This window comes from Rhinatrema bivittatum, chromosome 9 (assembly GCF_901001135.1).
Source record: "Rhinatrema bivittatum chromosome 9, aRhiBiv1.1, whole genome shotgun sequence".
NCBI lineage: Eukaryota > Metazoa > Chordata > Amphibia > Gymnophiona > Rhinatrematidae > Rhinatrema > Rhinatrema bivittatum.
In genome coordinates, this window is record NC_042623.1 from 119,564,743 (window position 1) to 120,037,705 (window position 472,963).

Genomic DNA, 472,963 nt, shown 5'->3' on the forward strand with positions numbered 1-472,963 from the left:
GAATGGATAATCTGAAATGAAAATGATCATTTTAGGTTTATTTCATTCCAAACAAAATGAATGAATGGGGCTCCAAAAATACGGGTACTTTTCATGTCCATTCGTTTTCAAATTCAGTAAAGTCTAGGGGGCAAGCAAAACCACAGCTATTTTTTCCTACTCAAGCCAGAAAGAGTGGAGCTTCATTAAGAAGGGACAAAGAAGTAGCAGACCCAATCAAGGTGAAGTACTTTTTCAACCAACTAATCCCAGTTGGCAGCTATATGGATTAACAATGATTTCCTAATATTTTTATCCTGAAACTGAAAGGAAAAACTAGACCTTGTTTGCAGTTGCCATTTGAATCATCTCTCTCTTGGTTTTTCAGAGAGAAAGGAGTTCATTTCTATAGCTCTGTGTGTTTTAGCATGGAAGAAAAAGTAAAAAAAAAAAAAAAGATAGAGGAAAGTAGGCTACTAGGCTTAGGTTGTTGCTGCCTTTAATCAGTGTAATAGAAGTCACTGATCTTTCTCTTTCAGTTAAGGTTACAGTATCAACAGGAGTTAGGTGGCTGTAGAGAGACTCAGTGTTTCACTGTCTCCAAAAGATAGGACAGATGTGTGTTTTATCACTCTTACTGGAACTAGGTATACAGCACTATAGGTTTTCCTCTCTCAGTATTTGTGTATGTGTATGTTTGTATGTTAGTAGAAGCACACAGTACAGCAGTCTTTGTTTCACAAGAAAAGTGACTGTCTGCTATATGTGTGTGTGCATGTCTGACAAAATTGGGTGTATTGTAACACAAGAGACCCCAGCCATTGCCATTAGTCATCTGTATAAAATTGCATCATGCCTTTGCCAATGTCTGTGGCATCAAAAGGAAGATTTGGCAAGAATGGTGGAGAATGTGGTCTAAAAGTCTGTTCCTGTACAGGGAATCAGTGCCAGATTAAGCAGCATAAATACTAGTGAACATACTAGAAGACCTCCAACCCAGATTAAGAAAGCTTATTTTAGCAGGGGTAAAGAAGTTGCAGAGTAAGGTTCAGGTAAAAAGCTGGAAGAGCACTTGCCTGCTCTCATCCCCTCCTCCATCATGGTGCATCAAAGGTAGAAGAAGGCAGAGTCACTTGAGTGGGATCATCAGTTGGGGGTGGTCAGTGCCACTAGGAGTGGAGGAATCAAAAACAGTACAGTGCTACCATTCTTCTCTGTTTCCTCCTGAGGACTGTCAGCTGAATGTCTTTAAAGAAAGCATTAATTCAGATGAACATTTTCTGGGAACACCAGAGTCAGAAGATACTGAACATTTAGTAGCTGAGGACTATTCGGGGAGTCTATGTATTGGCATGAAATCCAACAAACAGCTGCAGGAGGCAACAAGTGATACTGTTGGGGCAAAGAATACCCCTGGTCTTTTTCCCCCTGGTCTTCCCTCAACCACAGCCCCAGCATCAGCTGCCAATTGTAAACCCCACCTTCCCCCATTTATAAAAGGATCAGATTTTAGGGACTGCTGAGCATTGTCCAACCTGTTGCAGCATCTGGTACCACAGATTCTGTGATGGAGACAGGTTTAGCCAGTATATCCTTAAATGGGCTCACTCTTAAAATAAAACAGTCCTTACACCAAGTCTTGTGTTCCAAATAAAAAAGTGAAGTTTATTAAATAAAAAAATTAAGGAAGTTCAGCATATACAATAATAAAAACATTCTGTAGTACACAAGATAGAAAAATAGTAATCATCAATAGGAAGGAAAGTGTGGGATCAATGTAATGGTGATCAAATAACAGAGTCAAATCTTCAGCATGTGTATAGCATTTACTGTAGCAACTAGCTCCTATAGTTCAACTGGTTGACTACAGAAAACCTTCAAGTCCCCCAATATGGTCCTGTGTTTCACCCAAAGGCTGCATAGGGAGGGACAAGATACAAAAAATACAATAAATACAATCTGAAGCAAAAATATGCAGAGTGATGTAGAGGGAATATGTGTCCCATCTGAGGATGTGCGAAAGACATAATGGAAAGTGATGAAGGACATGCCCTGCAATTCCCGCAGGGATAATGTCCAGGCGAGATGGAGGGAGTGATAGAAACTGGTTGTAATTCAGAACGGACCAACCGGTCTCGTAGATTCTTGCCTTGGTGAAAGCTGGAATTTGTTGCCAGAGGATGTGGTTAGTGCAGTCAGTGTAGCTGGGTTCAAAAAAGGTTTGGATAAGTTCTTGGAAGAGAAGTCCATTATCTGCTATTAATCAAGTTTACTTAGGGAATAGCCACTGCTATTAATTGCATCAGTTCACCAACTTGAACGTGTTCAAGGGAAACCTTGTCTGGTGGGTTTTTGTACGGAGGTTTCTAGTAAGGGTAACCGATTTGCAGTTATCCTTTTCTTCTCCTCCGTCTATTATTCTTTTATTATTTTTGAAGATATTTCTAAAGATGTTCACTTTTTTATTTTTTGTTTTTCTTATTTATTCTTAAAATTCCCTTCTCCCCTGCTGCTTTTCCGACCCACTACAATTTTTATTTCATACTTATCAAGGTCGCTGCCTTTGTTGATGTTCATGGGTACGGAGCTGCTTGTCCGACATTGGCCATGTTTCGGCACTGTGTGCCTGCTTCAGGGACTGCGGGAGAATTGACTGTGTCCTATATCGGGTTCACAGTATCCATATTACCTTCAACATATAACAGTGTTTACTTATGCATTATACTATAAAAACATAATTTCAAATTATTTTCAATTTTAAGTCTATTCCCACCTTTTCAATGAACAATAACTTACTCTTCAATATGTTGTGTGTCAAACTTGCGACGCCTTCCGTGCTTGTCTGGGCGTCATGTCTATTCTGTCTCTTTTTATACCTGCCTTGGGTACACACCTCCCAATCTCTGTCAGATTGAGGCTACCTCACGTGTGTGCAATCAGAAATAATTGTCCTTTCTGTGTTCTCCCTCTAAAGGCTATTATTTGCTTTTCGGGCGACCCAATGTATCTGTTATTATAAGCAACTAAGCCCTTATGTTATGTATTATTCTATTTCTGTGACCAACTGTACTGTCTCATTGTTGCTATTTTAATTTTTGTTTTCCGGGTCTAGCAGACCTGATGGAAGCCTATGTCTTATTTGCATTATACATATCGGGCGGACCTGGTAGAGGACTAGTCCCTACCACGTCCGCTGAATGTTCCTGCTTCTTGTTCGACGTCACTGATTGACACTGGGGGCGTTTCCGGGCGGGGACTAAGAACCGCGCCCGTCTGTGAATTTTCTGTCTAAACGAATCTTTCAATTAGGTTTGCCCTAGATAGGGCTAATAATCTCTTCTACTTCAATATTGTATTTCCATTCTTATTTTGTGTTGTACCTGCATTCAATTAGGTTCTTTTACTTATATGGTCATAATCATTAAAAACTGTCCTTCTTAGCGCTTTTTATATATCTGGCGGACCTGGTGGAGAACATGTCCCCACTGCGTCCACTTATGTCAAAACTGAATACCTCAAGTTGACACTGGGGGTGTTTCCGGGCGGTGGTAAAGGACCACGCCCGTCTATTACCTGAATAACTACTACTGAAGCTTTCAATTGGGTTTATCCATATCGATCTAATATTTTTTGAACTTGTGTTGTACCAGTGTTTGAAAATCTGTATTGGGATCGTTGTCATTGAAATCTTGTGGGTTTTTTTTGTTTTTGCAGTCCTCATGAAATCTTGCGATCTTGAATCTCTGTCTGTTTTATGTGGGATAATTCCTTTAGTGAATGAATTCTTCTTTATACTACTTTATTTTATTCATTATTCATTAATTATGAGCTTCGCCAATACCAGCCCATGTTGCCCGCAGTTTGAGTCCGGGGCCGGCTGGTCTTAGGCAGGCTTCTGTCAGACGACTCCCAGTAGATGAGGTGGCAATCAGCCAGGGACCAGCAGAGGTAATAGGAAGGCTGAAGCAGATCCGGACAAGGCAGAGATCCAGAGACCTGAGCGCCAAAAGGAACCAGAGACGAAGACAGGTGGCGCCCAAGTAATAGTAGGCCAGAGCCTGAAAGGCCAAGTCCAGGGAGATACCAGAAGACGTAGTAGCGAGCAGGCTGGCGTCAAACGAGCGAGAGTCCAAGCCAGAAGTCAGTCCAAGTGTGGTCAAAGCGTAGCGAGGGTCAAAGCTAGAAGTCAGTCCAACAAGGCAAGGAAGGGACCAGGTACGGATCAGTTACAGGAACCAGGAACGTAGACAGGATCAGGAGCCAGAAACGAGCAAACGACATGCATGGAGACCGGTTGCCAAGGCAAGGAACAAGGGGTTGGGCCCTGCCTTATATACCAGGGCCCAGTTTCATCATCATCCGGGACTGCAGCTTGGATTCCCACATGGGCCCTTTAAAACCCGGCAAGGTGCGAACGCGCCTAGAGGGTGGCATGGCACTGGATGGCGGCGGCATCTCCCTGCAGCACACGTGGGGAGACCTGCTGGAAGACAGAGGGGTCCGCGATGGAGCAGGGGACAGCAGAAGAGGCTCGGGAGCGTAGGGGGCTGCCCACAGCTGTGAGGGAGGACGAACCAGGACTGGAAGCTGGCGCCGAGGGTAAGTGGGCTCAGTCGCAGGCTTGCCGCGGACGGGACACACAACACTTTCTAGTCTGCCCTGGGGGATAGAGGAAAAACAGCAGCTGTAGCAGCAAAATATGTGGTATCTTGTCACCAGGCCAGAAATGAAATCTGACCAGGGATAATATGGACCAGCACCAAAACCTAAGAATTATCCCTGATGCTGTATTTTCTATTAACTTATATATCTTTACTTGACTTATTAAAATTGTCCCACCCTTTTATTTTAATCATTCTGTATAGTATTTTGGCAACACTTATAAAATTATCATGCCAATAAAATTATCTGAGGCCACTGCAGACACTCTCCTTCCTCCTCTGTCTCCCCACTATCTGCAAACTAAACTTCTTTCCCCATTCACTGCACTTTTTTTTTTTTTTACCAAGAAGGTTTATTGAAAAATCACAATCAAGACAAAATGTGAAGAAACAGCAGTGGTTCCAGTTTAGACATTTGTCTTTTTTCAAAGATCATTTTGACACAGCATCCTCTCAATATTTTTATCTATGCAAGGTGTTGCAAGATGAATACAGCTGTTTTATGAACAGAGGTGCTTTATCCGCTGCTTTGGCCAAAGCTGCTTCTCGTTTCATAACCAAATACTTACCGCAACCTCAAGCAAAACTTCAAGAACCATAATGCACTGACATGCAATTTTATAAACCAAAAATTCCCTTCAGTATATGGGTTGTTTTGTTTTCTGGACATTCTGGTAGCCTATGTAAGATTTGTTTGGGAGCATCTGTTTTCGCCTTGCTGTAAGTACGGCTAGTTTACGGACGGCTTTACTGTAGCCTTTGTAAAGCCCGCCAAGCCGACTCGTGCTTTGCCTCCAGGCTCGGTAGGTGGCACCTAGCACTCTGACGCGCTCCTCTCCCACCTTTCCGGGTTCGTTCTTGCTCGGTGTCAGGGACGTGCGTCCGGCAGGCTCAGCGGCGTGACGTCACTCCCAGAATGCAGCAGATTGCTGCCAGTCAGGGGAAGATGGCGGAAGGAGGAGCGGCGGATTTGGAGACTCAGCGAGTAGATGTAGCGGTGCTCTTGAAAACTACGCTCCGTAAAGGGGACACTTGGTAAGCGGATGCCGAGGAAAGAATGAGAGGAGCGGAGAGTGACGGGAGGGAGTGGATAGCTGGTGGAGAGGGATGGGAACCGAAACCGGTGGGGAAGAATGACGTTTGGTGGGTGATGGGAGCCGGGAAGCTGACTGTACTGAGCGAGAGAGCTCATGAACCGGCGGCGTCCGTAGCAGAATCACTTCTATTCCTCCTTTACTCAGGGTCCCTGTTCATGCCCGGAGGGAAACCCGTGGGCTATGGATGTCGAAGCTGCGTGCCAACCCCTGCAGCTTTCGGGCATACTTATTTTTATTTCATCGGTTAGGGAAGGTTCGAATTAGACAAGGCTTGCGCTCTCAGAAGGCGGAAGTGAGTTTGAAGGGGATATATTTGACTTTAGTAACTTTCGTTGTGTTGCTTGGGGGTGTCATTATTACTTCTGCTGAACCTGTTGCTTGTGTTTAGTGAGGGGACAGGAAAGAAAATTAAAGAGAAAACTAACCACTTATGTTCATAAAATATAGCATTTTCACTGTGGATATTAAGTGTTCGTCATATGTCATTATTTTTGGGTATGTCATTTTATGACGTATAAAAATCACTTGCTAAATTCCTTATCAATCAGATGTTTAAAGAGAGAAAGTTAAACTTTGAAGTACAAACTAAATAATACAACATGAAAACAATAGAATCTATTTAAGAATTATTTTGGTTTATATTCCTTGTAGCAATTTAGTTGATTTGATACTTTGTTTTTTAATTTGAATTGTATATTTATAAGAAAGCAACATTAGTAGCAACACATTACTGTGAATCCATATTTGAGTCTTTGTACTATATGTATGTCATACATTTATTTTTTTGTAGTAAACTCATTTGCTAGTATGCAAGATAATGTACTCTTCAGAATAGAGTGCTTGTATCAACTGACACTCCAAAATCCTTGATGAATAATTTGCTAAAGTAAATATGTGGTGGGTGCACTTCCAGTATGGCTTCTGGCCCTGTTTGTTTTTAGACTTTAAAGATTTACACATTTTATATAGCTAGCATTATTTGTTTTAATGTTGCATATATATATTTTTATGTTGTAAATATTGTAGAAAGACTGCATAGTTAGTATGTGTGGATATTAAATTGCATTTATGTTGATCCTTTGATCCATACACAAATAAAAGTCATACTATTACAGAAAAGAGCAAGAAACCACATGTTGCTTAATGTCATAGTAACTTTTTCACTGAGAGAAGAGATTTGGACTTGGTGGGTGAAACAATTGTCCTGGTCTCCAAGAATATCTTGATGGGGTGTCACCTATTTGGGTTGCAAAGTTTCAGTCCAAAAATTAACTCCTCTCTATGCTTAACAGGGTGTAGTATTCCGTTCTAGGCTCTGGAATATGAAATTCAAATTGTAGGTTTCATTGTCAGTATTCATAACTTTTTTACTTGAATACTTTGGGACTTTTTATATCTTAAATAATGATCAACAGGTAAGTTTAAAGTTAGCGTTTTTAGGTTCCCATTTGATTTTGCCGCTGAGATCCCTTCAAAAGTTTTTGTCTCGATTGCATTTGTGTGGCAGAAAATATAAGGAGTACTTTAAGAGTATTCTATATTGACAGATGATTTAACTGCCTTGGAATATAGGAGGATATTATTATGCATAATTGAAAGTTAATGTTAACAGAATCGCTTTCTTCCTTATCGTGCTATACCTGTCCAAACTAGTGGGTTATCCCTGTCTACTATTAGATGGAGTCAGCACATCCTCACTTGGTGTACTGTATACGCTGGTGCTGCACCCGCAATAAGTCAGTATTTGTGTCTCCAGCAGATGGTGGACCCATGCTGGATGATGCTGTAGGATTTCTTGGCTCCCAGGACAATGTTTTCACCCACCAAGTCCAAATCTCTTCTCTCAGTGAAAAAGTTACTATGACATTTGTATGTGTATGGATCAAAAGAACTTCCAGAAAACTGGTGGAGTTTGCTCCCAAGGTAACAGCTTGCATGCCGTTTTTCTTGGTGGAACAGGATCTCGGCTCCTAGAACAACAATTTTTGTGATTGTTCCCTTAGTGGAGCAGGCCTGGATCATAGTTCCCAGTGTTCCTTTTGGGCCTGCTTAAGCAGGGCCTGCATCATGGCTCCCAGGAATCCCTTCAAGGCCTGGTTGAGCAAAGGATTGCATCATTACTCCCACGTTCCCTTCAGAGCCTGGTTGAACAGCATCTGGTACGTGATTCCCAGGTTCCCGTTAGGGCCTGTTTGCGCAGCATTCGGTAAGCGACTCCCAGGTTCTCTTTAGGGCCTGGTTGGGTAGAGGTCTGGCAGGTGGCTCAGGACCCAGTGGATGGCTCTCAGCCCTGCAGCCTAGCCAGGTTGAGACTGGAGAAACCTTTGGCAGGTCCCCTTCTATCTCAGGCTTGTGGGTGTGGTACCCCCTCCTTCAAGCCCTGATCTGTCTCCCCTCTCCCCCAGCTTCGGTTTAATTTCCTTCTCGACTGACTGGGCTAGGCAGCAGCAGTAAATTTGCTTTTATCAAAATGAAAAAATAGAATAACCAGCTGCAGTCCTTTAGCAGCTACTGCGGCAGAGAGTTTACAGAGCCACAAGCAGGGAAGAGCCCTCTCCTTTCTGGAGACTCTCCAAGCAAGTGTAAGTATTCATTGTTGTGGCCTGATGTGTAGCTTTTGGGGAACTCAGGTTACCCTTCTAAAGTCAAAACCACTGTCTTTTTTTTTTTTTTCCCTCCCAGTGGTATGCATGGACAGGAGCCATTAGAATTGTGGAGACAACCAGGCTTAAGGGGGCATCTCCGCAGCCTGATGGAAGCATTTTTTTGATGCCAGGCTCTGCGACTATTCAGAGAGAGCCAAAACTTTCCATTTTTTTGTCTCACACAAGGGAAAAGCTACAAGGCAGAGGGAAGTAAACAGCCTTGTTACCTTGGAAGTTTGCAGTGGCAGTGCCAGACACCAGTTTGCGGTATACTGGGCAGCCATATATTCACCACTCAGATTGATTCTGGTTAGAGGCCCTTGGGGCCGAGCCGTCGACTGAGCAAATAATCCTTTTTTTTTAAAATATATTTACATGTGCTCAGGCAATATGAACCCAGCAAGGTCATGCGTTCAGCACATTTTCAGAGAGCATCATGAAGGCCTGCAGTTTAAACCATGTACGGAGGGCCTGTTTTACTCTCGTGTTAAGAGTGTGCTTGTGGGAAAATTACCGGGCCCCAAGTGAAAAGTACCATTTGCTCCTTCCTCAGACTCCTTGAGTCCCAGTCCTTCAAACATTTTGAGCGGGCAAAAAAAAAGAGCTGGTTCCTGTGTATTGGAGTCCAGGAGCCTTAGCTAGACTTTTCTTCCCTTTCCCTAGGGACCTTCTTCCATGCAGAAGTGTTGTACACCTTTGCCCTAGGCTGGCCAGTGAACCTCTTGGCTCCTAGGCAGCCTCCTCCACTGTATTCCCTTGTAGTTAGCAGAAGAGCTGATCATGGTGGAGGGTAGTACCTTTAAAACTGGGAATAAGAAGAATTTGCCTCTGAAAGGGGCTCTTCTATCCTTTGATTATTCCGGAAAGAGGAGCTTGTTCTTGCTTCTACTTTGGGTTGATACTATAATATTGGCCATGGACCATAAGACGGGGCAGTAGGTCAAAGTTTGAGGCTCGTCTTAGTAAGTATTTTCTTTTAGGGTTACTGGGGTTTTTTTTTTTTTTTTTTTTTTTAATGTTTATTATTTTAATCTTTACAACAAGTTACAAACTTACAGGAAATGAAAATGCAATATATATACAGTAAATAAGCAAAAGATTAACACACTTTATACTTAAGCTAAATCAACCATATTGCATTCCCCTTTAAAGAAACTTATAGAAGAGGGGCAGAAAATGTAAGGAATAATATTAAAGGAAAGAAAAATGCAAGTATCTGGCTTAACGCAGAATAAAGACATTCATTTATAATATGATCCTATCTCTAAGGCTTTACACCGGAGGTAACAATTACCCTCCTAGCATTTAGGAAAGATTTTAACTGCTCGGGGTAGTAAAAAATAAAGCATTCCTTTGGAGATTTTACGACACATTTGCAAGGATATTTTAACACATAGGAAAACCCTAATGCAAGCACCTGTGATCTCATTGCAAGAAATTCTCGTCTCCTGTCTTGAGTGACAGGAGCGAAATCTGGAAACGCATGTATCTGCGATCCCCGAAATTGGAGATCTATATTTCTGAAATATCTTTTCATAATTTCGGTAAGGTCTCTTTCAGTTATAAAGGAAACCATTAGTGTGGCACATTCATAGTATTCAGCGACTGAATCCTCCAGAAACTTGGTCAAGTTCCCTTTATTCACGTTTAATTGTAACATATCTCTGAAATTTCAAAACTTCAATAAAACTTTTCAAAATTTCAAAACTTCAATAAAATACTTCTTAAGCGTGATGTAAGGAAGCTCACCAACAATTTTGGGGAAATTTAAAAATCTCAAATTTAGAGTGATTCTCTAAATGCTCCAACCTTCTTGATATCACATTGTCTTTTATAATTTTAACGTTGCATTCTCGGGATTTCAACATATCAGCCTCTACTGTTTCCAGCCTTGGCTTAATTTCCTGCAACTAAGTGTCGAATACTTCCAACTTTTGCTCCACACCTTCTAAATTATCCTGAAACTCCCCAATCGATTTCACTAATGCTACCATTAGGTCCCAGATAGCTTCCAAAGTTATTTTTTCTGGCTTACAAGGCATCTGAAAGGTGGGGTCTTGAAAATGACTCACCCGCTTTCACCACCGGGGATATTCCAGCCAGTAGAACTTATCCACCTGAAGCAGCCGTTGCTCCTTTGAGCTCCTTGGTCTCCCTCTCCTGGGTCAGAGTAGACGCGAGAGGCGCAGAATTCAAAAATTCGGCTCCCGAAAATTCCAGGCATTCTGAGGGTTGCACCGGGGTTTCGGCGTCTTCTGCCCTCTGACCTCCTCCTGCTAGTGTCACACTTATCACATCATGGGTCTGCGACCCAGCTGCCTGAGAGCAGCCGGGAAGTGAAGCAATTTCGGGCTTGCGAGGATCCGGGGAACTCAGTTTAACTTCTCCTGGTGAGGCCAGCGCTTCCTCCCTGTCCCCACAACAGAGCGCTCTCCTCCCATCTTGAATGTCTTTCGCTGAGTGGCCATAAGCTCCGAATCCGAAGGAAAAACTTGGAGTTGACCTTTCCTTTTTGCAGGCATTTCTCACGAAAAGTTTTGCAAGTATCAGAGCTCAGCATATTCGTGCCTGGCTATACCACCATCTTGCCCCCTAGGGTTACTATTTTGACAAGGTCTGGGAGGGCCGAGTCCCAGTAATTCACAGACTCCCAGAGGATAATGTCCATCAGCCTCAGGGCTGTTTTGAAGCCACGGTGGCCTTGAGGATGTCAGAAGAGTCAGCCTGGGGAGGTGATACTGTGTCCAGATATTGAACAGCCAATTCATAGTGTGATAAAGACAACGATTGTCGACACAGGGGCTTCTTCAGATACTCCTCTGGCTCATGGAGGATTAGGTGCCCCTGCTCTCCCCCCAAACCCAAAACAATTCTGGTAAGTAGCCAGTTACAATTGCTCTACTGTGAGTGATTTCTTGTCCCATCAGTCCACTGATTTTGATCCCATAGTATGGGAAAGGTGGTCCTTTGTTACCTTGATTGTTTCCTTTGCATGTCAACCTTTAAGGGTGAGTGGTAAAGGTTGCTCTGGGGAAACTTCAGAATTTGATAGCTGTATTCTAGTACTGTTCATAATTTAGGTGGGTGCTTCTATTTGAGATTCAGAAAGAAAAAGGCTGGTGGTCTCTGGTGCTCCCTCAATCAGGGGCTCAGGTTCTCAGAGTCTTGGACTGACTGGTAAGATGTGCAGGAAGTTTGGTGCCCTCCCAGTCTCTGGATTTGCTGGGGGAGAGTGGCCTTGACTTGAAACCAGGATTGGCAGAGGCTTTCTGATTCAGATGAGTCTGTAAATGGTTAGCTCAGGTGTGAGATTTATCCCACGGAGGTTCCCTAGGGTGCAGGAGTATCACCAGCTCCTGGTTTTTTGATGGCCTCACTAGATCAGATTTCCTGGAATCAGGGCTCACCTGTGGCTTCACATGTCTCTGTTGTTCTGCTAACCTCTACAGTCAAAGCTTTGCAGGGTATGTCGTCTTCATCCATTTAGTTAGGGCCAGCCTGACTTGAATGGCAGGTACCACAGCACATATTGTTGTGGACACATCAGATGTAAGTTTGAGTGCTGGGGGGTGCATTTTGTGACCTTGCATAGCTCATGGGATCAGGTCCAAAGAAAAAGAGGCATGTTGTCTATAAAGAGACTGGAAACCAAGGCTATTGGGCCGGCCTTGTTGCAGTTTCTGCCCTTAATGATTGCTTATGTGAACAGGCATGGGGTCGCTCGGAGACCAGTGATAGACCAGAAAGCAGACAGGTGGTTCTTGTGCAGAGCAGAACTTACTATGAATTTTAGCAGTTCATGTTGCAAGGGTAGCACATTTTAAATTGATTTCCTTAACAGGAATAAGTTGGGCCTCTCAGAGTATGTGAGCTCAGATTGGAAGCTTTCCTAAACAGAATAGATTTTGGAGATTCCCCACAATTGAACCTAATGGCGATTCACAAGTTTCCAAGGCCAACAGCTGCCAAAAAGAGTTCAGCAATTGCTCACAGTCTGGTACATCAGGAATTGGCTTTGTTTTTTGTCTTATCAGCCTAACCCTTAAGGAGTGTGTTAGCTCAGAATGGAATATTCTTCTGCAGTTTTTATTTCTAATGAAGTCTCATGAAACTTCTTTCAAATCTCTGCAATTTTACTCTGGCAGGTGGAGATCCTGTTGATGCTGACTTTTCTGCAAAAGGTTTTATGACAATGATTGAGCTCTTAATTCCCTGGGGTTCCCAATTGCAGCTATTTCATGGTACAGATTCAGAAAGTTCCATGTTAAGCATATTTGCCCTCTCCTTGTGGCTCTGTTGTCCCAATGGAATCTGGATCTGGTTCTTACAACTCTTCTCTCCTTTTGAAATGCTTAGTCATGCATTCTTGAAGGATATTTATTAAAGGTGGCATATGCCCAGAATTATGGGCATTAATTGGCAGTGATCCCTCCTAGTCTTTCTACAAAGTTGGTCACTTTTAACTAAAGTCCAAGGTCGATTTTGCCTTCAGTGTCCCATAAAGGAAAATGTGATAGTAAGGGTAGTCTCTCACCTTATTAAAGGTTCTTTAAACCTTTAAAAGATTGCTAATCCTTTTCAGCTAACTAATAGGTCTTTATTCAGTGGACCTCATGGGGAGAAGCAGCTTCAGAATCCTCTCTGTCCATGTAAATCGAGCAGATTATCACCTCAGCCTTTGTTGAAGTGTCAGTAGGTTCTGAAAGTGCTTTATGCTCATTCTATGACGGCTCAGGCTTCTTCTTGAGCAGAGTCTACAGCACCTGCTCTGGAGAACATGTTGTAATGCAGCCACTTGGTCTTTACATTCTCTCATAGATGCTACGGATGAGACTTCAAGCAAAGGGGCAGGCATTCTCAGGACAGAACTGTCTTCTTCCCATCCTTGTTGAAATGGGCTTGGGTATGTCCTGTTAGTCTGAACTGGTATAGCAGGATAAGGAAGGTGAAATGTAGTTTTACCTGTTAATTTCCTTTCTTTGAGTCCTGCTACACCATTCTAGGACCTTCCAGGAAGACAGGGCCTGCATTGTTATCCTTGGTGGCAGACCTTGGGTTTAGCAGAAAATTTTGATTTCATCTTCAAGATATGCCCAGTGCTGCTGCTTTTATATTTATCTCTCTGAAGCACTGCTTAGTATGTACAGTGCTGGTACAGAGATATGTGGAATACATTCCCTGCTGAGCAGAATTTGCTTTTTAAGCAGGACAAATAGACAAGAGTTTCCTCTGTCCCTCCTGTATAAGAAGTCTCTATTTATTGTTCCTAAAGTTAATTGTGTTTCAGGGGCAGTTGGTATTTTCTATTGCTATGACATAATATTGGCTATTTGCTGGTGTTGCACCAGCTTATATACCAAATGATGTCACTGAAAAAGGGTGTGTCTTCTGTCTCCATCTGCTAGTAGGTGGAGATGGTCCACTAGTCTGGACTGATATAGCAGGAAGTTAACAGGTAAGACTAAATTTAACATTTTTTTATATTAAGTTTACAAAATACAATTCAAGAAACTATTACTCAAAATTGAAATAAAGACTGCAAGGAGAATTTAGAGAATTGTTAAGCATACGGAAAATCATTGAGTGCCCTGATAATTCACTGCACACTTGCAAGGAAATTAAAAAAAAAACAAATTGCGCCTTAAATGGTAAAACTCTAAGTTTAACTCATAAATAGCTATTCCATCTCTTCTCTGTAATTTGTGCAACCTCAGGAATCTCTCACGTTTGCATATTAAGAGAAGAACTGTGTATACGACAAATGCATTTTCAAAACTCAATCTGTATCTGGCTAAAACAAATTGAATTGACTGCTCTCAACCTTCTTAGATGAAGGTAAATAATACACTTTCCTAGCGTGCAGCCAGATGTACTTGGGACCAATGGTTACATGCTCCCCTGCTAACGGATGGAGACAGGTTTCAAAGCTGACGTCACCTTAGATATACCCCTGCAGTGACCTCAGCCCTTCAGTATTTATCAATCTCCTAGCAGATGTGGATGTGCTCTCCCTTTGGGATTGCAGTACTCATTAGAAGAGGATATTTTTACCTTTAAATTGGAGAAATATTGCGCCCCGCTCTCCTGCAGTGATATCTAAAGGTCCCTCCCCCAGTCGAGAATTCCTGAGGCGATTTCCGAGATCCCTTAGAGGTGTGCTTTGGTCTGGTAGCCGGTTCCCAGTATGGACCTTGTTGCCGAAGCAGCTAAAAGGCAGCAGGTGAGGAAGCCGAGCGAGGCAGTGACAGCCAAAGCCCTCTTCTCCCCACAGCCAGAGACTGTCTCTGTACTCAGCTGGTAAGCACTGAGCTCAGGTAAGTAAAGAGAGAAGAGGATTCCTCCCGCTTCAGAAAGTCTTTCCTCTGTTCTCCTTGCTCGGCGCACCATACCAATGACATTCCCAATCTGTCCTGCCCCTATCTGGACCGAACTCCAGCCGGAAAAGCCTCGGTCTCCCAGCCCTATCAGCAGATCTCGAGACATGCCTCGTCTCACCAAGGGTATCCCTGACAGGGACCCAGACACCACAGATGAAGGGGATGCAGATTCGTTAGAGGATGAGGAAATCCCTCCAGGCTTGGAGTCATATCAGACCATGAATTGCCGGCCCTGGTTTCCCAGACCCTGAAGACTCTGGGAGTTCCTGGCATGGACCCTATGACGGAACCAAAGAAGAATCCCATCCTGGTGTCTCTACGGAAGGCCTCTTGCTATTTTCCGATGTTGGAAGCCATCCAGTTGATTGATCTGGAATGGGACGCCCCGGAAATCAGTTTTAAAGGTTGTTGAGCATTGGAAGCACTGTACCCACTGGATCCAGCGGCCAGAGAACACCTGTGTTTCCCCAAAGTGGACGCCCTGGTCTGCACCGTTTCGAAGTGAACAACTATCCCAGTGGAGGGAAGAGTGGCCTTAAAGAATGCACATGATAGATGGTTGGAGTCCATCCTTAAACAAGCTTTTGACGCAACAGCAAAGACACTACAGATTGCTTCCTGTTGTGCCCTTGTGGCTTGCTTGTGCCGCCTCCTCTCAAGAGAGGCAAATAACTTAGGGGCGCATTCCAAAGAGGCTATAGAGCGCACTGCTGCCTTTTTAGCGGTTGCGGGCTCTGACCTTTTCCGTACCTCAGCCAGAGGAGTGGCCTTAGTCGTGGCGGCCAGAAGATAGCTATGGCTGCCAAATTGGTCAGCGGACGCGACCTCTAAGGCAAACCTCAAAAGATGCCCTTTAAAGGATCCCTCCTATTCGGGAGCGAATTGGAAAAACTGGCCAGTAAGTGATTGAATCTTCAGTGCCTTGGCTACTGGAAGATAAATGAAAGAGGTTGCAGCGTTTGCCATCTGTCAACCTTCTTAGATGAGGGTAGATAATACACTTTAGCTGTAAGGGTGAGGGGCCTCAGATGGCATCTGCAACACTTCTAGAAGATATTGTTAATGCATGCCTTTTGGGGTTACTATGGACATTTTGGAAAGTTAAAAATAAATAAATAAAACTGTAAGTTCTTCTTTTATAAGACATTTTCCATCATTTCCATTTTATTATACAAGTATAAATTGTACTTAAGAAAAATTGTAAATTCTGAGATTCTTTCACCTTCTCTAAACTAACCAACTTAATATCCTCATGAGGTTTCAAATCTTGTTCCAGGAGCTTTAGACTGTGTTGGGAAGACACATAATGGCCCACCATTTATCATCCAGCTCAACTTCAAGTGGATAGCTCATTTATTCTGAAAAAGTTAGGAGGCAAGTATTCGGCAGGCAGAAAACATAACTTATTTAACAGCCTCCAAGTCCTTACTTTCCTTCTTTAATGTCGCCACCACAATAACACTGGTAGTTGTAGTAGGAAGGACTCCTTGTGGTACCAAGCTCATCCATACTTCTCCTTGGACTGCAGTTCCTTCTCCAGTCATTGTTCTCACAAGTATGGTGTGTCCCCTTCAGTGGCTATATATATGCTTTAAAGCGCCCAGTGACCTTTCTGCTCCCATGGTAGTCTTATCTATCATGACCCAGGACCTAACAGTGTTTCATCTGGGGAAGAGTTGACTTATCCAGGTCCAACAGTGCTCCCATAGAAACATAGAAATGACGGCAGAAAAAGACCAATCGGCCCATCCAGTCTGCCCAGCAAGCTCTCACACTTATTTTCCCATCCTTATCTGTTTCATCAACCACCAAGTTCAGGGCCCTTGTTGGTAACTGTTTGATTCAAATTTCCTGTCCTCCCCTGTCATTGATGCAGAGAGTAATGTTGGAGTTGCATCAAAGGTGAGCATAAGGCTTAATGGTTAAGTTCCTCCCAAGGACTTCACCGGGAGGAACTCTTCCATTTCTCAGTGTGCTTATTACAAAGTTGTCCATAGGCCTTTGGATAGCTAGAACACTTGGGGCAGGGAGAGAACGCCTGGGTCTTGCCATAGATAAGGAAGAAATGATTGAAGGAAAAAGTTTTACAGGAGTATGAGATCTGAAGCGCATGTCTAATTGCAGGCAGCTATTTGGAAATCCTTCAGAATTCTCTTCTGTACAATTAAGACCAGTTTGACCTCCAATATTGCAATATTAGAGCAATGATATTGGGATGATAAGCAGAAAGAAGCTTGCTTTTATTAGAAGTGATGGTATTGTATTTGTTTCATAAGCTTTTTCTTGAATGAATGTTGCAACAACAAGATTTCCAATATACTGTGGTATGTTAGTGAATAAGCGCCAATAGCGAAATAAGTATTCATCTTCTGAAGTAATCCTGGAAAGAATGGTGGTGTCAGAGTATTAGTTGTGATATAAACAGATGTTATGGCTGTGTGGGGTTCAAGATTGTATAGTTGCCCAAACTTTCTTTCAGAAGACTTACGTTTTTTTTTTGTTTTTTTGTTTTTTTTTACTCAGTATTCAGTAGTCTGCTCTGTGGCAGTTACAACCCTGAACAAAGCGGCAAGGGGGCAGCAGTTACAACCCTGTTCCAAAAAACCTTCTTGATTGATTATTTCTTCCTTAATGGACTGAGTAAATCTTTAAAGCAGCAGTCTTGTTCACTATATATATATTTTTTTCATGTAGTACAAATTCTACATTTCTTTAATGTCGCTGGTTAGCACTTCATGTTCTATTTTGGGAAGACAAGTACCACAAAGTAGTTTCATTTTCTAAATTTGCTTACTTCCTAGGTTTAGAATTTAATTTTTTTTCAGTCCGTACTGCTATTGCATAATATACATGCATCATGTCAGCTAGATGAGAAATGTTAGGGTGAACAGTTGCTGTAAATTTTGTAAAACTTCAATCTAAGAGCTTTCCAGAGGAGATTTTGAGTAGAACACTAGAATTAGTGTGGTGTATGTTTTGGCATAAATCCTTTTTAGATGTAGTTTAAACCTTTAGGACCCTATTAAGGCAGGAATTTACTCTAGGTATAAGCTATTGTGCACGTCCCATTCTGTATAGGGCCCTTTGTTATCAATTAAGTATGAAAACAAATAATAAAAGTAATCTGAGCCTGCATTACCTCAGATAAATGTTGCTATACCAGTAATGTTATTGATTCCTGATTTACAGTAAACCATAGCTACAGAATGCTTTCTTCATGGACTTTGCTTTAGTTCATTTAATTCCCCTTTCTACTGTATCTCAAATTGAGGCTGATGCTGTTAAACCTCCAAACAGTTTAGAAGCCATAATTTCAATTATGAAAACATTTTACTGTTGAACGTTACTTTATTTTTCTTAATTTAGTACCTAAAGTCTTTAAGAAACAGAGCACTTTCTTAGGAGTCTTTTTGGAAATCTTTTTACATTTTTGTATTTATTGAAATAGGCAGGGAAAAGTAGTCATTCTCAGTTTTGAATTGCATTTATTTTATATTTGTATAGGGTAGTGATGATGATAAAGCATCCTTTAAAGGTGATCTAATTGTACGCACACAAGATTCCATTTACATCTCTGAAATAGGACCTATTAAGAGGCTATGATGAGTGTGCAGAAACATGTGTTTGATTTCTGGTTCAGGTCTTCCACTCCTTGGGTTAGCTAGAAATGCTGTGGAAACAAGATTCACAGCCCCTGGTGGGGAGGAAAGTCATAGTTATTGCACAATGGTGACCGTTATTGACCAGATTCAGGGCCCATAATTGAGGGTTTCAGAAGGAGCCTTGATACATGGATTAAAAGTAATTTGGGAGGGGATTAAAATGTGCTAAAAAAATAAAAATCCCAAATAGCTATGAATGAAGGCTAATGGCTGTAGATCCCAGCTCTGGTTCCGATTGAGCTGGAAATTGAAAGGAGCAGGAAGAAACTGATAGATCCAAAAATAAACAAGTCTAGAACTGCATGGCTTCTTCAAAAATCCATGATCTGCATGCATATGTCTTACAGTTGCAACTAGATGGATGTGTGAAGAGGAGATTTTGGAAAGGGGGATGGGGGTGTGCATGCATGAGGCATGATAGGATGTTTCACACTCTCTTGCACCCTCCCCACTTCCACATGCTTCCACTTGCTCTTCTCCTCCCCCCCGCCCCTTCATGATATCGCCAGCAGAATTTAAGTGGAAGTCTGCCATTTGTTGTTGCTGCGGGAGGAAAGAGGCATTTTTCATCTATTTCCCAGATATTATCCTGCATGCATGCCCTGCCTGATGCCTTTTCAGACCTGGACCTTGCTAGTGCCTCTGCTCCCTTCATGATGTCATCTGCAGTAGACTTTAAACAGAGATCTACTGCTGGGGGTGGGTCATCCCTTTGGGGTGCTCCTTTGGAAATGATCTGGGGGAACAAGGATTGCTACTCGAGATATGATAGGATATGCATTCTCTTTGTAGAGTGAGGGGTTATGTCTGCTGGGTTTTGGTAGTTTAGTATATTGTACTTTGACATTTAGATGGTTGTGTGTGGAATGGGGGTTTTGTGGGTTTATTTAGAATGACTATTTTTTAGTTTTGTACTATAGGATTAGCCTGTCCTCCAGTGAAATTGGGGTATAGTTATACTGTACATGAAGAATTATTCTGTATTTATTGTAACTTTTTCTGTGATTTTAATTGCTTTGGGTTCATATTTATAAAGTAAAGTGTTATAACATATACTGTAATGTTGCTGACCGCACTGCAGACAGTGCAATTGGAGGAAGTTTTTAGAGTAGACCATGATGGTGGCTGCTGTGGGCTGTACAACTTGGGAAGCTGCGCTTCTTCAGGTTTTTGATTGGTGGGGTCTGGGATCTACACCAGCACTTTTCTCCTACCCTGTGGGCTTTGGCGGGTCTTCAGCTGACAGAGTCTGAAATCTCCACCAGCACTTTTTGGTGCTTACTTTGGATCTTCTGTGAATCTTCAGCTGGCAGAGCCTGGGATTACCCACTGGCTAACTTTTTTTTTTTCTCTCTGTCTCTTCAGGGCTCATCTTCTCTTTTCTTCAGCCGGTGGGGCTCCAGCAGCTCTGATACTTCAGCATTTCTGCTCAGCTTTGTCTGCTGCTACTGTCCATCTGTAATGTCCATGTCACAGATATACGGGGGGGGGGGATTGAGACCCATTCTGGATTTGAAAAAACTGAACAAACATCTTTGAGAGAAATTCAAAATGAATTTCCTCAGCACAATACTCCTTTACATACAGGAGGAGGCATGGATGTGTGCTCTTGCCCTGAAGGATGCATATTTATTTTAAATTATTTAAGAATCATCCTTTCCAGATTTAAAAAAAATCACTCCAGAGCGATTTACAGAAATAACATATAATACAATAAACATATAACACTAAAATTGAAAAATAGAACAATACATAAAACAAAATTAAAACATACGCTAATATACCGATACATCCCTCTTACTGGTGCTGCCTTTGATTCCAGGTGGATTTCTCCCATTACCAATACAGGTTACATGTCCTCGGCCTGTCGGTGGTTCTGAGAATCTTCACCAAATGCTTCATGGTAGTAGTAGCACACCTGTGATGTCAGGGAGTTTGAGTTCCCGTATCTGGATGGTTGGCTTGTCATAGCCAACTCCTGTGAAGTGGTGTTAATCTCACTGCAATTTCAAGAAGTCGAATCTAGTACCCGCCCGGTGAAGAAAGTTTATTGGTGCATGGATAGATACATTACAAGAAAGAGAGCCTTTCTACCATCGGAATAAGTGAGCATTATGAGATCGATCATTCTCAAACTACTGTCCTTGCAACACTTGATGACCAGAGGAGTGCTGGCTGTTTTAGATCATATGGTGGAAGCCATTCATGTAGTTCATCTTACCCTTCTCCACATCTGCCATCTACAGTGAGGTCTGTGCTCTCAGTGGGACCAATTGACTCAGCCCTTGACAATTGTGGTGCAACTTTCCAAAGAAATGAAACAGGAATTATGCTAGTGGTTGAAACCTTGCAAACTTCAGCAGGGAGCTCCACTTTGTACTCTCCCTCATCAAATGACCTTGGTGATAGATGCATCCTCAAAGGAATGGAGTGTGCGCACAAGATCTTTTCGAACCCAAGGCGCTTGGTCTCTCAAAGAAACTCGTATTCAAATCAGTCTACTAGAACTGAAAGCGATCAGATGTGCTCTGATGATTTTCACACATCTTCTCAGAGAGAAAAGCATCCTAATCCAAACCAACAACCAAATCACCATGTTCTGTGTCAATAAACAGGGCAGCACAGGGACAGGGTCTCTGCTGGGAGGCACTGATGATCTGGCAGGAATCAAGCTATCTTACAAGCCACTTATTGTCCTGGAATTTCCAACATGAGTGTATCATCTCAGCAGAGTTTTCCATACCTATGAGTGGTTACAAAGACCACTCATAGCTAACTCGCTGTTTGATTTATGGGATCTGCCAATGGTCGACCTATTCGCAATTGGAGCAGAACAGAAAGCTAGAGAACTTTTGCTCAATTCTTCTCAGCAGGCTCAGGCTAACCCAAGATACCTTCCTGCTAAACAGAACACAGGTCTCATGTATACTTTTCCATTGATAGTGTTGATCACCAGAACAGTACAAAAAATGTTGCAGGATTGAATCAACTAGTCCTCTGTGCTCCAGTGTGGCCCAGGCAGATATGGTTTGCATATCTTGTACAGCTTTCTAGCAGTCCTCCCATCCATCTAGATGCAGACCCTGCCTTGCTAACTCAGGACAAAGATACCTTATTCCATCCAAAACGTCTGTCTCTCAACCTGATGGCTTGGATGTTGAATGCACAGTAATCGCAAATCTCTCTACCTAGAGAGATACAAGACCTAATAATCTCAGACAGGAAATAAACTAGAAAGATCTATGACTTTAAGTTGAAAAGATATTCCAAATAATATTGACAAAATGCCTTGGACCCATTTTCTTGCGAGCCCAAGCATTCGCTAAAATACTTGTTCCTTTCTGAATCAGGACTTGGTACATCTCAGCACCGTAGTAACTTATGTAACAGTGGACCATAGACCATCTCAACTCATCTGTTGGTGTTGAAATTTATGAAAGATTTGTGTTGTGTGAAACCTCCAGTACCACGGGACCTGAGTGTTGTCATTTTGCAGTTGATGAAGCTGCCTTTTGAACTATTAGAATTGGCTTCTCTTACACTATTTTTCATGACAAGAATTTATCTTGTAGCAGTAACATCAGCACTGGTTCAGTATCCACCATACATGCAATTTTCCACAAAAGAGTAGTACTTCATACTCAGCCGAACTTTCTCCCAAAAGTCATCTCAGCTTTCCATATTAATCAATCCATAGTATTGTCTTTTTCTTCTTTTCAAGACCACTTACGCATGAAGAAGAGAAAGATCTTCATACTACAAAGAGAGGATTCTGCTGCATTTCCAAGCTTCACAGCGCTTCATTTCTTACAATTCTTGGCATAGCAATCAAGCATACTTTATCTACTTGGATAGCAGACAGCATTCAGCACTGCTACACGGTTGCAGACTTGTAAATCACAGGCAATATCAAAGCTCATCAACTTAAAGCTATGGCATATTCCATCATTCACCTCAGAGTTGCCTCTTGAAGACAACTGCAAAGTGGTAACGTGGTCATCAGTACACACTTTTAGACCCTACTGTCTAGAAACTCTCTCAAAAACTGACAGTAAATTCAAACTTTATGTATAATATGTTGAAGGTGTAAATTGCACCACTGGTTACATGAACAGATATACACAATTAGTGATGATGTCTTTTAATCCAAGAGTTCATAAATCATTGTGCAAAACATTACACAACATAAAAGGTCATGAGACCTGGAACATTTATATGAAACACTGCATTTAAGTGAAAAGGAATTGCCACTCTTTTATGGTGACCTTTAGCTAATTATTATGTTCCATGACACATACTCATCCTATTTATTCAAAATTATCAATTACATTTCATGCATCCATCACCCTTTCTATGTAGAAATACTTGCCAATGTTGCTCTTGAGCTACCACCCCCCCCCGATCCTCATACTGTGAACTCTTGTTTTGCAGCACTTTTTCCACTGAAAGAGGTTTGCTTCTTGTGCCTGATTTATACCTCGGGGTTCTGATTTTAGGTGTTTATTTTCAGCTAATTAAGGTTCTTTGGGAGTATAAAAAAATTGGTATTTAATGATGATTTTACAGCACATATACTATTGTTGGCTACCTTTTATGGTTGAATCAAATTTTTTATATTTGTGCAGCTGAAGACACTAGTATAGAAAAGACATAAAAACAAAGCAGATAATCTAGAATAGGCAAGCAGGGGTGAGAGTATTAGGGTAAGTAGTGTTTTTCTAGTATTTTATATCAACACCTTTATTTTTCCATCAATAAGCAGGGCTAAATTAGACATGATCTGGGGATAACATCATCCAATGGCACTGAATGGATTTATCTCTCCAAACTAGGAGAGCTTTGAGCTCTACTGAGCATGTGTAGGAGTTCTTGCATGACCGTTGCCTCGAGAGCCTCCTCAATCTGGTTTTTTTTGTCCCTGCACAGCCCATATGTATACTTAGTCTCTCCATATTTTTTTTCCAGATTCCTTTAAAATTTTTCTTTTCTTCAGTTTTCTTCATTGTAGTTGCCTTGCTGCCCTGAAGCACGCGGTAAAAAAATAAAAGAGAAAATCCCTTCTCGACATGGCTGAAGAATGACATTTGTGGTATGATGAAGTCCCTCATGGTATGATAGCTCTGCTTGCTCCGGATAAGTTGGTAGACCTGTCCATGTTGTCTTCACTCCATGGTGCGAAATCACAAGTCTCTCAGAAGCGGTAGTGGATCTGATCTCCCACAATGCAGCATTGTTTGCCTCCCAGGAAATAAGTTGAGCAGGCGCTCCTCATTGTCTCCTCTGTAGGTCTCAACCAAAGCCAAGGGTTCAAGCATCATAATTGCCCTGCATCAAGCCAAAACTCAGGTTGAAAAAATATATCAGCATCACATGGTGTGCTGATGGATTCGATTGATGCAAGGCACATTGCTGAATGAAAAGAGCGCCTTGAAGGATGCGCTCAACACATGGCTTCTCGAGGGATGTGCTTGACGCACAGTGTACCGATGCATGCAGCACTTGAAGCACCAAGGTACTTGAGACACTGAGGTACTCTGAATAGGGCTCCTAGACATTCTTGGCAGAGTATTCTTCTGAAGCATCATATTTCAAGCCCGTATCTCTATGCACCGTTCCTGTCTGGGTTATTCTCCTAGTGACTTTAGTGAAAATCTGAAGGTTTATTCATGCAATCTGATGCAATCTTACATTCATCACCACCTCAGTTCGGTATATGAAACTTTTTAACTCTTTTTTTCATGCATCAGCTTCCACTGGAGCTCAGCTTATAATGGTGTTCAGGGCATATACATCAAAGATCATTTCCTTGAGCAGTCACTGGGTGTGCCTGGTCACTGTGATTAAGTTAGGGAATGGAATGTAGCAGTCCAGTCCTATTGTGGGTCCTCAAGCACCGTCTAACCTTACCAATCCCCACTTGTAGGAGTCAATTCCAGATTTTTCAGCAGTACCACCTACTCCCTCTTCCAATCAGGCCTGTTTTGTTTTTTTTTTTATCCCTCTAGCTCTGTTGCAAAGCAAGACAGGATCCTAATATTCTTTTAAATGTGGTATCGGATTGCAAAGGACTTCTGGGTCCCCCAAGTTGTGGAGTCTGGATTGGGTGCCATTCCTACCGTGCTGCCTGAATTTTGAACCATATCTGTAACTTTACAGTCTCACCTGAAAGCACAATCATGTTTTCATCAATCAATGATAAAACCAGTCTCTGTGTCCCTGCTTAGACAAGGTTTCAACTCCCCTTATTCCTAATCCCCAAGAACTCATGAGGATTGGGGCCCATTTCTGGAGCTGAAGTCCTTGAATGAACATCTGCTTCATTAGGAATTGTAAATGTATTCCCTCCATTTGCTTTTCCCTTACATACAATATTGAGAATGCATATGTGCTCTTGGGCGGAAGGATTTAGATACTTATTTACCCGTCCTTCCTTCACATTGCTGCTACCTTTGCTTCAAGATGGATTCTTACCACTACCAGCATAGGGTACTCCCATTTGCTTCATCGGAGTCTTTACCTATTGCCGTACAGTGGTAGCTACACACCTTTGTCATCAGGGGGATGCATGTTCTTCCCTGTATCTGAAAGATTGGCTAATAACAGCAAATAGGCAAAGTAGCCCATTTCTCTGAAATTTGGATTTTCTGATCAGTTTCTGAACGTCTGAAATCTCAAAGCAAGACAGCCGAAGCAATTCTTGTTATATGAGGACACATGGCAGTGACCATGTGGTCCCACTGACTCACCTTTATCTCCGTTATCTACACAAGGATCTATGCTCTCAGTGGGGTCAGCTTGCCCAATGATTATCCTTCACAGTCCAGGGTTCCATGGTGAGAGTTTTTTCTAGTGATAAAAACCCCTCGGAATTCAGAATGGGATGCTGCCTCATGCTCTTGCTTATCAGTTCTTGTTGGCGATGGACAGCACCTTGATAGTAGGGAGACGCTCACATGGAATCATTTCAATCCCAGCGCGCCGGGTGTCACAAATGGAGCTACTGTGAGATCAGGTCTCCTAAATTCAAGGTGATCACATACACTCAAAGTTCATGCATCTTCTTCGAGAGAAGAGCATTTTAATTCAAAATTCATATCAGGCTGCTCTGTTTTATGTCAAGAAACAGAAGTGCAGAATCATAGACTCTCTACAAGGAAGCATTCAAGACTGAGAAGTGTGCAATCAGACATTCACCTCTCCTACAGACTTCCTATCTTCCAGGAATATCCAATATGCTGGTTGATCACTTCAAAAGAGTGTTCTGACCACAGAAGTAGTCTTTTTGACAATCAACCGACAAACTATTCATTTCAGAGGTTTGGATGCCATTTGACCTGTTGGTATCGAGAGAATTGGAAACTAGATTGCTTTATTCTTTCTACACAATGATTTCAGACTGATTTAAGGTGTTTTTCTTTTCCATTGACAGGATAAGCCTCAACTTTTTTCCACCATTTCTGCTGATTGTCCGGTCACTGCTACTATGGCTGCATGACCATACTTCCTTCTTATGACCTGAACAACTATAGTGGCATATCTCATTCATATTTCCAGCTCTTTCCTTATATACCTGGGAACATGCCCTATTTTGTTAACTCTAAATAAAAGCGCTCTGTCATGCAATTATTATTTTCTATTCCTTAGTACGAGAGTTGGATGTTAAACAGTATGTACTCATCTCTCCTTGCCTAGAGTGATTGATAACATTTTGATCCCATCTGGAAAGCAACCCACCAGAGAAGGTTATCCCTTTCCGTGGTTCGAATATTCTAAATGAGACCAACAGGAAACCTTCAGCTCATTTTCTTGTGCACCCAAGTACTTGCTAAATTATTTGGGCCTTCCATATTGCCGATGAAATTATACTTGCCACGTTCCAATACACACAAAATTCCTCTCTACTCATCCACTGATATCTGTCTGGCTTTGTGGTCGGCTTGTGCCGCTTTTACCCTCTGCACAACTATCTCCCCTGCCAGGTAACTTGAATGTTGTCTATTTGTTCAACCCATGTTGCTCCTTTCATTTTACTGTGAAGGGTTTTTTTCAGTTTTGCCAGGGGAAGTGGCACTCTTCACAGTTGGTCTCACCTCAAAGAATCTACAATTTTCAAGCTAATGTCCACATAGGCCATGCAGGCCATTCTTTCTGTGATCGGATGGTCCTTCCTGCTCAACCAAAACTTTTCAGCCACAGGTTATCTCGACTTTCCATTTCAATCAATTAATAGTGGTGTTTGTCCTTTCTTCTGAGACCTTGTGTTCGAGAGAGAGGAAGAATCCTGCATATCTTAGATTATAGTAATGTCTTCATCTAGTGTAAGAAAAGACCTCCCTCGCGTCACCAGGCTTATCTATTGATCACATGCAACACTTACTGACTTGGCATCAGAGTTGTCCACCAGCCTAGCAGACTGTTTCAGCTCTGCTCCCTCTTAGCCGGACTGCAAATTACAGCTTTAGTCAAATATTAGCTGTAGTGGCTCATCTTAGCATGGTAGATCGATTATATTCGTAAAGCTGCACCTTGATTGTCAGTTTGCACCTTTATATGTTCCATTACTGTCTGGACAGCTTCCTAAGAACTGGCAGCACCTGCAGACAAGCAGTTTTGCGTGACTTTTTCTTGTGGCAGTATACTCTCTGGGGTAGATTTTATAAAAGTACGCCGGATTTTAATAGATATGCGCGTATCTTTTAAAATCTGGGGTCGGTGTGCGCAAGGCTGCGCAAACTCGGCAGCCTGTGTGTGCCGAGCCGCGCAGCCTACCTCCGTTCCCTCTGAGGCCGCTCCGAAATCGGAGTGGTCTCGGAGGGAACTTTCCTTCCACCCCCCCCCCACCCCCCCACCTTTATCGCGAAAGTTACGCCTGCCCAAGGCAGGCGTAACTTGCGTGCGCCAGGCCAGCTGCCGGCGCGCCATGGTCCGGTGTGGGGGCTGGTCCGGAGGCCGCGGCCACACCCCAGATGACGTGCCAGCTGCGGCCACGCCCCCAGGAAAACCCCCGGGTCTTTGCGTGCGCAGGCAGCCTATGCAACATAGGCTCGACGCGCGTAGTGGGAGCTTGGGACAGGTTTTCGGGGGGTACACGCATATACCCCTTTGAAAATCTGCTCCTCTATGCAGGAGTTCAGATTGCTTCCTATGTAAACGCTCTGCTGCAACCCTCAGCTTGGGATTCCCCACAGATCATGTCTAATTCAGCCCTGCTTATTGACAGAAAAAAGCAAGTTTGTTTATCGTAAACTGTGTTTTCCATAGGATGAATGAGACATGAGATGCCCGCCTCCCTGGAGAGTTGACTACCTAGAGATATAGATAAAACATATTTTAATATTAGCTTTATAATATAGACTGAGAAGATTCTTGAGCTAAGTGTCATGCAGGAACTCCTGCACATGCTCAGAAGAGCTCAAAGCTAACTTAGCTTGGAAGGCAAGACTGTTCGGTGCCACTGGATAACGTCACTAACAGATCATGTCTCATTCATCCTGCTATCTACAGTAAGCACACTTGCTTTTATTTATTTTTGCATCTGGGTATTTTATTGAGATTTACTAGTTAAAACCTAAAATCAGGAGCCTTGTTTAAAGCTCCCTTACTCTCCTTCTTATCATCGTTTGTCTTAGGAGAACCCAGGTAGTAGTACCTTGCTCGGTACATAGAATACTGGATCCTGCAGTGGTATGGTTGCATTGTTAACATTTTATTTTTTTTATCTAAGGACTAACAAACAGGTTCTCAGTAATACCTTTTTATTGGACTAATAAGTGATTAGCTTTTGAGAACTCTGCTCCTTCCTTCAAGTTTGTGCCAAATCAAAAGCTAGTTATAAAGATATCACTGACAACTTGACTTTGGCGGTTACAACACTAAAAAGAAGGCGAGGCTGTAACCTACATGAAGTGGCAGTTACAACTCTAAAATCCTTTGGCAGACTGGATGGGTCATTTGGTCTTTATGGGCCATCGTTTACTATGTATGTTATATTCCAGTGGCTGCTGCAGGAAATGTATGCTGATAGATTTAGATAATGCTTTTCTTAGCTATTGGTCAAAAATGGTCAAGTGCTTTCTGTCTAGAAGTGATTTATTAAAATGAGGTCTATTGGTTCTGAGAAAATGTCATCCCAAGGCACCTTACAGCATAAAAGTGTTAGATATGATCTCCTTGTAATGTTTTCATGTGATGAAATCTTCACCTCTTCTGCTGCCCTACTGACGTGGCTGAAAACATGACTACATTCAGTTCACTTCCCCACTTAGCGTAAAAGAGGTTCCTGTATATTTGCATAGCCATCATACATCTTTTTCCCAGTATTAGAAATTTTTTTTAATGGAGTACAGAATATTAGAAAAGGCTTGTTATATTTGCCAGATAAAGATGTATTTAAGAAATCATGACTTGATTATTTGCTTGCAGAGTATATGTCTTGGCCAGAAGAAATATTAGTTCCTTAGAATATGTTACAGGGGAACCATTACTGTCCCTGCAACAAGATTTTGGAAAACCTTGTTTTGTTTTGTTTGTATGCCTTTCAGTTCAAAATCACAAAGACTGATGTATTAACCCACAATATTTTCTGCAGATTAGCAGCCTGTTTTTTCATAAGTATGCTACATATGCAAATGATACTCCTGTGGAAATTAGCACATAATTTATGGTTTTTGCACAGAATTTGGGAGAAAGACCCTGTGGGCCACGAGTGGAGCCTGTTCCGCTTGCAGCGAAGATTAGTGGGCTGTGAGTGGAGCCCATCCCACTCTCGGCGAAGATTAGTAGGTCTGAAGAAGACCAGCGGGCCAAAAGTGGAGCTTGCGCAAAGGTCAGCAGGCTGCGAGCGGCACTCATCCCTCTTGCAGTGCAGATCAGCAAGCCCGGCAGCTGCAGGCGGAGCCCATCTCACCCGCAACCAAAGAAGGCCCAGAGTGAAAGGCAAGAAAGCTTGTGAGCCTGTGTGAGACAGAGAAGTGTGCATATGTGTGTGAGGAGAGATTGTGAGGGTGTTTATAGGTGAGTGAAAGATGGGGAGTCTGTGTGTTGAGTGAGGGTGCTTGTTTGTGTGTGAGAGAGAGAGCCTGTGTGAGGGGGGTGTATTTTTTTAACTTTATTTTTATTATTATGCATACAAATTATACAAGAATATCTTGTAGTGTAACATGAGGAACACTACGGAAAAGATTTAAACAAAATACAGAGAATAATAAAAAGAAAAAAAAAACAAGCATCCTCAATTTATAATTAGAAAAAGGGGAGAGACAAAGAAACTTAAGTGGATATAATTAGTTGAAATTGAAAAAAAAAAGCAAAAACATTAGAGTGATTAGTGCCAGTATCACAATTATAAATTGGACTGTGAGAATAGCTATTAAGGATGCGAACCAAAACTGACCACAGCTGGGAAGGTTCGTAAAAAATGTAATTAACATCAAGATGTCTTACAGAACATTTACATGGGTATCTCAGAAAAAATTGACCTCCTGTAGATAATGCTTCAGAACACATAAAGATAATTTTTTTCTATGAAGCTGAGTGACTGGTTAAATCAGGAAATATCCATAACTTCTGCCCATAAAATTAAAGGGATGGTTGCAAAGAAAAACCCCTGAGAACATTGTTGTGGCCAGATAAAGCAAAAGATACTAGTAATGTTCCTCCATGCGAAATTTCAGTGGAATTAGATTTTTCAAGAATGTCTGTTAAAGCCAGAAGATTGTCCTGTGGTAAATTCCCTTCAGATGTTTGTTCACTTTGAGACAAATAGAATGCCATAGTAAACACAGGCATCGCTGCACTAGGAATTTTCAAAATTTGAGAAATATAATTTTTAAATAAATCTACAGAAGAAATAAGCTTAATGACAGGAAAATGTAATACCCTCAAATTAAGGGCATGCAGAGAATTTTCAAGATTCTCAATCTTCTTAGAATGTATTTGATCTGAAAGAACCAAGTTTTGCAGAACTTTTTCCAAAGAGTAAACATGAGTATCCAGTGAAGCCAATTTAGTCTCATGAGAAGAAACCAAATTCGAATTGAGAACTCGTTTATTAGTGTCCAAAGTAGCTTTAGTGAGAGCTGAAATAGAAGTTTCCAAAGTCACTAAGGCTTGCCAAGAGCTTCTAGTGTAATCACAGGGGATTTGGAGAGACCAGACTTACCAGGTGGGACATTGACTTCATCGCTTCCACTCACAGAAACGCCCTCCTCCAGCCCAACTAAAGGAGTCTATATCAAGGCATAAGACAGAGAATCAGCAGCTCCAATAACCCTGACATAGGGAGAAATCTCTTCAGCAATATGTGAAACTCCTCTGATGAGAGAAGAAACAAAACTTACAGCCTTCTCCGTAGCCATACACAATGCACTCAAAGCTCCCCCATTAAATTCTGGGGAGACAGGAAATGTATCTGACGGCAGCAATGCTCCGTAAAAAGGAGGAGAAGGTGTTGCCAGTGCATCCGGGCTGAGGGAGATCTCATCGGCCAGTGGGGGCGACTTTCGCTCACAATCAGCCCCCGCAACGGTCATTGCAACTGGGACTCTAACTGACATCGCAGCAAAGAACCCTTCTATCCTGAGTTGGTGCAAGTCAAGTGAGGGAGAACTGGTATTGTTCTCCCTCAATTTGACTTTCCGCTTAGTATGAGGCATTAGGAAAAAGGTAATTCAGAGAGCAGCAAAATAGAGAGAGAGAGGCTTTGAGCGTGTTGCTCACTCGGCAGCTATCCAAGGGGGGTGTATTTTTTGTAAGAGAGAGGGGAGTCTGTGTGAGGGGGTGTGCACGTGCAAGAGAAAGAGGGAATCTGAGAGGAGGTATGTGTTTGCGAAAGGGACCAAGCCTGTGTGAGGTGCTGTATGAGAGAGGGGTTAAACACTGGAAGTGGAGGGCTGAGGAGTAGAAATAGAGTGGAAAGGGTTACTCCTTGAGGAGGAGGGAAGAGAAAATGGAGAGCGGAGGAGTTTGGGCTTGAGAGGGCAGAGTGAAAGAGGTCTGGCTAGGGGAGTAGGGAGAGAGATGGAAGGGACATTCTTATAGTGTACTTCTAGGATAATTCTGCTCAAAATATTCAAAACTCTGCATCTTCGAGTTATAACTTCTGTATTATATTTTAGAATATTATAAGACTGGGATGTATATTGTATTATATTGACCAATATAAAGTATATAGAATTTTGCAGAATTTTACATTTTTGTGCATAGAATTTCCCCAGGAGTAAAAAAAACTTGGAGCTCATTTGAATCTGTATTAAATTTTCACAAGAAATATTTTTCATATTACCACAGGCAGGAACTTCACACATTCCTGGCTGTGGAATGCACGATGGTAGACCAGAATCCTTGTAGTTGCCATGATAAAGTGGCCTCCCAGTCCACCTGAAATACTTTCCCTTCTGTTTCCAAAAATTCGTGGTGATCCATATGGACTCCCCTTTGATTCTACCCCTACTTTGCAGACCATAAATGTGGAAAAAAGTGTCCTTTATTAAGTCCTGTTCCTTGCTTACAAGAATGAGTGAAAACTTCAATTCGGGATTCAGCCAATCCCCCTGTGCCTCCCCCCCCCCCCCCCCCCCAAAAAAAAAAAGCTTATCCTATAAATGGAGTGATGATCTTGGGGCTGGAACAATCCCACTCGCTCTTACCCAGCCTACATCATCTTGGAAGATGATGCCAGGTAGCCCCTTGAGTTCATGGGGGCAGCTGGTGCCATCTTGAAAAATGGCATCTATGGGAAAAGCTTAGGGGGAGAACAGGAGGGTGGGGCCCCAAATTGGAGCTGTGGATCTTTTTTTGGGGAGGTGTGGGGGTGTGTGTGCTTAATAAAGGACACTTTTTCTTGTATTTATGGCTCGCAGGGGGCTTGGGAGTTGGAGGGTGGCATGGTATCTACATTGACACAAGGAATTTTTGGATGTATGGGTCTGGAGGCCTCAAGTTTGTGTGGTCCCTTCAACACCACACATTGCTGTGCACATACTACCATGCCCCTGCACCAGTTGCAAAGATAACTACACATCTTTCGCACATTAATGACCTACTTTGCATGATTTTGCTCTGAAGCAACCCATTAACTTGGGATGTAAATAAACCTTTGTGGATAGCAAACTATGCGCAAAAGTTGACTTTCGCAAAACTCACATCTGCAAAGTTTGTATTCGCAAAAAGGGACTTTTCATGAAAATTAGTGTAAAACACCAAAATTTTAGTGTGTTTGTGTTTCTAGACATTTTCCTCCATTTTTCATACAAAACCTCATTTTGTGAAAAAACTTCACAGCTTAGTATTTTCAGCCTCAAAGTGACTTGCCATACTGGCAATACAAACATTCAAATAACTTTATATATTACACATTCGGGTAGATTTTCAAAGGGTTACGCGCGTAACCCTCAAACCTACCCCTGTGCGCGCCCCAGGGCGTGTGTATGTCCCGGGGCTTTAAATGGGCGGTCTGGGGGCGTGGCGGCAGTCCTGGGGCGGTCCAGAGTCCTTCGGCACAGCGGCCTGTGCCAGGGGATGGTGCGCCAGCAGCCGGCCGGCGCGCGCAAGTTACACCTGCCTCACAGTCCAGTCTACAATGTGTTGTAGAATCTCCCTAGAAAGGAGGGAGGATGTGGGAATATTGTGCCTTTAGTTGGAAAATTGTATAATCATATTTGGTTAGCCTTATTTTTCTAATTTTTGGTTGCATTTAAATATTTAAACTGTATCTTGGTCTTTGTCAGTAATTTTCTTTGTTTTACTCCCTCAGGTATTTGGTTGATAGTCGTTGGTTCAAACAGTGGAAAAAGTATGTTGGCTTTGACAGCTGGGACAAATACCAGATGGGAGACCAAAATGTGTACCCTGGTCCCATTGATAACACCGGACTTCTTAAAGGTAATTCATTATTGCAGTAATTGTTGTGATATAATGTGTCAACTTTATCATTTCTGTTTAGCCCACATTTTTAATTTGCCACGCATTTTTGTACATTTTAACACCTGTTATTGAAAATTTATTAAACAAATGTGTATACTTTGCATTTGCTCGGCCTTTTAGCTACGATTAAGAATAGTGTGTAGTATAGATAAGCAGGAATCTGTCATCTCCCAAGCAAATTTTAAGAGAGGAATGAATTGCCTTGTGAAGAATGTACTTAAAAATATTTGACATCCCAGACTGCTGTCTGTTGACACTTGAGGACTCCCTGTACTGAGGATATTAATTTGATGATCTCGTTACTGGAGAGATAGCTCTAGCAGAGCCCTGATGGATTCTAGTTATAGTACCAGGCTTATGTTGGATTTGAGATAGTTTATGATGAACCCTATTAATGCCAACAATTGCATCTGTTTCACGGGATAGCTCAGACTGACAAATTACACAGATGGTAGATACCACCAGTCTAGGTTGTGGGGCTCATACTCAAGGTCTTCACATCCAGGGCTCTTGTTCTGTTTAAGAAAGACAATATCAGATTAACTTTCTTGACTTGAGGGCAGTGATAAACTCTGGGTGGCCAAAAACACTTTCTGATATCAATAATCAGGACCTGTCCGTGAGTGCACCGGTTCTGCTGGGGACTGCTCCCAGCCTCCTATCACAGAACCAGGGCACCCTGTGCCACCCGAACCTCCGGGCACTGACCCTCACGGCGTGGATGTTGAGCGCATGATCCTCCAGCCCTTGCAGCTCTCAGATGGGGTGTTCAGGCTCTTGATTGAATCCCGGAAACCTTCCACTCACAGATCCTACAGCTCAAAATGGAAGCGTTTCTCCACCGGGTGCGGGTGCCATGGACTGGACCCTTTCTCTTGCCTGCTCCCCCGCCTGCTGGATTATCTGTGGCACCTGTCCGAGTCTGGCCTACAGACCAGCTCAGTCCGAGTACACCTCTGTGCCCTCAGTGCCTACCATCAGGGTGTTGCTGGGGCGCCCATCTCTGTCCAGCCATTGGTCGGGCGTTTTATGCGGGGCCTAGTCCAGTTAAAGCCCCCACTTCACCTGCAGCCCACCTAGTCTCCGGGGCCATCGGAGGTGCAGGACAGACTTGTGGACTTCCCCTGCACAGGAGAGAACCTGTTTGGGGACAAGGTGAAAGAGGTCATGGCACAACTGAAGGATCAGCATGATACCCTTCTGCAACTCTCCACCAGACCCTCTGAGGCCCCTGTCACCAGGAAGTCTTCCATGCCATGCTCTCGCAAACCCTTCTACCGGCCAAAGAAGTACTTCCCTCCAGCTGCCTGCACCTGTCCATCCCAGCCCAGTCCCAGAGGCTTCGGACGGCAGCTTTTGACTGGCAGCGAGGGGGCACAAGCCAAATGCTGGTTCCCTTGGCTGCCGATCCCCCAGTCGATTTCAGGCTCCTTCACTTCACCAGCCGCTGGGAAATGATCACTTCGGACTGGTGGGTCCTCTCCATTGTCTGCCAGGGCTACCACTTGAACCTCTCCTCAGCAGGCTCCCAGAGACCGTTCCCCCATGTCCATTGTGGGATTCGGCCAACCATCAGGTCAATCTCCAATCATAACTTTCCGCCCTTCTAGTGGTGGGCGTGGTAGAGCCGGCTCCCCGCGAGCAGTGAGGGCATGGCTTCTACTCGAAGTACTTCCTCATTCCAAAAAGGAAAGGTGGCTTGCGCCCCATTTTCGACCTCAGGGTGTTGAACCACTTTCTCTTAAGAGAAACATTCAAGATGGTTTCTCTGGGCACTCTGATTCCACTCCTCTGAGGAGGAGACTGGCTCTGTTCTTTCGACTTGAAGGTGGCTTATGCCCACATAGCAATTGTCCCCTGTCACAGGAAGTACCTCCGCTTCCAGGTGGGGATGGCACATTTTCAGTACAAAGTGCTGCCCTTTGGGCTGGCATCAGCCCCACGCGCCTTCATGAAATGCTTGGTGGTGGTGGCTGCCTACTTCAGGCATTGCTCGGTCCACGTCTTTTATACCTGGACGACTGGCTGATCCGGAGCGACTCACACTCTGGAGCCACAAACTCTTTAGCCTTGATGGTCAACACCTTACAGACTCTAGGATTTGTTATCAACTTTCCTAGCTTGTAGCAGATGGACTCAGGACCAGTGGGTATAGTGTACTCCTGATAGCAGTTGGAGACGGATCAGATTTCAATCTGATGTCAGTCCTAGTACATATACCCCTGCAGGAAGTGCAGCTCTTCAGTATTTTCCATCTCCATAGCAGTTCGGGACTCTATGCAAGCTAGCACAGCGTTAGAGTAATTTACCAAAGAAATCCAAAACAAGAAGAAATTTTACCTCTACAGGCGAGTCCCGCTCTCCTGCGATGACACCCCTTGGGTCCCTCCCCCAGTTAAGAATTCCTGAGGTGATTTCTGCGATCCCTCGGATGTTGGCCTCTGTCCAGCAGCCAACCCTGGCGTGGACTTAGCCCCTGGCAACGGGTGAGGCTGAAAGGCAGCGGGTGCAACTTCGAGCGCGGCGGTGAAGGTATTTTCCCTCTCCCCCCGCAGCCGGAGACTGCCCGGAACAAGACCGGGAAGCGCTGAGACAAGGTAAGGTAATCTATTTAAAAGTCTCCGGTCTCCGAAGCTCGAAGAGTCGCACAGGTCGCCAGCCGGTACCAGTGCCACCGGGTTGATCAGTCCTAGCAGGTCTAGATCCCAATCAGATTCGAGGGTTCTCCCACTTGGAGACCCTCCGAGGTGGTCGCCATATTGTCCGCGTGGTCGCCGTCACCATCTTGACCTGTTCGCCGCTCTGTCCGCCACCCCGACCTGTGCGCACAGAGGCGAGCTGTGCGCACAGATGTCTTGTGCGCACAAGCGACGCCCATAGCCACACACTTTCTGTGCCGGGCACATAACTTCAGTCTGTGCGCACAGCAGCGCGCACATCTCTCTGAGCGTGTACCAAGCCTACGCTCACAACTTCGACACGCCGGAGTGCATAACTAAGCCACCCGGGCCCTGCATTTTACACGCACAAGCCATGGCATCACCAGAGAAGAAGCTCAAATCTCAGGGCCTTTGCCCAGCATGCCACATCAGAGCTGCGCAGCATGAGGAGGCCACGGCCCTGTGTATACAGTGCGAGGAGGCCCTGGGGGATCCAGCCCATGGTCCTCCCCAGCCGGTACTGGGTTCCAGCTTCTCGAACAGTACGCCGGACCTATCATCCCCCAGCGGGAGCCTCCCTCAAATGGGGCTCCCCAGGTACACAGTGCCTCTTAAGTTAGACCCAGCATCTATCTCCTGGGTGGAATTCTTCAAAGGTCCACATGCAGCCGGGGCCTCCGATAATACAGCCACAGGCTCCGCCAGAGGACCTCAAAATCCCAGGACCCTCTATGCCCAGAGAAGTGCCGCCTCCACCCAGAAACTCCACCTTCGGGGACACAGACAACTCAGATGAGGATTCAGAACCCCTGGAGGAAGGGGAACTTCCCCAGGGACCGAACCCCACCAAACCATGAGACGCTTCTTCACCAAGGACGAGCTTCTCTGCAGATAGCGGCCTGCTGTGCCGTGGTGACACGCACCTGCTTATCACAGACCAGGAACAACACTCCCGGGGAAGCCCTGGAACCAGCAGTGTCATTCCTCACGGATGCTGCTTCGGATCTGGTGCACACCACAGCTAGAGGCGTGTCATCCGCCGTGGCGGCCAGAAGACAACTCTGGCTCCGAAGCTGGACGGCCGATGCATCGTCCAAAACGAGACTCACAAGGATGCTCTTCAAGGGAACCGTCCTGTTTGGAAGCAAACTAGAGAAGCTAGTCAACAAATGGGGTGAATCCCCACTACCGCGACTACCGGAGGACAGGAATAAGAGCCACCAAAACAGATTGGTGGACCACCTCAGCCGGTCCTTCCAACCACACGCGTGGTCCTTGAACCCAGCAGTAGCAGCCAGCCTATTCCCTTCCTGGGGCACACCAGACATGGATTTGTTCGCCTCTCCCCACAATCACAAGGTGAGCATGTTCTGCTCCCTGATCCCGGGGAAGGACCATCCGGCCTGCGACGTGTTTTCCCTTCACTGGGGACAAGGTCTCATGTACGCATACTCCTCAATCCCGCTTCTCTCTGAGGACTCTGACGAAGCTGCAAGAAGATGGGATGACCATGATCCTGGTGGGCACCCTCCTGGCCAAGGCAGGTGTGGTTCCCTCTTCTCCAGGACCTGTCTGTGAGCATGATCCTGGTGGGCACCCTCCTGGCCAAGGCAGGTGTGGTTCCCTCTTCTCCAGGACCCATCTGTGAGATTGGGAGCTGTCCACTGGGGACAGCTCCCAATCTCCTATCGCAGAACCAGGGCACCCTGTGCCACCCGAACCTCTGGGCACTGGCCCTCGTGGCGTGGATGTTGAGCGCATGATCCTCCAGCCCTTGCAGCTCTCCGATGGGGGTGTCCAGGGTCTTGATTGAACCCCAGAAACCTTCCACTCGCAGATCCTACAGCTCAAAGTGGACGGACTGGACCCTTTTTCCTGCTCACTCCCCCTGCCTGCTGATTTATCTGTGGCACCTGTCCGAGTCCGGCCTACAGACCAGCTCAGTCAGAGTACACCTCGCTGCCTACCACCAGGGTGTCACTGAGGCGCCCATCTTAGTCCAGCCACTGGTCAGGCGTTTTATGCAGGGCCTAGTCCAGCTAAAGCCCCCACTTCCCATGCTGGTGACTCCATGGGATCTCAACAGCGCTTTTGGCCAGTCCGTCCTCCACAACCTATTCCAGTCCTGAACCCAACTGTTCTTATCGTGCTCTCGGTGGGACCAGGCTGCCCCTCCTTCCCACAACGCTGCAGTTGTGTTGTGCCCATTGGCACGTTGTTCGGCTACTGTGGGTCCCTCTGTTCCCAGGAGGCAATCTGGAGCTCTGTAATCACCCACATGTGAGGACTACCATTCTGCTTGTCCTTGGAGAAATCAGAGTTGCTTACCTTTTACAGGTGTTCTCCTAGGACAGCAGGATGGTAGTCCTCAGGAATCCTGCCTGCCTCCCCACGATGTTGGGTTCATCTTCGTTTTGTTTTATTTTTTCGCTCCTATTTTGCTATCTTACGAGACTGAAGGGGGGGACCTTGCGTGAACATGCGGATAGCGGCAGGCTGGGCATGCTCAGTCTGCCAGTCAAAGTTTCTAGAAAGTTTCTAGAAACTTTGACAAACATTTTCCGTGTCGGGCTCCATCTGATGATGTCACCCACATGTGAGGACTAACATCCTGCTGTCCTAGGAGAACACCTGTTACATGTAAGCAACTCTGCTTTCCTTTAATGTGGACAGATGAACTCAGCTTCCTGCCCTTGGCTGCCACATGGTTGTGTCAATGGTCCTCCTGTGGGGCTTCGTGATCCAGGGGATTACTGGTAAGTGTTCATCCAGTCCCTAGATTGGGGTACATACATTCCTTGCTTGAGTTCATTGTTTCTTGTTGGTTGAGTACAGTAATGGTTGACTGTTTTTAATCAAGTTTTTTGCTAGTCTGTCTTCAGTTGCTTTTGAAGAGAATACTGGCAGGCTGGTGTCATTGCAGGATTGTATATACTGTGACATCAGCTTGCTCCGTCTCCATCTGCTGAGTCCACACTAAGTAAAAAGAAAGTATCAGGTAAGTAGTAATTTCTCCTTTTGTGAATTTTACAGTTTTCATAGTTTTGTTACTAAATAAGAAAACATTTTCTTTAGTGTTCTTTCATTATTTGTTTTTTATCTATATATAACTATACATGTAGCTGGATGGTGTGGTAGAAGGGTCACTATCTTTTCATCTCATTGTTGGCAGTTTCTATACCGCCCACATATTCATGCCCATCTTCTTTTTTTTTTTTGTTCTCGCTTTATTTTAATGAATTTGATTTTCTGTTTCACATGCTTCAGATTGTTTCTTAGACTGGTTATGTATATTTTCTTAATCTCATTTGTCATTTTTTAGGCATCTTTGCATATATAATACTTGAATAGCCTGATGACTAGGTTGCTACCCTTAATTGCATTTGTTTGTGGGTTCCAATGTCTCTACATTTATTCTTATTTTTATATTGTTTCACTTTATTTTCACTTGCTAGACCAGTCCATTACATTTGGAATTCTCCCTGTTCCACAGCTATCTGAGACTTCATTCTTATAAAGGGGTGTAGCTGCACGGCTCTTGCCAGTAGTATCTGTCTGACAAGCTGCAGGAAAATGTATGTGGATTTCTCCCAAAGGAACCCTGCCCTATTAGAGTGCGAAGCCCCAGGGTCACTGGTTCTGAGCAGCTGCTTTCTGCTTGGGACTGCCTCCCAGGTAATCCCTGGTTGAAGCCCCTGTGGATCTCTGCTCCCAAGGAGTGGAAGATTCCCCCCCCCCCCCCTTAGAAGGGTCTACAGTCCCATGGAAGTAAGGAACCAGACAGGACCTAACCTTTCAGGAAGTAGGAAGGGAACACGAGGTCTGTCCTCCAATTCTTTTCTTCCCCCTACCATCTGTGGGTGCCTGCTTTTGTCTTTTAAGGAGTAAAGTTTAAAAAAAGAAAAAAGGGGAGGGGGGGTAGCCAAAGTGAAGAGGCACGTCGATGTTAGCTGGGAGTGTGGCAGGCAGCACAAGTTGTCGTGTTTCAGCACACCAACATTACCTGGAGGTGGTAAGTGCAAGCAGCGGGGGAGAGCCCCAAGTGGTGGCACATTGTGGGAGTTTCAATTAGTGGTAACAAGGCCAGTGAATTTTAGGGGGAGAGCGGACACAATGCTCAGAGTGATGCTGTATAGCTCATGCGGGGCAAAAATGTCCCCAGTGTGGCCAGCTTGTTCTGTCTGGCATGCGAGGGATCCAGAGGGACAACTGCCAAGTCCAGGAGAGGGCCCATGAGAATTAATGGGACCTGCAGCTGCTTCTCCTCCACCACAAAGGGAGGAAAAACCTCTTTCCCCAGGGCAGATAGGTCCAGCCTTACCTTATATGTAGGAGGACCCTGGGGAAGAAGCGTCAAGCAGGTTTGTCCTGTTGATAGGCCCTGGGAATAGAACAGGCTTTTCTCCAGACTTTGTATTAGTTATGCACCAGACTTACTGCACTATGAAGAAGCGTGGCCCCTTGGGAGGAGGTAAGAGCATCAAACTTAGAGCAGGCAACCTCTAAGCAGTCTCGAGAAGAAGGCTTCCCTAAGGACTTTACACCCACACCAGACCCCAAGGAAGAGTCCTGGTGGAGACATATCGGAGCCTAGTGTACCCCCCAAGCTCTCAGGAGGAGGGACAGTGCTCCTCCTCTGAGGAGATGCTGGGGTTAGTAAGGCTATTTCACAAGGAGGAGCTATCTGCTCTCATTGTGAGCATGCAGTCAGCCTTGAGGATCTTGGGCTCCAGGGCGGAACACCCATCAGAAGGTAACTCCATATTATAGGGGATGAGAGAGCCCTAAAGTTCTTGCATGAAGCTTTGAGGACAATGTTTCTGGTGGAATGGGAATGCCCACAGTAGGGACTTGGAGGGGAGGTAGAGTAATGGGGAAGTTATACCTTGTCCCTGTAGAAGATAAAAATAAATTATTGCAGCTGCCAAATGTGGATGCCTCTGGTATTGGCAGTAATTCTCAGAACTACCATCCCAATGGAATGGGGTATATCCTTAAAGGATCCCCAAGACAGAAGGACAGAAACAATCTTGAAGCATACTTTTATTACTGTGACTGGCAATTCAGGCCTCCATATATGAGGGTTACATTACAAGTTTGGCTTTATTCTGGATGCAACGGTTACCTGAGAACCAAGATGTGGCTCATCTGGAATCGGTGATGGCATTTGTGGCTGATGCTATGTATGATTTGATAAGATTGTCATCTAGGTTGGCGGCTTCCAGCATCGTGACCAGCAGGCTGCTGTGACTGCAAAGTTAGGCAACAAATTCAGCATCCTAGACACAGTTCTGAAAGCTTCTTTTCAAGGGAGCATTACTGTCTGGAGAGAAGTTAGAAAAACTGGTTAAAGATCTAGGGGGAATTTAAGCCCTAAAAGCACCGAGAAGACACAGGTAGGTCAGGCGCATTGGGGCTGCGCCAACAGCATTTTACATACAGGAGGTCGGCGGCTAGGACCATCGTGCAATTGGGCTGTGGAAAGAATCATTCCTTTTGAGGGGTCAAACGATCAAGGGGGGATCCATCTGCAGGAGGTGATAGTTTCTCACAATGATGTCCAGCAGGTCTCCTTGCCCAGGTGAGTGCATGGCCAAGGTATTGCTCAGAGTGGACCCAGATCACTACAGACCAGTTGTTCCTGGGTATTATTTCAAGGGGGTATGCACCCGAGTGCACACTTCCAAATATATTTAGACAAGCCGTAAAGCCCGTTAAAACGGGCTACATCCCTCTGTCTCTCACCTCCCCCTCATTCTCTCTCCCCTCACTCTTCACCACCCCCCTCCCCCACCCACTCCTCTCCACCCTCCCTCTCCTCTCACTCAGTCCCCCCTCTCCCTCACTCCCTCCCACTCAGTCCCCCCTCTCCCTCCCTCCCACTCACTCAGTCCCCCTCTCCCTCCCTCCCTCCCACTCACTCAGTCCCCCTCTCCCTCCCACTCACTCAGTCCCCCTCTCCCTCCCTTCACCCACCTCCATTTCCTCCCGGCGCCGTAAGCGCGACTTCCCGCAACCCTCACCCGGCTCCATTAACTCCTCCCGCTCCTGCCGGCAGATCTCGGGGGGGGGTCACTCCCGTGCGCGCGGCAGTGACCCCCCCGAGATCTGCCGGCAGATCTGGGGAGGAGAAGTAGCGGCACCGCGCACGCGCGGTGCCGCTACTTCTCCTCCCGCTCCTGCCGGCAGATCTCGGGGGGGGGGGGGGGGGCGCGGGAGTGACACCCCCCCCCGAGATCTGCCGGCAGATCTCGGTGGGGGGGGCGCGGGAGTGACACCCCCCCCCCCCGAGATCTGCCGGCAGATCTGGGGAGGAGAAGCAGCGGCGCCGCGCGCGCGGCGCCGCTGCTTCTCCTCCCGCTCCTGCGGCCCCACCGCCATTTTTTTTTTCTGATCGACATCCTTGCCCGCACATGCGCAGTAGAGCTGCGCTCTACTGCGCATTTGCGGGCCGTCGGTCACAGGCCATTTATAAGGTAGATTCCCCCCTGCACTGTGTGAGCTAAAAGAAGTGTGGTAGATGTTACATTGCAGAGGTTATAGGGCTTGGAAGTCTCAATTCCCCTTCAAGAAAGGTGAAGGGGACATATTCACTTTATTTTGTGGTCCCAAAAAAAGATGGCTTTTTGCCCTGTGTTGGATTTAAAGGGGGTCAGCAAATGTTTAGTGATTCCCCTCTTCAGAATGGGACCATTATGGTCACTAATGGCAGCAGTAAGAAGGGGAGAATACATGTCTTCACTGGATCTATCAGAGGCCTATTTTCACATACCAATGAGAGCCTCGTTCCAGAAACATTTGTTTTTGTGTCCTAGTTCACGCCCCTACTGTTTGGACTTCCAACCGCCCCATGACCTTTATCAAGGTCATGGTCATTGTGGGAACTGCCCTGTGACAAGAATACACGAATATCCCCTGTTATCTAGATGACTGACTCATCAGGGCAAAGACTACCCAAGAGAACTGTCAGGCATCAGCCATGGGTGTCAAGCTTCTGGAAAAGCTGGGCTGGATGATAAATTATGGGAAGAGTAGCCTAGAATCTTTAGTTATTCTAGTTCTTAGGCACCATACTAGACCCAAAGACAGCAAGGGTGTTCCTCACGCACTAAAGGATCATCAGAATAGTAGTCAGTACGTTCCTTATTATGGGGCATCCCAAGGTTTAGGATTACTTGCAGATACTGGGACTGATGATAGCAGCCATAGAGGTAGTACCAATGGCCATGGCACATATGAGTCCGCTACAACAGGCACTCCTAACCCAATGGCCTTCTGCCTCTCAAGACTGTGAGCAATGGCTAAGATTTCAGCGACTAACACTCTAGAGTCTGGAATAGTGGCTGAACCCCGCCAGTCTCTTGAGAGTAGATTTAGAATCATGTGACTGACTAATGCTGACTATGAATGCCAGTCTGAGTAGTTGGGGGGGGGGGGGGGAAAGGTGCATTGCCAGGGCCATGTGGTCCAAGGAAGCTGGACAGAGAAGGAAGCCTTTTTTCCCTTAAACAGGCTAGAATTGAGAGCCATCAATTTCGCTCTGCAGGCCCTCCTGCCAAGCCTGAAGGAGAAGGCAGTCAGGGTCTTGTCGGACAGTACAACAGCAGTGGCCTATGAGGAAACATAGGAACATGATGGCAGAAAAAGACCATATTACCCATCTAGTGCGCCCATCCATCCAATTTGTCTAACCCTTACAATTCCCATTACTCCCTCAAAGACCCCTTTTATTTCTTCCATGCTTTCTTGAATTCAGATACCATTTTTACCTTCACTATCTCCACTAGAAGGCTGATGCATGCATCCACTATCCTCTCTGTAAAGAAAAATTTCTTAAGATTACTCTGTCTACCCCCTTTCACCTTCAGCCCATGACCCCTTGTTCTAGAGCTTCCTATGCATGGAAATCTTTGAGATATTTAAATGTCTCTATCATATCTTCCCTATCTCATCTTTCTTTTAGGGCATACATGTTTAGATCTTTAAGTTTATTCTCATGTGCTTTAGAATAAAGACCACTGATCATTTTAGTAGCCACCCTCTGGACCAATTCCAACCGGTTTATTTCCTTTTGAAGGTTATGGTCTCCTGAGTTGTACACAGTATCCCAAATGAGGTCTCACCAGGGACCTATACAAGGGCAATATTTCCTCCCTTTTCCTGCTGATCATTTTTTCCCTATGCAGCCAGGCATATTTTTGGCTTTTTCAGTTGCTTTAGCTACTTATTTGGCTACCTTAAGATCATAAGATACAATCTCCCCCAGATCCTGCTCTTTTGTGCTTAGAACAATTTCGCCTCCAATACTGTACCTCTCCCTTGCATTTTTGCATCCTAAATGCATTACACTGCATTTTCAGCATTACATTTTTTCAGACCATTCCTCGAGCTTTTCTAGATCCCTCCTCATTTTCTACACCTTCCTGGCTTTTTACCTTGTTACAGATTTTGATGATATCAACAAAAAGATAAATCTTTCCCGACAATCCTGCTATGTCACGGACAAAACTGTGAAAAGAATCGGTCCCAGGACTTATCTCTGAGTCACACCATAGTAACACTCTTCTCCTCAGAATAAACTCCATTTACCACTACACATTGTGTCCCTCCCACTCAGCCAGTTTCTAACTCAGTCACTCTAGGTTCTGTACTACGGAAGCTCAATTTATAAGTTTTCTGTGCGGAATTGTGTCAAGGGCCTTACTAAAATCCAAGTACACCCCATTTAGCGTTCTCACTTGTTCCAACTCTCTATTACCCATTCAAAAAAATTGATCAGATTTGTTTCACAAGATTTACTAGTAATAAAACCATGCTGTCTCTGGTAATGCAATCCATTGGATTCCAAAAGCTGTCCTTAGTTTTAACAGCATATCCATTAATTTGCTCACCACAGAAGCCAGATTAACTGATGTATGGTTCCTAGCCTCCTCATTACTTCCACAAATATAAACACAAAAAGATCAGCATTCAGGCAGTATAAAAGATCCTAAAAAGAGAAACACAGGGAAGAATTCCTGGTTAAACTGATGGAGACAAAGAAATAAATCAGAAGAGCAAAAGGTCAAGTGAAAGAAATGATTGCCAAAGAGAGAGAGAGGTGACAAAACATTTTCTCTGATAATATAAGAGAAGGAAAGAAAGCCCAAAGTGGTACAGTGAAAATGAAAGATGATGAGGAACAATGTGTCAAGGCAGACAAGGAAATGGCAGAAATAGTGAACCCTGAAGTATTTAATAAGGAACATAAGAAATTGCCATGCTGGATCAGACCAAGGGTCCATCAAGCCCAGCATCCTGCTTCCAACAGAGGCCAAACCAGGCCACGAGAACCTGGCAAGTACCCAAACACCAAGAAAATCCCATGCTACTGATGCCAGTAATAGCAGAGGCCATTCCCCAAGTCAACTTGATTAATAGCAGTTAATGGACTTCTCCAAGAACTTATCCAAACCTTTTTTGAACCCAGCTACATTAACTGCACTAACCACATCCTCTGGCAACAAATTCCAGAGCTTAATTGTGCGTTGAGTGAAAGAATTTTCTCAGATTAGTCTTAAATGTGATGCTTGCTAACTTCATGGAGTGCCCCCTAGTCCTTCTATTATCTGAAAGTGTAAATAACCTATTCACATCTACTCAGTCAAGACCTCTCATGATTTTAAAGACCTCTATCATATCCCCCCTCAGCCGTCTCTTCTCCAAGCTGAACAGCCCTAACCTCTTCAGCTTTTCCTCATAGGGGAGCTGTTCCATTCCCTTTATCATTTTGGTTGCCCTTCTCTGAAGACCTTGGAGAAGGACAGTTGCTGGCTGACAAGACTGTAGACAGGAATGGGGTAGACTCAACTCCTTTTACAGAAGAGTATGTATGGGAAGAGCTAGGAAAATTGAAAGTGGACAAGTCCATGGAGCCAGATAAGGTACATCCCAGGATACTATGAGATGTCCTGGCAGGTCTGCTAAATGACCTGTTCAATAAATCCCTGGAAATGGGAGTGGTGCCGTGAGATTGGAGAAGAGCGGTTGTGATCCCACTTCATAAGAGTGTAGCAGCGAAGAGGCTGGAAATTACAGGCTGGTTAGCCTCACCTCCGTGGTAAGAAAATTAATGGAGTTGCTGCTGAAAGAAAGGATACTGAACTATCTACAAATCCGGTAAGTTGCTGGACCTGAGGCAGCATGAATTCACCATGGGAAGGACCTGTCATACAAATCTGATTTTTTTTTGATTGGGTGAGTAGAGATTTAGATCAAGGAAGAGCGCTCGATGTTATCTACTTGGATTTTAGCAAAGCTTTTAATACTGTCCCGCACAGGAAGCTTGGGAGTGAGCGCCAAGGTGGTGATATGGATTACAAACTGGTTAACTGATAGGAGACAGTGAGTAATGGTAAATGGAACCTACTCTGAAGAAAGAGCCGTGGAAGTGGAATGCCACAGGACCGGTTCTGTTCAATATCTTTGAGCGACATTATGGAAAAGGATAGAAGGTAAATCTTTTCTGTTTGTGGTTGATACATGCCTGAAGGAGTAGTGAGAATGAAAAGTGATTTATGAAAGCTTGTAGAGTGGTCAAAGATTTGGTAGCTGGGATTCAGTGCCAAGAAGTGCAGAGTTATGCATCTGGGATGCAGTAATTCAAAAGAGCTGTATGTGATGGGGTGAAAGACTGATGTGCATGGACTAAGAGCAGGATTTTGGCGTGATAGTGTCTGGCGATTTGAAGATGGTAAAGCAATGTGACAAGGCGATAGCTAAAAGCAAAAGAATGCTGGGCTGCATAGAGAGAGGAATAACCATAAGAAAAAGGAGGTGGCAATGCCCTTGTGCTTTGGTACAAGGGCATCACCCTTGGTGAGGCCTCACCCTGAGTACTGTGTTCCGTTCTGGAGCCCTTATCGCAAAAGGGATAGAGATGGTCCAAAGAAGGGCTACCAAAATAGTGTGTGGTCAGTATCATAAAACCTATGAGGACAGACTGATGGATCTGAATATGTATACTCTGGAAGAGGGGAGATATGATACAGACTATCAGATACCTGAAAGGTTTTAATGCTGTACAAACGTCAAACCTTTTCCTTTGTAAAGAAATCAGTAGAACTAGGGGTCACGAAATGAAACTCCAGGGAGGACATCTCAGAACCATCAGGAAATATTTCTTCACGGAGAGGGTGGTGGATGCCTGGAATGCCCTTCCAGAGGAGGTTGTAAAGTCCAAAACAGTGAAAGAATTCAAAGGGGCATGGGATAAATACTGTGGATCGCTAAAGGATGGAAATGAAGAAAAGGGTGGACGAGGGTCTTAGTGGCGCACATCAGTTAAGGACCTGACCTTAAAAACTACCTTCTTAGTAGCGATCTGTTCTGCCAGGTACATCTGGGTTACAGGCCCTCTCTGGCAGAGAGCCATACTTGCTGATCTCTCAACATTCAGTAACCCTTAGTCTAGAGGGCTCATTCCTGCCAAGGTAGTGTCCTCATTTCATATTACTTAGACAGTAATATTGTCAGCCTTTCCAAGGAAGAAAAATAAAGGTAAGAATCGAGGACTGTACTTGCTAGACATGCGATGCATTTTGATTAGGTACCTGAAGGCAGTAGTTGTCTTCAGGAAGATGGATAAACTGTTCATCTTGTTTGGGGTCCACAGAAAGGAGAAATGGCATCCAGTACCACAATGTCGATCAGAGGTGTAGCAGAGAGAGTACAGCAAACATGCTTAGAAATTGCTGAAACAGCATTTTTTTTAAAGGCTAACATAATACTGGCAGCCACGACTAGCACACCATCCCACACAGGCAGCAAATTAATGAACACAGGAGTAGTTGATTGGATATAAAAGGCTGCATCTTTATTACTGTCATAAACAGAAATATTTATTTTGCTTAATTATTTTTAATACCACATGCTCTTGCAATTGCAGTAGTTTACAATAAGTGTATACATAAACAGCACATCATGACAAACTATACAATAATTAAAATAGAATAAAAATAACAAGTTGTTTAGTCTTCTTTTCAGTGTACTGCATTAAAGCCAAGATCTTAACATTTAAAGATCTAAATAGAATTTTCTCTCCTCTATGCCTGATATAACTACATTACTGTTATATTTTCAGGCATTAAATTCCATATTACTAGTCCAGCTACTGAGAACAAGCTCAAGTGAGCTTGGTGTTCTGAGGGGATCTCAAGCTGTCCTTTGTTCTGTGAGGATAGGGATTGTGTTGGAACATAAATCTTTAAGGCTGAATCTTGCCATGGACTACTGACTTTACAGATCAATTTATGGATTAACATTAGTATCTTAATCCTTGCCTGAATAGGAAACCAATGAAGAGATGTTATAGACATAAGAACATAAGAAATTGCCATGCTGGGACAGACCAAGGGTCCATCAAGCCCAGCATCCTATTTCCAACAGAGGCCAAAAACCAGGCCACAAGAACCTGGCAATTACCCAAACACTAAGAAGAACCCATGCTACTGATGCAATTAATAGCAGTGGCTATTCCCTAAGTATAATTGATTAATAGCCATTAATGGACTTCTCCTCCAAGAACTTATCCAAACCTTTTTTGAACCCAGCTACACTAACTGCACTAACTACCTTCTCTGGCAACAAATTCCAGAGCTTTATTGTGCGTTGAGTGAAAAAGAATTTTCTCCGATTAGTCTTAATTGTGCTACTTGCTAACTTCATGGAATGCCCCCTAGTCCTTCTATTATTCGAAAGTGTAAATAACCGAGTCACATCTACTCGTTCAAGACCTCTCATGATCTTAAAGACCTCTATCATATCCCCCCTCAGCCGTCTCTTCTCCAAGCTGAACAGCCCTAACCTCTTCAGCCTTTCCTCATAGGGGAGCTGTTCCATCCCCTTTATCATTTTGGTTGCCCTTCTCTGTACCTTCTCCATCGCAACTATATCTTTTTTGAGATGCGGCGACCAGAATTGTACACAGTATTCAAGGTGCGGTCTCACCATGGAGCGATACAGAGGCATTATGACATTTTCCGTTCTATTAACCATTCCCTTCCTAATAATTCCCAACATTCTATTTGCTTTTTTGACTGCTGCAGCACACTGAGCTGACGATTTTAAAGTATTATCCACTATGATGCCTAGATCTTTTTCCTGGGTGGTAGCTCCTAACATGGAACCTAACATCGTGTAACTACAGCAAGGGTTATTTTTCCCTATGTGCAACACCTTGCACTTGTCCACATTAAATTTCATCTGCCATTTGGATGCCCAATCTTCCAGTCTTGCAAGGTCCTCCTGTAATGTATCACAGTCTGCCTGTGATTTAACTACTCTGAATACTTTTGTATCATCCGCAAATTTGATAACCTCACTCGTCGTATTCCTTTCCAGATCATTTATATATATATTGAAAAGCACCGGTCCCAATACAGATCCCTGAGGTACTCCACTGTTTACCCTTTTCCACTGAGAATATTGACCATTTAATCCTACTCTCTGTTTCCTGTCTTTTAACCAGTTTCTAATCCACGAAAGGACATCGCCTCCTATCCCATGACTTTTTAGTTTTCGTAGAAGCTTCTCATGAGGGACTTTGTCAAACGCCTTCTGAAAATCCAAATACACTACATCTACCGGTTCACCTTTATCCACATGTTTATTAACCCCTTCAAAAAAATGAAGCAGATTTGTTAGGCAAGACTTCCCTTGGGTAAATCCATGTTGACTGTGTCCCATTAAATCATGTCTTTCTATATGCTCTACAATTTTGATCTTGAGAATATTTTCCACTATTTTTCCCAGCACTGAAGTCAGGCTCACTGGTCTATAATTACCCGGATCGCCCCTGGAGCCTTTTTTAAATATTGGGGTTACATTGGCCACCCTCCAGTCTTCAGGTACAATGGATGATTTTAATGAAAGGTTACAAATTTTAACTAATAGATCAGAAATTTCATTTTTGAGTTCCTTCAGAACCCTAGGATGCATACCATCCGGTCCAGGTGATTTGCTACTCTTTAGTTTGTCAATCTGGCCTACTACATCTTCCAGGTTCACAGTGATTTCGTTCAGTTCGTCTGAGTCATCACCCCTGAAAACCATCTCCGGAACTGGTATCTCCCCAACATCCTCATTAGTAAACACGGAGGCAAAGAATTCATTTAGTCTTTCTGCAATGGCCTTATCTTCCCTAAGAGCCCCTTTAACCCCTCTGTCATCTAATGGTCCAACCGACTCCCTCACAGGTTTCTTGCTTTGGATATATTTAAAAAAGTTTTTATTATGAGTTTTTGCCTCTATGGCCAACTTCATTTCAAATTCTCTCTTCGCCTGTCTTATCAATGTTTTACACTTATCTTGACAATGCTTATGTTTTATCCTATTTTCTTCAGATGGATCCTTCTTCCAATTTTTGAAGGATGTTTTTTTGGCTAAAATAGCCTCTTTCACCTCACCTTTTAACCATGACGGTAATCGTTTTGCCTTCCTTCCACCTTTCTTAATGCGCGGAATACATATGGACTGCGCCTCTAGGATTGTATTTTTAAACAATGTCCAAGCCTGTTGAACACTTTTAACCTTTGCAGCTGCACCTTTCAGTTTTTTTCTAACTATTTTCCTCATTTTATCAAAGTTTCCCTTTTTAAAATTGTGTTAGAGCTGCAGATTTACTTATTGTCCCCCTTCCAGTTATTAGTTTAAATTTGATCATGTTATGATCACTGTTGCCAAGTGGCCCCACCACCGTTACTTCTTTCACCAAATCTTGCGTTCCACTAAGAATTAAATCTAAAATAGCTCCCTCTCTTGTAGGTTCCTGAACCAATTGCTCCATGAAGCAGTCATTTATTACATCCAGGAACTTTGTCTCTAGCATAAATATTCGGACCAGTAAGTACTCGGACAGCGGAGTTCTGGAGTAGTTGTAGTGTTCTGGAAGTCTCAGGAATCAAGAATTACAATAGTCACGTCCTATGAATATTAAAGTTTATAGTACAATTGGAATATCTTCTTGATTCAAGAAGAGGTTCTAAGCATATGGAGTTTAAAATAACCGTTTTTTAATGCACTCTGTATATGTATTTTCATAGAAAGTTGGGGGTAGCACTCCAAGGTCACAGACATACATGGATAACATTTATTGTCCACAAAATGTAAATTGAGGAAAGATTTCTATATATGTTTTTCTAGATAAAAATGTGATTTTGTTTTTGAAATGCTGAGTGATAATCTATTGTACAATAGCCATTTCTGAATGGCAGTCATGTATATTTCCAATTGTTTAAATGTAAAGGAAATACAATTGAATGCAGGAATGAAAACCTGTATATCAGCGTAAATTCGGAAATTAATTCTGCTGGTAACTTGCAAAGTGGTGCCAGATATATGCTGAATAACATAGCGAAAATTGCAGAGTCTTGAGGAACATCGGTTTTGTCTTCAGTCCTATACGTGAGCTGGAATTGTAATTAACAACCACGATCAAAGGAGAGTCTGCTCAATCACACTATCTAAAGGTCTGATGATGACATTGCCCTGTGATCAAGCTCTCCAATTCCCCCCACCCCACCTCTGGCACCCCTCTCTCCCTGATGTCATAGAGGGATGAGAGATGGGAAGTATGCACACTGAGGACCAGGTTTGCTGTCGGCAGGATAGAAAGGTGGGAGCTCGGTGCACAGAGCTTGGTTATCTGTGGGCTCCAGGCACTAGGCACAGCCCAACACTTAAAAGGGTAAAATCCTTCTAGTAATGATAAAATGATGGGGAATTTTGGATTGAGGAAGGTTATATTCTTAACAGCATAGGCTTTAGCCTTTTACTAACTTATGATAAAATGCATCTCATGTAATGCTATTTAGATTTAATTCTTAGTGGGATGAGGATTCGATAAGAGAGGTAATGGTGGTGGGTCCATTTAGTAATAGTGATCATAATATGATCAAATTTGAACTAATGACTGGAAGGGGGCAGTATGTAAATCTACAGCTCTAACACTACATTTTCAAAAGGGAAACTTTGATAAAATAAGGAAAATAGTTAGAAAAAAACTTAAAGGTGCAGCTGCAAAGTTTAAAAGTGTACAACAGACGTGGACATTGTTTAAAAATATATCTGGACTGTGCTTCTAAGATTGTATTCCACGTATTAAGAAAGGTGGAAAGAAGGCAAAACGATTACTGGCATGGTTAAAAGGTGAGGTGAACGAGGCTATTTTATCCCAAAAAAATCTGTCAAAAATTTGAAGAAGAATCCATTTGAAGAAAATAGGAAAAAGCATAAGCATTGTCAAGTTAAGTGTAAAACATTAATAAGGCAGGCAAAGAGAGAATTTAAAATGAAGTTTGCCATAGAGGCAAAAACTCATAATAACTTTTTAAAATATATCCGAAGCAAGAAACGTGTGAGGGAGTCGGTTGGACCATTAGAAGACTGAGTGGTTAAAAGGGCTCTTAGGGAAGATAAAGCCGTTGCAGAAAGACTAAATGAATTATTTGCTTCCGTGTTTACTAATGAGGATTTTGGGGAGATACCAGTTCCGGAGATGGTTTTCAAGGATGATGAGTCAGATGAACTGAACCAAATCACTGTGATCCTGGAAGATGTAGTAGGCCATATTGACAAACTAAAGAGTAGCAAATCATCTGGACTGGATGGTATGCATCCCAGGGTTCTGAAGGAACTAAAAAAATTAAATTTCAGATCAGTTAGTTATAATTTGTAACCTATCAATAAAATCATCCATATTACCTGAAAACTGGAGGGTGGCCAGTGTAACCCCAATATTTTAAAAGGGTTCCAGGGGAAACTATAGACCAGTGAGCCTGACTTCAGTGCCGGGAAAAATAGTGGAAACTATTCTAAAGATCAAAATCACAGAGCATTTAGAAAGATATGGTTTAATGGAACACAACATGGATTTACCCAAGGGAAGCCTTGCCTCACAAATCTGCTTCATTTTTTTTGAAGGGTTTAATAAACATGTGGATAAAGGTGAACCGGTAGATGTAGTGTATTTGGATTTTCAGAAGGCATTTGACAAAGTTCCTCATGAGAGGCTTCTAAGAAAACTAAAAAGTCATGGGATAGGAGGTGATGTCCTTTTGTGGATTACAAACTGGTTAAAAGACAGGAAACAGATGAAGATTAAATGGTCAATTTTCTTAGTGGAAAAGGGTAGAGTGGAGTGCCTCAGGGATCTGTACTTCGACCAGTACTTTTCAATATATTTATAAATGATTTGGAAAGGAATACGACGAGTGAGGTAATCAAATTTTCAGATGATACAAAATTATTCAGAGTTGTTAAATCACAAAGGGATTGTTATAAATTACAGGATGACCTTGCGAGACTTGAAGATTGGGCAGCCAGATGGCAGATGAAATTTAATGTGGACAAGTACAAGGTGTTGCATATAGGGAAAAATAACCCATTCTGTAGTTACATGATATTAGGTTCCATATTAGGAGTTACCACCTAGGAAAACTATCTAGGCGTCATAGTGGATAGCACATTGAAATTGTTGGTTCAGTGTGCTGCGGCAGTCAAAAAAGCAAACAATGTTAGGAATTATTAGGAAGGGACTGGTGACTAAAACGGAAAATGTCATAATGCCTCTGTATCGCTCCATGGTGAGACCACTTTTTGAGTAACATGTACAGTTCTGGTCACCGCATCTCAAAAAATATATAGTTGCACTGGAGAAGGTACAGAGAAGGGCGTTCAAAATGATAAAGGGATGGAACAGCTCCCCCATGAGGAAAGGCTAAAGAGGTTAGGGCTGTTCAGTTTAGAGAAGAGACCGCTGAGAGGGGATATGTTAGAGGTCTTTAAAATTATGAGAGGTCTAGGATGAGTAGATGTGAATTGGTTATTTACTCTTTCAGATAATAGAAGGGCTAGGAGGCACTCCATGAAGTTAGCAAGTAGAACATTTAAAACTAATCTGAGAAAACTCTTTTTCACTCGGCGTACAGTTAAGCTCTGGAATTTGTTGCCAGGGGATGTGGTTAGTGTAGCTGGGTTTAAAAAAGGTTTGGATAGGTTCTTGGAGGCGAGAGCCATTGACTGCTATTCATCAAGTTGTCTTAGAGAATAGCCACTGCTATTACTAGCATCAGTAGCATGGGATCTACTTAGTGTTTGGGTACTTGTCAGGTACTTGTAGCCTGGATTGGCCACTGTTGGAAACAGGATGCTGGGCTTGATGGGCCCTTGTCTGACCCAGTATAGCAATTTATGTTCTTAATGTTTCCACAAAAGTTAAACTTCAGGTTTAATTTCATTATGTTTTATAGTCTCCTTTTAAACACTAAGAAAACAAAACATACTTCTTAGAGAACAAATTATAAAACTTTAGGTAAAATCTTTATTGAAAAATGGTAGACATTCTATTTTAAGTAGCAGAAGTGTTTTTCAGGGTTCCGTTTTTTTTTTTTTGTAAGATGCTGTAGATTTGTATTATAAAATAAATTGATCTTTTCTTATAGATGGCGACTCGATGTCCCTTAAAGAGCATCTTATTGATGAGCTTGACTATATCCTGTTGCCTACAGAGGGCTGGAATAAATTAGTCAGCTGGTACACCTTAATGGAAAGTCAAGAGCCAATAGCACGCAAGGTACGCTTTAAGTTAATTAGCAGTTTTTAAATTTTTTTTGTCCCACTTCTTAACCTGCTGCTGTTCTCTGACAAGCAGGACTGAGTAGGTGGTGAAATCCTATGGTACCTAACAGACCCATCTCTAGCTCAGTAAAGTTTTACTGCTGAGCGTGCATGAGAGTTTCCGCATGCCTCTTGAGCACCTCAGCCTTTTTCTTTCTTTCTCTGAGATTCCATGCGGACAAGTACCCGCTTTCTCTCCTCAATACTTTTTTATTCTGCTTTTGCAGTCCTTTTTCAGTTTTCTTTGGAATTGGTTATTCCGAGATAACATTATCTGAACTGTGTATGGCAGGTAAATTGTTCTTTTGCTTTATTGAATGTTCTTGCTCCAATGCCCTATGTCTCAATTTGTAGTCAAGGTTCTTTCTTAACTAGAAAAATATATACTGGGGAGGGGGAAATTAGCAAGTAAAGTGGAATAGAGAATGAACAAGTAGTGCAACATATACACTCCTTCTGACTGCTAACAAATTGCCTATAAACATGTAAAGCAGTCAGATGTTAGAATCAAGGTCTGTTGCTTAAACAGCACCCTTCATGTAACTTTGTGACCTACTACTTAGTGCTATGCAATTTTCTCTAGTTACTTCAAAGCGTAATAAATATATAATTATTTTTTAGCTGGAGCCAACATATCTTTGTAGTTTCAAATTCAAAACTTTTCCGTTTGAAATAATCACATTTGTACAGAAGGAACAGAAGGTGGTGGTGTTTAAGTGGCTTTCTAGTAACATTCACATAGATGCTCCCTTTTTCCAAGTATGTTCTTGGTGTCACATGTCAGGCAAATTCTATTTTAAGGACAGTCTGCATGACATGACTCAAGCACTCCAGTTAGTTTGGAAGATCCTGTTTTAAAGGTGATCCTAAATGGTTTTTATTACTTTATTTACTTGCATGCTTGTTTAAACTAAAAATGTTGATTGTATTCTGATTTGTAGTAGAAAATGTAAAACTGAATGTCTTCCTCCGATAGTTGTAAAAGCTCAGCTAAATCTTTGGGATGGCAGTTCTTGTTGTGTTTTCAATATTTATTTTAAAAATATGCTCACATAATATCCAATTTTCCTGTAAATATACTAGGTGATTGGAGTTCTTGTTTAACTTAGTCTATTAGTTACAAACAAAAAATACAAATTACTTTTTGAGTTTGAGATACTAATTAAATGGTATGAGCCTGCATTTAAAACTATCTAAAATGAACTTTTCTCTAGTATACTTTGTATATGTGCACTTTTATATCTTTATATATCTTGTGAACTTAACTCTTACAAAGGTTATTTATGTATCTGATATAGTAAACAAACAAGCATACACAGTATGTATGTGTTATACAGTTGTTTTAATGTATAGATGACTACTTTAAAAAATAATAGTGGGAAGTATTGAGAGTTTCCAAAACTCATTGACATTTTGATATGGTTTCTGGCGGCATTTTTCTTTTCAGGTGCCTTGAAAATGATAGGGCAGTAATGAACTTCTGCTCCATGGGAAAAACAATTCATCTAATTTGCTAAATGTTTATTACTTTTCTCCAAGATGAGCCAGATGGCAATCCTCACATGTGGATCCGATGGATCCTGACCCAGAATTTTTATGTCAAAAGTTTTAGAACTTTGTGTCCTACTGGGCATGTGCAGTCTGGTATAATTCACATACTCCAACATACATCCCCACTTCCAATATTTGCTGACGCTGGTGATAAGTCAAACCAATTTGATGCTTAATAATGAGTGACCATCATAATATGCTTCATCGATATAGCATGACGCTTTTAGACTCTGCCTTGTGTATAATCATGAGTCACTGGTGGTTAGTTATTATATACCAACACAATTTTTTTTTAGCTTTTTTTTTATATGCAGCATTTAAAAGCCCAGCTATGGATTACTTAACTTAAATTAATGAGCCAATCGTTCCATTGCAACTACTGTATTTCTCAACGGTCGATCAGAAGGAAAAGAACGCCAGTCTGCCATATTATTTCCCTTGATAAAAGGACTAGTATGTCTGAAACACGGTCCCGTGTCGGGAGACACCTGAGTACAGCAGTGCTAACAGCCGGTACTAAGAATTTTCAGAAGACCATTCTACGAAGTATTTGAGGAGATGATCGACCGTCGAGAAAAACAGTAGTTGCAATGGAACGATTGGCTCATTAAGTTAAGTAATCTATAGCTGACAACAGAATCTATAATGGACAGTTGGACCACAAGTTACACATTCCAGGGTGCAGTACTGATGTAGATTCCCCAAACTGATGCTTATGTTAACGGGCCCACCCACGCCGTAGATCTTGTACGTATTCCACCGGGACCTGTAGACCCGGCGATTGCAACTTTCATGGCTATAGAAGTCTTGGCTTAAGTAATTTGGTAGTATGCAGGGATTAATGGTTTCCAATTTAAAGGTAAATCACAAGATCTCATTATATTCAGACAACGTCTTATTGTTCATAGCTAATTCTAAAATGTCTGCACCCAGATTGCTAGAAGTCTTGGCAGAATACAGTAGGGTATTGGGCTATAGGATAAATTACCAAAAATCTAAGCTGTTTGTTACAGAGGGAGGGAAAGACACTTCCATACCCAACTGTATATCCCATTAAACAGGCCAAAGAAGGGTTTACGTATCTAGGGGTTTTCCTGCCTAGAGTATCGTTAGATATCTTCAAGACCAATTATGTGCCTGTGGTCCGTGGTATTCTGGAGTACTTGAAAAACTGAGATGACCTGTGTCTGTTTCTCGGAGGGAAGGATAGCAGTTCTCATGAATGTGTCGCCCAGGCTAATTTACCTATTCCAACATATCTCTTATTTTCTTATCTTAATGGGACCTTATCTCGGTTCATATGGCAGGGAAAGGCACAGAGGTTGAAGCTTAGTCTGCTCTGGCAGACTAAGCTGGGTGGGGAGATAACCTGGAGGCTTAATAACCAAATAAATTAGAAATAGTTAACATGTCTAAAAGCATGATTGGGCACAGATTATACACAACATTGGTTCTCTTTGGAGTCTGGCATGGCTGTGGGAGTAGAGCTGTCATTATTATTGCTGTTGCCTTCCTCCTTTCCTCAGGCTCAAAGGGCACTTAGTTCTATAATTGCCTACACAGCTAAGACATGGTGAGCGCTATATAAAAGGTTAAATGTATCTGTGGGGTCCTTCTCACCATTCTCATTGTTAAAGGATAATCCCAATATATCAATTTCCACATTTTACCCAGAAGAAGAGAACTAGTGGGAGGCTGGACTATGATTTTTGGGACATTTGTTGGATGAGGAGGGTTGGTTCTCATTTAAGCTCTTAAAAAGCAAGCTTGGATTGAGGTTGGGGTCCAGAGAGGTCTGACAGTTTCAGCGTGACTTGTCCAAATCTGAGGAGATAGTGTGAGAGGGGAGAGAAGAATGCTATCTAGACTGCAAAAGGTGGAGAAGAATGATGCGAGATATCACTTTTATTCAGAGTCATTATCTCAACTTACAAAGACAGGGAGCCGTCGATAGCATTGATGACTCTATGGAATGGATTTAATCCTGACCGGAGGAGGTGGGGGGGAATGGAAGTGGTACACAAAATATCAATCTGTAGTCGGTGTGGAGGAGGTCTTTGCAAAGGTGACTCAAATATAGAGAGAGGTCCATTGGTCATCTCAGATCATGCTCTGGTGTGGTTTGATATAGAAGGTTTTCTGCCTATGGGTACTGCTAAGTTTTATAGGTTCCCTTACTTATACATTGACCAAGGTTTTAAAGAATTTTTGTATAAACAGTGGGAATCCTTTTCTGAATTCAATGTGCCCATCAAGATATACCTCACTTGTTTTGGGAAATCCCTTACATTGCTGAAAAAAGGAAGGCTGTCCTGAGGGAGATCCTGGCTTTGAAGCATCAATTGCAAATTTATAAAACTAATTATGAGAAATACCTAACCTCTCGGAATAAGACCAGATTTGTAGCATCTCATTGTATGTTTTTTGTGAATTTGATTATTTCATGTTCTGTTACTGCTTATTATGAATATTGTATTGTTCCCTTCTGAGATTTGTAGATCAGCAGGCTACAAATTAGAAAAAAAAATAAATGTATAAACTTGTACACAGGACGAATAAATATCCTTTTTTTTTCCCCACAAAATTCTGTCCATCATTGCTCAGACGCTGTTGGCGGGATTGTGGCGAGAAGAGCTCTTATATTCATGCTTGGTTGTTCTGTGCTCTAATATAAGCATTCTGGGGTAAGATTGAGACTAATGCTAGTGATGATATTGGGCTGAGGATGAGACTTTTGCCAGCATTATGCTTATTGAGACTTATGAACGATGTGACATTGAACAGTTAGTGCAAACTATGTTGCCATCTAATCCATATGGTGCGATTTACAGTTATTTATTGGAAGCCCACATTGCTAGTGTTGTATTGGCATAGACAGGTACATGAGATTGCATTAATTAAGAAATTAACTTTTACTCTGCGGAAAAATCTTGCTATGTACGATAAAATATGTAGTAGCTATTAACTATATATTATTATGTAGCTACAGGGTTCTCCTTATTGTTTCTTTTTTTCTTTTTTACAGTTAGGCAGGTGATAATCTAGATACCTTTGTAAGAATGAAGGCGTTGGTATTTGCTTTAAGGATCTAAGTTTTTAGTTCCCTCCCTCCCCCCCCCCCCCCCCCCAAGTTGTTAATTTTGATCTAGTATGGTGTTTTGAATGATGTCTGCTGTTTCAATAAAAATGTTTTAATAAAAGAAAATATCTCAGATTTGTATTAGGGGACAGTTATGTCCAGTACTTCCTTTTGCCCTGGCATCAGTCCCACAAGTTTTTATAAAGTGTCTTGTGTTCCCTACGAATGATTGGTTTGTCAAGAACACATCTTAGGTGGGTGGCACAGAATTGATGTGCAGAATCAACCCACTTGTGCCCAACATTTCAGTTAGTTTATAGGAGCTCTTTTAGACACAGGCAAAAGCCTTCCTTCCACTCCAGAAGACTATCACATTGATATCTTCAGTGAAAAGGATTCAAGTGAGTCAGCAGGTATCAGCATGGGGCACATTGAGGATGTTGGGTCTTATGGCCTCAACAATGCATATTATTCTCTTGGCCCATCTCTATATGAGGGGTTAAAGGGGCACTTAGAGAAGATAAGGCCATCGCGGAAAGATTAAATGATTTCTTTGCTTCGGTGTTTACTGAAGAGGATGTTGGGGAGGTACCCGTAATGGAGAAGGTTTTCATGGGTAATGATTCAGATGGACTGAATCAAATCACGGTGAACCTAGAAGATGTGGTAGGCCTGATTGACAAACTGAAGAATAGTAAATCACCCGGACCGGATGGTATACAACCCAGAGTTCTGAAGGAACTAAAAAATGAAATTTCAGACCTATTAGTAAAAATTTGTAACTTATCATTAAAATCATCCATTGTACCTGAAGACTGGAGGATAGCAAATGTAACCCCAATATTTAAAAAGGGCTCCAGGGGTGATCTGGGAAACTACAGACCGGTTAGCCTGACTTCAGTGCCAGGAAAAATAGTGGAAAGTGTTCTAAACATCAAAATCACAGAACATATAGAAAGACATGGTTTAATGGAACAAAGTCAGCATGGCTTTACCCAGGGCAAGTCTTGCCTCACAAATCTGCTTCACTTTTTTGAAGGAGTTAATAAACATGTAGATAAAGGTGAACCGGTAGATATAGTATACTTGGATTTTCAAAAGGCGTTTGACAAAGTTCCTCATGAGAGGCTTCTAGGAAAAGTAAAAAGTCATGGGATAGGTGGCGATGTCCTTTCATGGATCGCAAACTGGCTAAAAGACAGGAAACAGAGAGTAGGATTAAATGGACAATTTTTTCAGTGGAAGGGAGTGGACAGTGGAGTGCCTCAGGGATCTGTATTGGGACCCTTACTTTTCAATATATTTATAAATGATCTGGAAAGAAATACGACGAGTGAGATAATCAAATTTGCAGATGACACAAAATTGTTCAGAGTAGTTAAATCACAAGCAGATTGTGATAAATTGCAGGAAGACCTTGTGAGACTGGAAAATTGGGCATCCAAATGGCAGATGAAATTTAATGTGGATAAGTGCAAGGTGATGCATATAGGGAAAAATAACCCATGCTATAATTACACAATGTTGGGTTCCATATTAGGTGCTATAACCCAAGAAAGAGATCTAGGTGTCATAGTGGATAACACATTGAAATCGTCGGTTCAGTGTGCTGTGACAGTCAAAAAAGCAAACAATGTTGGGAATTATTAGAAAGGGAATGGTGAATAAAACGGAAAATGTCATAATGCCTCTGTATCGCTCCATGGTGAGACCGCACCTTGAATACTGTGTACAATTCTGGTCGCCGCATCTCAAAAAAGATATAATTGCGATGGAGAAGGTACAGAGAAGGGCTACCAAAATGATAAGGGGAATGGAACAACTTCCCTATGAGGAAAGACTAAAGAGGTTAGGACTTTTCAGCTTGGAGAAGAGACGACTGAGGGGGGATATGATAGAGGTGTTTAAAATCATGAGAGGTCTAGAACGGGTAGATGTGAATTGGTTATTTACTCTTTCGGATAGTAGAAAGACTAGGGAGCACTCCATGAAGTTAGCATGGGGCACATTTAAAACTAATCGGAGAAAGTTCTTTTTTACTCAACGCACAATTAAACTCTGGAATTTTTACCAGAGGATGTGGTCAGTGCAGTTAGTATAGCTGTGTTTAAAAAAGGATTGGATAAGTTCTTGGAGGAGAAGTCCATTACCTGCTATTAAGTTCACTTAGAGAATAGCCACTGACATTAGCAATGGTAACATGGAATAGACTTAGTTTTTGGGTACTTGCCAGGTTCTTATGTCCTGGATTGTCCACTGTTGGAAACAGGATGCTGGGCTTCATGGACCCTTGGTCTGACCCAGTATGGCATTTTCTTATGTTCTTATGTTAAGTGCTCAATGGACCCTTGGATTTCAGTGGATTCAAGCCACTCGGGATCTTCAGGACATCATCTGCATCAACTAATCACTCACAGACTTCCTTTCTTGATAGCAGATTCATTCCACTTTGACCGGAAGTGCACCTTTCGAAATTCCTCCAGTCTAAATTGCTCTGACTGTCCAATCTGAAGTGGGAAGCCCATGTAGAGGGGCTCTGCATTCAAGACTTTTGTTCTGCTTAGGAAAAGCTTCATCAGATAAACGTCCTAGAGCTAAGAGCAGTTCAGTGCACTCTGAAGGCTTTCAGAGATTAGCCAAAAAAGTGATCTTAGTCCAGACGATTAGTTAAGTAGCAATGTATTACATCAACAAGCTGGATCATACCACCTGTGTCAAATATGGGACTGGGCTCTCTCTTAGGGCATGGTCGTCAGAGCCACATGTCTGGCAGGAGAGGAAAATTTCCTTGCGGACAGATTGAGTCAGGTCCTGGAATCCTATAAATGGTCCCTGGATTGGAGTGTAGCAAACCGGATATTCTGTGATAGATCTGTTTTGCTTCTCCCCAGAAAAGAAAGGGGATAGAAGACAAACTAGCCTTGGACATCTTTTCCCTCAATTGGAGCCAGGGCTTACTGTATGCATATCCTCAGATTCCTCTCATTGCAAAGATTTTGTTGAAGTTGAGAGAAGACCAGTGGACCATGATTGTCATAGCCACCGTTTGGTTAAGATAGATTTGGTTCCCACTCCTGAGTGAGATTTCCATCAGGGAACTGGTCAGACTGGGAAATTCCACAGATCTTATCACTCAGGATAAAGGGTGGTTGTGCCTTCCCAAGCTCTCATTGGCTGTAGGTTGAGATGAACCAGCCCTGGATCTGTCAGTGGATGAGTCTTACGTTCTGTTAGTTTCGAGAGAGAAATCCACAGGAAAGTCCTATGGACTGAAATGGAGGATATTTGCCTTAGACTTTTTCTCCTGCTCCATACAAAAATTATATTATTACCTTCTACATTTGCCTGCCTAAGGTCTCAAGTTCAACTCTGTAAGAGTTCAACTCTGTTCAGTTGGCACCTATCACCAAAATGTAGAAGGTAAAACCATCTCTGTACAGCCTTTGGTTGTCTAATTCAGTGGTTCTCAACCTTTTTTCTGTCGGGACACACCTGACAGATGGTTCTCACATGCGTGACACACTGACCCATGATCGTCACGGGGCTAGATGTAAAAGTACAGTTTGCATCCACGGGAACCCCCCTGACCCACAATAATGGATGTAAAGCAAAATTATGACATTCCCCATACAACTCACCCTACAAAAAAGATATTCTGGTTCTGGTGTCATCGCAGTAACAGCAACTCAAACTCCTTTTACTTCCAGGCTCAATAGCCCTACTTATGAAAAGACAGCAGTTTACCACCAATGCATGTCCTCTTGAGAAAACACAACAAATAAGACTGATAAAACGCTTACATGCTAGTAAAATATCTCATCTCGGTAACAGACACAGAACCGACCTAACATACTCCCAGGATCTGTAGTAATGCACATAAACTAATGCTCAATAGCCCTACTTATGAAAAGACAGCAGTTTACCACCAATGCATGTCCTCTTGAGAAAACACAACAAATAAGACTGATAAAACGCTTACATGCTAGTAAAATATCTCATCTCGGTAACAGACACAGAACCGACCTAACATACTCCCAGGATCTGTAGTAATGCACATAAACTAATCCGCACACAGTTACACCTGTATTATGGAATACACTCAAACAGGAGCAACCCTATCTATGAAAAGGCAACACTACAAATATTAAATCAGGCCCTAAAAACCAATACACCTCTTATTAGGAAAACAGAACTAGCAAGCAGCTATAGATCCCCACACAGAAATAATTGTAAAACTATACTAATAAGCAGAATAAATGTTTCAAAACAGCTATGAACAGAATAACATCCAACAATTAAAAACTCATAAAAACTATTAAGAATTCTCCAAACACCAATAAAATATTTCAAAAAAAGCAGACACATCACATAATATTAAATAATTAAAATGGCAGTCAATCAAGAAAAATAAACTTAAAAAGCCACCTTTACTTACCCCCTCCAGCAGCTCTCTTACTCCCCTTCCATGCAGGCCATAGCACACAGCAGAAGCAGCAGTAGAGGCTAAGCTCTATACTCATGGTCCTCTTCCTTAGTCCCATGTCTCTCACACACACACCATACCAGTCATGCCCCCATGACCAGTTTCTGTCTCTCACACACCAATCATCTCCCAAACAGTCTTTGACACACACACCAGTCACGTTCTTGAACAGTTTCTCTCATGCCATACACACACAGGCTTCCCCCTCCTGTGTTCTACTTACATATACGGGCTTCTCACTCTCATAATCACTTTCTCTGTCTCTCTCACACACACACACACACACACTCACCAGTCTCTCACTCCCATGCTTGTTCTCTCCACATGCACAGGCTTCTCATTCCCATAATCACTTTCTTTCTCTCACAAACACACACCAGTCACCTGATCTCTCTCATGCATACACACACACAGGCTTCCCACTCCCATGTTCTCTTTCAGATATACAGGCTTCTCACTCCCATGCTCACTCTTCACATGCACAGGCTTCTCATTCCCATAATCACTTTCTTTCTCTCTCACTCACACACACACACACACACCAGTCACCTGATCTCTCTCATGCATACACACACACAGGCTTCCCATTTCCATGTTCTGTCTTACATATACAGGCTTCTCCCTCCCATGCTGTGTCTCACACACACCCAGGTTTCTCACTCCCATGCTCACTCTCTTCACATACACAGGCTTCTCATTCCCATAATCACTTTCTCTCTGTTACATACACACACACACACACCAGTCTCTCTCTCATTTCCAGGCTCGTTCTCCACTGCACAGGCTTCTCATTCCCTGAATCACATTCTTTCTCTCACATTCACACACACCAGTCTCTTTCTCTCACACACACCGTCACCTTACCAACCAGTCTCTCGCTCATGCATGCACACCCACACAGGCTTCCCACTCCCATGCTCTCTCTCACATAATCAGGCTTCTCACTCCCATGCTTTTTCACACACACCCCCACAACACCAGGCTTCTTACTCCCATGCTTTCTCACATACCCAGATTTCTCACTTCCATGCTTTTTCTCTCACACACACACAAACACACATCAGTCACATCCCTGACTATCTCACACTCTCACATACACATCAGTCATCTCCTTGAGCAGTCACTTTCATTGTCTCTCACATATACACACACATCAGCTCTCTGACCAGTTTCTCTCAATTACACACATGCTCTCAAATACATTCTCTCACTTACACACAGGCTGGCTGGCTGCTTCTCTCTCTTTCATTCACTTCCTCATCCTCCCCCACCCCCCCCCCCCAAATGGTAGCTGCAAGAGCCTCCTCCTCCAGCCCCCGCAGGCCAAGAAAGAAGAATCCCATCGGCCGCGGGAGGCTCATGCTGCTGTCTCCTTTCTCGATTACCGGCTGCTTCAATTGCTCGGGGCCGATGCTGCAGCCGCCGCTGCTACTTTATCACGCGGCACAACTTCGTGTTCCGGGGGGGGGGGGCGCGGGAAGAAGAAAAGGCCAGCCATAGGTACCACTGCTTCTTCTACCATCGCTGCTGTTCCCACTGGGCTTGAACGTTCTGATAGCCCGGCGGCAACGGCAGCAGGGAAGAAAAGAGCAGCGGGAGAGACCGGGAGCACGCAACACACCAGCCGGTGCTTGGCGACACACCGGTTGAGAATCGCTGGTCTAATTAATGAATGGCCTGCTTCATTTGAAGCTTCCCATCAGGCCCTCCTACTGTGTCTTGGGACCTCAGCATGGTACTGATAGATTAGTTCTTAATTTATTGCATGTCTTGCAATCTTAAATCAAAGTGATGCACAATCAAATTATTAAAAAAACTAACATTCAGACAAAAACATCTAAAATGAAATACATTTAAAAAGTACAAACTGTGATGATAAACTCAAAGATAAAATGAAGATTTATAAGTCCAAATAGAACAGTGCCATAATAATGTTAAAACAAATAAAATAGCTCTTTTTGAACCATTTCATTCCTGTGGCCTGAAGTGCCTGGCCTGGAAGGTTATATTTTTGGTGGTGGCAGCTTCATTATGCAGTCAGTGAGCTTCAGGCTCTAGTAACTTATCCACCTTAATTTTATGTTCTGTGTACTTGTCCTAAGTTTTTCCCTAAGTTGGTGTTGGAATTCCATCTAACCAATAAGTCATCCTTCCAACATTTTTTCCCAAACCACATGTTCACCCAGGTGAACAAGCACTGCATAGTTTGGCTGCTAAAGAGCCTTGACAACCTATCTGGAGTGGACTGAAGCTCATAGAAAGACCACCCAGTTTTTTGCGTCTTCTGACACCAACAAATTGGGCATTATTGTAGCCAAACACTCTTTAATTGCAATCTCCTTCTGTTATGCCAAGGTAGGCCTGAATCTGGTGGATTGTGTCAGAGCTCATAGTGTCTGTAACCCACCTAAGATCAGTCTCCATGGAGAATATCTACAGGCTATGATGGAGAGTTTTCTCCACACATTCACATTGTTATACTGTTTGGACATGGACTCCCGATGCAACAGTAGGTTCGATCAGTTTGTCCTGTGCTGTCTCTTGTGAAGAAAAATTTAAAGAAAAGTCTGTGGCCAACAAAAACAGTCATTGTGCCTGTTGGCATAGTTATTTCCCTTTTTTCATTCGTAACAGTCTGTAGTTAAGGATTCTCCATGTGTGAGAACAGCAGGATGTCAATCCTCACAATACCCACCCACCCCTCCTTACAGTTGGCTTCTCCAAGTCTAAGCTAAAAAATAGACTGAGGGGCCCCTGCATGGGCACATGGTATGCCAGCCTACACATACCAATAGAGTATAGTCAAAGCTCTAGAAACTTTGGCATAAAAGTACTGTGCCAGGCTCCATCGGATGATGTTACCCACTTTTGAGAACTGACATCCTACTGTCCTTGGAGAACATCTGTTATAGGTAAGCAGCTCTGCTATGCATAGCTTTCTGCTAATAGAAAGTAGATGTTTCCTTAGAGAGCATCATGACCCTTTAAGTCAATTTTGACATCTTTAAATGACAGTGTACAACTGTTCAACTTGTTGAAGCTTACTTTTCTGTTATGGCTTGTGATAGGTAAAGATTGTATATTGAGAGTCATGAATTTTTTTATCCTTCTGTCATGAATAGTGCGAATACTATCCTATAGTCCTATGTTTTATAACAGGAATCCCCAAACTTTTCAAGAGAAGGGCCAAATAGGACATCTCATATCACCAAGAGAGCTGGTGAGGAGAAGGCCCTTCTCAGAGTTTGCTGAGTGAGGGGGGGGGGGGGGGGGAAGAGGGAGATAACCCTCCAGAATTATTTGCTGAAAATGGTTTGAGGAGAAGGATCATGTCTGGCCCTTTTGGCCATTTGAAATGCTGGGAGAGGTAGATGTAGGGTTCTCGAGGTGTAGCAGATGGTGTTGGTAATAATATTTTTCCAAAGTTGGCAACCCTGCTACACTCCTAGCAAACTTGACCCATGCCTTTCCCCAATATCTGCTTGCTGAGGGAAATATGGGAGGGTGGATGGATGGCAGGGATGTGTTTGTGTGTGTATGTGGTGCTCTCCCTCTCTCTCTCTCTCACACACTCACCTAACCTCCCACATGCTCCAACTCTACTTCCTTGTTCTTTCTCATACCATTTCCCAATCCCTTCTCCCCTCCTGTCACTCCTCTCTCTTGTAGCATGCCAGATTTATGATATGAGCAAAATAACCCCCTTTGGAGACCCTAATCCAGAGAGAGACACTTGGACTTGGTATCTGGGTATAATAATGAGAATTTCTGCACTTTGTGCCTTCAGAGCTTGCATCCTTAGAGAATGTGATCAGTGCCTCTCTCCACAGTTCTGAAGAGATGTTAGTGCATTTGGAAGTTCCAGGTACCATCATCTTTGCATAGCTTTCTCAAGCAACTCCACAGAACACATAACTCAGTAACACCAGTGCCTTCCTCCCTGTGGCCCGCACCACACTCCAATGTGTTCCCTTTCTCTAGCATTTCAAATGGCCCAAAGGGCCAAACATGATCCCCTTCTCAAACCATTCTCAGCAAACAAACACAATTTTCAGCAAACACAGAACGTTAATCTTTCTGCAATTTTTAATGCAAAATAACTGTTTGCTGATTTTAACAGATTGACAATAATATCATAGTGAATATGGCATGTGAAAAAGTTTTTGGATACCCATTATAGCTGATTCATTTAAAAAGTTGTTAAAGGCCCAAAAAGGCTTAAAACTCCTTACAGCTGTGCTGCAGCCTCTCCTGGTCCTTGACCCAAGTGATTCCATCTACAAAAGGATACACTAGCGCCAACAATGCATAATGCAGCTAATCGGTGGTGGCCTTTGTTAAGCGCCATGCCATTTTTTATTACGCTTATGGCTAGGGAGACAACACTTTAGATTTTTATTGAAAGCATAATTTTTTATTGAACAATATAAGTATTCTTGGGAGATGCTGATGCCATGCCTCTGACAAACTGACTACCAGCATCTCCTCATGTACAGGAAGTGATCCTTCTTTTATAGATAACATACAATATTGTGGAAAATTCTAGTGTGCGTGACTGCCTTAGAGAATTAATTTGCATTGGTTGTCATGTCAACTGCATGATAAGATTATCCCTAGCTACCCCTGAGTATTGCTCCAGGGTGGGGCCCATTTACCATCACTCTTTGGATAGTCTTTTGTTCTGTTGGAATCTTGCTGGTCAGGTTAATTAACACATCTGTGGCTGTGTTTTATAGAAACCCCTGAGAAAGATTGCCTCTGTAGTATCCGTATAGCCTGAAGTTCCCGCTATTGGTTTCTGCTTTTCTGTGACCCTATGATTAGTCATCACCGTATAGAGCCAGCTTGACGGCCTGTCCAGATATCCTGGGAATATTCTGCAAGTCATTCTCAATAATTCACTTAGAGTTCATACAGCTAAGGCAGGCTAAGAAAACCGAGGATTCTGGGTCATTTTCTTTTCTCCATGTTGGTTTTCTGTTCAGGCACACTCATCACGTTGCACTGGCATGCCCTACCCATGCCATTCTGATGTGCTGTTACTTGCACTTCTGACCTCAAGTATCTGAGCTGATGGTAGTGGCGGAGTGAGCTTCTGCCACTGCAGGCCAGATCAAGCTGCTTCTGCTGTTGCTGTTGCAGGCTAAATGAAATTCAGCCAAGGCCTCGGGTCATAGTTTGGGGGCCCCTGTTTCATAATGATCAGCCCATGAGTGAACCTTGTAATGATAGTTTGTGTATTTACAATTACTGAACGTAGCAAAATTGTCAGGTAATCCAGTTAGATATGTGAAATCCTCTCAAGTAATTGAGAGGATTTCATGTTAAAGTTTTATATAATACTGTTGTGATGCAATTGTCTGCATTTCATAATGTTTTTTTTACTAAGTGATTGTTTTAATTGCACTCTATGTGAAACATTATGCAGATGAGAAATTTCATCTCTTGTTGAATGCGTACTTAAAACTTTCCATGCTATGTTTGATCTGAGGTAGACCAGTATCCTGTTTTCAACAGTGGCAAATAGCCAATTATAAAGATTTAGGTATAAGCTGAAAACTCTGAAAATATATTGTACCTGTTTGAGAAAAAAGATAATTTATATAGCTATGACTGGAAAGAAATGTCAGTGGAACTGCTGCTGCTGTTCAGGGAACAGTGTTATGTTAGTTTACTTTAGGTTAGATCATGCTAAAACATGTAAGTTCTAGGGAGTGGTTTTAATTTCTGCTCTGGGTGGAAGTTGGAGTTGTCCTGCAAAAACAAATGTTGTGCAATTAAATGTATTTGAGTGATAAGGGGTCATTTTAAGTTAGATATGTAACTATTTCCTGCCGTATTTGTACTGTGGATTGGGCTCCCCTCTTTCTCGCTCCATCTTGGAGCTTGGCTACAGATCCCAATGATAACTTTTCAGCACTCATATTACAGGTGCAGTGCAGCTTCCAGGATCAGCCATCCTCTTGCAGCAGCTGGAATTGCTCATTTCTGTGTTTGTCTGCTATTGCTCATCTCTTTTTGCAAAGGTGTCCACTTATATTTTTAACTGTCCTCATCTTAACCTGATTCTGGCCACAGCTGGCCTTAAAAATAAAAAAAGCAACTGTTTATTTCTCTCAAAGACCGGACTACCCGATTTTTATATGGCTGCTTCAGTCTGGCTGCATGCAGTTTGTAGTTTTAAATTTTGTTTTAAAAACCAGAATTGGTTCATAGGGAAAAAGATCAAAGCCAGTAGCGGTTCTTTCTGCCCTTTCTTCTTTTGGAATCTCTTCAGCAACTCCTCATACATTGTATCTTCTCTTTACTATTCTATCCCCATAAGGACTACAGCAATTAATATTGCTTTCCCCCCGTTTTCTTCACACTGGAAAATTTATTTATTTATTTTATTTATCCAGTTTATATCCCACACTATCCAAGATCAAGGCAGGTTTACAAGTTAAAACATTCACAGAAAAACACGCAAAATCACTATAAATTTTGAAATAAAACTCAGTCAAAAATTGAGAGCGCTTCACAGAGGAGAAGTGTCTCTGTCCTTTTTAAAATTGTTTCAAGTCAGTGAGGGCTCTTAGCCAATATTCAGGGAGAGAATTCCACAGGGATGGGCCAACTACTAAGAAAGCTCTGTCCCTTGTCTCAATCAAGTAGGCAAGTTTTAGAGAAGGCATTTCTAGTAAGCCCTTATTGGCTGGGTGAAAGGAGTGGGATGGACAATAGATTATCAACATGGCGTTACACCTCAGAATCTCTGGGTAATTGACTATCTTGTATAATAGTGTGAAAATGTTGAATTTAATTCTGTAAGCTATTGGCAAAGAATATAGGGAAGCCAAAACTGGGGAGATGTGTTCAAATCATTGTTAAAAAAAAAAACCAAAAAAAAAACCCATCCTAGAAGCACAGTCCAGATGTATTCCACACATTAAGAAAGGTGGAAGGAAAACAAAACGATTACCGGCATGGTTAAAAGGTGAGGTGAAAGAGGCTATTTCTTGGAAGAAGGATCCAACAGAAGAAAATAGGATAAAGCATAAGCATTGGCAAGTTAAATATAAGACATTGATGAGACAGGCTAAGAGAGAATTTGAAAAGAAGTTGGCCATAGAGGCAAAAACTCAAAATAAAAACTTTTTAAAATATATCTGAAACAGCCTGGACTTCTCCTCCAAGAACTTATCCAAACCTTTTTTAAACCCAGCTATACTAACTGCACTAACCACATCCTCTGGCAATAAATTCCAGAGTTTAATTGTGCATTGAGTGAGAGAGAATTTTCTCCGATTAGTTTTAAATATGCTACTTGCTAACTTCATGGAGTGCCCCCTAGTCCTTCTATTATCCGAAAGAGTAAATAACCGATTCACATTTACCTGTTCTAGACCTCTCATGATTTTAAAGACCTCAATTATAACCCCCCCCCCCTCAGCCATGTCTTCTCCAGGGTGAACAGCCCTAACCTCTTTAGTCTTTCCTCATAGGGGAGCTGTTCCATCCCCTTTATCATTTTGGTCGCCCTTCTCTATTGCAGCTATATCTTTTTTGAAATGCGGTGACCAGAATTGCACACAGTACTCAAGCTGCGGTCTCACCATGGTGTGATACAGAGGCATTATGACATTTTCCGTTTTATTCACCATTCTCTTCCTAATAATTCCTACCATTCTTTATTGACTGCCGCAGCACACTGAGCCGACTATTTCAGTGTATTATCCACTATGACGCTTAGATCTTTTTCCCATCTCCACTATAATTTGTGGATATCTGTTCTGCCCATTAAGACAGAGCACTGGCCACTCATATAGAAAAGCTCACCCTTCTCATGCAAAGCCCTTTCCGCGCCTGCGGTGCTTTCATGACCTGGCAGCTTCTAACAGTTAATACAATAAAATATTACAGCAAGGTAATAGCAATGGAGCCTCTTCTTAGAGTATTCTTAGAGCGCTCAATACAGTGTATCACCTGCATCATATCCACATGGAGAGGACTCAGCCTTCATATATATATTTATTTATTCTTGTGAAGATTTATAAACCTCTATATTTATACTTTTATGCTGTGTAAAAGGAAAACACTCATAAAATGGTAACATACAATAAATACTAGTCAATGATGTGAAACACAGCAACAGAAAGCACATAGCCACCTAGCTATCAAAAATTTAGATGAAAACATTAAATGTCAATGATAGATGTTATAGTTAGATATCTTTATGCATACATGCACACACATACCACTCTTGGCAACACTCTGGCACTTGTTTACCATACCTATCACTCACACTGCCATAGTGATCTATATAACAGGAAATAATTCTGTATGTACTGCCACCTTCCTTGCTTTGCGCTTCCTGGATTCTGTCGTGTCTCTGGAGCATCCTTTCTGATTAGCCTTTTTTTTGTCTGTCTCTCAGGCCTATCATGAATAACAAAGCACTTACCTTAGGCATCCTATGTGCAAACTCCAAAATAACTTAAATGAATATTCAAACTTATCTTGACACAGACTGTATTTTTATGACAAATGTTTAAACAATCTTGCAGTTGCTCATTCACTTCACTTCAGTAGAAGAGATGTGATCTTCCTATAGCTCATTCAGTTATAGTTTCGCTTTCCTTTGTACTCTTGTGGCAAACTTATGCTCCATTATGCTAACTGCAAAATAAATTGTTTAACTTTGTAGAGACTGGAACTGCTTCTGTTCCGTTACAGATTCATTGAAATATGCATTTTGACAACTGGTGCTGAAACTTTTGCATACAATTGTATATCTGAACCGTAATGACAGAACAAATATTTGCAACTTCTGCTAGAGCCCTGTATGTATAGCCTGAAGCCTATGACTGGTCAAGTTAGAATTCTCAAACCACTTTTTGTTCTCTTATCTTTCCATATCTAGAACCTGGTTCATGCTATACTCTTCTATATTTTCGTCTATCCCATTTCTGTCTGTTGCCCTACATTTTCTATCCTGTTTCTCTTCTTGTTTTTGATAGTTAACAATTCATTCACAAATTAAACTTACTTTACTTTGACTGTCAAGAGGAGGATGAATTAGCCATGACATGTGTATCATCTGGCACCAAACGGACCCTTCTTTCTAAGTTCATAGAGCTTTTGCTGTACTGAGCATTGTCCTGTGAGCCCCTCAATTTTTTTTTTATTGTCTGAGCATCTGCATGGTTGTGTGCCCTATCCCTCTATAAAATTATTCTTTAATACTTTGTAAACTTTTCAATTGTTAGTTTGCTTCGCTGCCTTGGCAGCCACCCAGATAGCGCTTTTCAGTGCTATTTAAAAAAAAAAAAAAAAGGTTTTTCTTCACAGGATGTCAGACTCCATGAAGTCCATAGTAAGCGGTTTCAAGGATTATACATGTAGTTAGAGAGATGTCTATTACGGATGGACATGACTTCTGTTTTCACGGTTTTGGACCGGACCACAACTAGGCATATTGCTACCATTGTGACTGATTGTCTTTGTAATCCCAAAAGTCCAGGACCTGGAAAATAGAGTAGCTGTGTCAGACTCTGAGAAACCCCAGTTGATTATCCAGCCAGGGTGAGCCTCTTCATACTCCCCAGGTGTGGAGTTGAGCAGAAGTTACTCGAAGAAATCTTTCTTCAGCAGAACAAGCAGAGTCCTTTGGGTCAACAAACAAAAATACTGAAGAAGAAAAAATGCCATTCTGTGAATCTGGCAGTGCATCCGGTGCCGAAGAAGCATCAATCCTCTGTGCAGTTAATGCAGCTGATGCACCATTTTATGTTGCATTGAGCCCCAGCATTGTTGATGCATATGGCTCTGGTGCAGTTGACCATGATGCACTGAGGAGAGGTTCACCTTGCTGTCACATGATGCACTGAAGAGAGGATCACCTTGCTGGTGGCTGAAAGGAATCAGTAAGTTTGTGCTTGGGACATTGCCTTTTTTAAAAGTATTGGGGCAAAGTTAACTATTTGGTAATATTATTTAGTATGTTTGTGCTTTTAATAGTAAGGCAGCAAATAAACAGAAGTTAGACTGTTAGTATTTTTTAAAGTTTGTAAGGCAACTAGTAAGCAGAAGTTAGAGTGTTTGTATATTAAAAAAAAAAAAAAAAAGTAGCCAGAAGCTAGAAATAAGCTAGGAGCAGTGCATACCTAAGTAAAAAGGTTGAAAAGTTCAGTTACTCACCTTGGAAAGGTGTTGAGGTAGTGTGATTTGGTTTGATTAGGTACCAACATTTGTTAATCAAGAGAGCAGTGAGTCACTCTGGCTGACTAACTGAAGTTAGACTGTTTGTATTTCCCCACCCACCCCTAGCTCATCCTTTAATTTATAGGCAGGTGCCCCTTTAAAAAAATTTAGGCTCTTAGGTAGAAAGCTTAAATCCAGAACCTCCAGGGTAGCATTCTCTGAAATGCTCCCTGTTCCACGCGCAGCTCACCAGAGGCAGGTAGAGCTCCGGAGTCTCAATGCGTGGATGAGACGATGGTGCAAGGAAGAGCGATTCAGTTTTGTTAGGAACTGGGGAACCTTTTGGGGAAGGGGGGGAGTCTCTTCCGAAGGGATAGGCTCCACCTTAACCAGGGTGGAACCAGACTGCTAGCACTAACCTTTAAAAAGGAGATAGAGCAGCTTTTAAACTAGAACAAAGGGGAAAGCCGACAGTCGCTCAGCAGTGCATGGTTCGGAGAGAGTTATCTTCAAAGGATACTAATGACGCATTAGAATTAGGGCATCCCGACAGTGAGGTTCCAATAGTAAGAAAAGTAGTCCAAGTGCCTGAAACTAAAAACTCACCTGAGCTAAAAAATTCTAACTTATCCCCATCAATTAAAATGCAGAATGAAAATACAAACAAAAAACAAACCTTGAAATGTTTGTATGCTAATGCTAGAAGTCTAAGAAGTAAGATGGGAGAATTAGAATGTATAGCAGTGAATGATGACATAGACTTAATTGGCATCTCAGAGACATGGTGGAAGGAGGACAACCAATGGGACAGTGCTGTACCGGGGTACAAATTGTATCGCAATGACAGAGAGGAGCACTTGGGAGGCAGTGTGGCGCTTTATGTCCGGGATGGCATAGAGTCCAACAGGATAAACATACTGCATAAGACTAAATGCAAAATTGAATCTTTATGAGTAGAAATCCCTTGTGTGTTGGGGAAGACTATAGTGATAGGAGTATACTACCGTCTACCTGGTCAAGATGGTGAGACGGACAGTGAAATGCTAAGAGAAATTAGGGAAGCTAACCAAATTGGTAGTGTGGTAATAATGGGAGACTTCAATTACCCACAAAACGCTGGTGCAGGATGAATGTTAAATCACCATTCAGTGGTGTACTTTAATAGATTCCAAAAAGACAAAGTCTAAGGTTTCATAACGGCAACTCCATAGATTCAAAGGCAACCATGTAATAGGAGGTCCCCCACCATGTAATAGGAGGTCCCCCGACACGGACCCGTGTTTCGCCAGGCTGCGTCGGGGGGGACCAAGGTACAGTCAAATCTAAAAGTGTAAACAAAAGTATATATTAAAATGGTGAAAAAGGAGTGGCTACAAAGTACAACCGTAACAAACATGTACATACCTTTAAATGAGTACCCGGAGCGCGCAGGCTCGCACAGGTGACAAGTATTTAAACGTATAAAAATGGCGCGAACGCGACAACTCACGCGAGAGCTGTCAAACTGACAAGTATAAGCGGATCCCTCCCGTCCCCAAAACAGGCTAGTAGAACAGATGCCATTCAATCTCTCTATTAAGGCCTTGGGGAACCACAGTCTTAAGGGTAAAAATCCACTTCTGCTCACGACGCCCGAGGAACATTGAGAAGTCACCACCCCGAACAGGGCGGGGAACCACTTCAATGACCGTAAAGCTGAAGTCAGAAATGGAGTGGCCACAGTCTGTCCAATGAGAAACCAGCGGTTCATCTACTCTGTGCAGGCGGATATTTGAACAATGTTCAATCATGCGCGTTTTTAGCATGCGTGTTGTTTTACCTACATAGAGTAGAGGACACGGGCATCTCACTATATAGATCACACCTTTAGTAAGACAGTCAGAGAGAGAACGTAGTTTAAACAATTGCCCGGTGGTTGGGTGTGTAAACCCGGTCATTTGCTCAGTGTGGCTACACATAGTGCAGTGTCCACATGGGCCATGTCCCCCCGGGCTGTCAGATGATAAAGAGAAAGAGGCAGAGTGTACTAGTCGATCCCTTAAGTTTTTACCACGCTTATATGTAAAACGGAGAGGACTATGAAGAAGATCTGTCAATGCAAGAGCAGACCAATGCCGTCTGATCATAGCTACAATGGCACTCCCCATAATTGAGAAAGGAAGTATACAGTTATTAGACTCATCTTGAGAGCTGGCCCCCGGACTAAATAGCCAATCACGGTCAGCATACAGAGCCCGTTTGTAAGCTCTCTTGATCACCCTATACGGGTAGCCACGCTCCAAAAAGCGGCTGAGCATGGTGCGGGCTTGTGTCATGTATTCAAACCGAGTGGAACACAAACGGCGGAGCCGTAAAAACTGTCCCGTCGGGATGTTATCACGCAGGGGACGGGGATGACAACTCTGATATTGTAAGAGTGTATTGCGATCGGTGTCCTTGCGGTACAATGTAGTCACAAATCCTTGTGCCTCCGCAGTAATCATGACATCCAAAAACGCAATAGACCTCGGGTGTATATTGAAGTTAAACTGAATGTGTGAACTTAAAGAATTTAACCAATCAAAAAAGACAAAAAACTGGACATCAGTACCCCTCCAAATCAGTAAGACATCGTCTATGTATCGACGCCACATAAAAATGAAAGGAGACCATTGTGAAGGGTAAACATGCTGGCATTCAAACTGGTCCATATAGAGACAAGCCAAACTAGGGGCCATGGTGGCCCCCATGGCTGTCCCTTTTATCTGTTGAAAAAACAGGTCCTGAAACTGAAAAAAGTTTTTCGTGAGGGCCAGTTCAGATAGCTTGACTAAAAACTGAGTAGAAATGCGGTGAGGACGTGGCCGTTTTTCCAAGGTATCAAAGACCACTTGGAGGGCCTCCTGTTGCGGGATATTCGAATACAGGGATACCACGTCTAAGGTGACCAAGAAAAAAGATTCTGTAGGGGGGACCAGCTCTGATAAGATGGTGATTAAATGCATCGAATCCCTTACATATGATTGAATTAGGGCAACAAAAGGTTTAAGGAAAAGGTCGACAAACTGTGAAAGCGGTTCAAGGAGCGAGCCAATACCTGCAACAATAGGCCGGCCTGGAGGATGCTCTAAGGTCTTATGAATCTTTGGTAAAGTATAAAACTGAGGCATTATAGGGTATGGTGTAGTGAGAAATTTTACTTCTTTTAGAGTGATCATGTGTCTGTCAGCTGCCTCCTGAACCACTTGTCGAATCATGTCCTTCAACTGATCCGTGGGGTCATCGGATAAAGGTGTGTAAAATTCCCGGTCATGTAGTTGTCGAAATGATTCATGATTATACGCAGTACGGTCCTGAACAACAATACCACCCCCCTTGTCAGCCGGTTTTATAATGATTGATGAATCCCTTGCTAACCCAGACAATGCCAATGATTCCACTCTAGACAAATTGAACCGCACAAATTGTTTACGGGAAAAGATCTCTAATACATCCTTACACACTAAGCGTTCAAACGCCCCCAGGGATGCATCAATAGGGCCGGGAGGGATCCACCGCGACCTGGGACGGACCACAGACATATCAACAGCAGGGGGAGAGTCTCTAAAGAACAGTTTCAATCGAAGTATTCTAAAGAACCGGTGAAGGTGTGTGAATACATCAAACACATCACCTTTAACCGTGGGAACAAACGATAACCCCCTGCGTAAAAGCTTAAGTTCATTCTCAGAGAGTGTACGAGAAGATAAATTGAAGACTGTTTCATAATTCATGTCTGTAAGACCCCTGTTAAACAGAGGATTTATTGCCACGGATCCGCTTGCGGTAATGTTGCGCGCGTCTGTCTCAGCGCCCGTTGTGGGATCGGGGCGCCCCTCGGGCGCGTACTGCGAGTGTTCCGTTGATTGTGACCCGAGTCTAAAAAAGACGCGGCAATGGATGAATAGCGTGAGGATGCAGACTGTCCAGAAGAAGCTGTATCCGGGGGTACAGTGGAGCCTTGATCGTGGGGTACCGGAGCTGGGATATTCTCGTGAGCTTGTGGACCCCGCATACGACGAGAAGGTCCCCGATGTGATTGGGTCCTTGATTCTTCCGCAGAAGAGTCTCCAGAGGAAGTGTCCTCGGCAAATGTCACCTTCTTGGAGGGCTTCTGGTTCATCCATTTGTAAACGTATCCCGTGTGGTAGTCGGTAGCGTCTCGTTGAAATTTGCTAAACTTAACCGCCTTAAGGTCGGTACGAAATTTGGACAGATTCTCTTGGAACTCCTGTAATTGCTGGTCAAATGTTTCCACTGCTGTTGAATGTTTAATGCTGTCCAATTTTAATGACACTTCTTCCTTCAGCTGCTCAATCAGCTCCTTGTTGGTTTCTATAATAAGGACCATGAGGTCCAAGGAGCACTTGTTTAGGATTTTATTCCAGCATGCTAAAAAGCTGGAGTTGTCCATGTGAAGTCGTGGTGCTTTTTGCATACGAAGTCCCCGAGGGATCCTCCGAGTACGGCAGTACTCGATAAGCGTGGAAGAGTGAAGTTCCGCTCTAGTCAGGCGCTTCTGCGCGTTAATAAGTTCCGTCCAAGAGACGGGGGCGGCGGAGTCCGAAGGCGCGTCTTCAAAGAATAGACTCGTAGTGAGAACCGCGTTCACTGCCGCTTCAGAGTAACTAAACGTGTAGTCGTCGGTAGCCATTAATTGCTTCAATATTATGGCACAAATCCAAATACAGAAGAAGCAGAACCATGCACATAAGCAAGACACACAAAACGCTGGTGCAGGATGAATGTTAAATCACCATTCAGTGGTGTACTTTAATAGATTCCAAAAAGACAAAGTCTAAGGTTTCATAACGGCAACTCCATAGATTCAAAGGCAACCATGTAATAGGAGGTCCCCCACCATGTAATAGGAGGTCCCCCGACACGGACCCGTGTTTCGCCAGGCTGCGTCGGGGGGGACCAAGGTACAGTCAAATCTAAAAGTGTAAACAAAAGTATATATTAAAATGGTGAAAAAGGAGTGGCTACAAAGTACAACCGTAACAAACATGTACATACCTTTAAATGAGTACCCGGAGCGCGCAGGCTCGCACAGGTGACAAGTATTTAAACGTATAAAAATGGCGCGAACGCGACAACTCACGCGAGAGCTGTCAAACTGACAAGTATAAGCGGATCCCTCCCGTCCCCAAAACAGGCTAGTAGAACAGATGCCATTCAATCTCTCTATTAAGGCCTTGGGGAACCACAGTCTTAAGGGTAAAAATCCACTTCTGCTCACGACGCCCGAGGAACATTGAGAAGTCACCACCCCGAACAGGGCGGGGAACCACTTCAATGACCGTAAAGCTGAAGTCAGAAATGGAGTGGCCACAGTCTGTCCAATGAGAAACCAGCGGTTCATCTACTCTGTGCAGGCGGATATTTGAACAATGTTCAATCATGCGCGTTTTTAGCATGCGTGTTGTTTTACCTACATAGAGTAGAGGACACGGGCATCTCACTATATAGATCACACCTTTAGTAAGACAGTCAGAGAGAGACTTGCATTGACAGATCTTCTTCATAGTCCTCTCCGTTTTACATATAAGCGTGGTAAAAACTTAAGGGATCGACTAGTACACTCTGCCTCTTTCTCTTTATCATCTGACAGCCCGGGGGGACATGGCCCATGTGGACACTGCACTATGTGTAGCCACACTGAGCAAATGACCGGGTTTACACACCCAACCACCGGGCAATTGTTTAAACTACGTTCTCTCTCTGACTGTCTTACTAAAGGTGTGATCTATATAGTGAGATGCCCGTGTCCTCTACTCTATGTAGGTAAAACAACACGCATGCTAAAAACGCGCATGATTGAACATTGTTCAAATATCCGCCTGCACAGAGTAGATGAACCGCTGGTTTCTCATTGGACAGACTGTGGCCACTCCATTTCTGACTTCAGCTTTACGGTCATTGAAGTGGTTCCCCGCCCTGTTCGGGGTGGTGACTTCTCAATGTTCCTCGGGCGTCGTGAGCAGAAGTGGATTTTTACCCTTAAGACTGTGGTTCCCCAAGGCCTTAATAGAGAGATTGAATGGCATCTGTTCTACTAGCCTGTTTTGGGGACGGGAGGGATCCGCTTATACTTGTCAGTTTGACAGCTCTCGCGTGAGTTGTCGCGTTCGCGCCATTTTTATACGTTTAAATACTTGTCACCTGTGCGAGCCTGCGCGCTCCGGGTACTCATTTAAAGGTATGTACATGTTTGTTACGGTTGTACTTTGTAGCCACTCCTTTTTCACCATTTTAATATATACTTTTGTTTACACTTTTAGATTTGACTGTACCTTGGTCCCCCCCGACGCAGCCTGGCGAAACACGGGTCCGTGTCGGGGGACCTCCTATTACATGGTGGGGGACCTCCTATTACATGGTTGCCTTTGAATCTATGGAGTTGCCGTTATGAAACCTTAGACTTTGTCTTTTTGGAATCTATTAAAGTACACCACTGAATGGTGATTTAACATTCATCCTGCACCAGCGTTTTGTGTGTCTTGCTTATGTGCATGGTTCTGCTTCTTCTGTATTTAGACTTCAATTACCCCAATATTGACTGGGTAAATGTATCATCGGGGCACGCTAGAGAGATAACGTTCCTGGATGGAATAAATGATAGCTTTATGGAGCAATTGGTTCAGGAACCGATGAGAGAAGGAGCAATTTTAGATCTAATTCACAGTGGAGCACAGGATTTGGTGAGAGAGGTAATGGTGGTAGGGCCGCTTGGCAATAGTGATCATAATATGATCAAATTTGAATTAATGACTGGAAGAGGAACAGTATGCAAATCCACGGCTCTCGTGCTAAACTTTCAAAAGGGAAACTTTGATAAAATGAGAAAAATTGTTAGAAAAAAACTAAAAGCAGCTACAAAAGGGAAAAAAGTGCAAGAGGGCGGGGTCATTGTTAAAAAATACCATCCTAGAAGCACAGTCCAGATGTATTCCACACATTAAGAAAGATGGAAAGAAGGCAAAATAATCACCGGCATGGTTAAAAGGGGAGGTGAAAGAAGCTATTTTAGCCAAAAGATCTTCATTCAAAATTTGGAAGAAGAATCCAACAGAAGAAAATAGGATAAAGCATAAACGTTGGCAAGTTAAATGTAAGACATTGATAAGACATGCTAAGAGAGAATTTGAAATGAAGTTGGCCGTAGAGGCAAAAACTCACAGTAAAAACATTTTTAAATATATCCGAAGCAGAAAGACTGTGAGGGAGTCAGTTGGACCTTTAGATGATCGAGGGGTTAAAGGGACACTTAGAGAAGATAAGGCCATCGCAGAAAGATTAAATGATTTCTTTGCTTCGGTGTTTACTGAAGAGGTACCCGTACTGGAAAAGGTACCCGTACTGGAGAAGGTTTTCATGGGTAATGATTCAGATGGACTGAATCAAATCACGGTGAACCTAGAAGATGTGGTAGACCTGATTGACAAACTGACGAGTAGTAAATTACCTGGACCGGATGGTATACACCCCAGAGTTCTGAAGGAACTAAAAATGAAATTTCAGACCTAATTGTAAAAATTTGTAACCTATCATTAAAATCATCCATTGTACCTGAAGACTGGAGGATAGCTAATGTAACCCCAATATTTAAAAAGGGCTCCAGGGGCAATCCGGGAAACTACAGCCCAGTTAGCCAGACGTCAGGGCCTGGAAAAATAGTGGAAAGTGTTCTAAACATCAAAATCACAGAACATATAGAAAGACATGGTTTAAGAGAAGATACAGAGAAGGGCAACCAAAATAAGGGGAATGGAACAACTTCCCTACGAGGAAAGACTAAAGAGGTTAGGACTTTTCAGCTTGGAGAAGAGACGACTGAGGGGGGATATGATAGAGGTGTTTAAAATCATGAGAGGTCTAGACCGGGTAGATGTGAATCGGTTATTTACTCTTTCGGATAGTAGAAAGACTAGGGGGCACTCCATGAAGTTAGCATGGGGCACATTTAAAACTAATCAGAGAAAGCTCTTTTTTACTCAACGCACAATTAAACTCTGGAATTTGTTGCCAGAGGATGTGGTCAGTGCAGTTAGTATAGCAGTGTTTAAAAAAGGATTGGATAAGTTCTTGGAGGAGAAGTCCATTACCTGCTATTAAGTTCACTTAGAGAATAGCCACTGACATTAGCAATGGAAACAGGATGCTGGGCTTGATGGACCCTTGGTCTGACCCAGTATGGCATTTTCTTATGTTCTTATGTAATGGAACAAAGTCAACATGGCTTTACCCAAGGCAAGTCTTGCCTCACAAATCTGCTTCACTTTTTTTAAGGAGTTAATAAACATGTGGATAAAGGTGAACCGGTAGACGTAGTATACTTGGATTTTCAGAAGGCATTGGACAAAGTCCTGGGATATGTGATGATGTCCTTTCGTGGATTGCAAACTGGCTAAAAGACAGGAAACAGAGAGTAGGATTAAATGGACAATTTTCTCAGTGGAAGGGAGTGGGCAGTGGAGTGCCTCAGGGATCTGTATTGGGACCCTTAATTTTCAATATATTTATAAATGATCTGGAAAGAAATACGATGAGTGAGATAATCAAATTTGTAGATCATACAAAATTGTTCAGAGTAGTTAAATCACAAGCAGGTTGTGATAAATTGCAGGAAGACCTTGTGAGACTGGAAAATTGGGCAAAATGGCAGATGAAATTTAATGTGGATAAGTGCAAGGTGATGCATATAGGGAAAAATAACCCATGCTATAGTTACACAATGTTAGGTTCCATATTAGGAGCTACAACCCAAGAAAGAGATCTAGGCGTCATAGTGGATAACACATTGAAATCGTCGGTTCAGTGTGCTGCGACAGTCAAAAAAGCAAACAGAATGTTGGGAATTATTAGAAAGGGAATGGTGAATAAAACGGAACATGTCATAATGCCTCTGTATCGCTCCATGGTGAGACCGCACCTTGAATACTGTGTACAATTCTGGTCGCCACATTTCAAAAAAGATATAATTGTGATGGAAAAGGTACAGCGAAGGGCAACCAAAATAAGGGGAATGGAACAGCTCCCCTATGAGGAAAGACTAAAGAATTTAGGACTTTTCAACTTGGAGAAGAGACTGCTGAGGGGGGATATGATAGAGGTGTTTAAAATCATGAAAGGTCTAGAACGGGTAGATGTGAATCGGTTATTTACTCTTTTAGATAATAGACTAGGGGGCACTCCATGAAGTTAGCATGAGGCACATTTAAAACTAATCAGAGAGAGTTCTTTTTTACTCAACGCACAATTAAACTCTGGAATTTGTTGCCAGAGGATGTGGTTAGTGCAGTTAGTATAGCTGTGTTTAAAAAAGGATTGGATAAGTTCTTGGAGGAGAAGTCTATTACCTGCTATTAATTAAGTTGACTTAGCCACTGCTATTATTAGCAACGGTAACAAGGAATAGACTTAGTTTTTGGGTACTTGCCAGGTTCTTATGGCCTGGATTGGCCAGTGTTGAAACAGGATGCTGGGCTTGATGGACCCTTGGTCTGACCCAGAATGGCATGTTCTTATCAGATAACAGTAAGGATATTCTAGTTGTTCTGGACAAATGGCAGCAGTTCCTGTAGTTTCACTAAATTGTCTTCATGTTTGGACTCCTATAGTGGGTCCTTTGAGCCCAATTGGTTGGACCAATTAACTTGACCGTTGACGATCTCATTAGATGTCTCACAGGACATGAAACATGAGCTTCACTGGTGACTACAATCTTTCAGAAAGGGGGGCACCATTTTGTTTCCTCCCTAAGTAGCATTGGCAAAGAATGTCTCACAAAAGAATAGGGAGTCCACATAGGTTCCTTCCAAACTCAAGAGACTTTTTCATTACTAGACAAATTCAGATCAATCTCCGAGAACTCCAAGCAATCAGATATGCTGGTATGACTTTTATGCATCTCCTCGTTCAAACCGACAACCAAGTAACCATATGTTACGTGAGCAAACATGGTGGAACAGGTTCATGGATCATCTGCGATAAACGATAAATATATAGGAATGGGCAATCAAATATCAAGCTGTCCTGCAAGCAACCTACCTTCCAGAGATTTCCAACATGTTAGTGAATCACCTCAGCAGAGTATTTCATCTATGTGAAGGATCCGGGCAGCAATCCTGCTAACAGACTGTTCATTCTATGTGGATTTCCAGTAATCAACACATTTCTGTTGGCAAAAAAAACAGAAAACTGGAAAGATTTTGATCCATTTTTCCCAGCAAATTCAGATCCACTCAGGACAGTTTTCTGCTCATCTGGACTTTAGATCTCATGTACCCTTTTCCAGCAATTTCACTGATAGCCAGGACAGTGCAAAAAGTACTCAAGGATTTGGCCTGTCTGTTATTGATCCAGCATGGCCCAGGCAAGTATCTGGTACAGTTATCCAGCCAGCCCTCTAATCCATCTCAGGGCAGATCTATCCTTATTAACTCGGAGGGATGTCTGTATTATCTGTACCTTCCCTCCCTAAATCTGACAGCATGGATGTTGAATGCTCACTGATCGCTCAGTTTTCCTTATCCAAAGATGCTGAGGGATTAATAGTGTCTGTCAGGAAGTCATGCATTTTAAGAGCTTTTCAATTTAAATGTTCTCATCATAGTATGAACAGACTTCCTATGACCCATTTACATGCGAACCAGAAGAGTTACATAGAAACTTGTTCTCTCTTTTACAGGGCTCAATACTTCATTAGTTAAGAGTACATCTCAGTGCCATAGTAGCCTACTATTTTCATATTAAGGGTATACCAATCTCTACTCATGCATTGATATCCAAGTTAATTAAGGCTTATGGCAAAATAAACCTCCAGTTGTCAAACCTCCTGTAACTTGGGACCTAAATGTAGTTCTGACACAAATGAGGCTTCTATCTGAACTATTGGAGTTGGCGTCTCTCAAATTTCTTACATAGAAAGTTTTATTTCTAGTAGCAATCACATCAGCGAGAAGAGTCATTGAGCTCCAGGCTTTAGTTAATTACTGTCCTTAGTGTAATTTTTCCACAATAGGGTGGTACACCACATGCATTCAAAGTATCTACCAAAAGTGGTATCAACTTTCTATATTAATGAAGCCATCATCTTACCTACATTTTTTTCCAAGGCCAAATGCACTTGAAGGTGAAAAAGCTCTTCATTCCTTAGACTGTAAAGGAGCCTTGGCTTATTACAGGAAAAAAACTCAGCCACATTGTCAGGGCTCATGGCTATTTGTCTCTTACAATCTTAACTGATTGGATGTAGCAGTAGCCAAACGAACATTGTCCAGTTGTCTAGCAGACTGTATTGCATATTGTTATGCCCTAGCAGACAATCCAGATCACTACTTTATTAATGCTCAACAAATGAGAGCCATGACTACATTAGTGGCTCATTTAAGAGCAATACCAATTGGAGACATCTGCAAAGTTGCAGTTTGATCTTCTGTGCATAACTTCACATCTCATTACTGCTTGGACAATCTTTAAAAGAGTGACAGTAAATTTGGACAAACAGTTTTCCGTACCCTGTTCACCCAATAGTCTATTCTCCATGATAGGATCCAGGTTGCTTATTCAATAAATACTCCGCTGCAACCCTCGACTTGGGAATTCCCAAATGTCAGGCTAATTCATCCCTGCTTGTCAATGGAGAAAGTAAATTTGGTGTTTTCCGTAGATAGGATGAATTAGCCGTGCTAAATACCTGCTCACATCCCTGGAGAGTCAACTACTTGGCTAGATTTAGCTCTAAAATGGACTGAGGAGGCCTATAAGGCAACATTTGAGTGGGAGTTTCCGCACATGATCAGTAGAACAAAAGCTCTAGGAGCTTAGAGAGAAGTCCATTCAGTGCCATTGGATGATGTCACATGTGTCATGGCTAATTCAGCCTCCTGTCTACAAAGAATACCATATATGGTAAGTAAACTTGCTATATTTTAAAATACAGGTGCAAAGATAAACAAGTACAGTTAGAGTAAACTGGAAATTCAGTTGGAACATCTTGGACACTGATTTGCACTTTACAAAATACAAATAGCAATAAAATAATTATTATGCATGTTTGTTTTAAAATCTAGTTATATTGAAAACATTAAAAGAATAAAGTTTGAATTTGTAATGCATCTTGGATTGTAGTACAGTATATATCTATAGCTGACACTAATTTGTTATTTTTCAGGTGGTTGAACAGGGTATGTTTGTAAAGCACTGCAAAGTAGAAGTATATCTTACAGAATTAAAACTCTGTGAAAATGGAAATATGAACAATGTTGTTACACGAAGATTTAGCAAAGCTGATACAATAGGTATGAATAAAAGGATACGTTTTCTTATACAATGTGAATGACCAAGTTTGAAATTTGATGGAACTCTGTATCTTCCTTTCTTTACTTCATTATGGACTGTAATCTTTGTTTTTTATTATACCTTTCAAAAGATTAACAAAAAAGATGATGATGTGCATGAGCTTTCAAGGGTGAATAGGTTCCTTCTGATGTCATCCTAGTGCTTTTCATTCTAAACCCAAAATAAAAACACTAAAAAGGGATTAAGGCAATATTTTTAAGTTCTTAATGATTATAAGGTTGATATTCAGTGTCACTTATTGGGTTAAGTTCCAACTTAGCTGGCTAAGTAGCCACTACCTGAAATTCGACTGCAATGATTGGCTACTACTTAGCCAGCTAACTGTTTATCTAAAACATTTAGCCAGATAAAGGAGGGGATGGGGCACTGCATTCTGAGAGGAGCTACTTCTCTGGCTAACTTAGACCTGGATTTTCTAAAATCGTAGGCCTTTGAGAATCGCGCGGTATCGGGGGGCGGGGGGGGGGGCAGGCATGTGAAAGCCGGCAGTGATCGCACCACCGCGATGTTATCGCTGCTGGCTTTCGCAAACCAATAGCGCCACCGTGAAAGGTGGTGCTATTGGGTGCGTTACTGGCGGCGATAAAGGTTCTTACCTTTTCGCCAACAGCGATGTCTCCGCCGTGTCCGCCCCGGTGCCGCCCCCACTCCTCCCCTTCCGGTGCTGACGCCGCCCCAACTCCACCCCGATCTAGGTATCCCTTTTCGCATGCGATCCCATTAGAAAATGACCCCCTTAGCCGGATAAGTGTCAATTTTCAGCCTTTAGTTAGCTGGATAAACCTATGATAGCTGTCCTATCATTAGTTGGATAAAGTTATCTGGCTAACTGAAAGATTGCTGAGTATATTCAGTGATCTGGTCACACTACTGAGTATCTCGGCCAGATAAGTTTATCCGGCTAATTTTCTTAGTAGGATAGAAGCTGGATATTGTCCTGGATATAGCGGACAAGAAAGAGAACTCCGGCACACTGTTAAAAGTCAACAAATAGCAGTTATCCCTCCTTTATTATTTATTATTTTTTCTCATACCTAAAGATTAATTTGAGTACAGTATTCTCATATGGATATCCTATTATTCATATAAATGGAATTTCCAATTCACAATCCAAATAACGTATATTATTTGATTCATGTAACCGAAACTTTATTGGCACCTACTAGCTAATTTATAATCCTAACCAGACTTATTTATGTGCCTATCTGTAAACCGTTGTGATGGTATACTACTAAACGACGGTATAGAAAAGTTTTTAAATAAATAAAAATAAAATAAATTATATCATTATATTCCAGTGGGAAAAAGGACACGTCTTTTATAGCTTTTATGTGAAATTCAGTGGTACATGAAAAGGTTAAATTTCTTTGGCACAGAGCCCAAAATTTCATGAGCCAATCTGAATGAAATTTTTTTTTTTATTTGTGCAAAGGTAAAGTGTTTGGTTCATTTGTTTACAGCATAAGGAAAAAACACTAGTGGCACAATATTTTCAGATAGTCTATCCTTTGAAGAATGAAGGCCTATATGAAAAACAGCTGGTTAGATATGATTGAGAAAATGTATTTAATTTTTGTGACCTGGTGAATTGTTACATTAAAATAATTTATTGCTTTTTAAAACATAATTTACATTTGGTCTTTCTACAGAGTTTAGAATGCATGTGTGTAGGCATAATTATATGATCTATCTATACATAGATATGCACATATTTAAACACTTCTGGATATATGCTTTATATCTGGTAATATAAATAGATGTCTGGATATACACTCAAGTAGAATTATCAAGTGGCAATAGATTATTCAGGATATTTGTTATATAGCTTTTGATTTAATTTCTGTGATACAATAATGTATTTAACTTTTGAAATATATTTTATTGCCAAACTAAATTGCCACTGATTTTTCAGCAACATATATGTATGTGCATATATAAGAGAAAATAAATATTTATATAAATACGTTTCCTTTGATTGGTATATAGAAATAATTATTTTACATGTGTATTTTTTCTTCTAAATCTAGATACCATTGAGAAAGAAATGAGAAAAATCTTCATTATTCCTGATGAAAAAGAGACCAGATTATGGAACAAATATATGAGTAATACATTTGAACCCCTAAATAAACCGGACAGTACCATACAAGATGCTGGTTTATACCAGGGACAGGTACTTAAGATTAAAATTGAATTTCCAAGGTTACTGAATCTTTATTTTTTTTTTTTCAGATACAGAAGATTTGATTCACTGTATCTTCTGAGTAAATTAGTTTAAAAGTGATTTTTTGGTTATAAGTATACTATTTCTTAGAACATTAAATATTCCTACTATCCAGTCAGTAGTTTTAATTGAATATCTGACAGAATGTTTAACATTGCTGTCTGGAAGTTCCGTGGCTATCCTTAGCTTGGCAAATGTAGAACTTCTTGTTTCCCCCTCCGAAATCTGCTTCCTTTCTTCCCTTTTTTTCTGCCTCTATAGATGACTTTCATTCTCCCAGTTCCTTCTTCCTGTAACCTTGGGCTCCTCTTGGATATCTCCTACTCCTTCTCTACACACGTCCAAAACGCTGCTAAAATGTCGTTTCTTCCTCCTTAATATTGCTAAAATCTGTCCCTTCATGAGCATGCTACTATAACGCTCATTATTTATTTAAAACATATATATGCTTTTATCTTAAATTCTAAGCAGTTTACATAAAAACATTCATAAAATACAAAGGATACACATTCTGAATTAACACCTTACCACAAGAGAATAATCATAATGAGGCCCATATCTCTTTTCACCTCCTGCTTAGACTACTGCAACTTCGTCTTCACAGACCTCTCACTAAATCATCTTTCTCTGCAATCTTTTCAAAATTTGGCTACATGACTTATCTTCCATCAGCATCAATATGACCATATAAACCCTGTTCTAAAGTCACTGCATTGGCGCTCCCTCTGATTCTATATGCAGTTTCAGTTTGAGAACTTTCCTGCAATATAGATCAACGCTAGCTCAAAATATACAGAGGGGTTTAGTCAAAATAGCAGCCTGGATGAGGTCACGTGATGTGAACGCGTCAAGACGTGCTTAGGAGGGCTCCGGGCACCGCGCTCCGTCTTTCTCAACCTAGCCCTCGTATTTATTGATCATACTTTCTAAAAACGATCAGAGACGAACGGGTACATGTTCATAACCTCGTACATGCAGCGTTCTCCCACCGGAATGCCAATTCGCTCTGGGAAAAAGGAAAAAGAAAAACGAAAGACAGTTGAAGCCAAGATGGCGGCGACGCCAACCACCAGCACAGGGCCGGCGCTCTCCCCCGCTGTATCTGAACAGCTAAAGGCGATCCTGATGGAAGCCCTAGATGTGAAGCTAACTACGATCTCTACCCAGCTTACCGATATGCGCTCCACTTTGTCGGACCTGAACCCGAGATTTGAACAGATTGAGGAGAGAGTAGGGACTTTAGATGATTACCAGACCCTAACCACAAAAATGCAGAGTCTTGAAAAACAAGTACAAGCCCAAGCGTTTAAAATTGAAGACCTTGAAAATCGGAGCCAACGATCTAATATCCGCCTCTTGGGTCTCCCTGAATCATTGTCCGAGAAAAATAGGACCTTTTTAGAAAGCTGGTTACCAGACGCTCTGTCCCTCCCGGAATTGCTCACCACCCTCCAGATTGAGAGAACACACCGGCTTGGGCAAAGAAAGGAAGGGGAGACCAGGCCAAGACTTGTAATCGCAAAGGTCTTGAATTATGCGCACAAGCAGTCTCTTGCAAGCATATCGTAATGTGCCGGATCTTGCGTATGAAATGCATTGGGTTCGCCTATTCCAGGATTACTTAGCAAAGGTTTCCGGGTAAGGAGGGGCTTTTCCACAGTCTTCTCCTCTCTCTTTTTGAAAAGCAAGTGCGCTTTGCCCTGCAGTACCCTGCCCGCCTTAAAATTTGGCACGGCAACAAAACTCACTTTTTTGACTAGCCGGAGGATGCGCAACAGTTCGTGGCCCAGACACTCACTGAGGTGGAGGATATACAGCAGCCATCTTGGCAACGTTTTCCCTTTTATTCCTAACGCGCACCATTGCCTGCTCAGCTGGGGAACCAGCTGGTTCCCAAGAAGGATGCTCGTCTCTCTCTGTTTTTATGGGTGTTTGTATCACTTTTCAATCTTCTAACCTGCAAGATTGATAAGCGGCGAGGTGTTGCAGTACGACGCCCGAAGCGGGCTCTGCACAAAGGTTTGGTTAACTCTTAGTTGCTGATCCCAGACAGTTTGTTTTGTTGCGCTGGTTTTTGCGGTTATCAATGGGCAGGGTGTTTTGTTCCTGCATGGGGTATGGGGGTGTCTGGCAAGACTGAGGCCCATTTTGGTTAGCGCCATCCATTTCCCCACTCTCAACCCGTCCCAGATGATCAATCTGTGCTTCAGCTGCGGTTAAATGGGCCCAAACAGCTTACAAGAGGAGACCGTATTGTCTAGGGATTATTCTGCTCCCACTATCTGCGCTGGATGACAAGACGGCATATCTTTCTTTTAGGCCAGCTATGGATGTTTATGGGCTGAACATAATCCAATGGAACTACCCTTTTAATGGCGGAGGGGGCACGGTGCCCGCCCGCATTCAGATGTGACTTCCACCCCATTTAAGGGGCTACAGGAGTTGTATGGTTTTTTGGGGTGGGAGGGGGGAGAAGCAGGTGGGGGGGAGGGGGGGAAGTCATGTGTCTATCCTTCATTTGTCTGTCTGGATACATCTTTGTGGCATTGGAAGGGGTTTTAGCTAGCCGGGGTGGGTCTTTACCAGATCTTCTTTGGCTCTCCTGGGTTCATGTAGGCTGTTCCATGGAATGAGGAAGAACGGTCCCGGGTATTATTGGAGGGAGCTGTGAATTTTCCTATGCGGATATCCAGGGGGGAGCCCGGTTAAAGTTCGAATGTGTGATTGTACAAGTCCCATGCGGATTTTTCCATGGGGGATGTTAGTAGAATTGTGTCTTGGAATGTGAATGGCCTGGGGTCTCCCAGTAAGAGGTACCAAATACTGCAGCAGCTGAAAGAATGTAATCCCACTGTCGCTTGAATCCAAGAGACCCATTTAACTGCTAATGAAAGCCAAAAACTAAAGAGAAACTGGGTGAGGGCCTGCTACTTTACACCTGCCAAGGGGAAGAAAAGAGGGGTGGCAATATTGGTTCACAAATTGGCCTCATTCCTCTTATCTGACACAGTTCAAGATACAGATGGCAGACTGGTGATTGGCAAACTTAATTGGAGACTGGTCACGATATGTTGTCTTTATGCTCCGAATGCATATTCCCACGCTTTCCATACTTCTGTTTTAATGCAACTGGTGACCTATGCTCAAAGCTATGTTGTAGCTGGGGATTTTAACTTTACTCATGACCCCCAAATAGACAGATCGCCACCGGGCCAATACTCACAGGGCAATGCGGGGAAGGGAGCGGCATTTCTCTGCAAGGAATTTTCCCTTATCGATTCATGGCGCACGCTACACCCCACCGAGAGAGATTACACCCACATTTCACGTGCTCTCCCGAATAGATTATATACTAACCCCCCGGGATGGATTCCAGGCTCTCACAAGGGCGGTCATTGGCTCACATGCTGTCTCAGACCCATGCACTCATATGGGTTGAGTTGCAATTTCAGGACAAAGAGCCCAATGAACGGCTCTGGAGGTTCCCCGGTTTCTTGGGGGCAGACCCAGACTTTAAGGACTTTCTCCAAACCTGCTGGAAGAATTTTGATCTCCATAATCATGTCTACCTTGAGCAACCTCATCTCTACTGGGAAACAGCCAAGGCTGTAATAAGGGGAGAGATCATTTCGTATATGGCCACTCAGAAGCGGAGGATGAACAATAAAATTCTACAGTTAGAGTCCCAGTTACACGTCCTTAAAAGGAGTATGACCACACATCCCACCCAATCTAATCAGAGGGCTTATTTTAGCGTGCTGCGGGACATTAATAATTTGCTACATTGGAGGACCCAACAGGCATTTCAGACTGCAGAGAAGAATTTTTTCAAATATGGTAATAAGGCTGGCAAGCATTTGGCCAACTTGGTGAGAGCATATCGAGGGGAAAACTTTCATCTCCAACATTAAAACCCCTTTGGGCCAGGTCGTTACTTCTCGTAAAGACATAAGTGAGGTCTTCCATATCTTCTATGAAACATTATACACGGATGATGTCAAGGTGGGGGGGCCAGAGAGGAAGACACATTTTTTGCCCGTCTGCCCCTGCCCACGCTCTCGAACGCACAGATAGCCTTTTTGAATAGACCAGTTATCCCCCTAGAAGTGGCCAATGCTATCTATACCAGTAAAAGGGGAAAGGCCCCAGGCCCAGATGGCTTTTTCTTCGACTTTTATAAACTTTTACAATTTCCTGTGGTCTCCCCGCTCACACTCTTTTTTTCAATGATGCGGTGTAGGGGGATTCCCTGCTGGTTCATTTCAATACAGCATATATTACCGTTTTGTCCAAGCCAGGGAAAGACCCTCAGTCCCCAGCATCTTACCACCCTATCTCATTGCTTAATTGCGATCTTAAAATCCTCACCAAGATTTTGGCGGATAGGCTTAGCCATCTGCTGCCCCATCTCATATCGGATTATCAGGTGGGCTTTGTCAAAAATAGGCCTGCTTACACTCACACATACTGCTGTTAACGGCCATGGCCACCTCCATGCACTGCAAGACTCCGGCATTGGCATTTGGCTTTGATTCTGAAAAAGCCTTTGACTGGGTGTCATGGCCTTAAGTTTTCTTGCTTACAGAGATATGGGTTACAGGGTCATTTCTTGACGTTTCTCTCATTGCTCTACCGGAATCCCAAATCCCACATAGTAGCTAATGGATACAAGTCGGAGGCAGTCCATGTTGGAAGGGGAGTGAGGCAAGGGTGTCCACTCTCCCCCATTTTGTATATTCTAGCTATAGACCCTCTGCTTAGGAAGATTGCCTCAAACCTGGATATCAAAGGTGTAGGGCACGGGGAACATGAATTTGATAGCTGCATTTGCAGATGACATCTTAATATACCTATCCCCACCCTCAAGATTCTCTGCACTTGCTTTTGTCCCTACAAGCAGCCTATGGTAAATTTGCGGGTTTGTGGGTGAATCAAGATAAGTCAGAAGCGTTGGATGTGGGAGGCCGAGTTAGAGGTTCTTGGCCGGGTCACTTTCCCCTGAAATGGGTCAAAGACACAATGAAATATCTTGGTATACGGATTCCCAGTGCCCTGCCAGATTTATTCCCTGTCCCCTGCTTCTATCTATGGGACAGGCATTAAAAAGATGGCAGGACCTACCGCTATCTCTTACGGGCAGGATTCAGTTGTTTAAAATGATGATTTTGCCAAAATGGCTCTATATACTGCAAATGCTGCTGGTGTGGCTCACCAATAGAGACTATAAGGAGCTGAGTACCCTGATGCGCAGATTCCTCTGGAATGGGAAGAGGGCATGTGTGACTCTGCGAATCTTAATGCAACCGCTTAATAAGGGGGTCTGAATTGCCCCAACATGCGCGCATATAATTTGGCATCTATAATGAGACATTTACGGGATATGATTATGGGTACCACCTTTTATACCCCCTTGCTGGCCTTGCAGGCCTGGTTGGGGGTTAGATCCTTAAATCCGGTGGTTCAAGTGCCTAGAGAGTGTATGTCACCCTTTGTGGCCTCACAGCCCCTAATCCAGGCCTGTAGGAAGGCGTGGGCCTATCTGTGCTTGCAGATGCAGCTATTCTCAAAGTTGACTGCGTTCTTGGCTATCTGTGATCATTTGCTTTTCCCCCTTGCCTGCTCTGGTTCCATATTCCACAAATTGAGGAACAAGGGCTTGGTCTGGACTTATCAGTGTTTTTCTAGAGATACTGGCAGCTGCTCACATTCCCTGAGCTTCAAGAGGCGTTTTCTCTTCCCAGCTCCGATAACTATAAGTATTTGCAATTGAGGCATTTCTTAAACACTAAGGGAAAATTGATACAGCTCTTGCCACACTTTTGGTCTCTCCATCACATAGTATTAACCCAACTGGCTCAGAGACCCACAATTGTGGCTTTTCGAAAGGTCTTACAAGATATACCTGAGGCAGATACCCTGTCCGATCTATACACGCCCAGATCCTAGACAGAGTTCACGCTGACTACACAGACCTTTATGTATTGTTTTAGGGACCTATCGGAATGGTTGGAGAGCGTGCTTTACAGGGAGATGCAATACAAATTTCTGAGGCAATTTTATTTCACCCCTGCTCAGGCTTTTCTGGCAAAGGTTATTCCTTACCCCTTATGCCCTAAATATGGTCTGTAGGAGGGCACCTATCATCATTCCTTTTGGACTTGCCCTCAGGTCCAGGCATTTTGGTCGCAGATAGTTTCCTTCTGCAGTCAATTACTGCAGATTACCCTCCCCATGGATCCAATGGGATGGCTTTTTGGGGTACTTCCCGTCTCAACTCTGGGGATAACTGAGCATGGGCGTAACTTTATCAGACAAACAGGCATGGTGGGGGAAGAGAGTGATACTTACTGGTTTGATCTCTGAGGCGCCTCCAAAGTATGAGCATTGGTTTATAATGTTAATTATAAACGTGGCTCGGGTACTGTAGGGTATAGACACGGGGACGGGGGGACGGGGGGGAATCAGTGGCAAAAGATATTGCTGTTCCTTGGGTAGTCATTGCAGGGCAGGACACGGTTGTTTGTATGTGGGTTCGTTTCTGGCTTGCACCTGAGCGGATACCATACATAAATATTTTGCTGTTTGCTTGTTTTTCGATGTTCACTTTAATGTGTTACGATGTACCTCTTGGTGCGATGGATATACTACTGTGGTTGTTGCCAATATGTATATTTCAAGTGTACTCCATACTGCACCATTATGTTTGTTACTTTTGCACTATGAAAATGAATAAACAAAAGTTACAAAAAAAAAAAATAAATAGCAGCCTGCCTTTCATTTCCACAAGGTAGAACTGTACAGTATAAGGATGATGCAAACACAGGTTGGTTAATCCAGTTAGATTGATTTTATACATACTTGACACAGTTAAACAAATTTCACAATATTTTAACAAGACTTCATAAGAACATACCATACTGGGTCAGACCAAGGGTCCATCAAGCCAAGCATCCTGTTTCCAACAGTGGCCAATCCAGGCCATAAGAACCTGGCAAGTAACCAAAAAGTAAGTCTATTCCATGTTACTGTTGCTAGTAATAGCAGTGGCTATTTTCTAAGTCAACTTAATAGCAGGTAATGGACTTCTCCTCCAAGAACTTATCCAATCCTTTTTTAAACACAGCTATACTAACTGCACTAACCACAACCTCTGGCAACAAATTCCAGAGTTTAATTGTGCATTGAGTGAAAAAGAACTTTTTCCGATTAGTTTTAAATGTGCCACATGCTAACTTCATGGAGTGCCCCCTAGTCTTTCTATTATCTGAAAGAGTAAATAACCGATTCACATCTACCCGTTCTAAACCTCTCATGATTTTAAACACCTCTATCATATCCCCCTTCAGCCGTCTCTTCTCCAAGCTGAAAAGTCCTAACTTCTTTAGTCTTTCCTGATAGGGGAGCTGTTCCATTCCCCTTACATTTTGGTTGCCCTTCTCTGTACCTTCTCCATCGCAATTATATCTTTTTTGAGATTCGGCAATCAGAATTGTACACAGTATTCAAGATGCGGTCTCACCATGAAGCGATACAGAGGCATTATGACATTTTCCGTTTTATTCACCATTCCCTTTCTAATAATTCCCAACATTGTTTGCTTTTTTGACTGCTGCAGCAGACTGAACAGATGATTTCAATGTGTTATCCATTATGACGCCTAGATCTTTCTTGGGTGGTAGCACCTTATATGGAACCTAACCTAACCTATATGCATCACCTTGCACTTATCCACATTAAATTTCATCTGCCATTTCGATGCCCAATTTTCCAGTCTCACAAGGTCTTCCTGCAATTTATCACAATCTGCTTGTGAGTTAACTACTCTGAACAATTTTGTATCATCTGCAAATTTGATTACCTCACTCGTCGTATTTCTTTCCAGATCATTTATAAATATATTGAAAAGTAAGGGTCACAATACAGATCCCTGAGGCACTCAACTGCCCACTCCCTTCCACTGAGAAAATTGTCCATTTAATCCTACTCTCTGTTTCCTGTCCTTTAGCCAGTTTGTAATCCACGAAAGGACATCGCCACCTACCCCATGACTTTTTACTTTTCCTAGAAGCCTCTCATGAGGAACTTTGTCAAACACCTTCTGAAAATCCAAGTACATTTCTAGTTACAGGGACAGATACATGCTCCAAGCTATGGTAGTATCAGGCTTCGGTTACTGGAATTCAATATATTTAGGACTTTACTACCACTTTGTGAGCCTTGCAAATAATCCGAAATTCAGCCATGTGTGTTACAAGTTTAACATGCTACAATCACATAATTCCTATTTTATTTTCACTCCATTGGTTTCTAATCAAATGGAGAATTCAGTACAAAATTTTGACACTACGTCACAAATCCTTGAGCAGTGATGCACCACAGTGAATCAGTTCATTGTTACAAATCTATAGACCAGAGAGTAATTTAAGATCCGTAGGAAGGTGTCTGCTTAATGTTCCCACAGTTTGTGTTGTAAGACTGGCAGAGTCACACAAATGGCTTTTTGCAATAGCAGGACCTGTTCTATGGAACCAAATACCAAAAAGCCTTGTTTCTTAGCATCCATACAGATGAATTCAGAACCAATGGATTATGCACCTCTACCAGCAGATGGAGATGGAGCAAAGCTGATATCCCAGTATATCGGTTTACAGTTCCTTGTAAACTGATATGATGTGACATGGTTCATGAATGTCGGTATAGAAAAGATTTAAATAATAATATATATTCCTGCAATGACAGCCTGACACTATTTCTCCATCTCCAGCAGGAGGTGGACGTGCATCTCCCTGGGATTTACTTCAAATTTTAAAAGGAGAAAGAAAAAAGGAAATTTAATTTGCCCCACTCTCCTGTGGTGATACCAAATGGTCCCTCCCCCAGTTGAGAATTCCTGACGTGATTTCCATGTTCCCTCAGATGAGTGCCTTAGTCCGGTAGCTGGGGTTTTGTTTTTTTTTCTTCAGCCTAGGTGGGTTTAGCTGTTGAAACAGCTGAAAGGCAGCGAGTGCAGGAAGCTGAGCACAGTGGTGATAGTATAGATGGTATATCCCCACCCCCCCACCCCCGCAGCCGGAGGAAGTCTCTGTATTCAGCCGGGATGGTCTGAACTCAGGTAAAGTTTAAAAAAAAAAAAAAAAAAGAGCAGAGGAGAGAGGAGGAGTGTGTTTTTGTAGGGCTTCCCTCTTCCTCCAATCTTTGTACTCAGTGTGCCGATCTGACGTTTGTTCCCGCTCCTGAGGGAGGTTAACGGATGCGGCCAGACTGGCGGGTTGAGCAGCCCTTTTGGGCTGGGCCCCGCTTTTAGGGTTTTCTCTGTGCACTGTGTGGTAGGCCGCAATGACTTTTTCATGTGTTTTCCTGTGTTAGGCTGCCCTCTTCAAGACAGTCAGTTTGTGCAAGTGCATCTGGCTGTGTGTCCAGATTATGCTTGGGTATCCAGGTGGTTGCGGTGTCTGTGTTTAGGCGTGTGCTTGCCTGTATGCACGATTTGGGCTGCATTGACATCAAGCACAGGGTCTTGCGTTTTAAATTTTGGATACCTAAATTTGGGACGCATATATTTTAAGGCATGAATTCAGCTGGATGCACACATTTCAGTCGCCTCTTAAGCATACTGACAGACTGTTGGTACCTGAGGTTAAGAAAGCTAGGCACCTTTCCCTCTGTGCTACCTGTCATATTCGGACTTCTCAGCCTGGTGTTCCCACTAACTTGTGCCAGTGCTGTTTAGAGGCTCAGGGAGAATTACCTTCATCTGATTTTACTAAGCCCGGTTCTTCCAGGCCTGATGAGGGCCTGGTAAAGATATGTCAGAAGGGGCACCTGACCTTGGAACTCCCTTAACTGGTTCATCAGCGAGGGAAGGTAGCTCAATGGGCACAGGACAGGTGCCTTCTGGTTTTGGCATGAATCCTTCTGCCTTTTCTTGGGTAGAAATTTTTCAAGGATTGCAATCCTTTCTTCAGGTGCAGTCCTAGGCCCCGACTAATCTTGCCAGGTCAGAAACACAGGTGGTGTCCTCCCACATGCCTGGTACTGCTGTTAAGCACTGAAGTAAACCTAGATTGGCAGCCGGTCTTCCTGATAGGGATTCTGATGGCACGGATGATGAGGCCGATCCTTACTCTCTGTAGGATGGGGAAATTCCTCCAGGATTGTAATTGTATAGGACTATGTTTTGGTTCTTTCATAGAGATGAGTTACCGGCTCTGATTTCCCAGACATTAAAGATGCTGGGAGTACCTGGGGCTGATTCCATGTCTAATGCAAAGAAAAATCTAATTTTGGTTTCTTTTTTTTTTTTTTTTTTTAATTTTCTTTATTGAATTTTTTAAATTTATAACAAGCATTGAATACATGCCATTAAATTTCAGATAGTACATTGCAATAAAGCGAATAAGGATATTCACTAGTAACAAAAAAGAAAATACAAAGACCAGCAAAATTCTGGATTATCCATAAGCTTCCTGAACATATATATTCACATGCAAATCTCCATCTACTATCTGATTTAACCATGCAATTAGGGAGAACAAAATAAAGTAAACAGAGCAGAATTTACCAAATATATATTAATCAGATTATGAACAGAGAGTGGTAGGTTACCTAATTTATTCCGGTACTACTCGATGGAACTGGGAGAGATTCACTTTTCGAATCTAGGAAAATTCCTAATTGGTCAGGCTCCATAAACACATATCTATTATTTTCAAAACTCAGGATACATTTGCAAGGAAATTTTATCATCATTTTAGCTCCTATTTGCCGGGCTCTCGGACAAAGACAGAGAAATTTCTTCCTACAAATTTGTGTGGTTTTTATTATATCTGGAAAAACCCAGATCTTCCCTCCAAGATATAACTTGTTTCTATTTCTATAATAAGCTTTTAATATCATATCTCTGTCCTCAGGGTAAGCAAATTTTGCTAACAATATCCCTCTTTCCTCAATTTGTTCTTCCTGAGTTGTCTCAAGAAAACCCGTCAGGTCTTCTAATGGCGAGGAAGTCTCTGGACGCCTGTTCTGATGTTCATTGTCCCCTTTCTTTCCGCCATTTTCCTTTTTTTGAGGCCTTGTTACGAAATAAGCTTTTTGAATCTTTGGTGTTTCTCCACTAGAGATAGATAGTGAATCTTGAAAGAAATTTTTTAATTGCTCTTTGGGTGAAATTAGCTTACATTTTGGAAAGTTAATTAATCTCAGATTGTTATATCTGAGATTATTCTCCAGGAATTCCATTCTTTTCTCCAGTCTGGAATCCCCTTGAATTAATTCAGTTTGTACCTGTTTAATTTGGTGCATTTGTAGATCCATTTCTTGTATTTTAGTTGTATTTGACAAGACAATTGGATTCACTACATTTAATTGTTCCTGAAATCCTTTTACCATTGTTGTAAGTGAAATAATTGCTTTTTCTAAAGTAGCTAATCCAGTCCATAACGAATCTAAAGTTACATTTTCAGGTTTATTTACGAGCTTAGACTCAATTGAGATTACCGGTATATCCAAATGCTGTCTCGTTCCCTCAGAGTCCATCTGCTTCCTTCCAGCGGCGGTATTCAACGGCAGAGAACTGCCCAAACCGCTCGCCGCGCCGATGTTCAATTCTCTCAGAGCGGCTAAGGTCATCTCGCTCTGAGATTGCCCGATCGCGTCTGCTGGAAACTCCACCTCAATCGATTTCTCCACTTGCTGCTCGTCTGGCTGCGGTGGGTTCATCGGGTCCAGCGTGTCTCCACGGGCGGGGTGGGAAGGAGTATCCGGTGCGCCAGGGCTTAACGATGTTTCGTCGATAGACACTGAAGCCTGCTCCAGCTCCTGTGCCACAGCCGACTCTCCTGGCGTTGCGCCTACCGCGCCAAAGAATTCCTGGATCCTCGTCTGAACAAGGGTATGTCCAAGGGGAGTTGAGGTTCCCTCTCTTAGTTTCCCCTTTCTTTTCGTATGGGGCATTTCAGAGGCAATTATTTCTCATGAGGCAGAAGCTAAATTCGACGCGTCCTCTCTCCACGACGCCATTTTGTTCTCACCTAATTTTGCTTTCTTTGCAGAAAGCCTCTTGTTTTTTTCCCTGTTATGGAAGCCATTCATAAGAACATAAGACATTGCCTTGCTGGGTCAGACCAAGGGTCCATCAAGCCCAGCATCCTGTTTCCAACAGAGGCCAAACCAGGCCACAAGAACCTGGCAATTACCCAAACACTAAGAAGATCCCATGCTATTGATGCAATTAATAGCAGTGGCTATTCCCTAAGTAAACTTGATTAATAGCTGTTAATGGACTTCTCCTCCAAGAACTTATCCAAACCTTTTTTGAACCCAGCTATACTAACTGCTCTAACCACATCCTCTGGCAACAAATTCCAGAGCTTTATTGTGCGTTGCGTGAAAAAGAATTTTCTCCTATTAGTCTTAAATGTGCTACTTGCTGGGCTTGATGGATCCTTGGTCTGACCCAGCATGGCAATTTCTTATGTTCTTATGAATGGCCTCCATAACCATTACAAGGTGAGGATCAACAACAAAGAATCACACCCAGTCAGAGCTAACATGAGAGTTCCCCAAGGATCATCTCTCTCACCCACTCTATTCAACATTTACCTCCTCCCGCTTTGCCATTTACTCACTAACCTAAAATTAACTCACTTCCTTTATGCAGACGACATCCAGATCCTCATCCCTATCACTGAGTCTCTTCACAAAACCTGGTCCCATTGGAATAGCTGCCTTCAAGCAGTCAACAGACTTCTCACTAGCCTCAATCTCATCCTCAATATTAACAAGACTGAGATTCTTCTAATAGCTCAGGACAACAACACTCTTCTCAACTCCTCAAGTTTCTCACAACTAGCCAAAACAATTAATCATTCAGCACATGTGAGAGACCTGGGGGTTCTGCTCGACAATCAACTTAACCTAAAAAAATTCATAAACACCACTAAAGAATGCTTCTTCAAATTGCAGGTACTAAGAAAACTAAAACCACTATTACTCCTCTGAGACTTCCGTCTGGTGCTACAATCTATCATCTTATCCAAAGTGGATTACTGCAACTCCCTCCTTCTGGGTCTACCCGCCAACTCAATCAAACCACTACAGATGGTCCAGAACGCTACAGCCAGGATCCTCACAAACGCCAACAAAAGAGAACTCATCTCTCCCATCCTACAGAACCTTCACTGGTTACCAATCAAATTCAGGATTCTCTTTAAAGCCCTCATGATGATCCACAAGGCTTTGCACAATATCTCCCCCCTTAATCTAACCTTCGAACTAAGGCCACACATATCAAACAGACCCATTAGAAGAGCATACAAAGACATGCTATATACCCCACCTGCTAAAACCTCTTTAAGGAAGCGCGCCCTTTCCACAGCCGGGCCTCCACTTTGGAACTCGCTCCCGCCAGACCTCCGCCAAGAACCCTGCCCTTCGGTCTTCAAAAAGAAACTGAAAACCTGGCTCTTCAACCAGGCTTTTTCAGACAGATAATCTCCTCGCCCTTGCACTTACTCCCTCTATGAATCCTTCCAAGTTAAACGTCCTAATGCACTTTGTCGATTTCTTCCCTCTTAACTCTCCCACTGGCTAAGTCAGTTCTTTCTTGTTACCCATCAATTACTCCCCCCTTCCCCGTCTCGATATCTCACCTGCCATAGGCCTTCGTTCCCTTCTCATTATTAAAGTTATTATTCTTTTTAATATTATGTTATTACCTTATCATTTTATCATTATTTTCATTTCAACATTATATGATAGTGTATTTCTAATGTTTCACATGTGTTATTGTTTTCGCATGTTCTTTATATCCATGTTTCATTGTATCCGCCATCCGGCGACAATTCAGTTTCATGTAAACCGGTGCGATATGTATCCTATACAGAAACATCGGTATATAAAAGTTACAAATAAATAAATACCCCCCTAGTCCTTCTTTTATTTGAAAGTGTAAATAACCGATTCACATCTACTCGTTCAAGACCTCTCATGATCTTAAAGTCCTCTATCATATCCCCCCTCAGCCGTCTCTTCTCCAAGATGAACAGCCCTAACCTCTTCAGCCTTTCCTCATAGGGGAGCTGTTCCATCCCCTTTATCATTTTGGTTGCCCTTCTCTGTACCTTCTCCATTGCAACTATATCTTTTTTGAGATGCGGCTACCAGAATTGTACACAGTATTCAAGGTGTGGTCTCACCATGGAGTGATACGGAGGCATTATGATATTTTCCATTTTATTAACCATTCCCTTCCTAATAATTTCTAACATTCTGTTTGCTTTTTTGACTGCTGCAGCACACTGAGCCGACAATTTTAAAGTATTATCCACTATGATGCCTAGATCTTTTTCCTGGGTGGTAGCTCCTAATATGGAACCTAACATCGTGTAACTACAACAAGGGTTATTTTTCCCTATATGTAACACCTTGCACTTGTCCACATTAAATTTCATCTGCCATTTGGATGCCCAATCTTCCAGTCTTGCAAGGTTCTCCTGTAATGTAATCACAATCCGCTTGTGTTTTAACTACTCTGAATAATTTTCTATCATCCGCAAATTTGATAACCTCACTCGTCGTATTCCTTTCTGGATCACATATATATATATATAGATATATATATATATATATATATATATATATATATATATATATAAAAGCACTGGTCCAAGTACAGATCCCTGAGGCACTCCACTGTTTACCCTTTTCCACTGAGAAAATTGACCATTTAATCCTACTCTTTTTCCTGTCTTTTAGCCAGTTTGTAATCCACGAAAGGACATCGCCTCCTATCCCATGACTTTTTAGTTTTCTTAGAAGCCTCTCATGAGGGACTTTGTCAAACGCCTTCTGAAAATCCAAATACACTACATCTACCGGTTCACCTTTATCCACCTTTAACCCCTTCAAAAAAAATAAGGCAGATTTTGTTAGGCAAGACTTCCCTTGGTTAAATCCATGTTGACTGTGTTCCATTAAACTATGTCTTTCTATATGCTCTACGATTTTGATCTTGAGAATAGTTTCCACTATTTTTCCCGGCACTGAAGTCAGGCTCACTGGTCTATAGTTACCCGGATTGCCCCGGAGCCTTTTTTGAATATTGGGGTTACATTGGCCACCCTCAAGTCTTCAGGTACAATGGATGATTTTAATGATGGTTTACAAATTTTAACTAATAGATCAGAAATTTCATTTTTTAGTTCCTTCAGTACCCTAGGATGCATACCATCCGGTTCAGGTGATTTGCCACTCTTTAGTTTGTCAATCTGGCCTACTACATCTTCCAGGTTCACAGTGATTTCGTTCAGTTCATCTGACTCATCACCCCTGAAAACCATCTCCGGAACTGGTATCTCCCCAACATCCTCGTTAGTAAACACGGAAGCAAAGAATTAATTTAGTCTTTCTGCATTGGTCTTATCTTCCCTAAGAGCCCCTTTAACCCCTCGGTCATCTAATGATCCAACTGACGCCCTCACAGGTTTCTTGCTTCGGATATATTTAAAAACGTTTTTATTATGAGTTTTTGCCTCTATGGCCAGCTTCATTTCAAATTCTCTCTTTGCCTGTCTTATCAATATGTTATACTTAACTTGACAATGCTTATGTTTTATCCTATTTTCTTCCGATGGCTCCTTCTTCCAATTTTTGAAGGATGTTTTTTTGGCTAAAATAGCCTCGTTCACCTCACCTTTTAACCATGACGGCAAGATATTATTCTAGTAAATTAATTTGCTGTTTGGTTACTCTGCTATAAAGTTAAGATTTAAAAAAAAAAAAAAAAACACTCCAGCTTTTAATCTGATAAAATCTATTTCTCATTTGGAGTTAGCTGGCACAAATAATCTGTTTAAATCTTAATATTGGGGCATAAAGACTGTTTTTAAAAAATTTACAAAACAGGACAGACAAACTTCTAGAAGTGACCTGATCCAACTGGATTGGGTGTGTCTCAGAACTTGGGGGAGGTAAACTTAGAGAAGCAGGAGAACCATTGTGGCCAGTGCACAGGGTGGAGCCAGGGAGCACTAAATATTCTTGTGTCTAGCTAAGTAAAGGTTTAACTTAGTTAAACTTACTAAGCCAATCAGGAGGGAGGGTCTTATTAAAATCCATTGCAGATACAGAGTCCTGAGAACAGCCGTGACCAAGGTATGGTTTAATATCACAAAAAGGATATGGAAAAGAAACACAAGAACCCGAGTTTTGCAGTTCAAAAACACGGACTTTGATGAAATAGGGAAGTACCTGGAGGGAGAACGAGGGAGATGTGGAACAGTGGACCAAACTAAAAGGAGCAATTACCAAGGCAACTAATCTATATGTTAGAAAAGTAAAGAAAAGCAAGAGAAAAATGAAACCTATCTGGTTCTCCAAGGAGGTGGCTGACAAAATAAAGGCTAAAAGAACAGCATTCAAGAAATATAAAGGATCCCAAAAGGAGGAGCACAAAGAAGAATATCTGGTAGCACTGAGGGAGACAAAGAAAGTAATCAAGACGGCAAAAAGTCAAGCAGAAGAAAGGATTGCCAAAGAGATTAAGAGAGGTGACAAAACATTTTTCAGGTACATCAGTGAAAAGAGAAAAGTTCAAAGTGGTATAGTGAAACTGAAAGGTGAAAAGGATCAATGTGTGGATAGAGACGAAGAAATGGCAGAAATATTAAACAAATACTTCAGTTCTGTGTTCACTAAAGAAGACCCTGGAGAAGGACCATTGCTAGTTAACAAACTAGAGGGGAATGGAGTAGTTGTAACTCCATTTACTGTAGAGAATGTATGGGAAGAGCTGAGGAAACTGAAAGTGGACAAAGCCATGGGGGCCTGATGAGGTTCATCCCAGGGTACTGAGGGAGCTCAGAGATGTGCTGGTGGGTCCGCTTTGTGATCTGTTCAAAAAATCCCTAAAAACGGGAGTGGTGCCGAGTGACTGGAGAAGAGCGGTGGTGATCCCGCCTCACAAGAGCGGAAACAGAGAAGAGGCTGGTAATTACAGATCGGTTAGCCTCACCTCAGTGGTGGGAAAAGTAATGGAGTCGCTGTTAAAAGAAGGAATAGTTAGCTATCTATAGTCGGAAGAATTGCTGGACCAGAGGCAGCATGGATTCACCAGGGGAAGATCCTGTCAGACAAATCTGATAGAATTTTTTGACTGGGTAACCAAGGAATTGGCTCAAGGAAGAGCGCTCTATGTCATCTTCTTGGACTTCAGCAAAGCTTTTGATACGGTTCCACACAGGAGACTGGTGAATAAAATAAGAAGCTTAGGAGTGAGTGCCAAGGTGGTGACCTGGATTGCAAACTGGTTGACGGACAGAAGACAGTGTGTGATGGTAAATGGAACTTACTCTGAAGAGAGAGCGGTGTTGAGTGGAGTGCCGCAAGGGTTGGTGTTGGGACCTGTCCTGTTCAGTATCTTTGTGAGCGACATTGCGGACGGGATAGAAGGTAAGGTTTGTCTTTTTGCGAATGAGACAAAGATCTGCAACAGAGTGGACACGCCAGAAGGAGTGGAGAGAATGAGACGGGATTTAAGGAAACTGGAAGAGTGGTCGAAGATATGGCAGCTGAGATTCAATGCCAAGAAGTGCAGAGTCATGCATATGGGATGTGGAAATCCGGAAGAGCTGTATTCGATGGGGGGAGAAGGGCTGATGTGCACGGGGCAGGAGAGAGACCTTGGGGTGATAGTGTCTAATGATCTGAAGTCGGCAAAACAATGTGATAAGGCGATAGCTAAAGCCAGAAGAATGCCGGGCTGCATAGAGAGAGGAATATCGAGTAAGAAAAGGGAAGTGATTATCCCATTGTACAGGTCCTTGGTGAGGCCTCACCTGGAGTACTGTGTTCAGTTCTGGAGACCGTATCTCCGAAGGGACAGAGACAGGATGGAGGCGGTCCAGAGAAGGGCGACCAAAAAGGTGGAGGGTCTTCATCGAATGACTTATGAGGAGAGATTGAAGAATCTAAATATGTACACCCTGGAGGAAAGGAGGAGTAGGGGTGATATGATACAAACTTTCAGATACTTGAAAGGTTTTAATGATCCAAAGACAACGTCAAACCTTTTCCATTGCAAAAAAATCAGAAGAACTAGGGGTCATGATTTAAAACTCCAGGGGGAAGACTCAGAACCAATGTTGGGAAGTATTTCTTCACGGAGAGGGTGGTAGATGCCTGGAACACCCTTCCGGAGGAAGTGGTGAAGACCAAAACTGTGAAGGATTTCAAAGGGGCATGGGATAAATACTGTGGATCCATAAAGTCCTAGAGGATGTGAATGAAGAGAAGAGGCATGGGGGTGGCTTGAGGGAATGATGGCTACTACCTGGAGATGAATATCCTTATTCAGTAATGCGACTCCAACATTGATCTATGCTCCAACGGCAAGAGGAAATGTGGAAAAAAAAAGAATTTGCAACCACATAAAAGCAGGGGAGTAGCTGGCTTGTTACGGCGGTTACTACCCCAAACCAAAGAATACCTGATACTTCACTTTCAATGCAAATCCAGCATAACTCTCTGCTTCAACGGCAGGGGAGGAAATTTTGATAATTCACGCATATCCAGCATAGCCCTCTGCTTCAACGGCAGGGCAGCAAGTCTGATATTTCACTTTCAATACATAGCCAGCATGGCGCTCTGCTTCAACGACAGGGGAGAATGAAGAAAGGTTGATCTATATTCAGGCAACAATCAACAAGGACTGAATTACACAGTCTGAATAAACAGATAAGAATGGGTGTAGCTTGCTTATTGCGGTGGTTAATACCCCTAACTAAATTAAGCTATTTCACTTAGATGCAGTTCCAACACTGCTCTCTACATTAATGGTGGGGGTGGAAGGGAAATAGAATAAAAAAAGGTTACTAAGAGCCAAGAGAAACAGATAAGTATGTGAGAGAAAAAAAAAGTGCGAAAGCTTGCTGGGCAGATTGGATGGGCCATTTGGTCTTCTTCTGCCGTCATTTCTATGTTTCCTTCCACCTTTCTTAATGTGTGGAATACATATGGACTGTGCCTCTAGGATTGTATTTTTAAACAATGTCCATGACTGTTGAACACTTTTAACCTTTGCAGCTGCACCTTTCAGTTTTTTCCTCATTTTATCAGAGTTTCCCTTTTGAAAGTTTAGTGTTAGAGCTGCAGATTTACTTATTGTCCCCCTTCCAGTTAGTTATTAGTTTAAATTTGATCATGCTATGATCACTGTTGCCAAGTGGCCCCACCACCGTTACCTCTCTCACCAAATCCTGCGTTCCACTAAGAATTAAATCTAAAATAACTCCCTCTCTTGTTGGTTCCTGAACCAATTGCTCCATGAAGCAGTCATTTATTACATCCAGGAACTTTGTCTCTAGCAACTCCTGATCTTACATTTACCCAGTCGGTATTGGGGTAATTGAAATCTCCCATTATTATTGCACTGCCAAATTGGTTAGCTTCCCTGATTTCTCTTAGCATTTCATCATCTGTCTGACCATTTTGTCCAGGTGGACGGTAGTATACTCCTATCACTATACTTTTACCCAACACACATGGCATTTCTACGCTTATAGATTCTACTGAGCATTTAGTCTCTTGTATGGTCTTTATCCTGTTGGACTCTATACCCTCCCGGACATAAAGCGCCACACCCCCACCAAGCTGATCCTCCCTGTCATTGCGATATAATTTGTACCCTGATAAAGCACTGTCCCATTGGTTATCCTCTTTCCACCAAGTCTCTGTGATGCCAATTATGTTAATCTCATAATTTGCTGCTATACCCTCTAATCTCCCATCTTACTTCTTAGACTTCTGGCATTGGCATACAGACATTTCAAAGTGTGTTTTTTGTTTGTATTAACAACCTGCTTTTCAGTTGTTAGGGATAATTCGGAAATCATTAGCTTTGGTGATTTTTTACATATAGGCACACGGACTATGTTTGCTTTTAATGGAACCTCTCTGTTGGGATGCCTTAACTCTCCTGTTTCATTAGTATTCTTCAAGGATACATTTCTCCGAACCATGCACTGCTGAGTGACTGTCTGCTTTCCCCCTTGTTCTAGTTTAAAAGCTGCTCTATCTCCTTTTTAAAAGTTAGTGCCAGCAGCTTGGTTCCACTCTGGTAAAGGTGGAGCCCATCCTTTCGGAAAAGTCTCCCCTTTCCCCAAAGGTTTCCCCAGTTCCTTACAAAGCTGAATCCCTCTTCCCTGCACCATCGTCTCATCCACGCATTGAAACTCTGGAGCTCTGCCTGCCTCTGGGGACCTGCATGTGGAACAGGAAGCATTTCAGAGAATGCCACCCTGGAGGTTCTGGATTTCAGCTTCCTACCTAAAATCCTAAATTTGGCTTCCAGAACCTCTCTGCCACATTTTCCTATGTTGTTGTTGCCCACATGTACTACGACAGCCGGCTCCTCCCCAGCACTGTCTATAATCCTATCTAGGTGACGCGTGAGGTCTGCCACCTTCGCACCAGGCAGGCAAGTTACCAGGTGGTCCTCACGTCCACCAGCCACCCTGCTATCTACATTTCTAATAATCGAATCACCAACTATGATGGCTGGCCTAACCCTTCCCTCCTGGGCAGTAACCCTGGGAGACGTCCTCAGTGCGAGAGGACATTACATCATCTGGAGAGCAGGTCCTTACTACAGGATCACTTCCTGCTACACCAGGGTGATGTTCTCCTACTGGGAGACTTTTCTGATCCAAGGCAGCACTGGGGCTGCCAGACTGGATATGGGGCTTGGCTACTATGTCCCTGAAGGTCTCATCCATGTACTTCTCTGTCTGCCTCAGCTCCTCCAAGTCTGCTTCTCTAGCCTCAAGAGATTGGACTCGTTCCCTGAGAGCCAGGAGCTCTTTGTACCGACTGCACACATACAATCTCTCACCGGTGGGTAAAAAAATCATACATGTGACACTCAATGCAAAAGACTGGAAAGCTCCCCTCTTGCTGCTGGACTGCTGCCTTTATCTTAGTTTTATTGAGTTCCTAGTTAAGTTTAGGATAACTAAGGGAGTTGGAATGAGAGTACTTTAAATATACAGGTGAATAAACTAAATAATCAGCTAGTGTCCTACAAGGGGATGATTAAACTTTCAATAAGGGCTGGTACAATAGTACGATTTAGATAAGACCCTGATTGATTTTTAATGAGAAAGTGTCTCGTGACTAAAAATCAAGGGTTGAGTGGGTGGGAAAGACAGACACTAGAATTAACTATCTCTGGCTTGCTTATTACCTCAGACACACACAAACTCTAAAGAATATATCCCTTAATTTCACCTTTCACCAAGCTTTTATAAGCCCAAAAATTTCTGTAAGCTATACTAACCAATCCTCTTTAACCACCGTTAAATTAATCTTCACTCAGTTAATGGAAGGGTTTGATAACTCCGCGCGTTTCCGGTCCTCCTCTACTGCAAAAGGTGCAGGGCCTCTGGAACCTGGGGCTGTGGAAGTCAATCCCTGGATCGCTTGCAGTAACCTCTGGACTCCTCTCCCGGGGGATGCTGGGAGCAGTATGCAGATGAGCCGTCTGGTCCTCCTTAAGAATTGATTAGCCCCTAGGCTAATTTTGAAGGAGGTCGAGTATTGGAAGGCATATACCCCCTGGATCCAGTGGCAAGAGAGCAGTTGTGTTTTCTGAAACTGGACGTACTTGTTTGTGCCATCTCCAAGCGGATGACTATCCTTGTGGAGGGAGGAGCGGCCTTGAAGGATGCCCACAATAGAAGGATTGAGGCCATCCTTAAGCATTTGAAGCAGTGGCAGTGACCTTGCAGATAGCTTCTTGTTGTTCCCTGGTGGCTCACTCCTGTTTACTTTTCTCTCAGGAGGTCGATGAATCTGGAGTGAATTCCAGGGCAGTTATGGAGTCAGCAGCCGCCTTTTTGGCAGATGTGGGCTGTGATTTAGTCTGCACCTCAGCCAGAGGAGTGGCTTCGGTAATAGCGGCCAGGTGCCAGTTATGGCTGAGAAATTGGTTGGCTGATGCGTCCTCCAAGGCTAACCTTACAAAATTGCCATTTAAAGGCTCTCTCTTGATTGGGAGCGAGTTGGAGAAAATGGCCAATAAGTGGGGCAAGTCCCTGGTTCTTCAGTTGCTAGAGGATAAGAAGCAGATGCTGTGCTCCTTTGGCATGAGGGGTTGTGCTAGAGGATCCAAACGTTTTCTACCCTACAAAGGAGCGACATTTCAGAAGACTCGACCTTTCGGTAGGTCTCAGTCCTTTCGTCCCAGACAGCCCAGATGGGGCTCGAGTACCGGAACCTCCTGAGCTTCCCAATAAAGGTGGTGCTGACCCACCCCCAGGAACAGAAGATGGGGGGGGGGGGCGCCTCATTCTCCTTTATCAGAGATGTGTCAAAATCACATTGGACCACTGGGTCTTGGAGGCGATACGAGATGGATATGTGCTGGAGTTTGTGTTCCTTGGGAAATGTTCATGGTGTCTCCTTGCCACTACCTGCAGAAGAGGCAACCAGTGGAGTGTACATTGTCAAGGCTCCTCAGTCTAAGGGCTGTGGTTCTAGTGCCCACATCTCAAGAAAATACGGGCCGATGTTCCAATTATTTTGTTGTGCCCAAGAAGGAGGACTCTCTTTGTCCCATTCTGGATCTCAAAAGGGTCAACGGTCATTTGCGGGTGACTCATTTTCACATGGACACATTGCACTCAGTGATAATGGCCATGCAGTTGGGGGAATTTCTGACCTCCTTGGATCTGTCTGAGGTGTACCTGCATATTCCCATCCAGCTAGAGCACCAACGTTTTCTGCGATTTGCAGTTTTGGGTCATTATCAGTTTTAAAGCATTGCCTTTTGGCCTAGCTTCCACGTCCAGAACTTTTTCCATGGTTATGATGGTGGTGGCAGCAGAGATGAGAGAGGATGGAATCATGGTACACCCATACTTGGATGACTGGCTGATTCGGGCCAGGTCTCTGGAAGAGAGCCTCCTGGTGATGCGCAAGGTGATCTCCTTGTTGCAGGAACTCGGTTAGATGGTGAATCTGGCCAAGAGTAGTCTTTAGCCATCCCAGTCGCTTGAGCATCTCTGTGTTTGGTTCGACACGAAATTGGGCAGGGATTTTCTGCCGGATGGTCATATTCAAAAATTGTTGGCGCAGGTGAGTCTGATGAACACAATACGCCCTACAGATGCTTGGTTTGATGGCGGCGACCCTGAGAGTGATGCCATGGGAAGGGCACATATGTGTCCTCTTCAGCGCTCCCTGCTGTCTCGTTTGAGCCCACAGTCTCGGGTCTATTCGATTAGACTCCACCTGCCATTGGAGTGGTGGTTACAAGCAGATCTGACAGTGCAAGGGTGCTGGAGTGCAGAAGAGTCTCTCTGGAACATCAGTCAGCTGGGTGGTCCGGTTGGCATGCTTACAGTTCAGAGACAGGTTGTAGGATGGAGCTGTCCGGATAATATCAACGACAGTGGCTTATATCGGCAGGGGAGGAACCAAGAGTCAGCAAGTGTCACAGGAAATAGATCAATTTATGGAATGGCCGGAAGTGCATCTTCAGGAGATTTCAAAGAGCAGACTTTCTCAGCAGTCTGGATCCAAGAGAATGGGTATTGCCAGATGAGGCATTTCAGCTATTAATGGATCGCTGGGGCCTTCTGTTTCTGGACCTGACCATGACTTCTCACAGTGCGAAGGTTCCTCGATTCTTCAGTTGCAGGAGAGATCCGAAGTCATTGGGCATCGATGCTCTCGTGCAGGAATGGCCAGAGGACAAGTTGCTGTATGCCTTCTTCCTGTGGCTCATGTTGGGCAGAATGGTACGGAGGGTCGAGAGTCACAGACGGATGGTGCTTTTATTAGCACCAGATTGGCCCAGGAAATCATAGTATGCAGATCTGCAGAGGCTCCTGGTAGAATCCCACCTCCGGTTTCCAGCACACAGGGATCTGTTGCAGCAGGGGCCTGTTCTTTATGATGATCCAATTCAATTTTGTCTTACAGTATGGCCTTTGAGAGGGCTTGCTTGCTGAAGTGTGTATATTCTTCTGCAGTAATTGCCACCTTGCTGCGAGCAAGAAAGCTCTCCACTTCCTTTAGCCTATGTGCGGGTTTGGCGAGTGTTTTGAGGCTTGGTGTAAAGATCGAGGGGTGCATGCTCATTTTGGAATTTTTGCAGGGTAGATTAAATAAAAGTTTGGCCCTTAATTCCTTGAAGGTACAAGTAGTGGCTCTTGCTTGTTTCAGGGGTCGGCTCATCCACATGTGGCCCATTTCTTGAAAGGAGTGAAACATCTTCATCCTCCCTTGTGGTTACCAGTGCTCTTGTAGAGTCTTAATCTACTTTTGGATTTCTTAGCGGGCCCTAAGTTTCGACCAATGCGTAATCTTTCCTTGTGGTTGCTGACATTGAAAACTGTGTTTTGTGCATAGACTATCCAAGCTTCAGGCCTCGTCTTGCCGGGAGCATTGTACTGTTTCGTCCTTTTTGTCAAACGTGGTCTCTGATTTTCACTTGAATCAGTCCATTTCCCTGTCATCTCTGGATAGGGATAGAGATGTGGAGGAATATCACCTGTTGCAATCCTTGGATGTCAAGGGACATATCATGAGGTATCTGGAGGTTTCTAAAGCTTTCCGGAAGACAGATCACCTGTTTGTTCTCCACAGTGGAGGTAAACAGGGTGAGCTGTCTTCATGGGCTACAATAGGTCGCTGGATTAAGGAGCTAGTCACAGCCACATATGTGGATGTTGAAAAGCCATTACCTAGTCAGGTTAGGGCTCATTCCTTTAGGGCTCAGGCAGTGTCATGGGCGGAAGTTATATTGTTGTCTCCTATCTACATTTGCCGAGCTGTAACATGGTTCTCCTTACAAACCTTTTCCAGGTATTATCGTCTAGATGTGCAGGCCCGGGAGGATGCAGCCTTTGCACGTGTGGTTTTGACTGGACCATGGGCATCCTCCCACCCTATTCGTGGGTAGCTTGGGTACATCCCACTGGTTCTGAATTTATTTGTCTGGACACTAAGAAATGAGAAATTACTGCTTATCTGATGATTTCCTTTTCTTTAGACCAGATAGATGAATTAAGCTTCCTGCCCTTGGTTGCCGAATGATTGTGCGCTGGTTCTCCTGCGTGGCTACGTGTTCCAGGGGTTACTGGTAAGTGTTAATCCAAGCCCTATACTAGTGTTGGTACATTCTTTGTCTGAGCTCAGTGATTTCTGTTGGCCAAGTACTTAAATGGTTATCTGTTATTAATTAAGTTTTTGCTAGTCTGTCCACAGTTGGCTTTTGAAGAGAATACTGGCAGGCTGATGTCACTGCAGGGGGTATTTATATACTGTGATGTCAGCTTTGCTCCATCTCCACCTGCTGGTAGAGGTGCATAACCCACTGGTTCTGAATTCAGCTGTTTGTTCTAAAGAAAAGGAAATTATCAAATAAGTAGTAAATTTCTCATTTTAAAACATTTTTAAAAACTGCTAAAAAATCACTTGTTCAGCAAAGCTTGTAATCAAGTTTAGTTGCATGTGTACTGGTTTTCAGTCTGACAGGCTATTGACATCTTTCCTGTAAACTCATAATTTAGAAGATGGATCATCTTTGTTGTCTTAATATGTGTGGTTTTTAATGTGAAAATTATATGAATGTTTGATATAAGCCACTTAAAATATAGGGTAATATGGCATACACATTTTTAAATAAATGAGCACTCATGGGGCTCTGCAGGTCCAATAGCTCAACTTGTCTCATCTTTTCATCCTCATGTTGCAAGAATACTGTGGTGTTTCCAGCAATCCCTTTTGAACTGCTAAGGCCTAAGCCAGGTCCTCAGGGTCAGGGCCACACACCAGGCTATCAGTATTCTGATCCTAGATTCCTCAGAGCAATTCTCTGTCTCTGTATGCCATGAAACTAGTCTCAGATCAGGCAGACCCTGGGTCTAGGCCCATCAACCCTTTTTGCCTTGACACAGTTCAAGCTTCTCTTACTTGCCTACAAATGTAATCAGTTTGCAGCTACACATTACCTATCTTTTCTTCTCTCTCCCTAATCCTATTTTGTGAACTCTGTTCATCGGACATATCACTCTTATCTATGCCAGTCTCCTCCACTGCAAACTCCTGATTCCACACTTTCCACCTTGCTGCACTGTATGCATGATCTAGATTTTGAATGTGTGTCATGCTCCCTCTCTGGCCATTTTCAAGTTCAATTAAAAGCTTTTTTGAGGTTGCTTTTAAATCCTAACCACTTCTGAGCAACAAATGCATTTCCCATAGACTCATTTTTGTTTGTCTTGAATAGATTGTAATTTCCATGGAGAAGACACTCTCTGTAGAGCAGTGTGTATGTCATATTGTGCTTTAAAAATGATAAAAAAATAGTAGTAGAAATCAGCCAATAAAATTGTCCTAGTTCAGACAATCAATTGATCATGTTGTACCTGAATAAGAGGAGAGGAACAAGCTGTAACTTCCTGTAATTGGTTAAGGTGGGCCATCTTTCATGGACTATCCCCAGCTACATACCTGGAAGTAAGGCAATATTTTTTAAGACAAATTCAGTCAACCCCTATGAATGATCCCTAGATCAAGATGTGGCAAAACGTATCTTCCTTGTGTAGGCCATGCCGAGGTGGACCTGCTTGCAACAGCCCAGAAATGGAAGGTACCAGTCTTCTACTCCGGAGAAGACCAGCAGGCAGACACGTTACTCCTTTCACTTGAGAACAGGAATCTATATGCATATCCTCCTATACCTCAGGTGGCCAAAAACTTGAAAAAAAACTCAGAACTATTTGGTGAACTATGATCGTTAAGTTCCTTTTTGTTTTAAGATTTATTTTAAACTCTTAAAAGGATTTGTACCTCAGGAAACCAAATTACAAACTTTCTCAACTTCTTATCACACAGCCAAGGACTTTTGCTCCATCCCATTATCCAGTTTCTGGCCTTATAGTCTGGATATTTTGATGGCGGGGGTGTTAAATACTATCTCTTTTTTAAAAAGGTGTCTACAATCTTTCTGTATTCTGGAAAGGAATTACCCCAGGAAGTCTTATAGCTTTAAATGGAGGAGGTTGCCATGTGGTTTGAGGGTAAATCCCTAGATTCCTTCTCTAGCCCCATACAAAATCAGCTTGATTGACTTGTTACCTCTTTTAGATTGTGTCCTTTAAAAAGCATCTCTATAAGGGTTCACTTCTGTGCAATTTGTGCTTGTCACCAGCATGAAGAAAGAAATCCCATTTTGCTATAGCCATTGTCAACTGAAACCTATTAAGTCTCTTGCAGTGTCATGTGGTTCTCACCAGCTGATGAAAGCCCCCTTTGAGCCTCTAAACTCTTGTGAGGTGAAGCAATTGCCTTGGAAGGTTACTTTTTTGGTTGTGGTCTTTTCGATCCACAAAATTAGTAGTTCCAGTCCTTAGTGGCTTATCCCCCTTATAGCAGATATCATCTTAATAGGGTAGTGTTTGCATATGTTCCAAGTTCTTCCTATAGTAGTGTTTGATTTCCATCTCTTTTACTCATATCTTTCTGCCAACATTTTTCCCTAGCTGGGGATTGGTAGAAAGCAATTACCTACTATCTGGATTGGACTTAAACCCATAGAAAATCTATCATCTTTTTCTTTCTTTTGACCCTAATAGGTCTGGGAGTTTGATGAAAAAGCATATCATTTTTTTAAACTTATTTTATTGAAACAACAATAGTACATGAAAAAGAGTACATAATAGTCCATGACTTATTGCTGGGAAACATTTAGCTCGATTTCATAAGCAAGGTTAAAATCAGTAGCTAATTATTCTTAGCAGGACTATAGCAACTTAACAATTACACTTTTTCTGTTGTCTTCTATCAAATGTATATTCTTTCTCTCCATTATACTATAATTCTCCACTATGGGGGTAACCTCTAGCATAACCAATTGTATTCACGCCAACCTCCTGATATTTCTTAACATACTGGGATGTAAAACTTCTGTGCAAAAAACAATCTAATAGTCAAAAACAAAACATTTTTAAAAATAATTATAGAGAGAGAGTATGGTAGTTTCACATTTTGACCCCTTAGTAATATACCAAATTAATGGTGCTACTACTGGTCTAGTTTTTCATAATCATTAACATACCACCTTCCTCCCTTATAAAAAGCCAGAAAATCCCACTAGTGACAACTTGAATATATATATATATATATATATATATAGTGATGCATTCTTCTTGTGCAAAAATCAATTCTTTTCAATTCTTTTAACTTTCAATCTATTACTCCATCTTAAACATGTTAGAAAATCTTCCCGTGCTTAGCTTGAATAATCTTTCATCTCGCAAGAAGGACCTCCTGACACGGCCATGTTTCGAAATCTTTGATTCCTTCATTAGGGGAAACTGTAATCTCCTACTTCCTTCCAGGTGACTGGCTTAGTTCCCGTCTATGTATATGTGTGTATATATATATATATGTAAAAATATAAGTAAAAAAGTATTCAAGTTGTCACTAGTGGGATTTTCTGGGTTTTTATAAGGGAGGAAGGTGGTATGTTAATGATTATGAAAAACTAGACCAGTAGTAGCACCATTAATTTGGTATATTACTAAGGGGTCAAAATGTGAAACTACCATACTCTCTCTAATGTTTTAAAAAAGTGTTTTGTTTTTGACTGTTGGACTGTTTTTTGCACAGAAGTTTTACATCCCGGTATGTTAAGAAATATCAGGGGGTTGGTGTGAATACAGTTGGTTATTCTTTCTCTCCAGCAAGCATTAGCTGGATTATTCATAAGCAATTCTTTGAATCCTCAAAGTAAATTATGGTTAGAATATGTGCCTTCTGTATGAGAGACAGATACCAGAAAATGTCAAGTGTATGGTCAAAATTTTTAAAAGTTGTGGGGTGTAAAAAAACCTCTTAGGTGTGCAAAATAATAGTGCCAGTCTTGGGGTGACTGGCAGCCATTGTGCAATGATGGTGCAGCAGAGTAGAAGAGTCTGGGGATCACTCCTATCACTGGAAGACCTGGGTCTGTGAAGGGGTAAGGGTTGGGATGGGGGAATTCTGGGGGACCTTTGCTTAAGCGGGCTTGGTAGGAGGGTGAGAAACAGGACTTGATGTTTGGGAGTTTCCTGGAGGCCAAAAGTCCTTTGTTTAAGTGGGGGTGAGGGGGATGAAGGACCAGAACTGGGACTCAGCACTCGGAGAGGGGCAGGGATCTGGGACTCATTTGTTTAAGTGGGTTTGGTTAGGGGGAGAGATCAGAATGGGGCCTCGAAACTTTTATTCAGCGAAAAATTGGTGGTTAGAAGCTGCATGTTACAGCCCAGTCTGTTGGGGACTGGTAGGATGTGCATACACAGCCCACCAGCCACACATTGCACTCTGCCATGCACGTTCTGGCCAAGCCTATTTAGAAGTGTGGAGCGCATACGCATCCCAGCAATAGATGGTATCCAGCCAGCTGAGCTCAAGCATATTATTATATAGATACAGCTTTCCAACAAAAGAATAGGTTTGGATAGTCTGATCTTCATGGCCTCATTGAAGGGTCAAGCCCTACTCCATTCCTCCTAGGACCTGCTTTATTATTTTGGGTTGTCTTCCCTGTTCTATGAAAAGAATATTTTCCCAAACAGAAATATTTTGTGCTTGTTGACAGATTATTTTATTGATCCTCACCCATTTTTCTAGGGAAGACACCATTAGTTGGGAAGTGGTAAGTGTGATTTAGTAAACCTATCTGGATTCAGAGAAAGCAAAATTGCTTACCTGTAAAAAGTGTTCTCTCAAGATAGCAGTTCAAAACTTATACAATCCCTCATTTTTCTCCTTTGGAGTTGTTCTTCCCTTAGTCAAAGCAAATATTCAGAATTGAAGGGAGCCGCAGAGCCCCAGCAGCACAGGAGCTACTGCACTTGGGTCTTGAAAAACCCTTGGGTCTTTTCCAGAAAGCTCTGGAAGAATATGTTCGGCATCAAGCACAGTCACATGATCCATGTATATGACTGGTGAACTTCTTTCTTAAGAGAGCACCTGTTGCAGGTAAGCAACTTTGCTTTATCTAACAGTAAAGTCCGCTATTTTGACACTATTACTCAATTTTTATTCTTCTCTCTATATGGACTTCTCTGTTTTTGTAATATAAGAGGAAAACTAGAGCCCAAAAACACTTTGAATAGATATTTTAGGTTTCTAGTTGCATGAACTTCTTATTACCTCTCAAACTCCTGCTGGGAAAATTAAACAATGATGCACTGAGTATTCCTCAGATATTACTACTACCAAACCAGTCCTTCAGTATTGTTCACCTGCATGGAAAGGTATTGATGTTATCTAATCATGAACCAGGTAATGTTTCATGTGTCTAGCAAAAATTGTCAGCTTTGGTTATTGTTACTGACTTTTTTCATTTGGGTATAATAAAACTAAAGCTTTCAAGGTAATGCAGATTGAGCATACACAATAGTAAATGAAAAGGAAATAAAATTGAAATATTGCTTTCCTGGTTATATTGGAAAGTTTTGCCACAGTTTTGTTAAGAGCTGCGGTTAGGCAATTAAGTCTAAAAGAAAATAAATTTGTTTCTTCTGATATGAATCTTACAGGTATTGGTGATAGAACAGAAAAATGAAGATGGTACTTGGCCTAGAGGTCTTCCAACAAACAAGTAAGTCTGTGTTCTAGTTCTACATTTAAGCTGGCAGCTTTAATTTAATTTAAAATAATTTATAACTTGTCAAATACAAAGCAACACACAGCAATAATAACATTTACAAACAATACAGTAAACACATTTTCATTTTCCTGCATAAGCTGGTTCGGTTTCGTGTTTATATTAGAATATACAGTAGTAAGTCGTAGTTGTTTATATTCAAAGGTTGCTGAGTGAACACACACAAATGTATCATCAGTACTTGTAGTATTTTTTTATGCTGATTCTTCAGCTGAGCAGATGAATACACAATTTGACCATTATACATTTGTGGGAAATTCAAATACATATTTAATATATATAAACAACACTTTTCCATGGATTTTATCCTTTCCATGTAAAAAATTAGAGAAAATTTGTTTACTAGCTGGTAAGTAAGATATGCTCCCTCTTCTTTGTAGAACGTTGATTTTGTTCTCAACCAAGCAGGGCTGAATTAGCTATGACATGGGTAATGTTATCCTATGGTGTTGACAAGGATTGCTCTCTCAAAGCTCAAAGTTTTAATAAGCATGTGTACTAGTTCCCACATGCAAGTGTTGCCTCATAAGCCCCTTGGTCTTTTTTGTCGGAGCTATTGCATAGATGTGTACCCATTCTCTCTCCTAAAATGTTATAAAAGTTACTTGAGGCCTAGCGCCTCCTATTTTCTCACCTTATTGCTTAAAACTGTTTTCACTATTGGCTCAGCAACCCCCTCAACAGAATTAAGCTCTACCCAAAATTAAAAAAAAGGAAAAATGTCCGCATGGCAAGCTGGTTTAAGGCCTGTATCTGTGAATGCTGAATGTCTAACATGAATACTCACTTCATATGTTATCGATACTTGGGCCCATATTACAATGCCTCAGATTGTTACATCTGTGATCACATGTACCCCAGAGCGCAGTAATATCTTGCCTGGAAGATTGAGGCCCTTCAGAAGGTGCCAAAGTGTAAGAGTGCCAAGCTTCAGCATAAGGCTGAGAATCTGAGCCACCTCTGTTCGTGGAATAAAGTGTCTTCAGGTTCCCAGCGCATGGAGTAAAGGAAGGACAGTTCCCCTTGTCCCTGCAAGCATGGAAAGGCTCTCAAGACTTCCTCCTCCCACTCCCCATGGCATCTGAAACAGGATCTGTCGCAGGTTGGGATGAGCAGGGTGCTAAAGCTATCAGCACCGGATGAGGCACAGAAAGAAGGCTCTTGTGCAAGGGGACCACCTTCGGGGCCATCTCAGTCAGAGATGGAAAAGAGCTCGGTGCCACCAGAACAGGGCTCCACAGATGCGGGCCCTTCTTTGACACCAAAACAACCTTTGTTGGCATAGATGATATTTTTGTGTATTGTATGGAAGATCCCCTTTGTGCTGAGTCACTTCTGCGCGAATCCGAGTAGTACTAGAATGCCGTCTGCCTTGTCGGTGCAAAGCGTGCACTCTAAAGCACCATTGTTGCACTTGATGCGGATAATTGCAGCACTGTCTGTGGTACTGGATCAGAATGTTTCAACACAGATATTCATTAGTCCAGCAGTAGATGTCATGGCATGGAAGGAATTACCAGTGCTTTAAGTGTAATGGAGTGTGATTCTTCCCCCAGTCAGGTGGTAGCCCAGTTATTGGGGTTAGTGAAGAATTTATTTGCTACCTGAAGACAGAAGAGCAGGGTTAGAGCATTTTTCTGCATAATGGAGAAGCTCCAAGTCCTAGGCTGGTGCATATTTTGCCACAAGAATTACCAGCTTTGAACATAAAACCTCACCAGGAATTACTAGATTCTTCTTTGGGGGAATCCTTTCACAGATCAGAGAGTAAAGAAGTAGGCTCAAATCCAGTCTGAGGTTCTTCTGGATATCTCCCCTCCAGGTCAACAGAGGTCTCTGCCTCAGTTGCCCTCTTTATCATCGGGGTCATTTCTTGGCATTCCCTCGTGGTCAAGAAATAAGGAAGATTCTATGGGGATTCCTTCTGACTCCCTGCCAGACTTACCACAGCACCTCTCCTACAGAGGATCTGTGTTTCAAATTCTTGGATAAGTTAGCGAAGATTCATGGCTTCAGTGTCAGAAAGGAAATGGACCAAGAACAGACATCTTTGGGCTCCTTCAATTCTTGCAACCTCCAGTGGATTCTGCAGCTTTCCCAGTTCATAAGCTTCTCCAGGTCCTCTGGATAAGGATGTGGCAAAGGCCCATATTGTGCTTTCTGGTTGCCTGGAAACTGGGCTTAAATTATAAATTATAGAGTGCAAACTGATCCTGGGTTTTGGATTATTAGTCCAAGTCCTTCACCACTCTGTGATGGTTGAATCAGCATTGAAGCTTGTTAAACACATCTGTGACTATTCCAACATACTCCCAGGAAAAGATCCAAAGGTATTGCACACATTCAGCAAGAGTGTCTTCCAGAGTTCTGAGTTGCATGCCCGGATTGTGGTTTACCAGCTCTAAAAGCTGTAATATCTACATGATTGTGTGCAGAAGTTGAAGCCCTTAAGAGTCATCAGACCTGGAGCAGGCACATGTTTGTTCGGCAGCGGAAGTCGCAGAAGAATGCAAAAATCTTCTTAACCATTTCATCCATTAAGCTTTTGATACCGCCAGAACTTTGGGGGCAGCCAAAGCAAGAATTGGTTTCCATATGTCATCTATTAGTTCAGTCTCCAATCCCATGGGAGTATCGTAGAGATTTATAAACACAAGCTGCAGTCTGGACTCTGCGCCCTACCCCCTCCATAAGAGAACTAGCACTACACAGAATGTATCTTACCTTTTACATGCGATCTTAAGCTAGAAGCTCATGTTCACTTGTTTCAGAATAGAGATTTATTCTAAGGCATTAGGTTACCAGAACAAACACTAACAATTTAGCAATCCTAGAAGCTTATAATCAATCCTTAACAAATAATGCACTTATGGTGAATAGCTTAATAGGTAAGAACAAATTAGCAGCAGCATAATACATCCTCCTAGCTAGAACTTGCTTATAATATACAGTGTAAACAGTTCTAACTGACTAGACCCCAGACACGAATCAGGATCTAAACCCCAGTCTCACCATTTTGAAGATTCTTCTTGTCTGAATTGTGAGAGAAGCTGAAGGTCCTGAACTCTGTTTCTGTCAATGTGAAGCAGACTGTGAGTTTTTGCACCTGGATGAAGGGCAGAGAATTCCCCTAGTTCCTTGAGAAGAACCAGGCACACTTATCCCTGGCTAAAGTAGCGGGGCTTGAGACACACAAGCAATGCTCCAAGACACTGGACTTCATCTAGCAGCTTAATTGAAGGGTGGGCAAAGAGTGATGACTCAGATGGCTTCTTGCTGGTATGAATGGAATCTTTTTAGTCAAATCCATGAGCTCCTCTTCCTAGCTGCTTTTAGGAGATAGCATATGAATATTCAGTAGCTTCATGTATATGAAAACAGAGACAGGTGTCACATTGTGATTGTTTCTTTCATCACTTCACCCCCCCCCCCCCCCCCCCCGACATCTTAGCTTTCATCCCCTCCCTCCCGGAGGGCCAACCTTCTGCTGCATGGCAGCTGACCTGTGATTTGGTTTGGATATGATGTCTCCTTTCTTGATTGGAAGCTGGGTTGCCAGGTACTTCTGAGCCTTGCTGAAGCTTAAAGTCTGTCTGTCTCTTACATACCACAGCAGGCCAGAATTATGTTGGCCCTTCTCTAATTGCTGAGAGAAGATTTTGTTCTTTAACAGAGGCTTAAACAGTGTGCTTTTGGCACAGGAGATAAGTCAGTCATGTATAGCAGCTTTATCAGAAGTTCAGCATCTCTATTTCTGAAATGCAGACCAGGGTCCAAAATGTGAAGTAAAAATCCATTATGCTGTATGGACAGTAGTTTAACTTATAGTTTATTCCTACAACATCTCTAACCCTCATCATACAGGAGAAAGGTAGGCTTTGCTATCTCAATCTGACAGCCCTGGCATGAATGTTCAATGCCCAGTCTCCTCTTTGCTCTTTCCGAAGGAAGTGAAGGGCCATGCTGATTTCTGCCAGAAAGCCTTGCACTAGGAGGTCCTACCAATTCAAGTGGAAGAGGTTCTCAACTGGTGTAAGACAGCTATCTAAACCCCTTCTTCTATGGCCCAAGTCTTTACTTCTGTATTTATTCTTACTTTTGGCTTCCAGCCTTAGCACTTTTGGTGAAAGTTTGTCTCAGTGCCGTTGCAGTATATCATCAACAGATGGAAGATGCTCTAATCTCTCTTCACACTTTGGTATTCAAATTCATGAAAGGATTGTGGCATTCCAGGTCTCGAGTCAGTAACCCTCCAGTGCCTTGGGACATCAATATAGCACTGGCTTAACTTATGAAACCTCTTTTAGAACCTTTTGAGTTAATAGGCTTAAACTATTTTTCTTGGAAAGAAGTGTCCCTTTTACTTATTTCTGTTCAAAGAATAACAGTCTCTGGTCTCCTATTCATCATACCAACATATCCTGGATGGGCAGTAACTTTGGGCACACAGTTCTGTACATCCTGTTCTCCCAGTAGTTCACTCTCTACTTGAGGGACTGGATTGTCTTTAAGTGTTTCTGCTGTATATCCCTCAGCTTGTGACTCCCTACTTGTTATGGTTAATTCACCCCTGCTTGTCAATGTCAAAAGTAGGTTTGCTTACCTATATATAGGCTTCTCCATAGATGGCAGGATGACTTAGCCATGCTCATTACCCATTTGCCACTCTGGAGATTTGACTACCTTACTAAAGTTTTAGTTCTGTAAGAGACCGAGGGGCTCTCGATCGAGGCATATGCATGTGAACAACCATGTATGCTTAGTAAAATTTACTGAGCTTTGAGAGATGGGTCCATGTTGGTGCCATTGGATGATGTCACCCATGTGTCCTGGCTAATTCATCCTGCTCTTTATGGAGAAACCTGTTTACAGGTAAGCAAACCCGTTTGTTCTGTTTTATAGACTGCATACAGTGAAATTCACAGTAATAAACGCATAAATATTGCAAAACTGTAAAGCTCAAAAGTCTCAATATTATAGTAAAAATGAAACAACTATATAACAATTGGCAGTGATCCCAGATAGCAGTTGGCTTGTAGAAACGCAGATTATTTTTGTGTTTTCTAAGTACCCTGTAGTCAGGATCAGAAAGGGGAAACTAACAAATAACTATCCACGCTTGGTTTGATAGATACATTTGTTTTGAGGACCCTTCTACTGAGTTGTCTGCTGAACTTCTGAAGACAACTTCCTGCACATTTCTACTCATAGGTAGTTTGGACACTCAGCCCTGTACTTTTCTACTTGACAAAGATTGTGAGGCTATCTGGCGACCTTTCTTCTTTTGATTCTGCTGTAGAGCTTTGCAGATCTTCAGTGAATAGGACGCTGAATGAGCAGGCACTGACAAACACTCTGGAGGCATAGAGGGCTTCCCTAGGAATGAATTGTGGTTTAGGGGAGATTCCTGCATTGGAACTATTGGATATTTTAAAGCAACAATGCAAAGAACACAAAAGGTGAAAGAATATGCTTTTATACAATATATAAAAGATCTCACTTTGAAAAAAAACAATTAGGGATGCTGACTAAAATTAAAATTAGAGTAATTTAGTGAATCACTGTCATATATAGGCACAGACTACAAATAGCTTGTGTTTTAATGCCTTAAATGTGCACAAAGGTATAACCATCAGTCAAAAGGTGCTTGTTAACATATCAGGACATTTTTTTTAGTATGGTTTTCTTTTACATATAAAATCTTTTATAGTTTCATCATTACTTTAGTATCATATTGTACATTTAACCTTGTACCTTAGATGCTCATTGTATTGCTTTTCCTTCCGGGATATCAGAGATGTTGAAATCCTTGAGTACAAATGCGATTTAACAAATGTCCAACCTGACACTACAATGTTTCGAAAGAAACTTTCTTCTTCGGGGGAGGTCTTAATCACATTGCTCATATTCCAAAGTCAGTCTTACCTTCTTTTACCTTTGAGAAAAATAATTTTATCTGACGTCCTGTCTTGGGTTGACTGTAGACTCTTCCTAAAAAAATTGGAATTTGATAAATTATGTTCATCTCAATTTAGAGCTATCATCAGAGTCACTTCATGAATCATCAGATAAGGCAAAGGTGACTTTTTAGATCTTTGTGTGGACTCCAATTGTGATGTACAGTTCAACCATGGATATTATTTAGATAGTGAGTAATCCTGTTGATCTCAATAAAACTGGGTAGTTTTGCCTCCTTAATTTCCAATATGAATGTGTCTATAGTTTGTTGTTATTCCTTTAATGATGTAAAAAGTTCTAATGATATTTTGTTTGTAATCTTCTTATACAGCCTCAATCTCCGCTTTAATTTCCTCATAAACTTGTGTAATCTATAATAAAAGAACATTAGATCTAAAGTGCATTTATTAAGGATTGCTGCCCACTTAGGGGGTCATTTATCAAAGTGCTATATGGTGTTTTCGCATGCGTTAAGGCATTTTCGCATGCAAAAGCACCATAACGTTTGGTGTGATGCAAATGAGAAAAAGGGGAGGATATTGGGGCGGGAATTTTGTCCACGTGGGATGGGCTCACAGTTTTGCGAAGCCGTATCGTACGGCTTTAACGCAAATTTTAAGTACACCTTTTTCATTTGCGTAAAGCCGTACGAAAGGGCTTTATTGTAGTTGCGATGTGTTTTGCACATGCTGTTTTGAGTGGTTTTATGCTCCTGGAGAACCAGCCAAGCTATCAGGGCCCTCCTGGGGGGAGGGGGGGGGAGAGACACTGCCTAGCCTTAATTCCCTCACGCTAGATAGGTATTTATATCTCTATGAGAGGCCCACCTAGTAACTCGAGGAGAGGTTTAAGTATTAGTGTAGGGATTAGGGGCCACTTTGACATTCAAAGTGAGACGTACAAACAGAACAGTGCTCTCTTGTGAAGATTTGATGACCTTCGGCATGAGGAAACTCACCCAGAGATGAGATTTGTGCAATGTTCTCTCAACCTAGCTTGATGGACTACACCTAAACCTCACCCTGAGTTACTAGGTGGGCCTCCCATACAGATATAAATACCTATCTAGCGTGAGGGCATTATGACTAGTCTCTCTCTCTCTCTCTCTCTCTCTCTCTCTCTCTCTCTCTCTCTCTGTCTCAGCTTAAACCTACTAAACATGGTCCCCCCAGTGGTTGTATGTAGGAAATACAACAATTTTGGCACGTATCGCAAAGTGCGAAAAAGTTATCGCAATTTGCACTAAGGTAGCGCTTTGCATAGGTATTTATTACCATAAAAACACCCCTTTTCCAATCGCATGAGATATTTAGTGCATTTTGATAAATCCAGGCCTTACTTAGGAATTCTGTATTCTCAGTGAATATCCACAGTTCCTTTTTAATTTTAAAGCCCCTAGGTGGTGTTTATTGTTTGACATACTTATTCAAAATTGAATCATGTAATTCTGCTCTGGCTGTGTGTTTATGTAATACAATGAGCATCTAAGATTAGCATTGTGCTGTACATTTAATTTTGTACTTAAGTGACAGTGAGACTAAGTTTTTATATGCAAAAGAAATATGCTAAAAAAAATGTCCTTATCTGTATGTTGTCAAGCAACTTTTGACCAATGATTATACATTTGTGCACATTTAAGGGATTAAAACACAAACTGTTTGTGCAAGCCCTGTGCCTATATATGACAGTCATTCACCATGTTAATCTAATTTGAATTTTAGTCAATATCCATAATTGTTTTGTTGCAAAATGAGATCCTTTATATATTATATTAGATATTGTGAAGCATCATTCTCTGTTGCCCCTCTGAATGTAGAGGTTGCAAATGTCTCCCTTCGGCTGCTGTTGACACAGTTTTGTCCATTGTTACCTCTATAGCAGGGGTCAGGAACCTTTTTGGCTGAGAGAGCCATAAACGCCACATATTTTAAAATGTAATTCCATGAGAGCCATACAATATGTTTAAAACTAAATACAAGTAAATGTGTGCATTTTATGTAAGATCCCACTTTTAATGTACAATAAGTCTCTGAAAATATTACACCAGGCCTTAAGACACCAATACATCTCCTATTAGGAAAACGGACCAAGTCAGGCTGCTATAGAGTCCTACACAGAAACAACACGCCAGCAGAAAACCTCACCTGAATCACGTGCTGTCCCTCACCTAACATAGAATAAAGAGACCAAAACGCATAACAAGAAGCATGCAGAAAAAACTGAATTGGAAACTGCAACAAGCCAGAGTCTCTGTATGCAGTGTAACAAAGGAAAAAAGAAACATCACCCATCCTTATAAAACAAATCAAGAAATATAAAATCATCAGCAGTAAAACTGTACTAACAAAAAGAACATATTTCGAAACAGCTGATGAGAGGAATATCCAATAATTAAAACTCATATAAAACATTTCCAGACACCAACAAAATATTTCAAAATAGCAGACACAAAGATCCAGTAATGAAAAATAATAAGGATACAAAAATTTATTTGCTCTGCATACCTGGGAACGTTTGATATCCAGGTGTCCTGAGATTGTTCTGAATTAGCAGGAGGTGGGGTGGTTTGCTTGGAACTTTCTCCTCTCTCAGTCACATACCAGCGCTCTCTCTCACACTGGCTCTCAATGACACACCTATACACACATGCTCTCAGTACTCACATATACACATGTTTTTTCTCACTCACTTATATAGGCTCTTAATTACACATTTACACACATGCTGTCTATCTTTTCACGCTTACACACACACACAGGCTTTCAATCACATAAATACATGCTGTCTTTTTCTCTCACACACAGACTCTCATTCACATGCTTACAAACATGTCCTCTCTTTCTCTCATTTACACACAGGCTCTCAATCACATACTCACATGCTCCCTCACCTAAATCAGCTCTCAATCACACACAGACACACATGGTCTCTCTCTCTCATTTAAACACAGGCTCTCAATCACATACTCACATGCTCCATCACCTAAACCAGCTGTCAATCAGACACAGACACACATGATCTCTCTCTTACTTATACACACAGGCTCTTAATCATACATACACATGATTTCTCTCACACACAAAGGATCTCAATCATACACACATACTCTTTCACACAAACAGGTTTTCAATCACAAACTTACACATACAGGTTCCCAATGGTAAACTTACATTCATGCTCTCTCTCTCACAGGCAGGCTCTCAATCACAGACATACTCTCTTTCACATGTACAGGCTCTCAATCATTCACATACATGCAATCTCACTCACACACACAGGATCTCAAACACACACGCTTGCTCGCTCATTCACTCTCTCTCTCCCCCACCCCCACCCCAGGAACTCGCGGCAGCAGCAGCCTCCTCCCAACACTAACCTCCTTCATTTTCAGCCCTCGCGGAGGCGGAGTCCCATCGGCCGCGGTTGAAACTCTTCATTTTCCTCCGAGCCGCGCTGCAGTCTTCTTCCCACAAGCGTGGCCTCTTCTTCTCGCGCAGGCACCCGATGCTCACCACTTCCTCTTCCGGGCCGCGGGAAGAAGAGAGCACGCTGGTGCCGCTCAGCACCGGCGTGCTCTCTTCTTCCCGCGGCCCGGAAGAAGAAGTGGTGAGCATCGGGTGCCTGCGCGGGAAGACTCCCGCGCAGGCACCCGATGACTCCAGCGCTGGCACCCGGCTGACTCCAGTCATGCCGCTGCCGGCGTGCTCTCTCCTCCTCCTCCTCCCCCCCCCCCCCCCCGCGGCCCGGAAGAGGAAGTGGAGAGCATCGGGTGCCTGCGCGGGAAGAAGAGACCACACTAGCGTGGTCTCTTCTTCCGCGCAGGCACCCGATGCTCACCACTTCCTCTTCCGGGCCGCGGGGGGGGGGGGGGGAGGAGGAGAAGAGAGCACGCCTGTGCCGCTGACTCCAGCTGTCCCGCCGCGTTCCGCCCGGGCTGACAGCATTTTAAGCCCGGGCGGCGGAGGACCGGGGAGCAGCTGGGTCAGCGGGGAACCGCGAAGTGTGGCGACACTTGTCTGCGAGCCAGATGCAGCCCTCAAAAGAGCCATATCTGGCTCGCGAGCCATGGGTTCCCGACCACTGCTCTATAGTTTCACCACTTGAAGATCCTCCTTGGTTACTGTTGAACTTTGATAGTGTAAGTAAGCAGGAAATTTCCTTGCCGCCAGGATCATATCTAAACATCTGGGAACTTGTTCTCTTCTCTGATGATGCTATGGGAGATGATGGCTTGTATTGATTATACCCTTAAGGCAAAACTTCTTGATAATCAATTGGATGTAAAAGCTTTACAAGAAAGTTCAAAAGGAGGGAGATTCTTTACAGAAGATTGAATCTGGAGCAGAAAGGTTAGAAACTAAGATGTTGGGGTCAGTTGCATTATCAGCTTCTCTTGTGAAGGGCAGTATATATTTAAAAGGGAAAGTTGAGAATCTGGAAGATGTAGACAAAAATTAAATATTCTGGATGATGAACTTTCCAAAAATGTTGGTTCTGCCAATTTAATTATTTCAATAAGATAATATCCCACAAAACAGGCAATTAGGAACAAAGTGTCCCGGTAATCATTTATTCGCAACCTGTTTTACAACTTACAATTTTTTATTCATAGCGACCCAACCTTGTGCTATCAGTTTACATACACTTTATTGATACGTTCTTAAAACACTAACTCCAACATTTAGGAATGTAATTCCCAATAACCTCATTCATACAAAACCCTCATCCACGCCTTATACATACATCACCCACCATATTACCATCCCCACGTTTAAAACATATATTAAAAAATTCCTGATCTCAAAATTCCAAATATTGTATAACATATATTTTATATCATTCAAACATATGTAACATTTCCTTCACTTTGCATATAATTTTGTTTCTTTTTTACACACGATTTTATCCTTAAACATAGGTAAATTTGCTTTCACTTTACATATAATATTATTTCCTCCTTTATCCTCAAACGCTGGTATATTTTCTTTCACTTTACATACGATCTTATTTCCTCTGAGAGCCTCGTTTCGCCTTGTACCACAAGGCTTCTTCAGGGAGATTCAATAAACCAACCCTCTTTTTTCACAAATCACCCCCGTATTCTGTTCTTAATATCCTTAATTCTTAAACATGGTCCAGGTCGCAAAATTCCACCTCTATTAGAAGCAAATTAAATCCATTTGTAACCACTTTTATAATCATTTTATCATTCTCCTAGAAGCCAACAATAACTCCTATACTTCTGAATATTTTACTGTATGTAATACTGGTGCAGTAACACAAAGTATTCCCATTCATTGTTTTACCAAACAATGTGGAGAATGCTCAGTTTGTAAACATGTTCTTAGCAATAAATCGTTCTGCATTCCCCATTTGAAATTTCCACATATTATCAAAGGACATTTTACGTGCAATTCTAGTAAAGTAATCTATGCAATTATATGCCCATGCAATTTGGTTTATATTGGGCATACTAAGCGGACCATTAAAACACATATTATTAAACACAAAAGTCGCCTGAACTGGCAAAGTTGGTGCACCTCTAGTAGCTCATTGGCAGGCAATGGAACATAAAATCGAACATTTAAAGTTTTTTGTTATACAGCAATGTAAAATTAACCAACAAGGGGCAGAAACCAGGTTACTTAAGAAAATTGATCAAAGGTACATATTTAATTGGAGAACTTTGGTCCCCTTTGGGCTCAATGAAGAATTAGAATGGGAGTTTTTTTATGGATCACTGTGAAGTGATATGTTTAATGCTACCATCTGGGATTTCATAAAGTTTGTTGAAAATCTGTATACTACATGGTTGCCAGGTAGGGTGACGTGGGAGGTAGTTTAAGTGTTTTATTGGATAGAAAGGATTTACATAGGACTTTGTGGATGAAGTGATGATGTTTAGTGTTACCATCTAGGTGTTAATAAAGTTGGTTGAAAATTTGTAAACTACCTGGTTGCCAGGTGGGGTGATGGAGGCAGCCCAAGTGTCTCATTGGATAGTGCGGATTTAAATAGGGCTCGGTGGTTGAAGGATTGTTAATGTGTTCAAATGCTGTGGATGCTCTCAGCGTATGGAGAAATGTCGGGGTGAAAATTGTAAAGAGAGGAGAGCTGGCGCAAAGACTGTTAAAGAAGGCATTTTGATGTTCGAATAGTAAGTAGTTTTTGTTGATTTGAGATGTTTGTTCATGAGGTTGAGAGTACTAGGAAATTACAGCAAGTGATTATGTTGCAGATTGAAGAGAGTCAATTTATGGTGATATGAGCAAGGGGAGGTATCCCGAAAAGCCCTGAGACATGATATTTGAATAGTAAGTAGTGTTTTGTCATGTAAAGGAAATGGCAGGGTTGATAGTGAATTGTAAAATTATTTAGAGTATTTGTGTTTTAGGCTGAGGAGAAGAAGATCAGTGCAATATCTGTGAGGGAAGGTATACCTGTGACTCAAATGTCTGAATAGTAAGTAGTTTCCAGATATAGGGCTAGCTGCAGGGTCACTAGTAATGTTAAATCGGTGTTAATGTCTATGCTTCAGTTTAGAGAAATGTAGGTTATAGTGTTTATGCTTTAGTTTAGAGAAATGTAGGTTTGGTAAAACAATGAATGGGGAAAAATGAATGGGAATACTTTGTGTTACTGCAACAGTATTACATACAGTAAAATAGTCAGAAGTATAGGAGTTATTGTTGGCTCCTATGAGAATGATAAAATGATTATAAAAGTGGTTAAAATGGATTTAATTTGCTTCTAATAGAGGTGGAATTTTGTGACCTGGACCATGTTTAAGAATTAAGGATATTAAGAACAGAATACGGGGGTGATTTGTGAAAAAAGAGGGTTGGTTTATTGAATCTCCCTGAAGAAGCCTTGTGGTACAAGGCGAAACGAGGCTCTCGTTGGAGGAAATAAGATCGCATGTAAAGTGAAAGGAGGAAATAAGATCATATGTAAAGTGAAAGGAGGAAATAAGATCGTATGTAAAGTGAAAACAAATTTACCTATGTTTAAGGATAAAATCGTGTGTAAAAAAGAAACAAAATTATATGCAAAGTAAAGGAAATGTTACATATGTTTGAATGATATAAAATATATGTTTAAGAGATATACAATATTTGGCATTTTGAGATCAGGAATTTTTTAATATATGTTTTAAATGTGGAGATGGTAATATGGTGGGTGATGTATGTATGAGGTGTGGATGAGGTTTTGTATGAATGAGGTTATTGGGAATTACATTCCTAAATGTTGGAGTTAGTGTTTTAAGAACGTATCAATAAAGTGTATGTAAATTGATAGCACAAGGTTGGGTCGCTATGAATAAAAAATTGTAAGTTGTAAAACAGGTTGTGAATAAATGATTATCGGGACACTTTGTTTTGTCTCTGTTTTGTGGGATATTATCTTATGGATGTTCAGAGGATATGCATGTTACATATACCTTAGTAATTTAATTATTTCAGCGTTGTTTAATTGTAGTATAGAAAATGAATACAAAAAATGTTACCTCTGATTGTAAATGCCTTTTCATTTTAGTTCATGTGTGGAAAGTGGAAGTTTTGGAAAAAAGATAACCTATGAAAAGATTCTGATCTGTGTGTTATGTCTGAGGAATTTTTGAAGTTTTGTATGTTAGAAGCTTATTTAGAAGGCAGTTTTCAAGAGCCATTTACATGGGTAAAGGACGGTTTAAAAATTGCTTACCTTCCCCATGGGTAAAAGTATGGGTATTGCACAATGCACATACTTTTACATGCATTGAGTGGTGATGTTCCCAGAGGGGAGGGAAATGCGACAATGCACATATTTTGAAGTGAACAAGAATCCACAAAAAAAGCAGGCGCAGACTCCAGGAATGCTATTTCGCTAGGCAATTCTCAACTAGAATGTTTGCATGTACTTTCTCTTGGAGAACTGGTGCAAAGTCCATGGGTAAAAGTACCAATGGACTTTGCAGCTATCCAGCATACATTTGAAAATTCCCCCCCGTTAGTGATAAACTATTTTCTGTTAAAAATAAGCAATTTTTAGGTCAGAATATAAACAATTTTCTAGATTTGGCTATAGTGATGCAGGTTAGGTGGTGGCGATTTCATGATTTTCGAGAGGATGTTTTGGATATTGATGGTAGGTAAGTTCTTTTTAAGGCACCCTGCAAAGTGGTGTATCAAGAAGTCATGCCTGTTTTTTTCTTTGACTCGGAATAGTTGAGTACTTTTATGGCAAATAAGCAACCATAAGAGTATGCAAAGTATGCAGAAGTTTTCCTGAGTCTTTCTTCTCTTCATTATTTGAAATAGTTTGATAAATATTTATATTTTTTCTTTTGGGCATGTATTATTTTGCAGCTTATGACTATAATATCTTGGATTCTTATGGTTAGAGTCTTATTAGAATAAATGTTGCTTATTTTTTGTTTGTTTAATTATCAGAGATAGGATTTGGTTTCGTTTTTTTGTTGTCTTGGAAGGCATGTACTTTTTGGTCTGTCTTATCATAATTTTGGAAATCGGCAACAACCTTTAAAAAAAACAAAACAAAAATTAAAAAAAAAACTGCTGTGCAAGAAATGAGATGAGGGTAATTTGGGTAATAGAGAATTATTCAAGCATCTTAAATCCAGACCTGCCTTCTCTACCATCCATATTTTAAACACATGATCCTGACTTTTCTAGCCATGAGCAAACTGATACTTCTGTGTCCATATCAAAGCAAAAAGTCTTTATGAGAAGCTGATATATCAACAAATTTTAATTTCTGGATGCCAGGTACAAATGGTAAAAGAGCTTTTTCTGAGGAGAAGAAGGGTATGTCATATGTCTAATCCCAGCTGGCGAAGATTTTTTCAAAGCTTCTAGAAGCTTTGGCATACTCTACCAAGCATTTACATGATGTTTTACAATACCACCTCAGTTCTAGTTTTTCTGCAGAACCAAATAGTTGCATAATTTTCTCTGAGAAATTTTTCAAAATTTTACATGTTTTCATCATGGGATTTCTCGGTTTGCCTTGTCTTGCTCTTAAGCTCACTGGGTTGGTTTTTTTAATGTGTTAATATTTTCTTAAATTTGCTGTTGACCACCGTGTGCATCAGTATTGGTGTATCAAGGGGTATCTGTCTTTTCTTTTTTTCTTTTTTGTTAAAATCAAGGTGTTAATTTTTCACCCAGTGTCTAAAAAGAGAGGAGGACCAGCAGTTTCAACAAGTGCCCTTGGCACAGATGCATCATATTTATCATGGATCCCCATGATAGATGTGTGCTATACCTGGGGGGCAACCACAGCTTCTCGTAATGTTCCACTTGAAAAAAAAAAAAAAAGACTCCAAGAGACATTGTTCTTACCTGAAGCTCATGGAGAAGCTCTTTGGGAAACATAAGTTCAGCCCATTGGCATTGAAGGGCCTAGGAGGGGCACCGGTTCCTATAATGGTGCATCAATATTAAATAAGCATTTTTCTCCCATGACATCAAGCACCATTAAAGGGCTAGGATGACACTATCATATATCTCCCCTTATCCGATGAAAGTAAAGGATTCTGCTTTATTGATACTGGCATTGGGCGAAGGTGAAGAAGCATTGACATTATCCCCATTAGTGGTAATATCAGGAGTGGGGAGAATGTTTGCCGCTGTAAATCTTCCATAGCATTCCCATAGAGAAGGCACTTTAGCCTTTCATCAATGTCTGGAATCACAACAGCCTCCAAGGGCCCAGATGCCAGCTACTTATCTTTCTCAAATATCTCAGGAAGATGTGATTACAACTCCTGTTTCCCATGCATTGTTGGCATTTTGAGGATAAAATTGGGGGAAAACTGATCCAAACTGCCCTAGGAGATCTATTGACAGTTGGTGGTATTTGTTTTGATCTATACCCTAGATAAATCACTTGGAAGAATGTAAATTGCTTGAATTCTTGACAAGTTATTTAGAAGAGTGAATTTTTAATTGCCAAAAAAAAACAAAAGGTGGGGGGGGCCCGGTACATGATTATACTGATAATGCTATAGCCGTGTGTGATGGGTGTTTGCATGTAATATACCAGAATGTTCCGAAAACAATTTGATTCACCATACAGCAGAAGTGGGTAAACTTTTTTTTTTTTAAACAGAGCTACATTACTGGTGCTTATTGTAGCCTGGGAGGGGGGAGTTCCCCCTTAGAACTCTGTGAGTGGGGCATTACAGTGGCAAGAATACCCCATAGTGAGAGGACCAAAGCAGCAGTCATGCCAATAGAAACTGTAATTCAATACAATTCACAAATAGAATAACATCAGATTGGAACATTTTTATATGAGGGTTTTTTTGTTTTTTTTTACTAACACCCACAAAATACCCAGGGCAGGATGTATGAAGCAACAGGCACATCACATCATCGATACTATATAATAGCAGTGGTCACTTAAGCTTAAAAACTTGTGGCTGACTTTTTAGACTTTCTTTGCGCGCACACACATGTGCACACGCATACACACACAATAACCAATAATTAAAACTAGTAGTGACTTAAAAAAAATTCCCTACTTTCCATACTTAGGAACTTTTGATTTCCAGAAGCCCTGAGATTGTCATTGATTAGCAGTCAGAGAGGAAGGGGGATTGTTGCATACACGTGCTCTTTCTCTCATCCACACAAACATACACATGCTTTCTCTTACCCTTCCACATGCAGTCACCCTCATTGGCTCCCTGACTTACTCACACGCTCCTACTCACACTGGCTCCTTCACAGCCACACCCCTCAGGCAGACTCCCATTCATTCTCACACGCACAGATCTCTAGGCAGGCTGCCATTCATTCTTACACCTACACCGAGATCCCCAGGCAGACTCCCATTCATTATACATATACACCCCCTCAGGCCAGGCACCCATTCGTTCTCTCACACATACAGACAGATCCCCTGGCAGGCACCCATTCATTCTCTCTCTCATACACACACACACAGCTGAATGCCCCTGGCTTCACAAAAGAGGTGGTACATGTGATGCACTTTCTTCCTTCCTTAAGGTCTCCAGGCCCAGATGGGCTGAATTCTGATTTTTACAAAAGGTTATCTTCTCCATTGATTAGTCTTTGTGTAATTTATATCTGGCCATAGTGAATCAAAGGTTGTTGCCCAGAACAATGCAAGAAGAGGTTATTACTTTTATAGCCAAGCCAAGGGCATGATTTATATACATAGCTTCCTATAGGCTCATTTCTCTTTTAAACCAAAATGTCAAAATAAATGCCAAAATAATAGCCATCAGATTGAAACCTATGTTAGTGTCTAATTCTTAAGATGGATTTGTGATGGGGCAGCTTTCCAGCATTAATGATTGGAAAGTTTTAGCTGCTTTGGGAGTTTGTGTGAGAGGTTGGGGTTAGGGATTTCTTGATAGTTGGGTTAGTTGCTGAGAAGGCCTTGATAGGATCTCTTGGTCCTTTCTCTTTTGTATCTTGCAGAGAATGAACTTTCTTAGTGAGATTTTGGAGTATTTGCATATCTTTTATTCTAACTCAGCAGCACATTTTAATGAATGCGTTAAGGTTTTTTTTTCTCTACAAAGAGGGACTAGGCAAGAGCATCCTTTGTCACATCTTCTTTTTATCTTGTCTTTAGAGCCCCTAGTGCAAGCTTTAGAAATGGAGCCAAAAATATTGGGTATTCCCATCCAGGATATGTTTGTCAAACTATTGCTGTTTGCTGATGATATTTTACTTCTTTTGTCTGAAACCAAGCAATGCTTAGCAGTTGCCCATGAAATATTGCAGGTTTATGGTAGTTTATCTGATCTCAAATTGAATCTGGAGAAGTTGGAAGGGCTGCAAATGACTGGAGGCCTAACTTCTATTTGGAGTTCTTTTCCGCTTAAGTGGACAGAAGGTAAGTGTAAATATTTGGGTTTGTGGCTGCTCCAGGATCTTTCTTGCTTGTGTGCAGTTAATGTTCCCAGAATTTTGAAAATGTTTGGTCAAATGGCTGGTTCATTTTGCCTTCATTTATCTGTGGCAGGATTATTTCCTAAATTGTTTTATGTTCTTCTTATGCCTTCTACATTACTCTGATCTATAGATATTTTGGTTCTTAACAGATTGGGTTCCCATTTTAATTGGCATGGAAAGAAGCCTAGATTAAGTAGCAGTAATGCTTCCTGGATGGTGGATTGAACTTTCCCAGTTTTAATGTTTATAACATGGTTGTCTTGATGGAACCCTTGACCAATAGGTTGAGGAATATGTGGCATTTTGTGGATCTAGAGCTTGAGCAGCAAATAGTGTTTGATTTAAAGTATGTGTTGTATGCAAATAAGGCTTAGCTATCCTGTGATCTTGCCCCTCATGTTTTGGCTGCTTCTGTTCAGGTGGCTTAGACGTTTTTGAGGGAGTGTATAGCGGTATCAGTCAGTGTTTCTCCCTTACTGCCAATTTTGGGGACCCCTTCTTTTCTACCTGCAATTTTATACCCATGCTTTAAGAAATTGTTTGATAAAGGAGTTTTGACCTTAGGTGACTTAATGATTCCAAATTCTGTTTGTGGTATCCTTTTATATTTGCCCCTGGAGAAGGGGTTTATGAAAACAGATTTCTTTATTAACAACACTGGTAAACAAATTTCTGGGAACGTTTTGTTTTCTGCACAACCTTCAGTGAAACAAATAGATTTTAACAAGCTGAAGACAAATTATGCATTTATTATGTCTGTATCACGTACCGTTTGCCAGAAAAGCGTGATCTACATTAAGCATTGTTATGTGTCTGTAGCAGCATAAGCTATAATGGCAATGTTGGCACCAGAAAACAAAACTAAAAATGTTTTGCTGCAGATTTTCGTTTATAATCACTGTCCAACGCTTCACGGATGAGAGTCCAACAATAGTCACCCAGCATGGAGGGGTTCCACTTGCCTTGATACCGTTTCGCCATTTTGACAATGTCTTGATGAAACCTTTCATCATGTTCGTAACTCACAGCGCCAAGGTTGTCTGGGAAGAAGTCCAAGTGGGAATGAAGAAAATGTATCTTAAATGACATGTTGCACTTCATCAATTTGTATGCCTGAAGCAGTTTTTCAACCTGTTCGACATAGTCTGCTGCCTTAAGTTACAAACAACATTCTTGAAGGCTGTCCATGCACCACATTCTGTACCTTGCAGAAGACCATCAAAGTGACTATCCTTCATCACAGCTTGGATTTGTGGGCCAACGAAAACACCTTCTTTTATCTTGGCGTCACCTATGCGACATCATGGAAACAAGTTGGAATCTTGCAGCCGAGCTTGGGCTTGCCCGAGCAAGTTCTGGCGTGATCAGGCAGAGTTTCTTGGTGTATTTTTTAAAAAGTTAGTCTGTTATATGTTACGTTGCTTATGGCTGTCAAAAATACGACATGAATTTTAAAAATCATAAAAACTACTGTCCAGCAAGAAAATATATGTACGTGAGATTGTTTTAAAATTTCACAATTATTATAACACAAAATTGGCCATTTATCAAAAACCTTACGTGATGTACAAATTTTGAAGTAATATCTGCGATCAGCATCAAAAAATCTATTTGGAACACCAAAAAGCCTGAAGGAAACAAAAACTTTGTTTACCAGTGTATTTAGGGTCCTTTGTTTTTAGTTTAAACTTATTTTCACCCATAAATTCCTGGATTTTTCCAAAAGTGACAATCTTTTTAAACTGATTTTCACCATAATTTTAGGATGATTAAAGAACAACTCCAAAACTTCAGTTTTTGAAGGTCTCTAGCAATTGCTGGAAGCCATTGTGAGCCAAGCACCTGCAGCATTTCAAGCCCTGCCCCTCGCCAGTGACAGTGCTCATCTACCAGTGCTGCTGTTATGTCATTTAAAATCCATCTTCCCTTTCCTGCAGGCAGCCAAGGTGGCCTGCTGCTTGGTGCTGCCAATTCAGTATTTGAAGCAGGCCCTGTTCACCAGAAGCACTTCTCTGTAGGCTTTTTGGTCCTGCACAAAAAAAGAAGTGCAGTGCTGTGGAATGCGGGAGCCTAAGTAAATGTGCTGCCAATAGGGCCGGAGAGAGCAGGAATTAAGCCCGTGCCAAGTAAGAAAAGTAGGCCCCTATGTAAGGTTCTGATGTGATACTTAAGAGAAATCGTTTTCTAAATTTCCCAAATAATTTTTATTTATTTAAGGATTTACGAGCTTTTTTGTTAGCAAATTCTTCAGTTACAATTGAAAAGTCAAGTAACTTTGCTATATCACTATTCATATTCAATATAGCCAATCCATTTAGTCGTTCTTATCCCATTGTCGATCCCAAATAGGATTTAATTAATTTTATGACACTAAAGCTTCTTTCATTTGATGCCACCGTTGCTGGAAGTGTCAAGAAAATTCTCAGTGCAATAAGGACATTCGGAAAAATATTAGGTAACTTCAAACTCAATATTTGACCATAATTTTTTTTTCAGTGACATATCAATTTTAAAATTTACGTTGAACACTCTCTTAAGCAAAGCTATTTCATCGAGAAGTTCAACTGAAACTTGATTCGCATATTGGCTCACAAATCTGTTAACTTTTTGAAATAATTTGTCTTCACTCAAGTTCTTAAAGTCCCATAAGAAATCAAAATGGTTGCATATTTCTTTAACTGCAGAAATCGACGCTTAAGCCCATCAAGTACAAAGTCTATTATGTGATGGAAGACTTTCACCATGAAGTAATTTTCTGCATGTTGTTGAGTTGTGTGTGGAACCACGACACAAATTAAAGTTAGTCAATATACCTATTTTACTTGACACGGTTCGGGCTTCTTGAAGTATTTCATCTCACTTGTCTCTAAGCTTCAGAGGATCTACTTGTAATTGATTGATATTGTCTCTTTCTGCGTTCAATGTTGCATCACATCATTCCAATAGTAGATTTACCTCATGTATAATTGTTAGCACTTTAATTCAAATTGAAGCCATTAAAACACATTCAAAACTGTCCAAATACTTTTCAATACCACCAAGGTCAGCCTTACATTCTGCTGTTAAGCTTGAAAGCTTGCTCGCCTCTTTTACAGCATTTCTAATACTTCCCAAATGTCGAGCAGTAGGTCGACACAATCTATCCTGGCTGACCACCTCGTTTTGGACATTTGATGGAGGGATACAGGAACATGTTTTTTCAGTATTTCCCACCTTTGTGAACTAGAGCTGAAGATGATATACATTTTTTGAATCGTTCCAAAACATGCCTTCTTTACATGCCTTGGTACTATTCGCTCCGACTAAATTTAATGTATGGTTTGCACAGCTTGAAAACAAGCAATTCTTATTTTTTTTCTTTCAATTTAGCTTGAACACCATTGTACGTGCCAGCCATATTGGCACCATGTTCATATGATTGACCTACACAGTCATCAAAGTTAAGGTCAAAACTATTGAGGACTTCAAAAATGTTTTCAGCAATTTCTTCACCAGTCTTTTTAGGGAAATCACAAAACATAATAAAGCATTCTTCAATAGAAAAGCTTGTATCTGTAACTTTAACATATCTCAAGATAAATGACAGCTGCTCTTGATGAGTATAATCACATGTTCCATCCACAGAAATAGCAAAATATTTTGCTGCTTTAACTTCTTCTATAATTTTTTTCTGAACAAAAGAGCCACAGATTTCAATAAATTTGTTTTGAATATGATGAGAGAGATAATGCACCTGAAGGACAGGAGTTATTTTCTTGTGAATTATGAACTTGTGCAACATGATCACTGAGAACCTGGTCATTCTTGCTCAAAAGCTCAACTAGGCCCAAAAAGTTACCATTAGTACTCTCTCCTGTTCGTTTGGAAGATCCACGTAATGCAAATCTTCTTTCAGCCAAAAAAAATCTAAAATTCAACGAAGGATCTTCTTCCATTTTTCACTTTCTGCTTAAGCTGATTAACAACAAAGTTATCGATCGTAGCATTACATGTAACTGCTTTCATTGCTTCCTTCCAAGTGATATAATTTCCATTATATATATTGGAATTTTCATGAATTTGGTACACTGTCTTTCAATCTTCACCATCCTTTTGCAATATCCCAACCTGGATGTTCAGCTAATGTGCTTACATTTGAAGAAACTTCTCTTTTGTTGAACAAAAAACAAGGAGCACAATACAAAGAAATATTTTCTTTACTCCAACACAGCCAATCTCTTTTATATTTTTCCCCATTCTTAAGGGTCACTGTAAAAAGTCTAACTGGAAAAGAATGATTATCCTTATCATTAGGAACATTGGTTGGTGTTTCAAAAGCTGGAACTTTCAGTGTGAAACTTGTTCCTCTTATCAATCAATCCAATGTCGCGCTGTGATAATCAACTTTCAGGCTCAGTTTCATTTTTTTCCCCTGTAGAAGGCTGTCCCAATTCGATTGTTTGATTTATTTCTTTATCGAATGCTTGTGAGGAACAGTCATTGTCTGGTGCGGAAGGTAATACAACCACTTGATTTTGTCTACTAATCTGATCATTTCCAGCCTTGTGTGTTTTGTGGTTTTTGATCAGAAATCCTTTAATCAATTTCGACCTTTTGACTACTGCTTCCTGTAATTTGGCTTGTTTTCTTTTTGCCGTGCCACTTTCAAATTTTTTCATTGTCACCCAAAACTAAATGGAAAAGGAATTGGTACAAAATTATGTAAGAGACTATTTTAATAATTTTAATAATAATAATAATAATAATAAAAAGACAATTGTCTTTATTAATGTATTATTGTTAAAAATAAGATTGCTTCTAAATAACATTGTGATAACTTTGTCAACAATTTTAATATGTCTAAAACATATGACAAACATTACAGTTACATGCAGGGTTGTTACAATGTAGAGGTGTTCAACAAATTGCTCAGGTAATTTAAATATGACTGTTTTATTTTATAGAACTTCTAAACAAACGACTGAATCCTTCTCGTGCATAAAAAAGTTAGTACAATAAGTTGAATAAATTTTTTATTATACATGTTAAAAAAAGATATATTTAGCTTTTTTAAAAATTTTGCCCAACAAAAGTAGGCCCCTTGAACATTGTAGGCCCTAGCCAATGGCCATACTGGCACCCCCTCTCTCCTGGAGTGGCTGCCAAAAGAGAGAGGCCTGGAGCCACCACTAGTAAGAGGGGAAGAGGGAGATTCTCAGAAGTGGGGGAGAAAAAGGGACGTGTTAGGCACGGTTGGGGGTAGAGAATAAGGCATGCTGCTAAGTGGGTGAATGGGAGAATCTGTTCAGTATTGTTTTATTGTCCTGGCTTCAGTCCACCAACTTCGATATGTACCCAGAAATATAATGCCACACTTTTCCACTGATTTTCTCCTGTTCTTGTCATAATAAATTCTGACAAATTCCCAGGAAAAAATTAAAAAATAAAAACCAAAAATGAAGGTCCCTAACTATATTACTTCCATCTTTTCACAATCCAACTTATCATTTTTCTCCCTCAAGTTTAACTCCTTTTCAGAATTGATTGAACAAGAGATGATCTCTTTATCTCAGTTATATAAATGCATTAATGCTATTCAGAGTCTTACATCTTTGACAGTCCTTGCTGACGTCTGAAAAGAAGATTGTTTTATAAATTTTACTTCTAAAGACAAGGTCATGTGCACTCTTGTATTTAAGAATGTTGCTTAAATATAGATCTTTATGAATTGCAGCATCAGTTTCTTCATAGAATTATTATTCCACCTACTAGGGCTAAACATGTTTCCTTCAGGTGAGTGTCTTAAGTGTAAAGCTTATTTGCGGAGAGTGCCCTCAAATTCAAATTTTTTGGAAAAGTGTTATTCAATATTTGGGTATGATCATCATGAAAGTGGTGGGGATTTTTTTTCTCTTCAGTTTTGTGTATGGAACCACTTGCATAAAAATGTCTTAATTGGGGAAATTTTATAGGTTGTTATCTAAAGCATATTTAAGAACATAAGAAATTGCCATGCTGGGTCAGACTAAGGGTCCATCAAGCCCAGCATCCTGTTTCCAACAGAGGCCAAACCAGGCCACAAGAACCTGGCAATTATCCAAACACTAAGAAGATCCCATGCTACTGATGCAATTAATAGCAGTGGCTATTCCCTAAGTAAACTTGATTAATAGCCGTTAATGGACTTCTCTTCCAAGAACTTATCCAAACCTTTTTTGAACCCAGCTACACTAAGTGCACTAACCACATTCTCTGGTAACAAATTCCAGAGCTTTATTGTGCGTTAAGAAATGTATATATTTCAGTTGTTTGAAGGATATGCCTCCTGTCTTTTCCAGCTGGAAGACCCAGATGGTTGATATGGTTTACATAGAATATTGCACAACTCTAAGCAGAACTGCTAAAGATTATGCTATTTTTTTTATCTGATTTGGACCCTCTTCATAAATAACTTACTGGAGGATTATTGAAAACGAATGCTACTTCGGGACAGTGCTCAGAATCATGTTCTGATGTAAATTAAATCACCTCAGGGTTAATTCCATATTTTAGTATGCAGTAGGGATGTGCAGACCAAAGGTTTATGTTCATAAGTCCATAAGTCGAAAGGGGGGGTCAATTTCGGTCAATATGGACATATGGAGAATTCCATAAGTTGAGTCTATGTCCATACGTGCACCGATTCCCTAAATAAAAATTTAAACCCCTCACCCTCCTTAATCCCCCCCCCCCAAGACTTACCAAAACTCCCTGGTGGTCTAGCGGGGAGTCAGGACGCCATTTCTGTACTCCTTTGCGAGGAGCACGTGACGGCGTCACGTCGGAGTGACGCGGACGTCACGTGATTCCCCGCGCGTTCGCTCCGGGACCCTCGTTGGACCCAAAAGGAACTTTTGGCCAGCTTGGGGGGGCCTCCTGACATAGCTATGTTGAATAAGTTGGAAATCCGATCGTTTTCGCCTCATCACATTTTTAAGTTAAAAAAAAAAAAAAAAGTTGTGTTTTACCTATAAGTTCAAAACGAATGCACACCCCTAGTATGCAGTACTCTTATGTTTGTTTCTGTTGTTTTTATATGTTCCTGTTTAGGTTTTTCTTTATGGGTGCAGCAGGAGTTAAGTAAATAAGTAATTGTAATAAAATATAATTTTACAATCCTACTGTGAATTGAACCAATAAAAATGTTGAAACAATATATTTATAAATGATTTTCAGAAGGCATTTGACAAAGTCCCTCATGAGAGGCTTCTAAGAAAACTAAAAAGTCATGGGATAGGAGGCAATGTCCTTTTGTGGATTACAAACTGGTTAAAAGACAGGAAACGGAGTAGGATTAAATGGTCAATTTTCTCAGTAGAAAAGGGTAAACAGTGGAGTGCCTCAGGGATCTGTACTTGGATCTGTGCTTATATATATATATATATATATATATATATATATATATATATATGATCTGGAAAGGAATACGATGAGTGAGGTTATCAAATTTGCGGATGATACAAAATTATTCAGAGTAGTTAAATCACAAGTGGATTGTGACACATTACAGGAGGAACCAGCAAGACTGGAAGATTGGGTATCCAAATGACAGATGAAATTTAATGTGGACAAGTGCAAGGTGTTGCATATAGGGAAAGATAACCCTTGCTGTACTTATACGATGTTAGGTTCCATATTAGGAGCTACCACCCAGGAAAAAGATCTAGGCATCATAGTGGATAATACTTTAAAATAGTTAGCTCAGTTTGCTGCAGCAGTCAAAAAAAGCAAACAGAATGCCCAAAAAGATTACTACTCTCAAAAAATCCATAACTACCAATATGATGTGAAAGCCCTCTTCACTTACATCTCTCTCCTGACAAAGTCAGCACCCCACCCCCCCATTCACAGACATCGATGCAAAAAAACAAATGCAATGAAATGGCAACCTTCTTCGATACCAAAATCAGCAACCTCATCTCAGAGTTCCCCTCTTTCCTATACCTCCCACAAAATCTCATGCATTTCCCTAGACTCCATCAAAACCACCTCCATTTCTGAGATATCAACACTTCTAAATAAAATGAAACCTTCCACCCACCCCGAGGACTCTATCCCCACAAAATTATTCTTCTCCATTCCTGACATCATAGCCAAACTATTATCAGAAATTGTTCTCTCACCCAGCTGCTCTGAAACAAGCCATCCTCAAACCTATCTTAAAGAAACTGAACCTAGACACCTCAGACCCAACTAACTAAACTTTTGGAGAGAGTAGTCAACCTGCAGCTTATTGATCTCTTCGAAACACATAACCTCCTATTCCCATCTCAATTTGGGTTCCGGAAATTCTTCAATACAGAAACCCTTTTACTATTCCTAACTGATACCCTCCTCAAAGGTCTGGACAAAGGCCAATTATTTATCCTCACCATGCTAGACATCTCCTCAGCGTTTGACACCTTCAGCCATAACATCTTAATTGACCGCCTTACTGACATAGGGATCTCAGGAATAGCCCTGAGTTAGTTTGCATCTTTCCTGAACAATGGGTAACAAAGTTAAAGTTAAAATGGGTAGCCCCATTAATGATTCACATGGCGTACTACAAGGAATCATCCCTCTCACCCACCCTTTTCAATATTTATCTCCTGCCCTTATGCCAACTCCTTGCCGACCTTGGACGTACTCATTTTATTTATGCTAACGATGTACAGATACTCATCCCTGTCACCGATTCAGTACCCAATGTGCTTAAAACCTGGAACAACTGCCTCTCCTCAATCAACTCTCTTCTCACCAACCTCAAGCTAGCCCTAAATACATCAAAAACGGAGCTCTTTTGCATCTCCCCAGCTCGCCTTAACCCACCTCCCTCTGTTTACCTTTTTCCTTTCTCCCAACATGTCAGAGATTTAGGTGTCATTCTTGACAACCATCTCAGTCTTCAAAAATTTATCAACAACACGACCAAAGACTGCTTTTACAAATTGCAGGTGCTAAAGAAATTAAGACCTTCACTACTTCACGACTTCCGGACAGTCCTCCAGGCCACCCTTTTTACTAAGATTGACCACTGCAACTCTCTTCTCCTGGGCCTCCCAGCAGCCTCAATCAAACCACTTCAAATGCTGCAGAATGCAGCAGCAAGAATTCTAATTTAACTCATGCAAATCAGATCACATCACCCCAATCCTCAAAGACCTCCATTGGCTCCCGATCCCCTCCAGAATCCTCCACAAGAGTCTCACAATTATCCACAAAACCTTGCACAACCAAAATATTCATTGGCTTAATGACTCCCTTCAATACTGCACCTCCAACAGACCCACCAGATCCGCTTATAAAGGATCCTTAACCACATCTGCACACAAACTCACCCAACTTATTTCCACCAAAGAACGTGCGCTTTCCTTAGCTGGTCCATCATTATGGAATTCTATGCCTTCCGAACTTCGCCAGGAACACTGCACAGCTACCTTAAAAAAAAAAAAAAAAAACTAAAGACCTGGCTGTTCAAACAAGCCTACACTTGAACTTTATCCTTCCTCCATATCATGTTCTTCCCTCCCTTAACGCCATTTCACATTCCTCCCCCTAAACTCCACAAGCAATTGTAATATAGTGTGTTTCACTCTCTTATTAAAACCTTTCCTAGGTCTCCTGACCCTGTATATTTTTCTACTCTCCCCCAGTTCCTCTACACCCCTGTTAAATGTAACTGTATTTTTCTCTTAGTTCAATTTTTACCCCCCCCCCCCCCCCCCCCCCCCCCCCCCCCCGTTACCTGTAAACCAATGTGATATGTCTATGAATGTCGGTATATAAAAGTTTTAAATAAATAAATGTTAGGCATTATTAGGAAGGGTTCTTATGGCCTGGATTAGCCACTGTTGAAAACAGGATGCTGGGCTTGATGGACCCTTGGTCTGACCCAGTATGGCATTTTCTTATGTTCTTATGTTCTTAATATTAGAAATAATTAGGAAAGGAATAGAGAATAAAACAAAGAATAACAATGCCTCTCTATTGCTCCATGGTGAGACCACACCTGTAGTACTGTGTACAGTTCTGGTCACCGTATCTCAAAAACTATATAGCTGAACTGGAAAAGGTACAGAGAAGGGTGACCAAAATAATAAATCGGATGGAACAGCTTCCCTCTGAAGAAAAGCTAAAGAGGTTAGGGCTCTACAGCAGAAATGGGCAATTCTGGTCCTCGAGGGCTGCAAACCAGTAGGGTTTTCAGGATATTCTTAATTAATATGCATGAAATAGATTTGCATATAACTGAGGCAGAATACATGCAAATATCTCTCATGCATTTTCATTAGGGATACCCTGTAAACCAGACTGGTTTGCGCCATTGAGGACTGGAATTGCCCACCCCTGCTCTAAAGCTTGGAGAAGAAACAGCTGAGGGGGAGATATGATAGAGATTTATAAAATCATGAGTGTAGAAGAAAGGATAAATGTGAATTGTTTTGTTACTCTTTCAAAAAAATACAAATACTCAAAGATACTCGTCACGTTAATATGTAGCATATTTAAAATAAATTGGAGAAAATATTTTTTCACTCAACGATCAAGCTCTAGAATTCATTGACAGAAGATGTGATAAAGGCAGTCATTGTAACTTGGTTTGAAAAGGATTTGGAAAATTCCATAAAATACAGGCCCGTGCTAGCTGTCCAGTGTTCGTAGCTAGCCTGGAGTGGCGCATGTGGTCACTGCTCCACCTTTTCCACTGTATATGAAGGAGCCTGCCCTCATCTCTGCCGGACCCTCCTCCTCCCTGTTTCCCGATGCGGGTGATGACAGAGGGCATGATGACGTGACTATGGTTGCACAGCCAGTGGGAGGGGAGGACCTGGCGCATTCCGATGACGGGGGTTTTAAACCACCGCGTGACTTACCCAGCCCCCTGTTTCCAGCATCCGGAGTCAGTTGCACAGCGGTCTTCCATTGCAGTCTTCCATCATGTCTTCCTCTCGTGCATCAGTGAGGGGTCGTGCACGTATGCTGGAGTTGGCGGCTTAGGGGCAGCCTGGTAGCAGCCTCATGTCGCTGTTGCTGAAGAGGGGACAGTACAGCAGTCTAGAATTGTGGTGGCTGGAGGCACAGAAGTGACTGCCAAAAGTGTAGCAGACCTGAATCAAGGCAACCGGTTGAGGGGTAGAAGTAGCAGCCCAGAATCGCAGCAGCCTGAGGGACGGAACCAGCCGCCCTGAATCGCAGTGACCCGAGCAGGGAAAGAAGCAGCAGAGACACAGAAGCAGCAGCCCGAACAGGAATAATATATACATGGCTTCCAATACTCAGTGACACACTCTGAGATTGAGGGGCACCTACACATCTTCAAGTAGGCAAGACGGGCACTTCATTCTAAGGGGAGGTCCAAGCAACCACCTCAAAGAGTGTGGCCAAACATACAGATCGACCATTGGATGCAGCAGCAACAGTCCACAAGAGAAATAGGGCCAGATGGGCAGCCATAGCACAAGGAAGGAAGCTGGGGCACATTATACCTGAGATCCATCCTACCTCCAGCTGAAGGGGATTCGAATAGGGAGGCAGCATGTGAGCAAGCTGCAGCCTCTATGAATTGGGATGCAGCATCTTATATCCAGGGTGGACTGGCGCAGTGGATGGGACCATGGCAAGGGCAGCAGGCAAGCACCTACTATGGAAGCATGCAGTGGCCCTGAGGCCTGCATGGGGGTCCTGTGGGCCATCGACAATGCACCTTCCACCATTGCAGGGATCATAGCTGTGGCCAACAAATGTGCATCCTGTATACCTGGGAGCTTACCCCTATGCACCCTAAACATTGGGGACCTTAGACTGGACCCTCTCAGTGGCAGCTGGGCAGCACAGTACAGGATGTTGTGAGTGGATCTCTGTCGACTATGAATGTGACTCCAGGCATTTTTGTTGCGCCCTGGGACAGACACCAGACAATCAAAGAAGATGAGCCATCTCTGGCCACAAACAGCAGCAGGCAAGATGCGACAGAGTAGTTAGCCCGGCAAACACAGGGTGGATTTTGCTGGCCCGATAGAAAGACAATCATTGTTACTACCAATGCATCGGTGAATCAGAACAGTGGAACCCTGAGTGGAAAGTCGGGGCCAAGACCAGGAGGACACCGTGATAGTGCAGGCAGAGGGTAAGAGAAAAGGTAAGTCTGGAACTAGATGAGAGAGCTCCTCGGACAGTACCTCCAATGCTAGTTCTGCCAGACCCTCCAGTGAGGTGTCAAGAGGACCCTCTGCCCGTACAGTACTTCTGCAACTTTGGGAATGTTTCCCAAACACCCTATGCAAAAAAAAAATTGAAAGCAAACATACATAGATATATTCTGACTTTTGGAAGGAAGAAGGGAGCGATAGGAAAAAGGACAATAAAGACAATCTACCACCAGGCACAAACAGTCTCGAGGAATATCAATTGGATGAGAGCTTTTATGAGGATGATGAGCGTTATTGTCCAGAATGACCCTTATTGAATTATGTTAACACCATTTTAGAAGCCTATAAAGAGTACAACGGCTATGCTTGGCTTAACCACATCAAGCGTTTCTGGGACAAGATGGAAGAAAACTGATTCATGCCCTGGGGTATACAAGATGTTGGTCTCTGACTCAAGCAGATGACAGACAAGATGAGTGATGCTGGGGCACGAGGTCGAGCGGGGCTGAAATCCAGTAGCACACTGCCGAAAGCAGCCAATGCAGCGGCGGGTGAGAATATGTGTTGGCAATACAAGTCTTCATGCAGCTTTCAGGACTGCAGGTTTCAGTATGTTTGTTCCATCTGTTTCATTGCCAAGAAGGCCAGTACCGGGAATATTGTGAAAGCAAAATGAGCCATCCATTTTTAGTTAATTAATTTAGGCACAATATTGCCATGACTAAATAGATACCCCAGATGCTATGACACAACCAAGCTCACTAATGGTTTCCAGACGGAATTTATTATACCATTTCAGAGAGATATTAACAACCTTGACTCATGTTTATTTATTTATTTATGTATTGGTTTTTATATACCGACATTCATCAAAGATATCACATCGGTTTACAGTATAACAGTAACTTACTCATGTAATGCGTTTGACATAGAACAGGCAAGGGTAAGTCATCATAAACTGTAACTGGGAGAGAGGGGTGAACTATATACAGGGGCTATATACATTGAACTGTAGAATTATAAACAATACCGATTCTATACAGATTGCAGAAGGGACAGAATGGACTGCTTAAGCTAAGTGTTATATACATTGCAGAAAGTATATCCATAGCAAAATAGGAAGGGATATGAAGGATTCGGCTGTGTAGGCTGGGGAAGGACTGAGATAATCAGGTAGAGAGCTTTTGGGGGAAGATAGGTGTGAAATGGGTAGGAGTGTAGGCTGATTGGTGCTAAGTGTAGGCTTTTGTGAACAGCCACGTCTTAAGTTTTTGTTTGAATGTTTTTTGGCAGTCCTCCTGGCGCAGCTCTACTGGCATTGTATTCCAAAGGGTAGGGCTGGCAACCGAGAGCGCAAGTGCTCTAGTGGAGGCCAGGTTGGTGTAACGCACCCTCAGCAGTGCAATGTCAAAACATAGTTCAGCAGAAAATTGAGAAGGAGATGGAGTTGGGCAGGATGGTGGGTCCTTCTATAGATTCATTTTTTGAAAGGATGATGCTATCACCATTGGCCGTTTATTCCAGAGGAGGAGTCGGGAAAATATAGGCTCATACAGAACCTGTCTTACCCAAAAGTTGCCCTGTGAATGACTTATCTGCCCACTGAAGAATGCATGGTGCAATACGCCTCATTCAATAGCGCCATAGCCCTGCTGAGAGAATGCGGTGAAGGAGCCCCAATGGTTAAGAATATCATTAAGTCAGAATTCCAGTTTTTGCCTGTTCACTCAGTTTCCCATTGTTAGGATTAAAGTTTCATGGACAGTACTATTTCGATAATGTATTCCAATGGACTATCTCCTGATCCATCTTCATCTCCTTCCTTCACTGGGTTGTGACACAACGAGCTGGTACCAACAACTCAATCATTACCTCAATGATTTTTTATTTGATGGGCCAGATGAGTCTGAAGCTTGTGCTATATTGTTACAGGCATTCCACGAACTAGCCAACGACCCACATGCAGTCTTTGATAGGTATCCTGAACTTCATATGCAAGGTGATACCTATGGGCAGGGTTTTCCTAGGGAGGTTGGTAGCAGCAGCTACAGGGGTTTACAAGGCCAAAACACTTTATATGGATAATGAGGTATATGAAGGAAAACCTAGCCATTTGGATATCATTCATCGAAGAATTCAATATCATTTCCATGTGGCAGGAGCCTTCTGTTTCCAGCAGGGACTTGGATGTACACTCTGATGCCTTGGGGGTTTTGGTCTTTACTGTCAGGGTTCCTGGTCTGCTGCGCCCTTTCTGGTATCATGGGTTGCAGCAGATTTAACCCGCAATGTCACATTTGAGTTATTTCCCATAATGGTTGCTGTGGAGATATGGTGTTTCAAGTTTCGGCACAAACAGATCATTTTCTGGTGCGACAGTTATGCTATGGTTGACATTATTAATAGTCTGCCAGATGCTGCAGGGTCGTAGTGCTAATAAGAGAAATTGTGCTGACAGGTTTAAGACTTAAAACTGCAATGCAGGATGTCATGTCCCAGTATGATATTGCAGATGCTTTGTCCAGAGCTAAATAGGATTTATTCCGCATGCAGGTTCCAAATGCAGACAAGGCTGGGATCCCAGTCCCAGAGCATCTATGGAGGATTGAACTGCAACCGCGAAGAATTTCTTCCAGAGATCAGTAGCACTCGCAACTTGGATGGCTTGCCAGGGTTACGAGCTTCTGCGGAGCTTCTTGGCTGGTCACAGGTGGACTTCGAGACCCATCCCTGAAGACTTGATTGTATCTTGTATAGCTGAGGCAAAAGATATGGGTGTATCTAGGGGGCTGTTGCTAATAATCTAGACTGGTTTGCAATTTTTGCTAAGATGCAAGGTTGGGGAGACCCTACCAAGACCACCTTAGTTTAAAAAACAAAAAAAAAAGACTGGATGGGCTAGAAAAGTTGGTATTTTGAAGGATTCATGGTGCCCTATGACATATGATATGCTAGTAAAGTTATGGCATATCCTGTCATCCATTTGTATATCCGAATTGGAAACTTTATTGTTCATACTCGCATTTTCCCTTGCATTCTTTGGTGTCCTCCGCATTAGCGAGCTAGTGGCTGGGTCCAAGTCTGACACTGGCGATAATGGAATACTTCTTAAGAATATTGAGATCAGGGGTTGGGCAATCCACAACATGGTGGACGGGTCCAAGAGGGACCAGGCCAGACAGGGTGCTACACTCTGTTGCAAAAGGATTGAATCATTAGCCACTTGCATTAGCATTTGAGAGCCTACTTAGACAGCTGCCCTCTGCAGTTGTATACTTCTGCTAGTGCACACAGACAGGATGCCATTGTCCCGATACCAGTTCTCCACAGTTTTCAGAGCAACACTGAGCTAGTTAGGTTTCAGTGCAAAAGAATTCAGCACACAATCCTTTGGAATAGGTGTGGCCACCAGCGCAGTACAAGCAGGGCTTCACACAGAAACAATACAGAGAATCGGGAATGGAAATCGGCTGCTGTTAATTCATATGTGCATTTGGATTTAGTCAATATTTCTTATGTTACTTAATCTCCTTTTTAGACTTGCTCATGAAGCGAAGGAAGGTTCGGATTGTGGGACATTCCTTCATGCATTGGGGAGCTCGGAGGACACAAGACCGCCCCTATGGGTTTCATTTGGGTCTGGCTCCTTTGTGGGGTTCACATTTCATGGTTGAGCAATCGTGATATGCATGACTATCAGCCCCCTTTTTTGCCAAGCCATTATCTCCCTCTTGCCCACCCTAGTGCAAGGGATCAGCCTTAAAGATTAAGAAATATGAGTATTTAAGGAGGGTGATGGGAAACTTTTGCAGTTGCATTTGTGGGAGGATGCCTGTTTATTTCTGCAATAATGTGTGTAGATAGATGACATTAAGCTAGGTCCTTAAATTATTTTTTCATTGTTATTGTTCATTGTCGCAGCTAATAGGGAGGCGAGGTGACTGAGCTGGTGGACAGTTTTTTAATGGCTGGACATGTTTGTTGGGCCTTCACAGCTAGTAGTGGCAAAAATTGTGGGCATGGTAATGCCTGGTAAAGGGCCTCCTTGATTGGCATGGCTGCCTTGCTCGCTCCCATGGCACACGGTGGAAATAGGGGGCAACTGTATTATAGTGACAGGGGTCCGGTTCGGGTACACTAGATAGAAAATTTGGGTCATGTTGAAATCTGTAGTAAAACTGGCTGCGGCCTTTTTACACCCAAATCTATTTAGTGTGGTCTCATTAATTTGCTTCCTGGGGATGGGTGCGAAGGGGGCAGCAGCTGTTGATGCATTTACCACTGCTGCCAGGTCTAAACCTTATTAACCTGGTAGACTTGGGGAAAGCCTCTTCCAATCCCTGGGTATTAGCATCATGGGATCTGTCTACTATTTGGGACCTATCAGGTACTTGCGATCTGGATTGGCCACTGTTGCAAACAGGATACTGGGCTTGATGGACCCTCGTCTGACCCACTATTTCAGGTTTTATGTTTTTATGAACAACTTTTAAATGTTAATGACTGTTTTTTTCACCATCAACTTGAGCTGGATTTAAACTGGTGACTCAGAGGTGATAGACTTTGGAACCTTGTGGCAAATTTCTTGAAGCTACCTAGTTTGCCACAGCATAATCTTTAAATTTCTAATGTTGGTATTGCAATCTGCAAAGAATTCAGTAACAGCAGACAAGGGATTATTCTAATAAGAAAATGCAAGTTTTGGAAAGTTGTAAAGTTGTCGAATATTAAAATTCCCTCTCATAGATTTAGGTTTTTCTCTTGTACATGTTTTGTTTGCTACATACATTATCATTAATTTTTATTCTTTACTCATAATTTTGAATTTTCAACATTTTTATCTAATTTAACATTTTCATATTTTTCAAGGTCCCCAGGTGCATCCAATTTTTCAGCTTTACCAAAGATCTCTCCATCTCTGTCAAATAATTATAACAGCATCAACAACAGAAAGTAAGCATCTCACCTCTTCGGAGCTATTCATTTAACAGAACTAACTATATATAGTTTTTAAAAAAATAACACTGTTCCTTGTTTTGCAGGATTTTTTCTTTCTGCAGTGCATTCTGTTTTGAGTGCTCTGCTGCCTCTTGCCATACTGTACCAAAGTCATAGGAAAGGGGAACAGTAATTTCTAGTATTATAGTCAAGGCCATGTAAACTGTAGCAGAAAGAATTTGCAGTTGACTGCAGAACAGCAAAGAAGCCAGTAACCATGCAGCTGCTGCTTCTCATTGGCTTGGCGCAGGCCAGTTGGTCGAGTCTGACATCCCCTGCCTCTCCCAGTCTACTGCATATTTTACTCCTTCCTCTACATGCCAAAATACATTTATTTGTTTATTTCAGCAATTTATCACACCCTAAACCAGAATGATTAAAGGTTAATTTTATATATGGTTCTTTTTTAAGAAATCTTACAGCAACTTGAGGTGAAATGGGGGTTTATGTGATTCTGTGTTATGTGCCCCAAGGAGAAATACCTTTCCTTAAAATCTCCAATGCTGTTTTGGCAGTGTTAATACTGACTGGGGTAAGATTTTGCAGTGTCCTACAGTCCCTGGCAGCTGGAATCTTTCTTTAATGTCAGCTAGGAATGGATCCAGGGATTGAAAATAAGGTTTGAACTGCCAGTTCAGGGTTGCCAGGTTTTCATGAAAGAACAAGCACTTTTTTCCAAATAAACAAGCCCAAAAAAAGCCCAAAACAATTGAGATTGAAACTTTTTTTTATTTTTTTTATAGCATTTAACGCTTGAAATACTTTTGTAATGCACACAAAACAGCTGACTTTATTGTAATAAATTGTTGTAGCTCTCAGTTAACTAAAACAAGGTCTGACAATTAGTGATAACAGCCAGTTCTTTATTCTCTATATTGTCAGCATTGTCCCATACATATTTTCGTTGAATCGCTTCAGCATATTACTACCTGGCAAGAAGCTGGTACAGCAAATTCCCTCATGCTCATTTCCCCCTCCAAACACATCCCTGGCACACACTCATTCCCCTCTCCCACCCTCTACAAACACGTCTTCAATTCCCTCATGCTCATTCCCCCCTCCAAGCACATCTCTGGCCCCCACACACTGATTTCCCCCCTCCCCACCCCCTCCAAGCATATCCCTGGCCCCCTCACATTGATTCCCCCCACCCTACCCCCTCCAAGCACATCTCTGGTCCCCACACTCTCATTCCCCCCTCCCTAATCCCTCCGAGCACATCTCTGGCCCTTCACACACTGATTCCCCCCTCCGAGCACATCTCTGGCCCCCCACACTCTCATTCCCCCCTCCGAGCACATCTCTGGCCCCCCACACTCTCATTCCCCCCTCCGAGCACAACTCTGGCCCCCCACACTCTCATTGCCCCCTCCGAGCACAACTCTGGCCCCCCACACTCTCATTCCCCCCTCCAAGCACATCTCTGGCCCCCCCACACTCTCATTCCCCCCTCCAAGCACATCTCTGGCCCCCCACACTCTCATTCCCCCCTCCAAGCACATCTCTGGCCCCCCACACTCTCATTCCCCCCTCCGAGCACAACTCTGGCCCCCCACACTCTCATTCCCCCCTTTCGAGCACATCTCTGGCCCCCCACACTCTCATTCCCCCCTCCAAGCATATCTCTGGCCCCCCCACACACTGATTCCCCCCTCTGAGCACATCTCTGGCCCCCCACACTCTCATTCCCCCCTCTGAGCACATCTCTGGCCCCCCACACTCTCATTCCCCCCTCCGAGCACATCTCTGGCCCCCCACACACTGATTCCCCCTTCTGAGCACATTTCTGGCCCCCACACTCTCATTCCCTCTCCCTAACCCCTCCGAGCACATCTCTGGCCCCCACATTCTCATTCCCCCCTCCCCACACACTAATTCCTCCCCTCTTGATACCTGGCTGTAGCTGCAGTCTGAAGATTCCTTCTCTGTTGTTTGCTGCTGGCCTTCCAGGTCTGCCCACGTGGGATGCTTGTGCATGCCGTGCTGGACGGTGCTGGGTCTGCCCACAAATGTGCTGTGAAGGTTTGCAGCACTGATTTGCTTACTGCTGCAATAATTTAGGGTGCACCTGCTATGGACAGGCTTCATCGCAGCAGCAGCCAATCACTGTAACATCAGAGCACAAGTCCCGCCCAACAAGCCCAAAAAACCACGACTGACAGAAAAAATAGCCCAATTAAAAGCAACCCGTGAATCGGGGAAAAAAACCCGCGAATGACTAGAAAAAGAAGCCCAATCTCGTGGTAAATAAGCAAGGTTGGCAACACACTGCCAGTTTCTTCAGTTACCTGCAGAGTTGTAACATTATGTTCTATCTAGGAGCTTCTAATATTATGAAGTGTTACTGGTTAGTGAACCAGATTACTGTTGGGCAATGATTAGTTCTTCAGAAACAGCCCAAAAAGAGCTGGCTGGGAACTTGAAAGAACTCTAGTCTTAGCTGGGAAATACAGCAGTACAGTCTGTAGCTTAGCTCCTATTCCTGCTCATCTCAGCTTCCTGGATAGTCTTCAAACTTCCTTGGGCAGTGGCTGATTACAGTAAAGGTTACTTATGTAGTGTTAACTATATAAACCCTTGTTCCTTTCCCTGCCTGTTTGGAAGTTCAATATTTTTATGTTCACCTATTTTTTTCTGAATAAACTACTTTGTTAGCACTGTCTGTAACTGATCAGTGACCCTGCTGAGTGATCCCAATATTTTTCTTTGTGTTTAGTCTGTAGGTGTCATTTTTGGGAACCGTAACCCCTTGGTAGCAGTGTCCCTAGAAACCACCGGGTATAGCTTCAGGGGTGACACTGGGAACCCATTTGGCAGGCAGGAGATTGCCGGTGTTAGGGGTACATTGCCAGACATGCAGTACTTGGTACAATCCTCCAAGTGACTAAGCGAATAACCCTGAGTGGGTGTTAGGAGTAGTGTAAAAGTATTCCATGATACCTTATGAAGGAATCTATAAGAGGGAGTCCCAGAACTCCAGGTATCTAGCCCAGTCTTACTTAAGGCCCACCCCAGAAGGGAATCTTGGTCCCAGGGCATTTCACTGAGCAGGGGAATAAGAAGGCAGGCTTGGAGGGAACAGTGAGGCCCCAGGGAAGAGAAGGAAGCCAAGCATATGCCAAAACTGCTTATGTTTAATTGCTGCAACTTTTTTTTTCTGCTGCTTTTGTGAAGAAGCTTAAATTGTTAGCTGTCTGGGGACAAAGAAATACCTACAGTACTTGAATATAATCCATCTCAAACTGCCTGAAAAAGCAGAATATAAATCAAATAACTGTTAAAAAGAGTACACATTGACTAAGAGAAGACAGTGACTTTTGCCTGTATCCACGGAGACCAATGACAACATCCAACCGGCCAGGTCTTGTTCGAAGATCCTAGATGGACAAGTTAAAATAGAATTAAGAGTACTCCCCTAGTTCCCATATGCTATTGTAATGGGACAGGATTATATCGATTTTGGGACTCTGTGGGACTGGTTTCTGACTGGTCCAGCAAATTCAGACAATGGTATAACTTCATTGCCTGAGGTCCTCCCATGGACTTGTACATTGCAGATCCCAAATTACCTAGAACCTGTCGACAACACCAGCGAGAGAAACATAACTATTCCCAGCACTTACAAGCTGTGTAGGTGGTGGCTCTGAGTCAGAGGAAGATCATCAAACCCATCAGGATCCCATAGTTGTCCCCTCAGAGTTATAGGAGGAGGAAAACTTCAGTAATTTTAGATGGGCCCAAAGAGAAGATGAGACACTTACATTTGCCTGAGAACATATACAAATGGTAGATGGAAAGTTAATCTCTGGGGCTGAAATTACTAACCCAATTCCCCACTACTTTATAGTGGAGAGACTTAGTATACTGAGTAGCAAAAGGGAATCTCAAGGGTGAAATTCTTGGTATTCTGCCTTACCACCAAGTGCTGCAACTTGCCCACAGCAATCTCCTAGGAGTTCACCTTCAGGAGGAGAAAACTTGAGAGAAAATCCTGGCCCAATTTTATGGGCCTGTTTTGTACCAACAAGTCCAGGTCTATTGTCCTAAGTGTCAGCTAACTAAACTTGCTGGGATTAGAGCAGCTCCTCTGGTGCCAGTACCCATTATAGATACTCCTTTTAAAAGAATTGTTATGAACTTAGTAGGACTCCTGGATAGGTCCAGCTGAAGGAATAAATACATTTAGTTATTCTCTGCTATGCGACCAGGTACCTAGAGGCTGTACTCTTGCAGAATATGAAGACTCAAACGGTAGCCACAGCCTTGATGGAGATCTTCTCCTGGGTTGGGTTACCCAAGGAAATATTGATCAACCAAAGAACCCCATTCATCTCCAAAGTGATTAAAAAAGTGTATACCTTACTAGGAGTGAAAATCCTGCAAACCTCAGTTTAACATCCACAAACTATTGGGCTAGTGAAATGCTTTAACAAAACTCGGAAACAGATGATGAATAAGTTCAATACAGAAGAACTGGGACATGTTATTGCCCTATATATTGTTTGCAGACCAAGATTTGCCTCGTTCAAACCACTATATGGGAGAAGACATAGAGGGATACTAGATGTAATCCGAGTGACCTGGAAGGGAGGAACCAATCTCTCAACAGAACCTGGTCAACTTATGTGATGAAGATGCAGGAATGACTAAGGATAACAGATGAAGCTGCCCGCCCTGTGCCTGGAGAAGACCCAAGTTACGCAAACCCGAGATTATAATCAATCTGCTATTCAACGGGTCTTCCAATCCATAGACCATGTTCTCGTACTGCTACTGTCTTCAGAAGTAAATTATTGTTCTGGTAGCAAGGCCCTTATGAGACAGTGGAGGTTCCGGATAAAAGGAAGAAGGCTCAAATTTTCCATGTGAACCCCATAAAGAAGTGGGTCACACCAACTTGTGGTGTTGGGCAGGAAAGAAGGTGTTGGCCTGGAAATCTCGCCAAACCCTGGACCTTTACAATCTCTTTTGAGGCTCAACTTTCCACTCAAAAGAAAGCGGATCTAGACCAATTGGTAAACTGGAATAAAGATGTCTTTTCTAGTGTTCCAGGGCAAACTCACCTGACTTGCCATGATATAATTACCCCTCCAGGAGTGGTGGCTCAACAGCAGCCTCACCAGATTCCAGAGGCTAGATGTTATGTTGTAGATGCTGAGATGAAAGAGATGCTCCGACTTGGTATAATAAAATAGTCCAATAGCAACTGGTTCTCATCCATTGTACTTGTTCCTATATCAGAAAAATCACTGAGGCCTCAAAGCTAGATGCCTGTCTGATGCCCCATGTAGACTAGCTCATCGAGTGGCTAGGGCAGCCTAGTTCATCTCCATGCTCAACCTAATGAAGGATTACTGGCAGGTTCCCCTTATACTGGCAATGAAAGATAAAACAGATTTCTCTACACCTGGAGGATATTTCCTGTTTTTGGTCCTGCCATTTGGACTTCTTGGAGCTCCAGTTACATTCCAGAAGTTGGTTGACCACTTGCTGTACCCATGCCAGGGCTTGACCGCAGCCTTTCTTGACATTGTCATTTACATTGGTGACTGGAAAATACACCTAAACCAGCTACAGATAGTACTTTCAAGCCTACAGAAGTCTGGGTTGACGGCCAACCCCATGAAGTGCCTACTAAGGGACCAAGAAGCTCAATACCTGGGATACTCCATTGGGAAAGGGAAGGTCCACCCCCAAGCAAAGAAGATAGCAGCCACCCAGATACCAGTCCCACAGGTGAGGAATAAGGTGAGAGCCTTTCTGGCTTCATTGGATATTACAGACAGTTTATACCAAACTTTTTGGAAAAGGTCGAGCCCCTCATGTCTGTTACAAAAGAAGGCCCCAGCCAAAGGTATGATGGTCTGTGCGAGGCAGAAGAGGCCTTCCAGGGTCTAAAGAAGGCCCTATGCTCTGAGCCATTTCTGCTGAGCCTGGTCTTTACCAGGCCCTTCTTAGTTCAGACAGATGTATTTGGAGGTAGGGCTAAGAGCCATTCTGGCACAGGAGAAAGAAGACTAGGAACACCCAGTAGCCTTCAATAGCAGGAGTCTAATGCCCAGAGAGAAACTGTATTCTATAATCGAGAAAGAAGCCTTAGCTTTTAATTGAGCTTTAGAGGCTTTCGGCTACTTTTTGTGGGTTGCCAGTTTACACTGGTGACTGAATGGAAACCCTCATGTGAATCACACAGAATGACGAATTCGAGTGGGTAATGAGATGGTTCTTGGTACTCCAGACTTTTAATTTTAAAGTACTTCACAGAGTCAGGAAGGAGAATGCAAATGTTGGCTTCCTTTCCAGGTAGGTGACCTTGGAACAGACAGGTACTCATCCAGAGTTTGAGTTGGGGGGCAGGATGTGTGAAGGAATCTGTAAAAGGGAGTCTCAGAACACCTTAAGGGGGCTGGCTACAGGTATTTGACTCAGTCCACCCCAGAAGAGAATCTTGGTCCCAAGACATTTTCCTAGGAGGAAGATAAGAAGGCAGGCCCTGGAGGAAACGAGGAAGCCCCAGGGAGGAGAAAAAAGCAGAGTATATGCCAAAACGGTTTGTTTAATTTCTGCAACTTTTTTTAAGACTGCTGAGGTAAACTGCTCTTTTTCTGCTTTTATGTAAATAAATGTTTTTGTGAAGAAAAAAACAATTCACAGTGAAACCAGTCCCAAATACCTTACCCCAGCAATATGAAGTATCCTTATTTGCATAGTATACTGCCTCCCCCCCCCCCCCCCCCCCCCCCCCCCCCAAACTTCTGGACAACGACATTTTCCCCCTCATAGAATACTTCATAACAAACATCAGCCTTAAGAAACCAACAATTATACTTGGAGACTTCAACCTCCACATGGACATCACCCCCCACTCTCAATCCTGCCAGACCTTGATTGACGCCCTCTCCACTTTAAGATTCACCCAACAGGCATCCAACCCAACACACAAAGCTGGCCACATATTGGATCTGATATTCACAAACAACTTCTTCTCAAACACAATTTCATACACGCCAGTCCCATGGTCCGACCACTACCTCCTGCACTACAAGTCCCAAGCAAACACTATCAACAATGCCGAAACGAATGAAAAATACTCCTTTAAATACCGGCCACCCTTCCAACCTGACCTTCTCCAAAAAGAACTTGGAAAACATCTAACCAAGCTAGATCTCTCCAACATAAATAAGGCCACCCAATCATGGCACCAGCTGACAAATGAAATTGCCAACAACATAAATCTGGAAAGGGCAAAACTGGTCAAAAACAAGAGAAAAAACAAACCCGTGGTTCAACACCCAACTAAAAGACACCAAATCTACCCTAAGGAAAAAAGAAAAAGAATGGCGAAGAAACAAATGTCCCCTAACCCTTGAAAGATACCGAACACAACTAGCGACATATAAAAAGTTGATCAACAAATCCAAACGGGATTATTACAGTAAAAAAATACAAAATGCACCCAACAACTCAAAATCGCTCTTCAACATAGTTAACAACCTAATATCAGACAACAACAACAAGCCAACTCCCCAAGCCAAAAATTTAAGCCAAGAACTCGCTCTGTTTTTCAAAAACAAAATCAGCAAAATAACAGGCAACATCAACAATCCAACTAACCTAAATAAGCAACTAACCATCAAAAATATAACACCCTGGTCCATCTTCGACCCCATATCAACCACCGAAACGGAAAAGCTATTAAGAAAGCTAAACCCAGCCTGTCATGAGCTCGACACTATCCCAATTCATGCACTAAAGGATATAGCCCAAACCATTGCCCCAACCATCACGGCAATCATAAATAAATCTCTCAAAGAAGGCGAACTTCCTGACAAATTAAAAATCGCAACAATTAAACCCATAATTTAAAAAAAGAACCTCAACCCAGAGGATCTGAACAGCTACCACCCAATCTCAAACTTACCCCTCCTCGCCAAACTGACAAAGAAAGCTGCACTTAAACAACTCAACGAGCATCTCGAAAAATAACATCTTACACCCTAACCAACATGGTTTCAGAAAAAACCATAGCACAGAAACCCTACTACTCAACCTATCAAACACGATAATAAGAGGCTTCGACACTGGGCTAAGATACATCCTCATCCTACTCGACCTCTCCGCAGCATTCGACACAGTCGAACATAGAAGCCTAATCTCCAGACTAGCTGATATTGGTCTATCCGGCAAAACCCTCAGTTGGTTTACATCTTTCCTAAAAAACATTCTTCAAAGTAACCATCAACAACCACTCATCAGATGCTCTCGAAACAGGAGTGCCCCAGGGATCCGCACTCTCGGCCACACTGTTTAATATATACCTCCTGCCTCTTTGCCAGCTCCTCATAAGCCTCGGCATCACATACTACATGTATGCCGATGATATACAACTAATCATTCCCATAACAGACACCCTTGAAAAAGCATTGAAACTCGCAGCCACCTACCTTGACACCATAAGAAACATGCTAAACCACATGAAACTTTGTCTTAACATGGACAAAACCGAGTGCATTCTACTGGAAAGACAAAACGCTGGAATCAACATGAACCACACCATACAAATCGACAACACAAACATCAAATTAAAAGACAACGTGAAAGATTTAGGAATATGGTTAGACCCTGAGCTTAACTACAAAAAACATATCTCAATGAAAATCAAAGAAGGCTTCCACAAACTAATAATCCTCAAACACCCAAAACCACTACTCTATCTCCCTGAATTCAGAACCATCCTACAATCTCTTATATTCACTAGTTTCGACTACTGTAACTCACTCTTGACAGGCCTACACAAAACCACCTTACGGCCTCTCCAATTACTACAGAACGCAGCAGCCAGAATTCTCACCGGTCACAAAAGAACAGACCACATCACTCCAGTGCTTAAAAAGTCTACACTGGTTACCTGTAGAAAAGAGAATTGAATATAAAACTCTATCCATTATACAGTACATTACACAACAGTGAAAGCTCAAGCCTAAACAACATTATCCAGAAACACATCCCTCAACACAACACGAGAGCATCAAACAAATCACAACTGAACATACCATCAGTCTCAACCGCCAAACTTACCACTGTAACTACCCGAACACCTAAAACTACAAAATAATACTAAAATATTTAAAAAATATCTCAAGACCTGGCTCTTCAGACAAGCCTTCAAAGATTGGATCGGCTAACCGCCCACTCCACAAAGGACACCACATTCTATCACTGATAGTTAAATGCTACTACGTGGAGTTAATCTCTTTACAACTGACATCCCTCCACAACCGACGATAATCCCTATCCGTTGCTACATAAGCCCTTAACCTTAACCATTCCGTATTTGTTGCGATAACCTCCCCAGTTATGCTATTAAACCAGTAATGTTGTTATACCATTTCTGATAGAATATTTTATGATACCATACTGGTTACTATACATTATATTTTATATTTATTTTACCATTTAATGCCAAATCTGTTATTATACCAGCCTTGTTATTAGACCAATTCTGTTGTTATACCAGTTGTTTGCGCAATTGTAATTCGTTGTTTCACCTGTAAACCGGAGTGAAGGCCTCTAGTTAAAACTTCGGTATATAAAAGCATATGTATAAATACATAAATAGCTAGAGTCCAGACGCTGTCCTCTGGCTCAATCTCCCAAACTGCAGACCACTCTCACTTCATAGTAATTAATAAATTAAAAACTTCAAGTTATTTCAAAGAAATTTAATAATAACAAAGGTGTAATAAGCTTTATGTGTGAATTTACTCCACCTATCTTTTGCATTTGGGTTTAGAATTATCACATTTGGAGACAATACCTCAAGGATGATATAAGCAATTAGTAAATTTACTGATGCTGTGCAGTCATACAGCTTTGGAGTTGGAGATATCACCCCAGATGAGAGGATTTGTTGGGGACAGCAAGGGGGAGAGGAATTTGCCGTTCAGGGCTGCATGTGTCTTTTATCTTCGGGGGTGGGGAGATCCAAGATAGTATTCCATTTTAATATTAACGAGCTGTTTGCATGTATTAGCTCATTTATAATTTTCTTGCAATAAAGGGATTTTGTATGTGTTGTCCGTAATGCTTAAACAGGTGGTAGCAATGCATATTAATGTAGAAATAAATAGAACGAGAATTGGATCTGTGGTAAGAGGGAGTGAAGGAGGAGTAAGAATGGGAGAAGGGAAAGATGATGATGATGATGGGGAAGGACAGGAGTGGGATGAGAGGAGTCAGTATTGAAAGAGCGGAGGAGAGAATGGAATGAGGAAGGATAGAAAGATGAAATTTGTATGGGAGAGTGAAAGGAACTACTTAAGAGGCAGTTTTGAGAAGAGGAGAAGCAAACACATAAGCAGAGTGGAAAAGAAGTGGGAGAAAGAAAAAGGAATGAAAAATAGGCTGGAGAAGTGTTTTCTTAAATATTTTAAATTGATTTAAAATATGGATTTACTTACTTTTACGTATACCATTATATGGACATTTGCCACAGAATTTAGAAAATGCGATTGTTGATTTTTTTTTTTTTTAACCTTTGTATCATGTGGCCAGAGGAATCCAAGAACTTTGACTATATTATGAGTTCCCCTGTAAATCTTTAGTAAGCTTTTTTTTTTTCCATGTATGATTGTCCTTCCATTAGCCTAATATCTTCTTCTAACTTTTCTATATATGCCAGAAATCTGTTGAGTAATCTCACCATAGCAGCTCACCACCTAAGTTCTATCTTGTTAACTAGTGACACTGTCTAATTACTGATACTCCCCTAGAAGTGAGACTTACTATTGAGTACATCTAGTGAGCCTCATACTAAAAAATAAAATAAAGTAAAATGGAAATCCATGTTCTTTTCCAGTATTTTCAGTCCAAACAGTCAGTTTGTGTCCCCATGGACGCAGAGTTCACTGATTTCTCCACTGACAACATCGTCACTATGTAAAGTGATGCAGCATGGCTCTTTAGATCCGCATCCTCCTCCTCTGCTGTCGTCAGTGGTATTGTGCTTTGAATTGAATTTATATTCTGCTTTTTGGCACTTCAAAGCGGAATACATTCAGGTACAGTAGAATTTTCCCTATCCCCAGAAGGCTTGGTATGTAAGGGTGTTATTTACTAAGCATTTTTCCCATAGACACAGAATGGGAGAAAAGCTTTAGTAAATCAGGCCCTAAGTTTGAGGCAATGGAGGGTAAAGTGACTTCCCCAAGGTCACGAGCGGCAGTGGAATTTGAACCCTGGTTTGTAGCCTGCTGCTCTAACCACTAGGCTACTCATTCACTCCTTTGTACCACGCAGTTCAAGCCATGACACTTCATCTCCTAGCAACAATGGAAAACATGGTATGAGGCACCATACTGCGGTTGTTGTACGTCTATCCCTGAGTGAGCATGAGGTAAGGGTGAATGACATGAGTGATGGGATGCAGAGAATGGGAAAAGTGAGTAATGGGATTACAGTGGGGGAAGGGGGCAGTAATGGGAGAAAATGGATGAAGGAGAGAGGGGATTGGATGGGGAGTGAGGAAATAAATTGTGGAATATGGGGGAGGGGTGACTGAGGGAAGAGAGATGGGATTGGTGTGGTATGGTGGAAGGGAGAGATGAGGGGGTAGATGAGTTCAGGGAGAACTGAGTGAGGGAATGGAGTTAGAGATGAGATTGGAGGGGTGTTGAAGTACTTTAAGGTTTTTGAAGGGTAGCTGGGAAAAAATGAATGGAGAGTAGAGTGGGTGTGGTGTGAATGAAGTGACATGATCACAGTAAGTGCAGAGAAGAGCGAGTGTGTGGCTCGAAGAGAGTGCGGCTGGAATGTGGAGATTGGAGGGGGTGTAAATCAGGGAATCAGAGGGGTATGCATGGCGTGAGTTAGGGAAGGATTTGACATCAAGAGGAGGTGTGTAAGAGTGGATCCCTCCTTCCTTCCCTTTCCTGATCCCAAATATCCCCCACCTGGGTATTTCTTATTACTCTTTCCCATTCCCTTCCCTGTCCTTACAATCCTTCCCTCTGTTCCATAATTTCCCCTTTCTCCTCTCCCTCTATGCCTTAATTCCCTTTCCTACTTTATCTTCTCTCCCTTGTCAATCTCCCTTTAAGATCCCTTCTCCCATCCTCATTCTCTAACCCCTTCTCTCCAGCACTGATCACTAAAATCCCCTTAATCAGACAAGCAAGAAAAGTCAGAAAACAGCTTTATTTTAATAAAGTAAAATATAAATTGTTTTAATAGGCAATCCATTCAGACCTGCGCGTATAACATATAATTGCAGTGAAGTTTGAGAAACTTTGCTACAGAATGTTTAAACTCCACAGAATCTGTCTGAACTGCTGCTGGAAACTGGCAGTTTTAGATATAATACTGAGAAGCATTGTATTGATTTCAAATTGTACTTGGAAGATCTTAATGCTGGTGGCACCTAAGATAGCTGGGACTCATTTTATATGCTTTTGACACATTTTTCTGATCTCTGAATGCATCTCTTGGTGCTTGATGATCCTCTGTCTCTGAATATGTATTAAAGAATAGTCACTTGGTATTGACCTTCTGTTAGCAATACTGTTCATGAGTTTTTCTTCTTCACCATTGTGTATGGGTTTTTTGGCACTGAGCTGCTTTGTATCGGTGGCCATGCTTTTAAAATCTTCATTTAAGCACAGTTCGATCTTTATTGTAAAGAGGTATGTTAATGACTACCAGGTGCATCATTAAACTACTGTAAGACCATAATAATCCACTTTTAATAACCTGAGAGCCAGTTTAGTGGCAGCATTATGCACTGCCATGTGGAGGATCTGAATTTGCAACTCGGATTTGGTCTTCTATTTCCCAGGCTGAGTGGGGATGCGGTGGGAGGCAGCATTCACACTTAGATGGAGGTGATGAAAATGGTGTGAAGTCCCAGTCATTGATCAACAGAGACACTTAGTGACTAAGCTTGATGCTTACAAGCTCAATACCTGAAGATTGGAAAGCAGCAAATATAATGCTGAAATTTAAAAAGAGTTCCAGGAGTGATCTGGGAAACTATAAACCTGTGAGCCTGAAATCTGTTCCAGACAAAATGTTAGAAGCTTTATTGGAGTTGCCACCCAGGAAAAGTACCTTGGAGTCCTTGTTCACAATACACTGAAATCCTCAGTTCAGTGTGCAGCATCAGTCAAAAAAGCAAATAAAATGTTAGGAATGATCTGAAAAGGAATGGACAGTAAAATGAAAAACATCACTGCTTCTATATCGAGCCATGGTGTGAGTGCATCTTGAATATTGTGTGCAAATTTGTTTGCCCCATCTTAAAAAAAAGACAGTGGAAATAGAAAAGGAACAGAGGAAGGCAAAAAGAGTGATAAAGGGGGTGGATAGGCTCTCCCATGATGAAAAAAAGTGTAAAATGATTCACAGAGGGAAAAGTAATCCTAACTATAGATACCCAATGCAGAGTTCCATATTAGGAGCCACCACCCAGGAAAAAGAAACTTGAAGTCCTTGGGGACGGTACATTGAATTCCTGAGCTCAGTGTGCAGCATTAGTCAAAAAAAGCAAATAAAATATTAGGAATGATCTGAAAAAGATTTGAGAATATCATATTGCCTCTATTGATCTATGGTATGACTGCAACTTGAGTATTGTGTACAGTTCTAGTCACCCTATCTAAAAAAAGACATGGTGGAACTAGAAAAGTTGCAGAGGAGGGCAAAAAGAGTGATAAAGAGGATGGGTAGGCTCTCCTATGATAAGCTACCCAAATTTGGGTTTTTCCGCTTGGAAAAGACAGCTAAGAGGGGACATGATAGAAATTTATAGAATCATGAATGGGGTGGAACAATAAATAAAGGATGATTATTTATCTTGTTAAATAATACTAAAACAAGAGGACACTCCTTGAAACTAATACTAACAGATTTTAACAAATCAGAGAAAGTATTTTTTTGTTGACCATGCAATCAAGCTATAGAACCAGTTGCCCAAGAATTTGGTCAAGGTAACTGGCATAGCAGGGTTTAAAGAAGATTTGGTGACATTTGTGGTTGAAAAATCATTACATAAGATATGCCTTACTAGGTCAGACCAAGGGTCCATCAAGTCCAGAATCCTGTTTTCAACAGTGGCCAATCCAGATCACAAGTACCTGGCAAGTACCCAAATATTAAATAGATCCCATACTACTATTCCCGGCAACAAGCAGTGGCTATTCCCTATTGATTAATAGTACTTTATAGAATACTCCTCCAGGAAATTAATCAAACCTTTTTTAAACCCAGCTACTCTAACCACTAACTGCCTTAACTACATCCTCTGGCAATGAATTCCAGAGCTTAATTGTGCATTGAGCAGAAAAGAATTTTCTCCAATTTATTTTAAATGTGCTACTTGCTAACTTCATGGCATGCTCCCTAGTCCTTGTATATTCCGAAAGAGTAAATAACTGTTTCACATTTACCTGTTCAGGATCTTTCATGATTTTGTAGACCTCTATCATATCCCCCTCAGCCATCTCTTCCCAAGCTGAACAGCCCCAATCTCTTTTGTGAGCCATTCCATGCCCTTCATCATTTTGGTCACCCTTTTCTGTAAAACATTATTAGCCAGCTAACCTAGAGAAAGCTATTGCTATCCCTGGGAGAGAGTAACAAGAAATATCTACTTTGGAATTTGCTGGATACTTGGGACCGAGACTGGCCACTGTCAGAGGCAGGATGTTGAGCTCGATGAAACCTGGTCCTACGTATTACAGGAAAGTCCTCTGGTGTGTAGCCCCCAGCTGTGAGTTAGGACAGTATTAAAATAGGGAGAAACCCCCCAGGTAGTTATGAAGACTTATAGTACTGATTGAGACCCGTTCTGATTGAGCAAAAGCCCAAAGAAGCAGGAGAAACTGCTGGGCAAACTTTAAAAAAAGAAAGTAATTTAAAAACCTATAATATATTTAAAAATAATAAAATGGTTCAGAGCAAGAAGATGAGTCTCAAAATTAACATACATAACATCAATGTGTATTTACTTCTGTGTGTTTGGTTTAATAAATTATGATTTTTTAATTTGAATTGTCATCCTATGCTTTCTTTTTTTGTGACATTTTTCAGTTTTTTGTTTTGTTTTTTGTACGATTCTGTTGAGAATCTCTGTATGGATAGAGACAATTATATTTGTATCTTTCCTAGCATGTGGAAAGATGGATTCAGGACCCCAGTGGGTTAATCACCTTTGCCAGCAGATGGAGATGGAGCAAACTGACATCACAGTATATATACTCCTGCTATGACATCAGCCTGCCAGTATTCTCCGTCTTCAGCAGATGGTGGATGTGTATCTCCCTACTGGGGATTGCTTCAGATTTTAGAAGGAGAATTTTATAAGGAAAAGAAAAAACCCTGCTTTCCTGTGGTGAAACTAAATGGTCCCTTCCCAGTTGAGAATTCCTGATGTGATTTCCGTTGTCCCTCAGATGTGTGCCTTGGTCCGGTAGCTAGTTTTTCAGCGGGCATGGACTTAACTGATTGTATAGCTTAAAGGCAGCAGGTGCAGGAAGCTGAGTACGGTGTTGATTGTCTCCTTCCACAGCCGGAGACAGTCTCTGTACTCAGCTGGGAAGGGCTGAGCTCAGGTAAGTAAAAAAAAAAAAAGACAGAGTAGAGGGGTTGTGGAGGACTTCCTCCGGTCTCTGTGCTCGGCACACCATTGACGTTCGTTCCTGCTCCTGTTTATTTATTTTATTTTTAGTTAAAAACTCTTCTATACCGTCGTTAAGTTAGATAACAGTCACAACAGTTTACAGCAAGGCACGATAATGAAAATGTGAGTGGTATAGATTACAAATTAATCATGTGCCATCATAGTGCGGTAACAATTCATTTCAATAAACTATGTGTGTAAAATAAGCTTGTCTGTTGGGAGCATATAAGGCGGATTGAATTTAACATTAACGTGCATTTGTAGGTTACAAGTAACAACTTCTAGTTTGGTGCTTCTTTATCAATCAACTGCTTTTCTCCTTCTCTTTATCTTTATAAAAAGCATGTTTAAATAGCCAGGTTTTCAGATTGGTTTTGAATATTTTGAAATTTCTCTGCAGCCTTATTTCGAGTGGCATGGTGTTCCATAGTATGGGACCAGCCAGTGACAGTGCTCTTTCCCTTACTTATTTTTTATTTATTGTTTTTGTTATACCGAGTTTCATGATAGGCATCACATCAACCCGGTTTACAAATAACAAGGAGTGTAAAGCATAACGTAACGTAAAAAACAATATTTTCAATAAGAACCTTGAACTTTAAATACAGTGAATCAGAAAAAGGGAGAGGGAAAGTTACAAAAAACAAGGAAAATAAACTTGGGATGGAAGGGGAGAAATTGAACAGCACAATATTTACATTTCAGCCTATTGATACATTAGAATAGCAAGTGAAAAAATAAGACTATGAAACGGTACATAGGTAATCAAATGAATAAATATGACAGTTGTGAATGGTAATAGTATGATAAATATTCAGCAGGAATTAGTGAGAGAGGGTTTGAGGTTGGTTGATTCGTGTTTACATTCCATTATTGCATACGAGTTAGTGCTAGTGAGAGGAGGTTTTATTCAAGGCTTGGAAATGCTTTTTTGAAAAGCCAAGTTTTTAGTCTTTTCCTAAATGTTAAAGACGTGCTGTTTTGACAGAGGGGACAGTTAGTAGAGCCTTATTAGCATATCTTAGGTTTCTTTGCGGGACGTGTACGCGTAGTGCAGTGTTAAGCCAGTCAGCTTTTTCATCGTGGATTAGTTTATGTATTATGCATAAAGCCTTATATTGAATTCTTTGTTCGATTGGGAGCCAGTGTAAATCAGCGAGCGTTCTTGTAATGTGTTCATTCTTTTTTTTGCCAGTCAAAATTCTTGCAGCTGAGTTTTGTAATATTTGTAGTGGCCGAATTGTAGGTTGTGATAGTCCTAAAAGTAGGGAGTTACAGTAGTCTGTACTTGCGAATATCATTGCCTGCAGAACTGTGCAGAAATTGTTTAGTGTTAGTAGAGGGTTTAGTCTTCTCAGGATCATTAGTTTCGCATATCCTTCTTTTATTTTCAGTGAGATGTGTTGTTTCATGTTTAGCTCAGGGTCAATTATTACTCCTAGATTTCGTATTTTTGTTGCTAGCTCAATGGTTGGTTATTTGTAATTGTGAGTGTTGGTTGAATGTGGTGTATGTTTTTGCGTTCAAGGTGTAAGAATTCTGTTTTGTCTATGTTTATTACCAGTTCCATCTGATTTAAGAGCTGTTTAATTATCTCAAGATACATATTGGCAAGTTTCATTGTTTCTTCAATGGTGTTTACAATTGGCAGAGTAGCTGTATATCGTCTGTGTATAAGTAATGTATGATTCCAAGTCCTGCTAGTAGGTGACATACCAGGAGGAGATAAATGTTAAAGAGTGTTGCCGACAGGGCCGATCCCTGTGGGACACCGGTTAGCAGTGTGACTTTGTCCGAGAGTGTATTTTTGATTTGTACTTGAAAACATCTATTGTTTAGGTATGACTCAAACCATTTTATTGTTTTATTAGCGAGACCTATTTCTTTCAGTCTATTGAGTAGTATTTTGTGATTTACCGTGTCGAATGCTGCAGAGAGATCTAATAGAACTAGAATGTAGTGTGTTCCTGTATCAAATCCTCTTAAGATATTATCTGATAAAGCTAGTAGCAGAGTTTCAGTACTGTAGTGTTTGCGAAACCCATGTTGCGTTGGGTAAAGTATGTTATTACATTCTATATGGTTTGACAATTGTTTTTGTACTGGTTTTTCAATTAGTTTGGCTAATAGGGGTAAGTTTGAGACTGGTCTATAGTTATTGAGAACTAGTGGGTCAAGGTTCTTTTTTTTAATTATTGGTTTAATAATGGCTCCTTTCAAGATATCCGGCATTACTCCTTCATCAAGTGAGAGGTTGATGATCTTAGTTGGGGTTGTGGATATTGTGTTGGTTTGTTTTTTTAATTCGGTAATGGGAATGGTGTCAATTACGTGAGTGGCAGGTTTCATTTGATTTATCATTTTCTCGACGTCATCTTGTGATACCTCTTCAAATTCTGACCAGTTACTAACGTCTCTAGTGGGCATTTTAATCTCTTGTTTTGTAGTGTTAGAGATTTTTTTTCTTAGGTTCTCAATTTTCTCTTTAAAGAATTGAGCTACCTCGTTGCATTTGTTCTCTTGTAGTGTTAGGTGGCTGTTTGTATTGTCACTAGTTAGATTCTTTACTATGTTAAATAGGGTTCTGGCGTTATTTGAAAATTTTTCTATTTTTGAGCTGTAGTATTTTTTTTGGTGTCTAAAATTGTTTTTTTTGAGTATGCAAGTTGTTTCCTGTACTTAGTTAAATTATCAGAAGTTTTGTTATTTTTCCATTCTTTTTCTTTCTTTCTAAGGCATCGTTTTATTTCCTTGATTTGTTCACTATACCATGGATTGTTTTGCTTTGATTCTTTTATGTGGGCTATTTGCATAGGATTTAATTCATTAGCCAAGGTAGTGGTTCTATTTAACCAGTCTGTTGTTGCGTTGTGGCTATTAGTGTAGTTAATGTGTGTTTCCCTGCCCCCAACACTTCCAGGGGCTGACTACCAGGGCATCTGGGAAATGTAGTTTCCCTTTACTTCCTGCAAAGGAACCTTCACACCTGAAGGAAAAACACCTAAGGATTTACAGCACAGAGACTCACCACTGGCTCAAATCACCACAGAATGCTTCCTTTTGGATTGACCACCGCACCCAGAAGTTTTTCCAAGGTTATGGTAGTAGTGGTGGCAGAGTTGAGAGAGGATGGCATCCTGGTACATCCGTACTTGGACAACTGGCTGATTCAAGCTAAGAGTCTGGAAGAGAGAGCCTCCGGGTCTTGCACAAGGTTATCTCCTTGTTGCAGGAGTTAGGTTGGGTCGTGAAGCTGGCCAAGAGCAATCTCCAACTGTCTCAGTCTGTAAAGTAACTTGGTGTTTGGTTCGACACAGAGCAGGTCAGGGTTTTGCTGCCAGAGGGTCGTATTCAGAAGCTGCTGGCACTTGTGTGCCTATTGACGAACACAATACGCCTGATGGTGTGATCCTATCTACAGATGCTTGGATTGTTGGCGGTGACCCTGAGGTGGTGCCGTACGTGAGGGCATGTGTCCTCTTCAGCGCACTCTGCTGTCTTGTTGGAGCCCACAGTCTCAAGACTAGTCGATCCAGCTCCATCTGCCAATGGAAATTGCACTCATCTGCAGTGGTGGTTAAAGGCGGATCATCTAAGGAAGGGGGGGGGGTTTCTACATTCACCACACTGGCTAGTACTCACAACAGATGCGAGCCTCCAAGGCTGGGGAGCTCACTGTCAGGAGCTGACAGCACAGGGGCACTGGATGCAGAAGAAACTCTCTGGAACATCAATCATTTGGAAGCCTGTGTGGACCGGTTAGCATGTTTGCATTTTGGCGACAGGATTCAGGGTCGAGGGGAGTTCTGTGAGGTGAGGAGGTAGTGTAGGTATGGCGGGTTGAGCGGCCATTTGACTAGGTCTCGCTTCCAGACTTCTCCCTTTTTGGCATGTGGTAGATCTTGAGGTAACTGCACATTTTTTGCTGCGGGCTGTCAGTGCATGCCTACACATCTATTTGTGCGCCCATTCTTGCCTTGGTCGTTCTTCCTTCTGGATGCACATTTTCTGCATCCAGCTTAGGTGTTTTCCTTAGTGTTGGTACTGGGTCCCCACTTTGGGCGCCTAGCTGGATGAATAGCCTAGGTGCATATAGTTAGACACACATTTTTTGTGTCCATTTTGATCTCGGTTTATACATGCAGGTAATTTAGGTGCAAGCCTTTACTGGTTTGCACACTTACAGCCATGGCGCCCGTGGTGAAGAAGCCTAAGAGCTTATCTATTTGTGCTCTATGCCACATTAGGGCCATTCAGCCGGAGCTTTTTTTAAGCCTGTGTCAGCACTGCCTGGATGCTCGGGGAGATTTACCTCCTCCTGATTTTGCAGTGGATGGCCTATTTTCTCGGTCTTAGGGGAGTGTGACCAAGGGAGATATGATGGGGGTGTCTTCTCACTTGATCAATCCTCGGGCCAAGTTGTCAGGGGAAACTAGCTCTCAGGATGTCAAGTGCAGGCCTATGGGACCTGGAATGGACCCATCCTCCTAGTCTTGGGTAGTATTCTTCCAGGGACTGCAGACATTTCTATAGAGTCAGACTTCTGAATCAAGACTACCTATTAAGATAGATACATGTGCTTCGAGTGCTCCTCCTCCTGCCTGCACAGTCAAGTACCGTGGTGCAGTGCAGTTTGACAGAACTCAAGTGCAGATTTATTTATTTATTTAAAAGTGTTTGTATACCGCTTTTACAAACAATGTTTAATCAAAATGGTTTACATAAGTATCTTAAAATTAAATTCAAAATAAAAGAAAAAAATAAAATCATATTACAAAAAGTATAAAAATAAACTATTAAAAATAAAAATCAGCTAACTTAATTCTAATAAAAATAAGTAATGTATAATATAAGATATACGGTGCCATGTAAGTAAATGTGAAAAATCAGTTTGGTTCTGTTATTTAGTAGGTGTAATTTTGAATGCAATTTGAAATATGTTTTAAAGGATTTTTTAAAATGATTCAAATTGGGTATGGATCTTAGTGAGTCTGGTAATGCAGGATGCGTGCAGCTGCATTTTGGATTACTTGAAGTGAGTGCAATGTATTATCTGGAAGACCTATATATAAAGAATAACAGTAATCAAGCCCAGAAAAAACAAGTGATTGGAGAATAAACCGGAAATCGTGAAAAAAGAGTAGAGGGCGAAGACGTTTCAGCAATTGAAGTTTGTAAAATGAGTTTCTGGTAATCAAGAATATGTTGTTTTAATGAAAGATCTGAATTGATAGTTATACCCAAATTTCCAGCTGATTTAGCAATAGGGATAGAAATACCATTAAATAAAAGTTGAGATAGGGGGCCTATGGATGAGTCAGAAATTGATGTAAAAGGAACTATTTCTGTTTTTAATGGGTTCAATTTCAACCGGTTATGAGAGAGCCAAGTGTCAATAGTTGTAAGGTATAGAGAGACTAAAGATGGATCAAGTTGATACCAATGATGATGGTGGCTCTCCTGGTGAGGAAGGGGACATTCCCCCAGACTGGAGCCATATAGAACTCCTTTTCTTTCATAGAGATGAGTTGCCAAGCTTGATCTCTCACACCTTGAAGACCCTCGGAGTGGCTGGTACTGACTCCTTGGGGATGCAGAAAAATGATTCCATTTTGGTCATCCTACACAAGGCAACTTGTTTCTCTCCCCTCCTGGATGCAATCCAGGAGTTGATTGGTTTGGAATGAAGTGCACCAGAGGCATCCTTTAAAGGGGGGATGCGTCATAGCAGGGTTATACCCTTTGGATCCACAGGCCAGAGAGCAGTTGTGTTTCCCTGAGGTGTATGCCTTGGTGTATTCTGTCACGAAATGTCCACCATCCTGGTACAGGGAGGTGTGGCACTGAAGGGATGCTCAGGACAGAAGGATTGAGGCTATCCTAAAGCAAACTTTTGAGGCAGTAACAATGAACTTGCAAATTGCTTCTTGTTGTGCCTTGGTAGCTCAGCCTATCTTGCGTCTTTGTCAGGAATCTGGAAGTGCCAGGTCCGATGCTGGTCCTATGGAAGAAAAGAGGCCCGCCTTCCTTGCTGATGCAGGCTGTGATTTGGTTTGCATGGCTATCAGAGGAGCTGCCTATGTTATTGCGGCCAGGTGGCAGCTGTGGCTGCGCAATTGGTCGGCAGATACTATTTCAAAGTCCAATCTTACCAATCTGCCCTTCAAAGGCTTGCTTTTGTTTGGCAGTGAATTGGAAAAATGGGGAGAGACCCATGTCCCTCGATTGCCAGAGAACAAGAAACCCATTGCCTGGTCTTTTTGGGTGATTGATTGTTCTCGAGACTACCGGCTTTTTGGCCTTATAAGGGAGGTTCTTTCCAGAGGTCCCGTCCCTTCTGCAGGTCTCAGTCCTTTCGCCTCTAAGGGCTTCGAAAGGATGTGGGCCCCGGAGGTGGAGCCTCTCGGTCTTCCCAATGTAGGTTTGCGGGCTCTCCTGGTGGTGCAGGAGATAGGTGGTTGCCTATCCTGTTTTTATCCCAGGTGTGTCCAGATTACTTCATATCAATGGGTTCTCAAAGAGGTTCAGGGTGGTTATGCTCTCAAATTTCTTCACATTCCTCCGGATGCCTTTATAGTCTCTCCATGCAACTCCTTTCAGAAGAGGGTGGAATTGGAAGCAACGTTACAAAGGCTGTTGAACCTGAACATGATGAATCCCTTTCCCAAACCATAGCAAAATATGGGCCGCTAATCCATTAATTTTGTCGTGTCCAAGAAGGAAGGGTCATTTTGGCCCATACTGGATCTCAAGGGCATTGCCCGAGATTTACAAGTCACAAATTTTCGGATGTAAAGGGTATGCTTTATCATAATAGCAGTACAAGCAGGGGGGAGTACCTTACATCTCTGGATCTGATGGAGGCATATCTGTATATTCCCATCCATCGGGAACATCAGCGGTTTTTCTGGTTTGCTATTCTGGATCATCATTACCAATTTCAGGCCTTGCCTTTCAGGCTAGTCACAGTGCCTAGGATCTTTTCCAAGGTCAAGGTAGTGGTAGTGGCGGCCCTTCGCAAAGAGGGCATTCTAGTTCATCCCTATCTCAACGACTGGTTGGTTCGAGCCAAGGACGTGTGTTCGCAGCTCCTGCTGGGTAGTTTCCTTGCTACAGGAACTAGGCAAGGTAGTGAATCTGACCAAGAGCAATTTGCAGCCATCTCAGCCCCTGGAGTATCGCGGGGTTTGGTTAGATACAAGGCAGGGCAGAGTATTTCTGCCAGAGTCTCTGATCCACATGTTGATGGTGTGAGTTTGATCCCTGCGGAACTCTGTTCATCCGACTGTCTGCAGGTCCTGAGGTTGATGGCTGCCGCATTGGAAGTGGTTCCCTAGGTGAGGGCTCATATGCGTCCTCTTCAGTGTGCATTGCTATCCCGATGGAGTCCGCAGTCTCAGAGCTGTACAGTGAAGCAGCTCCTTCTGTTCTCTTGGGGCCCTGCCTGGATTCCCTAGCAGCAGCAGCACCACCACCACTACCAATGTATTTTTATTGTTCTTTTTTACTTATGACAGTGAGTCACTGAATTGTGTGTGAATGTAGTTTGTCTGTGAGCATGCGAGTGAGTGTGTTGGTGCAAGCATTTGAATGAATGAGTGTGTGTGTGTGTCTGGGTACATGCATGTGAATGAGCATGTATCTGAGCATGCATGTGTGCGCAAATGTACCTTAGCATGCTTGTATGCGAGTGTTCTTGTATTCAAGTATGCATTTGAGCATGCTTGTGTGCAAGTGTGTGTGTGAGCATAATTATGTATGTGTGTCTGTGAGAGTGCTTGTATGCGAGTATGTGTGAGCATGTTTGTAAGCAGGCTTGTGTGTGAGAGAGAGAGTGGGTTATGTGCACATCCCCCAACCCTGACTAATCCACAACAATCACAGGTGGCTGGATTCAAAAGTTCCCGTATATGGAGAGCAGTGGGGTTTAATCCTTATTAGTTTTAACTATTATTTGATGTCTGCTGTTAGGAAATTTTTTTTTTTTGACATTTAGGGATCTTTTACAAATTTGTATGTGAGTTTTTAACCATTGGATATGGATATTATTCATCAGATGTTTTGAAATATTTATTCTTTTTATTAGTATGGTTTTACTATTATGATTAATTTATATTTCTTAATATTATTGTTTGATATATTTTAAGGAATGGTGTTTCCATTTTTCCAGTGTTGCACTGCAAACAGTCTGGTTTATTGTGGTTTCCAATTTGGTTTTTGTTTGCATGTTTCTATTTTACTTCTGCTAGTATTTAGTGTCTGTAGGAATCTTTCACAGTCCAGTTTGTTCTCTTTTCCCAGTAAGTGCATCTGTGTTGTAGGGCCTGGTATAATAATTGCAGTGTTGCCTTTTCCTAAGTACAGTTGTTACTGTTGAGTGCTGGTGGTTAGTATTGCTCTGGTATGGTAGGTTTACTGTATTGTAATTCAATTTACTCATGACTTTGAGGGCCTGCCACATGCAAAGTGTTTTACAGTAAGTCATAATAACCATATAACAGGACTGGCCAACTCTGGTCCTCAAGAGCCACAAACAAGTCTGAATTTCAGGTTATCCACAATGAATATGCATGCGAGAGATTTGCATGCACTGCCTTGATTGTATGCAAATATACTTCAAGAATATTTAATGTGGAAATCCTGAAAGCCAGACTTTTCTATGGTTCTTGAGGATTGCTGTAAACCACCCCTGCCATATGGAATCCAAATGTCGTTTTTAGAAGATTTTCAGATTGGCACCATAATAGCACATGTAAATAACATATGCATGTTGTAAATGATATTTTTACTTCAGAACTCTGTACTGTGTCCTTTTGCTTGTAAAATCTGTTATAACTGCATAATTTTGAATTGTACATGGGGAGGGGTGGGGCCCAGTTGGGTGCAAGGCTGTAAGGTTCATCTAGAGCAGAAGTTTCCAACCTTTCAGGGAACGCGGACCCCTTTCAACCTCAAAAAAATGTTACGGATCCTGACGCACTTCTCTTTAATTTTTGCATGCTGTAACAAAAAAAAATGATATGCAATCCAGAATCATATGTTACATATAAAACTTAATATTAAATCATGATTACTGATCTAAACTGAATAAATAGGGAGGGCAGTTTTCTAAGCTATTTAAAAATTGCCCTCATAATTGAAGGTTAAGGCCAACAGTGACCTCCACCTTCTACTCCAACTGCAATAGGGAGAAGAAGCAAGTTCAGAAAAATTCTGGCACAAATCACCAGAACCTGCAGACCCTGCAATCTAATTTTCAAAGGGACAGTGCCCGCAGAGTTTCCTTTTGAAAACTCTGGCCGGCGTGGGAAAGTCAGTACTTTTGTAGCTGTGTAATTTGCATCTGATTTGCAGCAGATGCGGGAAAGTATGCACAAGGATTTCAAAATTAAATCCCTGAATGTACTCTGCCTCCTCCAACCTAGCTCTTTTCCTTTTTTCCACTGCAAGCAAAAGTTTACTTGCTGTTAACAGCACAGGTACTTTTACCTTTAGTGGTGAGGACTAGCAATTTTCAATTAGTCTTTTGATATAAGTAAACAGGTGTTTACCCACAAAAAAAAGTTTTGAAATTTACCCTCCCTGAAAATGGACCCCCTTTTAGCCTGCTTTTTAAAAATACTTTATTTTCTTTTATGATTCTTACAAGCACATACAGAAAATGTACAAACACATATAGAAAATGATAGTCACAAAATAATTAACATTTTAGAAAAAGCCAAACGGCCTGCTTTTCAAAGAGATCTCCATGTCTGTGTGTCCTAAATAACTTTTGTATTTTTCTTAGGACCTCCCTGGCTGTTGTCTCTTTCTCCCTCCTCCTTGATCTCTGGTGGTCATCTCTCCCCTCCCAGACCATGTTGGTCCTCTATCCTGCCCTCTGTACCCCCCTCACTCTACCTCTAGTTCAGCATGAGACCTGGCTGTCTTCTTTCCCCTGATAGGTTGCCTTCTACTCTTACTCCCCTTAACCAGATCAATCATCTTTATCTTCCTTCATATCTCATTCCGTCTCCCCTCTCTGTCTCTTCTCATAGTATTAACCCAGGGCTCATTTTCTCCTTCCTCTTAGTCATTCTATTCCCTTTTTTTGTGCCGCTCGCCCTCTGTCAAGCAAGTAGCACAGCCCATGACAGTAGCAGGAAATGGTTCCCACTGCTATGATCACCTTGCTTTCTCCTACTTTCCTCAGTATGCAGGTAGTGGCTGCTGAAGATTCTGATAGCTGCAGTTGGCCCTTTTTTACCCCACATCTTCACAAAGTGCAGCAATGGGGTTTATGACTCTTGAGGGCTGCAGTTGGTCCCTCGCTTCGCCACCTCTGTTGGATATGTGGCAGTGCAGTTTGAGGCTCCTATTTATTTATTTATTTATATGTTTTTACTATACCGATATTCAAGACACAGGTCTTATCATACCGGTTCACATCGAACATGGGGAAAACCAGAGAGATATGAGAATGTTACAATAAACAAGGGTGATGAATTCAGGACAAATGCTCCTAATGGGTGCAAACAGTTCCTTTCTGTCACTCCTCATCCTTCTGGTCTGTAGAAATGTGGGGTGAAATTTCCAAGGCAGCAATAAGTCCCACTCTCTCTCCCTCTCCCGAGGCAGCAGCTCAACTAATCACTATTAGTAGCAGCCTGCTCTTTTTTTCTCCCCAGCTGAACTTTCTTGCATCCCTGCTGGCAGACCCGTGGGATGATCTTGTGGATCGCTGGTTGAGAACCATTGATCTAGGACACCTATACTCTTGCACCAGTCCTTCCTGCATTAGCTCCTTGAAGGAAAAGCAGGATTCCATCTAAAGCTATGCTGTTCTAGGTCATGGCTTCCCCCCGCCCCAGTCTCAGCTTCAGCAGTGATGTGTGCAGTCTCGGCCAGGGCTTAATTTTCTCTTTTTTTTTTTTTTGTGCGTCAGAGGAAGCTGGTAGCATGGATCACTTTGGTCTCTACTCTCCTGTAGTAAGTAAACAGAACAGAGCCTGGGGAACCATAAAAGAATAAACTTTGTCTGGTATTCACAACAGAATATGGGTCAGCAGCCCTAGTACACCTACCAGACCTTGGCACCTAAAACCATTTGGCTCACACTCTGCTTTCTGCTGAGACCCAGAGAGCACTGCCTTAGGGGAGGCACTGGCCTGTTCTTGGCCCTTCCATAAATTGGCAGCACACACTGCCCTTCACAAAGCTATCCCCACATTCAGTAATTGGGATTCAGTAGGGTGGCATATGTATTCCAGGGCCAGTCTGGGCAGGAATTGCATTTCTAAAAGTTGTACATCAGCCTGCCTCTTTGCTTCCTTAAAAACAGCCTTTAGTCTCACACTGGAAGAGAGAGAGGCTGCTAGATCACTCCCCAGCTAAAGCAAGAATTCTATGACGGATGATGTGAGAGAGCACAGGCAGGGGATTGAGTGACAGGTGACAGGCAGACAGAATGAGAGAGTGGTAAGTATAAAGACAGAGATCAAGACAAGAATAGAGCTGGGAGGGGGAAATAGCTGTTAAGAGACACAAACAGGGAAAGGGCAGGAATAGAAAGAGCTGTCAGGCACAGGCAAGGAGAGAATGAGAACTGGGAGCAAGTAGGGGCTTTGCAATTTTATTTTATTTTTTTTGCTTTAACCACTTTTGAGCCCATATTTGGAGGGCTTTGCACCTGATTAAATACACCTTAATTGGAGCCTTATTTAGGAATCTGGATTCAACTAAGGCATCTTCAATGGCTGGCTCTAGGCACATAAATAAGGCTACAAATTAAGATGTCTAAACTTAGAAGAGATATTCACTCACCTAAATTTAGGTGCCCAGCTCTAAAAATTTGCACTGAGTTGCAAATTTCATTTTTCTAGTTTGGCCCCACCCACTTTTAAGATGTCTAAATTTAGGAGCTCAGAGACTGATATTTTTTAAATTCAAAAGTCTAGGAGGCTAACTGTAAAAGTTAGGCGGTTAGGTCTTTTGAATATCTGGCTTTTTACTTTGGCAATGACTGTTATGACCACCTAAGGGGCGAAAGCTTTCTTATACTCACAGTGATGGGGCTGACAATTAGAAAAAACAGTAATAAGCATGATAATATAAAAATAAAAAGTGCAATGGGTGCAGAGCTGAACTAGGATGTTACATTTTACAACCCTACAACAAAAACCACGCATATATACTGCTCTAAAGAATTAGGTAAGGTATTTCATAAGGAGGAACTTTTAACATGGAAAAGGAATGCACAAACTTGCTTCATTTTTAGAATTCAGATAATTCCTGCCCCCAAGAGCTGCTTATCTGTGAATACCCTGCTGCTGCACACACCATTTCTCACTATCCTCTCACTTTCCCTGGAAAGGTAAATTTGATTTTTAGCCTGCCTTTCCAAGGAATGCACAGGTTTTACAGAATTTTTTACAACTCAAGTGTAATTTGCCTTTCCCTTGTTGATCACACTGTTAAGCGTAAACCAGGGATCAGAAGCTCCCAAGGTCTTTGGTTGCAGGGGAAGGAGACTGCATGTAGGCATCATCAGCACACGGGACAGAGACAGGATCTGCATCGTCAGAATATGCAGGGGTGGGGGCATAAGGAAAAAAGCATCAGAAATTGCAGACAACAAGGGAAGGTGATACCATCCTCTTCAATGGAGGAAGGAGTTGCTGTCTTTGGCTATGTGGGTCACAGGAGGAGGCACTGTGTTTGGCTCATGATGGTGAAGTGCCTGGCCCTGGCTTGGGGCATGTTTAGAGTGATTGCTGAGGTTGGAAGGGATTGGAAGAGAGAGACTGCTAGGGATGGTAAGGAATTGAGAGAGAGTGGAAGGGATTGAGAGAGAGTGTGACTATTGGGTATTAGATGGGAAGAGGAAGCAATTTAAATGACTGTCCTGATTTATGACAGGGTTATCCTTCTCAAAATAGTTTGAATAAAGAGAAAACATGGAATTGAATTCTCTGTTTCGAAAGGTTGCAGACCCCTGGCTTAAGCGATTCAGCAAGAAAATGCCCAAGCAGAAAGTGGCCCTTGAGGAAGATGAGGCCTCCGATAAAGAGGAATGGTCTCAAGTACTGTTACTGCTGGCTATAAAAGCAATGAAAGATGCTATGGAGGAGCTGGCAGCTAAAATTTTTAAAAAACAAACCAAAACACTGATTCACAATTGGAGATTATGGTTCATAATGTCATGCATTTTGTTCTGTTGGTACATAATAATTCTCCTTGGCAACATGACATGGAACAACAATAAAAAAAAAAAAATAGGGAAAATTCAAATCCTTTTAATGTCTGGTATCTCTAAGGGTAACTCTCAAAAGGGAGTACCTCAGTGTTAGAATATACCGTTTTTGCTTTAAATTTTTACGTGAGCTTTAGTACTCCTGTTTGTGCAGCATTCTGTATTCTATATCTTTTGTGATAATATATTTTTTATCTTATTTGCAAACTCTCCTTAATGACCACAGTCCTTAAGAGAAGCTTTGAAAGGTAATTATTACACAAAAAAATAAATGAAGCCACCCATACTCAAGCAGCTGTTTGCGGCAGTCAAAAAAGCAAACAATTTATTTATTTATTTAACACTTTTTTATACCGACCTTCATAGTAAATAAACCATATCGGATCGGTTTACATAAAATGTTTAAATACAATGTTGGGAATTATTAGAAAGGGAATGGTGAATAAAACGGAAAATGTCATAATGCCTCTATATCGCTCCATGGTGAGACCACACCTTGAATGCTGTGTACAGTTCTGGTCACTGCATCTCAAAAAAGATATAGTTGCAATGGAGAAGGTACAGAGAAGGACGACCAAAATGATAAAGGGAATGGAACAGCTCCTCTATGAGGAAAGACTAAAGAGATTAGGACTTTTCAGCTTGGAGAAGAGACGGCTGAGGGGGGATATGATAGAGGTGTTTAAAATCATGAGAGGTCTAGAACGGGTAAATGTGAATCAGTTATTTACTCTTTCGGATAATAGAAAGACTAGGGGGCACTCCATGAAGTTAGCATGTGGCACATTTAAAACTACTCTCTTAGATTCCACCAGGCTACTAAACCCACCAGACACCAACACCTCGCCACTATGCAGACCTCTTCACCCAAAGTCATCAAACTGGCCTCCACCAGAGCACATTCGCTTTCAGTAGCTGGGCCTGCCCTTTGGAATACAATGCCAGTAGAGTTACGCCAGGAGGACTGCCAAAAAACATTCAAACAAAAACTTAAGACGTGGCTTTTCACAAAAGCATACACCTAGTACCAATCAGCCCAAGCTCCAGCCACGCTCCAGCCCTCCCCAGACCTCTCCCTCCTCCTCCCCTAACAGCTCCTATCCACTTTAAATTCCCACCGCCACAGCTAACCCCACAGCCTTCTCAGCCAAATCCTCCTATTCTTCTCCTTTTGACTACATCAAACTCGCTGGAATGTATACATTTATCTTTTGCCTTTCCCATTATCCCTTTCTGAAATCACCTTAGCTCCAGTATCGTATATAATTTCACAGTCCTTTACAGCTGTATATAATGTATGTAATTTTACAGTTTTATTCATTTAATCTCTGTAAATTTCCTCCTCCCCCCCCATTTACCAGTTTGATGTTTAATTTACCCACTACTGTTCTATGTCAAACGCTCTCCAAGCGTATGTTTTATTTTTGTTACACTGTAAACCGATGTGATATCATTGATGAATGTTGGTATATGAAATTCTCTAAATAAATAAAATAAATAATCGGAGAAAGTTCTTTTTCACTCAACGCACAATTAAACTCTGGAATTTGTTGCCAGAGGATGTGGTTAGTGCAGTTAGTGTAGCTGTGTTTAAAAAAGGCTTGGATAAGTTCTTGGAGGAGATGTCCATTACCTGCTATTAATTAAGTTGACTTAGAAAATAGCCACTGCTATTACTAGCAATAGTTGCATGGAATAGACTTAGTTTTTGGGTACTTGCCAGGTTCTTATGGCCTGGATTGGCCACTGTTGGAAACAGGATGCTGGGCTTGATGGACCCTTGGTCTTACCCAGTATGGCATGTTCTTATGTGAGTTGAACTGCTTTTTACTAAATTGGCACTGAATACCTTAACTGCGTTATAACCAATTTCTCTTAGGTCCTGTGAAGCCGCCTGACACTGCCAGTGTTTCGGCAATAATTGCTTGCTTCAGGGGCCGGAGAGGCTGCTGTTAATAGGAAAATAAGTTTTAAATTATAACAACAATAAAGTCTCTAGCCCATATATTTATTTATTTATTTATAACTTTTATATACCGAGGTTCAATTAACTGGATTAATTATCACTTCGGTTTACATTACAACCAGCAAAAAACAACAGTGACAAAGTCTTGTCTTACATTGAACAAGGTAGTGAAACCTGGATAACATAACTAGGGTGAAAGCAGGTATAGAAACATGGGTAAACATAACTTGGGCGAAAGCAGGGAACTATACTTTGGGGAGGACTATGATAACCTCATTAGGGAGACAGTAAACTGATGATGCGGACTAAAACCATGGCGGAAAGGAGTGGTTATGGGAAAGCTTGGCCAAACAACAAAGTCTTAAGTCTCTTCTTGAAGGTGATTGGACATTGTTCAAGTCTTAGTTCAGGAGGAAGCAGGTTCCATTGCATGGGGCCCGAAGCGGACATAGCTCTTTTTCTGAAGGAGGTCTTGATGGTAGGTGCTTGAAGAGTGCCTCTCTGGGCTAGTCTTAGAGGACGGGCGGAGGTGTGGAGTTGCAAAGGTATTGTAAGATCCAGTGGTGTGATGTTGTGTATGGCCTTGTGAGTGACTGTTAATAGTTTGTGAAGGATTCTAAACTTAATTGGGAACCAATGTAATTTCTTTAAAATTGGAGTTATATGGTCCCTCTTGTTGGATTTTGTGAGAATCCTAGCAGTTGCGTTCTGTAGCAACTGGAGGGGCTTGAGTGAGATATCAGGCAGGCTGTGAAGAAGTGCATTGCAATAGTCAATTTTTGAGAATATGATGGCTTGTAAGACTGACCTGAAATCGTGGAAATGGAGGAGGGGTCTTAGCCTTTTTAGAACTTGGAGTTTAAAGTAACACTCCTTTACCGTGTTGTTGATGAAGCCTGTGAAGGTCATATGGCTGTCCATGATTACCCCGAGGTTCCTGACCTTAGGTGAGAATGAAGGGAACACTGAATGTTGAAGGTTGTTTAGCGGTAAACTGCCATCTTGTGTGATTAGTAGGAACTCTGTCTTGTCGGCGTTGAGTAACAGATTGAGCTTTGAGAGGAGGTTGTTAATGTAGATAAGACAGGCGTTCCAATGGAGAATGGTTTTTTGCAGCGAGTCTGTGATTGGTATCAGGATTTGGACATCGTCTGCATATAGGTAATGGGTAAGTTTCAGCTCGGAAAGAAGTTTGCAAAGAGGGAGAAGATAGATGTTGAATAGTGTCGGGGATAACGATGATCCTTGTGGAACTCCTAGGGTAGAGATGAAAGGGGGGATTCTTTGCTGTTAATCTTGACTTTGTAATGCCTATTCTGAAGGAAGGATTTGAACCAGTTTAGGACAGTATTTTTGATGCCGATCTCCGCTAGCCTTTCAATGAAACACTGATGGTTCACTGTGTCGAATGCGGCCGATAAGTCTAGGAGGATGAGCAGGCAGGGCTGTTTCCTTTCTAGGTTCATGAGGATGTTGTCTGAAAGAGAAATAAGGAGGGCTTCCGTATTTCTAGCTTTACGAAATCCAAGTTGAGCTGGAGAGAGGATATTGTTATTGTCCAGGAAATCGGAGAGTTGTTTATTGACTATTCTTTCTAGGATCTTGGCGATGATAGGAAGGCTTGCAATCGGACGAAAGTTCACTGGGTTGTCTGTGGAGAGGTTTGTTTTTTTTAGAAGGGGTTTTAAGATAGCCAGTTTGAGAGGGTTGGGGACATGACCTTGTGCTAAGGAGGCATTGATGATTTGCGAGAGAGGCTTGGAAACTTCAGCGGCACATGTTATAAGAAGATTGGCTGGGATCGCATCAAAAGGGTGGGAGGCTGGTTTTAGTTTCCTCAGTAGTGATTCTATTTCTAGAGAGGAAGTGGATTCGAATTCTTCCAGGCATGCCGTATGAGGCGAAGAGGTAGTGAGAGGTTGATTAGTCTTATAGCTAAAAGGCGCTGCCGCGGGGAAAGGACATGATTGGCCAGGGGAAGTTAAAGTTGTGCGGGAGGCCAGTAAGTTAGCTATTTTGTCTTTGAAATAGTTGGCAAGTTCAATGGATTTGAGAGCTGCTTTGTCATCTGGGATAGCCGGAGCTGGTGGTTTGGTGAGAGAAGAAACCAGGGAGAAAAGGGCTTTTGGATCAAAGATGAAATTGTGGATTTTCTGGGAGTAGAAATCTTTTTTTGTCTGAAGAATTGTGATCCTGTAGTGGTGCATGAGGGATTTAAAAGATACTAGGTTAGAGGAAGAAGGATTCCTGCACCAGTCCTGTTCCCTTTTTCTGAGTTCCCGTTTCATGGATTTTAATTCTGGAGAGAGCCAAGGTTTTTTCTTGTCCTTGTTAGAGAGGATAACCTTGGTTTTCAGGGGGCAGGTCAAGTCCGCCACTCTACTTGTGATTTTGGACCATGAGGATAAGGCCATGTCTGCGTCAGTAAGGTCCAAAAGGTTAAGCTCCGGAGAGAGGTGAGAGATTAGGGTCTCCTGATTGCATAATTTTTTGAATTGTATTGTAGCTTTCTGTGAGGGAGAAGGCGTAGAGAGTTGGTTAAGGAATGAAGTGGAGATAAGTTTGTGGTCTGACCAGGGAATTGGCTGACAGACAATGTGGGTGCTTGGGTTAGGCTTTGGTTAATGAAAATTAAATCCAAGGTGTGCCCTGCTTTGTGAGTGGGTTCATTTATGAGTTGTTTAAAACCCATGCAGGATAGAGTATTGAGGAAGGATTCACAGTTGGAGGGAAGCGGGGTGGCGTCCACATGAAGATTGAAGTCGCCTAACAGAATGGCTGGTAAATATAAATAAATACTAAAATATAAAAATAAAATATAAAAATAAGTAAATACTAAATATAGTAGTATAAATGTACTGTGCATTCAAGCCGGGACATGGATGCCGCTGCTTCTTGCCGAATGGTGGCCATATTATCCTCCTGTGTATTTAAAAAGACCCTGGACTAATGAAAACCCTCGCAGGGCCAAAGTCCCGCCTTTGACTGACAAGAAAACTCTCCCTTTACTATTGCAACCCAAAAAATTGAAAAACTCAAGCACCAGCAAAGGTTCCTCAGAAAAGCAAGACCATGTTGAAAAACTCAAGCACCAGCAAAGATTCCTCAGAAAAACAAGACCATATTGAGAACAGGTCTTGGAGAAATAACCTTCGGATAATCCACTTCTCATAGAAGACTAGTTTTCTGTGTGGATCCCGACAGGCCTAAAATTGGAGTCCAAAAATGACATGCTTAAAATTGACAGGGGCTTTGGACCCTAGCACTAGCACCTGCTAATGATAGTTGACTGAGGGCAGTCATATTGCTCCTACCTAATTTTGGGTTCAAGTGTCAGATCTTGGATGGCAGATGACTGGCAGGCAAAAGTCCTTTCAGGGCATCAGGATTCGCTTTTTCCAAGATTCCTCAGCAAACTTATAATGGAGGAGGCAAAAGTTTTAGGCCGTTTAAACATGAGCTGAAGCAGCTGGGAGTGCAGTATATGGTGTTATACTCCATTAAACTGTGTGACCTTTATAAGGGAAAAGTATTGGTCCTAGAATTTATCAAGTTTGCAGAGCAATTTATGAATCAAATTGAAAAAGGAATTCAAAGAGACTGATTTAACCTGATCAGAATGATGAGTGGGAGCTGCAATCTCAAGGAGGCAGTAGCACTTTTGTTGCTTTAAGGTTTGCTTGTAATTTTTTTCTTCTAATTTATTTTTTTTTATTATTCCTAAAACATTTTTCAATTAAGTCTTTCTAGCTGCACAGATCTGTGACCCATTGTCCCAGAGCAGGAACATATGGGCTTTGTCAAATGCTTGTGATTTGAATATGACTTTCTTTTTTTAAACTTTTACATTTTTTCCTGTATATACTATGAATGATGATTTTAACAATTCCATACAAAGCTATGACAACTGGGTTTGATTGCAAGTTGTTTGAAGGTGCAAGGTTTAAATATATTTTGAGTGTGCATATATTTTTCAGTTTAATTTTTTAAATTTGCAGTTTCTTGTTTAACTGTGTTGTGAATGTGAGTTGACAATGTTGAGAGATGAGCAGTGTCTAAGTCCTGCAGTTGTCCTCAGGTTCCAAGAATTCTTGCTCTCGGTGGGACCTTTTCTTCTCATTATGTAAGTTGTGAGTGTTCTGCAGGTTTGCTTGGATGGAATAGGTCAGTTGGCTAGAAGGTCCATAAAAGGTTAATGCTGGTTACATTTTGGGTTATATTTGCTACAAAAAAATGGAAAAATCTTGCAAAGGCATTGGCTTTTTCTTCTTCATTTTGTTTTCTGGTGTGTTAGGTCTTGCTGTTTTTAATAATTAAAGAATTGATGCATAAACTTTTTGAAAAATCTCTTACTTCCTCACATTCCATGTAGTTTAGACAATAATTTAGTTGTGTGAAGGATGCTCACTTATTTGCATTTGTGTATACATTTTCTCTGGGCGCATAATTGTGTCTGATGTCAGATGTAACTCCTTAAAAGTAAAGGGGCTATCCTCACATATTAAACAGAAGCATATATTTCATTTTCTGAAGAGTCAAGTCATATAAACTTAGAACATATGACAAAAACTATACGGCTCATCCAGTCTGCCCAGCCACATCAATTGCTCAGCATTATAGTCCCATCCTCTGTGCTTGTTCCATGACCTCTTGAATTCTGATACCTTCTGTCTCCACCACCTTCACAGGAAGGCTGTTCTTTGTAAAGAAATATTTATTAGAATATCTCTAATTCTATCCCCTTTCGCCCTCATCCTATGACCCCCTGTTTTAGAGCAGGGGTTCCCAACCTTTTTAGGAACATGGACACTTTTCAGTCTCCAGAAATTTTTCAACCTTCACATGCTTCTTTTTAATTTTTCAATACAATTAATTACCATACAGAATAGCAAATAGCACTCCAAAACTATTTGAAATGTATAAAATATAATATTAAATAATACTTATTGAGAGAAACTGTGTGCTCTGCCTCTTGTCTTCCCACTATGGCCATGCCATGAGTACTCTTCCCCTTCCCCATCCAGCCACCTACTGTGGCCCCTTCCCAAATTCCTTCCCTTCTTTGCTCTCCCTCCTGTGACTAGGGAAGAGGCCCTTCATTTCCCCAAGCCCTAACACAAGTCTTCTCCCTCCTGTTTTCCTCCTTCCCAAGGCCCCTTTTGGAGTGCTTTCGCTCCTGTGCTGCTTTCTCCCTCCTTCCCTATCCCTATTGGCACTTCCAAAGTATCTTCCCTTCTACCTAGTCTTTTATAGATTTCTCTCCTTACTGTTCGCTCCTCCTTATGTTCCTTCTCCATCTCTTCCCAAGTGCTGCCGCCCCCTTCCATGGACTTTACCTTCCTTCCTTACTCTTTTCTCCCCCTCTCCCCTCCCCATGGCCATAGTAACCTGTGCAGGTTTTCACTCTCACTGTCAAACCAGCAGGGTAGCCGGAGCACATGCAGCAGTGGCCAGAAATACTCCTTAGGTTTATCATATTGCTTGCTGCCATCTTTGGTCATATGGAACAGGAGCTGTTGAAGATGCTGGCAGCAGCACATTCCCCCCCCCCCCCCCCCCCCCCCCTTTCTTGGCACAGCATCAGGCAATGGGATTAGGCAACAGACTTAAAGCAGAACTCCTCAGAGTTGAGATCAGCCTGCTCTTTTTCTTAGCAGCTGCGCTTTGTTTGCCTCACTTCCGGTGGGACCCCCTTGTGATGGTTTTGCTGATCCTAGGTTGAGAACCTGTGTTGTAGAACCTCCTTACTATTGAAAGAGACCTGCCACCTGTGTATTTATTCCCTGGAAGCATTTAAATGTTTCCATCATATCTCCCTTTTTCTCCAGAGTATACATGTTTAGATTTATAAGTTTGTCCTCAGATGCTTTGTGATGAAGATGGTTGATCATTTTAGTAGCTGTCCTCTGGACCGATTCTATTCAGATAATATCCTTTGGAAGTTATGGTTTCCAGAATTATACGCAGAATTCCAAATGTCTCACCAAAGACTCATACAGAAGAAATATCTCTTTTCCTGCTGGCTATTCCTCTCCCTATGCACCCAAGCAACCTTCTGGCTTTTATCAGTTCAGCCTTGTGAGGCAATGCAGTATTACATATATATAAACCTTTATGTTCCTTGCGGTCTGTTACTAAACATCTATTAGACGTTCCATCTACTAAGCTAGCACATCTGGATTTTACTAGAAAGAGGGCTTTTTTGGTATGAGGACCTTTACTTTGGAATTCTTACTTTGAAAAACTTAGTAAGTTAACGTGTGTAAAATCTTTAAAGAAAGCCCTAAAAGGATACTTATATTCACAGGTGTTTGGTGAAGTCTTATTCAGTTAGTCTGTACATATGAGTGGTTCTGTATTTCAACGGATACATTTATGGGTAATTTTTCTGTTTTCTGGTCTGGTGTTTGTGTTTTTCTTTTCAAATTGTGTATGTTTTATTTATTTATAGAGTTTTATATACCGTCATTCGGTTTCACCATCACAATGGTTTACAAGTTTTGATGTTTAATAAAGTGTTAAAAAGGTTCATGCGAGCGTTTTATCTGTCTGTCACTCGTCTCAATCTCTTTTGTTAGGAGTTTTTAAAATATCATAACCTTATCTACCTGTTTGGTCACCTTAAGATTGTCAGGTATGATAACCCCAGAACCTGCTCTTGTGTTATGTTTCCTATCCATTCTGGTACTTGTGGATCCGGGGATTGGGTTTGAGACAGGGAGATAACTCCTGGCATGCTGAAGCTGGAAGTGGAATAAGAGCTAGAATCTGAAGCTTGGATGTAAAGTTGAATTGGAATTTGAAACTGGAAACAGAACCCTGAACAGGAGCTGGAATCTGAAGTGTGGTGCAGAGACTGGAGCAGAAGTTCCAAACAGGAGCCAAAACTAGATGCTTGGAAGCAGGGACTAGAACTTGGAGTGGGATTTGGAAGCTTGACACCAATGCGCAGTAATCAGGAATTGAAACTAGGGATCACGTAATGAAACTCTAGGCAGGTCGATTCAGAACCAACACCAAGAAATATTTCTTCATAAGAACATAAGAAATTGCCATACTAGGTCAGACCAAGGGTCCATCAAGCCCAGCATCCTGTTTCTAACAGAGGCCAAATCAGACCACAAGAACCTGGCAAGTATCCAAACACCAAGAAGATCCCATGCTACTGATGCAATTAATAGCAGTGGCTATTCCCTAAGTCAACTTGATTAATTAGCAGTTAATGGACTTCTCCTCCAAGAACTTATCCAAACCTTTTTTGAACCCAACTGCACTAACCACATCCTCTGGCAGCAAATTCCAGAGCATAATTGTGCGTTGAGTGAAAAAGATTTTTCTCCAATTAGTCTTAAATGTGCTACTTGCTAATTTCATGGAATGTCCCCTAGTCGTCCTATTATCTGAAAGTGTAAATAACCATTCACATCTACTTGTTCAAGACCTCTCATGATCTTAAAAACTTCTGTCTTATCCCCCCTCAGACGTCTCTTCTCCAAGCTGAACAGCCCTAACCTCTTCAGCCTTTCCTCATAAGGGAGCTGTTCCATCCCCTTTATCATTTTGGTTGCCCTTCTCTGTACCTTCTCCATCGCAGCTATATCTTTTTTGAGATGCGGCGACCAGAATTGTACACAGTATTCAAGGTGCGGTCTCACCATGGAGTGATAGAGGCATTATGACATTTTCTGTTTTATTGACCATTCCCTTCCTAATAATTCCTAACATTCTGTTTGCTTTTTTGACTGCTGCAGCACACTGAACCAACTATTTCAAGGTAGATTTACTTTATGTCCCCCTTCCAGTTATTATTTTAAATTTGATCATGTTATGATCACTATTGCCAAGTGGCCCCACCACCGTTAACCCTCTCACCAAATCCTGCGATTCACTATGGATTAAATCTAAAATTGCTCCCTCTCTTGTTGGTTCCTGAACCAACTGCTCCATGAAGCAGTCATTTATTACATTCAGGAACTTTGTCTCTATCTAGTCCTGATGTTACATTTACCCAGTCAATATTGGGGTAATTGAAATCTGTTGTATCACAAATGTTTGTTTTTTATGATATCGGTGCTATAGATTTTTCTTAATATTTCCACACAATTTGTTTATGAATTTGGGACCTTCATAACACCCACGGTGCTGCAAGTCTAAACTTGTGTTTCACACCGATATGGGTCCTTTTTAATCTTAGGGTCATTAGTGCAGTTTTGCAAAGAGACTTTTTACAATTTTTTTACGTTTTTCTTAAAGCCATCTTACTTCCGGAATCACCTAGGTGTGCGCGCGCAGGGCCTTCTTTTGTATACGTCATGGCGGGAACCTCGGAGGTGTCCCCTCCCGATGACGTCAACACGCTGATGTACTTAAGCTGACCGGCCCACTGCTAAGACGAGTTAGCAAGGAGTTCTCTCATTGTTAAATCCACTCCACTCTTGGATCTCCTGTTCCAGTATCTCCTTGTGGCATTCGGCCGCTCTGGGTAACCGCTCCACGGGGGCCCTTCCGCGTCTTGGCTATCCGCTTCTCGGTGGGCCTTCCTGCCTTGGGCTTCACCTGACCCGCTCTTCGGGTCTCTCTCTCCTGGAATTTCCTTGTGTGAGTACCTTCTTCAATTCCTACGATACCTACATTGCTGAAGTCTCCATGGTGTATCCTGTGCCTCGGGCCTCTACCGTTCTCCAGCAATATCGCTTCTACATATCCTGAGCTACAAGGTATTGCTGCAGCTGCTCAAGACCCTCTGTTTGGTTCCTGTATCTCAGACCTCATCTACCTCGTCACCTACAGTACAGTCATCCTCTGCTTACCCTGCACTGCGGGCCACTACCGGATCTGCACTTCTGAGGTACCTCCACCAGCCTGCAGGAACCTCCTGGTGTACCCCGCACTGCGGGCCACTACTGGACTTTCTCATCTGCAGTACCACCCTGGGTATATCTTATTGCTCAAGAACTGTGTTATTGCATTTCCTGCTCCTTGAGTTATGCCTTATCTTTTCTCTCTAATAAAAGTCTTTCTCTCAGCTGTGTCCTACGTCGCTGAGACCATGCCCACTGGTGAGGCTCACAGGGCTCCTCCCTGTGGGCAGAGACATCTCTCATCTCGGCCCAGGGTTCACAATTTCCTATAAAACCATAACATATTTCTTATCATTTCCTTAGAGATCCCCTATATTTATCCCATGCTTTCTTGAATTCAGATACTTTTTTTATTTCCACCACTTCCACTGGGAGGTTATTCCACACATCCACCACCCTATCTTTAAAGAAATATTTCCTAAGATTACTCCTGAGTCTACCTCCTTTCAACCTTATCTCATGATCTCTCGTTCTAGAGACTCTTTTCCATTGAAAAAGGTTCACCAGTTCATGGAAACATTTGATATATATGAATATCTCTATCACATCTCCCTTAATATATAGCCTTTCCTCTAGGGTATACTGTATATTTTTAGATCTTTTAAGTCTATCCCCATATGCTTTAGAACTGAGACCACTGACCATTTTAGTAGCCGCCCATTAGACCAACTCCATCTTGTTTGTATCCCTTTGAAGAAGCGGTCTCTAGAACTGTACACAGTATTCCAAATGAGGTTTCACTAGGGATCTATACAGGGGCAATATCACCTCCCTTTTTCTGCTAACCATTCCTCTCTCTATGCAGCCAAGCATTTTTCTGTCTTTATCATCGCTTTATCCACCTGTTTGGTCACCTTAAGATCACCAGATACACTTGAACCCAGATCCCACTCTTCCTTTGTACTTGGAAGAATTTCACCTCCAATACTGTACATGTCCCTTGTTTTTTTGCATTCTAAATGCATTACTCTGCATTTTTCCACATTAAATCATAGTTGCCAGACCTTAGACCATTCCTCAAGCTTCACTAGATTCCTCCTCATGTTTTCCACTTCTTCCTGGCTGCCCACCTTGTTACAGATTTTGGTATCATCAGCAAAAAGACAAACTTTTCCTGACAATCCTGCCATTATGTCACTCACAAAAATGTTGAAAAGAACTGATCCAAGGACCAATTCCTGAGGCACATTGCTAGCAACAACCCCCTCATCAGTTTACCACTACCCAATTAGCCAGTTTCTAGCCCAGTCAGTCACTCTAGGAGCTATAAAAAGAATGCACAATTTATAAGTATTTTGTGCAGAACCATGTCAAAGAATTTGCTGAAATCCAAGTTCACTACATCTAGTTCTACCTTGTTCGAACTCTCTGGTCACCCAAAGAAATTGATCAGATTCATCTGACAAGATTTACTTCTGGTAAAACCATACTGCCTCTGATCTTGTAATCCATTGTTATGGGGACCTCATTTCTTCTTCAGTTTCAATGTAAGTGTTTAATAAGATTGGGCTCTGCCAGTTATGTTTTCTTTGATCCAGAACAATTTGAAAAGTATCAGAATTATGAGGACAACTGAAGAATAACTTTTGTACTGCTTTTTATGGTTTCACCTGAGCTGATCTCTTTTCTTTTGTTTTTTCTTTTTTCTTTAGTTGCAGCCTCACTTTTGATGTAAATTTTGAATGAATAATTGTATGATATATTTGTTGTATCCTTATATTTCAATTCAATATCCTTTTTTCTTATTATCAAGTACGATACTAATATTCTAAATAAAGTCAAAATAAAGTAAAAAAGAAAAAAAGTTGTGGCTTCAGGGCTTTAATGTACCTCCCTGCACTGGGGAGTAAGCTAATTCCTTCATTATTTGACCCAGTGAATTTCAGTCTGAAGTTCCAATCCTTCTTAATCTACCCAACTGCAGTCACTTCAAAAGAAGTTGGTCAAACCTATCCCGTCACAGGAGGGTGATCAGTGATTCTATTCCCAGTTTTTCCTAATCCCCAAGGCGGAATTGAGGCCTGTACTAGACTTGCAAAGACTGTATTTATTATTTATTTATTTAAGACTTTTATATACCGGCATTAGTATGCAAACATCATACCGGTTTACATTGTAACTAAAAGACTGAAAATACAATTAACAGGGCGGGGAAGGGGGTACTAGCTGTTGGTTCAGTAGAGGTTCAAGACAAACTCTCATTAGATAATTCTTCCTCACATCCAACCAATGGATTGGATGTGTGCACTGAATTTAAAAAATGCTTATGCAAACATTACCATTCACCCAGCCCATCGAAAATTCCTCAGTTTTTAATTTTATTTTGCAAGAAATATAGAGAAATAATGAATTGTGACTTTGAATATTTACTTTAAGAGCATACTGATTTGAAATAAACATACTGTCTGGAACAATCTGTGTCATTTGTAATCCACACAAATCTGACTTTTTAGGGATTTAAATACTTTTGCAAGCCTGTGTGTGTGTATATAATATATTTATATATGTGTGTGTGGGTATATGTATGTCTATATATGTATTTATATATATATGTGTGTGTGTGTGTGTGATTGGAAGCGCAAAAGTAGCATTGTGAGACTCAGAGATAAAGGAGAGGTATATGTAAAGTGTTAGAACTGTACAAATGTTCTTGGATCATGGAATTGCAGACAACTTGATAAATTGCTAGGAAAGGCTGATGATCAACCTGTTTGCCTCAGAGGGCAATAGAAAAATTGAAAAGTTTTGCCCCATGGCTTCAAGCAGCTATAGATCAACTCCTGACACTTTTGTTGTAGATTGGAGTTTGTCTAATCTGTGTACGCACCAGATCCTCTAATTGCTGAGACTGTCCAGAAGGACCTTAGGGACAAGACAAGTATAATCCTCATACCATATACCTAGCAATGGCAAGTGTGGTATTCATATCTTGTCTGTTTATCAATTCAGTCTCTGATTCACCCATTGTGAACATCTCCAACTCTCATCATACAGGAGAAAGGCAGGCTCTGCCATCTGAACCTGTCAGTGCTAGCCCTCATAGCATGGATGTGGAACACTCAGTATTCTCTCTCTCCTTTCCAAAGAAGTGAAGGATGTTCTGATTTCTACAAGGAAACTTTTAACCATAAGATCCTATGGTTTCAAATAGAAGAAGTTCTCAACTTGTAGGACCAGCTAGCTGAATCCCTTCATTTGTTGCCCTAAGGACTTGATTCAGTATCTATTCTGCCTCTTGTCTTTAGGCCTTAGCACCTCTTCAGAGTTCATCTTAGTGCCACTGTAGCATATTAGCGGGTATATGAAGATCTGATCTCTCTTCACCCTTGAGTATCGAAGTTCATTGAAAGGGCTGTGGCATTCAGAGTTTCCAATCAGTAAACTTCCATTGCCTTGGGATGTCAGTGAAATCCTAGCACAACTCATAAAACATTTGAACCTCTCAAGTTGGTGGGCTTAAGTTTCCTCATCTGGAAGGTATTTGTTGCTTCAGCACAAAGAGTAAGTGAACTACAGCCTCTGGTTACAAATTCATCATGCCTTCAGTTTTTTTTTCCCATAATATAATGGTTCATCAAACTCATCCCACGATTCTTCCAAAAGTGATTTCTGCATATCGCATGAATCGAGTTATTGTGTCACCTGCATTCTTTTGATGACCACATGTGCACAAATGAAAGTGGTCCTTTCACTCCTTGGGCTGTAAGAGTCATTGCATATTACTTAAACAGTACTCAGCCTTTCCAGCAAGCTTCTCAACTGTTCATATCTTTTGATCCCAATATATTTGGAAGGACCGATGTCAAACTCTGTCCAATTGGCTAGTGTTACATATGGACTGGCTCATCTGCATTCCACAGTAGTGCAGAATTCTTCCAGGAGTAGCACATGCACAGGAACTTCCACACATACATATTCATTAAAATATTTACTGAGCTCTGGGAGCTGGGTCCATGACAACACCATCGGACAATGTCACCCATGGCAAATTAATAATGTTCTCTATGGATAACCCAGGTAAGAAAATTTGATATTTCTGGTTTCCCAGAGCAGAAATTGAAATCTAAAATATGACCTGCATAGTGGGTTGGATTAGTGACCAACTGAATTAAACCTAGGTCAAACATAGCACACATAATATCTTTCTTTCAGCCTGATAGATTAGAGTCAATATGTAGGTTAAAGTCTCCCAGAATTAACAAACTGTGAAACTTTTTTTTTTTTTTTTTTTTTTTAAATTGCCTCTGTAATTGCCTTCATTAGAGCAAAAAAGTGAGGTCCCTGAATTCCAGGGTGCTTGGTAAATCAGCAAATGCCTCATAAGATCATTTTTCCCCAGGTTATTTAATAGGCATGCAGAGCCTAATAGTTGCTGGATATCAGTCCTAGAAATGAAAAATACTTCTTGCTGTAACAGTTGGTTGGTATGATTATGTAATAAAAAAGAAAACTCATTTAGCCAAGATTATCTTATACAGAATAAATCAGTAATGTTAAGTTTGTAACATAAAATAGAAGTTTTGCCCTTAATTGATTATGCATTAATTAAGTATTTTAATATCTGTCATACTCACGCTTCCTCTTTTTTCTTTCCTAGGAAATATATATTTAGGCCATTAAGTCTATCAGTATGAGGTTATAGTACAAATTCTGTACTATCTTTGTAACATTCTCTGAAATATTTCTATTCTTTTTGTTTAGATGCCTTTGACTTTGACATTGGTTATCAAAGTATTAACATAATTTTCATGATAATAGTGTCCACAACTGCAGGTATCATTTAATTGAAATAAATGTCCTAGAACTTTGTAGAATGTTTTTTTTTCTCTTATTCTTTTAATTTGGAAGATAAGGTTATTATATAATACTGTTTTCATCTGCTGAAAAATTGTTGCCAGATGTAGGGATTTACTAGTCTGTTCTTCATTTGACTGTAGGTAACATGCATCAATCTCAGTGAAACCAGAGAGGGTTTCCATTAGATGACAAGGTTTTGCACAACCATGGGCAACCTTTTTTTTTTTTTTAACTGGATAACAGTGAACATTACCTACCACCCTTAACATTCTGCAAGAATACAGAAATTTTGAAAGTAACTTTAACATAGTAGTGATGTGATCATAGTGGTGATTTCTATACATTGTTTTTACATAAAAAGGAATGTTATTCTAGGACCTACTGATAAAACGTTTAGGCCTAGATTTAGCATTGGTTTTATCCATACAAAATGAATGGGAGAGCATACATTATGCATCAGGCTTTTTGCTCATTAATTATTACATTATTTTTTCAGCATGTGAATGCTGAACTATGCTATCCTAGTGGAGAACCTATAAATAGATTACTTAATGCAGCGATGTCACAATGATTTACCATCTCCTCTCTGTCTCCTGGACCTGAAGCAGAACTCTTCCTTACCATTCTAGAATTCTCCTTACTAGGACTCTGTCAAAGCAGCAGAATGCAAAATGGACATTAATAAAATGTTATCTTGCTGTGGGTGGTGTTTGAAGTTTGATTGTTTTCAATTTGGTAAAGCCATGGAGGGCAAATTGTGCTCTGAAACCAGTTCTTTCATTCAACGGTAGAGATGTTATAGCCTACTAAATGATGTAGGGCTTAAATTGGATTTTCTTATGCCAGAGTTTAAGATTTATAACTAGAAGTAGTTAATATTTCTAAGAGTATAGCCAAAACCTGATTGCTATTTTTTTCACAAATATTTGTTTAAGTATGACTTAAATATTGAAATAAGTTATATGTGGCTGCATCTTGAAAGATTATTTTCTTTTCTTTCAGTGTGAAAAATTCAAACTATTGCCTCCCTTCTTACACTTCTTATAAGAACTATGACTATTCAGAGTCAGGAAGTAACAATGAACAGCCTGGTCTCTGTGGCTTAAGTAATTTGGGAAATACGTGTTTCATGAATTCAGCAATTCAGGTAGGTGCTTCAGAGCAACACATAAGTGGGCTGAATTGTGGATGGGAAATTGGAATGTTATATTACTACATCAGTAATCTCATTAAATTAGCATATAAATTTGTATTGGTAAAAACATCTTGAAAATCTAGCATATTCATCAAACTTAGAAAAACCTATAACAAAATTAAATGAATCTATAAATTGATAAGGGCCCTGTGATGCTGCTTCAATAAACTGAATAACCTAACATACAGAGAAAGAAAAGTAAGATTAAAACAAATTCAGAAGTATCGTGGGGTAGAGAGGGTTCATGAGTAGTAAATGGTGGATAATGTTATGTAAGAGTTAGAACTTGAAAAACAATCTATAATTCATATAATTTTTGTGTATTTTATAACTCCAATAAGAAAAGTATTGACAAAGCTTGCATTTTACTTTTAGCATGTTTCCTTACATTACCTTTTAGCGGCATACTAAAAATTACAAAGCAGATAATCCCCTACTAAGCCATAAAAAGAATAGACTTTCATCATCTGATCAGAGGGGGTTTGATTTAAATCAGATTTAAATCAGTTATCCACAAAATATTGCATTTTGTATATAACCATATTATTCATAACTAAGATGTAAGATTTCATTTTTACAAGATACATAATAATGGTGTGTGTTGATAATTTTTCATATTTTGAAGCCACATGAGAAAATTGTATTATGATTTGGTTATTTTGTTTGTGAAAACTAACTGATGCACATGTTTGGTACATTCATCTTGAGTGATTAATTTTTTCATCTCAAATTCACTTCAGTAAATCTAGCAGTCTAGATTAATCATTGATATTTCGAGAATCTTCTTCTCTCACTGTAGTAGAAAGACAATAACCACTATCACAAAAAAAAAAACATTTCATGCAATTTCTCTTCCCCTACCTGGACAACTGGCTGGTGATGGGATCTTCTCAAAGAGGAGTGTGGGACTTCTTGCAGAATATTATCCAGCACCTTCAGTCACTAGGTTTCATAGTCAACTTTTCCAAGTTGAACCTCTTCCCTGCCCAGAGAATCATGTTCTTCGGGACATGGATAGACTTTTTGAAAAATAAAGCATTCCTCCTATTGGAATGAATAAATTACCTATGAGTGCTGGTCCATAATTTGCTGCAGCAAGATCAAGTCCAGGTCCAAGCAATCATAGCTGTTCTTGAGCCTTTGACAGCAGCAGTGCATATTGTCTCCATGACTCGACTGAATATGAGTTCTTCACTGGGGCCTCCGCTCTGAGTGGGATCAGCTATGCCAGCTCGTCATATGCCGTAAGAGTAACCGCAAAGCGAAAATGTCCCTCCGTTGATGGTTAGAAGCAAGGGTCCTGGAAATAGGTGTCCCTTTCCGCTGGCAATGGATGCAGCCACCAAAAGGAGGGGTGTGCACACAGGCTCCTTCCAAACTCAGGGGACTTAGTTGACAATGAAATGTCTGATCTAGATCAATCTCTTAAGGCTATGATACGTTCAGAATATTCTCACATCTTCTTCAGGGAATCTCAGAGAATTTAGAAGTGGTCTTTCTGTCAAGGATCTTTTGTTCAACTAACTTACTTTTCTGGAGTCTCCAGCATGCTGCAGATCACCTCAGCACAGTTATTCAACCCCTCATGGTGTGACGAACTGGCTATTATATATGGGGTGGACAGTCAATCAGTTTGTTTGCATCAGAACAGATTTTGCTCTATTCCTCAGAGCAAGTTAAGATCCATGCTGGGTACTTTTCTGTTCAAGTGGAATGCAGATCTGCTGTATTCTTTTCTCCATTTTCTTTGGTGGCGAGGATGATGTAGAAGGTACTTAAGTACTGGGGTATATTTTATTTATTTATTAGTATTTATATTCCACAAATAATGAAGCTTCGTACTAAGCAGAAAAAGAATCACACTTGTCTTATTGTTCTGTCTTGGCTCAGAGAAGTATGGTTCTCTTAGCTCATCAATCAGTCCATTTTCCAATCCCTTTGGGAACCAGCCTGGCACTTTTGACTCAAGGGGAGTGTCTTCTGTTGTCTGAGTCTCCCCTCCCTCAGCTTGACAGTATGGTTGTTGACTGCTTAGTAGTTTTCTCATTATCACCATCTAGGGAGCTTGAGGGCATAGTAATTTCAGCCAGGAAGCCATCTACCAGAAGAGTATGCAGCTATAAATGGAAGCATTTCTGACCTTGGTGTCAAGCAGGCACGCTGAACTCTTTCAGGATCTGCTTCAGTACTTTTTCTTCCTCTCTTCTTTGGGTCTCAATACAATCATCAGTCAAAGTGCATCTAAGTGCTATTGCTGCTTAACATTCTCCAAGTGGATGGGAAGACAACATCCATCCTCTGGTACCAAAGTTCATGAAGGGCTCATGGCATACAGAATTTCAGATTTATGAAATCACCTGTACCATGGGATCTCAATGTCATCCTAGGACAACTGATGAAACCCTGCTACGAGCCACTGGCGTCAGCTCCCTTCAAGTTTCTTACATGGAAAGTGGTATTCTTACTCACTATCACTTCTGCTAGAAGATTCAGCAAGCTACAAGCATTGGTTTCAAGCTCTCCATACCTGCAATTTTTTCACAACAGGGTGGTGCTCTGCATTCATCTTAAGTTTCTGCGAAAAGTGTTTTCTGCAATTGATTTGAATGAAGCTATTATTTTGTACACATTCTTCCCAAAATCTTATACTCGTAAAAGTGGTGCAGGTGCCTTTAAGTAAAGAGCAGACAGAGCAGAAAATTCTAAATTATCCCTGTCAACTTATAACAGGTTGTTAATACAAACAAAAAACATACTTTGAAATGTCTGTAATCAAATGCTAGAAGTCTAAAAAATAAGATGGGAGTATATAATGCTGCATGAAGAGGTAGATATAATTGGCATCTCAAAGACCTGGTGGAAGGAGGATAACCAATGGGAATACTGTAATACCAGGGTCAAATTATATAGAAATGATAGGATGGATCAAATTGGTGGAGGGGATAGCACTATATATTAAAAAGGGTATTGAGTCAAACAGGATAAAATTTCTCCAGGAAATAAATTACAATATTGAATCTTTATGGATAGAGGTTCCAGATGAAAAGGAGAATAAAATAGCAGTGGAGGTGTATTACTGTCCACGTGGCCAGAATGAACAAATAAAGAAATGTTAAAAGAAATTAGGGAAGCTAACAAAATCCAGCAGCACAGTAATAATGGATTATTTCAATTACCCCATTGTTGACTGGGTGAATGTCACATCAGGACATGCTAGAGAGGTAAAGTACCTAGATGAAATAAAGAATTGCTTCATGGAGCAGCTGGTACAAGAACCACAAGAGAGGAAACTGTTTAGTCCTAGTCCTTAGTGTAGGAGAAAGGATTTAGTATGAGAGGTAACCGTCTTGGCGTCACGTGGTAGTAGTGACCACAACATGATCAAATTTGACTTAACTGGAGGGAGAACACTGAAGAAAACTACTGCGACAGTATTTAACTTTCAAAAGGGTGACTATAATAAAATTAGGAAAACAGGAAAAAACTGAAAGGAGCAACCGCAAAGGTTAAGAAGCATGACCTTGTTTAAAAATATCATCTTGGAAGCCCAGACCAGATGTATTCATGCATTTGAAAAGGCAGAAGGAATTCTAAATGACTAGTGGGATTGTTAAAAGTGGAGTGAGAGAGGATGTAATAGCTAAAAACATCTTTCAAGAAATGGAAAAGGGATCTTAATGAAGAAAACAGGAAACAGCATAAGCACTGACAAGTTAGATGCAAAGCATTGATCAAGAAGGCAAAAACGATTTGAAAAGCAAAAACTCATAATAACTCTTTCAGGTACATTCAAAGTAAAAAAAAAAAGCCTGTGAGGGAGTCGGTTCAACCATTAGATCAGGGGTCGGGAACCTATGGCTCACGAGCCAGATGTGGCTCTTTTGATGGCTGCATCTGGCTCGCAGACAAATCTTTAATAAAGTAAAAATCTAACAAAACCCCCCCACCCTCCTGACGCCCCCAAGACCTGCCAAAAGTCCCTGGTGGTGCAGCAGGGGTCCAGGAGCAGTCCGGGAGCAATCTCCTGGACTTGGGCTGTCATTGCCCTCACTATGTCACTGGGGTCGACCAATGGCAGCGGTAGCTCCTGTGACATAGTAAGGGCAAAGGGCCGTCGGCTGCCAGTAATCAAAATGGCGTCGACTGTTCTTTGCCCTTACTATGTCACAGGGGCTGCCGCTGCCATTGGTCGACCCCAGTGACATAGTGAGGGCAAAGGGCCGCCTGCGCCATTTTGACTACTGGCAGCCGACAGCCCAAGTCCAGGAGATCGCTCCCGGACCGCTCCTGAACCCCCGCTGGACCACCAGGGACTTTTGGCAGGTCTTGGGGGGGTCAGGAGGGTTGGGGTTGTAGTAAATTAATTTTGGAGGTCTTGGGGGGGCGGCAGGAAGGTGGGGAGTTTTGTTAGATATTTACTTTTTTATTAAAGATTTGTCTGCGAGCCCTGGACCCCCACTGGACCACCAGGGACTTTTGGCAGGTCTTGGGGGGGTCAGAAGGGTGGGGGGTTGTAGTAAATTAATTTGGCAGGTCTTGGGGGGCGTCAGGAGAGTAGAGGGTTGTAGTAAATTAATTTTGTAGGTCTTGAGGGGGGGTCAGGAGGGTGGGGGGGGGGGGGGTTGTCGTTAGTATGGCTCTCACGGAATTACATTTTAAAATATGTGGTATTCATGGCTCTCTCAGCCAAAAAGGTTCCCGACCCCTGCATTAGATGATCAAGGGGTAAAAGGGGCACTTAGGGATGACAAAGCCATAGCAAAGAGACCAAATGAATTCTTTGCTTCATTCTTCACTGAGGAAGATGTTACAGATACCCCTGCCAGAAATGATATTCAAATATGATGATTCAGAGGAACTGAAACAAATTTCAGTGTACCTGGAAGATGTAATAGGGCAAATTGACAAGCTAAAGAGTAGCAGACCACCTGATATTCATGCCAGAGTGCCAAAAAAAACCTAATAAATGAAATTGCAGACCTGCTATTGATTTGCAAACTGTCATTAAAATTGTCTATTTTACTTGAAGACTGGATGGTTGCCAATGAAACAATTTTTTATAAAGGAATCCAAGGGTGATGCATGAACCTACAGACTTAGTGAATTTTACATCAGTTTCTATCATTTTTCCTGGCACTATCATAAAAATCAAAATTACTGAACATATAGATAGGCTTGCATCGGAAAACAGCAGAAAGGTATAAAAGTTCTGCTGTATTCTTTGAAGCAAATTCAGATTCACTCCAGACACTTCTCTACTGCAATAGTATGCAGAACTGCTGTATAGCTTTTTCATCTCTTCCGCTGATGGCAAGAACAGTTTAGAAGGTGCTCAAGAATCAGGCATGACTCCAGCTTATGGCACCAGCGAGGTCCAGACAAGCGTGGTTCTCCTATCTCATCAAATTGTTGGTTTGTTCTCTGAGCTCTCTAGGAGCCAACCCAGTGCTGCTAACACAGGAGGGGGTCGCCTGTGTCACCCAAACCTCCATTCCTTCAACCTGATGGCATGGATGTTGTGCTTGGTAGTATCCTCCTTGGCATTATTAAAGAAGGTTGAGAATATTGTGATTTCAGTGAGGGAGGGTATATGGATTTAAATGGAAGCATTTCTTGATCTGTTGCCAAGCGAGTTCCCTGGATCCTTTGCCTGAACTCCTAAGGACCTGCTTCAGTACTTGTTCTCTCTCTTCTTTCAGTCTCAGTACTTCATCAGTGAAAGTGCATCTTGGTGCCATTGCTGCTTACCAACCTCAAGTGGAAGGGAAACTACTATCAGTTCATCCCTTAGTGTCTAAGATCATGAAGGGCTTCTGGTATTCAGAACCTCTTATGCCATGGGATCTCAGCATAACTGATGAAACCTCCCTGCAAGCCAATGGAGTCAGCCTCTTTAATATTTCTTTCCTGGAAAATAGTGTTCTTAGTGACTATCAGTTTGGCTAGAAGAGTCTGTGAACTACAGGCATTGGTTCCTTACTCTCTGTACCTGCAGTTTTTTCATAAGTGGTGCTTCTTACTCACCCTAACTTTTTGGCTAGCCGATTTTGGCTTTTCTCTTGAATCAAGCTATTGTTTGTTTTGCCCACATTCTTTCCAAGACTAAATGTACACAAAGGTGAGAAGGCTCTTCATTCGTTGGATTGTAAGAGGGTCTTGGCCTATTATCTTAGGAGTCGTCAACCACATTGTCCGGCTTTGCAGCTGTTAGTTTCATACGATCTTAACAGACTGGGCTTGGTTGTTGCCAAGCCTACTTTGTCCAACTGGCTAGCGGACTATATCATGCATTGTTATGCATTGACTGACCTTCAGATTGCAGACTCTGTTAAGCTTTATCAAGTAAGAGCCATGGCTGCTCCAGTTGCTCACCTAAGAGCTATTTCCATTGAAGATCTCTGCAAAACTTCCCCTTGGTCATCAATATATGAATTTACATCCCACGACTGTTTGGACAATCTCTTAAGAAGGGGCAGTAATTTTGGACAACCAGTTTTGCATAGGCTGTTCACCCAGTAGTCCACTCTCCAAGAGGAAACTGGATTGTCGTATACCAAGTGTTCCATTATGCAGCCCTCAGCTTGCGACTCCCCACGTCATGGCTAATTCATCCCTGCTTGTTGATGAGAAAGTAAGTTTGCTTACCTTGAATGGGGTTCTCCGTAGTCAGCTGGATGAATTAGCCATATTTAATACCTCTCTACCCTTGCAGAGGCAACTACCCAGCTAAAACTTAACACTACAATGGGCTATTAGGTTCACGAGGCAGCACACGCATGAGAACTCCTGTGTTTGCTCAAAAGTGAAAATCATTCTGAGCTAGAGAGAGATGGGCCTGTTTGGCGTCATCTGACGACATCACCCATGTATCATATCTAATTCATACTTTTGTCTCCAGAGAACCCTGCTTATGGTGTGTGTGTGTATATATATATATATATATATATATATATATATACACACACACACACACACACAGGGTTCTCTGGAGACAAAAGTATGAATTAGATATATATATGTGTATATATATATATGTATATATATATATACACACACACACACACCATAAGCAGGGTTCTCTGGAGACAAAAGTATGAATTAGATATGATACATGGGTGATGTCGTCAGATGACGCCAAACAGGCCCATCTCTCTCTAGCTCAGAATCTCTCTCTAGCTCAGAATATATATATATATATATACACACACACACACACACACATCACCCAGAAAAATGATTAAGGTAATAGTGTAGATATTTTTTATGTTTACTAAATTAAGGTCTTTAATGTTATGCTATGCAAGAAAGAAATATAAATCAGTTGGAAATTTCATAGTTTAGACAGTGATAATAAATATCAGAAGTTGATATTGAAAAGATCTTTGTACTTAACTTAGACACTTAGATTTACTACTTGAAAAATTCTCCAACTGAGTTCCTAAATTTAGGCTCCTTAAAAGTGTACATGGAGAGGCTGAGAGGAAAAGGAGCTATTTTTCCTGAAAAGGAGCTGAACTTTCATCTAAGGAGCTGAACTTCTACCTAGCAGCTGCTTAATTCCAGGGGTGAATTCACTCTGCTTGCCCCGACGGTAACTAGCAGCTGAACCTCTGACATTGAGGGGTGGGACCCGGAAGTGGGCCCATTTAATCGGTCAACCCTGGACTGTGAATTTGAGGCTGAGAGCAGAAGGAGCTATTTTTCCTGAGAAGGAGCTGAATTTGCATCTAAGGAGCTGAACTTTTACCTAGCAGCTGTTTGATTCCAGGGGTGAGTTCACTCTGCTTGCCCCGACGGTAACTAGCAGCTGAACCTCTGACATTGAGGGGTGGGACCCGGAAGTTGGCCCATTTAATCGGCCTACTTGCGGCGCGCAGCTAAATCCGCGTGCGCTTAAGTGGCGCGCGGCTATGCCGGGCTTTGCCTGGCTTCACCTGGATCTCGCCTGATTTTGCCTGAAAGCTCCCTCTCATCTGGAAGATCTTTATGGATTTCTGTTGTGTGAAGTTGTTTTGGTTCTACTTCAGGTAGGCTCTAACTTATTTATCTCCTCCTGCTTCAGAAGCCTCCAAAAAGTGAAATCTCTCGCATTTTTATGCATTATAGCCTTCTTATATCACCTGATACTCTTGGCATTATTTCCTTGTTATGTTTCTTTTGGTGAAAATGCCACACACCAAAAGGAAGGCCAAATTAAGGCCTTCAATTGGTGAGGTTACAGTTGAGCCAGGGCGAAGGACTGTTTCAGAGTGGCTAGGCTCACCTCTTATATCCCCTGTTGAGCAGACCATTGTAGGAGAAGGTATGGAGTGGAACCCTTCTCCCTTGGTCAAGGAGACATCATTGAGCCCAGGGGTGCCGGCAACACCTCCACCACTTGGCACAGTAGGGGATTCCCTGTTAGTAGTGCCAGGAAAAGAGCATGAAGTAATAAGTACTCTGGAACTGTTGGGAGATGACAACCAAAATATTAAAGTTTTGAAATCAATGGAGCGAGAGACCCAAGATACCGCACATCTGAGCGTCTTGGGAAGTTCTTATGTCATTCCTAAAGAGGCAAGCACTCTGAAGATAGATAAATTCCTTAAGGAAAAACACAAGATATTGAAATAGTAATCAAACCTACTAGTACTGTGATGACGAAACCAGCTAATATAACTTTAGAAAACCTTTGGAATTATTTAGCTAAACTAGATGTTTCAATAGCTAACTTGACTGATGTGGTAATGAAAACCAATAATTCCTCTGTTAAAAATACTGAAATGTTAAAAGACCAACAAAGAGCAATGTAGGAGTTAGATAAATGTATTTTACAAATTGAAGAAGTTCAGAATCATCAAATTAATGTAGAAGGGGAATTTAGTAGAAAAATTTTTAATCTAGAAAATTCAATAAGATCATTGAATTTAAGGGTTACCAATTTCCCAATTATAAAGAAGTTGGGTCCTCTAGAATTGTTTAAAAAGTATTTATCACAAGTCTTTAATAACCCAGAAAAGTGCTATTTAGGAATTAGAAAAAAAAAGTTAGAACAAAATCAGCCACTTGTGGAGGACAAGGAGAAACCTTAGAACAAAAATCCCCTATAGATAGTTCAATAAATATCTCTGACCTTTTGCAAAAGTCTCAAGAGGAAATAGAAGTAAAAACACGGGGGACATTACTAATTCAATTTGCCTTTATCACTGATAAAGACAATATTATGAAATTCTTTTTTCATAATTGATTAAAGACGTTTTATGGAGAAAGAATATGGATTTTTCCCGATCTGGTAAAGTCTACCCAGTTGCGTAGGAAGAAATTTTTGCAATTAAGGAAAGAAGTATTAGACAGGGGAGGGTTCCAAATGCTTAAATACCCCTGTAGATGTGTCATCAAGTTAGAGGGTAAAAACTATATGTTTACAGATCCAGAAAATCTTAAATGTCGTCTTGCCAATAAAGTACTGGCTTTGTAGTAAATTGAGGGGTTGCAAAATGCACTATTTCTTATGACTTCTATGTTTACCTAATTTAATCGCTCATGATAGTGAGGTTTCACTTTGTTTTATCCTTTGTTTTATAACAGTAGATGATTTGTTTAGAATTGCTATCTGAGAATATATTGCTTTAACAAGTTTAAGAAAATGTAATCAGTTAAACTGGTATTACAAAATACAAGAGTTACTTGTAATATTCTGAAAATTCAATAAATAATTAAAAAAAAAAGTATACATGGCCAAGGAGTGGGGATCAAGTCAGAGAGAGAAAGTTAGGCACCTAGAGCTGTTTTCCAGTGCTAGACGCCTAACTTGGGCAGCCAAATCCAGGCACTGCTAAACCAGTCCTTAATTTGGCTGCCATGATCCTTTCTTTACAATTTGGAAAGGAGGAGGAAGGTAGCAGGCCAAGGGTACCCCAGACCCCCCCCCCTACTCGACAAAGTATAGACCTAGTAGGCCGAGGGTCTTACCACTCCCCTAATTATACAATGCATTTAGCATCTGAGGACTTCCCAGAACTCTTCTTCCCACCTGCCTAATTCAAAACTAAACAAGTGACACTCCCCCCTTCCTTCATCCTTCTCTCTACCCACCCAGAAGCTCAAGCTGAGCTGGGAGGATGTTTGAGGCTTACCTTTTCTTCCCATCTCTAGCTAGTCATTTAAAATACTGCCGTAGCTGCAGTAGCTTACAGCACTTGAATATTTATTCACTGCACTATCAACCAAAGCACCAATCCTCATTCAGAACTAGGGGACCAATCTGATTTTCAACCTTAGTTGGCTAAGTTTAGGCATCTCTAGTTAGTTGGGCTTCTATTTTCAGCTAAAACTTACGCAACTAAATGGAAGCATTCAGCGATCTATGAATATCGGCCTGATAGATTTTAAATGATATAAAGAACAGATAGGAAAGCATCATGAGTGCTAATGTATGCACATTAGTCAGTTTGTATGTAATGATATTCTACATTGTATGTTTTACTTAATGCAATGTTTTAAAAACAAAGGTTATAGAAAGTATATTTGTTATAAAATGAAAAGAGTACTTTTAATTTCATAACTTTTAAATTAATATGTGAACTGATAGCAGAGAAAATCCTGCAACAAGGTCAAAAAAGTTGAGTAACTGTTCTGAAGAGAAACCAACCCTTTAAGGGAATGGTAGGTCTCTCCTGAGGCAGGAAATTAAAATTCAGTGTTACTTTTTAACATTGCTTTCAGTGAACCTGACATTTCTTTCTTTAAATGTTGTGGCAGTCAGAAAAATAAGTACATTGTTCCTATGCATCTTCTGTACAGTTACCGATAATCACTGTTCACCTGTTGGAAAAAAATTAAAAGGAAAAAAAAAACAGGAGGAGTGACTTATTGGTTAGAACAATGAGCTGAGAACCAGGGAACCCAGGGTTGAAATCATACTTCTCACTGACACTGCTTGTGACCTTGTGCAAATCGGTTTATCTCCTGTTGTCTCTAGTACTAAGATTGTAAGCTCTTTGGGGCAGCAACTTATTGTATTTGAATAGTTATCACTAGTTTACAGTATTGCAGAAGTTCAGAAGTACTATAAAAATAGGTCAATTTATATGCTTTAAACTTAATACTTTTCTACTCTCCTGCCCTTCAAGAAATATCCGATCCAGTATTTATTTGGGCTGTCAAGTTCTGAAGTATACAATGAAAGAATAATGGGGCAGATTTTATAACCTGCGCGCGCGGCCTACATTTGTGTGCGCTACCTGGTGCGCACAAATGTATGCCCGATTTTATAACATGTGCGCGTGTTATAAAATCCGGGGTCAGCGCGCGCAAGGGGGTGCACACTTGTGCACCGCAAGGTCATTGTGTGCACGGGGAAGGCCATTGGGGCCCTAGGGGAGCCCCAATGGCCTTCCCCGTTCCCTCCAAGGCCGCTCCAAAATTGGAGTGGCCTCGAAGAGAACTTTCCTTCCGCTCCCCCCCACCTTCCCCTATCTAACCCATCCCCCAACGCTACCTAAATTCCCCCCTTACCTTTATTTCAGGAGTTATGCCTGCTTCCGGCAGGTGTAACTTGCGTATGCCAGCCAGCTGCTGACACATCATCCCCCGGCATGGCCACTGTGCCGGAGGACTCAGGACCGCCCCCGGCCCTGCCCCCTTTCTGCCCCTTTTTCAAAGCCCCAGGACATACATGCATCCCGGGGCTTGCTTGTGTCGCCGAGCCTATGCAAAATTGGCTCGGCACGCACAGGAGCAGTTTTTCGGGGTTACGCACTTAACCCTTTGAAAATCTGCCCCAATGTGTAGCAACAATCTACTGGTCAATATATCTTAGCAATATAGATTTTTTATAGTGCATGCAATCACAGATGTGGTACATATATTTTTTAAATATACAGTCACAAAACCATAGTACACACAAGGACCCCGATACGGCCGTGTTTCGCATCAGGGGCTATGTCAGGAGGACCACAACTTATGAGTCTGAAAGACTAGAGCAACACAATGCCTCTCCTCATAGGTCTTACGATACAGACCCCCCACTATTTTCATTGCCCTTCTCTGGACCACCTCCATCCTGTCTCTGCCCTTTTTAAGATACCACTTAGGCTCCAGAACTGAACACAAAACTCCCAAGTGAGGATCTGTAGAAGGGCATCATCACCTCCTTTTTCTTACTGGTTATTCCTCTCTATGCAGCCCAGCATTCTTCTAGCTTTAGCTATCTCTTTGTCACATTGCTTCACCATCTTCAGATCCCCAGACACTTATCACCCAAAGATCCCTCTCTTGGTCCATGTACATCAGTCTTTCACCCCCCCCATCACATACAACTCTTTTGGATTATTGCATCCCAGATATAGGATTCTACACTTCTTGGCATTGAATCCCAGCTGCCAAATCTTTGACCACTCTTCCAGCTTTCTTAAGTTACTTTTCATTCTCTCTACTCCTTCAAATGTGTCCACTCTGTTGCAGATCTTAGAATCATCCGCAAATAGACATAATTTACCTGCTGTTGCTTTGGTAATGTCGCTCACAAAGGTATTGAACTGGTCCCAACACCGATCCTTGTGGCATCCTGCTTAACACGGCTCTCTCTTCAGGGTAGGTTCCATTTAACATTACAAGCTGTCTCCTATCAGTCAACCAATTTGTAACCCATGCCACTACTTTTAGCACTCATGTACAAGTTTCTCATTTTATATCAAGAACTTTGCTGAAATCCAAGTAGATCACATCGAGTGCTATTTCTCGATCCAATTCTCTAGTCACCCAATCAAAGAAAAAATCAATCAGATTTGTCTGATAGAACCTTTCCCTGGTGACTCCATGCTACCTCGGGTCCAGAAACCCACCAGATTGTAGATAGTTCTTTTTCCTTTCCTTCAGCAGCATCTCCATTAACTTTCCCACCACCAATGTGAGACTAACTGGCCTGTAGTTTCCAGCCTCCTCTCTGCTACCACTCTTGTGAAGCAGGACCACCAACGATCTTCTCCAATCCCACAGAACCACTCCCGTTTCCAGGGATCTATTGAATAGGTCCTTCAGCAGATCCACCAGCACATCGGAGCTCTCTCAGTATCCTGGGATGTAGCTCATCCGGCCCCATGGCCTTTTTCACTTTGCCTAGCTCTTCCTAAATATTCTATTCCGTAAGCTGAATTTCGTCTACCCCATTCCTATCTACGTTCTTGTCTATGAGCAAGGGTCCTTCTCCAGCGTCGTCTTTAGTGAACACCGAACTGAAGTATTTGTTTAATATTTCTGCCATGTCTTCATCTCTCTCCACACATTGTTCCTTGTCACCTTTCAATTTCACTATGACTACGGATATTCCTTCTTTATCTGATATATCTGAAAAATGTTTTGTCACCTCACTTTATTTATTTATTTTTAATTTTTATATACCGAAGTTCTTGTATGGACTACAAATCAATCCGGTTTACATAAAACGAAGAACTGCTCAACAGAGAGCGGAGCTTTACATGGAACCGAGGAACATATGGAACAGTATAACTGATTGACAATTTAACATAGTGCTAAATAAAGTAATAATAGTTTAACTGGAAATAAATAAAGCAATATAATATTTTATAAAGACAGTTTAACTGTTTAACGTATCAATAAATATAAATATAAGCAATGCCAAATATATATATAAAATATAGTAAATTTTTGAGCTCAACGGTAATTGTCCAGTAGCAGATTCTAAAATTAGTACTTGATGCAGTGTCCATAATTAGGGTAATTAGGATACTTAGGAATTGGGAAGTCTGTTCGTCACCGTAAAATTAATCGTCTGGGAAAGCTTGTTGGAAGAGAAAGCTTTCCCAGACGATTAATACTTTACCTATTTGGCAATCCTTCCGCTTGACCTTTTGCTTTCCTGATTTCTTTCTTCGTGTCCTTCAGTTTCACCAGGTATTCTTCCCTGTGTTCCTCTTTTTGAGATCATTTATACTTCTTGAATGCTGTTCTTTTTGCCTTTTTTTTTTTTTCCAACCACTTCCTTTGAGAACCAGATTGGTTTCTTTTTCCTCTTACTGTTTACTTTTCTAACATACAGATTTGTTGCTTTTGTAATAACTCCTTTCAGTTTGGCCTACTGTTGTTCTACCTCACTCATTTTCTCCCAGACTTCCAGTTCTTCCTTTAAGAACATTCTCATTTTGACAAAGTTTGTATTTGTGAAATTCAAAACTCGGGTCTGCGTGCATCTTATCTGTATCCTGTTTGCGATATCAAACCATAGTGTCTGATGGTCACTGGTACTCAGATGGGCACCTACTTGGACATTTGAGACATTATCTCCATTTGAGAGCACCAGGTCAAGTATCACATCCTCCCTCATGGGTTCCATTACCATTTGTTTTGAACAGAGTCCCTTGAAAATCATCCTCTATCTCTCTGCTTCTTGTAGGTTCCGCAGATGGGACGCTCCAATCCACATCTAGCAGATTAAGATCTCCAACTATTAACACTTCTCCTTCTTTCCCACCTTTTGGATGTCTTTAACCAGATCTCTGTCCAGTTCTTCTGCTTGAGTTTGGAGGCCTGTAGACTACACCAATGTAAATGGAAGAACCATCTTCTTTTTTTAGGGCAGCCCATAATGCTTCCTCCCTACGCCACATCCCTTGCATTTCAGTTACTTGGATATTGTTTCTGATCTAACGAGCTGCTGCTCCACCTTTTCTGTACTCTGTCCTTCCTAAACAAGTTATAGCAAGGAATGGCTGTATCCCAATCATGAGACTCAGTGAACCATGTCACTGTAACAGTAACAGTATCTAAATCTGCTTCCACCATTAGAGCCTGCAGGTCTGAGATTTTATTGCCCAAACTATGGGCATTTGTGTTCATAGCTTTCCAGCTTCTCTCCTTGGACATTTTTTTTGCCCTATTTAGCTGATTTTTGTTCATTTCTTCCCCCACTTCTTGGAGATGTTCGGGGTGATGTTTCAGTTTCCTTTTGCCACCCCTACCCTCTAGTGTAAATTCCTTATGGTATATGATTTGAATTTTTCACTTAGGAACTTTTTTCCTGCCACAGACAGATGTAAGCCATCTTTGACATAGAGCCTCTTACTGTTCCATATATGGCCCCTCAGTATATCCAAAACTTTCTTCCTTACACCAGGTTTTGAGCCATGCATTGAAATTTATATGGCTTGACCTATCCTTTCCCTTTCCATGAAGAGGTAATGCTTCTGAAAAGGCAAATCTCTTCACCATGCACCTAATCTGCTTGCCCTGAGTGTGGAAATCTCTGTGTGGCTTGCATGTTTCTAGCAAGGTCATTGGTTCCAAGCTAGATGATAAGGTCAATTTCAGAGACCTTACTCAATGCAATCAATGAAGAAAGTATCTGATTAGCATTTCTACCAGTCCTTAAAGAAGAAAATAAACTTCCAATATAGTGATGCACCATGCCTTTTATACATAGTTGTCTTAATATAATCTGAGGCATTGGAATCAAGACGTAGGGTGCCCTGAGGCAGCAGCGGGAGCTGCGAAACATGGTCATGTCTGTGTTGCTTGTTGGGATTACAGGAGTTTATATCGACCACATTTGAAAGAAGTACTTTTGGACCGTTGTGTTTTGAAGAAGAAAAGTTTGGAATTAACGATGTAAATAAATGACTTAAAGGTCTTGAATGGAAGGGATTTTTTTCCCATGATGGCAGCTTTGCGGCCGTGAGCACCAATAAAAGGTCTATGACATTTAGGGTGCGCTGTCTGAGGTTTTTCCCCCTCCAATCATCTTTCTTTGGTGCTTAGGCACACTGGGTTGATATACTTCCTGAATATTGAAAAATATAAGATAAAATGTATAAAAAATTAATTTAAATAGAAATATTGGTCAGGCCTGGGATTAATAGCATATAAATATGACAAAAAACAAAAGTATACATGAAAGCTTAAGACCATCAACAGAATATGCAGAATCCACATACACAGAAAAACAGTCAACCCAAACAGCAAGAAAATACACTGCAACCCAACAAAATCAATATACCTGAGTCCCAATGAGCAGCATACCAGCAACAGTTCCTCGCTCCTTTGCACATGATGAAAAACAACATTTAAAATACCCATGTTCCCCAGCATGAAACAAATATAAAGTCAAATGAATCATACCAGCAGTTCCCGATCTCACCTCCATGGACCGTGCCAGCTCCCATGGACCCATATCCCTACAACAGTGTCACTTATTAATCATAACGGAAACGCTCAAGTTGAGAAGCACCAGTCATCCAACTTTACACAGCCCACTGCCCTACAAACATACCAGTCCACAAATACAACCACCCCAGCAAATCCATCAAATCCCACAAGCAAATCTACCCTATAGATACAGAAAATCCCCCAAACCACAACCACACAGACTGCAAACATCTGCACCAGACCATAACTGAAAACGCAATCACCGCCAAGTAAAAATCACAAATGATAGTCCAACATCCAGCACTGCAAAAATAAAGATCATCAGTCCGATGAGGGCACCACCCCATTGGCAGTCCAGCATCATAAATCCATCTTAAGCCTGTTACTCTTCATGAAGCCAGCAAAAAAAGATAAATCTCACTGGATATCCATCACATGACCCAACATCTCTTGCAAAAATAGACTGAAGCAATTCAGGATCCTCAAAGTTCCTAGTCACATTGTTCAGTGTCACCCGCATTCATGCTGGGTATAGGAGGCTATATCAATTATTAAGAGGTTTTTAGTTGGCCATGCATCAGAAGAAGCTGCTTCCATTGAGAGATGGTCTTATTTAAATCTGGCAAAATAAGGATCTTCTTACCCTCATATTGTAAGGGGGATTTCAGACACACTGTTTGCAACATTTCCAAAGCCTATGGATATCAAAGGATCTTCAAAATTAAATGTCATGGGTACATCGTCATTTGAGACTGATTAGAAGGGAACCAATGCACCCATTCAGTCTCAAAGGGCTGAATGAAGGCCAGGCTCAGCAGTTGCAGTAAGAAGTTCTGAAGAAATCCAATTGCGTCAGTCTCCCCAGCCCATTCTGGGACCCTGTCCCAAGATGCGAATATTATTCCTCCTAGAGTGATTATTGAGGTCTTCCAGATTTTTCTCCAGCAACACAATTCTCTTCATTTGGCACTGCAAGGCCACAATGCATTTCATGTTTTGTACAATCTTCTCCTCTGCAACCACTGACTTTCCCTTCATTTCAAGTAAATCAGCCTTGAATATAACCATATCTGCTTTAAGTTCAGACATTGTATTAGTATTGTCTTTGATCAGGTCCTTGAGTTGTAAAAGCGCCGACATTATAGTTTACAAGGAACTATCAAATCTTTTCTGGATGCTATTTTGGATGGGGATGGAGGGTCCTGTTTCACTCTCTTCTCATGGTGGTGAAATTGTGAAAGAAGATCTACTTTAGTCGATTTTGTGTAGCCATCCTCCTGAAAACTTCACCCACCTAGAGAAGTCAGCTGGGGCTACCAAAAAATAAATATTTGCTTAATTCTGAAATGTGAACCAAGGGAAAAAACTCTTTAAATGGACTTTAAGAAAATAACTCGTACCTGGAGCTGGGCCTCTTTGATTCTCCTCAGCACAAAAGGTATCATCAGTCTCCATGGGCTCCTTTCCCTCCGTCTCAAAACTTTCCTCTGGAGTATCTGCAGTCTCATGGCTTCAATTCTCCATGGTCTCCATGCTTGGTTCCTTCTCCCAGAGAACCAACTCCTCCTTCTCCTTTGACCCTTGCTCTTCCAAGTATATAGCATCTGAGAAGCCAGATGTGCGCTGAAAGTCCTGCCTCTCTACTCTCAGGACGTCTGTTCCCAGGGCCCCTATGTTCTCCAAAACCCCTGATACCTCTTTCCCTATCTCTAAGGCAGTTGGGAAATGTTTTTTTCATTGTTCTAAATCCATGCTTTACCCTGGGAGTTAGATACCAGTTTTTATTTTAATTTTGACATCATTCTTTTTCTTCCATAATCTCCAAATCACAAATTTCTAAATGTGGTTCCCAGATGTGTGTTGTGCCCTCTCTGTCTCACCTCTTTTCTTTCTCTTTCCTCTTCTCTGGGCAAGATGGCTGCCTCCGCCTCTCCTCGCCGACCTCTCTGGCATCCCCGAACCGGCATGGGCGATTGCGTTCGCCATTCTTACACTGAGGTCACCTAGGGCACGAACGTGTCACCTCCCCTTTGAATACATCATGGTGAGAACCTCGGGGGCGTCCCCACCGCAAGGCATCACTACCTCCGGGTACTTAGCCTCCGATCTCCAATCCAGCTATCAGTTAGCAAGGATTCCGCTCCAGCTAATTTCGACTTCATTCAGAGGCGTTCCGCTCTGAGTTCTTGCTCCTACAACCCTCCGGGGTTACGTTGGCTACACTAGGGCGTTCCAGGTACCCGCTTCTCGGGGGCCTTATTCGCTCTTTCTTACCCTCCGGGGTTACGCTGTTCCAGCAAGGACGCTCAAGGCACCTGCTCCTCAGGGATCTTGCTTCGCTCCTGTCTACTCTCGAGGTTACCCAGTTTCATCAGGACCCTAGGTACCCGCTCCCTGGGGGCCTTGCTTCATGCCTGTCTACTTTCTGGGGAGACTTGCTTCTACAAAGGACATCTTGGCTCTGGGCCTTGCCTCATCCTCTACCTTCGCGCTGCAGAGGTCACCTCTCCTACTTCTACCAGCCTTCGTGAGTACTTTCACTCTTCAGTCTCTCTGCCTTGTCTCACCACAGAATAGATTCTCGGCGTACTCCACTCCATGAACCACTACCGGATCTACCATTGCTGACCACATCAACCGTGACTGGGTTCTCAGCCTACCCCGCTCTGCGGACCACTACCGGACCCCTCACTTCCCAGCTTCTGGTGAGACTTTCTCTGTATTTGATAGAACACAGTGCCTGGATTGAACTTTATCATCTGAGACCTACTCCATTGGCTGAGGAGCACTGCCTATTTCTGTATAATAAAGCTTCCATTCTCTCTGTGGTCGTTACTGTAGAGACAGCCTATTGCTGTATTTTCCCCATGGGGCTCCTCCCCATGGGAGGAGTCATCAATATAGCAACCAAGGATCCACAAACATGTCAAACCCACAAACCCATGTATTCAGATTTTAAAATGTTTTTTGTCAGAATATTACAATGCCAAGCATTGTAATATTCTGGGTGCTCATTAATGTAATTTGTAGTGGACTTTTTTCATATGTACACTTTTAAAACTTGTGCTTGAGATATGGGTTTTGTTGATGCAGTAGTTATTGTTTTCATTTGATAGTTCATTGATGGCATAGTTGACCTGTTCAAAAGCATGAATATTTGAACAGAACACATGCAAACATAGGTCCACTTTGTTTATATTTTATATTGTAATTTACAGTATAATACAAGCAAAATGTATGGTATACAACAAGACTTTCCAACCTCAGTCCTGGAAAGATGAAAACTAGTCTGATTTTTAGGGTAACTAGGCTATATAAGATAGCATTTTTCATAGGATATTTGCAATGACATCTGAATATTTATTGTGGTAATCCTGGGAAAAAAGTGCTTGTGGTGTTGAAGACTTGAGTTAAGAACCCCTGGTCTACAATATTCTCATGGTAGAGTGTTTCACTTGGAAGTGTAATGGTCTACAGTCCTTTCTAGTGAAGAATTCATCTTTTCTCCTCTCTTGCTTATTCTTTTGGGCTGATTCTAGGTTATCTTTTCCTTTTTTTCTTGAAAATGTATTGTTCTAGGTATCCATTTTACAATGGATGAGCAGCTTGTGGCTTTTAGGGGGTGCAGTCACTTCAGACATATATGTCCAGCAAATCTACAAATTTGGATTGAAGATTTAATGTTCCTGTGATGCAGCAGCAACATATCCCCTGAATGGGGATATCTTCTTGGGCAAAGCAATCTGTGGTACCTTTTCAAACGTACCAAGACCCAAGTTATAGAGCTACTTGTTTACCCATTGAAGCAAGTCTGGGTGGAATATAGTAAATGACAGTTTTTACAAGCACGCACCTAGCAGAAAAACTGGAAAAAAAAAGGCAGACATTGATCAAGAAATTCAAGCACATCCAAGAGACCTGTTCTGTTAAATCTTTTGAGTTGATGGGCTCATCTTGATTTCCTATGCTCCAAAGAGTAATACTATTGCTATCCTCCATGCACTATGTCCTGTCAGTGGGAGGGAAGTACAGGAAACCAGGTATTCTAGACTATAAAAGTGGAGGAGATAACCTGGACTTTTTAATCTACATGACTTCAGGTGGCCAATGACACAGTCTTTCAATCTGCTGGATGTTGCTGGCATTGCCAGCTTTAGTACTTGGTTCAGTTACAATCCCAGGTAGAAAAACTGGTGGTCTCTAATAAAATGGCAACTGTTCCTCATTGAAGTTGGAGGATAACTAATTGATGAACAGAAAGAATGATTGATGGGCATCATCTAAAATACTCCATAAAATCAGCAATGCTCTAAATGATCTATACATTTACAAAATCCACCATAGCTGCGAGTGGTTCAAGCCAAAGTAGAAGTTGAGCTCTTAGCCTAAAGGCATTTGACTGGAAAACCAGGGAAAGATGTGAAGATAGCTAAAGATTTGCCTATGTAGATCACATCACAACAATGTGTCTCAAGTGAAAGTTTGGAAACACTGGCTTGTCCACCAAGATGGTAGTAGGGAGTTGCTGGCTTCTCTTCCAGATTGTGGTGGTTGATCTCTGCTGGAAAAATTGCTACTTTGTTAGTGTTTAAAAAGACCTCGTAAATTGTCTAAAATTTTTTATCATTTTTCATAAAGATTATTGCAGGAAAGGAAATATCCATTTTCATGAGTAAAACAGTTTTACCTGTGAAAATGAGCTCTTTGAATATTGGCCTCCCTGTATGTCAGTAAAAGTGCCCTTGTTCAACAATGTACATAATTTTTTCCATATTCTGAAGAGGTGTTCTTGGGGGCAGGGATAAAATGGACTGTGCAAGAATATTACACAGTTTTTTATATTCAAAACTACATGTATTTCTAATGGAGAAATTGTCCACGGAGAAATCAGTTGCAAATCTCTGAGAATAATTTTTCCAGGGGCAATGATTATTGATTATTGGAGCAAAGCCTGAGGATAAAAAGTACATTCAGAGTTTCCAGCAATGAGAGTAATTTCATTATTGCCCCCATAATATATTGTTAAAGATGACCTAAAGATTCTGTTAAGGTTTAATAAACCGTTTGTACTCTATTAATACTATGGTCACTAATTTCTGATTGTGCATGTGGATATATGGGATAAAATTACCCCACAATGACAGGAAAATGTTACTTTCCATAAAACTAATTAGGGTTTAGTTAGATACAAAAAAAAATTGTAAGCTTCCATTTGGAGGCTTTAGAGAATAGAAGCAGATTATTTTCTTTTCATTATGAAATATAATTCTCTGTAATGTTTATTGAAGTAATAAGAAAATTGCTTTACTTTTTTTATGACCCATAGCATCTGTTGGGCCTTTTGAAAGATAAATCTAATAATGTTTAGTAAACTTCACTACCTAGACATTTGGAAAAGTTAAACAGCTTTCTTTTGATTGGTCTTGTCAATCAATATATATATATTTATTTATTTATTGCAAGATTTCTAGTCCTTCATCTTACCAGCACCTGTTCACAGCAGATTACAAGCAGAATAATAATTAAAATATAAATTAAAAATACCTCAAACAAGTCAATTATGTATCCTATACTCTTCCACTTCTGCTTTTGTTGACTTGAAGATAAAAATATTACATTAAGGGCATGTTATACTAAGTTTGTTCGCCCTTAGATGCAGAATGGGTAAAACTAGTAAATCAGGCCCTAAGATGAAGGGGCCTTGACATTTTTTTTTCTTTGTTATATAGTTTATAGTATTTGCTTTTAACTGGATGATATTTGTTTTTTCCTCTCTTCATTCTGTATTAAATTTTCTTGGTCTATAAAAATGCAGAAAAAAACACAGATTTTACAAAATCTATTATCTGCCTTAAGCACATTAAGCCAAATGTGCTAAGCATTTTTCCCATATACAAAATGGGAAAAACCCTTTAGTGAACTGGCCCATTGTTTGCATATTTTTGATAGTTATAGGCATTCTGCTAGTTCCATAAAACACACATTCTTTTGTGACCTACAGCCATACTTTTTCTGTAACTGCCTCTACTCCTATTGTTTTTGATTCTTACTTTGCTGCCCACTTGAGTTATTAATTTTGGGGTAAGGCATTCCTTTACTTAATGTACTATACTTAAATCAATTATGTCAATTTTTTGTATCACCCTGTCTGTATTTACTTTGCCCAGTATTGTAGATAACAGACCATTAGCTAAACATGTGGTACATGCATCCTAAATTTAAATGTAATTTTATTTATCTGCAGGTTGCATTACATCAAGGGTTTTTTTTTTCATTTTAGTTTTTTGCTGCTGTTGCCTATTACACTCACTACAGACCCATATCTAAAAGACCCATAGCCATTAGTAAAGGAAAATGTCTTCCATTCATTATATAATTTTGATCCATTGTTTATATCATTCTACTATAACACAAAGCCAATACAAATTGAATTATGGAATAGTCTGGTTGTAACTGATATTATTTCTAAATTGCACAGCATTATGAAATATGGTATCTTGGACAAATTTCTATGCCTACTGCAAACATCTGTCTCAATCCTTATGTATACTTTACCATTCATTTGTGCTGCTAGAAAGATTGTTTACTATAAGCACACATAAAATGAATAAGTGGAAGGACAGAGTACTTAGGGCAAAATGCAGTTAGTAAGAGTCCCTTTCCTTTTTGCATCCTCTCTCATAGCTTGCCATTGGAAAGATCTCATGTTGGCTATATAAAGAATGGACAGTTTGGATCAGGAGGTGATATTACCTCATAGAAGGCCTTAGTATGACCACACCTGGAATGTGGCCTACAGTTTTGATTACCACTTTGCTGAAACAATATTGATGTATTAAAAGGATTGGACCATATATCATATTTTGAGTGAGTAGAAAGATGATAAAAAAATATTCACTTTGGAAAGACTGTGACTCAGGGAGTTAGATGATAACTTGCATTTAAAAGGACAATAAGTCATTTAGCCCATGGAGTGCTGAGTGTACACAAAGGTTAAAACAAGAAGCTAGCAAAGTGTGCTAGGTCTTTGCAATAATCTAAAGATATAGATTTACCTGGGGTGTCTTAAATTGTGTTCATCAAGATTAGGTTGGACAAGCAAGATGATAGTCCTAGCACATGGGTGACATCAGATGAAGCATAGCATGAACTTTTACTTCAAAGTTTCTAGAACTTTGAACATGCCCTGCTTGGTATATTTACCATGTTATTACCTCATATCCACACTGGTGCTCCTTCATTCTTATCTTTTCCTTGGAGGCCACAGGTTGCGGATCTTCTCTTTACTGCCTTTGCTGGATCATCAGGTATCTTGTGAAGCAGGACTCATTCATCGTGGGACCTCACAGTCTCATTTTTCTTTCCATTTAGCCTCCAAAGTAGATTTATTGGTCATTTCTTAAGTTTCCTCCTTTTTTCGGCATCTGTGTAGTGTTCCAGCATCGATGCAGCAAGGCGGTATCAGTCACATTTCTGTGTCATTTTGTCATTTGATTTTGCAATGCTGGGTTTTCATTCTGTTCTCTAAATAAGTAAGAGTGCCAACAGCTTCCAAAGATGCCTCCTATGCAACAGAGTTATGTCTATGATGGATCCTCTTGATAGATGTATCATCTGCCTGGGAGCTGGTAATGACATTTGGTGAAGAGAGCATTGAACTTTCTTGGCATCATGCACCAGGAAGGCCAAAGGAGGGGATAGACAGTCATCTATCTTCTCCCACACAAAGAAGGCAAAATGGTCCAGCCTCTTCAGTTTCAGCATCAGGTTATGGTGAAGAAGCATCAACATCAATCTCGGTCAATGCATAATAACAGGAGCAGTGACATTCTGGTAGCAGCTGTGAAACCCCAGAAGTGTGCCAGCTGGTTAGATATGTGCCTCCAAGAGAGGGTTGGGAGACACTGCTATAGTGGTTGAATCTGCTTTCAAGAAGGCCAAAAGGTCTAGGACCCATTCATCTGTACTCCTGTGGAAGGAGTCTGACATCTTGGACTCTCTTGGGAAGAAAGCATTTTAGGGAACTAGGTTCAATGCCTGCATAGCATCCTATCAGCTCTTTATAGGCCAGTATTTGCAGGGCAGTCTAAAGAGAAGATAAGGAAAACAGAGCATCTCCCTCGAGCAGCGTGAAGACTTCAGTCACTGGTGGACAAAAGGATCAACCTTTAATGTATTTGTGATGGCATTCAGGGTCTCTGCAGTGGGGATTGGCTCCTGCAGACTCGCCTGGCTGTGAACTTTAGACTTCCCACCAGATGTCCAGAAAAGACTCACTGACATGCCTTACAGTAGAATCTACTCAATGATAAGATCTAATAAAAAAAAAACTGTATCTCATATAAAAGATTACTATACAGTGCTGCTGACCATTTTCTCCGCTGCTCCAGACCCACTCTCCTCAGCTAGGACATTCCCTAGTACAGAGTCAAGGAGACATTTCTATCAGTCTTGGAGAAGCTTCCCCTCTGTCCCATCAGCAGCAGGATCGTCATGTTCATCCTAGACAGCAGAGAGCCCCAAACCATAATAAGGAAAGGATATAGACTACATCTACTCGATATCCCTCCCAATTGTCCACCAGAACCCACATTGAGGATATCTTAACATCCAGGAACTGCTGAAAACTGATCTCTCCTTCCTTTTAGACATCAATGAACCCATTCTACCAGGAGAAAGAGGGTGGGGATTCTAATCCAAGTATTTCCCAATCCCAAAGAAAACAGGTAGACTTTATCCCATCTTAGTAAAAAAAAAAGGCCTTTAAAAGTTCCTAGAGAGGGAAACTTCAAGATAGTTTCCCTGGGTAATTCTCTTTCTAGAAAAAGGGGACTGACTATGCTTTCTTGATCTGAAGGATGCTTGTACCTACATAAAGATATATTCAGGTCACAGGAAGTATCTAATGGGCCTGATTTTCAAAAGCATTTACTCGAGTAAAAACCAGGTTTACTGGAGTAAATTCACTTTACTTGAGTAAGTGGGTTTTTGAAAATTGCTACAATATATGCCATTGACTTGTCTATAGGATTTACTCACATAAGTGCACTTTTCTTGAGTAAATGGCTTTTGAAAATTGCTACAATAGTAGCTACATTTACGCATGTAACTCCTTTTGAAAATTACCCCCTATATTTGTAGTAGGGAACACCACCTTCAGTATCATGTGCTGCCCTTCAGCCTAGCATCAGCCCTACATGTCGTCGCACAATGGTGGCAGTTCATCTGTGCAAGCTAGCAGTGAACATTTTCCCCTACCTGGATGATTGGTTGATCAAGGGCACATCTCAGGAAGGTGCCACAGAATTAACTTGCAAAACAGTCCTAGTGTTGGAGTCACTAGAGTTCGTTATCAGCTACTTAAAGTCCTACCTGAGCCTGCCATCCCAGTTGGAATTTATAAGAGCACTGCTAGACATAACTCTGAGAACATTCCTCCCACAGCTGAAGATTATCACATTGATATCCATGGTGCAGAGGATTAAATTGAGTCAGGTATTTGCATGGGATCTATTGAGGTTGTTGGACCTAATGGCATTGACAGTACATGTTACTCTTTTGGCACATCTCCATATGAGAAGAACCCAATGGAACCAAGCCAGCAAGCGCCTTGAGATAGCATCCAGATGACACAGCCTTTGAAGGGCTCTCTGTCCTGGTGGCTGAGCCACTCCATTCTGGCCAGGGGTATATTCCTCCAGTTCAAATAGCCCTAACTACAGATTCATCCAGCCTGGAATGGGGGGAGGGGGGAGGCATCTATAGGGCCACTACACCTAAGGCCTTTGATCGGTTCAGGAAAAGCTTTGTCTTAAATTTCTTAGAACTGAGGGCAGTTTGGTATACTCTGAAGACTTTCAGTGATCATTTGGTCAACAAAGTGATTCTGGTCCAGACAGACAATCAGGTGACTATTTTACATTGGCAAGCAAGGGGAAATTGGATCGTATCTCCTGTGTCCAGATATGGGACTGGGCTGTCTCTCAAGGAATGGATCTTAGGGGCCACATATCTGGTAGGTGAGGGAATGTCTTAGCAGATACTGAGTAGGGTTCTGGAACTCCAGTAATGGTCTCTGGACTGGGGATGGCAAACAAGGTATTTCATGAGAGAGCACACTCATGGTAGGCCTGTTTGCATCCCCTAAGAGCAAAAACGTCCTACTGTTCTGTTCCAGGAGCAGGACTCAAGGCAAATTAGCCTCAGGTGCCTGTGCTTTAAATTGGGCAGGGCCTGCTGTATACATATCCTCCAGTTCCTCTTGTTGCGAAGAACTTATTGACACTTGGAAGAGACCAGGGATCATCATAGTACCCTTTTGGCCAAAACAGATTTGGTTCCCTCTCCTGCAGGAGATGTTAACCAGGGATCCAGTCAGGCTGGGGAATTTTCCAACCTTTCTCAATCAAGATCAGGCTTTTACAATATCCCAACATCTGATTCCTGGCCCTCACAGCCCAGATACTGAGAATAGTTCTACAATCTCTGAATCTTTCTGCGGTTAGGTCTTGGTGTTCTGACTTACAGGAAGGACTCCATGAGGAAGTCCAATGAACTGAAATGGAGGAAGTTTGCCTTTTGGTTTAAGAAAAAGGCCCTAGATCCTTTCTTGTATTCCACATAAAAATTGCTTGATTACCTTCTACGTTTTTCAGAATTGGGTCTTAACAGCAACTCCAGAGTTTTCCTTGGTCATGGTAGATGCTACTTCTTGATATAGCCTTTTATCCAATTCATGCAGAGCTTGCTTCATTTTGAAGCCTTCCATCAGATTTCCCACTGTGTCGTAGGACTTCAGTGTGGTTTTGAGCCTCTAAACTGTGAGCTGAAGTATCTGACCTGGAAGGTTTTGTTTTTTGTGATGGTCCCTTCGACCTGCAGAGTCGGTGATCTCCAGGCCCTAGTGACTTATTAAACCTTATACCAAGTTTTTCACAGTAGGATGATTTTGCACAAGCATCCTAAGTTCCTGCCTAAGGTAGTCTTGGACTTCTATCTTAATCAGTCAGTCATCTTTCCTGCATTCTTTCCTAAGCCACATGTTCATAAAGGTGAATAAGTGCCACACCTTAGCCTTCTATCTAAAGCAGACTGAAGCCCATAACAAGGCAACCTGGCTTTTTTGTTTCTTTTGACACCACCAAACACACACTATTGAATTAGTGAGCAGACTGTACATCCTCCTGTTTTGCCCAGGAAGCCCTAAATCTGATAGACCATGCCAAGGCTCATAGTGTCAGAGCCATGACAGTGTCAGTAGCCCACCTCAGGTCGGTCTCTATGGAGGAGATCTCCAAAGCTGTGACATGGAATTCTTTCCAGACATTACTTTCACATTACTTTTTGGACAGGGACTCCCTACCTGATGAATTTGGCTAGTCTCTCCTGAGGAATCTCTGAGATATAAAATCCAACTCCATCCCTCCTAGAACCCATTGTTTATGTTCCAGACTTCCCCTGTAAAAAGAAAAAAAAATTCTGCAAATACCAAAATGGCCTGTTGACAAAAAAAAACACACACTTTTCCCATTGGCATTGTTTAAAATTTTTCTTGCTCCCCCCCCCCCCCCCCCCCCCTTTGTTGGGGCAGTCTGAGGCTAGGAGTTTCCCATGTGTGAGGACTGGCATCCTGCTTATTTTAAGAGAGAGCAGAGTTGCGTATCTGTAATGGGTATTCTTTGAGAACAGCAATCAGTTCTCATGAAACTTGCCCTACTCTCCTGTAGTTGGCTTCTCCATAATTAAGCTAAATTATAGTCTGGTGGGCCTCAATATACACACATGGCATGCTCAAAGATCTAGAAACTTTGAATTAAAAGTTCTATGCTGGGCTCTATCTGATGCCACCCTTGTCTGAGGACTGACATGCTGCTATCCTCAAAAAGCACTTGTTAACAGGTAAGCAATTCTGCATTATTACAAATGTTTATTATAAAAATGTATAACTAAGCCATCTGCATTTTCTTTCCTTTTATTTTATTTCAAAAATGTGAAAAAAATGCTCCAAAGAAACATTTACAGAAATGTCTGCTAACAATAGAACTTGTGCTCAGTTGGGTAACATTTGATCTAGAAATTTATCCTTCTGAAAAAAAAATGGCATGTGATAGATCAGAATAGACTTTTCTTGAAAATATTACTATTTTGTAAAAAAAAGTATATTTAATAATAGCATGTCTGATATAAAGTACTATATGATTTTGGTCCTATGTACTTGGAACTGTATATCCTCTTACATCTAATTTCTTTGTGTCAATTGTCATAGTGATATGGATAGCCAGCAAAGTTCTGTTTCTGTTAAGTTCTGTTTAAGATATTTCCACAGTAAGATTTTACTGAAGTCTGGCAACATTTCAAGTACAATTTTCTCTAAATTGTTTAAAGTCTTTCTTTTATTGCATAAGTCTTACATGAGGGATAGCATCAATACATTTTACACATTAGTTTTGTGCTAACTGAAGTGGAATTAACTTGTTTCTATACCTACATGATTTGCTTTTTAACAGTGATTGTGTAAGTATTACTATGCAATTGTTTGTTTTTCTCTTCCACAGTGTTTGAGCAACACACCACCACTAACTGAGTACTTTCTCAATGACAAATACCAGGATGAGCTAAACTTAGATAATCCCTTAGGAATGCGGGGTGAAATAGCTAAATCTTATGCAGAGCATATCAAACAAATGTGGTCAGGAAAATACAGCTACGTGACACCAAGAGTTTTTAAGGTTAGTATTGTCTGAAAGAGCTTAATTTTACCTCATAACCTCTATCTAACTTACCTAATATAAGCATGGGAAATATAAAAAAATTATTGGCTTACTAACTCTTCTTTGTTTTTGGAAACTAAGCAGTAGTAGATGTTAAAAACAGGTGATTTTATAGTGCAGGAAATTAGAATGGGGTTTGATATTTTTGAGCAATACAATTTTTTATAAAATGCAGTAAAACCATATAACGTAAATAATGGGATTTTGAATCATTTTTGTAGTTTTAATTCAAACTAAGGCCTGGATTTACTAACACCGCCTGGCTCTCTGAATCCCGCGGTATGGGAGGGGGGGGGGGGGCGGTCCTGCGATAGCTAGCAGCGATCACACCTCTGTGGTGTGATCACTGCTGGCGTCACGCCGAATAACTACACCATAAAAGGTGTAGTTATTCGGCGTCCGCCCCGGTGCCGCCCTGACTCCTCCTCTTCCTGTCTTGACGCCGCCCACATATAGTGATCGCACGCGAAAAGGAACTTTTCGTGTGCGATCGCTTTAGTAAATGACCCCCTAAGTGTCTTTGTAGGTTCAGATATCTATTTATTGGATCAACAAAAAAGATGTTGTACCATGAGCTTCTGAGATCACATAGTTCCCTTCTTCATATCTTCAGTTGTATTGGGATTCCAAACCTACCAGAATATATTTAGAATAACAGCAAAAGGGTTAAATAATGATTGCAAGGAATGCCTGTAGAAATAACAAGTACCTCCAGAAACTGATTAAAGGATTTATTTATTTATTTATTTGTTGTAATTTTTATACCGGTGTTTGGAATGAATAGTCACATTGGTTTACAGCAATTACATTAAACATAAAATCATAATAAATACAGATAAAATAAGATTTAGACATAAAACTCAGTATATTAACTTTATTAATTCTATTACAATCTTATAATAATAATAGACTAAAATAAAAATCACAAAAGACATAAGAATTCGGTTTGTTATAGGATAGATCAGTTGTTTGTAAAAGGCCAGATTTTAATATCTACACCTGATTTTATAACATGCGTGCGCATGTTATAAAATCCGGGGTCGGCACGCACAAGGGGGTGTACACTTGTGCGTGCCAAGCCCTAGGGGAGCCTTGATGGCTTTCCTTGTTCCCTCCGCCCCAACCCTACCTAAACCCCCCCCCCCCCCGACCTTTATTTTAGAAGTTGCGCCTGCCTCTGGGCAGGCATAGCCGGCACATGATCCCCCGACCTAGCGGCCCTACGAAGGCCTCTGCCCATGCCCCCGCCCCGGACTGGCCCACACCCCACCCCTTTTTTCAAGCCCCGGGACATACGCGCGTCCCGGGGCTTGCATGCGTCGCCGGGTCTGTGCAAAATAGGCTCGGCGCGCATATCCCCCCTGAGCGCGTAAGGCTTTAAAATCTGCCCCAAAGTGCATAGAGTGGAAGAAGCCAAAATCCTTGAAGGCCTGTTTAAAAAGACATGTTTTGAGCATTTTCTTTTAACTATATCAGGTTAGTTTCTAGCCTTAGTTCTGTCGGGAATTTCATCCATATCTTGGGCCCTTCGAGTGATAAAGCTGTATCTCTGACGGAGGTCAGTCTGGCTGAGGACAAAGATGGTTATAGATAATAGCCCTTTATTAGCTGATCTTAAATGTCGCTGTGGTGTATGAAGCTGTATAGATGCATTCAACCTGTTCTCCATGGATCGCTTTATGCAGAATGCATAAGGTTTTGTATTGGACCTGTTGTTCAATGGGTAACCAATGTAAATCCATTAGTATTGGGGTAATATGATCTTGTTTGTGTGAACTGGTTAGAATCCTTGCTGCAGAATTTTGCAAAATTTGTAGAGGTCGAAAGGTGGAGTAAGGTAAACCAAGAAACAGTGCATTACAATAATCGGTGGATGTAAAAATTAGGGCTTGTAATACAGTTCTAAAATCTTTGAGGTTTAATAATGGTTTTAACCTTCTTAACATTAATAGTTTGTAATAGCCCTCTTTAGTTTTGATTGCAATATGTTTTTTGACATTAAATTCTGGGTCTAAATGAACGCCAAGATCTCTTATTTTGTACCAAGGTTAATTTGAATGTTTTCATATTGAAAATGATAGTTGTTATCATTTGATTTTTTTCTTTCCAACAGAATAATTTGTTTTATCAATATTTATACATAGTTTCATTTGTGTTAACAGTTGTTTTATAACATTAAGATACATGACTGTAATTTGAAATGTTTTTTCCAGAGTGTAACCGGAATGATGATCTGAATGTTGTCAGCGTAAAGATAATAAGTTAGGCCTGAGCCTGAAAGAAGATGGCAAAGGGGGATCGTATATATATTGAACAGTGTCGCAGATAGGGCGGAGCCTTGTGGGACTCCAGTTTTTGGGTTAATAATGTCGGATGACGAATTATTGATGTTGACTTGATAAGTTCTGTTGCTTAAAAATGATGTTAACCATTGTAGTGTCGTGCCGCTTAGCCCAATTTCTGTCAGTCTATGGATGAGGGTGTTGTGATTGACAGTATCAAATGCTGCTGAGAGGTCAAGCAGCAATAGTAAGTATTTTTGACCAGTTTCAAATCCTCTCAATACAGTGTCTTGTAATGAGAGAAGTAGCGTTTCTGTGCTAACATTTTTTCTGAAACCATACTGTGCTGGGTATAGTATATCGTTTTGTTCTAAATGCTCATTTAGTTGTTAGACAACTTTTTCAGTTAGTTTTGCGATAAAAGGTAGATTAGAAATTGGTCTGTAGTTACTCAGTAAATTGTCTGAATTTTTCTTTTTTAATATTGGTTTGATTATTGCCTGTTTTAGAGATACAGGCCCATAGTACCTTCATTTAGAGACATGTTAATGACAATAGTAATTGTTGGTGCAATTACTTGAGCAATTTGTTTCAGCGTTAGTACTGGTATAGCATCAGGTGGGTGTTGGGCAGGATTTAGGTTATGAATAAGTTTTGCCACTTCACCAACTGACGTTTCTTTAAAATCTGACCAAGTTGGATTTTCTTTTATGTTCATTATAATTTCTTGCATCCATTTATTTCCGTATTTATCTGAGTAGGTTCGGAGGTTAATTTGTTTACTAGATTGAATAGTGTTTTTGGATTTCCTGAGAAATTTTTAATCTTGTTACTGTAGTAATCTTTTTTTGGTTTTATTTATCAGATTTTTATAGAAGGCAAGATGAATGCGGTAATTGGTTAATGTTATATTGCACTTGTTTTTACTCCATGCTCTTTCTTTTCTTCTTAGTTTTTGTTTTGCTTCTTTAATATTGGTATTGTACCAGGGGTTTGATTTTTTTATTACCTTTAATGTATTTAGTTTTAATTGGATTTATGTCATTTGCTATTTTAGATGTGATTGTAAACCAAGAGTGAGTTGCATTTATCATGTTGGAGATGTCCATGTCTGGAAGTTGAATTTCTAAATTTAATTTAAGTTCTTCTATATTAAATGGTGGGCGAAAATCAAAGGAGATTTTTTCAGTACTAATATTAGCTTTTTTTTTTTAATTAAATGTAATGTTGGCATCTATCAGAAAGTAATCTGACCATGGTACTGGAGAGTAATTGATAGAAGATTCCCTTACTATATTTGAGTTAACAAAAATTAAATCTGAGTGACCGGCTTTATGTGATGCCTTTGTGGTAAAAAGTTCGTAATTCAAAGCTGTTAACGCATCTAATAGAGTTTGACAGGTAGATGACCAGGGTTTAACATCTATGTGTAGGTTAAAATCTCCTAATATTATAGAAGGTTTACTTGGGCCTAAATTACTAGCAAAGAACTCTAAAATTGGTGAGATATTGTGATCTAGTATTCCTGGCAAACAATATACTAAACAGATTTGTAGATCAGCCGAATCAAACATTGCTACTTCATTGTGTTGCGAGAGTTGGATGGGCAAGAGTTTCATTTTCATTGTTTTTTAAATAATTAACATGAGCCCTCCTCCCATGCGGAGTGCTCTTGGAAAAGAGAAAATGTTATAATCTTCATTGGCAATTTGATTTACGATGATATTATCACTATTTTTTAACCAAGTCTCGGTAATAGCTATAAAATCAGGTTTCCAGACAACTAAAAGATCTGATATTAGCATAGATTTTTTGGTCAACGATTGTGCATTGGTTAGCAAAAATGAAATGAAAAAGCAATTTGTCAATAAGTCTTTTATCGGAATTTGTGTAATAGTTCTGTGCATAGGTTTTCTTGATTTGTTTTCATATACATTTACCTTTGATTTTTTACAAGTTTCTGGATCGTAGGCTCCTCGGCACATAATTATTGGAATTGGAAAAACATTGTTGAAAAACATCTTGATAGATGAACTTGTATTGTTAATACTCCATTCTGCACGAAGGGGCGCACAAAGGGGCAGGCCCCTTGGTCAGAGGGCAGGCTTTCGAAATTGAGGGGGGAACAGCGTTTCCACATGTCCCAGGGCGCTTGGGGTCCTGATGGTGCGGCAGACAGCAGGTGAAGCCTCAGGTGTTTCAGAGGCAGGTTAAAGCAGGAAGGATCTGAAAGCGTCCAGTGCAGCGCTTACAAGCCCCCCTGATGCCCTCAGATGACGTCAGAGGGCGGGCTTTCGCGATCGAGGGGGGAACAGCGTTTCCAGATGTCCTGGGGTGCTTGGGGTCCTGGTGTTGTGGCAGACAGAGCAGACAGCAGGTGAAGCCTCAGGTGTTTCAGAGGCAGGTTGAAGCAGGATTTAATTAGTTGAGTAATGAATATGTTTCATAACTATATAATGCAAGCCAAATATTAACAAGAATAGCTTTGGACTATGACAATAATTCTTTGTTAGGAAAATAAAATAAGTGTTTTATATGATTTGCCTAAATATTCTTTAATGAAGGGGTAGCAAAATTCAATTTTTACCCAGGTTTGTAAATTACGAAGACCATAGCATAGTTAATGTCTTTAGGTAATGATACTTTGATGAATTATTTTAAGGAGTAAGGTGCCATGTATCATGGTATGACAAAAGCCTTAGATTTTCTTGATGGGCCTACTTGGTCCACTCTGAATCATTAATTTCTATGCATCTATAATTGTTCATATTTTATTGATAAGTTTACTAAAAGAAATCACATCAGTTGTAAGGGTTAGGCCGGCCATTATAGTTGGTGATTCAGTTATTAGAAATGTAGATAGCAGGGTGGCTGGTGGACGTGAGGACCGCCTGGTAACTTGCCTGCCTGGTACGAAGGTGGCAGACCTCACGCGCCACCTAGATAGGATTATAGACAGTGCTGGGGAAGAGCCGGCTGTCGTGGTACATGTGGCACCAACGACATAGGAAAATGTGGAAGAGAGGTTCTGGAAGCCAAATTTAGGTTTTTAAGTAGGAAGCTGAAATCCAGAACCTCCAGGGTGGCATTCTCTGAAATGCTTCCTGTTCCACGTGCAGGTCCCCAGAGGCAGGCAGAGCTCCAGAGATTCAATGCGTGGATGAGACGGTACAGGAAGAGGGATTCAGCTTTGTAAGGAACTGGGGAAACGTTTGGGGAAAGGGGAGACTTTTCCAAAAGGATGGGCTCCACCTTAACCAGAGTGGAACCAAGCTGCTGGCACTAACTTTCAAAAAGGAGATAGAGCAGCTTTTAAACTAGAACAAGGGGGAAAGCCGACAGTCACTCAGCAGTGAATGGTTCGGAGAAATGTATCCTTGAAGGATACTAATGAAACAGGAGAGTTAGGGCATCCCAACAGAGAGGTTCCATTAAAAGCAAACATAGTCCATATGCCTATATGTAAAAAAAATCACTGAAGCTAATGATTTCCGAATTATCCCAAACAACTGAAAAGCAGGTTGTTAAAACAAACAAAAAACACACTTTGAAATGTCTGTATGCCAATGCCAGAAGTCTAAGAAGTAAGATGGGAGAGTTAGAGTGTATAGCAGCAAATGATGAGATTGACATAATTGGCATCAAAGAGACTTGGAGGAAGGAGGCTAACCAATGGGACAGTGCTATATCAGGGTAAAAATTATGTACACTTTATGCCGGGAGGGTATAGAGTCCAACAAGATAAAGATCTTACAAGAGACTAAATGCTCAGTAGAATCTATATGGGTAGAAATCCCATGTGTGTTGGGTAAGAGTATAGTGATAGGAGTATACTACCGTCCACCTGGACAAAATGGTCAGACAGATGATGAAATGCTAAGAGAAATCAGGGAAGCAAACCAATTTGGCAGTGTAATAATAATGGGAGATTTCAATTACCACTAGAAAGACGTCATGTAATTGTAATTTTTCTTAATGTGCTATTGTTTATGGAGCCATCATAACACCTGCGGGCATACCAGCATATTTTTGCTTAAGGTTTTGCCACTTCAGGTCGTATTTAATCATTGGCCCAAGTCCTTTATTCTTCGTGTTTTTTTGTTTTTTTAATTTTTGTAAAATTCTGTATCGGGGTGAATACCTTCCTTGGGATAACTCAAGGTATCAAGGGAATTTAAAGTCCAGTCCGCGCGTTTCGCATCGCTGCTTAAGGGACTGAAACAAATACACTCCGCTTCTATATTTAACGGATGTAGTTGCCCCGTTACTCAGTTATTTGCTTTTACTTTCCAACCTTGCCGCCGTTTCCTCTTACCGGTGTCTGAGCCTCAGACGCCGGTAATTGGAAGAATTGGAAGAAGTGTCAAGTTAAGTGTAAAACATTGATAAGACAGGCGAAGAGAGAATTTGAAATGAAGTTGGCCATAGAGGCAAAAACTCATAATAAAAACTTTTTAAAATATATCCAAAGCAAGAAACCCGTGAGGGAGTCGGTTGGACCATTAGATGACCGAGGGGTTAAAGGAGCTCTTAGGGAAGATAAGGCCATTGCAGAAAGACTAAATTAATTCTTTGCTTCCATGTTTACTAATGAGGATGTTGGGAAGATACCAGTTCCGGAGATGGTTTTCAGGGGTGATGAGTCAGACGAACTGAACGAAATCACTGTGAACCTGGAAGATGTAGTAGGCCAGATTGACAAACTAGAGTAGCAAATCACCTGGACCGGATGGTATGCATGCTAGGGTACTGAAGAAACTCAAAAATGAAATTTCTGATCTGTTAGTTAAAATTTGTAACCTATCATTAAAATCATCCATTGTACCTGAAGACTTGAGGGTAAGCAGTGTAACCCCAATATTTAAAAAAAGATCCGGGGTAATCCGGATAACTATAGACCAGTGAGCCTGACTTCAGTGCTGGGAAAAATAGTGGAAACTATTCTCAAGATCAGTCGTAGAGCATATAGAAAGACATGATTTAATGGAACACAGTCAACATGGATTTATCCAAGGGGAAGTCTTGCCTAACATCTTCATTTTTTTGAAGGGGTTAATAAACATGTGGATAAAGGTGAACTGGTAGATGTAGTGTATTTGGATTTTCAGAAGGCTTTTGATGAAGTCCCTCATGAGAGGCTTCTACGAAAACTAAAAAGTCATGGGATAGGAGGCGATGTCCTTTCGTGGATTACAAACTGGTTAAAAGACAGGAAACAGAGTAGGATTAAATGGTCAATTATCTCAGTGGAAAAGGGTAAACAGTGGCATGCCTCAGGGATCTGTACTTGGACCAGTGCTTATATATATATATATATATATATATATATATATATATATATATATATTTTGCCAGGTTTGGCCTCTGTTGGAAACAGGATGCTCGGCTTGATGGACCCTTGGTCTTGACCCAGCATGGCAACTTCTTATGTTCTTATGTAAGAGCTCTAGAACCTGCTTCTGCCCTCAGTTCTAGAATCATTCATACATGCACTCAGTTCTATGAAAATGTCATGCATGTACTCAGTTCTATGAAAATGTGTCATGCATGTTGATTGTGGATATACTGACGACCCACCTGACTGGGTAACCTAGGCCAAATTTGAAAACCGCTATATTAGACAATACAGTTACTAACTTCAGTACTCATCAACCTCCCACAGAATATCACCCTGCATTCAGGTGGGAAACTAAGCTATTTTAATAGATAACATTATAGCATATGTTGAATAAAAGAAAAACAAGCAGTTAAATAGCTAGATTTGATCGTCAAAATCAGAAGTTAAAACACAATATTAATTGTTTCCTACCACAGTATAGATATAGTTTAATAAGAGAACTGCAATCCCTGCAGACTAACATAAGAAAATCTGTTACATATACTAGACAAAGATATTACTAGCATAGTAATAAGATTGAAGTATTTTTGGCAAAAGCAACAAAACTTGATTATTCATAAGGTATTTTGTGATAAACCTCCAGGAATTTATTCTGTGTTCCTTGAGCATTTAACTATATTGCATTTAATTGTGGAGTATTTTCTTCTGAAATAGTCTGTTTTCTATCACAGTCAACTGGCACTTTCCACTTTCTCCCTAGGTAAAGAAATATATTGGTTACACCTATTTCTATAGTAGCAATAGTCTACGCTATCTCAATTTATTTTTAAATGGAGGATAAGTATATATGTGAAAATCTATGAGCCTGCGGGTGAGCCTGCCAGACTCTAATTCACCCCGTCTCTGCTCAGTAGTCCTTGAAACATTCCATGGTCCAGGAATCCAAAACACTTTTGCCAACACCATCTACTCAGTCATTTATTCATCTCCAGATGTGAGCTTCCCAGCATGGACCTTTATCTGACTGGGAGGAAAGAGCTGGAGATTTAAGGGGAAGATATTCACATAATTGCTATGAAAAAGGAGCTGTTATTGATAGGGAACTTCAATCCACCAGATATTGATTGGGATATCCAAGTTTCAGTGCCTTCTAGAATCAGAAAGATTCTGGATTCTCTGCAGGGAAAACTCTTCTGAGAATTGGTAACAGAACCGAAACAGAAGGGGGGCAATACTGGACCTTGTGCTTACCAATGGGGATAGTGTTTCTGTTGTGGTAGAGCAGGGGTCTCTAAGCACCGTGGGCTAAATCAAGATTGCAGAGCTCATTCAACCAGTCCACCATGCTTTCTTTTCACCTAGCCAAGACATTGGCAAGAATGTCAGGCCCTGCCAGCAATAGAAGAGCCCTGACAGTGGGAGGATCCCCAGATTGTGCCACAGAAAAGAGGCTGCTGCAGGGAAGAACAAGCCCTGCTGAGCTGAGGAGGCTGCTGGCAGGAAGGGCCGGCCTTGCCATCATAAGAAGAGCCCTAGATCCACACCAAGATGAAGAGGCCAAGTGGTCAGGTTCACCAGTGTAATAAGAGCCCCAGACCTGCACAGAGGAAAAGATGTCAGGTTTGGCCAGTATGAAGAGCAGTAGATGAGTGAGGGAAGGGAGGAAATAAGGATGGGAGAAGAAAGGGAGAGGACGGGACAGAGTGAGAGAAGGAAGGGCAAAGATGGAGTGAATAAGGGGGGTGAGAAAATAAGGTCAATAGGGTGAAGGGGAGAGAATAGATTGAGAGTAAGGGGAAAGTGGGAGTGGAGGGGATTTTGGAATAGAGGGAAAGAAAAGGGAGTGAATGAGAAGGGGGAGAGGATGTGGAAAGGGAGGAAAAGGAAGGGAAGGAATGAGGGTTGAGAAAATGAGGGAAGAGTGCGGAAAGTGAGAGGAAGGAAGAGAGAGAAGGGAACAAATGAAAGAGGGAAAGAAGACAGATGTAGATGAAAGAAAAGCCAGGGAGCAAGTTTCTTGGGTGTAGCAGTGCTGCCAACTTCTGGAAAATCTAGAAATATTAGCAGTAGTATTACTGATGTGTTATCTGCTATGCCCCGGGAGAGTTGTTCCCTTCCTTTCACGGTATTTCAAATCAGCAAAAGGCCAGATATGCCACCTCACTCCAAAAGCTCCACAGTAAGAACAAGGTAGGGGGAGAAAGAATGAGAGGGAGGCGAAGGGATTTGGAAATAGAAGGAAAGATAAGGGAGTGAATGAGGGGGGATTCTCTTGATTTGAAATTTCCTGTGTCCCTTCCCTTGAAAGGATTAGGGACCCCTGTGGTAGAGGACAATCATCTGGGATCTGTCTAATGTCTGGGTACTTGCCAGGTACATGTGACTTGGATTGGCCACTGTAGGAAACAGGATACTGGGCTTGATGGACCCTTGGTCTGACCCAGTATGGAATTTCTTATGTTCTTATGGGATCCAGTGATCACAGGTGTGATTCAGTATTGGAGCACAGGCAATGAAGATTCATTCAAAGGTAAAGGTGCTGGACTTTAAGCAAACCAATGTTTTGTTAATATGAGGAAGTACCTCCACGAGTCATTAGCTGGATGAGAAAATCTATAGGAAGTAGCAGAGCAGTGGGCAAAACCAAAAGGAGATAGCATAAGAGCAACTAATCTTTTTGTTAGGAAAGTAAATAGTAGAAAAGGAAGAAAACAATAGTTGTAAAGGTAAGGAAAAACAGTTTGATTTCATAAACTACAAGAGATCACAGAGGAAAATGGCAACAATATCTGGAAAAGCTAAGAGAAGGTGGAAAAGTAGAAATGCAATGATGTAAATAAAATAAAATAGCAAATACAGTAAAACGGGAACAAGACTTTTTAAAGATATGTTAGTGATAGGAGGACATGCAAAATGCCATTAGGAGACTCAGAAGTGAAAAGGAGGAATATATAGAGACTGAGGAAAAAGAATTGCTTAAATATTTTTATTCGATGTTCGAGGAAGGGCTGGGGTAAGACCACACAAACAAACACAAATAGGATTGGAAGTGAGGTAAACTTCAAACAGTTTTCAGAAATGTATTTTTGTGGGGAGCTAACTAAACTAAAAGTAGATAAAGCGATTGAGCCGATCAGGATGCATCCAAGGGTATCTAGGGAACTTAGAGAAATTCTGGCAGCTCCACTTGCTGACCTTTTTAATGCTTTGGGATCTTCATGAGCCAAAGCCTTGCTGAAGCTGCTAAGTGCAGTTTTATTTGTAATTTACCTGTGCTTAATGTAATAGGGCTGTATATTAGCAAAAGATTGTACCTTGTCTGTTAGAAAGGGGCAGATTTGAAACTGATACCTGAAAGAGAACTATTTTGTCTGCTTTCTAGGGCTAAGAATTAAAAAAGGATAGCCAGTCCTAATAGCCACTGTTTATTTCCCTCCCTCTCTACCCACCCACCCTTGGCTTTACTTTTGTATATACTCTTCCCTTGTCTCCTAAATAATTAGTTTCAATTACCTCATCCCCAGATACCACTTAGTTCCTTACAGTCTAGATATAACTTATACTGTCATATTGCTTGCAAAATTTGGTTTGCATATTCTACCTATTAATCTTTACTGGATAACAACACATACTTTTAGTTCTTAGTTTAAATACCTATTAAAAATCTTTGCTAGGGACTAACCATACCTTAAAATGGGACTGATGTCTCTCATGTCCGGGTGGGTGCCCACCTCAGCACCAGTGATCATCAAACAGTATGATTTGATATTGCAAATAGGATCCGGAGAAGTCACACACAGACCCGAGTTTTGAACTTAAAAAAAAACAGACTTTGTAGAAATGGGGAAATATCTGGAGGCAGAAAATGAGAGGTCGAACAACAGTGGGCCAAACTAAAAGGAGCAATTACAAAAGCAACAAATCTATATGTTAGAAAAGTAAACAAAAGTAAGAGAAATAATCCAATCTGGTTCACAAAGGAGGTGGCTGATGTAATAAAAGCAAAAAAAGTAGCTTTTAAGAAATATAAAGGATCCCAAAAAGTGGAACACAGGGAGGATTATCTGGCAAAACTGAGGGAGATGAAAAAAGTAATCAAGAAAGCAAAAAGTCAGGCAGAGGAAAGCATTGCCAAGGAGATAAAGTGAGATGGACTGAACCAAATCATAGTGAACCTAGAAGATGTGGTAGACCCGAATGACAAACTTAAGAGTGGTAAATCACCTGGACCGGATGGTATACACCCCAGAGTTCTGAAGGAACTAAAAAATGAAATTTCAGACCTATTAGTAAAAATTTGTAACCTATCATTAAAATCATCCATTGTACCTGAAGATTGGAGGATAGCTAATGTAACCCCCATATTTAAAAAGGGCTCCAGGGGCGATCCGGGAAACTACAGACCGGTTAGCCTGACTTCAGTGCTAGGAAAAATAGTGGAAAGTATTCTAAACATCAAAATCACAGAACATATAGAAAGACATGGTTTATTGGAACAAAGTCAGCATGGCTTTATCCAAGGCAAGTCTTGCCTCACAAATCTGCTTCACTTTTTTGAAGGAGTTAATAAACATGTGGATAAAGGTGAACCTGTAGATGTAGTGTACTTGGATTTTCAGAAGGCATTTGACAAAGTTCCTCCTGAGAGGCTTCTAGGAAAAATAAAAAGTCATGGGCTAGGTGGCGATGTCCTTTCGTGGATTACAAACTGGCTAAAAGACAGGAAACCGAGTAGGATTAAATGGACAATTTTCTCAGTGGAAGGGTGTGGGCAGTGGAGTACCTCAGGGATCTGTATTGGGACCCTTACTTTTCAATATATTTATAAATGATCTGGAAAGAAATACGACAAGTGAGGTAATGAAATTTGCAGATGATACAAAATTGTTCAGAGTAGTTAAATCACAAGCAGATTGTGATAAAATGCAGGAAGACCTTGTGAGGCTGGGAAATTGGGCATCAAAATGGCAGATGAAATTTAATGTGGACAAGTGCAAGGTGATGCATATAGGGAAAAATAACCCATGCTGTAGTTACACAATGTTAGGTTCCATATTAGGTGCTACTACCCAAGAAGGAGATCTAGGCGTCATAGTGGATGACACATTGAAATCGTCTGTTCAGTGTGCTGCGGCAGTTAAAAAAAAAAAAAAAAAAAAAAAGGAAACAGAATGTTAGGAATTATTAGAACGGGAATGGTGAATAAAACGGAAAATGTCATAATACCTCTGTATCGCTCCATGATGAGACCGCACCTTGAATACTGTGTACAATTCTGGTCGCCGCATCTCAAAAAAGATATAATTGCAATGGAGAAGGTACAGAGAAGGGCGAACAAAATGATAAAGGGAATGGAACAGCTCCCCTATGAGGAAAGACTAAAGAGGTTAGGACTTTTCAGCTTGGAGAAGAGACGGCTGAGGGGGGATATGATAGAGGTGTTTAAAATCATGAGAGGTCTAGAACGGGTAGATATGAATCGGTTTTTTACTCTTTCGGATAATAGACTAGGGGGCACTCCATGAAGTTAGCATGTGGCACATTTAAAACTAATCAGAGAAAGTTCTTTTTCACTCAACGCACAATTAAACTCTGGAATTTGTTGCCAGAAGATGTGGTTAGTGCAGTTAGTATAGCTGTGTTTAAAAAGGATTGGATAAGTTCTTCGAGAAGAAGTGCATTACCTGCTATTAATTAAGTTGACTTAGATAATAACCACTGCTATTACTAGCAACGGTAACATGGAATAGACTTAGTTTTTGGGTACTTGCCAGGTTCTTATGGCCTGGATTGGCCTCTGTTGGAAACAGGATGCTGGGCTTGATGGACCCTTGGTCTGACCCAGTATGGCATGTTCTTATGTGATAAAACATTTTTCAGATATATCAGAGAAAGGAGAAAGGTCCATAGTGGTATAGTGAAATTGAAAGGGGATAAGGATCAATGGGTGGAGAGAGATGATGAATTAGCAGAAATATTAAACAAATACTTCAGTGTTCACTAAGGAAGACCCTGGAGAAGGACCATCACTTATTATCAAGGCTGTACAAGGGTGTGGAGTAGATGAAACTCCATTTACGGAATATAATGTATGGGAAGAGCTAAGAAAACTGAAAGTGGACAAAGCCATGGGGCCTGATGAGGTTCACCCCAGAATACTGAGGGAACTCAGAGATGTGCTGGCAGGTCCAATTTGTGACCTATTCAGGTCCACTGTGGGACCTGTTCAATATATCCCTGGAAAAGGATATAGTGCCTAGTGACTGGAGGAGAGAGAGGTGGTGGTCCCGCTTCACAAGAGTGGGAGCAGAGAAGAGGCTGGAAATTACAGGCCGGTTAGTATCACCTCGATGGTGGAAAAAGTAATGGAGACTTTGCTTAAGGAAAGGATAGTGAACTATCTACAATCCGGTGGGTTGCTCGATCAGAAGCAGCATGGATTCACCAGAGGAAGGTCTTGTCACGACAAATCTAATTGATTTCTTTAATTGGGTGACTAGAGAACTGGATCAGGGAAGAGCACTTGATGTAATTTACTTGGATTCTAGTAAATCTTTTGATACAGTTCCACATCGAACACTCATCAACAAAATGAGAAGCTTGGGCGTCAGCTTCAAGGTGTTGGCGTGGATTACAAACTGGTTGACAGAAGACAATGGGTGATGGTAAATGGAACCTACTACTGAAGAGAGAATGGTGTTAAGTGGAGTGCCACAGGGATCGATGTTAGAACCGATTCTGTTCAACATCTTCATGAGCGACATTGCGGAAGGGATAGAAGGTAAAATTTGTCTATTTTGCGGATGATACTAAGACCTGCAACAGAGTGGACACGTCGGAAGGAATACAGAGAATGAGACAGGATTTAAGGAAGCTGGAAGAGTAGTCGAAGATATGGCAGCTGGGATTCGGTGCCAAGAAGTGCATCTGCAGTGTGGTAATCCGAAAGAACTCTGTGCATTGGGTGGTGAAGGGCTGATGTGCACGGAGCAGGAGAGAAACCTTGGGATGATAGTGTCTAACGATCTGAAGTCGACGAAGCAGTATGACACGGCAATAGCCAAAGCCAGAAGAATGCTAGGCTGCATAGAGAGAGGAATATCTAGTAAGAAAAGGGAAGTGATAATCTACTTGTACAGGTCCTTGTTCGGGCCTCACCTGGAGTACTGTGTTCAGTTCTGGAGACCTTATCTCAAAGGAGACAGAGACAGGATGGAGGCGGTCCAGAGAAGGGCAACCAAAATGGTGGGTGATCTCCATCGAATGACTTATGAGGAAAGGTTGAAGAACCTGAATATGTATACCTTGGATGAGAGGAGGAGTAGGGGTGATATGACACAGAGCTTCAGGTACTTGAAAGGTTTTAATGATCCATGGTTGTCAACAAATCTTTTCCATTGGAAACAATTTAGTAGAACTAGGTGTCTCGATTTGAAACTCCAGGGAGTAAGACTTAAAACAAATGTCAGGAAATATTTCTTCACTGAGAGGGTGGTGGATGCCTGGAATGCCCTTCCAGAGGTAGTGGTGAAGACTAAAACTGTGAAGGATTTCAAAGGGGCATGGGATAAACACTGTGGATCCCTAAAAGCTAGAGGATGGGAATAAATGAAAACGCTTGGGGGAAACCTGCACAGAGCGGCAGTTACTACCCTTAACAGAAATGTGGGGCTAACCTGCATGGAGCAGCAGTTACTACCTTGGGAAGCTTGCTGGGGCAGACTAGATGGACCATTTTGGTCTTTTTCTGCCGTCATTACTATGTTACTATGTCTGGAGAAGTTCCAAAGGACTTGGAGACAGATGTATATAGTTCCTCTTCACAAACGTGTAAGCAAGGAGGAAACTAGGAACTTATAGGCTGGTTAGTCTGATTTCAATGTTGAGCAAATGAATGAAATGGCTGCAAAAATGGAGAATAGTGCAGTTTCTGACATCCAAAAAAATTACAAGATCCAAGGCAACATGGTTTTAACAGAGGTGGATCTTGTCAGATGAATCTGATCAGTTTCTTTAATTGGGTGATCAGAGAGTTGGATCAGGGGGAGAGTGCTAGATGTAATGTGTTTAGATTTCAGTAAGGCCTTTAATACCAATTCGCATAGATGACTTATAAATAGAGCACCCTTGGTATTAGCCATGAAGTTGTTGAGTCGGAAGTGACAAAATGTTGTGGTAAATGCTGTACTGCAGGGATCGGTCCTTGGACCAGTTCTTTTCAACATTTTAATAATCGACATTGTGGAAGAATTGTCAAAGGTTTGTCTTTCTTCAGATGATGCCAAAATATGCAACAAGGTAGACAACCAGGAACGTGAGGAAAATATGAAGCAGGATCAAGCAAAGCTTGAGGAATGGTCTGCAGTGTGATAGCTAAAATTCAATGCTGCTATATGCAGGCTCATGCATTTGAGCTGCAAAAACCCAAAAGAGCAGTACAGTATAGGATGTGAATTTCTTCTGTGCATGAAAGAAAAGCAGAATCTGGGGGTGATCATATCTGATGGTTTTAAAGTGGCCAACAGATGGCTAAGGTGATGGCAAAAGCCAGAAGGATGCCTGGATGCATAAGGAGAGTAATGGTCAGCAGAAATAAGAGATATTACCCCTGTATTAGTCCCCAGTGAGTCCTCATTTGGAATACTGTGTAAATTCTAGACACCGCACCTTTAAAAGGATATATATTAGTTGGAGTTGGTCCAGAGAGTGAATACCAAAATAGTCTGTGGTCTTCATTCTAACGCTTATGGGGACAGACTTAAAAATATAAATATGTATACTTTAGGAGAAAGGTGGAATGGGGAGATATAATAGAAATATTTAAATACCTCCAAGATTTCCAAACATGTAAGGTGGGCTTCTTTCAACAGTCCAAGGCGTTATGGGATGAGAATGAAAAGGGATAGAATCAGGAGTAATCTACTGAGATATTTCTTTAGAGAGAGTGTATAAGATGCATGGAAAAACCTTCTTGTGGAGGTGGTGGATTCTAGGATTGTCTCTAAATTGAAGAAAGCATGGGATAATCACAGAGGATCTCTGAGGGAGTGATAGAGATTGTAAAGCTGAATATTATTGATATCATTGAATTGATACCATTTACACATACACAGAATGTCATCTCTCCCGTTTCTTTACAGTTTGGGGGCTTCGATATTGTAGCGGTCAAGTCAGTCCGTGACTTAGTATTATTTTTAGATTCGGGATTTACCACGCTATTACAGCTGCAAATTGTCACACAGAAGTTTATTTAAACTGACGAAGCTACGTAAAATAAATGTGATTGATAGAATTGATTTTAGAAATGTTATGCAGGCATTCGTGTTGTCCTGTTTGGACTACTGCAGTGCCCTCTGTTAGTCTTCATAAATGCTACTTGAGTGAATTGCAGGTTTTAATGAATGTGGCAGCCTGGGTGATTTCTGGTTGCCCTTTATCCGCTCATATCTCGCTAGTATTCGTGCAGCTTTGTTGGCTGCCATTCGAATTTTGAATTCATTTTAATATGTTAACAGTCCATCAAATTCTATATGGAGAATGTCCTGCCTGCATGAAAGTTTTAGTGCCAGATACATTGTCCCCAATGAAATTTGTATTTTGGGAGTAAAGAAACACATTTAAAGCAAAGCTCTCGGCAAGCTTTTTCCCCAAATAGCCCCTAGTTTATGGAATTCTGTCCCTCTAACTTGCATTTGATCAGGGACTACAAATTTTTAGGAAAAGTTTAAAATCTTATTTGTTTGAAGATGCTTTTAAATGATTGTTTCTTGACTCGTGTTTTTTATTTTGTTTTTAAATTTTAACTATATATGATTGTTTATAAACTATTGTGATCCAATTCAAACAGTTTTTAGCAATGAATGCAGAATACAAGTACTTGTAAATAAATAAATAGTGTGATTGGGCAGACATGGTATTTTGTATGACCCTTTTCTGCCGTCATGTTTCAATGATAGTCTTCACATTTCTCTAAAACTTTAAATAGAAATATCCAATTTAGGAAGTCACAGGTTCTAACTTCATAAAGTGATGATATCAGACCTGGAAGCCATTCTCTGTGCTAAGTGAATTTTGTTAATTAGTTTTCTACCACTCTGTCAGAAGCAAAGTTCTTTGGAATCTTACAACTTCATGTCTTAACCCCTTGTTAAAGGTAGATTGGCCTACCTGCTCTTCATAAAGAAAGTGAAAACATATGGCAGATAGTTTCCTTACTAAACAAAACTTGAGGAATAGTAATTGAAGGCCAGGGTGAGGCAAAGAATTTCAAATTTTTTTTCCCAGAGAAGCTACTTGAATCCAAGGCAGATCAAAATAGAACATGGAAAGCATTTAATTTGGGTGATTAATAAGCACATAGATAATTTTAAAACATACTACATTCAAAATAGATTATTTTCTTCAGTATTTATAGATTAGGTCAGTGATGTAGAATTATTATAAGATGTTGTAGTATATAGCACTGAAACATGCAGAAGAGGATTTCCTAAAAGATTAATACTCATGTAAGTTGGTTTTAACACTTTTATAGTAGACATGACTTAACCCTTTAAATAATTAGACTGACAGGGACTTGAGTTATGCTATTCCACCAGATCACTGGAGAGAAATGCTTGATAAAACATTATTTAAAATGTTAGACACACACACATTACAAATTTATACACAGAATATATCTATATGCACCCCCTGAGCCAGCAAATATGAAGACAGGTTGATGCCAAAGATGTAAGAAAGAGAGCAATACATTTTTGCATATGACATGGAACTGTAGGAAGATGCAAGTAAAAAGAATTACTGTAAGAAAGCTTACAGAATATGATTTACCCAAATTTAGACCTTGAAAAGATTTCCAGCATTAAAGTTATTAATTTTCTTTTCTAAGTAAAAATTATTCCTTTATGAGCTGTGTGAGGGCCTCAATGGTTGCTTTCCTAGCACCCAGACAGATGAATTCAAGACCAATGGGTTATGCACCTCTACCAGCAGGTGGAGATGAAGCAAAACTGATGTCATAGTAAATATACTCCTGCAGTGACATCAGCCTACCAGTATTCTCCTTCTCCAGCAGATGGTGGACATACATCTCCCCAATGGGGATTGCTTCATTTTAAAGAAAAGGAGAATGCAGGAAATAAATTTGCCTCACTTTCTCTGGGAAAAAAAAATGGTCCCTCCCACAGTTGAAAATTCCTGAGGTGATTTCCGTGGTCCCTCAGATGAGTGCTTTGGTCCGTTAGCTGATTCTCCAAGGTAAGTAACTGCAAGGAAAGGCTACACATCAGTTGAAACTGTAGGGCCCACCAAGAAATCCAAAACCAGATTATAAGACTCCACAAGGGTATCTGTAACCGCAATGGAGGTCCAAGGTGTTTCACTCCTCTCAAGAAACAGGCCACATCTGGATGAGCCGATAAGGATTCACCATTCACCTCACCCCTGAAATAGGCAAGAGCCACTATTTGTACCTTCAAGGAATTAATTGCCGACCCTTTATTCAATCAATCCTGCAAAAATTACAGAATAAGCAGGATCTTAACCGAACGAGGAAGAACACCTTGATCCTCACACCAAGCCTCAAATACTTGCCAGACCCACACATAGGTCAAGGACATGGAGAACTTTCTGGCTCGTAGCAAGGTGGCAAACACTGCAGTAGAATAACCATGCTTCAGCAAGCCAACCCTCTCAAGGGTCATACCGTCAGACAAAACTGAGTTGGATCTTCATGAAGAACAGGGCCCTGCCACAACAAATTCCTGTATGCCAGAAGCCGGAGGGGGGAATCTACCAGGAGCCGCTGCAGATCTGCATACCACAGTCTCCTGGGCCAATCTGGAGTGACCAAGAGCAATCCTTCGAATCATTCTGCCCAACATGGCCATGCCTCTTAATCAAGAGGCCATGTTGATCTTAATCTTAATCCAAGGCCATACCTCTTAATCAAGGTGTCCTGCAAGGCTCATCCCTATCCTCTACTCTTTTCAATATTTATCTACTGCCCCTCTGCCACTTACTATCGGAACTTAATCTCCCACAATTCATATATGCTGATGATGTGCAGATCCTCATACCAGTTAACGACGCCCTACTTAATGCTGTTAAGATTTGGGAATCTACACTATCTGCAATTAACAATCTCCTAACCAACATACATCTTGCCCTAAACACTGCCAAAACAGAACTCATGCTCATCACATCACATAACACTGAATTATCCCCCATCCACATGCCCTCCACAACTATCGTTTTCAACCAGCATGTTAGAGACCTCGGTGTCACCCTAGATAACCATTTGAATTTCAAAAAATTTATCAATTCCACACTCAAAGACTGCTTTTTTAAATTACATACCATGAAAAAACTTAAACCCCTCCTCCATCTGTCCGATTTCCGTACAGTACTACAGGCAACCATCTTCTTGAAAATTGACTACTGCAACTCCCTCCTCCTTGGTCTCCCAAGAATACCATCCACCCACTCCAAATCCTCCAAAATGCCACTGCCCGCATCCTCACCAATACCCGCAGAAGCGAACACATTTTGCCCGTCCTCAAGGACTTAGATGCTCCCCATTGAATACCACATCCAATACAAAACTCTCTCCATCATCCACAAAGCCCTCCATAACACTGACATGAACTGGTTCAAAGAATCTCTAATCTTCTATTCTTCCACAAGACCGACCAGAAATCAGTACTTAGCCACCCTAAGCACACCCTCGTCCAAACTCTACAACCTTGCTTCAACAAAAGCTAGATCGCTTTCATTAGCCGGTCCTGCCCTATGGAACTCCATGCCTGTTAACCTACGCCAGGAATTCTGCCCAAAGAAATTCAAGCAGAATCTTAAGACCTGGCTGTTTAGACAGGCATATACTTAACCTGGCTAAACATCCCCTTGAATCTCCTCCCTGAACTCCTCCCTAGTACTCACCCCCCAACACCCTCTTCCCCCCCCCCCCTTAGTCCCCCTGTTCTACCTGTTCTCTCCTCATCTCCCTACCCCCTACAACTCACTCCTTGTATATCTCCTATGTAAATTCTGTAATTACAGTTCTCGTCATTCGATGTACGCTAAGTTTACGTGTTCATTTCATTCTTTTGCAGTTATCTGTTATATGATTAGTTCCATGTAAAGCGCTAATATGCCAAGTTCATGTTATTTGTAAACCGATGTGATACTCCGAGTGTATGTCGGTATATAAAAATTCCTAAATAAAAATAAAATAAACATGGGCCATGGAGGAAAGGCTTTCAGCAGCTTGTCTTCCTGGCTTCTTCTGCAGTAGGGCATTGATCCCCAATGACTTTGGAACTCTTCTGCGGCTGAAGAATTGCAAAACTTTCACATTGTGCAAAAATGCCAGCAGTCTAGGAAGAGAGGACCCCAACAATCCCAAATCACCTAAAACACCTTATCTGAAAACACCCACTCTCCTGGGTCCAGACTCTCCCTGTTGAGAAAGTCTGCTCTTACATTGTCTTTGCCTTCGGTGTGTGAGGCTGATAACATCTGGAAATGCACCTCTGCCCATTCCATTAGTTGACCTATTTCCTGCGACACTTGTTGGGTCTTGGTACCTCCCTGCTGATTGATGTAAGCCACAATCATTGCATTGTCCAACATTTTTCAAACCAATCGCCCCTGCAGCCTGTCGCCAAACTGTAAACATGCCAACCAGACTGCGCTGGCTTCCAGCCAATTGATGTTCCAGAGAGAGACTCTTCTGCACCCCAGTGCCCTTGTGCTGTCATCTCCTGACCATGAGCTTTCCAACCAAGGAGACTCACATCCATAGTCAGTTCTAGCCAGTCTGGTGGGGATAGAGAAACTCCCTTCCATAGATGATCCACCTGCAGGCACCACTGCAGTTGGGAGGAGACCTCCATTGGCAGGTGGAGCCAAATCAAATAGTCCTGAGACTGCAGATTCCACCAAGAAAGCAGAGAGCACTGAAAAGGACGCATATGCGCCCTCTCCCACGGTACCACTTCCAGAGTCGCTGCCATTAAGCCAAGGATCTGCAAGTAAGTCCATATGGCTGGGCGCAGAGTGTTCAACAGACAGAGTTGTGCTAGCAACTTCTGAATTTGAGCTTCTGACAGGAACACCTTGCCCTCTTCGTGTCGAACTGAACCCCCAGAAAGTCCAGCGACTGGGTAGACTGAAGGCTGCTCGAGGCTAGGTAAACCACCCAGCTGAGCTCCCATAACAGGAAAATCACCTTGTGAGTCACCAGGTGGCTCTCCTCCAGAGACTTAATGCAAATCAGCCAGTCCATACATGGGTGTACAAATCTGCCACAACTACCACCATTATCTCGGAAAAGGCTCTGGGCATGGTGGCCAGACCAAAGGGCAGCGCCCAAAACTGAAAGTGGTGTCCCAGAACTGCAAACCGCAGGAAACGATGTTCTAGTCAGTTGGGAATGTGAAGATATACCTCGGACAGATCCAGAGAGGTCAGAAACTCCACAGACTGCACAGCTACTATCACCAAGCACAAAGTCTCCATGCAAAAAGGCTTCACTTGCAGATGACGGTTGATGCCTTTGGCACAACAAAATAAATGGAATATCGCCCCATATTTTTGTGACATGTGGACACTGCTACTTGCTAACTTCATGGCGTGCCTGCTAGTCCTTGTATTATCTGAAAGAGTAAACTGATTTACATTAACCCATTCTAGTCCTTTCATGATTTTATAGACCTCCATCATATTTCCCTTAAGCTGGCTCTTCTCCAAGCTGAACAACCCTAACCTCTTTTGCCTTTCCTCATAGGATAGCCATTCCATCCCCTTTGTCATTTTGATCTGTCATGACTCGGATCTTGGCTGGATGCAGGGAACACAATTCTAAGAGTACACAGGACTTAAGGGCAAGGCTTGGAATGATCTTCCACCTACCCAACCCTCTCCCCCACAGGTTGAGCCCTTGGGGTCTGGGGGCCAGTAAGACTCTACTGCAGCTGTATAACATGTTGAGGCTGGAGCAAGGCTTGGACAGGCTGGTAAGGCTTGAACAGGAACTGAGTGCAGGTAAGGGCTGGAGCTTGAACAGGAACTGTGTGCAGGTAAGGGCTGGAGCTTGTGCAAGGCAAGACAGAGACAGGACAAGGACTGGGGCAGATACCAACAAGATGGGACAGGATTGGGTTTAAAAGACTGGAACAGATAACACAGAACAAGGAACAAAAAAGCCCAAAGGCAGCAAGGCTAAAGGCCAAAAGGCCACTAAGCAAGAGGCCCCGGAGGGCAAGGTCAGGAAAGGCTTAGGCTACAGAGTAAGGCAAAGCCTAGATAGACCACAGAGGAAAGGTCAGCCTGGATAGGCTGCAAAGCAAGGAAAGGGGCAAGAAGGCTCTTAGGCCGTAAGGCAAAGCATGGAGCAAGAAGGCCCCAAGGCAAGAAACGAAGTGGCCAGAACAAGGAGCCAGGGGTGACTCCATGCGATGGCTGGGAGGTTCTGGCAAAGTGGGGTTAAATGGGGCTGAGGCTTGGTTGTGGTGCAGGCAAAGAGAGGGAGTTTGGCAAGGCTAGAGACATAGCTCCTGGTGGCTAGGAGGCTGCACCACAGGCTGAGTTGGATGGTCTGGGAGGAGACTGCTTCAGTGGTTAGGAGCTGAGCTCACTTGGAGGCCTCTGCAGGTGGGGAGGCATGAGAGTCAGGGTGGGATAAGGCTGTGTAGCAGGCAAACTCCTAACATGGTTGCCCTTCTCCATACCTTCTCTTGTGCATCAATATCGTTTTTGAGATGCAGTGACCAGAAATAAGCACAATATTCAAGGTGCGGTCACACCATGGAATGATACAGAAACATTATGACATTCTCAGTTTTATTCACCATTCCTTTCCTAATAATAACTAACATTGTATGCCTTTCTAACCACCACAGCACACTGAGCTGACGATTTTAATGTATTGTCCATTTGATGCCTAGATATATTTCCTGAGTAGTAACTCCTAACATCAAACCTAACATCGTGTAACTAAAGCATGGATATTTTTCCCTATATGCATCACCTTGTACATATCCACATTAAATTTCATCTGTCATTTGCATGCCCAGTTTTCCAGTGCTATAATTAGTCTATAATGTGAAACAATGTTCCTTTATGAAATTGACAGTGTCCATAACTTAATTTCCAAATAAATTGTTACCGAAACAAGAAGCATCTGCTAGTTCACTGTGAAAAATCTCACATAGCCCTGAAGCTTTCAGTCAAATGTCCTCTTGTGCCCATGGTGGAAGATCTGGAAGATGTGACTAGGCTGTTATAAATAGATCCTATCTGGTGTTCTGAATATTCATCTACTTCTGGAAGATGTTTCAAAATTTCCCTGAATGTCAGAGCTGAGATGTCTAATTTTTTGAAAGTATTATATAAATACTGTATCATTTGGAACTGGTATACAGAGATCCTGCTCTGAAGCATGGCGGATTGAAAGATTTTCTTCCCCATATTGTCCAGGATTCTTCTTTCTCAGTGGAGTATTAAAACAGTTTTTTAATTTTTTATTTCTTCTAAGAGCTGATTCCATAACTACAGAATTGTGAGGTATCTATACTTTGTCCTGGGTAATTCTTGACTTCATATTTAAGATCTAGTCTCCTGGCTACAAGTAAGGTAGAGAGGGAGGGTAAGCCACATCTTGGACTGAAGATCCTGAAGTGCTTTATGTACTAGAACAGTACAAGGTTGTTCAGATGTTTTTATGTACTTCAACACCCCCTAGAAAGTCTTATGCTGGTTCAGGTTTTTCTTGTAATTGAAACTGTATAAAGTCCATCATTTTTTGTATTAAAGTTGGATAGAATAAGTCCTCATGTAGTATGCTGTATCTAGCTGTCTCTAGATAAAGGGATCTGGAGGCCATCCTGGTGAATCCAGGCATGAACAGTCAGAAAATGATCCATAAGAGGATTGGAAATCAGATTTGGTATCTGAACACATAATATGTAGATGTGAAGCATATCTCTGTTTAGATGACATTCATTATCTGGATGTATTACACGCCTTTTTGAATAAGTAATTCAACCAAGGTGGGGTATAACATATTAAAGTAACAGCATACAATGTTAGGAAATCAGCTTTTTAAATTGCTTATTGAGTGTCTCGCTGAGGAACAAGTTTCTCTAATATTGGAATAGAGTGTGAATCTTGTGGGGTAGCTACTTTAATATCTTTCATTTATTTTTGTATGTATTCTAGCCACAGCTTCTCCATAAAAGCATGGCTTTCTTATTGGGTTAAACTGGTACAGAATATGTATCTGATTCTGGCACCAGTACTGGAGGAGAATGTACTTTTTACTTTTTTGGCACTAAAATCTTTGGCGTCAGAGGGCAATGGCGCCGAGGGAACTGGCACAGAGGCAGCCGAAGTGGACCGCACCAAAAAAGAATCGAAAAACAATGGCATAGAATTGTGCTATCCATCTCTGTGCCTTTGGATAACCTCATCCATATGTGTGGTGGATTACTGACCTAATTATCCAAGGGGAAAACATGATTTGTGAATAAAGAAAGCTTTCAGGACATAAAACATTTTTGTGTGTGTATAAATCATGTTAAGCATAGTTCTGAGTGCACATTTTTTGGTTAGCATACTTTCTTTTTCTTCTAACTCCTAATGCATTAGCATACCATTAGTTTCCTGCATCAGGAGTTAATACTTTTTTTTTTTAAATGTGTGCACAAAGAAAATGTATATTAGCGTTCAGCATACATTTTTTACCCATGTCTTATTACATAGGGCTCTTAGATGAGTTACTGACATAGGCATATGCCCTGATATTATCAACCTTAAAATGCCCTTCTAAAGTCGGACTTGTTTGAGCATAACAAAAGGAGATATAATTTGCTGTCCAATTAGAAATGGTATGTTTGGTTTCAGTAGGCCCAGGCCTGTTGGAGTCAAGTAAAACAAAGGTTGCCTGGATCTTCTCAAGACTTTGGACTGACCCAAATAGGAAGGTATTGGCTTTTTTGCTATCCAAACTCTGCAGGGCTTTTTCACCTTTATGAGCAGGTGGCCTGGGAAAAATATTGGGAGGATGAAAGGTAGAAATCCACCACCCACAGCAACTCAGGTAAGCCCTAGCTTTTAATTCAAGTTACTTTTTAATTTTAAACCAAGGGGTAGGCAGCTCCTATCCTCAAGTGCCACAGACAGATTGAGGTTTCAAGATATTCATAATGAATATGTATTCAGTGAGTATGTATGCAATGTATTTGTGTGCACTGCCTCCACTTTATACAAATATATTTCATGTATATTCATTGTGGATTTCTGAAAACCAGACCTGTTTGTGGCACTTGAGGACTGGAGTTGCCTACCACTGCTTGAAATCTAACTTTTGAATTCAAGCAAGAGAATCTACCTTTCCATTTAATCCTAGCTCTTCAGCTCAATGCCAGGGAACCCTAATTTATCTTTTAACTCTAACTTTTAAAATCTAAGTTAGAGAACTTTACATTTTCCACCAGTCCTAGTTTTTATTTCCAGTTAGGTAATTTCTAGAGTTAGTATTGCTAGCTAGATATTGATAAAACGTTCAATAAAATGGAGTGGAGTGAAGGAGGAGAGTAGAAGAGTAACCTAGTGGTTAGAGCAGTGGGCTAAGAACCAGGGTTTGAATCCTGCTGTCGCTCCTTGTGACCTTGGGCAAGTCACTTTACCCTTTATTGCCTCAGGTGCAAACTTAGATTGTAAGCCCTCTGGAGAGTACCTGAATGTAATCCACTTTGAAGTGCTGAAAAAAGTGCAAAAAGCTGAATATAAATATAAATAAATAAATAAATAATGCAATATAGAAAAGAGACCCTAGTATTAACATTGCCTTAAAACAATATGCCCCACACCAAACGGAAAGCCCGAATTAGGGAGTGTATGACTTCGTCTCCCTTATCTGGACCAACTCAGCCTCAGATATCATCTTTCTTCATGGCTGCAGCAGGAGTATCACCGGAGGAGAGGGCCTCAGTGGAGATACTTCCTGAGCGAGAACATATATCACAGGCCGAAGCCATGTCACTGAGCCCTGGAGCTCCCAATACCCCCTCTCCGCTGATTTATTTTATAAAAAATTTGGTAGACCCCTTAGTTGAAGGGAGTTCTTTAGATTTAAATGTTTTGCCAAATAAAGGTTTGGGATGTGGGGACCAAGCTGCTGGGGTGGTAAGGAGGATAAGCCTGAATTAGAAATAATTGTACCTATAAAGTCGGCAGAAATTACAATGGATACTCTCTGGGCTGCAATTTAAGTCGTTAGAAACAGCAATTATAAAATTGACTAAAATCAATGTAAACTCACAACAGAAAGTATTTGAGTTGGAAAATTCTGTATCTCAACATAGTAATAAATTGGCAGCTAACGATGAAAGGTTGGAAAAAGTAGAGACTTTCCAGAAAAAATTTGCTCTAAAAGTTAGAATATTTAGAAAATACTTTAAAATATTCAAATTTATTTATTTAATTTAAGGCTTTTATATACCGACTTTCTTGATACAAATCAAATCAACTTGGTTTACATCGAACTAAGCAGAACTATAACCAACCAATCAACAAGTGACAATTTAAAGGAGTATAAAGTTACATTATAACAAGGATGCCTTAACTGGGAGAAGGAAAAAAAGAGGGGGAGAACGAAGATAAATTACTATATACAATGGAATATGGGAGGGAGGCAAGGAGCCGACCTCATGATGACTTGTGAGCATGATTAGCGTTTGTTTATTTACATAAGCGATATGATAGTTCTAAATCAGGCTGTTGGGCTAGTGGCAGAATAGCCATGTCTTTAGTTTCTTTTTGAAAGTTAGTAGACAAGTTTCCTGCCTGAGGTCCGGAGGCATGGCGTTCCAGATGGAGGGCCCTGTGATAGAGAATGTCCTGTCTCTGATATTTGAGTGGTGTACAATTTTGATTGGGGGAACATGTAAGGATCCCTTGTAGGCATCTCTTAAGGGTCTGGTCGTCGAGTGCAGTTTGAGAGGGTGTGAAAGATCTAATGGGGTCTGATGGTGAATATTTTTGTGGATAATTGTCAGTGATTTATGAAGGATCCTGAAGTTTACTGGGAGCCAGTGAAGATCTTTTAGAATGGGAGAGATATGCGCTCTCTGATTAGTGTTTGTTAAAATTCTCGCCGCTGCATTTTGGAGCAACTGGAGAGGTTTTATAGTAGAAGCCGGTAGACCTTGCAAGATGGAATTGCAGTAGTCTATCTTGGAGAAAAGAATGGCTTGAAGGACAGATCTGAAATCGTAATGGAATAGGAGCGGTTTGAGTTTTTTGAGTACTTGTAGCTTGTAGAAGCGCATTCCCTTGTGGTATGTTTTATAAATTGCTTTAAGTTCAAGTGACTATTATGACTCCAAGATCTCGGGCGTGGGATATTTGTATGTTAGAATGCAGTTGGTTATGAAAGGGACTGCCTTCTGGGGTGATTAGCAATAGTTCAGCCTTGGAATTGTTGAGCACCAGGTTAATGCTTGAAAGGTGATGGTTGATCATTTGTAAATGAGAGTTCCATAATTTGAGTGTTGAGTCCAGTGACTTGGATATGGGGATTAAAATTTGTACATCGTCTGCATATATATAGAACTTAAGTTTTAGATTTGAGAGTATATGGCAGAGAGGGAGTATGTAGATGTTAAACAGGGTGGGCGATAAGGAGGAGCCCTGGGGAACTCCAGATGGGGCGTTAGTGTGTGAGGATTCCTTGTTATTGATTTTAACCTTATAGCCTCTGTTGCTAAGGAAGGAATCGAACCATCTAAGAGCTTATCCTGCAATACCTATATCTGATAGCCGGTTTAGTAGGGTATTGTGATTTACAGTATCTAAAGCTGCAGAGATGTCAAGAAGGGCTAGGAGGAATGATTGTCCTTTGTCAAAACCGATGTAAATTTGATCAAGGAGTGAGATGAGGGTTTCGGTATTGTGTTCTTTTCGGAAACCGTATTGTGATGGATGTAGAATATTATGGTCCTCCAGGTAGTCTGAAAGCTGCTTCTTTACAATTTTCTCCATGATCTTGGCTACAAACGAGAGATTTGAAATGGGGCGGTAGTTGTTGAGGTCATCCGGATCCAGGTTCGGTTTTTGGAGTATGGGTTTAAGGGTGGCCGATTTGAGAGCGTCTGGGAATATTCCTTGTGAGAGGGAACAGTTGATAATATCAGCTAGATATTTGGAGATGTATTCTGGTATGAGAATCAGAAATTTGGAGGGAATTTGGTCCAGAGGGTGGGTCGAAGGTTTCATTCTTTTTATCAGATTTTCCACCTCTATAGTGCGGGTAGGATCAAAGGATTCCAAGCTTATGTCTGTGTTTGGTCGGTGGAGGGTATCCAGAGACAGTGAGTTTGGGCTGGTAGGTAATTTAGCTAGGGTGTTTGAGATTTTGTTCTGAAAGAATAAGGCCAGATCATTGGCTTTCGATTGGGCTGTATCGTCTGGAATAGTAGGGGGAGCAGTTTTGGTGAGTTCCGATACATATGAGAAAAGAGCCTTTGCGTCGAATATCATATCGTGGATATGGTGGGCATAGAAATCTCTTTTTGTTCAAAGCATTATCGTTCTGTAATGATGGAGGGTGGCTTTGTATATGGTTAGAGAATGGGGGTTGGGGTTCTTCCTCCATTCTTTTTCTTTCCGTCTTAGGTTTTGCTTCAGGGTACGGAGCTCCTTAGAGAACCATGGCTGTTTATTTTTTCGAGAAGGATCAATAGTTTTTTTAGACAGTGGGCATAAGTTATTGGCTATCATTTCAGTAATAGTTTGCCAAGAGGTAATAGCAGAATTGGGGTTAGATAGATCCAGATTAGGAAGTTCTTTGATTAGAGAGTTGCCGAGGTCTTCTGAAGGACATGGTTTCCTGTAGTACAAAGTGGTCGCCTGAAGGGGAGCAGAAGATCCTGTCAATGACTTGATGGTGGAGGTGATCATGAAATGGTCTGACCATGGAACCGGGAGGCATAGAGGGGGTGAAAGTGGAATGAGGTTGGAATTTGTGAAGATAAGGTCAAGGGTATGACCTGCTTTATGTGTGGGTTGGTTAATGTGTTGTTTGAAGCCCATGTCTGAAAGGGCTGATAGGAAGGCTTCGCAGTTAGAAGATCGAGGATTGGCATCGATGTGAAGATTAAAATCTCCAAGGATTATGGCTGGAGAATCTAGTTTTACGTATTTGGCTATGATTTCCACCATGGGAGAGGCGTCTTGTTCTAAAAGTCCAGGGGGAGCATAAGTGAGGAGGATTTGGAGCGACTTAGATTTGAAAAACCCTATCTCCAGTTTGGGAATTATATTGATAGATTGAAGAGTGAGGTTAAGAGATTTTTTGGCAGCTATGAGGAGACCTCCCCCTTTTTTCTTTTTTCTGGGTAAGAAGATATCATATATCTGTGTAGGAAGTTGATTTATTAAGACTGTGTCTGAAGGCTTCAGCCAGGTCTCCATGATGGCACAGATGTCTGGTTTGGCATCGAGCAGATAGTCGTGAAGGATGTGAGTTTTTTTGGTAATTGACTGGGCATTGAAAAGTGTTAAAGTGAAGAGGGCCAGCCCCATAAATTGCGTAAAGGGAGAGATCATCACCGGAGTTAGATTTCTGCGAGTTATGGGTTGATATCGTAACAAAGGCTTCGTCTTGAGGCAGATGTTGTGGTGCAATGTGTGTATCGGGTATGCAAGCATCATGATGGGACTAAAGAGAACACTTTGATGGGATTTGCCAGCAGATGATATTCTGAGATGTAAAGGAAGTGAAGACTTATGGAAGTATTCTTTGAGGGAAAAATGATTAATGTAGTGTGGCGGTGCTGATCCTTAGCTGAATGAATGGTGGGGAGGCTAGATTCATGCTGAGTTGGCTGATTGAAAGCGTGGGATGGCTGGATGAATGCTGAAGGTGGCTGAATGAGTGCTGAGGATCGTGGCTGGATGAATGCTGAAGGTGGCTGAATGAGTGCTGAGGATTCTGGATGAGTGCTGAGGGTGGCTGGATGAATGCTGAGGTGTCTAGGTGAATGCTGATGATCCTGGTTGGATGCTGAAGGTGGCTGGATGAATGCTGAGGTGTCTAGATGAATGCTGAGGATCCTGGTTGGATGCTGAGGGTGGCTGGAAGAATGCTGAGGATCCTGGATGAATGCTGAAGGTGGCTGGAAGAATGTTGAGGGTGGCTGGAAGAATGCTGAGGATCCTGGATGAATACTGAGGGTGGCTGGATAAATGCTAGGGAGGACCTGTTAGGTGTGTGTAGGATTTTAAAAAAGGAGAGTATAGAGTGGCTGCCACTTCAAGGTTCTGGTGCGCACGAAGGGGCTAGCCCCTTTGTCGCGCTCCTTAGGCGCGCGACGCCTGGAGCCGTCTCGGCCCTTTAAAGGGCTCTGAATCGCCGGAATTGACGTTCGGTGGGCGGGCTTACCGGCTCCCTTATTTTTTTTTTAAAAAGGGAGTTCTGTCTGTTCCTTTTTTTCAGCGCTGCTTTTTTTTGAGCGAAGGGCCTCCCCAGTGACCACGTGGGTGGTCTATCCCGAGTCCAACTCCCTTGGCCCTGATGGACCGACACAGACCGCCCAGGGAGGGCCAACTTGGGGCAGGGGGGAAGCGCAGGACAGGAACGCCGGGGGAAAAGGAGTGTGCCTGGAGCCATCTCGGCCCTTTAAAGGGTTCTGAATCGCCCTTTAAATTTAAGGATCTTAAACTTCCCCTTTCAGAAATTGATTCCACTTAGGGAAATATTTAAGGAATATTTATTGTATATTTTGAAAATGCCAAATCAGTCTATTCCAGCCATAGCAAAAATGTATTACTTACCTCAAAAAAGAATATAGACAAGAAATATGCAATCAGAGATATCCTTGAATGTTTCCGAAATGATAGAAATGACGATAGATACTGAAATAGCGATAAGAGCATCCTTATTTGTATCATTTATGTTTCCAATGGAAAGAGATACCATTTTACGTTTATTCATGAGAAATAGGATGGAGAAATTTCACGGGCAAAGGAAACCCAAATAAGAAGGCAAGAATTTCTTAAATTGAAATCTGAAGCCTTGGTCAGGGGTGCCAGATTTTTATAAGGAACCCCTGTAAATGTGAAATTTGGTTTAAAGAACATAAATATGCTTTTTATGTTCATTCCTAGATTCTCACCCCCTTAATGCAGAAGTTGGTTAGAGAGCAAAAGTAGAATACAGCTGCTATCTCTGGATTGTGAAATAGGGAGGAAGGAGAGTTTATTTTCTCTCTTTCAATTACCTTTAATATCGCTCATAAATATGTATAATCTGTATCTTTTGGATTTTCTTTAGAAAATACTGATATGTTGTGTTTAAATGTGAAATTATATGTGAGAATTTAATCACTGTATGTTTATATATCAGTATACATTATAATTTTGTTATTATTGAAAATCTATAAATTAAAAATAAAAAAAAGAAAAAAGAAAAGAGACTATATAAACAAGTTTACCTCTCCTCATAGCATCCCAGCTCACTCTATCAGCATCTTACTCCGCCAGAGACTTCCTCGGCTGGAGCAGTGGGCTTTGGCCGAGAGCTCCCAACAAATTTTGAATTACTTCCTACAGCCTGTTCTTTACATGGGAATAATGAGAAATTACTAGTTACCTGATATTTCCTTTTCCTTAAACCAGCCAGGTGAATTCAGACCAGTGGGTTATGCACCTCTACATGGAAACATAGAAACATAGAAATGACGGCAGAAGAAGACCAAATGGCCCATCTAGTCTGCCCAGCAAGCTACGCACTTTATCCATTTTTTTCCCCTTTTTTTTTTTCTCTCCCACCTGTTACTATTGGCTTCCAGTACCCTCCAGCCCTAATTCCCCTCCACCCCACCACCAATTTAGAGAGCAGTGCCGTATCTGCATCCAAGTGAACGTCCAGCTCAATTAGGGGTAGCAACTGCTGTAACAAGTAGGCCACACCCTTACCCCATTCTCTTACCCACCCCTGCTTTTATTTTTTTTTTTGTTTGTTTTTTGTTTTTTTTTTGGAGATAGCAGCCCTCCATCCTTCCGCTCCGTGAAGGTGGAACACCAACTACTGGCCACTAGCATCCCGCTCTGTGAATGCCTCTGTGGCTACTGCCGCTCCGTGCAGTGTTTGAATGCCTCTGTGGCTACTGCCGCTCCGTGCAGTGTTTGAATGCCTCTGTGGCTACTGCCGCTCCGTGCAGTGTTTTGCTGCCTCCTCTTTATTCACGCCCTCTAGACTTGATGGATCCACAGTGTTTATCCCACGCCCCTTTGAAGTCGTTCACAGTTTTAGACTTTACCACTTCCTCCAGAAGGGCATTCCAGGCATCAACCACCCTTTCCGTGAAGAAATGGAGATGGAACTAAACTGACATCACAGTATACATACTCCTGCAGTAACATCAGCCTGCCAGTATTTTCTTCAAAAGCCTACTGTGGACAGACTAGCAAAAACTTGATTAATAACAGATAACTATTTCAGTACTTAGCCAACAGAAAATACTGAGCTCAGATAAAGAATGCATTGACACTAGTCAAAGGGAGTGGATTACCACTTAACAGTAACCCCTGGAACACATTGCCATGCAGGAGGACCATAACCAATCATTTGGCAGCCAATGGTGGGAAGCTGAATTCATCTGTCTGGTTTAAGGAAAAGGAAATTATCAGATAAGTAGTAATTTCCATTTCCTAGCACCCAGACAGATGAATTTAGGACCAGTGGGATGTACCCAAGCTACTCCCGAATAGTGTGGGAAGCTTCCCATGGTCCTGGCAAAACCGCACATGCAAAGGCTGCGTTCCCCCTAGCCTGCACAACCAGACGATAATACATGGAAAAGGTATGTACGTCGCAGCTCGGCAAATGTCAGCTGGAGACAACGGTCTAACTTCCGCCCATGGATATTGCCTGAGCCCTAGTGGAATGAGCCCTAACCTGACCAGGTAATGGCTCTTCAGCATCCACATTTGCGGCCATGACTGCCTCCTTAATCCAGCAAGCTTTTATGCCCTGTTTACCTCCACCATGAATGACAAATAGGCAGTGCATCTTTCGGAAAGGTTTAGAAAACTCCAGATACCTTACAACATGTCTCTTGACATCCAAGGGTCGCAACAGAAATATTCCTCTGCATCTTTTACCCTATCCAGAGACAGTAGGGAAATGGCCTGATTCAAGTGAAAATCTGAGACTGCTTTTGGCAAAAAGGAAGGAAAGGTACGCAGCCTTATCTGCCCTGGAGTCACCCAAAGGAATGGCTCCCAGCAAGACAAGACTTGCAGTTCAGAAATTCGATGCGCAGAACATAATCGCCCTTCTCCGGTGTATCAATATCTTTTATGAGATGTGGTGACCAGAATTGAACACAGAACTCGAGGTTCAGTCTCACCATGGAGTGATAAAGATGCATTATGACATTCTCCGTTTTATTCACCATTTCCTTCCTAAAAATTCCTAACATTCAGGCCCATTCAATAAAGTCCGCGGGAGAGCCAGCGCTCCGAGGTGAGCTCCTGTTTTCCCGACACGCGCCCAGGCACCTCTCCTGGGTGCACAATTCTTTATTTAAATTAGGGCGTCCCTAGCGCCTCCTTATTGGCAGAAGGCAGCTGTCAGCAGATCTGACAGCCGATGCTTAATTTTACTGGCGTCGGTTGTCGAACCCGCTGACAGCCTCGGGTTCGGAAAACGGGCGTCCTAGCACCTCCTTATTGGCAGAAGTGGCGGCTGTCAGCGGGTTCGACAACAGACCTCCACTCCCAAATTCAAAAAAAAACTGAAAACCTGGCTTTTCCAACAAGCCTACCCCATGTCACCTCCCCTTACACAAAAATTCCCCTGTGAATCATCCACCGATTTCTGAATAAGAATGCTTTATGACCGCTGATTCTTGTACATTGTTATTTACGTTATAGTTGTTGTATTTATTTATTGATTTTGTTATGCCTTCTCAGTATTATCCACTCCTCCTGTTAATTGTATTCTTCGGTTACTTGTAAGGGCTCCGCCCAAAAGTTTTTGTTCTTTGTGAACCGATATGATGTGCGAACGGCTATCGGTATAGAAGAGACTTTAAATAAATAAATAAATAAATAAATAAATAGAATTAAGCGTCGGCTGTCAGATCCGCTGACAGCCTCGGTTCAGAAAACCGGTGTCCTAGCGCCTCCTTATTGGCAGAAGTGGTGGCTGTCAGCGGATCTGACAGCCGACGCTTAAATTTTACTGGCATCTGTTGTCGAACCCGCTGATAGCCACGGGCCACAGGCAAATGATTTTTTTTTTAATACGTTTTTTTGTTTTGTTTTGTTTGTTTTTTTAATTTTGGGGGCCTCTGACTTAATATCACTATGATATTAAATTGGAGGGTGTACAGAAAAGCATTTTTTTCTGCTTTTTGGTACACTTGCCCGGTGCTGTCTGATATTAACGCCTGCCTTTGGCAGGCGTTAATTTCTGAGAGTAAAATGTGTGGCTTTGCCACACATTTTACTTTCTGTATTGCGGGTGACTAATAGGCCCATCAATATGCATTTGCATGTGATGAGCGCTATTAGTTTCGGGGGGGTTGGCCGCATGTTTTCCTCGCGCTATTACCCCTTACAGTCTAAGGGGTAATAATAGTGCGTTAAAAATGCACGGCCAAACAGGGGGCACCATTCTGTATTGGCCTGATTGTTTTTTGACCATTGAATCTCTTAGGAGGTAACAAAGTGCATATATTTGGTTGAAATAAAGTACCTACAGAGAAAGCAGGTGCAAATCTCTGCAGGTACTTTTTTCTGGGGCAATAAAGAAAATTGCCCACATAGTTTTGCTTCGATTATTGGTACAATATTTGCTGGTAACAACTACCGATAGCGTTTGCCCCAATGCGGGCAGTTTGATTATCATACCTTGTCGTTAACTCATGGATATTAAACATTTTGAAATATTGCCCTGTTTTCGGTAGCTGTCATAGAAAAATACACTGATATTACAGTTCATGAAACTATTGATTAAAGTCAGAGGTCTGAGCCAAGGTAAAATGAAACTTTTGTCCGACAGCCTTATAAAACGTAATTCATTTTACAGATTATTAACCAAGGAAATTTTAAAAATGCTCAAATTATTTAAGAAATATGTAGAAGTGTAATAGCATGTTGAAATTGTCTTCTTTTTCTTTTTATTGTCCAATAGACACAGGTGGGACGTTTTGCGCCTCAGTTTTCGGGCTATCAGCAACAAGATTGTCAAGAACTTTTAGCGTTCCTCTTAGATGGTTTACATGAGGATTTGAACAGGATTAGGAAAAAACCTTATATCCAGTTGAAGGATGCAGATGGTAGGCCTGACAAGGTATATTCCTTTTTAATCTTGTTCAAGTTTTATTAATTACAGTGGGTAGTATGGTTGAAAGTACCTCCTTCAGATTTGCCAAGTATGAATAGGTAATTGTTGTGGGTCTGTACATTTTCTCTGATACCTGTCAGTTATTGCAGATCTGCTTATTTTTACATTTAAAAGTAATTTATTTCTACTCGCATCCATGTACAGAAATTGATATGAGATTTATTAGAGTTGTGAAAAGTAGAATTACTACTGGTTTCCTTTCACAGGTGGAACTTAGTGAGTAGATATGGACTTTTCTCATTTTGATGAACAGAAAATCATCCAGCTTTTGCTGTAGGCCATCCTCTCAGTCACACATCGGTAGAGTCTTGCCAGGTTTGTCAGTTTGTTGAATTGTGACAGGAAGAGTTTAACCTACCACCTAAAATGGAGGGATATGTATAATAAGCTGAGTAAACTCTAGCCATATAAAGAAATCAGGATTCCTTCATGGTGGATAACCTTTGTTTTTTTCCTTCTGTTAATTCAAAATAGGTGGAATGATTAGCTAGCATTATCAGTCCCAACTGTAGAGATTTCTGGAAGGAAGGTAAAACTGGAACTTACCCATACAAATATTAGCTACATTTCACACCCATGCCAAATAGGAATTTTTTATAATCACAAAATCAGTGTGGCATAATGGCTAATAAAATCGTCAAAGCTGATTTTGTCTTTGGAACAGCAGCTGTAAAATTTGGCATAGGAAGTCCTCTTCATCTCCTTGGCAGGATATTTTCCATCATATTGCAGCCACAGGAACAAATATTAAGGATCCATCTTGTAATGTCCTATGAAAGATATAACAGTAAATAGGGGAATGTCAAGAGAGATTGAAGGAATCTGTTTCCCTTTATTGCCTTAATCGCAAACAATCCCCATGTATCAGTAGCCTTTCTGTCGACAAGCAGGCTGAGTTAGCCATAACGTGTGGGTGATGTCATCCATCGGCACCAAATTGACTCCTAGCCATAGAGCTTTTTCTGTACTGAGTATGTATGGGAGCTAGAATGCTCGGGCACTCCACCTCTTCTCTCTCTCTCTTTTTTGCTTAAAGAACTTTCAAAATTTTACCTTTAAATTTGCCTCGCTGCCTCAGCAGCCCCCTCCCCCCACCCCCCCCAACAATACTTTTAGAAAAAAAAATTTTAATTTGAATGTCTTCAGACGAAAAGCCACAGTAAGTGAAATTAAAGACTCGGTCTTTAATGTCAGTTACAGATGAACACAAACTCTGCTGCCACAGCCTGGGTTCAGACAACAACTGGATTGTTACTATTGCAGACCAATGTCCCCATGAATGCCCGTGGTCCAGGGTCTGGAAAATGAGAATGTGGGAAAATCCCATTTCTTGTGCTTCTGTAGCAAGTAAATTTGACCTCAAGTACGGAGTTATAAAAAAAAAAAAAAATCCCTGGGATTCAGAGTTGTTCAGTTACCCCATCAACCAGTAATGGTAGAATCAGCTCTTAAAAGGGTGAAGAAAACAAGAACTTATCCAAAAATATCGCCAGGGAAAGATCTCAGGCTATAGAACAATTTTGGCAAAAAGATGTTTCAAAGCGCCATGCTTAATGCATGAATCATTGTTATTAATTTTATATAGTTCAGTACTTACAGGTACTTGTGGAAAGGACCAATACTTGTGATCTGGATTGGCCACCTTGCTTGAAGGACCTTTGGTCTGACCCAGTATGGCAAGTCTTATGTTCTTACACAAAAGCTGAAGCCATTTCTTCTAACTGATGAGGATGGAATCACATACCCTCAAACTGTATGTTGACAGTATAGCCCTCAGATAAAAAGGAGAGGTTGTAGACAAACAAGGATCCAAAGTAAAGTAACGAATACAGCAAAAATGACTACACAAGGCATAAAACATAAAGGGCCAGATTTTAAAAGGCCTACGCACGCCGGGCCTATTTTCAAAGACCCGGCTATGTGCGGTAAGTCCCGGGGCTTCAGGAAAGGGGATGGGGCGGTCCGGGGGAAGGGCGTTAGGATAGGGCTAGGGGTTGAAAGGTTAGGGGAAGAGGTAAGAAGGTTAGATTAGGGGGTAGGGAAGTTCTCTCCCAGTCCGCTCCTAAATTGGAGCGGACTGGGAGGGAACTGGGGAAGGCTGCGGGCGTCGGCGCGCACAGGTTGCACAAATATGCACCCCCTTGCGTGCTCCGACCCCCGATTTTATAACATGCGTGCACCTGCGCGTGCATGTTATAAAATTGGGCGTTCATGTGTGCGCTCATGACACATGCACACATGGACACGCGCGCTAGTTTTGAAAATCTATCCCAAAGTAGAAAACAGAGCAAGGTATATGAAATAACTAGCAACATGAATACTAAACAGAAGTTTAAAGGTTTAAAACAGTAATATGAACAACAAAAAGAAAATATATTTTTGAATGTAACAGCAATGTGACAAGATGGGAGGGGGAAAGGGGAGAGTGAGGAAGGGGGGGACGGGCGAAGAGGAAGAAAGGGAAAAGGAAGGGACAGGGCTAAAAAAAGAGGAAGTTTGGAGATGCATGGGAAGGTGCATGTAATGTAAAAACATACTTAATAACACAGTGTCAATGGACTATTCAATCATAGCAGCTCCAAACACTATCGGGAAGGAAAATATATAAAGTGAAAAAGGACAACAGGGAAAAATATAAGATGAAGAAAAAATGTAAATGTGCAGATTGGGAGTACATACCGCACGAAGGAAATGCAGACAAGGCTGAAATGCCCGGAATAGCAAGTACAATAGTGTCTCAAAATCCCTAATCCAAATAAGAGAAAATCAAACAGGGTTTGACCAAAACAAAAACGATCTAGAAAGGATGGGGGTACATACCAGGAGGTGGATTCTGTATAAAGTGTCCTGTTTTTGCGTGCTTCTGAGGTTAGCCCCGCCCCCATTGAAGCTTTATTCAGCACTTTGCTGCCACTTCGGGCGCTTCCTGTTTACAATGATTGCATTTTCCATGACTGTAGGTCTTGCTTCTTTCGTTGTTTGCCGGCTCTTCTCCTGTGTGGTAACACTCATAGAATGTGTTTTTGTTTCGTTCTGTTTTCATCCTGCAAGGTGCCACGGTCCAAACTTTTTGACGCTGCCGCACTTGTTCATCAATGTCTTGTCCAACACCTGCCACTATTAGAAATTAAGAAATAAACCTCTTTTTTTTCAAATATATTCAGCATCCGCCTCCTGGTATGTACCCCCCCCCCCCTTCCAGTCCAAGTTTTTGACCACTCTTCGACCTAGCAACTACTCTATCCGGAAAGGGAGAGAATCCACCGCTACCTAAAAGAATGGTGCACAATCACCAAAGACCACTAGAGTCTAGATTGTGGAGTCTGGATACTGACTGCCTTTCTCCCAACTCTCTGTGCTTCCTCGCCCCTCAGCCTTCAGACCGGATCTATCTCACTGGACACAACACCACCTGGAAGTGGAATCGCTTCTCGAACAGCAAGCAACGGACCGCTTCCTCCCCATCTCTATGGCTTAGGGATTCTACTCTATTTCTTTACCCCCCCAGGAAATCTGGGGGACTGCGACCAATCCTGGATTTAAGAAGCCTGAACGAGTAGATACTCCAGAAGAAATTCAAAATCAGTTCGTTCCACACAAATCCTCCCTTTCATCTAGAAGAGTAGATATGCCCATTGGATCTAAAAGATGCTTTTGCTCAGATCCCCATCCACCCCTCCCATTAGCAATACCTACGTTTTATGGTGGATTGTTTTCATTATCAATACAAATTGCACCCTTTTGGCCGACAGAGAGTCCTCACCAAATGTCTAGCTGAAGTAGCAGCACTTCTGCACCATCAGGGCATCCAGGTCTTCCCTTATCTTGACAACTGGCCCTGACACATTAGGAAAAAACAGTAAAGCAAAGCTAATATTTAACAATATATAATGCTTCATACAAAAGCTATAGAATCAGATTTGTGAAGCTTTTTAATGCCCTTGTGTAAATAGAAATACTTTTGGTGAACAGCAGTTAAAGGTAAGTAGTTAACTGTATTGTATTAAATGCTTTTTTTGTAAGAAAAAAAGGTACAGGTACTCACATGCAGGGTTTGTGTTTTTTGTTTGGGGGGGCGAGCCCACTGCCAGGGCTATGCCCTCTAATGTAGCCCCACCCCCTATAACCAGCTACAGAACCTATGAAAAGACAGAATTGTGAATATGCCACTGGCTCTTAAAATAACACACCTCTTTCAAGAAAACAGAACATTCCAGATGGCCAGAGATGCCTACAAAGAAACTACATGGTAGCAGACTCCATCATCTTGGTCACACAGGCAGAGCAAGTACAGATTCTCACCTAATACAGAATAAATGACCATAAATTAGAAATAGAATTGTGTAGACAAATTGAATTGGAAACCATACAATGCCAAACACAAAAAAGAATAGATATGGATGCTGCAGTGCAAAAGAAACCACACAGGTCTCTTTTTTTTTTTTTTTTTTATTAAGATATTACTTGGTCTTCAAAATCATCTCCCTGCCTACCCCGATCCCACTCCCCAGACCTGTGCCATACTTTTAAGTGTATGTTCCCAAGCAAGCGGAAGAGATAGGCATCACTCCTTCCCCTTGATGTCTTGTGTTGCTAAGTTTATCAGAGCAACACAAGATATTAAGGTGGAGGGACTACCCCTGCCTCTTCCTCCACACGCTGGGGAGCGCACACTCAGAGGGTTGGCAGGGAGATGGGCCACTTCAGGTTTGTAATTTGGTGCATATGGGGAGTAGGAAATTCCAGCCTCAGGATTTAAAGCTGTCTTTTACATTTGAAGGGGACGGGATAGGTTTGGAGGGGAGCGGGGGAAGTCCCCACACATAAGAACATAAGAAAATGCCATACTGGGTCAGACCAAGGGTCCATCAAGCCCAGCATCCTGTTTCCAACAGTGGCCAATCCAGGCCATAAGAACCTGGCAAGTACCCAAAAACTAAGTCTATTCCATGTAACCATTGCTAATGGCAGTGGCTATTCTCTAAGTGAACTTAATAGCAGGTAATGGACTTCTCCTCCAAGAACTTATCCAATCCTTTTTTAAACACAGCTATACTAACTGCACGAACCACATTCTCTGGCAACAAATTCCAGAGTTTAATTGTGCGTTGAGTAAAAAAGAACTTTCTCCGATTAGTTTTAAATGTGCCCCATGCTAACTTCATGGAGTGTCCCCTAGTCCTTCTACTATCCGAAAGAGTATTTTGTCTGAAGTTGATAAGGAAGTTAGGGAGTGTAGAGGTCAACAGCTGTTCTGTTATATGGTTTTTACTTTGCTGGTTAGCCCACTTTTCAGTGCTAACTGGCTAATTTTAGATGGTGGAGGGAAGGATATTGAGTAAGCTGGTGATCGGCTAAAGTTATTTTATTTGGGTAACTTTAGCCAAGTATATTCAGCAGATTTGGCCTGCTAAATATTTGGCTAAAGTTCTCTGGGCAGCTTTACCCAGATAATTTTGCGGCTAGCCAGCTTACTGAATATTAATATTTATCAGTAAGTGAAATAAAAGATTTTCTTTATATGAGAGCACCAGCAAAGGAACTTTGTTCTTATCTGGAAAGCAATTTTCAGGCAGTTGGACCTCATCTCCAACCCCCCCTCCCCCCAAAGGCACTTGCCCTTGTCGGGGGTGGGAAACGACATTGAGGATACCATGGCAGGTGAGAGATTGATGCCATGGTGGGGAACCGGTCCATTCTTGAGGGAATAGTGGGATTAAATTCCCCATGTTAACCATGCCGTTTACTTCAGGCTAGTTAACTCGGGAATTTGACAGGCAGCATGCCCATACAAAATGTAACATCTGGTCTGAAGCATGTGTTAAATTTTAAGCTTTAGGAAGTTCATGGTAAATAGCGAGTTAAGCAGAGCAAACCATGCTATTTCCTGTTCATGTGTTAAAACAACATTTGCATATGATGCTACCTTAATTAACATGTGTATGCTTATTTTAGTGCATATGTGCTGACCTCATTAGAGACCCATTTAGTGTACACATTAAGGCCTTATTTCATTGAATGCTGTTTGACATATGCAAAATTGCCTTAATGTGCACATTAAGCTTTATTGCATAGGCCCCTAAGTGCGGTCTGACTAGTGCTTTAGGTAGCAGTAAAATCATTTTCTTTTACTTATTTTTCATTTCTCATGTATTGCAAAATAAGTGTGTGTCTGATTCCTTAATGCTGCAGATACATTATAAAGGGTCTTTTGTTTCAATTCTAGGTAGTTGCTGAAGAAGCCTGGGAAAATCATATAAAACGAAATGATTCCGTCATTGTAGATATATTCCATGGCCTTTTTAAATCTACCCTAGTTTGTCCTAAATGTGCTAAAATATCTGTAACATTTGATCCTTTCTGTTATTTAACTCTTCCACTGCCAATGAGAAAAGAACGCACTTTGGAAGTTTATTTAGTGAGAATGGATTCACTCTCCAAGCCTTTGCAGGTAAGAAATATTTTGTGGTTATTAAAAGCACAGGTACAAAAAGGTTGTGGTTATTTTATACCTAAGAATTTTAAAAGAACAAAGGAGCTATTCTACTGATTCTGATTTTGCAAGGTCTAATTTCTTTTTTCCTTCTAATTTTGCTGGCATGTCCTCTTGAGCCTTTCTATGACTCACAGGTTTCACTTTCTAAAGACACCCATCCCATCTTGAAATTTCTTTAAGAATAACATTTAGCTACTATAAATGAGTGTTCATGGCAAAGCTTGAAAAATCAGTGAAAAAAAGCTAGAAGGCTATTATGAATGTTGTGATGTACAAGGACTACACAAACTTCCATTAACAAATATGTGAACAATATTAATAAACAGGGGGGAAAGACAGAGTACTAGCAATTTAATAGATGTATTTAAAAATTATTTTTGATCTATTTTGAGGAAATCTATAGTGATCTTGCTTTAAATGTTGGTAACTAATGCGAGGGCTCTTGCCACAGATAGATAAGATGGGCTCCAAGGGGGGGGGGGGGGGGGGAGCCATGCAACACTCAGCCCCCTTCCTATACTTCCCTCACCCTATCCCCCAGATGTACCTGTGTACTCATCAAGCTAGGCATTAGCAGCTCAGCCTGCCCAAATGTGAGGCAGCCACAACCAGCCAGTGAAGGGCAAGTGCCAATGGTAAACCTTACCAAGGGAGCCTTTTCCCCAGTTACGATCCTGCCAAAGTGAATAGTTTCACTTTTTGTAAATTTTGCTGCTAAATGTTTCCCCCAAAAACAAGTCTACGGTATACTGAACATGAACTATTTCTTTAAATTATTTTTAGCCCGCCTTTCCAATTGATGCTCAAGGCAGCATTACAGTATTAAATAGCAAGCATAATAAGTTCCTTTCCCAAAGAGCTTATAAACTATGGGGCGGATTGTAACCCCGAAAACCCGCTCCTGTGCGCGCCGAGCCTGTTTTGCATAGGCCTGGCGACGCGTGCAAGCCCCGGGAAGTGTGTAAGTCCCAGGGCTTGAAAAAATGGGCAGGGCGTGGGCATGGCCAGAGGCCTCTCCACTGCTGCTGGGCCCGGGGATCGCGCACCTGCACTTGGCCAGCGTGCGCAACCTACGCCTGCCCAGAGGCAGGTGTAAATAAAAAAAAAAAATAAAGATGGGGGATTTAGGTAGGGCTGGGGAGTGGGTTAGATAGGGGAAGGTGGGGGGGGGGGCAGAGGGAACGGGGAAAGCCATTGGGGCTCTCCTAGGGCTTGGCGTGCGCAAGGTGCACAAGTGTACACCCCCTTGAGCGCACCGACCCTGGATTTTATAACATGCGTGCGGCTGCACGCGCATGTTATAAAATCGGGCGTAGATTTGTGCGCACCAGGTTGCGTGCACGAATATCTGGCCCTAAGTGAGTAGGTTTTTTGCCCATAGCTCCAAACACTAGACGCAGATACACAACCCTGGGTGGGCAGGGCCACAGGCAAGGCTTGTTTTCAGGATATGCATAATGAATAATCATCAGGCATGCATTTGGTCTGAGATCCACGGTAATTTTCATAGCTTGGTTACCAGAGCTATGTTCAAACCTTGAGGATCAGGAGGTGCAACTCTGCACTAGACAAGGGGGGATACACACCATCTAGAATCTGTCTAACTATAAGCAAAGTATTTTTGTTATCTAACTTCTATCTATTATCATCTAACTTCTTCAGAATATCAACTTTTGAGTTTCTTGACTATATTATGGCTTCATTTTTTCCTGTTTCTAGTTTTGTTTCCTGTTTTGTTATGTTATTTTGAATACAGAAAAAAACAGCCAAAATCACAAAAAAAGTACCTACCCAGGTCTATAACATTAAAGTGCTTGGAATACATGTAATAAAAATTCAGTTCATGACCATTTTTATAATGGAAGAAAAAAACTTCAGAAACCATACAGGGCCATTCAGTGCCTCTGCAGTTGGGGTGTCTTAGTCTAAAAAACCTCCTTTAATAAAAGACCATAAGTGTTTTAAAAAAAAGTGAATCAAAATAATTGAAAATGAACTTAACTTGTGCTGTTCTTTGTGCTGAAGTAATTTTGTGGTGCAAGCCAAATTATGTAACAATCCTGTGCAGAAGCAATTTTTTCAGTAAAAGCCAAATTTATAATACTCCAATGATAGCCAGCGTTTTGCCAAAAAAGGCTGCATCTAGGAGTTCCTTTAATTCCCGCTTCCAACAAACATTATATTGGCTGCAGTCCTGATGTTCTTAAAAACATAACAGTGCGGATGCGATATAAACCACAAACATTTTACTGCAAGTTTTACCGTGAGGTTTTCCATTCAATAAATTCGAGATAGTTTCATTTGATCGAGCTATAACTAATCTGAATGTTATGTCCCCCGACTGCGCTCCGTACTGGTTTTAAATTCCATCTCCAGCTTATCTTCCACTTCTTACAAAAAAAAAATGAAGCCATCCTCTCCTCTGAAACTAGGCCTCCCTCCACTCCCCTGCAGCTGATTGCCCCTCTAAGCCCCCTACCCAATTCTCCCTTCAGCTGGTACCCCCTCATAAACTTTCACCCCACCTCCACCCTAAAGCTGTAAACAGTGTCTCTGAGATACCAGCTTTATTTTGTACTTGCACACAGTTGTTGATGTGCTTGCCCTTTAAGAGGGGCACATCAAGTGAGCACCTTGAGCAATTCAGCCTGCATTGGATAGAGGTATCCTGCCCCTTTAGGAAGGGAGTCGGGGGCTGGAGTTGAAAACTGCACCAGCTAAATTTGAGCTGGAGCTGGCACAAGTGCTGTCTCTTCTTCAAGTCTATTCTCCTTGCCTTTCCGAATGTTGGAGTCAGGCTTCTGATGTCCGTTCCTTTGCAGTCCCACAGCTTGATTTCCTCTCTGAATTCTAGTGTGGGCTTCTGACATTTTCAGGGCTGCGGTGCTATCAGTTGGTTTCTTCTCCTCTTCCTGACATCAGATAGGAAGAGGGGGCAGCGTTAGGAGCTGGTTTCTCCTTTCCTTTTTCACTCAATCAAAAGTAGGATGACCTCTCTTCTTCTCCTCCCCTTCTTGATGTCAGGCAAGCTCACTGCCACACGTCTCCTCTTCTCCCCTCCTGGACATTGGGTAAGTGTGCATGAGGGATATAAACTGTGCTTGGCTGCATACACATGCATCTTACAAGAAACAATGCTTCTGATATTTCTTGGCTCCATCACCTGTTTGGTGGATGTGATGGGGGCAGTATCTGGTTAAGTCTCAGCAGGTTGGATGAAAGAAGTTGCTGGTCCATCTCTGTCCCTGAGTCAGATTCCTGTTCAGTTCTTTCTTCTTTGCTTTAGTTATGCTGGGAATGTGACTGAAAGAGCTCTCAATCCCACGAATGAAGCCTGTACAAACTGCTACTTGTATGGTGGCACTACAGTGGCAAGGAAATGATCAGTTTTTGTATTAGTTTTGGAAGAATTGATTCCAATCTCCTCAGCCACTTTATGATGGTCTACATAAAGAATATGGAAGATACTGGTGATTGTACACTATATCTGAAAATAAATAAATATTAAGTAATCACATCTTGAATAGGATGATTAAAGAATCACAGTAGAACATTTTAGATTCTGATTATGTAAACCCCTCAAATCAATGAATTTTTATTCTTCAGATGAAACTGAGGTAGACATCTGAATAATCATGTGCTAAAGAAATATTTTAAAATGAATGTTATATGCAAAAGCACAAAGACTGTTTATTTAGCAAGTCTCGTTTGCTCCTGATTTCATAGCTTTAAAAATAATACAGCATCTAATTTTTGTTTTTTAGTACAAAGTAATTGTCCCAAAAATTGGAAGTATACTAGATCTTTGCACAGCACTGTCCCTGATATCTGGTGTAGCTGCAGATAAGGTATGGTATTTTTTGAGGTGACTATTTAGACTGATTGTTTAATGTTCTAGAATTGTTGCCCAATATAATAGTTATTTTCTTTGTGTTTAGATGATAGTTACAGACATATACAATCATAGGTTTCACAGAATATTTGCCATGGACGAAAACCTTAGTAGCATTATGGAACGCGATGATATTTATGTGTAAGTATTCTGAACATTGTTTATTCTAATACAGTATATAACGGTAGGAAAAAGAAATCTATCTTGTCTGCCCAGTTATTCCTGTTTACACTGCTAAGGATGTATCTCAGTTGTCAGCAATAGATCATGACCACCTGTAGAATATTTATCCTTTTCCAGGATGGTTTTCTGTCTGTATTATATGTACTGTACCATCTTGGACACATGAGCATGTAAAATCCCCCATTTAGTTCACACCTAACACCCCTCCCTTCTAGCAACAAGTCTTTGTAATAACCTAAACTACTACCTACTATAATGCAACTATTGTGTGAATATTTGGCCTCTCAAGGCCCCTGCACAGCCTGCCAGACCCAGCTATGTGAGTGCCTGTATTTCCACTAGGACTGCTAGTTTTTACAGTACTAGCAGCCTGCCAGACAGATTGCAGCTGCTATTTAATTCTATTAATATTCTGACTACATTTTGAGTGGTCAGTCTGATAGCTTTGGTAGCTTGCTCTGTAGCACTAAACAGGAGGCATGGTAATTTTATATGCTGAAAATTAATTTGTACCTTATTTCAGCTTTTTTTTTCTGAGTGTTCTAAGAGTTCTGTTTTTTGGGGTTTTTGGTTTTTTTTCCCAGTTGTGATCTCATTAATGAGCTCCTTATCTGAGCTTCAGCCAGGAAAAAAGAATCTAGTGAAGCAGTTTCTCAATCCATTCCTGGATATCATCTAGCCAGTCTGGTTTTCAGGATATCTATAATGAATATTCATGACATGATTGACATGAATGACATGTACTGTATATTTATCCTGAAAACCTGACTGACTGGGATATTCTACGACCAACTTAAGAAATACGGTGGTGGAAATCAGCATATAAAGTAGGACTGGAAGCAGCTCACAAGCAGTGTGAAAGGGGTGCTAAGATACTCCGATACTCAGGAGAGAAACTTCAGGATGATCCTTTCTGATGTTCTCATGGTAGTGAAACAGTGTGATAGTGGTCACCAAAGCCTTAGGGATGCTAGATTGCATAAGGATTGGCAAATCTGCTATTTAACATTAATAAATAATCTAGGGAAAAAGGAACAACGAGCAAGCTGATCAAATTTGCAACTGACAAGGAATCCATAGTTGTTAAAACAGCTGTGGATTGTAAGGAACTACTAAACGACCTTGCGAGATGGAGACTGGGCATATAAAATTTAATGTGACAAGTGCAAAATGATTCACATAGGGAAAAATAATACGAATTATAGATACAGAATACTGAGTTCCATGTTAGGAACCACCACCCAGGAAAAGTCCTTGTGGGCAATACATTGAATTCTTCAGCTCATTGTGTGGTAGCAGTCAAAAAGGCAAATGTTAGGAATGATCTGAAAAAGATTTGAGAATAAAATGAAGACTATTATATTGTCTGTGTCAATCTACAGCGTGACTGCACCTTTAGTGTTGTTTGCTCTTCTTATCACCCCCATCTGAAAAAAAAAAACCAGCAGAACTAGCAAAGCAAGGGAAGAATACAACAAAAATGATAAAGGGGCTGGAATGGCTTCCTTTTGGTGAGAGGCTGTTCAGTTTTGAGAAGAGATGAATGAGAAGGGGACATTATAGAGGTCTATAAAATGAGTGGGGCTGGAACGGTTAAATAAAGAACGCTATTTACCCTTTCAAATGAAACTAAAACAAGAGGACACTGCATAAAACTAACAACCAGCAGATTTAAAACAAATCGTAGAAAGTACTTTTTCACTCATCACACAATCAAGCTATGGAATCTGTTGCCAGAGGACATGATCAAGATAACTAGCATAGTGGGGGTTAAAAGAGGTTTGGACAAGTTCATGGATGAAAAGTCCAGGTAGATTAGGAAAAGCCATTCCTATCATAGAAACATATAGAAACATAGAAATGACGGCAGAAGAAGACCAAATGGCCCATCCAGTCTGCCCAGCAATCTTTCGTACTTATTTTTCTCATACTTATCTGTTATTCTGACTGCTGAGGTCAGGGCCCTTATTGGTAACTTTTTTATTCTAATTTCCTTCCACCCCCACCATTGATGTAGAGAGCAGTGCTGGAGCTGCATCAATGTGAAGTATCAAGCCTAAATGGTTAGGGGTAGTAACCGCCGCAATAAGCAAGCTACTCCATGCCTATTTGTTTACCCAGCCTGTGCAATTTAGTCCTTGTTGGTTGTTGTCTGAATATAAATCATCTTTTCTTCATTCTCTCCTGCCTTTGAAGCAGTGAGCTGTGCTGTATATGTATTCAAAGTGAAGTATCAGGCTTGATTGGTTCAGGGTAGTAACCACCACAACAAGCAAGCTACTCCCACGCTTATTTGTGAATGCAGATCTTATTTCCCACATTTCCTCTTGCCGTTGAAGAATAGAGCAATGTTGGAGTCGCATTAACCTTGTGTATGTTTATTGAATAAGGGGAGTAGTAGTCATTCCCGCAAGTCACCCCCATGCCTCTTCTCTTCAATTCATTCACATCCTCAAGACTTTATGGATACTCAGCGTTTATCCCATGCTGTTTTGAAATCCTTCACAGATTTGATCCTCACCACTTCCTCCGGAAGGGCGTTCCAGGCATCCACAACTCTCTCCGTGAAGAAATACTTCCTGACATTGGTTCTGAGTCTTCCTCCCTGGAGTTTTAAGTCATGACCCCTGGTTCTGCTGATTTTTTTCCAACGGAAAATGTTTGTCGTTGACTTTGGATCATTAAAACCTTTCAAGTATCTGAAAGTCTGTATCATATCACCCCTGTCACTCCTTTCCTCCAGGGTATACATATTTAGATCCTTCAATCTCTCATAAGTCATTTGATGAAGGCCCTCCACCTTTTTGGTTGCCCTTCTCTGGACCACCTGCATCCTGTCTCTGTCCCTTCTGAGATACGGTCTCCAGAACTGAACACCTCACCAAGGGACCTGTACAAGGAGATAATCACTTCCCTTTTCTTACTCGTTATTCCTCTCTCTGTGCAGCTCAGCATTCTTCTGGCTTTAGCTGTCACCTTGTCGCATTGTTTCACCGACTTCAGATCGTTAGACACTATCACCCCAAGGTCTCTCTCCTGCTCCGTGCACATCAGCCTTTCACCCCCCATCGAATACATTTCTTTTGGATTTCCACACCCCATATGCATGACTCTGCACTTCTTGGCATTGAATCTCAGCTGTCATATCTTCGACCAGTCTTCCAGCTTCCTTAAAGCCCGTCTCATTCTCTCCACTCCTTCCGGCGTGTCCACTCTGTTGCAGATCTTAGTATCATCCGCAAATAGACAGACCTTACCTTCTATCCCATCTGTGATGTCGCTCACAAAGATATTGAACAGGACCGGTCCCAACACCGACCCTTGCGGCACTCCGCTCATCACCGCTCTCTCTTCCGAGTAAGTGCCATTTACCATCACACATTGTCTTCTGTCCTTCAACCAGTTTGTTATCCATGCCACCACCTTGGCACTCACTCCCAAGCTTCTCATTATATTCACAAGCCTCCTGTGTTGTGACCGTATCAAAAGCTTTGCTAAAATCCAAGTAGATGACATCAAGCACTCTTCCTTGATCCAATTCCTTAGTCATCTATCATCAGATTTGTCTGACAGGACCTTCCCTTGGTGAAACTATGCTGCCTCTGGTCCAGCAATTCTTGCTGCTTGTAGATAGTTCACTATTCTTTCCTTCAGCAGTGACTTTTCCCACCACCAAGGTGAGGCTAACCGGCCTGTAGTTACCAGCCTCCTCTCTGCTCCCACTCTTGTGAAGAGGGACCACCGTCACTCTTCTCCAATCACTCGGCACCACTCCCGTTTCCAGGGATCTATTGAACAGGTCACGCAGCGGAGCCGCCAGCACATCTCTGAGCTCCCTCAGTATCCTGGGATGAACCTCATCAGGCCCCATGGCTTTGTCCACTTTCAGTTTTCCTAGCTCTTCCCATACATTCTCTTCTGTAAACGGAGTTTCATCCATTCCACTCTCCTCCAGTTTCTTGTTAATTAGCGACAGTCCTTCTCCGGGGTCTTCTTTAGTGAACACCGAACTGAAGTATTGGTTTAATATTTCTGCCATTTCTTTATCTGTCTCCACCCATTGATCCTTTTCACCTTTCAATTTCACTATACCACTTTGGACTTTTCTCCTTTCACTGATGTATCTGAAAAATGTTTTGTCACCTTGCTTTACCTCTTTGGCAATCCCTGGGATCTGCTAGTTACTTGCCCTAAACTGGTCACTGTCGAGACACCGGATGCTGGGCTTGATGGTCTTAGGTATGACCCAGCATGACATTTCTTATGTTCTTATGTCATTGATGAAACCTCACCAAGAATACTGAGTCCAGTTCTAGAGATTACCTTCAAAAGGATATAAACCAGCTAGAAGTAATACAGAGAGAGGCTAACAAAAGGGCATAGGATCAATATATAAAAAAAAAAATTGAGAAGAGACTTAGGGACATAAACATGCATGGAGAGGAGGAGTAGCCTAATGGTTAGAGCAGCTTGCTGATAACCAGGAAAGCCAGTGTTCAAATCCTACTGCTGTTCCTTGTGACCTTGGGCAAGTCACTTCCCCCTCCATTGTCTCAGGTGTACAGACTTGGACACTGTACTTGAATGTAACTTGGACACTGTACTTGAATGTAACTTGGACACTGTACTTGAATGTAACTTGGACACTGTACTTGAATGTAACTTGGACACTGTACTTGAATGTAACTTGCCTTGAGCTACCAATAAAAAGGCATGAGCTAAATACACAAATAAATAAAATAAATACAATAGAAGAGAAGAGAAGGGAGAGGCTGAGGAGACAGGTATAATAGCAATATCCAAATACTTCAAAAATATAAATGTACAAGCAAACATTTTTCAGAAGAGAGAATGCTCTAGAACAGTGTTTCTCAATCTTTTCAAGCCCAAGGCACACCTACATTAACAAAAATATTGTGTAAGATGATATAATAGTCATCTAAATACATCAAAGAGAGAAACACAAAAGCAAACATTTTTCAGAAGAAAAAATGCTCTTAGAACAGTGTTTCTCAACTTTTTCAAACACAAGGCACACCAACATTAATAAAAATATTGTGTGGGCACACCAACCTCCAAAGCAATTACAGTGCAGGCATTGAGAGAAATTATATAGTCAAAAGAAGATAAAGGAAAGTTCTGAAAGCCCCACCAGTCTCGCTTCCAAATTTTAAAACAGAGACATGCATGAACTTGACACAATGGGCTGCTGTTATATCCAGTGCTCTGTGTACACTCTTCCTGTCTCACTCAGGCTGGGAATAAGATTGACACTACAAGGACTCAAAGGAGAAAGGTCAGGAGAGCTAAGACAAGGAAGTTATATTTATTTATTTATTTATTTTAAGTTTTTCTATACCGGCATTCGCAATATGTTTACTGGTGTGTGTCAAACCAAGCAGGCCCAGGTATCCGTGCCCTGCATGCTGCTCATTGATTACCACACTATAAGGCTCATATTATAGCTAGAACAAAGAGGCATGCATGATTACACATGTTCTCAGAAAGAAGCTCCCTCATGTTTGAGTGACTGATAATGACTCTTGTTACTGTGAGATACTGAGAGCAGAGTCCAGGTGTTGATCTGTATCTGAGAATCAGGCAATGGTAACTTTTCCATGGCACACCTGATTAGGTCAAAAGCACAAAAGTGTGCCATGGCACACTGGTTGGGAAGCACTTCTCTAGAACAGTGCTTCTTAACCAATGTACTTTGGGAAAGTTCTTCCAGTACTGCAGTGGTGGTAGCCTCAACATGATCCCAGCACTGAGGAAGACTGAGTGGAGGGGAGGAGCAGGGAGCCCATACAGCCATGGTGCATGGCAGAGAAGTGCCTCTGCTCCCTGCTCCAGCACCTCCCCAATTGTCCACTTTCCACCCCTACCTGCTGCTTAGAGTACAGAGATCTTTTCTGCTATTCTCTGTTTGGAGATTCACTGCTTAAGGCCTGTCGGTGCTTCAGGGACTTGGGACTCAGCTGACAGGAGAGAATGATTTGTGAGAAGGGAAAGGGGTGAATGCTGAAAGAGGGTGAGGGGGGGAAGGAGGTAAACGCTTGGTGAGGAGGAGAGCAGTGCAAAAGGTGGTGAATGTTTGGGAGGTGAGGAGAGGTGTGAATGCTTGGGGAAGAGGCACAGGAGGCCGACATGGTATTATGCATTTCTTCTCCTGCTGGCCAGGGTGGGGAGAGGATTGGGAATACAAGCTGAGCCATATCAGGAAAGGGAATAAGGGAATGAAGAGAAATAAAGATGAGAAGGGTATGAAAGAGTGGGGAAACCAGGAGGGGACAGGAGAAGAGGAGGAGAGAGGTCCAGGATTGAGGAAAAAGAGAGAAATGATCCTGAATAAGAATAGGGTGATGGAAAGGAAAGGGAAAGAAAACCAAGGATAAAGAGAGAAAGAGGACCAGGTACTGGGAAGATGGAGATGGAGAAATTACTCAAGGCTAGGGACAGAAAGGGGAATCTCAAACAGGGGAGAGATCCAGGGATGGGGGAAGGGGGGACAGGACGAAGGAGAAAGAAGATTACAGGAGTCAGGATAAAGGGAGAGAAAGCCAGGTATTGTATGGTCAGAAAATGAGAGGACCTGTGATGAGGGGAGAGAACTAGAAAGGGAGAGAACTGGGGAGGCAAGGCGAGAGAAGATGCTGGGTGTGGGGGAGTGAAAATCCTGGGAAATAATGGAGGGAAAAGGTAATAAGGAATGGAGAAGATAGAGTTGGAGAAAGAAGAGGAATGAGGAAAAGAAAGCATCAAGGAAAGAGCAGAAAGATTGAAAGAAGAGAAGATATTTTAATATCTACTCTGAAGGCAAGAGACAAGAAGGAAAGAGGACACCAGAGAGAAGGAAAAAAGGGAACGGAGAATAACCAGTGAACAAGAAAGTCACTTAGCAAAAAAAAAAAAAACCAGCCAGGGGCACTAAAGATTGGAAACTTATTGCTTGATAGAGAATATTAATAACTCATCAGTATAAAATAACCTGGGTCACAGTTCAAAGGCCCTGACCTGGATATGTCTGTCTCATAGAATGTACATGTTGGGAATATTTAGGTTGTGTTGGCTTGATTTTGACTTTTTCTAGTGTATAATTAGGTTGTTGTATGCAGGACATACCCACCAGCACAGAGTCTTTTGCATTTATCCCAAAACTGTTTTGTGATGATAAAGCTTGACGAATGTGCTTTTAGGTATATTTTGAGAGTATGTTAAAACAGTTTGCCATGAGGACTCCCCTCCCACCCTCCTAACCAAAATGAATTTCTCACATACTCCTAGCACTATAGGGATTAAGTGTTCCAGATTCACCCACCACAACTGAGAATCTTACCCTCTCTCACTCCTGCTTCTTACTTGCATGTGTCGCCTCTGCCAGCTTTAGCGTAATATTTGAATGTGTTAGGTCCTGTAATCTCACAGAACTAGCTGGTCCTGCACATTCAGATGTCAGATTGAAGCTGGCCAAAGGAGGCACGCATAAGTAAAAAGTGCTCCTGCCTGTGTAAGGAGGGATGGTGAGAATCATGCAAAATTTGGTTTGGTATGACACTAAGGCTGAACAAACGTCCAAGTGTGCCATGAAATAAAAAGAAACTTTGAGATACACTGCTCTAGAACTATATTAGAAAATATTTCTTCATGCAAAGAGTAGTGGACATATGGAATGGATTCCCGGTGTAGCTGGTGGAGACCAAAAAAGTAATGGAATTCAAAAAAGAATGCAATAAGCATAGTATGTTCCTAGTTGTGAAGAAGTAAAGGGAAAGCCAGATATCAACTGGGTTCTATGGCCTTGTACCAGGAATGAAATTGGGCAGACTGGATATCCTTACCATCTTTATCTATTGCCATATTCAGTTTTTCTATTTCATTGCAGTATTTATATGTGAAGAATTTACAGGGGAAAATAAGGAATGTTGATTAATGCCCAACCCTTGTGGTACTGAAATTCTTTCACATTTTTGAAGCCACATAAGTTTTCAGATTTTTTTTGTTTTACAGTTTGAAAAGATAAAATTCATATTTCCAAAGGTGTTGCTCTTATAAGCTGCTCTGTAAATGCAGTGCTTGTTTACATTTCTGTATGTTTGCAGATTTGAAATAGCCATCAGTAGAACTGAAGACACAGAACAAATGATAATTCCTGTTTATTTACGGGAGAGCTATCGCCATACTGGTTATAACCATCACAGTGGTTCTACATTGTTTGGCCGACCTTTCCTTATGGCAGTGCCTAGAAATGTTACTGAAGACAAACTTTATAACCTGTTACTGTCAAGAATGTGGTGAGTATCTTCTTAAGCTAAAGACATGATATTCTATATCAATATGCAAGACTATTGTGACACACAATTTTTAATTTTAAAATTGTTATACTTTATATCATGCTACACTGCCCAGTTCTGAAGTTTGGTTATAGCAATCCCCTGTACAGATTACTCTGTCCCAAAGCATATACTCTAATGCTTTCATAGGCAAACTTTATCATTCTAGCAGCCAGGCTTTTCTTTTTAATTAAAATGCCACTTATGATACAAAATCATTGGTTTACTAAGTTGTAGCTACCCTATAAAAAGAGGCATATGTATTAAAACTCATGCTAAAAAATGTTCATACTGCATGCACTGAAAATTGAATGTGCAGACTACAATGGCACTTAATGGACAATGCAATGGACTACATTTTGACACATGCCTGCAAAAAAAAAAATCCCATATCATTCATGCTATTATCATGCACACAATGGATCCCATGTTAGCCAGCCAAAGTAAAAAGGACCTCTTCTCCTCCCTTGACACAAGAAAGGGATTCAATGGCCCCAACATTAATACCCATATATAGAGTAAATGACAAATATAGACTAGATTGGTCCATACAGTTTTGTTTCTTTGACTTTGGATAGATAAGCATATAAATTCCCATATGCATCCAAACTCTAGCTTCTCCCATTCATGCCTTTTATCTGACCTCTCAAACCTTTTCCTACCACTGCCCTTCTTATCTGTCTCAAGCATACCCAGAACCTACTAAAAGTGCTGGCTTTTACCACCTCCATTGGTAGGCCATTTCAGGCCATCTTCAATTTTGATTCTTACAGATAAGATCTTCTTCCATGTCTTAGCAAATTTTGTAATACTTGCCACATAATTAGTAAGGCTATTGTCTCTACCACTCCTCATGCTCATTGTCATTGAAATGTGGATTTTAACTACAGCCCCTCCATACAGATTACCTCAGCTTTCTGAGAAACTCAGTGCAGTTGTACTGCTCTTAGGGTTGTAACCGCCTCTCTGAGCAGTTTACCCCAATACCTTCTTGAAATCCCATTATAGTCATTCCACTGCTGTTTTGGGTTGCCCTATATCTTTCCATGGTGTTGACCACACCTTGAGTATTACATGCAGTTCTGATCACCACATCTCAAAAAAGACATAGAATTAGAAAAGGTATAAAGGAGATAGAATGATTTCCCTATGAGAAAAAGCTTAAAGAGATTAGAGTTCTTCAGTTTGGAGAAGAGATGGCTGAGGGGAGATGTGATGAAGGTCTATAAAATGAGTGGAGTGGACTGGGTAAACACGAAACAGTTGTTTACTCTTTCAAAAAGTACAAAATCTAGAGGACATTAAGTTACTAGGTGATACATTTAAGACAAATAAGAGAACATATTTTTTTATTCAATGCATAAGTAAACTCTGGAATTCATTGCCAGAGGATGTGGTGAAAGATGTTAATGTAGCTGGGTTTAAAAAAAGTTTAGACTAGTTCCTGGAAGAAAAGTCCATAAAACATTATTAAAGTGGATGTAGGGAAATCCACTGCTTATCCCTGGGATTCTGGCAGGTACTAGTGACCTGGATTGGTCACTGTAGAAAACAGGATACTGGGCTTGATGGACATTTGGTCTGACCCAGTATGGAAAATTAATGTTCTTATGTTCTCCATTCAGATTATCCTAGAGCTTCTTTATTATCCTTGGCAGATGAGCATATAATATCCAATACTTGACCCATCATTCAACCCACCCCCCTCGTTCCTACCACCAAGCTGTACAATTATCCAAACTACCATCAAAACTAGTAAGTGTTTCCCAAACATTTGGCCCTCCACTGCCGAGGTTCATGTGGACCCACTGGATGGTACCCAGGCAACACCAACTTACCAGCACTGACCTAAATTGTTTGTCGAGTCTATGCCTGCTGGTACCAACCTGGCTACTCCATGGCCCACAGTATCACCAGGTTGTGTTTCCATTCTTTGCTGTTTTGTTCTTACACCTTTCCAATTGAGGGAGGGGTGGAGGGATGTTTACAATGCTGTAAGCCCCAATTCTTTTACTACCAATACCATGGAATATGATAGCAGATAAGGACCATCGGGCCCATCTAATTTTCCTATATCACCATGGCGCAATGCCAAAGTCCCATTTCTCTCTTTGTTACTAGGCTTCTCTGTATTTATACCTTGCTTTTTCATATAATATAATACTTATTATTTTTATAGCGCTATGGGATGTATCCTGCACTGTACAGTGGTGGTAAATATTCAGGTAATAGGTCCTAACCTCACAGAGTTTATAATCTAAATGGTTACCTGAAGCATTGGGAGATAAAGTTACTTGCCCAAGGCCACAAAGTGTGTCAGTAGGAGAAGCGGGATTTGAACCCCATTGCTTTAACCACTAGGCCACTCGCTTTTCCCCTTAGAATTCTGATTCCACCTCCACTGTCTGTCCATTTTGGTCATCCACCATCATTTCCATGAAGAAATACTTTCAAATGTTGCTCCTGGGTCCTACCCCTTGGATCCTTATGCTGTGACATCTTGTCACATTCTTTCCTCTGAAAACTGTTTGCTTCATATGCCTACTTCTGTATATTTGAGGTATTTGAATGCCTCTATCGTATCTCCTCTGTTTCTCCTTTCCTCTAAGTCTCATATGATAGCTTTTGGCGCAGGCTATACCATTTTGGTAGCCTTTCTCTGAACCATCTCTACCCTAGTGGTTAGAGGAATGAGGCTGAGAATCAGAGAAACCAAAGTTCAAATCGTGATTCTTCCACTGATATGCCTTTTGACCTTGGACAAGTTACTTTATCTCCCATTGCCTCAGGTAGCAACATAGGTTGTGCACTCTATCTAGAAACTTATCACCATTGTGCAGTGCTGTATATGTCTAGTAGCACTATAAAAATTTGTATTATATCCTTTTACATAAGAACATAAGAAAATGCCATACTGGGTCAGACCAAGCATCCTGTTTCCAACAGTGGCCAATCCAGGCCAAAAGAACCTGGCAAGTACCCAAAAACTAAGTCTATTCCATGTTACCATTGCTAATGGCAGTGGCTATTCTCTAAGTGAACTTAATAGCAGGTAATGGACTTCTCCTCCAAGAACTTATCCAATCCTTTTTTAAACACAGCTATACTAACTGCACTAACCACATCCTCTGGCAACAAATTCCAGAGTTTAATTGTGCGTTGAGTAAAAAAGAACTTTCTCCGATTAGTTTTAAATGTGCCTCATGCTAACTTCATGGAGTGCCCCCTAGTCTTTCTACTATCCGAAAGAGTAAATAACCGATTCACATCTACCCGTTCTAGACCTCTCATGATTTTAAACACCTCTATCATATCCCGCCTCAGTCGTCTCTTCTCCAAGCTGAAAAGTCCTAACCTCTTTAGTCTTTCCTCATAGGGGAGTTGTTCCATTCCTCTTATCATTTTGGTAGCCCTTCTCTGTACCTTCTCCATCGCAATTATATCTTTTTTGAGATGCGGTGACCAGAATTGTACACAGTATTCAAGGTGCGGTCTCACCATGGAGCGATACAGAGAATCAACTTCCATAACTGGACATTTTTTAGATCTCACCAACATATCACCTCTTTTTTTTTTTTTCTGCTGGTTATGGCTCTCCCTATGTACCCTACCATCCCTCTGGCCTTGGCCACTGCTTTAACATGCTTTTCCTGATTAATACACATCAGTTTCTCACCCCTTTTGTACTTCTTCTTTGGATTTCTGCACCCCAAATGCATGACTCTGCATAATTTGGCATTGAATCTTAGCTGCCAAGCATTCAATCATCGCTCAGGCTTTCTTAGTTCATGTCTTATTCTGCCTATTCCCTTAGGGGTGTCCATTCATTTGTAGATCTTTGTGTTATCTGCAAAAAAGGAAAACTTTTCCTGGTAAATCCTGCACAGTGTTCACATTGTGCAGGATTTGCCCCAGAACAGATCCCTGAGACATTCCGCTAATCACCCTTCCCTCCCCAAATTGAATTCCATTTACCACTACTCTCTATCTCTCTGTTTCTAATCCAGTCCACCACCTTAGTTCCCAACCCAAGATTGCTTATTTTATTTATGAACTTCTATATGGGACCGAATCAAAACCTTTGCTGAAATCCAAGTAAATCACATGCAGTGCACGTCTTTTATCTAATTCTGTAGTCACTCATCAAATAAATTGGTTTCTCCATATAAAAGCAGAAACAGCCACACAAATGGGTGACGTTATCCAACAGCATCATGTCAGAGCATTCTCTTTCTCAATCCCAGCACAGAAATTCCCACATTAATTTTGCTATATGAGTCCCTCAGACATTTGTCTGCTTTGCTGAAGGTCAAGCTTTTCTCTCTCTATGTTGCTATGATTTTTTTTTTTGAGGTTTTTCATCTAAAAGTACCCTTCTTTTCCCTGCCTTCTGTTTTAACATGCTACACCAGTCCAGACAAGTGGGTTATGTCCCCCTATCAGCAAATGGAGGGAGAGCACACAGATTTCCTTAAAACATCACCACCACTAAGAGGTGGTGAAGCACAGATAAATCAGTATTCTCTGCCACCAGCAAATGGTTGGACATTCTCATCGAGTATAACAGGATTTGGCTCCCAGGTTTGGCTGGTCTGGCCCGGTAGAGTGTTTTGAACAGTTCTGTCTCAAGCTGTGAGTCAGGTTGCTGGTTTGTACCAATTTAGCAAGCCCATTTGTTTTGAGCAGTTCTGGTTTGAGCTGTAGGCCAGGCTGCTGTTTTTTGCCAGTTTAGTGAGCCCATTTGTGAACACTTTCCCAGATAGGACTTAGAAGGGTAGAGGGAGAGCTTTTTGTATTCAGCTATAAATCCCTACCAATCTCTGAGATCTCCTATACTTGCCCCATGGTTTCTTATATTCAGATACTATCCTTCTCTCCACCACCTCCACTGGGAGGCTGTTCCATATGTCCATCATCCTTTCTGTTAAGAAGTATTTCCTTTGAATACTCCTGAATCTACCCCCTTCTACCCTCATTTATTTATTTGATTTTTATTCTACTTTTTCAGATACTTCAAAGCAGGTTGCATTCAGAGACTGTAGGTATTTCTCTGTCCCTAGAGGACTCACAATCTAAGTTTGTACCTGAGGCAATGGAGGGTGAAGTAACTTGCCCAAAATCACACAGAGCAGCAGCAAGATTTTGAAGCCTGACTTACTTGGTTCACAGCCCATCGCTCTAACCCCCCCCCCCCCCTCATTCTAGAGTTTCCTTTCCATTGAAATAGTCTTTCCTCCTGTGCATGAATACTTATGAGGTATTTAAATGTCTCTCTCATACTTCCCTATTCCGTCTTTCCTCTAAGGTAGCAGAAACAGCCCCTCCATGCAGGTTCCCCCCATGCCTGCATCATTAATACCTGTCAGGTATTTGATGGTCTGATCATATTTCTCCTGTCTTCCAGAGTATACTTATCTGTAGTACCATATGAGATTAAACTAAAGGAGCTTAATATGTATATCCTGGAAGAGAGAAGAGACAGAGGAAGTATGATACAGACCTTAAGACATAAGAAATTGCCATGCTGGGTGAGACCAAGGATCCATCAAGCCCAGCATTCTGTTTCCAACAGAGGCCAAACCAGGCCACAAGAACCTGGCAATTACCCAAACGCTAAGAAGATCCCATGCTACTGATGCAATTAATAGTAGTGGCTGTTCCCTAAGTAAACTTGATTAATAGTTAATGGACTTCTCCTCCAAGAACTTATCCAAACCCAGCTACACTAACTGCACTAACCAGATACCTGAAAGGAATTAATGATGCACAAAACTCAAATCTTTTCTGATGGAAAGGAAGCTGTAAAACTAGGGGTCATGATATGAAACTCCAAAGGGGATGACTCAGGAATAATGTCAGGAAATATTTCTTCACGGAAAGAGTGGTGGATTCATGGAATGCCCTCCCGGAAGAGGTGGTGAAGACAAGAATGGTATATGAATTCAAAAAGGCATGGAACAGAGAAGATCCCTGCTGGCTAGAGAATGGAAATAAAGAAATGGAGTAACTTTTCTACTATACCTTGGAGGTAGCATGTACAGAGCAACAGTTGCTACTATTCTTTAAAGAAGGGCTTGGGGGGTAGCTTGCACAGCATTTTGCCATCTTTCACTGTGTTGCTATGTTTAGATCTTTAAGATGGTCCCCATATGTTTTGTAGTGAAGACCATTGACCATTTTATTAGCTACCCTCTGGACTCCAGAACTGTACACAGTATTCCAAATTACCAGGGCGGTATCACCTCTTTCCTCATCGTTCCCCCAGATCAGACCAGAATATTGGGTTTTTCTCCCTTACTAGCAGATGGAGACAGAGAAGAAAAGCTTTGCTGCACCATTGGTACATAAGACAGTGTACCACTTGCAGTTACTGAGTGATCTTTGTCTCCAGCAGATAAGGAAGTTCAATCCTATAGTTGGACTGTCAGTGAAGGATTATAGGCTCCCTAGGGGTGTTAAATCCTGTTTTGGGGCCATCCTCCTGGTAGAACAGGGTTGAGCAGAGGGTCGATGATGTTTGGTTGTTTTGTACTTTTTATCTAAAGATAAGTTTGATACCCAGTGATACCCAGTGGTGTTCATGCCCTAGCCCCAACTCCCTCTCCTACAAGGCTCCTCTCCTGTTACCTAAAGGGAAGTATTTCTGCCTTTCTGGCGTTTGTTTTTTATTTAGGAGGGATGATCTCTTTAAGATTGTGTTGAGTAAAAAACCTTGGAGCAGCTCAGCAGAAGCCTTAGCATCATTCAGGAGAGGAGGCAGAGCAGATGCCCTTCCTGCAGTGTGTGCTCCCGGGAGCAAAACAGTTTGGCTGCAAGGAGGGAGGACTTTCTCCAGCAAGGTCTGGTTTTGGCTGTGTGGTGAGTGGAAAGATGGCCATGCCCGTGCTGCGCTTCTCTTTTACGGCAGCGGCCCTATGGGGCAGGGGTGATTCGAGAGGGCCTTTGCCAGCAGACAAGGTGTGAACAGATAAGTGGCTGTCTGTGGTGCAGTGATTCTTCTTAATCTTGTCTTCTTCGATTGAGTGCGCTAAGAAAAGCATCGATTCAGACCTCTGGCATATGCGCAGAATGCTCCGGAGGTGGAGTGGGCTATTCAGGGGAGTTCCTGCCGCAGACCCGGAGTCCAAAATGGCTGGATCTAATAAGACTCCTTCAGGGCTCGTTTCAGGCCAGTCAGTCTCAACTTAGAGGGAGAAAGCAGGAAGGCCTTTTCTAATCGTATACTTTTGGCTCTGGTTGAAAGTGTCAGCGTGATATAGGGAAAGGCTGGTTCCTCTTCATTCCCTGATGGGGTATTATTTATTTACTACTTTGATTTATATTCCATTCTTACAAGCACTTCAAAGTGGATTACATTGAGGTACTATAGGTATTTCTCTATCCCCAGAGGGCTTACAATCTAAATTTGTAATTGAGGCAGTGGAGGGTGAAATGACTTGCTCGAGGTCACAAGGAGCAGCAGCAGGATTTGAGCCCTGGTTTGCAGCCCACTGCTGTAACCCCTGACTTTAACATGAAGCATAAGGCCTTTGTTAAGAAAAAGGCTTGGTTGCATCTCTCAAGACTTCAGGGGATTCTCTGTGGGCCTTTTTCAGACTAAGCAGCTTAGCTTAGGACCACAGATGGCTGTGTTTTGGGAATCGGTAGCCTCTGACAAGAGGGGTTTGGAGGATCCCGGGGGGATGTCCTGAGGGGAGCAGATCCAGATTGCGAGAGTACAGAAGAGGGGGAGATTCCTTTGGCTGAAGGGGATAAACTCCTATGTGGTTTGGCTCTTTTCCAGAGAAGGGTTGACTCCCATTATCACCTGAGCTCTGGCAGGGCTGGGTCTTGTGGAAAAGGTGGAACTGGATCAAGAAAGGACTCCATTTAAGAGGGTCCTTATGATGGGACAGTTAAAATGCTAGTTCTGTCTGAAAGGAGCTGGGCCAAAGGTTGGCAGAGCCATGGCTCAACTGAATTTCCTTCCTGATGGTGCTTCGAAACAGTTCAAACTACCCAAAGTAGATGCATTGAGGTCAGAGATTAAGACTGCTATTCTGCTTGAAAGGAGAATCTGTTTACGATGGGTGCAGCAGATTCCTCTAGTGGACTCTGAAAAGGCTTTGTCTGAGAAGGAGATGGAATACCTAGAAGCTGGTTTATACTTAATGATGGATCCCTGGTGTGGATGCCCAGGAATGGGGTATCAGTGGTTTTGACTACAAGACTGCTCTGTCTGCGTGCATGGGTAGTAAATGTTTGGCAGCTGGGTGGTCTCCCTTTTTGGGGAAAGTTGCTGTTTGGAAGTCAAACCTAAGGGCCAGAAGACCTTCCCCATTAGGCAGAAATTCAGGTAGGCCAGGCATAGCCATTTTGGGAAGGGGGGGGGGACCTCTTTGTAGAGCTAGTATATGGCAACTCTCATGACTTTTGGAACTGCAGTCTCAGAGGACTTAAAGGTGCTCAGTGAAGATGAATGGGCTCTTTCTGGTGTAAGAGAAGGCTGTGCCCTAGAATTTGATTGCCCTCTAATCAAAAGTTTCAAGATTTCCCTGGAAACTTCAAGGCTTAAGAAGGATACGGCACAATCCATGCTGGAGTGTGTGCTCTTTTTCAGTCTTGTAGTTCCAGTCCCAGAGGAAAGGAGAAGGTCGGGAAAAGTACTCCATCTACTTCGTGGTACCCCAATAGGAGAATACATTCTGGCCCATTTTAGTTCTCAAGCAGGAGAATGCATCTTTCCGTGTGCCCCACTTTCATGCAAAGATGCTGTGCTTGCTGGTTGTGGCAGTCAGAACTAAAGGGTTCCAGGAGTTTTTTTTTTTTTTTTTTTTTTACTTTATTTATCAATTTGAAAGTTAACACAATATAACTTCAATATTAGACACAAATCAATTTTGCAAACATTATTGGTCGGACAAAGCAAGAATCACTTGTTAACAGTATTAAAATAGGCTAACATTATATTTCGTCCTATACCAATTTCTATATAAATCAAGTCAAACTTGAGAGAGCTGCATGGAAAATAGAAATTTAAGGGAGAATATATTTACCACAATTTACTAACAGGGCAATATTGACTGGGTATTCCTTTCTTTTTTACTTCAGTTATGACAGTGGGGATGAGGTGGTTAATTTACGTTGTTCTATGAAATTTTTCAAATGGTCGGGCAAAAAGAAAATAAAAATCTCGTCTTGCTTTGAGATTAAACATTTGCATGGAAACCTTAAAACAAATTTATAACCCAGAGCAATGACTTCTGTTCGGAAAGCCAAAAGGCTTTCCGCCTTTGTTGAGTTGTTGCAGCTAAATCAGGAAAGATTTTCATTTCCTTGCCAAGGTAATTGATTGGGAATTTAGAAAAGTATTTTTTCATAATTAGATTTACATCTTCAATAGATGAAAAAGTTGCCATTAGTGTTCCCCTATCAATTATCTGAGCCGTGGAATTTTCTAAAAAATTAGTAAGATCTCCTTGAAACATTTGATCTTCTAAAGGAATTGGATTACTAGATTTAGGTAAAAAATAACAATTAGTAATCACTGGAGAATTCTCTAATACAAACCCCAAAGCCTCTATCAGAAATTTTTTAAGGGATTTCCAGGAGTTTTTAAACCTGTGAGACCCTATCTTCCCATTCCGATTTGCAGAGACCTTCAGCAGCCCTTCAGGTTTATGGTACTATGAGGGCATATTCCTCTTCTAGGGCTCCCATTTGGGGCAGAAATGGCTCCTCGCACATTTTTGTAAGGTAATAGCAACTGCTATGCACAGGGAAGGTTTCCTGGTGCATCCTTATTTGGACAGTGGCCTAATTCAAGCACATTCAAAGGAAGATGGCCAGCGATCTGTCCAAAGGGTGCTTCTTTAGCTGCAGACCTGAGGAGAGGGGTGATAGACATGGCCAAGAGCAAGCTAGTTCTGTCACAGAGCTTGGAACGTCTCAGGGCTTGTTTCGTAACCAGCATGGGCAAGGTGGCAGATCTGGAGGAGCTGAGGCAGGCAGAGAGGGGTATATAAAGGAGATCTTCAGGGATATAATAGAGCGGTCCCAAATTCAGTCAAGCATCACTTGTGCTGCTTTGGAGGAGCAAGGTCACTTGTCAGGAGACCATCACCTTGGTGTGGCAGGATGTGACCCTGTAGCTAGAACCTGCCCTCCAGGTAATGCCTTATCCTTTTGCACTGAGGATGTCTCTCCAGGGCCTTATACCCAGGATGGAAGGTTTAGTACAGCCATTATAGTGGGTGATTCTATCATTAGAAATATATATAGCTGAGTGACTGGTGGGCATAACGATTTCTTGGTAACTTGCCTGCCTGATGCGATGGTAGTGGATCTCATGTGCCACCTAGATAAGATTTTAGTGTTCTGGGGAGGAGCCGACTGTCATTGTACATTGCTAAACATATACTCTAGGTAGTCATATGTTTTTGAAACAAGACCAACATGGGTTTAGCCAAGGAAAATCTTGCCTCACTATTTTACATTTTTTGAAGGTGTGAAAAAACATGCGGCTAAAGGTGTGAGCCATACAATATGGTGTATCTGGACTTTCATGATACCTCATGAGAGACACTTGAGGAAATTAAAAAGTCAACGGATATGATGCAATTTTCTATTGTGGATTGAGAATTGATTTAAAAAAAACGGAGAATAAGAGTAAATGTTCAATTTTCTCATTGGTGAAAAGTGACTAGCGGAGTACCCCAGGGATCTGTGCTAGGACCAGTGCTGTGTAACATATTTATAAATGATCTAGAAATGGGAATGAGTGAGATGGTCAGATTTGCTAATGACATAAAATTATTGAAAGTTTTTAAATCACAAGAGGACTGACAAATTTCAAGGGGACCTTGTGAGACTGGGCATCCAAATGTCAGATGGCATCTAATGTGGACAAGTGCAAAGTGATGCACATACAGAAGAGGAACCTAAATTATAGCTACACAATGCAAGGTTCCACATAGGCAGTCCCCACCTAAGGAAAAGATCTAGGTATCATTGTGGATAATATGTTGAAATCCTCTGCTCAGTGTGTGGCTGCATCCAAGAAAGCAAATAGAATGCTAGGACATATTAGGAAAGAAATGGAGAATAAAACAGGGAATATCTTAATGCTTCTGTATCGATCCATGGTTTGACTGCACCTCGAGTACTATGTGCAGTTCTGGTAACCACATCTCAAAAAAGATAGAATTAGAAAAGGTACAGAGAAGGGCAACCAAAATGATAAAGGGGATGGAATGATTCCCCTATGAGAAAATGCTAAAGAGGTTAGGACGGTTCAGCTTGGAGAAGAGATGACTGAGGGGAGATATGATAGAGGTCTATAAAATGTGTATAGGAACAGGTAAACACAAATCTGTTAAGAACATAAGAAACCCTCTTCAGTAAGTTTGCCAGTCTGTTTTGGAAGACACTTCATCCCCTTTTCAATAGGTGGTGCCATATCTGTTCAGCAGTCCTTGGAATGTTATCTCATGTTCCAGGAAGCCTAAATGCTCTCATAGATAACTGTTCAACCATTCATTCACCTCCAGAACGCAAGCTTCTCTTCCTTGGGCTTTATAACTGAAGAGTTGATTGCGGCAGAACAAGAGGGGAGCTTGTTATCTCTTGCCCCTGTCTTCATTGTAATACCATTTGAAGGAGGGTAGCTTATGGGAATCACTCAACCTTAGGAAGGAGGAATTGATAGTATCGGGGCTCAGAAGCCCCTGCCTTTATCCTGGAGTTCAGAAGGTGATGGGGCACGGCAGCCTCTTGATCCTTTGATCCCAAAGGAGATCAGCAAAGTGATGTCAGGGCACAAAGGGCCCTGTCTTGTTCCTGGGGTGTTATCCTGGGGCCACTGAACCCAAGTTGATGCTTTCATTTCTCGAGAAGGAGGTATTATGTTGGGGTCATCAGTAGTCTATTGGGGATTTTCTGAGGGGAAGAATATGTTGGGTCGCCAAGTCCCTTGCTACTTGTTCCTGAAGTTGAATTAATTAGTCTTTTCATTTAGTGCATAGCATCTCATTTTTTGAGCATGCTTAGCTATTGTGCATAGGCCTCCAGAATAGCAGAAAAACTGAAGACTGTAAAAAGGTATCCCAGAATGTTTTTTTTCTGGATTGATGTCTTATGTTCTTAGTAGATACTTTAATCAGCATATGCCAAAATTAATAAGTGTAACTATATATGCGTTATAACTTATAACTTGTTCATTGTATGAAGTTGTTACTCTGTAAACCGGGGTGAAGGCACTCAGCCACACTTCGGTATAAAAAAGAATATAAATAAATAAATAAATATATACTTTCCAGAAATATTGTATTTTGATGATTTTGTAAGCTGATGATAAATTGATTCCTCATTTTCATTGCTCTCTATCTGCTGTTGCCCCATCTCTATTTCTATTTAGAAAAAAAAAGCATAAGGAGTACCATGTCTGTTCTAGCTGGGTTTTTTATTTATTTATTTTGCACTTTTATATATGGACACCCAGTAATAGCTGGCTGGAATGGTGGTCTGACACACAGTTTCACCAACCAATGAGCTTTGAACTTGTTGCGAGGCAGCTTCAAAGCCCAGCTTTCTTCTTCCAGCTTTTAAAATAGGCCTGGCTTTAGGCATAGGCAACATAGGCAATTACCTAGTGCAACAAATTTTCTGCTTGCTATAGTGCTGGCACAGCTTCAAAGGGGCACCCATCACCATGGCACACTGTCCATGGGCACTATAATCCTAAATCTGGCCCTGCTTTCAAATCATCTTATACAGTATCGTCTAACAAAAACACACAGACCCACATGCACACGCACACCCATGCGTTAAATGAGTAATTCTGCTAGTAAATTATACATAGAGAATGTAAAAATGTTTTCTGTGAACAGTAAGAAATTGTATATCATTAACAATTTGAATATATGTTAAATATACAAAGGTACCTTCATTTTCATTTTTTTTAATTTTTCATGGGAATTTCAATGTTATAAAAATTTGTGAAAAAATGACTTTTCCACTGATTTTTCTGTTTTTTATAACAGCCAATACAGATCCCAATACAGATCCCTGAGGCACTCCCTGTCCACTGAGAAAATTGTCCATTTAATCCTACTCTGTTTCCTGTCTTTTAGCCAGTTTGCAATCCACGAAAGGACATGGCCACCTATCCCACTCACTTTTTTGTTATAACATTGAAATTTCAGGGAAAAATAAATAAATAAAAAAACTGAAAAGAAAGATCCCTAAATATGCATAATTCTCATTCAGCATCAGCAATATATAACAATTGTTTATAGTCAGTTTCCTCATTAATAAAAAGTGATTGGTCTGAGGTTGTCTATCTTTTTATTCTGTTTACAGTAATTTCATCCATGTTCAGTAGGCTAATATAGTCCCTGAACAAACATTTTGTTGTAGTTGATTTATGAACTTCCTGCACAAATTTGATTTCTTAATAATCTTCACATGCTCGAAGAATAGAGCAGCTTTCAGTGCATGAATTATATATTCCTTATCATCCCTACCAGACTAATCCAGATTGCATAGGTTTTTCTCCCCTACCAGCAGATGGAGACAGAGAATGAAAGCTTTGCTGGAAACAGCCTTCTTAAAGAACTGTGCCACCTGCAGCTTGTCAGTATTTCTTTGTCTCCAGCAGATGGTGGAGGTGCCAAACCTAGTCAGTGGTTTTGGTTGGATGGACTCCCTGAGATGGTGCTGTGGATTTCCAATCGACTCTGTCTAGTTGAGAAAGGGTTTGCTGGGGGGGAGTTGGTCACCATTGATTAGCTGGACCCTTAATGTAGATAAGTGCAAGGTAATGCATATAGGGAAAAATAACCCATGCTATAATTACACAATGTTGGGTTCCATATTAGGTACTACAACCCAAGATAGAGATCTAGGCGTCATAGTGAATAACATTGAAATTGTCGGTTCAGTGTGCTGCGGCAGTCAAAAAAGCAAACAGAATGTTGGGAATTATTAGAAAGGGAATGGTGAATAAAACGGAAAATGTCATAATGCCTCTGTATCGCTCCATGGTGAGACCGCACCTTGAATACTGTGTAAAATTCTGGTCGCCGCATCTCAAAAAAGATATAATTGCGATGGAGAAGGTACAGAGAAGGGCTACCAAAATGATAAGGGGGAATGGAACAGCTCCCCTATGAGGAAAGATTAAAGAGGTTAGGACTTTTCAGCTTGGAGAAGAGACGGCTGAGGGGGGATATGATAGAGATGTTTAAAATTATGAGAGGTCTAGAACGGGTAGATGTGAATCGGCTATTTACTCTTTTGGATAGTAGAAAGACTAGGGGGCACTCCATGAAGTTAGCATGGGATACATTTAAAACTAATTGGAGAAAGTTCTTTTTTACTCAACGCACAATTAAACTCTGGAATTTGTTGCCAGAGGATGTGGTTAGTGCAGTTAGTGTAGCTGTGTTTAAAAAAGGATTGGATAAGTTCTTGGAGGTGAAGTCCATTACCTGCTATTAATTAAGTTGACTTAGAAAATAGCCACTGCTATTAATTGCATCAGTAGCATGGGATCTTCTTAGTGTTTGGGTAATTGCCAGGTTCTTATGGCCTGGATTGGCCATAAGAAACGGGATGCTGGGCTTGATGGACCCTTGGTCTGACTCAGTATGGCATTTTCTTATGTTCTTATGATTATGGGACAACCAGGTACTTATAGTTTTGAGATATAATTGAGTTAAAGAAAGAGTGTTAGACCAAGAGGTGGAGTAAGGGATGATGAATTGTATGTCATCTGCATAAATTTTAAAGATAACATCTAAACCATCTAGGAGATGACAAAGGGGGGGAAGATAAATATTGAAAAGAATGACCGATAAAGAAGAGCCTTGGGGAACGCTGGTGTTGGTAAAGTATCAAAAAGAACTGAAGTTACCAAGATTGATTTTTTTGAGAACGGTTAAATAAAAAAAATTTGAACCATTGAAGGGCTGTATCAGTGATTCTGATGCGTTGCAAGTTATAGGTGAGTATATCGTGATTTATGGTATTTGAAGGCCGCGGAGATGTCTAAAAATACTGCTATATAATCTATATTGGAGTTGAAGCCACGAATGATAGCGTCAAATGATGGTGAAAGAAGGGTCTCTGTACTATGTCCCTTGCAAAATCCATGTTGGCTTGGATGTAGCAAATTGATTTCATCAAGGTATTCAGAGATTTGATGGTGGACCACATATTAATGACTATTGTAGTGTTGATTGTTTTGTGAAATTGATGTTTTATGTAATTTTATTGTACATCATTTTGGGAGATTTTTAATCTGTAAAGCATTTAACAAATGAAGATAAATTTGTTCAGAGTACATGTGGTGGCTTTGTCTGGTTTAGAAAATAGGTTTGGAACTATTCCTTGGCAGCCCATCCTGATGTAGTTAGGTTTCTAACAGGATACAGCTGCTACACTCAGGATAGGAAGTTGGTCCCAAGTTGCACACTCAGCCTGGTGGTGTTGATCTCAAGAAGGAGTCAGTGAAGCATTTACCTTGAAGGCAGTGTTTATAATGGCATTTGGCTTAACAAGATGGGTTGTCAAAGTTAAAAGATTTGTTCTGCAGGGATCCCTTTTTGAGGATTTTGGAGGCAGGATTGTCTAATTGCACGGTACCCTCATTCTTACCAAAATTGGTGTCTGTTTTCATTTAGAGCAGTCTGTGGCACTGTTGCTCTTCAAGAGGTCAAGGTTTAGGGGATAGTTCTTCAGATCTGCACATTCTGGATGTGCGCAAGGCACTGGTGTAAAGTACTTGAATATAGCAGTTGTATTGCACAGGTCATAGCCAAGATGAGAAGGTGTTTAAGGCAGTGGTTGCTAGAATGTTTTTTGGGGGCCATTAGATCAGTATATGGCACATTCCACTTTGACTCAGCCTTTTAGGAAGAATATCATTTTGTTTTATTTCTGGAAATTTATGAGGCTTTTTGGATGTCTATGCTTGCTTTTTTTTAGGCATTAATGTCTGGATGAACAGACTTGGGGCGCAGCTTCATTTGTGTTATGTGTCTTGAGGGGGAGGACTCAGGATCCCTTCCAGTGTAGAGGTGATTTGGATATATCCCATGCATCTGGACTGGTATGGTAGGGATGATAAGGAAGATAAAATTAGGCTACTTACCTGCTAATTTTCTTTCCTTGCATGCTACCAGACAAGTCCAGTATCCCCCCTGTTTTTGATCTGTAGCCTGCTGATCTGTGTCTGTACACCAGTAGAGAATGTATTGGATTTTAAATGGTTTAATTGTTCACAGAGGTTTGTTATATTCTGTCCTTCCCCTACTTGCAGGGGGAAATTGCTTTGAGAAGGAAGTACTGAAAGGCTGCAGATAGCACAGTTCCTTAAGTAGGTTTCTTCCTACAAAGCTTTCATTCTCTTTCTCTATCCATTGGTAGGGGCCGATGCATCTGGATTGGTCTGCTAGAACTCAAGGAAAGAAAGTTAGTAGTTAAGTAACCTAATTTTACCTTATTATATTGAATTGTTTTAATTTTTGTATTAATTTTTGGTAATGGTGACTACAGAAAATAAATAGCCAGCTAGGATGAACTCATGGATTCCTCCACGGAAGCATTCAGCAAAACTCACACTGGGGTTATTTTTTTTTTTTTTTTTTTTTTTTTTTTTACACTGCCTTGATATTTATTTTCTATATAAATTCAATGCCTTATGAAGCTGAAATTTTAATATAACTATACTTGAGGTGAAACTCTTTTTATATTTTTAGTGTATTGTTTTTCTAAAGGTCATTCAGAGTTGCCTGTTTGGAGTTACTTGTTAAATCTAAAAGCAACTGTTTAACCAGTAACCTTTAATTACAGAGTTCTAAAATAGCAGTTGTGCTTTGATGTGCCAGATGAGTATACAGAAAGAGAAGTGCTCTCCTATAGGACTATGGGATTTGGGCAACGACACAGCAACCTGCCAGTTTTGTTGAACCTTTAAATAAGTTGTCTTACACAAAAAAGAGCATGTTTCAAAGTAGAGGAACCAAACAATAAACACATCAACATAAATAGGGAAGATAATTTTCAAAGATTTTTCAGCAGATAAACAGCTCTTTACCTGTCAGAAAAACCCTGCTGAAAATTGTCTCCCCTCTTTCTCCTAGGACAAGCAGGATGGTAGTCCTCACTCATGGGTGACATCAGATGGAGCCCAGCATGGAAAGCTTCGGTCAAAGTTTCTAGAAATTTTGGCTAGCACAACGAACATGCCCATCATGCCACTATCCCTGCATCCACACATGGTCTCTCTCAAGTCCTTTCTTTTCCGTGGAGCTGTTGTCTCGCGGAGATGGAGCTCGTGCTTTTTTTTTTTTTTTTTTTTTAAAGTGAGTTTTATTCACAATTTTTGCATGCTTTTTCTTGCGCTGGGTCTCTCTCTGGTTCCCATCTGTTTCTTCTCAGTCAGTGAGCTTTTCGCTTCTCCCATCTCTGCCAGTCGTTGTGCCTTTGTGGTCTCTGTGCACCTCAAGGCTGCCTTGGGCTTTCGCTGATGTCGCCAGTGCCCCCGGACTGTGTCCCTAACAGATCCACATGAAGTATGTATCCTTTGCCTAGGGGCATCACACGATGTCTGCAGCTGCGAATTGTGTGCTCAAATGACCCCGAAGGGCTGTCTGGCCAGGCTGGACAAAATGGAGAAAGTATTTGATTCTGGCAAGTCCAAGCCCTCTACTACAGCGTCGACGCCCAAGGGGAACCAATCGCCTTCGATCCCTCAGTTACCACCCTCCCCTGAAGCTCTCAAGGCAGGGGGCTCTGGGCATTGGCTGGTCTCGATCTTCTCAAAATCCCGGACTTCAGGATTGTCATCCTTTGCAGGCCTTGCATCCTCATCCTCAGCACCATGGGAGATCCCGCAAACATAGACACTAGTCACCGTCTGCGCGCGGAATTAGGCACGTGAGGACTATGGCACTTGTTGCCCTGCCGCCTAAGCAGCCTCGACAGGAGGATGCCCCATCCTTCCTTGATGTCAGGAGTCCAAGGCCGGACATCAACCCTCCTTGGGGGCTCCAAGGAGGAGTCTGGCCCAACCCTCCCCTCTCAGCCTGCACTTTCATCAGCGGCGGACGAGGCAGAGCTGGAATGTTGGGTGGATCGTGCTCTATGCGATCCAGACCCAGTGCCCCCGCCACAGATACTGGTGCCTTCCCCGATTCCGATGCCTTCGCTGATGCCTTTGAGGCCGGTGCCTGTGCTGATGCTGACTGCGATGACCGAGCTGGAACCGTTGTTGGACCACCTCAATGTCCTCCTCTGTGCCTTCTCAGCACAGTTGATGCCAGTACCTTGCAATCCCTCTGTGACCTGCCGGGCACTGAAACACAAGGCGTCCATGTGGGGGATTCCTTGGGGGATGATGGACCGTCTGTGCCCTCTGCACCTCAAGGTCCCTCGGCACCATGTCTGGCGCTCCCCAGGCCTCCTGATGCCTGGGGAGCTCCACAACCCTCCTCTCCTGGTGGAGCCTGGGATGCCTGGGGAGCTCCACAACCCTCCTGATGTCTGGGGCTCCACAACCCTCCTCTCCAGGTGGTCTCGAAGAGCCTAAGGGCCCTTATGACCTCTGGGGACAGGATACCTCCGATGCTTCGTCAATAGACTCCCATAACCTTCCATTGGATCCTTCAGAGGAACACCGGCATTCTACACCGGAGGACTTGACCTTCGCTGGGTTCATCCGCATGATGGCTGAGGCTATTTCCTTCCAGCTCATGTCAGAAGAGGATGCCCACCATAAAATGCTTGAGATCCTCCAGTTCATCAACACCCCAAAGGAGGTCATGGAGGTGCTGGTGCATGAGATTTTCCGGAAGCTGCTCATCTGGCTCTGGGAACACACCCTCTCTCCATCACCCTGGTTAACTGGAAGGCCGATGGACTGTATGTCGTGCAACAGGCTCTGGACTTCGAAAAGCACCAGCTTTCCCCACTGGCCGGTGGTGGTTGAGTCAGCGCTCAAGATGGTGAAGCGATCAAAAACCCATGCAACAGCCCCTCTGGGCAAGGACAACCGAGCATGGGATGCCATGGGTAGGAGGGTGTATCAGGCCTCCATGTTGGTGGCCCGCATTGCCTCCTACCTACTATACATAACCCAATATACCCACAACCTCTGGAAACAAGTCCAGGAGGTGGCAGACGGCCTGGTACAGCAGCCTCAGGAGGCCCTTATGGTGCTCATCCAGCAGGGCCTGGAATGTGGTAAGCATGAGATGCGTACTACCTGTGACATCTTTGAGATGGCGAGGCATGTAGCAGCGACTGGTATTTTGGCCTGCTGTTTGGCCTGGCTTCAGGCCTTGGACCTTCTTCCTGAGGTTGAAGACCGGCTGGCCTTGCACCGGCGATAATCTTTTCGGCGACAAGGTCAAGGAGGCAGTCACACAAATGAAAGGACCACCATGAGACCCTTCAACATTTGTCCACCGGCGCCTTGGCTTTACTAGCCTCTTCCAAAAGGTCATCCCAGACAAGGCCGAGGAGGCCTTACTAAAGGCCAAGGAAGTATTTCCCACTGGCCCCCCACTCCAGACCGCAGCAGGTGAGTGCCAGGGGTAGATCCCGGCAACAGCAGGGCCCCTGCCCACAGCCAGCCCCCCAGACTAGCCCCGCTCTGGGGTTTTGACTGGCAGAGAGGGCACCTATGCCAGTCCCTTCTTTCAGTGCCCTGGGACCTGCCAGTCGGGGGCTAGCTCAGCTTCTTCGTGGACCGATGGCCAGCCGTGACATTAGATTGGTGGGTTCTGTCCGTCATCTGGCGTGGCTATGGGCTGAATTTTGTGGAGACTCCACCAGATTTTCCCCCGAGCCCGCAGTGGGGTGTAGTCTTGTATCCAGACCTGCTTCAAGAGAAGATTTTGGCCCTTCTAATAGCCAGAGTGGTGGAACCTATTCCTCAAGGGCAGCAGGGTCAGGGGTTTTACTCCCGTTACTTCCCAATTATTTATTTATTTATTCATTCATTTTATATACAGTCATTCGGTTCAGCCATCATAACGGTTTACAAAGAAAACAGGAGGCCTCCGTCCCATTCTGGATTTGCAGGCCTTGAATAGATTTCTAAAAAAAGAAAAGTTCAAGATGGTATCCTTGGGCACCATAATTCCCCTGTTAAGCCAGGGGGACTGCCTTTGCTCCCTCGACCTAAAGGACGCGTACGCCCACATTGTGATCCTCCCAAGTCACAGGCAGTACCTTCGCTTTGTGGTTGAGCTCCAGCATTTTCAGTATCACATGCTTCCGTTTAGCCTCGCCTCTGTGCCGCGAGTTTTCACAAAATGCCTAGCCGTGGTGGGGACTTATCTGCACCAGCTAGGGGTCCAGGTGTTTCTATATCTGAGCAACTGCTCAGAGCGTCACACGGGCCGGAGCATTGCGGGTGCTTCACAGTACCATTCAGGTTCTGGAGCACCTTGGGTTTTTAGCCAACATCCCAAAGTCAAATCTCCTACCTTCATCGAGGCTGGATTTCATCGGAGTCGTACTGGATGCGACACAGGCAAAGGCCTTCCTGTTGCATGACGGGGCACGTGCCCTGGCTTCTCTGGCAGGGGAGATTCAACAGAGTCAGCTAGTTTTGTGGGGCGGTTTATGCATGGGCTGCTTCAGCTGAGGTCTCCCCTTCGAGCCCCAGCGGTTTCTTAGGATCTGAACGAGGTGCTGGCCCAACTGATGAAGCCTCCGTTTGAGCCACTACATTCGTGCGTGCTCAAGCTTTTGATGTGGAAAGACGTCTTGATAGCAGTCACGTCAGCACGCAGGGTCAGTGAGTTGCACGCCTTGGTGACTTATCCACCCTACAGGAGGTTCTTCCATGACAGGGTGGTTCTGCCTACACACCCTATCGAAGGTGGTCACGGATTTCCATCTGAACCAATCTGTAGTCCTACCTTCTTACCCCAGCCTCATATCAGTCCAGGAGAGAGGGCATTTCACATGCTGGATTGTAAGAGGGCCTTGGCTTTCTACCTGGACCGTATGGCGGGCCACAGGCTGTCTACCCAGCTGTTTGTCTCATTTGACCCCAACAAGCTGAGTAGGGCTGTTACTAAGCAGACTCTTTTCACCTGGCTAGCGGACTGTATCTCCTTCTGCTGTGACCAGGCAGGACTGCAACCGGAGGGCCACACCAATGGCGCACTTTGTACAGGCCGTGGCGGCGTCTGTGGCCCGCCTGCATGCTTTCTGATGGGAGAGATCTGCAAGGCTGCAACATGGAGTTCTCGCCACACTTTCGCTGCACACTATTATTTGGACAGGGATGGCCGGTGAGATAGCAGATTCGGCCAATCTGTCCTCAGAAACCTCTTTCAGCTGTGAACCCAACTCTTCCAACCATAGGCCCCTGTTTTTAGTTCAGGCTGTCCTAGCTGTTACCAACAGCACTTCTGTTGGTCCCGCTGGGTTGGGGTCCAGCCTGTAGCTAGGGATTCACCCAAGTGTGAGGACTACCATCCTGCTTGTCCTAGGAGAAAGCAAAGTTGCTTACCTGTAACAGGTGTTCTTCTAGGACAGCAGGATGTTAGTCCTCATGAAACCCACCTGCTACCCCACGAAGTTGGATTCTCCTGGTTTATTCTTTTATTTCCTCGTATCTACGTACACGAATGGAGAGAAACCCCGCGTGGACACAGGTATGCTGGGCATGCTCAGTGTGCCAGCCAAAGTTTCTAGAAACTTTGACAGAAGTTTTCCATGCTGGGCTCCATCTGATGATGTCACCCATATGTAAGAACTAACATCCTGCTGTCCTAGGAGGACAACTGTTACTTTCCCCACTGTGGTTTTAAAGTACCAGCTCTGTTCAGTGTGGGTGCTTTTACTCTTATGTGGAGATAGGTCAATGGAGAGAGAGTCCGCACAGGGCTTGATTTTGAAAGCTCCGTGCAGGTTTTTCATGGTACATTATGCATCTAATTCAAAGAAGGTGTAAATGTACATGGTTGCATTGCCCCCCTCCTCAGGATCTGCTGAATTTTCAAAGGGAAACCCCATGTAGACAGGATGTATAAAAACTGCCCCAAAAGTCTTGCTCATGCTGGCTAATTCAGAAGCAGTTATTCCTCATTGCTCAAGGCCACACTAAGCACATTATTGGCCAGGTAGGTGAAAGCAACTTAGCTGAACAAAAGCAATTAGAACCAAGTTTCATAAGCTAGCAAATCTGGAAGAGGGCTCCCTTCTTCAGCTATGAGCATCCATTCTGTGCCAGCAGCAGAGCATTCATTGATATCAGCATGTCCCTCACTTTCATATGGTTAGGATTTGTTGACATCTCTCCTCTGCTACTGAAGCAATAATACTAAATAGCTGCTGAAAGCCAAAGCAGGGAGCCCTCTGTAAAGCTAAGGAGCTGCTTGAATCTAAAATATTATTCTAGCCAGATGGCTTCTTTAACATGGATGGACAGCAGTTCATCTTTATTTTTGGCCATTAGTTTTCCCTTGTAAGAACTATTTGCTGAATAGGATATAGGAAAGAAATGTCCATGAGTCATTTCATGATCTACCCATGCCCTTTAGTGAAACTGTTCTTGTCCAGCAGGATTTTGTATATTGAACACTGTTTATTATTTTAGCCGATATGTAAAAACTTCTACTGAAAGTGAAGAGACTGAAGGAAACTTACAGAGCTGTAGAGACAGTGGTATCAATGGAGATGTCGCTGGCCCAAACGGAATACATGAAGAAGGATCCCCAAGTAAGATTTGATTTTATAATGAATGAATTACAAAATCACCTTTATTGCTCCAAATGCAAACCCACTAACTCTTTTTTAATGTTCCTGTTAAATTGCTGTATAATAGTTTTGCTAAATTTTGATTTTTTTTTCATGGTTATAGAGCTCTCCCTCTCTTTTTTGCCTCTATGTGCGTAGCCAGCATCTCGACTAGTGACTTGAGTAGTGTCACTCACTAATGCTTTCAATACAGCATAAATCACCAGGGGAATAACTGTCTGTGGATGCTGTCTTTTCTGTGAGCAGAGATGATATAAAGAACGGTAACTGATATTATTTAAGTCTGTGCCACTGAAACAGGATTCAGGAAGGGCATGAAATAGGTATGTCTATTCTAAAAAAAATTATAGGGGGCATTTAGCTTCATGTCTTATTCCTCATGTTTTCTTTAAGCTTTTAATAGGATGTTCAAAAACTAATTTACTTGCTAAGAGAAGAAGGAAAACTAATGCTGAAATGCCACCCCTCACTGTCTCCCCCCAAGTGGATTGCACTTAAAAAGAGATCAGAAGCCATGGTGTGATGTAGGGTCGAGAACTGGACCTAGAGATGAATAGGCATATGGCGGAAACAAGAAGGCAGACAAGGCATCGAAAGTGTCATGGGTCTGGAGAAGACCTACGATAGTGGCCTTTTAGCGCAGCTGCTGTAAGTCTGGCATGTAAGGGTCCATGTAAGCCATGAGAAGATGAGTTGTGCTATTGGGAAGAAGCGAATATCTTGCTTTTGCTGGAGGGCCCAGACACACATTTTTTACATTTACACTTATATACTGCCCTTTTCCTAAAAAGGAACCCTGAGCAGTTGACAACATAAAGATGGTGATCTATTGATAGTGCTGCTGGTGACAGATATTTTGATAGGAGTGACAAGTGGCAATTAGAAGCCATTGAAGCAGGAATCTGCAGCAGACAACTAGAAAGAAGCTGACCCTCTGAACCCCCAATAAGATGGTCGGGTTATAAAGCAGTGAATTCTAGATGGGCAAATGAAGCTGATGAGGAAGATGTACCATGATCCAGAAACTGAAAGATGAATGAGTGCTGATACGGTAATGGCTTTTGATTCAAGCATATGTTGAGAACCCAGAGCATGACTGAATTGAGCATGGAGTTAGTATGAACAGAAATATCTAAAACTGAGGCTTGAGGCCATATGAAGGAAAAAGAATCAGGATATTTTGCCACAAGTGCCTCCTGTTAATGACACTGAGCTGCTGAGAAATCCATGTGTGTTTGGGATATTTTTTTTTATCATGACTCTTTCTAGGATTGGAAGACATAAATCACTCTAATTACTTCATCTTTTCTTCAATTGGCTACAGTGTACGGGGTCAAATCCAAGTTGTTCAGTATAAGCAAACTTCAATAGAGCTTCCAAAGTGTGTCAAATCATCACTCATTATGATGGGCAGGTCAGTGACAGATACACAAAGTGGCTATACAAGCTTCTGATCTAACAGTTACCAAGTCAAATATTTCTGAGCAGGTGAGAGAGATCAAGCTGTGAAGGATGGGCATTACTAAAAAAGTGAGCCACCTTCAGTCTGAAGTTAAAGCCCTAGATGACCGGATAACACAAAAAATGAAATCAGTATAGGAGAGCAGATGCACTCTGGTTTATTTCCAAAAGCAGATGAAGACATGGCTCAGTGTCTGGCAGCAGGCAAAAAAGCAAACAGAATGGTAGGAATGATTAGGAAAGAATTGAAGAATAAAACAGTGTCATAATACTTCTAAATTGCTCCATGGTATGACCGTACCTATAGTACTGTATGCATTTATGTTCACTACATCTCAAAAAAGATATAGCAGAAAAGATTCAGAGAAGAGCAACCAAAATGATAGAGAATGGAACAACTCCGAAGAGTTTAGGGCTCTTCAGCTTGGAGAAGAGATAGCTGAGGAGAGGTATAATAGAGGTCTATAAAATCAGGAGTGGAATGGAACGGGTAAATACAAATCAGTTTACTCTTTCAAAAAGTACAAAGATACAAAACATGCCATGAAGTTACTAAGCACGTTTTAAAACAAATCAGAGAAAATGTTTTTTCACTCGATGCAGGGTAAAGCTCTAGAATTCCTTGCCAGAGGATCTGGTAAATGGATGGCATAGCTGGGTTTAAAAAAGGTTTGGACAAATTCCAGGAGGAAAAGCCCAAAAATCATTATTAATCAGGTAGACTTGGGGAAAGCCACTGCTTAACCCTGGACGTTAGCAGCATGAGATCTGTTTGGGATCCTGCCAGATACTTGTGACTTGGATTACCCACTGTTGGGAACAGGATACTGACCTTGATGGACCCTTGTCTAACCCAATATAGGAGCTCTTATGTTTGAAATAATAGGATAAGCATGATGATGTGCAAAACTGACAGAAGCACTTAAATATCAGAATAATAGGAATCTGAGAAAAAAAAACCATTTCAAATTGTTAGACATCTTCAATTTTAGTACCTCAGAGAGTAAGAGCAAAGACATGAAGGTGGAAGGAGTCCTCAGAGTACTTAAGAGCTATGACCCTACAGGTGTTAAGAACTGACCTATTGCTTCTTTTCACTATTTTTTGGATAAACAGATTGGGGTGAACATTGTAAGACATTATTGGAACCTGTCAAATGTCGCACTGTATTATTTCTTATTTTATCAGGTCTCAATTATTGTAATTCGTTGTTTTCTGGCTTGCCTAACTCGATATTACGTCCGTTACAGATTATACAAATCTCTGCTGCTCACTTACTTGGTGGGACACCAATTCGGGATCATATAACACCTGTGATTAAATCATTACATTGGCTTTCTGTGCAGTACTGCATTCAACACAAAACTGCTGTAATTATTCACAATCTTCATAATATCACTTCACCATGGTTACAGTCTAGTCTATGTATTTTTGCTCTGCCCGAACTCGTCATTCCTCTAGCCAATTCCTCTTAAACATTCCCTCTCCAAACGTTGCTGTCTCTCAACTAGGGATCGTTCCTGTTCTATCTTTAGACCAACCTTCTGGAATTATCTTCTGAATAACATTTGGCTAACTAAAAACCCAAAGCTGTTTAAAAATACTGCTAAAGATGCATCTCTTTCAGCAAGCATTTTCTGATGTTCGGTTAACTGATGTAACACCTCTTTTTATGCACCTCCATATTGAAATTTATAAACTGGTAGGATGTCTATTTATCATCTATTGTAGACAGCAATTGTGGTTTTTTTATTGTATTGTTGGTTTTAATTATTGTGTTTTTTTGTACCCTGACCCAAACTATTAGGAGGGGCGGGTATTAAATACTTTTAAGTAAATAAATAAAAAAGGGGAAAATAAATGGATTTAAATTGAAAGGAAATAATTTTTACTGACCTGTCTCAGTAGACATTGCAGAAAGAAAAATGTATTATCCTCATCCACAGATCTTATGGGATAGAGATGCCTGTTATAGATGGGGTTTTTCTTTTGCACTAATATGCAGATATGAATGTTAAACATCATGTGACAGAGTTGGAAAAATGTTTAGAACTGGTAAATCAACTTTGAAACAAAATGGCCTCAATAAGAATACGATGTTGAGTTCTAGAGGCCATATCCCAGGACAGGTAGAGAAGGGTGGTCCAAAGCAGAGTGGGGTCTACACTAAAATGATGTGGGATCTGCAGCCTAGAGCCAAATGATATGAAACTTAAGAAGGTAAAAATATATATTCTAGAGGAGAGGTAAAGAGGGAGAATGGATATGATAGAGAGATTTAAATACCTGGAAGACAATAATGCACAGTAAGCAAAGCATTTTCGTTAGAAAGGAAGTTGCAAAACTAAGGGTCTTGATTAAAGTTGCAAGGGGGGGAGAGTCAGGAATAGGACCAGGAAATATTTTTTCACAGAAAGAATGGTGGATTCCTGGAATACCCTCCAGAGATGATGCAGGAGACGAAAATGATAACAGATATTTAAAAACATGGAATAAATACAGAGAATCCCTGGTGTAAGAAGATAGTGGTAAAGCACTCAGGTATCATACATAGAGCAGTGTAAACAGCAGTGGTATGATAGAATTAGGCCTGCAAGAAAAATTGGCTCAAACTCTGGTATAAAAAAGAAGGATGTAAAGATATTATGGGCTGGGGCATATATGGAATAATAAGTCTGTACAGTAAAGATGTCCTACATGTGTTTGTAGCAGGAAAAGGGATCCAAAGTTAAAAACTTAGAACATGTCAAGCATTTAAACTATAGGATAGGACTGGCAGAAGGAAATCAATGGAATTAGAAAGTCACCCCCATCATATACAGGTAAAGGAAATGGGTGGAGAAAAAAATAAAATTAGTCTACTCAAGCAATAAAGAAGAAAATGTGCCCAGGAAGAGCTGCAAGCCAAGGGATAAAAACTAGAAAGCCATGTGCACATATGCCTGAAGTCTAAACAGCAAAGTTCCAGATCTACAGGTCCTAATGTGGAGGCAGACTAGAATATTGTTGCCATTACAGAAACATGGTTTTATGAGTCTCATTAATTGGATACAGTCATCCCAGGCTATAATCTGTTGTGGAAGGATAGAGAAGACAGAAAAAGGGGAGTAGTAGCTCTTTGTCAAAATCAGTATCCTGGTAACTGAAATGCAAAAGGGCATGGGAAAAAGAGGAAGCACCCTGTGTTTTCTTAATAAATAAATAAATAAAATAAAAGTTGCAATTCCATTTACAATGATGTGGTCTACAGGCCTAAAAAAAACACCAAAATGAGGGAACCCAAATAAAACAAAGAAAATAAAAAAAATAATTTACAAACAATCTACAACAGTTTCATTATTAAACACATATAAATATACAAATGATACAAAATACAAATGTTATATAGAATATAAATGTTATACAAAATATAAATGACCAATAATTACATCGCTGGATAAGTGACCCAATAAACCCAATATATCCATCATCATTAATTCATATTACCCAACCCCCTCCCCCCCATATATAAAACTAAGCACAGACCGAGGAATAGACAAAAAAGATAGAGAACATCAGGGAATACTGGAGAATATGCCAATATCTGCTACATAGATTCGTCTCAACCTGATAAATTACTTATAAAAAAAATAGTGTACAACGCCATCAATCCTATAAATACCAAATACTTCTCAATTCTTCCACTGTCTTCAGTAAAATCCGTAACTGATTTAGAAAACAGGCACCAGCCTCATGACATCTGACGTTCCTATTCCTCTGTCGGAATTCTAATCCTGATCCCGACAAAGAATTCTTTGTTTCACCCTTATAAATAGGGCTTCTTCAGGGGAAATACCGTTCTCACCCCAATCTTTATCAATTATAAAGCTTCTTATAATTTATTATTTATTTATTTATTTAATGTCTTTTTTATACCGATAACCGTTCACACATCGTATCGGTTTACAGTTAAACAGGAACCATTGGGCAGAACCCTTACATATAACATTGCAAACAGGTTAACTTTTGGGCAGGGCCCTTACATAAAATTGAGAACAGCAAAATCACTATATACATATCACCAAAACTATATACAAAAGATAAGTACATAAATAGCCGAGTCAAAGTACAAAATCGATAGGCATACAACGTAATCCGAGAAATAAATCATAAGTCGCGTATCAGATTCTAGGAGAATCACTTATTTAATCAGTAAGGATTTATGTAATGGGAGGTGATGTGTGGTAAGCTTGCTGGAAGAGCCATGTTTTCAGTTTTTTTTTGAAAGTGGGTGTGTATGATTCCAGGCGTATATCAGGAGGCAGGGAGTTCCATATAGAGGGGCCGGCTAGGGAGAAAGCTCTGTTTATAGTGGACGATAATTTGAAAGATTTGATAGGTTGTGCACGTAGGGTTCCTTGGAGGGCAGTACGTGTGGGTCTGTTCGAGGTGCGGGGGAGGAGTGGGGGGTTAATCCAATTCAGGTTAGAGTTCAACAGACTTTTGTGGATGATGGAACAGGCTTTATAGAGAATTCGAGAGTGTATAGGGAGCCAATGAAGTTCGATGAGTGTGGGGGTGATGTGATCTCTTTTTTTCGTGTTTGATAGTATCCTGGCGGCAGCGTTTTGTAGTAGTTGTAGGGGTTTGATATGGGTAGCGGGGATGCCTAGAAAAAGTGCATTACAATAGTCTACCTTAGATAAAATGATAGACTGTAGTACTGATGATAGACTGTAGTACTGATGATAGACTGTAGTACTGTAGTTCTTATAATTATTCTTCAAAATATCAGTGTGGTATAAAAAGGCTAACTACCAGGCCTCCAGATTAGACAGAAGAACTGGACAGAGATCTGACTGAAGACATCCAAAAGGTAAGAAGAAAAGAAGTATTGCTCATTGGAGATTTTAATCTGCCAGATATAGTTTTGAATATCCCTGCAGCAGAATCAGAAAGAAGTAGATTATGGATGTTCTTCAAGGGGCTCTTATCAGACAAATGTTGATGGAACCCACAAAGGGAGCAGTAATACTGGACATGGTGCTCACAAATGAAGAAAGTATCTTTAATTTGGGTAGGTATCTACCTGAGCACCAGTGATTTTAAGACTGCATGGTTTAATATAGTGGCCAGGATGGAGATGGAGATGATCAAAGTCCTGAAATTAAAAAATACACACTTTGTTAAAATGGAGAAGAACCTTGAGGAGGAGGTAGAAAACTGGTAGAAAATGAATGAAGTGTAACAACAATGGGCCAAATTAAAAGGAGCTATAATAAAGACAACAGATCTTTGTTATAAAATTAAATAAAGGTACTAGAAAAAGGAAATAAATCTGATTCTCTTAAGATTGCGGCTGAAAAAATAAAGGCATAAAGATCAGTGTTCAAAAAGTATAAAAACTCAAAAGGAGTACAGGGAAGAATATCTGCTAAAGCTGAAAGGCAGGAGAAAAGAAATCAGGTTAGAAAAAACTCAAGTAGAAGAAAGGATTACCTAAAAAGTAAAGCGAGGTGACAAAACATTTTTCAAATATATCAGAGAAAGGAGGAAGGCCAGAGGTGGTATTGTAAAACTGAAAGGAGACAAGTGCCATTGCATGAAGAAAGATGAGGAAAAAAATATTAAATACTTCGATTCAGTTTTCACTAAAAAGACCTTGGAGAAAGGACCATTGCTGATTGGCAAGAGTATGGATGGGAATAGGGCAGTTACAGCCCTATTTACAGAAAAGTGTATTTGGATGGAACTAGCAGAACTGAAAGTGGACAGTGCAATGGGGCTTGATGAAATACTTTCCAGGATACTAAGGGAGGTCTTAGAGGTACTGGTGGATCCACTGAAAGATTTGTTCAGTAGATCCTTGGAAACAAGTCTATTGCTGCAAGATTGGAGGAGGACAGTTGTGGTAGCAGAGAGAAGGCTGGAAACTACAGGCCAGTTAGTCTTAACCTTGGTAGTGGGAAAATTAATGGAGATGCTCCTGAAGGAAAAGATAGTGAATGATCTACAATCTGGTGAGTTGCAAGATCCAAGGCAACATGGTTTAACCAAAGGAAGGTCATATCAAAATGAATCATTGATTTTTTTTATTTTTTTTTGATTGGGTGACTAGAGGATTAGATCAAGGATGAACACTCAATGTGATTTATCTGGATTTCAGCAAAGCTTATGATACGGTCCCACATAGGAGGTTCATGCATAAAATGGGAATGAGTCCCAAGGTGGTAGAATGGATTTCAAATTATTTAACTGACAGATTACAGTGAGTAGTGGTAAATAGAAACCTCTCTGAGGAGAGAAATATAATAAGTGAAGTACCTCCAGTTTCTGTTCAGTAGCTTTGTAAGCAATATTGCAGAAGGGTTAGAAAGAAAAGCTTGTCTTTTTATAGGTAAGATCAGCAACAACATGGACACACCTGAAGGAGTAGAGAGAATGAGAAAGTGATCTTAAGAAAGCTCAAGAAGTGGTTGAAGGTTTGACAGCTGGAATTCAATGCCAAGTACAGTTATGCATTTGGGGTGCAGAAATCCAAAAGAGTTATATGATGGGGGCTAAAGACTGATGTCAAAGGACCTGTAGACCTCGGGATGTTAGTGTTTGACAGTCTGAAGGCAGAGAAGCAATGTGATAAGGTGCTGGCTAAGGCCAGAGAGAAGTGAAAATGCCCCTTTACAGTTCCTTGATGAGGCCTCACTAGGAGTACTGTGTTCCTTTCTGGAGACCATATCTGAAAAAGTTTAGAGACAGGATAGAAGCAGTCCAGAGAAATCCAAACAAAATTGAGGAGTGTGTGTCAAAAGCCATATGAGAAGGACCTGAATATGTATATCCTGGAGGATAGGAGAGACCAGGGAGATGTGATACAGACCTTTTTACTCCTGAGCAGTATTAATGATGCACAAGAATCAAACCTTTTCTGATGGAAAGAAAACTGTAGAATGAGGGGTCATGATTTGAAACGCCACAGGAATAAACTCAGGAACAATATCAGGAAATATTTCTTAATGAAAGAATGATGGATTAATAGAATGCCCTCCCTAAAGAGGGTAGTGAAGACAAGAACGGTAATGAAATTAAAAAAGACATGGAATAAACAGAGAGGATCTCTTAATAGCCAAAGGACAGAAACAAAGAAAAGAGGTAACCTGTGTTAACTGAGGTAACCTGCATAGAACAGCAGTCACTACCCTTAGCAGAAGGCATGAGGTAACCTGTACGGAGAGGCAGTTAGTACCCTAAAAAAAATGTTTAAAATCCTTGCTGGGCAGACTGGATGGGCCACTTGGGTCTTTTTCTTCCATCATTTACTTTGTTGTTAATTGTATGTAGTGATAGTTACAGCCCTAAGAAGCAGAAATACAATTGCATCAAGATTCCAGAAAGGCCATTGTGATTTGCGTGGAGGGGCTATGGATTGTTTATTTATTTATTTAACACATTTATATACCGTTTTACCAATCAAAGATTGAACAAAGCGGTTTATAGCCATAAAAATAAAAATCAAAATAATAATAAATTCAAATAAACTAAAATATAAAAGATAGAATAAAAATACAAATAATATCTTGATCAATAAAATTAAAATCTCTAAAAGGAATAAAACTATTACATTATAAAAAAAACACAGAGTGAAAGCTTAAAGAATTAACGTAAGAAGCCTAAAATAGATAAAGACTACAAATGGCTAAATTGCCTGAGTTAATCCACTATTGTGCCTGTTCTAAACTCCCAAAAGCTTCCTTGAGCAAATGGGTTTTTAAAGCTCTTTTAAACTCCTTTCTATTATAAATTTATCTCAAGTCATCTGGTAGAGTATTCCACATGATGGGGCTGGCCACTGAAAAAGCTCGTTGTCTAGTTACATTAAGGGCTGCCGTTTTTACTGTGGGAACTTCTAATAAATTTTTTCCCGCTGATCTAAGGTCTCTTGAGGGCTTGTAAACTCGTAATGTAGAACAGAGCCAGATGGAATCAATATTATTTAACAGAGAATGAATGACCATAAGAATTTTATACCTTATTCTAAATTTAACGGATCGCCACTGTAATTTCTGCAAAATTGGAGTAATATGCTGTTTGATGGGTGTTGCAGTAAGAAGCCTGGCTGCTGAATTTTGGATTAGCTGCAAAGATTAAAACCTCATTGAACAAGGGAGTAAATCCAGCAAACTATTGGTCGGATTGGTGAATTCAGGTGGCTGCTCTAAAGGACTCATTACTCATATTCAGGAAAACTCGCAGAATCTCACTACTACTCCTTTGATCTCTAGAGCCTTTGTATCGTATTTTAAGTCCTTGTATACTGCTGGGCCCATAAATGAGCAGGCTTCTGATTTTTTTCAGGGTTTGGAGTTACCGGAATTGAGTTTGCAAGCAAAAGATTTGCTGGACTTGCCCATTAAAGATGCAGAATTACGTAGCTATCAGGCAGCTAAAGTTATTGAAAGCACCCGGGCTTGATGGACTCTGGCCAGAATTTTGCAAGATACTGGGGGATCACACACCTTTGAAGAAAATTTCATGCTGCAAGGTCAAGGGATGAGTTTGATAGCAGATACAACCTAGCTACCATGGTCTTGTTGCCTAGGCCAGGGAAGAATCCTACCCTTACTCATTCATATAGGTCCATTTTTCTCCTTAACCAAGACATTAAATTATTAGCAGCAGTTTTGGCCCTGCAGGTTAACTCAGTGGTAATGGAGGTGGTCACTCCAGTTCAAACAGGATAAATTAAGGGGCAGCTTTCTAATTCCAATCTATTAAAAACATTGATTGTGGCGTGAGATATGTTTGTAATTTACAGCCTCCATTGTATGCAAATATATCTCATCCATATTCATTGTGTAGATTCTGAAAACCAGCCCTGTTTGCAACACTTAAGGACTGGCGTTGCCTACCCCTGCTATAGATTATACTGAGAATTCTTTCTTTCTAATCTTTTAGCTGTGTGGAACTTCTGTCTTCCCTTTTGGTTGCCTCAGTAAATGACTGATCTAAGGTTGATAGAAGAAAATTATTCATCACCGACCTCCACAGAATATATTTTGAGAAGCGGTTGAGTTTGTCAGATATGGTTTTCTATCTATATTTTGGGTTTTGCTTGGAGGGAGGGAGTGAAGTGGGAGGGGTTTGTAGAATATACACAAATAAACAATGATACAGGAGAAATGAAGGGAACTTGTTGAAGGATGGAGGTCCTTGTTGGAAATGCATTTCATGTCACTATGCTGAAGTATATTAAGTTGACTAGTACTGCTCTGTTTTGAATTATTAGGGCTTCTGACTGCTGTATGATTACTTAAGTGCTTCCTATTTCTGTGCGAATTGAGTTGTTGGTTGCTTAAGCTTTGTTTTACCTTTTTATTAAAAGTAGTGCTAGTTTACTGTTCTTGCAAAGAAGAAACTTCCCTAACTTGTTTTTTTCTTTTTTAGAAGGCAATCTCTTATGTAAAGGGACTCCAATGTACTACATAATTCTAACAGAAAAGTCCTGAGTATAGTAATTGTCTCCTGGAAGGGCATAGACTTTGCTTGTTTGTTTTTCTTCCCTCTTCTTACATAAAAATGAGTAGGACCTAGTTTGAGTCCCTGGTTTTTTTATATTATAGATATTGATTTTTTTATTTACTTTTCCTTAAATTAAAATTATGGCATTCAAATGAGACTTGTGGAATATACATGTCATTAATATCCTGATAAAGGGAAAGAGATTATTAAACAGCTTAAAGAAAATGAGGCCTTTCTAGCTTTCTTTTACAGGTAAAAATATAAATCAAATAGCTATTCCACTCCAGAATACCTAAAACTTAAAAGGGATTGGTTTGATCAGGTTTCTATGTTTATTACAAATCTAATAAGAAGGGGTTTGCAATTTTGTTTGCAAAAACATTGACCACTTGTAATTAAGGAGCATTTGATAGATAAGAATAGCACATATAGTATTTTAAGGAGTAAATTGAATCATTTTGAAGTTACATTAGTGAATGTTTATGCACCAAATAATGTTTCTCCATTTTTACAAGATTTTTTTTTTAGGTTTATTAAATTGTGTGTGTGTGTGTTTTTTTTAATAAGTGACTTTATCTACTTGCTCTCACCTTCAGAAATATCTGAAAATAGATTTGTGAATGTCTGGTACCAAATTTTCACTGTTTCATTTATATGAATTAGGGTTAAGGTACTTAAAAGAGAGAAATTATGCCATTTTTCCCCACAGTTCATAAGTCTTAGTCAAATTTTTGAGCTCTTTCATCTTTTGTATTTATACTGTACTCACACTCCATTTACTCTATCTCTTTTATATTTATTTTCTATATAATATTTATTACTATATTACTATGTTTAATTGGTTATCTATTCTATTTGTTCCATCATTATTGTTAGTTCTATTGTTACCTGTTTTATTGTTCAACTGTTCTATGTAAAGCCCACTACTCTTTTTGGGCATTTAAAAGTTGTATGTAAACCGGATTGATTTGTAGTTCCTACAAGAACTTCGGTCTTTAAAAATTAAAAATAATAATAATAATATTATTATGGTCATGTGATATAGGTATTATTTTGCTATCTGATCATACTCATGTTAATTTCAAACTACAGTAGCTAGGCTAAAAGAAGGCAACCCACAGGGAATGTGGTCTTAGTAGATATTTCCTTATTGACTCAATCTTTATGAAGAAATAAAGGTCAACAAACAAGTTGGTGATAACTTTTTATTGAACTGAATATGTGAAGTTTTATTACAGTAACTAGCTTTGCTGGTTCTCTTGGATCTGTTGGGCACTGTTGATGTTGTGGATTATTCTCCTCTCAGGCACATTGTCAGATATTGGGGTTGCAGGGTGAGATGATTGATTTGATATCAAGGTTTCAGTCTGTGTGTTTTGAAGATGCTAGGGCTGGAGCCAGAGAATTATGGTGTGGGATAAAGGTCATCCTTATCCCCACTATTTTTTAATATCAGTTTACATCCTCTGGGCAGATTGATTGATTTGTGGTTCCCCTTGGTAGATATCCTGATTCAGCAATTATTCACTTTAATGACTTCATGGCTCAAGTGGTGGTATGGCTTGTTGACATTAAACTGGTTTTGAATCCCAATAAGATGGACATTTTCTGTATTGGTCCTGATTCTTTTGCCACTTGGCATTGTTTACCAATAGTAGATGGGATGACTGTTATGCCTACTTCAGAAGTGAATTGTTTGGATTTAGAAGTACAAATGGCTCAGAATCCTTCAGGCTGAGATTGGTGAACCAGTTGTGCCCATTTATTAATCTGGGTGATTTGAAAACTGTAGTTTATGCTTTGGTCATTTAACATGTTGATTACTGCAATGTCCTATATGCAAGTTTACCAGCTAAAACTATGCATAAACCGATTTATTCAGAATATTGCAGCTAGAATTATGACAGGCAGTTCAAAATGTACATTGCATTGGTTCCTTGTCTCAATTATGAGTGAATGCTTTGGGATATCCCACTCCCCTCACAGTTGCTCAAACCAATATAGGCAGGAGGATTCAGAATCCACTAAATGAGCCAGATTATGAATCCCCCTTACGGACTATCACTGAATAATGGAATTACCCAAGCCAGGCAAGAAATCCGGATTCCCAGTCAGTGTTAGGAAGGGAGACACTGAAGTACTATGGTTCATAAGCCCCCACCACTAGAGCCAAGCTTTTCTCTTGGCCATAAGCCAGAATGCTGAGGGGACATGGCAGCTCAGGCAGAGTGTGAAAAAAGGGCATGTTCTGCTTGGCTCCAATCTTAGGAAGATTTAGGCAGGGAGTGGTGAAAAATATTGCCGCAACTGCAGCAAAGCTAAGGGACAGCTGTGGTGCACTCAATTTGTATCTTTTGGGGGTGAAGGGTCCACAACTGAGTGCTCAGTGGAGCAGGGATTTCCTGCTGGTGTACATGTCAGTGAAAAGGAGCTCTGGTGACCATCTTAAAGCCATAGAGCGGCAAGCGGGATTTTGGGCCGCCTCCTCTGAACCCCACGGGCATATGAGAGGTACTACAGTAGTTTCACAGTCAACTGCTGTAGCTGCTACTGCAGTACATATTCCTCCTGCATTTGATGTTACCTGTTTTACCCTTGGCTACCATATCATAGGAGCTTTTTAGGGGCCTGCAAACCTTTAGTATGTCAGGCCAAGTACCTGTTTCAGAGCTCCCTTTCCCGTCAGCTACTTAAGGGTCAGGGCCAGAAAGAGACCCAGGGCACCAGAGGGGGGAGAACAGTAGAGGATTTCTAGCCTTCAGAGGATTCCAGATCATCTTCACTAGACACGGTACCACATGGGTCTAAAGAGAAATATGTAGAGGAGGAAGAATATCCTGATTAGCCAAAAAAAATCCTTCAAAAATTGGAAGAAGGATCCATCTGAAGAAAATAGGATAAAACATAAGCATTGTGAAGTTAAGTGTAAAACATTGATAAGACAGGCGAAGAGAGAATTTGAATTGAAGTTGGCCATAGAGGCAAAAACTCATAATAAAAACTTTTTTAAATATATCCAAAGCAAGAAACCTGTGAGGGAGTCGGTTGGACCATTAGATGACAGAGGGGTTAAAGGGTCTGTTAGGGAAGATAAGGCCATTGCAGAAAGACTAAATGAATTCTTTGCTTCTGTGTTTACTAATGAGGATGTTGGGGAGATACCAGTTCCGGAGATGGTTTTCAGGGGTGATGAGTCAGACGAACTGAACGAAATCACTGTGAACCTGGAAGATGTAGTAGGCCAGATTGACAAACTAAAGAGTAGCAAATCACCTGGACCAGATGGTATGCATCCTAGGGTACTGAAGGAACTAAAAAATGAAATTTCTGATCTATTAGTTAAAATTTGTAACCTATCATTAAAATCATCCATTGTACCTGAAGACTGGAGGGTGGCCAATGTAACCCCAATATTTAAAAAAGGCTCCAGGGGCGATCCGGGTAACTATATATATAGACCAGTGAGCCTGACTTCAGTGCCATGAAAAATAGTGGAAACTATTCTAAAGAACAAAATCGTAGAACATATAGAAAGACATGGTTTAATGGAACACAGTCAACATGGATTGACCCAAGGGAAGTCTTGCCCAACAAATCTGCTTCATTTTTTTGAAGGGATTAATAAACATGTGGATAAAGGTGAACTGGTAGATGTAGTGTATTTGGATTTTCAGAAGGCGTTTGACAAAGTCCCTCATGAGAGGCTTCTAAGAAAACTAAAAAGTCATGGGATAGGAGGTGATGTCCTTTCGTGGATTACAAACTGGTTAAAAGACAGGAAACAGAGAGTAGGATTAAATGGTCAATTTTCTCAGTGGAAAAGGGTAAACAGTGGAGTTCCTCAGGGATCTACTTGGACCAGTGCTTTTCAATATATATGTAAATGATCTGGAAAGGAGTACGATGAGTGAGGTTATCAAATTTGCGGATGATACAAAATTATTCAGAGTAGTTAAATCACAAGCGGATTTGATACATTACAGGAGGACCTTGCAAGACTGGAAGATTGGGCATCCAAATGGCAGATGAAATTTAATGTGGACAAGTGCAAGGTGTTGCATATAGGGAAAAATATCCCTTGCTGTAGTTACACGATGTTCGGTTCCATATTAGGAGCTACTACCCAGGAAAAAGATCTAGGCATTATAGTGGATACTACTTTAAAATCGGCTCAGTGTGCTGCAACAGTCAAAAAAGCAAACAGAATGTTAGGAATTATTAGGAAGGGAATGGTTAATAAAACAGAAAATGTCATAATGCCTCTATATCGCTCCATGGTGAGACCGCACCTGGAATACTGTGTACAATTCTGGTCGCCGCATCTCAAAAAAGATATTAGAAACATAGAAATGACGGCAGAAGAAGACCAAACGGCCCATCCAGTCTGCCCAGCAAGCTTCACACATTTTTTCTCTCATACTTATCTGTTTCTCTTAGCTCTTGGTTCTATTTACCTTCCACCCCCACCATTGAAATATCTAGCTTGATTAGTTAGGGGTAGTAGGGGTAGTAACCACCGCAATAAGCAAGCTACACCCATGCTTATTTGTTTTACCCAGACTATGTTATACAGTCCTTATTGGTTGTTTTTCTTCTCCCCTGCTGTTGAAGCAGGGAGCTATGCTGGAAATGCGTGATGTATCAGTCTTCTCTCATGCCGTTGAAGCAGAGAGCCATGCTGGATATGCATCGAAAGTGAAGTATCAGACACATTTGGTTTGGGGTAGTAACCGCCATAACAAGCCAGCTACTCCCCGCTTTGTGAGTGCGAACCCTTTTTTCTTCTCCCCTGTCGTTGAAGCAGAGAACTATGCTGTATATGCATTGAAGGTGAAGTATCAGGCTTATTTGGTTTGGGGTAGTAACCGCCGTAACAAGCCAGCTACTCCCCTCTTTGTGAGTGTAAATCCATTTTTCCACATTTCCTCTTGCTGTTGAAGCTTAGAGCGATGTTGGAGTCACAGTAAGCATGTGTATGTTTATTGAATAAGGGTATTGTCTCCAGGCAGTAGCTGTCATTCTGGTGAGTCACCCACTCTTCATTGGCGGCCTCTTGACTTTATGGATCCACAGTGTTTATCCCACGCCCCTTTGAAGTCCTTCACAATTCTGGTCTTCACCACATCCTCCGGAAGGGCATTCCAGGCGTCCACCAACCTCTCCGTGAAGAAATACTTCCTGACATTGGTTCTGAATCTTCCTCCCTGGAGCTTCAAATCGTGACCCCTGGTTCTGCTGATTTTTTTCCTACGGAACAGGTTTGTCGTTGTCTTTGGATCATTAAAACCTTTCAAGTATCTGAAAGTCTGTATCATATCACCTCTGCTCCTCCTTTCCTCCAGGGTGTACATATTTAGATTCTTCAATCTCTCCTCGTACGTCATGCGATGAAGATCCTCCACCTTCCTGGTCGCCCTTCTCTGTACCGCTTCCATCTTGTCTTTGTCTTTTTGTAGATACGGTCTCCAGAACTGAACACAGTACTCCAGGTGAGGCCTCACCAAGGACCTGTACAAGGGAATAATCACTTCCCTTTTCTTACTCGATATTCCTCTCTCTATGCAGCCCAGCATTCTTCTGGCTTTTGCTATCGCCTTGTCGCATTGTTTCGCAGACTTCATATCATTAGACACTATCACCCCAAGGTCCCTCTCCTGCTCCGTGCACATCAGCTTTTCCCCCCCCATCGAATACAGTTCATTCGGGTTGCCACTCCCCATATGCATGACTTTGCACTTCTTGGCATTGAATCTGAGCTGCCATATCTTCGACCACTCTTCCAGTTTCCTTAGATCCCGTCTCATTCTCTCCACTCCTTCCGGCGTGTCCACTCTGTTGCTGATCTTCGTGTCATCCGCAAAAAGACAAACCTTACCTTCTATCCCGTCCGCAATGTCGCTCACAAAGATATTGAACAGGACCGGTCCCAACACCGATCCTTGCGGTACACCACTTAAAACCGCTCTCTCTTCAGAGAAGGTTCCATTTACCATCACACATTGTCTTCTGTCTGTCAGCTAATTTGCAATCCAGGTCACCACCTCGGTCCTCACTCCTAAGCTTCTCGTTTTATTCACCAGTCTCCTGTGCGGAACCGTATCAAAAGCTTTGCTGAAATCCAAGTATATGATATCAAGCGCTCTTCCTCGATCCAATTCCTTGGTTACCCAGTCAAAAAAGTTAATCAGATTTGTCTGACAGGATCTTCCCCTGGTGAATCCATGTTGCCTCTGGTCCATCAATTCCCCGGACTGTAGATAGTTCACTATTCTCTCTTTCAGCAGTGACTCCATTACTTTTCCCACCACCGAAGTGAGGCTAACCGGTCTGTAGTTACCAGCCTCCTCTCTGTTCCCACTCTTGTGAAGCGGGACCACCACCGCTCTTCTCCAATCACTTGGCACCACTCCCGTTTCTAGGGATCTATTGAACAGGTCACACAGCGGAGCTGCCAGAACATCTCTGAGCTCCCTCAATATCCTTGGATGAATCCCATCAGGCCCCATGGCTTTGTCCACTTTCAGGTTTGTCCACTTTGTCCACTTTCAGGTTCTTTAGCTCATCCCACGATGGAGAAGGTACAGAGAAGGGCAACCAAAATGATAAAGGGGAAGGAACAGCTCCCCAATGAGGAAAGGCTGAAGAGGTTAGGGATGTTCAGCTTACGACTGAGGTGGGATATGATAGAAGTCTTTAAGATCATGTGAGGTCTTGAACGAGTAGATGTGAATCAGTTATTTACACTTTCGAATAATAGAAGGACTAGGGGGCATTTCATGAAGTTAGCAAGTAGCACATTTAAGACTAATCAGAGAAAATTCTTTTTCACTCAACACACAATAAAGCTCTGGAATTTGTTGCCAGAGGATGTGGTTAGTGCAGTTAGTGTAGCTGGGTTCAAAAAAGGTTTGGATAAGTTCTTGGGGGAGAAGTCCATTAACAGCTATTAAACAATTTTACTTAGGAAATAGCCACTGCTATTTTAATTGCATCAGTGACATGGGATCTTCTTAGTGTTTGGGTAATTGCCAGGTTTTTGTGGCCTGGTTTGGCCTCTGTTGGAAACAGGATGCTGGGCTTGATGGACCAAGAGCCAATGCTCTTTATTTCCCAATCCCTGTGTACTTTGTGTATTGCAGAGGAGAAAAAGGACTAGTGAAAATCCTGATGAGGAAGTTATTTAGATTTTTTCTACTTCATAAAGTGGTTCAGGATATAATTGATCAAGAGTGGGTTTCTCCAGAGGCCAGTTTTAAAGAGTGGATGCACCCTGGCTCACTGTACCCTTTAGATCCTAAACATGGGGAGAAGTTTTGTTTCCCAAGAATGGATGCCTTGGTCTTTTCAGTGATGAAACAGACCGCCATCCCCATGAAGGTTGTTACCTTTAAGGGTTGTCAGGTCAGATAGATGGTCTATCCTTAAGAGGCATTTGAGACTGTCAACATGGCCCTGCAGACTGCGGTCTGTAGCTGTATTGTAACAAGGTCTGGATGGCACCAGGGGAGGGTGGTTCTCTGGAACCTGCCTCCCATTTGGAGCCAGGTGCAGTGTACTTGGGAGGTGCCTGCTTTGATTTGTTGCATTCTTCTGCCAGCAGTGTTGCTTCTATTGTTGCAGGAGAAGGCTCCTCTGGTTAAGGAATTGGTCAGCTGAATCCATCACAAAGACTAGTTTGACAGTTCTCTTGTAAAGGTTGACTGTTTTTCATAGAAGATCTTGAGAAAATGGCAAAAACTTGGAGACTCCAAGGTATCGAGGCTTTTGAAAGACAGGTCCAAAGCATCATCTCAGTCCTTCCTGCCTCACTATAGATTTTGAGATTTGAGGGGTTACAAGAGCAAAAGTGTGCCTACTTAATGGTCTAGGTTCTTTTCAAGATTTCAGTCCTTTCATTCCAAGAGAGAAGGTAAGGAAAGATTCTCTCGGACTTCATAATAAGTACTTGAGGGCTCTAAATCTGCTTCTGGAGATAGGCAGCCCAGCCGTCTATCAGTTTTTTCGGAGATGGGCACAAATTACTACAGATCACTGGGTGTTGGACATCATCCAAGATGGTTATGCCCTGGAATTCTCTCAGCTCATTTCAGACGCCTTTAAGATTTCCCCTTGCTGCTCCAACAGAAAGCGGGAGGCGATAAAAATGACTCTAGAACAACTTCTTGGCTTGAACACAGTAGTTCCAGTACCTAGGGGCAGCAACATCTGAGTTGGTACTCCATTTACTTTGTGATTCCGAAGAAATACGGATCCTTACATTCCATATTGGACTTGAAGTTGGTCAATGACTTTTTGAGGGTAACATTTCAGGTTAGAAAGTCTGAGCTCAGTGATTCTGGCATTAAGAGAGGGGATATTCTTAACTGCTCCGGACTTGACGGAGGCTTATCTTGACATTCCAGAAAGATCAGATCATCAGTCCTTTTTTTGTTTTATGGTTTTGGATCTGTATTTCTAGTTCCAAGCCTTGTCTTTTAGGTTAGGTGATGGTGATGGTTGCAGTGGCCTTGAGAAGGGAGGAATCGTGGTCCATCCTTATCTGGACAATTGGTTGATCAAGATGAAATTGCACTCAGTCTTCTGGCCTTTTTTTGCAGAAGTTGGACTGGATAGTCAATTTTGCCAAGAGCAATCTGCTGTCCCAGATTCTGGATTATCTGGGAGCCCATTTTGATATGAAGCAGGGTCATGTTTGGTTAGCAGACGTAAGTGTGCATGCTTTTGTCCGCAAAGAATCCTATGGTGTAGTCCTATTTCAGCTTTTCAGTTCCTTGCAGCAACTTTGGAGTTAGTGTTGTAGGCAAGGTTGTACATGAGGCTTCTTCGGAGAGTGTTACTCTCCAAAGGGAATCCATACTCGCAGTGTGTTTCTATGAGACTCCCAGTGCCAGAAGACTTAAAATGAAGCCTGCATTAGTGGGCAAGTTCCGAGCAATTGGAAATCATCATGAATCTAGAAACTCCGGAGCGGCTGACATTTATTTATTTATGAGTTTTGTATACTGTCATTCGGAGAAAGGTACCATCATAACGGTTTACATCAAAACACAAATCACTAATACAATGTTTGTTCCTAACACATAATTTATCATCACTAAAATATTACAATTAATTAAAAATGATAACAAGAACATCTACTACACATTAAAAAATGTTAATACCTCATACTTCCTAAAATTATATACTAAGACATATTACATCCTTAAAAAATTTAAATACAACATCCTTCCTAAAAAATATATTGTAAAAGATCGTACTTCCTAAAGACAGAAGTGTCTAAAATAACAATAAAACTTACAGTGCTAGTATGAGCATATATCTATTGATGAAAATAGTAAGTAATTTGAACAATTAACATACAGAAACTAAGTTTATAAGGATGCTAGTCACAAGGGCTGAGGAGCGCACTGTCTGGGCCACATGGATTTCCAAAGAGGCCCAATGATCTATCAGTCATTTTGAAAACAGAGCAATCTGGTTGGTTATTTGTATTTTATTTTATGGTTTATTTGGTAATTTTGTTTTTTTGGTAATATGATATAACCCTCTATTTCACCAGAAAGAAGTATGGAAATATTTGTCAATAAATAATGAAGTAAGAGTAGCATTTTTAATATAGGATGCTGGCAAAAGTCATGTTGAGGACAGAATATTTTTTATATCTATAAAAAATAAAAATGAAAAATGAAAAATGAAAGCAAGCTAAAATCTTGCATTGAAAGCCAAGCCTGCATAGCTAAAGGAAATCTACAAGAGAGAAAAGGATAATGATATGCTGAGATTAATTAGTGTTAGAGGCAAGGTTATTGTTAGACAGCTCTGACTTCACATTATTTGAAGTTGACAAATAGGCATTTTTATGACCAGGCTAATAAAGTGAAGAAATTATTCCACTGGCAGCTGAAAAGAATCAAAAGAAGGATTAACAAAATGTAAACACGTTCTGAAGATGAAATATCTAAATCTAGTCAGACAGCAAAATATTTTGCTAAATGTTATAAAACAGATATATGTTGATATCCCAGAATGGCATTTCTTGTGTCTTAAGAAGCAAGAATTACTGAAATTTGATGAGGGTTCCTAGGAGTATATTAATAAACCCTTCACTTTGAAGGAAGTTTAAAAAAAAAAAAAAAGCAGCTATTGGTAATTTAAAAAATAGTTGCTGAACAGATTGTCAGCCAAGTAAGGACTATACAAACACACAAAGTAACTTTTGGCCCTTTTCCCACTGGAAGTATAAAGTCATCTCAATGGGAGAAATGAGAAGAAACAGAAGGCTCTTAGATTACCAGCATAATTAGCAACTGGCACTGCCTATTCCCCGTGTATGCTGGATAATGGGATTTTTACTGAGTTTGCCAGGAAAGGTATTTGAATGGCTGGGAGTAAGTTTTGGGAACATAAGATCAGGTGGTAATTTGGAAATATATGTTCAAATGTTTCATTTCTTAATTATTCTTCCAAATCATTGCTTAGAACAACGTACAACATTCTCTGATTATGGTAAGCTCTCAGTTAAAGATTTTAAAGATTGTATATCATTCCTCTGAGGATAAATAAATGGATCTCCGTTATTTCTTCTCATTGTTGGCATAATTGATCCGGAAATGCTTATCATATTTGAGCCAGGCCCACCTTTCATAATCTTTGTAAACTTTCAAATTAGTGTTAACATAAATAAGTATAACACCAAATTGTGTGTGATCCTCCAGCTTAGTAACTCTTATCAAGCCATAAAAATACACAGAACAAATTGTTAATATTCATGGGTATGTTCCATCCTTCCAGCCACCTCATCATCATTCCTTTTTCTCCACCATTATTTTCTTTATTCCTTCGAAGCTTAAATATTTCCTGAGAGTTCTTGGCTCACCTCCTCACAGCTGGGTAAGATTAGTTAAGATAGGTGAACCTCTTTCAGGTTTCTCCTTTGGACATTCAGCTTGCTGACCTCAGTTAAGATCTAGCAAGTAACTGGAGTCAAACGAGTCTAAAGAATTTTAGTACTGCTTTTTGGATGCAAACTGCATCTATTTCTTTTTCCTTTATGCTGCCTTTTGTGCTTCTTGCTAATAAGCTCTTGAAACATACTAGGCCCTGCTTCATTATTAGTTACCTTAGGAGGTATATTCTTGCCCATCCGCATTCTTTTTTCTCCTTTGGACCCAGTGGTGATGTATTCCCTTTCCCAGTGCCTTTGTTTATTGCTAGTATAATTTTAATGACATACTGCAGCTCATATATTTTTTCAATATATAATTAATAAAACATTGTAATAATGTCAAATGTTCTATTCTTTTTGTCATTCTTGCTTGTTTTTGAAGTTTTATATGAGTTACAGAAATGTAATCTCTAATTTTTTGCTGATTCCTTTGAAGTTCTTATAATCCAGGATCTGTATTACTAGAGCAGACTACCAAGAAAAATACCAAAATTAGTTATTAGTTTGTGACACCTTTGTAGGTGAATTATGATGTTGAGTGACTAATACTTGATGTATTATGTATATTTATGTACACGCAACACTGCACAAAATATCCATTATTGTTGTTTGTTCTCTAAAGAGTTTGGGGGGGAGAGGGAGAGAGAGAGACTGTAAAGAAATCAATGTCATTCTCTATTTATACCACTGTAGGAGGGGGCACTTTTAACTCTGTGTGGAGTTTGGGGGGTGGGGTAGGTTTGGTGGGGAGTGGTTTTACATACACAGTAGGAGGTACGAACAGCAAAGTTGACATCACTGAAGATTTTTTACTGTTTGAATCGATGAAAGGTACAAGAGTTAATTTGTACAACTTTTGATACAGTTAGTTGATCATGACATTCTCTGGTACCGATTGCAAAAATGTAGCATCTCAGGAAATGTACTGAATTGGTTTTTAGCATATCTGAGTAATCGTTCACAACAGGTGAAACTTGGGAATGACCTATCACAATGGTGCGTGTAAAAGTCTGATGTTCCCCAGGGCTCTGCTTATCAGCAGTTTTAGTCAACATCTATTTAGCCCCAATTACTAAACTATTAGCTAGTGTTTGTGATGGGTACAAAGTTTATGCTGATAGAAGCATAGAAATGATGGCAGAAGAAGACCAATCGGTCCATCCAGTCTGCCCAGCAAGCTTCACACTTCTGTTTTTTTCTCATACTTATCTGTTTCTCTTGGCTCTTAGTAACCTTAGGTTCTATTTCCATTTCACCCCCACCATTAATGTAGAGAGCAGTGATGGAGCTGCTTCCAAGTGAAATATTAAGTTTGATTAGTTGGGTAAGCGGCAGCATAGCTCTCTGCCATTGAAGCAGAGAGCAATGCTGGATATGCGTGAAGTATTAGTTTTTCTTCTCCCCTGCCGTTGAAGCAGGGAGCTATGCTGGATATGCATTGAAAGTGAAGTATGCCTTGAAAGTCACATTAACTATCATCAAATATTGAAAAGCCTAATAATTGGTAATTGAATAAGCCTAATAATTGGTAATACCTATAGCCCATGAACCCATCCCTGGGGTTTTTTTTTTTTTTTTGTTTTCTTTTTTTAATTGGGAGATGGCAGCCCTCCATCCTTCCGCTCCGTGAAGGTGGAACATCAACCACTGGCCACTGGCATCCCGCTCCGTGAATGCCTCTGTGGCTACTGCCGCTCCGTGCAGTGTTTTGCTGCTTCTTTATACGCGTCCTCTAGACCTGATGGATCCACAGTGATGGATCCACAGTGATGACTTGTAATTCTTTATTTCCTAGCGTGTAGCCAGATGGACTCAGAACAAGTGGGTATAGTGTGCTCGTGCTAGCAGTTGGAGACGGATCTGACGTCAGCACGGGTACATATACCCCCACAGGAAGTGAGGCAATTCAGTAATTTCCGTCTCCAAAGCAGTTTGGAGAGCCTGCATGCTTGCTGAGCGTGTTTTCCAATACTACTTTCTACATTCTACTTACTAAATTTCTACAGAACAACGAGCCCCGCACTCCTGCGTGATACCCTCGGGTCCCTCCCCCAGTTGAGTTTCCCGGGGTGATTTCCGCGATCCCTCGGAGGTCTATGCCTCGGTCCGGTGGCCGAATCACGGCAGGGATCTAGCCCCCAAGCGAGAAGGGCTTGGGCCGGGCTGAGAGGCGCCTCGGTCCCGGCGTGGACCTAGAGGCAGCGGGTGCATTTCCTCAAGCGCGGCGCTGGAGACCGCCCGGGTTCCAGCAGGGAAGCGCCGAGGATCAGGTAAGGCGTACATCTCTTACTTTTGGTCTCCGAGGTACGAGGATTGGCGGCGTTGCCTGTATGCGGCACGCCGCGGAGGTCGCCATTTTGTCAGCCTTGTTCAGGTATTGAGCGCCCATGATAGGCGCCTGTATCTTATTGAGCGCATATTGCTGACCGCATATTATTGAGCACATATTGTATTGAGCGTATATTGCTGCCATATATTATTGAGCGCATATTGTATTGAGCGTATATTGCTGCCGCATATTATTGAGCGCATATTGTATTAAGCGTATATTGTATTGAGCGTATATTGCTGCCGCATATTATTGAGCGCATATTGTATTAGGCGCATATTCTTCAGCGCGCAATAGAGTACTCGAACGCCCCGGCGTCTCCTGCGGCGGCGCCTCCTGATTCCGGCGTGAAAGCTCTCGGCCTCTGCTCAGCATGCCAGCTTAGGGCCACGCACAGCGAGGAGCCAGACTCCCTTTGTGCCCAATGTGAGGAGGCCGTTGGAGCCTCTGGCCAGGATCAGTCTCAACCGAGGTTTGTCGACAGTTCCCCAGGGGCCACCCCGTATCTAGCGGGCAGTCTCGAACAACCTGGGATCCCGGGGGACCTGGTACCCCGACGACTAGAGACCGCCTCCATTTCCTGGGTGGATCTCTTTAAGGGGATCCATGCCTTTGTGCAGATGCAATCAGCTTCCCGTCCAGGCCCTGCTGCTGCTCCAGCTGATCCTGCCCCTGGACCTTCGCGCCCTTATCGTGGGCACCCGCCTCCGGGCAGTCTGGTTCATGCGGACCCTGATGTTTCAGAGGACGAGTCCGAACCCCCCGAGGAGGGGGAACTTCCCTCGGGGATTGAGCCATATCGAACCATGAGGCGGTTCTTTCCCAAGGAAGATCTCTCCGCCTGGTATCTCAGTGCCTGGCGGAGTTGGCTATTACAGGCCCCAGCACTACGGTGCCATCTACGCAGAACCCTCTGCTGGAAGGTCTTCATCCTACAGCCCGCCATTTTCCCTTCTTGCAAGCCGCACAGCAACTGATAGATTTGGAATGGGCTGCACCAGCGGCCTCATTCAAAGTGGGTCAGGCCCTGACGGGCATGTACCCCCTGGATCCGGCAATCAAGGAGATGCTGGCGTGCCCTCAGGTGGACGCCTTGGTTAGCTGTGTGGTCAAGTGCACTACCATTCCAGTTGAGGGGGGGCGGCCCTCAAGGAGCCTCATGACCAGCGACTGGACGCCATCCTGAAACAGACCTTTGAGGTGGCAGCTCTATCTTTGCGGATCGCAACTTGCTGCACAGTGGTGATGCGTTCCTGTTTGTCACAGGTCAGGAACAATGCTCCGGCAGTGAACATGGAGTCAGCTCTCTCGTTCCTCACGGATGCCGCATCTGACCTAGTCCGTACGACAGCCAAGGGGTTCTCATCTTCTGTAGCTGCCGGGAGTCAGCTCTGGATACGGAATTGGTCTGCCGATGCTCCTTCTAAGATGCGCCTCACCAGAATGCCCTTTAAGGGCTCTCTCCTGTTCGGCAGCGACCTTGATAAACTGGCCAGCACATGGGGCGCCTCTCCAGTACCTCGACTGCCGGAAGACAGGTTCAAGAGGAACCAGTGCGCCTTTCCAAGGCCATCCAGAGGTAGAAGCTCCCAACGCTTCATTCCCTATAGGAGTCGCTACCAGGCACCTCGTCCTCAGGCCAGGAACCAGTCCTTTCGGACCAAGCAGCATAAGAGGGGAGCCGGCTCGGGTTCAGGGCCCAGCCACGCCTCCCAATGAGAATCAGCCGATCAATCCGGGGGACGGAGCCATAGGGGGCACGTTAACCCTCTTCTACCCCAGATGGGTCGAGATTACGTCGGATCAGTGGGTCCTCGCCATCATCCGAGAGGGGTATTATCTGGACTTCCATCATCTCCCTCCGGACAGGTTTGTGGAATCTCCGTGTCCAATCCACAAGAGGGCAGCATTGGAAGCTACGCTGGCGAGGCTCCTGTCCTTGAAAGCCATAGTCCCAGTACCTGCATGGGAAATGGATTCTGGACATTATTCCATTTATTTCATGGTACCCAAGAAAGAGGGCACTTTCCGGCCCGTACTGGACCTCAAGTCAGTCAACCGATACTTAAAGGTCCCGAGGTTTCGCATGGAAACTCTGCGCTCCGTCAAGACTGCAGTACAGCCAGGAAAATTCCTCACGGCCTTAGACTTGTCAGAAGCCTACCTGCATATCCCGATCCATTCGGATCATCAGCGCTACCTACGCTTCAAGGTTCTGGGACGCCACTTCCAATTCCAAGCTTTGCCCTTCGGGCTAGCCACGGCGCCGCGGACCTTCACCAAGGTGATCGTAGTGGTAGCAGCGGCGCTCAGACGGGAAGGAATCCTGGTTCATCCCTACCTAGACGATTGGCTGATCAGGGCGAAATCACGAGAGGAGAGCCATCGGGCAACCAACAGAGTGATCGCCCTTCTGGAAAGCCTGGGATGGGTAGTCAACCTAAACAAGAGTTGCCTACAGCCTTCCCAATCACTGGGAATACCTGGGAGTCCAGTTCGACACCCAGGCAGACAAAGTCAGTCTCACCACCAAGAGAAGGTTAAAACTTCAGACACGTCTCCGGTCCTTGATGGGAGCCAGCCGGCCCATAGCTTGGAATTATCTGCAGGTTCTCAGCCTCATGGCATCCACCCTGGAAGTGATACCCTGGGCAAGTGCCCATATGAGACCTCTACAACGCTCCCTGCTCTCTCGCTGGAGCCCTCACTTCCGGAATTACTCCGTGCATCTACCTCTGCCAGCCAGAGTGCGGACCCAGTTACGGTGGTGGTTGCAGTCCAACCACACGAGCAGGGGGTCGAAGATGTCCTCCCCCACGTGGACTCTGCTCACCACAGATGCCAGTCTGAGCGGATGGGGAGTACACTGCGAAGAACTCACCGCACAAGGGTGGTGGAACAGAGAAGAGTCAGGGTGGAACATCAACCGTCTAGAGGCACGGGCAGTCTGGTTAGCCTGCCTGCAATTTGCTCACAGACTGCGGAACTGGGCAGTCAGAGTGATGTCCGACACCGCCACCACGGTGGCATACATCAACCGTCAGGGCAGAACCAGAAGCCGACAGGTGTCCCTAGAGATAGCCCCGCTGATGGCTTGGGCAGAGGCGAATCTTTAGGACATCACCGCCATCCACATTGCCGGGAGGGACAACACCACGGCAGACTTCCTCAGCAGAGAAAGCCTAAATCCGGGGGAATGGCAGCTGTCGCCCACAGCCTTCCAGATGATTGTGGATCACTGGGGGATTCCGGACATGGACTTACTAGCGGACAGGTCCAATGCTCAAGTACCCAGATACTTCAGCCGCAAGCGAGATCTGTTCTCTTATGGGATCGATGCCCTGGTTCAGCCATGGCCTCCAGTGACCCTGCTATACGCCTTTCCTCCGTGGCCCCTGCTGGGCACCCTTATCCACAAGATTCAGAAGCACTGGGGCCTAGTTCTTCTAGTGGCACCAGATTGGCCAAGAAGACCCTGGTACGCGGACATGAGAAGACTACTGGCAGGGGAGCCCCTTCCCCTGCCTCCTCAGGGTCCCATCCTCCACGAGGATCCGGCTCAATTCTCTCTTACGGTCTGGCCTTTGAGAGAGCTAGACTGAAGAAGAGAGGTTACTCGGAGCCGGTGATAGATACACTTCTCCGAGCTCGCAAGTTTTCCACATCCCTCACCTACGTCAGGATTTGGAGAGAGTTTGAAGCCTGGTGCGACACTCATGGCACCAATCCACATGTGACTACTATCCCTATTGTTCTGGATTTCCTGCAGGATGGGCTTCAGAAGGGTCTCTCCCTAAGCTCCATCAAGGTTCAGGTGGCTGCGCTGTCTTGCTACGGTCCCAGGAGGGATGGCAAGACCATTGCCACGCACCCAGATGTTTCTCGCTTCCTGAAAGGAATCAAGCACATTCGTCCGCCACTGAAGTGGCCAGTGCCCCTGTGGAACCTTAACCTTGTTTTGGATTTCCTCGCGGGATCCACCTTCAAACCCCTTCGGGGCCTGTCTCTCCGTTCGCTAACTTTGAAGATGGTGTTCCTGCTGGCAGTGTGTTCAGCACGCCGTATCTCAGAGCTACAAGCGCTGTCCTGCCATGATCCCTTTCTCAGAATCACTCCTGAAGCTATCCATCTTTGCACGGTTCCCTCCTTTCTACCTAAAGTAGTCTCACAATTTCACCTCAACCAAACCATATCCTTGCCTACCACAGCGGGTTTGAAGAAATCAGAAGAAGGGCGTTTGCTACGCCATCTCGACATCGGCAGATTACTGCCCAGATACCTGGAAATGACAGAAGCAGTACGAAAGATGGACCATCTGTTCGTCCTTCACAGCGGGAAGAAACAAGGAGAAGCGGCCTCACGGCCCACCATCGCCCACTGGATCAAAGAAGTTATCAGAGCGGCCTACGTAGAGGCCGGGAAGTCACCACCTCTGCAAGTCAAGGCTCATTCTACCAGAGCCCAAGCAGCATCTTGGGCAGAATCTAGGATGCTGTCACCCGCAGAAATATGTAAAGCGGCGACATGGTCCTCCCTCCATTCCTTCTCCAGGTTCTACCGTCTGGATGTCCAGGCCAGGGAGGACACAGAATTTGCAAGGGCAGTCCTACGCGGTCCTCAGGCAGCCTTCCACCCAGTCCGGGAGTAAAGCTTTTGTACATCCCACTTGTTCTGAGTCCATCTGGCTACACGCTAGGAAATGTTGAGATTACTTACCTGATAATCTCGTTTTCCTTAGTGTAGACAGATGGACTCAGCATCCCGCCCGGCTGCCAGTATACATGGGTTTCACCGATTCAAGGTAAGCCATGTCATTTTCTTACATAAGAGCGTCCCCTTTGCCAGGTGTCGACGCCTTCCAGTTGGGAATGCTGGCGGTCTCCAGCTCCTATCAATCGGTCAGGGGAATCCTGTTTAACTATTTCATTGATCGTCAGTACACATATATCCATAACAGCTTTTGCAAGGAAGATTACTGAATTGCCTCACTTCCTGTGGGGGTATATATACCCGTGCTGACGTCAGATCCGTCTCCAACTGCTAGCACGAGCACACTATACCCACTTGTTCTGAGTCCATCTGTCTACACTAAGGAAAATGAGATTATCAGGTAAGTAATCTCAACATTTGACTGTGTCCCTCTTGGAATGAAACTTTGGAACATCTTCATATCTGTATGTCTTCAATTAAACATTAGTTACACCGAAACGAATTGTCACTTAACATGTCTAAAACTGAAATTTTGTTGATTCAGAGACCATATTCAACTTTTCATCAGCAATCAATTTTGATCGATGATTTAAGTTTTCCTATTAATGCCCTGATTAAAAGCTTAGGAGTTTTGATTGACTCTTCGCTTTCCTTTCAGCCTCAAATCAAAGCCATAATTAAATCTGAGTTTTTTTATGTTACGTGTGCTCTCGGGGTTAAAACATCTGCTACATAACTATGACTTTCGTGCATTTGTTCAGGCATTGTTGCGCTCGGGGGTGGACCCTTGTCCTGGGGCAGAGATGGAACACCTCCTGAAAGGGAACAGGAGGTAACTGCCTCCAGGGGGCGGAGCACTGGAGGAGATAGAGGCTGGGAAGAGCTTCACCACTGGAAGCCCGAGGTCCCGCCAGGTGGAGCCCGTAGGGACCCGGGCCACTTGGACTTAGGTGGGCCTTGCAGCGTCTCCTGAGAGAGTGAAAGTCCGGCATGCCCACGGAGACAGGGGGAGAGCGATCGGGTTCAAAGTTGAAGGCTGGTTGGAATACGGAGAACCAGAACAGAGTTGGTGATGACAAGGCGAGGAATGGAGCCAGAATCTGGAGACGAGATCAGACAGGCAAAGGCCAAGATCCAGAGGTCAGTCCGAGGAATGGTCAGCGAAGCAGGGGTCAGGGACCGGAGGTCAGTCGAGTTCAAAGGCAGACTGAGGTCTTGCGGCAGGTGGGCAGGTCAGGAACAAGCTGAGGTCTTTGAGGCAGGCGGCAGGCAGGTCAGGAACAAGCTGTGGTCTTTGAGGCAGGCCTGCAGGTCAAGAGCAAGCTGAGGTCAGTACCGGTAAGACAGTCCGAGGGTACTACCTGGGTAGACAGACGAACACAGGAACAAGCAGGATACGGAACTAGGATGCAGGAACAAGTCAGGAACAGAACTGGAACAGAAGGATCCTGGAACGAGACTAGGAAGGAACAGGTACAAGCGCAGAGGCAATCTAGAACAAACCGACCCGATTGCCAAGGCAAGGAAGTGCTAGCAGGGACTTCCTTATAACAAGAGATCAATCAAGGCGCGCCGCAAAGCTAAGACCTGCCCTTGGCCCTACATGAGTCCAGGCGGTTCGCGTGCGCATATGGGCGTGGCTAACAGGGCGGAGGACTCCGAGCCTCAGCATGAGGCCTGGTGTGCAGTGGAAGGCCCGGTGACCGCCGCCGCAGGACACCGGGGCCCTGGCAGGCTGACAACTACCGTAAGGGAGGTTATCCCGGGACCTGCTATGGACCATAAAGGTGAGCAGGACCGCTCACGGGACGGCCGCGGGCGGGACGCGTAACAGGCATCTCTTTTCCCTCTGATTACTGTAATGTTCTTTATTTGGGTCTTCCTTTGAAATCATTGCATCCTTTGCAGCTTTTGTTAAACTCTACTGCAGGGCTGATTACTAGAATCAAACAGTATGAACATATCACCCCGATGCTCGATAGTTTGCTCTGTTTACCATTACAGCAGTGAATTATCTATAAAATTGGGATGACATTTAAGTTAATTAACTTGAGTTCTTGTCCTTGGTCTAATGCACTGTTAAAAGTATATGAACCATCTCGACTGTTAAGATCTTCTCAAGGGGTACTACTCGATGTGCCCTCAGTCAGAGCTGCTTGCCTTACAGTTACAAGAGAATCCGTGTTTTCAGTAGCAGTGCCTATTCTTTGGAACACCTTACCAATGGAACTCAGAATGTCTGAATGTATTAAGAAGTTTCAACTCCTTCTGAAAAGCTTCATGTTAAAACAAGCATTTGGATAAGAATACTGATATTGGTCCTCCCGTGAAATGCGTCTATCCAGTGAATTATGATTTGTTTACGTAGTAAATACATTTTAATATGTTTTGTATTTACATGTTAATTTTTTGTGAATGTTTTATTTTGTACATCGCTTAGGCCATCAGTGTTAGGCAATAAATAAATTTTAATAAATGGAAATGAAATGCACTCTCTACCTAGCTTGTTGCACTCTCTACCTAGCTTGTTGCACTCTCTACCTAGCTTATTTGAAACTAGGTAGAGAGTGCATTGTACAAATCAACTCCTCTTGTACCTTTCATCGATTCAAACAGCAGAAAATCATCAGTGATGTCAGCTTTGCAGTTCATACCTCCTACTGTGAATGTAAAACCACCCCCTGCAAACCTACCCCACCCTGCCAACCCCACAGTGAGTTAAAAGTGCCCCTTCTTACAGTGGTATAAATAGAGAGTAACATATTGATTTCTCTACAGAAGCGCTCTCTCCCCCCTCCCTCAAATGCTGCAATGTGTTAAATAATGCAAGGCAGTGCATGTTTGCGGAAATTACCGCAAGGTGTGATAATATAGCGTGCATTGCGGAAATTGCCTATGTGATGTGATAGCTTGGAAATTAGCCTAACCACGCCCCTTTTTAAAATCACAGGCACTATTTCTGCTACAAATATATCATTTTGATAAATCTAAGGATAATTTAGAACACATGAAGTGCTCTAAAATAACCGTATAAAAAAAACTGATTAAAAATATTAGAAAAGCAGCATGTGTACCTGATTTTTAAAAAAATTTTCTCCATTCATCAGGAGCCTCTTTTTTTTTTTTTTTTTTTTTTTTTTTGCTTCCTCAGGTGAAATGGAAACAGATGAACCAGATGATGAATCTAGCCAAGATCAGGAACTTCCCTCAGAGAATGAAAACAGTCAGTCTGAAGATTCTGTAGGAGGAGATAATGATTCTGAAAATGGATTATGTACTGAGGAAACCAGCAAAGGTCAACTGCTTGTTGAACAAACAAAAAGACTCTTTACATTCCAGTTCAATAACTTAGGCAATACTGATATGAACTATATCAAAGATGATACTAGGTATATTAGATTTGATGACAGACAACTAAGGTTAGATGGTAAGTTGGGAATCTTTTGGTCATATTTTTACTTCTGTTTTCTCTTTTTGCTCTCTGCAAAATATACATTGCAGAAAAATTAAGATTTTTTTTCAAAGAAGTACTACAGGTAGTTTTAGATGATTTGGTTGTTAATTAAATTATTTCCTTAAGTTTTGGAAGCTCTTGTTAAATGTTTTGTCTGTAAATAATACAATCTGTACACATTTTTTTTTTTAATTAGAAAGATCATACTTAGCTTTGGACTGGGATCCTGAACTCAAAAAGAGACATTATGATGCTAGTGTGGCTGAGGTAAGCCCCTTTGTCTTTTTTTGCTTCTACTTTTTCCTGTACTGAGTGAAGCATTATGGTTGGGACCTCATGATATCAATATGTGAAACTGATCTTGCAGTGTTTGCACTGGCTTCCCATTGGCTGGTGTATTAAATTCAGAATTTTTCTTTGAATTTTCAAGGTATTACACTTTGTAGTTCATTCTTACATCAATGCAGCTCTAAAACATTTATTTTCTTATTCATTTGTTGAGGACTCAAAGCCAGGACTTTTTCAGAATTGCAATCAGTTAAGCAGTAACATCTGTGTGAAATAAGAGAATGATTGTGAAGATATCTATGCAGTGCTTGCCTCCCACCAGCAGGGCCCCTTCAGTAGGCCAGGTTACTTGCTACTCAGTTCTCTAAGCCCTATGGCCTGGACATTCTGCTGGCGGCCATGTTCTAGGACTGTCTCTGCATATAAGCCTGCCCCATCCTGTGCTCCTCGCCTCACCTTGGAATTATTCGTGGTCTGAGTCTTAATCGTTTGTATCTTCAGTCTTAGAATTTGCTTTCTCTGTTTTGTTCTTGCCTTGTGTGTGGCCCCAGTTTAGTGGCCTCCTGTTCTGTTAAGTCTTGTTTGTTTGTTTAGTTTCCTTGATCTTGCATGTATCTTGCTTAGTGGCCTTCTGGTTTTGTTGGATCTGCATCTGTCCTGTCTTGTTTTGTGGTGCTCTTTCTATTCTGTGTTTGTGGCCACCCTTTTGTTTCTTGCTTATTCCATTAACCTAGCCTGCCTTTGTTAGGTGCCTTTTCATTACTGTTTGCACCTCCTGCTAAGTCCTGCCAGCCACCGGAACTTGAGAGATCAACTCAAGGGGAAGGTGGTTGGTCAGGCTCCAATGTTCCTTTTAATTTTTGAAAGGCTACGTTTGCAAAAATCTTTCTTTTGTGCAAATTTTTACAAACTGTCTTCAAATGTATGCACTATAACCAGTATAATGCAAATAATATCTGGATTTCTTGTGTGCACTATGTTTTGCTATAGGCGCGTGCAATTGCGCACAGCTTAGAGTTATATTGTCAGGCACCAGCCTTCTCCAGCTCTGGGGGTTACCCATAACCACCTCCTGTTGCCTGACAACCCATTTCTTTGGAATTCATTATTGAAAGATCTTCATTCTGAAGATTTTATATATTTTATACATTATATATATACACACACATATACATAGTAATGACAGCAGAAAAAGACCAAGTGGTCCATCCAGTCTGCCCAGCCAAGCTTCCTTTGGTAGTATCTGCTGCACCGTACAGATTACCCCATCTTTCTCTTAAGGATTGCAACTGCCACTCTGTGTAGTTATCCCCAAGTTATCCCCAAGTCTTATGATAACCCATAAAAAAACCTTTGGGGAAAAACGTAGGCTTTCAAAGGTTGAGTTACTCTAGCTAATTTCAGAATAGCAGTGGAGTGGCAATGTGTTATCTTGTTTTATTTTTATTTTGTTTTAGTTTTTATTGGAGGTGAGGGGTTAATGTTGTGGTAAGTTTTATGTCAATTTGATGTGTATGTTCAAACTTTTCATAGACAGATTAAAAATATTTTAAATTAACACACAGTACAAACATATTTTCATAGTAACGCCTATTACTTCCTAATTTTTGTAGAACAAATCATGTCTAAAAGGTAATATATGATAACTTCATCAATAAACTTTAGTCCTTGAAGTTTATTACTGAATGTAACGACAAGTATTAACTCGTATTCACCTTTCACTATAGCCATAAAATCAAAACATTTTCACAAATATCTGGCTCTATGATTTTTACATAAATGAGACCCCAGAAAGCAAAGAGGAAGCCTCCTTCAACCTCATCCTCCCATGAATTAAAAAAAAATCAACATAGACTAACTTTTTAATGTTTATATGATAGGCAAATATTTTGCATATGATTGATACGTATCAGTGTGAAAGAATATAAGAACAAAAGAAGTATTATGCTGGGTCAGGACAAAGGTCCATCAAACCCAGCATCTTGTCTCCAGCATTGGCCAGTTAATGTCATTATTTATTTTATTTTATTTATTTAAAATTTTTATATACCGACGTTCATCAGGGATATCACATCGGTTTACAGTGTAACTGAAACAGTCGCCTGGGAAGGCGTTTTACATCATTACATCATTAGCAAGTATCCAGCAGATCCCAAAGAGCAGATCCAGTTTCCTAGCGTGTAGCAGACGGACTCAGGACCAGTGGGTATAGTGTATTCCTGATAGCAGTTGGGAAAAAGAGTCAGATTTCATGCTGAAGTCAGCCTACATATACCCGTGCAGGAAGCTTAGCTCTTCAGTATTTCTCCGTCTCCTAAGCAGTTAGGAACACTACACACACTTGTACAGTGTTAGAAAATCCAAACCAAAGAAGAAAGAAATTTACCTCTACAAGACGAGCCCCAATCGAGAATTCCTGAGGTGATTTCCAAGATCCCTCAGAGGCAAGCCTTGGTCCGGTATGTCCCCGGCGTGGACTTAGCCGCCAGAGTGGCTGAGAGGCAGCAGGTGCAATACCAAGCACGGCGGTGATTGCTGCGACATCAAATGATTGTTTAAGGATGGATTCCTGACGTCTGTCCTGGGCATCTTGAGTGCAGCTCCTCCTTTGACTGGGATGGTAGTGCGCTTTGAGATAGCACAGACCATGGTGTCCACTTTTGGGAACCCTAGGAGTTCTTTGGCCGTGGGTTCCAGAGGGTATAGGGCTTCTAGGGCCCATCCTCCTTTGAAGCTAGCCTCCAGGGGATTCCGTTCCAGGTCAATCGGTTGTTGTACGGCCTGCAGCATTGGGAAATAGCATGAGGCCTGACTGAGACAGACCAAAACTGGGTTCGACTTTGGCTCCGCTGTGGAACTTGCGCCAGGAATGGCCAGCGTCTTCAGGCTCAGAGACACGAGATCTGGCAACTCATCTTTGGAGAAGAACCACATCACGGTTCAGTATGGTTCCATCCCTGGACGGATTTCCCCTTCCTCCAGGGAGTCAGGCTGTGATCCCTAGGGGGAGGCTTTTGCCCGGCTGGGGCACGTATCGGGGGGTCTGAGAGAGGCATGGAAGGTCTTGCACTTCTGGTGAAGACTGTGGCTGTGCCTGGACAAAGGTTTGTAGCCCTTTGAAGAAGTCCACCCAGGAAAAGGTCCTTGGGTCCATATTGAATCCAGTGGAGTTCCCGGAGGTGCCCATCTGAGGAGGGACTGGGTTGGAGATACAGAGTTCCGGGGTACTATCGTTGGTGGAGCCGGATTCCTCTACTGGCTGAGAGGGGCCTTGTTTCGGTTCCCCCTGAGTCTCTTCACACTGCGGGCAGAGGCCACTTCAGGTTGCACAGCTCTCAGGTGGCAGGCTGGGCAGAGGGCTTGTCCTTTGGATTTCTTGGCCGGTGGTGCTATGATTTGTGCACGTGGAGTGGCTCAAAAGTAGTCTGTGTGCCTAGGTGCGTGTGCTGGGAGATTTAGTTGTGCGCTTCGGGTGTGCCGACGATGTGCGTGCAGGAAGAGGAAGATGTGGGTGCAGACCACTATTTGTCCGCTTAGTGAGGATGCGCATGCTGCTGTGTGCACAGGCCTATCTGTGCGCCCGGCACCGTTGTGCATGCCGCTGTGTGCACGGCACAGATGCGTGCGCCGCTGTGTGCGCAAGGCGTGCGCCGCTGTGCACGCAAGTCGTGCGCCGCTGTGCGCACAGCTCAGTTGTGCGTACAATATGGTGATCAAGGGGGGGAAATGGCACCGATGACCACGTGGGCAAGATGGCGACCCCCCCCCCCCCCCTCCCGGAGGGTCTCCACGTGTGTGGACCCTTGCACCGGATCGGGGTCTAGCCCGGACGGGGATGCTCAACCCAATTTAACAGATTCTGAAAGGACGATCTGAGCGGCTAACCGAGCCTCGGAGACCGGAGAGTTTAAGAAAGGTTTCTACCTTACCTTGTCTCGGCACTTCCTGGTCTCGTACCGGATGGTCTCTGGCTGCGGGAGGAGAGGGAAAATTGGTCAGCCGACGCGACCTCCAAGACGAAACTCACGAGAATGCCTTTTAAAGGATCCCTCCTGTTCGGAAGCGAACTGGAGAAGTTAGCCAACAAATGGGGCGAATCCCCAGTACCTCAGTTACCGGAGGACAGGAACAAAAGAACCCAGCGCTTCTCTCCCCGAAGAACCAAGGGCAGAGGAGCCCAGCATTTTAGACCATACAAAAACACATACCAAGCACCTCGCCCCGCAGGCAGGGCCCAGAACTTTCGTAACAAACACAAGAGGGGAGCCGGCTCAGGTACAGGCACCAGCCGCAACCCACAATGAGAATCAACAGACCCATCCACAGGAAGAAGCCATAGGGGGCAGACTTACCCTCTTCTACCAAAGATGGGTTGAGAAAACGTCAGACAAGTGGGTCCTAACCATCATCTGGACTTCCACAGCATCCCTCCAGACAAATTTGTGAGATCACCGTGCCACTCCCCCTCCAAGAGGACTGCAGTGGAAACCACACTGACAAAACTACTCAGCCTAAAGGCAATAACCTCGGTGCCCATGCACCAACAAAATACTGGTCACTATTCCAGCTATTTTATCGTCCCCAAGAAGGAGGGAATGTTCCGGCCTATCCTGGACCTCAAGACCATCAATCACTACCTGAGGGTGCCGCACGTCTGCATGGAAACCCTATGCTCAGTCATAAGGGCAGTACAACCGGGAGAATTCCTGACTTCACTGGATCTGGATGAAGCCTATCTCCACATACCGGTCCACCACGACCACCAGCGCTTCCTACACTTTGCGATACTGGACCATCATTACCAGTTCCGGGCGCTACCCTTCAGACTAGCTACTGCTCCTCGGACGTTAACCAAAATCATGGTGGTAGTGGCAGCGACACTGAGGAAAGAAGGAATCCTTGTACATCCGTATCTGGACGATTGGCTGATCAGGGCAAAATCTCCAGGGGGAAGTTTCTAGGCGACCACCAGTGTCAAGAATCTATTGCAGAATCTCGGGTGGGTCGTCAACACAACCAAGAGCTGCCTGCAGCCCTCCCAATCGCTAGAGTACCTGGGAGTGCGGTTCGACACCAAACAAGACAGGGTTGTTCTTCCCCCGACAAGGAGAAGGAAACTGATGGACCAATTGCAAAAACTGTTGAACTATGCTTGCCCCATGGTATGGGATTACCTCCAAGTTCTCGGTCTCATGACATCAACCCTAGAATTCGTCCCATCGGCAAGGACCCACATGCGCCCACTACAACGTTCCATACTGTCATGATGGAACCCGATGTCCCAGAACTACTCCATTCGCCTCCAGCTATCGGCAGAGGTTCGGACCCAGCTCCAATGGTAGCTACCATCTGAGCAAGGGAGTAAGACTATCCCCATCAACCTGGATCTTGCTCACCACGGATGCGAGCCTGCGAGGGTGGGGAGCCCACTGCCAGGAACTGACGGCCCAGGGGCAATGGGAAAAGGAAGAGGCGGGATGGAACATAAACCGACTGGAAGCTCGAGTTGTCAGACTTGCCTGCCTGCAATTCAGTCACAAATTCCAGGGCGAATTTCTGAGTCATGTCGGTCAACGCCACAACAATTTCCTACATCAACCGCCAGGGAGGAACCAGAAGCCAACCGGTGTCCCTGGAAATAGATCCCCTAATGGCGTGGACGGAAGCAAACCTGCAAGGGATCTCAGCCGCCCACATCGCGGGAAAAGACAACGTCACTGCGGACTACCTCAGCAGAGAGAACCTAGACCCAGGGGAATGGACGCTGTTGACCACAGCCTTCCAGTTGATAGTAAACAGCTGGGGAACCCCAGCCATTGATCTCCTGGCAATCCGGTCCAATGCCCAAGTTCCCAATTTCTTCAGCCGCAGCCGAGAACCACAATCCCGGGGAAACAACGCCCTCGACCAGACCTGGCCACAGGAAGTCCTGCTGTACGCCTTTCCCCCATGGCCACTACTGGGCAGGATCATCCGTAAGATAGAACACCACAGGGGGCTAGTACTTCTAGTGGCCCCGGACTGGCCAATAAGGCCATGGTACGCAGACATGCGAAGACTTCTTGCAGAGAACCCCCTGTGCCTTCCTCCATACAGGGACCTTCTCCGGCAAGGACCGATCCTCCATGAAGACCCAACGCGATTCTCTCTTACGGTCTGGCCATTGAGAGGACTCACCTGAAGAAGAGTAGATACTCTAAGGCAGTGATTGACACATTGCTCCGAGCACGCAAGTTTTCCACGTCTCTAGCTTACATACGAATATGGAGACTATTCGAAGCCTGATATGAGGACCGCGAGATCCTTCCACGGACGGTCAAAATCCCAATGATCCTGGAATTTCTGCAGGACGGCTTGAAGAAGGGGTTGTCTCTCAACTCCCTCAAGGTTCAGGTGGCTGCGCTGGCCTGCGTCAGAGCCAAAGTGGACGGTATCAGTCTATCAACCCATCCAGATGTTTCCCGCTTCCTGAGAGGGGTCAAACAAATCCGACCACCCTTAAAGTGGCTGGTGCCTCTATGGAATCTCAATCTAGTACTAGACTTCCTAGCAGGAGCTTCCTTCAGACCTACTCGCGGTCTGTCACTGAAGTTACTGACCTTGAAGACTGCCTTCCTAGTGGCAATATGTTCAGCCTGTCGCATCTCCGAGCTTCAAGCCCTATCCTGTCATGAACCATTCCTCAGGTTCACATCGGGATCCATACAACTACGCATGGTCCCCTCTTTTCTTCCGAAGGTAGTTTCTTAATTTCATTTTAACCAAACCATATCTCTACCATCTCCAGACGAACATAAAGACTCGGAAGACTCGCGTCATCTTCGCCACCTAAACGTCAGCAGACTCCTAGTCCGATACCTGGAAAGATCGGAATCCGTACGAAAGACGGACCACCTATTCTTCCTTCACAGTGGGAAGAAATAAGGGGAAGTGGCCTCGCAGGCAACCATAGCCCGCTGGATCAAAGAAGTAATCAAGGCGGCCTACGTAGAGGCAGGGAAGCCTTCGCCTCTACAAGTCAAGGCCCATTCTACAAGGGCCCAGGCAGTGTCCTGAGCAGAAACCAAGATGCTGTCAACCACCGAGATCTGTCGGGCGGCGACGTGGTCCTCCATACATACCTTCTCCAGGTTCTACCGCCTGGATGTCCAGGCCCGGGAGGGCACATTTGCAAGGGCAGTACTAAGTGGGCAACGGGCAGCCTCCCACCCATTTGGGGAGTAGCTTTTGTACATCCCATTGGTCCTGAGTCCATCTGCTACACGCTAGGAAATGGAGAAATTACTTACTTGATAATTTCGTTTTCCTTAGTGTAGACAGAAGGACTCAGCATCCCGCCCATGGCTGCCCCAAATTCGGGACACCTCGAGTGACAATCCCCGAGAGCAAGACAAGCACGGGTAAGCCAGGTATTACCCCTAATTCAAGACACCCATAGTTGCTGGTGTCGGCGTTTTTCGGTTGAGTGCACTGGCGGTCTCCAATTTGGAAATCAGTTGAACCAGTCCTAGTTAATCAAGTTATTCAAGTTAATAAGACACACATATATCCACCATTGCTTTTCGAGGAGAATACTGAAGAGCTAAGCTTCCTGCACGGGTATATATAGGCTGACGCCAGCTTGAAATCTGACTCCGTCTCCCAACTGCTATCAGGAGTACACTATATACCCATTGGTCCTGAGTCCATCTGTCTACACCAAGGAAAACGAAATTATCAGGTAAGTAATTTTTCCATTCCTTGTTGCTCACTCCCAGGGATTAGCTGCTGGTTTCCCCAAGTTCACTTATTTATTTTATTTATTTATTTTTATATACCGACATTTGATCTGAGATATCACATCGGTTTACATTCAGGTACTGTAGGTATTTCCCTATCCCCAGAGGCAATGGAGTGACTTGCCCAAGATCACAAGGAACGACAGTGGGACTCGAACCCTGGTCTCCTGGTTCGTAGCCCACTGCTCTAACCACTAGGCTATTCCTCCTCCCTTAGCCATATAGCCCACAGCTATAACCACTAGGCAACTCCTCCACTCCAGCACAAGGGGGAATGGTACCCCCTCCAATCCCCCAATCAATTGGAGAAAATCCTGGGTGCCATGTCACATAGTCACACCTATGCCAGCTCCTTAGCTTGTCGCAGGTCACAACCTCCCTCTGACTCTATCCTCTCCTCTGTTTTCCGTCTTGTGCTCCTATCAAGTGACAGGGGCCAACCAATGGCACCGGTAGCCCCTGTGACATAGTAAGGGCAAAGGCTTTCGGCGCCATTTTGAATACTGGTGGCCAACGGCCTGAGTGCAGGAGATCGCTCCCGGACGCCCGCTGGACCACCAGGGACTTTTGGCAAGTCTTGGGGGGGGTCAGGAAGGTGGGGGGTTGTAGTTAATTAAATTTAAAGGGTTGAGATGGGGAATGGGGGAAAAAAAATGTTATTCCCTCCCCTAATTTGCTCCATAAGATGCACAGATGCCCGGGAACAGAGCCGGTTTAGCACACCATTTTTTTTTTTTTTTAATTTTTCCACTCTGAATCCTAGGTTCGTCTTATGGTCAGGTGCATCTTATGGAGCGAAAAGTACGGTATTTAAGGGAACCTAGTTTAACTAAACATTTACACGGATACTGAAGAAGAAATGTAGCACCTATATCTAGCACTCGCTGTTTTTTTTCTATAAAGACTGTCTCGTCTGGATGATTTTTGCTAAGTCTGGAAATATTGCAAGCTGTTGGCCATAAAACCTTTTATCTGAGGCACAAAAAATCATTTTCATGGTCCAAATTCTATCGGGTTCCAAGGCAAATACCACCAATAAGGTGGCACAGCACTCAATATCAACTTGGGAATCCTGAAGCAAAGCAGTTAAGTTATCTAATACATTAGGTTGTATGGGAGGATTATTCAAAGGTTCAACAGATCTAGAGGCAATATAAAAGGCCTTGGTAATAGGAGAAATAGTATCTTGTGATACCTTGAGTACCTTCACATAGAATTTCCTAAGCATTTCAATAGGTGAAATACTAGATGACTTAGGAAAATTTAGAATTCTTGAATTCAATCTCCTTGAATTATTTTCTAGGATTTCCAACCTACATTGATTAAATTCTTCACCTTTAATCAGAGCTAAATCACATTTCTCCTGTTTCACATTTCTATTCCAATTTAGAAAACGTTCTGTATTATTCTTAAAAACTGTATCATGCCCCAAAACCTGAGGTTGAATAGAACCAACAGCCTTAGAAATATTTTCGATTTTGGTCCCAAGAGAACTTTCTAGTCCCTTAATAGCTGTCCAAAGTGTTTTCATGGTAATCTGGACTGATATCTCAGAAGAATTTGGAAAAACTCTGGAAGCAGGTATCATCAGAGGATTAGAGACATCTATCATTGCCTGAGAGTTCAATATCGCAGGTTCCCTCCACCACAGGAGAAACCTCTAAAACACTATTAGGCTGTAGGTGGTTCTTCTATGAGCCTGCTAAAAGTGCAGAGTCCAATTTAGGTGGCAGGTGGGCGTCAAGGCTAAGGGAGGTGGAATTCCCCGAGGTAGAGGGTGCAATAGCCCCCATGCCAGCCTGAGGCATCCCTGAAGTGTGCTGGTCCCCAAAGGGTGCAAGAACCCGTCGATAGTAGGCTGGGACACTGAAGAGATTGGAAGGGAAAACACGAACAGTCCCTTTTCTCTTCTTCCCCATGCGCTTCAGCGAGTTAATGCCCAGTGGAAATAATAAAGGGAGAGAGAGGGACTTTCTTGGAGGAGACTTCGAGATAAATAGCAGGAACAGTCAGTTGTCCGAACTGGACAAAGCCGCGCGCCCCTTTGGCGACGCGGCGGCTGCGCCCCGCTGCAGGGCCACTTAAAAGGCCCCTCTGATGTCCCAGGATGATGACGTCAGGGCACTGGCTGTCCATGGTTCAAGCCCTGTTGGAGCAGATCAAAATTACACTCCCGGATCGGCTCGGAGCCTCCTCTCACCTCTTTCTCTCCTTCAGTCCCAGTCTGTACGCCGCTGCAGAGCCGCTTAAAAGGCCCCTCTGAAGTCCCGGGATGATGTCAGGGCACTGGCTGTCTGCAGCTGAAGCCCTGTTGGAGCAGATCAAAATTACGCTTCCGGATCGACTCGGAGTCTCCTCTCTCTCTCTCCTCCAGTCCCCATTATGATATTTTCTTTTGTATTCTCCATTCCTTTCTAATAATTCCTAACATTTTATATGCTTTTTTAACCACCACAGCACACTGAGCTGAGGATTTTAATGTATTGTTCACATTGATGCCAAGATTCAGTTCTTGAGTGATTACTCCTAATTCGGGATCCAGCACTGGGTACATATATGTCCTAGATCTTTAGTGAACATGTACTGGAACATGTCATTAGATAGAGGTTAATGCCTGTTCATGAGTACTACCTCTATAACCTGTCATTATTTGTTGATTTATAACTAAGAATGTTACTTTTGAAAACCGTTGTGATCTTCACTTGGAACGACGGTATATAAAATGTCTAAGTAAATAAATATAGATTGAATTATTTTTCCTTATTTGCATCACTTTGCACTAATCCACATTAAATTTCATCTGCCATTTAGATGCCGAGGTTCTCAGTCTTGCAAAGTCTTTCTGCAGTTCCTTAGGATGTTAAATATTTTGAATATTTTTGTCTCATCTGCAAGTCTAATCACTTCACTTGTTTTCGATATCATTAATAAATAAGATAAACACAGATCCCTAGAGCACACTATTATCTACCTTTCTCCACTGGAAAAACTGACCATATTAGTCATATTGTTTGCATCCTGCCTTTGAACCAGTTACCAATCCACAATAAGACTGCCTTGTATCCCCAACCTTTTAGTTTTCTGAGGAGTCTCTCATGAGAAACTTTATCAAATGCCTTCTGAAAATCCAAATACACTGTCAATTGGCTCATCTTTATCCACATACGTATTCTCACCTTCCAAAAGGCATGGCCTTTCTTTGCTAAATTCATGCTAGCTCTTAATGTATAGGTATGACCAGTAATTTTGTTCTTAATAGCTTCTGCCATGCTCATAGTTTTGCAGTTATTTGGGTCACTTCTGGAGCCCTCATGAACATTGGCATTACATTTGAATGATAAGTTAGAGCATCAGTAGTAATTCTGCAATTTCATATTTGAGTTCCTTTAGAACGCTGGGGTTAATACCATCAGGTCCTGTGATTTGCTACAATTTAGTTTGTCAGTTTGCTCTAGCATTTCTTTGAGATTCACATTGATTTGATTCAGTTTCTCTAAATAATAACCTATAAAGAATGGTTCAGGATCTTGCCAACATCCTGCTTAATAAAAACTGAAGCAAAGAATTCATTTAGTTTTTCAGCTATAGCCTTATCCTCCCTGAGCACCCCTTTTACCTCCCAGTTCTCTAATGGCCTAAATGGCTCTCTTGCAGGTTTCTTGTTTTTAATGTACCTGAAAAAATTGTATTACCTTTTGCTCTTTGGCAAGCCCCTCCTCAGGTTCTCTCTTGGTCTGCTTTATTAACATTTTACATCTAATTTGGCAGTGCTTATTGGCATTCCTAATTTCATTAGGTTCTGCTTTCCATTTTTTGAAAGATGCCTTTTTGGCTTTGATAATCAAACTATGCTGACAGATGCTTGTTCTTTTTCTAAATTTCAACAAACAAAACGGGGAGTCAGAAACAAGTTTCCAAACTCTGGTGTCCAGAACTGCTTTTGTGGGTATAAATCACCTTTTAGGTTATAACTCAGACTGTGCATTAGTACAGATTTTGCTTTATATGCAGCTGTACATGAGGCGGGCATGAGTTTCAACTATATCCAAGAATTTCTTGATAGGAACGACAGTCCTTTATAGCATTGAGCAAGATAAGTCTAATGATTTTTGTTGTTGCAAAGAGTTGAGCAAGCTTACATCGGGGGAGTTGTGGCATTTGAATGATTGATCAACACATAGTTATGAAAGTTTTATTTGCATAAAAAATATTTTAAAAATATGAAAACATATTAAAAATGTACAACTGCATATAAAGCAAAAATGGCACTAATGCACAGTCTGAGTTATAGCCTAAAAGGTGGTTATTACCCACAAAAGCAGTACCGGACACCAGAGTTTGGAAACTAGTTTCTGATCCCTCGTTTTATTGTTTGTTGTAAGGGGATACACAGTAGAGGCTTGGGTTTCTTATACTTTTTAAAAATTTGCCAGAGCCTAAACTCTCAGAGAATAAGTTAAATGTTTTGTGAAGAAAGCTTAGTGATAAAGTGGCACTAACAAGTTTTGTGTTTATTTTTTAAGTACCAACTGAAGTTTTCATTATCTTACAAAAAATAAATGTTAATGTTTATGAAATTGGGTAAAATTATGAGAACTTTAAAATATTCAAAACTATATTTTTTGATAGGAGCACGTTATCCACATTACAGGAATTTTGGGCTGGTATTTGTAGTAAAAATATCTTGAAAATGTGTTTTGTTTCATTTGTTCATTTAACTGAAAAAAATACTATTTTTTAGGATTTTGAAAAGCATGAAAGCGTGGAATATAAACCTCAGAAAAAGCCCTTTGTGAAACTAAAAGATTGCATTGAACTTTTTACAACCAAAGAAAAACTAGGTGCTGAGGACCCCTGGTAAGATTAATCATGTGTAATTGTTAACCTAAATTATTTTTCTGTAGTTATAGGCAGCTATATCTAAACTGGACCATGGTAATAAATACATGACTGGACATTTAGGGAGCTCAAAATGTGTGTATATTTGTTACTGGAAGGATTTAATGTAATAAGTTTGATTAGATAGTGTGTGCTAATATAAAAATTGTTTATAAATGGAGTTGCTCCACTCAATAAAAGAACAGGCCTATGGTTCCGGAGGCCAAACAATCAGGTCAAAGGAAGAAAAAGTTCCCAGAAGGTGGTACATTGCTTTCTTACCAGTAAAAATATGATCTAATTTAATTTCACATTCCAGCTCACTATAAAGAAATAACATGATTAGTTAGATAGTCATCATTTAACTTTGAACTTAAATTCTATAATGAACATCTCAATATATTCCTGATATCCTTGTATAGTGGCAGAGAGGTCTGTAAATTATATATTGCATCGTAGAATTCAACTGGGGCAAGGGGGGAATCAAGGAGCAGGCTTTTATCAAAGCCCAGATAGGCAACAGCCACGTCACATTGTCAAAGTAATATATTAGGTTTGTTTGACAAATGTGGTATTATGAAACTTTTATCTAGGGTAGTGTTTCCCAGCCCTCTCCTGGAGGTACACCTAACCAGTTGGGTTTTCAGGATGTCCATAATGAGTATGAATGAGATAGATTTGTATACATTGGAGACCTAGAGTATGCAAATCTGTCTCGTGCATATTCAGTGTAGCAAGCCTGAAAATCCCACTGGATAGGTGTGCCTCCTGGAGAAGTTTGGCAAACGCTGGTCTGGGGTCTGGTAATCTGTTCATTTCAATATACTGTACTATCTTATTCTTTAGTCATGTTTCCATAACATTGCTCACTATCAAAGTTAGACAGATGGGTCTGTAGTAACCTATATTTTCCATGAACCTTTTGTAGGATGAGACTACAATTTGCTCTTCAATCTCTTGGAAACTCCCCTATTTGCAAAGACAAGTTTAACAGACCTAAGCAGCAGTGAAGCAGTGCCAGGAAACTGAGCTTCTCGGCTTCTAGCAGCTATAAACTCCTATGATGCATTTCAGGATATAGTACCACACTACTTTGCACTGGAGCAGGCATATTTGAACATTAAGCACAGAATGAAAGAACATTGATGATAGTAACTGTTTTCAGAGAAAAAAGGATGAAATCATGGAAATGGATGAAAAGAAGCCAGTTAGCATTCAGATCACTATAAATTCTTAAATGATTTAAAATAAAAAATAGAAAATAAATCTATAATCATACATTTCCACATGCTATCACATTTTACTTAATACTCACTTATACATAAGGCTAATAGAGTAAACAAGGCTAATAGAATAAACAAGGCGTAATCATTCCAAACATTGATTCAATCAGCATTGGCTGTTTCATAATATGTAATCATCTTGAGGCAAAAAGCACCTTTTTCTCTGTTAGCCTTATGTATAAGAGAATATTAAATTAAATGTTATAGTATGTAGAAATATGCATGGTAGATTTAGGGGGTAATTTTCTAAAGGATTTACACACACAAAAGCTTATATCGTAGCAGTTTTCAAAAGCCCATTTATAGAAAGGCTGACCATTCTACATCCTCATTAAGCCCTCTAGGGACTAATTGTATTCCATTGAAAAATGAACCTCCATTCACATTGCAATAACCCCTGGGAGACATCATCTTCCAGTGTCATAATCTGGGTCACTCAAAAAATTGCAGAATTTCCACTGTCGCTCCTCCCAATGCTCTGCTGAAGGGACATTCTCTTTCTGTAAACATATGCTACTCTGATGTTCTATAATTCTCAAACGGATCTCATCCTTAGTCTGCCTGATATAGATTAACCAGCATTCCCTCCTTGGAATGCCCCTAGACCACCCTTTTTCATACTGCAGATATGTGTGCATATTTTCTATTTTTATAAAATAGGGAGTACACGAGTAGAGGCTACTTATGTGCTTATATGTTCATTTTTATGCATGTTATATTTTGAAAATTCACCTTTAAGTGTCTGCACAGAGCAGAGACTTGTGCTAAAGGACTTCTGCTCTAAGCAGCAGCACAGAGGAGAGAACCATGCTAAAAAAAAAAATGTTTTCCTGAGGCTTGGCTGCAGTAGCAGCCTGGAAAATACATACAGCAGGCAAAGGAGGCTAACCCCATCTGGATAGTGAGGGACAAAGAGTAAGTTAGAGCTGGGCAGGCTCAAGAAATTTTCAATACATTTTCAATACATTGTTTTAGAGCTTCACTCATTTAAGGTAGGTACTTGTGACCTGGATTGGCCATTGTTGAAAACAGGCTACTGGGGTTGATGGATCATTGGTCTGACCCAGTATGCAAGTCTTATGTTCTTATGTAAGGCAGCTAATGCCACAATTTTCTCAATTTTATTACAAATCTGTATGTATACATATATATATATATGTAAGAATCTCAGATAATACACATATGCACTAATCACCTTACCCAATTTCTACTATGTATGTACATACAATATAGTAATATAAAAAATTATTCCTTTCCTAGCTTGTAGCCAGATGGACTCAGGACCAATGGGTTTTTGCTCCCCTGTTAGAAGATGGAAATGGAGTCAGGTTTCAAAACTGACTTTACCCTAGATACACCCCTGTAGTGACCTCTGCCCTTCAGTATTTCTCCGACTCCAGCAGATACAGACATGCTTTCCCTATAGGGATCGCTGTACCTTTTGAAAGAAGAAATTCTACTTTTAAATTGGAGAAAAGATTGAGCTCCGCTTTCCTGTGGTGATACCTAATGGTCCCTCCCCCAGTTGAGAATTCCTGAGGTGATTTCTGAGATCCCTCAGAGGTGTACCTTGGTCCGGTAGCTGGTTCCCAGTGTGGACTTTGCTGCTACAGCAGCTGAAAGGCAGCAGGTGCAAGAAGCTGAGCGCAGCAGTGATGGCCAAAGTCCTCTCCCCCACAGCCGGAGTCCATCTCTGTACTTAGCCAGTAAGGGCTGAGTCCAAGTAAGTTTTAAAAAAAAAAAAAAGGATTTCCTCCCAATTCAGAGACATTGGAGGGATTTTGGTAAGCATTCTTCCGGTCTCCTTGCTTGGCATGCCATACCAACGTCATTCCCGATCCTGTTGGGGGTAAGGTGAAGTGGGCTTCCCAAGTGGGTTGAGCAGCCTCCCAGTGGGCTAGGCCCTGCTTTAGGCTTGGTCAGCACATTGCGTGGTAGGCTGCAGCAGCTCTATCTTGCGTGCATTTTTGTGCCTGATTTGCCCACCATAGAGCTTTGGTATGTGCAGTGCATGTCTGCTCTGTGGGCACGCTGTGTGCATAATGTTGTGTGCATACCTATGCGTACAACTTACTAGACACAGAATACAAGTAAAGCCGGGCACACAGGCTGTGCATGCGCCCGAAATCTGTGCGCATAAAATTTTAAACACAAGCAGTCTTAACACGCAGTTACCATCGCCAATATCTCCGGCAGCAAAGAAACATTAGCGCCTTTCTCTCTGCACTGCTTGTCATATTAGGGCTGCATAGTCTGACCTGGATTCTTGCTTCGGTCAGCACTGTGAGGAAGCCCAGGGAAAGTTGGCCTCTTCAGACTTTGCTAAGCCCAGCTCCTCCCATTCAGAGGATGGGTCAACCATAGCCTTAACAAGAAAGTACCCTGGATCTGAGTAACCCGAGGACTGTGGGTCATCCATGGGAAAGAGAAATTTAGCAACACCTACCCCAGTACCTCCTGGGCTAAGCATGGACCCGGCTGCCTTCTCTTGTATGGAATTCTTTCAAGGCCCTCAAGCCTTTGTACAGACTCAGTCTGCTACCTCACTTGTCCCTTTCCGGATGGAGCCTCAGATGGTAAGCCCTCCCTCTCCCAGTCCTAGTGGCAGACCTCGAGGCGTGCCTCGACTCACCAAGGGTGTCCCTGGCAGGGACCCGGACGACACAGATGAAGAAGAAGATCCAGATTTCTTGAAAGATGGGGAACACCCCCCCCCCTGCCCCGTTTAGAACCACATCGGACCATGTTAAGATTTTTCCATAGAGACGAATGGTTTCCCACACCCTGAAGATGCTAGGAGTTCCTGGGGCGCAGACTCTATGATGAAACCAAAGAAGAATCCCATTTGATTTCCCTATGGAAAGCCTCTTACTACTTACTGGAAACCATCCTGGATTTGACCCGGAATGGAATGCCCCAGAAGTAAGTTTTAAAGGTGGACGAGCGTTAGAAGCTCTATATTCACTGGATCCAGCAGCAACAGAATGTTTGCATTTCCCTGAAGTGGATGTACTTATCTGTGCCATTACTAAGCAAACTATCCTAGTGGAGAAAGGAGCCACCTCAAAGGATGTGCATGATAGGCGGATGGAGTCCGTCCTTAAACCAGGCCTTTGATGCAATAGCAATGACCTTGCAGATTGCTTCTTCTTGTGCCCTGGTAGCTCATTCATGCCTACTCCTCTCTCGGGAGGTGGATGACTCGGGGGCAAATTCCAGAGCGGTTATGGTACCTGCTGCCGCCTTTTCAGCTGACTTGGGCTCGGACCAAGTCCATACCTTGACCAGAGGAGTGGCCTCAGTGGTGGCGGCCAGAAGACAGGTATGATTGTGGAATTGGTCAGCAGATACAACCTCCAAGGCAAATCTCACAAAGATGCCCTTTAAAGGATCACTCCTCTTCGGAAGCAAATTGAAAAATCTGGCCAGTAAATGGGACAAATCTCCAGTACCCCAGCTACCAGAAAATAAGAGAAAGCAGTGCAGTGCCCCTCGCCCATGTGCGGTTGATCCAGGGGCTCCCAACACTTTCGCCCCTACAGAAACCCGACATTTCAGAGGTCTTGGCTCTTTGGGAGGTCTTAGTCTTGTCAGAGTTGGTAGCCCAAGAGAGGGTCAGGTTCAGGTTTATCCTGACACACACTCCCCCCCCCCCCCCCCAGCGAAGTCTTGCCAACCCACCCTCAGAACAAGGAGATAGAGGGTTGACTGTCCCTCTTCTACCAACAGTGGGTCAAGATCACTTCAGACAAATGGGTATTGGAGGTCATACAAGAAGGATATGCTCTGGAATTTCACAGCACTCCTCAGGACATAATCATATCTCGTTGCCACTCCCAACACAAGAAGCAGGCAGTGGAGAAATACCCTTTTAAGGGTTCTTAGGATGAGGGCTATGATCCTAGTACCTGCATCCTAGGAAAATATGGGGTGTTATTCCTTCTATTTCATCGTATCCAAGAAGGAAGGTTCCTTTTGTCCAGTCCTGGACCTCAAGAGTGTCAACCAACATCTACGAGTGATTCATCACCAGGAGACCGTTAAACACAGTCCTGCATTTACCAGTTCTCAGGGACTTCTGCAGCACTGCCGGGAGCCTCTCTCCATCCACCGATGTCTGACTCCACAGGGGCCTACTCCAAGGACGACCCGACTGGCCGACTGCCCCCACCAATGACAAGGAGGGCCAACGAAGCACCCCCCCCCCCCCCCCCCCCCCCGATCGCGCCTGCATCCGGCAAAGCAGGGCCCTAGTCTGGCCCTCGGAGGAGCCTGTCACAAAGCTGCACCAGCAGATCCGAGTCTTGCACAGCTCCCTGACATCAGAGGAGGGGCCGGGTGAGTGTATTTCAAATACTCACTCACCCCAGGCACCGTGCGACGTGCACCAAAGGAGCAGGCCCCTTTGCGCATCCCTTCGCACAGCCCATTCAGCACACCCTCCAGTTTTCCTCCTTCCTAATTTTATTTTTCTCTCTCCCTACCTCTCACAACACTGAAGAAAAAACCCTCATGATATACAACCAATTACTGTCCTCTACCAACTGTACTCACAAATATCACTCATAATCTCCTTACAAACTAAAGGAAGCTCAAACAGAAGATATGAATAGGACTAACAAAATCCCACCTCCTAACAAACAACCCACACCCTCTAATTAACCTTTCAGCACAAAAGAAGCACCTAGCCTCTAAACCTCTCTACAAACTGAAGCAACCAGTAAACAACAAAAACACACATATCCAATTCTCAAGCTATATTCTACTCTCATTCATACTTGTCAATGCCTGTTCAATAATAAAAAAAAATTCCTCTGTTCAATGACCTACTCATTGACTCCAAACCAGATTTCATCGCAATAACAGAAACCTGGCTCAAAAACACAGATTCCATACTAATTAACCAACTGTCCAACCAGGAATACAACACCTCTTCAATTCCCAGAAAAAATAAAAAAGGAGGTAGTTTAATGCTTATCTCAAAAAAAAAAAAAAACCTTCAACTGACCCTTTGTCCCTCAAACATATCTCCACCATTCGAAATATCTTTATTTGATTCGCCAAAACTACAGATCTGCCTCATTTACTGTCCTCCAGGAGCTCTCGAAAAAACTGCTCCCCACTAATTGAATATATCATGAATAACATATCTCTGAACAAACCCATCATCATCCTTGGTGACTTTAACATACACTTCAACTTACCCAACCACTCAAAAACCTGCCAAACTATCACCGATGCACTATCAACACTAAACCTAAAGCAAATAATCCAATCTCCAACTCATAAAGCAGGTCACACCATCAACCTTATCTTTATCAACACTGAAGTCTGGCAATCAAATACTACTCAAACCATAGAGATACCTTGGTCTGACCACCACCTAATCCAAGCCAACTTATCTATCAACTTCAACCTTAAAGCACCTCAAATCATTCCAAACAAAATATCTTACTGTCCTCCGTTCAACACTGAACTTCTACAAAGAACTCTTCAAGCCGAATTAATCAACTTAAATCTATCTAACTCCGAGGATGCAACAACATCATGGCTAAATATCACAAAACTAGTAGCAGACAGCATCAATCCCATTATTACAAAGACAAAACAACAATCCAAACACAACAACCAGTGGTATAATGATAATATCAGAACTGCCAAACATATACTCAGGAAAAAAGAGAGAGAATGGAGAAAAAACAAAAATACAACCACACTAAATATTTATCAGAGCCACTTGGCACAATATAAAAATATCATCAATAATACAAAGAAAGAATTCTTCTCCAACAAAATCTCCAAATTTCATCATAACCCCAGAATGTTATTCTCAATAGTTCAGAAACTTACTAAAACCACCCAAGATCCCATGTACCAAACATGGAAGCGATGACTTTGCTGACTTCTTCAACAACAAAATATCTCATCTAATCCAAACCAACATAACCAACAACAACCAAAACATCAAACTGAACACTAAGATAACCTCATCATGGTCAAATTTTGATACCGCCTCCACTCTTGAAATTCAATCTATTATAAACAAAATGAACCCTGCCAGCCAGCCAATAGACAACATCCCTATAACAACCCTCAAAATAATTGAACCCACCATATCTAAAATTATCACCAAAATAGTCAATGTATCCCTGACTGAAGGTAATTACCCCAAATGCCTCAAATCTGCAGTTATCAAACCTATTCTAAAAAAGAACAACTTAGATCCTGAAATCCTCACTAACTATCTCCCCATCTCAAACCTATCCGTTCATAGCCAAAACCATTGAAAAAGTCGTACACGCCCAACTTGACGACTATCTGGAAACAAACAACATCCTACCTCCAACTCAATATGGATTCAGAAAAAACCTAAACACAATCTCTCCTCCTCTCACTAAATGACATAATACTAAGAGGCTTCAACAAAGGTGAAAAATACCTACTCCTCCTCCTTGACCTCTCAGCTGCTTTCGACACAGTAAACCACAATATACTGTTAGAACAACTGACTCAAATTGGCTTAACTGACACCACCCTACAATGGTTCTCTTCCTATTTATCTGACAGAACCTACCAAGTTTTAATCAATAACAACCCATCCAAAAAGATAAACCTCAACACTGGAGTTCCCCAGGGATCAGCGTTATCCGCCACCCTATTTAACATATATCTTCTCCCCATCTGCCAATTACTAAAAGATAATGGAATCACCCACTTTCTCTATGCCGACGACATTCAACTTCTAATTCCCATCCAAAATTCGATTGAAGACACCTACAAGAAAATCTCGACTCTACTTATCTCAATTAAACATCTCCTAAATTCTCTGAAGCTCATAATCAACATCAACAAAACTGAAATAATACTCATGGACAAAAAACCCAATCCAACTCCGCCACCCCTGCCTTTACTTGACAAACAAATGAACTCTATACTCCCCACCACCCACACCAGGAACCTTGGAATTATCATCGATAAAGAGCTTTCATTCAAGAACCATATATCAAATAAAACTAAAGAAGGATATCACAGACTTCTAACCCTAAGACACTTAAAACAGTTTCTTAACCCTTATGATTTCAGAACGGTCTTACAACTACTCATTTTCTCCACCTTCGACTACTGCAACTCCTTACTAATTGGAATAGCTTATTCAAACCTCAAACCGCTCCAGATTCTGCAGAACTCAGCAGCCAGAGTTCTGACAGGAACAAAAAGAAATGAACACAACGCCCATATTGATTTCACTTCATTGGCTCCCAATTAAAGCATGCATCGAACACAAATCAATGACGATCATTCATAAAATTCTAAACAATGATCACCATGGACTAAATGGCTTAAACATAACCCCTCAGAATCCTCAAAGAAACCTATGTTCAAAGAACTCAGGATGCTTAAACATCCCCCCCCCCCCAATCAGAGATGCGTATCTAACAACAACAATTTTAATTTCTTTACTGGTTTTAATTTATATCTGTTATGTTCCTTTCTAAATTCATCTGATTGTAAAGCTTGTTGCAGAATTATTGTTCATTGTAAACCGAGGTGATGTTTAACGTGCCGCGGTATATAAAAAAATCCTTAAATAAAAATAAATAATAAAACAAGAGAAAGAGCCTTTTCCATTGCCTCCCCTAAATTTTGGAACTCCCTACCTAAAGATCTGAGAACCCAACCTCAAAACGTTCAAAAAAAGACCTAAAAACATTGCTGTTTCGCAGATTCTATACTGACCTTCATACTTCTGAACATCCTAACTCCCAATCGAACTTTCATCCAAAAACCTCAAAGTAACTTCTCTCCAACCAGAACAAACAATCCCTCCTCCTCCCACATAATGATACTTTCTGGACTTGAAAAGTTTAACCTCTGTTTAATATGCACATTGTTATATTTTTTACACAGTTAAGAGAGTTACAATTTAAATTTTGTAAACCGTTATGATGGCTTTACCGAATGACGGTATATAAAACTCAGCAAATAAATAAATACATTTCTGCATGGAAACCCTACACTCCATGATAATGGTCGTACAATCAGGAGAGTTCTTAACCTCCCTGGACCTAGTCCTACCTACATATTCCAATCTGGCAAGAACATCATTTCCAATGCTTTGCGATACCGGGTCACCATTATCAGTTCTGGCCACTGCCCCCAGAACATTTTCCAAGATTATGGTGGTCATAGCAGCAGCATGGAGAAAAGGGGGAATCCTAGTGCACCCACACTTGGATGATTGGTTGATCCCTGCAAAGTCCATGGAAGAGAGTCTTCAGGTAACCAACAGGGTGACCACCTTGCTTCAGGAACTTAGTTGGGTCGTAAACCTGGACGAAAACAGTCTCAAACTCTCCCAGTCCTTGGAATATCTGGGAGTCCAGTTCGACACCAAGCAGGGCAAGGTCTTCTTCCCGACTACGCAAATAAGGAAATTGATGTCCCAAGTGCATCTGTTGATGAACACGATACAGCTGACAGTGTAGAGCTATCTTCAAGTCCTCTTTTTCATGGCGGCAACCCTGGAAGTAGTGTCATGGGCGAGGGCACACATGTGAACACTTCAGCGCTGTCACATTGGAACCCACTGTTTCAAGACTATTCGATTTGCCTTCACTTACCGATGGAAGTATGCTTTCGGCTCCAGTGATGGCTGCAGGAAGCTCATCTGGACAGGGGTATACCGCTGTCCCCTCCGAACTGGCTGGTCCTCATGGCGGACGCAAGCCTCCGGGGCTGGGGAGCTCACCATCAGGAACAGACAGCCCAGGGGCATTGAACCAAGGATGATACTGAACAGACCTAGCTCTCTAGATCAGTAAAGTTTTACCACTAGGCATGTGCGGGAGTTCCCATGCCCATGTTGCCTCATGAGTCCTTCAGTCTTTGAGTTGCCGCACAGATAGGTATCCTCTTGCCCTCTTATCTTCTCTCAGAATCAGCTCTCGCAGTGTCATTTTGGTTTTCATTGTTGCCTTGCTGCCTTGGAAGCCCCTTAACCGTAATTTTCGTTGCTTAAAAAAAAAAAAGAAAGAGAGAAGATTTTAGGATATCCAGTTCCAAGAAGGCCACACCCAGTGACTTTAAAAACTGCATCTGTGACCGTAAGATATCCATCACTGATGGCCACGTCATCTGTTACAAGTGCCTGGGACCGGATCACAACTCTGTTAATTGGTATGATTGTGGTCAGATGTTGCCTAGATCCCAACAGAACCGAACCTGAAAATGGTGGAGTTCTACAGGTCTCTAAAGAGACAAAGCCATTCTTCTTGGATCAGGTCCTTCTTAGGTTTCTTTCATGCTGAGCTGAGTAAAGGCTCCTCTGACAGCACTGCCCCTTCTATGGTGCCGGACTCCATATCCGCTATAGCTCCAGGATCAAGAAAGACACAAAAGTGCCAGGTGAAGTCATCACGTTCCATGACACACTCCCGAGACTTGTCTCCCTCTCGGGGATTGTCAGCACTGAAGAAGTGCCATTTGACTTAGTAGCAGCGGTGCGGGAACCATTGGTGCTATCTATGCACCATCTGCACAGAAGATCTCAGCGCCATTGGCACAGAAGCCCAAAGTACAATCAATAGGATCAAAGCCTGTTATGATCCTGACTCCGGTGAGCCCCACTGGGGACACTTCACAAATGCCTCTTATTTTTTTTTTGGGTGTTACTATCACTATCTCACCTCTTCCTGTATCCCAATCCCTCCAGGGCTCCATCGTGGCATTTGCCTGGAGCACTCAGCCCTGGTTCCTCTTGCTATGTCTGTAAACTCTGACATTATCTCCTCCATTGTATCTTTTCTCCATGCGCCCCTTAACACAGGTTACCCAGGAGGGCCTCTACTTGGAGTCCAGTGTATGCTTCTCAAGCAGATAAGTCCTATACTGGTTTCAGAGGAAGATGTCTCTTCTCCAACTATGGCCAGAGGACACAGCAGTTTGTGTACCACATTACAGAACTGGTAATGACTTTCTTTACCTCTTTGGCAGCCAGTGACAAAAGGGCATCCTTCAGCCTGTCCAGAAACTCCCATCAGAAGCACACCAATATAAGCTAGCCTTCCTCCATTGGGCAGGCCATCCTCTTTGTGGAGGAGTTCGGCATTCAAAGGAGGAAGCGTGGGGCATGGCTGACTGGGACCTCCCTCTGGAGTTTTTCCCCTCTGAAATGACAAAAGTCCTTGCCCCGATTGCCATCTTCTGCATCAGGGTCATGGATGAATGTTCCTCCACTACCATTCAGTTTGGAGGAGAAGTGTACAGGGATTCTCTCTGACACTTTATCTGACCTGGCGGAGCATTCATCCCCACCAGAAGACTTTGTGTACTCCAAATTCCTAGACATATTGGGTTAGGTCATCAGAGTCAGCCTGGAGAGACAAGGATCCCCGCATGGAGGTCTTCAGCCTATTTCATATACGGGGAACCCCTTCCAGTCTAGCAGCGATCCCAGTTTAACAAATTCTTCAGGACCTGCAAACAAGAATATGGGGTAATCCAGCATCCTGCACCCCGGGTAGCCAGAAAAGTGGGCTTTAAATACAGAGTGCAATAAGCCCCTGGTTTTGGCATAGTCCAACTATCACACCAGTCTGTGGAGGTAAAATCAGCTTTGAAACGGGCCAAAAAGACCAGGATATTTTCTTACATACCCCTGGGTATAGATCCTAGCTTGCTGAACAACTTGGGAAGAAAGTCTTTCAGAGCTGGATGCCCATATTGCTGCCCACCAACATTATATGGTGCAATATTTACATGCCTCCACTGACATGCTGAAGCCTCTCAGGGAGTGTCTGGACAAGGAAGCAAGAGGGTTATCTACAAGCTCTTCTCGATGCAGAAGAGTGCAGTCAGCATCTTATCTGATTGCAGTTCAAGTTTTTGACACTGTGGCAAGATCTTCTGCAGCAGCTGTTGGGGCACTCTGGATGACCTGGTTAACAGCCAGTAGTCAGTGAGAAGACATTCATGACAAGTTGGCCAGTATCCCATGTTTCAGAGAGAAGGTTTGAGAAACCAGTGCCCAGATTAACAAGCAGCATGTGGCCATTCACTCTCTGTTTTCAGGAGTCGACCATTCTCCTTCCTCTAGGCATCCTTCGCTTTTAAGCAGAGACTCCCGTTCTGCCAATTTTAAAGATATTGCTGGCCTCAAGACACCCGCTTGAGACATATCACCCCAAGATGCCACAGCAGGCTCAGCCCAAACTGGGGGCTTTGTTTTTTTGACATGCCCTGGCCCTTTAGATGTCCCTCAACAAGTGGAGGAAGATCAACAAGGAGAGTTGGACCATCAAAACTGTGCAATATGGTTACCGTTCGTGTTTCTTCCAGGCCCCAGCACTTCACCAATGTTTAGCCTTCAAACCGGATCTATCTGACGTGACCCAACTTCGTCTCAAGGTGGAGTTGCTTTTTAGGCAATAGAGCCTGTTCCTTCCAAAGGATATAGCAAGAGGTTCTGTTCCCACTATTTTCTTAATCACAAGAAGCCAAAGGGATTGAGACCCATCCTGGATTCATGAAAACCGAACAGGGGGTTGTTATGGGAAAAGTTCAAGAATGCGTATGCTCGCATCCCCATCCATGCATTTCACGGAAATTACCGCAGATTCATGGTGGAAACAGCTCATTACCAATACAAGGTTCTTCCCTTTGGCCTGTTAGCGGCCCTGAGGGTCTTTGCAAAATGCTTGGCCATAGCAGCATCATATCTTCATCATCGGGGGGGGATATATTTTCTCCCTTACATGGACAATTGACTGGTGATGGGATCTTCTTAAGCTGAGCCTAGACTTCTTGCAGAAGATGATCTAAATCCTTAAGTCCATTGGTTTCAAAAATCTAATATCATCCTCACCCAGAGAATCAAGTTCATCACGGCTTGGATATACTTGCTAGAGGGGAAAGCATTCCTCCTGTCAAAGCAATCTGCCTAGAAGCTGAAGACTTGGGGGGCTGCTAATGTAATGACAATTTTTAAAAAGATATCAAGGGGTGATCCAGGAAACTATCCGACCAGTGAGTGTAATGTCTGTGCCAGGCAAAATGCTAGTTTCTTTGAAGAACAACATTACTGAACATATAGATAGGCATAAATAAACATGTGAATAATGGTGAGCCAGTTGATATAGTTATCTGGATTTTCAGAAAGCATTTGACAAAGTCCCTTATGAGAGCTTTCATAGGAAATTAAAAAGTCATGGGATGAGGAACAGTGTCCTATTGTGGATTGAGAACTAGTTACAAGATGGAAAACAGAGAGTAGGGCTAAATGGTACATTTTCTCTATGGAGAAAGGTGAACAGTTGAGTGCCTCAGGGATCTGTTCTAGGACCACTGTTTTTTAATGTTTTTATAAATGACATGCCAATGGGAACAAGTGAGGCTATCACATTTGCCAATGACACAAAATTATTCAAAGTTAAATCACATTGTGAATAATTGCAAGAGAATCTTGCAAAACTGGGAGACTGGGCATGCAAATGAAATTTAATGTGGATAAGTGCAAAGTGATGCACTTAGGGACGGATTTTTAAAACAGCGCGGACGGCTACCTGGCGCACACAAATGTACACCCGATTTTATAACATGCGCGCACAAGGAGGTGCACACTTGTGCACCTTGCACGCGCCAAGCCCTAAGGGAGCCCCGATGGCTGTCCCCGTTCCCTCCGAGGCCGCTCCGAAATCAGAACGGCCTCGGAGGGAACTTTCTTTTCGCTCCCCCCACCTTCCCCTCCCTTCCCCTATCTAAACTGCCCCCAGCCCTACCTAAATCCCCCCCCCCCCCTACCTTTGTTTCCTTCTTTACGCCTGCCTGAGGCCGGCGCGCACAAGTTACGCCTGCTTGAGGCAGGCGTAACTTGTGCGCGCCAGCTAGCTGCCGGCACGCCATCCCCCGGCACAGCCGCTGAGCCGGAGGACTGGGCCTCACTCCCTTCCCGCCCCTTTTTCAAAGCCCCGGGACATATGCGCGTCCCGGGACTTGCGCAAGCCGCTGAGCCTATGCAAAATAGGCTCGGCGCGCGCAAGGGGGGGTTTAAAGGGTTACGAGCATATATTACGTGCGTAACCCTTTGAAAATCTACCCTTAGGGAAAAGTAACCCAAATTATAGATACACAATGCTTATTAGGAGTGACACTTCAACATTACACACCACAAAGAACCCTAAGATCACAAAACAAAGGTCTTCTAACTGTGCCTTCCACTTGGAACACACACCTAATGCAAATAAGAGACCGAATGTTTTCCATAGCAGGCCGCAAGTTGTGGAACTCTATTTCATAGTCTTTACATCAGATAACAGAGTTTTAAGTGAGAACTGAAAATGTGGCTCTTTAGAAATGCATACGATTTAACGTAAAATACCAAAATAGGAAGGCTGAAAATGTAAACCGTTGTGATCTTCTTTTGGAACGACCGTATATAAAACGCTTAAATAAATAAATAAATGAAATAATGCATTGAAATCTTCAGCTCAGTGTACAGCAGCAGCAGCAGCCAAGAAAGCAAATAGAATGCTAGGAATTATCAGGAAAGGAATGGAGAATAAAGCACGGAATATCATAATGCCTCTGTATCACTCTATGGTGCAACTTCATCTTGAGTATTGTTTGCAGTTTTGGTCACCACATATCAAAAACGATATAGTGGAATTAAAAAAGGTACAGAGAAAGGCAACCAAAATAATAAAGGGGGTGAAATGATTCCCCTAAGAGGAAAGGCTAAGGAGTTTAGGACTCTTCAACTTGAAGATCATCACTGAAGGGAGAAATATGATAGAGGTCTATAAAATAATGAGTGGAGTAGAACGAGTAAACATGAATCAGTTGTTTACTCTTTCAAAAAATAAAAACTAGGGCAAGTTGTACATTTAAAACTAGTAAGAGAAAATATTTTTTTGCTCAATGCATAATTAAGCTCTAGAATTCATAACTAGAGGATGTGGTGAAAGCTGGAGGAAAAATCCATAAACCACTATTAAGGTGGAGTTGCAGAAATCTACTGCTTATCCCTAGGATAAGAAGCTTGGAATCTATCTACCTTTTAGGATCCTACCAGGTACTTGTGACCTGGATTGGCCATTGCTAGAAACAGGATACTTTGTCCAACTGACTAGCAGACTATATCACATTGGCTGGCCTTCAGATCACAGTCTTTTTCAAGGTTCATCAAGTGCATTCCATGACTGTCAGCTGCTCACCTTAGAGCCGTTTCCATTGACATCTGCAAAGCTGCAAGTTGGTCTTCAGTTCACACTTTCACATCCAACTGCTGTCTGTACAATCTGTCAAGAAAGTGACAGCAGTTTTAAGCAGCAATTTTGAGCAGCCTGTTCACCCAGTAGTCCACTCTCTCCACAGGGGAGCCTGGTTGCTTATTCAATAAGTGCTCTGCCATGCAATCCTCAACTTGGGACTCATCCATGTGTTATGGCTAACTCAGCCATTTATCAACATAGAAAGGAAGGTTGTTTACCGTGTGGGTTTTCCGTAGACAGGATGAAATAGCCGTGCTTAATACCTACCCGCCTCCCTGGAGAGTCAGCTACCAGCTAAAGCTAAGCTCCTCAATGGACTGTGGGTCTCACAAGGCAGTGCACATGTAGGACCTCCCGTGCATGCTCAGTGGTAAAAATTTACTGAACTAGAGAGATGTATCCATTCAGCGCTGTCAAATGACATCACCTTTGTGTCACAGCTAATCGTTTCTGTCTACAGAGAATCTCACTTATCGTATGCAAACACTTTTTCTTAATGTATTGTGTCAAAGTTTTCTCAATAAAGAAATTTAAAATAAAAAAAATGCTTATTGCAACTTATTAGTTTTTGTGGAAAATATTTAAGATTAAAGTGAATGTTTAATATTAGTGATTCTTTTATTTTGTTAACTTTTTATTTTGCTATGAATGTGTATCTTACAAGTATATACCTTTTTATTTAGGTACTGTCCGAACTGCAAGGAGCATCAGCAAGCAACAAAAAAGTTAGATTTGTGGTCATTACCTCCAGTACTTGTAGTCCATTTAAAACGTTTTTCTTACAGTAGATATATGAGAGATAAGCTGGATACACTGGTTAATTTTCCTATAAGGTAAGAATAAGCTATGAACTAGGATTTTTAAATTTTATTTTGTGTTGGTTTAAAAAAATATGCATAAAATGTCAGAATTATTTTAGAAGGCGTATTGATGATAGATTTCTTGATTTCCCCTGGCCTATCTTTCTGCATGGCATACTTGAATTGTTCCCTTTCCTGGGTCATAGTAGGACTAGCTAGTCTGTTTCATTGGCTTCTGCTGACAGTACTGCAAGAATAGGATGAGTTCTTAGTCATGCAAACAGGGAAAGGTAAGGGTACTGTAGAAAGCAGGGCTTGAAGAACTGTGAAGAAAGGGACATCAGGTGACAAAAGATAAAAGGTGAAGCAATAAAAGATATATGGGTACAATAATCAAACTGCCTGCATAGATGCAAACTTCGTGGATAGTTTTTACCATTGAAACTTGACCCAATATTCAAAGCAGAACTACATGGTAGTTTTGTTTTAGTTATTGTCCAAGGAAAACGTGCCTACAGAAATTTGTGTATGCTTTTTCTGCAGGTAGTTTTTCTGGCAAAAACAACACACAGTTTTGAAAATCCAATACTATACTTATTGTTCCTTTTCACACATGCAAGAACGCTTCTGAACAATGCAGGTAAAAGTACACATATTGTTAATCCCTACATGTATTTTTACCCACATAGATTGGATAATTTTCAAAAAGCCATTTTCTGGGCTAAAGCATAGTTTTACCTATTAAAATGGCATTGGGTAATGCCCTCATATAGTGTGTGCCCTAATCTGAGCAGAGCAACACGTTGCTCACTTGTCTTTCTGGTTGTAGTCTTCTTCACCAAAAGAGTACTTTCAAAATTAGATATTTTAGGCTACAACAGTAAATAAACTTGAATGGCAGTTGCATAAGTTGAGCCAAAACCACACTAAGATCCCATTATATCATGGGTGGCTTTACAGGAGGTATCATAGGAAGGAGGCCCTTCATGAAATGCGTAACCAAGGGCAGAGAATATACTGTCTTCCCCTGCTCCAGGTTGTGGAAAGCTGTGATTTTACTAAGATGAACTCGCAGAATTTGCCTTAAGACCTGATTTAGACAAGTGAAGTAAATCATAAGGAGCCTTTGAATTGACATGAGAAAGGACATATGTTAACACCAGAACATCAAATGGAAATCAAAGTCCATTTATGGGCATAAGAAATTCAGGTAGACTGTTTCCTGTGCGTTAAAAGTGCTTGGACTACCTTCTCCAAGCAGCCAAGTAAAGAAATTACTTTCCTTTATCACAGCCAGTGTAGCATGACAATGTTCAGATGAACAATAATAAAGAGCCAAGAATTTCAACATTTCATGACACAGACAACAAGAAAGGAAACTCAGGATATGATTAAATTGTCAAACCTGTCTTGCAATAACTCTTTAATTTATCTCGCATCAGCAAGCCTGACAGCGTGTCCTGCAGTGTATAGGCCGCCTAGACAGCTCTATCATATGCGATTCAATTGGCCAAAGAGATCTTTTTTTAAGTCCTTTTTACCTTGCAAATAAAACCTAAGAGGTAGATTTTAAAAGGGTTACGTGCATAAGTTATGCGCGTAACCCTTTGAAAACCCCCAGTACGCATGCCGAGCCTATTTTGCATAGGCTCGGTGGTGCGCGCAAGCCCCGGGGCACGTCGGGGGTGGCACGACGTTCGGGGCGTTCCGGGGGGCATGGTGCCGGCCCAGGGGCGTTTCGGGGCATGGCCGAGGCCTCCGAAATCGCTCCCGGGCCGGGGAATTACAAGGCAGTGGCTGATGGCACGTGCGAGTTACGCCTGCCTGAAGCAGGCGTAAATTTCGCTATAAAGGTAGGGGGGGTATACATAGGGCTGGGAGGGTGGGTTAGGTAGGGAAGGGAGGGGAAGATGGGGGGAGGCCGAAGGAAATTTCCCTCTGAGGCCGCTCTGATTTTGGAGCGGAGGGAATGGGCCTCGGAGGGAACGGGCAGGGCTCGGCGCGCGCAAGGTGCACAAATGTGCATCCCCTTGCGCGCGCCGACCCCGGATTTTATAAGATACGAACAAAAGTACGCACGGGTGTACATTTATAAAATCTACCCCTAAATACTTTATTTTGGGAAATAGTGGTCATGCTAATTATAATCTTGGCTCAACAGCTGCTGTTTTACTTAAAGCTTCATCAGGAGCACCGCGGTCACATTATCAACTCAAAATTCAATCATGCTCATTGTAATAAATTACACATAATAAATTACTGAATGAAAAGAACTGGGGTGAAAAGCTTGTTTGAATTTTGAGATGATAATGTGATTGTGGGGTGTTTTATTTCTTGATTTTATTAATGTTTTATGAGCAGTGATGGTGTTTCTGTTACAATGCATAAAGTCTGGCTTCTTGTGGTTTCCAGTTCAGTTTTTGTCTGCACATTTCTATTTATACTTATGGTATCTTTATTCTGTATTTTGTCTATCTGTGTTCTGCATATGTGACTGAGGTGAGGTATTCTGCTGGCATGTACCGTATTTGCCGGCGTATAGGACTCACTTTTTCCCCCTCAAAATAGAGGAAAAATATGGAATGCGTCCTTTGCGCCAGTAATAAAAATTAACAGCATTCGGTGGGTGGGGGGGGAGTGACGCGGTGGCGTTGGGGAGTGAGGGTGCACGCCCTATTGGCCGGTGCTGGGCCCAGCAAAATCAGCTTTGGCAAGCCCCTTTTACCCAGCACCGGCCAATCGGGTGGTGTGCCCTCGCTCCCTGACGCCACAGCATCACTCCCCCCCCCCCTTCCCGGACACTGTTGATTTAGTGCCCCAAAGTTCTTATTATAAGTCAGTTTAACATATGCTAAAATTTGCTGGTTTTCCTCTCCAAATAAAAGAAGTGACCAAGGAGTGAAGTTTATCAATGTCTTCAGCAGCAAGCCAAAATGGCAGCATTTGGAGCTTATGTAGTATTTTAGGGAGTAAGGACATCTTAAAGAAAATACTTCTCCCAAAAAGAGAAATAGGCGTCACGCCCAGCTTGCAGCTTCTCCTGGATTTCCACAATTGTGGAAGCAATATTTGATTTGTACATCAGAAAATAGACTGAGTTAAGAACATAAAAACATAAGAAATTGCCATACTGATTCAGACCAAGGGTCCATCAAGCCCAGCATCCTGTCTCCAACAGTGGCCAATCCAGGCCATAAGAACCTTGCAACTACCAGTACCCAAAAACTAAGTTACTGTTGCTAGTAATAGCAGTGGCTATTTTCTAAGTCAACTTAATCGACTTCTCCAAGTTTTAGACACTAAAACTTCAACCCACAATCTCGATCACCGGCGTTACGTTATCCCCCGCCTTCCCCTCCCATTGTGCCCCGCTCTTGGCAAAACACACAACATGGCTCAAAAACAATGCAGATTCTGCTATAATATTGCATTCAAGCTATGAGTGATTGCGTATGCTAAACAACACGGAAAAAGAGCAGCAGAGAGGAATTACAGGCCACCGCCAACTGAAAAGATAAGAACTTGGAGAGGACTTACAAAAAGCTATGTGTAGTAAACACAATCTTCGACATGGAATTGCAAAATGGCCAGAACTAGAAGAAGAATTAAAAACTTGGATATTAGACCACAGAAGCTCGGGATTTTCAGTTTCCACAAAAATAATTATTCAACAAGCAAGAGTGATAGCCACTAACAGGGGCATCGCTGATTTTACAGGATCAACGTCATGGTGTTCTAGATTTATGAAGAGAAGTGATCTAAGTATGCGAACTAAAACAAAAATAGCACAAAAGATGCCAACAGAATATGAACACAAGATTATCGATTTTCATAGATTTGTCATTAATGCAAGAAAAAGAAAATTTTGAACTTTCATAAATAGGAAACATGGATGAGGTCCCACTGACATTCGATGTACCCTCAAACAAAACAGATTCCAAAGGTGCAAAAAGTGTTATTGTTAAAACATGTGGGCATGAGAAAACGCATTACACAGTCGTGTTGTCTTGCTGTGCCAATGGAACAAAATTGCCGCCTCTTTTGATTTTCAAAAGGAAAACCTTGCCCAAGGAAAAACTGCCTAAAGGTGTGTTTGTGCACGTTCATCCTAAGGGCTGGATGGATGTAGGGGGGATGAAGTTATGGATAGACAATGAGTGGTCTAGGCGTCCTGGTGGACTGTTAAAGAAAAAAATTGACAAGAGCCAGTCCAAGGACTGATCCCTGTGGCACACTGCTACTATGTCCCTCTTCTTAGAGTGAACTCCATTTATGACTACCCTTTGTTGCCTCCCAATCAATCACTCTGGGACCAATACCAAAAGTGCTCCATTTATTTCTAAGTTGTCTTACTAAAATTCTCTACAACTTCTGCTCTCTCTGATCCAACTTTCTGGTCACCCAATCAAAGAAATTGCTTTCATACTCTGACAAGACCTATCTCTTGTAAAGCCACGGAGGAATACTTGCTGCAGGAGTAATGAAGGACATTTTCCAGCTTTATAATTCCATATCTTCAAGTATTTGACAGATCACCCAGTTTGCTTAGCAATGTTAAATCTTCAGAAACTCCAGCATTGGGGGCTCTGGATTCTAGTTCCTCTTGTTCTTATATAGAAAGAGCCTGGGACATCTTCATTTTGAAAGTTGGGATGGAAGTTCTCTGGAGGCAAAGTTTTCCCAATTGGCATAGATGTCTCTGACATAAGAAATGTTGATAGGCGGTTAATACATTTTAAATAAATAAGACTGGAGGGGGAGATAAATAAGACTGGGGGGGGAGGTTTAATGATGATCTGGGTCCACAATGTCCAAGTCACCCTATAGCTCGTAGGAATGCCTGGACTCAAACTCCTACTTTGAGAATCTTCCTGCTCTGAGATAGAACTATTGTGGTAGTCAGACCCCCACCTGATGGAGGACAAGGGTCTGCTTCACATAGACTTTACATATTCTGGAGAGAGTATTGGAAATGGCTTCACTGACACAACTGAGATCACAGGGATAGACTGAAGACTTGTCAGGTACTGGACTAGTAAGTCCTTAATCATTTTGCTGAGACCTTTCTTCTGCATCAGTATACTGCCCTGATGGTCCCTGAGAAGGACAAGACGGTTCTTCTGGGTAAACAGTGGAGAGCTAGGCTTGGGAGTCGCTGGAAAAAGCAAAAGGTTAAATGATATGCTTGACTCCAAGAACAACAATGTCATCACCACTGGTGGTATCAAGATCCTCATCAAAGGCCTCAACATTGTGTCTTCAGGGAGACAGGCATATGTGTCAAGAGAGGCTCCATAGGTACAGGTATTGATGCTTCATGCACCAAAGCATTCTGCAATGATGACCTGGGCATTGAGAAAGGGCATCCTTCAGCCTCAGGTGCTTGAATGAACTCCTTCTCTGCCCTGAAGGGCTGATTAAGAATGCTAGGCTACAAAGGCTTCAAGATATGACGCCATTGTTTGACAACGGAAGTCCTAGAATATACCTCATGCGGGGTAGCTTGAGGAAAGTGGATGTGTTTTTTGCCTGTCCATGCTGCAAAGGCTTTGAGATCTGGGTTGATGACGAAAGCCCTTGCTAAACTGTGCCTCATGCAAGGTAGCTTGAGAAGACTGGATATGTTTCAGCTTGTCCTGCCTTGAATTCTACTCCATAGGAGGAAGTCTTCTTTAAAGTTGAGTGGCTTTGAGGCTGCTGACTGACAGTGCTGCTTCAGGGTAATCTGGTCTTCCCAGCCATCTCAGAACATATCTTTTTTTTCTTTTTTTTTTAAACATATTGTGACCTATATCTTGGAAACGCAGACGCACCATATCTGTGATGGACTTTTTCATGTCAGTATGGATACATCACTTAAACCCAATGGTTCATTTTATCAGTTATGGTGAAGGGAAAGGAATCAGTCAAATTGAAGAAAAAAGCTCTGTCTAGAGCGGTGTTTTCTAATCCATTGCTAGAGGCACACCTAACCGATCTGCTTTCAGAATAGCCACAATGAATATGCATGCAAATCTATCTCATACATATTTATTGTGGCAATCCTGAAAACCAGACCGGTTAGGTGTGTCTTCAGGACTGGGTTGGAAAACACCGCTCTAGAGAGAGAGCTTTTTTCTTCAGTGATCCTCGTCCTGGTCCAACTTACAGCTACAGGAAAGCCTCCTTGGCCCTGCCTTTGTCATGTGTCCCTCTCTCTCTCCATCTATCCATATGCATCTGCTATATGTGTGCAAATGAACGAACCAACTCAATTGCAAGAGGCATATTTGATATTGACTAATACATCTGTATTATAAATTGTCTGGAAAAAACAAAAACATTTGTGCTCCTATGATCTCGACTCAACATATTAATGTGAAATTTCCAAAAAAGCTTTTAAATTATGACTAAACTAAAGATGTATTGTCAAATTAAATATAGAAGATAGTGCAGTTAACTACATATGAGAACTGATGGCATTCACTTACATCTTGTGCTTCTACCGCGATGTAGTTTGAATCTGAAACGTAATCACTTTAGCTAAAAGTGGTCTGTATAGTGGTAGGCATAACCAACATGGAAAAGGAGATAATGCCTCTGTACAGGTCTTTGGTGAGGCCTCAAAAAGGATAGAGACAGAATGGAAGTAGCCCAGAGAAAGGCAACCAAAACGGCATGAGTTCTACAACAAAAGATATATGAAAAGAGACTGAAGGATCTAAATATGTATACCCTGCAGGAGAAGAGAGACAAGGGAGATATGATACAGACTTTTAAATTCCTGAAAGATATTAATGATGCACAAGAATCAAATATTTTCTGATGGAAAGAAAGCTGTAAAACTAGGGATCATGATATGAAACTCCAAGAAGTAGACTCAGGAACAATGTCAAGAAATATTTTTTTCATGGAAAGGGTGGTGGATGCATAAAATTCATTCCTGGAGAGAGGTAGTGAAGACAAGAATGGAAATAGAATTAAAAAGGGCCTGGTATAAACATAGAGGATCCCTTGTAGCTAGAGAATAGAAATGAAGAAATGGGGTATTCTCTGTTAACCTTAAGTGAAACATTTCTTTATGGGGGTAATCTGCATGGAGCAGCAGTTACTACCCTAAACTACTGGGCAGACTGGATGGACTGGGTCTTTATGTGCCTTCATTTACTATGTTACTATAAATAAATGAGAATTCAAACCATTCTGATGGTTTGATACATCTTCCTGTTTAGTGAAGAAGGTAGTCTAAAAAATATTTGAAAATACTGTACCAGTAGTTGGTTCTAATTGTGATAATGTTTAATTGAGGAAAAATGTTTAACTTTTATGAACAAAGCAGCACTTAACAAACTAATGCAATGTTATTTTTTTTTTTAAACAGTGAGTTGGACATGTCAGAGTTTCTTATTAACCCAAATGCAGGCCCTTGCTGCTACAACTTGATTGCTGTGTCCAACCACTATGGTGGCATGGGAGGAGGACATTGTAAGTTAACTTTGTGTTATCTTTTTAACTGTGTGTTATCAACCTTATTAATTTATTTTTTTACAAGATATAGGAAATTAATAGTCCAAAAATCTTATTGACTGTTCTTTTACTTACCTTAAAATATTCAGAGTAAATATTTATAGCATATTGTAAAGTTGCTGCCTCTTAAGATTTTTGATAAGGTCATTATAATACATTCAGGCCGATGCAGTACCGTGTGCTGGCCACAGTGCACGGCTCAACACATGATTGGACACGCGTTTTGGACGCACGTCCATAACCCCCGATCCAAAACTGGGGTTAGTGCATTCAAAATGCGCATCCAATGTAGCACGTAGTTAATAGCACTCATCACATGTAAATTCATGTTGATGGTTATCATCTATTTCCCCCAATACAAAAAAAAAAAAGTGCACCCGATGTGCAAATTTTTAACCCACAAAACGTAACACCTGCCAAGAGCAGGCGTTAATTCTTGAGGAGCCCAAAAAAATTAGAGAAAAGCAGAAAATAATGCTTTTTCTAGCATGTAGCAGATGGACTCAGGACCAATGGGAATAATAGTGTATTCCTGATAGCAGTTGGAGACCGAATCAGATTTCGATCAGACGTCAGCACTACATATATCCGTGCAGGAAGCTCTGCTCTTCAGTATTTCCCCGTCTCCTTAGCAGTTTGGGACTCTGCACAGCGTTAAACGGAATCCAAACCAAAGAAGAAAGAAAATCTTACCTCTACAAGACGAGTCCCGCTATCCTGCGGTGATACCTAAGGGTCCTTCCCCCAGTCGAGAATTCCTGAGGTGATTTCCGAGATCCCTCAGAGGTAAGTCTCGGTCTGGTAGCCGGTTCCTGGCGTGCATTTAGCCCCCAGGAACGGGAGTGAGTGAGAGGCAGCGAGTGCAATACCGAGCACGGCGGTGAAGGTATTCCCCTCTCCCCCCGCAGCCAGAGACCATCCGGCATGATATCAGGAAAAACCGAGACAAGGTAAGATAGAAAACTTTCTCTAAGTTTCTGGTCTCCGAGGCTCGGTGAGCCGCATAGATTGCCATCCGGCATCTGTCCCATCGGGTTTAGCAGCTCCGTCCAGGCTAGGCCCCGATCCGGCGCGAGGGTCCTTCCATGTAGAGACCCTCTGGGGGATCTCCATCTTGCCCGCATGGTCGTCTGCGCCATTCCCCCCCCCTTGATTGCCGTCTTGTGCGCACAGCAGCGCGCGCAATGGTGCCGGGCACACAAATTAGCCTGTGCGCACAGCGGCGTGCACATCTAGCCAAGCGCAGGCCTGCATGCACATCTTGCACGCACAGCGTCAGCGCACCCGGAACACACAAATAAGCCTCTCGGCGCGCGCACATAAGCGCATAGACAAGTTTGGAACCACTCCATGTTCACAAATCATGGCACCGCCGGCCAAGAAAGCCAAGGGACAAGCCCTTTGCCCAGCCTGCCACCTGAGAGCTGCGCAACACGAAGTGGCCTCTGCCCTGTGACTACACTGTGAAGAGGCTCTGGGGGAACCGAGACAAGGCCCCCCTCAGCCAGTAGAGGAATCTGCACCGATGACAGTACACCGGACCTCTCTATCCCTGGCTCTGGCCCTCCTGAGATGGGCTCCTCGCGGAACACCGCTGGATTCAATATGGACCCAGGGACCTTTTCCTGGGTGGAATTCTTCAAAGGGCTGCAAACCTTCGTCCAGGCGCAATCGGTGCCACCTGTGACACAGCCTCCGTTTCCACCAGAAGAACAAAACATTCCAGGCACCTCTCGTCCTCCCTGAGATGTGCCTCTTCCCCGAGACGTGCCTCCTCCGGGCAAAAGCTTCCCCTTAGGGGACACAGACACCTCGGAGGCAGAGCCGGACTCCCTGGAGGAAGGGGAAATCCCTCCAGGGACGGAACCATACCGAACCATGATGCATTTCTTCTCCAAAGACAAGCTATCAGACCTTGTGTCTCTGAGCCTGAAGACGCTGGCCATCCCAGGCACAAGCTCCGCAGCGGAGCCAAAGACGAACCCGGTTTTGGTCGGGCTTCGTCAGGCCTCATGCCATTTCCCAATGCTGCAGGAACAACAACTGATTGACCTGGAATGGTATGCCCCGGAGGCCAGCTTCAAAGGAGGACGGGCCCTAGAAGCCCTATACCCCCTGGAACCTTCAGGCAAAGAACTCCTGGGGTTCCCCAAAGTGGACGCCATGGTCTGTGCGGTCTCAAAGTGCACCACCATTCCAGTCGAAGGAGGAGCTGCACTCAAGGATGTCCAGGACAGATGTCAGGAATCCATCCTTAAACAGTCATTTGAGGTCGCAGCTATGTCCCTACACATCGCTGCCTGCTACACCGTGGTGACATGTGCCTGTTTGTCACTGTCCAGGGACGCAACCACGTCAGTCGAAACATTAGAACCGGTGATATCTTTCCTCACGGATGCGACCTCCGACCTGGTGCGCACCTCAGCCAGGGGCATCTCATCCATAGTGGCAGCCAGAAGGCAACTCTGGCTCCGAAGTTGGTCAGCCGATGTGACTTCCAAGATGAAACTCACGAGAATGCCTTTTAAAGGTGCCTTCCTGTTCAGAAGTGAACTGGAGAAGTTAGCCGACAAATGGGGCGAATCCCCAGTATCTCGGTTACCGGAGGACAGGAACAAAAGAAGCCAATGCCCCTCTCCCCGAAGATCCAAGGGCAGAGGATCCCAGTGTTTCCGACCATATAAAACCACATACCAAGCACCTCTCCCTGCAGGTAGGGGCCAGTCCTTTCGGAACACACAACAAGAGAGGAGCCAGCTCAGGTCCAGGCCCCAGCCGCACCCCACAATGAGAATCAACAGACCCATCCACAGGAAGAAGCCATAGGGGGCAGGCTTGCCCTATTCTACCAAAGATGGGTCGAGATAACATTGGACAAGTGGGTCCTAACCATCATTCGAGAGGGATACTACCTGGACTTCCACAGTATCCCTCCAAACAAATTTGCGAAATCACCGTGCCACCTCCCCTCCAAGAGGACAACGGTGGAAACCACACTGACAAAACTACTCAACCTAAGGGCGATAACACCACTGCCCACACACCAACAAAGTACTGGGCACTATTCCATATATTTTATCATCCCCAAGAAAGAGGGAACGTTCCGGCCCATCCTGGCCCTCAAGTCCATCAATCAATCGCTACCTGAGGGTAGGTCATAAGGGCAGTACAGCCAGGAGAATTCCTGACGTCTCTAGATCTGTCAGAAGCCAATCTCCACATCCCGGTCCATCACGGCCATCAGCGCTTTCTTCTCGTCGCGATACTAGACCATCACTACCAGTTCCGGGTGCTACACTTTGGACTAGCTACTGCCCCTCGGACGTTCACCAAAATCATGGTTGTAGTGGCAGCGACACTGAGGAAAGAAGGAATCCTCGTACATCCATATCTGGACAATTGGCTGATCAGGGCAAAATCTACAGAGGAAAGTCACCAGGCGACCACCAGAGTCAAGAATCTACTGCAGAATCTCGGGTGGGTCGTCAACACAACCAAGAGCTGCCTTCAGCCCTCCCAATCACTAGAATACCTGGGAGTCCGGTTCAACACCAAACAAGACAAGGTCTTTCTTCCCCCCTACAAGGAGAAGGAAACTGTGGACCAGTTGAGAAACCTGTTTCCACCCCAATGTATGGGACTACCTCCAGGTCCTCTGCCTCATGACATCAACACTAGAAGTCGTCCCATGGGCAAGGGCCCACATGCGACCACTACATGGTTCCCTACTGTTGTGATGGAACCCAATATCCCAGAACTACTGCATTCGCCTCCAGCTACAGGCAGAGGTGCGAACCCTGCTCCAATGGTGGCTACAAGAAGACCATCTGAGCAAGGGAGTAAGGCTATCCCCACCGACCTGGGTTTTGATCACCACGGATGCGAGCCTGCGAGGGTGGGGAGCCCACTGCCAGAAACAGACGGCCCGGGGCAATAGGACACTGAAGAGGCAGGATGGAACATCAACCGACTGGAAGCCTGGGGAGTCAGACTAGCCTGTCTTCAATTCAGTCACAGACACCAGGGCGAATCGGTCAGTCATGTTGGACAAAGCCACAACAGTTGCCTCCATCAACCGCCAGGGAGAAACCAGAAGCCTACAGGTGTCCCTGGAAATAGACCCCCTAATGGCATGGGCGGAGGCAGACCTACAAGGGATCTCAGCCGCCCACATCGCGGGAAAAGACAACGTAACTGCGGATTACCTCAGCAGAGAGAGCCTAGACCCAGGGGAATGGATGCTGTTGACCACAGCAGTTGATAGTAAACCACTGGGGAACACCAGCCATGGATCTTCTGGCAACTTGGTCCAGTGCACAAGTTCCCAAGTTCTACAGCCGCAGACGAGAACCACAATCCCAGAGAATCGACGCCCTCGTCCAGACCTGGCCACAGGAAGACCTGCTGTACGCATTTCCCCCATGGCCACTACTGGGCAGGATTTATCCGCAAGATAGAACACCACAGGGAGCTAGTACTTCTAGTGAAATATTCTGTAATATTGTCTGTAATATTGAATGATAATATTGTAATATTATCTATAATATTATAGATAATTATCTATAACATTATAACATTAAATATTATCTATAACATTATAGATAATATTGTAATATTATCTATAATGTAATAATGTAATATTGAATGATAATATTGAATGACTACCTCATCGATGTAAAACCGGAGATATGTGCAATTACGGAAACATGGTTAAAACCAGCAGACACAGCAATAATTAATCAACTACCTACAGAGGCGTACGACTTCTTCTCGCTACCTCGTCATAAAAAAAAGGGAGGAGGCATTCTTTTAGCAACTAAAAAGGACCTCAGATTCTCGCTACAGCAATCCAATCCCAACTCAAAACTTGAATTCGGCTTCTTCACCTCAGACAAGCTACAAATCCTTCTCGTATATGCCCCCCAGGACTCTTGGAATCAGATGCCTCACCACTGGTTGAATTAACCTCTTCCCTCATCAACTTTGACTCGCCAGCCATCATTCTAGGGGATTTCAACATGCACGTTGATAACCCTACTCCATCACCTAACTGTGAAACTCTCCTCACTGCTCTCACAGCGCTAGGCTTCACTCAAATAGTTAATAAACCCACCCACAAAGCCGGCCACACGTTAGACCTGATCTTCGTTAACGCTGCAATCAAGTCAGTTTCTACACCTAATTGCACAAAGGTCCCGTGGTCAGATCACTATCTCATAACTACTTCATTCTCTATAAAAGATACCAACCCGGCTTGCATTCCTTTGCCCTCCTTCAAATACAGGAAAACTTGCTCCCCTGAAGACCTTAATAATCACCTATCTCCACTACTCCACCAACTGGACCTTACTGATCCGAACGCAGCACTTCGATCATGGAACACAATCACCGAAACTATAGCCAACAAGCTATGCCCGCTTATTACAAAAAAACCACACCAGAATTCCTCCAAAAGACAGCCATGGTTCTCGGCAGAATTAAGAAAGCTCAAACTCCAACTAAGACAAAATGAGGCTAAATGGCGCAAAAACCCAGGAACCATCACCCTTTCAATCTACAAATCATCTCTGCATCAATACAAATCAAGCACCCTAAGATCCAAGAGGGACTACTACGCCTCGAAGATACACGACCTTATTTTCGATGCCAAAGCCCTCTTCAGCTATGTAGCCAACCTCACACAAGTAAACCAACCTGAGATTACACATGACCAAGCTCAATCAAAAGCAGAAGAACTAGCTCTTTTCTTCAACAACAAAATCAATACTCTCCTATCGCAGCTCCCCACGAACCCCACTGTTCCATTAACTACTCCTCAACCCTCAAGCAACTACACTCGGTTAGAAGAACTTGACACAATTTCATCCGCTGAGATCCAAGGAATTCTTAGGAAAATGAAACCATCCTCTCATCCCTCGGATCACATCCCAACCAAACTACTACTAGCAATTCCAGAATCTATCTCCAAATCCCTGGCAGACATCATAAATTGCTCCCTCACACAAGGACTCTACCCGGACAACCTCAAACTTGCCTCACTCAAACCCCTTCTCAAAAAACCAAATCTCGACCCAAACGATCCTAACAATTTCAGACCGATAGCTAACCTCCCATTCATAGCCAAGATAATGGAAAAATTGGTAAACTCACAACTCTCAAACCACATTGAAGACAACAACCTTCTATTTCCATCACAATACGGATTCCGTAAAACCTTAAGCACGGAAGCCCTCCTCATCTCTATGACTGACCACATCATCCTAGGATTAGACAAAGGACAAGCCTTCCTTCTGATACTACTCGACCTCTCGTCTGCATTTGATACGGTCAATCACTCCCTTCTCATCAACCAATTATCAGCCATAGGTATTTCAGGCACTGCCCTATCATGGTTCAGAACCTTCCTCAGCAACAGAGGTTATAAGGTCAAGATTCATAATAAAGAATCCTCTCTACACCCCGCAGCCGTAGGAGTCCCTCAGGGCTCATCCCTGTCTCCTACCTTGTTTAACATTTATCTGTTACCCTTATGTAAACTTCTCACTCACCTCAATCTCAAACATTTTCTCTACGCTGACGATATTCAGATTCTGATCCCCATCGAAGAATCGCTCGCAAAAACAATGTTGCACTGGGAATCCTGCCTCCAAAACATCAAACAACTTCTTACAAGTCTCAACCTGATACTAAATTCATCAAAAACGGAACTTCTACTCATCACTCCAGAAAACAGCTCCATCACATACACTCATCCTACCGTACCAAGCACTACACAAGTGAGAGATCTAGGAGTTCAAATTGACAATCACCTAAATCTGAAAGCTAACATCAACAAAACCACCAGAGACTGCTTTTACAAGCTCCAAGTGCTGAAAAGAATACGACCTCTCTTCCACACACATGACTTCAGAACGATCCTACAATCAATCATTTTCGCAAAGCTGGACTATTGCAACACCATCATGCTTGGTCTCCCTTCATCACACACCAAACCATTACAAATGGTACAAAATGCCTCCGCCCGTATACTCACCAACACCAGGAGAAGAGAACACATAACACCTATCTTGATGGACCTCCATTGGCTGCCCATCCACTTCAGAATAATCTACAAGGCCATTCTCACCATTTTCAAAAACATCCATCAATTAGCCCCAATCGATCTCCATATTCCCCTCCGATTACACCATTCCACAAGACCGACAAGAGATGCTTACAAAGGATCACTTCAAGTACCTCCAGCCAAGACTACCAGACACATCACGCTTAGAGATCGGGCATTCTCCACAGCCGGTCCAACATTATGGAACTCCATTCCCCAGGATCTTAGAATGGAACCCAACATCTCAACATTCAAGATAAGACTCAAAACGTGGCTGTTCACGCAGGCCTTTCCTAACTCCAACCCCATCTAATCTTCCTTCACACAACAAGCTCCGCTAATATTAGCGTTAATAGCCACCTTTCAAAATGTTATTTATACTTATATTTTACTATCTAATCTTCATTTCCCTTCTCATTCCAAGTTATTGTTTTCCCTTGTTTTATGTAACTGCTTTTCTGCACTTTTGTTAAATGGTAAAGTTTCACCCCTGTTTCTTGTGAACCAGCATGATGGGACCACCGTCTTGAATGTTGGTATATAAAAAACTTAAATAAATAAAAAATAAAAATAAATAGTGGCCCCGGACTGGCCAAGAAGGCCATGGTATGCAGACATGCAAAGACTTCTAGCGGAGAACCCTCTGTGTCTACCTCCACACAGGGACCTGCTCGAGCAAGGAACGATCCTCCACGAAGACCCAACTTGATTCTCTCTTAGTCTGGCCATTGAGAGGACTCGCCTGAAGAAGAGTGGATACTCGGGGGCAGTGATTGACACCTTACTTCGAGCACGCAAGTTTTCTACATCTCTAACCTACATATGAATATGGAGAATATTCGAAGCCTGGTGTGAGGACCGCGACATCTTCCCGGGGACAGTCAAAATCCCCATAATCCTGGAATTTCTGCAGGACGGCTTGAAGAAGGGGTTGTCTCAACTCCATCAAGGTTCAGGTGACCGTGCTGGCCTGCTTCAGAGCCAAAGTGGATAGCATCACGCTATCATCCCATCCAGGTGTATTCAGTTTCCTGAGAGGGGTCAAACAAATCCAACCACCACTAAAGTGGCCGGTGCTCCTATGGAATCTCAATCTAGTACTAGACTTCCTGGCGGGAGCTTCCTTCAGACCTACTCACGATCTGTCACTATGGCCCCTGACCTTGAAGACTGCTTTCCTAGTGGCAATATGTTCAACCCGTCGCATCTCCGAACTTCAAGCACTATCCTGTCTGGAACCATTTCTTAGATTCACACCGGGATCCATACATCTCCACACTGTCCCCTCCTTCCTTCAAAAGGTGGTTTCTCATTTCCATCTAAACCAAACCATCTCGCTGCCATCTCCAGACGAGCAAAAGGACATGGAAGACTCACGGCTTTTCGCCATCTGAACGTCGGCAGACTCCTAATCCGATACCTGGAAAGATCGGAATCTGTTCGAAAGACTTGACCACCTATTCATAATTCACAGCGGGAAGAAACAAGGGGAAGCGGCCTCGCGGGCAACCATAGCCCGCTGGATCAAAGAAGTAATCAAGGCAGCCTACGTAGAGGCAGGAAAGCTTCCACTTCTACAAGTCAAGGCCCATTCCACAAGGGCCCAGGCAGTTCCCTGAGCAGAAACCAAGATGCTGTTACCCGCCGAGATCTGTCGGGCGGCGACCTGGTCCTCCATTCACACCTTCTCGAGGTTCTACGCCTGGATTTGCAGGCCCAGGAAGATATAGCATTCGCAAGGTCAGTACTAAGTGGGCAATGGGCATCCTCCCACCCAGTTCGGGAGTAGCTTTTGTACATCCCATTGGTCCTGGGTCCATCTGCTACACGCTAGGAAATGGAGAAATTACTTACCTGAGAATTTCATTTTCCTTAGTGTAGACAGATGGACACAGCATCCCGCCCATGGCTGCCCTAAAATATGGAAACCTCGGGGGACAATCACAATCCCTGAAAGCAAGACAAGCACGGGTAAGCCAGACTTTACCCCTAGTTAAGACATCCATAGATGCCGTGTGTCTGCGTTTCTCGATTGAGTGCACCCGCGGTCTCCAGCTAGAAATCACGTCAACCAGTTTAAGTTAATCAAGTTATTCAAACACACACATATCCACAATTGCTTTTCGAGGAGAATAATGAAGATCAGAGCTTCCTGCACAGGCGTATATGTAGTGCTGATGTCAGATTGAAATCTGACTCCGTCTCCAACTGCTATCAGAAGTACGCTTATACCCATTGGTCCTGAGTCCATCTGTCTACACTAAGGAAAATGAAATTATCAGGTAAGTAATTTCTCCATTTCTTTTCCTTTTTTCAGTTCCTCTGACTTGATATCGTTGCGGTATTAAGTCGGAGGAACCGAAATAGAATTTAAAAAAAATAAAAATAAAAACGTGCTGGCAGTCAGGTTAGGAAAAGGGTTACTCAATGAGTGTCCATTTTCCTAACCCGTGGCTGTGCACAGGTTAGGAAAACAGGCGCTCATAAAATTCAGCATCCATTTTCCTAACCTGACTGTCAGCTCTCCTGGGTGCCTGTTGCCGAGAAGGCGCTAGGGGCGCACAATTTCCCCATGCACCTCCTTTTTACCACAGCACTCGATTTAGATATTAAATCTGGCACCCAGGAGAAGTGGACCAGCTCACATTAAGGGAGCGGGCGCTCAATCACAAACACCCATTTAACATATTGCATCAGCCTGAATGTGTGAAAAGTCTAGCTAATGTGTCTCAGTCAGTAGAATAGGAGAGGAGACTCACTCTACTCATTAAATTTGTAATAGGTTCCACTCGTAAGATGAGATTTGATAGAAAACATTTTCTTCATTTCATTACGTTTTAAAAAGTTTCTTTTCTGTACATTATAAATGAACTCCTGCTTCTGTCATCATCTAGAGCAATGGTTCTCAACAGGTGTGTAAGGACACACTGGTGTGTGTTGCGAGGTCCTGGGAGGTGTGTCGCAAGGTCAGCAGATTGCTGCCTCCGTATCAGCCCGAGTGGGAGTTGGTTGATGTCTTACATTGGACCTGAGGGGAGGTTACTCTCACTTCTCTTCTTTCTGGTCCAGTGAGAGGCTGTTTCCTCCTTCACCCAGATCAGAGTGAGACATTGCCAGCTCCTGCTGTTCTGGGCCTGATGGGATGCAAACTGTATCTTCCCCTACTCTGTCTGGAAGTGATGCTGCTGATAATCTCTTCACCCTGTGGAGGGTGGGGGAAAGGAGGTTGGGGATGCTAGAAAGATGAAGGTGGAACAGAGAGGGAGTGTGAGGGCAGTTGAGCAGGAAGGGGTGGGAAACAGGGGAGTCAGCTCTACAGCAGTAGTTTTCAACCTTTTTTCTATTGGGACAGACCTGGAAGATAATGCTTACAGGTGTGACACACTGAACACTTGAAAGCAACCAAAACAAAAGTAGATTGGTGCTAAAAGACACTTTATTAATGAAAATAGTAGACCACAAGGGTCCGACTGGCCGATTTTCACCCGCACGAGGTGGGCTGCTTCAGGTGCTATATAAATAGATAAGTTATAAAACACATAATATTGCATGAGTAAATTAGACGAGTATACATACACTATTTAAATAATGACAACATCTAAAAACATGTAAAAATCACAAATAAATAAATCAAGGTGTAAGATAAAACATAAAAAATAACAAACAGTTTCTAGCAAAGGTTGACATAGATATGGATAATTACCTATGTTCATATAGGAAGCACGTCTGAAATAGTGCTCATTCAGATCACACTTTATACCAAAGGTCCTTTTCCAATGAATAGGAACACAGCTTCAATATTATACTGTGTTCAACCTTCTCAAGACAGGAGCTTTACTATTAAAATGACACACATTCCTTATTAAAATACATTGGAAACTGAAAAAATAACAACTAAAATAACATTTATAGTGCAGTTAAAAAAAACCTTTTGTATATGTTTTATATTATATCAGATGTTTCCAGACTGAATTATTCTAACTACTAAAACAAATTATGATGCCATTAAGAAACATAAAACTCTTATTGTGTCGTGTCCTAAATTATAAAATTTTAAATAAAACGATGGTTCCCTATTATTACCTATGAGCTAAGCCAATGCCAATGATTTACTTTTGAATTGTTTTTAATCCATCAAAATTTTATAATTTTTCACACATCTAATTATGATTACTGCTGTTGCTGTAATTGTCTATTAAATCTATATAAAAAAGTGTGTCTTTCTAATGTCACCCACTCCTAAGCTTCTCACTTTATTCACAAGCCGCCTATACAGAACAGTATCAAAAGCTTTGCCAAAATCCAAGTAAATCATATCAAGCTCTCTTCCTCAATCCAATTCTCTAGTCACACAATAAAATCAGATTTGTCTGACAGGACCTACCCTTGGTGAATCCATTTTGCCTCGGGGCCACCAATCCACTGGATTGTAGATAGTTTATTATCCTTTCCTTCAGCAGAATCTCCATTAATTTTCACACCACCAAAGTGAGACTAACCAGCCTGTAGTTTCCAGCTGCCTCTCTGCCACCACCCTTGTGAAACAGGACCACAATTGCTCTTCTACAATCTCATGGCACCACTCCAGTTTCCAAGGATCTCTTGAATAGGTCTTTCATCTGAGCTCTCTCAATATCTTGGGATGTACTTTATATGGCCCCATGGCCTTGTCCATTTTCAATTTTCCTAGCTCTTCCCTAAACATTCTCCTCTGTAAATGGCGTTTTGTCTACCCCACCCCCATCTACTGCCTTGTCAACCAACAAAAGTCCTTCTCCAGCATCTTCTTTAGTGAACACCAAACTGAAGTATTTAATATTTCTGCCATTTCTTCATCTCTTTAGCCACATCTTTGGGTCTTCCTTCTTTCTCTGATGTATCTGAAAAATGTTTTGTCACCTCACTTTACCTCTTTAGCAGTCCTTTCTTCTGCTTGACCTTTTGCTTTCCTGATTTCTATTTTCACCAGGTAGTCTTATTTGTGTTCCTCTTTTTGGAATCCTTTATACTTCTTGAACACTGTTCTTTTTGCCTTTATTTTTTTAGCCACCTCCTTTGAGAACCAAATTGGTTTCTTTTTCTTCTTTTGCTTGCTTTTCTAGCATATAGATTTGTTGCTTTTGTGATAGCTCCTTTCAGTTTGGCCTACCATTGTTCCAGCTCACCCATTTTCTTCCAGTCTTCTAGTTCTTCCTCCAGGTAGTCTCAATTTTGACAAAATCTGTATTTTTGAAATTCAGAACTCATGTCTTTGTGGAACTTCTCTGTAAAGTATTTGTGATATCAAACCATAACATCTGATGATTGCTGGTGCTCAGGTGGGCACCAACCCAGATATTAGAGACTTCTCCATTAGTGAGCACTTGGTTAAGTATTACACCCTCCCTCGTGAGCTGTACTACCATTTGAACAGAGCCCCTTGAAAGGCATTCACTATCTCTCTACTTCTCATATATTCTGCAGAAGGGATACTCCAATCCACATCCGGCTGATTAAAATCTCCAATAAGCAACACCTTCTCCTTTCTATCCCACCTTTTGGATATCTTCCATTAGATCTCTATCCAAGACCACATCATTGTAAATGGAAGCACCATCATCTTTCTTTAGGATATCCCATAATGCTTCTTCCCTATCCCACGTCCCTTGCATTTCAGTTGCCTAGATGTTGTTTTTGACATAAAGATCTACTCCTTCCTCTTTTCTGTAGTCTCTGTCCTTTCTTAACAAGTTATATCCCTGGATGGCCGAATCTCAATCATTAGACTTGGTGAACCATGTTTCTGTAGCAGCAACAATGTCCAAGTCTGCCTCCACCATTAAGGCTTGCAATTATGGGATTTTATTGCCTAAACTACGATCATTTATGGTTATAGCTTTCCAATTTTTCTCCCTTGGTTTGATGTTCTTAATAGTCACCTCTTTTGCTTTTTTGAGCTGATTGATTTTATTTTCACCTCTCACTTCCTGTATTACTTGGGGTGACAAGCCAATTTCATTGGCCAACTCCTGCCACCCCCACTCTCTAGTTTAAATGCCTAATAATGTATGGTCTGAAATTCTTGCTTAGCATCCTTTTCCCTGCCACAGACAAATGTAGGCCATCCTTACCATATAACCTTTTACTGCTCCATACATAGACCCAGCCTCTAATGTATTCAAAACCAATTTCTTTGCACCATGATTTGAACCATGTATTGAAGTTGTCTGTATGGCTTAGCCTTTCCTTCCATGAACAGGTAACACTTCTGAAAAGGCAATAGCCTTCACCGTGAGCCTAATCTTTTTCCCCAGATTCTGAAAATCTCTCTGAACTGTTTGGATGCTATTTCTATCAAGGTCATTTGTCCCCAGATGGATGATAACATTGATTTTTGAGTCCTTACTTCTTTGATTCTGTTGACGATCTGGTTTGCACTTCTACAAGTTGAGAATCCTGGAAGACATTTAGCTATTTTGTTCCCCTCGAAATGAAGTCCCTAATTAGTGCCTCTAATGACATTGTTTCCCAGTACAAGAATCTTTCTGTTATGACTTTTTTTTATCATGTTATGGGTTTTCCTTTGCATTGGACATCTTACTTTCCTTCCAGATACTACTTTAGTTTCCATTGCTGGGACATCATCATTTTTCAATATAGAAAAGGCATTTTGTATTGCTATCATTTGAAAGAGTGGATGTCTCTGTGTCACAAGTCTTGTCCTGCCAGAGCCCACTGTAATCCCTTTGTTCCTAGGTTTCTGGATGCTCTATGGAAATGGGCATGGATATCTGGAATACATAACGAGAAAGTGGGTGAATCTGGGTCACAGGTCTTATCCTACCAGATCCCACTGTAAAACACTTATTTCTGGGCTTCTGAATCATCTCTGTGAATGGGAGCAGGTTCTCTGACTACAGTAAAGTAGGGGAGGCTTCTTTAATGGTTGCCAGATCCTATTTATTCTCTTTAATTGTAGCTAATTCTTATTTGACTTCACCTCCTTATTCAATGAAGAGAGCTGCAAACAAATGGGGCAAGCTCTAAGCCTCCAGATGGTTTGCCTTAAAACAAAGGCACAACAGTTATTACATTAAATTTTAGACATTTTGATAATTAGTTCTAATATGGAACATCTTAAAAATGATTGATTTTCAAAAGAGATTACCAATTCTATTAATTATGTACCTGAGCAAGACTATATAAGAAGGGCAAGCCTGTGGGGGGAGGGAGGGGGAGGGCTTTTAGGTTGAAATTGACTTTTTTCTATTTTTTTTCAATCTGTTCAGTCACAATACACTCTATTGCCCCTTTTTCCCCCTCAATTAAAAGAACCCCCAAAGGTACCTACTAATACACAAATACAGACAAAGGTTATACTTAACCCAGATATTTTAAATAAGCAAACAATTCCACTTGGCTTTTAGATGCCTGACAGAGGAAAACCTGCAGACAGTGGCTGCTGGAAAATATTAGTCTTGACGCAAGTGAATTCTACAATGAGCCCCTCCCCTGGCAGACAGTTTAATAGTAATCTTATGAGGCTTTTTTCTGCTTTTTTTTTTTTTTTTTTTAAACCAGCGCTTATCCCTGGGAGCATGAATCAAGAAATATATCTAATATTGGGAATCAAGCCCATAGAATGTTCAACCAGATTTTTATTTCTTTTAACTCATTAGACCTGGAATTATGGTGAAAAAACATACCATTTCTAATTAGATAATGGATTGCATCATCTTATGTTATGCCCAGGAAGGCCTGGCCTTAGAAGGGTATGTAGAGGCAATAGTAGCAGCTGGTCGCTCTTCTGCCTCTGCTGAGATGATTTGCAAGGCTGAAACATGGCGTTAAGTCCACACACACATTCATATCACATTACTGTCTGGATATTGCCTCCTGGCAGAATAATAAGTTTGGACAGTCCATTCTCCATGGTCGCTGTGAGGATAGAGCCCAGCTGTTTATCATCTGTAGCAGGAATTTGCTGAAAACAGCAGATCACCAGTCAAACAATCCCATCCACTTCCCTTCTGAGTTGTCCCCTCCAGTCAAAGCTAAATAAATAGAACTGAATGAAGCTGTGGGGATGTGGTAGCATGGGAATTATTACACAAGGGCAGTGAAAAGCTTTTGACTTTTCTAGAAAGCTCTGGAAGTTTCTGTCCCTTTATTGCCAAGTATAGTTGCTCAACTTATGTGGCTAGTAAACTGTTGCCTTTAGAAAATACTTGTTACAAGTAAGTAACTTTTGAATTCCGTCTAGGATGGTCAGAGATAATGGCTTTTGTGGCTGGATATATGAATTATAGAGGTTGCCAGAGAGAATAATAGTTTTTTGCTGCTTTATGTACCAAAGAAAATCTAAATTGATACTTGATGTAACAGAAAAAAACATGATCCCTTTCTTTACCAGATTTTACTTGGGCAGTGATTTGAAAATTAAGTCCTGTTAAGTTTATCTGTATAATATGATTGTTAATATTTAAAATGGTTTACATATTGTGTGTTTTTTATACCTTCAAGATTCAGTAATCCAAAAAAGTCAAAATAGCTTTGTAAACATACTTTAGTTTTGATAAATTCCCCAAACTGATATTTTCTTTCTAACATTTTCTTTTCCCAGATACTGCTTTTGCAAAAAATAAAGATGATGGAAAATGGTACTATTTTGATGATAGTAGTGTCTCAACTGCATCTGAGGACCAAATAGTGGCAAGTATCCATTTATTTATCATGGGATTATTAAAAAACAAGTTATTTTTATCTAAGAATAAAACTTAAGATATTAGAGTATACTATAAAATAAGAATGTAACCTATCTATTTAATGTAGATTCAAATGCTATTATTTGAAAAGAAGTTGCTTCTTATTGCTCAAACCAAACAGATTTAACTAGACAAAATAAATGTCATAACCTAGTTAATTATTCATATTATTAGCATGAGAAATTGATATTAGATAACTATTATTGTAAACATTCTTTTTTTCTTTGACTCAAGATAGTGCATTATGGATAACATTTTACTATCTTGTGTGCTCAGGAGAAAATGGTTAAGACAGCTAATGTAGTTGGTGATTCAGTCATGAGGAGTATAGAAAGCTGGGTGGCTGGTAGGCATGAGGGTATTTTGCCTGCCTGGTGCAAAGGTGGTGGGTCTCATGCATCACTTAAATAGTACTTTAGTTCTGGGGAGGAATCAACTGTCATCGTACATGTGGGCATCATCATTGGAAGGTGCAGTAAGGTTCTGGAAGCCGCATTTAGGCTTTTAGGTAGGAAGTTTAAATCCAGAACCTCCAGGGTAGCATTCTCAGAAATTCGCAGAAAAGCAGAGTCCCAGAGGCAGGCAGAGCTTCAGAATTTCAATGCATGAATGAGGCAGTGGTGCAAGGAAAGAGGGCTTTAGATTTAACATTTTGGGGAAGAGAGCCTATTTCAAAAGAATGGGCTTCACCTTAACCAAGTTGGAACCTGGCTGCATGCACTATGTTTCAAAAGGAAATAAAGCAGTTTTTAAACTAGAAAATGGGAGAAAGCCAACAGTCACTCAGGAGCATTTGGTTCAGATGAAGTATTTTTAAAGAATATTGGCATAACAGAGAAGCTAGAATGTCCCTATAAAGAGGTTTTGATAAAGGCAAAAGTAGCCCAGTGACATTTTAAATAAAGAGTATACAGAGATAAATGTTTCCAAACCAGCTGCTTGGCAGGTTGTGAATACAATTGAAAAACTTACTTTGAATTGTTTGTATGCGAATACTAGATGTCTAAAAAAAAAATAAACTTGAAGAGTTGGAGTGTATGACACTGAATGAAAGTGGACTTAATTGGCATCTCAGAGACCTAGTGGAAGCAAGATAACCAATGAGACATTTATACCAGCATGCAAATTATATCAAAATGACAGGCCAGGTCAAATTGGTGGAGAAGTGGTGCTATATGTTAAGGATGGCATAGAGTCAAACAGGAGAAAAGTCCTGCAGGAGAAAAAATGTACTGTGGAGTCTCTATGGATAGAAGTTCCGTATGTGATGAAGAGTATAGTAGTGGGGGTTTACTACCATTCACCTTGTTAGAATGGAAAGATAGCAAAATGCTAACAGAAATTAGGAAACAAAAAAGTAGGCAACACAATAATAATGGGATATGTCAATTACTCTAATATTGTTTGAGTAAATGTTTCATTAGGATTTGATAGGAATGTAAAGTTTCTATAAATGACCGCTCCATGGAGTAGCTGATCTTGGAACCAATGAAAGGGGAAATACTGTAGATCTAATACTCACTGCAGTGCAGGAGCTGGCATGAAGGGGTAACAGTGGTGGAGCTGCTTGGCATCAATGATCATAACATAATCAAATTTAATATAATAACTGAAGGGAAGGGCATTAAGGAAAACTACTGCAGTAGCATTAAACTTTAAAAAGGGAGATTATAAAAAAAATATGGAAATAAAAAAAAACTGAAAGCATCTGCAAAGGTTAAAAGTTTGTATGTGGCGTGGACCCTGTTTAAAAACAATGTAATAGAAGCATAAACTAGATGTATTCCACACATTAGAAAAGATAGAAAGAAACTCAAACTGCCAGAATGGTTGAATAGTGAGGTGAAAGAGGCTAGTAAAGCCAAAAGAGCATCTTTCAAAAATTGAAAAGTGGATAACAGTGAAGGAAATAGTAAAGAGCATAAGCAAGTTAGATATAAAGCATTAATTAGACAGGCCAAAAGATAATTTAAATGGAAACTTACCATAGAGGCAAAAACTCAAAATAAAAACTTCAAAGGAAGAAGTCTGTGAGGGAGTTGATTGGACCACTGAATGACTGTGGGGTAACAGGGGCACTCAGGAAAGACAAGGCTATAGCAGAAAAACTAAATGAATTCTTTGCTTTTCCTAGCATGTAGCCAGATAGACTCAGGACCAATGGGTTATGTGCTCCCCTGCTTAGCAGATGGAGACAGAGTCAGGTTTCAAAGCTGGCGTCACCCTAGATATACCCCTGCAGTGACCTCAGCCATTCAGTATCTCTCCGTCTCCTAGCAGATGTGGATTGTGACTCCTATCGGGAACACAGTATTCTTTAGATGAGGAAAATTTACGTTCAGATTTCTACTTTTAAATTGGAGAAGCCCGCTTTCCTGCAGTGATACCTAAGGGTCCCACGCCCAGTTGAGAATTCCTGGGGTGATTTCCAAGATCCCTCAGATGTTTTCCTTGGTCTGGTAGCTGGTTCCCGGTGTGGACTTCGCTACTGAAGCAGCTGGCCCTCGAGAAGATCTCAGTCCTTTCGGAACCGACAACCAAAAAGAGGAACGGGTTCGGGCTCAGATTCAATCCGAAATTCCCAATGAAGTTTGGCCAACCCATCCATGGGATAAGGAGATAGGGAGCTGACTACCCTCTTCTTTCAGTGATGGGTCGAGATCACGTCAGACAAATGGGTACTAGACATCATATGAGAAGGTTACGCTCTGGAATTTCGCAGCATCCCTCGGGACATGTTCATGATGTCACTTTGCCACTCCCAGCACAAAAAACTGGCAGTGGAATCCACATTGATAAGGCTCCTCAGTCTGAGGGCTATAATCCTGGTACACCCCAAGTAAATACGGGGCGTTATTCCATCTATTTCATTGAACCCAAGAAGGAGGGGTCATTCCAACCCATCTTAGATCTCAAGAGCATCAGACGTCATCTACGGATAATTCACTTCCGCATGAAATCTCTTCTCTCCCTCATAATGGCCGTACAACCTGAAAAGTTCTTAACCTACCTGGACCTCTTGGAGGCCTACCTTCATATCCCAATCTGTCAAGACCACCAGCGTTTCCTACGCTTTGTGATACTGGGCTCCCATTACCAGTTCTGGGCGCTGCCCTTTGGCCTGGCAACCGCCCCCAGATTCCTTAATGAGGAATCAGTCTACAGAGCAGATTTGTCTCATCCAAGACTCCATCCTGAGAAAAGCAAACCAGAAGGGATCAGTGTGATGGTGACAGAGGGGAAGAGTGTTTCTGAGAGACAGAGATGGAGAAGAGGAATACTTAAGGCATATCTTCATACTTATGTAGTCCTTTTATTATTTGTTTCATCCAAATTTCTCTGCAACAGAAAACCTGCTATGATTTTTTTCCTCCCTGCTCGATCTGCTCTAGGGAGAGGAGGTCAGAGGGGAGAGACTGAGAGGGGTGTGAGTGTAATTTATTTATTTATTTAGCATTTTTTATATACCGAGGTATAGCAGAGTTGCCTTCACTCCGGTTTACATACAGAAACAACATGTTACATAGAACGATGTATGAAGATTACAATTTAAAATTAACGATAGTAAATACAACAGGAGAATGTATAACAAGATAACACAGGATAGAACCCTGAATAGATGTACATATATCTCATGAAGCATTGAAGGGCATCTGTATCATTGTAACAGGGAGATTGAAAAATGGCAGAATATATAAAAGAATTTTAGAGTCATTGAGTGCTATCTTTAAAAGACTGGCTGAGAAGCCAGGGTTTTAAGTCTTTTTTGAAGGATTTTAAGTTATCTTGATTGGTGAGGCAATGAGGAAGCGAGTTCCAGAGCTTAGGGCCGATGATGGAAAAGGCTCTGTTTCTGGTGGAGGATAATTTAGCCTGTGGAAGAGAGGGAATCACTAGATTAATTTTGCTGGCGGTTCGTGTAGTACGTTGGGAGCAATGGATGTGAATGATGTCATCAAAGGCGGAATAGTCGGCATTGTATATTGCTTTGTGGAGTATGGTGAGGACTTTGAATTCTGCTCTTTTTTCAATAGGGAGCCACTGTAGTTGGTTGAGAACAGGTGTAATGTGATCAGCTTTTCTTGTACCTGTTAGAACTCTGGCTGCAGCATTCTGAAGGAGCTGCAAGGGTCTCAAGGAAGATTTTGGAAGGCAATGTGGTATGAACTGTTTGTCTCTCTCTCAAGGTGTGTTTCTTTGGGCCTATCTGAGAATGGAATGTCTGTCTGGTACGTGGTGGGATTTTTCTGTCTGTGTCTGAATGTGGTAGGTCTAGGTGTAAGGTATGTGTCTGGTTAAGAGGAGTCTGTGTTTGTCTGATTGTTTTGTGATATGCTGTATGTGTATCTGGGTATGGTTAGGTGTATCTGTCTCTCTGGGCGCGAGTTGTCGGGTTCTCTCTGTCTTGATAAAGTGTGACCTGTAGTTGATCAGTCTATTCTGGTCTGTATCTCTCTGTCTAAGGTGATGTGGTGTGTCTTCTCTTTGGGTGTAATGTCTCTCTCTTTCAGCCTAAATGCCTGTGTCTCTCGTGATCTAGGTGTGGTGTGTGTGTCTCTGGTTAGAGGGTGTCTGTATGGTGTGTGGGTGCTTCTGTATCTCTCTCTCTGGGTGTGGGATGTCTTTGTCTCTCTTTGATTTTATTTCACTATGCCTGGAGTGTGTGTCTGCCTCTTGACCTCTATCATATCCCCCCCTCAGCCGTCTTTTCTCCAAGCTGAAAAGCCCTAACCTCTTCAGCCTTTCCTCATAGGGGAGCTGTTCCATCCCCTTTATCATTTTGGTTGCCCTTCGCCGTCGCAACTATATCTTTTTTTAGATGCGCGACCAGAATTGTACACAGTATTCAAGGTACGGTCTCACCATGGAGCGATACAAGGCAGCATGATATTTTCTGTTTTATTAACCATTTCCATCCTAATAATTCCTAACATTTTGTTTGCTTTTTTGACTGCTGCAGCACACTGAGACGACTATTTTAAAGTATTATCCACTATGATTCCTAGATATTTTTCCTGGGTGGTAGCTCCTAATATGAAACACTTCTCAACCTAACATCATGTAACTACAGCAAGGGTTATTTTTCCCTATATGTAACACCTTGCACTTGTCCACATTAAATTTCATCTGCCATTTGGATGCCCAATCTTCCAGTCTTGCAAGGTCCTCCTGTAATGCATCACAATCCGCTTGCGATTTAACTACTCTGAATAATTTTGTATCGTCCGCAAATTTGATAACCTCACTCGTCGTATTCCTTTCCAGATCATTTATATATATATATATTGAAAAGCACCGGTCCAAGTACAGATCCCTGAGGCACTCCACTGTTTACCCTTTTCCACTGAGAAAATTGACCATTTAATCCTACTCTCTGTTTCCTGTCTTTTAACCAGTTTGTAATCCACGAAAGGACATCGCCTCCTATCTCATGACTTTTTAGTTTTCTTAGAAGCCTCTCATGAGGGACTTTGTCAAACGCCTTCTGAAAATCCAAATACACTATATCTAACGGTTCACTTTTATCCACATGTTTGTTAACCCCTTCAAAAAAATGAAGCAGATTTGTTAGGCAAGACTTCCCTTGGGTAAATCCATGTTGACTGTGTTCCATTAAACCATGTCTTTCTATATGCTTTACGATTTTGATCTTTAGAATAGTTTCCACTATTTTTCATGGCACTGAAGTCAGGCTCACTGGTCTATAGTTACCCGGATCGCCCCTGGAGCCCTTTTTTTTTTTTTTTTTTTTTTTTTTTTTTAATTCTTTGTTTATTGTTTTAAAAAAAAACACAACAACAAATAATTTGAACATGATTATCCAGTCAGACTGTGATATTGTAACAAGTTACTTACACAGTCACTTTCCTATCATCAATCAATAATCATAAGGTAATTAGAAGTGACAACCATTATACATTGAACGATTCAATTAAGGAAACTAAGCATTATATCCTCACATATATTTTCTTTACCGGTCATGAATTTTCAAGAAGATTTTTTAAGTCGACTGGATCACGGAATGAGTAATTATGATCGTTCAGCTTTATATTACATTTACATGGATAAATCAATTTGAAACTACCTCCTTTTCCTAATACTTGTTCTCTATAACGAAGGAAATCTTTCCTACGAACCTGTGTGATTTTAATAAGGTCAGGGAATATCCAAACCTTTTGACCATAAAAGGTGGTTGTTCTGTTCCGAAAGAAGGATCTCATAATATTTTCTTTGTCTACTGAGAAAGCCAATTGAACCAACAGAGTTCCCCTTGTTTTTACCTCTAACTCATCCTGCGATTTTTGAAGTAGGTCTGATAGATCTATAGATGTACTAACATTTTCTAATGCCTTTTCAGTCTCTTCCTTTTGTTTTTGTTCTTGCCTTATCTCTTTTTTCTTGTTATTACCCAGGTAGAATGCCCTTACTATGACTGGTAAGCAATCCTCAGATATTTTTAAAATTTGGAGTAAGTAATTTCTAAATAATTCTATAGGACTTAATTTCCTTATAATTGGGAAATTGTTAACTCTTATATTCAATGATCTAACCATGTTTTCTAATGTTTCTAATCTTTTACTTACTTCCCCACTCTCCACAATCTGTTCACATTGAATTTTTTCCACCTGAGTGATTTTTTTCTCTATTTTATCTACTACCTCTTTCTGCTTATCTAACTCAGCCGTATTTAATACTGAGGAATGAGAAGTTTTCATTACCACTTCTGTTAACTTATTTATTGATGAATCTAACTTTACTAAGCAATTCCAGAGACTTTCCATTGTTATATTATTAGGTTTAGACGGTAAAGTACTAGTGTTTATAACGACCTCTATATTCTGATTATCATCTTTAGGGAGGTTAATTAGTTTAGGTGTACTAGAATCAATAGGGAACTCAGTTGGGCTTTCTACCAAACTCAAATGTATTTTCTCATGTGATCTATACTTTATTCCGTGTGAATCATTAAACTGAACCTCATTTACTCCCCGATTCACCAGGAGACTTTCTATACCTTCCTGAATTACCCCTGGTTCTTGTTGGGTCTCTTGACCCTCTCTCCCAGGGGGAGATGGTGGAACCGGTGCCCCAGGGCTCAAAGAGATTTCACTGACCTGGGGAGATACACCTCGTTCTAGTGACTCTCCAACAACGGTCTGCCCTATTGGGGTATTTAGAGGATCTAACCATTCTAATACTGTTTTTTGTTTAGTTTCTACAGATGTCACCTCATTGGAAGGCCTTAATTTTGCCTTCCTTTTCGTGTGTGGCATCCTTCAAAGGAAATAAACTTTAAATAAGTATTGGGGTTGATAATGCTTCTCAATATTCAACAGTCTATAATAATCACTTCTATGGAACCGTGAATGAGAGATACAAATACTTAACTTAGGCAATTTTTTTGACCAGCATAAATCCTATCCTCAGCGAATTCCAGCGAAGGCCCAGCGAAGCCCGGCAAAGCCCGCTTTGCCGCGCGCCCCTTAAACGCGCGCGGCTTTAACAGCGCGCCGGCTCTGCTGCGCGCCACAGGTCTGTAGAAAATTAAAAGTCCGAGTCCGGGTCCCGCCTCCTCAGGCTCCGCCCCCTCAGACAGGAAACGCTGGGGAGATGAAATCCAACCGTCGGGGCAAGACAGCACTCACCCCCGGTAACCACCTCCAGCAGATAGGCAGGAAATAGAAGCAGGGCTCTCCTCTCGGCTCCCCTGGAGCCCTTTTTAAATATTGGGGTTACATTGGCCACCCTCCAGTCTTCAGGTACAATGGATGATTTTAAAGATAGGTTACAAATTTTAACTAATAGATCAGATGTTTCATTTTTTAGTTCCTTCTGTAACCTAGGATGCATACCATCCGGTCCAGGTGATTTGCTACTCTTTAGTTTGTCAATCTGGCCTACTACATCTTCCAGGTTCACAGTGATTTGGTTTAGTTTCGCTGTCTCATCACCCTTGTAAACCATCTCCGGAACTAGTATCTCCCCAACATCCTCATTAGTAAATACAGAAGCAAAGAATTCTTTTAGTCTTTCTGCAATGGCCTTATCTTCCCTAAGAGCCCCTTTAACCCCTCGGTCATCTAATGGTCCAGCCGACTCCCTCACAGGTTTCTTGCTTCGGATATATTTAAAAAAAATTTAATTATGAGATTTTGCCTCTATGGCCAACTTAATTTCAAATTCTCTCTTCGCCTGTCTTATCAATGTTTTACACTTAACTTGACAATGCTTATGTTTTATCCTATTTTCTTCAGATGGATCCTTCTTCCAATTTTTGAAGGATGTTTTTTTGGATAAATAGCCTCTTTCACCTCACCTTTTAACCCATGACTGTAATTTTGTGAGGAATCTGTCATGGGTGACTTTGTCAAATGCCTTTTGAAAGTTCAAATATATTCTATCAACTAACTGACCTTTATCTACATGTTTCTTTACCCTTCGTGTGTGTGTGTATATGTGTATATATTATATATATATATATATATATATATATATATATATATATATATATATATACACACATACAAAAATGTAATGTAACCTAGCTTGGAGAGAGGGACTGAACAAATTGCATGGATGGAAAGGGAATCCACGGCTCAAAATGTTTGCTCATCATTGGACTAGGGGACATTCCTTGAAGCTAATAGGTAACAGATGAAAAACAAATTGGAGAGAGTATTTTTTTTTTTTTTTTTTTTTTTTACTCAACACACAACTAAACTATGGAATTTGTTGCCAGAGGATGTGATGAAAGAAGTTAGCATAACTGGGTTTAAAAAGGGGTTAGTTTCCTGAAGGAAAAGTCTGTAAACCATTATTAATCATGGAAAAGCATTTGCTTTATCTCTGATTATGAGCAGGCAGGATTGTATCTTTTCTTTCTGTATTCCTGCCAAGCTCCTTGTAACCTGGATTAGCCACTATCTGAGACAACTGGTCTGATCCAGTATGACCTTTTCATGTAATAAGGTGGTTAGCCTCTTTTATTTAAAGCAAATAGTGTACCTTGCTGCGAACACAAAGGATGTTTTTTCCATTATCAAAATGAGAAAAGACACAGGATTTTTTAAAAATTATTAAACACCTTTAAAAAAATGCTTTTGCTTTTATTACGGGAGGGTGGGGGGGTTATATAATATTGATCAGTTTGTTTATATTCTAAGAATAGAGTGATGGTTGATAGATTATTAGATGGTATTATATTGACATCTATTAAAAATAAGACTACTTTTTCCTAAAGAGAAGCAATCCGCTTAGCACCAAACAGATCTCTTCCAAAGCTTTCTGAAAAGACCTACAGGACTTTACCATGCATTGTTAATTTTCCAGATTTGTGTTCTTATGTCCCCTCCCTTCCACTTCCAGACATATGTACTGCACGTCACATCTTTCTTTGGAATCTGTCTTGTGCCTTTCCTGAGAAAAGACAAAATATCAAATGGAATTAAATGTTTGGGAGTTCTTGCACTCCTGCTGCTCCCTTAAAATCATTTTCATCCACTGGAGGCATTAGATGAGTTCTATTAATCCTGTTTCTTCATGATTTCTTCGTTTAAAAAAATACTTTCTTACGGGTTTTGTTTTTTTTGACAGTTTAAGAAATGTTTTTTCTTCTGTGCACTGCTTTCTAGCACAGGTGATTTTTTTTTTCCTCTGTCACATGCTCTAAGACAGGGGTGTCAAACTGCAATCTTAGAGAGCCACAAACATCAGGTTTCAGGCTATCCCTAATGAATATTCCTAAGAAATGTATAAGTGCTCTGCCTCCAGAATGTGCAAATCTCATACATATTCATTAGAGATATCCTGGAGGGCAGACTGATATTTGCAGTATGACACCTCTACATAAGCAATTGTTTTTGGTTGTTTTTCAAGTTTTTATATGGTCATCTTACTACTTGAAAATTTTTCATTTAATTTTGCTGCATCTGTTTTTCTCATCATATCAAACAGCAGCTTCCGTTTCTGCCCAAAGTGCAAACAAAAGATGTTCATCATTGATTATCACAAAGTTTTCTACAACTGTTTTGGTCAAGGTCATGATACCTTGCAATGCAGTATCTGCATCTGGATTTTGCCCCAAGCTCCTCTCCTACCTTACCTTGATACAGGTGCCAGCTATAAGTTGATTAAAAAAAAAAAAGGCCCTCTTTCCTGCTGTTTTCCCTGTTGCATCCCGCCCTAGCACTGGTTAAACTATGGCCTCACTGGCTTTGTTTGGTTGCTAGGTTATCTAGAAGAGTAGGGGGGCAGTGTAGCTGCTATTTTATTTATGACATAGACTTTAATGAGAAACTTAAAATGAATGGAGTTTAATTTTTTTTTTTTTCTTGGGTGCACTCCACTCATTTTTAGGTACTTTGAATGAAACTAAAATGGCACATTTTTGCACATTTGTTTCAAACAAATGCATAACCCTAGTGGTAGGTGGGGAAGGGAGATGTGGATAGTGAAGACAAGCACAAGAGTAAAGGCACTGTTTGGCTCAAACTCACAGAATGCTGTATAGTGCAGGAGAGAGACTGACTTGCTGGGGCGAAGCAGGTTGGCCAGCTGAGGGAGCTGGCTAGCAATGTTGGGGCATGTTGGTGACTAGGGGAGCGAATTGCTGGCTAGGGGAAACATGCTGGTGCATTGGTTGGGGGACTGGCTTGCAAGCTGGGGGGTGGAAGCTGGCTGGCTGATTAGGAGAGGCTGACTGCTTGGGGGGAAATGCTGACACTGGGGGTAGATTTGCTGACCAGGGGAACTGATTTGCAGACTGTGGGGAGCAAGCTGACTGGGGGAGAGACTGGCTGGTTAGTTGGGGAGGAATGCCGACTATATGTCAGGCTTATAAGATGGGGGAAATCAGAGAGGATTGGGTGTGTGTGTAAGAGAGAAAGCCTGTAGAATTGGCGGGTGAAAGAGAGAGGCTAGAAAAGAAGTAAGGATGTGAGAGTAGAAATACTTTCCTTCCCCCCCCCCCCCCCCAATCCACATTTCCCCTTGAACCTGTGTTCTGTTCCCAAGATTCTGGAACCCCTTTTCCTCCTCTTAACCCAACCAATTTCTTCCCTCTTCTGTCTCTATCTCAGATTCATGATCTAGCCCATCCCCAGTCCTCGCTCCTTGTCACACTCTTTTCTTCTCTGTCCTCATAAGTGCTCTCCCCACATGGATACTCCCCTTCTTGTTTCATCATCCACAGAAATAATAAACTATACATAAGCAAGGCTGAAAAACTACTTTAGTTTTATAATGTAATATTTAATAATTTAATGTGCAAAAAAAATGCAAATTTTGAGCTATTTTAATTAATATCTTTTCTGATAATTGCTCACTGACCCCTGTGAGTGCAAAAAGATTGTCGTGTGGTCCCTCAGTCAAAAAGGTTGAACACTGAAATATACTTTAATTTTATAGTAGAATTTTTATTGGAAAAGTATATCTAAAAAGTTGTGTAAAAGAAAGACATAATAGTCTTTTGAAGTTGCATTATTCTATCTGAGTTCGAGTGGATAGGTATTTAAGAGCAAGTGAAAAATTATTGAGATAAGCTTGATAAAGCAGCCACCAGCCTTAAAACGCATTGGGTTTTTCTGTCATGGTGGAAGACTCTCAGGATCAACTTAGCTTAAATCAGTGGTCCCCCAACCCTGTCCTGGGGGCTCACCAGCCAGTCGGGTTTTCAGGATATCCACAACGAATATGCATGAGAGAAAATTTACATGTTATGGGGGCAATGCATGCAAATTGTTTCTCATGCATATTCACTATGGATATCCTGAAAACCCGACTGGCTGGTGGGCCCCTGGGACAGGGTTGGGGACCACTGCCTTAAATCTGTTTGCAATGGACTTTTAGACTTTTTTTTTTTAATAACTATTTTTGGAGAGCCAATTTTCAAAATAACTTGAGCTCATAATCTCAGCCCTTAAATCAATGCTGCTACAGCTTAATTTTAGAGGGAAGATAGCGTCAAATTGTTCCCCTTATTTAAATGTTTAGCTATAGCATATTATTTGCTTTATAATTCTATCACTTTTACCTTCCACTTTTAATTGTATCATCTCTATTGTCATTACAACATTAATGGCTGAATTTTCAAATGCTAGCATGCACAAATCCCAGCAGATACGTGTGTGGCCGGACCGAGTGTGTTTTTTAAACGGCCTGGCCACACACGTATCTGCTGGCAAGTGCAGAAGAGCCAGGGTTTAGAAAATGGGCAGGGGCTGACCAGGACAGCACCATTTTGCGCTGTCTCTGGAAATCGAGCGCCAGCAGTGGGCCGACACACGGAACTTCATCTCTTTAGATGGAGCAGACTGGGAGAGAACGGGGGACGGGCCAATCGCATCGCCGCGCGTATTGTTTTGAAATCGCTCCCCCTTGCGTGCGCGAGTCATGACCTGCCCGCACATGTGTACGCCGATATAAAATCAGACGCGCATGTGCGTGCAGGTATCGTATTTTTTAACATGCACGTGCACCGGGAATCGCATGCACATGGATGCGTGCGTCTTTGAAAATCTACCTTTAAATGAATAAAAGCTACTCTTCTTAGGAAAAAAGTTAGTTACTGTTAAAATTCTGAAGCTCTGTTCATCACCTGTGAAACCAATCTGCTTTAAAAGAAAAATAAAATCTTTGTGGCTTATCTTCACGCCTTCCTTTACAAACCTAATCCTGCAATCCTTCCTTTAAGGAGGAAGGAATGGAAAGAAGGACAAGGATGGAAAGCACATGAGGCTTTTCTTCTTAAATACCGGTTATCTGTCTATGAACCAGAGACTCCCAGAGAAAACGCTATTTACCCAACTTCGTCAGCAGTGAAACTAGAGGACTCCTTCAAGAGTTCTTGACTCAAAAAGCATGGGTGAAACAAGTCAGCATAGGTAATTCTACATCTTCAGGTGTAGGAATATAAACATTTTTACTTTGAATTCTACACTTTTGTAATTTTCCTCTTCTCACATTTTGTAAGAAATGTGAGAAGTGGAAAATTGATGAAAAGTAGGAGAGAATTGAGTTGTATAATTTTGATGGTTCTTATCCTTCTAATGAAACTTTTCTCTTTTGTTTCCTAGTCCAAGGCAGCCTATGTACTCTTTTACCAGAGACAAGACAGTATCAGTGGAACTGGAGGTTTTCCTTTTGACCAGGAAACGAAACAAGGTGCTTCAGCTGCCACAGGTGTTCCATTAGAGAGTGATGAAGACAACAATGAGAATGAGAATGATCTAGACAATGAAAACTGTATGCACACTAACTAATGGGAGCCACAGAAGCCATAAGTGAAGCAGGCCTTCCTCCTGGATAAATGTACTGAAACAATGAAATAAACCCACCAAATATATGTACTATATGTATCTGAAAAGAGGATGTTCAGATTACAAAATGCAATTAGTTTTTATATTTTAATTTGTGCAGTACTTGAAGTGCAACACAATGAAAACTGAAATATGTACTCCATTTACAGTCTTTTATTACCTAGTTAAATATATAAGTAGGAAATAAATTCCTAAGTTTTTTGCTGCTGTTCTGATTAATTATATGTTTTCATTTATTGTTTTGATCGTCAGTTACATGATGTTAACTAGAATATGTTAAAGTTGTGGGTGAATTATTCTGTTGTGTGTTGGCAGGAAAACTGGAGCAGTGCCTAGTTGTGAATGATTGTATTTATCTGTTAGGCTGCCACACACCTTTTTGAAATACTAAGTTTTCAAATATCTTTTTGAAATGAGTAAAAACTTATTTAAAACTCAATCATGAAATGAGAAAATAGCTAACAAAGGTGTTTTAGCCTTTTTTGGAATAGTTTAAATTTACAGAGTACAGTATTATGTTTTTTCTTATTGCTGCTGTGGAATGGGTTCTGGATTTCGTACTATTTTGAACAAAGTCATTTAAATTAAATATAATTATTGCTTATTGTTTGATGAATCTACTCTTTTGGCATTATAATTCCTGTTATTGTAATTATCTCAATTGTAAAAAGTGCACAAATTTGGCCTATCAGTCATAGATAAAATGTATGCAGCAAGTTTCCACTGTTAATGGTGGTTTGGCAGTCTACAGATTTCCAACTATTATGTAATAGGGTTAGAGTAATTATTCTGTACCCATTTTAATGGCATTGCATCAATCTTAGACAAGAAAATTTTTGTTCATATCACTTGCCTTTAAATTCTTAATGGACTGTGAAAAGGGTAGGCTTGTTTTCTCATGTGTGTTCCTTATGGAATTCACCATAGCCTTACAATGTATCTCAAAAGCTTATTCAGTAGAACTGGCATTAGCATGCTGAAGTCTGAATCTGTACATTATATAAAGCTTACAAACCTTGAATTCAATGACGTTATGCAGATTCAAGGGTCCAGGATGCCAAAAATACATGTAACAGTTTGGAAAAAAAACATATTTGTGTACTGCTTTCCCTTTGAAATAGCTTAAAGAATGCATTGTTGAATTTGTATACAGTACAATACTGCCTTTGATGGGAACTCTTGTGTACTGGGACACACTTCACATATCTACTACCGAAGAATTGCTTTGCGTTCAACTGTTAAAAGCAAAAAGTATGATCTTCACTTGAACTGATGTAATAGATAAAATAGGTTATGAATTGTTTATTGTAAATAAAAGTTCACTCTGTGAGTGCACATTTTGGTAAATTATTTTATTTATACATTAGCATTAAAAGTGAAAGAAATGCATTTGACCAGAATAATTGAGGTATGTTGGACATGGTTTGCTTTGTACTTTGATATTAAGCCTGGTGTTACATCCTGGTATTTTAAAGTGGCTTATTGGTTGGTTTGATTTTTTGCTTTTTCATTATTATTTTTTGCTTTTTATGTAAACATTTAGCTTCCTGCATGATGGGAGGTTAATAGTTGCACTTAAATTCACTTCCGTTTACATTTGAAATGTGCATGTTTATTTATATAAATTTCAATAAAGCTATTCAAGGCCTTATACACTTTTATTTCTTAAACAGTAATTTATTTTAAGCTTACATTGAAATATACAATATCTTGGCACATAAATATTTTTTTTTTATTTTTTTTCCTGCTACAGTGTGTGGTCCTGTATTGTTACAGGAAACAATTTTAAAAAGTTCCTTAAAGCAGCATACTAGCTAAGTTTCTCAAAATATCAACTTGCCTGTATTTTTGTTTATTTCCTCCATGGCTTTCCTTTCATTTTTGGCCTAATATATTTTATTTACTAGCTTTTTGCACTTTCACAATAAATGTATGCTGTTAAAATAACACCCTATTTTTAAAAATGTCTTGTTTGTATTCATTCTGTTCAGTACTTTGCCTTTATCAATATTTTCATTCAGTTAGGATCAGCATTGCTGCTGACCAGTTTACATAATTTGGATTTTTTATACTTTTAGCCTGCCTTTCCAAATAATGTTCAAGGTGAGTTTATAGAATAGCCCAAAAGGTGAGTTTATAGCATTATTAGTATTCATGTACAATAAGTCCCTTCCCCAAGTGAAAACCTGAGACAACAGAAGATAGTGGTGAAAGTGGGATTTGAACCCTGGTTTACCTGGTTCTCAGCCCATTACTTTAACCACTAGGCCATTCCTTCTTGTTAGGTCAGTAATTGATATTAGAGTCTATCAAAAATTAAACACTAAGGGCCAGATTTTAAAAGGGTTACGCACATAAGGTACGCGCGTAACCCTTTTAAAACGCCCCTACGCGCGCCGAGCCTATTTTGCATAGGCTTCCGGCACGCGCGTAAATCCCGGGGCTTTCCTGGAGGGGGCGTGACACGGCCGCCGTGTCATCCGGAGGCGGCACCGCAGGCGTGGTTTTGGCCCGGGGGGCGTGGCCGCAGCCTCCGGACCAGCTCCCGGACCGGAATATGGGGCGCGGCAGCCGGCCCAGCGTGTGTAAAGTTACACCTGCCTCGAGCAGGCGTAGCTTTCGCGACAGAGGTAGGGAGGGGTTTATTTAGGGCCGGGGGGGTGGGTTAGGTAGGGGAAGGTGGGGGGGAGGCGAGAGGGAACTGGCAGCGCGCGCAGGGCTCGGTGCGCGCAAGTTGCACAAATGTGCACCCCCTTGCGCGCGCCGACCCCGGATTTTATAAGATACGCGTGGCTACATGCGTATCTTATAAAATCCGGTGTACTTTTGTTCGATCGCTACCCTATGTGCTGTTCGCAATCCAAGTACCACAGAGCTTCATGGGGTTTTAACCTTTTGAGTTACTTTATGGGAAGAGACCAAGAGGAAACTTGGACATAGCTCATGAGACTTGGGAAGACGAAGGGAACCCTGGGCAAAACATTACTGACTATATTCTCCAAGTGCAAGATTACCTAAAAAAGAATCAGGAGGCAGCCTGCTTATGCCTAGAAAAGAGTCAGGGTATCCAAACACAAGTTTACAATCACCCCACGATCCAAAGAGTATTCCAGCCAAGGGACCATGTCCTCTTCCTCCTCCCATCTTCAGAAAGCAAATTGTTAGAATATTGGCAAGGGCCTTATGAAGTTTTGGAGAAAACAGTGCCCATGGATTACAAAATAGCCCAGCCCAGATAAATGAAAGAAAAATAAAATCTACCATATAAGCTTCCTGAAGAAATGGTTTGTACAGGAGTGCAGAGTGGTACAAGGAGGAGAGTTTGGTCTAGAGATTGGACCTGAAGTGGACTGAGCTCAAGTTCCCTTCAGAGAGGAGTGGTCTACTGCACAAACAGTTGACTTAAAGCAGCTGGTAGAGCAAAACAAGGAAATCTTCTCGAATCTGCCCAGTCATACCCACTCGTCACAGCATGATATCATTACTCCTCCTGGAGTTGTGGTATGGCAATGTCCCCATCAAATTCCCAAGGCCAGATGCCACGTCATTGAGACCAAAGTAAAGGAGATGCTCTGTGTTGAGGTTATAGAGGAGTCTAACAGTGATTGGTCCTTACCCATAATGTTGTTGCCAAAGCCAGATGGTAGCAAAAGGTTCTACATTGACTTCAAAAAGGTTAATGAGGTCTCAAAACTCTACATGTACCCGATGCCCAAACTTGTGTTTGGATGAACTAATTGAACACCTGTGATCAGTCCAGTTCTTCTGTACCTTGGACCTTACAAAAGGGTATTGGCAGGTGCCTCTCACACCAACTTTGAAGGAGATGACTGTGTTTTTGATGCCAGGTAGACTTTTCCAGTTCACTGTCCTCCCTTTTGGCTCCATAGTGCCCCCGCAATATCTCAATGCTTGGTTGACCGCCTGCTCCACTCACATCACGGGTACACAGTTGCCTACTTGGATGACAGCAGAAAGTGCTTGCTGGGAGGGCAGGAAGTCCAGTATCTTGGTTATAACCTGGGGAAAGACAAGGTCCATCCACAGACCAGGAAGATTGAGATGATCATGCAGGTTCTATTCCGCAAACAAAAGCAAAAGTGAAAGATTTCCTAGGGCTTACGAGATACTACAGAAGGTTTATTCCCAATTACTTGAAGGTGGAGCCTCTCAAAACGCTGTTGAAGAAATCACCAGAGAAGGTCCAGAGAAGGCTTAAGAGAGGCAGTCTCCAAGGCTCTGAAAGAGGCGATATGCTCCGAACCAGTCTTGATAAGCCTGGACTTCACCAAACCCTTCATGGTGTTGACTGATGCTTCAGAAGTAGGCTTGGGAGCCATCGTAGTCCAAAAGAAGGATGGTCAAGAACATCCTGTGGCATATATTAGCTAGATATTGATGCCATGAGAAAGGCGTTACTCAACAATTGAGAAAGAGGCCTTAGCAGTCAAGTGGGCCTTAGAGGTCTTGCGCTACTACCTGTTGGGATAGTAGTTCATGCTCATAATGGACCTCCAACCGCTCCTATGGATAAATAGAAATAAGAAGTCCAATGCGAGGGTGAAGAGGTTGCTCCTGACCCTACAGCCCTTCAACTATTGAATACGACATAGGGTAGGAAAGGAAAATGCCAATATGGATTTCCTGTCCAGAGAGGTATACCCTTGTACAGGCAGTGGCTCATCCAGACAAAGCTGAGTTGAGAGGGAAGGTATGTGAAGGAGTCTATAGAAAACTCCTTCAGACTAAAGGACTAGGCACATCTATCTCACCTGGTCCTTCTTAAAATCCAAGGAACCTTGGGTGAAGGGAGGAGCCCCTAACCAGAGTTTAAGAACTCAGGGCCTGGAAAGGTTAAAAAGACTGAGGAGAAGGCAGAGACACCAAGCATATGATAAGACCTGCTACATTTAAGGACTGTGTGTTACTTGAAATTATGATGGGCTGTACTGTTTGATTTTGGTTTTCTCACTGTAAGTAAACTGCACCTAAGGAATAGCCAGAATCTGCCTCCTAATTCCTAAGCCACGACTGGCTATATTACCCACAATAACGTTATCCCACAATAATTTTTTAAACAATTTTTGTTTAAAACATTTTTTTTTTTTATAGAGAGAAGACCTCAGTATTGCCAAGAGATCCGAATTCTCAGAAACATCTTGTGAGCCAATTGTTGCAGTCACTGGTCTTTTACTCTAGGTTAGGACTTTTCAGCTTGGAGAAGAGACGGCTGAGGGGGGGATATGATAGAGGTGTTTAAAATCATGAGAGGTCTAGAACGGGTAGATGTGAATCGGTTATTTACTCTTTCGGATAATAGAAAGACTAGGGGGCACTTCATGAAGTTAGCATGGGGCACATTTAAAACTAATCGGAGAAAGTTCTGTTTTACTCAACGCACAATTAAACTCTGGAATTTGTTGCCAGAGGATGCGGTTAGTGCAGTTAGTATAGCTGTGTTTAAAAAAAGGATTGGATAAGTTCTTGGAGGAGAAGTCCATTACCTTCTATTAAGTTCACTTAGAGAATAGCCACTGCCATTAGCAATGGTAACATGGAATAGACTTAGTTTTTGGGTACTTGCCAGGTTCTTATGGCCTGGATTGGCCACTGTTGGAAACAGGATGCTGGGCTTGATGGACCCTTGGTCTGACACAGTATGGCATTTTCTTATGTTCTTATAATTATGATTCATGATTTATATATCTTGATTTTATTGATTGTTTCATGAGGAATGGTGACATTTTTGTTTTTCCATTGTTGCACTGTTTAGAGTCTGGCATGATATGTTTTACAGTTTAGTTTTTGTCGGCACATTTCTACTTATACTTTGTGGCTTTATTCTGTATTTGGTGACAGTTTGTATTCTGCATGCAAAAACTGAGATGAAGCATTCTTTTAGCATGTGGTTTCTCTGTAGGGATCTGTAGTAGCTTAGCCTGTTCTGTTTTCCTGATAAGGAGGTGTATTGATATTTTAGATTCTGGTGTAATATTTGTGGTATTCTTTTTCATAGGTGAGGTTGTTATTCTTTGAGTTTTGGCAAATAATACTGTGTTGATACGGGAGGACCATGCCGAAATATAGGGGTGTGTACATATATATGTAAATTATATTGTATATGTAATTGGGTACCCATGGGCCAGTATGGAGAAAAATCCCCCGGACCTCTATTTTCCCTCAATCCGCCCCTGCCTGTGGCCCCTCACGGGACTTCCCCCCCGTAGGTGTGGTCAGCTGCCACAGTGTCCAAGGGTCCAGCGAAACCCTACAAAACATAACACCTTTGGGTATGCACTAATTTCTGAAAGTAAAATGTGCGCTTGGCTGCACATTTTACTTACTGAATCGCACGGGAATAACTAATAGGGCCATCAACATCCATTTGAATGTTGCGGGCTTGTCTGGCCCTGCTCACTGCTTGAACCCTGACTGCATAGGTAGGCTACCCCTCTTAACCTGTTATAGTGCGTGGAACGGGAGGCCCCAGGAAAAAGGAAAAAACTGCAGGGTTTTGTTTTTTCTTTCCTGCTACTATGGCTGTGGGCTCCTGCCTGTGCTTCCTGCTTAGGCAACAAATTCCACATCTGCCACCATATGTAGTAACATGGCTAGTCGTGGCTTACAAATCAGCCAAGAGAAATAAGGAGGCAGATTCTAGCTATTCCTTTAGTTGTCATTTATTTACAGTGAGAACCCAAATCAAGCAGTGCAGCTCAACAGGTAACACACAGTCCTTAAACATAACAGGTCTTAGTGTATGCTCGGTTTCTGCCTGATCCCAGGGGCTGTTTAACCCTTTCAGGCCCTGAGCTCTTAAGCTCTGATGAGGGGCTCCTCCCTTCACCCAGGAGTCCCTGTGGGTCTGGATTTTAAGGAGGACTGGGAAAGACAGCTGTGCCTATGTCCTTTAAGGTAGACTGAGGGAGTTTTCAATAGACTCCCTCACAGTTCTACATAGGGAATCTTTGTTCTTTTCTGTATATGCAGTTTTCCCTATTAGTGTGCATTTTGTTCTATTCTCAGTACTGTAAAATAGTAAGCACACATACAGGCTACTTTTGCTTGTATATGCTAATTTTCCATGAATAACCCCTTTGAAAATGTACTCAATTTTTTTCATGAATGGGATGCAAGTAAGAACTAACAACTGATGAATGAACATTTCATGATGCCTAGTTTCCTTATTTTGTTCAGAAATTGTATATGATTATAACTACTAATCAATGTCAGACACCTTTAAAATACTTGATGTCAGCCAATGGCATGCCAGCTTTAAAAATGTACAATGACATCTGTGTTCTCTGCCCTGTCTAAGATTTCAACTGAATTGGCCTTTTTCCCTGTAGGACATAAAAAAAGATGTTCTAAATATTGGGGGCATCAAGGGCACATAAAAATTGTGTCTATAGTCACTGGGTTCTCTACTCTCTGTGGCACAAATTTGAATGAAATTAGATCAATGGTTCAAAAGTTAGGATGAGAGTAAAGAAACACAGACTTGATCTTGTAAGTCTAATTTCTCTGTAAGAAACTAGGCTAAAGGGGGCAACGGAGTGTTTAAAGATTCTAACTACCAGCAGTTAAAAAAAAGTGGGTACTGTTGCATTAAATGAGTGATTTCCTAGCATGAAGACAGGTGGACTCAGAACCAATGAGTTTATGCTCCCCTGCCAGCAGATGGAGATGGAGCAAGCTAACATCACAGTATATATAGCTCTTTAGTGACACCAGCCTGCCAGTATTCTCCATCTCCAGCAGATGGTGGACATGCATCTCCCTATAGGGATTGCTTCAAGCTTTTTGGAAGGAGAAATTTGAAATTCTAAATTCAGGAAAAGAATGCCCTGCTCTCCTGCGGTGATACCTAAAGGTCCCTTCTCCATTTGAGAATTCCTGAGGTGATTTCCGTGGTCCCTCAGAGACATGCCTTGGTCTGGTAGCTGAGTTTCCCGTAGCAGACGTAGCTGCTAGTTCAGCTGAAAGACAGCGGGTGCAGAATGCTGAGCACGGCGGTGATGACAGATGCCCTCTCTCCCCGCAGCCAGAGACTGTGTACTCAGCCAATAATCTCTGAGCTCAGTTAAGGTTTTAAAAAAAAAAAAAAAGAGAAAGTTTTAACCTGAATCAGAGACAGAGTTTCAGGACGTCCTCCAGTCTCAGCATGCCGTACCGACATTTGTTCCTGCTCCTGTTGGGGTTGGGAAACTGGGCAACTGGGTGGATTGAGCAGCCCCACACTTAGGCTTTATTCTTGCATGCATTGTGGTAGGCTACAGTGGCCATTTTTGCACAATTTTGTGCGTGTGCTACTGCCATCTATAGGCCATCAGTGTGCACAGTGCATCGACTCTGCACATGCATTGTGTGCTCAGTTTTTTGGCCCGCTTTTTATGCGCACAAACCTTTTTTACATGTTTATTTTGGTGCACAGGTTGTGCGTGCACCTTGCCGCACTTTCTCGGTGTATATTTTTTGGGCATATTTCTTTTTGAACACAAGCCATTATGACACACGCTTACTGCCCCAATGGCGCCGGTAAGCAAGAAGCCTAAGTGTCTTCCTATCTATCATATTGGGGTACACAGCCTGACCTGGCTTCTAATCTGTGTCAGCAGTGCTCAGATGCTCAGGGAGAGGTGTCTTCCTCAGATTTTGCTAAGCCTGGCTCTTCTCATTTGGAGGATGGATTGGTCATGGCTTTGACTTGGGGGATGACAGATCTTGGTTTTCCTTTGACTGGCTTCTCCGCTGGCGAGGGCAGTTCTGTGGGACCAGTTCCTTCTGGGCTTGGTCTGGACCTGGCTGCTTTTTCTTAGGTGTACATTTTCAAGGCTTACAAGCCTTTCTTCAGGCGCAGTCCTCTGCTTTTCCCCATTTCTGTCCAGTCGAACCCTCAGCAGTTGGCTCCTCCCCCTTCCAGTCCTATGCTTAAGTGCTGGGGCTCACCTCAGCTCCCTGTAAGTGTTGCCAACAGGAATCCGGATGGCACTGATGATGAGGTTGATCCTGATTCCCTGGAAGATAGAGAAATTCCTCCAGGGCTGGAACCGTATTGAACTATGTTGCAGTTCTTGCTTAGAGATGAACTGCCGGCCCTGATTTCCCAGACCTTGAAACAGCTGTGTGTCCCTGTTCGGATGCTATGTCGAAACCGAAGAAGAATCCCATTTTGGTTTCCTTACGTAAAGCCTCTTGTTTTTTCCTTGTGAATGTGATCTGGAATGGGGCGCCTCTAGGGCGCCCCATTCCAGATCAATCAATGTAATTGATTGATCTGGAATGGGGCACCCTAGAGGCGAATTTTAAAGATGGTCGGACATTAGAAGGCCTGTTCTACCTGGATCCGGCTGTGTGAGAGAATTTGCGTTTTCCCAAAGTGGATGATCTGGTAAGTAGGGATGTGAATCGTGTCCTCGATCGTCTTAACGATCGATTTTGGCTGGGAGGGGGAGGGAATCGTATTGTTGCCGTTTGGGGGGGTAAAATATCGTGAAAAATCGTGAAAAATCGCAAAACCGGCACATTAAAACCCCCTAAAACCCACCCCCGACCCTTTAAATTAAATCCCCCACCCTCCCGAACCCCCCCCAAATGACTTAAATAACCTGCGGGTCCAGCGGCGGTCCGGAACGGCAGCGGTCCGGAACGGGCTCCTGCTCCTCAATCTTGTTGTCTTCAGCCGGCGCCATTTTCCAAAATGGCGGCGAAAAATGGCGGCGGCCATAGACGAACACGATTGGACGGCAGGAGGTCCTTCCGGACCCCCGCTGGACTTTTGGCAAGTCTCGTGGGGGTCAGGAGGCCCCCCACAAGCTGGCCAAAAGTTCCTGGAGGTCCAGCGGGGGTCAGGGAGCGATTTCCCGCCGCGAATCGTTTTCGTACGGAAAATGGCGCCGGCAGGAGATCGACTGCAGGAGGTCGTTCAGCGAGGGTTCCGGCGCCTCGCTGAACGACCTCCTGCAGTCGATCTCCTGCCGGCGCCATTTTCCGTACGAAAACGATTCGCGGCGGGAAATCGCTCCCTGACCCCCGCTGGACCTCCAGGAACTTTTGGCCAGCTTGTGGGGGGCCTCCTGACCCCCACGAGACTTGCCAAAAGTCCAGCGGGGGTCCGGAAGGACCTCCTGCCGTCCAATCGTGTTCGTCTATGGCCGCCGCCATTTTTCGCCGCCATTTTGGAAAATGGCGCCGGCTGAAGACAACAAGATTGAGGAGCAGGAGCCCGTTCCGGACCGCTGCCGTTCCGGACCGCTGCTGGACCCGCAGGTTATTTAACTCATTTGGGGGGGGTTCGGGAGGGTGGGGGATTTAATTTAAAGGGTCGGGGGTGGGTTTTAGGGGGTTTTAGTGTGCCGGCTCACGATTCTAACGATTTATAACGATAAATCGTTAGAATCTCTATTGTATTGTGTTCCATAACGGTTTAAGACGATATTAAAATTATCGGACGATAATTTTAATCGTCCTAAAACGATTCACATCCCTACTGGTAAGTGCCATTTCTAAGCGGACGACTATCCCCATAGAGGGAGGAATGACCTTGAAGGATGTATATAATAAAAGGATTGAGGCTATTCTTAATCAAGCCTTTGAAGTGGTGGCAATGAATTTACAGATTGCCCCTGTTGCGCCCTAGTGGCGAGATCTTGTCTGCTTCTCTCTCAGGAGGTTGATGAGTCTGGAGGGAATTCCCTAGCGGTTATGGAACCTGTTGCCTCCTTTTTAGAAGATGCAGGCTGTCATTTGGTCCAGACCCTTTTAGAGGAATGGCTTCGGTGATAGCAGCTAGGCTTCAACTCTGGTTGCAAAATTAGTCGGTTGATGCAGCCTCCAAAGCCAGTCTTAGCAAGATGCCCTTGAAAGGCTTGCTCTTGTTTGGGAGCAAGTTAGAGAAACTGGCCAGTAAGTGGGGTGAGTCTCCGGTTCCTCGGTTGCCAGAGGATAAGAAGCAGTTATAGCGCCCCTTTGGTTATGAGTTGTCTTCTCCCGGGTTCCAGGCATTTTTGCTCCTACAGAGGGATGACCTTTCAGCAGACTCAGCCTTTCAGTAGGTCTCAGTCCTTTTGTCCCCAACAGCCCAAGAGAGGAGCGGGCTCAGGTGGCGGACCTTCCCAAGCCTCCAAATGAAGGTTTGCCGACCCACCTTCCAGAACAGAAAATAGGGGGACATCTCACTCTCTTTTATCGGTGGTGGGTCGAGATTACATCAGACCAGTGAATCCTGGAGGTGATACGAGAAGGGTATGCACTGAAATTTCACAATATTCTTCAGGACTTGTTCATGGTGTCCCCTTGCCACTCCCCGCAGAAGAAGTAGGCAATGGAGTTTGTTTCAAAGGCTCCTTCGACTGAGGGCTGTGGTTCCTAGAGCCCATGTCTCAAGAAAGTATGGGGTGATAATTCCATTAATTTTTTTGTGCCCAAGAAGGAGGGCTTCTTTTGTCCCATCTTGGATCTCAAGAGGGTCAACTGTCATTTGAAGGTGACTCATTTTTGCTTAGAAACCTTAAGCTCTGTGATAATGGCGGTGCAGTTGGGGGAGTCTCTGACCTCCTTGGATCTGTTAGAGGCTTACCTTCATATTCCCATTCAATTGGAACACCAACGCTTTCTACACTTTATTTATTTATTTGCGGTGTTGGGGCACCATTATCAATTTCAGGCGCTGTCTTCTGGTCTAGCCACTACTTCCAGAACATTTTCCAAGGTTATGGTGGTAGTAGCGGTGGCCTTGTGAAAAAAGGTATCCTGATGCACACATATTTGGACGACTGGCTGATTCGGGCCAAGTCTCAGGAAGACAGCTGCCTGGTGACACACAAGGTGATCTCCTTATTGCAGCAGCTCGGTTGGATGATGAATCTGACCAAGAGCAATCTTCAACCATCTCAGTCGTTGGAATATCTGGGGGTCTGGTTCGACATGGGACAGGACAGAGGTTTCGTACCAGAAGTTCAGATCCAGAAATTGATTCTCAAGTGTGTCAGTTGATGAACACCATACACCCGATGGTGTGGTCCTACCTACAGGTGCTCAGCTTGATGGCGGCCACCCTGGACGTGATGGGCAAGGGTGCGTATGCGTCCTCTTCAGCGCTCTCTGCTATTTCATTGGAACCCGCAGCCTTAGGACTATGCGGTTCGGCTCCACTTGCCAATGGGAAGGCCTTGATCCATGAATGGTCTCTGGATCATGGGGTTACAAATTGGATCTTCCGCCTGTGAGGAAGCCCAGAGGTGGATCTATTTGCCATGCCTTGGAACAGGAAGGTTCCTCAGTTCTGCTCCCTGTACAGAGCTCACAGCAGACCAGCCTCAGATGCCATCACCTGATATTGGGGCACTGGTCTCCTCCAACTCCACTCATGGCGAAGACTTTGAAGTTTCACAAGGACAAAGCAATTATAATCCTCCTAACCCCCTCACTGGCCGATACAAGTTTAGCTTCCAGTCTTCCGGGAGATGTCCATTTAGAAACCAATCAGACTGGGGACTTCTCCAGATCTCATCACCCAGGATCAAGGAAGATTTCACCATCCCAACCTTCAGGCCCTGTGGTTCAGAGCCTGGATGTTGAGAGGCTGATCCTGCAACTGCTTGATCTCTCAGGTGTGTCTTGGGTCGTTGATGCTTTGAGAAAGCCTTTCACTACAAAGACCTATAGACTGAGGTGGAGGAGGTTTTCCATTTGGTGTGAGCATAAGACCCTAGATCCTTTCTCCTGCTCAACATAAATACTGCTTGACTACCTTCTACACCTTTCAAAAGCTGGTGTGAAGACAAACTCCGTTAGGGTTCATCTGAGTGCAATTGGCACATATCAACATGGTGTAGAGAGTAAGCCCATCTCTGTATAGCCTATGGTTGTACTTTGTATGTGAGGTCTGCTTCAATTGAAGCATCCCCTAAGGCCTCCCATTGTCTTCAGACCCCCAACGTGGTGTTGGCTCAGCTGCTGAAAGGTCCTTTTGAGCCACTGTGCTCCTATGACCTGAAGTACCTGACCTGTAAGGTCATATTTTTGGTGGCAGTTACTTCAGCATGCAGGGTCAGTGAGCTCCAGGCCTTAGTGACTTAGTGATCTTGTGTATGCACCTTATCATGGAAAAACAGTGCAAGGTGTCTAAGTTCCTGCTTGTCGGACTGCCATCTTAACCAGTCCATTATCCTGCCAACATTCTTTTTCAGGCCCCCATTTGCATCAAGGCACGTAAGGCTGCACAATTTGGACTACAAAAGATCTTTGGCCTTCTATCTGGAGTGGACAGAAGCCCAGAGACAGTCCACCCAGATTTTTGTTTCTTTTAATCAGAACAAGCTGATGATCACTGTTGCCAAGCAGATGCTTTCCAATCAGCAAGCAAACTGCATCTCCTTCTGTTATGCCCAGGAGGGACTGCATCTTGGGGGCCATGTCAAGGCTGCCTGATCGAGCTATGGCAGCATCGGTGGTCTTCTTGCGAGCAGTCCCTATGGAGTTGATATGCAGAGCTGCGACATGGAGTTCCATCCTGTCATTCACATCTCATTACTGTTGGGATAGGGATGGCCAATGTGACAGCAAGTTTGGAACCTGTTTGAGGTGTAGATCCCAACTCTGTTCCCTCCTAGGGTCTTTTCTTTCTGTTCAAAATGTATTGCTGGGGGGGCGTGACGTCACGCTGCGAGATGGCTGCCTAAATTCAGAGCTCCCGCCGCCTCCCAACTGAATCGACCGCAATCCGCCTCATATTTACCCACTCTGTCCCTCCCGAGCAAGATACGAGTGTCGTTAACGGGTGCGATGACAGGCCGGAAAAAAACAGTGGATCTCCAGCGTTTTTCCTATCAAAACGAGGGAAATAAGGAGGTGAGCGCTTCCCCGATGGATGAAGGGGGTGGACAAGATGGCGGCGCCCCGAGCACCGATTTGGATGGGCCCACTACTGTAATGCCGGACGCCCAGGGTGATTACCTTTCTGAGCAACCGTCCCGGGCCGAATTTCGGGAGTGGTTCGCCGGGATACGGGCCGATATCAAAGCATACCGCCAAGAGCTTTTGCATCGCGTTGAAGAGGTGAAGGAAGACCTCACAGCACTGGGTCATCGTGTCGGAGACATAGACGTCCGTGTAGAGGGACAGGCAGTTCAGATATCTGCCAATAAAACCATCTGTGATTCCCTGCGGGCCGAAAATGTCCAGCTGACCGCGAAACTAGCTGATCTCGAGAACAGAACGCGCCGGGGCAATCTCCGTTTTAGGGGCTTCCGGGAGGCCTCTGGGCCTGAGGACTGCCACGCGCTGATCAGGGACTTTTGTATTTCTCTGCTTCGGGAGGCCAACAATGCAGGGGATTTCGAGCCCCCAGACATCCAATTTGATCGAGCACACAGGGCTCTGCGCGCTCCACAGCCTAACCGCCCTCGCGACATTATTGTGTGCTTCACCTCCTTTAAAATCAAGGAGCGCATAGCGGTTGTGGCTCGAGAGAAAAATGAATGGGAGTGGAATAACCAATCTATAGCGATTTTCCCTGATCTATCACAAGCAACGCTACAAAGTCGTTATGCCTTTAAAGACATGACTGCGTTCCTCCGCTCTAAGGCCGTGCGTTACCGGTGGCTTCATCCATTTGGACTTTCGTTTGTTCATGAAGGAGTGACACATAGCTTTGTGACTCCCGAGGAGGCCTCGTCTCGGTTTGCTGACATGGGATTTGTGAGCCTGCAACCACCTCGACGGAACGCGGGTCCTCTCGCTCCTCGAACATCTCTCCCAACATGGCAGCGAGTGGGGAAGAGGAGCAGCCGCCTCCGGAGACAACCGGGGGATCTCATCTCAGAACAGGGCCCGACCTGATCTTTTTCTATGCTCTAGCATAGGGGGCTATTTCTTATCCTTTGCTCAAGAGAGCGCAGCTGTTGATGCATTTGGGACAGAGTGTGCTTAAAGTTTCTTTTTTTGTTTGTATGGCGGATGTATGGTTAACTTTTGCAATGTGTTTAGTGTGTTGGGGGGGGGGGGGTGGGAGGAGGGCGCCATTTTCTGTTATCGTGATATTATCTACTTCCCCTGCTTGGGTTGGGTGCTAGCCTGCTAGGAGGTTATGGCAGGCGTTCTATTATGGGACCCTTACAATGCTTGGGTCATCTTGGGGTTCATGCCTATTTCTGATGTTTTTTATGTGGATTTTACTGCGTCACTCCTCCATGCTGCATATTTTTTGCTGATGGTAGGGTCTCCTTTCTCATGGATCTTCGGTGATCTTTTTGCTTTTTCTTCCCAGATGGTTGGGCTGCCCTCCATGTTCAGCCTGATGCTCCATATTACCATAGTTGGTATTTATCGCTTTCTGGGGGCCCATGGATTTTTTGGGGACTGGCTCTCGTTTGCTTTCTGATTCTCCACATGGCTTGGCTAAAAATTTTGTCCCTTAATGTTAAGGGACTGAATTCCCCCCAAAAAAGAGCCCTTTTTTACAGAGAGGCAGCCTCTTCAGGGCCGGATATTATTTTTGTGCAAGAAACGCACTTAACCCGTCGCTATGAAGCACTCATGCAGTCTTCTAAATTTCCTAATCAGTTTTTCTCTGCAGCAAATAAAAATGCTAAGTATGCAGGAGTGGGCATATTTTTTGCTTCACATGTGGTGATTGAATGTCTGAAGATTGTGGCGGACCCTCAGGGCAGGTACTTATTGCTGGGAATCAAGCTGTTGAACCAGGAATTTACACTTCTCTCTGTGTATGCCCCGAATAGGGAGCAGGCGGTGTTTTTTAGGTACCTCCGGCACCTCCTTACTCAACATGCCCAGGGATCCCTTATTGTGGGTGGCGATTTTAATGTGCCTCTGTCCCCGGCCCTGGACACCTCCAAGGGGTTCACCCACACAGCCGGGATACATTCTAGGACCCTCAAGGACTTCTTATCAGAACATAACTTGGTTGATTCCTGGAGGACCACCTATCCGCACTCGCGCTCCTACTCTTTTTATTCCAAACCACATGATTCCTATACCCGTATCGATTACCTGATGGTGGATAAAAACTTGTTTCATCGGGTGCGGAGCCCCGAAGTTGGGGTAGTAACGTGGTCAGACCACGCCCCTGTTTCCCTACAATTTAGTATAGTTGCGGGAGATGGTGGTACCAAATTTTGGCGGCTTAATGATTCCCTGCTTCATGAGGCCCAGTTCACGCAAGCTACCACGCAGGTGATCCGAGACTTTTTTCTTGATAATGTTGGGTCTGTCCCATCTCCGGTCACTGTTTGGGATTCCTTTAAATCATACATCAGGGGGCATTTTATTTCTCGCTCCTCCTATGTTAAAAAGCGGAAAGAGCAGGCTTGCTCACGATTAAAAGCCAGAATTGCGGATTTAACTGCACAGCATAGCAAGTCTGGATCTTCACGACTGCGCTCCCAGCTTACTCAAACCCGGGAGGAATTACACAGACTCGAGCTAGATCATATCACGCACGCACTAAATCTCACCAGGCAACATCACTTTGAGGGCGGTAACAAGGCAGGTAGGATTCTGGCCCACCAGCTTAAAAAACAATCATTCCAAAATCACATTCTTAAAATAAAGAATGGCCAGGGTCAGATCGAAACGTCTGCCTCGGCCATTGCACGACAATTTTTACACTTTTATCGGCAGTTGTACTCGGCTGAATCCCACATTCAGTCGGTAAATATTTGCCAGTATCTTCGAGATCTCCCCCTTCCTAGACTTCATCAGGATATGCATGACCGACTCAACGCGGAAATCACAACTCCTGAGATTCTTGAGGTTATTAAAACTCTCAAGGTCGGCAAGGCTCCGGGACCCGATGGCCTTACAGCCACTTTTTATAAATCCTTTCGGTCAGTTCTGGCCCCACACCTCCAAAGTCACTTTAATCACTTACGTAATGGGGGAACGTTGCATTCAACCTCTAACACTGCAGGCATCACTATTATTGCTAAGCCTGGAAGGGATCCCTCCTTGTGTGCTTCCTATCGTCCGATTTCCTTAATTAATTTGGATTTAAAAATCTTGGCAAAGATTCTGGCCGATAGGATTAATACTTTTATTACACACATTATCCACCCAGACCAGGCCGGCTTTATCCCAGGCCGAATGGCCAGCGATAATGTTCGTAAAATTGTCAACATTATTTGGGGGGCCCTGCAAAGACGGGACATCCACCACCTCCTCCTGGCCATAGATGCAGAGAAGGCCTTCGACATGGTTCATTGGCCTTTTCTCTTTCAAACATTACAGGAAATGGGATTTGGCTCCTCTTTCCACAACTGGATCCAAGCCCTTTACTACAACCCTCTGGCACGCATAAAAATCAATGGTAGCTACACCGCCCCGTTTCCGGTGCAGAGAGGGACTAGACAAGGCTGCCCATTGTCACCCCTCCTTTTTGCAATTTTTCTCGAACCCCTAGCCATCTCCATCCGCCGCAACCCACAGGTGCAGGGATTCCTCACATCTACCTGCGAGCCCAAGCTGTCACTTTTTGCTGACGACATTATCTTCACTGTTGGTAATCCTGTGGGATCCCTGCCTGCACTCGAGTCTGAACTAGCCCGCTTTAGTGCCCTTTCAGGATTCAAAATTAACTGGGAGAAGTCCGAGATTCTAAATCTCTCCTGCCCCCCAGATATAGTAGGTCAATTACAGCATGCTCATGCATTTAGATGGGCGCCCACCAAACTCAAGTATTTAGGGGTGTATTTGAGTAATAATGTATGTGATTTGTATAATCTTAATTATGCTCCTCTTATTAAGAAAATGGATGTTGACTTGGAGAAATGGGGCTCTCTTCCGCTCACGTGGCTCGGACGACTTGCTACCATCAAGATGAACTTGCTGCCCCGGTTCCTGTATCTTTTTCAGACACTACCAATTCCACTGAGTCGAGTCACGTTACTTCAATGGCAACGGAAGCTGCTTCGCTTCTTGTGGCGCCGCCGCCCTCCTCGTGTGGCGCAATCTGTCCTTTACCAGCCGAAACTACAGGGTGGTCTGGGCCTTCCTAATCTGAGATGGTATTATGCAGCTGCACAGCTTAGGCCCCTCATTGATTGGCACTGTGCTAGTGCCACGAAGCCGTGGGTCGCTTTGGAACAGTCGTGGATTGCGCCGGTTCCCTTGGCCTCCCTTCTCTGGCAACCTATCTCGACTTGGCGACCGATGCTACAGCTTCCACCCTGCACCAGGCACACGTATAACATCTGGAAGCAGTGGAGAGCACGACTGGTGGGCCGGTATGAATATTTCCCTCTTACTTATTTATTCCATAACACTCAGTTTCCGGCAGGACTACCTACCAAGGCCTATGGACTTTGGCAAGCGGGAGGAATTCTCTGCCTGTATCATGTCATGCAACAGGGTCGACTGGCCTCCTTCGACATCCTTCGAGAGCGACTCCACCTACCAGCTACGGAATTTCTCTCCTACATGCAACTCCGTCATTTTATTTCCCATGCTCAATCTAGGGGGCTTCTGGCTCCCTCACGCTCTCTTTTTGAGGGATATTGTGTTTCGCCTACAGCAATTGGTGGTCTTATCTCCAAAATTTACCAGCAACTACTACAGCGCCCGTTTACTAAACATACTCATATGAAAGCTTGGGAAGCTGACCTTCAGCGACCTCTATCGGAGGAGGCTTGGGAGTCTATCTTTTCCAACCTATCCCGCGGCAATGTGTCCACACGCATTGTAGAAGCCAACTACAAGACTCTATATCGCTGGCACCTGACGCCGATGAAGCTACATCGTTGTTATCCGCAGGTTGACCGATATTGTTGGCGGAACTGTCACCAAGAGGGCACATTCCTTCACATGTGGTGGACGTGTGTTTTTATCCATCCTCTTTGGACCTATGTCTCACGGCTTCTATCAGACCTGCTTCAGTCTCCCTGCTTGCTCACCATGGAGCAGGCACTGCTCTTTGCTCCCTGCGACTCTTTGCCTTTGCATGCTCAAACTCTTGTGCAACAGCTATGCACGGCAACTAAAATGGAAATTGCCTACCGATGGAAAAGGCCACAACCGCCCACGTCAGACGAATTGCTCAAACGTCTAGATAACGTATGCCTTCTTTATAGACTCACGGCACTGAAACACCACCGCCTTTCTAAATTTAACCAAATCTGGGACCCTTATATTTCATGGAGATCCTTAACATTCACGGTTGTTTAAAAGTGTCATCAGGCACGGTTTTATTTCGCCTCTACTTATTCATCATTTACTTATCCTACGTTCAGCTCTTGAGTTGTTTTTGACTGGAGTGATGCTAGACTACTCACGTTTATACATGATTCCTTGGACTTTCAATGGCATGATGGGGGGTGGGGGGAAAGGGACATGTATGCAAAGTTTGCTGTTGTTCTTTTATCATCCTGTTTTTCTTGATTGTTGCCTATCATTTTAGATGGGTGTTCTGATGCACCACTGATTGCTTATGTTTATTCTGTGTATTACGGCAAATAAAAATTATAAATTAAAAAAAAAAAAAATGTATTGCTGTTGTGCCCATTGACACCATTTTTTTGGGTTCCCTTGTTTGTTGGGGGTGGGGGGTGCCTGTACCTAGAGATTCACCCATGTGTGAGGACTGCTTGTCCTCAGAGAAAGCAGAGTTGCTTACCTGAAACAGGTGTTCTTCAAAGACAGCAGAATGTCAGTCCTCACGAAACCTGCCTGCCTCCCTGCAGAGTTGGGTTTCCACTTCTTGGGAAGTAGTATTATATTTATTGAATTCTAGGTTATAAGATTGAGGGAACTCTGCAAGGATGAGTGATATATTGCTTTTGGAGCATGCTCAGAGAGGCTCAGTCAAAGTTCTAGAAACGTTGACATGAGTTTTCCATGCTGGGCTCCATCAAATGATATCAGCTATGTGTGAGGACTGATATCCTGCTGTCCTCGGCGAACACCTGTTGCAGGTAAGCAACTCTGCTTTCACTTAAAAACTATTCCAACAATTTATAGATTATTCACAGAATACAAGTGAGTATCATAAACAGAATGGATTTTATTCAGGGTAACAACAGTAGTTCTTTAGTCTAAGATACACTTTCTGGAGGCTGAGGGTCTTGTCTGATTTATCTTCAGCTGTTTACAATTAAAAAAAAAAAAAAAAGTTGACATATCTGAAAGAGGAAATGTCTGGGATTGAAAAATCTCCCCAATTATGCAGCATCCAGAATATCTGCCCAATTCCAACAGATGAATCAGAAGCCAATAAATAAATGGTTTACAGTGGACTCTGGAAGTATAGCTGGAGAGCAAAGGCACCCACTATTCAAAATTTGCAGCATCCAGAAAACTGCCTCCACTCCCACTGAAGATTCAGAAACCCAGGAATAAATGGAGTACAGTGGACTCTAGAAGGGTAAGACTTTGTGATAGAGAGATACCCATTCTTCCAAATGATATCCATACAAAACACCTTTTCTGCATTGGAAAACGAAGATGGTCCAGAAATGGAAACCGTAGTGGTATTTGAAAGGAAATATACACAGAAATCCCCAAATACTTTCAAACATAACAGGAAGCCACTTCGGCTGCGAGACAATATCGGTGGCCCACAGAAACCTCAAAATACTACAGTATAGCAGAAAGCTGTTCCTGCTGGGAGACTCTTTTTGGGGACTCTTCTTGAGAGAGAGACAATAGTTAAGTGCCTTCTTGGATCCTCAGCTGGCAGAAATGCAAATCAGACTATTAATGCATTAAAGAAGAAAGTAAGGACTATAAAATTGTCCTCCTGGGGACCTATGACATCACTAAAAACAGCATCAAAATAGTTCAGAGAGATTTCCAGACTGGTGGGAAGCAATATGGGCACATGGCAAAGACAATTACCTTTTCAGACGTGGTTCCTGTTCACAAGAAGGGAGGGGAAATGCTAAGCACATGGACAACTTCAATACATGGCTCAAAACCTGGTGTAAAGGAGAGGAATTTGGATATATTGGGAGCTGGGACCATGCATGGAATAATAGACTATATGGTAAAGATGGCCTATGTCTGTGGCAGGGAGAAGGATCCTAAATGAGAAATTCAGAACACGTCATTAGGTATTTAAACTAGAAGTCAGGGTGGCAAAAGGAAGTCTATAGAATGGGAATGTTGTCCCAACATAAGGATACATGAAGTGAGTGGAGAAAAGAACAGAATTAATCTATTCTTAAACAAAATGGAAGAAAAGGTGTCCAGGAAGAGCAGCAAGCCAAGGGAGAAAAGCTGAAAAGCTACATGCACAATGCTTACAGTCTGAGCACCAAAGTTGTGAATTTGCAGGCTACTGATGGAGGCATTCTTGGATATTGTTGCTATTACAGAGGCATGATTCAATGAGCTGAATAAGGCCATCCGGGCTATATCCTATTGAGGAAGGATAGAGGAAGAAAAGGTGAGGGCTAGTTCTTTATTTCAAAAACAATATCCTGGCAACTGAAATGTGGAGGGTTTGGGAAAAGAAGGAAGTGCTGTGGGTTTCTTGGAAAAAGATGATGGTACTTCCATTTACACTGTAGTGGTCTACAGGCCTTTGATTCAGTCAGAAAACCTAGACACAGATGAAGACATCCAGAAGGTGAGAAGGAAGGAAGAAGTGTGGCCTGTTGGAGATCTTAATCTACATGATGTGGTCTGGAGTATCCCTGCTGCCAAATCTGTAAGAAGTTAAAGATATTGTGGATGCCCTTCAAAAGTGTTCTGCTTAGATAAATGGTGGTGAAACCCAAGAGGGGAAAAGCGATACTGCTTGTGGTGCTCTCAAATGGAGATGATATGTGTAATGTCAGGTAAGTGCCCACCTGAGCACCTGTCCGATGATCATCGGACAGGTATGTTTGTGGTAGACAAGAATACAGATGAGAATGGAGTAGATACAACCCCATTTACAGGAGAGAGTGCTTGGATGGGACTGAAAGAAGACAAGGCCATGGGCCCTGATGAGATACATCCCAGGATTATGAGGGAGCTCAAAGAGGTTCTGATCTGCTGAAAGATGTATTCAATAAATCCTTGAGCCGGTTCTGTTCTTTATCTTTGTGAATGACATAGAGAAGGTTTAGAAAGAAAAGTTTGTCTTTTTGCATTTGACACTATGATCTGCAGCAGAGTGGACACAACTGAAGGAGTAGAGAGAATGAAAACTTATCTAAGAAAGTTTGAGGAGTAGTCAAAGGTTTGGCAGCTGGGATTCAATGACAAGAAGTGCAATCATGCATCGGGGGTGCAGAAATTCAAAGCAGCTCTATATGATGGGGGGCAAGAGACTGATGTGCACAGACGGGAAAGAGACCTCGGGTTGATAATTTCTGATCTGAAAGCAGCAAAGCAATGTGACAAGATGGTGGCTGCTAGGCTGAATCAAGAGCGACTTAACCAGCAGGAAAAAGGAAGTGATAATCTCCTGTACAAGACATTGAGTGAGGCCTCACCAGAAGTATTGTGTTCAGTTCTGGACATAGGCATTGGAGAATAGTGTGGGTAGCAGAGGCCATGCCACTTCCAACTTTTGGCTGGCAAGCGCCATTTCTAGCCTGTGTTGTTCAGGCCGCAGCAACCCTTCTTCTGCTACAAGATTGCCAAGTGCTCAGATCCTCCCCCTTCCATGAAGCTTATATGCTGCAGGAGTTAAATCTTAAAAAATGAGCTTAAAAGGGAGGATCATCAGGGCCCCTGGTCTCCTGTGGCTGCAGTAAGGGCTGAAAAATGTGTCCTTTGCTGCAGAATTGGCCAGCCCTGGCCAAATTGCTGCATGAGATGGGGACCGGGTCCAGCCAGAGCATTGATGGCAGTGGAATGTCTCATCCCTCCCTTTCTCCCCCACCTCCGGAAGCGAAGTCTCATTCATGGCAGGTGGGATGGTACATTATTTCCTTTCCATGCCTCCCTGCTGCTGCCCCGATCCCCCTCACTCACCCTCCATGTTCTGAAAGAGGAGGAGGAGCCCTGCAGCATCCCAGGCCACTTCTTCCACCGAGGAGGAGGAAGCGACCTGAGGCGCTGCACAGCCACGATCCTTCTCCTCTTTCAGAACATGGAGGGTGAGTGAGGGGATCAGGAAAGCAGCAGCAATGGCGACTGCTGGAGGTGGAACCATGGAAAGGAAATAATATACTGTGCCATCCCATCTGCAAAAAATAAGGCTTCTCTTCTGGGGACATGAAAGTGAATGGGAGGGGGGAGAAATGGAAGGGGGGAGTAATGGAGGGGGTCATGGAGATGTGGGAGTGAAGCAGGTAAGTGAGAGGATCCTGGGGAGATGGGCATGAAGGAAGTGCGTGAGGAGGGGAAAGGAAATAAGCAAGGGAGGGTGAAGTTCAGGTGGGTGGTGAAAGAAGGGGATCTTCCCTCCTCCTCGACAATGTGCCCTTTCTTCCATCTCCTCTTCCCTCCCCTCATCTTCCCTCATTCTCTTTTCTTCCCGTTCCTCTGATGTCGGTCTTCCTCCATCCCTTATCCCTCTACCCTTTGTCTTTTGTCTTCTAAGATCTCCTTTCCCCATTCCTAGAAACCTTCCCCTCCTTCCCCACCCATAATCACTAAAGATCCATTTTCCTCTAATAAGGAACCAAACAAATTAACTGGACATAGACATGTCAGAAAACAACTTTATTTTTGTAAAGTTAAAAAATTACATTGCAAAAATATGTAAAATTATGCAAATATGCCACAATTGCTGCAGAATTTTGAAAAAAATCTGTCACATAATTTGCTAACTTTTCCCACAGAATCCTGAAAAATCTGCCACATGATGTTGAAACCTGGGGCTCTGAGAAGCAACACATTTGTACCCTCTTCACCACCAGGCCACCACTGCCGTAGGCTGTAGGACCGGCCTTTATTGCCTCTGCCACTGCCCTCCATAGTTCTTCAGACACCCGGGTGAGGGAGTCGCACCACCAGGGCAGGTAAGTGGGTGGTGTGGGCAGAGGATAGGGAGGGCTGGGGAGCAGGAGGTGGGGGCTGACTGGGGGAGAGCAAGAGTGGGCACAGGAGGGAGAGGTGACAAGAGGGGGGAGGTGTAGGAGCAGGGAGAAGAAAGAGCAAGGGGATGGGAGCAGTGAAAAGGAGGGAATATAAAGGGAGAGGTGGAGGAGGGAGGCTGAAGGGAGAAAAGGGGGAAGGGGATGGAACAGGAGAGCAAGACTGGAGAGAGAATGGGGAGCTGAGGAGAAAGGACAGGGACAAGAGCAGTGGTGGGTGGCAGTACGGAAAGAAAAGAGGCTGAATGGAGAAGAGGGAGGCAGAGTGCTGTAGGATGGAAAGGAGAGGCTTGGAAGTAGGGGGATGGCATTGATGGTAGGGAAGAGAAAGGAAGGGGACCTGCTCTCCCTCCAGTCCTTGCTTGCTCTCTCCCTCCTGCTTCCAGCCCTCTTCTCCCTTCAGCCTCTTCTCTCTCCTATACCCACCTCCTCTTGCTCTTAACCCCTGCCCCATCCTCTCCCCTCAGCCCCCCATCTATCCCCATCCTTTCTCTTTTCCCCTTGTCCATACTTCCTTTCCCTTCAGCCCCCTTCCTCCTCCTTTTCCCTGCTCTCACCCACCTATTGCTTTCTCTTCTCCCACCCCTCCCCTTCCTTTTGCTCTCTCCTACTTGACCCCTCCCCTCCAAAGAAAAAGGACAGAGGCTAGGCAGCCTCAACATAATACTCTAATTATATTGGGGCCACTAGGCCTTTATCCTTTTTCTTGTGGGAAGCAGGTCTCTCTCTTCTTTCCCTTTAATCACCACCTTTTTCTTCTTGTCCTCCAGTCCATTCTCTCTCACCTGCCACCAGTTCCTTTCTTTTACTCCCAGCCCTCTCCCCATCCCCTCTTCAGCTTTCAGCCCCTCCCTCTCTCTCCCTATTTCCACCCCCTTGCTTTTGCCCCCTTTCCTATCCTATTCCCCCTTGGCCTCTTCTTTCGCCACCCTTGCTTTCTCCCTTAGCCCCTACCTCCTGATTGTTATAATAATAAATTATATTTCATATGGTTTACGGAAAGCTTGTATGTAAGAAAGACGGACATTAATTATAAACAGGGGGCAGAGATGTGGGCAATTTGCATGCCCCCCCCCCAAAAAAAAACAAAAAAACCCCACAAAGGTATTCCACTGTCCCTGATCCTGGAGACCAAATCTGAAAAGAAATAGAGAGAGAATCAAATCAGTCCAAAGAGAGGCAACCAAGTGGGGTCTGCACTGAAAGACTTGTGAGATGAAACCAAAGGACTTAAATATATATATCCTGGAAGAGAGATAGGGGAGATATGATACAGATTTTTTAATATCTGAAAGGTATTAATGGTATGATGGTTCTCATGTTCAAATTAAGCGATTAATGAGACAACATGAGAAAGCCTGGAGGAAGTCCAAGTCTGAGAATGACCATCAGTTGTTTATAAGGAGCCGCCAGTATTATAAGCAAGCCTTCCTTGTGGCAAGGAAATATATTATATATCCTTCCTATATAAATTGCTTACTTCATCACACAGTGGTGCTTTGTAATGTATACGCGCCTAATACATATGATCCCTGGTTCTTCAGGGAACTTTACACTCATTTAATCCCATATTTGACAGACACCTTAATAGTGGGGGGAGATTTTAATACCATTCGCGATCCTCAAGTAGATGCCTCTCAAAGCTATAGACAGGAGCCTGGCATCAGTAGAGGTCCCTTGATGCTGGAAAATACTCTGCATTTATTAGATGTTTGGTAAACCCTTCATCCACCAGAACGTGATTTTATTCATGTATCGCGGGCACATGCGTCATTTTCACAACTTGATTACTTTTTAATGAATGTCCACGCTTTTACTCGTGTTTTGGATGCGAGAATCGATAACATTGTGATTTCCGACCATGCCCCAGTGTGGGTTGATCTTAAATTTTTGGATCAAACGGCCTCTCCCAGAATATGGCGATACCCATATCTTTTAGCCCAGAATGAGAAATTTAAGGATTTTGTTCGGGCTAAATGGGCGGATTATGCAGCCCTTAACCAGGCCCATGAACCTCAACCCATTTTATTTTGGAATGCTGCGAAGGCAGTTTTGAGAGGCGAAATAATTTCCTATGTCTCCCACTGCCAGAGGTTCTTAATCAGCACATTCTGACCCTTAGTCCTCAGGTCCGCAAGGCTCGGTCTCGGCTGTCTAGATTGGACACAGATGACGCCTGGGCCAACTATTTGTCACAACAGCATGCCCTCAATTCACTCCTTTATCAATGGGCTAAAAAGAGTCATCTCTATTATCAATTCAAGCTCTAGCAATACAGCAATAAAGCGGGGAAGATGATGTCTAATCTTATTAGATCTTCCTGTATGAGTAGATTTATTCCAGCGCTGCGCAAATCACCTACTCAGGTGGCGAAGGACACTCCCTTGGTTTTAAGCTGTTTCAAAGCTTTTTATTCGTCATTATATGCGTCAGAAGGCTGGTCCCCCGAAGCCTGTGATCGCTTTTGTGAGCACCTATCTCTTCCTTGTTTAACTAGGGAACAACGCGACTCACTCAATATGCCCATAACAGAAACGGAAGTATGCCTCGCCATTCAGCACTCTAAAAAAAAGTTTTTAGAGTCTGAATGGGGCCTGATTGGTTTACGGTGGAGTTTTTTAAGCTTTTAGAGGGACAGTTAACAAGCCCCCTGACCTCTATGTTCACAGCACTTGTAGATCAGGGCTCCTTTCCCGTTAACACAAATTTGGCCCATATTACCCTTATTCTCAAAGTGGGAAATGATCTCCTGTTGCCAGAATCTTATCACCCGATATCTCTGCTCAATTACAACCATAAATTACTGGCTAAGATATTGGCTGATAGACTGGCTATTTTTCTTCCTACCCTTATCGGTGATCACCAGGTCGGATTCGTGCGCTAGCGCTACGCCCTCGCTAATATACACCGAGTATTGACAGCAATGACTATGAGCCAACAGATGTCCAGTCCATATTTAGCCATTAGTTTTGATACCGAAAAGGCGTTTGATAGGGTGGAATGGGGCTATTTATTTTATGTATTGCGCAAAATGGGATTTGACGTTTTTTCCCTTCAGTCCCTTCAATTATTGTACTCTGCTCCGCAAGCATTTATTACAGCCAATGGAGCATTATCGGAGCCGTTTTCTGTGACACGGGAACCAGGCAGGGGTGCCCCTTGTCCCCTTTACTGTTTATTTTACAATTGGAACCGTTGCTGTTCGCGATACAAAATACACCCGACATAAGAGGCATCCACATGGGATCTAGCATCTTTAAATGTGTAGCTTTCGCGGATGATTTATTAGTTTTTATTAACAATCCACACTCCTCTGTACCCTCGCTGCTACGACAGATAGGGTGCTTTGGGTGGGGGGCACTGATGGGGAAACAGTTGAGTATGTTTATTTTTGGAGTTGATATTGTGAGGAAGAATCAGAAACCCTCTTCCTCATTGTATTTTATGTGCTGCATAATTTGAAAACTCAATAAAAACAGTTTATACATAAATCGCTTACTTGGCGTCTAGAATTATTTAATATTGTGAAGCAGATTAATGAGCGACCCTATCAAGATGTGATCACTTATACTTTTTCATCTGAAGATTTTGTCAGCTATCTAAAAAGCAAAGTGACTGCAATATGTGATCAAACTGACCACCAAGCAGCTTTAATGCTTTCTCCATTGGCACCTTTGGTTAATTATGTCAGCTTCGGAGAATCTGGGAAACATTTGAAGAGGTAGGACTTACTGAAATAGACAAGATAATGAGCCAAGTGAAGAATTCATTTTTATTTATTTATTTATTTTATTTAAAATCTTTTCTATACCGTCGTTAAGTTAAATACCATCACAACAGTTTACAGGAAGGCACATAAAATAATGATGATAAATGTGTAGGACAGGTGCCATTAAGATTTGGTTACAAAGTTTTATGATCAATACTATTTGGTGAATGTGATAAATCTTGTCCTTTTATACAGGTATCATTTTATTTACAAGTATAATTTTATACTTGCCCATTCTCTTTGTTTATTCTTTGGAAGGAATTTTGTGAAATTTTGATGTCACTGAGTAATTTGTCACTAAAAGAAGGAACTGTTCATGTGAGATTTAAACAGACAATTATTAGATCTGTTTTAAAGAAAGGTAATTTACCATTAGATCAAATGTCCAGCTACTAATTTACCATTAGATCAAATGTCCAGCTACTCTCTCTAATCTACTGACCATGGGTAAAATACTGGAAAAGGTAGTCTATTCTCAGCTTTCTGATTTTCTTGCCACCAATCAGATATTGCATCCATATCAATGTGGCTTTAGGCCATGGCATATCACTGAAACACTTTTGAGGTTAGTTACCAATTTATACTGCAAGCCTTTGAAAGAGGTGAGGCTGTAATAGCTCTTTTTCTTGATGTCACTTTGGCATTCTATACAGTTTCTCATAGTGTGTTGCTAGGGAGGCTTAAATCAATAGGTATTTCTGAGACTTTTTTGACTGGTTTTGTTCAGAATCAAGACAGCAGCGGGTTAATCTGTGGGGAGATTACTCTAATTGGTTTAAATTTTCAAGTGGAGTTCCACAAGGGTAGGTGGTGGCAGTCACACTCTTCATTATATATTTGAGACCACTCTCTCTCTCTTAGATGAATTGGGAATACCCTTTAGAATGTGTGCCAATGATTTGCAACTCTTTTTTGTTAATGGTGAACCTTGGAAGATTTTAAATAAAATTGCAACTAATGTTCAATCAATCAGTGATTGGATGGGGCAGAACCATATGGCCTTGAATGCTCAGAAGACTAAGGTCATTTGTTTTTCTAGCAACCTGATTTTCTAGCTTCTTATAACATAAGTTCAATATTTATGTAGGGCGTGGCTATACCATTCAAGGATTCAGTTCATAATCTTGGTATCATATTTGACAGTAGTTTGACATTCATAGAACACACCCAACATGTCTTAAAATCATGGTATTTTAAACTTACACTTTTGAGACATTTAAAATATATTTTGAATCCCTTTGATTTTTGACCTGCTACTCAAGCATTTGTGTTGTGCACCCTAGATTACTGTAACTCTTTATTTTTCAGTCTCCTCTCTGATCATTTACAAACCTTTCAGTTCCGCAAAATTCAGCGGCTCATTTGATATCTGGGACTCGGCATTGGGAACATTTTTACCAATATTGAAGGAGATTCATTGGCTCCCAATTGAATTCAGGATTAGGTTAAAATCTTAATTGGTGTACAAGTCCTTGAAACTTGATGGGCTCAGTTACCTTTCAAATCAGTTACAGGCATACGTGCCATCTCAGTTGTTGAGATCAGAAAATAAAAACATTTTTTGTTCCCTACAGTTAAAACAGTGTGTCTGAGGAAGACACATTCAAGATCATTTTTTGTCTCTGAGCCTATATTGTAGCATTCATTGCCTTTGGTCTTACGTTCAGTTAATGATTTTATTTTGTTTAGAAAGCAGCTGAAGACAGTCCTACTGGCAAGTATATGAGCTGGAATGATAAATATCTACTATCTGGTACTGTTGCTAAGCATGAACAGTTTGTTTTATGTGTATGATTTATTTATTGATTTTATTTTTATTTTATATCTTTAAATTGTTTTGATTTTTATTGTGTTGTCTCACAACAGATTGAAACTAAACACTGCAAAAACTTAATACACTCACATTTGATAATCATCCACTTCCTATTGTAACTCATGCCTGGAATTTTGGCATCATTGTTGACTAAACTATCCATGTCAGAGAACAAACATATCCAGACTTGTAAAAACTTTATTGTACAAATTGAATCTGTTAAAAAGACACAAACCTCTTCTTTTCCCAGCAGACTTCAGAACTGTGTTTCAAGCTCTTATTCTCTCAGGTCTAGATTATTGTAATTCTTTATACATTGGACTCCCAGAATCAACATTTTGCCTGCTCCAACTTATACAAAACTCCACAGCTCGCCTCCTAACAGATACCAAACTGAAAGAGCATATTTCTCCCATTCTCAGACTCCATAGGCTACCAATTAAACAACGCATCCATTATGAAATTGTAATGCTAATTTTCAATTTAATTCATAATCCATCCATCATTTGGTTATGTACTTATCTACATCTGTATCAGCCTTGACGTCACCTAAGATCGATAGATAAAAATCTCGAGGTTCCAACAGTCAAAATTGCCAGATTAGAAATGACCAGAAAATGTGCCTTCTCAGTGGCAGGTCCCTTGCTCTAGAACTCTATTCTGACCACACTCAGACTCACAACCAACCCAAAAGAAGAAAAAATTAAAAACCTATATATATTCTACCACCTTTGAGTCAAATAATTCAGAATAATGCCTCCCTAATCTTCCCCACAATTATATTATTTGTTTAGTTAATTTAAATATTTTATCTTGCTTTTATATGGGGAGTGGAAATCCAAATGAACTGTATTCGATGGGGGAGAAAGGCTGATGTGCATGAAGCAGGAGAGAGACCTTGGGGTGATAATGTCTAACGATCTGAAGTCGGCAAAACAATGTGACAAGGCAATAGCTAAAGCCAGAAGAATGCTGGGCTGCAGAGAGAAGAATATCGAGTAGGAAAAGGGAAGAGATTATCCCCTTGTACGGGTCCTTGGTGAGGCCTCACCCGGAGAACTGTGTTCAGTTCTGGAGACCGTATCTCCAAAAAGACAGAGACAAGATGGAGGTGATCCAGAGAAGGGTGACCAAAAAGGTAGAAGGTCTTCATCGAATGACTTATGAGGAGAGATTGAAGAATCTAAATATGTACACCCTGGAGGAAAGGAGGAGCAGAGGTGATATGATACAGACTTTCAGATACTTCAAAGGTTTTAATGATCCAAAGACAACGACAAACCTTTTCTGTCGGAAAAAAATCAGCAGAACCAGGGGTCATGATTTGAATCTCCAGGGAGGAAGACTCAGAACCAATGTCAGGAAGTATTTCTTCATAGAGAGGGTGGTGGATGCTTGGAATGCCCTTCCGGGGGAAGTGGTGAAGACCAGAATTGTGAAGGACTTCAAAGGGGCATGGGATAAACACTGTGGATCCATAAAGTCTAGAGGACGTGAATGAATGTGGAAAAAAGGATTTGCATTCACAAAAAAGCAGGGAGTGGCTTGCTTGTTACAGTGGTTACTACCCCAAACCAAATAAGCCTGATACTTTACTTTCAATGCATATCCAGCATGGCTCTCTGCTTCAACGGCAGGGGAGAAAGTCTGATGCTTCACTTTCAATGCATGTCCAGCATAACTCTCTGCTTCAACGGCAGGGGGAATGAAGAAAAGAGGATCTATATACAGACAACAACCAAAAAGGACTGAATTACATAGTCTGGGAAAACAAATAAGTATGGGTGTAGCTTGCTTATTGCGGCGGTTACTACCCCTAACTAATTAAGCTAAAAATTTCACATAGATGCAGCTCCAACACTGCTCTCTACATTAATGGTGGGGGTGGAAGGGAAATAGAACCAAAAGGTTACTAAGAGCCAAAAGTAACAGATAAGTATGAGAAAAAAAAATGTGCAAAGCTTGCTGGGCAGACTGGATGGGCCGTTTGGTCTTCTTCTGCTGCCATTTCTATGTTTCTATGTATGTTATATTTTAACACTTATATTGACTGCATTTTTACTTTTGCTTTTTATTTTTTCTTCCTTCTTAATAGTATGATGTCTTTATTTTACTTGTTACAAACTGTATGTTTTTGACTGTACACCGCCTAGATACCTCTTGTATAAGCGGTATACATAAGCTTTTAAATAATACAATAAATGAAAGTAGTGTCTCAATTTTATGTAAACCAATCAATAGTATTGCTGAACTTCTTTCCAAAAGCACATACTTTGCCAGCAGAGCAAACTCGCTATTCACTGGATTGTAGAAGAGCCATTCTATTTTATTTGGATAGAACAAAACGCTATAGGAAGTTATCACAATTATTTCTCTTAGGACAACAATAGAAAAAGATCACCAGTCACAAATCAAACTATCAAACTGGCTGTTTCAATGTATTTCTAATATATATACAGCAACTAGTCTTAACCTTGCAAAGCCTATAAATGCTCACCAAATATGTGTGGTTGCAATCACAATGGCACACCAGAACTACACTTTTATTCAAAATATAAGGAAAGCGGCCACATGGTCAATCAAACATACTTATCAATTATTACAGTCTAGAGCAAAACTCATGCACAGACAATAATTTTGGCCAAGCAGTTTAAAAAGAAAATCTATTTAAGTAATAATTTCAACTTGCCTCAAAATTTTAAAACAGCAGGTTGTACTTCTATTAAACTTTATTTTCCATAGTCCTTTAAGTACAGTTATAGTAGCAGCTCTCAGCTACAGACTCATGACTGATTTTTCTTCAACAATAACTTCTTTAGTTTAATCCCTGAGAACGTTCTAAGCTTTAGATTGTGTGTTCTGATGCTGTCTAATAACATAATTGGCATTTTACATGGTACTCTAGTTTCCACAATAATAAAACAGCAGCTCAATGAGAGAAAAAAATAGTTGCTGCTGTTCCTACTCTGTTGACAGCTTGGCTAATGACCAAGTCAGCTAAACATCAAATAATTTGTAGTCCTCTTCTTAGGAAACCAAGATGAAGAAGATGATAAACTATTAAGCAACGAGAAACCCCTAAGCAGAAGAGGAGAACTTGGCAGCACAGAAGATAAACTGTGCCTGAAACTGGAAACTGCAAAGCCAACCTAGCTTAGGAGACCTTGCATTTATCTATATCTTACTGTTGCTATGCTGGCTCCCTGCCAACAAGTATGATGTGAAATAAAACTGTTAAATTCTGAACATGGGATATTTCTTTATTCCTAATGGGAGTGATTCAGAAGAGGTTCTATTCACAGGAACCAGGATAGCTATAGAGAAGAGCTCCAGTAGTTTTCAAGAGGTCTTCCAGTATATGAACTACAGAGTGAAAAGAGGAGAATAAGATATGTAATAAAACATCATGCAAAGCTCTATAGAAATGTAAATACTAGTTTCAGTGAACTAGAAACATGTCTATGTAAATTCAATTAAAGCTGGTACAAATAAATACAGTAATTATTACAAACTATCATATGCTGCCAACTAGTTTTCCCTTCCACCATCTCCTTGATCTCTTCCTCCTTCCAGCTCCCTCCTGTTTTTATCTCCCCATCCTCTACCAGACCCACCCTCTCTCCATTCCTCCTTTTTCTTTCACCTATTTCCCACCTTCATGCTCATCTCCCCCATCCCCCAGTACCTCGTATCCCCTTTCCTCCAATACTAGGGAGGCTACAATACATCTGCTTACCTTTCCCAATTGCCTCAGTGGTCAACTTCAGAAGTCACCACAAACCTGAACTGCTGCCACCACATGCTTCTCAAGTAGCTGACCAGGTACTGGGGAGGTTGCAGTGCATCTGCATACTTTTCCAAGCTGCCTTAGTGGAGTCCAGAGGATACCCCACTCCACTTGGGTTTCCACCAGCTGGCCAAAAGCTGTGTGCTATAGCATTACTTTAGGTTAATAGATTATTTTCTATCTCTTTACTTTCTATGGCTCCATTACATCTACTCTTCCTGATGCTAATTCTCCCCAATCTTATTCTTTGCTGTAAACCATTATGAACTTTGCCTACTATCTCCATTCTCTGCATTGTTCACTTCATCAGCCATTCTTTTTTCTGCCCTGCTCACTGCTTGAGCTTCAAAATTTAATTCCTCTCATCCAGCCATCTCCACTCACTGAAAGTATCTCACCTTTCTCACTGTAGTCACACCTCCACCTCTCTTCTCTATATTCTCCTGCTCCTCCTTTTAGCTGAGGATATCAATCCCAAGCCTGGCCCTTCAAAGTAACTTTACTGGAGCATGGGGATTTTTGGGCAGTAGTTCATGCTTTGGTATTGCTCACTCTAGACTATTGTAATTCCTTGCTCATGGGTTTGCTGCAATCATCACTGCGAGTATTTCAAATCCTCCAGAATTTGGCTGTCCGCTTGATAGTGGGGGTCAACAGAAGAGCTCACATTACCCCAGTTCTAAAAGATCTTCATTTGTTAATATCTGTTTAATTTAGAATTTCATTTAAAATTGTTTTGCTGATTTATAAGCATCTACCCTGGGGTAATGCTATATTACACATTTACAATCATCATCATATATTGTGTTCATCCCAGAGAAGATTTTTTTACATTCCATCAGTACAAACAATTTGTCTTGCTAAGTCCTGTGAACGGACATTTTCTGTTGCTGGAACTCTCTACCCGAGGCGTTATGGATGATAGGTACTAAATTGTGAAAATGTTAGACATTTTTATTCCAGCAGGCATTTCCTGGATGAGATGGTAATGGATGTTGTGGTTTCTTATTTTTTTCAGAGTAGTTGTGATTTTGCTAACCGTGATGTTTTGGTTTTGTTTTATGTTGCTTTAAATTGTGAATGCTTCTTTGTAAGCTGCCTTGAGCAGTATAAGGGATGGCATATAAATATGAGAAATAAATAAACTTTCATTCTATCTGTGTACATCAAACCATTACCTCTCCTAAAGCCGTAACTAGCCTATAGCCAATATAACCATAATCCCAGAAATTGTCAGGATGAGGGAAAGGCAGGGGAGAAGAGAGACGAACCTACCCAGGTATTGGACTTCAATGAGCATCATCAGGTTGCTGCCCTGACCCCCAGCTCAGGGCAAAAAAGTAATTTCTCTGCTGCTACCCCACTCTCCTGCTTTAGCTCATGTGGGGCTGAATCTGCAGCTGCTGCCAGAGCCAAAAATGTGATTCAGTTGTTGCTGCTCTTTCCTCCCTCTAGCCCAGTACAAGCCAGAAGTATGGATCTGGCATCTTCCCCCTTCCCATGTGGTTCAGAGACTAAGATTCTATTTGAACTACAGGAGACTCCCTAGAAATCTAAGATGAACCAATCAAAAAGGTACAAATCAAAAATGCACTTTCAGACAAAGTCAAACTGCTAACTGGTGTCCCACAGGGATCAGCCCTGTCTGCAACACTCTTTAACATCTACCTCCTCCCAGTATGTCACTTACTAGCAGGACTGGGAATCATACATTACATTTACGCAGATGATATACAATTACTGTTACCCATTCCAAGCACCATTGAAGAAACAATGAAACTAGCCAATATGTACCTAGAAATAATCAAACAGCTCCTAAACCAGATGGAATTGGTAATAAACATTGACAAAACTGAATTCTTACACCTTGAACGTAAAAACACTCACCACACACAACCAACATTCACAATCAAAAATATTCAAACCACCGAGTTAGCAACAAAAGTTAGGGATCTAGGAGTAATAATTGACCCTGAGCTAAACATGAAACAACACATCTCACAGAAAATAAAAGAAGGTTATGCAAAACTAATGATCCTAAGAAGACTAAAACCTCTATTAATGATTAAAAATTTTCGCACAGTTCTACAAGCAATGATATTTGCTAGCACAGATTATTGTAACTCCCTGTTTTTAGGACTACCTCAATCTACAATTCGACCTCTGCAAATATTGCAAAATTCTGCTGCTAGAGTTTTGACAGGCAAAAAAAAGAGTGACCATATTACAGGAACACTTGCTGAACTCCACTGACTTCCAATTGAACAAAGAATACAATATAAAGCACTTTGTATAATCCATAAACTAATTCACGATGATAAAGCCGACTGGCTTAACATGGCACTGCGCGTGCACGTACCACAAAGAAACCTGAGATCTGCAAATAAAGCTCTACTAACTGTCCCCTCTGTCAAATCAGCACATCTCACGCAAGTAAGGGAAAGAGCACTGTCACTGGCTGGTCCTGTACTCTGGAATACCAGCCACTCAAAATAAGACTACAGACAAATCTGAAATTATTCAAAACTAATCTGAAAACCTGGCTTTTTAAACAAGCATTTTATAAAGATAAAGAAAAGGAGAAAAATAGTTGAGCGATAAGGATGCACCAAGCTAGAAGTTTTTAGTAACCTACATAAGCACATTAATGTTAAAATCAAACTGCCTAATTTGTTCCGAACAATCAGGTTTAACTTACCCACCTAGTTTATTATTTTAAATTGTTACCGTACTATGATGGCACATGAGTAATTTGTAATCTATACCACCCATATTTCTCTTTATCGTGCCCTTCTGTAAACCGTTGTGATGGTATTTAACTTAACGATGGTATAGAAAAATTTTTAAATAAATAAAAATAAAATAAATAAAACCTCACAGTTCAAACTGTTTCTTAGACTCTGAAACGTGTGAAGAAATGAAAGGTGCCAACTCCGCTTTTCTTCCAGCTCGGGCTAGGCCATGTGGAGAGGGAAGGGTAGCAGTACCTAGCACATATGAGGGAGTTGAGAGGGAGAAGAGTGATATCTGGGGTAGTAGGGTAGAGTCGGGTTGTGTGATGAGAGAGGGTTGAGAAGGGGATAAGTACCACCTGGGGCATTTGGTGGCAGAGTAGAAGCTATGGGTTAGGAGGGGAAAGAAAATTTCCTGGGAATTTGGATTAGAGGGAGCATGGTGATTGGGAGATTAGTGGTGGGAGGGAATGAACATGCAGGCTATGGCTGGAGGCAGACAGCAGTCAGGCTGATCCAAGAGTCAGGCAATGGTCAATGGCAGGCAGCAATGAGAATGACGCGAATTCAGGCCAAGGTCAATATCAAGAATCCGTCTGAAGGGAAAAGGACGAATAGGCAGGGCAGGCTGGCAAGGAGTGGAACAAGCAGGTGAGGCATACTGAAGAGGCACCCACAGGGACTGACGAGTAAGGCGAGGGCCTTGGAGGCCAGAGATGAAGACTAAGGCCGCTGGAGCTGAAAACAAGGGCAAGACTGTTGGAGCTGAAGACAAGAATGAAGACTGCTGGAACACTGGAGACTGAAGACATATAGGATGAAGGGCGCTGGAACTGAAGACTGAAAACACAGGACGAAGGATGCTGGAAGGCAACTCCCTCTACTAGGACCATAGGGAGACCTGTTGCTAAGGAAAAGACTGAAGGAAGCAAGGACCTTTTATAGGCCAGAGCCTATGAGGTCATCAGCGGGTGCCGTGAGGAATTTCCCTCCGTGGGCCCTTTAAGTCTGAGAATGTCTAGAGAAACCCAGGCATCTGCGTCCATCTGCAAGTTGCGTTGGAGTATGTGCCCTGTCGGTGTAAAACAGCTGTAGTGAATAAAGAGGCAGAGAAATGATTTGAAAGGAAAAGAACAATGACAAAGACAGATATAGGAGAGGAAAAGCAGTAAACAGAAGAACAGAACATGTAAAGGAGTTCAGAGAAGAGGAAAGCACTGAAAGCAGAAAAAAAAACAGGAGCAATGGAATTAGAAAAAATAAAAAGCCCAGACAGCAAAGGTAGAAAACATTTTATTTTGTGAATGCAATATGTCAGCTTTTGGGAAGTTCCCTCTGATATGTTTGTATTTTGCACAATACAGGAGGAAATGCATTTCTGTTTTTCCTTTTCCGGTGTTGCACTGCATGCAGAGTCAGACTTTTTGGGATTTCCATTTCAGTTCTTGACTTCATATTTCTATATCTAATTTGTGGTCCCTTATTCTATACGGGGTGAGAATCTGTCTGTGTTCAGCATGAGTGGCTTAGGTGTGGTATTCTGCTAGTAACTTCTTTCTGTGTAGAGGTATATAGCAGTCTAGTAAGTAATGTTTATTTATTTATTTAAAATCTTTTCTATACCGTCATTTGGTCATGCACCATCACAACGGTTTACAGAGAGGCACATATATTTAATGTTCAGCTTGGGTCAAACTATCTTACAAAGTGCCAATATCGTTTCGGTTACATGTTTCAATAATACAATCTATATGAAAAGTGACATGGATCTTGTACATATATATGATTAATAGGGTAACCATATAAGTACAGTACTTTATACTGTCTCTATTTAGCTTTAAAAGTAAAGTATGAGGGGAAATAATAAAATATGTAAATACGCATCTAGGTGACTTTGTGCTGTGTGTTGATTTTCTGTTGCCTGTTAGTTCATATTTCTTATTCTCCATTTTCACTGTAAAAAGCTTTTTTGAAAATCCAGGGTTTTAGACTTTTTTTGAAGAGTTTTAAATCTCTCTGTAATCTAGTTTCTAGGGGCATTGTGTTCCACAAAATTGGTCCAGCTAAAGATAGGGCTCGCTCTCTGAATTGAGTCAGTCTGGCTGTCCTGATTGAAGGGATGGTTAGAAGGGCTTTATTGGCTGATCTAAGATTTCTCTGGGGGACATGTAAGCGCAGCGCTGTGTTTAACCAATCTGCTTTTTCTTCATTAATTAGTTTGTGAATTGTGCAGAGTGTTTTATATTGAACCCTTTGTTCTATTGGCAGCCAGTGTAGTTCAGCAAGTGTTTGAGTGATGTGATCTCTTTTATTTTTACTAGTAAGTATTCTGGCAGCAGAGTTTTCTAAGATTTGGAGTGGTCTTATCGTTGAATTCGGTAATCGCAGAAACAGTGTGTTGCAGTAATCTGTGCTAGCGAAAATGAGTGCCTGTAGGACTGTTCGAAAGTGTGTTTGGGTTAATAAGGGTTTCAGCCTCCTGAGGACCATAAGTTTGGTGTAACCTTCTTTGACCTTCAGTGATATGTGTTGCTTAAGGCTAAGTTCCGTGTTGATTATTACACCTAGGTTTCGAGCTTTCTCGGCTAGTTCTACTTTCTGATCATTTTTAAGTCTGATGGGGGTTTGAATCAACTCAATGTTTTTTCCATCTAGGTGTATAAATTCCGTTTTTTTGATGTTGCTCCATTTGGTTTAGCAGTTGTTTAATTATATCTAGGTACATCAGTGCTAGGTTTAATGTTTTTTCAATTGTTTCATCTACGGGTAGTATTAGTAGGATGTCATCATCGTATATGTAATGTATGATACCTAGTCCAGCCAGGAGGTGACATAGGGGTAGCAGGTAAATGTCAAATAGTGTCGCCGAGAGTGCTGATTCCTGGGGTAATCCTGTTTTTAGCTCTATTTTGTCTGATGTTGTGTTTTTTATCTGTTCTTGAAAATATCTATTATTTAGGTAGGATCTGAACCAGTCAATTTTTTTGTTTTGTAGTCCTATTTCTTCAAGTCTTTTTAGTAGTATGATATGATTTACTGTGTCAAATGCTGCTGACAAGTCTAATAGTACCATAATGTAGTGTTTACCACTATCAAATCCTCGCAGTACATTGTCTGTTAGAGAGATTAATAATGTTTCAGTGCTATAGTGTTTTCTAAAGCCATGTTGCGAGGGATAAAGTATGTTATTGTTATCTAGGTGTTCAGCTAGTTGTTTTTGTACCGTTTTTTCTATTAATTTAGCAAATAGGGGTAGGTTAGAGACTAGTCTGTAGTTACTCAATATATTTGGGTCGCTGTTTTTTTTCTTTAATATCGGTTTGATTATAGCCCCTTTAAGTACATCTGGCATTGATCCTTTGTTAAGGGATAGGTTTATGATTTTAGTTAAAGTATGGGAAACTGTGTTTGCTAATTTATTTATGTCCATGGTAGGTATGGTGTCGATTATATGTGGGGCAGGATTTAGTTTTTTTAGCATAAATTCTACTTCCAGATTTGAAACTTCATCAAGCGTGCACCATTGTGTTACATCTCTTTTGTGCATCTTAATATCCTGTTCTGTTGAGTTTGGGATCTTAGTTTTTAGGTTTGTGATTTTGTCTATGAAATAGTGTGCTATTTCGTTACATTTATTCTCTGGTAGGCTATGGGGAGTCTCTGTTTTATCATTTGTCAGATTTTTTACTATGTTGAATAGTGTTTTGGGGTTTTTGCAAATTTTTCAATTTTTGAGCTGAAGAATTGTTTTTTTGCATCCAGAATTATTTTTTTGTAATAAGCTAGTTGTTTCCTGAATTTGATCAGATTTTCTGTTTTATATTTTTTCCATTCTTTTTCTTTTTTTCTCAGCTCTCGTTTGACTTCCTTTATCTTCTCATTGTACCATGGGTTTATTTGTTTAGGCTTATTGATTCTTATTTGTTTTGTGGGGTTTATTTCCTCTGCTAATTTATTCATGGTTGTTAGCCATGTTGTTGTTGCGGCTTCGCAGTCTTTGTGGTCAAAGTGTATTAATGTTTCTTCTAAGTTATTTTTTAGTATTTCAGTGGTATATGGTGGGTGATACTTAAACGCCAATGGTTCCTTTCTTTGTATTTCTTGTGTTGTCAGGCATGTTTTCTGGGCAGGCAGGCACGGCATAGCTGTTCCTGGGCTGGAGCCCTCAATTTTATCCCCCCCCCCCCCCCGCCCCGCAGTGTGCTATGATGACATCAGCAGCGTTGGCCTGGGGGGAGGAGCGCGGTCCAGCCTTCTGGGGGGGCCTCACGAGTGTGCTGGGTTGGACCAGAGATCGGACAACCTGAAAAAGAGAGGGGAGGAGCTGTGAGAGATTAAAAAAAGAGAGAGAGCAGGTTAGTTGTATGTTTTAAAAAAAAGCCTCCGATGTTTTCTGGGCCAGCAGGCACGGCACAGCTGTTCCTGGGCTGGAGCCCGCGCGTTTATCTCTCCCCCTTCCCTCGGCGCACTGTGATGACATCAGCAGCGTTGGCCTGGGGGGAGGAGCGCGGTCCGGCCTTCTTGAGGGGGGCCTCACAAGTGTGCTGGGTTGGACCGGAGATTGGACGACCTGAAAAAGAGAGGGGAGGAACTGTGAGAGATAAAAAAAAAAAAAAAAGAGAGAGCAGGTTAGTTGTATGTTTTAAAAAGAAAGCCTCTGATGTTTTCTGGGCAGGCACTGTTTTCCCAGTTGGAAGTGGGCCCAGTGTAATATTTGTAGTGACGCCTTTTGATAGATTGGATTGTTGCTATTTGAGTCCTGGAAGTCAGTGCTGCTTTGTATGGCAGGAATGCTATACATGTGCTGGTGGGTTCCGCTGCATGACCTGTTCAATAGATTCCTGGAAACGGGAGTGGTGCCGAGTGATTGGAGAAGAGCGGTAGTGGTCCTGCTTCACAAGAGTGAGAGCAGAGAGGAGGCTGGAAACTACAGGCCGGTAAGCCTCATCTCGGTGGTGAGAAAATTAATGGAGACTCTGCTGAAGGAAAGGATCGTGAACTATCTACAGTCAGGAGGATTGCTGGACCCAAGGCAGCATAGATTCACCAGGGAAAGGTCCTTTCACACAAATCAGATTTTTTTGATTGAGTGAATAAAGAATTGGATTGAGGAAGAGCGCTCAATGTGATCTACTTGAATTTCAGCAAAGCTTTTGATATGATCCCACATAGGAGGCTTATGAATAAAATGAGAAGCTTGGGAGTGAGCGCCAAGGTGGTGGCGTGGATTACAAACTGGTTGACAGATAGAAGACAGCGTGTGATGGTAAATGGAACCTACTCCGAAGAGAGAATGGTGTTAAGCGGAGTGCCACATGGATCGGTGTTGGGACCAGTCCTGTTCAATATCTTTGTGAGCGACATTGCAAAAGGGATAGAAGGTAAAGTTTGCCTGTTTGTGGATGATTCTAAGATTTGCAACAGAGTGGACACGCCATAAGGAGTAGAGAGAATGTGATGTGATTTAAGGAAGCTTCAATAATGGTTGAAGATATGGCAGTTGGGATTCAATCCCACGAAGTGCAGAGTCATGCATTTGGGGTATGGTAATCCAAAAGAGCTGTATGTGCTCAAGGGTGAAAGGCTGTTGTGCACAGAGCAAGAGAGGGACCTTGGGGTGATAGTGTCTAGTGATCTGAAGACGGCGAAGCAATGTGACAGTGATAGTTAAAGCCAGAAGAATGTTGGGCTGCATAGAGAGAGAGGAATAACCAGTAAGAAAAAGGAGATGATAATCCCCTTGCTCAGATCCTTGGAGAGGCCTCACCTGGAGTATTGTGTTCAGTTCTGGAGACTATCTTAAAAGCGACAGAGATAGCATGGAGGCGGTCCAGAGAAGGGCAACAAAAATGGTGGAGGGTCTCCATCAAATGATTTATAAGGAGAGATTGAAGGACCTAAATATGTATATCCTGGAAGACAGGAGGTGCAAGGGAGGTATGTTACAGACCTTCAGGTACCTGAGATTTTCATGATGCACAAATGACAAACCTTCTCTGTTGGAAGGAAATCAGTAGAACTAGGCGTCACAAAATGAAACTCCAGGGAGGATGACTCAGAACCAACGTCAGGAAATATTTCTTCACAGAGAGGATGTTGGATGCCTGCAATGCCCTTCCGGAGGAGCTGTTGAAGACACAAACGGTGAAAGATTTCAAAGGGGCATGGGAAAAACATTGTGAATCCCTAAAGGCTAGAGGACGGAAATGAAGAAAAGTGCATGGGGGTAACTTGCTGGTTTGGTGGTTACTACCCTTAACCAATAAGCCTTCATAATGTTGATGCAACTCCATTATTGCTCTCTGCTTTAACAGCAGGGAGAAAAGAGGAATAGGGGAATTAGATTCAGGCAGCAATCAACAAGGACGTTGAATTTTACAGTCTTGGAAAACAAATAAGTATTGGGGTAACTTGCTGATGCAGCTTTTACTACCCTTAACCAATAAGCAATGATACTTTGGATACAACTCCAACATTGCTCTCTGCTTCAACGGTATGAGGTAACGAGGAATTGGATTCAGACAGCAGCCAACAAGGACCCTGACTTTGATGGTTTGGGAAACTAAGTAAGGGGGTGACCTGTATGGACCAGCAGATGCTACCATAAGCTTGCTGGGCAGACTGGATGGACTGTTTGGTCAGTTTCTGTCGTCATTTCTGTGTTTCTATAGGTCTGGAATATGTTTTTTGCAGGGTTTTGTGTTATTTCCAAAGGGGTAGATTTTCAAAAAACGCGAATAGGCGTACTTTTGCTGGCACATCAGGCGCAAGCAAAAGTATGCTGCATTTTAGTAGATACGCGCGGAGCCGCTAAAATCCCGGATCGGCGCGCGCAAGGCTATGAATTCTGTATAGCCGGCGCACGCCGAGCCGCGCAGCCTACCCCCGTTCCCTCCAAGGCCGCTCCGAAATCGGAGCGGCCTTGGAGGGAATCCTCTAACGCCCTCCCCTCACCTTCCCCTCCCTTCCTCTACCTAACCCACCCACCCGGCCCTGTCTACACCCCCCCCTTACCTTTCTCCGGGGATTTACGCCTCCCGGAGGGAGAAGTAAATCCCCGCGCGCCAGCGGGCCTGTTGCGCGCCGGGACGCGACCTGGGGGCGGGTACGGAGGGCGCGGCCACCCCCCCCGGACCGCCCCGGGCCGTAGCCACGCCCCCGTACCCGCCCCCAAAACGCTGCCGACACGCCCCCTAAACGCCGTGACGACCGGGCCCGCCCCCCGACATGCCCCCGACACGCCCCCCTCGGAGAACCCCGGGACTTACGCGAGTCCCGGGGCTCTGCGCGCGCCGGTAGGCCTATGTAAAATAGGCTCACCGGCACGCAGGGCCCTGCTCGCCTAAATCCGCCCGGTTTTGGGCGGATTTAGGCGAGCAGGGCTCTGAAAATCCGCCCCAAAGTGTCTAATAGCATTTATTTATTCACATTACTAATAAATCATAACTAATAGAAATGTCAGTACTATTTGTAAAAAATAGACCACCCCCAACACACACACAGCCCTCTAACAATGAATGCAAAGCAGGATATTTTCCACTACATCTAAATCAGATTCTTCAATGATTGCCTCTAGATCTGGGACTTTATTTCCCATACTATGAATATTAGTGTACATAGCTTTCCAGATATTGCCTTTTTTTCCCCATTTCTATACAAGTATTTCATGTTTTATGTACTTTAGGGTTTTGTTCACCCATCCCCAATGATTCTAGTTTAAAGCTCTTCTCAGTAGGTTTGCCAGTCTGTATTGTAAGACGCTGTGCCCTTTCTTCCAAAGGTGGATCCCATCTTTACTCGGCAGTCCTTGAAACATCATCCCATTGTCCAGGAAGCAAAAACACTTTTGTTGACACCATCTATGCAGCCATTCATTTATCCCCAGAATGCAAGCTTTCCTGACTGGGCTTTTATCCTTGAGTCAGAGGATGGAGGAGAATACCACCTGTGCACCTATGTGCTTTACCCAGAGCCATGAAGTCACTTATGTTACGATCTTTGTGGTACCTGGTAGTATCATACACACACACACACACACACACATCGAGGCAAATAGGAAGTCACTCTCGCGCATGCAGGCAGGAACTCACACACGGAGGCAGACATTCACACTCACAGGCAAGCACTCTCATACACACTCATGCAGGCAGAAAGGCAGACACAGGTACTCTGTCAAAGCCTCATTTTCAGCCATCGCAGCAGCCTGGGCTGCTTCTTTGGCCACTGTGGGTCAGGCTCCACAATGGCCTGGGCTTCGTTTTAGGCCACCGCAGCACAGACTCCACGGCAGCCCAGTTGGACCTTTATTTAGAGGATTGTGGCCTTGCCAAGTAGGCAGCTTCCTCCTCCTCAGCTGTTAGCACCTGATGACATCATATAGGCATCAGCATCCAAGAAGAAGGAAGCAGCCTGAGGCACTAAAGGCTGCGATCCTCCAGGAACAGGGAGGGGTGAATGAAGGGATCATGGCAGTGGGGTAGGGGTGGTAGAAAGGATATAATGTGCCATTTCACCTGCCACCAATGCGGCTTCTGTGGCCTCCCCCATTCCGACGCCTCTGCTTTATGTGCTTTTTAAGATGAAGCTGGTTAAGAAATTTTGCCCCTTAGATTTTAAATTCTTTCATATGGTAGTTCAAACTTTTATATTGTACCACCTGGAATCTTGTAATAGCCATTGCAGTGAATTTTCAAAGAAGTTATGTGTGTAAAAGTAGCATGTATCATAAAAATTTTCAAAAGCCCATTAAAATGTGTAAAACCTTTTCAAAATTCAGCCCTATTGAGTGAATTTTCAAAGGAGTTATGTATGTAAAGTCCAGCTTTATGCACACAAATCCTTTTGAAAATTCCTCTTATGTGTGGACCTGGCTGCAAGCTTGCTCAGAATGCTGCAGCTAGAATGGTGAAGGGTTGTCCTAGATATTCTAGGATGCCACCAATTTTGAGATCTTTATTTTGGCTTCCAGTTGATGCCCATACTCAAATTGCTATCTTTGATGTTTGGGTCATGAGGGGGAATGGTCCACATTCTCTGAAGGAAAAACTAGCATGGTATGCTCCACAGCACCACTTGAACTGTTGTTGAGGGGCATTGCTAGTTGTTACTACTGTGAGTGAGGTGCGAAAGATACAGTGGACAAGTAATGTTCTATGCCTCTGTAATAAACTCCCATTGACACTCTAGTTGCAGCAGAATTACTTTACCCTTGAGGATAAAAGTTAAAGCATGGTTTTTCCATTAATAAAAGTTTAGAGATGATTGGAAAGGTTGAGTACCTTCTAGTATTGGCAAGGGGTGCCTTATAGATCTAGTTTGCCTGAAAGGATGTTGGGGAAGAGTGGCTTTATTGGTGTTTTTAAGTTTTTATTTTTATTCTTATGTTTTGTTTTTGCTTTTATGGTTTGTATTTTTTTTTCAACTTTATTTATAGCTTTTTGATTACATCTGAATCAAGAAACAAATTATATATAATCTTCATACAATGAACATTATTTTTTGTGAGTAAGGTTAACATAATTATTCTAAATCTTTAAATGAACCACATAATAAACAAATTTTTTTAACCACCTTATTCACAGTTACTCTTTAAAAGGAGCCGGAAAAAGAACAAGTGCTTACAACCATGAGGGAAAAAAAACAGATCCTAAATAATTAATATTCCAGAACTAATACAGAGTTGGTTTTTTTTTGTTTTTTTTCAGAATTCTAGTCTCCTTCTTTGGGGACCCTTTGCTCTTCCAAGAATTTTTCAAAACTTTGTGGATCATAGAAAATATATTTTTTATCCCCTGCCCACAATAGACATTTACACGGGAACCTTATTATTGTTTTAAAACCAAAGGTTTTAGCAAGGTTTGCCAGAGTTATAAATCTCTTTCTTCTAGCTTGGGTCTCTTTCGCTATATCAGGATATATCCAGACTCTTTGACCCAGGTAGTGAGTGGTTCTTTTTAACATAAATAATTTAAGAATTTTGTCTCTGTAGACTGAGCAAATTTGACCAATAAAGTTCCCCTACTCTCTACTTGGGTACTTAAAGAAGCCTCCAATAATTCTGTCACATTCAAAGATGTTTCCTGATAATGTTGATCTTTATTCTCCATCTGATCACTTTTCCCTATAAAATATGTATTAGCTATTAAAGGTAGGTTTTCTGTTGTTATCCCCAATATTTCCAGGAAGTAATTTTTTAGCTGTTCTCTAGATGACATAAGCTTACATTTTGGAAAGTTGACTATTCTTAAGTTTAAATAGCGAGTTGAATTTTCCAACATTTCAGTTTTCCTGGCCATTATATTTTCACCTTTTATAATATTTGCCTGTACATTTTTAATTGTAGTTAACTCTTCTTCCACTTTCACCAATATAGCTGTATTATTTGTAACCAGAGGATTAATATTAATCAAAACATTCTGCATGTCCTTTATATCTAAGCTTAGGTTAGCTATATTACTTTGTAAAGCTGTTACCGCTTGCCAAACCATTTCTAGCGACACCTGTTTAGGGTTTTCCGGAATTGCTATAGGGGTAGAGGACAACTTTAATCTAGTTGTTGCTAATTCTTGTGTTACAAAGTTCCTTGAGACCGGAGAAATTGATTCTTTTCCAACATACAAAGATGTTCCGTCGGGTCCCCTATTATCTCCGACTGTTAGCTCTCTCACACCAGATGTAACCGCGGCTTCTCCAAGCTTTGGGAATTGTGCCATATCAATGTGCTGAATCCCCTCATTTAGACTCAATTCTATAAACGACTTCCGTAAAATAGATGAGCCTGGTTCAGCAACATTCTCAGCACTTTGAGGTGGAGCTGGGGTGGTTGGTGCCCCGGGACTTAGACTGACTTCGCCAGATTGTGAAAGTACTTGTTCCTATCTCCCACAATCAAAGGCCTCTCCGGGGTTACAGTCTCTGATGGTGAATAGAAACCCGTAATCATTGATTGAATCGGGTTAGGTCTTACAGGCGTTGAGGTCTCCTGTCTGACCTTACCCTTACGTTTTGTATGGGGCATTTTCAGGAAATGGTAGAACAGTCAACAAATAGGGTTTCTACTCACAGTTCTGAAGATCAATGCAAGTAACAAGACTACGGAGGTTGGAACACTTTAAACCGATGGATATAGGGCTTCGTGCGCCTTCCTGCCTTCGCCGGTCTAAGCCGGTCCAAGCCGCGCGCCCCTTACGGAGCGCGCGGCTTAGGCAGCGTGCGCCAACGGCGGCGGTGCGCCGTCTGCCGTTGAATAAATAGGCAGACGCACCTTGCTGACGTCACTGGCAGCCTCCTCTCGGGTCGCGTCTCCCGCAGCTGTTCCGAGGGTCAAACGAGATGGTAAGAGTCCGTCCAGCCCCGTAGCAGGTAGAGTATTCCACTCCTCTCCGTCTAGCGGCTCCGAGTTTACTGTGCCGTCTGCCGTTGAATAAATAGGCAGACGCACCTTGCTGACGTCACTGGCAGCCTCCTCTCGGGTCGCGTCTCCCGCAGCTGTTCCGAGGGTCAAACGAGATGGTAAGAGTCCGTCCAGCCCCGTAGCAGGTAGAGTATTCCACTCCTCTCCGTCTAGCGGCTCCGATGGTTTGTATTTTTATATGATAATCTATATTAAAGTTTGTAAACAGCATTGGGTGCCCTTATTCAGGCTGTAATTGTGGTAATATAATTGGATAGATAATTCATTACATAGCATCAAACCTAATATGATACAAAATACAATTTAAATATGCAAGAAAAATATCAGCAATTAATTCCTCAACAAAAAATTAAAAACCACATCTACATACCTGCTTTACTAAACTTCCCAGTTTCATATTGCCAAAAGTTCCATGAAATACCCTCCCTCCCCCTCCCTCGCCTCCTTAAAACTTAACAGATCTCACCTTGCAACTGTTTTCCAGTTCTTCATGCTTCCTTGGGGCTCACAAAGGGGAATGATTGTGTACTGAACCTCTCTTCATCTCTTACTGAAGGAGGGAAGAGGAGAGACATTTAGTGCATATCCCTCATCATAATCTTTTTAAAATTATTTTAGAAAATCACCTCTGCTGCCTTCCATTCTTCCCTCCTGCTTTGCTTCCTTTCTCCCATGGCCTCTCCTGAGTGCTGGCTCCTCCCCCATCCTCTCTTCCTCTTCCCTGCAACCCCTCATCCATGGCCTCTTACTGAGTGCTTTCTCTTGCTCTCTCCCCCTGCAGGCCCCTCCTTCAGTCTTCTACGTCTGCCCTATCCCTTGACTCCCTTCCCTCCTGCCCTGCTTCCCCTCACTCATGACCTCTTCTTGAGTGCTGACCCTCTCCTGCTCTCTCCCCGTGACCTCTTCCCCACTCTCACTCTGCTGCCCCCCCCCCCCCCCCCCCGCCTCCCCATGGCTATACTGCTCACTTTCTCCCTCACTCCAGAAGGCCAAAACAGCAGAAGTAGTTACAGTCTTATGAGGTGGCAAGTGCAGTTACAGCTGCTAGCAGACATGAGATCAGGCTCTTCACAGCTGTGATCTGCAAGACTCCTTCCATCTTTTCCTGGGAATGGATTCAGGTTCTTCAAAGTAGCAATCTGCCACACCACTCCTTTTATTGATATGGGATTGGACTCCTCTTCACCTGCACAGTGCAGTCAGTCACAGGTTGCAGTGCCATTAGATCACAGTCCACTCTTTTTCTTAGTGGTTGTACTACAGTCTAGATCCCTTGTAATGGTTTCAACAGACATCTCGGGGTGTGCAGACCATAGGTTAGGAAACACTCTTCTAAGTTTTAGATTGTGTTCTTGACTGTTCTAATAACACAGTTTCCATAATTGCCTTTGTACATAATATAGTTGCCATTTTATGGGAAAAATATATAAAAGTAGCTCAGTGAGAGAGAGAAAATGGCTATCACAGTACTTTGTGTTAATTGACAAATGGCCTAGTATGGATATGTAGACCCCATCTTAGGAGACTAAGCAAGATCAAGGGACTGTGCAAGATGGAAACAAAGAAAGAACAGAGGAAGAAGCATGGATCTGAAAGAATTTGGTAGTAGAGAGAGAGACATTTATATGAGGTAATTAGAAAGCAGATATATCTATCTGTATCTTATCTCTAGTACACTGTGCTGGCTTCTGGATGACCAGTACAATATGAAATAAATACTGATATATTCTAAACAGAGCAGAGTAAATTACTGTATTCATTACCCTAGTGGGTATGATTTGGAACAAGGTTCTGATCACAGTAAACCATATTTACACAATAAAGATAAGCTCCATAGACTTCAAGAGGTATTTGTCACATCTATCATCTATACGGTTGCCTCAGGAATGAGTGGCTTAATGTCTGGAAGGGCAAATCCAAATAGCTGATGGTGAAAACAGAGAAGCTGAGCACCTTCTGCCTATGCCAACTACCTTCCCCTTGGATTGAGCCCTCAGGTGCTGGTGGCCAATGAGACATAAGGAACAGGGGTAACCTCCGTTACAAACAAGAAACTAGAAGTCTGGAACAGATGTTGGAGCACCCCAGGAAATTAGGAACCCAAAGGAGGTTAAGTAGGAATGGTGATGGCAGAAACTGGAGATGAAGAAGTTTTCTGAATTCAGGCATCAAGGATGGAGCCAGGATAATGAGGACCAGGAGTAGGACTATTCTCTGGCAACTGACTGAGGAAAAGCCTGAATATAAATACATGTCTAGGCAGGAAACAAGATGACCAAATGAGGTGGGGGGGGGGGGGGGAATGAGGGATCTTGGTCTAACATCTTCACTCATATTGAAGGAAAGTAAAAAATAAAAAAAAAACCTGACTGATAAATAGCAGTAGTTAAAAACAATCTTTAAGAGGGCAACTGTTATTAAAGTTGCCCAAGGAACAATTGGTAAAATAACTCTGATGCAGGGCAGTGAGTTTTGGGTAGAGTATCATGGAACGATTACTATATGAGGGTATGTTTCAAAACATATAGTCCCTGTGTTGAGATATAACTCATTAGAGTGAAACTATATTATTATATATTGGTTCTAATGAAGCAATTTCATATTAGCAATAGATATAGAAATGTGTTCAGGTTTTCCATTGACTCTGCAGTAGTTAATTAGAGGGATATGGGAGCATTCATAATGAGTAGAGGGAGCATTTATTTAAAAAAAAAAATACACAAAGGCTAGTGCCTTCTAGCATATTTACCACGATAGTACCTCCCTGGGGGTCCTTTCTGCTGTTCTTACAGAGCCTTCTGTGCAAGGTCTAAATACCCTGTCACAAAGAGACTTGATGTGAACTAATCATACAGAATAATTCAGATATCAACTTGTCTGTATACCTGTACTTCATTACAATCTAACTGTTCAGTTACACAAAAATGCAAAACTAAAATAATCTTTCATTACACATACATACGATTACATTGTTAAAAAATACACAGTTATTGTGTATTACAAAGCAGGCATATCTAACATTTCTAGAGCACATCTCATTTAGTCAGTATATTTTTAGTGCTTGCAAATTAAACATCACAATGTATAATAAACACATCTTAGTACTTTAGCCTAAGAGACCAAAATGTTACTAGATGTGCCTGATCTAGTTTATTAGAGCAAATCTTATTTTCTTGATCAAAACAGAATCCTTGATAAACAGAAACAGAGGTTAAATTATTTACTAGGAACTTGTTTACTCTTGGACAGAGTGAGAGATTACTGAGAAAAGAGTAGTAAATGACCTGTATACACACTGTTTATTAGAGATTTGCTCATTGAAAGTTAATAATTTAATTATGAATGCACAGTCAAGGGCTTTTATAGTTAACCCTTTAATTGCTACTTGGCATAGAACATAAGAAATTGCCATGCTGGATCAGACCAAGGGTCCATCAAGCCCAGCATCCTGTTTCCAACAGAGGCCAAACCAGGCCACAAGAACCTGGCAATTACCCAAACACTAAGAAAATCCCAGGCTACTGATGCAATTAATAGCAGTGGCTATTCCCTAAATGGCGCTGGGTCCTTAGGAGCAGGAGCAGCGGCGACGCGCAAGGGAGGGAGGGACACACACCCACCCCCCCCCCCCCCCGTCTGCCGGTTGTGGATGAGCTAAAAGGGGAGGGGATTGAGAGAGGGGGAGTGAGTGAGGGGAGGGGAGGGAGGAGAGAGTGAGCTGAGGGGGGGAGGGGAGGGGGAGAGGGGGGGAGACTAGAGGGGGGAGGGGGAGTGGGAAGGAAATGGACCGAAAAAATTTTTTTAAATGTAGCCCGTTGTTACGGGCTTAATGGCTAGTATATATATATATTGAAAAGCACCAGTCCAAGTACAGATCCCTGAGGCACTCCACTGTTTATCTTTCTCCACTGAGAAAATTGACCATTTAATCCTACTCTCTGTTTCCTGTCTTTTAATCAGTTTGTAATCCACGAAAGGACATCGCCTTTTCTCCCATGACTTTTTAGTTTTCTTAGAAGCCTCTCATGAGGGACTTTGTCAGACGCATTCTGAAAATCCAAATACATTTCATCTACCGGTTCACCTTTATCCACATGTTTATTAACCCCTTCAAAAAAATGAAGCAGATTTGTTAGGCAAGACTTCCCTTGGGTAAATCCATGTTGACTGTGTTCCATTAAACCATGTCTTTCTATATGCTCTACGATTTTGATCTTGAGAATAGTTTCCACTATTCTTCCCGGCATTGAAGTCAGGCTCACTGGTCTATAGTTACCCGGATCGCCCCTGGAGACTTTTTTAAATATTGGGGTTACATTGGCCAACCTCCAATCTTCAGGTACAATGGATGATTTTAATGATAGGTTACAAATTTTAACTAATAGATCAGAAATTTCATTTTTTAGTTCCTTCAGTACTCTAGGATGCATACCATCCAGTCCAGGTGATTTGCTACTCTTTAGTTTGTCAATCTGGCCTACTACATCTTCCAGGTTCAGAGTGGTTTCAATCAGTTCATCTGACTCATCACCCCTGAAACCTAACTCTGGAACTGGTATCTCCCCAACATCCTCATTAGTAAACACGGAAGCAAAGAATTCATTTAGTCTTTCTGCAATGGCCTTATCTTCCCTAAGAGCCCCTTTAACCCCTCGGTCATCTAATGGTCCAACCGACTCCCTCACAGGTTTCTTGCTTTGGATATATTTTTTAAAGTTTTTATTATGAGTTTTTGCCTCTATGGCCAACTTCATTTCAAATTCTCTCTTCGCCTGTCTTATTAATGTTTTACACTTAACTTGACAATGCTTATGTTTTATCCTATTTTCTTCAGATGGATCCTTCTTTCAATTTTTTAAGGATTTTTTTTGGCTAAAATAGCCTCTTTCACCTCACCTTTTAAGCATGACTGTAATCATTTGCCTTCCTTCCACCTTTCTTAATGTGTGGAATACACATGGACTCCGCCTCTAGGATTGTATTTTTAAACAATGTCCATGCCTGTTGAACACTTTTAACCTTTCAAGCTGCACCTTTCAGTTTTTTCCTATTTTTCTCATTTTATCAAAGTTTCCCTTTTGAAAGTTTAGTGTTAGAGCTGCAGATTTACTTATTGTCCCCCTTCCAGTTATTAGTTTAAATCTGATCATGTTATGATCACTGTTGCCAAGTGGCCCCACCACTGTTACCTCTCTCACCAAATCCTGCATTCCACTAAAAATTAAATCTAAAATAGCTCCCTCTCCTGTTGGTTCCTGAACCAATTGCTCCATGAAGCAGTCATTTATTACATCCAGGAACTTTATGTCTCTAGCAAGTCCTGATGTTACATTTACCCAGTCAATATTGGGGTAATTGAAATCTAAGACCAAAAGTACAATCCAGAGCAAACTGCACTTTGAAGCAATATCGCATAGTACGAAAAGTGCAAGATAGTTGTCAATCCTGACTGAATACTCAAAATAGTTTTCAAAGGTAAACAGAATTTTTATTAATTCAATTAGGCAACTCCACTGGTTTATATCGCATGAGGCTTTACGGCGTCCCCCGACACGGTCCCGTGTTTCGCCTAGGGCTGCATCGGGAGGGCACGCCAGCAGGAATTCATATGCGAAATACTGAAACAGATTAATAAAGAATCAGGATGCTATATGGGACTTATAACCGAACAAAAGTACAAACAGGTTAAAGCATATGCAGCCCTAGGCGAAACACGGGACCGTGTCGGGGGACGCCGTAAAGCCTCATGCGATATAAACCAGTGGAGTTGCCTAATTGAATTAATAAAAATTCTGTTTACCTTTGAAAACTATTTTGAGTATTCAGTCAGGATTGACAACTATCTTGCACTTTTCGTACTATGCGGTAATTGAAATCTCCCATTATTATTGCACTGCCAAATTGGTTTGCTTCCCTGATTTCTCTTAGCATTTCATCATCTGTCTGACCATTTGTCCAGGTAGACGGTAGTATACTCCAATCACTATACTCTTACCCAACACATATGGAATTTCTATCCTTATAGATTCTATTGAACATTTAGTCTCTTGTATGATCTTTATCCTGTTGGACTCTATACCCTCCCGGACATAAAGTGCCACACCCCCCACCAAGTTGATCCTCCCTATCATTGCGATATAATTTGTACCCTGATATAGCACTGTCCCATTGGTTATCCTCCTTCCACCAAGTCTCTGTGATGCCAATTATGTCAATCTCATAATTTACCTCTATACACTCTAACTCTCCCAATTTACTTCTTAGACTTCTGGCATTGGCATACAGACATTTCAAAGTGTGTTTTTTGTTTGTATTAACAACCTGCTTTTCAGTTGTTAGGGATAATTCGGAAGTGATTAGCTTTGGTGATTTTTTTTTACATATAGGCACATGGACTATGTTTGCTTTTATTGGAACCTCTCTGTTGGGATGCCCTAACTCTCCTGTTTCATTAGTATCCTTCAAGGATACATTTCTCCGAACCATGCGCTACTGAGTGACTGTCGGCTTTCCCCCTTCTAGCTTAAAAGCTCCTTTTTGAAAGTTAGTGCCAGCAGCTTGGTTCCACTCTGGTTTAGGTGGAGCCCATCCTTTCGGAAAAGTCTCCCCCTTCTCCAAATGTTTCCCCAGTTCTTTACAAAACTGAATCCCTCTTCCCTGAACCATTGTCTCATCCATGCATTGAAACTCTGGAGCTCTGCCTGCCTCTGGGAACCTGCATGTGGAACAGGAAGAATTTCAGAGAATGCCACCCTGGAGGTTCTGGATTTCAGCTTCCTACCTAAAATCCTAAATTTGGCTTCCAGAACCTCTCTCCCACATTTTCCTATGTCGTTGGTGCCCACATGTACCATGACAGCCGGCTCCTCCCCAGCACTGTCTGTAATCCTATCCAGGTGACGCGTGAGGTCTGCCATCTTTGCACCAGGCAAGCAAGTTACAAGGCGGTCCTCACATCCACCAGCCACCCTGCTATCTACATTTCTAATAATTGAATCACCAACTATGATGGCCAGCCAAACCTTTCCCTCCTGGGCGTTGCCCTGGGAAACTTGTCCTCAGTGCGAGAGGAAAATACATCACCTGGAGAGTAGCTCCTTGCTACAGGATCACTTCCTGCTACACCAGGGTGATGTTCTCCAACTGGGTGACCTTTCTGATTCAAGGCAGCACTGGGGCTGCCAGACTGTATTTGGAACTTGGCTACTATGTCCCTGAAGGTCTCACCAATGTACCTCTTTGTCTACCTCAGCTCCTCCAAGTCTGCTTCTCTAGCCTCCAGAGATCGGACTCGTTCCCTCAGAGCCAGGAGCTCTTTGCTCCGAATGCACACATACAATCTCTCACCGGCGGGTAAGAAATCATACATGTGACACTCAAAGCAAAAGACTGGAATGCCCCCCTCTTTCTGCTGGACTGCTGCCTTCATCTTAGTTTTATTGAGTTCCTGGTTAAGTTTAGGATAATAAGGGAGTTGGAATGAGAGTACTTTAAATATACAGGTGAATAAACTAAATAATCAGCTAGTGTCCTACAAGGGGATGATTAAACTTTCAATAAGGGCTGGTACAATAGTATGATTTAGATAAGACCCTGATTGATTTTTTAAAGAAAATGTGTCTTGTGCCTAAAAATCAAGGGTTCAGTGGGTGGGAAAGACAAACACTAGAATAAACTATCTCTAGCTTGCTTATTACCTCAGACACACACAAACTCTAAAGAATATATGCCTCAATTTCACCTTTCACCAAACTTTTATAAGTCTAAAAATTTCTGAAAGCTATACTTACCAATCCTTTTTAACCACTGTTAAATTAATCTTTACACAGTTAATTGCTTTCGGTGACCTCTGGACTCCTCTTCTGGGGGTATGCTGGGAGCAGTATGCCTTCTGGTCCTCCTCTACTGCAAAGGGTGTAGGGCCTCTGGAAGCTGGGGCTGTGGAAGTCAATCCCTGGACTCCTCTCCCAGGAGATGCTGGGAGCAGTATGCAGATGAGCCTTCTGGTCCTCCTCTACTGCAAAGGGTGCAGGGCCTCTGGAAGCTGGGGGTGTGAAAGACAATCCCTGGACTCCTCTCCCAGGTGATGCTGGGAGAAGTATGCAGATGAGCCTTCCAGTCCTCTACTGCAAAGGGTGCAGGGGCTCTGGAAGCTGGGGCTGTGAAAGACAATCCCTGGACTCCTCTCCCGGGTGATGCTGGGAGCAGTATGCAGATGAGCCTTCCTGTCCTCCTCTACTGCAAAGGGTGCGGGGCCTCTGGAAGCTGGAGCTGTGGAAGTCAATCCCTGGATCACTTGCGGTGACCTCTCCCGGGGGATGCTGGGAGCAGTATGCAGATGAGCCTTCCAGTCCTCCTCTACTCCAAAGGTTGCTGGGTCTCTGGAAGCTGGGGCTGTGGAAGTCAATCCCTGGACTCCTCTCCCAGGAGATGCTGGGAGCAGTATGCAGATGAGCCTTCTGGTCCTCCTCTACTGCAAAGGGCGCGGGGCCTCTGGAACCTGGGGCTGTGGAAGTCAATCCCTGGACTCCTCTCCCAGGGGATGCTGGGAGCAGTATGCAGATGAGCCTTCCAGTCCTCCTCTACTCCAAAGGTTGCTGGGTCTCTGGAAGCTGGGGCTGTGGAAGTCAATCCCTGGACTCCTCTCCCAGGAGATGCTGGGAGCAGTATGCAGATGAGCCTTTTGGTCCTCCTCTACTGCAAAGGGTGCAGGGCCTCTGGAAGCTGGGGCTGTGGAAGTCAATCCCTGGATTGCTTGCAGTGACCTCTCCCGGGGGATGCTGGGAGCAGTATGCAGATAAGCCTTCTGGTACTCCTCTACTGCAAAGGGTGCAGGGCCTCTGGAAGCTGGGGGTGTGAAAGACAATCCCTGGACTCCTCTCCCAGGTGATGCTGGGAGCAGTATGCAGATGAGCCTTCCAGTCCTCTACTGCAAAGGGTGCAGGGCCTCTGGAAGCTGGGGCTGTGGAAGTCAATCCCTAGATTGCTTGCAGTGACCTCTCCCTGGGGATGCTGGGAACAGTATGCAGATGAGCCTTCCAGTCCTCCTCTACTGCAAAAGGTGTGGGGCCTCTGGAAGCAGGGGCTATGGAAGTTAATCCCTGGATCGCTTGCAGTGACCTCTGGATTTGTCTCCCGGGGGATGCTGGGAGCAGTATGCACATGAGCCTTCTGGTCCTCCTCTACTGCAAAAAGGGTGCAGGGCCTCTGGAAGCTGGAGCTGTGGAAGTCAATCCCTGGACTCCTCTACCAGGAGATGCTGGGAGCAGTATGCAGATGAGCCTTCTGGTCCTCCTCTACTGCATAGGGTGTAGGGCCTCTGGAGGTCAATTCGTGGATCGCTTGCGGTGACCTTTCCCAGGGAATGCTGGGAGCATTATGCTGATGATCCTTCTGGTCCTCCTCTACTGCAAAGAGTGCAGGGCCTCTGGAAGCTGGGGCTGTGGAAGTCAATCCCTGGACTCCTCTCCCAGGGGATGCTGGGAGCAGTATGCAGATGAGCCTTCCTGTCCTCCTCTACTCCAAAGGTTGCTGGGTCTCTGGAAGCTGGGGCTGTGGAAGTCAATCCCTGGATCACTTGCGGTGACCTCTCCCGGGGGATGCTGGGAGCAGTATGCAGATGAGCCTTCCTGTCCTCCTCTACTCCAAAGGTTGCTGGGTCTCTGGAAGCTGGGGCTGTGGAAGTCAATCCCTGGATCACTTGCGGTGACCTCTCCCGGGGGATGCTGGGAGCAGTATGCAGATGAGCCTTCCGGTCCTCCTCTACTCCAAAGGTTGCTGGGTCTCTGGAAGCTGGGGCTGTGGAAGTCAATCCCTGGACTCCTCTCCCAGGGGATGCTGGGAGCAGTATGTAGATGAGCCTTCTGGTCCTCCTCTATTGCAAAAGGTGCGTGGCCTCTGGAAGCTGGGGCTATGGAAGTTAATCCCTGGATCGCTTATGGTGACCTCTAGACTCCTCTCCCAGGGGATGCTGGGAGCAGTATGCAGATGAGCCTTCTGTTCCTCCTCTACTTCTTACATCTCAGGAAAATTCCCCATGCTATCTTATTGTCACCATTCTTTTTGTTTTATCTGATCTGATATCCAGGCTAAGAGAGAGGGTTACACTCCTAATAAAAGTTGAGGGCTTCAAAGAATTCCTGACTGTAATGTAGTGAAGTAAATTGGCAAGATTATCCAGGCTCTCTCATCTGTCACTTCTTTGATATCAAAATCCAAGAAATCTTTGCTGTACTTATGTCAAAAGAAAAAGAAGTTTCCTCTCATTTTAGTCATATCAGCTTATCCGAAGGACCTCTTAAGATCTCAGCTAGTTAACTCCTCTTCTGAATCACTGGCAGTCAAACCAACATCACAGTACATAAGGATTTCTGTCAATCTGTCTAGAAATATGTCCAAGAATTATTTAAACTTTGTTATTCATCCAAATTTTAGGTATTTAACTTACTAATGTATGATGTGTATTTGTGTATCCATAGATTTTTTTTGTGACTTTGCAAATTTTGGGGCCTATTTACTAAGCCGTGGTTTAATGATAAAAATGTGTCCATGCTACCCAGCAAAGGTTAACATAGTATTCACTAACTTAATTTATGCAGAGTGGGTCTAATCACTATAAATCATCTTGGAATGTAGGTTATGCTAATAACACATGCTGTTATTCTAATGAAGAAAATTCCATGGGATCTCCACTAGTCATTTGGGCAAGTATTAGGACTGAGCCATGTATATTAGAAGAATGTACCTTTTTATTTTTTTTAACTGTATTCCACTTTTTGGCACTTCAAAGCAAATTACATTCAGGTACTGTAGGTATTTTGACACAACACCCCCACTGGATGTTGCTACAATGGTAATTTTCTGCCTGCATAGGAATAAGTGGCCCTCATATTTATGTGTGGCATTTTTGATTTGGAGTTGGACAAGAAGGATCTGATTTTTTTTTTTTTTTACAGTTCCCCTATGCTTAACCAGTATTGGCTAAATCCCTGAGTTGAGTAAATTAGGACGTGAGAAAACCACTTCATATGACCCACACTCAGTGGTCGGGAAGCAGATATAAGTGTGCTGAGTACTTCGGTGATTTTATTTGAGAGGAAGTTTTCTATCTACCCTGAGCAAAGAAAGCTGAGGCACTTCCTGCAGAGTTTCTGTCAGAAAGAAACAGGAAAGGGGAGATTTGAAGATTCCAGAGCCAATATTTGGACACAGGTATTTGGAAGGGGAGATCTGTGAGAGACAGGAAAATCCATTCATTGCACCCTAGGAAGAAAGATGCCTGAGATCAGACTAAGGGACCACAGACACAGATCAGTTTGGATTTTATTTAGTGAAATAATTATGGGTGTGTATAAATGGAAAGTAAGTCAATAGGCACCAAATATTGCCCAAAATATTTATTAGAATCCAATTTCAATTACATATAAACTACAGAAAAAACAAGCACGCATGTATATTATAAATATACCCCATCCCACCAAAAACAAACATACATATCACAAGATTCTATTAAAACATACACCCACAATCCCAAAAAGGACCCTAGTTTTGCTGACATAGCCAGCTTCTTCAGGGGACCAATCCTTCCTAATAATGAACCCATATAAAACAAACATATAATACAACATGAAGTTATAACATCATATCACACATAACATCCAAAATGTGTTTGAATAAGCTGCTCCTTTAACAGCCACATTGGACCTCTGTTAGCCACCAATGGAATTGAATGATGAAATATCTGTAGGCGAAAAGAAACAAAGTATATTAAATCCCTATATCAAATAATGATGCTAAAACAAATCCACACTAAAAATACTCCTACAAAAATGCTCAAACCTGTTTTTTAAATATAAGCTGCATCGGCTATTCAGGTTTTTCTCTTACAATGCCGTGCCCCTAAACAGACATCACATATAACCAACAATAAAACATTATTATAACCCATATCTTAAACATCATTAAATAAATTAAATATATATAAATGAGTAAAGCCATACAATGCCCCATGGTAAAACAGTTACACAATTGAAAAACAGCAATTATATCTGCAAGTACCTCCATCAAACGTCCCCCCCCCCCCCCCCCCCCACATGGCAGTTCTCATTCAAAAACACTGAGCATGCGTAAAATATAAATGCTACCTTATTTATAAATCTATCTCCTGCTTCCTTGTAGGGCATATGACTGGGAATGGCTAAAAATCCCAATTCAACCAATCGCAAAAGAATTACACAAAGATACTCCACTCTATCTCCTGATTTAACCCCTTTGGCTCCAAAGTCTTCCTTTCGAAAATAAATGTTTGCTCTCTCTGTGTTAATATTGTAGAAATGTTACTGCCCCTCCTCCCCCCCACCCCCCAGCAGCAATTGAATCTGAGATATAACAAAGAACCTTAAATCCTCAATCTGATGTTCCACAGTTCTCCAATGGGTGACTTGAAGTGCATTCTCCCCCTCTTATGCAAATACAACTCATATGTTCCAGTATCCATACCTGGATACAATGCTTGATCTGCCCAATATAAAGAAGCCCATGCTGGCACACTATAACATCACCTGTGTTGTCAAACAAGTATACCTACCTGGTAATCTATACTTCCATTGCACACTGGTAACAAAAATCCAAGAAAGCTCACAAACGTAGAGTCACACAGAGCAAGACCCACATTTAAACTGGCCTTCCAGTTCCGGAGGACCTTGTGTATTTTTTATTGTGATTATGGATGTAACAAGAAATAAAGGCACTTGGTGCCAATTATTTACCCCTGAACACTTTCAATAGTAGTAGTAGAATGGGTAAATCTCTCATCAAACTGACAATTCAGATAAGAATGATGTTAGCCAATCAACATTTGCTTTCCATCTAGAGCACACCCATACCACACCCCGTACTCCGCCCATACCCCTCCCATGCCCTGCCCCATCACAAACTACACTTTCCTATGATGTCATCAGAAATGACCGCTGTCACTTTTGTTGATGGCACAATTAATGGCCCTAGCCATTTTGATGACAGAACAATTAATGACCTCTGACAGGTTTTTGATTACATAACAGGAAGTCTAACCAAACCATCTCCTCAAACATTCCCCCCCCCCCCCCCCCCACACACACACAATGTCATCAGAAGTGGTCCTTGTCACTTTTGAGGACAAAAAAATTAATGGACCCTGTGACAGCACTAGAAGTCCAAACAATTGTTACCGGGGTGGTTGCTGGGACAAGGCAGGGTTGACAGGCCTGGATGAGGCAGAGGCCCAAATGGAGTTTCGCCTTTACAGGCCCACGATCCCCTCAGATTGAGCCTTTGGGTGCTGGGGCCAGCAAGTCTTAGGTAAGGGCCATTGAGGTAACTGGATAAGAATGGGTGTATGAGACTTGTATGATGGCAGGCAGAGGTTCGTGACAGGCAGCAGTCAAGGATATCCAGGAGTCAAACTGTGGTTAGTGTCAGGGGGCAATCAAGAGTATCCAGGAGTCAAGCTGTGGTCAATACCAGGTAAACATCTGAAGGGAAAGGTAGGACAGATGAGCAGGGCAGAAAGGCATGGAGAAGAACAGGAGGGCAGCAAGGGATGCAGCGATGTACTGAAGCTGAAGAATGCTGGAACTGGAGAATGAAGACAAGGCTCACAGGAACTGAAGATGAGAAACGCTGGAGCAACATACACTACTGGAAAGTAGGGAGACCTGTTTCCGAGGCAAGGAAGTGGAGATCTGGAGGGCCTTTTATAGGTCTGGCTGTGAAATGTCGTAAGAATGCACCACAGGACCTTTCCCACTGCAGGGTCTTTAAACTGGATAGCGTTGGCCACACGTGTGCCTAAGGGAGGCATGGGCGGCATGGAGCTGGCGCCATCCTGCTGTAAGGCAAGCTGTGACCAAGGCCTGGCCCGAGAGATGAGGGTTGTAGTTCGCAGGGTTAGCCTGCGAGCCACCGAATGTAACAGTGGTGATACAACTGAAAACAGAAGTTCATGTTTGTTTATTTGAAATATTTGTTACCAACCCTTCCATAGTTCAGGGTGAGGTACAGGAAAACATTAATAATAAGTAAAAACATACAGAATGACCTGTGATGTTGAAAGAAGCTCTCTCACTCTGTATAAAGAGACAAGGAGAAGTCCTGCTTCCATCTGATCAGGCAGCTTTAGTAAAAAAAAAATTGTTCCTGTCAGGCATTCAAAATTAAATTTGAGCAGATCCAATGTAGTACTCAAAAAGAATGATTAATAGAAGGGCTTAGAAACTCAAACAAGTAAAGTGAATAAAACAAGGACTGCATTTTTAAATACAGACCATTGTATTTAGATCCACACACATCAACCATGCATGAGGGAACTGTTAAAGAAAATGTATTAGAACCCAGATGAAATAAGTTTTGAAGGGATAAATTCTGTTTTTCAGGCTGATAAAAAAAAAAAAAAAAGTAATGCAAGAGTGACCAGAAAACAAGTAATCAAATGGCTTACAGACCAAGATGGTTATTCTTTACATAGACTTGTTACAGCACGTTTTAAAAGACAAAAAAATCATCGTGTCAGACATGGATGCACCATGACAGGCTGATTTAGTTTATATGTCCACCTTGTCTGATTATAACAGCAGTTACAAATACATCTTGACTGTGATAGATATCTTGTCAAATTATGCATGAGTTGTGAGTCTAAAAACAAGGATAGGCAGTAAAGTGACCAGGGCATTTGAAAATATATTTAACAGCTTCCAAATTCCCAATAAAATGCAAACAGATAAGGATAAAAAGTTTTTAAATAGCTCCCTGAAGAATTTATTAAAACCCAGACATCATTTTATGACCAATAATCATGTTAAAACAGCAGTGGTGGAGAGGTTTATCAGGATCTTAAAATCCAAAATGTGGTGATACTTTAGATTACACAACACTTTTTGGAATCAAGATGTGCTGCAACATTTTGTACACAGCTATAATCATAGCTTTCATAGAATAATACAGCTAGGCCCGTCCATAGGACATGCTCAAACTCGCTGCAGGTCTGGAAAGCCCCCCCCTTTTTTTTTTTTTTTTTTTTTTTTTTAAAGGGGATCATGTTAGACTGTCAAAAACTAAAGGGAAATTTGAAAAAGGTCACAAACAAACCTGGATCAATAAGATATTTGTAATAATGGATTTTTAAAAAAGGGGCCGAAAACAGTGTACACGATATGAAATTATGGCAAGGTTCTTTTTATCCTGAAGAATTACAGAAAGTCAACCCTCAACAGGAAAAAAGAATATAGGGGTAGATCTTTAAAGCAGGGCGCGTACGTCCATATGTGCGCGGTTCCCAGCGCACGCATGTTACAAAATCTGATGGCTGCGTGGACATGCATGCTGGATTTTAAAGTCCAGGGGGTAAATTTTCACTAAATATACACGGCGATGCAATCGGGCCTCCCCCAGTTCCCTACCCCCTACCTAAACTGCCTCCCTCTTCCCCTCTTCTCCCTACCCCATAAACCTAACCTAACTTTCCCAACTCTTTTTTTTTTTTACTACTTACTGCTCCTCTGGAGCAGCAGTAATCTCCACATGCTGGCCAGCTGCCAGCGCGCACTTCCCCGGGACAGCGTCGAATGGCTCTGTCCTTGCCCTCCCCCTGGCCAGCCCCTTGGAGAGGCCCAGCACTTGTGAGCGTATCAGGGTTTACGAGCGTGGTTGGGCCCATTATAAAATGTGTGCGATGCGCACAAGATCCAGCCATGTGCATAACCCCCGGTATTTGCACGCGCGGGCCTTTGAAAATTGACTTGATACTGCACTGATGAGGTCCTAACGTTAAAAGGAAGAAGTAGGAACAAGAGGTCAAGGTTGTAATTTCCACAGATGGTGCTTTAGCAACCATTTTGGGGCTAGAAACTAAAACAAATACTTTGCTCTCGCTGAGCTTGTATTTATTTTATTATTTTTTTAGAGAGGGAGAGGTGAAAGAAGAGCAGATCCTGGGAGTAATATTACAGCTAATTTCACTTTGGAGGGATTGGGGGAGGGGCTCATCCAGAAGGATTGTAAAAGATTTCTAGTAGGGGGTGAGAATCAGGCCAGGAGGCCCATGGTTATAGGATTTTTAACTACTTAACCTGCTATCTTTTGAAGATATTTGGTTACGTGGCAGGTTATCTGGCTTCGAAAGGCCAGATAACTTTAGACTTGCTCTGAGGTAGGTCTAAAGTTATCTGGCTAATGTATCTGCTTAGAGTTAAAAATTAGCTAAGTTAGCTGGATAGTTTAATTCCTCCCTGAAATGCCCCGGAACATCTATTTCTTATCTAGCTAGATAGCCAGATAGGTGCATCAATATTCAAAATCTTGCCATTTAGATGAATAACTTTCCACATCAGGCTTGGTATTGTTTTGCATTGTTTAAAAATACCATCTTGGAAGTCCAGACCAGATATTTTCCATGCATTAAAAAAGGTGGAAGGCCAAATGACTGTTGGCATGGTTAAAAGGTGAGGTGACAAAAGACATCTTTCAAAAAATGGAGAAGGGATCTGTATGAAGAAAACAGTATTATACCATCTTCACCAGTTACCATTTGAATGGCAGGTAAAACATAAAGGGATACAAAAAACATGGTTTATTTAATTTTTATTATTTTTTTTATATTGCACTTATTCCTGTTAACACTATGTATATAATGTACAATTTAATCAAACATAATGAACATCATCATCCTTCTTATGCTTGTGGAAATGTCATATTCAAATTACACAGTTCATATCTAACTAGATAAATGAAGCCTGACCGACGTGCCGCAAATGCGCAGTAGAGAGCAGCTCTACTGCGCATGTGCGGGCGAGCAGGTCGGTCTTAGGCAGGGTAAGGAAAAAAAAAACATGGCGGTGGCGGCGGGCAGTGGCGGCAGCAGCGGCGGTGGCAGCGGGTGGCGGTAGCGGCGGTGGCAGCGGCGGTGGGCGGCGGCGGGTGGCGGTGGTGGCAGCGGGCGGCGGCGGCAGCGGCCAGTAGCGAGGGAGGGAGGAGAGAGAGAGGGGGAGGGACGGACTGAGTGAGAGGGAGGGAGGGAGTGGGAGGGACGGAGAGAGGGAGTGGGAGGGAGTGACTTAGTGAGAGGGAGGGACTGAGTGGGAGGGAGGGACTGAGGGAGGGGGAGGGACTGGGAGGGAGGGACTGAGAGGGGGTGGGACTGGGAGGGAGGGACTGAGGGAGAGAGAGGGAGGGAGGGAGGGACTGAGTGAGAGGGAGGGAGGAGTGGGTGAGTGTGTGGGAGGGAGGTAGGGGGTGGGGAAGAGTGAGGGGAGAGGGAGAATGAGGGAGAGGTGAGAGACAGGGATGTGAGTAAGTGGAAGGGGGAGAGGGAGAATGAGGGAGAGGTGAGAGACAGGGATGTGAGTAAGTGGAAGGGTAAGAAGTTGTGGAGCAGAGAAAAAGGGAGTGGAGGAGGGCTGAGGGGGAGGGGATGGGATTGAGAGAGGGTGGGGAGTGACTGAGGGAAGGGGAGAGAGGTGGGAGTGACTGAGGGAAGGGGAGGGAGGTGAGAGTGAGGGGAAGAAGGCAGTGGGAGACAGAGGGTGAGTAAGACTGAGTGGAGGAAAGGGGAGGAGTGAACGAGGGGAAGGGGGAGAGAGGGAGAAAAAGTGTAGAAGGGTGCTGTGTTAGAAAATGGACTGAAAACAAAATGTAATGTAGCCCGTTTTAACGGGCTTAACGGCTTGTATGTTATAATACAAACATCTCCTAACTCTATCCACAAGCATAAGAAGGATGATGATGTTCATTATGTTTGATTAAATTGTACATTATATACATATTGTGTTAACAGGAATAAGTGCAATATAAAAGAATAATAACAATTAAATAAACTATGTTTTTTGTATGGAATTTATACATATGTTGTTGTATGCAATGAATTATATTGCCTTAGTAATTTATGATAGTGACAATTATTGATTCCCATTGTGTGGTGATGCTGTGATTATTGGGGGGGGGGATCTGGGATATCTCTCATAGTATTGTGCTAGATTAGGTAAAACATAAAGTCACAATGCTCTTTTATAAAGAAGTGTGATCTTGCATAAGCTCCTTGCATTCGACTCCTTTCCTTGGACTATGTTTCACGTTTATAACCAATCATCTCAGAAAGGCTTGCTTGACATTCTTACTGTTTGTTATGCCTAATTCACAGAAACTCATGAAGGACTTTTTCTGTGGCAGCACCTATCTTATAGAACTCACTTCCACAGGAATTGCATCAATTATCTTGTACTAAAAGTTTCAAGGAATTACTGAAAACACATCTATTTAGGGAAGCCTTTTTTGTAGCCTGATTTTTCTCCTTTGTTTGAGAGAAACATTGTGAGTGTATCGATCTGTTTTATTTGGTCTATCATATTGGTTAATTTTTCCGTTACTTTTATGATTATCTATGTAGTATTGTTAGCCACATAGAGCTTCAACATTGGCAACATATAAATGCCAATAAATAAACAGTATAAGTACTGGCAAGTTAGATGCAAAGCATTGATAAGGAAGGTAAAGACAGAATTTGAAAATCTTGCTATGGAAGCAAGAACTCATAATAAAATGTTTTCAGGTGCATTTGAAGCAAAAAAGCTGCAAGGAAGTGAGTTGGAAAATTGAATGATCAAGGGGTAAAATGGGCACTAAGGGAGCACAAGGCCTTAGCAGAGAGATTAATGAATTCTTTGCTTTGGTCTTTACTGAACAAGATGTAAAGCAGGTACCGTTGCAAGAGATGATGATTCAAAGGAACTGAAATCTCAGTGAACCTCGAAGATGTACTAGTGCAAATGGACAAACTACAGAGTAGCAAATCACCTGAATCAGCTGGTGTACATCCCAGAGTACTGAAATAACTGAAAAATGAAATTGCAGATCTACTTTTAGTAATCTATAAACTATCATTAAAATAATCTATGGTAACTAAAGACCAGAGGCTGGCCAACATAATACCAGTTTTTAAAAAGGGTTCCAGGGATGATCCAGGAAACTGCAGACTGGTGAGCCTGATGCCAATACTGGGGAAAATGGTTGAAATTATTATAAAGAACAATTTTGCTGAACATATAGAAAGTAAAAGTTTAATGGGACAAAGCCAACATGGGTTTAACCAAGGGAAGTTTTGCTTTGCCAATCTGCTACATTATTTTAAAGGTGTGAATAAAACATCTGGAAAGAGTTGAGCCACTTGATATAGTGTATCTGGATTTTCAGAAAGCACTTGACAAAGTATCTCATGAAAGACTCTAAGTTATATGTTAAGAGGCAATGTTATACTGTGAACTGAGACCTGTTTTAAAGACAGAAAGCAAAGAGTAGGGCTAAATGGTCAATTTTCTCAATGGAGAAAGGTGAATAGTGGAATTCCCCTGGGATCTGAACCAGACTGCTGCTTTTTAACATATTTATAAATGGCCTAGAGACGGGAACAACGAGTGAGGTGATAAAATATACCGATGATACAAAAGTATTAAAAGTTGTTGTGATAGATGACATTTAATGTGGGCAATTACAAATTAATGTGTGTAGGGAACAGCAATCCAAAGTATAGCTACACAATATAAGGTTAGATATTGGGAGTCACCATCCAGGAAAAGTATCTAGGCATCGACATGAATAATATGTTGAAATTTTCTGCTTAGTGTGCAGTGGCAGCAACCAAGAAAGCAAATTTGCTAGGAATTATTAGGAAAGAAATGGAGAATAAAACAGAGAATATCATAATGCCTCTGTATCACTCCATGGTGCACCCACACCTTGAGTATTGTGTGCAATTCTGGTCATCATATCTCAATAAAGATATAGCGGAATTAGAAAAGCTACAGAGAAGTGTAATCAAAATGATAAAGGTGATGAAACACCTATAAAGAAAGGCTAAAGAGGCTTGGACTCTTATACTTGAAGAAGAGATAGTCAAAAGGGAGATATAGTTTATAAAATGTGCGGAATGGGACTGGTAAACACAAATTCAAGCTTTGACAAAGTACAAAGACTAGGGGACATGCAATGAATTTATTAGGCAATACATTTAAGACAAATAGGAGAAAATATGCATCTTAAACTCTGGAATTCATTGCCAGAGGATGTGGTAAAATATGTTAAGGTAGTTGGGTTTAAAAGAGGTTTGGACAAGTTCCTGGAAGAAAAGTCCATAAACCATTATTAAGCTGGACTTAGGGAAATTCATTGCTTATCCTTGGGATAAGCAGCATGGAATCTTTCAACCTTGTGGGAACCTACCAGGTACTTGTGACCTGGATTGGCCACTATTGGAATCAGGTTACTGGATTTGATGGACCTTAGATCTGACCCAGTATGGTAAATCTTATGTTCTTATTTTGGGATACCAGAGTCATGGTAGTGCAGATTCAGTTAGTGAGTCTACACAATCCCTGACATTTTATTTTCCCATCCTCCTCTATTCATGTTACTACATGTTACTACAAGCCTATTATCT

The 472,963-nt window shown here is 42.2% G+C and overlaps 1 protein-coding gene across 9 annotated transcripts; it reads left to right on the plus strand.

Annotated features, from left to right (window-relative positions):
• The first annotated feature begins 5,560 nt into the window (after positions 1-5,560).
• USP15 (ubiquitin specific peptidase 15) lies at positions 5,561-406,953 on the plus strand. 9 transcript variants are annotated; one of them, XR_003858618.1, is made up of 23 exons: positions 5,561-5,675; positions 33,174-33,301; positions 54,483-54,613; positions 86,149-86,275; positions 88,364-88,509; positions 119,151-119,212; positions 154,188-154,271; positions 199,847-199,991; positions 228,734-228,907; positions 264,774-264,932; positions 271,213-271,437; positions 275,247-275,330; positions 275,421-275,515; positions 283,657-283,848; positions 306,488-306,609; positions 338,740-339,015; positions 339,239-339,309; positions 351,850-351,965; positions 368,220-368,369; positions 375,697-375,800; positions 391,547-391,635; positions 404,380-404,569; positions 404,762-404,897. XR_003858618.1 is itself a non-coding variant. In XM_029615760.1 (22 exons), exons 1-22 carry the CDS (start codon positions 5,587-5,589, stop codon positions 404,945-404,947), a joined length of 2,955 nt encoding a protein of 984 aa, XP_029471620.1. In that variant the 5' UTR covers positions 5,561-5,586; the 3' UTR covers positions 404,948-406,953. The 9 variants fall into 9 exon arrangements, 6 of the variants coding, with proteins under 6 accessions (XP_029471620.1, XP_029471621.1, XP_029471624.1 ...); XM_029615760.1 differs by lacking the exon at positions 404,380-404,569 and having other exon boundaries at positions 404,762-406,953; XM_029615761.1 differs by lacking the exons at positions 154,188-154,271; positions 404,380-404,569 and having other exon boundaries at positions 404,762-406,953.
• Positions 406,954-472,963: the final 66,010 nt, after the last annotated feature.

Excerpts from the sequence above, each read along its gene's own strand:
- USP15 (XM_029615760.1), top strand. The coding sequence starts at position 5,587 with ATGGCGGAAGGAGGAGCGGCGGATTTGGAGACTCAGCGAGTAGATGTA. Across the intron at positions 86,276-88,363 it reads TAGCAAAGCTGATACAATAG|ATACCATTGAGAAAGAAATG; the intron begins GTATGAATAAAA and ends TTCTAAATCTAG. Across the intron at positions 199,992-228,733 it reads TCATGAATTCAGCAATTCAG|TGTTTGAGCAACACACCACC; the intron begins GTAGGTGCTTCA and ends TCTCTTCCACAG.